Raw genomic sequence first — 502,866 nt, forward strand, 5'->3', positions numbered from 1 at the left:
AGGAAGAGACAGCCGGCAGAACCAGGCTCAGGGAGGGGCAGCCGTGTGCCGTAACCAGTAATGGGAGAAAGAACAAAGACAGAGAGCAAAGATTAATGAGAACTAATGACTGTAGAGCAGAGGGGTGGTGAGTTAAGAACACAGTCTAGGCCTATTGCAGCCTGTAATATATAGTGTATATGTGCACCATATATTACATAAATTAACTCTATGTTTAGCATTTGTAACAAACCAAATTTTTTACCAGGTTAGGAGGATTATTAATTTTGCATAGGCCACTGCCTGTTTCAGCTATTCAGCTAAAGTACCTTAAAATCAATTGCTACCCTGCAGACAGGGTGACATCAAAAAAGAGAAAAGGAGACACAATAAATAAGTGAGACCTGAGAGTTGTAGCAGCGCAAAGCAGCTTCAGTCAAGCAGCCCGCTCAGATCGATGCCAGCTCTCAAACAACAGCGGCCTGTCAGTCCTCTTTCCACATGGTGGCCTTTTGCTAACCTCCAACTTGAAATAGCCTGCTTCCATCATTCCCCAGTGTAGCAGAGCAGATGAAGTCCCAGTTGACCAGTCTGTCTGCACACTGAAGCATGGTGATAACTTCCGACAGGTTGGGTGGCTTCGCTTCCGTCTTACTTCGCACTGCCCTTTGCCCCCAACATCCCTGCTGCTCCTGTAATGATGGAGACCTGCAGCCCTCACTACGAGGCTCAGAAAATCAGAGTATGGGAAGCATGGCTAAAAACATAGTGTTCTTACTACAAGACCAAAATCTGATGTGATGAGTGTCTGTGTGTGTAGAAGCAATGACGGTTGGGCGGGGCAACATTTCATTTTCACTTGGGGTTAGCGTTAGATCTTTGTTGGCAGATTCTGAAGGTGAGCGACACCAGGTGGAGCTTCAAAGGCAGGTTGTTTGTTCTCTGATCACTTCTTAACAATAAAAAAAACAAACACCCCCACTCCAAGGTTACAACATTTTTCTTGGTCTGACTAACTTTGCCTTTGTGATCTGTAAACAAATCACATCACTCTGAGTCAGAAGGCATGTTTTATTCATCAAACCACTGAACCTGTTGGTTGTGGTAGTTTTGAGAGCTGCAGACTTGACAGTTAAGATTCTGAGCTCAGACTGAAGTTGCAAAACAAAGACTCAAAACTCAGTTTAATTATTAGGCCATTCGAGTTCTCTGCTTTAGATGCTTCGAGACTTTTAGCTGGAAAACCAGTTACCTTTTTCTCTATAAACAAATTCTTAAGACACATAAAATTTGTGCAAATACTTACTGCGTTAAAATATTTTTTGTACTCACCTTTTCTTAATGCAGCCACTGACAGTTACATTACATTTGACATGTCTTGAATATTTAAACAGATTGTTGACCGAGGTTAACAGTAGCCACAGACCTCTGTCTTGCCCTGCCAGTGAAAACACACGTCCAGACACTGGTTGGCGAACCCTTGGGAACCTACTGCTTGGCAAGTGGTTGCTGGCTGTAACTGGGTAAAATAAGTTGCAAAGACAATGTTGCACTAAATACCTCTGATTGACTTAGTCACTACAAAATTGCTGCTGTCACCCGTAGTTTGCATGGAAGGTGTCAGCTTGTCTGCAAAGACTTGCTAACCACAGAGACCAAACCCTGGGTGTTAGATAAGGTGCTTATGCATAGATAAAAGCAGTGTAAGTTATGTTTGTGTGATTGGGTGAAAGAGATTTGTTGTACAAATCACTTGGAGTCTTAAATTAAAGAGAAAGACACTATATTGCATGCATGGATCATTTGTGTGCTATCATACCCAGAATGCCTGTCAGTTCTTTGGAAAATCTCATAGTATCTGGTTAGTATTAACAGTGACTTACTAAACTTTTTCATCCATCCTTCCAGCCACTCACCCATTTAAACTATTTCAGGGTCTGTCAGGGGGCGGAGTCTGTGACCCAGCATTTTGAGTTATTTTGTATTTTTTGATTACTTTTGAGATAATGTTACGTTCTGGGGTTATTCATGGTTTTTCATGTTTCTGTTCAGATTTTCTCTGACTCATGTCTTGTTTTGTTTTTTTTTCCATGCTCATGCACAGATTCATGTTCATGTTCCCATGTCATAGTTTTCATAGTTAGCCTTAGCTGTTCCCAGTTTAGTTTCTAGTTCAGTTTTGCCCCAGCAACTGAATGTGTTGCTGGGGACTCCTGCTAGAGACGGGACTATGATGAGGACAGTTCACTGCAGAGAAAGTGCAGTGTCCTTTGGCAGGTGCATGTATGTCTGTACACGGACTTTACCAGTGAGACAATATCATGAGACGCAGTCACAGAACTTTACAGCTGCATAAAAAGTCAGAATAAAGAACAAAATCAAAGATGAGTTTGGTCCAGTGGGTTTAAAAATAGGGGTCAGTGGTAAAAAAGCTAAAGAGCTTGTTTCCCCTTTCCCTCTCATACAGTCTTTTTAAATGTTGTGTTTGTATGCTTATCTGATTTAAAGTCACATATATCACATTTTCCATGATTAGCATGCACTGAGAACTCGTTGAAGCCGCTCCTGGTGTGATTTCATTGCAAGATCGTCTTTTTTTTGTCCTGTTGATTCATGAGGACAGACTAAAGACAAAATCCTTTTTCAAAATTATCCTGCAACCTTAATTCCTGTTATGTATTGCAAAGCAGTCTGCAACAGTGACTTTTGCTGTAATTTAGAGCTGTGGTTGAGCTATTATGGTAAAGCAGTCCTCCTCTAAATGACTACTTTCTGTAGCTTTCTCTGTCATATTTACAATTACTGAAAAGATGATAGTGTGGGTATGTTTTTGATAATTAGCTTTTGTCTGCCTGTCAGAGTCTGTCAGAAGAGCGGCTCCATTACTGTTGCTTCCTATCCTTTAATAATTTTGTGGTTGTTCATGTAGCAACTGCTTCTCATTGCTGTAAAGCTGCTTACGGTTACCTGCTGTAATGTTTTCCTTCACTTGCAGTCAATCATCCGTCAGGCCTTCAATGAGCTTTCGCTCATTTGTAAACCTCATATTTTGACATGTTGTTGAATGAGTGAAGGTTGGTGAGACTGCAGTGGCAAAGTGAATTTTGTCTTAATATAGTTTTTTAAAAGTTTTTTTTTATAAATATGTAAGATCATCACATTGCACTTAGGTTGTAAATGCCAAAGCTTGTTGGTCTCACAGTCAGAAGGCAATAAAACAAACTCACTATATATTATTATGCATTATTTTTTCCTTCCTTAAGCAGCCTGAAAAGTTTCAGGGTTTGGGAAGTCGTGGGTGCTTCTGGGTGTGTTTTTGTTTTCCAGGTGGAGAAGTGGGCAGGTCTGTGTCTCTGGGCTGAGTTGATCTTCCTCACCTGACATGAATCCTCTCATTATGGCTGTGATTTAAGTACCTGCTGTTTCAATTGCTCTAAGTCAGTTCATACGGTGGTAGCTAGGCTCACTCAGATATGTATTTATCTTTGTGTGTTACTGCCTCCAACCCCATCACACGGTTTGTCTGCTAGTGTCCTGCCTGAAGCCCACAGCCTGTTCTCTGAAGTAAAAGTCAGTGTTCCCACAATCTCAACCTTTAATTGATACTCCTCAGGGATTCTTGGAACCACCTGTCGTTCACCTCCATGCCCACTCTCCACAGGAGCCCAGCTGACCTGAAATCTCAAGTAAGGCCTCAGCTCAGACGAGAACTGATAAAATTAATGAAAGACTACAGACAGCAGGTGTTCTCAGAACATAACCGTGCCGTCTTATGACAGGATAAAAGTAAACATGAGTTTTCGTCATGATTTTCCAGCTGCATTAAGCTTTGTTGAAGTAAATGCCAAGTGACAAAAACTGTGGTGAACAGCAATTGAGTTTGATGTTGTAGACACTCCACCCCACTGTGAGACATCCTTTATCGAAATGTCTTATAAATATCTCAGCAAGCTGCACGCTTGGCTGCTTGGTACAATTGTCATAATCATTTGTGTTTTACAACAGCAAGCTGTTGAATATTAAGAGCATGTACAATTGTTTAAACCAAATGCATTATTGATTCCTCTAAACTTTTCCTCTCTGCAGTTTTTAACCTTTCTCCCTTTTTTTTTTTTTTTCTCTTCCGCTCTTCGTTCATCCGGTCGCATTTGTTTCGACTCCTGTAATTCCTCTCAGCTTTCAAAATGTTTTTTTTTAGTAGATCCTTGTAAAGAGGATGATTAAAAGTTCTTCTAGCTGAAATGATCCTCTGTTGCTCCCGCTAGACTGATCTTTGCATCATAGGGTGGAGGACTTAGGGGAAAGTCATGAATCTCTCCTGGGAGATAATGACATGTGCAGTCATGTACAAAATGCTATGCTGATTTAATATTTATAATAATAATGGATGTCATAATGCTTTCTCCAGTCTCATCGACCTGTCAAAAAAAATATATATATACAGCACGTCTACTATTCTATCTGTTAGATAGGAGGACCCGCTCTACCTCCCAAGTATATAAATGTGTTGGACATGCTTTCATTTTGCATCTGGTACTGCTCTTTTCTTGTCTCTTTCCTATTGTCCAGCCTACGATGACTGACAGCTCTCCCTTTCTGAGCCTTTTTTTCTTTTACTGTTAAAAAGGATTTCTTTCTCCCCACCGTCACCAAGTGACTCACAGGTCATTGTCTGATCTTTGATGTTTGTATAACATTACCAGGTCTTCACTTTTCGATATAAAGTTGCTTGACGTGATCTTCCAGGTGTGGGTCTGCCTTCTGTTTTTCTTTCTCTCCTGTCTGCTAAGGTTGTGTGTTTGTGAGCCTATACCAGGGGTGGGCAATTCCAGGCCTCAAGTGCTGGCGTCCTGCAGGTTTTAGATCTCACCCTGGGTCAACACACCTGAATCAAATGATTAGTTCGTTACCAGGCCTCTGGAGAACTGCAGGAGCTAATTTAGCCATATAAATCAGCTGTGTTGCATCAACGACACATCTAAAACCTGCAGGACACCGGCCCTTGAGGCCTGGAGTTCCCCCACCCCTGCTCTAGGTCCAGGGGACAATGGCATTATCTGATTATTCCATTCAATTCAGTTTTATTTATTTAGCGCCAAATCACAACAACAGTCACTTCAAGTCAATTACAGCTCAATCTGCTGTTTACCAAATACCAACTGCAGCTTCTATGGATCCCCCCCCCCCTTCCTTTCTTGTACTAAATTCATCCTCAGAGTCACTCTTGTTGTCCTAGGTAGCAGTTACTGAACCAGCGAGAACACCATTCATGAATTCACCTGGATGAAGAATTTTCCAGGCAGTCTGTGCCTTCAGACTTTTGAACTGAAGTGCTGCACATGACAGGTGTATTTGTGGTAATAGAGGGCTTGCAGCAGAAATCAAAAGTGACAAAAAGTGCCATTTTGACATGCTTCTGGGGCAGATATGAACAAGGGTCACTCGGGGGAGAGCAAACATGTCATTTCCATTTGAGAATCTCTTAAGAAAAAGCCAATTCAGAAGGATGAGGAGAAATAAGTCTCGTTGAAGAATACAAATAAAACATTCATATTTTTCTGATAAGTGATACAGGTTAAAATAAGGTCACTGTTTTCCTTAAGCCGTCTTTAAAAGGCAAGGCAGGCAAGAAAAAGGAGAATTACAGGTTTTGCAAGGACAAATCTTCCAGAAAAATGAAAGGAATGGTTATTTAGCACGGAGCGTTTTAGAGGAGAAAGGCTTTATGCTGACTTTTGTGCTGAGAAATGCTGTAAGCAGCACGAGCCCTTCATCTCTGTTTTCTGTGTTTAAAAACATTCCAGCATATACGTGAAATGAAAAAGGTTAAAAGGTTCAAGGGAAATACGAAAAGCACGCAGCACCTTTTAGTCTTCCTACTGTGCATATAAGTTTCTATTTGAGAAACAAAAGATGGTTTAAAGCAGAGGTGCCAAAATTATTTTAGCGTGTGGGCCACATACAGCCTAATTTAATCACACCATTTACACCAGAGCAGTGAAAACACTGCAAAATAACACAAAACGAACACAACTCAACCACCACCTTGATTTAGACAGATTAAAAATGTGAGTAATATTTAGAATTATAAAAGCCTGGGAATCGAATCATGAGTCATGCAATCAGTGAGATTTAAAAACTCAAACTTCAGTGTAATTTTTCCGAAATTGTCACTCTTCAACATCCAATAAGGGGGCCAGATCTGACCCCAGGCCGGCTCTAATCCCACTGGCTTTATGGCGACACACTGAAATACACTAGCTACAGTAACGGCAGCAATCGAGACGTACGTTTGGAGTATACTCTATTGCTCGTCTACATGCTGCTGCTGCCAGAGGAGGTTTTGTCTGTTTTGGTGTTCCTTGTAGGAGCTGTCTAAGTCATTCTAATGATTACGGTGGATTTAGCTGGAAGGTGTCACAGCGGGTCTGCAGAGGTGTGTTTGTAGGCTTTTCTGACTGTCTATATAAACTGTCTATTTACTGCATACTAAATAAAACCGTGAGCATAGGATTAGTTCACGTGGGCCACAAAGACAAGCTCAGACAGTCTTAATGCCAGCGACAGCAGCCCACATCAGCTGAGGGCTCGGCTCATATTATCGCATCTTATTGCTAACTTTCACAGAAGGGCTGCTACTTAACTTTTATATACTGTTTCATGCTTTCAGTTATTTGGAGCAGATAGAGGTCAAGGGTCCAAGACTTCCCTGATAATTACTATAGCCTGAAGAATTAAGAAATGGATGATTAATGCATAACTAATGTTTCAGAGAGCAGAGTCTGTTTTTAGGAACACGTGTTTTTGGAGAAAAACTGTCACACACTGTCATGTCCTGTTTTACCTTTAGTCATGAAAACATAAATACAACATTGTATGTAAATATATAATCATTAACAGAAAATGTGATTCACAATATTAGTTTAACATTAATAACAGAACTGTAATGGAGTTGATCGTAACAGTAATTATTAGAAAAATAGAATTTCCATTTATTTAACCCAAAATTATATTTACAAAAGTGATAAATATTGAGCTCATAAAAGAAGTCAAAGAAACAAAACTAAAGTCATGCAAAAACTACAAAGTTAAGACACCAAATGACTGCCCAAACAAGCATAACTGACCGAAACATGAAATGACACAGGGGTGTATATAATGGCTGATCAGCCCACTATGACACACGAGGGGTAACTAAACACAACACAATCATAAACTACACAATCATAAACTACACAAATGATGCAGTACAGTCTAGTTTGTTAATAAAATAAAGATCAAAGAAGAAAATCTAAACTACTAAACCCTAAACTAAATATTTAATTAAGTACAAATACTTTGTTTTTAATTAAAGAGAACACACATTCTCCCCTTCAGCAGGACGTGGTGGTGCGGTCCAATTATCCCTCCTTGTATTTAACAGCTTCAAACCCAGGCCACCACCTTTTGTCTGGCAACTCCCAGGAATCATGGCAGGTAAGAAGTAAAGGAAACAAAGGTTAGTCAAAAATCAAAGTAATGAACTGTTATGAATACATAAGTAAACTAAATGTATCCAAACCAAGCAATAAACTTATTGGAAACTAAAGTGTGTTATTGTGTTCAAATGAATAAATGAGAATAAACAAGTGTTACCGACTTTAGAGTGTGGCCATGGGTTTGGCCATCACATGACTTATGAGTGCCTTGACAAATACATGTTCTCATGATGGTTTCAAGGTGTCGCTTGAACACAGTCACCACATATTCACTTAAAATGTTGACGCTTGAGATATAGTTTCAGTTCCAAGATTCCCCAAAACAATATATATATTATGTTTTTTATTTAAAAAAAAAAAAAATGTAGGAGTTTCATACTCTTATGTCTTTTGTCACTTTAGGAAAGGTCATCAAATTACAGGCAAAAAAACCGACATTTATACATTTAAACTGCCAAATGTTAACGCAGGTCGAGTTTAGCCTGAAAAGTATGTGAGGGTTAAGCTGCTGTTGCATGCCATGCTGTACCTCTGCAAGCCACTCTGCAACCCACCACCCCTGCAGCTCCTGCTTTTCATGTGCGGTCTGACATGAGTTGTTGTCAAATTGCTGTGATTGTTAGACTTCTTTGTGCTACGTTGAGCTCTTTCCTCCCCTGCCTTCAGTTTTCCTTGTATGCACATGAAAACACACCAAGGTGAGCTTATGCTTTTCAAGCTGTGCAGATGAAAATAGTGTTTTTTGTTCAAAAGGAGACGATCTGAGTGAAGAGTGTTTCGCAAGGTTCCACATATGAGAAAGCGTTACCATTATTTATTTATTTTTTTTTCTGTAATATTTTGCCTTTTTCGTGGTGTTTTTTTTTTTTTTTTTTTTTTTTTTTTTTTTCTTCTTTTTAGGAATATATTTATTCTCTTTGAATAACATAGTTAGAAGACACACAACTTTAACATCTCTACATAGAGAGAAAATAATGTGGAAAGCAGAAAGGCAAAGAAAATTTAAAAACATATCACTTCTTAGTTGAATCCAATATGTGCTTTATATCCAGCAAAGAGCAAAAAGCATTTTGATGAAGACTGTATATAACCCTGGATTACAAACTCCTGTTTTTATCAAAGTATCACGTTTTTTCGGTGTTGTTTGTTTGTTAGTTTTTTAAATTTATTTATTTATTTATTTATTTTTTGTCTTTGTCTGGAGCAGCAATGTCATCGTGGGCCACATACATTATGTTTATCTTAAGTGGGCCTGAACAGTGAAATTCCCCTTTCCGTCAATATAAAGAAGTTTGTACCCTATTCCTGAGATATGTTGGCATTAGAAAAAGAAGTCCCATTTCCAAACTTTGTGCCCTCCTTCTCTTGTTCCAAAGCTGTGCAGTGGGACAGATTGGAGGCTTTGCTTGGCCAATTTTGGTCCCCGGGTCTTAGGTTTGACACCCTTGGTCTGGAGTGTTTTCACCGCGGCAGTCTTTTCACAATAAAAGAGATAACTGTGCCTTTTATATTACATTATTCTTTAAAATAACACATTTGATTATTAATTTAATAAAGTATTTAATTGGCTTTCTCTTTTCTCTGGGTTTCTGTGACCTGTGAACATCTGTTCACAGTAAACTTTAACGCACAAACGGTGTCCTCTGGGATTAGCATAATACGGCTGGGACTTCAGTGGCGAGTGTATCAGCGCACAGAGGAAATCTACAGTATATTGCCAATGCTATTTTTAACCGCCATATTATCTTTACTCACTGTTTCCTCGGCTCTAGCGAGGCCTTGGCGAGTTTGTGCTGCACTCGAGTCGAAGGTCAGAAGCTTTGCTGTTGGTGGCAGCTTGTAACAGTCGCCTGCTCTCAATCCTCAGATGGTAAGGTGGTTAGAAAAGCCCTCCAGCTGCTCCCACAGGGGTGGGACAAAGTGTCAGCTCACCACACAGAGGAGGAAGGAGAGAGAGAGGAGGCCTTTAAATCTCTCCTTCTCTCTTTCACTCTCTCCACATTTCCCATGGCTTCCATGTCGCTGTTACTCTCCCTTCCTGGATTATTTCTGTATAATTTGTTTGCAGCATATATTTTGGATTTAAATCATTTGTAATTTGCATCTGTTTGCACGCAATACCCACCCACTCACACAAACATGTACACACATGGACATTTGAATTGCCTGAAAATGTAAATTCCTTCAACCAAGTTTTAACAGTAAAAATTTGGCACAGCAATAATAATGAGCATCATCATTAAACACATTCTGAGACTGGCATCTTATTACACACTGTATATAGAAGATGTAAATTGAATGGACCCTCAAGTCTCAGTGTTAGCATTCTGGTCACAACCATGTTGGTTTTTTGGAATCAAAAGTGACCATATTTCGATGAGAGGGCGGCGTGTTAAACCACTGGATTACTTTTGATTGTCAGTGTACTGACAACAGGTGGCGTCACAAAGACACAAGTGTTTGCCACGCTGTATCACTTTCCTGTTTTGTACCATCGCTCAGCACACGGACCAATGAGCACAGAGGAATTAACTATTCTAAAAAATGCAAATGCTGCTCTTATTTCCTGTTTCTGTGAAGTAGGTATTTAGGATTTTGCACCTTTACTCATCCTGAAGCTAACTTTAACTTGTACAGATTTTTTTTTTTCTCAAATGCTGTGAATTAACACCCACATTTAACATAAAAGCAAACCACCGATCATGCTTCAGTACTGATGCCAATCATTGAATGACTCCTATGAAAAAAGCACAAACATGCTCTAATTTCAAGCAAGACTTTTGGTGCATGACAATAAATATGAAGACTTTTATTGTGGTTGCATCTGCATTAGCATGGCATCATTATAAAATGATTAGGGTAAAACTGATAATGCATTCAATTAAAATACTCCACTGAATGATAAATTGACTTAACTACATGCACAAATTGCTTACAGTTGCAGTTTTTCCTGGAAGTCCGGGACTTGAGCTTCCAGGCTCTGCGTTTCTACTCGATTTGGAAGGTGGCTGGAGCGCACTGGTGCTGCTCAGTTTGTACTGAGGTGTTACTTTGGGATGTAGTGTATAGCTCTCGCTCGAGGAGATGTGTATGTGTGTTCACGAGTGTGTCTGCATGTCAGTGCCAAGCCTGGTGATCCCTGAGCTTGGCACCGTCTGGGCTGGAGGCTTGAGCTGGACAGACAGACTGGGTGGGGGGTGTTGTTGTTGTTGAAGCTGATCCCTGGGGTTTGAAAAGCTGGTTCCATCTAACCTCTAACCTCCCACCACTGCCTCTGGCTGTGGCACACAAAAACAGAGACACGGAGCCTACACCGGCATGAACAGATATGACAAAGGCATACAAATACGACACGGCACGCACATACACGAGTTATTCGAGGCACACATGCAGATCGTGGCAGAAAAAATAAGAAACGGGACGATGAATGGCTTTCAGAGTTGCCCCCCCCAAAAAAATGAGATGGAAAGAATAATCTATAAGGAGACAGAATGAGTGGGCGAGCATGCACACGAGGCCTCAAATGTTCCCCTAAATCCACGTTCAAAGGAAATTATGATGACTTTTCAAAGCAGTGTAGTGTATATTGTCATCATATGCATGCATCAACTTAAAGTTGTGCCTTTGGGGCCCATACATTGGCGTGTATGTTGTTGTGGTTATACTGTGAAAGGAATAGTTATTATGTTATTGTGTTTATTTTCTCCCCTTGCCTACAGTGTAGGTTTCTCTCTTTTCTTTCCCCCTCCCGGTGTGTAACTCCACAATGTGTGCGAGTTGACATGTTTCACTGGGGTTATGAGGTCCACTTAGGAGTGTGCCCACTTACTGGTTCCTGCTGAATTCCTGGCTGGTACACCTCTTCTGTGTCAACTAATCATCTAAATGTGGTATTTAAGGACTTCATCCACCCACTCTCCGCCAGATTATATCAGTGGTTTAAGCGGTAGCGTGTCAAGCTCAATCAAGCTCCTTGGTTTGCATTGTTCCCCTTCTACTTACATGTATCTTTTACCTCAGCCTGCCTCATCTTTGGAAACCCATCCACCTGCTGTCTCTTGCATGTCTGGTTGTAGCTCTGCAGTAAAAATCTTTGCGTATTCTTATGACTAAGGCTTCTATCGTCTGTGTTTTTGAGTCTGCCAGAGTCCGTCTCTGTGCTCATTCTTCTACTCTTTCCCTCTTTTTGTCCTGTTAGGCAGCTTTCCCTGTGACACCATTAGTTAAATGGCTTCTGTTGTTTTCTGCACACATGCTTTTTCCACCCAGCCTGCATGTGCTGCACACATAAGATAATAGAAAACGGTCGGTGCATGACAAGCTGGAATCATGCATCAGCAGTTAGACGTCATTCGCAAGGATAACAACAGCACAAAGACCAAATCTAGAGGTGAACTTGGAATTTTAAATTCACCACTGAAACATGTGGCTTGTAGCTTTCCTGAAATTAAACTTCCGTTTGCTTTCAATTTACCTCTTTTTCACTTTACTTACTTAAGCAAATACTTCTTAAAGTCAGCTAGAAGTCCTCTACTCAGTCATACAAAGATCAAAGGGAAGCACAAAGACCTTCAAACAATTTCCAGTTGTCAACCAGAGCTGCTGGACCAAATGCCATAAGAGGTGTGATCAGCGCAGAAAGAGAGAGAAGAGAACCAGGATCAGAGTTAAGACAAAGAAGCTTCAAGCTAAGGCTGTTCTTCTGGTTGGTGTTCAGAAATCAAATCTTGGTGCTGAAACATCAGAGTGGATGGACTGTGCTTACCAGCTGTGTAAAGATGTTGCCCATGTTATTTGTCTGTAGAATTCACCAGTGTCTATTTGCTGCTGTTCAAATTCCTCTAGTTGTGCATGAATTGTGTGATCATCAGTGGGGCTGAAGACTGGAAGGATCGAAACTTAAATGAATAGAAATCTGTGGGAGACATTTATACTGGTCAAAGTGAGAAGAAGCCCAGAAGGATCCAATCAACAGCTGAGCAGGAAGCATAAAAACTGTTGTTAAAGCATGTTGTTGCACTGATACATGTACAGCAGAGGTTCACCACAGTTACAGCTGCATGTTCATTGTGAGCTGTAAGTGAGCATACTTGTCATTTTCCTTCCTTACCCTAGTCACGAATGAGCATTGCTCTTGTTAGGTGCTCCAGCGGGATGAGCCATCATTTTCAAAAGTCTGTACCAAAATTGCTGCCGAGTGGCCAAACTTGCTTGTAGAAGCAGTGTCCCTTCTCTTTTTACAGGAAGACTCTTTTGGCCACATTTTAAATGATCTTGACTTTAAACTGAGACAGTAATCGGGATGTGCGTTACAGTGCAGTGTGTAAATTGAAGGTGTATGAATGCAGTATAAATGTGTGGAGTGTTAAGATCACAAAGTGAATATCTCTGCAGCACTGACAGAAATAGATTTAAAGAATTTGCAGGAGCCTCTGAAAGCTGGACTCAGTTTGCTCCTTGTCTACAAATGAGTCCTGAGCTATACTGCTAATTTTGCTATCAACCCAATACCAAGTAAATCCTGATACCGATACTGATACTTTTAACTTCTAAAGGGAGCTTATGCAGGAGAGAATAGTTAACACAACAAAACACACCTTTCAGCTTTTAATAATGTATTTTTTAATTTCTGGAGACCTGAGATGTGGACGTGCCCGTCTCTAAAGCCCTCAGTTCAGCTTTTCTTGTTTAAATGTGCTACAGGCTATAAATAAAATAGACATGGTAGTCAGCACAAAAAGGTTCAGATATTTTTCATAGTGCACGTTTGAGGGTTGTTGTTTTTCTTTAACATAAGTCAGTGTGCTACATGCTGAACTTGGGTGAGGCAGGACTCAAACTGTGCAATCAAAAGGGGAATGTATTTTTACCACAAAGTTGTATAAGTATATACAGTGATCTCGGTAAAGGGGGCTCCAAACGCTGCCCTGCAGGAGGAGGTGAAAACAGCAACCCCAGGAAAAAACGGAGGACCATGACAGAAACAAAGCATCGACCAGCTTTGGGACCTATCCTAACGATATCTGTATCGATCGCCTAACCTCTACCATAAATGAACCAGTAGAGATTTTGGAAGACCAAACCGCAGGTGACTCTAGCTTTTCCCAGTCACACCAGCACTGAGATTAATATTTAAATAAAGCTCCATTCAAATAGACCTGATATTTTTGTACATTAAATATGTCTGGTCTTCCCAATTTAGCATAAACAAATAAGCACGAGTCACCCAGTGAGTCAGACGGCCTGTCAGTAAATCTGCCACTCGGGCTGTCACCGATTCCCAGTGGCCATGTAATCAGCGAGCAGCGTCATAGTTTCCACGCCATAATTCCAGCTTTATTTCCTCCTGTACGCCTTTCACCGCCTCTCATTGTGTACGATGCACTTTATTAAAAAGCTTAATGCTGAAATTGGCTCATTTAAATATCTGAGAAAAGCTTTATACTTGCATTTAGTGTGCAAATATGTTTTAACTGATGTCTCATAATTTAATTTCACGTTCCAACTACTGTTCCTGCGTTTTCTTTTCTTTTTTAAGAGCTTTATTATATTTTCATTTTTCATTAATGACGCGATGGAAGCATCATTTCTCCCTTTTCTCAGCCCATTTCTCCGGCTTCTTTTAGTGTGCACTCCTGTAGGTGTATATTAGAACCAGAGTCCTTTAAAATCAATGCTGGAATGAAGACAAAATCCACGACAAACTTTCAAACTCCAATCACTTCATGCTGCCTGCAAATGTACTGCAAAACGGACTCTGAATCCAATAAAGAACTGAACAAGCAATACTTAGTGAGCCTGCGATAAACTGAGAGCTTGAAACCAGCGAGCAGTCATTTTTATTTTATTTCCAAAACCTTTATCTCCTGTCCTCATCCCTCAAATATTCCAAATTATTAGCAAATATTCTCGAGCACACCCCTCCCTAATATAATTACATTAGAGTCCTGCTAATTTCTTTCCCCGTCGTCTTCTCGCTCCCTCTCTGTCTCGCTGCTTCACTCATTCTGATTATCTTCTCCCGCTCACTTTCTCCCTCTCTCACTTTCTGGCTCACAAATCTCGAAAATTGAGATCTGAAGGCTGGTGCAGTGGGAAGCCTTGATACAAGGCTACCCCTCTCAGTCAAATGAAGACACTCCTTTGGCATCGAGAGGCGGGAGCACAACCTGCCCACACTTGTCTCTCTGAGAGATTTTGGTCTGGAGGGCCAGTGCTTCCTTTTTATTCTGGCAGTAGCACAAGAGGTGTAATGTGGTAGGGGGGGTATGTTTATATATTTAAATGTATACGTCAGAGCAGACTGTACAGTTGTGCACTTCTTGGAAAATGCTTTCAGCTAGAAAGGTAAAAGACAAATATGGACTGCGCTTGCATTTACATTTTGATTCCTTTTGATTTTCCACAGTTAAGTCAGTTCTCCATGTAGCTCAGGATAATTTCATGCATTTCCATCCTGCATGCACTGCTGGGGCCCAACCGAACAGCTTCAGCTGCAGCCCACTGCACAAGCTTCTGCCTGCACATGTAAATGCACCTGGTGCGATGAGCACCAGCTTTCTGGTAAATCCTGACATTTTATTTTTATTTCTTTTCTCACAAGTGAAAAACGCACTGAGAACAAATTACAGGAAATTAAAGGAGATGTTTATTTGTTTGGTTGGCTGGAGGACGATCTGTGAGTTTACTGCAAAACATGACAATTTTTTTTAAATTGACAAAAATCTTAGAAACTATGATTCTTATGTGTACTGTCAACATATAGTAGGTACCATATAAAGGTTTAAAATATCATGGCACATTTGACCTCTGACCTCTCCTTCAAGGTCAATAGATGAGTGATTAATTATAGTGATATGCCGTCATTTGTAAGATCCATGTTTTCTACTGCCATTCTTTGTACTGGCTACATTTAGCTTATGATACCAAGATATGGAAGCTTATCATATGATAATTTGTAAACTAAAGGCAGTGTAGACTACAGTGTAGCCAGTTGTAGTATTTCTAATGACCTGCAGGAGGCAGCGCCTCTGGTCATTAAAAAAACAAAGAGTGGAAAAACAGACAAATGTGACGGGATGTTTGATTCCACAGTCGGAGGCCACCTCCGTGTTCTCTATAACATGTCTTCAGTAACTTCTGTCATCTGCATGGGTTAAAGTCGCTTCTTCCTTTGTGCTGTTTTTGTTTATATTACAGCCTCGTGTCATTGCTATAGTTCATTCCTGTGTTACTTTGATGATCACTGACTTTGTGTGCTGTGGGGTGTTTCTCCTCCTGTGTTTCTGCACTTCTGTAAATGCCTTCCTTTTTTTTCTTACCTGACTCTTGTCACTCGTGCTCTTGTGTACTGATAATTCAACATGTCTCCTTGTTGTGCGTTTTATCATCTGAATGTTCCCGTTTCCTTTTCGTACCTGGACCTTTTTTTTGGTCAGTGGTTATTTTTGTTTTTTCTGTCTATTTTTGTACATCCAACAAGTATTTTTTTTTAATACATTTAGACTTTTGTTTCTGCAATCAGTTTAAATGCTCTTCATTTAGTTCAAATTCTTGGCCAAACTCTGATAAAAGATAATACTGCAGAATCCAGCAATAGAGGGACATTTACACAATGAAACAAAGGGTATTACTAAATAACAAAAATGTCTGCCTCTGTGGATTTCGGTGTAGATTGTGGTTAGCAGATCACTAAAAGGTGAGACACACATGACACATTAGTGCATGTAAGCCTGAAAAGTGAACAGATCCTAAAATCCATTTTCAAATCTAGTGGGAGTGGAATGTACAGAGAGTAACACAGGCCTTCTATCGATTCTTGTTAAGAGCCTGGTGGCTGAAGTGTCTGGAGCCAATTAATGGGTTTTTGGTGAGGAGGCTGCTAAAATAGTCAAGGTGTGAGAGGAGATGAGGGCATGTAAAATGTGTGCAGTCTTTAAAGTAGAAATGAGAGGGTGTATTTTTATTATTATTTTTTTTAAAAAACATACAACTTTAACTGCACCAGCTTTGTTGCAGGTTGTGCAAAATTGAAGTCTGACTGTTAAACCAAACAGCAAAGTTCTTTCCTGCAGACTTGATGTGTGCCAAACAGCAAAGTTCGGCAGATCACTTGTTTTGCCATGTGTTGAAAACCAGTTTTTATCGTTACAATCTCAGCATGCTACAGTCACTGGTTCGTTAACAGTGTGATAATGAAGCCAATTTAATGTTTGTGGATCTGTAAGACATCAGCATCGGAAGCAGGTAGAGAGAAAATGACAGTGGTCTCATACTTGATCCCTGGGGGACGCCACCACTGACAATAGAAACTGATTGCAAGTAGATATTGATCTAATTTGTGGGACAAGTAGAATCGATATTTAACGGATATGAAGAGAACAATTTTAAAGCTGTAATGGGCGTTCCCACCCACAGGCTCAGTCCAATAGAAAGTTGTGGTCAGTCAAACATATTCCTAAAACCCGAATAAACAATGATGGAAGGCATCCCAACATCAACACTCATCAAAATGATATAAGTCACTCTGAGAAGGATTGTTTTTCTCTTAAGCAGCCTGGAGATGGATCTCCTATGTTGGGAGGTCAAATTCAGCTCAGGTTCTTCTTTTACAAGTTTCATAAAAGCAATTTTGAGGTTTTGTCTGGAACAAACACCAGGTTTATCACATCAACTGGGCAGAACTTTTAGATCTTATATATGACTGTAAGCAAGAATGTTAATGGGATTGTAATGAATCACCGCTGTCAGTTTGTTTGGATACCAAATAATCAACAATATCTATATGGCAGTCCAATCTAGGTCAAAGTGCTAGACTAATGGACTGAATCATTTCACAGTTGCATGGCTAAATGCACAACTTCTCATAAATGAAGCTGCAATAATCAGAAGCGATGGTGATAACATAAACCGATAGTACAGATTATCTGAGCTGCTCGTGCAATTTAATATTGTGCATAATTGGTGCTTCACGTATAAGAATTTTGCTGCCTTATTACTTGAAACCTCCCTTTAAGCAGAAACATTTTAAATCTCAAATAACTCCATTGTGTAAAGGTTACATTTATGGTCTTTTCCATTTAGAGAAGGTACGTTTTTTGTTCCTGTGACATGGTGCGAAGACGCAGAGAAAACCACTACAATAGTACCTACTCATTAACTTCAGTTCATTTGGCATCTTTTGTTAAAAGGAATTAAAGTGAGCGGCTTCAGTCTGAGGGTGTCACATTTATTAAAAGGAAATTGGTAATGTTCTGCTTCTTTTATTAGCATCCAGATGGCTTTGTGCATTTATATTTTTGAGACCAAACACTGAATACATTGTATGATTTGTTATAGTACAATCCATTACATTATGTGTTTCTTTTTTAATTCATATTTGTCTGGATTATTTTAAGCACATTTCTTTTAATGTTTATTCTTTAAATGTAATCTTGAAAATGTGGCGTTCACAGATGTCATTGAGATGAGGTGGGCATGGAAAGTTGGGCATGCAGAAGACACTGAGGATCGTTGTCTCCATCCTGCGCGGTGCCCTTCTTTACTGTAAGCGTCTAAGGCGATGTTAGTATTAGTTTGCAGTTATGTTCAATACGAGCATTGGTTATATTTCTTTTTCGGCTATTAATTACGGGTCTATATCACAAATAACTATTGCAGTAAACTCACAAACAAACCAAATGGACTGAACTATGTTAATATTAAACATTAGCTCCAAGAAAGTTCCTAGAAAACTTAAGTAGTGGTGTACTTTCAAAAATGTTTATCAATTTGATACCAGTGTCACCAATACCAATTAAAAGACTGGTATGGATATGTCAGTGGTTGGGTTAATATGTTCAAGACACAATGCCACGACTGTCATCACGCAGGTATCAGTAAAGGCTCTGTTTCTTGACCCAAAGCTGGTACAAAAGAGAATCACCAAAGCCAGCAGTCTTCATCCACCTCGCAGTTATTTGGAAAATTCAGTCTGGACTAAACTCTATAATATTTCCGATACACGCTTGTTTGCCGATTAGTTGCAAATCCACAGACAGGATTAGCTCACCTGCCCTTCAGAGATCTCAACACTACTCCTCTGATGTTAACCATCACTCCACATTTAATAAATAATAATGAAGTAGAGGTTGAAGAACTATGCCCTCGTGCATTTTCGTTTGCTCTGTAGTTTTTACTTGCATGCTTATTCATATAAGAATCTGCACTCGAGTACAGTTCTGCACTGGTGAGTGCAGACTTGTGGCATTGGTAATGTTTCAGTTCACATTAATTGTGACTTGATTTCCAGTGTTTGTGTAGCAGTGAACAGTGTAAAGGTTTAGCTTGCGAGAGGCCTTTTTGACCCCGGCTCCTGCAGTGATTAATGGTTTCTGGGTTAGCCTTCAGTTTCTGGGTTGTTGCAGAAAGGTTCATTAAACCGCGTTCCTGCAGCTGAGCGGCGTAAAGAGCACAAGAATGCAATGAAAAGGGATATCTGTCTTCAAGGATTTAATGTTAAATTATGTACTCCTACCTTTTCCAAAAAATTAAAAGTAAAATGATCCTGTTAAGATTTTACCAGTTTTTCATTTTTTAAACTAAGGTGAATTAGTATATTTTATAATTAGAAACACTGATGCACTGTCCTGTTTGTATTTCACTTGAAATATCCGAGTCGTATAATTCCCCATCCTTATTTTTCTCTTTTGAGGCAATATAAAGTGAAGAGTTACATTTTGCAGTGTAAAAATAACAGGTTTTTTTTCTTTCTTTTTTGGTCTATTATTTTTCATCATATGTCAGACATCTCCCCTGGGAGAAAATCTTAAGTCTCTATGTGTTGAAGTGCTGTATTTCAATAAATCTCACGGCAGGAGTCCACCAAATGTAATGGAGGGAAGTGATTTCTCTTTTTTTATCATCTTTGTCCTTTTCAAAGTCCCGCTGTTTTGTAGGAGATCGTGATGCCTTTCAGGGTACAGATTTATCGTGTCAGTCAGGGCTACTTGTTTGTGTGTCACACACCTAACAAACAGCATGTTGGAGGTCTCATTGCCCTCCACAGAGCTCTTTGTCTTGTCATCCCACCACAGCCGGGCAGGCTTTTTTTATTTTTTATTTTTTGCCCTGCTCAGCTTCATAATTCAGCCAGAACGATGGGGACTCCCACAATGATTGAACATAATGACGTGTGAACCCATTAAGCAGCTAATCAGAAACGGCAACGAAGCTGATGATGATGAAGGTGAGGCTGTCATCAACCCCCCCATCCAAACTGATGTGAAAAATCCTGCTGCAGTGTATTAGAGCAAGGCTACACTGCACACACAACGGGTAATGCCAACATGAATGCAGCAAGGTGTTTATGAATGATGCAGCTGTATCTGCAGACTGGATCTGATTCGCTGTGTTTGCTGAAGTGTGCGATCGAATATCGAGCCCTTTATAAAAACGAATTCAAAGAGTTTTCTGGATGTGTAGTGACTCGGTCACACAGAGGCAAAAATAGCACAACCTCCTTGTGACTAGGAAAAATCAGCGTTTGCTTGGTGATTGCATTACATTTTTTCTATTCGGTAACCAATTGGAAGAAGGTGAAGCAACCAGCAACAATTTGAAAGATCAATTGCAATAATGACATCAGACTGATATCGGACTCCGTCTTACTGTGCCCGTTGTTCTTGCAGGCTTTATGGCAAATGACAGCAGCTCGCTTTCCCTGGTGTGGCTGTAGTAGCTTAATCAGATATAAATTCAAAGAGTATTTCTCATGCATGGTAAAAACACTGTATATAAAAGATGGATGTAAGCACCGTGATGTTGTCCATAGTTTGTGCAAACTGGGCCTTATCACTGTAAAAATCTCAGTTTCTTGCTACTATTAATTATTTTAAGTAGAAAAGAGGGTTGAAGGTTAAATTATAAACTCGAGCTAGCTAGCTAGTTAGCATGGATTCACCAGCACAACCACATCCATAGTTTGTGTTGGAGTTTTGGTGAATTTCTGTCACCAGAACTGTAGCATAGGCATGTTGGGTGGCTTCTACAGGAACACCACAAAGGTGCCCATATTGTTTGTCAGATAATTGCAAAAGCAAAGTTTAGAGGAGTAATTTAGTGGCATTAATGTACGTGAAGTCCAAATGATTGCATATGGCTAAAGCTGCTTGCGTTGGCATGCACTCATTCAGAGTGAACAGGCAATTTTTTAAAAATAATTCAGCCTATACAGTTGGTTTGGAAAAGAATAAACTATTTTTGTAAAATTAGACTCTAAATCTGTCCAAGAGGAAGAAGTGACCATGTCTATTGGCTAAAATATGAATTGTCAGGGTTCTCGAGCCTTATCTAGAAAAATCGAACGGGCACATCTACAGAACAGACAATAACAGAATCACTGTAGAGACACTCATCACAGATTTGTTTAATATTGACCAAAGGATCCACTCGTTAACAAAACACCTACCTAACATGTCAGACTTTATTATCTAGTTTTCTCGCTGCAGATCAACCCTAATAATCAAATGCAAATGATGTCTGATTTAAAAAAAAAAAGAATATTATTTGAAAATAAAGACTCAGTATGATGATATGAAATTCTTAATTAACTAACCCACATTACAGAAAGACACATGCATGCACACTTAGAAAGTTCTCTGCAAGACTGCTAAAAAAACCTACAGATTTAAGCCCAAATGCAAATATAACTGCACATTAAACTAATATTGCATTGCTTCCACAGTACTTCTCCAAAACACTTTGCAGGGATGGGATGGGGATGGAAGATGACAGTAGATGAGATCCGCAGATGTGTCCCTGGTAGGAACATGGCCACCAAGAGCTAATTTTGGTGCTGGTGCACAGCATACATGCAATAAGTGCACTTCATCGTTCTGTTCCCAGCTTGTCTCTCTTTGTTTCCTCTTTCCCTCCTCCAACTTTTCAGCCTGTCAGTTTCATTCAGTCTGCTGTTCTTTGAAACCTGCAACAGAAAACCACATCTTATTAGGTTCATCCTTCTTTTGGTTTGTTTGTTTTATTATGGATGCTGTTTTTCCTTTTTTTACCGAATGAGCCACACTATCAAGCAGAATGTTCATTCTTAAAAATGTGACTGCATGTTTAAGTAAATGCTTTGCATGCATGCATCAAGACATAAATGCTTTGCAGATCCACTAAATAGTTTGTGGAAACAGCAGGGTGAGAAGTAACAGCAGCTGCAACAAACAATGCTGTGCAATATCACCGGGGCGACCGTGGTGCAGGAGGTTGGGAAGCGCATCTGTAACCGGAAGGTTGCCGGTTTGATCCCCGGGCTCTCTGTCCTGGTCGTCGTGTCCTTGGGCAAGACACTTTACCCTACCGCCTACTGGTGTTGGCCAGAGGGGCCGATGGCGCGATATGGCAGCCTGGCTTCTGTCAGTCTGTGGCTACAACCGTAGCTGCCTCCACCAGTGTGTGAATGAATAGTGGCATTGTAAAGCACTTTGGGTGCCTTGAAAAGCGCTATATAAATGCAATCCATTATTATTATAATATTTTAAAAATGCATGCAACATTGCAATGCCTAGGGTAAGTTTAGATATGAAATACAGTGATGAAAATAACCATGATTAAGCCTTTAATTTAATGACAAATGGTTTTACAAATGCAGTTAGTTGAGAACGAGTGTCCAGGGCTGAACTCGAGGTGTGACCGGAACTAGAAGCCGGTTGGCTTTTCGTGAATATTTGCTTTCAAACTTGAAAGAAAAAAAAACAACTTGTCTGACCTTGACCACTTCGAGTACCCTCATCGTCTCACTATTCTGTTATTGTTAGTTGTATTATATTCTTCTCCATTATGACTTGCAGTCATCAGAACTGTTTTACAGACTTCTGGAAATCTTGAGGGCAAAAAAGCTCAAACCTTCAGCTTCTAAAAGAATCTTTTAAAGAAATCTGTCAAATGCACAAAAAACAGGCCTCCTTTCAAAACAGCTTTGAAAATGAAATGAAATCATGTCTTCGAGCAAATATCCATTAATAAGGAGTTATCCATATTTTTATTACTGATTTTATAATGTAAGTCATTTCTTTTTAGGCAGCAGTATAAGTGATGTGCATGACTCAGCTTTTGTTAGTCTCTGTTTTGTTCGTACATTCTTACAGCTCAGCCAGTGAAATGGAAGAGAGAGACTTACAATCATTAATGTTTTGTTATTGTTTCTAAAAACATGTCGACCTGACCCCGAATTTTCTCACTTTACCGAGCAACAACTGTGCGAGATTAGTCACATCTTTTTACATGGAAATGACTTGTGTGTAATTTCTGTCATCACTTTGTGCTTTCTGCTCTGGGCATATATACATTTACCCCCATAGCATCTGCACATTTACTACTTCCAAGAGAGCATTAAAGCAATGAGTTCACATCACATTCATGCATAATTTAGATGAGCGTGAGCTTTGTTTCTAGCTGTGTAGCTTCCATTTGGTACAAAGAGCTGTTTATCCATCTCTGTTTCACCATCACCAGTCTCAGCCTGCTTTCACTTGCCAAGTACATCCTGACAGGCAAAAGGAATTAGCAAGTGATGTTTCACAGTTATTTTAACAGGCAGCGAGCCTACAGCAAGGCGCCATCTGAACAAAGAGCACCTCTCCACACGCAAAAGCACACTAACTGAAGATAAAGTGCATCTTTTTAGTTGTCAAAGCAATCATTCAAATAAATGAGCGTTCAATTTTGGAGTGCTTCGGTGATATTAAAATTTACATTTTGTTCGTATTTATAATGTCATAACTCCAGCATGCGACACTCCCACAGCCCGGCAAACTAAATGAGTACATTTATGGGGACGCACAGCCTCAATATATATTTGGAACACATACATTTGTCTGTCCCAATAAAAACACAAAAGAATTGAAGGAATTATTTTTGCTAGAACTTTGTACAAGAAGGAATCAGTGCCTCCAGCATCTTTTTATCAATAGCTCTTTTTTTCCACTCTCGATTTGTAAAAGTAAATCATGAGCTCATACATACACTCAGTGTTTTGTTATAGAATTAATTTTGGTGAAGCTGCTTCATAAAACACATTAATTAAAATTCAGGAAATTAAGCATCAGATGGGAAATATTTCCTGGGGGACAACATCCACACCGCCCTCACGTGTGAAGGATCAATGTTTCAATGCAACTTTGCAAAGGAAAGCTTGTTCTTACTGCTTTATGCAATCATTTTCTTAGACATGCTTTTTCTTCTTGGGTACTGTTTAACTCGGGGATGTCAAACTCCTTTTACATTGTGGGGCACTTTGAAAAAGAAGTGCAGTTTCAACAATACATCAGTTTTGTTTTGTTTGTTTTACATGATAAAGAAATTGACTTTTTTTTTAGCTCATTGTGCAGACTGTCATGTAATCATAAACTGGAAGATTTACTGTGTTAAAAAAAAAAATCACAAATTTCTTAGTTTATAGTGGAAAAAACAGATTTTTGTTTGTTTTTGTTTTTTTTAATAGTTTATCTATTACATATTTACTTTGGTGTAGTATCCATGGTGACAGGGGAGCTTTTATCAGTAGAAAATGCCCTAAAACCTGCTAAAATACATCTAAAATCGTTACATTTTCTAAAGCCATCCCCTGGGCCAGATTGGAGACTTCACGGGGCCAATTCTGGTCCACGTGCCTTATGTTTGACACCCCTGGTGCAGTTTTAGCTTTATAGATGGATCCAAATCTTTCTGACCAATACTTTTTTGTGAGACTCACAGGTTTCGTTGTCATATCACAAAACTCGGAAAAAGGCTCAAAATAACAGAAAACGAGCAACAAGGAAAAAAGCCTCAGATTTTCCTTTCAGCAGCTTCACCGGCCATCTGAGGTTTCTCAGTCTTTATTGTGGCTGCATTTTCTTTTCTCTGTGCATCCCTTGTGTCTTTGTGGTGACTCCCTGTAGGGCACAGTGTAGGCAGCAAAAGACAGTGACACGTTAACCTGCACTTTATCCATGAGGACAGCTCACCAGCTGTCTTCACAGCCACTAGACAAAAAGATAAAAGCCAGACTTTTAGAAAAGTGTCCTACAGAACTGAGCCAATCAAAAATGTGTCTGAAAATATGGGATGAAAACTTCTGTGTAGACTGCACCGGTATTTTTCTACTTTCACATCTTTATCAAGTAAATAATTGACATCGCATTTAAACACAAACTGGTATTTCAGTCTCAGTGGTAACAAGTCGCCTGTTAGTGTTTGCCTGAGGCTGATGATGTACCATTAGTTTTGTAGATCGTAAACAAAAGCACAAATTAAAGTTTTGACCTGAAGATGGCAGAAAAAGATCTCTAAAGTAAGCCGCAAGGGGAAAAAAGCAACAGAGCGCTCATTATTAACTTCAGTCAGTCTTAATAACATGACATAACATTGCATAAGAATCAGTTCAGTTAGACAACGGCCATTCCAAACTCATGTGGCTTTCTACAGATGACTCACGACTGCCTCCTGATTTTCATTTCATTAAGTCTGTGAAACATAAAATGACAATTAGGAGGAAGTCACTGCCAAAAGTAGAAAACTGAAGTGATCGTCTTACCAGTTTACACTTCCGCTGGCATTAGCTTTGCACTGATGTGTCCTGGATGAGGCCACAGCTGCTGCCGCTGCCGCTGCTGAGTCAAGACTATTAGTTTAATTCCTCTTAAATAACCAGCGTGGAGTCTGCGACAGCGATCGTTCCACAATGTAAAGAAAACAGCTGAATTACATTCTTTTTTCATACTCTTTTGCATCAGGCTGTAAAACTGACTGCAGTGATTACAGTGATAAGGCAGTAACACGGTGAATTATCTGACTTCAATAAAACTGCATCACTGAGAAAACATTCATCTTTATCTTCTTCTTTTTGGCAGTTTATACAGAGTATCTGAGTCCAATAATTACTAAGTACAAACACTTGAAATGTCAGCACAACAATGATTTTAAGATATTAAGTATAATTTTACCAACCTTCAGTATTATATTACTTTCAGTGACTAATAGTGGAGCACTTTTGTGTAACCAAAGCTAAACTCTGGAGCATTTCCTCTACCACATGACCAACAGTGAGCCTGTGAAACTCCCTCTGAGTGACAGATTTAGCGCTTCAGCTGAATAACAGCTAGCCGTTGGTGTTTGGGTATTTTGCTCCTCATACATTTTGCAGAGTCGTGTTTAGCTTGCATGCAGCTCTTCAAAATGTTGATTTCCTCAGCAGCTTTGGAAGGTTCTAGTCTCACAAAAATAAAATTACACATAAATTAAATAAAATATAGAATTCAACTAAGCAAAGGTAATGCTAGGACAGTGCTTTACTTCATTATGCCCAAAACCTTCAATGCCATATATGGGTAGTTTTCATTCATTGTAATCTGTGATAAACAGAGAGCAATAAAATAATACTGATTATGCAGCCATTTAAAGAAATGCCTATAGCATCTGCAGTGGTAAATCGTAGGTAGACAGAGTACTTTGGTTGGATTTTTGGAACCTAAACAGTGCATAACTGTCCAAAAGGCAGACCTCAAACTTTCACGCTACTGACAACTGTTTGTTTTTTGAGCTTCTGCCATTCCCTCAACCTCCAAATGTGGAATTGTATCGCTATTTTGGAACAATGGAACTTCAGGAGGTGCAGGGGCGCCAAACGGCCGCTGGTTATGTCCAGGTGTTGCAGAGAGCATCCCTCATGACTGAGGGACTTTGTCTTTGTGGACTGGGTTTTTCAACAGGACAACGCTACAGTACTCAATGCCCACAGGACAAGGGAATACTTCCAGGAGAATAACATCACTCTTTTGGACCATCCTGCGTGTTCCCCTGATCTAAATCCAATTAAAACCCTTTGGGGATGGATGGCCAGGAAAGTTTACAAAAATGGACAACAGTTCCAGACAGTAGATGCCTTTTGTGCAGCCGTCTTCACCACTTGGAGAAATGTTCCCACTCACTCACTTTTGCCATTTTTCAAGTGGTCTTAAACTTTTGATCAGGACTGTAACTGCCCACTACTAGGCAGAGGAGGCCCCCTACTGGCCTCACGTATGGGACTGATAACAAGTGATAAGTTATTCAGCGGGCTGATAACATATGAAAAAGTGGACATCCCGACATTCAGTTAGAGAGATTTTACACAGACGTTAGAGCGAAACGTATTCGCCTTTTTCCTTTGACAGCTTCAGAAAGTCCTCGCTCCTCGGCAGCCAGAACCTCATGTTTAGAATCATGAGTCAAATTTTAAAAAATCTTTGACGAAAATTTGTCCCATAATAAGATTTAAAAAGTCTTTCCACCCCACAGGTCATAGTTCTGCATGTCTGCTATCAGTGAGCGTCCTGCATCAAAGAGAACAACAGGCACATATTTGTATTTAGGATTCTTAAGCTGATCTGTCTCTCCTTTGTCACATTTCTGGCCTTGAACACTTGCGTTATCTCCACTAAGCTGTTGCCTTGAATGCTTCTCCAGCAGGTTTTTTTTTTTTTTAAGAATGCTTGTTTACTTTTTAAAAGCATGCCATGCAGTTGACGATAATAGCATCGACTGACATCCCTGCTCTAAAAACCTAAAAGCTGGAGCTGAAGCTAACCCATCCCTTACTTAAGCTCAAAATTAGGGACAAAACGGTTTATTTTAATTGCTATTGGCAAAGGTCACCTATAATTATCCTCTTCATTTGACCATAAACTGTGTCCTGAGACGCTCTGTCTTCAGTGGCAGTAAGCTGGCTTTCCAGCTGCTAATATAGACGGCTGCTTACAGAAGCATGTCTTTATAATTGCATGCACTGCTCAGACATGCTGTTTGCTGCACTCAACCAAAGAAGAAGAAAAACAGATTTTGATAAATGTGCCTCTACAATGAAAAGAATTTATGTACTGTGTTTTTTTTCCCCTTAACCTTCCATCACTTAACAAACAGCCCAGTATTATTTTCATAACAAGTATTGATTGCATCAGCGCAAAAAGCTTTCTCAGCAAATTAGGTGTGTGCGTGTATCAGGTGCAATGTATGTGTGTATAGTTGTGGAAAATTCTGCTCTTTAAGCAATTGTGTATCTCGCTGTGTGTGTGTGCAGCGGGGCGTATATATTGTGCTCATTTTAGAATGACACCTACACAAATATAAGCACATATTGTACTTGCATGTTTTTGCAAGCGCAGAAATGTCAAAGGTGCATTACAAGCATTGCTTTTCTACTTCAGAGCACTAACAGGATAACATTTTCAACTTTAAAATGTCACCTGAGGAGGCAATTTTGTGCATACATATTTTTAATACAATAAATTCAAGTGCACGCCAAAGGACAAGCAAAAACAATCCCATTTTCATTCTCAGAGTCTTGAATAACATTGCTTTGTCTGTGCCGTGACCAAACCAGCTTTAGTGCAGATCTGTCAGTTGGATCTCATCACACTCCGTCTATTTAAATAGACCGGGTAACCATCATAAATCAAATTGTGGTGGCCGCTTGTGTTTTTACCTACAGAAGTAGTAGACCAAGTAGTGTTTTGTGATTAAACCTAATCAGCAAATTCAAGGAAAAGAAGAACGTGTGATGATGAAGTGCAAAACAGAAAGCTCCTGGTGTCCTGGCTGATAAATGGTAGGTGTCCACTGGTGTGTATGCACCGTGTTCATGCTGTCACAAAAGGAAGATGCTCATTGAGTTAGCTTCTAGCAGAGAGTGGCTGTAGGAGGACAGCAGGTGTCAGTGATGACAAACTCTGACCTGCACCTGATTGGATGAACACGTCATCCAAGCAGTCTGCTTCCACCCTTCAAATGTTCTCTTTATGCACACAGATAGTTCTCTAAAAACGTCTTGGGTGCAAAATGAGCTCCACAGAATCCATTTTCATTTTTGATCGGCAAAAGCTACATTCAAAGCTTCTTTTTTTTTTTTTTTTTTGGCGGATTTTCCCAGAGGCATCAAATCATGCTACATGCATAGCATGCCCTAAACTTCATCTCTTCAGGGAGATTAGAAATTGGCACCTTGATGCTTGAAATTCACTAGCAGGGTGTATAGCATGGCTGGTTACGCAGACGGCGAGTGGGAAGTGTGGAAATGATGAATGATGAACACGTACAATCATTCAACCACCACCATCTCCAGCCTCAAATGTGGAACTTCTTACTCCATACACAGAAGAGTCTTACCTGCTGATATCACTTTGTTTCCCAGTAACCCTCACACCGACAAACCAAAGATGGCCAACAAATCAAAACTTCTATCGGTGGCTCATTCTCAAACAACATCCCTTTGCACATGAAAGTAGCAAAATGTGCTTCTAGAATTATTGGACATAAGAAATAGATTCAGCACCCTGAATATTTATCTTCACTGTAGAGCAACAATGGCTACTCTCAAAGTCTTTCAAGAGCTTCCATAAATACTGAGTCATGCTGTTAGATTCACAGGAAGCCAGCTTGACCTCAATTGCATGTAAATGAGGAGTGGGCAAGGTGAAGCCCCGTCGCTCAAAGCATGCTATGAGAGTCTACAACATAGCTGCTCACACAGACAGCTGACAGATGCTATGCATGGGTTGTATTTAACAAATGGATGAGGCCACTCTGACGTCAGTCATTGGTTTCTGGGGAGGGGGGGTCATTTTGGTGACTGCAGAGAGGGGGCCAACAACTTCAGGCCACCATATTTGTCAGTCAAGTGAACCATACCCCTGATTTTAGGCCTGGAAAGTATCAGAATGGAAGGATTTTATTTTTTACGACTTTAAGAGGAAACTGTTATTTTCATGGCTGAAGGCATGGTAACATGGCACTCTATGGAGAGCTGAAGGAATAGTGAGTTTTACTGCTTGACCCTGACAGACGCCGGTCCGCTAACATGAGAATGTGTTGACAGGAAACGGCGCATCTGCATGGAAAAATACTACAGTGCTTCACACACATTCCCTACAGTTACAACACAATCTGCAGTAAGCACAAAGTGTGTATATGAAATGTGTAAATACATGATCAAACACATAAATATGTCTATAAAGTCAAATATTAAAGACGGAGCACAAAATACGCAATAAAGTGAAATCCATATCCAAATAAAGAGAAGGCTGAAACAAGTCTATAAATAGTTTATAAGTTTATACAGTGCAGCTGTGTAAATATACGTTGCTGGTGTGTGTGTGTGTGTGTGTGTGTGTGTGTGTGTGTGCGTGCGCCTACACCAGGGTCTTAAAGTGTCCACGTGTTTCCTTCCCGTGCGTGAGCGCGTGCGTCTTTAAATATTCTAATCAATGTTTACGACCCCTGGCAAGAGGCGGGCTGTCGGTGTGCCAGCTTCACTGCAGGTGGAGGACTCTGCCAACCCCCAGCAGACACCACCACCTCCACTCTGTGCACGAATTCCATTTTGCTTTGGGAGAGAATCCCTCCTCTCAGGTTTCTTTAACCTTTTAAACACCCTGATTCTTCCCTCTGTCAGTGATTTTAGAACTCAGCCTCTTCTCTGCATCCTCCCTCGTGTGTCGCTCTTTTTTTTTTTCTTCTTTTTTTTTTCCCTCTCTCTCCATTTCAAACCATGATCCCCGCTCAGCTCCTGCAAGGAAAACTCCACCTACTCAGTTCTGTTAATGTAGTCACTGACGGTGCAAGCAGCTCCCTCCCCTCTGCTCACTTTCTCTCTCACTTTCTCTCTTCCAGGCATCTCCCCCTCAACCTTCCTCCTCCTCCTCCTCTGAGCATCCTCTCCTCTCACATCGCTCTTTGGCTCCACTTGCGCTCGCAGCCTCCTGCCTGTTCGCATCTCTCCGCTCTCTTCTCTCCGCCTGTCCTCCTGTATTGCGCGCGCACACATATATGCATGCATGCGCACACTTTCACTCTTTCTTTCTCTCTCTCTGTCTGTCTCAGTCACATCGGTCCTGTGCAGACTTGAGTAAGCCCCGGAGAGGAGATGATGCCGGTGGTGATTCTGTTGGAGCTCTTTTGGTGATTTTTTTCCAGTGTTTTTTTTTCCCCATTTAAACAAACAGAAAACTAGACTCAGAGAAATGTTGATGCAACAGCACCTCTTCTCTCCGCGCTTTGTTGATCTGCCTGCCGTCTGCCCAGCATCAGCCCATTTTGGGGGGATTTAAGCGACAGAGAGTGTGCTGCGCCGGCTGTGCGCTCTGCGGCTCTGGTGCACTGGATCTTCTTCCTCACCGCTTTAATTCACACAGAAGGATGATCAGTTCTTTGCGCCGACAGGAATATTACTACTTCAGCTGTCAATACTCTTATCCACTTCTTTGCCCCGGCCAGATCGCAGTCTGAAGCGCTCCGGTCCCCTGAAGGGAAGAAGAAGCATGTCAGAGGCACCTGTGTTGCACATGGAAATGAGCCGTCTGCTGCTGCTGCTGCTGCTGGACTCCAGCCTCTAAACTAAAGAGATTATCCCCAAAATAACAGAAGAAATTGGATCCTAAGAGTTTCCTTCTGACCAGCTGAGAATTCCTGTAGCTGCTTAACCAGCTCTATGATTTTCTGACTTCCCAAGCCTTTGATTTTGGCATCTGACTAAGAGGTAAGGCTGCTATTACTTTGCAATGTGGCTTACTCTAGCATGCTCATCCTCAGCAACCTTGATTCTGCACTTTGGAGAGAAACGGCTCAGTCTCTGTGATGTGGCAGATTCTGTTCTTGCTTTGCTTGGTTACTTTGCAGTCTTCCAGAGCTAATTTTCACCAGAAGCTGAGTCCACTATTGGGCTTGCCCCAGCTTTCTGTCATTAGTCGGGGCTGGCACTCTGTCCTGTTTACTACTGTCTGCATCATCCACTGTCTGTAGCAGTGTGGCTCTCGCCGTGTGTTTCTGCTCAGCAGAAATGAATGGCACTGCAGCTGAGAAGCCAGAGGTGTTTCGTGTTAAGTGGATTTCTAGAAGCAGAGAGTTTGTCATGATCTGTCTGCTGCTGTGAGTGCACAGGAATTAGAGATGAGCTGCAGGTATTTCGAGTATATTGAATCCTTTTTTAGAGCGCAAGGTTCATTATATTATACTTGTTGTCCTTCCTAAAACCAGCCAGCTCAAGTTTGTAGGTATAGTTTTTCATTTTTTCACATCTTAGATATCAGAATCTCTTCTGCTGATTTCTGTCGGTTTATTCTGGCTACACTTTTACAGCAGAATTACTCAGCGGCTCGCATCGACACGCTTAGCACTTATTTGAAGTGGTACATGTAATTGGCATTGGACATGGACCTTCTTCCTGCATGTAGGGATCTACTTGGCATCCAGATTATATGCAAAGTACTCAAAAGTATTCAGTAATGCCTAGGTTAGTCCCTGTCGGATAGAATTACTGTGTGGTGTCTGTATATGGAAACACAGATGTGGGGTAATTGCATTCAGGGATTCGCTGTACAGTCTGTTCAGTTTCAGAGTGTGTGCCAACTTCAGCTGAATTAAGCAGCATTTTTCACACAGAGAGGATTCGACACTGTAAGTCTAAAATTTGGCACCAGCGTGTTCCCTCGTGTGATGGTGTCACTGGACCACGTCTCCGTACAGAAATCCAAAGGGAAACTGCTTTCCCAGGTACCCTGTAGTCCTTGGATCGTCGCTCCTCGGGCTTTCTCGGTGGATATGTTGACTAGATTGAATTGCTTTTGTTGAAAATGGGATATAACCTGCTGGCTCATCGGCTCCAAGAATAGTCAGATGCATTTACGGTCCATCTAGCGTACATACCATAAAAATTGAATATCTTGAGTGCTTTGAGCCATAATGCTGAAAGTCCTCGAAAAGCTACTGAAAATGTGTGTATCTGTAAATAGTAACAGCAGAGTCTTCTCTCAATCAAAGGACGTCCACGGTGCAAAACACGTCCAAGGACATAAATGATTTGGTGTTCTAGTCAGATTGTTGGGTTTGAAACAACTGCAAACTTCTTGCTGGTGTACAGTTTATCATCTCTTAGAAATCTGTCATTTTCTGTGTGTACAATTGTTTTGGCTCTTCTGGAGAGCTCATCAGAGATTACTTGCATCCTTTCCTACAACCCTGTCTGAATTGCTCTCTTTTAAAAAGCACATCGAAGGCTGCAAACAAGAACTATACATGTCGGTAGTAGATAAAGTAAAAGTGGTGGAACGAAAGTGCTCTTGGGCATCATCAAAGTGCTCATAATGTCTCTTACAAGAAAAGCGTTCAACATGTTTTAAAGAAAACAAAGGTATCCCAAGTAACTGGAAGTTGTCTTCACTGAACGCACTCGTACTTTCAGTGAGCGTTAACATGAATCACTGTTGAGCGAGTGGGTGCCGTGAAGTGACAGCCCCTTGCTATTGGCACGGTTAGGACTAATGGCAGTTCAGACAACACAACTGCTAGCAGCACTGCTGAGACCATATGAATATTTGATTGACTTTCATCACCAACTATTGCTAAAACTTTCCTAGTAAATCTCTAAATGTCCCAGTGAGTTGAAGGATGTCACTGAAATATCTGCAAGTCAATGAAAACAAGAAATTGTTACCACATCATAAGACAATGTGCAAAATAACACAAAAGTTCCTACAGAGCTGAATCATTTGTAACTCATGCAGATTTGAATGCTCTATATAAGAAAAACGGGTCAAAAACTAAATGTGTACTTGCATTGTTTTTATGAAATGAGTCAGTCTTTGGTTCTTTATTAGTTTGTAGTAATTTAATTTGGTAAGGCGCAGTGATGGGGACTGCATGTATGGTTCATTTCAATTAAATTTTATTTATACAGCATCAAATCACAACAACAGTCGCCTTGAGGTGCTTCATATTGTAAGCTAGACCAATATATAGTACATACAGAGAAAAACCCAACAATCATATGACCCCCTATGAGCAAACAGTTTGGCGACAGTGGGAAGGAAAAACTCCCTTTTAACAGGAAGAAACCTCCGGCAGAACCAGGCTCAGGGAGGGGCGGGGCCATCTGCTGCGATCGGTTGGTGTGAGAGAAGGAAGACAGGATAAAGACATGCTGTGGAAGAGAGACAGAGGTTAATAACAAGTGTGATTCAGTGCAGAGAGGTCGAGTAGGATGGCTCAGGGACAGTTTATCAAGTTAAATAGATAAACTTTATTTTTTTCTATTTTTTTTGTGGTTTCATTTCTAAATATGAATATTGTTTTAACAACTGAACTAAATCTTGTCATTGGTGCTGAATCAGGTGACCATCCCTTAGTTAGGTTGCCCTAGGTCTGCGCTACTGGCTTCCCATAATGCACTGAGTGTTTCTTCTTCACTCACCTTTTTTCACTAACTGTGTCTTTACACACCTCTCTGCATTTAATCATTAGATATTATTATTTCTGTCTCTCTTTCCCTGCATGTCTTTTGTCTTGATCTCCTCCCGTCACTCCAAGCTGGTCAGAGGCTACTCCTGTCTGAGCCTGGTACTGCTGGAGGTTTCTTCCTATTAAAAGGGAGTTCTTCCTTCCCACTGTCACCAAGCACCTTGCAATGACTGTTGCTGTGATTTTGGCGCTATATAAATAAAAGTGAATTGAATTGGACCTTAACTTTGAGTTCTTGTGAAGGGTAACAAATTTTTTACTATAAATTTATTATTTTTGAATATAATTTTCTTCTTCCAAGGCTGTCTATTAACAGCCTTTTTTTTTGACCCAGCTGTCTTGTATTTAAAAACTCAACGTAGTGAATAATATGTTGAAATTCTAGCCTTAATTACAGCAACATACATCCAGCTGTCAGCTCTGTGATTACTCAGGCAAGCCACAACTGATCATGTCACCGTAAAAGAGGAAGCTTATTAATAAATATAGTAACAGTCCCACTTTCGGAATAGCCTCTTTGTCCTGTTATATCGTACAAACATTTCACATCTTCATACTACCTGTAAACGAATAAACGCTGACACATGGTCACTTGTCGCTGCAGATCCTTCTTGAAAGATCTCATGATTTGTAATTTAATGATGTCAGCGTGTGATAATTATCTGCTGCGTCAACATCGATTTCGTTCTGGCCGAGCACCAGATTTACTAATGGTTTGCGGCAGGCAATTTACTGCTGTTTGCGCTATTATTTAATGTTGAAAAAAGGCATCTCGTTTTTGATATTGCTGTAATAGTTGACTATAAGAGGGTTAATATAGCAGAATAAGCATTTAATTGGTGCAAGTGAGTTGTGCAAAGCTATGAGCTAGGTGTCAAAGCTGCGTCTCTGTCCTTGAGACCTTCAGAGTCCTGGTTTCCTGTTGCTCTTTCAATGTTGAACTTAAGTTGGAGCTTCAGAGAGGAAAATGGTATAATTGCTCAATACACTAGCAACTTTTTATTCACACATAATGAAAACTGCAGCGAGCACAAACAGTGCTTTACAGTGTGGGCTGTAAAAGTGCTGTGTCTCTTTACTCAGCAGTGTGCACACAGAGCTCTGCAGCCTCACAAGTCTACATTTAAGTAGTTTTCTTTTAATTTTTTCTATCAAAATACACATTAAAGTCTGCCATTACATCATGTGTACCATTCTACATTTTATGTTTTTTCTTTATTGTGTATCTGTCTGCTTTTAAGCTTTCAGAATTTCACTATGTGACTGCAGAGCAGCAAAATATTTTAAATCACAACAAAAATAGTTTGTCGTTAATCAAAAAAAGAGCTAAATCTTAGTTTCATTTATTACACTAAAGAACCGGCTAATGCAGGGACTTGAACCAGGGCATATTCTACCACAACCAATGGTTTCACAGACACACATCATGTTTTGTGCCAAAGTTTGAATTGTTTTTGTCATTTCTCTTGAGACATTTATGAGAAACAACAGACAGTAAAAGGAAACAGATGAGACTAGTGGAGGAGGACGGGAAGGTGAGAGATGACAAGGCAGAAAATTGTTGAAAGAGCAAGAAAGAATAAAGGGAGGGATTTATAGGAACAGTGGGGGACTGCAGGTGGTGATCAAGAGCAGACAACAACAGTGTTCCCGTCAGAAGCCGGCACTATGATATGGGTCACTTGGACATGACAGCTGGTAAAGAAACATGAATAATAAATTTTGGGAAAGGTGTAGTGATGAATACTGCATTAGAGCAGAAGAAGCTCTGAGCCATTTCTTCCCTCTAATCCAGCAATCACTCAAGGATTACTTAGGGTAGAAATGCTGGCCTGTGTGCACGCAAATTATACACATACACGCGCACAGCACGTGATCATGTGATGCATAACTACATTAGACCTCAGAGGACAACACCTAGAAGCTGATCTGGTGCCAGAGGACAACCTTCCGTGTCCTTCAGCATCACGACACCTTAAACAAATCAACTCATTTTAGTGGTCTGATGACAGCCTTTAGTGTCCTTGTTTAGCCTTGGGACACATACGTGTGTGTGTGTGTGTGTGTGTGTCAACAGATGGATAGATAATGTATTTTTATGTGCACAGTTGTGCACTGCCAGTTATGTCCAGTATTGTACCACATTTGTGAAGCTTTGTGAAGAACAGTGAACATTAGTAACAATAATAAATACAAAATATGAAAGTAACAACTGGTGCTGATAAAAAAGAATAAATAAATAAATACATTTAAAAAGCACAGAACAAAGCAAGCACACACAGGGGGCAGTTTGTTGTTGAAAGAGTTTGGTGATGGCCTCTTCTTCTTCCAACAGTGCACAAACAAGGTCCATAGAGATGGATGAGTTTGGTGTGGAAGAACTAGACTGGCCTGCACAGAGTCCTGATAGAAAACCTCTGGGATGAATTAGTGGATCCTGAGAGTCAGGCCTTCTTGACCAAAAATTCCCATAAACACTCTTAAACCTTCTAGAATGTTTTCCCAGATGATTTGAAGCAAAAAGGTGGGCTGACATCATCATATTAAACTGTATGGATTAAGAATGGGATGTCACTTAAATTCATGTGTGTGTGAAGACAGACAAGCAAATACTTTTGGCAATATAGTGCACTCCTCAATGTGAATGTCATCCAGTCTTTTGCTCTCTGCTTACTTGTTAGTGAAGCGTTTGGCTCTTTTGCTGCTAAATGTCCCTCGTCTGCCATTTGGTGCCAAGCAGGTAGAGTGCAGTGAGTTTTAAGAGCTTATTTTTGCTGAAAAAGTCTCTGTTGTAGCTGAAAAATGTTATGAGCGTAGTCTGAGTGAACTATAGCAGTAAATTTACAGACTGAACAGCAAAACAATGAGCTGAAACTTGATATAAAGCTCCATAAAGCAGAGAGGAGCTGCAAATTCAGCTGATAATTCTCACTAGCTTCATCATGATGGGAGACCCCTTTCACGTTTGATATAGTTTTATTATAAAACACTGATTACAGCCACTGTAAAGATAGCATAAGGTAGGTTAGTAAAAATGCCATTTGTGCCCGTTCTTTATTACGTTACATCTTTAGCGGTTTTCTTCTTTTCTGGCTGGTTTTTCCTTGTAGCATTTTGTCCGTTTTCAGTTTCACTGACATTTTGCTTGCTCTCCCCTGCTTTAATATTTATTATTAGTAGTATTAGTATATGTTACTACTCCAGCCCTGCAGTTAATAAGCTCCATACCATAGCACCATACAGCATTAAAAATGAAGGACTATTTCTGTTTGTCAGCACTGTTCAACAAATCTTTGTATTTGTGTTTTTCTTGGTGTACTGTACATGTGTTCATGCATGAGTGTCTATGGCCATCGATGCTCTCTAGGGGGCTAAAGGAAATTGGAGGCTTACTTCCTTTCCACTAATTACCCTGCAACAGTCCCCACTAATTGTCAGGGCCTCACGTGTATTTGATGTCAGCAGTGTGAAGCCATGTGCACAAAGTGGGAAGATGGTGAGAGGAAGGAAAAGGCAGAACAAAGCAGGTCAATAGATTTGCTTTGAAGATGTGTACAAGCCTTTAAAACAACTTCTGGATGTGGATCCATTTGGCTGGAAGGGAGGAGGATTGCAAGATTGTAATATATCAACATGGGCACAGATAATATACTCCATTTAAAAATCATGGACTGCGTTCCATTGCGAGCTGCTTCTTGTGATATTTATTTCAATGTGCCACCAAAATAAGTGCACATAATAAAGTGAATACCTGCACTTTCTAATGCAATCCAGTGCAATGGTGCAGCAACCCACACTGCCTTTGTAAACAAGTAATAATCAAAGAGGTATTGATTCAGTGTGTAGTGTGTGAAGTCAAGTGGGAGCCCGCAGGACCCTCTGGGCTTGTGAAGAGCATTCTCATTCATTCAGAGTTAACCCTCCCACCACTGGTCAAAATTTAATGTCTCAACCCCCCCACTGCTCTTTTTTTTTTTTTTTTTTTTTTGTGCACATCTGCGCTGGTATAGACTGCAACCAGGAAACAGCTGGATGTTTGCACGCTCAAGCCTGACACTGCCTCATCTGAGACCGACTGAGAGTACTTGTATTTTATTACTTATATTTATAGTCAAGCATTCAAAATTAATGTTGCAAACAATGTTGAGAAAAAGTCACATGATGGAAGCAGGTTCTAAGAATAGATACCAACTAGAGATCTCAAAGTCCCTGCCTGAGATTTGCATGCAGGGATTTTCAGAGCTCAGGAGGGCTCGATTACAAAGTCATCTTTTCTAAAGGAAACTTTAGTAGTGCTCAGGTGGCAAACAAGGAGAAGATGGACCATTTAAGCTTTGGCAAATCAGTAAAATTCTTATGTTGTTAAACTGTCAGCCATACCACACAAATCTAATCACATGACTAACATGAAACAATGTTTGAAACCCACTTATGTTTAACTTTGAATAGCATCTTTAATGATGGCCAGAAAACTAATAGTATTCCTGTTTTGTTGGGCACACTGGTCTCAATTAATAATCATTTTAATGCTATGGCAACTGTTCTTATTGTTAAACCACAATAGAAATTCCAGGTTTAAAATTTGATTGCATTGGGTCTGAACAATGCTGTTATATTTCAGGCTCAGAGAGGCAACGTCGGGGACAGCTCCGGGTTTTCAGTGTCATGAATGTGGTTTTTCTTGTTAGTATATCACTATAGTAACCAATGCTGTAACTCTGACCCAGTCCAGAGCAGGTCATGTTCAAGATTACACTGCCTGCTGACGGGTTAATTCTCTGGAAGAATATCATCACTGTTCCTGGAAAATCGCCAGACTTTACTGTGCAAGTAATAAATTAATTTAATACATTTAATAACGTTTTCTTTTAAAAGTGTCCAATTGCTTTCTTTTCCTGATGAAGGGAATTAGAAGAAACTTTATTTATGCTTTATTATATATTGCCTGCAAATGATTTAAAACCGTTTATTATTCTATAAGTACTTTAAGTACAAGTACATTTATTTGTACTTGCTGACTCCATATAAAATTGACACGCAGTCTAAGCCTACATTTAAATTCAGTTTTTATTTTTATTCTTTATTTGCTCTCAGACCCCCTAAACACCATCTGGGCTTAACAGTACTTCCACACATCTGAACTTTAATTTAATGGAATAACGACTGTGATCCAACAGATTCTCCCGGGTACACCAGGAGAATCTGATGGATTACACCAGTGTCTTAATGATAAGAGCTGTGATACTGATTAGTCTGTTAAATTTCACAGTCACACGTTTTTGCTGGCTTTCTTTCCTGGCTTCACGGAGGCTAAACTCTATTAAAATAGTAGCACGTTCCCAGTCTTACTCCCTGAAATGCTTAATGCTCGCATTCATTCATACAGTCTGTGCCAGCAGTTGTTTCCAGCCTGTAATATCTACTTAAGCACTTCATGTTTTTCTAAAATTATTTTATCTTTATTGGTCGTGTTTCCATCACAGCTACATTTACGTGAACCTGTTCATAGCTAGACTGAGAAACCCTGGGCTGACTTACAGTATGGACTGGCACTTTTCCACTCTATTTGAGCCTCCTTCACATACAACACCTTTTTCTATACCTCTGTGATTTAACCAACATTCATACCCCAGTACCTGCATCGAAGGAAACCTGGGGTTCATTACCTTATCTCAGGATGGAGAAGCCAGGAATTGAACCGCTGACCTTATCTGCTCATCAGATAACCTATTGCAGACTTTTCAAGAATCCAAAGGTCTGGGACACAGAATTAACAGGACTTTTGGAGAAGGACAGCTTTGTTGTCAGAGCAGGAGATTGCTGTATTCCCAGTTCCAAAAAGAAAAGTTCAGGTGTGCTTCTGAAATGCCATCACATCACAGCTCATAGTATGCAGATAGATATTGATTGTGGTGCAGTTCCAAACATGTTTTGCAGTCTGGCATCAACAACTCAGTCATTACAGGAGACGGAAATGACAATACAGTTTAGCACGTCACACTGCAAAAGAAACCCTGCTGCAGGTGATTTACAGCAGTGACACTACGTGTGCAACAAACTTCAGTATAACTTTCATTTCATGTAGAGTAACAAAAACAAGGAAGGAGAAAAACGTTGCAAAGTAATGCAGTACCGAAAAGAGGGTTCAAGCTCTGGCTGCCAGTGAAGTTTCAGATGATTTTCAGAATATTAAGGAAGTGTGTGAATTTAAAAAAAAAAAAAGGTTTAAATATGTAACGAATGTAAATTATTAGTATTTATGCCATTTTCAAACCAAGGTGTTTGTGGGAACTGAGTAGTAATGGCTGTTTCTTTTTTACATTATTATTGCAGTTCAGGCAAATGCGTGAAAACTGGATGCTTGAAGCTAAATGTTAGAAAGCAAACAGTAAAATCTGGTTTCACATGAATATTTAATGCTCGAAATGGGAAAAATTAATAAATCTCAAATAAAAACAAAGGATTTTATGTTTCTCCTGACAGATGGAGCTTGATTGTGCTTACCTTGAGGACTGTGTGTGTGTGTGTGTGTGTGTGTGTGTGTGTGTGTGTGTGTCTACTTTTAATGTAGAGATGTGTATAAATGCATGCATTGCTCCAATGCTTGTCTGTGTGTCCAAATCTGTTACTAAAAGCATGGCGGTCTCCGACAACTCTCTCCCATCTCCTGTCTGCTCCGTGAATAGCTTTGTCTCATGCTGCAGCTGAGCGGTGATGACAGGCCTGCCTCAGCGACATGGAACTTTTCGCTTTCAGTCAAGAGTCTGAGTCCTCAGAGGACCTGATTTGTCAGGCAGAGAAAAACAAAAGTCAACAAACGGTCCATCCGAAGGTTAGTAAACTCTGCGTGGAGGAGACAGGCGTGAACAGACAGGCTAAGTGTTGAGGGAGCATTGCATAAGAAGAGCAAATAGATTCGATGATGAGTGAAACTGCACAAAGATGAAGCTGTTTGCTTTCATACATTTTACAGTGGAGTTGCGGTAAACACAACTGGTTTAAAGTCCTGTGAAGGGAGTCGCCTTTCTGTGGAAAAAGTGTCATATGAAGTCAACACATTAGGCAGTGTGGGCTGTAAAAGTGCTCATGTCTGCTCTGAGGTCGGGCATGTCATCATGCGAGCCTGAGCAGGCCGGAGAAATGACATCTTCTAAAGCCAGCTTCAAGTGGCCAATAGGGAGACTGCAGATTTTGGCGCTGCCAGTTACTAGATGTCTACAGTAAACCTGAGATAAATATGACTAAAAACGAAACCCTTCTGATTTTACAACCTTTGTTTTTGACAGAATGACACGAATAGAAGTAATTCAAATTGAGCAGCTCTTTCGGTTTGGTCCATATTTTTCCATTTTAGACTTTGCACAGTTCATAGCTGAAAATGATCCTGATTGGTCTTTCAGTGCTGCAGCTCCTCAATTCATCTCAAGTGTTTCACCTCCTTTCAAGCCAGACATCGGTGTGCAGAAAAATGGGTCTGGAAATGGGGTCAATGGACCGTTTTTCCAAAAAATTCTATCTTGAAAAGAATTTAAATATTTTAATCGTCCTGATTTTTAACCATTACAATTTTCTGGCAATTGAACAAGTTTTTAGCTGGAAATGTTCTAACAAATGTGATGATTTGACTGTTGACACAGGCTGGCCCCTGTGATTGGCTGCCCCTCGTAAACAACAGGTTTTGAGGAGGAGGTGGGTGAACCTGTGAGCTGAACATGTTAGAGGAAATGTGTGCTGAAAGGTCGAAGGTCTGAGTGTTCAGAGTAATCAGAAGAGATTACTTTGTGATACCCTGCAATACTTTGGGAACACTGACTATTGTAACAGAAGACCTAAAATAAAGAAAAGAATAATGAGTTCCCTTTGATATTAGATGAGCTTTATTTTTGAGTGAGTAACTTCCCGTCAGGACCAACAGAAAACCAACAAGTTTTTAAAGTCTCTTTTCTGTTGTGTGGCTGCAGGAGGAGCTGAGGGCAGGACGATGTTGTTGTTTTATAAAATTATACTGAAAGACATATTTGTGTGTGCAGAACCATCTGCACTCATTTCTTTTGTTTTGTTTTTTTGGCACCAACACACCTGCACCTGTGTGGATAATTCACGACTCAACTTCTGTCAGACAATTGGCAGCTGCTGATGTTGTTTTCCGAGATAAAGTTAACTTCATCAACCTTTCATGGTGATCCCTGCTGAAAACATGTTTCTTTGTTTAAAGTTGAATGATGTCAGTAGCAACACGTACAATCGTGTCACTGTGCCCCAGCTGTCTGACTCACACTCTGTTTAACTTGTCCTTAAAATACTAGTTCAGATCTACAGTTCAGTGTTTGCAGAGTGAACAGAAACATGGCCGGTCAGCTGTGATAGTTTGATCTCTGTTTCACCCGTGCTCATGACCAGAGATGGGCAGTAACATGTTACTGTAATCTGATTACTTTTTTTCAAGTAACAAGTAAATTAAGGGATTACTATTGCAAAAAAGTAATGAGATTACTGTTACTTTACCATAAGTACTCTGCATTACTGCATTACTAAACTGTCGTGATTTTGTTTGTGAGAGTGTCTCATGACAATGACGTACGAGCGACGTCCGTGGCAGCAGCAGGCGTGTGCAGATCAACAATGGATAACGTGGAGTGCGGGAGCGAGTACGACCATGCAGCATTTACAGCGTGGAAGTACTGACATTGGTTTGAGTTTGGTTCTGTAAAAAGTGTCAAAAACATTAGCGTCTGCTGTGCACTCTGCTTGGGAAGAAAACTTTCTACAGCGAAAAATAAAACTTCAAATCTGAGAGAGCACCGAGCACGCTGCCACGGGAATGTGAAATTCACAGAGAAACCCCCGGATCCTCCCACTGACATGACCGCTGCAGCACCGGGCAAACCTCCACCCGCCCCACTCCTGCTGAACAGGTGAGAATAGACTTATAAGCGACAGGACTCAGTGCTGCTGAGTCTTTGATTTGATTTATTGTTTGCTGTGTTTTACTTGCATCTATTTAAAAGAGTGAGTGTAAACACAAAACATTTTATTTTATATGCTATATGTTAAACACATTTCTTCCAGTCAGAGAACGTTGCATAGAACTTAATTTTTGGTTGATGCAATGTGCATAAAATTAAAAGATTAAAACAACAAACAAGTTTTTAAAAGAGACTTTTCCATTTGATTCAATTTTATATCCTGAAATATGCAGAAAAAAATCAAGTTTTTACGTATTCAGGTTGTGTATAATGTTTTTAAAAAGTAACTAAGTAATAAAGTAATTAATTACTTTTGAAAATAAGTAATCAGTAAAGTAACGGGATTGCTTTCTTAGAGAAGTAATCCATAATTAGTAGCTAATTACTATTTTCAAGTAACTTGACCAACACTGCTCATGACTTTAGTAATGAAGTTCACAAACACCTCATTTTCTCACAGAGGCCTCGTTTTATAGGTCACCAGTATTTGTTTCGTTGTCAGAGTGGGTTTGGTTTTCCCGCCATGTTTCTATTGCCTTTCTCACACTGGATTCAAGCATCTGCCAATAATTTCCCACAGATTTAGATTCTAGCTGTACTTGTAGAGAGGAAGTGCACATGCACTCTTCCTTAATTACTAAATACTAGTGTTTATGAGTTGCTCCTGTGAAAATATTTGAATTGCCAAGTTCTTGGTGGTGAATAATGACAATTTCATATGTGATCCGGACTTCAGCTCCTGAATCAAGGCTACTTTCAAAAGCGAGCACACAATTTTAGCACCGTTATTGTTGGATTTTTGGGGGGTATAAATGGTGGAGCTTTGACACCATAGTATCTAAGCAATGCCCTTATGGTATTCAATGTCCTTTCATACGTACAGTTTCTTATTTTCGTGACATTTTTGACACACCTACCCAAACATTCAAATGTGCTCCAAAACCTGTTGCCCAAGAGCTTCTAAGGAGCTTGGAAAGCAAAGCGGCAGGACTTCATTACATTTCATCTCTCATCCAAGAAGCTTCTTCAGTTCTAGGACCAAATGGTGGAGATTCCAGATTTTAAACACTAGTGGGAGTTGTCCCTTAAGAGGTTTGTTGACACACTATTGATAATGTGCCTGATCACATGAGCCAAGGTGTGAAAAAAGGTGTGGACCAACCAATCAGGAGTGAATCTCTTGCGAAGCATATTCTGACTTTAAATGAAAATGTTGCATTAATTAAGATTTGAAACTAGTGGCTGGCATCATCTGGAACCCATCGGGTTCACGTCTGTGCAATCTGATTTCTGTATTTCCTTAATGAAAGAATACATCTGTTACATTTTTCAGGACTGTGCTTGTTTTTATAAAAACGTGTGGGTAAGAGCTACTGGCCTTTCAAAATAAAAACAAAATGCATTGCATTGTTACACAGAAGGCTCTTAAACAGGAAAAAAGTACTTGAGCAAACGAGGCATGTTGTTTAATGTTGACTGTGCAAGCTGAGTAAAACGTTCTGCATAAGAACCAAATAAGGCAATGCTATACATAATAGTTTATGCTAATTCGCAGATATTAACACTTATCTTTGATCTCTGATGATTCTTGGAGAACTCTGCGCAAAATTCTAGCAACATTGTTATGGATTAAATCCTGATTATGGAAAAACAGAGTCCAGCACACCTCTTTTTGCACTCTGACTAACAAGCAAGCTCCTTCGAGGTGCTCGATGTTGGCACGGGGCTGACGAATATGCATTGATTTGTTTGTCGAAAGGGGGTGAATAATTCTGATGAGCTATTGATTGTAGTAAATCAAGACATTCGTCACCTTGGTTAAGGGCAGAGGTGCCTTGCTGATAGGTTGTATAATGTATATGATTGGTGAACCTTGAAACAAGGCATTGAAAAATGACCACTTTGCTAACTGGCTGTTAAAGCTCATCATTCATCGAGGAATTTTAGTGACAAGCTCAAGGGTACACGATTGCTGAACAAAACAAAAACATACTTAAACTGTATTTTTATTATTTTCCAAAGTGGTTTCTGACTCTGAAGTTAAGCTCTGGTGGCTCTACGACACGACGCTCAAGCAGACACGACGCTGAAGCAGCCGGTGCTTTCACACAAAGGCGGGAGGATTGCATAACCAGTGCGCCAAGAGATTTTGGACTGCACGAATACCAGCAGCTTGTGAAGAATGGCTATTGTTTCAGAAAGAGTGAATGAAGGAGAGAGTGAAAGAGGAGTTCAAAAGGCAGAAAATAAGAGACAAACTCGAAGAAGGCGACGAAGTAGAACATCGGAGATGGGAGGGAGAAAATAAAGGGAAGATGAGGAAAACTGCAGAGAATGACAGGACGGTGAGAAGATGAGAGAGGAGGCTGGTCAAAGTGAAAGGGAGAAAGCTGAAGTTGAGAGAGAGATAATGAAGGAGACCGATGTTAAAAGTGTAGGAAACGAACAAGAATCCAATTATATGTGGCTTCAAGGAGTCAGAGCGTCTCATCATACATGTTGCTCTAGAGCTCTGACAGGACAGACCTGACTCACCCCAGTCTCTCTACAGTAGGACTGTGGGCACAATTGATTGGGAGGAAATGGCTCCTCATTATTTGTAGTTCATCAGTCAATGGTAGAGAGGGCTCTGGTTCAGAGTAAAGAATAAACATAGCACGTGGATTAGAAAAGTTGCTGTTTATGACGATTTTTCCCTTTCAGTTCTCAGAAGTCTGGCGTCATACAGTCACTTTGTTCAGCCTGCTAGTCTGTGTTAGTTATTTGGCAAATCTAGATTGTATCCACAACTTTAGAATAAAATATGGAATAAAACTACATTTTTGTGATCATTTGAAGTGAAATTTCAACTAAGCTTCTACAGATCAGGTGTTCCAGACACAGCAGCTGCTAGATTTCTTCTCCATGTCTTAGATTGGTGTTTGACAGCAACTTGGGAAAACCTCTGTGCACTCATTTCGAAGCATGATCTAAGTTAACATGATCACATGGACATGTTTTGCTGTTGTTTCATTTTAGATTTGATGTGAATCTTTGTATAAACTTCTTAAATAAGGTTTAAAATGCCTTCATTTTTCTTTCTTCTGCAGTCTTTTCCTGTAGATTCCAGTGTTCTTTGAATGCCGTGTCTCTAAAGACGTCACAGCGTCAACTCTGCATGTTAATAAATTACACTTGTGTGTCACAACACAAGGGCTTTCAAGGCATCCACATCCCTGGAACATTTATATAATTTCCTCTGGGATTAATAAAATATTCTGATTGTGATTCTGACAAAGTGTTGAGGCAGTAAGACTACACGTGTGTGTCCTAAAGAACAGACTGTAGGATCATGTTTTGCCTGAACAAAACCTTTAAAGTCGCCCTCTCTCGCCTTTTGCTTTGAATATTGATTAACCTTGGGGTCTGAATAAACTTCCTTCCTTCCTTCTTTCCCTCCTTCCTGGTGTACGGACTCCCTCCTTTGTAGCTGAACTCATCACTTGCGTGGTTAAGCTTAATTTAGACTTTTCTACGTTAAGATGTAACTGGAAGCCCCTCTTAACCCTGCACCGCAGCCTTGCAAGCCATTGAAGTTGTTCCATCAACCCAAAGTTCAGTCACATATCTGGGAGGTTATGTTGCCACAGATTTGATGCAGATTTCCTGCTGAAGCATGATTCACACATTAATTTGAACATTCATGGAACAAACATTGAAATGCTGCATGGTGATTGAGCTTTTGTGCCCAAACGCTCTCGCTACACCTCTGAAGATCCTTTGAAGTCTGAAGTGCGTTAAAGACGTGTCTGTTCACTTGGATACTTGAGTAACACTTTTGCGTTTTGATTCGCTGGTGCTCTCAAACCCAGTTTTATTTATAGTGCTGTTTTTCGTTCTTTCATTGTATAAATTTCCCGTCTTCTTTACATTTGAAATCCTTGTATTTCATGGCTGTTTGTTCTTGTTTAAATTTTGCATTGCTTTAGATTTTCTGCAGAGCTCCCTTGGACTCTTGTCTGCACTCTATAAATAAATATTGCTCTCTTGCTTGCTTTTGTCTGGGGTTGAGCTTGAACTGCAACAACGGTGGGTCTTATCAGTTGTAGCACTCGCCTTTGTTCTTGTTTCCTTTCTGCTACCCACAGTCTAACAGACACATTAAATTTCACAACGTTAGCAAGTGCACCTTTTCATCCAGGACTCTTGTGTGCTTTAAATCGTGTCTTAGCAAAATAACTGAGTTATAGAAAGGGTAAAGGTAAGGCTGTGACAGCTTGAGTTTTTATTTTGATGCAGTTTGAGCTCCTTGTTGTATTCCCTATTTATCCATCAGGGTTATTGGTGCTCATGCTCCCCCGCTGGGCTTTGTTTTATTTCAAGTAAACCGCTCTCACCTGCTCTCACTGCTGTAAGGAACTGGCTCCATGGTGTGTTTTTGCACAGTGGAGAAGCAAAGAAGACATACTCTGTAAACATGCTGCAAATTCTGATCGCGTGTTTTGCATATTAGTGCAACACAATAGCTGTAAATATATTCATTTAGGCACTTTTCAATCATTGTTCAGTTTAGAAAAAAGCTCTAGTGATAAATGTTTTCATATTGTAGTTTCTACAAGCCACTGTCATGCATGTCCAATAATTCCATATTCTTTGGGGGAGCTCAACCAAATCAGCTCTATGAGCAGATATGCTTTAATGTACAGGCTTTTACTTACGAGTGTGTACTTGCAGTTGTTGTGTGTATTTATTTATGCACTTTAACGTTCCATGGAGTTTTACATGAAAGAGGAAATCATCACCGGCTTCCAGACAAGACTCGCTTTCCCTGAGCCGGGGAGAAAATTGAATGAGTCAGGATGTAAAATTTATTCATTATTTGATTTCCATCTCCTGACGCCGGCCACTGAATTCCTCTCTGTAACCGGCTAAGCACAAGTGCCTCTGGCGCATGGCTACAAGTGCACAATAACACCACCTATCATTTTAATGCAGATGTTCCCAGCAGAAGAACGTTTCGGCGGAGTGGAATATAATGTCCGTCAGAAATGAAGCTGCTTTTTTTTTTTTTACTCTTTCTTTATTTTTAATGGGCAGCGGAGCCACACAGGAAACTGCTTCTTACTGAGTGCGATGTGAGTATGAATGGGCTTTTGTAATGGATCATTGGTAATGCATCTGGGTATTTTTAATTATTTATTTTTCCGGTGGAGATGTGTGTAAATGCATGCTTTGCTCTTGTGTGTGTGTGTGTGTGTGTGTCTCATTGTTTACCAGAGGGCAGTGTTAGCTTCAGGGACCCACGACCTGAATTGCAGAGAATAGCAGTATTGTGAGCTAATATTGACTGTATGAATGATGGTCATATTAACCTGTTGAATGGATGGCTGCTTTGACTAATAACTACCTGATTTTTCATTTTCTTAATTCCACACTTTGCAAGGATGGCTTGTGTAAATTAAAAGATTCAGATGGGGATGGAGGGGGAAGGCAAGGGAAATGAAAAATGGACAATTTTGAAAAAGTCCACAAAGGCACAGAGAGTTTCACACCAAATAGTTTTCCAATTGAGATCAGCGAAGGGAGGGGGAGTTATCTCCAGCTTGTCATTGTGCTGTGTGTAGAAATGGAAAGATTTCACCTCCTCGATTGAAACAAACCCAAAAGACTGGTGTTGAATTTTGAGAGCGTCGAATTAATTTACTCGAGTTGAACAAAACGGCATGATGGGATTTGTAAAAATAGTGTGGGGGAAATAATAGAGGACGATTCTTCTGCTTCTCTCTTAGTTCAGTGCAACAGGCACTCAAGGAAGAAACCAAAGGATTGAAGAAGCCTTACTGATGTGTCCAGATTGTGCTGGCAAAAAAAAAACCATTTCAAATTAATACAGAAAAGGGCAGCTGAGCGTGAGAAACAGCTTCCTGTTACTGCTTCCTGTTAAAAGGAAGTTTTTCCTGTCCACTGTCACCAAAGTGCTTTCTGACAGCTAATCATCTGATTGTGTAATATTGTAGGGCCTTTCCTTACAATATAAAGTGTCTTGAAGTGACTGCTATTGTGAATTAGCATTGTAAATAAAAGTATATTGAAATTCATCCATGTAGTGTATATTTTTCTCTCTACATCTAAGCTCACGATATTCTTGCTAATCAAGCCCAAACCAAGCAGATCGGGGCCTATGCCAGAGTGAGTAAGCCACAGCTGGTCCTGTGTAATGACTCTCATGTCTCTTGTGGATTTGAGCTGGCTGCTTGGCCACACTCACGATATCTTGAGGAGAAGAGTGGCTGGAGCTGGCAAAGGCACAGAACATTTACCCGTTCCTGGTCAAAACCGACGCCCTCCCCCTCCTTTTAAGGTCTGAGTAATGCAAATCGGTTCTGAAAAATGTATATGTTTGTGTGAAACGTTGCAGTGAAACATTTACTACCCACATAACCAAATGCTGTACAAACACCCCTGGAAGGTACAGTAAGTTGTTTATGCGTTTAATCCTTCCCTAATGTGTGTTCCCTTACACTTTGCGTTAAGTTAATACATAATCAAACATCCCCAATGGCAGTTTCCTTTGCTAACACCATTTATACTCCAAGTACAGGAGGACTTTTTATTTCACACACAGCCACTGATGTTACCGAAACCAAACACGGTGACCCCGCCCCCCACCTTCTCTCATTTATTTCCCTCAAAACAATTTATTTCTTTATTTCTTTCTACATTTCTTTTCCAGTTCTGTCATTCAGAGCTGTGGGTTAAACCTTTAACTTCTTTGGTTGATTGACATTAGAGCACCGATGAGCCGGCATGGTGGGAGAAATTTTCATCTTTATCTATTTTGATCCTCCGCACAAATCTTCCTTATTGGACTCAATCAGAAGCTTCATTAGGAAATAGTTGGGTTTGAATCTTAATTATTTTTGTCACAGCCAAAGAGATGTGTAACTGTACGCAGTGCAAGTCAAGTTTTGGATGCTGCTGTCAATGTAGTGCTGCTGGCATACGGGTATGAAAACATCCAGGAGGCATCGTTTCTGGTTTTTTTGCCTCAAACTGGAGAAAAAGCGCTTCAGTCCTGCCTCTGTCTATTGCCTTAGAAAGACTTCTCAGATCCTTTGTCTTTTTTTTCCTTTTCCTCCAGATGTTGAGGAATGAAGTTGCTTCTGCTGCTCCTCAGCGCTGAAGAAGCTCCTCCTGTTGCTGATATCAAACTGTAGCCCCAGTTAATGGTGATACATTATGTCGGGCTCTTGTCTGATGAAGTGTACTTAATGTGCAGCAGTGTGGCAGCTTCCTGTCATGTGGCATCAGACCCGTCAGGGTCAGGGTGAACATCTGCTTTGTCCTTGCACTCTTACAAGTAGGCTTTTTCTATTGCTGCGTGTCAGCGAACCTTTTTAGCTGCAGAGCAGCAGATTGCCCACAATCCTTCGGTTTTTCTGCTCCTTTGTGGGCTCAAGAGGTGCTTTTGTTCTCTGCTAAATGGAAGAGGCACGACACAAAAAGTCTTTCCGGCTTCAGTTTGTGTGTCTGTGTGTATCTGATTGTGAAGCTTGTAGAAATCCCTCTCCGTGCATTTATCACATGTTGGTACTACAGGCAATTTACTCTTAAATGTTACAAAATAAAGGCAAATTACCTTTTTTAACTTAAGCACTCAATGTGATTTTTATTTCCCAGTAACGTCTAATGGAAAAAAAGTGAAAATCACGATTTACCCTTAAACAGCAGGCAAACTGCGATTTTGCTGCGGATGTTTTTGCAGCAAAAACACAGCTTTATATGGAAGAAATAAAGATTAAACAAGCAAAAACCAACATTTCTCTGAGTGCATTTTTATAGCCTAACCTGAATATAAATGAAATGACAGTTTTAATAGCTTTGGGATCAGGAGTACATCTGTACTGTATATTCAAAAATAAGAGGAGAGGGAAAAGATAAAATTGCAACAGAACAACCCACTTGACACCTCTTTAAATGAAATATCACAAGTAATCACTGAAAACGTCAGTGTGTGTGTGAGGATCCTCTGTAATTCCTACCTCACCTTCTTCAGAGGGCAAACGCTCCTCCAGATAGGTTGATGCATCGACCCTCTCCACTACAGGGGGACAGAATAAAGCACAAGTGTTCAAAAAAGGGTCCTTATTAAAACACTCCACCACTCGTTTCCTCCCCTCATGGCCTCTCGCCTGCAGCAATAACAGCGGCACCTGCAAACCGCCTCTTCTGACCTGCACAGGTGCTCCGGACTTGCTCCCTTGCCAGGAAAAAAAGCTAATTTTGACTTCAGGCTCTTGGTTTGAATTTTACGATGCAGAATTAAAAGACTGAGGGAGGGAAATAAAGTCTTGGATTCTAATTAAGGGAGTTTTGTGCATCCCAGAGAGAGATGATTACAGAGAATAAAAGCTTTTAACAAGCATGGCATAAGGTAATCCACCACTCTCGCCCCTCACATCACCCATCAGCCAGTAAATGACGCCCCGGGCATGTCAGATTGATTGGCTGAAATTCAGTAACAGCATAATCAAAATGAGAGCCAGGACTGTGAGCCACCACAGTAGCTCTAATATTACATTTGAAATGCATTGTGTGTGAGGTATTTTGTATGTCCCGTCCATCTAGGCTCTCATATTGTTAAAGTCTTTGCAGTTTTCGAAATCCAGAAAAATAATTCTAACCTGTGTAGCAAACAGAAACGATCTGTTTTCTGTCCCGGCTGGATGCATGGGAAGCATTTCGAAAAATACACTTTGATATGTTGTTCGGACCGTCCTGACCCGCAGCTGGTCAAGTGTACAAATTAAATTTGGCATTTTCGCATTTTGCAGGTCTGTTTCCTGCTTATTCCACATAAAGTACCATGGCTAATTGAGTGGTAATAACTTAGAAATTACCACATTATTATATTCTTGTTTTTTCACTGTTACCCTGCTATTGCCACTTTATTACGGAGTTGTATTTCCATATTATTACCCCCAGTTTTGGGGCTCTTATTATCCTATTACATAAATTTCAGGGTAATAATACTCAACTGTAACCACTGTAGCTACATATTACTTGGATATTACATGGTTATTACTTTGGTAATTGCATAGTAATAACTTGGAAAATAACACATTATTACCTTGTTGTTTCCCCCTCGTTACCCTACTATTACCCCTTTATTACCTAGCTGTAGTAGAAAGTGCTACCAAAATAACTGTCACAATCCCAAAAACTTTGACTGCAGCTCCGAGGACTTTCTTTCCCTTCATGAGCAAATTTTCAGAAAAGAGTTTCTGGTTTGTTTTAAATGATTTAGACAACACACATACTGCTCCAGCAAATTCCAACTGCCTCATAAATGGAAGCCCATCACATACTATGACTATGGCATCTGGTCTGGCATATGAACAATTGCTATCTTGTGTTTTTGGACCCATTGAGGCTATATTTGGAGAATAAGCGGATTATCAGCAAACACTAATAAGTTTGGTTAGCTTCCCTATAATTTATGGGTGAATTCCACAGATGGAGCTAACAAATCGCAATGAAAATTGGAGCATAACTTTATTAGTCTTATGTCCTTATGTCAGTGGAATGGAACGGAGCCATGTGTGTAATATTAATTTAATTGGATGACCAGTTCAAATGACAATAAAACATTTTAAAGGTTTGGTGACTTTGCCTCAAAGTTATACTTCTGTCAGGGAGTTGGGTCTGTGACCCATCATTTGAATTTATTTTATATTTATATATTTTTTCTTTTTTCCACATGTCCCGTTTGGTTCTTTTGCCATCAGAATTATTGTCTAAAGGCCAAGAAAGATGCCCAACGGATTTACTTTACTATTTTATTTATTTATTTATTTATTTACTACCAAATGGACCATCCCAGCCCTGCCATATTGGTCCTTTGTTTTTATTGTCTATTTTATTTTTTACTTGCTACACACGGGACAGACATGACTGGGGGAAGGAAAAGGGAGAAAGAAAGAGAGGTAGGGAAAGAAAAACGGCAGGGAAGAGGAACGGTGATAAAGGACAAAAACCAACAAAACAAACAGACAAATATACAAATATCGATCACCTGGATCACCTGTTGAGAATGAAAAAAGGGAAAACAAGCAAAAAAAGAGAGCAATATGATAAACAACATCACGATGATCTATGTGAATATAACAGTAAATACCAAATATTGAATATTATTGTGCAGCACGTAGGATCGACAGCGCACAGTGTGCTTTGAGGTAAAAGGGTGTAGTTTGTGTGTGTGAGCACCCGTGTGTACACCTGTGAGCGCGCTTGTATTCAAAAGGTTCCTTCATGTAATGATCTGCTAGAGGGTGTGGGGGGGCCACAGCCCCGTCCTCCAGGGCATGAAGCAGGTATGGAGGAGATCCAGGCTCCAGACATCCAAAGACCTTCAGAGCACAGGAGACCAAGGAAGACTAACAGAGGGGAAGCCGCACCACTGTCCCAGAAAGAGCTGAGGAGAGTCCCAGATGAGGGGTCACTCAGCAGCCGCGGAGCAGAAGCCAGGGGGTGTTGCAGTGACGCGCCCGTGAGCTCCGCCGGCAGCCAGCCGTGCCTGAGTGACCGAGCCCCAGGCCGAGAGGCCGAGGGCACCCTACCCCCAAAGTGGCCCGAGCGAGCCCCAGGCTCCAGGCCCCAATAAGCAGCCACCAAGGAGTGAGCCGGTGCGTACCTGAACGCGCATCCCCAGACATCAAGAACCACCAATGCACCGATGTCTGAGGGCCTCTGCCACTGGCAGGGGGAGTGGTGGGGGGAGGTAGGCCTCCATACCTTGGGGGGCCTGAGATGTCCCTGGAGAGGTGGCGTCTGATACCCAACCTCTTTTCTGTAGTGACACAATCTAAGCTGCCCAACAAACACACTCAAGGGGAAGTTGGAACGTTACATTTCAGACACTTTGATAAGTCTTCACATATCTCGCGCCAAAACTTCAGAACTGGTGGACAGAACCAAAGAGCGTGGATATGATTGTCCGGTGAGTTGGTTTGACAATGTGAGCAGTTGTTGGTAGACGTAAAGCCCATCTTGAACATCCGATGACCTGTATAGTGCACTCTATGTAGTATTTTGTATTGAATTTATTGAAGACTGGGATTTCTAATTAGATGAAAGGTTTTTAAGCAAATCTGAGACCAGAAGTTTAGGTCTAAGTTAACTGATAAATCCGCTTCCCATTTTGCAATATGAAGTGATATTGATTCATCTGTTTTAGAAAGCATTCTGTATATTTTGGATGGTAATTTGGGGGTTTTAAGAGTAAGAAATTGTACCACACTTGATGGTGTTTGTAGTTCAACTTGACCCGGTTTAAATTTCTTTTTTACTATGGATTTAATTTGGTGATATTCTAAAAAAAAAATCTTATTGATCCCATATTGTGTAAATAGTCTGTCAAATGGAATAAATTCTGTTCCTTCTAATATGTGTTCTAAGTACTTGATTCCTTTACAACTGAAAAGTTTATCATATTACTATTTTGTAATATGTCAGGGTTGTTCCAGGTAGGTGTACGTTTGCATGGGATTAATGAAGACTCCGTCAATTTTAGAAACTCCCACCATGCTGTCAGAGAAGAGCTGATGTTGATGCTTTTGAAGCATTCATGTCGTTTGATGTTGGAGCTGATAAATATTTAGATTTTCTTCTGTAATGTTCTTGTGTTATTGTTATCAGTTAGGCTTTAGTTGTGTTTCAGTCTGGTTTATGTTGTCATTCATGTATTTTTGAGTCTTTTCCTGTCCTCTGTGTTTTACTTTTCGTATGCCAGTACATTCGTCTCCTTTATCCGTTGCATGTGTCTCCTCTTCTCCCCAGTCTGCCGCGTGTTTCTTGTCTGTGTCTATATTGTCAAACTTGTTGTCATGTCTACATTTCATTACGTTTCCTGTTTTATTTTGAAAGTCTTGTGTTCCCATGTTCAGTGTGTTTAGTTTCACTTCCCCTGTGGCATTCAGGTTTATTTGTGTCAGCCGTGTTTCCCCAGGTGTTTCCTCTTCCTTCATTAACCTCCTGTGTATTTAAGTCCTCTGTCTTCCTCTGGTCAGTGTTGGGTCATCTGTTTGTATTGCTTCAGGTCAGGTCTGGTCTGGTCTCAGGCTCAGCTTCATGTTTATGTTTTCTTGTCACAGTTTTCATAGTTAATCCTAGTTTATGCCAGTTTACGTTTTAGTTTTTCCCCAGGTCACTTTGCCTTGTTTTCTGTTTATGGATTTAGCCTAATAAACGGCTGCTTTTTGTCACACTTGGTTTCCTCTCTCCCGTGTCTGCTTTTGGGTCCACTCCTCAAACACACCAGTAATAACCTCAAGCACACGTAAAAATAGTTTCACATGATTATGGCTTTAATATTATTATTTTTGCACTCCAGAGTGTACTTACTGCCAGGATCAGCACTGAACAGACAGCGTGCTTCCTCCATTATATGCATGCATCAGTGCAACAGCATGACTGGCTAGTATAACTCCTGTTTCAGTTGTTTTTTGGGGCACAACCTTTGACTGCCGTGTCTCCGTCTAATAGAAGTCTGCTGGCACGCAGCGATTCAGTCACAGAGGTTACAACAGAGAATTTATTATTTATTTAAAATGTGCATAATTATTTATTTTCTAAAGCATGTGTTCCAGCACATACAGCAGAAAACATTACAGGGTGTTCATTTCCATCCGCATTTTCTGCGGTGGATTCGTCTTGATGGCTCTTTGATGTTTTCTTTATTCTAACTGTAGATTTCCATGCTACCAGCAGGTACATGGATTATCATACAAGAAAGCTAATTCAACCATAGGAAAAGGTTATGAATCACCCATTACGGCGCATTAAATGGTTATATAATGCCATCTGCACACTTAAGGCCCTACGTTTTAGTTTTTTCCAGATCAACATATCCGTGTAGGATTTTTATTTAAATGCAGTGTTGTCAGTGTTGGATTATGACGTGGGTGATGGCACGCTCTGTTAGCCGCACTGAGCTGCTTTGAGTCAGTGTTTTCAATGTGAAGGAGAAGGGGGAAAGTTATGAAGATATGCACGCTTTTTCCATCTGTAATGTGCAATAGAAGCATATAGAGCAAACTGACACAGTGTGAGTGCAGGATCACATGCTTCATTAAAATCTCATTATGATGATGGGAATTTGTGTGGAGACTTTAAAAGGGTCGTATTAGGGTTTTGGGGGGGCTTCCTTTTTCCTTTGGTGTGATACATGACTGTATTTCTTCTCTCATTTTCGCTAATATAAAAGGTTAGAAGCCAAACTAAAAGGAGTTACTCTCAACCTTTTCTCCCGCCATGTATCAGAGGGTGCATCAACAAAAAGCAGGAGGGGCACTCCTGCAGCTTTCAATGATATTAGCCCATTAAATGGCCGTTACCAGGTGTTATCACTCCCATACATGTTGCTGGTGGGTGTTTTCTCACCTATTGGTATGCTCAGTAGGTTCCTATGACCGTATTTAATGAAATGACATAATAGTTTCCACTCTGATACTGGTTATATTGAGATCTGCGTGTGCATATGCAGAATCAGCGGGTAATGGACACGTTTTCTGAACTCCATTTGCGAGACATGAGCTGCAAACCTGCCTTCTTTTTAATGTAAGTTTATTGTTTTTTGGGGGGCGGTTTTGTCAGTTATTGTAGTTTTTTCCAGAGTTCTGCTCATGGCTCTGTGCTGGGTAGTGGAATCCATTAATCTTTGGAGATTCATTGGCTGTTGGATTTCCTGCTTGAAAAGTCATGCCATGGCTCCATCTTTCCATGATACCCAGCAGTGATGTCACTATCTATCACACAGCCTGATCTTTGGGAGAAATCTGCAACCTCACAGAAATTCATGGGAAGGCCCAATTACCTGTTTTTATATTAAGTCCCAAATTGGAATGACACGTTCCCAGCACTGGGGCAAGGTTAAGTGCAAGGTTTCCAATCCAGTTTCTAAAAATCTATAAATTTCTCTGAATTATTAATGGGCCCAAAGTTGATGATGTAATGATGGGGACACCACATTAGAAAACCCCAGTGTGATTTCTTTTATGAACACGGTCATAACAAACCTATCTCGCTGCTGAGGTATGTAATCGGGTGGGTTGAGTAAAAGAAGTAGGGATCCCTGCAGTGTTTGTGCATGGTCACACACACACACACACACACACACACACACACACACACACACTCCAGTTAAGGACAGCCGAGTGACTCTTCTCCTGCTATAATCCTGCAAAAGAGGACTAAGACTTTTATGCATACAACAGTGCCGCTGTAGATAACAGCATCAGAGGGCTTGCTTCATAAAACCTGCTCTACGTGAAAGCGATTCTCCAGGCAGAATTGTAATGCAGAGGACCCGTCTGGCCCCAGATTCAGTGTTCAAGCGGGTTTTGTTCCATCAAAAACGTCCCATTCTGTAACAGAAGAAAGGAAAGATCATCAATGACGCCGGCGCTCTGTAAAAATAAACTTGTTAGGAGTTGTATGGCTTCTGACTTTCATTTGTCCTCCGGCTTGAGCTGATTCGCAAATCTGTCAGCGGTCCACGTGTGGTGCACGAGGGAATAGGTGTGTTAAAACCACAGCCTGTTTCAGGTTCACCAACAGATAACCTGAAAGTGGATCATGCATTCTTATTTCTGCACCTCCTCAGATGTTTCATCTTAGTGGGTTTTTTTGGGTTTTTTTGGACACCTGGCAAACAACGTGATATCACATCCTACCTGGTGATGGGATTTCTGTGAGTGCATCTGTAGATTCACACAGCGGCTGAAGGCCGGAGAAGGAAACTGTTTGAGTCGCTGTAATGTCTCCTGTCAACCCCGTGCACCTGACAGCAGCCGTGTTTACTGCTGCTGTTGTAGACATACAAAATAAATGACAACTAACACTCTGCTTGTTATGCACTTTATTATAAAATACTGGTTCATCCTTCGAGTTTGATGACTTTTATTTTTGCTTGGATGACTCAAAGATCAGTAGCAGCTGATGTAGCGGAAACAGGTTGCGTGTTCATTAATACTCCCTGATGTCAACAATTTCAAAGTTGGCCTTGTTAAGACTTTGTAAGAGTGAGTATACCGAGTTCTTTTAACAACCACTTGCAACACCCTGCCATAGTGAAAGAGTACTATTCTCCTTTTAGGTCTTATTTGGTACATACTGTGGAAAAGTCTTGAGCCACCCCTGACTTTGTTATATTTTGATCGGAAAATGCAACATAGCAAGTAATTTACTGAAACATACAAATACACAAAAAACTATAAATGTGGCAAAAACAGAGTTTGTGCATTTCTAAAAAGCTTAAAAGTCAATATTTGGTGTGACCGTCTTTATTCTTCAGCACAGCCTGAACCGTCTGAAGCAGTTCTCTTGTGATTTCTTTCAGTAGTCTTCAGGAGTAGTTCTCCTGAGGTCTTGAAGGACATTCAAATCTCTTCTTTGGATGTTGGTTGCTTTTTGTTCTGTGTTTTAAGATGATCCCACACTGCCTCAGTAACACTGTTGTAACCCTCTTGTAATCTTCTCCACACATATTGTCAACAGAAATGTTACGTTTTGGTTCATCACGCCGTAACACCTGCTCCTACTGAGTTTCAGTCCAGTAATTTGACAGACGTCATCATTTTCACTCAGTTTCTTAAAAAGACCTTTAGAAAGTCAGAAACGTTGCTCAAGACTGCTTTAAAAATGTAGAAGAAAGTTTGGCTCCTTAGAAACAAATTGTAAAGAAATGACAGGTGTCTCAAGACTTTTGCACAGCCCCATAAAGAGTAGAAATAAGTCACATAGAACCTTAGATCTGACAGTGTAGTTGATTAAGGAGTAGACCTTCACCTGGGACAGTGAGGTCTAAATTCAGTATGAAGCCCAAGAATCAGCATACGCCTGTGCTCATCTGGTGACAGCTGCTTGGAATAGAGGGGAGGCTGCAGCAGGAGAGCTCTCTGCTTCCAAAATTTGCCCTTTTTTTGTCCATTTCTAGGTTAAAGCTCCACCTTAGGTCATCTTGCCAGTCATGAAAATTGGCCTTCTTCCAATCTTCAGATGTTGCCCTATTACAGCATGAGTTTCTGCAATTAATGTAATTGTTTGTGATGCCACAATCTGCCTTATTTGCTATTCAAAAATATTTTTATAAAAACAGATTTGTGTGCTTTGGCCCGTCCAGGGTCTAGTGAAAGGCTTTTAAAAATGAAAATCAAACATAAAACGATGCTTTTGTAGAAATATTCAACATATTTCTGTGAAATTGTGTTAAGTAAGATTTTTTGTATCTCTTTCTCTCTCCCTGTAATAAATGGAGCCTTTGCTTTCCCAATTAAGTTGTCACATATAAGTCTAGATGGTCCTTCCTTTATCCAGCTTTATTCTCTCCACATCATCCTTTTTTCAGTTTCTCTCTTTTCTGTCAGTCTTTCTTATTTTCTCCTGTAGCTAATTTGCAAAATGACCTTTGCATTTTTTTGTTTTTCTGTCTCTTCATGTTATTATCTGTAAATCTCAGAAAGAATTATATAATTAACAGTAGGATTAAGGCCAGACACACCCATTTTATCACATAAAATGGGTGAAAGCCTCAAACATGTTGTTTACAGGCATGGATTTGATATTATTTCAAGCTTTAAAAAAGGAAAATGTGCTAGCATCTTTTCCAGGCTTGTGTTTATATGCCAAAAGCACAATTCTCCACTGTTTTATGTGCATACATCCACCCACCAAACATGAAGACCAGACCGAGCACCGATGACAAGAGACACGTCCTTAAGCCAGTGGAGTGGAACTGGAGTGGAGGTGGGTTGCAAAGCATGATGCAGATGTGCAGGATAAATCTACACATTCTGTTTTTTTACAGTAAGATATGTGGAAGAGTACTAGCTGAGCCACTGCTGCCATTACATCTGGCTGAAACGTTGGGCTTGACCTATATGTAGAAGCCCCTGGAGGAAAACGATTAAATGGCTTCATCAAAGCTTCAAAGCAAACCAAGCTTTAAAGTCAGTGTTTTCATGCTTAAATAAGCATATCAAAGCATCGACAAACTGAAGTTAGTTGGGGTTTGTTTTGGAAGCCAAATAAAGGCCATATGTTGCAGTTTTTCTGAAGGACTTGTCAGTTACCCAGCATTTATTTAGATGGTTCAATCTAAAGACGGTATGTCCAAAGATCTTTCTGTAAATCATTTGTTAAAAACAACGTATGGTTCCCCAGCTGCTGGCTTCATGCTGACTGGATGGAGTGTAAATGAGAGGAAACTAAGCTGCTGTATTCTTAGACAAAAGTCGGTGCTATTTGAGTGTAGTTGCGTTTGCACCTTAATGTATTTGCACACTTAGCCGAGCTGCATTGACCTTTAGAGAACTATTCATCCATTGGTGAAATTAATTCATGTGTTTGACTGAACTGGAAAGAGAGGAGAGTTTGTCCTGCTACAGCCTGGCGATGCCAGCTCACGGCCAGCCTGGCCAAGTTCTAGATGGCGCCACTTCTGACATGCCATGGTCCTAATTCCCTGCTGCCATCTCTAGAAGAAATGTAAAATTGCTATTTGAAGTTCATTGTGGTTTTTAACTTTTTGTTTTTGTGACTTCTGTCTGCTTCTCTCCCCACTTTTAGACATGCACAAATGAGTATATCATGTATTTTTTGTAAAGTTTTCTTTCTCTTTATGCTGTCTTTTTGGGTATAGTGCTTTAGCAAACATTTGTTGGGTTAGTTTTCGGGTTTTTGTATGGATTATATTCTTCACTTGTTAAGTTGATCATTCCTGAACTCATGCATGCTGAGTAAAAGCTTCTTCCTTTACTCAGCATGTAATTGGTGCACGCTATGCTTTCTATTTTAAGGGCTTAGACATAAAGATGTATAAGGTATACCTCAGTATAATGTGAACAGACATCAGTATTCACTGTACATAAGACTGGACTAAGAATATATGATAATGGAAGCAGTGTAAATAAATTACTTCTTTCCTATTCATCGGTGGCCACAGGGCTCCAAGTGAGGACAGAAACCATTACAATGACTGATATGAACCACGGTGATACGCTCATCGAGCCCCGCTGCATGCTGGGAGCCAAGCAGGCGAGGCGGGGCTGGGAGACCTCCTGGGGAAAACAAACTATCAGTGATGAGGGGAAAAAAAAAAAGGTGAGAGTTTCCACCTCTCCACGGACCACATTTTTACGATCACGTTATATCATCTCCACTGTGGGTTAGTGCCATGATGGAGAAGGGGATTTTTTTTTTTTAAGATTTAGTGGTCATGATGGTGAGGAGATGTATATTCACTTTATGGCCATTAGGACGGGAGAAAAGTGCACCTTCACTGCTGGTGATTTGGCACCTGTCCCAATTGGTTTGAAAGCGATAGCGTGTCCCTCACAGGATCATTTGAATCCCTGTTAATGCTCTCCACAGTTAGCTTAGCCTCGAAGGGGACACGGGAGCTTCAGCGATCCTTCAACAGATTATATCTATATTAATAATCTCAGTGCAGCTGCAGTCTGTGTTTATGAGTGCAAGTAATTCAGAGTGTCGCACCATCATGTTTTTATTCTTGCATTACAAATATTACGTAATGTATGGTGATGTGCCGTGAGCTTAAACGACAATCATTTTTTATTCTGTTGTGTTCAGATTTTTGCTTACATGTAAATGTTTTTTGGTGGGGTTAATTATTGCAATTAGATTTTCATTGTTTTTAGTTTATTTTTTGCTTTAACTATGGTTTACTTGCTCAATCTACAGAGACGTCCATGTTAATATGCTCAGCTTCAGCAGTGAAATAGTATAATAATAATGGACTGCATTTTATATAGCGCTTTTCGGGGCCCTCAAAGCGCTGTACAGTTCCACTATTCATTCACTCTCACACACTGGTGGAGGCAGCTATACAGCTGCCCTGGGGCAGACTGACAGAAGCGAGGCGGCCATATCGCGCCATCGGCCCTTCTGGCCATCACCAGTAGGCGGTAGGTGAAGTGTCTTGCCCAAGGACACAACGACCGAGACTGTCCGAGCCGGGGCTCGAACCGGCAACCTTCCGGTTACAGGACGAACTGCCAACTTCTTTGAGCCACGATCACCCTGATGTCTAAACCAGGCTATAGACATTGCCAGTATGTCTATAGCCTGGTTTAAAATCTGTTTTAGTCCTGATACCAATTTCCCCTTTCAGAGCATCCTGAGCAGGAGGCGACACAGATACACATAGAAGGTGTTGGGCCTCACTTCCTCTAATTCCAGTTACTGAACTGGAGCTCTTTCGTTTTGGTGAGTGAAACTCTGGTTTAACTACAGCTCCAAAAAACATGTGAGCGTGGTAGAATCACATTGAGTCCACAAATCAGTGTGAGGCATCACGACGGCTCTCTCCATCCATCCATTCTCTTCTGCTTGTCAAAATCAGGATCTTTGGAGGTGCTGAAGCCTATCCCGGCGACCATAGTCAGGGTACACCATGGTTGTACTCTGTAGCCTCACAGCACTAAATACTGTTAGCAGCATTGCTAACATTGGCTGGTAGCACAACCCCGCCCTTGACCCTAAATTGGTGAAGTGGTAGAGAATGGATGGATGAAAGAACAGTAAGTGAGCAACTAGCAACATGGTGCTGTTTAAATGGCTTTGCCGAGTCCCTAAAATTGCAGCAGTGAGTTCTTGTTAAAAGGAAGGTTTTCCTTCCTACTGTTGCCATGTGTTGCTCACAGGGGATCGTCTGATTTTTGGGGTTTTCTCTGTATATTTTAGGGTCTTCTCTTTACAATATAAAGCACCTTAAGTCAGCTATTGTTGTGATTTGGTGCTATGTGAGTAATACTGAAATTATTTGAATTAACATTGGTAGCAGGGTTCACCCATGAAAGCTGGGCAAGATCTACAGATTTTCATGCAGTGCTGATGCCAAATGAGTGATTTCCCCAGTGCTCTGGAGAGACACAGAATACTGAAAGACTTTTTTAAATACTTTTTTAAGCAGAGAGATCCAAGTTATGTTTCTAACGTCATGCCACTTCTTAAACTTGTTTACTTTTTTTGCAGTTTTGTATGGAAATTTATACATTTTTCAGTTATCTCAGATCCTTGTCAACCCTAAAGCCAACCCTTAACATCAACATATAAAAATACATGAGGATGCTTTTAAATTGTAGCTTTTATTTTTAAATAAAAAAAAGATGGTTTTAGCTTAATTACTGTGATCAGGTCACCGGGGGGGGGGGGGGTTGTTCTGCACAAAGCTGAGGAACAGCAGATGGCAGGACCTGAGATAAGCTCCACACACGCACACACACACACACACTACATGAACCAAATAAAAACCTCCACATTCACTGCTATGCAGAGGTATATGCATGCATGCACAAACACAGTATCTCTGCAACCTTATAATTAGAACCCAGTTGTCTCTTTGACACAGTCAGACTCACCTTCTGTCGGCCTGCAAGCTCTGTGCCTCTTTGTCTGAGAGGCACTCGCAGAGAAAAGAGCTGTCAGGTAACTAAGGGCTGACTTATGTGACACATGAGGAAGGATGAGGGAATTGATACATGAGAAAGAAATGTAAGGAGGCATGGAGAGGGGGGAAAAGGAAGAGTACCACCCTGTGAAACATTTCACTGTCAAAAGCTCCTCAGATTTATCAACCTAGTTTTCTTTCTGCCTCTTTTCACATAATTGGAACGTAGCGCATGTGTGCACAGAGCCATAGGGAGACAGAAAACACATTTTGGCAGGGGTTGACAGGTTACACAATGGTAGGGGGAAAATACAGTCAGGAGACAATAGCAATAGGACCAAGAGGAAGACTGCACTGCTTATGTGTGTGTTTGCAACATTGTGTTCATGGATGAATGTATGCATGCTTTTGCATGAGGCAGCCGATTGTTGCATCAGCGAGATCAGCAGATTATCTGATGTTACAGGTCACAGATTGGTGACTTGCAGTAATTTGCCCACTACTGTCTCCACAAGTCAAGATGTGCACTTACACTTTAACCGTCCGTCAATAAATTTGAAAACATACAAATGAGCTAACTAAGTGTTGCGCCACAGAGATGCACAACAATGTGTCATACTCTCTGAAACTCATGCCCACTGGAGGGGAAAGCAGTCAGCCAGACAATTGCAGCCAAGGGCTGAAATGCTGAAAAAATAGAAAAACTTAAACTGGCATCAGAAAACAACGTTCAAGATTTTTAGCCAGAGGGTTACTTTAGTGCACAGTGTCAAGTTTAAGCTAATGTTAGCAAGCTACAGTATTTACTTAAGGCTAATATCATTATTGCTACATTAGAGGATTGTTTTGACACACCGTGTGCAGTTATCTGTTAGCTAAGCTTAGGTATGTGTAATAGTAGCTGTTGCAATGCCAAAGGATGTTTTAGCGCCCGGTTTCCATTTGAAAAGGTTACTTGCTGCTCATTGCTTTCACGTACATCTACAACCCACTTTACTATGCAGACAAAACAGTCGTCTAAAACTGAGATTTGTACATTTTAAAAAGAAATGATCTTACTCGGTGATTAGTGCAGGTCAGTAATTAGCATTATCAGGTTGCTAATTCAGAACCGATGGCTTCCTGATTCTGTGTAGAGTTTCTTTGTCCCTGCTGTGGGTACTCCAGCTTCCTCACATACTTCAATACCATACGTGTTGGAAAATGTGGTGACTCTGTGTTGGCTGTAGGTTTTCTAAATTTATAGCTAGTTATGTCACTCCATTATACCTATTATAATGCACACCCTGAGGCTAATTAGATTTGATTACAGTGTGCCGACATCCCAGTCACATCCAATCTAGCTTCTGTAACTCAACACAATCTCATAATTAGCATTTCCTTAAGTGGTTAGTATGGAATTTCTGATAGTGGATCTTAAGACAAAACAGCATGTACTCATTATTCCTGTAAGACACTGAAACCTGCATGATTTTAATGAGTTTATTGTGAGCAGAGAACAAACCAGAGCTCCTGTGAGAAACGGCAGTGCAAAACTGCATGATGAAAAGAATCTGAGGATTTACAGAACATTTGACTGTCACGTAATCGTGCATTAATGGTTAATCTTTACAAAACAACACATTATTAAGCTGTATTTCTCACTGGACAACCTGTTGAGACGTGCGCAGACAGATGGATTTAATATTAGCAGTGACTAGATTGTACGTTGGCACAGCAGTTAGCACTGACAACTCTACTGACTCTGTATTACTGACATTATTTGACATTGAATATGGCTCTGGCCTGATCAGCTCCAACTTGGCCCCACAGTGAAACCCAGCTGATGTTTTATTCATCTTGTCTAAAATAACCTGACCCGACATAAACCACATCCTGCTGTTGGGGGGATCCTCACCTATGATAGGCTGGAACAATCTGTCTCTACCCCCTAATAACGCACCCTCTGGCTATCTGCATTAATTCTCGGCTCCCCCGCTGGCTTTCTTTGCCGAAGCCGAGCGTCCAGCCTGCGTACGCCCCAGGAGGTCATCATTTCAGCATACATGTGAGACCAGATAAAATGAGAATTACAGCCACATTTAATGGTGTCATTTAAAAGCATGCTGAGGTCTGAGATGGAGCTGTGCCTCGTCCACTCTGTCCTGCCTGTTTTTTCTCTGGTCTTCAGAAAGATGATGATGACCTGGGAGAAACCAAGAGGCCAGACACATGCCGATAACAGCAGCAGGGCCATCGAGGCAGTTTTTTGATGGAGCTCTGGTTCTTTTTTTAGTTAGCGGAAAATGACATCAAATAGAGGAGGCAGAGTAAGAGGTCATCCTGGCTTGCCAGAAGTTTTGGACACAGGATATATATTGAGGGGGAACCTTGCAGTGACTGCAATAGCCACATTTTTAAGGAAGGTTCTTTAATTTTACTTCAGGGATTTGTTCCTGTCTGGGGTCACCTTGTACTTTATAAATCACAAATCAAGGTACATCGGCTTCAGTCATGGTTGTCCACTCCAAGACATCTGGTGAAATAAAGCAGGCACACATTAAATGGAGAATTCTTTTTTTTTTGTTACATACATTACCTGAATGTTCTTCTTTCTTTAATATTACGAGAAAGTCCATGCAATCCAGAAATACTTTAAGAGCTTATAGTAACCACCTTTAGCACCAATGACTAAAGGAAAGGTAAAAATGTTCGGCCCACTCTTCTTTACAACTTTGCTTCAGTTCATTGAGGCAACAGCATTTCCATGAGGTTTGGGTTTGGACTAAAACTCACGCAACACCTTTCATTGCATTGGATCAAAACCCAGGAGAGGCTATGCAAGAGCAATTGTTTGCCTTAAAACTTAAGTGTGGTGTGTCTGTATTGATCTACCATCACGAGTGAAACTGAACTGATCATAGACTTTTTACTAATGCAGTATGGAAAGAAACAAGACTTCAGCACCCAGTAGGTCTGCAGATGAGGTATAACCACAGTTTAGGTCTGCGTGGCTGTGAGGTATAGTTGCATTTCTCTCCGAGATGACGGTCACTGTAGGTTAGGGTGCATTTCTTCAATGTAAGGATCAGTAGTATAAATCCAGCATTAGGCAATAAAGCAAACAGACTTGGGGTCCTGAATTCTCAAAGTAGCAAATCTCCACAACGTATAGACAGAGTCCTGTGGTGATCACTGAGCAGAAAAAGCAAAGGTGAGGTTTGCTGCGTTTGGGCAATACGGACTAGCTTGAAGTCAGTATTTTTGTTTTTTACTAAGGTCTCGTCCCAAGTTTAAGCCATCAAGCAAAAGCCCAGATCAGAAGTACACAAATGTGTCCAGATACAGTAATGTTGGCAGTGAGGAGATTGCTGCATTGGCATCAGTTTTCTTCTTTATTAAGTGTCACTCTCTACCTCATCAGATATAAAGACTATGAATAATTTCTCTCAAATGTTATTTCAGACGTAAACATGTTCTCTGATATTAACCCAGGAAAGTTAAAAGATACGTTTTCTCTTGAGTAAAGTGTTTGTGTATGTACATCAATATAAAATATATAATTTTAACGAACTATCAAACAGCAGCGGGCAAATCCATCATAAAATCAGGTGTGTTTAAATGACTTTGGTCACAGTGTGTGCCTACACTGTGACACATCGGTTTGTGTCATTAACATCACCACCTACTTCTCAATTAAGCTCAGCACACCTTCCCTGATTTAAAACCATAAAATAAAATAAAGAAAATGTGGTTTGATTTATATACTGTCACCGGCTAGCTGAGCAATTGTCCATTGCTGGCCATCAAGGGCATCTCTGATCCGACTATAAATAATCAATTATTTCAGCTAATGACCCTACAAGATTCCCTTTAGATGAGGTCAAGCTTCCACTTGGCAGGCGCCCCTCTGCCCCCGCAGAGTCGACAAGCTATCCAACATTAGCGGGCGCTGACACGTCCTCCCAGCCTCCCTGACGGACTGAAGGACCAGCTCTCCTCTGCTGTGACAGAAAACTCTTGGTCTAAGCACTCAGCTGTCTTGTCAGCCAGTCCATCTTCCCAAGCAGTCAATCTACAGTTTTTTTAATACTAAGGGTGTTGTGCTTAATTAGACGGTGGCGGAAAATATGTCCAAGAGCGACAGCGATGCTGTAGGTCAGGAGAAGACTGTCAAAGTGTCATGTTGTGAGAATATTATCAATCTGTTAGCCTTGTTCCTCAACTCTCTATAGCCTAATAGAATTCTAGGAGAATGTTCCAGATTCCTGAGAAAAGACAGATCAGAGCAGCCGGACAGGTAGGATATGAGGTACAAAGAGGTAAGGTGCCATTTTTCAGTGTTTTTATTTGAACAAATGTTTAGACACCATTTCTGGTTTTGTGTCTTTACATTGATTTATTGACTGAGATGTGTTGCTACCTTTTTTTGTCCTTTCGCTTTGAGATGAAGCACTCCTGTTTCAGAATTCATTACAAGGAAAACAAAATATTCTTTCCTAACAAAGGAACTGATGATAAAAAAGACCAGAGCGTCTCTAAAGAGTTTGTCAGGTGGTTAGTGATGGTTAATGAGTCTAACCCAGGAGATTAGGGTTAAACTCCGGTTTAAATTTTCAGTTTAAGCTTTACTACATTTAGTTTTTTCTTGCTGTGAGGCCAGATTTCACCAACAAAGATCTGTATGTTTTATGACTGGCTTAACGTGGCAATAAGGATCACAAACAGGGAGAATAGAATGATTAAAATAAATGAATTTCCATCATAATAACTGTGATTTAAGGTAATGAGAATGCAATTTTTAAAGACAAGGCTGGATGAGCGGAAACATTAAAAAGTTATTTAAACAAATTGTTATGCTTTTTTATGTAGTTTTTTTTGTTTGTTTTTTAATAAAAAATGTTGAGGATGAGGTCAAAGTTTTACTTCTATTTATTAGTTACGTGCAGACCTGATACTGCTCGTATCACATACTGGAGAGTAAAGTTGTCAGTGGACTGTCACTTGATGAATCAGGAGAATTTCCTGTTGTTAAAATGTCATCTTTAAATGCACACTGCTCAGAAATCCAAAGTGACTCAGCTACAAAGCGGTGAAAGTCTTGAGCTGAGCAGGTGGCTGAAACCTCCACGTTTCCTTTGAAGGCTGTCGTTCTTTATTTCTGGTGCCGAGTTTTCGCGAGAACCAAAATCCTCTGCAATTAAATGGACCACAGTCGGTCTCTGTGCCATTTTGTGTCTGGCAAACAGAGCTGCTGCTACACAAGTCAGTATTTCTGGATTTTCTAATTATGTTGGATTTGTGTTTGTTAATCTTCAGTGTGGCCTGCTGGGAGACGAAGCAACATTTCATTTTCAAACAAAAACATGGGTTTTAGCCGCCGTCTAGGGTGATTGTGTGATTTGTGGATGTGCGTTTGTGCGTTTTCATCATTGTTATACCAAAAAATCCTCAGTACTCCAGCAGGGAAATGAATTTCAGATTCAGCGCTGCAGAGCCTAACTGCTTTCAGCTCAGCCTCCAAGGTTCAAGGGAGGGTTGTTTTCCAATAGCTTTATTTTTGCTCATGCCCATTGGGAATGATAAATATGCTTGTTTTACAAAACGATGTTGTTTGAATACATAACAATGATTTCTGTTTCAGAGTCAGGTTTACTTTCTGTTTTTTAATGTGTAATATGGTTGAATTTTAAATGTGTGTTTTGGGAAAACAACATTTAAAAGGACAACTACTTATGCCTTAGAACGCACAGCTGGAATTGATGAGCTAAAGACCACCGAAAGCACAAAAATCAGCTTTTTCTTCACTCAACATTATAGGCAGCATTAGAGTGAGCAGCATGTGGCAACTAAATTTATCTCTTCACGATCTCATAATTTCTCAAACATTCTCAAGCTGCTTATGACCAAAATGTCAATTGCTGTGTTTTATCTGCTCTCTCGGTTTTACATTGAAATGTCTCACAGCCTGGCGTGTGCATTAACTCTTTCATCTAACGTGCACGACCCTTTACTGAGAAAAAGTATGATGTTTACTTTAAGTTTAACGACAGTAACAAACTTCATTAACATTAGTGCTTCCCGCTGTGGTGTACCAACTCTAATGTTGGACTGTTGCTAAACACTTCAGGACCTTCTTTGTCAAATTCTTTTTATGTGCCAAATGTTTTTGGTCGGCATCACTGGGATTGTAAAACTCCAAAAAAAGATGAGGCCTTCACAGATGTGCAGGTCAGTCATACCATGTGCTCCCTCCCCAGTCATTGTTGCTGGTTTTTCAACTGTGTGCAGATAAGAAGACTCTTGATTCAGCTTTATAAGACAGATCAGTGAAGAAACAACAGGAAAGCGGGGACAGACATGCAGCAAAGGGCCGCGGGTCGGACTCGAACCTGGGTCGGCCGTTCTCAGCCATAAGGGCGCTCCACATGCTGAACTAAACCGGCATTCGGAAGGTGGTGGCATTTGTGTTTGTGTGACAGAGTTTGAACTTTGTTTTGCACCAACGTTAGTGTTGGTAGAGAAACAGTTGGTGTGATTTTGTTTCCGTAGACCACTACAATGAAATTTAAATCAAATAATCAAGTGCAGACTTTCATTTTTAATTCCAGGAGTTTTATAAAGAAAATGGTATTATCCATCAGGAATTATAGCCATCGTTATGCTACAACAACAAAATAAACCTAAAGAGGAAAAACATTAGAAGTCTATACATTCTACAAAAACCTGAAAGACTTAACAATTAAAGTGTAAGATGATATAATTATTTTTCAAGGTTAAGAAAAACAACTTTACAACATATAACCAAGTCAATGTCATTGTTTGAAGGTCTAAAATGAAGAGATCATTGGTCACACAGATAAGGTCAGACTGGACTTTGCCACAAAAACCTCTAAAAGAACCTGCAAAATTCTGGAGAAAAAATCTCTAGACACATAAAACCAAGACTACCTTGCATCATTAAGCTGAGAAGACAAAAGTATGGAGGAGGAGAAAAACAGCTCATGATCCGAAGCATAGCGCATCATCTGTCAAACATGGCAGAGGCAGAAGCATGGACGCGTATGGCTGCTGGTGGAGCAGCAGGATGAGCTGTGAAGCGCTGAGGACAATACTGTGCTCAGATTCAGCCAAATGCTGCAAAACCAATCAAAACAGCACTTCACAGAGCAAATGATAATGACCCAAAGCAAAAGCAACTCAAGGGTTTCTCAAGGCAAAGAATGTTCTTTAAAGGTCAAGTTGGTCACCTGAACTCAACCTAACAGAACACAGTGGCTGCACGACAGGCCTTTCAGAGCCTAAAGGAGGGAAGCGCAGCAGAACTAGTCGTGTGGATTTAATGCAGCGCTATCTATGATTATAGCCTTTAAACATTTATTTGTTATGGAAACTTATTTCTGCCACTGAAGTTTATTTTGGTTGTTTTTATGTTTTATGACTTTTTTCCATAAGTGATTATCCTAGTTTAATATCTCTAACTTAAATACTTAAAATCACGCAACTCAAAATTTCAAGACGTTACCTGGAAATTAAACTTCACAAAATTTTGAGATAACAGTTTGGAAGCTCTTCTTAGCTCTGCCTGGAACTCCTTTTTCTTTTCTTTTCTTAATGCTATGGAAACTATGGAAGTTTGTTTCCACTACTTGTCTCTATTGTATAAGATTTTTCTAGATTCTCTGATTGTTTTAATTCTATCTAGCATAAATTATGAATCCTCCCCAATGTTCAGACGTTACAATAAAACAAAGAGAGTACCAATAAGCAGATGACTATGAGCAAGCACTTTGGCGACAGTGGGAAGGAAAAACTTCCTTTCAACAGGAAGAAAACTCCAGCAGAACCAGACTCACTGCGGAGCGGCTATCTGTCAGGGGTGATCTTAATCTTAAAAGTCGAGGGGTGTTTATCTCCCGTCATGCTGGCATGATACAAACGGCATGCTTATAAGGTTTTTCAGAAACGTGAACCTCTCCCCATCTTTACTGTCATACCAACACTACATGTTTGTGTTCTAGCATTACACAACTTTTTCAGTCTTTTGTTTTTCCTTTTTAATTTGCTTAAATTAAAAAGTGAGTGCTTTTGTTTAAAACAAACAAACAATTGTTGCATTTTTAGTCTTTTTAACTGGAGTTTAAATGGTTTTCCAGCCACTGCATTTTATTCAAACTGCATCTGAGCGTTTCTGGATATTGAGTTGTAAGAAATTTGAGCTGCAGTGATTCACCCGTATCATGCCTGTCCTCAATCATTCATGGTAAAAGTTTAATTTGAGCAAGAATAAACCCACAACAATTGCTTTGTTTTTACTTTCGCCCCTTTTTTGTATGAGAAATGAGACATAAAAAAAAAAATGCCATTCAGCCTTGCAGCAGCACAACGTCTCTATCAGAAGACCTGTCATATCCTCTGGAATTCAAACATGGGGGTGGACATGTTCATCCTTTTTGAATGCAGAAGTGGAAACAATGCCAGGCAGCTTCCTTTCCTCCCCTGTTTTCCCCTTCATCTATTTCCTGCGATGATTCATCTGCTAAAGTCTTGAGCGTCGTTAATAAAACGTATCCTCTGAGTGAACCCGCTGCCTGCTCGGAGGCTCTCCTTGGTTTTGTGTGCCGGCTTGGTGGCAATTTAATGACTGCTGAAGTGCCATTAAAATGACCGTTGGTCTTTAACAGGGAAAACGCCACCTCTGCTGTAATCATCCTTGACCTCTGCCAGGAACCTCTTGATAGAAGACGTTACTGTTCAGCTTCCTCTCCCTTTGACAGGCTGTGCAGATGCAGCTGTCCGTGCAGACATGTTAAGTCATGTCAGCATCCACAAAGGAGTCGGCTTCTTCTGTTAGCGCTGGCTCGACATCGGCATGAACGTGGATGAATCATTCATGGGTGAGAAACCACGTAATGATCTGAGTGAAGATTAGAGTCCAAAAATGATCTGAATACATCGGCGTAAAACATCCGTTTGAGCTCAGTGATGAATTTTGCATTTATAAGAAATTAATAAACCAAAACAAAATTTCAGAAAGCATCTTGATAGATGATGAGATGTTTTAAAGGATAAAGAAATAATAACATCAAATGACTACATTTAAATATGTATATTTAACTTAATTTATGGCAGTTTTGTAGTTTTTTCATGTCAAGGCGCTTTGTGTTTTAAGGTACAGTAAAGACCCTACAAATATTATAGAGACAGCCCCAACAACCTGTTGCTTCCATATGAGCAGCACTTGATGATGATGGGAGAAAGACTTCTCAGCGAGGGGCAGCCATCTGCCACAAGCGGTTGGTGGGTGACAGGATGGAGAAGAGAGAAAAGGAGCAAAGAGAGACTTTACCTCCTTGTATTGAGTTATCTGCACTGTTTGCCTACATGCTGAGGAGTACAGCTGTGCGCACTTGTTTCATTTATTAATTTGTGCTCGAGTGTTCGAGTGCAGGACACTTCTGCAACAGCAAGTAGAGAGACATGTGGGACCGTTAATGTTTGATAGCAAAACTTTAATTTAGTAATGTTGTCTTATAATTTTAGTTATGTTGTGTTTAAAATTTGATTGGTGTGGACGTGCGATTGGGTCTCCAGCGTGGCTGTGTTTAGTTAAAGGGTGACCTCACAGTACGGTTTGATATTTAGAGGCGAAGAAAGGTGATGTGACAAACTGGAAATGAGAAACTGATTCAGCCTGTTGACTGAAGCGAGCCGTGGTGTCACTGACAGCTCTTTTTGTCGCATTAACATTTGTTCTGGTTGCTAAATGACTCACAGTGTTGGCTTTTAACTTTAAACACTAAAAGAAAAGAACAGATGATATTTTGTAAAATGTAACACTAAGGTAATGCTACTCTTAGCACTCAGGTATTTCCATGGCACTGAAATGAATTTTGTGTAGGTGGGCTAAAAAGCTTACCATCTGTGATGCAAGTATGCGGACGAGGAAAGTGGTGAAAAGCAGGTTGTGTGAGCTGAAAAATGATAAGATTTGTATTTCAAATTTATGACTGTATTCTCGGAAATGATCAAACTCTTACTGGTTACCATAAAGTCCTGATGAGTTATGTTCCAGTAATGTGTGGGATGCATAGAGTGAGAACTATCACTGAAGACTACTTCAAGAAAGTACAGAAGGACAGCTAAACAGAGTTTAGGCTGTGTTAAAGATTAAAGGTGATCGTAGCAAATCTTGACTTTCAAGCTTGTTACAGTTGTACAAACTCTGTTTTTACCTTAAATACCACATTTAAATTTATATTTGCATATTTCAGTAAACTGTTTACTTCCCATTTTCTCAATAATATATAAAGAAATGAGAGGTGAATTAAGACTCTTGTACATTACTGTACATCTAGTCAAAGTACATAAAGCGTAATTTGGATCTGTGGAAGATCCAGGAACCATCTCTGAAGTCTTAACTTTCAGCTACTCAGAAATCCTGAGAGTCCTTTAAAACTGGCTGTACTGGTTGACTTTGTTGGTATCATCAACAGATCAGATGTCAGAATACTTCGTCACAATACTTCACGATGAACAGAATCAATCTTTTGGAATTTGAAAACCAATTAAACTTGTTTTTGTAATACCATTGTTCAGCATTGTAGAAAGAAAAAAGAACCTATTATTAGATGACTCTAATGTCTCAGCTAAACCTCTCTAGTGCTTTCTGGAAGTAAGGGTATCTGAAATAGTTTTTGCATTCTTGTTTGCCTTATTTTCAGTCCTTACAAAGCTGCAGACAATTCATCATGTCATTTCTTATCAGCAGCAGAACATGTGACAAAAAAGGGTTTCTCACTTGAATATCGCAAAGTTAATTTTGTAGTCCAGCAATGACACAAAACAGATAAAACCAGCTCACAGGCCTTCACTTATCACCATGGCAATGAAAGCTCTCTGCGTGCCAAGGATTAAGAATTTGACTGTAAAAGCATGTGCATTGGGAAAAAAAAAAAAAACCCAGTAGGGCCATTTATTATTGCTCACACGTCCAGCAAAACAGAAGAATCTTTAGAAACTAATATTATTGGCTTTGGCAGTTATCCTTCTAGAAACCAGGCCTGACACTTGGCAGCCATGTTGGTGAAAAGCCCTTTAAATTGCAGAGAGAACCATAGTTTGAATTTCAATGCTCTCTAGGAGAATCGAGTATATTAACTAAAAATGACATATCAGTGTTGTGTCAATCATTCAATATCTATATAATAAATATCTGTAATTGTCGTTTTTTTTAAGCTTTTGTGCAGATATGATGCATGTGTACTGTGAATTTAATGAACTTACCAAAGAGACAACACACAAAGTTATGACAAATTGACTGATGTAAGTATTGCTACTGTATTTCTGTTACATTTTTTTTTATTTAATCTGTAGCATCTTTCTAATTTTTTTTTTTTTTTTTACTATAATCATAAAAATGTGGTACTCTATAGAATGATTAGCAAAATCTATAAAACAAAACCACTTTATGTGTAGTGACTTGTCCAAAACAGGGTTTAACCTTACTTTTACCTTACATACTCTTACTTTTGCTGTCCTTGGGCAAAGATTCCCCAACTTTAATGCTTAAATTAAAAGCTCAATCCGGAGCTCCAATGTCATCATCTTCGGCTAATCATATAGAAATGCAAATTTGCTTTCTCCAGTGAGAAAAATATGTAAACTTAATCTCACCTGACTGGCATGGCTAGCGCATATACTGTATATTCTGTGTATTTATTATCTCACTCTTATTGGCTGTTCTTATTGTCCTGATCTTCAACGTTATGCTGCTCTGTTGTATGTTAATTTCTGACCTTCCACCATACAGGTAAAGACTTTCGTGATAGGTAAGTGCAACAACATAATTGGTTCTTGTGTTTCTCAGTTTGGAGGACTGGGTGGGACAATTATAGTATATATGTGGTGTCTGTATACAGTTCATACTGAATCATGCTGTTTATTCCACGGCCATTAGCGTATTTATGACGGCGCTAAGAAGTCTGAGGCACGGTAGCTGGCTGGAACGAGTCTTGTAGTGTCTTGATGGATTGATTGGCTGACATGATCTGCAGAAACATATGCATTCTCTCCATAATAATGTAGCTTCTGGTACATCTACTTTACACTGCCACAACTATTAATCACACTCTGCATGACAAATGAATGGCAAATTAACTTTCAGACACCAAGTTTCAGCTCTGTCGCTCCAGTTTGTCAGTAAGTGACCTGGAAGAGCTTTGATGACCCCTCAGCGACTCCAATTCTTTGTTGCAGTGCACCAGACCCCTCTCGGCTGTAGCATCAGTGAGCGACTCTTTATCAATCAGCCTTGGCATCCATTCCAGCCTCTGCCACCTGTCCCACTCTGTCAGTGTCAGAGCACATTTCACGAGCAGGCCAAAAGCAGTCGGCTAGATTTAGCTACTGGCTCACAGAAGGGTTTCTTCACGGGTCATTACGTAGCAGAATAGTGGGCTGTTTACGAAGCCATTACCGCAGGCGCTCAGGGTGTTATGTGGTTTTCGGGGGTCTGTTTGTCGGTCGAGTCTTGGGTTTATTTAATTATATCTTTTCATCTGGGATCATGTAAGAGCAGAATGTCCAGTTGGATAGGGTGACTGCAGACTTGGCAGGGAGTCAGAGGCTTCCTGTCTGACCATCATTAAACCTTTTGTGGGCTTTGAAAACATCCTTCACTCTCCTTCAACAGTGCAGCACAGGTCAAAGACAGATATGTCCTAGAAATGTGAAATAAAAAAACCATTAACACAATATTGGGTAAAAATGCAAAGAAATTTGTAGAAACACAGACAGAACATCTTAAAGAGCACCACCTGCTTCCTTTCCCCCATGTTTTAGTGTCTAGCATTGTGGTTTACCATAGCCAGTGGCCCAAGGCTAGGAAACAAAAGAAGACAGGCCAGGTCTATGGCCAGATGCTGGGCTTTTGAAGCCAGCGACAATATTTCCACCAGCTGCAATCACAACTTAAGCAGTGAGTTGAATAGCAGAAGAGAATCCCTAATTTCCTGATTATCTGATGTTGACACTGAATAATATGAGGAATTTCACAAGGTCAGTAAAGCTACCAGTTCGACAGCAATTTAGCTTGTTCACATGTTATACATTAAACATTTAACCATCAATTTTCTCATAGCCACATTAGCTGTCTGCTCAGTTATCATTAAGGCATTGGCTAGCGGCTATGGCTAATAAGAAAATAGTAGCGCTAATGTTGTAGCTAGGCAACAGATGTTACTAGTCCTGCCCTCCATAACGATAGTGTTAAATAGATGTTGTTAAATGAAAATCGTGACGAAAGCGTTCAACAAGCAATTAGACAGAAGCAGTGGCACCGTAGTGGTACTTTACCAACTCCATCTGATCAACAACATAAATATGGCGCAAGTTAGCAGAAGCACTGTCTAACACAAACATATGATTCTTTTTTTTTTTTTGCACTACCTGAAACAAAATTTTTCATAATTATGTAAAAATGCCAATAAAAAATTACCAAAACTCAAATCAAAACCAAAACTCAAGCATAAACTTCTTGGTCTGTACTACACAATAATCGCATTAAAATCCTTCAAATGGCACAACTCCCACTATCATGAATGTAGTTGAGAATTTAGTAGTGCAAATTAGTCGAAGAGAGGTCCAGCAGACACCTTTCAGCTACATCTTTCAGTGAAGCCGTGCACCTAACTTTAGCGCGAACAAAATCTAAATTGGTGAAACAAAAGGGATAGGAAAAAACATTGTCTGTCAGGTTGTTATGAAGGGGGGAAACTATCCATAGAGACCAAAACCACGTTTTTACTGGTCTGTAAACAGCTTTTTAATGCTGTTGACTTGGGCATTTTAACCAGCCAAAGTGTTTATTTCTGGCACATCATTTTTTTAACCCCAGAGATTGCCACTTGGCTCATAAACTGCCTTCAAGACATATTACTTTTTTTGATCGCAGGGATGAAACTGATGAAAACCTCTTATGGTAATCTTACATTCACTTTGGTTGTACAATCACAAATTCTTTCTGAAAGCAGAAAAACTGCATGCCAACGTGGATAGACCTGTAAATGGATCCCAGATTGATGGTCTTTTTGCCAGAGAGTCGTTGATGTTGGTGATCAATAATGCATCCCCGTATCTGAACTGATCAATTTTCTAACTTCAACACAGTCCTCGGTAGAGTGACTCATCCCTCATCTCGGTTTGAATGAAGACATTCATCTTTTTGCTAATGCACCAGTAAAACTGCTCATATAATTGGACACTCCAGTAAATTTTGATTAAAGACCTCCAACACTTTGGCGCCTGATGGCCGTCTGAAAGGAAAGCTCCATGTCATAAAGTTGTTATACAACCTTCAGAATGAAATATAAAACACCTTCCATTATCTCTGCTTATTTCTGTCCCCAAATTGAGGAGCAGAGTGTAAAATAATAAGCTCCATAGAGTGAGATAAAAGCTTGGGGTTCAGTATTTTATCTAAAATGTTAATATTTTCTCAGCGTAAAAAAAAAAGAAGAAGAAAAAAAAAAAGCGGGGGGAATAATTTAATACAGTTCAATTCTGTTACATCCCGGACCAGTGATAAGAGGGGGATTTATCTGCTGGTACTGGCCTTTTGAATGCTAAGTAGTGTCATTTTTTATTTTTTTGCTGGAGTGAATTATCTTAGGACGTTCCACTCAAACCCTTGAATAAACACAGAGGTGATAAGGACTTTTTGGACTCATGTCACTTCAAATTCTACTTTTTAACAAGCTCTAATCTGCCTCAAGTGAAAATTAGAGCAGCTTTCCATATTTACTTTTTAAATGACTGATGTAAGTTTTTTCATTGAAAAATTCATTTTAAATTCTTGGTAAGTCCTTGATAATAAAGCCCTTTATAACAAATTACATTCATTCATTAGCGCTGTTGCCTCACAGCAAGAAGGTCTCCTCATGTCTGTGTGGGTTTTCTTGGGTATCCTCCCAGAGTCTAAAGACATGCAGTTTTGTGGGGTTGGGTTAATTGGTGATTCAAAATTCCCCATAGAGGAATGATTGTCTGTTTTAGTCCTGTGACAGAGTGGTCACCTGTCCAGGATGTACCCTACCGGTTGTGGCAGCTGGGATATGAGTCAGCATCCATCCCCCACCTCCTCACCCTCCTGCTACCCTTAATTGAATAAATGGAAGTGGATGGATGGTAGACTTAAATGCTGCCGTGACTTAAGTCACACATTGATAGTTAAGAACTGCTGGCATACAAACACACAAAGTCTGTGGGTCAGAAAGAGATGTGCTGACCTTTGGATGGATCCCTACTAAAATATAAAGATAAACTGACACTGATTGTGAAACGGAGGAAGACATGAGTGTGAGAAAAGTACCACAAGAAAAAATATTTTATATCTAACTTATTCTTAGAGAATTGACAGTGTTGATACTGAACCCTGAGTTTCCCCTGATGCATCCATCAGAGTCTGTGTGTGAATCTTGGACAAAGCACTTAGCCTAAAAAAAAAGTCCTGCATGAATGTGTTTGTGATTGGCTGAAGGAGGCTCATAGTACAAAGCGCTTTGAGTGCTCAATTAAAGTAGAAAAGCACTTTGTAAGTACCCGTATATTTAGTCTATAGTCATTTATCTACAGTAGGACACTATACTGGAGGACTTAGAAATCTAAACCTTATATATGCCTGGAACATTACATCAGCTTCATGGCAGTTGCATTACAGTATGTATACATTTACTTTAATATATTGTAACAAATACTATAACTGCAGGAAAATTAACTTGAACTTTTTTGGAGTGAAAGGTTACAGTCACTGGTGCCTGGATATCAAAGTTACTATTAAGACATAAATGCCAAAGTCACCTCCCAGAGTGACGGTACAGTCTTCTTCTTTTGTCAGACTGTGGCTGTTATCAGAGATGCTGCAAAAAAAGGAAACGCAGCACTTAAAAACTCTTGATCATAAAATATAAAAGAATTCTGAAATGTCAAAGACTTTCTCTGACTGAGCCACTCAAAAAGTGAAATCTCTCTGCATTCATTTACACGTGAGCTTTAATATAACTGCCGGGAAGTGTTACAAAGATGGCTGCCCAGTGGTAAGACTTTTGCATTCATAGACTTAAATGAAATGACTTGTGTGTGCACGTGTAGCGCTCGAGTCAAACATTTTCAAAGCATCATCATTAGACTTTTTTAAATTTAAAAAAACGACTAATAATTGATGTAAACATTCCTCAGATTCCTCATGAAGGTATTTTTCTAGTAACTTTCAGGTTGTTTGGTGCTCAACATGTTTCTGTTCTCTTTTGTTTTTCTGCGGTATCCATAGCAACCTTGCATTGTCTGCAGATATGCAGATTAAAAGGGCTTCAAATGTCTAACAGAGAGCTCTCATGAACTTTGACAGAGGGTCAAACCAAATCCCTCAAGGAACTTTGCAGCCAAATGCCTTAAAGTCTGTTAGTGTGGACACCAGACCGGCTTTTCTGTTATACATAATTTATTGAACCCTTTTTACATGAGTTTGAATGGATTTTTAAATGTGGCAAGAATCACTCTTCAATTTAGTACCTTTTATGTACCTATTAAGCACAAAGCATATTAAAATATTAACAATGAGTGACCGTGGATAAAATTAGATTAAAAGGGCAGACAGTTTAAAATGGCAATGTTGCAAATAGCTGCACTCTTTTGGAAAAAATAAAGTCTGTAACCTGCTCATGTTGAGTGAGACATACAAACCATCAGCAGCATCTGGAGGCCGTGCCTCAAGTAAAAATATGGAAACTCATTAAAACAAGAGCTGAAGCTGAAGCTGTAGGGTAACTTGTGCAGTGGCTGTGTTTGCATATTCATTCAGCTGAGTGAGTTTATTTTATATTACCATCCGAGGTTCATTTTGAAATTTTTCCCTGGGCTACATATCTACAACTGGTGCCACTCAGTGGTGTAGATCTCAAGTTAAATTAACATCAGGTTTTCTATCATGATTATTCTCTGTTATGTTCCCAAAAAGTAAAACACGGATGTCATTGGAGTGAGGGGAGTACTTTCCCTTTAACCTCCCACCTCCCTTCCCAATAGACGTTTTCTTCTTCACTGATTCTTCCTCGCCCGTGTTCTTTGTCAGTTCTTTTATTGTCAGCTGGGAGAGAAAGCCCCTTTTTCATCAGAAACCTGCCTTTTGAATTAGTCACTTCTTGCTGTGATTCCTCTCAGAAATGACTCGTGCTGACATTTCTATGCAGGCAATCAGTCTTTGTTGGCACTGTTTAATCTTGCCTTTTCCCTTGGTGCATCTGCGCTCTTCAATCATTATAAAGTCAGGCGGAGAAATCTGAAAAAAGAAGCTCCATCTAGAATGCATGGAGCATCTATGTTGTTGTTGTTATTGTTGTTTGTCAGTCGCTGCAGTTGCTTGTTTTTACTGTCTTTCATCACATCATCGGGACTGTCGGGGTACTTTATCTTCTTCCTGAGCGGAAGCCTCGGCGCTTTCTTTGAATGTAACAGTGAATACAGTTGGTGTGTTTATTATAGTTTATTAATGTCATACTGCCAGTCAGATGAAATGCAGCCCTGAAACCAGTCATGAATTTCCAAGATGATCTTTTTTTTTTCAGATGTTCTTTATGAATATTAAACAAAGTTATCTAGAAACTTTTCAGTTCAGTGCTATTCAATTTTTCAATTCATCTTTTAGGCCTCAAGTTGTCTCTTTCTATTGTAAGGTAAAAACCCGACAATACTGCAGAGAAAACGGAGAAGACCCCAGCAATCAGGCAACCCGCCCCATGAGCAAGTGCTTTGGAGACAGTGGGAAGGAACTACATCCTTTTAACAGGAAGGCACAGGGAGGCGAGGCCGTCTGTCCCGACTGCTACTCACTGTGCAAAGTGAGATGCTGGGTCTTCACACAGCATCCTGAGCTAATTGTATATTCTCTTGGCATCATCTGATGGTTTAGTTCCTGTTTAAACGCAGTTTAGTGTTGTATTATATTCTGATATATTTGAGTTTTGTGGTTTGCCTTCATTATGATTTATTCCTGACGTTATGTGTTTGTCTCACCGCCGTGTCACCCATGTGACTCTGTCGTGTGTTCGCTGTTTACGTTCACCTCCCCGTGAGTATGCGTGTCCCTCTCGCTGCTCTCTGTGCCTTAGGTCTGCATCTTTATTTCCTGTTTTATTTTGATAGTCTCCTGTTCCACGTTCAATGTGTTGGCGTCATGTTCATTTGTATCAGCTGCGTTTCCCGTGTGTTTCCACTCCCCTCGTCTCCTCTCTGTGTAATTAGTGAGTGACTTTTCTGTTATTCGTTGTCAGGTCGTCTGTTATTTTCACACCATGTCTTAAGGTTTCCTCGTGTCCAAGCCAGATTTTAATGTTTAAGGTTGTCACGTTTATTTTGTAGTTTTCCCTGTTTAGGTTTAGTTTAGTGTTGAATTGTTTTGCCTAGCCCTTTGTTTTGTGTTCTTCATCAGCCACAATAAATGATGCTTTTAGCTTTTCGTTAAGAATCCTGTTTCGTCGATGTTTTGTTTGTCTGCATTTGGGTCCACTACTCTCCACAGACCGTGACAAAGGGGATGTTTTGTACCACCAGGTTACATCTACTAACCGTTTACTGTTGACGTCCATAGGACCTCTGTGCACATTGCAGATGTGGATGTCTTTTTAATGTTAAACTCATTTCATATGTTGTTTTTATGCTGCTTCTGCATCCATACAGGAAAGAACTAACACGGGTTAGCACCGGCAACATTGTGACCAACATTCAGTGACGCCAAGCAGCAAATTTTAAAAGGACTATCGGTGATGCAAAGTAGACAGTGAGTGTTAGCTAGGTAATCAGAGCCTTGGATGTCCACTAGGGACCAATAAGCTGCAAAGCAGTCTGTGATGAGTGAATCACTTCCTGTGTGGATGGCCCTGAAGTCATGACGTGAGTCTGTGAGCTGAAGCCGCATAAACTGTGATGACTTCACAATCAGTCATTTTCTCAGGGAAAAACCTTCAACGCCACATCACAGGCGAGGACCAAGACTGACGTTCGTGATTCTGAGACCTTTGAGTTTTAAATGTAAATTGCACTCCGCTTGAATGAACACCCAAACCAGATCACAAGCTAATTTGTGATGCTTACATTTTTCTCAGAGCTGCCCTAATAAAAGTGCATTCTGTTTCCTTTAGCCTCCAGCTGGACGGATGAGAAAACAGGCGAGAGCAGGAAACTTAGCTTGATGTTATTTTCAAAGAGTCAGAGGTTTTGCTGTGGAAGAGGAGACATGATCGTGCAGGCGGATTAGCTACTGCTCTTAAAAATCTGCATTTACAGCAAAGCCAACGTGGTGTACGTTTAGGCCTGTTTAAGAAGAAGATAAGGGAGCAGTATACAGTGATGTACTGATAACGCCGCTCACACATAACTTGGGGAAGAAAACAAAAACCCTGCTCCTGTTTCTATATCAGAAAGGCTCACATTTTCACCACTGCTGCACTGTTGCTCAACTCCCAGGAGCTGATCAAATCTTTTTGTGCTCTTTCAATTGCCGGAAGGCACTGAGGCAATGAACCGGCAACTGGTGGTTTGAAAGGCTTGAGTTTTGAGTAACAATATGTCTGCTGAGGTCTATTTTGCAGCATTTTTAGAAGTAATAGGTTTCAGTGGTTGCTGCTGCTGTGCTAATGGGAGGAAGAGCACATGCAGGAGAGACTCTGAGAAATCTGAGTGGTTTTTACTCTTCACAGTTCTGGCTGAAAAATATGACAGACATCCAGGGGTGACTGACACATTTGTGCAGCATTTTAAATCTCCATCACTTGTCACTGTCACTTATTTCATATTTCCACAAATGAGCTCTAACAAATGAGTCTATATGCGAGTATCATTCTTTTTTTCCTTTTCTGTTTTGTGCAAATGCACCTTTTTCTTTTTAACTAACTCAAATGTATGCAAGAAAAAAAATCTGTTCTATGTTTTTCTTTTAATTTGACCTTAAACAACAATTCCATCCTTGTCTTTATTAGCATGGCCAGAATAACTTAAAACTTCTCCACTTTTACCCAAAGTTTTGTGTAAGTTCTACCTTTTTTACCTTTGGGTATTCAAAAGTGGAGCTATATGACTTTGGTTTAGTGCCATTACTAACATGAGAAAATTTAAAATTAAAAAAGAATTTATTGAAATGTGCAAATATACATGGTAATACAACACTGTATGTTTTGCTAAAATAGTTTATTGAACTTAAATGAGCTTGAAAGTCAGTATTTGGTATGACCACATCTTCATCACATCCAGAACCCTCAGAGGAAGCTTTCTTGTCTAGCCTTGTCTTATGCAGTCTTCAGGGATAGTTCTCCAGGCTTCCTGAAGTTCTTCTTTGAATGTTGGTTCCCTTTTGTTCCATTATGCATCAAGATTATCCCACACTGCTTCAGTATTGTTGAGGTCAGAGGTCTAGGGAGGACAATCCATGACTGATTGGTTGCACTGTGCTTTTTCACCTTCATGCTGAATAAAGGAAGCCATTTCCAGATGCTGGCAATCAGACGCTGCCCAGATGGAACGCACGTGATTGGATAAAAATCTGACCACACTTCTTTTTACATTCATAATTCCTACAGTTTTCATAAGATCTCAAACGCCACTGACTGAAAATCAACCCCCCAAAAATAGGGTATCCACCATGATTTACAAAAGGCTGTAGACACCCACTGTTACACATCTGTACTGATGTCCTCCATGCATACTGACAAAAATTACAGCCAAAAATTTCCCATGTGGATTCATCATTCCATAAAACTTGATGCCACTGATTTCATCTCTTGTGTAATTTGGCTTTTCTCTCTTTCACTTCCTTTGCCATGACGTTTTGACAGCTATGACCATTTTTTTTTTCTCCGCCTGTCCATTTTGGTTCTTTTGCCATCAGAATTATTGTCTAAAGGCAAAGAAAGATGCCCAGTGGATTTACTGTACCAAATGGACCATCCCAGCCCTGCCCTATTCGTCTATTCTATTCATCTTTGCTTTTATTGTTTATTTTATATTATTATCACTTGCTACACACGGGACAGCGCACAGTGTGCTTTGAGGTAGGAGCCAAAAAGGGTGTAGTTTGTGTGTGTGAGCACCCGTGTGTACACCTGTGAGCGCGCTTGTATTTAAAAGGTTCCTTCATGTAATCATCTGCTAGAGGGTGTGTGGGGTGGGGGGGGGCACAGCCCCGTCCTCCAGGGCATGAAGCAGGTGTGGAGGAGATCCAGGCTCCAGACATTCAGAGACCCTCGGAGCACAAGAGACCAACAGAGGGGCAGCTGCGCCACTATCCCCGGAAAGAGCTGAGGAGAGCCCCAGATGAGGGCTCACTCAGCAGCCGCGGAGCAGAGCCAGGGGGGGTTGCAGTGACGTGCCCGTGAACTCCGCCGGCAGCCAGCTGTGCCAGAATGACCGAGCCCCAGGCCGAGAGGCCGAGGGCACCCCACCCCCCGACGGGGCCCAAGCAAGCCCCAGGCTCCAGGCCCCGACAAGCAGCCACCAAGGAGTGAGCCGGTGTGTAATCCCACAGTACCTGGGCGCCCATCCCCGGACACCAAGAACCACCAACGCACCGATGTCTGAGGACGTCTGCCACTAGCAGAGGGAGTGGTGGGGGGAGGTAGGCCTCCATACCTTGGAGGGCCTGAGATGTCCCCAGAGAGGTGGTGTCTGATACCCAACCTGACATATAGACACAAACATACAGGCACACACAGATACAAACATCCATTCCCACCCTCATGCTCTCATATGCAATTACTCAGCACTCACCCAACGTGGAGACAGACATAAAGAGACGCTGTACACACGATCACACTCTCCAAGCGTACTCTACGAACCGGGTCTAGGTACCCTTGCCCCTGGAGGGGGAACTGCACCCAGACCTTCGCTGAGGTGGAAAGAAGCAGACCGCCCCGACTCAGCAGCAGCAGGGAGGCCCCACACTCCAGACCCCAATCGGACGGCCAACTCCTCCTCCAGAAAACTGCACCCGCCCCATCATCCACTCATCTACCAGCTATGACCATTTCAATGACACAGTAGATCAGCTGAAGGGTCAGATACATCTCTCAGGTCCTGTGTTCAGTCTATTCTGGATTTTTCAGGTTTTTGAATGACTTTTAGATTTTGATCATCTGCTGTGCATTTTTCTGCCTATTTTTAGGCCACTATCTTTTTTTTGTTCTCTAAGTTTTTGTTTCCTCAAAGTAAAACCTAAAAGAGACTTCCTGCTAGTAACAAAGTGCCTGAAGATACGGTTTAAAACTGGTTGTTTGCTAAATTGTCTCTTATGTGCAGACACAATACTGGTTCATCCATTGAGTTAGCAGTCTGCACATTACTGTAAATGCAAAACAGAAGCTTTGAAAGAGCAAAGGGTCAACATCGTGTCAGATTTGAAGCCCAGTACAAGACTGGTCAACAGTTACTGGAAACGAGAAGCTGAAATGGAGGGACTGAGTTTCCCCAAAGTTTTTTACTGAAGACTGTGTGTGTGTCTCTGACATTTCTGAGGTTTTACCAATAGGCTGTTAGCATTTCTGATATGAGTCAATGTGATGCTGACAGTGTTGGAAAGACAGTTGTGAGAACAGAAATGGCCAAACAAGGGTCAGAGTTTGCACAGATTGCACATCTTGGATGCTTTGGTGAGCCTCATGCACTGAGAGTAAACAGTAAGAATGTTAAGTCCAGTCTTTTTTTTATTTGTAGCTACTAGTTAGCCACTCTGGCGAGAGTCCACCTTCGTCGTGCCCAAAAGTCTTCCTAAAAGCATTTTTCATGATCGCTGAGCTGCTGCTTCTTGCTATGGTGCAGAAGTTTGGAACCAATTAAGTGGAGATTGGCAGTGACTTCTGTAAGTTGTCTTTTTGTGCCTTGGAAACACACATAATAATGCTAATTGCCAGAGCTCTATTAAAACTGGCACATACTGCTAATTGGTATTTAACTTAATGTGACTCACTTGTGTAGCTGTCTCTGTAATTGTGATTTAAACCAGTCACTGCCTGAATTTCTAATTGCGCGGTTGTAAACACAGCAAAATGAAACTCTGTGTACGAAACACTGTTCAGAGATGGCACTGTGGAAAATAATGTTACAGGTCGCCTAATTTTATTATGCCTATTTTTTTTTCCCATGAAATCGCTCCTTCAGTTTACTCATATTGTGCATTACCTCCCATCTGATCCCATCCTACAGCACCGCCTTTGCGTTATTTGTAGCTGTTCTGATCTGACTCCTAATCTAATGATGCCACAGGATACACATTGCCCGGCTGCTGCCAGCAGACAGGCAGGTCATGATGCAGAATTAATGACTCTGTGGTGTGGTGAACACTTTCTCCCGGGACATTTCATTTTCTAACACAAGAGCTCTGTAAGACACTGTGGATTCACATTCTCCCCGTGGTCGTTTGTCTCCAAACCTCAGCTACACTTGAACTCAGTTACTTTCCCCTTATGGCTTCCAAACCAACAGGTTTAATAAGAATAGAGTGTACTAGAAGAGGAAAATGAGCCTGTCATATTTAAAGTCTGTAAATTAGTTGGTAAAGCATGTTTACCTAAGGGTGGGCGCCTTTGGTTAGCATGATGAAGCACAGCAAGTTTGGAGTGTCCTTAAGAGAGAAATGAAAATGTTAGTGCTTCACCACAGTCTTCTGGAAATGCAAACAAAATTATTCCCACACAAACAACACTGCTCAAATGCAGGTAAATCATCCCCAAGGATTATTTTTTCAGTCATGAATGTGCCACATTGTTACTTTTGGTTTGCGTACTTTTCTGCTTTTGCCATCTTGGTCTTGAAAATAGGCATGACTGTAATACTAACACTGGTCTGCTAACTCAGCCAGAAGGCTTATTTCCTGTGATCTCATTAAGTAGTAAATACTAGGATGCTATTATTGACTTTAGGAAAAATGTACCTCTTCACAAAAGGGTAAAAAGAAACTGAACAGCTCACTCTTTAGTGTTTATCACTAGCCCATAATGGAATATTAATATTAGGTGGGTCTGAAGGAGAAACAGAGGCTACTCCATGCCCACCTGTTAGTGCAAACTCACCAGGAAAGTGATGTTTACTTAGATCACAAATCAAATGTGCAGGAAACTTAAGGTAACTTAATGGCACATTTAAGGCACTTAAACATGCTTTTAGTGGTTTTATTTTATTTATTTATTTTTGCATTTGACAGCTGAGTGCAAGTAATTGCAGCAACCAACAGATCAACCAGAGGTTAAGTGTTCAACATCCTCAATCTCTAGGTTCGCCTTTCAATTGCAAGTTGGTTGCACAGGTCACCAGGTAGGAGGGAACTTGTTCCCAGACAATCGGATTCCAACTTGAACTGATTACAGTTCCTCTCAGTCAGACTGGCAATGGTTTGCAAATAACTGCCATCCCGTTTCTAAATGCAGACGGATTGCCACGCTGCAATCAATCTGCACTGATTGGTGCAACACGTCTGGTTGTGTTCCTATGTAAATATGTGTCGCAAAGAAGAGATGGCGTGATTTATTATCACACGTGTATTTGCTCAAACTGTTTTGGGGAAGTTCTGAGTCACTCTTGTAATTATTTTGAATGTGTTTTACCGTCATGTTGACTAAATGTTAGAGATAATTAATTCAACAAAGCAAGATAAGAACTTTAAGAGAGTTTTCATTTGGCAGATCCTTTAAAGTGTGCGTGGTGTCGATATGCAATATGGAAAACTCAATTAACCCCAAAGGACCCAGATATTGTGTATATACAGGTGCCATTTTATATAATGTCACCTCCAAATTACTCCGAAACTCTTGATAAGAATAATAAACAGCAAGAAAAATTGAGAAATATATAATGAAAATAATGAAACTGCTTGGAGACATGAAAACCTGGTCTGTACTCTACAGCTAGATTTTTCCTTCTTGTTATCTCTGAATGTTATGTTCATATAGATACTCAGTGGTCACTTCATTAGGTACACCGACTCTCTAGTATCTTTTGCCTTCAGCTTTAATCTTCTGTGATACAAATTCTACAAGATGCTGGAAACGTCGCTCAGAGATTTTGGACAACAGATCGACACGATGTGAACTGTGATCCCACATTTGCCACAGACTCGTCAGCTCCATCTTCATGATGTGATTTTTCTCTTCCATCACATTAAAAGGTTATGTGGACTGTGGAGACCATTTGAGACCAGTGAACAGTCTGTCATGTTTGAGAAACCAAGTTCAGATGACTTAAGTTTTGATACCACTTTTGTTGGATTTGAAGAAGGTGGGGGGGCCAACTTCACTCACATCATGACACATTATGCCAACACCACCAACATAAGCCTCAACTGTTAATAAAGGGGAGAATCGATCCATTCTTTCATATAGTTTACACCAACTTCTGACCCTACCATTCAAATGGTGCACCATCTTCTATTGTCTAGTTTTGGTGAGTCCGTGTGAATTGTTGCCTCAGTTTTCTGTTCCTAGCTGAAAGGAGTGATCTGCTGCTGCTGTAGTCATTCTGCTTTAAGGTTCAACATGTTGCTAATTCACATGCAGATGCTCTTCTGCATGCCTTGGTTGTACTGACTGATATTCGAGTTAGCATTGCCTTCCTATCAGCGTGAAGCAGTGTGGCCATTCTCCTCTGACCACTGGCATCAAAAAGATAGTTTCTCCCATAAAACTGCCCCACACTGGATATTTTTTGTCTTTTTTGGAGCATTCTCTGTAAACCCTAAAAATGTGTGTCTGTGTCTGTGGCGAAAATCCCAGTAGATCAACAGTCTACTGAGCATCCTATCCTGATGCTCAGGATGAACTTCAGCAGGTCGTCTTGACCATGTCTACATACCTAAATGCATCGAGTTGCTGCCGTGTGATTGGGTGATTAAATATTTAAATCAAAAAGCAGCTGAACAAGTGTACCTAATGAAATGGCCAGTGTGTTTATGTTAATCATTCATCATCTTCGTCATTATTTGTGTCGGTTCACACTCACACCAAAAATCCAAACCCTTCGACAAACAGATTATGTGAAAAAGTCAAGCAAAGCAGCTCATTGTGTCTGAAACACAATGAGCTGCTTGACTTGGCTCGAATCACATCAAGTTAGAAGGAAAGCTTTGATTATGAAGCCATAAAATTACATTTTAATGAAGTAAATGGGATTATTTTGCCTGACATGGATTTCTGAGCACCGGGCTATTCTGAGCATACACCTGAGCCTGCCTCGTGGCTGAAAGCTGCACCTGGAAAATTAAAATGGAAATGTGAGAAAGCAAAAGCACAGTTTCCATCATTAAGTTCCAAAATGTTGTAATTAGATTTCAATCTTGGTAGGATGAAACTCTGCAGCTGCACGTCCACTAAATATAGACTGTTACACAAGTCTAGAGCTCAGAGAGGTTCATTTAGCAGGTCCCAAAGAAACATGATCAGCAGCGTTATTGTTTGGAATATTTGCATCTATATTTCTAAATCATTATTTTTGCCTCTCTCGTGTCCCTGAGCATCAGTGCACAAATCGAATAGTAATCCTCCTGTTCAGTGATGGCGCCCTGACCCTCACCGCTCGACGCTAACTGTCCTGTATGGCTGATCGCTTCAGACCACTGCTAGTGTTGCAGAAGCTGTAGCTTCCTGAGCGTGCTTCACGCTGAACTCTGTAACTGATGCTCACAGTAATGAGACGCTTCCTGCCGGATTTATGGATTTATCTGTGCTTCGTGTTGTGAGAGAAACGGGGCAAGCAGCTGAAAGAGCCTATTCTGTGTTTGAAGTTAGGATCTCCATTAAGAAATGATCTTATCCAGCTTTTATTTCCTCTGTGATACTGATGCCATTGTTGTTTATATCTAATTTTGAGAAATTCAAAGAAAAACAAAATCAGTTTGCAAAAAATCTATAAAAATAGCCTTTGAGCTCTAAGACAATTATTTTGTCTTGAATTTGTTCTGTCTTATTTGTTTTATTGCCAATTTATACATTTTGCTGCGGACACAAATCTCTGAAGATCTGATGTGAGTTTGATCGCCTGTCTTTTGTTCCGACTCTCTCCCCTCATCCCCAACCAGTTGCAGCAGATGGCCACACCTCCCTAATTCTCTTTCTGCTCAAGGTTTTTTTTCTGTTAAACGGGAGTTTTTCCTTCCCACTGTCGCCAACAGCATTCTCATAGGGGGTCATATGATTATTGGAGTTTTGATACTTTGTTTCTTTGTGTTGACTTTCATGTCGATTTTGTTTACAGCCTAATCACATTTAAACAACAGAAGTTGTTTAAACACCAACATGCTGCCTTTTTTAAATGATTTCCAGTAAGTGAAATAACACCTGCTGAGCCAATAACATTCCCTTTTCAAAGTATGACTTTGGTGACCATCCAGCCTGTGGGTAACAGAGCTGCTACAGGTGAAAACAAACATGATGCAATTGTGTTAACCTAAATTTCATTCAAATTTAGTTTGAGTGTTTCCATTTTGTCACAAAAAACTGTCAAGTTCTCTTTTTTTCCCCCATTTTTTGGTGGTTGATAAAGTTTGCACATAGAATTGACATGTTTAAAGGCATGGATACCATCTACACAGGTGGCACAATGGATAAATGGCTACAACCTATATTTCAGATGGCTTATTTTTAGACGTTTGACCTTTATTTATTGCACATAACTGTGGTGACCTTCAGCTTAATATGCTGCCTGAATGCCTTCTGTCTGGATACACAATGAAGACCAGAGCAGCAGCAGCAGCTCTGAACTTTGCTAACGTGCAGCTCAGCCAACATCTGTGTAGACAAGGCTTCAAAAACTCTTCTGCAAAATGCTGTGGAGGTGAAATTCAGCAGGGGGCCCATCACGATCTCAGAGGATTCTTTTTTTTATTCTGGACGCTTTAGTCAGACTTAAAATGCTATACTAAAGCATAGTCTTTGACCAGTTTCATTCAGCTGTTGATCTCTGACAGCAATGAAAATTTAACAACTACATGTAGGCTTTAATCCCCAAAATGCAAGCCAGCCTTTGGCTACACTCTCCTGTCCAGAATATTTTGGCAGAAACATCAGATGTCTAAAAGTAACCAAAGCTTTACTTCACCTGCGTGATTCTGCAGCCAAACAGATTTACTGTTTTCTGTTGTCCTTAAGGAAACTATGTAGTGCTTGATTTTATCTGAGGTTACTTTAGCTGATAAACCACGTTTATATTTTCTCATTGTAAAATTTTGAGCGTAGATTTTGTGCAGCCAATATTTTTAATAGCATCTAGTTTTTGTGGGAAAAAACTCTGATGGTCACTGCAGGTTGGAGAGTCTCTTTGAAAAAAGATGCCTGATTGTATAAAAGTCAGAAAATAAAAATTCTTTGCACTTTATGAGATTAATAAACACTTTTCTGATGAGTTTTTTTTTTTTAATTTCTGTTTTTAAGTCTTATTTAATACAGTATTTACTTTAGAAATTATGGTCCAGCTTACAGTACAGTATGATAAAGAAAGGTATGCTTTAAGGCAGCGGTCCCCAACCTTTTTTGCGGTTTATGCCTGACAATATTTTCACGGACCGGCCGTTAAGGTGTCGCGGATAAATACAACAAAATAAAACCAGTACTGGTATCGAAAAAAGAAGATTTATTCATAACACACGTAAAAAGACCCAGGAAAACCGAGTAAACGATAAAAACGATAACAAAATAACGCAAACGCTGAAAACCGATTAAAACCCTGAAAACCAGACATTTCACACCTGAGCCTCAACTCTTGCGGCCCGGTACCAGACGACTCACGGACCAGTACCGGTCCAAGGCCCGGGGTTGGGGACCGCTGCTTTAAGGCATTGCATCTTCTGATTGAGAGATTACTATCGTAAGAGTAAAGTTTAGATACTCTCATCATGAGCATGGATCTCATTGCACATTTGAGCTTTTAATGATAGATTTGCGTTGTTCTTTAATGACTGTGGTGCACAAGTTTGAATTTATTTTTATTTATATTTATTTATTTTCTTTAATCTACACTAGGTCAAAAGTATACATACAGATTCAACTACACACACACACACACATACACACACACACTAAGGCCTAGTAACTTCTCATTAGAACTAGTAATTGATTACAGCTTGTAGTTTCTCTTTTACTGCATGAAAAGAACTGGTTTGACTGCATTCCTTAGACTGACCAGTATAAGAAGCCCAAAGAACTCAGAAGATGTAAGAATAAGTGTCTTGGAGACACTTCTAAATAACTTCAGATTTCAGGATTATAATTTTTAAACACTGTATGTTGCTGCGAGTCAGTGAGAGCTGTCACTCCCAGAGTCTGGAAGAAAGACCTAAACTGTCGCCTTCAGATGAGGGAAAATTGGTCAGAAAGATCAAGAGCAACCCAGGAACCACCAAGGCTCAAGACTGCACAGAACCAGAGGCTCCTGAAAGCACAGTATCACTGAGCGCAGTGAAGTGGATTTTAAATTACCTTGAACTGAGAGTGTGCCAACCAAGAAAGAATCCCCTGCTCCAAATACAACACCTTCAACCTGGACAGCTGCCCACATAAAGAAGTTTTATGGTCAGACGAGACAAAGACTGAGCTAGCTGGGCACAGTGACAAAAGGTATGTTTAGAAGAGTAAAGGTGAGGCTCCCAAACATAAGAACACCATAACAGCTCAGTCGTGCTCTTGTGCATCCAATTCTTGTTTTTTCTTCAAGTCGTTAAAGATGTTAAAGTGGTCACATGAAACTTTTGACCACAACTGTCGACAGTATTGTCCTCAGTGTTACAGTCGGATTCAGTCCATCTCTTTAGGTTTGAGCTGAGCTTTCCAAGATGTGAAGAGTTTGATTTAAACAGAAAACTGTGACATTTGACCCTTCAGGTGTTAAAACCTGAAACTGAGTTTTGTGTGAAACCTTTTTTTTCTTAGTGTATTTCTACTTGTTTCATTTTACACTCAAATGATATAAATATGGGCTCAGATGAGGACTCAGAGGTCAGTCTGTGACAGAGAAGAACGTGAAGAAATTGGCCATCCTTTATTTTTAACTCTTATAAATAAAAAATAATAGTATAATAATGCTAAGCCCTGACCTGTTTGTGATATCTCATGTTATAATCTCTCAGATGGATTCAGTGCTTTGACGTAATTGTGATTTGTTGAGTGACGCAAAGAGCTCAAACCACTTTTTTTAAGCAGGTGAGTGTTATACATTGTTCTGACCCTTTGGCTGCAGAGACGAGTGGTTATTATGGTGCAGAGAAAATCCTTGCCTCATGATCAGCTGAGTGTGAGAGGCACAGATTGATGCTTGCAGGGTCTGGAGCGTTTGCTGTGTCAGTGTTCAATCAATACAATCTTTACCAATCTGGGGAAAGGGAAGGCCGTGAGTTAGCAAAAAGGTACTCGGTACGCTGTGCTCTCTTGGATCCTGTACTTTATGCTTTCTGTGGTAGTTAAATGATGATCAGTTCATTTGAACTTGCACCTTCCAAGTAAAATGATCAGTTTATCAAATCCTGTGCTTCCCTCAACACCTTTGATGTTACTCGAACCACATTTTAAATGTCAGTACAGATACATCCGTTCACTGCTTGTCATTAATATGGTCCACCTTTCCTGCCCTTTAATAAGACTTTTTTGATTAACTTACAGTAGAAATGAACAATAGAATGACATTGACCTGAATAAACATTAACATTGATATTTATTTCAATGAGCTCTGCCTTCTTTGTCCTTTTTTAGGGCCACCAGGGCAATCAGTGCTTTCTAATGGCTGATTGGTCATTCTGTGGCATATTTTCCCATAAACCAAGTAGTTTAAGCTACTACACCTTAGATATGCTTTAAGTCAACTCAACTCTATTTTTCTTCTATATCAGCATCCAAAAAAAGGAGAAATAGTGCTTGAGCTTAACACAAAAGAAGCCTTTTCATCACTCAGAACCTATTTTTGTCAGCAGCATTGCATAACTTGCTTCTTAGCATAACATGGTTTGCTTCTGACATTTTGAAACTCAGGCAGGATGGTGAAATGATGGTTAGCACTGTTGCCTCAAAGCAAGAAGGCCCTGTGTGAACGTTGCATGTTCTCTCTGTGTAGTCAGACTCCCTCCCTCCCACAGGTTGGGTTAATTAGTGAATCCATAGGTGTGAAAGTGAGAGTGAATGGTTGTCTGTCTCTCTGTGTCAGCCCTGTGACAGGCTGGTGACCTCTCAAGGGTGTACGCCACCCTACGCTCCATGGCAGCTGGGATAGCCTCCATCCCTCCTGTGACCCTGAACTGGATAGGCAGAAGGAAGTAAATGCATGGACTTTTTGTCTCATACTTGCCAATATCGGCGTATATTGCAGGTTGTAAAGCTGTGGGAATGAAGTGGAGAGACAAAAGGTGACTAAGTGGTTCATCTACCCCTTTAAAAAGTGGTTGTCTATTTGTAATGCTGATAATAAATAAGCAGTGTCTAAACAGAGACCTGTTTTCTTCATTCTTTACCCTATTTTAGGTTTTTATTTTTTCCCCTCAGCAACCACGCATTTGTCTTCCAGTCTGGAAATAGGCATAATGAATAATTTAAACCCCGCAGGTCTGTATCATGTGAAGAGATATATTTAATACATGATGGATATTAATGTTAATAGTGCTAAGCATATTTGAATCCAATACAGTCGGTGACAATGCAATCTCCTTCTAATTTATTGCACACATGCAGCACACAAATATGTCCTGTATCTTTTTTTTCCGTGGTCTGAAATCCGCAGCATGCTCATTCGGTAATTTTCAGCATATTGGTTTGTGACAAATGGCTCACTTGGAGTCAAAAGCGGAATGGAAAGCATTTGTAAACAGCCAGTAGCATTTTTCAGCATTTATTGCTCAGACATTAATCTTCCTCCATGTTAGCGGGGATAGTCTAACTGTTAGGTATTCCATGTGGTTTTGTTTAAGTTAAAAAATTTACACACATGAATCTGAATGATGTTGGATTTGGATGATAGTTCGCCATGGCATACGGTCAGCTAACCGTCCACCATCGTCTGCTCTGGAAACATGTAAGAGACTAGGATTTCTTAGGTGTCTGCAGGGTTATTGTTTACCTAGATTGTATTGGGAGATATTGTTCTAAAATATGAAAGCATTTACACAGGACTCTATGCAATCCTGTGAAAAACTAAGTACACCCCATGAATCAGTAGCTTGGACTGCCACCTTTAGCAGCAATAACTTGAAGTAATGGTTTTCTGTGTGACTTTATCACAATTTCAATTCACTCTTCTTTACAACTTTGCTTCAGTTCATCAAGGTTGGTGGGCATTTCTTTACAATGACTCTGAACCACTGAAACGCCTCGATTCTTTCATTTTTAAGCTTTTTCTGTTGTAGATCTGCTGCTGTGCTTGGAATCATGGTCCTACCAATTTCAGCAAAGCTTTAGGTGTCAGAAGGCCTCACAATAATTTACAGAGGAGTTTGTGGTCGACTCAATGACTGCAAGATGCCCAGGTCCTGTGGCTGGGAAACAAACCCAAATCATCACTCGTCCACCACCCTGCTGACAAGTTGGCATGAGATGTTTGTGATGATCTGCTGTTTGGTTTTCATCACATGTGGCACTATGCCAAACATCTCTTCTTTGGTCTCGTCTGAGGACATTGTTTGTTGTTTGTTGAGTTTTGCTGCAAACCTCAGCCATGCTGCCATGTTGCTTTTAGAGAGAAGAGGCTTTCTTTCTCCCAGCAGCCCTTCCAAACAAGCCATGCACAGTCCGAACTTGGGGTGAGTTGGCAGGGGTTAATGTGTTATTGTGATAACAGACATCCAAGTGCTCCGGACCAGCACACTGTTAAAACGTGTCCTTTTATAGATGTACTAAGTAGTATTTAGTTTTTCACAGGACTGCATATAATCCTGTAAAAACTTTGATTGGCATGACTGCATTCTCAAACACTACATACATACTGTAATGTGTATTACTGGGGTAAAGCATATGAACTATTAAAAATCTAGCGCTAATGAAAAGTTTGGATACACTCACTGATTTGGGTTTTCAATGTTTTAATTTAATTTTCCGTCATTAAGAGTTAATAGAATGCTTTTCTTTCTCTTTACATAGCATAGTGGTCCTACAGGAATTTGCTTAATAGCAAACTAAAGAGGCACAACAACAGCACTTCTGATAAATCATATCTGATATATCAGTCCAGTTGTATCTGCATCATTTTCCCCTAAAAGGTACATTTTCTCAGTTTAAGCATTTTATGTTTTTTATATTCTACTGTTAATAAAATGTGGTTTTATAAGATTTGCAAATTATTGCATTCCTAAAAATTTAAATGTAAAATCTGACTCTGAAGTATTTCAGCACCACAGACAGCGACTTCAGACCGCCATTCGTTTAGGCCACATGTGTCAAAGTCAAGGCCCGCGGGCCACATCCGGCCCAGCGTACATTTATATCTGGCCCGCGAGATAATTTTAAATGGATTTATTATTATTGTTATGCATGGCCCGGCAATATGAGGTGCTAATAACATACAAACTACAGATTCCATAATGCAGCGCTGCAGCCTCCTTGTCAAACGCTCGGCTACCTGTGAACATTCCCGCCTCAATCAAGTCAAACTTCTGTTAGCTAGCCCTCACAATGGTGACGAGAAAAGTTGATTCTGAAAACCGGCGGCGGGAGACTGAATATATGTTTACAAACATTGCTGGTAAACCCATTTCTTATTTGTGGAGCTAATGTGGCTGTAATTGAGGGATTTAATTTAAGAGGCACTACCAGACAAAACATAAACTGAAAAACAGAAATGCAGAAACTACAGAAGGTAGAAGAGCTAAAGAAGAATCTGACGTTTCAGCAGATGTTTTTCACCAGAGCAAAATCACAAAGTGAAGCTGTTGTGAAAGCAAGTTTTATTGTAGCAGAGGAGCCAAATCAGCCCGGCTATTTACCGAGGGAGAGTTTCTGAAGAGCTGCATGATGAAGCTGTGCGACGTCTTGTGTCCAGACAAAACGCAGATTTTGGCAAATGTGAGCCTGAGCAGAAATACAATTGCTGATCGGGTTTGTGAGATGGCCACTGATTTAAGAACACAGTTGTGTGACAGAAGCAAAAACTTTATTGCATACTCTCTTGCTGTGGATGAAAGTACAGACATGATGGACATTGCACAGCTGACCATCTTCATCCGTGGAGTGTAAATATTGGAAATTAAATCGAGGCACGGGACAACGACTGCCCTAGGACAACAGATGGAGCGCTGGTGTTGTGCAGCATGTAGGATCTAGTAAAGATGCAGGAGAACTGTACCGGTGAGTTAACAGCAGATCACTGCATCACACACCAGGAAACGCTGTGTGGTAAAGTCCTAAAAATGGAGCATGTAATGATCACTGTAACGCAAACTGTAAATTTTATCTGAGCTAAAGGTTTAAATCACCATCAATTTCAGTCTTTTATGTGGGAAATCGATTCAGAGTTATCATACAGAGCTCCGTTGGCTGAGTTGGGGAAAAGTTCTCAACAGAGTTTTTGAGCTCAGCGAGGAAACCTGTCAGTTCATGAACATGGCATTTATGATGCGGTGGAGGCATTTCAAGTGAAGCTGTCACAAATGCACCAGTGCAACCTGCCTCACTTTCCCTGTTGCCAAGTAATGTTGAACAAAGTCGGGGCACTTTGCTCGTCTACATGCGGCTCCAACCTTGTGTTTGCTGTCATTTATTTTTTCTGGGGTTTTTGGCAGCATGTTCATATTTCTAACTTGCATAATTTTGACAGGATATATTTTTATGGAGAGCAAAATATTTAAAGTTAAAGTTTATTTTTTTCTGGAATAATATTCCTCTGTTTTTATTCATATTTATGTTTAAAAAAAAAACCATTGTTTTAGTGTGTTCAAAAAATGTTTATCTTGTTTGGACCTAAAGTGTGGCTTGAATTTTGGCCCCCCGTGAAACTGAGTTTGATACCCCTGGTTTAGGCGGACGTGTTGGTTATGGTTTGATTGTCATTGGGGGAAAAGCAGTGCACATTTTCAGAGCTACATTGGCTGTGTACAGAAATTGACAGTATCTTTTTTCCCGTTTACCTCACAGTTGAGTGAAATGGATATATGAAATTGTAAAATTCTAATCCTGATCTAATCCCTTCATGCTTGGCTTGGTTTGCTCCAGACTATCTCAAAAACAGGGGTGGACAGTGTCCCATTTACAGTGTCCAACATTCTAACACAGACTGCAATTGTAACCACGGTGCTGCACAAAGAATGTTCTGGCATTCACACCCTTGTTTTTTGTAGAAAAAAACCCCTAATACAGTAGTAGATGATTTTGCAGACATCTGCAGCTGTGTAGTCTTTTTCTGTTTGAGAATCAAAATGAAAGTGAGAGGAGCTTTGCCTTGGTGACACGCTGTAAAGGGGCTTTTTTATGCTTTATCACAATGGGCTCGTATAGAAAGTGGATTATTGCACCTGGGTGCTTGTAATGTCATACTGTCCTCCAGGACCACCAGTACTCAGGAATCCTATAATACCAGCAGCTAAGACCCTAGTGGGACCCTGACAAATCCACAGGCTTACACTGCTGCCTTTGAAGGGATAGAAATCACGACGTCACTGCTGGAGCAAGATTGTCGGTGGGAGCCACTGTACAGGGCTCCAGTAATGTATTTATCCTGGAGCTCACCTGGATTATTACTGCACGCTGCTACTTCTTAAAAGTTACACATTAGTTTTGATACTGTGAAAGCTAACTCTGTCTGACACTTGATGCAGGTGAAGGAAAAGCCTGACGACTTAGGTCTTTTTCCCTTTATGTGTTGGAACTTGATAGACATGTCACTTTGTAAGGTTTTGACCTTCATACTCTAGAATTCTTGAACTTTTCTCAGTGCACAGAATACTTTGTTCTTACACCTTCAAGCTGAAATAACGAAATGTAACTTTGTGTCTGCTGAATGACAACATGGTTGGAGTCCATTTGTCAGTTCTGCTTGGGATGATATCTGCGTTGTAGCCATAAGACAAGAGTTTTTTAAGTACCAAGGAGAGGTGTGTCAGTGCTTCCTTTATTGCCTCTTTTAGCAGACAGTACACTGGACCATCCTTTATGAAAGGAACCTGGAGACGAAGGTATCCCACAATTTAAAGCCACATATCTGGCTTCTCTTGGAAATGACTGAAAAGTGATGCAAAGCATTCTGTGCATTACCGCTGTGTTTTCCAGCCTGCGCCATGACTTAGGAAGTTACTGTCATCTGTTTGTCTGCTTTTGTGAAATGACTTGTAACATGAGTTATGTTTAACTCATTTAAAATGATCAAAATGAATCAATTTTGGATCAGTTTTATTTCAGGGATTTTGACAGCATCAAAAAAATGCAAACTGGATCATCTGGAATCTTTTCCCAAGGCCCTTTTGATTCCCCCTTCACGTCTTTCCTTGATGGAGATGGGCTGGTTCTTATATAGTGTGTGCTTTCAATATAACATTCACACCCTGATGGATGCATCAGAGAGCAACTTGGGGTTCAGAATCTTGCCCAAGGATAGTTTGGCATGCAGACTGGAGCAGCCAGAAATCAGCCTTCCAATAAGTAAATGACCTACTCTACCTCCTGAGCGATAGCCCTGTCAACGGAGATTGAAGAAAAGTGATTAGGAAAAGATGTGGGGGGCGATCGACCCAATCAATGCCACCTTAGGCATACGTGTTCAAGATGTCAGGAACAAGAGTACACAAGTGGAAACACATTTTTAACACATCCCTGTCATTTGTGACATTAAATGCCACTGCAATGTCAGGTGGTGTTAAGAAGTTGTAGTCTTCAATTAATTCTCATCCAAATAGAGCCGTAGATGCTAAAACACACTGCTGTGGCAAAATTACAAATAAAACCTCTTTTAAAAAGCAGTAACAGGATGGCAGAGTAGTGAGTCACAAGTCTGTCTACCAGTGGTAGTTTGTGTCGCATTTTGGGAACAAAATTAATTATTGTTTAGTTCAGTTCTGGTTTTAAGAGCGGAGAGCACTGCCCGCTCACGCTATGGCTGCTTGTCTAGTACAAGTTGGGCAAGCTGTAAACCATTCCCTACCTTCTCCTCTATCAGACTCTGAATGCGACCAAATCAAAGCTGCGTTCCAAAACACTTCAAATTAACAGTGACTCTGAATTTAAGTGTTTTCTGAGGCTGTAAATGAAGTTAATAATTAATAACGTCTACTCTTTTGTAATTCTGCTAGCTTCTAGAGAGAAAACACTTGTGTGGCTTAACTTTTCAGATTGTCCATGTGGTAAATATCGACTGTGGTTTAGGCACCCGACAGATGTATGTGTTGTCCTGAGAAGGAGAACTGGATTGGAAAGTTTCACACATTTCTGTGAGAGCAGGTTGGTTTCTGCTGGTATCTCTCTCTGTGTGCATTGGTGTTTCACTCCAGTGTACCTGAACGGACGCTTGGAACGTTATAGCTTAGAGAAGGAACTTCTTGGCAAGCCAGACGACAGCCTTTGTTTATTAGAAACTTTCAAAGAGTTTCAATTTCCCCCAACAGACTGTAGTATGAATTATTACTTTGCTATATTCAGCACTGTGGAGCCATACTGCTGGTATTCACTTGTATTTTTATTTTTCATTTTACAGCTCTATCAGTTCTGCATTAGGATTTAGAGTCGTTTGCCAGGAAGGACTCTTTCTGCAACAGGTGAGAAAATTAGATAGTGGAGAAGGATTTCTTTTTTGACAGTATATCCACTCATTTGCAGGTAAAGCCACACTCCCTCGCCTTTTTTCTTCATTCATTGTCTCCCAAATTTCCCAGAATGTCTCTCTACTTTCCACTTCCCCTCCACAACCACTTAATCTATTTCTCTCTCTATCAGCAGAGCTCTCTGTTCTCTTTCCCTCTAATTTTTGTCAGGAGCTCCACTTGCAGCTTCTTTTCAATTCAGTGCACACACCCCTTTTGCCCCCTATACAAATGAATGAGCAGGCCGGAAAAGAGGCAAACAAACGGACAAATAAATACAAGGGAAATGATATAACAAGATGTAATCCATCAACACACAATCAAGAATGGGGGAAAGCAGGCAAAGTCAAACCCAAAGTCAATCTCCAAAAGCTATAAGAAAGCATAAGCTGTAGAGAAAGGGAAGAATTGGACAAAGGGACATTCCCCAGACACATTTGCATGAATTATGGGACTAAAATTGAGAACGCAACAATTGTTAGTCTCTATTAGATGCTCTGTCTCTTCTCTCATCATCTTGGGGCAACATGCCGCATAATCACGCACTTCAAGGACAGCAGAGTGTCTTTAGTGAGAGAGCATCACCTACTGTGGGTCTGCTCACCCGTGGGTGCTGGCATTAATCTCGATCACTTCTTTCAGCACAAAGACCTTCCCAATGAACTCCAAGCCCACTGGTTTACCGCCCAAACCACAAGTTCCTGCCAGCCCGGCTTCCCGGGGGCTCCATGCCCTTACTTCCCAGCCTGGAGCCTCGGCACTTGGCTGGAGTATCGCATACTCATGGGTGAGGAAGCCAATTGTTGTTGTTGGTGGTGAGGCATGTAATGCTGTTATCACGGCCTCTTAACTTCCTTCAGAGTCCCAAGCTTGCTCTCTAGGCGTGACTTTCAGACAACTTTGAACCACAGCAAAGGAGGGGATGTCTTTGACAGTGGTGGGGATGTTGATGGAATGAAGATGCCATCACAGAGGTGTTGGAATTGCTAGTCATTGCTTTGTGTTTTTATTAGGTGGTGGTCACGCAAGGCCCTCAGTCAGACAAGGCGTGAGGACAGACGGGTGATATTATATTAGCGCTCGAGGCGACTGTTATTCTGCAGCCCTCTCCTGCATCTTTAGGACTCTGTCTCCTGTCCTTCGGGATGCTTTCAGCATCAGTTGTTTTCTTTCTTCATATAACAAATATTATCTGGTGTTTGTATATATTAAGCTTTTTGCAAGCAGCTGTGAGATCTTACATTTCATTGAATTAAAGCACGCTTATGGTCATATAATTATATTTGTGGTCTCCAATAGAGTAGCTGTGTGATATACAGCTTCAACTAATCTTTGTCTTACACTGACTGCTCAATGCATCATTTGTGTGAAACAAGCTGTTAGGATCATCCTCCAATCCTCGGATTGCATATTTCTTTATTTCTTAGAGTGCCTCTATTATGAATGTGATTGGACCATGTGAGCAGCAGTCATGCATCACCATTGTGGTCCAAACAACACCTTTTTTGTAATACAGAGCCGCACAGTGTGCTTGTGCTTGTTGACCTGCCCATCCCCTTTTTGTGTGCATGTGTGCGTCTATTTAGAGTGTGTAGAAAACTGATATTTTCCACCAATAATCTGTATTCATTTATTATTTTGCTGGATGATCACAACTTCAAAACCTCTTTTTCTTCATTAAAAACATCCATGTCCTCTAGTAATACATGGCAACACAAAAAAGACACATGGAAAGACTGTGTTATCGTCTGCATGTGGCCATGAATCTTAAGATTTATTCTAGAAATTAGCTGCGCAGCATGGTCACAGAATTAAACACAAGCATCCATACGGTACGCATTCTGTGCCTTGGTAGTAAATGGTCTAAGAGTCTAGTGCATGGGGTGTAAAAGATGATGAATGTACATTTGCAGCCTAAAGTCATACAAAAGACAAAAGTACAAAGCACGAAAGGGCAAAGGAAAAAAGATCACATAAAAACTGCCTCGTCACCTCCACCACCAACATGAGCACCAGCAGCATCCCCGGCACCATCTGTGTAAGTAATTATTAAAGCACAGCTGGGCTGCTATCACTGAGCAAACATGGCAGAGGCGAGGAAGTTGGTCCAGGTGTGGCAGCCAGGGACACCTGAACCAAACAACACTCGGATGTGCGTTCACTCGAGCTCCAAGGATTCAGCTCTCGTTAATGTTCATGGCTGTGTGTCTTTGCGAGTACTAGCAGTGTGGTGTGGTGCTATTACTGGGGAGAGTCCAGAAATGTTTCCTGTGCAAATGTTTTCTTACAATTCAAACAGAGGAATAATTCATAAATGAGCACCAGGCTGTAGACCAAGCCCAAACAAACACAGAGGAGAGTGTGAGTAGGGTTGTGTTAATACCCACTTGTAATGCATTGCAATCCAGGTTCTACATTTTTGAAACGGCAATGTTTATGTGTTTTGTTGGAGCGAACCGTAATGGAATTTGTTCTCGGCCAGACCTGCCATCCAGCTACTTTTTGTTGGATATCATTGTGGTGCAGAGCCGAATGCAGGACAGAGCATTATGAATGCAGGAGAGAATTTTAAAAGAGGTGGCAGAAGGTGTTGGCAGGCTGGTGTGGGATGGATTCAACAAAAGACGTATAAACATCAAACCAGTGTTCATACAAAGAAACACTTTTGTATACTTGGAAAAAAGTCTCAAATGATGAAGAAGACTAAAAAACTTGCAGGCTTTTGGCTTTTAATTGAAGAAAAACACATTTTACTAAGTGAAATGGCTACAGTGCATTTTACATGCCATTTTCATGAAAGATACTTTTTTTTATATAGCTACTCAAAATAATCCATATTAGATCTACTTTACATGACATTGGACAATTTGAGTATATAATAAGAAAGGTAAAATTAGTTTAAGTCAGTTGAAATGTAAACGTTTTGGCAAAAGGGGTCATTGTGATTTAACTCTTTCTTTTTAATATCTGTGCTGTGGGCATTTGAATTGTTCATTGAATATAAACAAGCGAGCAGGGCCACCAATAAAATCCACAAGATGACCTTTACAGAGCAGCTGTGTGCAGAGAAACCCAGTAAATCATAAATGACAAAGCCCATCCCCTCCACATTGAGTCTCTGTGGCTTTCTTCTTCTCTGGTATGCAAGAATGCAGAGCTGTGACGATTTTGCCCCGGTGGTGTCGAGCAGAAATTTAGGGTCAGACCAACAATTTTCTTGCTTCCTCTGCAGTATATATTCTGTCCTCTTCTGATTCATCAAGAGCAAATCAATGCATTACTTGTAATACATAAAAAAGAGAAATCTGAATTAACAATTTTGCTTATGGTACTATTGGGTGCTGTGGTACTGGTTGTCAGAGAAGTAGAGATGGACCGATCCGATATTACGTATCGGTATCGGTCCGATATTGACGTAAATTACTGGATCGGATATCGGAGAGAAATAAAAAATGTAATCCGATCCATTAAATATCAAAAAAGCACCTCACAAAACTTGCTACACTCGGCTCATGACCGTAGCACGTCGCGGCAGTGAGCGTCACGTGATAGAGCGGCTGTGTGTATTTGTAGCCTCGCTACCAAACCGCCATTTCATCTCCGAGGAAGTGATCCCAGAGAGAAGTAAAGCAAATGTGTACGTTCATCTCTGAATGTTTGTAAAGCATTCCCACGTTAAGCTTAACAACCGATATATGGAGCGACTGCCTCTCTCTCTCCCTCCCTCTCCTGCTGCTACTTTAATCATGAAACTGATCAATGATCAGCTGATCGGCTTTTCTCTCTTGTTTGTTTTTGGCCCACTTTGCACCAGAAAGAGGAAACCAGCGGCTGAACAACAGCAGCACGTTTAAGCTTGATAAGCTGTTGTTAGAATTTATTTACTTTCTTCACCAGGATCCTTTTCTACGCAGCTGACGGCTGGTAACTGTGCAGGGGCGGGTCTAGCAAAGTTTAGCCAGGGGGGCCGATAGGGCATTAACAGGGAAAAGGGGGCACAAATAATTTAAAATGTCTAGCTTTTAATAAATAATTATCCGAATCTTACACCCAAAGTTTTAATCTGATGTAAAATGTATAGAAGTCCATTACTGTATATAGTAACTGTTAAGTCTAATATACCCTAGTAAGCTATAGTACTTTTTTCTTTGGGAAGGTACCATCTGTGCAGTCTGCAATTCTGTAGAAGAAAGATGTTGAATCTATTTAATTATTCTTGAAAAATAATTTATTTCTGTGCATTTTTTTCCCACACTGCATCAAATTAAAGTTGATTATGTCGATTAAGCATCATGAGGTGGGGGGTGGTTCCCTATTTATTTTATTTATTTTTGCTGGGAGTTTTAGAGCCCTATTAGTTAGGTTGCTTACTCTTTAAAATACCAGAATAGGGAGGATGGTATAGGTTAAGTTTATTAGATTGATCGGAGAGATTGATATTGCTGAACTATGAAATATTTTGGGTGCAGTGTATTTTTTGCATAGAATAGCTTTAGTGTTTGTTTTTTTTTAACTTGAGTATGAACTTATACAAAAAGCAGCAAGATATTAAAAAACAGTTTTATTGATTAAAAAACACACTATATCGGATCCATATTGGTATCGGCAGATATCCAAATTTATGATATCGGTATCGGTATCGGACATAAAAAAGTGGTATTGTGCCATCTCTACAGAGAAGTAATGATAGCTTGGGTTATGTGGCCCCATCTCTGTGGTCCTGGCCTCTGCCAGCTGCCCTCTGACTATCTGGGCAGCTTACCTCAGAGTAGGGGAAAGATTGTAGGCAGGGAGATGAAAGGATGGAAACTGGGAGACATGTCAGATGTGTTTTTGCTGTAACAACTGTGGAGCCACTACTGGCCTCATTATCGCACAAATTTGGTCATCCATCAAGCCTGATGACATTGATAAAGGCCCCCAGGGCAGACATTTTGACTTGTCAAGCAAAGGTGGAACTAATAACAGTGATGGCTGAATTCCATTTGACTATTTAAGATCAGGTGTCCTGTTATTACGCAAGCAGGCAATTAAAAAATGAGAAATTATGTTGCATTTCATCTGCATCGTCTAACAGCTGGACTTAAAGCAATAATGAGTAGTTTGACTTGACAAAACAATCTAAATAAAATCTTTTGAAATAATGTATATAGAGCAGGGCGATATGACCAAAAATATTTATCACGATATACATTTGAAAATTTGCGATAACAATATAACTGACGATATAATTGACACGAGACAAAATACTTTACAACTCCACAACTTTATTAGTGCAACAAACCCCATTAATGTATTTTCACTTAAACAAGCAGCTGTTTTCTATGTGCATTAAAGTTATATAAAAATTTTACAGTGCAAATTCCTCGCTGACAGTTTAACCAAAAGGCATTTCCAGTGGAAATTGGCCGACATATCCTCAGCATAATCATGTATAATATCCACAAAACTTAAAAAGAGGTTATACACACACAATACGGTAATATTATGTTGAAGCCCAGTACGTATCACTCCGCGAGGCTCCTGCCTACCATAGAAGTAATGCTATGGTAGGCATTACTGCTATAAACCTAGGCACTGCACATGCGTGTTTTACCCATATTCTATCGCGATATTTCATTTTCCTATCATTGCCCAAAATTACACCGGTATTACCGTGAACGGTATGATATAGCCCAGCCCTAAATGTATATATTCATCTCAGAGCCTTGTTGTGGTTGCTCATTACTATGACAATGCATGCTATGAATATGATATATCTCTGTTGAGCATTTTGCCTTTTTTTTTCCTGCCCTTGGTGCGCTTCTGCATTTTCAGCAGAAATCATGGTAACCTCACTCAGTGCTCCTTCTTGCACAACAAAATCACAAAGCAACTAATTTCTATACAGTGTGGATCATTTACTGAGAGCCAGAAATGTTCAGATATTTTAGGAGAGTTGCAGGTCATTGAATTGGAAAACAAAACTTAGCTAAAAGTAGTGCACAAATATAACTTCCAATAAATGATCTCCATCTGAAAAATTTACTGAGTACTCTTTGGTAACATTCTCATTTCCTGTGCATCTCCCCATAATTGTCCTGAAGAAATCAAATAATACATCATTACAGCTTTATGTCTGGAATAATAAGTGGACAACAAATCACAATTTTTAAATCGCCATTGACAGAAATTGAACCATAATTTTAACATCTATTAAATTATTGCAGGCTCAAACCAAGTACACCTAATCATTTGGGTCTCACTGAATATTGGAGATACTAAAGATAGTCCTAGCAGCCAGTTAGGCCACAGCTACTCAAAGCTAGAGACCAGTTTGTGGTTGCTACAGATTGTGTGGCTGTTGACTGGTTTCTTGTTTCTAGGTGTACTTGGTTGTATGGAGGTAAATGGGGCTTCACCACGAACCTCTTTGTAATAGTTTTAATCGCTCTCAGATTTGTGTAGTTGTACTTGGTTTGTATGGAAGATGCCGACTTGTCTGCAAACTAATCGCTCAGTTTTGAAACTGAAGAGTGCAATACAAACTGGAAACCAAGACCATTCATGTTCAAATAAACTTGTACTGTGAAAGCAAACTATCTCCGTTTGCAGTTTATGTCAACCTTTTTCAACAACTTGACAAGTAGAAATGATGTTTGTAGACAAGTCAATGTCCTCTGTGTAAACTTTGGGCGATCACAGGTGGTTTAGTACCCTCTTTCCAGCTGCCATGGAAGACGACCACCTGTGTGCAACACTTGCCAACTGCCAGCACTACTATGAAACTGGAGTAAAACTGAAAAGTGCCACAAAAACTGGAAACAGAGTTTGTTTAAAGTAAAACGTTTTTCTTTGAAACGTTTTGGTTCAAGCAGTAAGGCACAGGTCATTATCGTAAATGCAAACTATGGTTGACCAGGGACATTTGCTAGCAACTAAAACAATCACTTTTTCCCAGTTCACATTTCACCCTTGTGTTCACATAAGGGTCTTTTCTGTCTGTCTGTCTGGGGTTTTAGCAAAGTAACAAAAACTATGTTTCTGTCAAAGCTGCAGGTGTCTCAGAGCATATGCTGCTGGTTCAGTGCTGTGTGCATCAGGTTTAAGCAGTCGTGAGAATTGTCAAAAATGGATGGCATCATCATAACCTAGTGCAAAAGAAAAAAGGTCCTGCTAACAGACACGGATAAAGAAAAACTATTTGGTAACCTACAATTGCCAACAACAATTAAGACTTTGTGTGTATCTCTGAGACACCAGAGATATCTGAAAAAATTGAGGTATTTGGTGGTTATGTGAACTTGAAGTCCTCATACCATGAAATAACCCAAAGAAAAAATGAATAGTCTGTCTTTACAACCCAACTTGAATCACACTGAGCAAATCCCCCAGACATATTCTCTTTAAAGTAGGTAAAAAATAATATTGCAACATTAATAAAAGCACTAAATGATAGAGTGCGCTCTATGCATCCAAAACGTGAAGATCGTGTGTGCTTCTTCAGAGAGAACATTCATTTCTTCCTAAGAGACCAGCATCATGGAAAAAAAAAAAACCTCTTTAAGGCGGTAACATGCTCAGATGTGATGGGAGAGTCATGTTGGCTGCGAGCGTTTAGGCTCAGCAGGGAGACAGAGGCTCCAGTGTAACGAGAGAGAGGCCTTTCTGTGCTGTGACTCAGATGAACACAGCAGTTGTTGGGGAAAAGGTCAGGGGATTTTGTTGATATTCTGCAGCCGTGTGCTTTTTGGCAGGACACTTGACGGCGCAGCGGGCACTCGAGCGTGAAATGATGTTGCTTCCTCCGGCCAGGAGGCGACGGCTCCCTTGCCACACAGCATATGCAGGACGCCATAAATCCTACAGTGTAAATAAAGACCTGCTTCGCTCCACCACGTCTCACTCCTTCTGTGTCCCTTTTTAAAGAAAAAAAGAAAAAGTCTGGCTTTTCCCCATTTTCATTCTTCCTCGCTTTCATTTTTCTTTTTTGTGTTTACCCCTCACTACCTCTTTCTGGCTTTACTTTTACCTTTCCCCCCCCATTTTCACCAGTGATGGAGTGGTAAACAAAAAGGTGGTTGATCTATAACCTAACTGTGATCCTTTTTTCAAAACTGTGCATCCACCAGAGATTTTAGGAAAACACTGATATACTGATATACACTGGTAACTTCTATCTGTCTGTATTTTTTTTTTTTACTCTTCTTGTTTTTCTTTATAAGTTATAACATGAAACACGATCTTCATTTTCATCTGACTTTGCAGCAGTCAAATGCAGCTCCTGGCAGTTTATTAAGGAAACAAAAGGGGACGTAAATCTCATTTCGCCACAGTTTGACTTTATTAACTTCTCAGCAGGCACTGACAGAGGTTTATCCTATGACAGATGTTTTGAATGCTGCTTTAAGTGTTGGAACGCTACCCCCCGTCCTCAGTGCATACACAACCAAACATGCGTTCTGTAATTACAGGCTGCCAAGCCTATACAGCTTTCAGGCCTACTAGGTATTTTGCTGTCACTTAAAAATGTCTTTATAGCCGACTATACTTCCTTCTGTGTCACACTAAAAGAGAAAATAAATATGTAGCAATACATTTAACTTGTAAAAGAAGGCAGTGCATTGTGCACTCTGTCACCTTTTTGTCATAAACAACTTAAGTTAGGTGCAGAAACACTTATTCATAGTGGCGATGCTCTCAGAAAATAAAGTGCGTTCTTGTACCTGAAGGGGTAGCGCAGTTTGTCACTCTGGCAGTATCATTTAAGGTATTGCCATTTTACCATTGATTTGGGCCAACTTTTTTTGTACTGTTACAGAAGGTCTGGACTGGGTCTGGTAAATGGGCTGGTTCTTATATCGTACTTTTCTACTCTACCTGACTAACTAGTGAGCTACCAGCCACACACATTAATGGCAGCCTTCCTTTAATGATCTGTGCACTTGTCAAATTGCTACATTTTTACACTGGTAGCCAGAAAAATAGAGCTCAGGGATCTGTTACATTTATGAGCTAGAACAACCATAAAAACATGTAAAAATTGTACGTAAGATAGGACTTTAAATAAAAAGATAATTTCCATAATTTAGCCTATAACTGCAGTTAGCCACCTAGTGTAAGATCATGAAGTCTATTCTGATAAATCACTTCATAGATCAATTAAAATCATTCATAAGAGCTAAAGCTGGCCAACTCCCGCTACATTTGAAGAGAGGGGAAAAGAAAGTTGCCTGGCCAGGTCAACATTTCCTTTCCCAGCCACGAAAGATGTAGATCCCAAGAGGAAGTAGTAATCCCAACCAAAATCACCAAGTTCCCCCCAGAGTTTTTTCACCAACAGGACAGAATGAGCAGGAAAAAAATGCCTTATGAATCCAGCTTTTAGATCCCTACTGCTACCTGTTCAAATAAATTAGACCTTTCTTCTAATAAACTTGCTTAATGAGTTTGCTAAAGGTATCAAGATTAATTAGCCCCTTATTTACGTTATTAAGCTTCGCTTCAAATCCTTTTAAGACCTTTATGTTTGACGAGGAGAAAACCTGGTGCTGACGGTGAACTTTCTGTCTTCCGACAAAAAAAGACTTTAGAAGTTTTAACCACAAAGATGGTGGCAAACATCGGACTTCAGCTGTGTTGCCAACTCGTGATATGAACTTTAATTCATATTATTTGTTATGCACCATATGCTTTACCAGATCACATCATATTGTGTTTGTGGATGGGTAATGCAGAAACTCTGTTTTGCTGCCCTTGGCTTGTTTGCAGTGCAGTTTGCAAGTGACCGAGGCAGACGTTGGTCTTTTTCCAGAGGGGAGGAATTAGCATTTCAGGCAAAGATTATTTGTCAAGGCCTTTGTATCTAGTTCCTGTTTCTTAATATCATTTCCATATCTTAACATTTAGGTAACCTTGAGACTTGCTTTGACATTAAAATGGAATCTTTTGTTGTGCTTGAGAGAGCTCATTACCTCGTTACCTAAATTAATAAAGGACGGCTCTAACATAGTAAACAGCTGTTTAAATAGTTCACAGTATGCAGCTATGACATATTGGGAATTTTCACTTTTTAAAGACAGCTTTAATTTTGGTGGACTTTTGACTTTTTTTTTTCTCCTAAAGGGTCGATAGCTACTTTTAGAACCAACTTTGAATGTCATTCAGGAGTCTGCTCTGAAATGCTGGATCCTCCTGGGAAAGCTGTGTTCAGGAAATATAGAGTAAAATAACACTGTGTGAATGTTTTTTTTTTTCTTCAAAGCAGCTCACAAATACACTGACTACTCTTCAGTGTATAAACAGAAGTTTTGAAAAATCTAACCTTCGTTTGTAGCTCGATTCAACCTTTGAACAAGGCATCGCTTTTCCTTTTAAAATAGGACAACATCGAGTGTAAGCCTAATTGGATTCAAGGTGAAGCTCAGTAGCAATAATAATAATTTCTGAGGAGACACAGGTATTCACCAAATCTTTCTTTTTTCTAGCTTGAGGAAAATAAATCACCCTTACTAAATTATTAATTGATTCAAAATATTAAAATGATTCAGGACAAGGTTATTAACCCATTAATGACCTTGTACTGAAAACATGCACTTAACTCAAGAGTTAAAGCGGTGTTGTCTGCACATAACAAAAAAAATAAAAGTTAACCAGTATCTTAAGGCACATTTTTCAGAAGCCTGTCACAAAAGCACACCATTTGTGGCCATTTTTTAATTGAATTTACAAAAAATGCTAAAGATCACACAGTTTGAAGGCGATTCCCAACAAGCTGTTATCCAAAAACATCAGAAAAAGAAGCAATGACCTCACACGGGGCCTGGGAGTTGTAACATCCATTCAGTTGTTCCATCTACGAGAATTTTACACACCAAAACTAAAGCACAGATTTCTTGGACTACACAACAGTGCACATCATTTGTCTAATAGCTCTATTAAAAATGCTTTAAAAGAGCAACATCATCACAAACATGGTTGGGAGATTTATTTGAGTTATGAATCATGAATCCAAAACAAACAGCTAACTGCTGGCAGGCAAAATTATGAACGGGGGAAACTACCAGTGAAGACCAAACTTATTTTTACACGGCTGTAAAAAATATTTCCTATGTGTGATTTACTTCCATGTCATAGAGGCCCTCAAGTGGCTACTCCAGGAATTCCTGTTGTTGTCGTCACTTTTCAACAAGTTACTTCTTTGTTGAACATTTACATGCAAGTCAAGCACAATGCATTTTGAAATCAGTGCACTTATTTCAACATACATAAGTGTGGAAATCAAAACATCTACACTTTAAAAAGAACATAAATGGGCCAAATTAAAAGTGTGGGTGCTTTATCGGTTTTACAGATCCCATTACCTGCTAAAAGCACTAATTAAGTATGTTGCAGATCATCGTATTTGTGTTATGAAGGTGGCCCAAGGTGCATTTGATTATAGAAAATAGCTACATTTAAAAATGGGATTTTGCTCATCAGTGACTCGCAAACTTAAGAGATTATTTTCATTATTTATATATCTCATCCATTAACATACTTTGGAGGCTTGGTACTGGAGCTGTAAATGGCTGCCTGAAATCAGAGCTAAAGTCCCTGAACCAGTCATGGCTGTTAATAACATGAACATGGGTCCACTGGTGATTAACATTAGAAAGAGAGAACAAATTCAAGTGGTGGCCTCACTGGAGGGAAACAATTCACAGCTCTCCACTGAGTTTGTATTTTGTGAAGGTGCCTCCGTGTATAACTGGAAAAAGCTGCAGTTTGTTTGGGGTGTGCTACCAGTAGTTTAAAGAATATGTTAAAAAGTAACCAATTAAAAAAACAACAAAATAAAAACTGAAGGCGATGAAGGTGTAAACCATTTCTTAACAGTAAAATAAATCTGGGATCTTGACACTCAGTATGCTTACATGTGCAACTAGCATTTTGTCACTGCTGTCCAACATTGTAATATCAGTTTAAGGCTACTACATTAGTCTATATCTTAGGATCTGTGATATGTATTACAGTGGAGTGTGGTTATTTCAGAAAGCTATGAATAATGTTACTTGGAAAATAGGATGCTGAAATAATTCTGGTGCAGTCATTCTCCAGCTGTGGGGCAAACAGTCACTGCATGTGGGGCCAAGGGGAAAATATGGAGTTAAACTAGGTTAAATGAATATGATTTAAGTGTTTGCTGAAGCTTTTGTGTGAGTCATTTTTTGAGCTGAACTCAGATTCTTTATTATTTTTAATTACTGATTAAAATTGTGTGGCACATGGAATAATATATAATGCTTCTGAAGCAGGGTATACCATAAAGCTTTAACAAACACCACTTTGGTAAAACCTGATATTTTTATTCAAATTTCAAGCTGTTCTGTTGCTGAATATTTTCTCTGTGGTTCACTTTCTCTTTGTCTTTATATGAATTACATCTTGACTTCATCTTTGATCTATAACAACCATGTGTGGTGACTTTTTTAGAAAAACAAACAGAGTATGGAGTGCTTGTTTTATACACTCTATAAAATCATATGTTTGGAGTGGCTGTCCTGCAAAGACCACATATTACTAAAAATCTGTTGTGCCTGAGCTCAGAAATATAGGACTACACCTTGCCTTGAAAAAGGTATATTAACTAAAAAATCACAGGTGAATTAAACAGCTTTGAGCATTTATTGTGGTTAACAGTGAATATCTACACTGATAAGAAGTACACTGTTTCAAAATTCATGAAGAATAAAGGTGGTGTCTTAGCAAAACAGATGGTTACATTTTGTACACTTGGTTAATCAAGTGATTTCTCAGAGATGCTAATCTGTTTGCGGAGACTGCACCGCTTCATGACTGGTTGTCTGTTTTATTAAATTGGACATGGCAGGAGTTAACCTCTCCCTCATTAGTCAAAACTTTTACTATACTTACTAATTAAAGCTTTAATTACTAACGTGCTAATTGTGCCATTAAAAGTTGGGTATGTCACACATGCTGTCAGAAATTAAGAAGAGAAAACTCATCTGTTACACAATAATAATGCACACAAAGTGCAGATGCTGTCTGATCCAAGAGCAGTCAAAGCAGGCACTGCGGCAACTTACCTGTCATGCTAATCTCCCATCAGTCTCTTGTCAGGGGCCAGAGGTTTGTCCACTATATGCATGCACCACCAGCTGCAAGCTGATGGCCTTCTAGCTTAGCATGCTCCAGGCATTGTTAACAGGAGACACCCATAAAAACAGCTACCTCATACCGATTTTAAGTGGCTTCATTGTTGAGCTGAGTTAATCCTGCTTCCAGAGGCAAGAACTATGGCCAGGAGATGGCAGTAATGGATGGAGTGAGCAGGCATGAGTGAAGCTTTATGCCAAAACACTTTCTGAGCTAAAAGGAGAGAAACTGTTTTGACTTTCTGTGTTCAGTTGATGTGTCTTTTTATATTTCAGTGGATAAGCACTGCTTGCCTTGCTTGTCCTGACAAGCGCTACTGATTTCTACCTCCATGTGGTAGATTTTTAAGACTCAGTAAAAATGATCCCTGTTTATATTTCACTTGACTTTGGTGAAGCCTTTTAGTTTATTCTGTCTGAAATAAGCAGTTTTAGCTCCTCTCCCTTTAAACCAACTTTCCTCTGATTGGCTGCCCTTCGTAAACAGGAGGTTTATGGTTTCCCTGACACATGGAGAGATAATTTGCTGTTTGGTGCCTTTTGACATGTGTAAAGTCTTGCCCCACTATGGGTTGTATAGTAAGGGGATCCAGGTCACCATGTCTAGAGACCTGCATGGCACCCAGTCCATGTAGGTGCTTCACCTCAACCACAGTCACCAGCTGCATTCACTACCTGCACACCTCCAATTGAGAGAATGAGTTTTGTGCTAAGAGACCGAGGATATCCTGTCCACTTTAACTGTCTGTCTCTTTAGCAGTACTGGCTGTTCGCTGTTTGGCTAGCTGCACTCAAACGAGAAAATGTTCTGGTTTGTAAAGCACTTTATAAATGAGGACTGTGTGGAGGAGAGCGTGTTAAATGATTGTCCTGGATTTTCCTGTTTGAGTGCAGCTAGCCAAACAGCAAACAGCCACTTCCTGCTAATGAGCATAAAACTCATTGTTACGGTGTCGCGAAATCAATCAATGTAGAGCAGTGTCACAAACCACGGAGGCCCCAGAAAAGTGCAATCAAACGATGAGTTTATTAACACCCAGGAGAAAACATCAGCATATGTCTTCTGACAAAAATACATGTTGAGAACACTTATAAAGCAGTGAGGTACACGCCCCCCCGTGGCGTAAAAATAGGTTAAAGACGTCAGTTACAGTAAATGGTACATCTTAGATGGCTATAAACAGACATAGAACTTCTCATTTCTATAACACCTTCCAAACAAGGTAATAACTTCAAGCCTTCAAGGTCTCTGAGGGCTGGTTGTCGACTCCGGTCATCTGTTACCAAGTAGACTAAAATGCAGTTGGAAGCTAAATGAGTTAAGGCCTCAGGCCTGACACATTCCTAGATTATATGTGTATTGTAAGCATGCATGTAATTATCCTTCTATGTTTTAGTCCTTTTCACAATAGATTGTGAAGACTCGCGCTTCACAAAGCTTAAGGCCCTCTGTAGACTGAGCAACAACTACCTCTAACTACCTCTACCTGTAGTAAAAGTTAACATAATGAAAGGATCCTTAAATGAACATCTTCAATAAACAACTTTAATGCAATATCAATACTGTGAGAAATATTATTAAATGGAATAATGCTGTAAAGAATGTTATTAATGCAATTATAATGATGCAGGTTATATGGCAGCAATAAAAGAATAAAATAAAAGAATTTCTGTATCTCCACAACAGCCAGGAGCTGCACTAAAGTGATGCACGAAACAGATTTTCAGTTTTTGTGTTGTAATTTCACTCTGAGTTATTGGTTCTGTTCCCAGTTAGCTAACATAAACTAATGTAAGTCTATAAGCTGGAACCGTCCAACCAACCACATCCTGTCACGTTCCGTACTGACAGAAGATGGTGCTAAACATGTCTTTCAAACTTTAACTTCGAGCGGTGATTTCTTAAATCCAGCTTCACAGAGTTAGTTGTCAGTTTTAAAGAGCAGGACTCAGTGGTGTAAATTAGCCTTTATGTGTGTAGCATTTCATGTCCCCTTTAATCTGAGCATCAGATTAGTTTCTTTAACTTGAAAAATTTATTGTATTTATAAATTGCATGTTGTCTCTGTAAGTCTGCTTCCAGTCGAAGTCACTGGTAGCTCATGAAATTGTTGTTGCTCAGCAAACTAAAACATGCTTTTAGAACAAGTACAGAAAGGTACTTGAAAGATACTTTGTTGGTAGTTTTCAGTCTTCAGCATTAATCCCCACTTCTGGATGAACACCACCACAGAAAACCGAAAGAACTGTTATTTGTTCTAGTGAAAGTGATGCTTCAAGAACCTCAAGGTAATTCATGTTGTCTTCGGCTCATGCTGGTGCAAACACAGGGCTACAAAATAGGTTTTTTTGCACATTGGTTCCAATACATGTTTTTTGAATGTGCAGAATTCAGCCCTGCCCATTGGTGAAGTTTTTTTCTGACATCTCAGCCCCTTCTTCTGAACAAACATCCATCAAACATTGACAGACGATGACCCTGTAGTGAGAACACAGAAGAGTTCTTCATAACCCCCAGGCTTCCATACATTTAGTTGTTTTCTCCTAAAGATACAGTTGGTATTTTGTTTCTCTGTGCATGTTTCCCATCCTGCAGCACCTCACGGTTTCGCTTTAACCTTGACACTCATGTGCAAACATTCTTCACTCTGTAACTTTTGTTTGAGAAAATTCCTTTGCTTTTACGGTTTCTAACAAATTGACTCGGTGGAGAAATATTCCAATAGGTTGATTACTTGCCTTCATCTTTTTAAAAGCACGAGGGAAGGTAATAGTCTCCTGGGAGTAAACAGGCATTAAACTTTGACAAAATGGATGTGCATTGATTAAGGGATAACATCTTCATCTAAAAGATTATTCTTTGAAAATTTGAGGTGAAAAGCCAGGTGTCTCTTGCCTTTCTAACTCACAAATGTGCACTCTCATTGCAGAGGCAATTACCAACACTAAGAGTATGACAAGAACAGCAAAATGTGAAAAGAGGTAAATTGAATGTGACAAGACTGAATGAATTGCACCACTTAGCAGCCATTTCTACATTCCGATGTACGTACGTTACTTATGATTAGATGGCACTGCAGTAGATTACTGCAGCCAAGCTATTATGTTGAAGTTTAACATCCCATTTTGCTTTCCCTTTTTCCATTTCAGCAGGTTTGTAAAACATTTGGACAGTGTGGTGCAGAGTATTCATCAGCAGTAGCTGTTGGATGGAGCTCCTTTACTTTTACTTGTTAATTAATCATTACAGTACCAGCTCTCACCTCCATTCACGTCACATAACTTCACTGGTACACACTATATAAACCAAGTACCTGTTTTTATACATTACTACCATTTGAAAGAGAGGCAGCTGACGGGAGTTAGGTTGGATTATTTCAGACCGAGAATGAACTGAGGGGCTGCACCCAAGGAGGATTATTTTGAACTGCAGGTCATGCAAAGCTATTCTAGTGGATTTCAAAAATGCAAATATAGAGCACAAAATGAGTCTACTATATCCACTTTGAAATAGAACACATTTGTTTAAAAGACGTTTGTAGTTATGAGAAACGTGTTTTTTAAAAAAGAAAACCCCCTTTGCATTTTTATGCACTTAAGCGTCAAAGGGTTCACAGTGTCGGTTTTTACAGTAGCACTAAATTGTAACATAAGTTTGTCTTCCCCTCTGTCACCAAGTATATGATCAAACTTCTGAGAAGAAATGCCCAGGAGAACTAGTCTCAGCGATGGCAGCAACGTGTCTCTCCGGGGGATTTGTTTCAGCTAATCTCAACTAATATTTCCCTCATTGTTGAGCCAATTTATTCTTTTCTCATCAGTACTTTTCCTTATTAAATAAAGAGGCTTTTTATCCTACTAAGAAAAATGAAGCAACAATAAATTCATAAAAATAAAACTGCTATTTCTGTTGAACTGTGAAGCATTTAGAGCGTGGAAAGAAGTCACTCTGAAGTCTGATGATAAAGTAGAGGACGGTATGTTGGTTACCAGATGGCAGCAGGATGAACAGACTGGCTGTGAGATGGTTTTGTCTTTTAGTATCTTTTGGGCTTTGTGCCTCATCTCAGCTCCCCAATATTACCAGTGCAAATGTATATTTAACAAAAACTTGGTACCTCTTAAAGCTTGTGCTCAGAGTTGTTTCTGGAAGATTCTTTCCTATCAGGGTGGTAAATAAATCGAAACATGGAGTTTGTACACTTAGCAATCAAGTTAAGACTTCTAAGGCTTGCTCTTCATGGACATCTGCAGACCCCACGGAGGAGCAGTTGATGCATAGCCAATAAGCCTACATAGCCACCAACATGTTCTTGGTGTGAGACATAACATACATGTGGTTGTTCTGCCACACTAAGAGCAGGCCTCTGACATTGGTGCCTTCATGTAATGACTGCTGAGAGAAAATGGTTGTACTTTAGAGAGTCGGTCCCAAAACGACCGCTTATGTGACAATATTTTCACGGACGGTAAGGGTCGCGTATAAACAAAATACTAGTACGGTACGAAAAAAGATTTATCTAACACGGAAAAGACCCAGGAAAACAGAGCGATGACGCTTGTCAACCATTTGAGAAACTCTGTACAACGACCACGGACGGTCGTCAGCCGGGGGTGGGGACCGGCTTTAGAGAGTTAAGCGTGGTTTGTGTGTGACATGATTTCGACTTGCTAAACTGTGCTGGCATTATTCACTCTGCCCTCTTGGCCTGGTCTTTCTTGAAAAAGAGATTTTAATGTCTCATGTCAATGAGACTAACTTACCTCTTTTATTTTGCTTTCTTCATCTAATGATTTCTTTAGTTTTTAACTTTTTTCACTTGTTTTATTCATTGGTTATTGTATGTTTAGGTAGTGAAAAAACATGGTTAGATTCAGTCATTGAGAACTGCTTGGTTGTGTTCAAGAAAACTTTGCAGTGTAGAGTAAAATGTTCCCTTCACAAAAGTAGCCGTACACAATGAAAAATGTAACTCTGTATCACGGCAAAGTGTGTAATAGACACACTGGTCCTCTGTGTTCTGCACGTGTGCCGATTTCATGCTTTGGAGAGGCAAAGCATGAAATGGGCACACATGCAGAAGTTGTAGTACGCTGCAGCAAACTGCAAGCCAATGAATAATCGTAAATACGTATTAGTCACATAGCCTCATCGCTTGTGGCATAGAAGGACCCTGGAATATACTTCATACTTTTCTCGGTCACTGGTGACTTACTGAACATATTATCTCCCCCTGCTGGTAATGCAACTTCTGCATGTGTGTCCATTTCACACTTTAGAAAGGCAAAGCGTGAAATGAACACAGTGGATTGGAGTGTCTGTTACACGCTTAGCTGTGATATCAGGTTGGCAGTGATCAAGCCTACGCCCTAATACTATTACCTGATCCAGCAGGGCACACACACAGCAGACTCCTCCACTTTTTATGAGAAAAGTTATGTCACTTGGACCCAAGTGGATGCTCCCGTGTATCTGCAAAGTCTAATACTTGAGGAAATAATTTTTCTCCTGTCTGAGTTATTAGGTTAGTTGTGAAATAGATAATTACTGTATTCTCTATATAGGACGAATCACCTCAACCTCTGCGTCATATACTTTGATTGTGGTCGTGTGCTATTGACGGACGCCTCCTTTTGGAGATAATTAAATTAAACTGTGGACACTGATGCTCTGCTTTGTTCAGCTCACATGAATTGATTTTTCAGGGAACACAGAGTTATGAGTGTTGCATATTTTGAGAGAGATCAGAATATCTTCAGTTTCTAACCTGCAGAGATCCGGCAGGCCTGGACTCCAGCCATCCTCACTGCTTCCTCTGCCTGTTCATCGGTGTAAAAACAAGTTGGCTTTATATGAACCAGCATATTTGCCTTTCGACTTCTGCATAATTTAACTAATATTACTAACTAAATGAATTTGCACCAAAAATAGAGAAACAAAGAGTTTTAAGATGTGTTAAGATTTTGGTTTATTTGATGACATGCTTGGATTGATTTTGAGGAAAATGAAATATGGAAAACCAAAAAGACTCATGTTTAAAGATAATATTAAAATGAAGAAAGTAACCAATTTCAAAGACACCTTCAGAGAACTGCCTTCAAGATTATCAAAGGCAACTCATCTAACTTGTTTCTTAGCTTAACGTGATATTTTGTCTTTACTCGCTTCCCAGAGAGGCAGTAAATGAGAGTAAGTGCTGTTTCAGTCCACATCCTGGATCCACACAATGTGAAGAGGCTGATTGAGGTGGAGAAACGTGGCTCTGTGTGTTTGTGGGCTGATGAATAAGAATTATGTTTGTGCTCATATTTTCTTTGCCATACGTGTGGAGAGGCTGATAATGTCCCTGTAATGGAAGTCAGTTCCATCCTCTAACAGGATTACAGAGGAGAAATGAGCACGCAGCATTTCCCTACAAGGTATCAGGAGCTCTGTTTTAACAAACCTCCGTCTTCTAGTTCTTAGTCTCATCACTTTTTTTCTTCCTTTTCCCTTTTGCCAGCTCTCTCTGTGCTTTACTTTTGCTTTTTCTTCTGCCTTGTGGGATCTGCTTCATTTACAGTCATTTGTTGTACATAAGTGTAGCCGCAGTAGAAAGTCTCCTGTCACATATTTGTTGTGCCTCAGTTATTGCAATGCAAAATTGGAACTGCAAAAAGGTTCTGTTTTAATTGAGTTACTTTATTATCACAACTTCTAATTGTTAACTTTTCCCTCTTCCACCTCAGCTCAATGTTAAATCTGCTCATTTATGTCCCTGTCTAAGTCCCTATCAGTCTAAGGGGACTGACTTCCTGCCTCAAGAACTGCAGTTTTCACCACGTCCACACTGGCTTCATATTTTAAGTTTCCAGGGTGTAAAGTTTGACCCCAACCAAACATGCTGACACCAGCTCATTCATCTCATTCATAAAAAGTCTGCCGCGTTTTAGAGTGTGACTCAAGGCCCTGACAGCGCTAACATATTTGTATTCGGAAACATTTGCATACTTAAACGTCCTGAGCTAAATGTACTGGCATGATCACTGTGGATGAAAGCTGAAGCTGGTACGAACTGCCAGTAACTGTCTGGCCGCTTGAGGCCGGTTCCGTAAGCAAGATGATCCCCACAGACTTCGTGTTAAAATGCCGACTTAATTAATAAAATATACACGTTTACAGCCTCATGCACAAACAATTTTTGTCTTTATATCTAATTTTAGCAAAACTGAATGCTGGGCTAATATCTCAAACGAATTCACACATTTAGGTTTTTTTGTTAAGGTGTAAAATAAGCTTCTCCTCTGCTAATTGGTGTCACTGAACTGGACCGTGTAATATATTTTGATTCTGCCTCCCATGTGTAGGACAAAGTAGATAAAAGGCCAAAAATAATTCATTAAACACTGGACTGAAATTATACGTTTGACCAGACTTGAGGTTTGCAGGAAACACATTTTTCATACCTCCAGTTAGTCTGTAAAATAACGTCACACTTCCATGCTGTAATTCATTCACGCACTTGCTCCACCCACCTCCAGCCCTCCCTCCAATCCTCTAATAACCTTTGGTTTTAAGTAGCTTCATTAATTCAGTAGTAATGATGCTGCGCTGACCGCAGTATCTGACAGGTATTTATAATTAACACATACCACTTCCACAGTAACAGGCATCTGCCTCCCAGGAAATTATGCAGGGGCCATGGAAGTGTATTTGAGCTCATGCTGGGATTGTTTGAATAAAACACTGTCCTCTAGTTTAGGGACTCAATCTGGCTGTGAATAGCCCCTCACTGTTCAAAGATGGGATACATGTAAAGCTGTGCTGGTCTTCTGCCACCTTAATTTTTTCTTTTCAGTATTGTTATACATGAACATGCTTGAGTGTATCAGTGTCTATTTTGCAGGTTTAACTGTAGTTGCAGGAAACCAAGCAGTTTGACTTTGAAATTATTTTTCCGTCATGTTGTCCATCCTTCACTGAGACTGAACACATGGACTTAGTTTTGTGGAATCAGTCAGGCTGGCACTCTCAGGACGCTGTTTGTCTTTAGAGCCTCTAACGTTCTTCGGTTTCTCAACTAAATACTTTAATGTAGTCGAACACCTTCCAGCACACACACTCACAAGCACACACCTGCTATTCAAATGATGACACGGGCTCTTTTCTTTTCGACCAGTAAACTCTCTGAACAAAGTCCTGACAGAGATGGAGCGCAGGAATAATTGTTTCATTGCTCCGTTTGAAGCAGGCCCATCCATCAGCCTGCCTCGTGTCTTACAGTGCATGTGTATAATGTGTGGATGAGGATGGGATTGGATGATGATGGGGGATGTAAAGAAAGAAACGTGTGTGTGTGTGTGTGTACTGTCTTGAGCTCTGCATGGAGACAAGGAAGCAAAAGGATCTTTTTCAGGCAGGACGAGTTTTATAAAGGGAGATGCGTTACACAACTGGGCATTGTCACAAAATGCCTTCTCTTCTCCTTATAGCTTAGTTTTGACTTTGCTACTCAGTTTTTCAAATGTGTAAATCTGACTTCATGTAAGTCCTGAATGAGCAGGAACATATTAGGATTGTTGCAGCGAAAGTCATTGAAATGTATTTATTTATTTGGTGCAATCAAGTGAACAGATGAGGCATTAGGAATAAATGAAGAAACGCTAAAGGTCAGTCTGATACATAACACTTCCAACTTTTTTTCAAGCTGTTACCACATTGGGCTGCCTTGACTTGAAATAAAAATAATTCATTTATATTATATATTTGTATTTTTTAATGTTATTCACTACAAACGTGTAACATTTGTAGTGGTTAGGTTTCCATGTTGAAACTACTTGGTCGGGAGTGCAACACAAGCAAAATAATAAAAAGAAGTAAATCACACAGCCACAGCTTTACGATGACTAGTCGTTTTATTAACTTGACAGGTAGCGAGCGTCAGGGTGGGCATGGCCAAAACAACAAACAAAACACACTGGAAATGAATCTGAACTAGCTTACCTATAGTGAGTCAACCCCAAAAGAAAATGCAAGCCTCTAACCTGTCTCCCTACCCGAAACAGGAGAAAAAGGTTGTAAAAGAAACGGCTTCCCACCCCTACAGCTACCATGTCCAGACAGACGACTCTCTACACTGTTTTTACTGCAGCCTAGCTCTTCTCATCACGGACAACTCCGTCACACGGCACGAAGGGCCCCAAACGCGCAGCTCACTGGAAACAGGAAGTAGGAGGAGGGGCTGCCGGCCCAGTCAGGTCCCAATTTGTAGCTGGCCTCATTCCCTCTTCCACCAATGGTCAGCCTCCACCTGGAAACTTACATAACAGACATCACAGAGTACAAACAATGCCCCCGCCTGGTGTGGCGAGTAACAGCACCACACGGCAACAATGACCTGGGTCATAACATCACAGTTTGGGAGAAAATATAATGGTTGACACATATTTTGTATGTTTTCTTGGTTGCCATGGTAACTCATCACAACACAGTTATGAAATGAGTGTTTTGTCCGTACAAAACACAAGTTATCTGTTAAAATAGCTTACTTAGAAAGTCGTGTAAAGACACGGACTGGTTTTGTAACCACAGCCATTTTCAGACTTTTGATAACTGTAATTTTGACTTTTGCAAGATCCACTTTGCTTTTTTAGGCACAGACTTTGTTTACCTCCGTGCATTGCTGAAGTTAGATTCTACACGGTTGCTGTCAACATGTCCCATCAGCAACCATTCAAAAAATATAATCCAGTTTCGAGATCTCTTCTCAGACACCGTAACACCCACTCACATCCTGGGCCTTTTGACCTCAGGAAATCACATGATAGGGTGGGGCTAGGTTTTACAATGAGCTCACTCGAAACCCTGGCTGATTGTGACCTACACCCATTTTCACACCTTGGCTCATGTGATTAGGTAGAGGATCATTAGGGGGTCCATATCCCTCTTGGGTAGACCCTCCCACAGGGTATAAAAGTCTGTGACTCTCCGCAGCGACAAATCACAACAACAGTCGGCTCAAGGAGCTTTATATTGTAAAGTAGACCCTACAATAATACATACAGAGAAAAAAAACAACAATCATATGACCCTCTATGAGCAAGCACTTTGGCGACAGTGGGAAGGAAAAACTCCATTTTAACAGGAAGAAACCTCCAGCAGAACCAGGCTCAGGGAGGGGCGGGGCCATCTGCCGCGACCGTTTGGGGAGACCAATAATGCATAACACAGTTTTAGTGAGTAATTTTACATTATCCAGACAACAGTAGAGCAATTTTTCACTTAAAAATTTGGTTAGCAAAACTATTGTGATAATAAATGGTTCTTTTAAAAGTATTCAGATGTGCTTAAAAACAGGGAACTGGGTTTGACTGGTCACTCAGTAGCATGGAAATATAATAGATGTACCTTTTCCCATCCTCCTGTGATTTACAGCAGAGATGGTGACGCGTCGCCATGTTCTGCTCCTAATTTTATTATCATGCCAAAGCATCAGCGTCGCCTTCATGTTTTCAGTCTTCTGAAAGGAATTCCACGATTATCCCTTGATTATTATTCGATGATTATTATGACGATCTCTTGGTGTGATTAAGATGGGAGCAGAGCTGCAAGTATTCGCCAGTCATCAGGCTCAAAGCAGCAGACCTCATCAGATACTGACCCACTTTAAAAATATCAAACCTGCTCCTCGATGGAGACGTCCTGTCTCCGCTAATTAAGATGCTCGAGATTCGTTCTGTTTACCGAAACGAAGCTTCGGCGTCAGAAGAAGTGTGCATCAAATGTTAAGTTGATGAGCGGCATCAGCACTATAATTTCATTATTTTGATGCTCGTAGTGTTCAGACCGGTTTGACTTTGAGCTGGTAGAGCATAAAGGAGGTCAGATAAACCGTTTCAGTGTTGGCTGCGTGAAGGCAGTGAGAGCAAACAAATAATCCAAAAATCAAAAGCAAAATTTTTGTCTACACGAGATAAGAATGTGTCAAGGAGGAGTGCCTCACCAGGAATCAGGGGAGCTCAGAGGAAAATCTCAGAAAGGCTCAAGCTGAGAGACGAGATCAGACGCGTTTTGTTGACCTACTAAAGTGTGAGGGCAATTTAAGGGCAGACGTGCTAGCAGTGGGAGGAGAAGATGGGCGCAGTGCATTTATGTGGCGCTTACACCCATAACGCATTTTCAGCCTTTAATAAAACATTGTGATATAAATAAGCACTCTTTCATCCACGGTCAGTTCAAAGCACTGAGCCATTTGGAGCTGCGACTGTGCAGCTGCTTCTTGTCACAAACTGCAGGTTAAGTGCATTTTCTGTTGCCACAGATGTGCCTTTTTGTAAATTTCCCATCAAACATCCCTGTGATGCTGACTTTATACATATTAACATTCACAGTATGACATCAGATTGCCTCAAATGCTCTTTTGAGAACACAACATCTGACCTCCCAGGAAGATTCAAGGAAGGCCGTTAGACTTGATCTGGCAGATGTGATGGATTTTTTTTTTTTTTTTTTAGAGTTGAATCCTCTTTTTGGTGAGGTCACACCATTTTGAAGTAGGATTGAAAAGCTACAAGGACCCATTTAAAGACCTGACCTTCTACTATTTAGTGTCTTTTTGGGATCTGGAGGACAGACTCTTTGCTTGTTTGGTAGGTTCCTTTATTTAGAGGGAAGGGGTATAAAGACAGCTCTGTGGCAATATAAACTTATGTACTCGGTGACCATACCTGCTGTTTTCCTTCATATTGAGTATTTTCCATATTAAATGTCTGTATTTTATAATCATCAAAGATGTTTTCTGCTTGGGGGCAAACTTTGTCTCACTAATATTGCCAGATTACAATGAAATCTTGGTATTGCCCACCACATTAAAAATAGTGATGCTCTGACCTTTTCTCATTCTAACCCATCATGGCAAAATAGGTCAGCACTGTGTGTAACAAGGTAAGATGTGACTGTTCAGGACAAAGCCCTGAGGTCACAGGCACACAAAGAAAAAACCACTAGAAACACAAAAGAACAAAATGAAACAGGGACTCAAAGTACAAAACTGGAAATTCTACAAATACCAAAATTGGAAATAAGAAATAAGGAATGCAAAATTAAAACTGGATCGTGAAAAAGTAGCAGTCAAAGGGCAGCCGAACAACGGGCGGTATAAAAGGAGAAAAGACTGATGGGATAATTTGTGACAGGTGGTGCGCAATATTAGAAGGAAATGAAAGAAAGGAGAAAAATAAGTGGAAAGCAAGAAAACAGGTGAATTCAAAATAAAACTCTATCCAAACTGAAAACCATTACTATTTCAAATATAAGAGGATAAACTCTGAGGTAATGAGCTGCTGAAGTCTATGTGGCTGGAGAGTGTGCAGGCAGGGGATCCAGGAACAGAGCTTCACAGAGATGCAGGCTGGCACACAAGGTGGAGATCTGAGGCACAGGAAGAGAGACTAAGGTAAGTCTTGGGGCAAAAACACACTTCAAAAAACTACTTGAGATACTAGAGGACTTGGGAGCCTGAGCACTGCTACCACACAAGCTGAGAGAATGACCAGGCAAGCAGGGAAAGAGTTGAAAAGAGGCTGTGCTCATATGCAGGAGGCGAGGCATGAGTAACTGTGAGCAGGTCCACCAGCAGGAGAAACAAGCAGGAAGGATGCGACACCCACTGGGTTTCTTTCCTCTGAGTCCAGACCCACCCTTTTTTGGAATAGTGTTTTGAAAACGCGGCTCCCCCTCACAGAACTCCCAGTGGTTTGATCCACTGCCTACCATTCTCTAACCCTCTTTAAGAGCTTTTTTTTTCTCTTCACTAATCAGTTTTGTCACTTAAAGCTTGTTTAGAGTAAAACAAAACTCTGCTAAAAATAGAAATCATAACTTGATTGCTTTACCTAATAAGACAAAACTCCCAGTTGAATCTCGGGAGGAGATGCAACTCATCATGAAGGGGATCTGGGATTAAAAAAAACAACAACTGCCAAATATGTGGACCTGCTGGGCTTGTGAATAAGGGAGCAGCTAGAATTTGCGTTATAACTCTGAATTTTCAGCCAGTTTTCAAGTTAGGGTTTGTGGTTTATTTCTGAGACACCCACATCCCTTTCACTGTAGAGACAATCTACCAGCAGAGTCCCATGAATTTCATTGTATTTTCTAAGTAGAAGAAGTTTGAGTCTCCTGAGTCTCTGCTGCTGCTCATAAAAAGATTAATGGACCCATCCTGAAGAAGAAGCCGCGGCCACCGCCACTACCCCCACCGCTACCATCATCATTCTGACCGGGTAGTGAATTAAATCAGTCCACTTTTTGCTATTCACCTGCTCGGTGCATTCTAATTTAGCATTGTCCTCTCCCAAGTAGTACTGAGAGTTTGTTGACAAGCTGAGGAGGACACCAAAGGTCACTGCTGGTCTTTCTGCCTCTTTGTATGAGAAGCTCTCCCTCCTTGAACTAGATTACACCATAAATCAGCGGCTTGCACTATAAGCTGGTGAGTAATCCAGCCAGGAGGTAGGCTGCTGTTTATCTGGTCGTTGAGTGTGTGTGTGTGTGTGTGTGTGTGTGTGGGTCTATAGGCACATGAGAATTTATAAGGGATCGCATGTCTGTAAAAGTCCACTGAAAAACTTTTATAATCACTGCTTCTGTGATTGTTCTCCACATGCTCGCACTCAAGTGAGGCTCCCCACTGATCAGAGATACTTCAAAGCATCAGTTTGATTTGACTAAGTTTCCTCCAGCTGAGAATTTGTGCCACCGCGTGTCGTCATACGGTGAAACCTCGGAGCGAAAGATACAGTTTTTACCAGGTGAGGTTCTGTTTTTAAGAAACTTGACCTTGTAGGTAACTTGCGGTTACTTTACTACGTCCAGCACTGTAGAAAGTTACTCAACATCCAGCAGTTAGTCTCAAGTAGCATAGCCGTGTACTGCATTTAGTGAGTTATTCTAGTTTTAAGTGTATAAATATATGACAAAATATAACTATCTGACAGTAGTCTGTATGGGGGAAAACAGCTGATTAAATGATCCAAGCATATCTTCTTCTCATTAGATTTAGTCTAAACAGAATCTGGTTACGATGTAATATAAGGACAGTATAGTGACTGCAGCTTTTTACATTTTTTAATCACATTAAAGAGTTTGTTTTACTTGAAATTGGTAAATTTTAAAAGCTAGTTTGTGGATATTTATTAATTTGCTAAAACAGCTTGATTGTAAACTGAAATTGATGTGAGCCGGCTGTTTTTTAAATATTTGGGTGAGAGCGATTGTTAGGCTATCAGGTAATGCTAGCAGGTTTGCTAGGAAAAACCCATATGAGAGCATCAAACAGACACCACCTGGCTGTTAATGCTAAGTTGAATTTTATTCCCTCAAATAGGAGCACAGACTTCATGGATGGATGGTTGGTTGCTGCAATACATAGCAAGGAATATTTGTGAGTTAAACAGGGGAATTAGCTGAGTTAGCAGACAGCTAAAGTCTTGTGCCACCTGTAAGATGACTTAATAAAGTTTATACAGGCGAGTTTAAAAAAAACATGCCACCTGTGTAGTTGTAATGAAGGAGATAATTGACTATGAACCCAACTGAACTGTGGTCTCTACAGATTCCTGCTGTAAAGTTGGAAATGATTGGGGCTGACTCAGTTTTGTAGCCTGACAAATATTTGAAAAGTCATAATGAACAGCAAGACCTTATTCTGCTGACACCATTCAGATTCACAGCAGCTCTCTTTATTAGCATATCATTTTTTGTGACTCTGCTGTTCTTCTAAGACGTGCGTCATGCTGTCAGTTCTGTTTCTGCCTTGTGATTTACCAGGAAAACTATGTGAGCTGGATGCAGTTTTTGCTTGTTAAAGAGGCAAACTAGACGAGTGGGTGGTATTATACAGCCAAGAAAAGGAATTACGTGTCAAATATGTCCCATATTCTGCAATTATGCACCCTGGTACTACTAATGATTAACAGTTTAAAAAGTAAGACATGAACGATTTGGTGCCTATTAAAACCTGCTTCAGTTTTGGATAAAAATGGGGCAATTTGCACAAAAAGTTTGGAAGAACAATGGCCTTTACAAACCATTAAAAACCTAAGTGTAGTGATTCATCACAGTCTCAAGTGGTTGTGTTTCCATGCACTATAACTAGTGTTGTTAGTTGGGGAAAAAATTTAAGGTCTTGGATACTATCGGAACCAAGTGGACCTGCCCTCTTACTGCATAAAGTCAGCAATCTCAGGCTCACGAGGTCACTCGCTGTGTTATTCTGGGAAAAGAAGGGGTTGAACAATGTGTTGCCCAAACATATCAGACATCCAAGGTGGTTTGAACACCCACAGTTACTCCCTAAGGGATAAAAGCTGGTGGTCATAGAGAGTGGGAGACTTGATATTGCTTAAATATAACACTTGTTTCCAGACAGTCTCACATGGAACAAATTCATACTACCACAAATAGCTGTGTATCCTTGAGGGGAAGTTCTAACCTTGCTTAGTTTCTCACATCATAGCACAATGTGGGCGTGAATGACAAATTGTCAGTTTGACATGTTGTCAAGCTTGGGGGATTGTGCTTTTCTATATTTTCTGTCATATAGATATGTAGATATACATTATTCCAGTGGTCGACGCTGTGGTCGAAACAAAGTAAGCCCTGTGAGCCAAAAGCTCAGACTTCAGACTGCTTTAAACACTCGGCTTCAGCGAGTGTTATAATAGAAACCGAGACCTGAAAGTCCATGGGAGAACAGCAACAGTGGTGGTGGAAGTATAACTTGTGGGAAAATAAAACTTTTGCAACTGATCTGAGTCGGTGTGTGGCAGTGAGTGCAGCCCATCTGCAATGTGTCTCTTTGCAAAAGAGGACTGCTTGTCCCTGTTATTCAAAAGGATGCTGAAGGGGTGAAGCCCCTTGGCATAGCTGGTTGCAAGCTGGTTTTATTCTGATTATATTGGTATATAAAAGCAGGTTTTCCAAGCATATATGTCACTTTGAATTTAGAGTAAAATTTCTGTGTGTTCAGACAAACTGACTTCATCTCATTGTCGTTTTATTGCTGTCTTTTGTGCCGTCTTGGCTCACCAAAGTTGTTTTGAAGACCGCAACTGACTGCAAGTTGGTGCATACCATCTCTGAAGCAACTGTTTCAAAAGCATCAGAATCGTTGCACACACACTGCAATCATTTTGGTCATGCCACAGACTCCAACCAGTCTTTCCCTGGTGTAACTGTAGCACAGTGGAGCGGTGATTTATAAATGTAGCACAGGCTTGAGTAATACATAATGCAGCTGCCTTTTCAGCTCAAGCTTCTAACCAGAGAAAACAAATTACACTTTGGAGTCTGCTGAATGAACGATCAGGTGAAGCCACAGAGATAAACTTTGTTTTGCACCAGACACAATTTTGAAATCAGTCTGACAAACCTGTCAAACCAGTGAATGCAGTACCTGCGAGACATCTCTACAGCAAAGCAGCAAACCCCATCAAATATTCACATCATGTTCAAGGTGGTCATTAAAGTAATACCTTCAATCCACTGTTGAATTACACTTTGGAATTATTGCTCCCTTCTTCTCTACAGTCAAACTGTCAATTGTAATTTTGCAACCAGGGCAAAGACATCATAGTAAATTAAAAAATCTGCTAGTTATGAGGTAATTATTATAAAATATTGCTTGATGTATTCCGATGATGGGATTTTATTAGAGCAATTACAATTCAATTTCTACAGACGAAACGGGTACCGCGCTTAACAAGTTAGATTAATAATAGTCAGACTTCCTAAATCTATGCAAAAATACCATTAATATCACTGAAGACTAAAAGGGATGTCCCTGTCACGGGTCTAGTGTGCCAGGTTATATCAGAGAGTGAAGCAAAACAGTCGTATCAAAGGAGTGTGATTAATTTGTGATACAAAAGAGGTAATATTTCATAGTTAAGAGAAACAGGATACCGCTGTGGCTTAATGAGAAGATGAAAGCGGGGGGCCAGTGTTATCTCATTCAGTCTGTGCCCTCCTAGGAAATGAATATTCATGAGGATATAATCACAGAATATTAAGAGATGGAACAGACATTCCTGTCATTAGACCTGAATGGTCATCGCTGTGGAACAGAGGAGGAGCTGCACCGTGTGGCGCGAAAGACCAGTGGCGTCGGTCACAGAGGGTCACTGTGTTTCTATGAGATGCTGAAGCTACTCTCGCTGAATGCTTCATTAGTTTTGGAGCACTCGACTTTATGACACATGTTCATGCAAGCCTGCAAATTTGTGCTAATTTTTTTACGCCGTCAGAATATTGGCGAATACATATGCCAAAACACGAGGGTTTGCCTCGGCCGTTGAATGACTGATCAGTTTTAAATTGAGGTTCATCAAACAAGATATTTAAAGCACATGGAGTGTAGTGGAGCCCACCTTTCTGCTTAGACTGTAACAAATTGAGCATTGCCAGAGTTCTGGAAAGCTAGGAAATCAACCACAGCCAGCAATGTCAGCAGATCTGCTAATGCCAGCCTACAGTTGACTGCATTCACACTTAATATCGACAAACCTTATACTGCTGCTGAATGTGTAAGCTGCTTTGCAACCACATCCAAAAGAAAAATGCATAACTTCTGTTTTTTTTAACCACTGCAAACAACGTGCTACATGTTGATGGAGTCTAAAGGTGTGAGCTGTCATTGTAAAAGTAAACCTAGTCCTAATTTTCTTTGTGATTATAACAATATATGTTTTAAACTGTGAAATGACAAAAAAGAGCAAAGCTACCTCAAGTTTTGAGCAGCTGTGATTTTCTGTGACTGTAGCCTAATGAAGAGGAAAGCAGACAGGTTTGAGTGTCGGTCCGACACCATTTCCAAATGTTGTGAAGGAATTTAGAAAAGTGTGTTTTTCTAAAACTAAAGCAAACGAGGTGAAAAACAACAGGAGTGGAAACAAGCTGTTCAGCATGTAGAATTAAAGCCCCACATCCAAACCTTAGGAAAGTAACAAGAGGTGACTTATTTCCTCCACAAATGGAACACCAGGGAAAACACGCACACCAGGAAAGCTTCCAAAGTGCTCAACAAGCAAGATTTTAGTTGACTTCAAACTGCATTAAGTAATGTGTAATACATTTTTTGGGGGGGAGTAATGGCCCCAACACTGTTGTCACGCAGTCTACGATGTAACTCTCCTCACATCAGCACAGCTCTTTAGTTAGAGACATTTTTCAGCCGTGCATGAATTTATGCCTCTTCGCTGGTGGAAGCTCTCATTATGAGCACCAGCGCTTACGACAGACTCGCTACAACTTGGCATCTGTCAGCAGCTCCAGTCTAGTCCCAGTTTTGCCCCGTGCCACCTAATGGGAATATTGACAACTACTCTGTGCCATTAGCTGAAGTTAGCATTGTCATGGCAACATTACACCCCAATAGGTTCAGTCAACAGTTGGCTGGATCTCCCTTTCTCTCTCAGAATGTGCTGTCAGTTCCTCCCTGTCTTCTCTCTATCTTCCTCCTCTCTAATTTATGTTTGTCCTATCTCCTTTTCTCCCTCTGCCTCTCACAGATAAAAAAACAAACCTCTGAAGAACAATTTATCGAAGTTCCTCATCCCCTCATCATCGCTGCTCATCACAGCAGAGCAGTAATATCTAATCATGACCTCCAAATGTTTCATCTCGGTGCCTCTTTGTTTGCCACCTCCTGCACTGACTTCCTTCTCCCTCATCTCTCTTATTATTATTTTTTACATTACTTCAATGACCTTTCTGTTTTATCACACAGCAGGCAGGGGAAATTGTCAGGAGATACAAGTGAAACATGATGACATTCAACAACAGTACAGGTGCTGTATTTCATGTAATACTGCAGAAAAGTCAGTGTTTGTCTGAACCAAATCACAAAAATGATAGCTGTTGATTATTTGTTGTTTTTGAGGCTTTGCTCAGGGGAAATCCGCTCATGCAGGGTAAGTTTACCCACATGTGGGTAAGTTAAAATCTTATTGTTGGTCTCTTATTAAGGAAAAGGAGATCATATTAATCCAAAGCAAGTCATGAGTGCAGTGAACACAACATCAACACTGATCTTTATTATTTCAAAGGTGATGACAACATGTAAGCTTTACTTGCATTTGTGGACCTCAAACATCAGAGCTTATATGCATAGATGTTAACATTACAGTCATTTAAAACAGTGATATCCAAACACTAACACACACTGAAATGCATAAAGAGAATACCAGAGCTGCTGATGCTGAAAGAGTGAAAGCAGGAAGTACAGTGAGGTATTCATGCTTTGCTTCCAACATGAAAAGAAAGCAAGCAGGCTCAGAGCACCTGGATATCAGCCAGCTGAATGGGTAAAATTGTACCAAGTTATGTTATTTGTCTGTTTTTTAGTTTGTAAATTTCATTAAAACCAATTTTTAGTGACTCACAATGAGCTTGGTGGGGTTGCATTGATATGTGTAAAGTAATACTGATTGAGTCTGTCAACAATCCATTTTGCTTTTATTTTAGGCAATTTGATGAAATGATATTGAGTAAATTATAATCCACTTTAAGAAGGAATTAAAAACAAATTTTGGGGGGATAATTAAATACATTAGCTATGTTAATAGCTATGGCTCATGCCATAATACCAAATTAAAAAACATCCCATGATGCATCGGCCTAGAGAGGGTTAACTCTACAAACCCTGTCGTCGGTATAATGGCCGTGGATATATGAGTCCAGCTGCATTTAGAGAGGATATCAAAGGCTCAGATTTCAGCACAATAGAATTGTGTCTGCAAACAGCACCGCAGAGACTGATAATCTATTATCTGTCTGATGTTCATGTGAAAACATACGCTATCACCGTCTCCACTGTGCAGTTTTTCATTTGGTAAAAAAACATAAAGTTGGATGATACTGACCCAGTTGTTTTTCCAATGAATTTCTATCTGCTTTTACGCCTCCAAAACAGACTAAATGACTGAATAAACTCATGCCAATACTCCATAAAAAAATATATAACTTTGGCAAACATGCTCCTGTATTCGGTCTTATTGTTATTATTGTCTTACTGAGGTGTTGATTCTTTTGAATCTTGTGTCGCTGCCACTTGCAAGGCTCAAATGGAAAGGGAGTCTTTCTGAAAGCCATTAAATATGAATCCAACTTTAGCACGAAGCAATAGTCTGGACAGCTTTAGAGCTAATGTTAAGCTCACAGACATACTGTGTCTCTATCCCAAATCCCAGATTACAGCATATTTTTCCTGCCTCACATTTGATGTAGTGTCCCCAACATGAGTGGGCACCCATATAAGTGCGCTTTTTTTGAAGAACAATGCTCACAGCAACCATCTGCCTGCCTCCTTTACTAACAGGAGGCTTTCCACTGGTTAGATATTCAACAGGGGGAAAAAAGGACCGGAGAATAGAAAAGCTGTGTATGCATTCTCTATTTAAAAGCTTGTTAGCTAATGGTTTCTGTGTTTTTCACTTGACCCCAAAGTTATAACATACCTTGAAAACTCAGTGACTCCACTTGTTGGTCGGTTTCAATGTGGATGACTTTCCCTCTAAATGAACAGAGCAGCCAAATTCATAGCTACTCTGGCACTGGTTACATAAGGAAATGGTAAAGAGTTTGTCTTGGTATTAAGTTCAGTTCACTGCCTGAATTATTGTTTCCAAACGCTTTGAATGCATTGCCAGTTTTTCTTGTCCTCTCAAGCACACAGTATTCCATATCAGCCCTGTCCTCTTGATGTTACTCTTGAGTTTCAACAAGTGCTGTTGTGCACCGTTATCATGCACACAGTGAATCAAAGAGCTTCGATTTACGCAGAAAGAAAGCAAGGGTGGGCGGGAGGTGCAGCATTCAGTTTATTTAAAGCCTGCCGTTCCCAGCTTTGATAACGCTCGTGGACTTAAAAAAAAGAAACACTTGAAGGCGGAGGTGTAGGTACATGTCTGCCAGCTCAGTTTGAAAATTTGCCTTCCTTTTAAAACTTCTCTCAAGTATACATGAGCGAAGTACTCCACCTCCAGCTGCTGTGGAATAACTGCTGGATGAACCCAGGTGTGCCCCTCAGCCCCTCTGTACTCAGAAAACACATTAAAAGCTTTAAAATAGCATTCCCAAGCACTGGAGTGATGGGACGAAGGTTGTTTTTTAAACTGGGTAATATTGTATTCATGCTCTGGTTATGCATCGGTGATTTGCATCTTCAAAGAATTTAAAGTGTAGCTCTCATGCCTCTGTCCCCTCCCTCCCATCTGCTGTGGAGAATTACCTCTCATTAAACACCTTTTAAAAGATGACCACGGCTCGCATGTCATCAACAGCTGAACTGAATTAAAGTGATTTAATTCTCAAAGTAATCATTTAATGTGGTAGCATGATGATAATTATTGAAAAATCCACTTCATTTTGCAAATTTAAATTTGAGTTAATATTTTGTGTTTCATTTTGTCATTTGCTTTCAAATCTATTTAAGATGTTAATAAAGTGCTAGAACCAAATTCAAAAGTTATTAGGGAGCATTTGAATATGGTAACAACATAGTCGTGTTCGGATTTTTGAAAAATTGATAAATTCACTATAATCCTTGGATGTCATATGGGTTAATGTCATGCTATAGTATATAATGGCTGTAGTAGTAATGGCTAATGTCTAAGACCAGTAAACAGGCATCAGTCACATCCGTCTTGCAAACAAGCCAGTTGTCTTTCATGCAAAGTACGATCAACCACAGCAGTCTTCCTTATTCACAGATCACTGACATGCAGACATAGACCATAAGGCTCCGTGTGGCAAGTATACACTTTTTTATAGAACATTAAATTGATCTGAAAATTGTAAAAACAAAAGAAAATCAAATCTTGGTAAAGCTTGTAAGATAATTACTATTTAAGTGGGTGGTGATGCTGTTAGAAAGTGTTTGTGTGGGAACAATGGCCACAGAGAAAAAAAACAGTAGTTACTGGTTGTAACACTAGTTCTCTGAGTGTCTGCCACCTACAGTTTTTAAAAGGAAGAATGGTTCATTCTTCCAAGCCGTCTCGTTTGTTTCAAGGTAAACATGTGAGGATGTTATGTTTAATCCTGTAATCTGGGAGCACCTGCGGGAGTTTCTGTGTAGTAACCATGGATCAGGGCTGTTACATTCAAACATACCTGTTTCTGCTGCAAGGTAATATTTCCATCAGCTGAAAACCGGGGATCAGAAAAACAGCTCTGTATAATTTATGATTGGAAATTTAATAATTAGAAATTTAGAGTGAACTGGGACCAGATTAGTTTCATTTTACTGTATATGCAGCCTTTCAGGCTGAATGATGGTCTGACTCTTAAACAGAAGATTTATTTGTGTTCAAAAGAGTAAGTAAGATGCAATCTATTACTGGGACTATTTTGTCTCTACATTGGCCATAACGAGCTATGAGGTCACTGAGGAAAGAACACCATTTTTTTCAAGGCTGTAAATAATGATATGAAATAATATGCAATGTTTTAGACGGCTTTTACTTTGAAAATACACTGTAGGTCTTCTATAACGTTGTGGCCCACTCGATAGTCCCTCTGATCGTCTGATTAGGAGAGGTAAGGGAGATGCTTGATTCATGAGGGATGATAATTGGTTATTTTAGGCACAAGGTGTGAATCTGACTCCCAGTAGTGCCACAGCCATCAACTAAGTAACATTTTCTAGTTATGGCCTCTGTATCTACAGATGCCAGTGAACCATAGACACAACCAGTGTCACAGTTTTATAAGGGACTACATTAGACCTCCCACAGGCGCATGTTAAGGATTTTTGTCTTTGCCTTTCTAGTTCAGTCCATTCAGTCATACACTCTGAGCAGCATCCATCAGTAACTAATGTAATTTACATCACACAGAATCTCAAAGCAATGGCATAGATTTTCCCCATGGATGAAGTTGTTACTGTAACCTCCCCCGCTTGCAGAGAGTTATTGGGTCACTAGAAGAAGAAGAATACGCTCTGTATTCTCATCCATTACATTTCGTTTGGCTTCGCAGTTTGTCAGTTTATCACAATTAAATTACAGGAAATTACTTCGAGCAGGTTTTGCAGCATTGAACCTTTGTTTTACAGTGTCCTTCCTGTAATCTGCAACAGCAGTTTCTTTCTATAAAGACTGTAGATCTTTTTAAAACTATGGAAAATATCAGCTTTTGTGTCTGCTGCACCGCAAGGTTACAGTTATATTGCTGCATTCACATTTTAACACTCACCCTGATAAAAAGCATCACAGCAGTACTAAATGAATTATCTGAATTCAAACGTTTACAATCCCATGAGTCTTTGTGCTCCAGCGGGCATCTACTTGGGTTTCTACGATACGTGTTGCCAACCTTTTAATTATTTTATTGACTCAAAGAAACAGTTTGACTGGATGCAAATGATTTTTACAAACATCAAACTCGAGCAAACAGTGAACTCTGTGACTTTTGTAAAAGAAGAAATAATACTTTAATATCATGGAAATGTTCAGTATCTCACTGTCCATTTATCCCCTTTAAAGGAACAGAAGTTAATGATATTCTAATTATTTGACTGTATTCATAAAGAACAGTGTATGACTGTAGAAACAACAGTTTGTTAAAGTGGAACAAAACAAATCTAAATTACAGCTACTCAGTTATAAGACATTTATCATGATTACTCCAGAACACAATAATTAAACTTCTGTGGTGATGACTTTTACTTTGACTTTGCAAGGTGGTTTTATTTACTGATGCTCATAATATTATGTTCGCTTTACTTTGACTGAGATAATCCAACAACCTTAGACCTTTCCATAAGACAGCTCTGATAGTATTCTGCTGTCTGACTTACTATCGGCCTGTTTTAGCGTTGTAGTACTTTATTTGGTCCTTTTCTATTTTGGTTTGAAAGCACTGCTGCAAACGGTAAAATAGGAGGGCACTGTTTCAGGTCACACACACGCCACAGACAGCGGCACAGGCATATAAATCAAGTAGACAAAACCTCATGGGAGCACACATATGCCTTTATACACACTCAGACACACACTAATGGCTTTCCTGGAGATTCACTGCAGCTGTAAAATTATCTTGTAAAAGAGTGGTGGGTGCCTCTCGCTTTGGCTCTGGAGGGTTCATTAACTGACACACACACGAACGCACACACGCACACATGCACAGACAGACATAAAGTGACCCCTGCAAGGAATTCATTCATTTTTATGCCCCCTATCACCTCATGGCTGTTTATTTGTTTTCCGACCCATTAGGTTAGCAGCTTTTCAGGACTCTATCCTTTTTTAGGGTCTCTCTTAGGTTTACGCACTATAGCTCTGACTAGTTCTGAGAAAAAACGGTCCTCTGGAAAACACTATAAAACAAGACAGTGAAGCACTGCTTCGAGACACTTTCCACTGAGTGATCAGACATAATACCGGTGTATAAAAATGTGTTGTTGACTTATATCTGCTACTGTAGAGGCAGTTTCAAACTTAAAGCTTTGGATCTCACACAGAGACAGGAAAGCGCCAAAGTCTGGCACCTCAGTTTGTTTATTTAAGTTACAGGCTCTTTGCTTTCTTTAACAACTCTCAACATAAAGCGCTTTGCTACTGGGAAGTGGTGCGAATATTTACAACCGCCTTTAGCTGACAGGTTTTACTTCACTAACCAAAAGCACAGATTTAAATAAGAGTGTATCACAGAGGAGTCACACCTCAGCACACGTGATGACTCACGTGATTAATAGTTGATAACAACCCTTAGGACCGCCTCCAACAGGCTGCAGGACTCTCCATCAGTTGTTTTAGGTGAAAAGTCTTAACAATCTAGAAGGCGAATGACCGAAAATCCTCACAGATATTTAATGTGTTCAGAGTGATGCTGCATCGAAGCTTTAGGGTAAAAATAATGAATAATGAAAACACTCTATACTGCTGCTGGTATTAACGACTGTAAATACTGTGCACTGGCTTAATGAATACTGAGAAACACGTTTTTTTTTTCTAAATATCTAAATAGCAGTGCTTTCCATGCATGTCAAGTGTATTTGTCAAGTGAATAAGCTAAGTGCAGCGTCAGCTGTGTAATTTGCTGAAGCTTTGATTATTGTGCCTCTGTGAAGTTCTTAAAACCCTTGAAGTCGCCCACAGACTCTTCACCTGTAGTGCCGTTGTTGCAGTGTTTTATTGCATTTAGCAGACGTGGCTACAGGATTAATAATAACAAGAGCTTCTTTCGCTTATTGTCCTCGTATGGTTTTCTGTCCTTACTGACTGTCGGCAAGTTACTGTTGTATCTACACGTTGTTGTGTAGACCGCTTTTAAGCAAGTAAACATAGCGATGAGTGAAGCTGTGCCCGGAAAACGGAGCACTAATTATCATTTCATAACAGTGTTGATGGTATTTATTAAAAAGAGAGGCCACAGTATCAGAGAGACACGTCCTTTTTCTTGTGTGCGGCAAATTAGCACGTGATTGGCTTCTGCGTGTCAGAGTTCATAAGGTAAAAGACTCTATTCATGTGTAATTTCTACCTCAGTGCTCAGTTCCTGTTCAGCCATGCGTAACAGACAAACAGTGATTACACTAACCCGCCTCCACTCTTTTTCTAACCTCTACTCGAGGCCACAGCAGCACTAGTTTCATTTTAATGATGCTATTGTTTTTCCTCTGTGCATTAAGAGCCAAAAAAAGTGATGGAAAACAAAAGATGATTAAGGAGGCAAAGTGTGTATGTGATTGACACCTTTTAAATTATTGTGATAGCAGAGAGACTTTGTCCGCTTCTTCTCAATCCTATAAAGAGTGTGAAGATGTTTTCTGACTTCGCAATAAGTTGAAAAAAATAAGCCGCTGCTGTTCAAGTACAAGCAAGAATAGCAGTATTGCAGAAGGCAGTTATGCGGTTATTTAGTGGCACTTCATGCATAATGAAATCTACTAAAAGAAACACGAGCAAAAAAACAGACGGGCAAATTCTAACTTTATTACTATTGTTCTTTCCACATGAGTTTGAATTTCTAGTGTTGCAGATTTTGTTGTGGGTTTCAAGTTAAAGCAATGAGATACTTAAAAACATAAACACTCACTTTAGTAAGTGCACATGCTCAGTACTGGATTGGACCGTGTTTTACTGTCTGATCTGCTGCAACTCTTTGTGGCATTAATTTCTTCAAGTTGCTGGAAACATTGCTCACAGACCACATTGTAAAGGTTCTCTATGGACTGAGAGTTGATCACTGTGGATGGCTACTGTGTCAGCCATCTGCAGATGAGTACACTGTGGTCACCAAGGGATGGACGTGGTCGGCAGCATTGCTCAGGTAGGCTGTGGTGTATAAATGATGCTCGACTGATGCTAAGGGACCCACAATGTTGCAAACAGTACCAGCAGCAGCCAGAACCATTGATATAATTCAATTCAGTTTTATTTATACAGGTCCAAATCACAACAGGCGTTGAATGCATGCGTGCTGATCCTATCATTTGAATGTCACAGAATAAATTGAGCTTCTTCAGTAAAGGCAGCGCTTTTCCTATTTCCTGTTGTCCAGTTTCAGTGAGCCTGTGCGAACTGTAGCCTCAGTTTCCTGTTCTTAGCTGACAGGAGTGGCACCCAGTGTGGTCGTCCTCTACTGCAGGCCTTCTGCTTTAGGGTTTGACGTGTTGCGTTTTCATAGATGCTCTTCTGTTTATGTCTGTGAAGGTTCTCAGTCATCCAGGTCATCGTAGTCAGAGGAGCTTGCAAAGAAAAGCGTCTGGACTTCTTTAAGTTACTTGAAGACGTTTCACCTCTCATCCGAGAAGCTTCTTCAGTTCTAAGGTCAAATGGTGGAGAGTCCCAGATATAAACCTAGTGGGAGTATCCCCCCACAGAGGGACAAAAGGACCCCCTGATGATCCTCTAATCGCCTGAGCCAAGGTGTGAAACTGGGTGTGGGACCTAATCAGCCAGGGTTTCGGGTGAGTTCATTGTGAAACCTGGCCCCACCTTATCATGCGAATTCCTGAGGTCAGATGGCCCAGGATGTGAGTGGGCGTTAAGGCGTCTGGGGAGGGAACTCAAAACTGGATTATAGATGGCAGAGAGTTGGTGTCGTAAACCACCGCCTCTGTTCAAAGATGGTCGCTCACAGTGGACATAGATGCTTCTTTCACTCCTCTTTCAAACCATCTGTCCTCTCTGTCCAAAATGTGAACATTGGCATCATCGAAAGAGTGTCCTTTATCCTTAAGATGCAGATGGACTGCTGAGTCTTGTCCTGTGGAGGTGGCTCTTCTGTGGAGGTGGCTCTTCATGCGCTTGTGAAGTGGCTGTTTGGTCTCTCCAATGTAGAGGTCTGGGCATTCCTCGCTGCACTGTACAGCAAACACCACATTGTTAAGTCTGTGTTTTGGCGTTTTGTCTTTCGGGATGAACCAGTTTTTCACCCATCTATAATCCAGTTTTGAGATCCCTTCCCAGACGCCTTAACGCCCACTCACATCCTGGGCCATCTGATCTCAGGAATTCGCATGATAAGGTGGGGCCAGGTTTCATAATGAACTCACCCGAAACTCTGGCTGATTGGGACCCACACCCAGTTTCACACCTTGGCTCAGGCGATTAGAGGATCATCAGGGGGTCCTTTTGTCCCTCTGTGGGGGGAAACTCCCACTAGGTTTATATCTGAGACTCTCCACCATTTGACCTTAGAACTGAAGAAGCTTCTCGGATGAGAGGTGAAACGTCTTCAAGTAACTTAAAGAAGTCCAGACGCTTTTCTTTGCAAGCTCTTCTGTTTACTTTGGTTGTAATAAGTAGTTATTTGAGTTACTAATGCCTCGCTTGCATACGGGCCACTCTCCTGACCTCTGGGATCAACAAAGTATTCTCTCCCAGAGAAGTGCTGCTCACTGGATATTTTCCCTTTTTCAGATCTTCTCTTTAAAGTCTGGAGATGGGAAAAGATCCGTCTAGCCCCAACAATTATGCTACTTTCAAAGTCACTTAAATCACCTTTCTCTCTCATTCTGATGCTCGGTTTGAACTTCAGCAGGCCGCCTTAGTCCTGTCTACATGCCTAAATGCATCGGGTTGCTGCCGTGTGATTGGCTAATTAGATATTTGCATTAAGAAGCAGGTGAAACTAATACAGTGTCGGGTGAGTGTATTTTGGTTTGGCTTTTTTCGCCCTGTTATCTTTACACAGTCTGTAACCGCTAATGTAACCTTGACTCATTCAAATTATGCTCCTGCTTGTAATTTGCATAAGAAAATGTGTTTCTCTTTGAAACAGAAGGTCAAGTGCATGACATATTATATGAAGTATCTGCCAAGGTACAAAATACTCGAGATGTCTGCAAAATGCTCACTGACTATTTAATTTATATTCCTATATATATATTCCCATTATAGTCCTTTTTGCTCTGCTGCCTTATAATACCTGCTCGCAGAGGCTAAATTGTCTAACTTTTTTATGGTTATGCAGAGTGGCAGCAGAGTGGAACAGAGCTTGGTACTCTTGGCTCTCCACAAAAGCGTTTGGAGTTAAAACCCAGCTAAACACAGTTTGCATGTTTACTCCATTAGTTTCACGGATAATTAAACGTAAACAAAAAAAAAGCCAGTTTCCTTAAGTTACATATGGCATGTAATCTAGCCCTGATGCCTGTCTGCTTCATGTCCTATGTAGGCTGGAAAATCACAAGTAGGAAGCTGAAAATGTCTAGAAGTAGCGCGTCATGCCTGAAGAAGCAAGCTATTTATTTGCAGTTCCTCAATCTCACATTGGGTTCTGTTTATAGACCATCTTGGTTCATTATCCCACTGTGCAAAGTGACATCAGAGTGACGTCCTTTACAAGTCATATTTGTACAAGTTTGGGCCACTAAAGAGAATGTTTTGTAACGCCAGACGACGTCTTTTGTTTCAACGTCTACTGAACGTCTAATGTTGTCGTCCGTACGACCTCCGTGTACGGGCTAAAATGTGGTTGTTGTGGACGTCTGTAGTCCCATGCTTCCAGAGTGTGGAGGGCATGTTCTCTGTACAGAAACCTTTGTTTGAAGGGATGCAGAGTGATCAGCGTCTCCAAGATGGCGCCGACTCTTGAGCTAAAACAAAAGTGAGCAGCTGCTCGGTGGATTTGGATCAGAGATGTCCCCGGCTTCCCACAAAGACTGCCGAGCACATAGTCCAGTTCATACATACACACTGGCACAAGCTCTCCACAATAAAACAGGACGCTTGTAAAAATAAACCATATATAATGCAAATGCTCTTTTAAACTTATTAAACATACTGTACTCCTTTTAATGGTTTAATTATTTATATAGCACACTTAATTACAACAGGAGCGTTGACCAAAGTGCTGTACAAGAATACAACATACATAATAAAATAACTTAGAGTATTGATAGCAAACACCAAATATGAATTAACAAATAACTCTCATGCTGTATTAAAAGCCAGTAAATAAAAATGCGTTTTAAGATAAGATTAAAAGGATTTTAAGAGGATTTTTTCCAAATACTTTAACCATAATTATTTTACATTTTAACATGGATGTCAATGTTTTTAATATTTCAACACATTTTAATAAATGACAGTTTTAAGCTGGTTACAAACAAATAGCTAATTAATTAAAATAAATAAAACCATTAAAGAAAAACAGGAACGTGTAAAATAACAAAAAACACCAGATGTAGTGAATAAATCAGCAGGCTAACCCATAATAAATCGCGTGTGTTTATAAATAATCCATATTCATATGTATCATGTTGATAACAACTATGTTTATATTTATAAAAAAAAATGAATTTATTAATCATGTAAATTTCCTGCACGTGTCAAACGTTGAACAACATATTGACGTGCAGGTTGACTTGAAGGAAACGAGTCACAGTGTTTGCTGTTGGAATAATAATAAAGGCTCTGGTTAGATGTTTAGTGTCTGCGGTCAAAATGCTGACAACTGCCTTCAACTTTTGTATCCTCTTAAAATGTAGCATTACAGGTGGATGGTGGGGCGGTGGAGGGGTTGAAACACCAGACTGCAGCAGCGACACTGATATGTCACATGCAAAGACAGCAAACTTGGCAGCTTAAATTGTAGCATCCCTGGTTGAAAAGATGGCCTCTCAAACTGATGGCTCACAATCCTTTAATTAAACAGCCGTGTATGTGAACGCACCGTAAGAGCTACAACATATAGAGAATAAAGGACCATTAGTAGCAACCCGGCATTTCATCTCCGACAAAGTTATCCCGAGAGAAGTAAAGCAAGTGTGTAAGTCCATCTCTGAATGTTTGTAAAGCATTCCTGCGTTAAGCTTAACAAGCGACTGCCTCTCGCTCTCCGGCTGCTACTTCAATCATGAAACTGCTTAATGATCAGCTGATCGGCTTTTCTGTCGGGAGTCCGTCTCTCTGGTTTGTTTTTGGCTCACTTTGCACCAGAAAGAGGAAACCAGCGGCTGAACAACAGCAGCACGTTTAAGCTTGATAAGCTGTTAGAATTTATTTAATATTACTTTCTACTCGAGGATCTTTTTTCTACGTAGCTGACAGCTGGTAACTGTGCAGGGGCGGATCTAGCAAAGTTTAGCCAGGGGGGCCGATAGGGCATTAACAGGGAAAAGGGGGCACAAAGACATACTTTTCTTTCTTATTCTCATTTAAAATGTCGAGCTTTTAATAAATAATTATCCGAATCTTACACCCAAAGTTTTAATTTGATGTAAAATGAATAGAAGTCCATTACTGTATATAGTGACTATTAAGTCTAATATATATATCCTAGTAAGCTATAGTACTTTTTCCTTTGGGAAGGTACCATCTGTGCAGTCTGCAATTTTGTTGAAGAAAGATGTTGAATCTATTTAATATTTCTTGAAAAATAATTGATTTCTGTGCATTTTTTTTCCACACTGCATCAAATTAAGGTTGATTACATCGATTAAGCATCATGAGGTGGAGCGTGAGGGGTGGTTCCCTATTTTTTATTTATGTATTTTTGTTGTTGCTGAGAGTTGGAACCCTATTAGTTAGGTTGCTTAATATTTATGCTAAGTACTCTTTAAAATACCAGAATAGGGAGGATGGTGTAGGTTTAAGTTTATTAGATTGATCAGTATTGCTGAACTATGAAATATTTTTTTTTTGCATACAGGTATAACAGAATAGCTTTAGTGTAGTTGTTGTTTTAAACTTGAGTATGAACTTATACAAAATGCAGCAGTGTGGTACCTTTAACCTTTTGCCTTATTCATTAATCACAAATTAATTTTCTTTACCTTACATAACATATAACAGTGAAACTTGTAAATTGTTGCATTGCTGCCTAAACATGACGAGGTGCGTGAGCACACAAAGTACATATTTACAGGACAAACTTTGATACAAACTTGTTCCCTCATCATCCAGGTGCTAAAGAACTGTTTGCAACTCAGAATTGCACCTTATTAGCCGTTTTTTCCCGTTCCTTAAGCATTGAGCACACCTTCTCTCCGTGCATTGAAAACTTGCGCTTCTACTGAAGAGATGTTTACGCCACTTGATTTACGGCACCTTGTCGCTCTATAACTTTCTAAATAAAAGCATCAGCTAGGTCCAAACTGCATCAATAGCCACTCATGAACCAATTTACAAAATATTAATGAGGTCATTTACATAAATATGTTTCCAGACTGTGAGACTGTGTTCAGGAGAAGGATGTATGTAAACATAAATGTGTCTCACGCGGTGCCTAAACTAGCTTGCGTGCTCTGCCCCATGTTTAGCAGAGCGGTTGAGTAGCATGTAAATGTAATTTCTGGGAAGCCGGCTTGGCCACTGAGTTGAATAGTTGCTTCTTCATGCTGCAGTAGCACTGCCCAGATGGTAGCAGTGTGTGAAAAAGTAATTACGCAGGTAGGTAATGTATCTGATTATATGTTGCATCCTCCTGGTATAAATCTTCTTCAGGTGTTCCTCCCAGTGAACCCGATAATAAGTGTTAGAGCTCTCACACCAAATGAGGAAGCTGCACATCTGTATTCCCTCCCAGTTCTCACTCATAAATTGGTCGCATACAGATACGTCCCGAGGACCCGTGTGTGTCACATTTTAACATGCTTTTCGTGCCGCTTTTCAACGTGAAGGGAGGTCAGATGGATTCGGTAGAAGTCACTCAGTGTCTGAAATAGATGCTATGAGGCTGCAGGCAAATGTGCTCTGCTGGTGTCATGACTAAACATGGGGAAAAACAAAGTGTGGACAATCTTGCCAATAAACAGAGTCTTTACTAAACCCAAAGAAAGTTGCGTGGTTCCCTGAACCAGACTAAAGTACAACAGAAAAGGAAAAGTCTAGAAAGTGCCAGTCACGATCGGCCCTCGAGGTCGTATGATTGTGTCAAATTGCTTTACAGAAAGAAGATGGAGGGAAAAGAGACATAAATCAAGAGTGCACCTGTGACTGTGAAAAATGGAGTGGAGTTTCATGCAAGGGCAGATTCATCTGACAGTTCAGTCGAAAGAGGAACTGGAAGGATGCCGGAAGCCTTTCCCCCCACCTCAGATTACAGGTGTGCCTCGTCGTGCTCTTTAGTGAGCTCAAAAATGTACGTTTGAAAATCATTGATTTAAAGGGAGAGTGGCCAGAACACGGGAAAGCACCAAATCTAGTATTATGATGCATCCATGCTTTTAAAAATTATACATAACAGAATTATACCACAGTTACATGTGTGTACCAAATTTAACCCCTAATTTGCAAATATATGCACTGAAAGAAACTGGACAAGTTCCTATATATAATTAACAGTGGGTTCCTTAAGTGGTAAATTGAAAAAAAATCCATGTGTGGAAAAAAATGTTGGAAAAAAAAAATTTGTGTAAATTCTTTCATTGTACTGTATGTTTACAGATGTTTTTTTTAAGTGTGCGTACAGAAAAACAAAGATAATCCAGTCGTGGCTGGAATGCAGGAATCTAATAAAACAAGAGTCAGCGAATTGTTTCCGTCACAGCAAAAATAAAAGCAAAACAAAATTGACAGTGAAGCTGTGACAGCTTAAGGAAATATGATGGAGGAAGAGAGATGGTGAAGTGCTAGTTACACTCAATTTAACCAGCGTTTCCAGCTGACCTTCATCATCATCGAAATGGATTAAAAGCACTCGTCTTCTTGGTGCGTGCGCCAGTTTCAGCCAGATTACGTTACAGCTCCGCGGTTCTGTCTGAGCGAGCATGACACTGTTACACATGATCAGTGACAGATTCATTTTGGAGCGTTTTGTTTCCCTACCAACAGTGATGACAGCAAACCTTGCAGCTGTACCTTGAGGGTTAGACTGGATTTTCCGCCTCAGCGCTGCTCTTGAAGTTTGAATTATTCGGACTGTAACCCTGTTTGCTTTCGACCTTTCGAAGGGCATCAAGTCAGATGTCGGTCGACTGAGCAGATTAAATGTGTGAAAGCTTCTCAAGGATATTTCATTAGCCTTGGCTTTGACATTTTTAATATTAGATTCCTCAAATATTTGTGGAGCTTATCCTAATTTTTTATTTCATACTTAAAAATAATTTAATTTGCTGTTAATATAAATAATTATACATAATTAAAGCACCATCTTCATTCTGATAAACCTGAGAACCATGCCTTCTACATTGTAGTGGACTTTTTTTAGGGTTAACCCGTCTATTTGGTGAGGTCGGACAATTCAGGGGGTTCCCGAGACAAAGGTTAGTCTGACTGGAGCCTTCAGGAATACGACATCTGATTTCTGTGGGTGTTTCGGCTCTGTGTTGGGTCACAAGGACATCATTGCTGCTTGTGGACAGTGCATGAATGTAACGTCTGACCAAGGACAGAGCTTCAGAGACTTTATTCCATTTTACGCATTCAGCTGATAGCTGTCCATTATCTGAATCTCATTCATTCATTGCTGTATGTCAGCATGCTACTTTCTCTTCATGCATGTAATCGATATGCTCTTCTTCATACGTGTCTGTCGGTCTGTCTCCTGCATCTCTGCAGTTATACTGCTCAGATGAACCACAGTTACTGGACCTACACCTCCAGTTTGGTTCAACCAGGAAGTGCTGAGTAGAGAGCAGTGAGACAATAAAAACAAATCAGGTTTCAGAAGACAAAATATTTTTTAGGCGAGGAAAGAAGAGGGTGAAATTAAGGTGAAGAGTAATGTGATACTTCAGAATATGACAGGGATGTTGCAGGGCTGCTGGTGGTGGTGGTGGATGGGGGGAATTCCCAGACCACCACCATGACCTTCTGTCCCACAATCCATCAGGGCGTCAGAGGCTGCACGGCCACACGCCACGATGACAAATCTGCCTGTCGGCCGAGCACAGCGTGACAACTTGACATTTTAAGTGCTCAGATTAACTTTGAAATTGGGGAAAAAGACATTACAGTCAGTGCTGTGCACAAAGACCGTCTGGAGGGGGGGGGGTGTTTTAATTACATTACATTAAATGTATTCATGAATTTACAGTCTAGTTTAGACGAACTTGAGTTAAATGAGATGAACTGAATGTTGGACTTGTTTCTAAACAGGTTTTCATTTGAGTCACTTTTAAAAGCACCCGAACAATGTTTAGGGGTTTATTTCAATAGAAAACCGTCTCCACTGAGCAAAAAGTTTGACTTTGCTTCACTGCGTCAAAGCAAGAAATCTGTAATTACTGATAATGAACTGTCACACGATTAAAAACCCAGGCGGCGAGTAGTAACATCAGCAATTACTTAGATGTGCACTTTTGTCTCTTTGACATATTTCAGTCCAAAATACAAAAGACTTTTGGTTTTATTTTTACTCCTTTAAGGGAGATATCTCAGCAAAGTGCGACAGTTGTGTTCAGCAGCTAAGTGCTAGCTTTGTCATCGCCTGAATGGTTCTGGGCAGGTAGTTTAGCCTGCATTTACTCAAACTTTTCCACCTGCTGCTGCTGCTGCTTGAAATAAGATCAATGATTCTACTGAGATTTGGCCAAAATGGTTCATTTACAGGCTCTTAACCCCCCAAAAAGGAAAAAAAACAGATTAAAAATGGACTTTTTATAGATGTTTTATAGACTTTCCCTGGAACCCTGGGATCAGCATAAAAGAAAAACCCCAAAGATTTCTGGTCTGAATGGGAATTTAGTGAAGTAAATGTCCTTTGTAAAAACAGCCGTACTGTTCATAAATATCCGATGTAAAATGTGTACACTGGTCACACTCCACCCCCTCTCACTGCTCTCTTTTTACTTCAGAAAAGAAAGAATGAGTCACTTATTGCTCATGACAACTTGAATTATTATGCCCTAAAGGAAGAGTCCGCTTTTAGTACTTACTGAGATTCTGATCTAAAAATACAAGACAGGCCCCGAATGAAAAGTTTTGACATCTGCATCTCAGTGCAACTGATAAAACGGATAATCAGTTTAAAGACTTGAAAGAAAATCAATTTTCATCAGGACTTAAAAAGTGAAATGCACGTTTCTGTGCCATTGTTGTCTTCTCAAAGGGATGTCATGTGATTGAGTAGTGATTCTTATCTCAGAGTAATGGTGCAGTGAAGAGGGAACAAAGACTTGTTTTTTTACCCGTTTGTCTTATTTTTCTGGGTCTCTTTCTGTTCTGCTGCAGTGTTTCTGCTTCGCTGGGACTCTTGCTTTCCCTTCGCATAGTTGACAGCTAACAAAACACTTTAATTCAACCAGAAGATGTCATTATAATCCATTTATAATCAAAAGTCATTGTTTAAAATTACACTCAAAGTCCCCTCTCTGGCTGTCATTCTAGTCCCATCTTTTAGCTTGCTATTTGTTTTGGCCTGTAGGCGCATAAGGTGATGTTTACTAAACAATAACTGTGTGAATGATGCTGATAATTGAGCTAATTAACCTCTTCAACCCTACAGAGCCATCAGTGGGTCTGTCATTGAAAATGCATTCTGGGAACATGGATTTATTTTCAAGTTATGTTACAGGTAATTTGAGTCGGAATTAAAGGTAATTGAATATAAAACGATACACAAACACTTACAGAGCTGAATTTTTGATTGGATTTTGCACTGCAAATTACAAACTTTATTTAATCTGAATATGAACCGTGCTTCTCTTCCTTTCTTTTTTTATTTCCATGCAACTATTTAATTTATTTGTCAAACTCAAGACAAGAAAAATGGGGAAACAGGTGAGACAATTTAGTGAAACACATGCAGACGTAGGTGGAAGTACAGTATGTAAGTACAGTATGAGGCAAAAAGCGAGTTTGTACAGTTCTGAGGAGCTTGGATGTCAGTATTTGGGTGTGACCAACTTTATTGTTCATCAACAGTGTCTGAACCCAGACATGAGCCACAAAAGCCAGTGCATTCCCAGTGCTGGTCCCACACTGACATGAATGGGGAAGGTTATGTCCGGCATCACATGTCAGCAAGGGTATCTGGAAAAAAATCTTTAGTAATGTAAATGTGCAGACCATCGAGAATAAGATTTCCATACCAGACCGGTCGAGGTCGGGTTCGAATGAGTGAGAGTAGGGACGCTAAATGCAGGGAGGGTAAATGGAGAGTATCATACAGAGAAGGAAGGTGAGCATATTGTATGTGCAGGAGACGAAGTGGAAGGCAAGCAAGGCCACGAGCACTGGAGATGGACTGGCTGTGGTGAATACACATTTCAGGAACAGGGAGGAACATAAGGTGATGTAAGACTGGTGGAAGGTGCACTCAGGTGGATTACATCTTATGCAGAAAGTTCAATCTGAAAGATTTAGGAGACTCCAAGGTGGCGTCAGGAGGGAATGGATGGTAGTCTGTAGAATGACCTTGGAAATCAAGGGGAGGAAGAGAGTGAAGGCGGATACAGGCATATATAAGTATGCATACAAATTCAGAAGAATATTGATTTCAGGGAGGAGTTGAGATGGTCTCTGGGTGGTAGAGAGGTGTTACGAGATTATTGGTAAATACGGCTGTTCTGAAGGAAACGAGGTGTTTGGTGTATCCTCTGGACACAGGAAAGTACAGTCCTGATGAAAAGTCGTGAGCCACAACACATTTTTGATTGGAAAGGGTGAAGTGATTTGTTGAAAGGTGCACATGAAAATGCAGTATGTAAGGCAAAAACAGAGTCTGTACTATTTTTAAGAGCTCAAAATTCAATATTTAGTACGACCAACTTTAATCTTCAACACAGCCTGAACTCTGAGGCAGCTTCATGTCATTCCTTTAAGTAATCTTCAAGAATGATTCTCGAGGTTTCCTGAAGGGCTCTCAGAGCTCTTCTTCATATGTCTGCTGTCTTTCTAGATGATATTGTATTGAAGGTACTTTCCTGTGTTTATAATTCCATAATTTTTACAAGATCTCCAACACAAAACCAACAAACAGCAAGTGCAGATCCAAACTATGACATAGCCTCCACTGTGTTTTACAGGCTGTAGACACTGACTGACCTCCTTTGTACATATTGATGATAATTTGAACAAAAACCTTTAGATCCTCAGATCTGATCCCTCGGATTTTTGACACACCTCTGCCTTTTCTGCCCATTTCCCTTCCTTAAGAATGACGTCTTGACAGTTAGTGAACAGTCAGTGGATTAACTTAAGAGCCAGACGGCTCTCTGAGGTCATGTGTCAGGTCTTTGCTGGATTTTTTTTCTGTATGATTTAAGTACACGACTTTCAGATACGATTCATCTGCTGTAAATCGTTTTAGGCTCACCCCTTTTTCTTTTGTCCTTCACTTGTTGTCTGTTGTGTAGATGTCCAAAGAAAAACTTTGAAAGACCTTCAGAAAGCCCGGAGAACTTCCTCGAGGCCACTTTAAGAAATTATAGAACAGGCTGGCTCCTTGAAAGCAAAATACTCTGAAATGACAGGAGGCTCAAGACTTTTGCACAGCACTGTGTGGCATATGTGGTTTGGGTGGTATGTTAAACATTTCCAAACAACCAGCAAAATGACAATGACAGTATGTTAAAACCCAATGCGGAAATATCAACCTCAATCATGTGACATGTTTAGGGAACATACGGAGATTGTAAACACAACATCTCCCCAAATGTGCAGAGAGCTGGTTAAGCTGAAGTCAAACAGGTGTAAACAGCAGTGCCTCATCAACACAAGACATAAATGTCAAACATGGCAGAAAATCATTCAGCCCAAAGAGCGTCAGATCAATCAGAAAATCAAAATACGTCACAAAAAATAAACGTTAAGCAGAATAATTCTCATTAGAACTGATTCGAATGTTGAGCGTACCGAAGCGTGAAAGATGTGCTGCTGTGTGTCGCTGTATGTGGTGTGAGCACGTACCTCCAGCACCGCCCTCGTGCCTTGTTGGGGGCTCAGCAGATTGCCTTGTTATTCTTGTTTTTCATTAGTCATGCAGGTTGTGGTGCCGCGCTGGGCGGTTTAGGTCATGTTGCTCCCAGGAGGGCCTCATCCCGCTCCTACGACCTCGCGCACAGCATTCGCATCGTGATGACAACTGTGAGCAAAGCCGTCGCATCTGTTGCAGCCTGTTTAGCTCTCCGCTCAGGTATCACGAGGCCATCTCTAACATATGCAGGGGAAGAATACTAACATTAATTTGAGCTGTGTATAGTGAGAATATGAGAAATGCGTACATTTAAACTGAAGCTGCGTTACATGCTGCTGCAGGACGGTGTCTGAGCTTCAGGCATGTCGCAGTCACGTGTCCAAAGCCTGAGCACCAGCGCAGCAGCACACATCTAAAGGAAAAGTTCAAATTCATTTCCATTACACTTTGCTTTCTAATCCAGCAACCACAAATAAATATTAAGTTACATTAAATATAAATCAAGGTTACTTTTCACTTAATTGCAGTCCTTCAGTTGGGTTAATGAAAAGCTTTACTGCAATCTAATTATCCTTTCAGTGCAGCATTTTGTAGGGTGAATACTAAAATGCCTCCTGTTTTAAAGGGTTTCTGGTAAGAAAATCATTATTCAGAGGCTATAAGTGCGTCATCAGTCCTGCAGACCACTGTGGAACTGGTGCTTCTGTGACGCTAGTGGCATGCTGGCTGAGAAAACTGTATGTTCCCATACTGAATGGACCTGATGAAAAGTGGGCAGTTGATCTGTTCTCTTTCCCGGGGCATCAAATCCTCCGATCCTGCTGTTCTGCTGTTCACCAACATCCTACATGCACAAAGTACATGTATGTAGGATAAACCTGCACAGTGGTGTCTGTGCACGTTTATGGCAGTGCATACACTTGTCTGTCACACCCACCTCCACACATTTGGATGCTTGTTCAGGACCCTTTGGTGTCACATGCCATGCTTTTAGTGTAAGCTGACATTTTTCAACAATCTACAGTTGCCATGACGTCTATTTTAACCCAAGCTGCAACCTTCTTGCCTACACAGGATTCATTTGGTTGTTATCAGTTGTATTTGTTTATTTGCTTGTTATGTGTCATATTTGTACTTTCTCTGCCCTTTTGGACGGTTCTCTCTTGAATCCAGACTGTTACCTGGGTAAACGATGGATAATTCAGTGATAGTAAAATGCAATCGGGATAGTATTACAGTGTGTCAGGTTGATTGCAGAACGTCAATGTATTTGACCCCTTGGCAGGAGTCAGTACATTACATATACTACAGTCAATACTCTGCTTGGTTTTGTCACCCGGACATTATGTTCATCACAGCACATAAAACGATGCTAATCTGCTCTTTTCTTTTTTTTTTTTGCTACGTTTTCATCCTTTAGCAATATCACTCAAAAAGTCAGATTCGTCTGGATATTTTTTTTACCTGAGGTGGGAGCTCGGCCCAGTGTAGAGCTTTCTGAAGTCTATTCAGATCCCGATAACGATTCAGGCGTTTATCCTGCACTATTGTGTGACAGGGCAGGATTGTTCATTCTACGTCATGTGTCCACAAGTACAAGGTTGACATAAGAAAAAATTGGAACTATTATCTTAATTTTGTCAAGAAAATCTCATAAAGTGAAGGTCCCTGTGGTCCGGAGGGCACTCTCAGCACTGCTGGGAGTTTAGGACTGTTGGGCTGCTATTCTTTCAGATCTTGTGGATTTCCTGAGTCTACAATTATTATTCATAACTGCTTCATGAACACTTCAGAGTGGAAACGATAATCTGCTTGCATGCTGTCACATAAACGGAGAGGCCCAGGCCTGGTGGAACCTTTAGCTGAAGGTCTATGAGGCAAAGGTAATGAAACGTCTATAAGAGGTTTATTCAGATGTTGTTGTTCTAATCACTTTAGTCTGTTTGTCATCTTGGATTATCTCCTAAATCTCACGAACCCCGTTGGTGTGGTGGTATTTTCTTTTACTTTCTTGATTGTTCACTAATTTGTGTCATTTTCTTAAATCATCTTGGCAACTTACAGTCGATTTATTCCCCCACTTTCCTCTGAACTTGCTGTTTTCTTTCTCCTTGTTCAGCTCTTGTTCAGCAGCGAGAAGAATTAATGAGAGAAGAACACTGAGCTGCTTTTCCTGATCTGTGCGTAAAGGTCAAATAGTGGGGAGAGTCAAAGCTGGATAATAACTGGAGATGAAAACCAAGTTCAAGTAGCTGCTGCTTGGTGTATTATGAGAGTGTGTGTGTGTGTGTGTGTGTGTGTGCACAAGTGTGTGCACGATGCAGGTTTTAAATTTACATGTGTGTCTTGTAACTGAGCAGCTGCCAATGAAGAAATGGGGCGTGGCCACATGTTGTAGCAAGTAACATGTAACAAATAATTTGACAGTTTGTGCTGCAGACATTTTTTGGTCACGTTTAGATGACAACGGCACTCGTGATTGCTTGTATGCATTTCTTTTGCTTTTAGGGCACCAAATAATGAAAACTGTGGTATTTTGTGCTGGAGTGGATGATCACACAGGAGAGGTGTTCCGTCTGTATGTGAGCTTTCTCAAAAAGCTTGTTAGCAGATGACAATGACCCTTCCGATGCAAAATGTAGGGAAGCTGTGACTCAAAGTTTTGTAGCATTCCAAAACTGGCATCCATGGCCTCTTCACACGGTGAGTTTTAGCCGGTGTGCAGAGGTGAGGAAGTTTAAACTTCTTTCTGAAGCATTTTTTCCCTTAGTTACACAACAGTCACTTTGGATACTTATAACTAAACGCATTCCTCTAGAGAGAGTCCGTTGTGTTTGCAGTGTTTCCCTCCTATTCAAACTAATGGCATCTCTCTTCACGGCTGGCAATGCGTCCTATCTTCCATTCTGGCCCATAGACTGTATATAAAAGATGGCTGTAGAAACTTTGTCATGGCCCAGCAGATTGTGGATATGCGTTATGAAGCCTCGGCTTTTCTTTACAGCTGTTAACACCCTGTGTTGTTCTGTTTTTAAACAGAAGTGGTCATATTTAGATCAGATATTAGGGGTGCTGATAGACTCCAAGTTTAGCACCTACTAGTAAATGACAGGCTAATGCTGAAACATCACGAAAAGTGAACACAGACTTGTGTGCTCTGTTTGACACAGCTTCATGTGAAGTTTGCCAGAAAATTTCATTCAGAATGCTCCTAAAAACACCGACACTACAAGTAAGAGGATCAGCGACTTTAATTTGCATCAAGAATTCTTAGCACCCACTTGGCACCTGCCACATGTTCTCAATTTTTAATTAGCTTTGCTCTGTTATCAAGTTTAAAGTGTGAGCTTTGAAAAAAAACATGCGCATTTGTACTGATAAAGTGCCAGTCCCACAGGCCTTTAGACTGAATGGCAACCCATTTCCGATCTCTGGTCACAAGCTACAGCACAATAAGTTTCTCAGCTAGTTGGTGAGTGATTGCAGGCAGTTGCTGTGAAGGCCTCAGTCACACAGGCCTGACCGTTCAGCGATCCCCGTGGCAATCACAGCTTGGGAGAAATGTGTTTACCCCAACTGGGGTGGTCAGTCGGGGTCACCACCCAGCCTTGATCCTCTGTGACTCATATCTAAAAGGGAAAGCAGATGAAGAGAATATTTTTTTTTTAAATCAGGTTGTAAATGTGCTTCTTTTTGCTGTAGTGTTTCAACATGGGAGTCTTTGTGAAACAACTCAAAGTGTGACGGCAGCAGTAGCGCTTTTATCTGCATGCTTGTGTGTGCACTTTAGCTCAGTGTGTCCCTTGTCAGGAGGGGTGAGTGTTTAACAAATGACTGCCAACCCAGGGACACAGGGGCCAGGGACCTCTGTTAGGGAGTCGGCCAACAATAAATCTCAAAAATCAATATGACAGGGCCTGGAGTAATCAGTATCAATGATTTTAAACCGGAATAAGTCCCTTGGGGTGAAGAATGATAAAATTCTCTGAGTTCAAAGTCTGAAAAAACATCCTGAAGGATGGAAATGAAGGATGGAGAAGAGGAAGAAAAAAAGGAGGAAAGAGAGAGAGAGAGATTATTGATGCTTTTTACCCAGAAGGCCCTGCAGCAGGGTTAGGATCTCTGTTCTGTTTTCTCTGTTTGTCACTTGTGCCTTTTTCCCTTCTTTCCTCCTCTTACTTTTCATCCGTCACTCTTCTGCTGTCTCATCTGGTCGTCTTCACTCTGCCCCGTGTTTACACCCTTACCTACTCTTCCTTTCATGCTTTCTTACTCTAAATCTTTGCAGCTCTTTCTCTGGTTTTGTCTTTAGCGACTCCATCGCTGCTTTTTTTTTTTTTTTTTTTCTGCCCCACAGGATTTAGTTTTGATTGATAGTGAGTTTTTCTCTCCTTTTCCGCCTTCTAGTTTACTTTTAATGATCCATTAGGAGACGAAATCTACAGATCGAATTTCAAAATGGAACTTGTGACTTATTAAAATCCTATTTCGTCATTCAGGAGATAAAATATGTGTTGAGAAAAACACCGATACAGAACTGTTGCATGAAATATTTACACTCATTCTTGTAAAATTAGACTTATAACAAAACATCAGATTTAAGGAGGTCTTAAATCTCTGTGGACACGTCTGCCCAATGCTAAATGGAAGGTGTCAAAAATGAGAAGGGGAAAGAGGGAGAGCGCGCCACGCTTTAGCAGGCAGAGAAGACTGGTTATAGGACCCCCTCAGCTAATCACTGACTAATCATTTAATCTAAAAACCACTCAAAATAAATGGTAAATAAACTGGTCCTTATACAGCCCTATCCTCCTCTGCCTGAGCACTTTATACAGCATGCCTTATTTACCTGTTCATACCGGTTCCTATCTAACTTTCTAGCTAACACTGCGATGGATGCATCGGAGAGCAATTTCAGGTGAGTATTTTGCCCGAGGATATTTGGCATGCAGACTGAAGCAGCCGGGGATCGAAACACAGACTTTCTGATTAGTAGATGACCTGCTCCACCTCCTGAGCCGCGGCCGCCCCAATCAAATAATGTCCTAATAATAGATGATGTCTTCGTGATAGCATTTCAGCAAAGACATTACCTCTCATGTGTTTCTCTGGAAGCAGCCAAAGCCCAAAGATGAGTGGTCAACGCTGGACTGAAAAGAAATCAGATCATTTCCAATATCAGAAATCTTGACCCAGGTTCTTTAGAGGTTCTGTATATTCGCATTAATAATTGCATTCATTCCTAACCACTTATTTTTTTTAGCTAAACAAAGATTCTGCACAAAAGATGTATCAATTGCTGTGTTCACTTGATTTGAGTTGGTGTCAGTTTTCTTTTGTTCGTTATATTCTTTCTCCACGCGAGAGGCGCTGCTGGCAGGAACAATTGGCTGATTTGGGTTTCATGTGCAGTAGCTCCAAGTCTCTGGAACAGTGGCCTGTGCCCTTTGCTGAAGACAGTATTTAATCACTTTTCCCCTCTTCCTTGGCACTGGTTGAAAATATGTTGAATGGCAGCCCTGCCATGCTTGAAACATCTGGGCCCCACTGTGGGTAAATGTCAACAAATAACATTCAGTCAGCGTTTTAAACATTTATCTGCCCCGGAGTTTCTCTTTGCACAGACTCCTCCACCCCCCTGCTATTCAGCTGCATCTGCCCTGGGTTCCCCACTGGATGTATTTTAAACCTAGATAACACCCTAATACCCTTACACTCACTGCAGCCAGAGCTCCACAGGCATTCATTTCAAATATTTTTTGCTTCTTTTTTTCCTAGCAGATAAATGTTGGCATCTGGAATAACTCACATTCAAAGGAATGCAAACCTGTGAATGCAAAGCAGGCAGGCCTCATTTTGGCTCCAGTGATACCAGGAGGCACAGCGAGGCTGGCAAGCCTGACTGTTCCAGCTGCACAGCATGTATTTCACCATCATGATATATACTTAGATGGTAAAACATGCATCCATCTATCTCTCCCTCATCCATCCATCCATCCATGACCACTCCCTGGTTAAGGTCTCATCGACTTTCAAAACTAACATGATGACGCCTTAACAAACACTCTCATCCTGGGCTATTTGACCTCAGTGAATCACATGATAGGGTGGGTTTAGCTTTCACAACAGGTTCACCCGAAACCTTGGTTGATTGTGACCCACACATGTTTTCACACCTTGGCTCATGTGATTAGGTAGAGGATCAACAGGGGGTCCACGGCCCTCCTGGAGACACTCCCACAGAGCTCAAATTCTGGGACCCTCCTCCAAATGTTCTTAGAACTGAATAAGGTTCTTAGATGAGAGGTGAAACACCTTCAAGGAAACTTAAAGAAGTCCAGATGCTTTTCTCTTCGAGCTCCTCAGACTATGATGACCTGGATGACTGAGAACCTTCACAGACAACTAACATGATGATTTATCAACTTTAGGCTTTAAAAACAGAATTCAAAAAGTCCACACATGTGATAAACAGGATCATTTTTAAAATCTAGAAGATGAATGCATTTTGTGCATTTTAACTGAAACCTAAACTAAAAATGTGTGGGTTCAAACCTGGCTGTTGGATATCTGGATATGGAAGTGCAGAGTTCACAGGCAAAGTACCAGAAGGTTTCCAAGAAAGGTTTGGTTTATGGAAGGAAACAGTTTTTGAAACATCGGCAATAATTTAACAACAAGTGAGCTTTTTAAAAATATATCTGGGTTCATAAACATTATCTGACATGCGGAAGAGGAACAGCTGTATTAACGGCAAATTCAGGCTAAACCCTGAAAAACTGTCAGCAGACAGATCCAATTTTTTATTTTTTTTATTTTTTCCACTTTGACTCCATTTTTATGTGAATCATATCCATTACCACGACAACAGAAGCCTGGACACCAAGGGAGCTGATAGAGAACCATACGACTAAAGGCTGGATCTAGAAGGTCGGCAGAATAAAAATCAAGCAGTCACAGATTAATTCATTTTCTAAGATGGATAAATTAATAAATACTTCCAGAATAAATTTTCCAAGTATAATTGGATGGACTTTAACCTGTGTGGGTGGGCTGTCCAAGTAAATTCTACCTGTGGGAAACTGGATGTTAGCCTGACCCAAACACTGAACCTGCAGCCCGGTGAATGTTATTATCCTAAGATTATACCACGTTAATCCTACAACCTAACAGCAACTAAACATAATATGATAAAACCGATTGCCTTCCTTTTCATAAAGGAGCATTAATTTGCTATTCATACTGGCAAATACTGTTTACGTCAATTTCCCACAATCGTTCTGCGCAAGGTGGTGAGAAAAATCTGATAGTTGATGAACCTGCAGATCACAGATCAGGCGGCGCATACTCTTTGAGATGAAACAGTTGACTTTAGAGAAGCCCCTCTGAGGCTGCCATTATCAGGAATGAACAGAATTGAACTAAGAGGCAAAACCTTCCAGACCATACAAGGATGGAGGATCTTCACAGAGTCTCCGGAGGCTAACTGACATCGTTTTTCAACCAGCCTTTGAGCCTCGGGCTGCCCGAGACGCTCAGTCAGGGAATTCCACAGTTGAGAGGATCAGAGAGCAATGTCCTCACGAAAATCTGCCCCCAGCTGCTGGGGGACAAACAGTATTCCTTACTTTGCAGTGAAGTAAAATATACAGATGACGGTAAGGCAGCGCCTCACCTACAGATAACCAGTACCTTGCATTTGGCCTTTGTTAGCCTGAACAGATGCAGTCAGACATGAAATGCTACATCAGAGGAGAACAGTAAATCTCAAAGGTCGTCAGCTGGGAAGGAGGGGTTTCCTCTTCTCACACACACACATTGTATAATTCACCTTTCTTTAAATGCTATGCTGAGATTTGGATGGGATTGGGACTGCCGAAGGGTGGGAGAGATCTTTATGTGTGTGTGTGTGTGTGCGTGCATGCAAGTGTGTTTACATTTTGTTGTGGGGACTAGAAATTGGAAGTTTACTATGGTTGTGGGGACCAACAGCCCTCATGGGGACTAAATCCCAGTTCCCACTAGTTTGAAGGCATATTTCAGACTCAAAATGTGCTTTTAGTGTCAGGGTTACACTCAGGTTACAATTAGGTTTATGCATTCATTTTTGATGGTTAGGGGAAAAGCATTACGTCAATTAGATGTCCCCACAAAGATATGAAAACACGGTGGTGTGTGTGTGTGTGTGTGTCTTAATCGCTGCAGTGGAAGAAATGAGAAGCTTCTTAATTTCCTCGTCGCTCTGCTCATGTCTCTTTCCACCCTCACTTCTTCTGCTCGTCATTTCATTTCGCAGCCTACTCTCATTATCTTTTTAGCCCTCAGCTCATTTCATCGTGTCCGCCATCATACCGTATCTCACTTCCTGCACTCGGTGTGTCTGTCGCCGTCTCTTCAGAGCAGATTAGTAGCCATCAAACTGTGCAGCGATGCTGACTCACGGCCCTGCGCGCTCCGAGGTGGATCTTTTGTAAAATCTTTGAGTTGAACTTTCTCCATTCGCCTGCATCACTTCTTGTAGTCACTACTTAACCGCTGATACAACGCACACACGCTCACCTCTTGTGTCAACACAGGCACCAACGTCTGTATACACAGGATCAACGCCTAAACTGACAAGCAGCTGTGATGAATTGCTCTCCTCTTTGCTTTGACCTCCTCGACTTTAGCTGGCAAACAGCACGTGTGTTTTAACTTCAGTGTGCTGTGACTCTCAGCTGTAGTCCACGACCGCACCGTTTCAGCCACCATCGGTAGCCTGACATTTACCTCATTACTCTTAACTTGTCTAGCGTCTATCCCCGTTAAAAAACGAAGGCTGGGTGTGGTAACAGCAAAACATCTGTTTTTTTGGATATAAATGCATCGCGTGTCTGCATATTTAATGTTTGGAAACTAATAGTTCATTCCCTGAAATGCATGGAGGAGTCTAGACATGTCATTTAAATCTCTGCACATTTTGTTGGAGAAGTAATTTGATCAACCTCCGGCTGGGAGCTGTTTCACAGAAGTTACTGCTTAGAGGCTTTGTTTTCTGCACAGCTGGGGCTGGCACAAGGCCGTGTTTTCCTTCAAGGTATAATGAGTGAAAGGTTGTAAATGCCAGAGGTCAGATGACGCTTCCCTGTTAGTCTGACCTGAAGTTTTGTTTGTGGAGAAGGGCTGAAATTGTCCTTTTTTAAAAAATAAAATAAAAATCAAACAAACTTGGCAATAAATGGGACAACAAAAGTACTGTACTTGACTGTGTTTCAAATGAAAACATCTTTTGTGCAATCAGCACATACAGCTTTTTGAGACTCGGACACATGAACAAGGAAACAAAAAAAAAAAGAAAGAAGCTGTGAAGCACACAGTTAACGCTTAAAATTAAATCGAAACATCATGCCTTTTTCCAAATCTAAGTATTTCTTACAGCTAAATTAGCTAAATTTTACTGCTCTTCATATCCATCAGCACAAATGAACAAATATTACTCAGACGGTGTGGCAGGTGTTTTTCACATGATTAAAAAAAGGTTCATTTGTGTCCATGAACACAAACGAGTCGTGTTCTGTGACTGTTTTTAAGGCTGCTGTGATGCTCTGCTGTGCACAGTGCTGTTGGGGCTGAACTGTTGCTACAAGTATGCCAATATAATTATATAAACACAGCACCTAGTTTCATTTTTCTATTAAACTCATGTGAATCTTCTTAGTATCTCAGACCTGCAGACATTAAAGTAAAGCTGAGAAAACTCCTTGATCTTCTGACCTTGTGTCAAGCATCTTCATGAAGGCGTGAGTTACAGCCGGGCTGCCCAGAAGACCAACATTTTTCACTTTGGAGAAGCCTTCATGTTAGCCCCCCTCCCCACTCACCTCTGGGACCTTTAGCGTTTTAGTCTTGTTAACACAGAAATAATTCTTTTAACGCTGAATCATTAGACAGTCTTGAAATCTACTTGGCATTCGTTTATCTGTGGTGTTATGGTTCAGTGTAGATCGTTGCCAGATGGTTTTACCTCAAGTAGAGAACGGACAAGAGAACTTTCTCAGGTCAGATAAGTGAGTTGGGTTCATGATGATCCAGACATTCAAATTTTACATTCTCTTTTTGTTATTCCTTCTTGTTTTTAATGTCCACTTCACTGCATGCTTGAAAATGAGATAAAAGAAGAAGAGGATTGAGCGATAAAGGGATTTTTTTAATAGGAATTTTGTATTTCCACAGTTGATTTTAAGACGTATAGAAAGGGAGGATAAGCACACTCTGCCTCGAGGTTCTCAGACACAATGCAGTCACGTCAATGCGGCGATGTAGCATAACATTCAGCTTTGATGCATGTGGTAATAAGTCATCAGAGCTGTGAGAGCTGAAGGACCGAGGAAGGTTTATTATCCCTGTCTTCAAAGCCAGAAGCTTCACTGAACCTCAAAATTTACCGGATCACACAGATGTCCTGAACGTTCCTGTAGTGACTGTGCAGATCATCAGTATCCAGGGGCCGTCCTCTTCAGACTGTTTTTGGCTGAAATACAAGACAGTAGATTAGATTTGAAAGGGTAAGCAACGGTGTAGTCGAAGAAAAAGCAATCGGTGTGTTCGTGCTTTATGCAGGAACTGCTCAATAGTGGGTTGTTGGCCCTAATGTTAGTTTCTCATTTTCATTTGTCTTTCATCTCATGTGCATCAGACATTAACAGCTTTACAGCCATGTCTTCTGTCTGCATAACTGTTAAAATGCTAAGTGCATGCAGCTGTTATAACATGCTACTTACACTTACTATTTCCAGTTTTGTAAAACATATGGTAAATGGTAAATGGCCTGTATTTGTATAGCGCTTTTCCAGTCCCTAAGGACCCCAAAGTGCTTTACACAACCTCTCATCCACACATTCACACACTGGTGATGGCAGCTACATTGTAGCCACAGCCACAGAGGGGAGGCTGCCGGACACTGGCGCTACCGGGCCCTCTGACCACCACCAGTAGGCAACCTTCCGATTACAAGGCGAACTCCCAACTCTTGAGCCACATATAGCTACAAGAAGTGCTCTGTTTGTACCAACATGGTTTCTAAGAAGAACAATCAGCAACTTGCCAACCACAAGAGGTCAAAGTAGTATTTGGTAATTGCTAAACTGCTTAAGCTAGCTAGAAACTGCTTAAGCAGTTTTTAGCTAGCAGGAAAATTGTATATTGGTGGTAAAAATAAAAATGCTAACGGGGCATAGCCAGTGTTGCCAACTTGGCGACTTTGTTGCTATATTTAGCAAGTTTTCAGACCCCCTTAGCGACTTTTTTTTCTAAAAAGTGGAAGGGAAACTTCTGACCACTTTTTGACGTGAAAGAACGTATCGCTCTTACTCTCAACTAGCAGCAGGTGCTGCCGTGGGCACCTCGCCCGTGCCAAAGCGCTCACAGGCGGCGAATCGTCCTCACACAGCAGAGTACAGCAAACTTATTTGAAATGCTACTGTATGACTAAGTATGTCAGCTACATGGAGTATTACATGGAAGAATACTGAAGAAAATATGTCAATTTAAAAACTGGGATTGTTTTTGACTTTCAAAACTCCACCTGAACGTCTAGTTTGAAGCTAAAACACTCTCTGCTTTTCTATTAATGTACTTCACAGCAGGGAGAATGTCATACAGCATGAAATAAAACACTGATAAATGTCAGAAGAATTCAATTTTGACCAAATCTGACAACCTAGTATATAAATATATTTTTAAAAAAACTACCTTAATGTGGTGTGAACATATCACGGATCATTTTTCTTATACATACAAGAAAAAAGGCCTAAATGATGAGGACTCATCAGAACCACATGATGGTGTTTCACTGAAAGCTTCCAAACAGAAGTATAAATGCAGCCCTGTCCTCAGAAATATAAAAGATGACACAGAAGGAAAAAGGCTTAAAAAATGATGCCAAAAAGAACCGTAACATAACGGCAAAAGCTAAATTTACATAAAAATATAAAGCATCATAAACCCCCCAAAGCACTGAACATAATGCTGGCATTTCTATCACATCTCATACTCATTAGCAGAGTGCGAGTGTGTTCACCCACTGTTCCTACAAGCTTTGTGCACTAATTAAGAAAACCTGGTGGCTGCCTGCTGGACTTGGAGGCTTGAAACTGTATGTGTGGGTTTTTTCCACTGTGGTGAATTTCTAAGCTGTAGCTCATCAGACTGAGGTCACTCTGGCTGATCATCACTTTGAGGTTTAGGTTTAGGTTTGTGCTACCCGGATCAAATGAAGGGTAAAAATAATGGCTGGTATGTTGTGAGACAAGCAGGTTTGAGGCACAAATTTAAAAAAATATATACATAAAAATATTAACTATTTTACTTGTAATTTGATCTGAGCGCAGTTTATGTATGTGATACTTTTTTTCTGTTTAAGTAGCAAAGTGCCCGTGATTCACAGTGTGTGGTTTGGCAGAACCACAACATGCATGGCTCAAACTACCTACCCTGCTCTGTCACTTAAAGATATGTTGGCACTGCAATTCTACCAAGTAGACTGATCAGTTTAGTACTTTGATCTTAAAGAGTACGTGTTCTGCTTATTCTCAGCTCTATATTAATATTATTAGACCCTGCTGCAGCAGTTTTTAATGATTCAGCACCACAAATTATACATATCCACCTTTTACTGGTACTCAGCTCAGTCTTTGTCTGAGATGGGTTGTTTTAGCTCATCCCCACTTCTGTGGCTGCTCCTCATAACCAGTCTGACAGCAGCTGGGTGGGGCTTCTGTGCTCGGTGCTTTACAAAAAATATCCCCTCCACTGTACATCTATGTGTCTATCATTACAGGGTTTGCAACCTTTTGCCCTTAATTCTATTTATATTTTACAGTGGCCAACTGTTTTTTGGAAAAAAACAAAATCAGGGTTGCAGTAGGTCCATGTTTCTATGCGTGCAGCAGCAGTTTGGGCCAGATTCATTGCCGGGGGATTGCCTCTTGACTAATTAAGCAGGTAGTCAGCGCAGACTGTGAAAGTGTCTGCACAGGATGAGCTGATGGCCATTAACACGACATCTGCCTCCACTTTAATCTCTCTTAGCGGGAGAGAGACGGATTGCAAGAGACGGGGGCAGAGAAACAGAATTGGAAGATTAGATGGAAAGAACCAAACATTTAAATCAAGACAGCAGACATGAAACTGTGAGCGAGAGTAACAATGATGGGAGTCTGTGCAAAGAGAAGACGAGCTGTATGAAAAGAGCAACAAAATTGGAATATGGAGCAGCTGTGTCAGCTGGTGTCAGTGTCGGTGGGAATAGCTTTTTAGTCCTTTTCAGACAGTTTCTGGTCAATCTTTCTTTAATTTCTTTTTCTCTTGTTGAAGCTACGTTTTTTTTCCCATTTATTCACATGTTTTTAACACATTTCAGCCACAGAGGAGAAAAAACTGTGAAGCCAAAGTTCACATTTGAAAGAAAAAAAAACAGGTTTTTTTGCTCACTTATTTGTCTCTTTTCCTGACTCTGATATCAGGTGTGCTTTCATGTGAGTTGTGCGGACACGATCACCTCCCTCTCCTGTTGAAAATAGTGGGCGTGTTGGTTCAGTACAGCTGGATCGGTTTACAGTTGCTCATTTCCTAACCAGGCACTCACAGGATATTTGCTGTGCTGAGTTTCTGAGTTCTTTGAAGCCCCGCGTGCTGTCGAACGCTACCTTTGCAGACTGCCCAGGAAACTGAAACCTTCAGTTTTCACAATTTTGTTTGCAGTTTCTTTTCTGTTTCGTTAAACAATTGACTGTGGGCTGGAATCACATCCTACCCCTGCAAACAACGAGTCTCCAGATGGAAACGTGTTCTCTGAGCTCCTTACATTTGTTTCTAGTGTTTGTCTGTCGTACTTCTCTGACAATTTTTGCATGTTTTTCCAATTCTACCCTTCCCTTGATTTGCAGCTAACAGCACATTATTACTCATGTCTTTTAAACAATGACAAACACCAGCTTCCTGTTTTTCAGTGATTACTTTCACTGACTCGTCTCTACATTCTGCAGTATAAAGCCATGTTGTGTTAAGATGAGTTTTTCTTTTACTTTTTGTTCTTTTGCAGAATAACTCAGGTATTAAATCTTTGCCAAAATTCTCACCTGACCTTTGGACTTTTAGCAGTACATAGAATAATTTTAGCGTTTGTTGTAAAACACAGAAACACTGAAATATGAACCTGGAGGCGAGTGGGAGTTTTTAAAGGAGATGTACTGCAAGTCACCGAGGTTATGGAGTAGGCGACTTTCATTGCTAACACTTGTTTGAATTAAGCTGAAAAATTGCAGCAGAACAAAAGTAGGAGGTAATAATAAATACAGAGGACAGCAATACACCATTGTCTGTTAGAATGTTGGATCCTGTTGGAAGTTTAAAGTAAAGAGGTCAGTGTGTATCCCTATGAAAGTAAAATAGGAAAAATAAATGCGGTAAATGTGGTAAAGGAAGGAAATCTGTCAGCATGAATGTGTGAAATAACTCATTCATTTCCCAGACTGTCCTGTAATCAAACAGCAGAGAGCTGTTAATTCATAAAAATGCTTTTTTATTGTTTATTTTGTTTTGTTGTTTAACTGTGTGAAGTATATATAATGTATATGTATTAGGGCTGAGCGATATGACCCAAAATTCATATCTCGATATTTTTTAGCTGGGTGGCGATATAAGATATATATCTCGATATTTTTTTTAAAGCCATAAGTTAAGAACAAAAAGAGAGTTCTTAGTCACACTGTGTCCCAGATGTCACACAAGCATTTTTATTTACATACAGCATAGATTTACATGAAGAAATTACTCAAAAATAAATTATCGGCATTTATTAAATAATAATGCTCCATAAATAAAAGAAAACAATGTTGTTTTTGTGCATAACAAAAGGCTCATAATTGTGCAGTCAAAATGTAAACTAACAGACGCTGAGCACAATAACAATGACAGATTTCACAGCTGCTCTGTTCCCAACTTGTACTGTGTGACTGACAGCCTTGAGTTTGAAATCCTCTTCGTAACCATGTCTCTTAACAGGTGCCATTTATGGCCCTTATACACACACAATACGGTAATTTTACGTTGAACCACAGTGCGTATCACTCCGCGAGGCTCCAGACTACGGTAGCCGTAATGCTCCGACAATCCATCAAGCGCTGCAGCTCCGTAGCTTACCAAAGTCGAGCTAAAACATTTTTTTGACAGATTGCTGAGCGCCGTGTACCACATAAAATCGGTTCGCGGTCAGTAAGCACAACCAGAATTCATACATAAGGCGCGCTGTCAACTTTTAAGAAAATGAAAGGATTTTAGGCTGTGCAGCCCCTGTGGGCTGCATGTCATTAGCGTGGTTAGGTCGTTAGCGCGGTTAGCTCGCTAACACGTTGACGCCGTCCAGCCCCACAACTCGCTAATGGAGATTTGCCGTGTCCATCTTGTCGCTGCCTGCAGGTGAAGCTATGGGGGAGGAGGGGGAGTTGTGTTCAGTGAAGGAGAGGCGAGGCCGAGTAACGTTGCGTAGAGACCAAAGTGGACGAAAGAGAGGCAAACTTGTGGCTCCACAAGTATAATTATAACGTAACATAGACTATATCGATATAAAGGATATTGTCACATCTTATATCTCGTATGAAAATATATCGATATTTTTTAAAAACTCGATATATCGCCCAGCCCTAATATGTATGTGTATATATGTGTGTCCAAAAAAACAAAACAAAACTGATGCCCTCCTTAACATTTTCCAAAGCTCTTCCATGGGCCTGATTGGAGTCATTGCCAGGCTGATTCTGGCCCCCGGGCCTTATGTTTGACACCCCTCTCTTAAGTGTCTTAATAGATATGGTGATTTATTTTGTTTTAGAGATTACGGCCCGAATGGTAAAATATTCCAGTGTAATAGCAACTAATAACTGATAGTATAAAGCTGTACTGGGTATTTTAAACTGCCCATAGGTGTAAATGTGGGTGTGAATGGTTGTTTGTGTTTATGAGTTAGCCCTGTGACAGGCTGGCAGTGTCATTTCAGGGCATGAAATTTTCTCCAGGTGATGACAGTTCTGATACAGAACATTCATTTTCCTGTAAAATCCAAATAAATCTGAACTAAGCACAGTCATTTGTAATTATTCTGATCATTCAGCCTCATTCCTCTTCTGGCTTCAACTTTATTTTTGTTTGCATAAAGTCTGACACCGCCGTCACTGCACCGCGATAGCACAAACATGATAATAGCAAGTCAGAGGGAGAAGCTGGCTGAATAAAACTTTATTCAGACAAAGGATACAGTTTTTAATTTGAGTCCTCAGCAGATCAGCGCCACCCTTCATTAACCTGCCCCGACCTGTTCATTAATTCACCTTTCTGCTCTAATTGGGTGGCGGTGTGTGTAATGGGCGCTGTATTCTTGTGCTCTCCGTGTAGAATAGAAAAGGAGTGATTAACAAAAGTCACATTGGTAAGAGTGTCATGCATTTGCAGCTCAGTCTCTGTCAGCAGGGTGGCCCTGAGCCACATGTGGGGAATGAATAGTGTTTTCTCAAAAGATGAAAATCTAATTAAATTAAGGAGGAGGGTGTAGCCCTCGCACTGCATTACCAGAATGACAAGTAAGTGGCTGCAGAAACTTGGAGTCTCTCGCCTTCTTTGACCGAGAGGCCAAATGTGGCTGATTGTGTTGTTGACTTTACTGAAGTCTCCGTCGTTCCTGGAAAAGTAAAGTTGCCATTAAAGATGTATTTTTTATGACAGTGTGAAGAAACTTTCCATCTTTAAAACTACAGTATAGTTATTGGTACCACAGGTTTTGTGACAATGGCACAATGGATGTAATCATAGTTCAGTTCACTGCCACAGTGGATTTTAAAATGAAACTATCAAGACGAGACTCCCAGCTTTAATTCAAGAGGTTTAACAAAGTATCACTTTTTTATATTTAGTCTGCCTTCGTTTGTTGTTTGTTTGTGAGTCTCCCAGTTTTGTCTTCAGGGATTGAAGAATAGTCTCTGTTGGGTTGAGATCAGGTGACTGAGTTGGCCATTGAAGAATATCCCATTATTTTGCCTCGAGAAACTCATAATCAGTTTGTGCTATAGGACCAATTTTGCAGACACTGGCTGAGTTTGAGCAGAGGGTATAGTCTTGTACACTGTACTGTTAACCCTGCTACTTCTATCAGCAATCGCACGATCAATAAACACTAATGACTCGGTTCTATTGAGAGTCAAATATTCCCAAACCATAACACTGCCTCCACCATGTTTGACAGACGATGTTGCGTTCTCCAGATCAGATGGTGTCATTCGCTCGTTACCTTGTGTGTTTTCGCCTGTGTTCCTTCTCTTCATCCTGTTTTTGTATGGTTTCAGGTTTGTTCTTTAGTTTTTCCGAGTGTAGGTTGTGTTTTAGTTCTGCCTTCGCTTTTGTTGTGTTCACCTTCTGCAACAAAGCTCACTTGCATAACATCCAGTGCCAGCATTTTGGGTCATTCCTCACAAGTAGGGATGGGTATCGTTTAGGTTTTATCTGATACAGGTGCCAAACCGTCCATCCATCCATCCATCTTCATCCGCTTATCCGAGGTCGGGTCGCGGGGGTAGCAGCCTAAGCAAAGAGGTCCAGACCTCCCTCTCCCCAGCCACCTCCTCCAGCTTGTCCGGGGGAATACCAAGGCGTTCCCAGGCCAGCCGAGAGATATAATCTCTCCAGCGTGTCCTGGGTCTGCACCGGGGCCTCCTCCCGGTGGGACATGCCTGGAACACCTCGCCCAGGAGGCGCCCAGGGGCATCCTTGCCAGATGCCCGAACCACCTCAGCTGGCTCCTTTCGATGTGGAGCAGCAGCTGCTCTACTCTGAGCCCCTCCCGGATGGCCGAACTTCTCACCCTATCTCTAAGGGAGAGGCCAGCCACCCTTCGGAGGAAGCTCATTTCCGCCGCTTGTATCCGCGATCTCGTTCTTTCGGTCACTACCCACAGCTCGTGGCCATAGGTGAGGGTAGGGACGTAGATCGACCGGTAAATTGAGAGCTTCGCTTTTACACTCAGCTCCCTCTTCACCACGACTGGCCGGTGCAGCGTCCGCATTACTGCAGCCGCAGCCCCAATCCGTCTGTCGATCTCCGGCTCCCTTCTCCCATCACTCGCGAACAAGACCCCGAGATACTTGAACTCCTCCACTAGCAAACACCGGTACTTTTGAAACAGTGCTGGTGCTTAAACGGAGCTCAAACCGGTGCTTAAAGAATGGAGAACACAAACTTTGTCCAAAAACCTCTCATGTTCAGCTGTTCTTTTTTTTGTAAAAAGATAACAATGTTAGCCTTTTCTGCAGCTATAGAGCATATATGGTATCACTCTTGGCTGGAAGCAGTGCTTGAACAATGGAAAAAACATAAACTTTGTCCAAAAACCTCTCATGTTTAACTGTTTTTTTAATTTTTCTTTGGTCATTTTAGCCTTTTTGGCCAGGGTGAAGGGAGCATCTGCCATCAAACAAGAAGACAGCCGCATGTATCCATGACGGTGTTTGCTAGTTCACCTTACGTGCATTAATGTAATAATGTGGTTAGAGTACACAACGTAAATTAAACACGAACAACATTAAGCTACTCACGCAGAGAAGAACGGCTGCTGCCATCATCATCCTCATCATTTCTGCTACACTGGCAGGGCTAGGGGCAGGACTCTCCTCTTCGGGTTCTTGGGGGATGTTGCAAACTCCGGGTCCGATAACAGGCACCACACCCGCAGTAGGTACGGCGCATTTCTCGGCTTTAAAAAAACCCCGCTATGCGTCACCAGTTGTTTCATCAGATTCGAGGTGTTACCTCCTTTGACAGTATCACCTTAAAGCACTTGTTGCAGGCTGCTGAGTTTGCATCTTTTGCTGTGAAGTACAGCCAGAGTTTTGACCACTTCGCCTTGGGCATTTTTAATCTGTAGCTCTGCTCTAAAAGAACGTACGTACCTGGGCCCGCCTACTATCCTTGGAGACGTAAAATGATTGGCTAGAATCTGAAGTGTATCACATCTCAGGAAAAAAAAAAGCACCGAAATAAAGCACTGAAATGTGCGCTGCTTTTCGGTCTGGTTACTACTGTTTACCGGTACCATTATACCGGTACCCATCCTTACTCACAACACCACACGACTGCTGCCGCAGCCTTGACAGTATCAGATTGTTGATTTGTCCACTTCTAAAGTTTTTGGTATCTAGATGTACTTTAGTTTACTGCCTAATAATGAACTCCTCCACTTGCGTCAACATCTCTTAGATGGACACGATGCAATACTTTTGCTAAATGCATTAAATGAATCAAACATGACAGAAGTTGTTCTCTTCTTTAATGCCTGCTTACCTGACACAAAGGGTTAAATCAATGTTTTGTTCCTTACTGGCTCTTGATTTTAATTGGTGTTGAGCTCCCACACCTTGTCTACTTCAAGTAGTATTTTTTTCCCTTCAATTTGGCGAGGTTTTCTCAAAGCCCCGAGGAGAGCTTTGCAAAGGCCAAAGTGGTCTGAATATTCATGACCACACAAGTTGCACTGGCTATCTTGAAATCCGAAGTTACTACAGTGTAGTAGGTGAGTTTTGTGCCTAGAAAAGGTTGCTCTCTATTCTTAGAGTCTTAGTGCATGCTGTTCATGATAGCAAAGTGAGAAACTAATTCCACTAATTAGGTTCAAATATAACACACAAGTCCATGTGGAAGGCTATGCAACCTGCACCCACGTTCACTAAGCATAACCAGCAAAATCCTGTGCACATACATGTGAGGAATTATGCAGCAGCAGAGTGTGGTGTGAGTGCTGGTGTGTTCCTTTATTCCCTTAAACGGAGCCAGCTGAGCTTATGCGCTTTATGTGTGTCACTTCAGGTTCTGTCACATATGCAAATATCCACACAGAGACTGTTGCAAACCACGTTCGCACTCAATGAGTCTTAGTTTGAAAGCTTTTTCATGACTTGCTGTTAAGTAAAAGCTGCTGATTCGTCCACATTTTTAAACCTCCATATGCTGCACATCTCCACTCCGCTGAGCTGCTAATTCCTTAAACAGTATTTTTATTCCCCGGTCTAAAAGGGAGCCATTAAAGGATCCAGTTCAGGTGTGTCACCACTGACACTGGATTTTGTGGCTGGAGAATATTTTTATAGCTTTTCAACCTCAATGCACCATCATGATCATCGTACGACAGAGTCCCATCACTTAGTGCTGCTGGTACACTTTAATGCACGACTCGCCTCTCGCTGCTCGAAACTCCATTTTTATTTTATTTTTTTAAATTAAAAATGCGAGAGACAAAGGCGACTGTACAAGTGAATGTAGAACGCTGTGTAAATGTTTTTACTACATGATCAGATTTGTTTCTTGATGCAACACCATCAAGCATGACTCTTGGACCAAAATTAATTCATCAAGCTCCCGCAGAGCCCTGATCTCGACATCAAGGAGTCAGACTGGGATCATGTAAAGAGACAGGAGGTGTTCAGAAAAGTAAAACAACTTCTCCTCAAAAAATAGCTTTTTCTTCCCCTTTTCTCGTCATTCTTAGATTTCTTTTAGGGGATAAAAGTGCTGCAAAGTACAGCAGTTCTGCAGAGGGCGAGATTACCCATGATTCATATTTTGTTCATTTTGTGCACTATTTTTATTTTATATGTTTACATTCAGTGTTCAGTGAAGCTAAAGCACAGTTTTTATAGTGCAGGAAACCAAACAGCTGCTGTAGCTAAACAGACCACGGTAGCTAATGCATGCTAACCTAGCATGACCGCTGCTGGTCCAGGAGCTCTGTTCATGTCAGAAGCTCGTTCATAATCCACTGAAGCTTCCGTATAGCAAATCACTGGGATTGTTCACTGGGTTTCCTCTGCCTTGAACTATAAAAAGCTTTGAGATGATTGTTGTGAACTTGCACTGTTGTAGGGGAATGGTTGGGTTCAGTCGTGCTTAAAGTATCTTTCACGGCATGGAATATCATGTGAAAGCATGAAATGCATATTAATTAAATGACTTTGGTTCTGTTATTCGTATGCTCTTTCATGAAAGTAGTTCTTTCTCACTTCTTAGTGCGGTTCTAGGTCAGAGCGTGTCTGGTATTCTTCTGCTCATGTTTTGGTATAAAACATCTTCCCATGAGACAAAGTCAACGGTCATTTATGTAAGCTGCATACTCTGACCCATGACTGTGACCTTTATATTGTTGGTGCTCTCTAACTGTCTTTACAATTATGATGAAAGTAAAGGAGGAAGTGAGGCGAGCTTTATTCAGCCACAAAGTCCGTGAGATCATGAGTGAGGTTGGGGAGGACAGATGGGATAAGAATAGGTCAGGGTGTTTGTTTCCAGTTAAAACAAACCTTATGTATCATTGGCATGTTGTTATTGTATTTTAATGCAATTTTTGATATTTTCATGAATCTTAAGAAGGCTAACCTAACATGGATAAAAGTATCTGCTTTGTTTTACTAATTCAGACAGACCAAATTACAGACTTCCTGTGTTTTGGAAGAAAAACAACAAAATGTAAATGTATGATTCATTTCCCTCCACCATTCATGAAACCCTGATTTGTTTGAGGCAAGCAATTAGTGACTACTCAGTTTTTCAATCTAAGCATTTGTGTTAATTTTTCTTTTTTTGTTTGGTCTAATATTAAAAGATATTTCTGATTGGGTGATGGTGAGTTTTAATCACATTTGCTGTGTTGTGTTTGCTTGATGCCACAATATCATATGTCAAAACACAGCAATCCATCATAAACACTGATTCAGCTTTTGAAGAAAATCCGTGACTTATGACCCTTTTTTCTCCCATCAACCCCACTGCAGTGTGCAAAAAAACCTTCCGGCTCTGTTATTTTCAGATACACGATAACCTGACAGACAGGTGCAATCTATTATAAGGTTATTATAAGTTTTTTTCTTGCTACAAAGGAAAGTTTAACTGCTGACACTTTTAAAAACAGAGGAACAGAAACAGAGCTGGCGAAGGACTTATTAAAAAAGCAAGGTTAAGTTTGTTTACTAATGTTTTCGTCTATACGGAAGCATCAAGAGAAGCCACAGCAGGTGATGAATCGCTATATCGCTTTTTTAATATTCTGTTGCCACCTGCTACGTTGCTAAAAGACTAAACCGCGGGGATTTAACATGAAATCGCCAAAGTTCACTTAAGCTGAAATGAGGGCTCGGAGAGTCGAAACGACCTCCAGAGTTCTGGGAAGCTTCATTTGTGAAGGATTTCTGAGGAATTCTGCTGATCCGGTCCCTCGGTTCTTCCCGGTTGTGCTTCTTCTCTCTGTACTGAAAGTGATGACTGTGGGAGATCTGTGCGCTGATCCCACATCAGCACTCCCTAATTGGAGAAACTTGGGAAATAATAATATAGGTCTGGGATAAGATGATCAGCTTAGAGGCAGCCCATCCTTCACCTGCTGACCGTATCTTTCTACCTCCTCATCCCAGGTGATTAGAGAAATCCCCCAGACCCTGTCAGAAACTCCGAATCAGCACACTTATACACTGAGGTGAGTGCGTGATTCAATTTCTGCATGTGTGTTGTTTTATGTGTGTGTTTGTTCTTATCCTGCATGCTTGTGTGAGTGTATCTGTACAACGTCACAACGGTGCTGGAAGAGAGACTTCTCTGCTAAACATGAAGTAGAATTTCCTTACATGCCAAAGCACTGCCAGCATTCTTATGTCTGGATCTTTCTTCTGAAATGGATGATGTGTATTTGGTGCTTGAGCAGTGCTGAGTCCCGGGGGTGGTGTATGTGACAACAGTCGGTGTGTTCATGATGGCAGTACTTCAGTATGTTAGTCACTGTAGCTCTAGTGATGGGTACCACAGAGACTGTATATAAAGGATGGACATGCAGAGCGTGACAAGCTGAGTATTTGAGTGCTTGATGTTTTAAAACTGGATTTTTTGTTTCTCAAGTCTTGCAAAGTCAAATTTATCATGTGGAATGTGGTCGAGTTGGAAGACGATTAGGAGGAAACACCCTGAGTTTAGTTTGTTATGCTTCAGTGAAAGTTGCACAGACATGCTGTCATGCTCACACTTCCCACAGTGGGACCACACTTGGCTTGAGAACCTTTCAACTTTAATCTGAGCAGTTAGAAGAAAAGTAAATGGACTGCATTTGCAGTGATTGAAAACTGGTGTCATTCTGGACATTTAAAGGCACGTACCGAACACGAAATTATCCAGAATTTACCAGATCTGAACTTGCTGCGTAATATAAACACACACACAGAGCGTGTTGCGTTTTTGTGAAAAAAATGAAGTCGACATGAAGCAACGATGAGCTGATCCTGATGTTCCTGAACAAGAAAAGGAAGAAACGGGAATCCTGAGTTTATCCAAAGTGGCAGCAGCATAGCTCGATCCAGGAGTTCAGTGCAGGTCAGTCACAACTACTTTTGTACATATTTGACGATGTCAGAGTTTGAGCTCACGTGAGTGCAGTTGGAACCACGTCTGAGGAGGCAGACGAATACTTTCAGAGAGCCGTCTAGTTGTGTGTCTGAGCTCAAATAGGATTATTTCACTATTTCCATCACAATGAGATTTCAGTGCTGGTGCACAATTTGAGTTACGAGCACACGTGCTGCTAAATGCAGCGGTCTGATTGGTCACATCTGTTTATTAGGATTTAAAAATCAAGCTTGGTTTGAAAAACTAAATGCTGCAAATTTGTCCAGTGAAATGGGCGAGTGGCTGCATTAAGAACCGTTGAGTAAGAAAAATGTTTTAATGCACAAAATATTTGGACATATTTTAAGTGTCTGGTGGAAGTCCATCGTTGCTTTTGCTGTTTGAGTCAATACACTGATCTCATCTTATTACCAAGATGGGATAAGAAGTTGGGTTATTTTCTCAGACTCCTGCTGGTCATCATGAGGGCTGCAGGTTAAAGACACGTTTTCTCCACAGACACTTTCAGCGTCACTTCAGTGTTTATTCCTGCTGTTTTAGTTTTACTCTGGAACCGAAATCATCTCAAATGTTTTCAATCTGATTAAAAAGAAGTTTGTTAAAAATATTCGGTGAGTTTGATCAAAGCTGAATGCCTTGATAGTGACTGCACTCTGTAAAAGTGCTCCCCAGGTGGAGTTTATTTATTATGGCAGTCAGAAAAGTGCCTCATGTGCATGTAATAGCTCAACACAGATATCTTCCATATTTGCTGTTGCCGCTCTATAATCAGAGCTTTGCATGGCCATTATGAGTCATCTCTCCCAGAGATATCACCAGTCTGTGGCCTCTCACAGCTGCTAACAGGTTCAGTGCTCTGGTATAACATCATTTAGTGTCCACAGATCTTCCAGCTTTTCTTAAAGAGCAATGTTAGTAGTCCTGATGACCTCCCTAACATGAGCACATGACTTCTACAGGTCTGCCAGATCATCTGAGTTTCTTTCTGTTTGTCACTGATTAGAACGACGATAGCTGCTCACTGAACCTACTAGAAGGTACAACAAGAGGTTATCAGGAGTCATAACAACTGATAAGGGCCATTCAGAGTGAATGAGTGTGAATACCCAGGATTAGATTATTAGAGATAAGTTTCCAAAATGTACTATGGCAGTGTGCAGTAATGAAGTGCAATACTAAAGCAAAGCACTCAATTTCTTTCCAGCACTGATGATTCAGTGTTTTTTAGCTAAGTGGAGCGGAAAAGCACAGGTGCCTCTCCTGAATTCTGGCCTACGCAGCATCTGCTTTGGGCTGCGATGGGCGCCAGACGCTGCTTACTGTTGATTCTGTTGTGCTGGTGTAAATGAATAGAAAAGCCAGAAGCAGTCGGCTATACTCTGGCGCATTTTGTCATATTGCCAGAACCGTTTGACTGATTTCACACGTGTTTCCTAAAGCGAGAAAACACAAAATGGTTTTATGAAATCACACAGAAGCAGAGAGGCTACCCGGGAACGACAACACACTGCCAGGCATGTCAACTGCACCGTGTGAGGATTTAGAGCAGCATCTAAGTGTGATTCTGAGGGCACAGGTCAGCTTTGGGATCAGCACCTGGCTCCAGATTCATCTGAGGAATAGGTCTTATTTGTTTTGTGATATGAGGTGACACTGGAGAGCCCAAAGGTTCACTGTAATGTGGCTCAGATGGCAACTTGGCACCAAACATGAATGTTAAGCAAATCCAACAAAGCATCTGGGAGAAGAAGTTGACGTGAACGAAGAGGGGAAGAGGAGCCGTTAGCACTGTCAAGAGCAGTAAATGAACAGGCTCACTTTGATATTTTTATGTAACTTTTTAACTTGAGTATATATCTACACATTTTCCTTTATTAGGGTCTTGTCTAAACTTGTCTAACATGTAGGTACCAACCACAGTTACACTGAGTCAGTGGACTGGACCTCTTGGCTGTCTTTGTAGAATCGGCACTTTTAAAATACAAATACAGCACAGATGATACAGCCTGCTTTCCATGTAACTGTGCAGCCCGTTCCAGAAAACTGTGCTATAGTTTTAGTTTAAATTCCAGTATTTTCTTGTCACTTAACTGGTAGCTGTGTCTATGCATTGCAGCAAGTCAACCGAGTGTGATAATGTTAGCTGATCATGGTCATGTTTGGATTTATAAAGAAATACACAACCAAATACAAAATCTATAAATCTTTAAAAAATATATGATGTGGCTATGTCTATTTTTTATATACAGTCTGTGATATATAGCACATGGACACCTGGTTAAAACAGCTGTGGCTCCGTATTTCTGCCGCCTCAGTCGCTTCAGTGCCAAACAGGAAACAACAGTGTTGACTCTCGCTGTGTCCCAAAACCTAGGCCGCATCCTTCAGAGGCTGCATTACGTCACAGCCAGACGATGAAGGCTGTCCCAATTCAAGGGCTGCTCCAAATGCAGCGGACAAATGCGTCCTTCATTTCCCCAAATTTGAAGGATGGGTCGGGTGTATCCTTCATGGCCCAGCATATCCCAGAATTCATAGCTCGGCCCAGCCAATTCTAGTTTCCAACAATGGCGGCAGCTACTTAGTTTGAATATCACTCTTATTACTCTTTCTGGGTCACAAAATAAACTTTTAAGATATTTTCAGGAGAGAATGTAGCTGTGCAAACTTCAAATATCTGCTCGGTTTATCAAGACATCGCATATTTGTAAAAGTGCTCCGACGTTTTCGGAGACATCTGTTACCCACCCGCACGATAGCTAACTGGGGGTTAGCTCACTAGAGCCGGCAAGAACAGTGAACTCCCGGCACATCGTTTTCAATGCCCCCGCGGTCTTTCACTACTCAGGTTAAACATGATATGTTTTTTTTTTTTCAGTGTTTTATTTGTTCCTGAGTAAATCAGTTTAGCTGAGATTAGAGTTATAGTTTTCACACAGCTGAATAATCGTCAAAGAGAAAACTGATGAAACAGAAGTGTGAGATGTTTGAGAGTTTACGCCAGTGTCCTGTTATATTTTAGATAGCAAGGAGCAGACACTACTGAGACAGCTGGTGATGCACATCCGAAGGCTAGACCGTCCCATTTCACAAGCCTTGCACTTCCGGCCTTCTCAGTCTTCGAAGGACCCGGCCCACATAGACCACGAAGGCCGGATCCTTCGAAGGATGCGGCCTAGGTTTTGGAACACAGCTACTGTCACAGTAAAGCTTTGTTTCCTGTTTCCTGCTGCTTTATTCAAACTTTGATGTCAAAAGAATCTATTGGTAGTTAAAATAGATAGTTCACGAATACTCTTGGTCTCTATGATGACGCCATGGAAGCCATGTGTTGCCGTTTATATTTGCTCCATGTGTGAGATGCAGGACACAGCAGTGATTGCCGCCCTTCGGTTTATTTTTCACGAAACTCGGAAACGCGAGTCTCCCCAAAGATGTAAATATTGACAAGACGTTAAGATTTAATATTCAGCCTGCACGTCTGCGCCTTTATGTTTGTGCGCGAGTGTGCACATGCCCTGGAGCACACATGTTTTTGTCTCAGTTTTGCTTTGTGACTGAGCACTTTTAATGTTTCCAGCAAGGATCTGCTCCATATTTCATCAGTTTACATGCACTGCAGAAGCATCCTGACAGTGAATATGCATTTTTTTCTAACACACTGGGATTACGTGCCTGACTTGTGGCTCTAAAAATTTTAAAAAAGCCCACAAAGGGATGCAAAACTATTGCCTGTGGTAGTGTTTGGTGTTGGTGAAAGCATGCTAATGATTCAGCAGTGGGATGACGTAAACGAGGGCTGGATGATGATCTGTGCAAAGAAAACTCCACAAAGTAAGACAACAGATCTGTCTGGGGAAGGTGAAGGAAACAGGAGAGCAGAGAGAACGGTTTGATGTGAATTTGGCAAAAGAAAAGAGGAAAAACAACATTTTTAGACGAGCCACTGGCTTGTTGAGGTCACTGATTACCAGATCTTGCATTAGGAAACACTTTGGTGCTGCAACTGGTGCTTCAAAGCGAAGCTGCCAACAATCTTCTGCATGAGTTACAGCCTGATGCCTCAAATGGATGATTTTTATCCTCTCACTACAAGTAAACAAGCTTGGTGGATTGTTTTTTTTTCTTTTGTGACAATCCTTCAGTTTCCAAAAGCTCTTGAAAGACCAGAATATGTTGCAGGGAGAGTGAAATCTTTAGGTCTGTGGCTTCTGTCAGCAATTTTCCATCATCATCAAATTGAAACAAGCGCAGATATTTTTTAATTTAAGGTAAGATTTGTAACCGTTATCAGAAATCTCGGCCTGTCTGTGGTAGGATACCCTACAGGTAAAAATCAAAAGCTTTAACTGATGTGAATTCGGTCGATTAGATAGTTGGCGCTGCTCTAATTTATTTATTTTTTTAAATCACCTGAACATCCTTTTCATCCCCTCGTACTAGAGCTGGATCTCCTTCATCAGGATTTTTATAAAGTTGTAAGTGTGTGGACAGTCAGTGAAGCCACTAGATGACTCTCCCACAGGCACCACAGTTCAGTTCATTTCATCTAAATATTCTCTTCAGTCACCTCCATACACTACAAACCCAGTGTGAAGCACCACGAGATGAATGTTGAGGGGGAAAATGATAAGCGTGCTCCTAGTTTTGCTCCTCGCCCGACATCACTGGGGTTTAGAAACTGTACTTCAGTACGATTTCAGAAAGTATGTTGCAGCCAGGCGAATAATAAGGTGAAAACCCACCTGAATAAGTGATCATCAAGTGTGAGCACCTCTGTGAAAGAAGGAGTTTTTTGCATTTTGCTGGTCTGGAGCATTCAGGTGTGTGGTTTAATACACTGCCACAAATAGTAGACATCACTGCAAAATCACCACAAGGTCAGGAGGAACTGCAAAAAACCCAAGAGATGCATTTCAGTTAGCGTGTTGAAGGCTAAAGTTCGTGACAGTCCAGTTACAGGGGAGGATGATTTGGGTTTGTTTTGCAGAGGCGGGGCCTGTGCAGTCATCGACTTGACCAAAGTATAATCGAGTCAAAAAATGACACCATCAGTTTGATTCATATAACGAGACAATAATCTGAAGCACAGCAGCAAATCGTAAACAGGAACCTGAAGAGATAACAATGAATGTGCACAGATTTCTTTGACTTTGCTTTTTACTCGATTCTATTAAAGTCATTGAATTGTTTCCTGTCTATCTGAAATAAAAATGAAACTGTTATACAGCGTGATCGGTATCTTTGTGCGAACACTAATTCTGCTAAATCCAACAACTTCTGCCAGCAAAAACCTTCTCTGCCGCCTGAGGTAAGAGCTTCAGGACATTTACATGTAACCAAGAATCCATTTAAGCAACTCATTTAAATTGAGATGAGACATGAGTCCTGCAGCTTTTCCATAAAGTGCACGTAACGCTGGGGGAAAGTGGCCGAATGCTCAGAGTTAAGAAGCAGCAAAACGGTTTCTATATATTTAAATCAAACACTTTTAATAAGTTTACTTTGCAGACTGTCATTTTAAAGGTTGTGGTTTCCAAGCTCATGATGTTTCTTCGATAATATAATTGGAGTAATCTTCTCTGCCTTGATAATGTTCTCTCAGTGCAACAAAAGACATACGACTGTTTGGAGCTTGTCGTCGCTTGTAAATTATTAGTTAATTGAATGCCCCTTTCATCAAACGGGTATTGTTGTTTCTTTGATGAAACAAGCTCATAGTGAAATCACAGCTGAATGACAAACACTTCATTTTAATGTATCCGAGCTTCAGGAATGAGCGCTGCATTTTCTGAGAACAATGAAACTGAATCTGAGGCGTTGGTTCATTCGTGTTCTCTTTAAATGAGGGTCACAGTCCAAACACAAAGGATCCATTTTGTTCCATTTATTCTTCTTATGTTTAGAAATATTTAATTTTAACTGAAATATTGTCCTAACACTCTCCAGTTCCCTTCAAAGTAGCAAACGGTGAAGAGAATAGACAAAAAACATGAATCGAACCAACAGAACAAATAGATAAATATCAGCAACATAAAAAAAAAGAAAAACTGATACAGACTCTGGCTCTGCAAATATATTATTATCATTATCCTAATAGTTAAAGCAGTTATCTGCAAACTGCAATAATAAATAAGGAGTTCAATTGGACAATTATGAATGAATGAAGTGCTATTCATTATGATATGTAAAGATTCTGAGACCTCGCTCATACAGGCCTAAAAGATGAAGGTAATAGCTGGACGATGCATCGATAGCAAAGTCGAACCACACCCAAAACCTTGTGATTGCTTTGGTTGCTGCGGCCGTCTGCAGACATTCACTAACTAGCGACTGAGAGGGAGTGAAACATGAAATTACACAAACCAAAACCAGAAACTGTTCCCCTTCAAAGTAAAAGCCTGGGCGTGAACCCAGCCTCAGGCTCTGTTTCCAGTTTGGGTCTCGTTTTTCTTTATTCACAGTTTTGCTTCTGCTTAGTGAGAGGTTTGTGAGGCAAGTTGGCATCTGCCATGAAAACAAAGGGTGACCGGTGCAATCTGTTAGCACCCGAAACGCAAAATCGCAAAAGGTTTTACCTCTTTGCAACCAGTTTCACAGGGTGACTGCCACTCACCAACCAGTGGTTACTGGTCACTGACCGGTCTACAGCCCTGTGTGACCGGGGCTGGCTGTGAGCACAGACACCACAGAAACCCCGCCCACCTGCTCTTCAAATCAGAATCAAGTTGCTTTAAAGGCAGGTACTCTTAAAAGGAGAGGAGCTTAAATGACTTCTTTATAATAAGGGTTATTTTGATTTTGAATCATGCAAAAGTACTTGAGTACAGCAGTGGCTCGGAGTAAGCAAAGCAGTACAACATATAAAGTATACAAAATATTTTCTACTGTGACATAGCATGAGGTCAAAACAGTCTTCTGGTCAGAAACATTCAGTCTTCCCAAAGGAGCCAAAGGGGGGAAACAAACCTTGTGCTTAACTACATAACAGAATAAAGAGATACGCTTGGACATAAAAGCGCTCACATAGACTGTCGGGCCACCTGTTGCATAGAAACACAATCATTAGATTTTCTAAATTGAAGAGAAACTCGTGGAGAACTGTAATAGTTTAGCTTCATGAAATCCCAATTTAGTTTTTGACAGAACCATGTGCCACACAGATTGGATTATGATTTTATTGCAGATTCTACAAGAAGCAACGAGGATGAGAGTCGGAGGAGGGAGGAAGATGAAAAATAGGATGCGGAAGAGGGAGGAGAACGGATAAAACACTATCTGCAAGAGGAAGAGGAGGATGGATAGATGGATGGATGCATACAAGAAAAAGAAAGATTAAAATTTGTAGAGACGGAGAAACAGAGACGGGCAACCGTAGGAGGATAAAGTGGAGAGGGGCATATGATGGCCTGGCAGGTCTCCAAAGGCTCCCGGCAGCAATCCAGCTGCTTCTGAAGGCCACTTCGAAAAGCCCGTTAGCACTGCCAGAAGTACAGAGAGGAAAACAGAGAGCCTGAGAACCAGAGGGAGAACAGGGGAGAGGGGAAAATGAAATATTATGGGTGAGGCAGGAGAAAAAAATGGATGCTGAGCTGGGATGCAGGGACGTTCTGTTTCGAAGACAAAAGCAGGGATGGAGAAATTCTCACTGCTGCCAGTCCTGCCACAAACAGAAACTAACGACTGGTTAAAAACAACGAAACCAAAACGCTGATCCCAGCGGAGACGTGCACAGCTTGTGTGGCCTGACACGGTAAAACATTTGAGCTCGATAAGAAGGGACTGCGATGGTTTGCAGTTGATCATCACTTCCTAAGTGACGCATGACGAAAACAAATCTAACAATGTTTTAGAGAAGAAACTCATCTTCAGCAGAAGTAACCTGTGCTGGAGCTTTGGCTTCAAGGTGGCAAATTCCCCAGGGAGTGAATATTAATAAATATTAAGTAATAATATTTCAGCAGTATTATGAGGATTTAGTGTTGTCAGAGTTTTATTTTAGGCTTTTTAAGAGCGCGTTCATGTTGAGGGTCGCTGTCCATGGTGCTGAAAAAGCAGAGCCGAGACCTCGTACACAAGGACATTTTTGTGTTCACCATAATCTATGAATATTAAGAAAATATTAAGAAAACATAAATGTGTGGACGAAGCTGAGGCAGATTTTATAGTTTAGTCGGCGGCTGCAGCGACTATGCATTTCAAAGAGCCGTCACATCTGGGTGCATGATGGTCGATAAAGTTAAACTTTTTTTTTTTAAATCAGCCGTCTGAAGATTGTAAAATATTTAAACAGATTTCCCACAAAATAAGAAGATTATCAGATTATCAGAGTCTCAACACAAGAAGAAGACAAGCGTGTTTGAGCTTTGCTTTTACAGCGACTGGATTCTCCAGTAATAATGAATGTTTTGGGATTTTGTTGTTGGGATGTTTTGTTTCCAGTCTGTGGACTGTTTTCTGAATTTTACTCCAGATGCATTTTTCCATCTTCCCTAATCGTCCAAAAGCTCAGATATCTGTTGAGAGACTGTCACTGTCCGTGGTGCTGAAACCCAAGTCTCCACAGCAGGGTTTTTAAAGTTACATTTTACTGTGTTCTGCATATTCAATAATAAAGGAGAGCACACAGCTAAAATAAACAAGTATATAAAACAAGGCATAATACCTGAAAAAAGGTGTTAATAGTATGGAATTATTATTATTAGAATTATTAAGTATAGCTCAACAACAAATGTTACAGGACGCATTCACACAAGCCTTTGTGTAAAAGTTTTGAGGAGTGATTAACAAGTAGATACTGAGAACTTCTCCGTAATGAGTTCCTCTGCTGCAGTTTCACAGAAAACATCTCTTTGTAATGAGGTGGGCCGTGGGAGGGTCTGACCCAACGAACGCAGGCAGCTCCATACGGTGTGAGTAAATCTATAAAGTAGACATAAAGCCACGGGAGCTTAAAAAGTGATTAATAAAAGTTTAAAAATCTATTTGAATTCAGCGAGGCTGTGAGTGATGCAGACCTTTCTACCATTTACAGAAGAAGGTATTTGGTGTGTTTGCTCACTTTAGTTCAGCTTTGTTGTCTGAAAGCAAAAGATCCATAAAAAAGGCATTTCAGCCAGTTGAGACTCGGGACAGTGGTTCAGTTAGAGATAAAATGAAGAATCAGAGTCAGAAAAACAGAGATGGCCGGGTGGAACGCGCCTTTGATTGATTTTACCACCATCAGTGTAGTTTCCTGTGATTCTGATGGTGTTAATCTGTGTGTGTGACCTTTGTGCTCAAGTCTGGGATTCATAAATATTTTTCTTTCCTGATTTCGTTCTCTGCAAACAAATTTGGAACCAAGGTTTCATGCTGAAAGATGTACGAGAAGAGTTAACAGGTTAACAGTGAGTTTCTGCCTCAAGTTCTCGCAGGAGCGAGCTGCCATGAAAGGAAGATTCCCACCTGCACCTTTAGCCACATGCCGTGGGTGGAGACCAAAATAATAAGATTCCCGATGCAAGCAGTGGAAATGAGCTGATCGTTGATGAGGAGCTTACAGTGGGGCAAAAAAGTATTTAGTCAGCCACCGATTGTGCAAGTTCCCCCACTTAAAATGATGACAGAGGTCAGTAATTTGCACCAGAGGTACACTTCAACTGTGAGAGACAGAATGTGAAAAAAAAATCCATGAATTCACATGGTAGGATTTGTAAAGAATTTATTCGTAAATCAGGGTGGAAAATAAGTATTTGGTCACCTCAAACAAGGAAAATCTCTGGCTCTCACAGACCTGTAACGTCTTCTGTAAGAAGCTTTTCTGTCCCCCACTCGTTACCTGTATGAATGGCACCTGTTTGAACTCATCATCTGTATAAAAGACACCTGTCCACAGCCTCAAACAGTCAGACTCCAAACTCCGCCATGGCCAAGACCAAAGAGCTTTCGAAGGACACCAGGAAAAGTATTGTAGACCTGCACCAGACTGGGAAGAGTGAATCTACAATAGGCAAGCAGCTTGGTGTGAAAAAATCAACTGTGGGAGCAATCATCAGAAAATGGAAGACATACAAGACCACTGATAATCTCCCTCGATCTGGGGCTCCACGCAAGATCTCATCCCGTGGGATCAAAATGATCATGAGAACGGTGAGCAAAGATCCCAGAACCACACGGGGGGACCTGGTGAATGACCTGCAGAGAGCTGGGACCAAAGTAACAAAGGTCACCATCAGTAACACACTACAACGGCAGGGAATCAAATCCCGCAGTGCCAGACGTGTTCCGCTGCTGAAGCCAGTGCATGTCCAGGCCCGTCTGAAGTTTGCCAGAGAGCACATGGATGATACAGCAGAGGATTGGGAGAATGTCATGTGGTCAGATGAAACCAAAGTAGAACTTTTTGGTATAAACTCAACTCGTCGTGTTTGGAGGAAGAAGAATACTGAGTTGCATCCCAAGAACACCATACCTACTGTGAAGCATGGGGGTGGAAACATCATGCTACGGGGCTGTTTTTCTGCCAAGGGGACAGGACGACTGATCCGTGTTAAGGACAGAATGAATGGGGCCATGTATCGTGAGATTTTGAGCCAAAACCTCCTTCCATCAGTGAGAACTTTGAAGATGAAACGAGGCTGGGTCTTCCAACATGACAATGATCCAAAACACACCGCCCGGGCAACAAAGGAGTGGCTCCGTAAGAAGCATTTGAAAGTCCTGGAGTGGCCTAGCCAGTCTCCAGACCTCAACCCCATAGAAAATCTGTGGCGGGAGTTGAAAGTCCGTGTTGCTCGGCGACAGCCCCAAAACATCACTGCTCTCGAGAAGATCTGCATGGAGGAATGGGCCAAAATACCAGCTACTGTGTGTGCAAACCTGGTAAAGACCTATAGTAAACGTTTGACCTCTGTTATTGCCAACAAAGGTTATGTTACAAAGTATTGAGTTGTATTTTTGTTATTGACCAAATACTTATTTTCCACCCTGATTTACGAATAAATTCTTTACAAATCCTACCATGTGGATTCATGGATTTTTTTTTTCACATTCTGTCTCTCACAGTTGAAGTGTACCTCTGGTGCAAATTACTGACCTCTGTCATCATTTTAGGTGGGGGAACTTGCACAATCGGTGGCTGACTAAATACTTTTTTGCCCCACTGTAGCTGAGCGCAGCTAAACTCTTTCTACATTGAAAGCAACCAGCTCAATCATCTGACTCAGATGCCTCCTAGGTGAGATGTGACTGCTGTCAGACCCAAACATGTCTGAAATACAATGTCTCTCGATGGGCTTAGCAACACCTCAGTTTCCCCCAATCAGAGCTGGGAGACGCGATCCAGGGTGAGGGAGACTGCTGCCCCCGGCAACCTGAAAAATTGATGGATGAAAATTGCATTATTATTATTTTTAAACGGCTTTAAGAGAACAGAAAATAATTAAAATAGCTCATTTGCTAATTTACTGGCTAACTGGTGTTGGCTGATGTCCTTTGATCCTTGCTGAAAGTCATCACTTTCACCCTGTTTTATTGTAATATCTCAGTGATCTGTCTTCACCTTGTAGTGACAGATCAGGTGATCCTTATCCTTATACTTATACTGCCTCTTCATTATAACTTTGGTTAATTGTCTTAATAACCTCTTAATGGTTCAAGGTGTGCTGCACAAACAAACCCTTCATATCCATGAAGCGGGAATGTTGTTAAAAATAGCCAGCGGTCTTTGCCTGCTCGTGTCTGTCCTGACTACAGGACCAACAAAGCAGTGGAAGTAAAAGCCTGTTGGCATTTTAAAACGTTCCCTGTCACTTCCCACAGAATAATGGCTGCAGGAAGTATCCTCCCATGAGGCCTTATGATAATAGGCCCATATGTGCCGGCCACAGTGACGGTAATTAATTGCTACACAAAACTTGCGAGGTCGCTCCGTGGAGTACAGTGACCTCCAGACACGAGTGCAATGACACAGTGGGCTTTTTACAGAGCGCTGTGGGAAGACTGGGGAGGGGCTGAGGAGTGGGATGAGTTGGGGTGGAAGGGGAGGGCAGATTAGTTAGCAATTTGACCTTTCCCACGAGGCACCGGCTCATCACCTCCTTCCTTTTGTTACAAGATTAGAGAATGTAAATGCAGTGGGAGCCCAGCTTGGGAATTCACTGTACTCTGTCACAATCTCTCTCTGGGCGTGTCTGAGAGTGAGGGTGAAGGGCAAAGGCGCAAAGGCGCAAAGCAAATCAGTTTTGAATGGGAGGGAAAGCAAGAGAAAGTGGGAGTGAAGTGGCGGTGAAAAGATGGCAAAGAGATCAGAGAAAGCAAGCAGGAAGGATGTCATGTAAAGAGGATGTAAAGCGGGGAGTGACTAGAGAAGGATTGTTGATGGATGGATGAAAAAGAGGAAAAAGTGAGCGTCAGGCAGCGATCGGCAAGATACAGGGGAAATGGTGGCACGATGGAGTGATGAGAAAAAAAGGTAACAAGCGCACAAATAGAAGCCGGTGGGGATGTTGTGACTCAACAAAAAAGACACTAATGAACCGGCTTCAGGCTTAAAAGATAAATGAAGAAATAATTGACCACGTTGCGTTAGGGAGTCGTTTTATCTCCACGTTTCCAGTTTCGGGGCACTCGATGATCCTGAAGCATCATCAAATAAACTGCTCGCTCACCAAAAAAAAAAAAAGAAGTTGAGCCAGCATCTGCATCATTATTTCAATCCTGCTTGGCTGCATTTTTAAAATGAAAGAAGAAGACGTGTCTAAACCATTTTGAGAGCCCTGAAACCAGCAGCTGTTTGTTGGAGTCTTTCCATGAAGCTGGTTAAAGACCTGCAGCTTCTCAGGAGCATCTAAAGTAGCAGAATCCATGCGTGTGGTCCCGATGTTGCAGGCCTTTAATGATGTGGCACAAAAAATGTACAATAATCAATCATAATTACTGATCATCCCTGACTTTGAGTGGGAACCTAAAGGTATAATGATTATGATCTATCAAAACCTCCGGCAGGTGAGCCGTCTCACACAAGCTCAGTTTCATAGTTAAATCGTTTACTTCCCAGCAGCCATCCTCAAATGAAGTCTTAGCATCCATCACAGCTGTCAGGACATCTTGATTCTAGTCTGAAGTATAAAGCTCTGCAAATACAATAAAAAAGTTTGTTGATTTTCAGACACAAACTCAGTCAGACGTAAATCTGTAATTCATGCAGCAGCTGTTGAAAAGTCCTGACAAACTGGCTTTCGACTGTATCCAACAAATAGTATGTAGCTTGTATATTAGAGACCCCCAATCAAACTAAATCCACCAGATTTAGTTTGATTGGGGTGGAGCTGTGTCCATGTTATTCACGTATACATGACAGTAGTAATGTCCTCCACTTCTAAATGGACAAGAAAACAATAAATATAAAAGCATTCAGATGGATGGAGTCCTGCTGTCAGTGTGTGGATTTGTGTGCACTAAAGGAGAGCTTAACAAAGTGTGCTGAGCGTTGAAATGATGACATGACTGCAAATCAAAACCTTAACAGAGGACTGTAATTTACTCTAACTGGGATTCTGGTGCTGTGAGAGCCGTTTGTGAGCAGGAATAACGTGATAGTTACAAAGTAATAATTGAGAACTCGACGGCACTGAAACGAAACTCTGATGGCAAATGAAACGTAAACAGACGTGTGAAATCAATGCCATTAACAGCTATTTGGAATAAATTTAAGACTTGAGATTTGAGGCACTGACAAAGTGCCTTCAGGTCTTTCTACTGGTCAGCAGGGGGGCGAGTCCTGTGCTTCCAACAATAAGTCAAATCTTAAACGAGTCTGTGAGAAAGTTATTCTTTTCACTTCAGCTGTCAGTAAAAATTCTCTTGATGAGTTTTTTTTCTCAGTAATTAGTTTCAGCTCTGAACACAACATGATGTTAATGTTGTAAATCATCTTTCATTATAAAGTGAAATCGACAGTAAAGCAGGGTATGATTAAAGGTGCTTTCCTCTAACACATAAAGACATAAAAATAGATAAAAACACAGACTTACAGATGTGCATAGACTTACTTAGATATTCTAACACTCAGAGTTGAAGGTTTAACAATGTATTTGAACTTTACAAAGCCAAGGTGCATTAATTTCTTGTAAGGGATAATGACTGACAACATAAAGAAATTTATGTTTGACAGTTCTCATTGGATTGACCAGTGAACAAGAAGGACAATTGCAGATTTACACATGAGGGGAAGGTCACTTGGAGCCGTTTCTAAGTAACTACAGATTCCTGCATCATTGGCTCAAACCACTGAAAATAAGTACAAAGTTATTCACATGTGTAGCCAGTTTGCCGATGCCTGAAATAGGACATTGCCAGCTTTAGGAGAGAGAAACCACCACGACTTTAAGCCTGTCATGAACAGGAAACTGCTGAAATGCTGGCTTCGCTGCCCACAGTGTCGTAGGTTTTACATTGCCATGACTGAGAAGGTGCCAACCAAGAAAAAAGCCCCTCCTCCAAAATAGAAATCTTCAAGCTCAACTGAAATTTGCAGCTGCCCACATGGACAATCCAATTGCTTTCTAAAGAAACATTTTATGGTCAGACAAGACAAAGACTGAGCTGTCTGGCTACAATGATAAGAAGTATTTGAGTCTTTCAAAGCTACGTCACTCTGCTAACTGTCAAGCATGGCTGTGGTAGCATCATGTCCTGGCCTTGTGCCAGTGCTGCTGGTACACGGCACAAAGTTGACAAAATAATGGAGGAGGAATTGGTCAGATAATCAGCCAGAATTATGCCAGAAGCTTGCTGATGGCTACCCAAAGCATCTGGTCAATGTGCAACTTACTAATGAAAATTTAGCTAAATATTATTTGGCGTGTATCTATCCATCTATCTCCATCTCACCCAAGAAATCACCCAAGAAGTGTCAGATTATCATGACAGCCGTGCCCATGATCAGTGTGTGTAAACTTCCATCTACACCTGTAAGGTCTATGGTTACAGAAGTCAGGTGTAAGATGCTTTGTCGTGCACTTTATTGTTTGTAAAAACACCTTCAGCCTTTCTGACTGCTGTCACACCAAAACAGAAGTGTTTTCTGTTTTGTAAGGCTTAAAATAATTGACTTCACCTTGAAAAGTAATTACAGAAGAAGAGAGAAATTTACGTTTTGCTTAGACAGGAAACTACAAAGAAAATAAACAATTCCCTTCTGCTCTTTAATAACCACTGTAGAGCTCATTAATATAGTGCTTCATCCGCTAATTGCTCAAAACCAGCAGGTTGAACTGGGAAGCTTAGATATGCAAATTCCTCTCAGAGTGTAAGTGGGATACTGTAGAACAGAAAGGTGCTCAGTCAGAGGAGACAGCGCTGTGGTAGTGCTGCTGGGTGCCACACTGTTGGCATGGCAACCTGATTGTCTTCGACCATGTCTTCATCCCTCAAGACCGAACAAAGAGTGGCGATCTCGGAGGACTTTGATGCAGAGCAAGTCAAAGGCTGCCCAAAAATTCGAATAAGCTTGGCCTCTGAATCCCTTTCATGTGGAGTCTGTCAAAGCTAAAGACCTTCAGCGCTTAATCATTATCAGTGAATTACAAAAAACCCCAACAATTATCTGGTATTTAAAGGGGCATTACAGCAGTTTTTATAAATAAAAGATCAGTTTGCTTTCCACAGTATGAAAAGAAGGTCTCCATTATATTCTGAAGTGGTTCAGTCTGATGTAATCTACAACCCAGATTACGCAGAGTCAGAAACGCAGAAACATGTGGGACTACTATGAGTGACAGATGTGTGCCCCAGCGTGGTGTTAGCACTCGACCATGTTGGTAGTTTCCAAGCTTTTGGAGAATTTTATGGCATTTTTCTGACAAAAAACATGACCTGCTGCACTGTTAATTGTACTAATAGCCTGCTTCAGTTTTTGTTATTTGTGTAAATTCTAGTGTTTCATTACCCTGTTGCTTAGCACAATTAGTAGATATCCTTTCATGTGCAAGGGACTCATAAAAACTCCTATTATAATAAAAATAACTGAATCTTTGTTTAAGCAGACCCTCGAGATTAAAAATCTGTTTAGCAAGAATATTATGTCAAAGACAGTCTGATCAACAGGAGTTTCACAAAGTAGTAACAGACACACAAAAACAAATACACACTGCAAATATACGCAACACAATACATCAAAGGTTCAAGCAACACTGATTACAACAACAACAACAAAACAACAACAAACTTTATTTATATAGCACATTTAAAAACCAGCGGTATACCAAAGTGCTTAACATAAAAGACAGAAAAGTAGCATGAGTATTACAAGGCCTCAGCAAAGTATCAAATATACTCACAGGTCATTGCCACTAATTCACAGGGGTAGTATAAAATGCATATCAAGTAAAAACATAGTAAAAGCACAAGCCATAAAAAAAATGTATAAAGAAAAATAAAGTAAGTCTAAGAGTCAGGTACGAGCATTAACAAGCAGGAAAAGCAAGATTAAACTGTTAGATTATACTGCGAGATGTTTAATCTCGCTTTTCCTGCTTGTTAATGCTCGTACCTCTTAGACTTAGGTTTTTAACCATGATTTAAAAGATTGGATAGAATCGGACGCCCAGATCGCAATCGGAAGGTTATTCCACAACTCTGGTGCAGCCAGGGCAAACGCCCGGTCACCTCTAGACTTCAGCCGAGATCTAGGCTGCACCAAGAGCAACTGAGTAGATGATCTTAATGCTCTGGCAGGAACATACGATTTAAGGAGTTCACTAAGGTAGCTCAGTGCTGTGTTGTTGGTAATTTTAAACGTAAGCAGCAGTATTTTAAATTGGATGTGGTATTTAATGGGTAGCCAATGCAGGTCAGCTAGAACAGGGGTGATACAGGCAAACTTCCCAGTTCTGGTCAGAATGAGTGCCGCAGCATTTTGGACTGTCTGCAGTCTATGAAGAAGGGCAGAATGAAGACCGAAAAACAGTGAATTGCAGTAATCCAGCCTAGAAGTCACAAAGGCGTGGATGAGCTTTTCCAGGTCCTTATGCGGAACATATTGCCTAGCCTTAGAGATGAGACGCAGTTGGTAGAAACTAGATCTAACTACAGCAGACACTTGTTTATCGAGTTTGAACGAGCTGTCAAGCAACACGCCCAAATTGCTAACAGTGTCAGAAAGGGAGCTGGTAAGGGAACCAAAGGCATCAGGAAGTTGGCCACGAGGAACGTTGCTGCCAAACACCACGATTTCAGTTTTCTTATCATTTAGGATAAGAGAGTTTGCTAAGAGCCATTCTTTGACCTCGCGCATGCACTCTTGAAAGCAGTGCAAGGACAAAGCAAGATCATCATTTAGTTTAAAGTAGATCTGTATATCATCAGCATAGCAGTGAAAGGCGGTGCAGCATTTCTCAAAGATTGCACTTAGACGGAGCATATAGAGTGAGAAAAGAGTCGGGCCCAACACAGATCCTTGAGGCACGCCACAGCCGACAGGTGCAGCGGAGGAAGAGTGCCCAGGTTGACCTAGAAGGACCTATTGGAGAGGTATGATTTAAACCAATCAAGTGCAACACCTTTAATGCCTACAGTATGCTCAAGCCTCGCTAATAAGATATTGTGATCTACCATATCGAAGGCCGAGGATAAAGCCAATAAAACTAGGACCGCAGCGCGTCCAGTATCAGCAATTAGAAGAAGATCGTTGAGGACTCTAAGCAACGCTGTTTCAGTGCTATAATGTGGTTTGAAGGCAGACTGGAATTTATCATTAATGTCATTCTCATCCAGGTACGCCTGGAGTTGTAGAAGAACTATCTTCTCGAGGATTTTGGACAGGAACGGGAGCTTAGAGATCGGCCTGTAATTCACATAATCATTATAATCAAGGTTCCTTTTTTTAAGAACAGGCTGAACTATAGCATGTTTAAAAGCTGACGGGATGCAGCCAGAGAGTAAGGAAGATACTGGGTCCAATTACATCGAAGCAGTCCGTAACTATACGAGACGAGAGGGTATCGTGTATAGGATTAGTATTGTTCAATTGTTCAACTAAACGCTTAAGAGTAAGGAGTGACACGGGCTCAAACTGATGGAAAGTAGACGAACAACCAGGGGTATAAACAGGGCTAGACATTAAAGGAAGTGAAGACTTAAGAGATGAAACTTTATCTAAGAAGTGATTTAAAAATTGTTCACAAAGAGCCGGAGAGCACACCAGCGGCATAACAGGGCAGGGATTGACCACTGAATTAAAAATTTTAAATAGCGTTCAGGGGTTGTGACCATTAGCCAGGATAATTTTTGATAGGAAAGCCGCTTTGGCCATTTTGGCAGCAGTTTGGAATTTCGAGCAGCTGGCACGTAGGATTTCACAAAACACCTGGAGTTTATCTTTTCTCCACCTCCTCTCATCGCGGCGACACACACATTGTAAGGCGCGTGTAGAGTTGTTTAACCAACATTGGGAATCATTTCTAGGGCGCTTCATTTTAAAAGGTGCAACAGTGTCAAGGATAGAGGAGCATATGGTTAACAAGGTGTTGGCAAAGTCCTCAATCATATGAGAGGTAGAACAATTAAAAAAAGAAACAGAAAAATTTGCCACAGTTTCAGCATTAACTATGCGCATAGGGCGAAGGAGGGCCTCAAGGTGCAGTTCAGTTTTTACCTAAGTCAACATCAAAGATGACCGGGGAGTGGTCAGAGAACCCAGCATTTTTTATATCCTTGATGCAAATGTCCAAACCATATGAAAAGACCAGGTCAAGGTATGGTCTTTAGAATGGGTTGGTTCATTAACCCACTGAATGAGGTTAAAAGAGTCAGTTAATGCAAGAAAATCTTTAGCTAACAGGTCATCCTTACAGCAGACATGTATATTAAAATCGCCAGTAATAAGAACACAGCCATATTTAAAAAGAAAAGATCCTAAAACGTCAGCAAATTCAGAGATGAAAACCTTGTTGTATTTAGGCGGACGGTAGACCACAACACACAGAGTAGTCGAAGAGTCAGTCATCTCCAGTAGCTGAGCTTCAAAGCTAGGGTAGGTAGGGGAGGGTAGCAGCCAAACTTTGTTTATTTTTAAAAACTGAAGCTAAGCCACCACCTCTGCCAGTGAGCCTTGGCGAGCTAAAAAAGACACAGACTGGGGGGAGAAGCTCAGAGAAGGGGATGAACTCACCGGGAGAAATCCAGGTCTACGTCAGGAGTAAAACGTCCAGTCACGCGGTGAGGAAAAAGTCATTTAAAAGAAAAGCCTTGTTCGCCAGCGACCTGACATTAAATAAAGCCATGCGTGTCCGAGGAGCTAGGTCACCGGAGGTGGCACGTCGCAGGACGCTGCGGTTGTTGTGATGGACGCCACGTCCCGAGGACCAGGTTGAGTTATTGTCAGGATATTGTCAGAGGTGGTCGTTAGTATCTCCGCCTGTCACACTGAAGACCGGGGTTTGATTCCCCCACGGGGGGTGAGCAGTCTCTCTGCTCTGCCTTTGGGGCAGGGATAGCTCAGTAGGTAGAGTGGTGGCCCATAATCGGAAGGTCGGGGGTTCAAATCCACTGAACGGCTACCCTGAGGTACCCCTGAGCAAGGTACCATCCATACACACTGCTCCACAGGCGCCCAGTGGCTGCCCACTGTTTCACTGAGTGAATGGGTTAAATGCAGAGAGGAATTTCCCCACTGGGATCAATAAAGTATACATTATTGGTATTATAGAGACAAAGACATGTGCAAGATGCAAATGTAGTATAGTTTAGCACACTCAGTGGATTTGTGTACGTTTTTGTTGTTTTTGAGTCTTTTAATGAGTATTGTAAGGTGTTTGTAAAGGTATATGTGTATATCAGTTCTTTGGTGGTAGTGAGTTGAGGTCTCTGTTTGAGTTTACATCCTTTTTACTAACTCAAAGCACAATGCAAGAAAACTATTCCCAAGAAAACTTGTTTCATTTCTCAAAAACACACCGTCGAGTACAACCAGGGTATGCTAGCAGCTGGCAATCCAAATGTAAACTCGACTGAGCATCACTGGAGCGCGCGCTAACTGCACTCCACAAGACAGGATGAGCAAACGATGGGTGGAGACCACTTAAGTGTTGTAATAGCTCTTGTTGTATGATTGTGCATTTATTATATTTCTATTAGTTAACCGAGTAAAACTTGATAAACTTTGAGTACCTCTGCATGCAACAGACTCTTTAAAGGGCACGACAAATCTTTAAAACAGAGTGACGTGTGTGCAAAGAGGAAAAGGAGACTTTTCAAGTACTTCAATGAGCAGTAGCTCAATATAAAAGAGGCAGCCCTGTATCACATTAATTAACTCTTGACCATGCAAAAGACAGTCTGCATGGAGTCTGCCACAAGAGTCTTAATTAACTGTTGTCAGTAGAGCTTTTCCACCTCCAACTTCCAGTTGCTTTGCTTTGAATTTTGGGAGAAAGCACCACATGAATCTACTCATGTGTAATAAACTGTAAAAAGGAGAGTAATCAAAGCATTGTGGGTTGGAAATATGTCTTAGATGCATCAATTGTAGAAGCCTTGTTTTTTTTAAAGAGATTACATATTTTTGGAAACAAAGCCCCCACCCCCCCTGAAAAAATGAAAAACCAAATTTTGCTTTGTATCTGAGGAGCTGTTAAAGTGAGACGACCTCAATAGCCATCCTCTGTAATCCAGTCGTTAAGTCTGACGTCACTAGCCGTGTCTGGGCCTAAACTCCGCTGCAGGTCCATATATCAAACGATCACTATGGCATTACTGAGAGTTGAAAAACTGTCTAAAGTCTTTCATCTTTAATAAAATGATCAGCGTTCTGCTCTACCAGGTGTAACAACTGAGTTTAACATCCAGGCATCCATGAAAACGGAATTTATGACATTTAACGGAGTTAGAAGTTAGCAGGAAGTTAGCTCGCTAGCTTCTATCTAAATACAATATAGCATGTCCTGACTGCGGGGTTTTGGAAACAAATTAAAACGTACAGCTCTGTTATCACTTCCAACATAACTGAAGACAGAAAACTAAACAGCAGTGACGTTTGTAGGGTTACTGAAGTTGGGCTAGCTGGTATATAATGTTGTGCTACGTGACCGCTAGCGACACAGATATGTTAGCATAATATAAACAAGCTAACTTTTTTTCCACTCGATAAAAGTTAACGTGAGTGTTCTCGGTGGTCAGGAACAAATGTAATCGCATGGCAGGATGCTGTAAAAGGACCAAACTTCAGCCAGGAGAACAACTGAGATAATCCATCCACAATACGAGGTTAGTCATTCATATACTGCTGCATGGGCTGGGCTGTAGTTACATCCCAAGGTTTTAAAAACTGAGCTTAAATAAATGATTAGCGGTAATAAAAGCCGAGGGAGGTCAACAGTGATCACTGACTGTTTTAGGAGCTTTTTGAGATTAAATAGAAGAAAATACAAAACATTAAACATGTTAACAACACAAAAGCCATATTAAACGCAGACTACTTTAGGCCCGGAAGTAGGATTCGTCACGTCATCACTTAACGACCGGATACAGTCGGAGGCTACGAGAGGTCATCAACATTACTTCACAGGAGCTGCTGTACAGGAAAAGCTGTTCGCTGATTGTATGTTTTCTCTCTGCTTTGTGGAACCAGCGGGAAGAAGGGCTTGTGCTGTGGCTCTGTGGAGAATCATCTGCTCTGAAATCTACTGAGTACATGTTAGTGGTTAATAGCTATTAAACACAGAGAAAGTGGCTGAAAGACAGACTGCAGGGAAAGAAACAGCTGTATGTTTGCAGAAAAAGAAGAGGAAAGACAATAATGGTTTTCTGCAGGGGTGAGGAATACAAAACGACAGAAAGAAGCCATGAATGTATTGAGGAGTTTGGATTGAATCCAGTGGGAGATTTTATATTTATATGCAAGCAGCACTTGGTTTCTTTCCCTTTTTTTGCCTTCTTATGTTTTTTTTCCATCACTGGCTGTTCTGTCAGCGCTGGGGCTTGGTATAACACCCACATTTCAATCAAATTTCAGTGTGAAATCATTTAGTGCCAACACATTTTGAGTGAGTTTGCTTGCAGAGGAGAAATAAATCCACATGGATGTTTTGCCCGCAGTTCAGTCTGGTGAACTTTAACACACGAATTTGCACAGCTGACCGACTGCAAATAGTCTTTTTGTTTACCTTTGAGAAAAGTCCTGTCGAGAGAGATGAAAGTAAATGAAAGAAGCCATCAAATCAGTTCAGCTGGACAATCAAATTTTATCTTTTTAAATCTAAGTTTAGTTTTACCACCGTTGGTGTGCAGTAGAAAGTGCTCCTTGGAGAGGCATAGCTTCGTTGTGGTTCCAGCCCCCAGGGCAAAGAACATTAAGCCAAAAGGAGAGCGTTAAAAACTGCAGTTCCTCAAATCCCCCATAGACACCCCAAGTTTACCTGTTTTTAGCCTGAGAGGGATTATATTTAAAAAAAAAAAAAAAAAAGAGGCTAAAACAGCTCATTTCCTCTTTAAAGGTCTGTACAAATGGTGCTTTTCTTCTTCTTCTTCTTTTTTAAATAATTCAGCCTAAATTAAAGCCCAAAGTTCAGGGTTTGACTGACAGGTGTGTTCATGCAGGCAGTTTTACTTCATAACTGTCACCTTCACTAATTGGAAACACTTCTTGACCTCTCTCCTGTTTTTGTGCTGTCAGTGTCTTTAAAGCAATTACCCAACAAACAACATGGCTTACAGTTTCTGAGAGAAACTCACGTATTCTGTGCAGAGTTCTTTTTCTGTGCCCTGAGCTCTGTTACCCGATAACTTCACCCTCACGTCACTAAATGTTCCTGCCAAAGAAAACAACATGATGGCCAAAATGCTAACGTTGACGAGTTTTGAAATTGAATTTATTGATATAAAAGGGACAGTGCATACAAATGAACATATCAATGTAAATATGCTATAATAAGCCAAAAGGCTACTTTTTATCTGTAGGTCAGACAAAAACAATAAATAAGAAAAGTAACACAGAGAATGTACAACAAAAAATAAAATGACAAATAATAAATCCACAGTACAATCAAGAAAACAGAGAACAACAACTAAATATGAAAACATACAGCATTAAATGCGACACAGATCAGAACAGCAGTCGCCTGAAGGTGCTGTATATTGTAGGTTTAAAAACCATACATTATTACAGAAAATACAACCCCCTATGAGCAAGCTATTGGTGACAGTAGGAAGGAAATACTTCCTTTTAACAGGATGAAACCTCCAGCAGAACCAGGCTCAGGGAGGGTCAGCCATGTGCCATGATCATGGACAGTGTCCTCATTTCTGACTCTGCATCAAAGACTCAGGCTCCACTCCCACAGTGCTGCTGACACCACAGAACATGAACCTGAACCTCATCAGACAGATATTGAAGAACATCAATTGCATCAGAAAATACATTTGGTTCTAACCTCCTGTTAGGAGTATTTGTAATTCTGCACTGTCTCTACAGTAAAGTACACCAAGTACGGCAAAAAGTGTCTCAGATTTGCTTAATGATGGTGGCATCCGGCGGCAAAAGCAAAGGTGATCAGTGTCATTTACATGTGTGCATTTCTGATCCATATACAAGGCATCACAATTTTCTCTTACTACAATAAACCTGCTGTGAACTGCTGAAGTAGCACTGTCCTACAAATACTGCCATTTTCTGTGGTGCAAAAGAAACACACAACATTTTCTTTATGTGCATTTCATATAAAAGACAGAAAGAACTAACAGTCATGTTTTTGAGAGCAACACTAACCACATAAGGAGGCGGGAGGAATGGCTGCAGCGTCAGAATCTTAGCGTGAGCCCGTTTCTTCTCTCTTTTTACTCTCATTGACACTTACAGTTTGTTTAGCATTAAGCACTAAAAACTGCTGCACAGCTTCACAGCAATATCCCCGCAAGCTGAAAAATGTCTTTACCCACTGCACTTAAATGTAACTGCAGTGGGTTCTTTATAAGCATCCATACATGTAGAGCTGACAGCCAGACCCATGCCACAAATAGTTCAGTCACCCAAGGGTAAAAAATATGGTAAGCACCCTGCTAATAGGTAAAAATGGGAGGTTGCATTGGAGGTTTTAATGTATTCTTTTGGAAACTGACTGGAAGTAGAACAATGACTTCTGAACTCCTGCCTCATATCTACGAGTGTCTGGCTGCACTCTGCATCTACATTTTCCCGATTTCTAACAAACAGATTGAATGTTATTGGCAAGCTGATCCAATTCAGTCAACTGACTCTGACTTATTGCTGTTTTATCAGTGTCTTGACTCATCAAAGTCACTTTGAAGATGCCAAGTGGTCACAGACCTGGTCCAACAAGTTCATTTCACAAGGTCATAATAATTCTGGACCCCGTCTGGTCTCCAGCCACAGTTTTCCCTGCTGTAACCGTAGCGTTACATTACATCTGTGCTGAGCCGGTGGATTTAACAAAAATGCAGTATATGAAGCCCTGGGAATAAGAACAGGCTCAAATTATGTGGATTATTGGATTATTATTTACCTGTTGACACAAATCTGAGGAACCATCTAGGGAAACGGGTAGACATTAAAAGCTTAGTAATAATATTGATGCATCTTTTTTCCTCTGATCTGGGTGCTGTTCTGAAAAATAAAAATAAAGAAACAATGACGTGTTGCAGAAAGACCACACATACATATAACAATATTACAAATGACTGCAAAGAAATGAGCTCTTTTTAGGGTTCAGCAGGAAAAGCCTCTCTTTTTTTTCAGTTGTAACTTTAAGTCAAGATGGCTGCTGTAAACAAAGATTCAGCTTTAGAGAGAGATGAGAGGTCTCAAATGATATGAGCCGTGCAAGAGACTCCGTGAAAGGGGTTCAATCGATGTTGCTGCATTTTCTGTTGGTCCCTGACAGAGGTCGATAAACATTATGAATTATTCACGTTCCTCTAAAGTTTGCAGAAAGAAACAAAATGCCGTACAACTTTAAATACATCCAGGCATTTATGATGCTTTAAATAAAAACACAAGCACAAGATGCAGAGAGCAAATTAACAGAGATGTTCTGATTTTTCACTAAACACACTGGCTGCTATACAGATGGTAAAACTAATTAATTGCTTTGGCAGACTCTAGTAGCTCTTTATCGTCGGGTTTCTTCTTTCTCTTTTCTCTTACTTAATCTTTTCCTCTGCCCTCCCTTCCTTTACCCCCTCTTCTTCTTGTTGTCACATAATTTATAAGCAGTACATACAGAAAATAAATTGCTGAACATTTGGAGACAAATCACCCTGCAGAAGATGCTGTATTCATTCAAGGCCAGCTGCCTACACCATAAACATTTTTACATTTTTATAGACAATGCCCATTGCCCTACTTACTGGAGCTACAAAAACGTATGTTTACATTATTCCTGATCAGTTCCAACGATTTTTTCCTCATAAATGCATTTTAAGAGTATTAAAAATGTTTGTGTAGTCATCACAGGAAAGATTAGGTCTGCTTTGTGCTTTGGCTATGATATGTTGTTGTTGTTTTTAATGTGATTTAACACAGTGTTTTGAATGTTTTCTGCTTTGCAGTATTTAAGTGCTGTGGGAGACTTTGACAGCAGACATCTGAATGAAATGATCTATATTCCAAATTTATATGGTTTGGTTTTCTGTTGCTGCTCATCTGCTCTGACAGCATAGATTTATAGTTTCCCGATATTTTTTAAATGCTACACTTGCTTAATATTAATTTAGAGAAAAAATAAAATAATGAGAAGAAAAAAAGGATCTTGATATCTGTTGGAAGCGTAACAAGGCAAATCTTTACTGAAGAGTTATCTATAGCTACTTTAGCAGGTGATATTCTCTTCCTAAAACTGTCTGAACGCACCGCTGGAAGGTAAAAATGCTAAATGAAACATACTAGGAATGCCTATTTTGGCACAACAGTCGAAAATGATTAGCTTGGCTATTTGCTGCTAAGATAGAGACCGACTAACAATTTTCAGCAAGCAGGAGGAAGCTAGGCTAGCTGATGGTGCTAGCTAGGTGGGTAGCTAGCACTGGTAATAAACACTGCTACTAATGCTAAAGCTGGATGACTTCAGTTTCAGATAACACTGCCTTATGAAAGTGCTTTCCTCTTCTAACCCCCACTGACCAGCAATTTTAATTACTGCAGCCTTATTCAGTTTTACTCACTTTGTGTTTAGAAACTAACAGTTTCAATCTGCATAAAAGGAAAAACAGACCTTGGTTTCCTTTTATTCATGCGTGTTATCTGCTAGAGTGTCTCGAGATACTTTGCCAAGCACTCTGTAAAAACATGGACTACTATGAAAATGTATATTGCAAAACATACCCAGGTAACTTAAGTGGGACAAAAAAAAGCATAATCTAGGGAATTCCCACCAGCAGTAGATTTTCTCGTGCGCCCTTCCTGATGTATTCATCCAGTTACTTGCAATTATTTGCACATGCAGGAGCTGTGTTCCCCACTCAGTATTAACACCATCTTCCAGACTTGCCTTTGGCAGCAGTCTGAGAGAAGAGAGAAGCGCCGCTGAATTATTGAACAAATCAAGGTCCCAGGCCATGTATTTATATGATATTGGTAATGAGGCCGCTGGAGATTTTGCCGTCAGTTGTAGAGGCAGAAATAAGATCTTCATAAGCCCCATAAGTGCATGAGTTGAGCACAGGTGATGGCTTAACTGACCTGCCTATGCTCCACTTTCATTTCCCCCAAGGACCTGCTGTTTGATCACTGCATGCTGTTTAAGTAGAGCACATCTAAAAGTTTAACTGTGTTGTGTTTATGTGTTGTGCTGTTCTATAAGAACCTTTCCCATTCTTCTCAAAAAATAAAGTGATGTATAATATAATAAACATATAGTCGTAGCAAAAAGAAAGTACATCCACTGGGAGTTCTAAGGTTTCATATATCAGGATGTGATAATTATGAGGTCTTAAAATAAGGTAGATACAACCTACAACACATAACATATTACACCATGTCATTACATATTTAACAAAGGGTCAAACAACTAAGTATGCCTGATGATTCATTAAATTGGAGAACCACTTTTAGCAGCACCAACTTAAAGAAATTGCTTTCTGCCCAACACGAGTCTCACTCATCACGTTGCTTCAGGTCACTGGTGTTTGTGACACTGGCTTATGCACAGCTCTGTTACGGTCCCACCAGAGCGTCCCAGTCATGTCGAGAATCTTTCCAAACAACCAAACAGTGGAAAACTCTTGTTTGAAGAAACCAAAGAGTAGGAGGGTGAGCACCATCCAAGCCGAATGTTGGTGCATAAGGAGTGTGTTCTCCACAGTCACACGTTCAATGCTGAATTCTACTGTAACATCCTCAGCAATGCTTCAGCAGTGCATGAAATCATGCAGCAATGCAGGAGACTTTTGGCCACATCAGTTAGATCTCTGCTTACGATTCATCTTAATCATTGGATTTTACTCCGTGTGATGTTGTCGCGGTAATCAAGTGGTCTACAGTTGGACAAAGACAAGGTTCTTTTCCTTGTTATATGAACGTTATAGTCACACTTGTACATTATTTTGTTTAGCTAACGAAGCAGTCTTGCTTTCAGCAGCGACTGTAGCACTTTCAACTAGAATACAGACAAAGTTCCCTCTTTGGTTTTTGAATTTCTTTCACTTTCCTCAATCTTTCACAAAGTGTTGCTGAAGTGTTTTTGAACTTTGAAGGGCCAGTAGGAGAAGTTCTTTCCTCCAAAATAGAGCCTATAGCTGCAAGTAAATAACTTAGTATTTCTCTATACTATAACTAATAACTTGCTATCGCTCTCCTCTCTCCATTATTCCCATTGATATAAAAACCAACCTGAATCAAATCTCTCCAGCTGCTCACAAAATGTGACAATAAGCCCGTCCCCCACCCCTGACTGCTGGTAGCATTAAGAGAATCCACACTCTGTGGTGGAATACTTTCTCTGATATATTTTATATCCTTGTCACACGGTGCAGATTTGCTTCGATTCACCTGTTTGCGTAGGCTTTGTCATTTGAACTTCACATTTCTCTAAGATTATTCAGCTTTACCTCGCTGTTTCCAAGAATGAACATTTAACCATGTGTTCGTTGGTGGCATCTATTCTGCGAGCGAGCTTCAAAACCTGCCTGTGTGGAAATCATCGAAAAAGAAGTGACGATTGATCTGCAAGATGCATTTCTTTCAAACCTTACTGATCTTTGGGTCACTGCTTTTGTGATCAGTGTTCGAGGTGAGAAAAGGTTTGCGCATAAACACAGAGGCCTCAGAAGAGATTAAAATTAGTGTTGAAAGAACAGAAGGAAAAAAAAAACACGTGTTCTTGGCAAATGAAGACAACCAGCGATCGATTCAAGAGTGACACTAAAGAACACCTGTGAAAATCAATGTCTGGTTTTAGCACACCGTCTTTACATATGTATGAAAAGACTGACGCACAGATCAGCTTCGATCCTGCTGCGACATTCACACATAAAATAAATGAACGAATCACCATTTCTGTTTAACTAATCAATAATAATTCATCTCATTTCTTGCAATCAGTCCTTAAGAACTTTCGTTTTTCGCTCTCCAGTTCCATACTGTGTGCTCTAACCTCCATTTCATTTTAGTAGAAAATGGCTCTGTAAATATGGTTTTCCTAACTTTAGGAGTGCTACAGTTCAAACACTTATAACCTGTGTTGTCTGTCTCTTAAGCTCGTATATCTGTCCTGCGGTAGTCTCTCTGTGATCTATTAAAGCTCCTGCTCTTGCTGCGGATCACAAACTCAAACAGCTGCCGAGTGACAGTGAGACGAGCCTCCGCGATGCTTTAAGTTCGACCTTTCTTTCGCTCTTCTACAAGAAAAAAACCAGAGTTAGAGAAACAGTAGCTATTTATAGAAATGCAATCAGCGTCTCTTCTCACTAAAGTTGAGTGGTTGAATGTGACACGACTTCCCCACTTTTGCCTTGTTGTCTGTTAAAGACAGTTTCATTTTTCACGTAGCTTCATCTTTGGTTCACTGAGCACGTCCTACCTCTCTAACCCATTCTCTCATTTACACTGCGGTTTAAATGTTAGATAACAGAGTCTGTATTTGGGCTCCACAGTGAGAGAACCACAGCGCCTGAAGTACTTAGCACTTAAGGAAACGTCCACATCTGCAGATTTCTTTCTCGGTGAGCAGGAGCGATGGCTTTGGTTCCATTTTAAGGACTTTAGAGAGATTTCTTTCTATGTTTTTCAGCGCACACTTAAATTATAATCAAAAGATTATAATCCAGATTGTGGCAGTGGAACTGGAAATATGAATAGCCCCCACTGGCACCATTCTCATTTACTCAAGTACTTTCTTAATGTGCACTTTTAATGTACTTTAATGCTTATCTGTACTTATTTATACAGTTTAAAGCTGCTCTCTTATACTCTATATATACTCTATATTTCCTCTACGTATAAATCCAGTAATATTCAATAGAAATACAAACAGATAGAAGGAGCCAGCTCTATATAGGTGGTTAAAATCATCTTCAGCTACAGATTAATTACTCAGTAATGATGTTGTAATATAATGTAATAATTCTGAGAAGTACATTGTGCATGAATACTCTCAGTACTTAGTTCGATTGATTAATGAAACTAATTAATTAGTTTGACGCTAAAACATGGACTATTGCTAAAGCATTTGTGGTTTATTACTTAAACAGGAATTATTAAAGAAAAAAAATCACTTTTTCCAAATCAGTCATTTTAAAAAAAGCACCGTGCCACTTTTCATATGAAACATCAGTATGAAGACATTAGCTAAATATTTTACCCACTGTTTTCTAACCCTAATTATTTCCTAATCAGATGTTTTTAAAAGTCTGTATGTCTTCCTGAGCAATGCATCAGTAATGTGTGACCTCACATTCTGCTCATTAGAAAAAACAATCTAATAAGTGTTGGGGAAAAATAAAAGGGGGGAAATTGTGCAGACCTTCACTAAAATAAATAATTGCAGTTCATTCCAACGGCAGGAAATGTATCATCATTAATAACCTGACCTGCCTCTGCAGTTGTATATTAGGAAGTTCACATTTGTCATTTCTTATTTTTCTTGTGTTTCTATAAGCACGAGCTAAACCGATTAAACAATATTAATAACAGAGAACAAACTCCACAGTGTTGAGTCAATATGACACCCTCTGTCATGTTCAGGCTTTCTGCTCTGTAGGTTTTCTCATCACAGTCATTCGCCTTGAATGTGCTTCAGTCTCACTGATGTAAAGAAACTGCATCACTTTCAATGCTGGATTCTGCAATTTGGGGCCAAATTTGGGATTTATTCATCCTTTCAGCTTAAAGACCAACACATCCATACTTTGGTAATGCTTATATAATATTGTCATATTCTTAAGCATTAGTAATGTACTAGTGAGGGCTTAATTCATCATTACTTCTCTGTGTAATTTATAAATACAGATATAAATGTTCATCTTGATTAATAACCACTTATATATAACGACTGACAAAACATATATAAAGACACAATATTAATAATAGTATTTTATAAATACTTTGTATTTTAATTTTTAATTTTTTTTTAATGTATTCTTCTTTCACTTACTCACTTTGATTATATTTTTCATCATTACAGCATTTCTTGATAGAGAGCTGCTATATTTTTTTTCCTTGAACGTATCACATTTTCCGCAAAGTCCACAATCAGTAGTTTAGCAATTAACTCCTCAGCTCCTCTCCACCACCTACGGGTGAAGTAGTCTTGTCTTTGATATACATCAGATGCTTCCCCTCTAATTATATTCTCTCGTGATTGGCAGCTGTACTTGATGAGGCTGTCATACTGTATATTTCTTAATTAGTGCAGATTCTGAGCTGAGTCTCTGTTATGGCTCCGAGCAGGGCTGCTAGGAGAGCTGTGAAATGGCTCCTGAACTTTTTATGAGCATGAATAAAAAGGAGTTGCTGTATATAATAACACGCGCTCACTCCTCTTTGTTCAGTTTAAAACTGATAGAAAATAAGCTGGTGCGCCAGTGATTAACTCTGTGACGGACAGTTCACAAGAGGACAGACTGTGCAGATGCATCTGGGAATGACAACAAGAAAGTGAAATCTTCAAAAGTCTTCAGGTGTTGTATGAGTGAGTGACAGCGAATATGTTTGTATGACATTTTGTTTCCGTCTGGATCTGTGAGGCTGCATAAGGCAGCCAAGCTCGGTGGGATTCAGGGGTCATGCAGACAATACAGACACGCCGGGGGAAATGGATAATAAGGCACAAGCGAACTCAATCAAGCCAGGAAAAAGAAAGAAGTGAAAGAAGGAAGGGAAACAAAAGTCCAGAAAGCCACTCAAAGAAGTAACCTTTTAAATAATGCAGAGAGTAAACTTAAAGAACGGGTAGCTATGGGAACAGAGCCGCCACATGGGACAGGAAGACGGCGAGGAAACAGAACGTAACAAACAACGATCGTAACTCAGACCAACATATTTGTTCTGAGGTTTCCAGTGAGTAGCCATGCCAACTTTTTTGACATTTTTAGGTTGTTATAACATAAAAAAGTAAGAAAATATACTTTATTCTGTTGTCTGCAGACTTACTATTTTGGTGCATATACCACTGGGGAACAAATATTTAGCTATGCTCTCCTATACGCTCCTCTGCCTCACTGAAAGAGATCCAATTCTGACATTGTTTTCGCTGTACATCGAGCATTGTGTTCACACTATACACACACACATGCGGACAGCACATTCTCTGCTGTCTGTGTGTTAGATCTTGTACTTACACACACACACATACAGCTTACAGTGGAGCTGGGTGACTGCCAGCGCTCACGCGACGCTCAGTCTGCATCTGCCAAACAGAGCAACTCATAGAAGTGTCAGACATTCAGTAACAACAATCCCAACTACACTGATCAAACAGCAGATACAGGCCTTACACACACACACACACACACACACACACACACACTGCTTATCAGCAGCCAGCAGCACAGGTCTGTACTCTATGTTGAGTTCATTTCAATAGATGGCAAATTCAATGCCGCTTCCTTTTGCTCCCGTCCGAGTCAGTTCAGTTTGATTCCATTTGAGTCACATCAGTTCACTTTTGTGTCATTGTCTGCTTTTAAGAAATGAGTTGCAAACTGTATTTTTGTGATGGTGACAAGCACAGCAGTCTGCGTTTGATCAGATAGAGGATCTCCTCATCTGCTCAGATCAGTCTTAACTACTTAACACAAAGCTGATGTGGAATTCATGTTAATGATGTGTAAAAATCGGCAATGCTCAAAATCACGTTCACATTTTCATATAAATGATGTCCATCCTGTCATATTTTATAGGACGATTTAACATTAATGCGTCCTATAAGAGCTTCAGATCATTTGTATTCACTTATTTCATACGGCGAGTGAAAGAAGAAATATTTTTACGGTAAAATGTGTCTCTTATACAAGCAGCAGTTCTTAGAATTTACCTCTTACATCGGTGATTCTGTGGTTCTCGATTTTCAGCACAAAAGCAGTTTCTTTATGTCATGAGGTGAAATGAACCAAAATATATTAAACTCGAGCTTTAGACCAGCCAAACCTTAACCACTTAGACTGTTCCTATAGGAGGAACTGCTAAGGTTAGGATTGTTCCCAGTTGTGAACGACCACGAGGACAGCTGGAGGTTCCATGGATGAGCACAGTTGTGTTCAGAAGTTTCCATACACTCATCATGATTTCTTTCAACAGCTCATTTTTCAGGGTGGGATGGTTGTACTTGCTTTAATGACTTTGAAATACAAGAATTGGGCGCACTAGTTATATATAGTTAGATATTTTGGGGGGATTTTTTATAATCCACACACAGGGTCAAAAATATACATACAGGCTCAAATATGTCTACATGTAATATAATCTGTTGTGCTTTACACCACTGCATCAGCTGCTTGGCAAACCCACAAAGCTCTCTACGCTCTCTTCTTGAGCTAATCTGAAGGCCACGTGAAGTTTGGAAGTCTGTAGCGATCGACTCCGCAGAAGCTTGGCGACCTGTGTGCAACATGTGCTCTGTGATTAGACCTGGCTTACCACCTCAGGGCCAAGTTGCTGTCATTTCAGATCAGTTCCCCTTTCTTTTAATACTAATAACTGTTGACTGTTGATAAAGTATACATTATTATTATTATTGTTGTTGTTATTGTTATTATTTAGTCATCCAAAAACCATCAAACTCTGGGTATGAAAACCTGGACCATTACAGTTTGTGGAATAATCTTACAAAGTATCGTAGGGTTTAAGCAACGGCACAAAATATTCAATTGTCAGTAAACACTCTTTGTTTTCGACTGTCTGTTTATTTGAAATTTACTTTGCTCTTTAGTCAAGAAGCACCAAAGCTCAGTTCTTTGATTAAAAATTCAAAAAGATCAGTTTAAGCAAGACAAAAGCCTCCATTTGTTAGGTTAGTTTGGGATATTGCTTTAGATGTCTTCTGAATTAAAAATTGAACTATCAGTCGTACTAACAGCTTGCAAAGTCTGCCGATGTTGGTTTTCCTGGAGGGAAGTGGGTCTGAACTTGAAAACACCGCATTTGACTCACAATAGCGACTCTCAATATAAATGAAGTTTTTCGAAGTGAAGTATGGAGTGTTCTTTTTAAATGTAATTACAGCGTACTAATCAGGCATCCGCTTTTACTTACATTATCATTCTGGTCGAATAGGGTGAAAAATTAGAGCTTCGAGGGATCATCTGGGTCCTCACCATCAATAGATGAACCAATGAGAAGCAGCAGCTGCCTCTCTAAGCCATTCAATAAGCCGTTTGTAGAACAAGGATTTCCATTTGCATTTGGAAGCCAAGAAATAGAAGATCCTGAGATTGTGGATTACTCCCCTGGCTTTGCTTTTGAAAGGAAGAATTAAGACGAGGAGTTTTGGGAGCTTTATAGGGCAAATGGAATTCAAAGAACTTTGTGTGTGTGTGTGTGTGTGTGTGTGTGTGTGTGTGTGTGTGTGTGTGTGTGTGTGTGTGTGTGTGTGTGTGTGTGTCGGTCGATTTTTCTCAGTCTGGGTGTGAAAATGTTTCTGATAAATTGATGTGCACATGAGACCAGAGATAAAAAAAAAAGTGAAACACAGTGATAGTTTCCAAGAAATAATCATTGCTGTGTACATATCTATAGCTTAGCAATTATATGGTGCAATGTATGTGTTTTAACCTTGCTTTAACATTCAGGCGTAATTCAAAGATGGCGCCAGTGTGCTCGGCAGGCCGTCTTCGCCTCTCCTTTCGACCCCTCTTTTTTGACTTTTGCATTGTACTCTTCATTCTCTTGGTAATATGGTCATCATGTGGCAATGTACTAATTACTTATGACCGGCAAACACTTTTAAATCTTCGATTCTCTCACTTCTATGGTTCGGATCCATGCTGGACTTCAGGAGACGCCACCCTGTCATGATTGGACTCCTCCACCAGGATATCCTGCCTGCCCCTACCCACCCTGTACAAGAAACGCTATAGGAAGCTGGGCAAACGGAGTGGCATTCGTGTCCGTCTTAAGGCTTACCTTAAAGCACAGGCTATGGCTAATCCACATGCTAGCATGGATATTCTACGTCCTCTCTCTGTTAGGCTGAACGAACGGACTTTATGGCAGAGGACACAGAAACGCAGGGAATGCAGAAAGTGCTCTTTATTTACAGTGTCTGGATTATTTACACAGGGTGGGAAATTGTGTACAGTGATAAATAAACTGAGGGAAACCAGAGAAGGGGGCTGACACGAACTCGTAGGGAAAAGGGGAATCGGCGCACGCAGGGTGGATCTACGAAACTTTAGGGGAAGATACCAAACAATCGGTAAAAAGTGGCAATAAACATGGGGAGAGTTGGAGAGCTCACTTGTCACACTGGCAGTACAGGCTCGGGCAAGAATCACCGGGATGCGAAGGTAAAGATGAGATTGATCTCTTTAGTGATCCCGGAAATACAGCTTCACGAGCAGCTGACAGGCAAGCGGGTGATGGATCTGGCTAAGGATACTGGACAACGGGTAAGCAGGCAAAATCCAAAACATGGGTTGGCCGTAGTGCACACCGTGGACACAGATGGCTCTACTAAATGTAAGGTCGCTGGTGAATAAGACTTTTGTTTTAAATGACTTTTTCCTCGCCTCGGGGCTGGACGTTTGGTTCCTGACAGAGACTTGGATTCGCCCTGGTGAGTCGTTCTCCTTCTCGGACCTTCTCCCCCCAGACTGTGCCATCTTCAGCTCAGAGGTGGTGGCTTAGCCTCGATTTTTAAAAATAAACATAAAATTCGGCAGCTCCCCTCCCCTCCCTAACCTAGCTTGGAAGTCCAATTACCGGAGTACCTAATCTTCGAAAACTCTGTGTGTTGTGGTCTACCGACCGCCGAATACAACAAGGCTTTTATTCATGACTTTGCTGATCTATTAGGATCTGTTCTGTTTAAATATGACTGTGTTCTTATCACTGGTGATTTTAATATTCATATCTGTCGTAAGGATGATCCATTAGCCAAAGACTTTCTTGCTCTAACTGACTCGCTTAACCTTGTTCAGTGGGTAAATGAACCAACCCACTTTAAAGGCCATACCCTTGATCTGTTTTTTTCATATGGCCTGGACATTTATATTAAGAACATTGACAATGCTGGGATCTCTGATCATTTCCCAGTTATTTTTGATGTTGATTTATACAATACAGAACTGCACCCTGGGGGCCTCCGACGCCCTATGCGCATAATTAATTCTGAAACTGTGGCTAGTTTTTCTGTGGTGTTCGTTAATTCCGCACCCACTATTACTGATTGTCCTATACCTCATACAGTTGATGACTTTGCTAATTCTTTGCTATCCACATGCTCCTCTATCCTTGACGTTGTAGCACCTATTAAAATGAAATGTCCTCGAACCAATTCCCAACGTTGGTTAAACGACTCTACACGTGCCCTACGACGTGTGTGTCACCGAGCCGAGAGGAGGTGGAAAAAAGATAAGCTCCAGGTATCCTTTGATATCTTACGTACCAGCCGCCTGAGGTTTCAAAACGCTGCTAAAATGGCTGAAGTGGCTTTCTTTTTTGATTTTATTGAGACTAATGGCCATAATCCTCGAAAGCTGTTTAAAATTTTTAATTCAGTGGTCAATCCCTGTCACGAAATGCCGACGGTGTCTTCTCCGGCTCTCTGTGAACAATTTTTAAATTACTTCACAGATAAAATTTTATCTCTCAAGTCTTCACACCCTTTAGTTGTGAGCCCTGCTTTCACCTCAGGATGTTTATCAACCTTTCATCAGTTTGGGCTGGTGTCACTTACTGCCCTTAAGCAAATAGCTGAACAGCTGAAAAATACAAATTCTGTACATGATATTCTCCCGTCACGCATTATCAAGGATGGGTTTGATGGAACTGGGCCCAGTACTTTAACTCTAATGAATTCTTCATTGCTTTCCGGCCATGTTCCGTCAGCCTTTAAACATGCTGTAGTGCAGCCTATTCTCAAAAAAAGGAGCCTCGATCATAATGACTTTGTGAACTACAGCCCGATTTCCAAACTCGTTCCTGTCCAAAATCTCGGAGAAGATAGTTCTCTCGCAACTCCAGGCCTATCTGGATGCAAACAACATCAGTGATAAATTTCAGTCTGGCTTTAAAACACATCATAGCCCTGAAACAGCTCTGCTGAGAGTCCTTAATGATCATCTCCTAATTGCTAATTTAGGTCATTCTGCGGTCTTAGTCTTACTGGACTTGTCCTCAGCCTTTGATATGGTGGACCATAATATTCTACTAACGAGGTTAGAACATACAATTGGCATTAGAGGTGACGCTCTTAACTGGTTTAAATCCTGTCACTCTGGGTACCTATTTTTCCTCTTTTGCATCCTTCTGCTGTGGCGTGCCTCAAGGCTCTGTTTTGGGCCCAATGTTATTCTCACTCTATATGCTACCTCTAGGCTTAATCTTTGAAAAATACAACATGTCATTTCATTGCTATGCTGATGATATACAATTTTATTTTCAGCTAACTGACGATGTTGCTCTGTCACTGCACTGCTTCCTAGAGTGCATGAGAGAAGTCAAAGAATGGCTTTTGGGCAACTCTCTTATCTTAAAAGAAATGAAAACCGAAATTGTGATGTTTGACAGTCATTTCCCCCGGGGCCAACCAGTTGATACCTTTGGATCCCTCGCCACTTTTCTCTCTGACACTGTTAGTAATCTAGGAGTGCTGCTGCACAGCTCTCTCAAATTTGACAAACAAGTGTCCTCTGTAGTCAAATCTAGCTTCCACCAATTGCGTCTTATTTCGAAGGCTAAGCATTACGTACCACATAAGTATCTTGAAAAGCTTATTCATGCCTTTTGATAGATTCGATTACTGTAATTCCCTTTACTTTGGTCTCCATGCTGCTCTTCTCCATAGATTACAGCTTGTCCAAAATGCTGCGGCACGCCTTCTGACTGGTACCGGAAGGTTTGCCTCTATTACCCCTGTCCTTGCTGATTTGCACTGGCTCCCTATCAAATAACGCATCGAATTTAAAATATTGCTGCTTACCTTCAAAATTATAAGTAAAACAGCGCCTAGCTATCTCGCCGAACTTCTTAGATCATACACCCCTGGGAGAGCCCTCAGATCATCGGACCAATTACTCTCGGTACAGCCTAGATCTCGGCTTGAGACCAGAGGTGACCGTGCGTTTGCCCTGGTTGCACCTAACCTGTGGAACAACCTTCCCATTGCTATTCGCGCATCTGACTCCATCCAATTATTTAAATCATGATTAAAAACTCACTTATTTAATCTTTCTTTCCTAGTTAGATAGCGCCTGTATTTTATACTCGATTCAAATTTTATCTTTATATATATCTTCTTCTACTTAAAACCTGTCTGTTTTTAGCAAGTTTGAGTTGATATTCACTTTTATTCTTGTGTAATTAGTGCCATTGACCTGTTAGCATATTCAGTACTTTGTTAATGGTCTTATATTATTCATGTTTTAACCTGCTGTTTTATGTGAAGCACTTTGCTATACCGTTGGTTTTTAAATGTGCTGTATAAATAAAGTTGTATTGTATTGTATGTACAAAATGCTGGTTATATGTTATCTTCATATTCATTTTCTTTATTTAGACACATCCCTTAAAATTCTGCAAAAACTGCATTATTGCATGCAGCGTCTTATTAAATTGACTGTGTGTAATTAAAATTGTGATTGTTGGAAATCTAAATATAGTTAAATAGTGTTATAAAGTAATCAACTGAATACAAAAAAAAAGAAGAAAAATGAAATGCATTTGCTAAATGTGCTTTTACAAAGACATACTAAATGAAAAGACATTGATAGCACCATGAAACCAGGTGCCCGTGACTCACAGCACAAGGTAGAGAAAAAAAATGCCAACAAAACAAACAGATCACTCATTAAAAGCACAAAATAACATAAAACAAAGTGGAAATTGAAGTCATTTTTCTGTACAGCTGAGCCAAAGCAATTATTTTTTTTATGTTTTGGACTCCTTCATGGTCTTCAGCTGTCAGTAGCCAGTTGTATCTATTGAAAGTAGCTAACAATGAAGCAGGAATGGATAAGAGCGTTTTTGTTTCTCAGAAAATCAGTCGTAGCACTCATATTACAAATAACGGCATTTGTGAGTCGTCCCAAGTAACAACTAAACTATAATCCTGTAAATGAAACGAGTGCTGGCCTCAGGTTAAAGAGGTTAATGACTGAAGGAAGGAAAGCTGCCGAGTGCCGAGATTGTGGGGAGTGACGGTAGACCCTGAATTAATTATGTTTTCTTTCTCTGTGCTGACATTTCTGAATAAGAATGACTAATTACCACGTCCTAATCCACAAACACTGTTTTTACTGCAAAACAAACTTTCACACAGCAGGATGGCAGGAACCATATGCTTGTTAAGTGGAAACGTATTGACCCTGTTTCAGGGTCCCGGGTTCCACTGCTTTGGCTGACACTCATGTCTTTTCAGCTTCCCGCCGTTCTGTATTCCTTTTTTATTTGTGCAGGCTTTTTTATTAGCACCCTTATGGTTTCTGAGAGTGATGCAGGAGGACGACACGGTGCTGAGGTCCGCGGCTCGAGTGACAGATGGGAGTTCCGTGTTCAGGTGTGTGCAGGCTCCGTGTTCAGGTGTGTGCAGGCTCCGTGTTCAGGTTTGTGCAGGCTCCGTGTTCAGGTGTGTGCAAGGCTCCGTGTTCAGGTGTGTGCAAGGCTCCGTGTTCAGGTTTGTGCAGGCTCCGTGTTCAGGTGTGTGCAGGCTCCGTGTTCAGGTGTGTGCAAGGCTCCGTGTTCAGGTGTGTGCAGGCTCCGTGTTCAGGTGTGTGCAGGCTCCGTGTTCAGGTGTGTGCAAGGCTCCGTGTTCAGGTGTGTGCAAGGCTCCGTGTTCAGGTGTGTGCAGGCTCCGTGTTCAGGTGTGTGCAAGGCTCCGTGTTCAGGTGTGTGCAGGCTCCGTGTTCAGGTGTGTGCAAGGCTCCGTGTTCAGGTGTGTGCAGGCATCCTTTGCACCAAAACATAAATGTTTTAAAAATGATTCACTGTCAGGCAAACTAAGATTTCACTGTGAAGACTGAGCTGAGACTCATATTTGTTTGGAACATACTCATCACTAAAGTTCTCAGACAAGTTGTTGCTGCAGTGTCTTCCTGCAAAACGTTGCCATTCGACTGCCAGCTGGACATCACCTGTACTCCAATCCACCCACTGACCCTCACTGTGAACTCACCCTAAAAGTTCTGAAAGACATTGCTTGTGCACCACCTTTGAGTCTGAGGCCGTGGGCATGTTATTAATGAGTTATTGCCCTACATGAAGAAGTTTAAGTATCTTAGGGTTAAGTAGCTGAGTGGGAGATTGGCAGGCGGATGGATGCATGGCCTGCAGTGATGCATGCCGGCCTCCTGTTCTACAAACAGAGGTATGATGCTAACATAAAGCCAGGAGCAAGAGACCCTCAAACCTATAAAACTTTAACTCCTGTGTTTTGTGTTTTTGGCTGCAGCGTTTGCTTGAAAATTACATTTTAATAATTGATTTCCTTTTTAAACTGTGCTCCAATATCAAAGTTAAACAACTTCCCAGAGTTTCCTTCACCGTTCACCGTGTAACACCTAAGGTTCAAACGCAGCCCCGGTCTCCCTCTGACATTCTGCATTTCACACACCTGGACTGTTGCTGTGAGGGGGAAAAAAATTAATGTAGCTCAAAGAAATTAGAACAATAAATGTTTTTCCTGCTGTTTAACAACCGTTTCCTGTTGGCACTAGTCTGGCAGTGTGTGGCTCTGCTGCGGAACATTGTGTTTTGTAATGAGGAAATTTGTGGAAAATCTAGCCAAGGGCAAAATGCTCAGGAAGAAAAATGACAGTCAAGCTAACAGCAGATTCCTCACGCTCCTGTGTGCATCTTCTTGCCCTTGCTGTTGAAGCTTTCAGTGTCTTGTTGCATTTTCTCCACAAAATCACAGAAACATTTCAAATGCCTTCAGCTTTCAGCTTTGAATGTAACCAGACAGCAGCCAGATAAGTGGATTTCTGCGGTCGAGTCAGATTCGAATTTCGTGCTTTTTCCACATGTTCCTACCTGTCTTTCCAGCCCTTTTTTCCCCTCGTTTAGACGAACCGTGACAATTGTTAGTGTCACTTTGCTTTATGCAAAGGTTCCTCAAAGTCACAATATTCTGGTAGTTGCAGGCGGCTGCTGTTTGTTTAGTCTGGCAGCAGCTTTCAGATTGAGAAGTTCCGCCGGTCACTTTGTAAGTGCTTTCTTTATTGGTTGCCCTTGGCTGGAACACACTTGGTATGCATGTTGCACATGATTAAAAGCCTTTTCTCATGCTCATGACCTAAGCTGTGCTGAAGAATTGTGACCCTTATTTATCAAGCCAAGATGAATAAGAAAAGTGGAGAAAAAAGTGAAATGCATAACCGGCCCCAATGGTAAAACCAGCAGGCTGGAATAGGGCAGATTCCCCCTGTCCTCATTCTGACCCTTGGAGGTGGGGACTCCACAGGCCTTTAAATGTGTTTTTGTAGCATCAGGATCCAAAACATTAGCGGCAGATTCTTTAGGTCCCCAAACACACTTGGTGAAAATGTAATTTACCCGTAAAGCTAATAACGTTCCAGCAGGAAACTGCAACCAAGCGTCTTTCACATTGCTGCGTAGGAACTTTGCCGACTCTTCTTTTCAGAATTCCTTTAATTTAAGCTCATGCAAAAGCAGCTCCACTGGATTTTAGTCCAGACATCTGCATCTTGGGGATCATCAAGATGTTTTTTGACAAATGTGAGACGAGCCTTTGTGTTCTTTATGCTCTGCATTTTTGTCCCGTCTCTTTCTTATCGTTGGATCATGAACTCTGACCTAACTGGCCTAAGTGAGGCCTGCAGTTCTTTAGATGTTGTTCTGGTTCTTTTACGATCTCCTGCATGAGTCGTCAATGCACTCTTTGAGTATTTCGGTAGAACAGCCTCTCCTGGGAAGGTTCACACCAGTTCCAAGTTTTCTCCATGTGTAGATAACGATCTCATTGTGGTTCACTGGAGTCCCAAAGCCTTAAAAATGTCTTTGTAGCCCTTCCAGACTGATAGATGTTAGTGGCATCTTTGTTAATCATCTGTTCTTGAATCTCTTTAGATGGTGGATCGAGCTTTTAGCCTACTTCTGGGTCTGGCTAGCAAAATTGAACTCAGCTCTCCAAATAATGTGTTTAATCACAGTTAATTCATGACCTGGATGAGTCCTTGTGGGCAATTACTTTTCCACACTGCTTTTGTTTCCCTTAATGAATGAAATCATAATTAAAACTGCACTTTGTATTTCCCCAGGTTATCTTTGTCTAATATTAAGATTTGTTGCATAATCTGAAACAGGCAACTGAGTAAAAAACATGCAAAAAATTTGAAATCAAGAAGGAATCTTGTACTTTTTCACAACCCTGTCTAAGTTACATTTACATAAAAGTCAGGACCCCAAAGAAAATGGCCTGGAGCATCACAGGGTTGTCTTCTGCTCGTGTTGCATCTTGCTGCCATCGCTGGTAAATGGTGTGCATGCAGAAAACAGGACAGCCAAGTAAGATTGTGCGTTCTTGCTGAAAATATCCCAAAAGACCTGCACTTTTGGGCTCACCTGTCACACTTGATGCTCTGCACATTTTCAGATTTACGACACATCCATGTCAAAAACTGGCTGTTTGCTTGTTGCCTACATACCCCACTCACTCAGTCTCTATTGACTTACTTTGTCTTTGCTTGAAGAGTGCATACAGTATACTCATTTTATTCTTTGAATTTGTCGACTAATATGTATATTTGTATATTAATAGTAGAACAAATGATATAAAATAAAAGTGAAATTACGACCAGCCTGCCAGTTCTTGCAGCTTTATAGTCTCTGTTAGCGCTTACAGCACATTTACTGTATGTTCACTCGAACTTGTTTTTCGTGCACCGAGCGTTTGTTTCCTGGGGGAAAACACTCCGATAAATCCAGTGTAAGCAAGCCGCCTTCCAACACCAACAGTTAGATAAACTGAATACCTGGGAATAGAAAGTGGAACATTTATTTAGCCTCTAAATAGCCAGACATTTATCTCAGGGGTCATTGGAGAATAAACCAAAGACAATGAACTTTTAGTGAGTGGACAAACACAAGATTTCAAATGAATGATAATGTTGTTTGTTTCATGCATAAAAGCCGCTCGGGGTTTGGTAGCATGCTAGTCAGAATAATGTGTCGCAGTTTACTTTGCAGTTCACTAATGAGACATAACAGGCCATCCCTTAGTCTAATCTGATACAAACATGTTCTCTATTAGCTGTAAACATGCACAGTCATACCCTAATTAGACACCTTGATCATAAATTATGGTGTAATTATGGTCTGGAGCAAGACTTATCGAACTCAACCTTTATAATAGTGAGAAAGACATAGAGATCAGAGAAAAATACACGTATTGGGCTTTTATTGACTTAATTTAACTACATTTATTTGTAGCTTGCAGATACTTGTAACACTGTAATGTCCAGGACACTTTGTTTTCCACCCTGAGATCTGCATTCGACTTCTTCAGAGCTACTATTACAATAAGTTCATCTAATTGCCAATAACCAAAATGTTTTTTTAATAATGGCAAAGGGGGAAGATACAAACACTGGAACATTGCACAACAAGTTTTAAAGTAAACTTCTTTTGTGCCTGTGCTACACTCTTGTGGAAGTCTAATTAGTGTCTAATAGTAGACGTAAGCATTCAGAGTCCTGGCGGATTTCCTACAGTAATTTTCTGGTGATATTAGGCTAATGTGGTTGGACAGTGTCATAACCTGTACGGGGGTAGAGTCTCAAATCCACAGGACTCCAAACAACATGCAGGCTACGAGGGACAGGACCTCATGACCTGATGAGGTTTGACTTCAGATTAGTACATTTTTTATCTAATGAGACACAAATAACCTTGTGATAAATCAAAACTACTGCTAAGTCTAGTAACTCCCTATACTAATCCAACACTACTGTAATCCCAATCTTATAGAGGGAGCACTGATTCAACCCTTTTGGAAACCAGTTTATTGACTTCTTAAAGCCGGATTGTCAGCTTGTTTCCTGAAGTGCCAAGCAGTGGTGTTTGGTGCCAAAAAATCCTAACAGATCGATACAGCTGTTGAAACACAATAAGGAGTTTTGATGGTGTGAATGTGCTGCTGCCTGGTGATGACATTTCCTGCATACGGTTTTTGTTGTATTGCTAAATATTTCACCTAAAACTGGCAGTTTATGCTGCTGTATTTTGTCTGTTTTCACAGTTTGGGAGACTTTTATTTCATAACCATTATCTCATCCTCTGCGCTTCTCTCAGAGGCCCTAGAATGCAATCTGTCATCCAGCAGTGACAGTCACACCCCACAAAGACGGTCTCTTCGTTTCTGACTCAGTGAACCCACGGCATCGGTGCCAAGCGACGCTAAACACTGCACCATTTTTCATGCCTCTTCCTGTCCCATTCTCCTCCGTCAGAGTGTTAGCTCATCAGAGCAGCCCCGTCTGCTGCCTGCCAAAACCATCATCTACATCGCCGCACTCCAGCGGAAACACAATCACTGCTTTCTATGGAAAACCAAAGGCCAGCGTATAATAGGAGCAATATGTTTCCCTGCTGTCTGGATGGGGGTGACTGGGAAGATGAGGGTGGTGTGTGAGAAGGAGAAATTCAGTGAATGTAGCAGGATGAGATGGACTGATGTTGTGCTTTCAACTGTGACTTTCAGATCTCCTTTTGAATGCAAAAATAGTTGGACATCCATAATGTTCATTTAAGGGGCACCTACTTTGTTTTTCTTTAGTATCTTTTTATACAGAGTTTACAGAGTTTGTACAGTTTTGAAAGTCAATATTTGTTGTGACCACCTTTATTCCTCAGCATCTTCAAGTTCAAGTTCAAATTTTATTCGCCACATGCAGTGGCAGGTTGCCCTGCAGTGGAATGAACCCGCCCCCCGACCTTACACACACAACACAGACATCACATGGGGATACAAGTCAGAGAACGGTTGCATTACAGAACCACTGAAATGTACACTACAATGGGAAAAAGTACAAGAGGAAAAAAAGAGACCTCTACTCATGCTGGGCTACTAGGAGGACAGCATGAGAACAGGAAACAAAAAAAGCTCCTCTGCACAGAAAGCACATAAATGTCCACAGCACAACATTATAAAGCACGTGACCAGCCACAGGGTTGGGTAGGGGATGAGGAGTAAATCCCAGGCAACACAGCAGCCATCCTGCCACTGCGCCGACTCTCCAGCGCGGGCCCAGACCCGCCTCGTGTTCCCAGGAGGCAACAAGCATCGAAGGCGTTGGAAGGGGACGGGGGATGTGTGAGTGCTTATCAGTGTAAGTGTATGTGTGTGCGTGTCCATAGTTCAGCTGAGACAGTGTCCTTCACCCTATCAGGCTAAGTAAACAGTCTACCAGCCAACCCAGGTGGCCTTGCATAGAGTGGGAAGAACAGTCATCACACAGTCGTTATCAGGGAGTTTTTGTTCGGCTCCAGCCTTGGGCCCACAGCTGGCGCCGTGGTGCCCGCATGTTGATGCCGTTGATTTTTCTTTTTTGCGAGCAGCTCAGGAGAATTTCAAAGCTGTTCTTTAACACTCCGACACTGCTCTCTCAATCTCCCGTTGGAGAGCCGCGAGCCTCGCCATGATGGTATCAAACTTCTGTTCCGTGGTGTTGTCATTCTGTTGATTCTGAGACCCCACAACTGCAGTGAGCCGTTCTGCGATGTGATCCAACTTTCGCTCAAGGGTCTCATTTTGAGCAGGCCTCTCTTTGATGTATCCCATCATACGCTCAATGGTGTTATTTTGAGTCTTCACGGCAGCTGTAAGCGTCTCCAAGGTGTTAACCATGCTGCGTTCATTGTGAGAGGTCGCGCCTCGTCCCATCGCTTCGATTCCAGCGGGCAGCCTTGGGGGGGTTTGAACAGCCGGTTCCGCTTTCTTAATTCTCCGATAAGCCAGGGTCAAGCCAGCTCCGATCAGCAAGAACCCTGTTATCATGGTTCCGAATAGGTAGATATCTTCAGTGTCTTCGATCGACAGTCCCGCCAGGCACACGACCCTCCAGTTCTGCCACCCGTCCATCGTGTATCCGGCAGGGAAAGTCCCTCCAGGGCACTCGGGCTCTCCCGAGCCCAGACTTCTCGTTGAGAAAAGGGTGTCAATAGCATTCAGAGACCAGCTGATCAAATCCATAATTCTCTTTTAGGTTTTAGAGAACGACAGTGAGAGACTGTTCGAGGGAAAGTAATGCACACGAGACAAGACAAGGACACAAGAGGCTAAGCAGGGAAGATAAGGGAAGATAAGGGAAAGGAGGAGAGGAGAAAAGTGCGACCGCCTTCGCCGAGAGCCAAGAACCTTAACCTTCTTTAGATTTCTTTAAGCAGGAATAGTTCTCCAGGACTCTTGAAGGACATCTAAAGCTCTTCTTTGGATGTTTGCTGCCTTTTGTTCTGTTCTCTGTCAAAGTGATGTCACACTTTTTCAGTATTGTCAGTGTCTGGGCTCTGGTGAGGCCCATCTATGATTCATATAAATCTATGGCATTTTCATAGATTCAGCTGAAGAAATGAGAGCAAATAATGACAGGCTGGTAGAAAAAAAAGACATTAGTAACAACACTGGTTCATTCCTCAAGTTAGACTCATGACTCATAGGTCATTGTCGAATGGTTTAACAAACAGTAGACCATTCCTCTGAAAATGGTCTGGTCCAAGACCAGGACTGAAAAAATTAGAAAACCATGATGCAACAGGGATTTTTTAAGTTTTCTTGAGCGATCCCCGTTGCTTAAGACCACTTGAATAAATTACACGAAAGCAAAACAGCAGGAAATTAGTGCTGGCTCAAGACTTCTGGACATTACTGTATGTAGAAGTAATCCCTGTAAGCCAAACATCAGGCTTCAGGCTGCTGCTCCCACAGTTTCGTCTACTGTTGTATCTGGTTGAAGTCAACAAGAGGGCATTTCCTTAGCAACAAACCTGAGCAAAGTGAGATAAAGCAGATATGCCCCAACATCCATCTCCATCTGCCTTCACTGTTTACTTAGGACTAATGTAAAGGCTTTATAAGATAGCCAAAAATGGTTATTAAGCTAGTCTCACTCCCAACTCACAGACTGACACTTCACATCATAATGCACTGAGCACCACTTTTTGCATAATCTTTCAATATGTACGTAAATCCAGGAGCTCAACATTGAAAAGTATGAAGCATAATGTTTGTCTTTTAAGCCAAACTGTGATTTATGCTTTTATCTTCCCTGCCTAACAAATCCTGGCAAGAAGGCTGGTCAGTACCAACCTAAACTGAAGCGCAAAGAAGAAAAGTGCTCCCAGACAGAATTCAAACAATTCTTCTTGAGGAAGGTCACGTGATTGTGTCCTGAAGTGGACCTTTGTAGGTTTTTGTTGTTCTCCATCCTGGAAACTGAAGAGTAACTGGTTAAACTGGTATCCCTGTGCCTCAGGAAACCCGGAATACCCTCGGTGTGTTGGCTTTTTTTTCTGCTGTAAAGGAAAGCTCTTTAGGAAGTCAGTAGATTTGTTTTTGTAGAGCGAGTGAAGCAGGTGTTCCCACAAGCACCTGGTTCTGTCAGCATCAGCCAGGTGAGGGGCATCCAATGAGAAAAAAGCATGTCTATAGGCAGGATCGAGAACTCCCTATTTCAGTGGATGAACTTAGGCTCTGCATGTAGGCACAGTTTACGATAAATAAGGACGATTTTTAAATATGAATCATGTGACTAGAAGGAAAATAAAAGACTAAAAATTATCACAAGGGTCAAATTGGATGCGTTTCATCAATGCACTCAAAGCAGACTTTTTACATGTTTTGCTTTTAGAGAGAGGTTGACTCAATATTTTATGTCTTACAAACATCACCTGTGAAGACGAAGTAAAAGTCCCGTCTTTTTAGAGTGTTTGTTGTCGTCACCTGAAAACAGAATGGTGCTTTGTTCTTTTGTTCAATTCGAAAAAGCTACTTAGGTTAATACTCGCCTTTTTATAAGCAGTATTTTGGTTTCCATTTCTAAAAAGCCTTTTCCCTCAGTCCCCATCTGCTCTTTCTCCAATAACCTTGTTTCTGTTGCTTCAGTATGTTTCTTTATTAAAGATGGTGGTAAACTAGGGACACTGAAAGCTCATATGGTCACTGCTGGACCACTTGTTGACAACTCAACTGGCAAATGAAATCAAGGTCAGTTGTTTTGAAATTTAAGACAGTCCTGTAAAAGTTTAAGCACCTGTTACACTTTACTGCTGATGATTAAATACAGAAAACATAAAGGACAAAAGGGGGTGAACAGCCTGCACGTGTCATATAATGCTTAGATCCAAGCTTGTGGTCGACATTAACAGGAAAAAGCATCTGGACTGGATTCAAAGGAGCTGTCAGAGAGTCTGTTCTTGGTCATTTTTAGCGCTCTGTGACATCCAGAGGTGAACTTTGTTTTTTCAGAATGTGCAGTTTTCTCACACGTGGAGTCTTGATCAGCATAAGGTCACACTGTGGAGAGTAGCTGTCTGTCATACTGACAGACTCTGCTCACTAAGAGGCAGCGATGCCTCTATCCTTGTTAGCATCACTGTCACCTGTAGCTCATATCTTAATTATCTGGAAGCCTGTGCTGCACTGTACCTCACACCTTAATAAGCACCTTCTCCCAGATTTCCACTTCTTGGCCACCGTGCCATCGGATTACTTCCTACCACCGTTAAAGCTTCATCTTTGTTGACCAGAAACAGCTTCTATTACAAGCTAACCAGATGGCTGGAGCCTGCTGTGGCACAGTGATCATTAACCTGCTGGGCTTCTCTCTATGTACCTTGTCTCGCTTAATTCTAATCTCTTCTCTTGACTCCCGGATGTCAAAACTTCCCCAGGCTATCAAACTCTGAGGCACCATAGGGCAAAGCAGGCGAGAGCTGTCTGTACAGGTTAGTCAGCTCACGAGGGCTGTGCACTGAAGCACGTTTAATTAACTTTGTTATGGGCTGTGTACATTTAGCTCTTTGAATTACTTACTGCATTGAGAATGCTACTGAACCCTTGATTTTAGTCTGATGTTGGCTTGATAAATATAAAACGATACTAATATAAAACTGGCGAACCTGACTGTGCAAAGACTCGCAAATTACTCACTAAGTGCCAGTGAAACTGTAAAATGTGCAACGTTGACTGGAAATGGAAACAATTCTCCTTAAAAGTAAAGTAAGTAAAAGTTGTGACTTTTGAAATGTGCTGAGCTATTCAGCACAACTTTTTACACAAGTTTCACTAATGCTCTAAGAGTAGGGGTGGGTTTAAAAATTTGATTTCCCAATTCAAATCAATTTTCGTCTGAATACCGTGATATTGAGTCATTAAATCCTGAATCAACTTTTAAATATAAATGTATTTTGCCAGAATCGCAGGTTAAAGCTCACAAAACAATTTCAACGACCACCAAACAGCTAAAACAGCGAACGAGAGCAGCGACACGGATTCAGCACAAAGATGTAAACACAAAGCGCGGATCGTTCACACAAAGCCGACATCTCACAGATTCTGATGCTGCAGGTTTTGTCACTCAGACCAAAATTCACTGAACCAGCAGCCAACGAGGATCCAAACTACGCTTCACGTTTGAGAAACATCATCATGAGTTTTCTCTTACTTTTGCTGTTTTGCTTCCACCACAATAAAATCACGCTTCATGCACAGCTCTTTCTTTCCGTGTCCTTCAACACCAGTTTTCCATTTCAAATCTCTGTTTTCTGCATTATCTGTTGTTTACAGCGCTGTCGGCTGCTGTTTTTGTTTTTGTTTTGATGCGTGCCCAGGTAAATCCCCAAAGTTTGATTCTGTCTCAGCTGACTGCGGGGAAACCAAACAACCTTTGCAAAGCGGATGGCACAACAAGAAGAGCCACCTCGTCAGGCCAGGACTCTGCCGTCTATTCACACCTACAGGCCAGTGGACACTCTTTCAATGATGAGGATGTGCACATCTTGGACAGGGAGGAACGCTGGTTTGAGGGCGGAGCCAACGAGGCCATTTGAAAAGGGAAAGACCATCTCTGAATCAAGGGGGGGGGGGGGGCTAAGGGTACATCTCTCACCATCTTACAATGCTGTGATTGCAGCCATTCCCCAACTCACTGTGAATGGTACTCATGGCCATTGATCAGTGGTCATGAGAATTTGCATAATTATGATTAAGGAACTGACCTCCCAGCCCATTGTTCCTTCACTGGGCTGGTTTCAGTCATTATGCAAATGTGCTGTTTATAAGATTGAGGAAACCTGCAGTCAGCTGAGACTGAAGACGTCACCTGGATGATGATGAAACGTTTTTCCCACAAAACGCTGCGTCCAGATGAACAGAATCAACTTTTGGTGATTCAAGTAGAAAAGATGAAATTTAGCAGAAAGCTTGCAAATACAGCCGTCAGTGTCAGCACACGCCTGCAATTCAAAGTGCTCACGCTCCAAATAATGCAAATTTAACGTGTTAATAGAATTTTAATAGGTGATTTTTTTTTTTTTAATAAACTGATATGATTGTAATGAAGAGAAAGTTAGATATTGATACCAAAACACTTAAAGCTGAGTATTTTAACAGGGAAATCAGCTGGGTCATTTTTGGAGCCAGCCTCAAGAGCACATTGATGCAACAGCAGTTTTAGCTCCATTTATTTTTTAACCTCAGAATTTGCCAGTAGTAACAACAAAAAAAAAAAGCTGGGTCTAACTTTTTAAAATTGAAGTTGAAAGACTTTAAGGGGGAAGGTGAAGTTCAGTCAGAGTGTTTAAGAAATAAAAATCTTTGAGGGCTCTAAATGCCAAGTTCAAAGAGTCGGGTCTTCATCCTTTTGTTGCTTAAATCTGGAAAGTGTCCCAGTGTTTACTGAGCTTTGAGTGCTACCTGAATGTGTATAGGTCAAGGTCAAGGTCAAATTTATTTATATAGCACATTTCCAGACAGACGATGCTGCACAAAGAAAATCTAAAAATGCCATTAAAAAGAAACAATGTAAAACAATAATAACAACATAAAACAATGACGGGACAATAAAAGAATCAAAACAATAACTAAGACTGTTAAATAAGACCAAAATGTTTGGGTCATAGTGTGTTAAAAGCCGGGCATAAAAATGTGTCTTTAGAAGGGATTTAAATTGATCAAGTGTTTGTGCAGATCTAATATTTAGGGGAAGACTATTCAAAGTCTGGGACCTGCCGAAGAGAAGGCTCTATCACCACGAGATTTGAGATTAGACCGCAGGATGGATAGCATTAATTTTGAGCTAAACCTCATGGTTTTTCCTGGAGCATAAACAGAGAGGAGCTCAGACAGGTAAGAAGGGGCTCAAACATTAAGTGAATTAAAAACAAAAAGTAAAAGTTTAGCCTAAAAGTATAGCCTAATACTATCAGAGACTAAGGTGGAATTACAGATAGACACGTAGAATACAAAGCTCCACCTTAATCAGCCTGGGTTTCATAAGTAAAGGTCGATGGCCCCTCAGCTAAAGTCTGATGGCTTGGCCTCCAGGAGCAGAGGCCCGTGTTGTAAGAACTCCAGTGAGGCTACACTCTCCTGCTCTTAAATTAAAACACCAGTACCAAAGACTTTGAACTCAATTTCACTGCAAAATGTCATTCATGCCCCCCCCCAGGCTTAACCTTTAGATGGTTTCCTTCTGTCTTTAGCCTGAAAATCAGTGACACAGAATCCACAGCCTGAAAATGCTTCTGCGATGATCGCAGCTTTTCTGCTAAAGTTTATTTAATGAAATAATAGCCTCATATTTACATTAAGCTCACATTTGATTTTTTTTTTAAATTGGTCCCCAGCTCATCGTGATTTTCAAAATTACACAAATACACAGGGTCATCATGTATTTTAACAGTGGAGATGTCTTCATCCCAGGGTTAAACAATCATGTCTCGTCAGCATGGCTCGGTATCAGTACGGCTGCTCCGTGGGACGCTCATGGCATTACCCTTATTATGATTACTGTGCATTTCTGCTTAAATAGCACATCCAGCAGAAAGGCCATCGTAACTCATTAAAAATGCATGTGGAGAAACTTGACTGTTGCAGCCCTGCAAACGCCACCACGGCCGCCTGTTTTTTGCCCCACAAAGCAGCGTTTTCGCTAGAATAGATAAGAGTGGTTTCTGTCAAGCTATGATAGCAGAAATCCCCCTCTAAGCCATATAAATGACTACAACTGTAACTTTTGAAGAAAAAAATAACGGCGTTGGACAAAGTTGAAGGCAGATGACAGAGCTGGAATGTGACTAGCGTGTATATGTTTGAAATCTTCTGGTGGTGAGTGGCAGTTTCTTTGATTGCTTGTGATTTCACATCGCTCTCGGTGATTTCTGTGAGTTCAGCTCGTCAGATAGAAAAAGATGTGCCTCCTGGCAGAGAGAAACGCTAGAAAGGAGAGGAACACAGCAGACCACCGTGAAACTCAAGCAGGGGAAGATGTATATATACTGTACGCTTTTAATAATAGAGTCATAGGTCAAGTGCTGATGAAATACTGTATACAGTTTTTATGGTGCACAGCACAAAGCTGGCCAAAGAAAAGCCTCACATGATAGAAATAGACACACAAGTTCGAATTTTAAGTCAGGATTACTTAATCGAGAGTTGTCAAGACTTCAAGATAACTCCGTTTTACTGTAAGATTAAAACTCTGGCAATGGGGTTCTTCCCATTTCACTGCAGGGCAACCTGCATGTGGCAAATAAAGCCTTGATTGATTGATTGATACTGTGACCCTTTCTTTGCACCACCTCCAGGTGAGTGTGGCCACGTTCACCAAAACGTGACTTTCAAAATTGGATTAACGGTCATTGATCAGCTGAATGAATCACCGGTGGGTCTTTCGAGTACAGAAGTTTGGAGTCAGCAGAGCATTGTATTTGTGGTCTCAACACTAGTTTTAGGCTTTTCCATTAGGTGATAGTACCTGGTGCCAGGTACTTTTTTAGTACCGGAGGCAATCCGAAAATGTGATGTCATCAGTCTTCATCTCACCGATTGGCTAGTTAGTGGCATCACTCGATGACTCCTGAGAGCATCTCCTTCTCAAAAATCAAAACCACCATTTTTGAAACTCAGCATCAAAGGAAAAGGCTTCACAAAAAACAAGACTGTGGTCCCCGAGTCTGACAAAAAGCAGCAGGTATACAATCGCAATGACGTCCTCGCTTGTTGTGGCGCTCACATTGCATACAAATAGCATCACCAGACATTCGGCTGCATTACTATAACGACCCCGCCCACATTAGGTTGTACTCCATTGTAATGGTAAACGACTTGAGCTGAGTCACGTCGAGCTGATCCAAATAGGTATTAATGATTCCTTCTGATAAAGATCTCCACACATGGTTCATACTACAGCATTAAATGACAGAAAAAAATCTTTTTTTTTTTTCATCTTTTTTCATCTGATGTTGAAAAGCCTGTTTTTTTTTTTTTTTTTAAATGAGTCCACAGCAAAAAGGCATTTTCTGTGAATTCACAAACTTTCGGCTTTATAATTACAGCAAAGAGATCAGAGTTTTTTCTGTAATTTTACCCGTTTATTTCTCACAATTTAAGCCCAAAGAGTCGTGCTGATAAATTTCTATCATTTACTACAGGAGCATTTCTTTTATAACATAGAAAAACTGCGATGCTCTGCTGAAATTGCACTTATTTCTCTTATACTAAGATGCCTCAGAGAATAAAAGTCTCAATAAATGTCTTTAAACTGACAGGAAGGAGACTTTCACGTGTCCGACCCACCTGAGATCACATTGCGTTGTATGTGACCCTCAAAGTAAAATGAGTTTAACATCCCTGCCCTAGACTGTACGTAAAGGGTTACCATTAACCTGCATTAATTCAAAGGGCCAGCAGGGGGCGGCTCTGGTTGGTGTAGCTACCCAGCTGGAAAAAAGAACTGGATGAAGAAGTGTCTAAATTTCGATAGCTGTGGTTGCAAAATGACGTCTAGTTCTACAGAGCAGCTCTGATGCTGCGTTTATGGCTCAGTCACTCATTTTGGGTCACACTGACTAAAGAAGTGGATGATGTAACAGCGGCTCCATCTTTTATACTGTCTAAGGTCGCAAAAAGCAGTTTGCATAGAATTCTATGAAAAACAGCCCTGCACTTTGATTTCTGACTTCTGAGTCTTTGAGCTTAGTTGCTAATTTCAAGTCTTATTTAGTGCAGCATGGTAATCATTTTATACAGCGTGTCATTACGGATGTTTTGGTTTTCTTGTTTTGAACAACAGTGACTAACTCGAGGCTTCAAAACAACACAACTCCAAAAGCCAAAGACTTTAAAGTGATTGCATCCATCTTTTACTCACATGTTTTGCTGACGTTGATTGAAGGTAGAGATGTAAAACTGCTGTTTCTCCCAGCAAATGTGTGAACATATACAGCGTGGGGTCTTAAAATCCATCTTTTTTGGCAGCTCGTACGCTGCTTTAACCGCCGACTGTCATCAGTGGTCTGTTGTTATTAGTTATCATTAATATGACTGTAAATCATTTTTCCAGCCTTTAAGTAGCACAGTTACTATCATCACTCCTGGTTCTCTGCTATGAGGAGCTTGTTGTGCTATTGTGGAAAGTGAAAGCCAGATATCAAGTCTGTGCACCTCTGCATTCACAAAACAATCAGTTGTGAGCTTGAGAAGTCTTTTATTGCAGGACTCAGGTCCTGCTTTGTTTATAAAAATAATTGGTTTAGAACCATGAAATATATGGAGCGAGGAATATGAGGTAATGATTTTCATCCCAAATGGAAATATGGATTTAGCTTGAAATAAACAACCTCTTTGGAATCCGGCTCATATAAAATCAAATAGTAAAACTAAAGGCCCAACAAGAGATGTTTATGATGTTTAGTCAATTTTCACATAACATTCCTTTGATTATGGATGCTCAGCCACAGGAATCCTGAGCAAGGATGGTCTTTTTGAGGAATCTCTAAACTGCTAAAGGTGGATATGAAGCAGAAATAACAATCAGACTCACAGCTGGAGGAGGAAAACAAAAGAGTAAACAATTGAGCGTGCAGTCTGATTGGAGTTTGAAATAAATAGCTGTATTTATTCATGATGACATCTGTGACACAATCCATATCCAGCCATTTAGACCGACTCTAAAAACCCCGTCGCTGGGCCAGCCTGGGCTCATAATTGCAGGTTTTCAGACGCAGACAGAAAGAGGCTGGGAACGATCCAGACACTCTGCTGTACGGTGCAGAGCGAGTCACATAAAAACATGATGAAAAACAGCCTTCATTATGTATCGCTATGGGAACAATGTACAGAGATGAATCTGGACGGACACACGGACAGAGATTTCGGCGAAACTTGACAGACGCGTGAACGATGGACAAGAAGGCTGAGAGCAGCGCGTGACACGGCCTCTCGTCTGAGCTCGCACAAACACGTCGGCGAGGCCGTTCTCTCATCCATATACACAGAGGAGGATTTATGAAGTGACAGGAAAAGGAACTGAACACACAGATTGGTTTATTTGTTATTCAGATGTTTCTCGGAGGCAGGAGTAATCTAATTGGATGAATTAAACATGAAAAAGGTGGAGCCTGGAGCACAGGGTTTTTAGCTAAGCAGCCGCTGACTGAGCCACACTGCGAGGGGAAAACTTGCAGGGGGGATGTGGGGAAGTTCTGCAGTTTATGTGCAGCAATGTGGGGCAGTGCAAAAGGCTTTTCTTTCTTTTTTTTTGTTATGCAGAGAATGTTTCAGTGGTGGGGACCCATAGTAAACATGGCTCCTATGGGCCAGAAGCTTCTGCAGCAGTGCTGTGCACAAGTGCTTTCTGCGCTCCACATGGACATTTTCACTCGTCTGCACTCCTTAGTAGCTCAAGCATTGTAAACCATTGTTATTTGTATTGTTAAACAGTTAAAATTCTTACAAAAATGTTACCAAAAAATTTATTAGTTGATGATGGATATTTTAGAAGCAAAAGACACAGTAAAACATCATGAAGACATTTCAGTACACATGAAACTATTTCATGAACAGATTCCTTCCCTGGGATTTTAAACCGCACTCAAACCTTGCCTCAGGTGAGCACACGATGGTTGAGCTGTAACCTGTTGGCCCCTGTGATGGGAAAGACTCATGCCTTTTTTCACACCTTCGCTCATGTAATGACTCGGGGTGTAACGACCACCGGGATGATCTCCCCGGGGCACAGGCCCCACTAGGAGTTTGTAACCTGGGACTCTTCACCGGAAGCCTCTTGGATGTGATGCAAAACATCTTAAAAAGTTGAAGTTCAACCTCTCTTCAAGTTCTTAAGACTACCATGACCTGGATAATTGAGAGCCTACACAGGCCCATTCCCATACAGTGCTACATACATCTTGACCTTTAAAGCGGTAATATTAATATTAAATCACAGATTTAATTAAAGGCTTGAGTGGTGTGTGATATGTTTAACTGTCAATGTTTACAGCAGGATTAAACTTTGAATGAAAAATGTGTAATGGCGAAACAGCTGATTCAACTTCGCACCAACCAACCAAGTGAAAGTGCTGGCTGAGATTCTTTAGACAGGATATGACATCATCTCTCTCCGTCGTCAAGGCTTTCCTTGCTAATGTGCTAAAAGAGTTATTGAAAACTTTTTCTCATTGAACTCCATCGTCTCCACATCACACATGTTGGCCAAAGTGATAAGTAACAGAAAACTCATCTATCACTGGTAGATACGTTTCCACACTCAGGATGGCTTGTAGCTGATCTCAGAGCAGCAAAAGCAGAGTCATTGCCTCTCGCTAAATTCCCATCAGGCTTCCTTTGAAGGCTGAAGGTTTGTCCACAAAAGTCTTTGTTAACAGATGGACACATCAGTGAAATGGAGACACACTACAGTTTCCAGTGGGATCCAAGCCAAGCACGTCTTCCAGCAACTATAGTCCATTGCAGCCACAAGATGGCAGCGATATAAAGGATACAAACAGGCAAGAAGTTTTATGGCACATTTCACTTCTGCACGTTTTAATTTTTGTCTATTTTTAGGTGTCTTGCTTGTCCTGATGGAGCATCACCGGGCTACAGTCCCGTCTAAACACTCAGTTTATCACCTTTGTCTAGACTTGTACCTGTATGAAGTTTCTGATGGGGGATAATGCTAATATGCTCATCGCAGACATGCAGCTCTGGTAGCAGGTGGCTGTGAGTACAGACTGTTTAAACCTTCTGTTTACAAGGGGCAAAAACAGCTTTTGGTCAAACTGCTGGCTTGCACCAAGACCCAGCAAGTTAAATACAAATTGTGTTTGGACTGTGAATCATGCAAAACAACTTGAGTAGAGTGCAAGAATAAAAAATATTGAGTTGGAAATGAGCAGAATAGGTTCCCTTTGGAGAGATTTGTGAACTCGGGGAGGTACTGGTTAAACTGGGATTGTTGTTGCTAAAGAGTTGATCGATAGATTCAGACAGATGCTAAAAAAAATACAGAAACTGGTTCCAAAATATAAACTGTGCTGTGATTTCTGATCAAAGCAGTTATGTAACATCAAACAGTGCTGTCTGCTTTAACCCAGAAATGAAATGATCCTGCATGTGCCTGAATCAAAGGTACCCAACTTCAACTACATTTGTCATTTATCTGTTCTTCCTATCTCGACAAATGCATCTAAAATCATTCATTTTATGTGTTGTTCAGTTATGTGTTCAGTTATGTCAAAGATGTTTTTGTTTCATTGTTTCATTTCTTTCACTCTTTATTTATTCATTAGTTGTTACCGCAGCAACAACCACTCTTCCTGGGGTCCACACTGGAAAACAGTACAAAACGTTCAAATATCATCCTGCAGTAAATTACAGAGACACATATGCCAGGAAACAAACTGCAAGCAATTCAAAACAGATAAAGTCTACAGTGTATGTGACAGATGCATAAAAATACCTAATACCATATCATCAGTCCTCGCAGACGTCAGAGCAAAAAGTTTTTATTTTGCTTTTAAGAACTTTTCATTTTAACCTTAAAACAGTGACAGTTTGTTCCAGTTCGACTCTGTCCTGTACATCCGTTTTCTTTAGAGCCGGTTTTAGGTGAGTATAATGTGAAATGTTCCATAACAGTATGTCTCGTGTCACGACGGGGCGATCAGCACACACAAACACACGGCTGTTTTGTTGCTTTTTTTATGGTTGTGTAACGCATCGGCAATAGTCAAGTGTTTTTCTGTACCAGCAGCTACCTTAAGTGCTTCGATTGCTCAGTCGGAGCAGTAATGCACAACCTACCTACCAGTGCATTTACCCTTTGCTCACAACTTTTGAGGTGAAATGCTTTACTTTATTTACTCAGTGCACAAATGGACCATAGACAACATGAAGCATGGATGCAGTGAGCGTGGTAGCAGTTTGACTGCTGCTGCCATGTTTCTTAAAGCCAGAAGAATGAGTGCTACGTCATCAGCAAACACTGTTGAACCTGGTTAACAAACCGCATTCATGAACTACTTTGTGCATACATATATAGGCTAATTAGTTCAAAGTTACAGGCAAATAAAATACTGGCATGTCACTCAGCACAACTGAAGCACAAGCTGCAGTAGGTTAGGGTGCTGGGGTTCTTCTTCACTCACTTGGTGCTTATGCACCTCTCTGCATTTAATCATTAGTTATTATTAATCTCTGGCTCTCTTCCACACCGTGTCTTTGTCCTGTCTCCTTCCCCTCACCCCCAACCAGTTGCAGTAGATGGCCCCGCCCCTCCCTGAGCCCGGTTCTGCTGGAGGTTTCTTCCTGTTAAAAGGGAGTTTTTCCTTCCCACAAACACCAAGTGCCTGTTCGAGGTTTGTCTGATTATTGGAGTTTACGCTGCATTATTGTAGTTTGCTTGTGAAAGCACTGATAGCACGAACATGGCAGAGAGTCTGTGCTCCTGTTATGAAGGAGGAATCTGCAAAGATTTTTGTCAGTTTTTTGCTCCCTTTTGGAGCGAGCCCCTTGTGGCATCTAAGGGAACTGCAGTTTGTGGCCCTTCAACTTTGGTTTCGTTATCAGCCTCTTGGAATTGATGTTTTCAATCAAATAACAGAAAACTAAATTCAGTTATGACATTATTGATCATTTAGTTTATCCTCCAGTGCTCTCCGGCAGCACTGTGCCTACTAAAACGTATTAGCTGTGACTACAAATAAGCAGGTCTTTTCACATGTTTCTTCCATAAATGGCCTCCACCTTCACCCTCGTCACTCTGGCACGCTTTGTTCCTGACTAATCTGGCTTTGAGTAGTTGAAGTTTTCACGGTATGCTCTGATAAAAACACTGCTGTAGCTGTAGAGAGCTTGTTGTCGTGCTTTCCAGACCCAGGTTCTAGTGGCTTGAACTGGATCAAGTAACACAGTTTCATTATATCAGGATAAAACCCTTGAGATCTCAATTTCAAGAGTCCAAACAAGCTAACATAGACGAGCCCAGTGAATTTGAGCAATTACACGTAAAAGACTCCCGCACACTCCTGATGAAGGTTTGCCTATTGAATGTCTACAGGCTGAAATGTTGTGTTTCTGATATATTAAGACGGAGGTAAAAGGGCAGCGTACAGGGCTCATGTCCTCCTGCCTATGCGCACTTCCTCCCACGCTTCGTCTGAAAGAAGCCGAAGGAGTGCGTTAGCCGTTAAAGTCGAGAATAATTACTACACTGGTCCTTCACATGCACTCAGAGGGAGGTGATGAGAGGAATAACTTTATAAACTGCTGCCAGCGTGCCGAGTGTGAATCCGCAAGAAGTTCAAGTCTCCTGAAAAGTGTGTATTTTCTACACAACTATGAAAATTTACCAACAACACTTTTCAAGAGGATTTGATGCCATCTTAGACATGATGAATAATCTAGTCTAGCTGAAAATTGGCTTCATATGCTTTCATCCTTTTTTGGACTCAGACTTCAGCTCCGCCCACTGACATTTATCTGAAAGACTTCATCTTCTTCTCTGCTTCCACATCAGCTCTGCAGCATGTACCGACTCCATCTATCGCTCCGCTATCTCCTCCATCGCCTCTTTTAAACTCTTCTTTAAAAATCTGTCTGTGTATGAGATCCTCGCCTCCCCTGCGGCTTTGCCTACGCTGCATCTTCATTATTAGACGGAGCTTCACTGTGTTCCTCCTCTCTTCACCACAAGCCTATTAGGGATTTCCCATTTTATTTATTGATTAATACATCATCAAGTGGAGCTCCGGCAGCAGCCAAGGGACAATAGTGAGGTCCCCCTGCTTTCTGCAGCCTTCATCCCAGCTGCCCACTTAAGATTCTGGACTTGTCTTGCCTGTTAGACAATGATCGCTATTATTCTTTTCTTTCTAGGCAGCGCTTCTAAGAGAGGGTGGCTGCGTTCTCGCCGTGGCTTATGTGAGAATTAAAGGGGAAAAGACAAATATATATATATAGATATCAGAATGAGAAATGTAGAAATTACCAGGCTTACAGATGTGAATTTGGAGTGCGGATGTATTTGGAGCTTAACCTTCTTCATGGGCATATAAAAGGATTTTTAACCTCTTTTAATAATAAAAGCACCTTGCATTTTCTTATCAAAGGCGCAGTACTGTGAAGCTCCTGGATGTAACATCAAAGCATGAAGTATTCCCCCAACCTACAAAATCAGTCTCACCACAAACAAGCAGGCAAAGAGAATGGGATCAGTGTGGCTGCGAGGAGAGGGAGGACGAGGGGCGAAAAGAAAGTGGAGCTTTGTAGGAGAAGCTTTGTGAGGCTTTTTCCTCCCTCGCTGTCAGGCCACAGAACATTAAAGTGGAGGAGAGGAATTTGCATTCTGTAAATCGCTCGCTCTTGAACTCACATGGTGAGTCTTGCGCGCGCACGCTCCCCTCTCGGTCTCGAGTCGCTGAAACTTGGGCAGCTGTGATGTTTCAATCCAAAATAAAAGAGAAAAGAATATGAATGCACATGAGTAACTACAACAAACAGGCTCATAAAGAGAAGTGTGCAGAAGCTACACCCACCAAAAGGCAGTGCCAAAAATATTATTAGCTTCACAGAGAGAGAACAAAATATGGAAAATTTGCCCTACACCAGTGCTTATCGTGACCTCCCTTTGCCTCTGAAACTGGAGTGCTTCTCCCAGAAACACTCGCCACGGTTGTAAAGTGGATTTCAACTTTCTCTGTGTCTTCTGTCTCCTAACACAGTCTGATGTGAGATGATGTTGAGATGAGCGTGGACCGTATTTCTGTCATGGGAAGTTCATTATGACCCTGAACATATGTATGGGCTTGTTATCTTGCTGCAAAATTAATTTGCAATTCATTCCTGATGTTACAACTATCACAAATATGTCTGAGTAAAATGGAACAGCAGCACAAGCAGCACGTTCTGACCTGCTGTCACACTCAGTGTCACACTGCAGCGCAGTGCGCACGCCTGTAGCACTGCTGTGCAACATGAGACAGAGTTCAATCTGAAGGAGATGCAATGAGACAGCAGGCAAAAGGGCCGCTAAGGGTCGCAGAATGTGTTACTGCTGCAAATGAATCTGTGGTGAAGAGTTCTGCAGATGGGACAATTTGCCTCACAGCCAAGAGTGCTGGAAATCGGGGGGCCAAGGGGCTGTTTGCCCCTCCACTTTTTGGCTCTGTCTTTTTAGCTTAGCTTGTGTCAGTTTGAGCTTTTTTTTATGATTTTGCTTCAAAATCTTTCCACATTTATAGAACTCTGTCAGTGAGTGTGGCTCACCAATTAGCAGCAGTGACTCAGGCTGTAATTGATTGGATTTTGAAACTTCAACTAATAGCAAGTTTATTTTTGGCCCACCGACATCTGACATGACACTGGAGACTCCAGCAGAAAAATGTAAATTTGCGAAATGGAGTTAATTTGAACCAAATAAAGAAAGAAAAGAACCGTGCACAATTATGGTTTTGTCCAGCGCCTTGTTCTGACATCCTGTGTGAGTCACATGACCTGGCCTCAAGCTGAGCATTTCACCATCACCATCCTGGTGTTTTGGAACTGGACACGAGTGCAGATCCGACTGAGAAACCAAGGGACGCCGAACACTTTTAGTTTAACTACTTGTGAGTTATAAAGTTTAACAACTTTTAACTGTTTTACTTTCCATTTTTATTCTAATGAGGACTGTAATTAAAAAAAACATCCATAATGTTTTACTGAATAAGACCTGAAACTAATAAATGAGACCAAGAACTCATCAGGTCATCAAAGCTGAGGTCATAGATTAAGGTCGCCATGTTTGGATAGATTTCTATGTCCTCCTGAGGCCTTCCCTGTTTTTCATTAGAACGAATGGCTTTCTCCTGACCATACAGGCTTATTAGTTTTAGACCTACAAGCTATCTTTTATATATCTATTATATTCAGTCAAGATCCACTGAGGCTGCTGGTCGGCTCAGTCCTGTCTGTCTCAGGTTTTCTCCAAGTACTCGGGCGTCTTCCTTTAGTGTAAAGTACACTGGTGGTGACCCACCTATAGCTTGGTGTCAGCTGGGCTGTATTCCAGTGTCCTAGCAATCAGATAAGAAAGCAGTTTGGGTGGATGCATGGATGTAGTTCTGTGTAATAATACAATAATTCATTCGGTACTTTGGAAAAGGGATTATTGTCCTCTAGGATGGAGTGCTGGGTGTTTTTCACATTTTACTGACACTTACTTTACCTTCTAATTGTAGATAAAGTACATAATAACAGAAAAATTATAATAAGCACTTAATTAATTAGACTAATTAAATAAATGGATCAAATATCTGCAGTTACCTTAGGCTTGAACAGAAGTGTGTTAGTGTGTAAGAAATCTGAGAAACCTCTTCTGGCTTCCTGTGCAGATATCCAGACCAACACTTCCTGCTCTGTGTATTGTTCATTGTTTACGAACGTTGATCTTTTTTTTTTAAGCGTAACTAAAAGTTAAATTGTTACCAGATGAAAGCTGATACGTTAGAGTTCCGAGTCCTCTGTTCGAGTCCTCACATGAACAGTTTGACAGAGGTTGATCTCTGGGTGGTCTACAAATGGAAAAAGTTCCAGTGCATGGCATTTTGTTCCCTGCCTGCAGATTCTATAAATGCATATAAATATACTTACTAAGTTGATTCTTATTCTAATGACTGGTGGAAAAGTGAAAGTGTGCAGACTGCAGACACAGAAAATCCCAACTCGCTCCATGTATTTGCTCATAAAACACAACAGGGGCAGAACTCTAGATGTAGACAAGGAGGGGTCGTCATGACAACACAACACTCTCAGGCAAGCCCCGCCTCTTTAAACTTCATACCCACATGTGTCTCTGTTTCTAAATCTGGAAGGCAAGAAGGCAGGGCTGCAGCTCACAGACAGAGGGCTGGAGTAACAGGACTCTCCACAGCAGAGCAGCAGCTGCAAAAAAAAAGTAAAAGAAAGAAAAGAGGGAGACAGCTGGGTCACGGGAGTCCACCACGCGTTCAGGAAGCGGCTCACAGCTCGGGGACTCGGCCAAAAGAGGCGGGCATTGGTTTGTTATTGGAAAAGCTGACAAATGAGCAAGGCAGCAGGGAGGGGACAGAAAGAAAGAGGGGTGGCTGTCTGACTTGGTCAGTGAAGGCCTCATGCAGCTTCTTAGCAGCAGCTCCATTCCATTTTTATCTGCTTGACACACCTCGACTTAAAGCAGAGCTCAACAGGAGCCCAGGAGGAAAGAGTTGGACTAAAGAGAGGAATAACAAACAAGAAGGGGGGGAAGGAAGCATGGTAAGTTTGCTTTCACTGCCTTGTTGGGTCTGCTCATTGACTGTGGTTGTCGGTGTGGCTTTGGTGGGTGGGGAGGTGGACTGAGCTTTGATTGCTGCAAGCTGCCTGCTTTAAAAAAAAGAGAGCAAATTAAAGTTGCAGTTAGTCCTTTTTACTTTGCTTCTTTCTCCTGGGGGGAGATGGAAGAAAACTGCTTTTTTTTTTTCTCACACTTGGTGCTCACTGGCCTGGGAAAAAAAGCAAAACATTATAACTGCTTTACAAATGCAGAGCCCCTGAGACTGACACGATTTAATTCAGTTATTTGTTGTGAACAGAAAAGTTGGAAGAAACTTTTTTTTCCCCCTATTTCTAGATGAAATTGAAAGAAAAGTTGTTTCCAAGACTGTAAATCTCACCTCAGGTCTATAATCTTTGGGTATAGAGAAGCAGAGGAGGAGGAGGCGGGTGAGTGGGTGGGCTGATCTGCCCCCCTCCACCTCTCCGTATCAGTGTCAGCAACACATTTGGTTTCAATTACTTTGGACCTCTGGGGAACAAGATGCTATAAATAAGTAAGAAGAAGGTGGATGTGGACAGACTGCAGGCTACTGTGTGTCTCTGAGGAGGAGGAGGCACATGCTTCAACACGGACTCCGGTTCAGCTCTGGTTGGGACGGATGAGTGTGTGGATTCAGTTGTGGTGACGAGGGCGTGTGTGTTGGTGGGGGAATGAGAGGAGTGAGGGTCTTGTTCGTCACATAGCTCAGTGGGCAAAAGTCATGTCTGTTTTTAAATCATTACAGGCACTCAGAGGGAGCTTTGGTTCTTCTGAGCCCAGCTTCACACGCACTACTGTTGGGAAGTTAAAATGCTGACTTTAGAGCTTCAAATGAAACAGTGTTGAAACACATTAACCTCAAATTAGGACCATTTTAACTTGACTTCTGACAGCAAACTTTTAGACGCTTTCATTTAGGCAGAGTGGATTTTTCTTGCTAGTAAGTGAGGAAAGTGTTCATTCATTCGCTGAAGCTCAGAACTTGTCTTGAACTTGTCTTCACACACATATGAGCTTGACTGATAACACACTCTTAATCCATAGGGTTTAACATCGTGTCGGCTCACGCTGTGCAGCTATAGAATCTTTAACTGTTCTGGGAAAGCTTTCCACAAGCTTTAGGAGTGTTTATGGGAACTTTTGACCACTCTTCCATTTTATTATTCATTTTCAAGGCGTTGCATGCGTTAGCACCCTCATACCTTTCTGATCTTTTGAACTGGTCTGCAGATCAAAGCTCCTAGCTGTCCCAAGGTCCAGATTAAAGCACAGAGGCGATCGGGCCTTTGCTGTGACTTCTCCAAAACTCTGGAACAAACTGCCCCTTCCCATCAGGACCTCCCCAACATTAAACACTTTCAAAACCCATTTGAAAACCCACTTTTATTCCTTTGCTTTTAAATCAGAATAAGTTCTACTTTTATTTGTCTTATTTCTTAATCAAATCTTCTCATTTTATGCTTCTTTTCTTAAAATTTGTCACATCTTCCTATGTTTTTATCTCATTTGATGATTTTAAATGTACAGCACTTTAGTCAACAGTTGTTGTTTTAAATGTACCACATAAATACATTTGACTTTTCCAGAAGCACATTTGTGATGTCAAACACTGATGTTGGTCGAGAAGGCCCGGCTCACAGTCTCTAACTCATCACAAAGGTGGTGTGTCAGGTTGAGTTCAGGACTCTGGTGTGGAGAAACTTGACTGGCCTGCACAAACTCCTCCATCGCTTTATGGACCTTACTTTGTGCGCTGGTGTGGAGTCACATTGGAACAGTAAGGAGTCATCCCCAAACTATTCCCACAAAGTTGGGAGGATGAACTTGTCCAAATTGTCTTGGTATGCTGAAGCATTAAGGGGTCATTTTACTGGTACTAAGAGGCCGAGCCCAACTCTTGAAAAGCACCGTAATTTGTGGGGCGACCGTAGTTCAGGGGGTTGGAAAGCTAATCTTGTAACTGGTTCAATCCCCAGCTCTGTCTGTCCTGGTCGTTGGGTCCTTGGGTAAGACACTTCACCGACTGCCTACTGGTGTTGGCCAGAGGGGCCGATGGCGCGATATGGCAGCCTCGCTTCTGTCAGTCTGCCCCAGGGCAGCTGTGGCTACACCTGTAGCTGCCTCCACCAGTGTGTGAATGTGAGAGTGAATGAATAGTGGAATTGTAAAGCGCTTTGAGTATCTAGAAAAGCGCTATATAAATGCAATCCATTATTATCATTATTATTATTATTATTATCATTATTATTATTATTAATAGCCCCTCCACCAAACATTTTATTTGGCACACCGAGGCTCAACATGTACCAGTCTACTGGAAACTGCTAAACCCAGACTAGTCCATCAGATTGGCAGACAGAGAAGCAGGATTCATCCCTGCAGAGAAGTCGTGTCTTCTGCTCTAGAGTCCAGGGGCAGCATGCTGTATACCACTCCATCCACCACTCTGGGTTGCTCTTGGTGATCTGAACAGCTGCTCAGCCATGGAAACAAATTCCATGAAGTTCTCTACGCTCTGTTCTTGAGCTAATCTGAAGGCCACATGAAGTTTGGATGTCTGTCACGATCGACTCTGCAGAAAGTTGGCGACCTCTCTGCATCTGCTGACACTGGTCTGTGATTTTGCATGGCCTACCAATTTATGGCTGTGTTTCTGTCATTGCCAATGACTTCCACTTTGTTATAATACCACTAACAGTTGAGTGTGGAATATTTAGTAGAGAGGAAATCTTATGATTGGACTTGCTGCACAAGTAGCATCCTATCATGGTAATGCGCTGCAATTCACCGAGCTGTTCTATCACAAATGTTTGGAGAAGCAATCTGCTTGTCTAAGTGCTTGATTGGAAGTGATTGGAACACCTGAATTCAATGATTTGGATAAATGTTCCACCATCTTCCACCTCACCGTGACACAAAGTCTGTGTAGTGTCTGTTCAGTGCGTTTACAACGAGCGAGCATGTGGCCTCCTCCTGCACACGCTCTCTGTTACTGAGATCAAACAGAGTGTTTCCAGTAGTGAGATTGTGCTGCGTGCTACATGTGCAAGAGAATCACTTTGGACAGCGTCCAGGCTTGAATCACTCAACATTGACCAGATTTCAAGTGTTGAAAACAGCCACTGAAAGTAATTTAGAATTTTACCACTTTACTGAGAGCATGCTGGTTCAGGTGTGTGTGTGTGTGTGTGTGTGTGTGTGTGTGTGTGTGTGTGACTGTGAGGATTTTCAGGGCGTACCTGTTGCTTTTTTGTGATTTATGTCAAAATGATTATCCGAAGGTTGCCGAGCGTGGCACATTCATTTAAGAGGCAGCCCTGCTGTGACTCAATGGCTGTAGCATTGTTGTGTTTCATTTCTGTTGCAGCTGAGATTTTTAGTATTTACTGACCAAGGTTCTGGCCTTGACCAGGAGACCCGAGGGTCTTCTATTTGTGGAGCCTGAGGATGTTTGTTTTGGGCTCGTGGTTGTAAAGCTGTTGCTTTGGGGATGTTGGGGATGGTGTTGACTTCCATGCAGCATAAAGTTCTGCCCCTGCACTCAGTTATTGCCCAAAATATGGTTGGATACAGTACATTGCTTCTGCCCTGCTGTACGTGAACATACCTGCTCTGCTGAATGCTGTTAGACTTAAAGAAAGATATTTTTACAATTACACTTATGAGAAGCCGGTAATATTGAGACAGAAAAATGATGACTTTTCAATATTTAAATTTGCTGTATCAGGATATAAGTTCTCATCCCAATGTTTGTGCTGAGAGTGAGATTTTCTACAGACTTCTGCATGCACGGTGAAACATAAGTCTGGCAACACAAGTTTACACTTATTGAAATGTGGTTTGCGCTGGCTGCTGCAGTGTCACCTAGCCAGAGTAGGAAGGAAGGTTGTGCGACTCGACGAATAAAAAAACAACAGGCGGGGCTTCCTGGAGGCCGACTGACACAAATAGGAAATCCAGAGCACAAAGAGAGAACAGTTAGCACAGGAGCTGCCAAACTAAGCACGAGTCTGAACATTGTATATTTATACATTCACAGCTGTGCCATGAAACTCCCGGCTCACGCTTTTCATGCTGATTTTAATGCCAGAGGAGGTTTGGAGCTCTGCAGTTATTAAGTCAGCACAGAGTTGGATACTGGCGCCTCTGCACTCAGCGACCCCTCTAATTTTAGGTGGTCTGCCGCTTCACAGCTGAGGTGCTGTGTTTCCTAAATGCTTCCACTTAGCAATAACAACACTTACAGTTGATCACAGAATATCTAGAAGGGAAGAAATTCCACAGTCTTACTTGTTGCAATATTGGCTCCTGCAATACTCTCGGCCGACTTTTTCACAAATGCCTGTAAAGACAGACCGCTTTGCTGGGGCTTGATTTTACATGCTAGTGGCAATGGGACTGAATAATTCACCTAAAGTCAAAGATTAAGAGGTGTGGCCTAATACTTTTGTCCATGGTGATTAGGTGATGCTTTCTAAGGTGTGCCACTCAGGGAACCTGCAGGAAACTGAGGGAAGCTACGTCTCAGGGATACACAAACCAATGTATTCACTTCCACACAGCAAGTCGGCCCATAGAGCCCTGTGTTAAAATATGGAAATAACAGTATTAACATGTTACAGCCTAAGTGGAAAAAACTCTTTAGGCCTCTGTGGAGAGATTCTTCCTTCAGCTGCACAGGAGTTGAATTTTATTTTGAATACTGGTAAGGGTTAAAGAAAGGGGGCGTGGCTTTCACTCACAGGTATCCTGACACAGCGAGCTGTAGCCAAGTGCTCTTTGCTAGCCTTTAGCTTTGGTAATTGGGGCCTCTTACTATGTTTGTGGTATTTGTGCCTTTTGAAGCATTTTTAAGAGAATTATTTGAAACAATGTGGTTTGCTGTGCAGCACAGACCATGCAAGAAGTCTCTGCTTCTGTTCTGGTGCACTAATTAGTGTGTGTGTGTGTGCATACACTTCATGCTTGATAATGTCTAACATCTACAGAAATATGTTGATTTATATAAGAAAAGAACTGTTAATTTATCCATTACACTAATCAGTTTTGATGACTACGTGTTGCATCTAAAGGTCAAATCCAGCAGTTTAAAACTCAGAGGTGACAGTAAAACATTCCTTCTTGCTGCTGCGATGTTTGAATGGGAGGCAGTTCACGACTGCTTCTCAGTTGCTGCAGTTTATTAGAAACTTGGTATGATTTTTGAAAGTTGATATTACTGCCATAAAAGTGTTGTTGAAGCAGTTTTGTGATTTAACAACATCACTGACAGGAGAGTTTACCCGAGGATCGAAATATGATGTTTTTGTTTTCAGGCTTACGTGCAGCCAGCAGCTCTTTCTGTCTATTTTTGCCTTCCACTATTTATACATCGATTATGTTTGCACTCCACCAGGAAACTCCTGCATCCCACTGCGACTCTGACATGTAACACAGTCGACTGCTTCAGGACACATCGCAGCTGTCGATCCACACACAGATATATTAGGAACAGAGTCACGGCTCCAGATATCCCCACACTTCCCAACCCCCAGTCCCGACTCTCTGTCTCTTCATGTACTCGTTACTGTCTGCTCTCAGCTGTCTGCAGCTGCCTGTTGCCAAAGACAAGTACAACCACACTGCACTCATGCAGACACAGCATCATAATATCTGCACACAGTGTTTATGCTAACCTTTGAGAAGAATCCTTTAACCATTCACATTGTAATGTATGAAATTAATCTGTCACATATTCTGATTCTGACTTCGGGCCCCAGTCACACAGATGTAAACGCCACATGGTACTGCCTGGTAATCACTGGAATTCCCCAACCGGTTTGGGAGTGGTTAGTGGAGGTTGCTAGCATAGATGGATGTAGCTACTGTGACATCACTCGCTGGCTTGTGAAGCTTTTTGAAGCCTCGAGATGAACATTTTCACTGTCGCTGGGTTGCAAATAAACAGATGTGACAAGGAGGGGCGGGGCTGACTGTGAAATCGCACGTCCTTTAGCGAATGGCTTTCATCCTCAATATTGAAACATATGTTTTGGTAATTTTTTATTCTAATGACCCACAATGAGTGACTGAGACCATAATCTCAGCAGGAATCTGTTTCCTATACAGTTCTAATGAGACTGGAAGTCTTTTTACAATCACAGCTATCGCCATCTGGTGGTCATCTGTACAGTTTCTGATTGTGGAAGTGCAGACTTATGGGACTTCCACAATCCTCATTTTTCCTACCAGGAAGCTACATCCATGCTTTTTACTATCTATGGTCGCTGGCAATCAACCAACAGTCACTAGGGTGTTAGGTTGGTTTCAGAAACAACTTGCAGTTGCTTTGGTCACTAGCAGATTGCCGCGGCTGCCTGCAGTTGACGCCCACTTGTCTGCAAACTTAATAAACAGTAAGGAAACTGTGAAGAGTGCAGCACACGCCGGAGATGGTGACCATTCTCCTTTTTCAAAGTAAAAGTTGCCGTTTTTTAAAATGTGTTGGCTTCAGTGGTTATGGACATTTTTATTTTGTTACTTTGTTTGCAAAAACACTTTTCCAAGTTTGACTGCTACTCAGCCAGGAGACAACTGTCTCCTCACTAAGTCCTCAGGCCTGTGGGTCAGGTCATTACATACCATCAGACCAGATTTCTTCCAACATCACCAAAAAAGTCATGAAATAAATGAGGTCAGCTTCCAAAAGTGATCTAGCTCACCATGTTTGTTTTTGCCAAAGGACTGGTGCTGTGGCATTATCATTTAGCTCGAGTAAAGACTCACAGATTTGTTAGCACGGCCGCAGACACTTGATAATATTTATACAAAAAGAAAAAAGGCAGGCCTTAGGCATGTCATTAATGCAGAATAAAATAAATGAATCAAAGTAACCGTGAGCCTTGTTTCAAAGATGCTAAAGTCCTTGGTTTAACAAAAACATGCAGCTAGCAGCTCCAGGCACGGTTGTAACTTTCATCCATGGCTGCTGTAATGCAGGTTTTTAACACCGCTTAATATTAGGCATCGTAATGGCTCCGTAACCCTGGCAGTGTTTCCACCCGCTGACTTACTAAAGTCAAGATGGTCTTTCGGAGGAGCCACTGCGAGCTGTCAGCTGTTTGCTGTGAGCTTGTTTTCCAAGGTTTCATCCTCCCCAACAGGCGCAGTTCTGCAGATACAGTAAGACCCATGCTTCGAAAGACCAGCTTTGCTCTCAGCCTCGATCAGCATTTAGCATCAAACCACCAAGCTCTGCTGTAGAGCTTTCACTGCACTGAACAGGTGGGAGACCACTCAACTCAGCTATTATGAAGGTGCTGAACATTTCCCTCCAAATTCCCGTTGCCTTTGTAAAGCTTTAACTTCTGAACGTGCACTTTTGAGGGTGTAAGAGCGAACGCTACCAAGTAAGATCGTGATCGTGGCTCAAGAGTTGGCAGTTTGTCTTGTAATCAGAAGGTTGCCGGTTTGAGCCCCGGCTCGGACAGTCTCGGTAGTTGTGTCCTTGGGCAAGACACTTTACTCCTTCCGCCTACTGGTGATGGTCAGAGGGGCCGATGGCGCGATATGGCAGCCTCGCTTCTGTCAGTCTGCCCCAGGGCAGCTGTGGCTACACCTGTAGCTGCCTCCACCAGTGTGTGAATGAATTGTAAAGCGCTTTGAGGGTCTCGAAAAGCGCTATATAAATGCAATCTATTATTATTATTATGAAGAAGAAGGAGGAAAACAGATCTGAGTAAAGTTAAAGAAGACAGGACCACAGAAAGGAAAGAGAAGGAATCAGGCAAAGGCAGAGCAGGTAAACAGAGTTGCTAGCTTGGGGTTAAATTACACAATCACTGTGTGCACTTTTAGCATTTATATTCCAGCTAAACGAACACAATAAGAGCAACATGTTGCCTCCAATGAAAATGAGAGACTTTTATTTCTGTCTGCGTGTCTGCAGCTGCACAGAAACAGGGAAACTGTCACAAAACTGCAGCTTGTTGTCACATTGTCGCGATGCTGATTGACATCTTGCTTACGCAGACATGAATTTACATCAGCTGTTTGGTGCATTCAGCTCCTCAGTCACTCTCAGAACAGCTTTAAAAAAACCAACTGGCACAAGATTTGCTAACACACGATTTCCTCACAAAGATAATCGTCCATACTTTTAATATATGCTGATATGATTTTATTTATTGCAACGCTGTAAGTAGCGACCTGTTGGTTAAGAGTGTAAGAGGATAAGAAAGATCTTCTTATGCCTTAAGTGTTGTAAGGACTGTGATTACGCAACTAATAAATGTAACGGGAAACACAAAAGTTTCAAGTTTAAGTTACATTTAATGTGTGCTAGCTAACAGCAGGTACTAAACTTAGTTTGATAATCAGCAATGTTTGCCCTTCACCCCCTTTATCCCCAAACATATACATTAGCACTGTTACACAGAGGTTCAAATCCTCCGTCCGGCTGGGGCCTTTCTCTGTGGAGTTAGCATGTTCTCCCAACTGCTCTGACTTCCTCTCGCAGCCCAAAGGCCTGTTAGGATAACTGGTGCTTTAAATTGGGTGGTTGTATGTCTCCCCTGTGTCACCCCTGAGACAGAGTGGGACATGTCTAGGGTGTAACCCACCTCTCACTGCAGGAAGCTGGGACAGACTCCAGCTTCTCCACGACAATAGTTTAAATAAGCAGAAGAGAACAGATGTCTGTCATGCTAATAATACACGAGGTTGGCATTTAGCCCGATCTGATCCAGAGATCGCTAAAGAAATGAGGTGCTTGGGATAATAATTTAAGAAGTTTTTCAGCTGGTTGTATCACGCAGCAATAGACGTGCATGATACAACCAGCTGAAAAACTCTTGAGTCATTCATTCATTAATTTTTTTTTACTGTGACAGTTTCTTCCACACTACAGGAGATATATGCATTTGAATAATGCCCAGTGCTGCTGGAAACTGTTTAGCTGAGCTTTTTTGCAATATGGCTGCCCAGCAGAACATTATATTTACCATCTGGCAGTAAGCCTTGTGGTCTTTTTGCAACCATAAAACCACCTCAAGTCTGGAAAGTTGTGAAAAGTAAAACAGAGTAAAACATCCTTGCTCTTTGACACGAGACTGCAGAGTTGTTTCTTCCTGTTTCCGCTCTCTGCTCTACAGGCTGTCCAGAGACACGAGAACGCTTCTTCTCATTTAGCTCTCAGCAGGATAGGGACGGTAAAGGAAAGGATAAGTCTATTTCATCAATAACAAACTATTTTTTGCAGCGCCTTTGTTTTAAAAAATCATTCAGTTGAATTTTGCATTTTATTATTGCCACAAATCTTCTCCCACTGGCTCGTATTACCACCGTGCCGGTTGGACATGATGGAGCAAAAAACAAAGAAATTACACCATTAATCTAAAGACCAGCTTGTGTTCCCACGTCTGCAGTTTTAATTTATTGACTACTAACATTTATTCACAATAGTGTTTTTAGTAAATTTTTTCCTTTAGGTCTTTAGAAAAGTTGAATATGTTGTATTTTCTTCAAACTCACAACATCTATGATATGTTTAACCAAAGAGAGAGCAAACTTATGAAGCTGAGTGCACAAGATTTTTACTGAACCCACGGGAATCAGCTCCAGAAGATCTCAAACAATTAAGGACTTACTGGTCTGTAGTTAGTTTTTACTGTGGTCATTTATTTATTTACTAGATAACATTATGAGAACATCCTGAAAATGTATTTAGGAATAAAACTGGTGTCATCTGTGCTGCATACCTACTCAAATGCTCTGGTGGTCGTCTCTGTCTGACTAAAGGAGACTCAGGGTGGGTGAATGCAGGTATCCCATGGCCTAACAGTACACAGAAGCACATCATGACAGTGATTAACACTGAGAGTGTGAGATATTGAAACTATTAGTCTTGATGCCCAGGGCGGGGACAAAATCAAGTGCCTCAAACAAAGGGCGGTATACTGGATTTATGTCCTTAAGGCCATCAGTACATCCGGTGCTAATGAACACTTTGACCCCTCATGTTGTTTATAGTCAGTACCTTGGTCCTACAGTAGGGTCACTGCTTTTATAATTGACTAGAGTTCACCTACCGATGGTGTTGTCGATCCATCGCTAACAGTGTCGCATTTTTAATACTCCAGTGTCTTTGATTCTGTTTTATGGTTATTGATGTTTTGTGTGTGTTTACATATCTCAGGCTGTTTAAAAAAACACTTTTCTAACCAATCAGAGGGCTCAGCAGTTCCTGGGCGGAGCCTCGAAAGGTTAGATCAGTGCTGTACTCACCACTGCCCCTAGAGGCTGTGAGAAATAATGCATTGCACTTACTGTGACACACCTGTGGAGCATGAAGCTGTGATTTCTGTGTTTTTTATCTTTTATCTTTAAACCCAGAAGACGACTCAAGCCGATGCACGTTCATGTATGTGTTTAACTCTATCAAATAAAGGCCATTTACTAGTTTTGAATGTTTTATGCTTTTATGGGTTTTTTCCCCTTGCATGAGCACCAGTAGTTTGATGGACACCTTTTATGAACTGCTCACATGTTACACAGGAGATATTACTGGTTTAAACCAGAGTTATCGTGGCACTCAGTGAAACACCCGTCTGCACTTATGCAATGTCTCTGATACTGTCTCCTGTCTCCTGTAGACAGATGGACAGATAGAGCTTCAGGGCGGTTTGAGAGGAAAGTGAGAGGAAAATGAGAAGAGGGACAAAAGTGGGGTTTGAGAGCAGAGAAGGGGGGGATTTGCTGACTGAGTGATAATTTGAGGATTAGACTTTGGAGCAGGAATCAAACTGAGCGGAGCAAACGTCTTCCCACATCCGCCTGGCACTGCACAGCAAAGTCATTTCCATGGAAATTATACCCCTCCCCCCCGCCCGTTGTTTGTGTCCACTTCGCTGCAGGGTAAATAGCACCTAAACCTTCAGACGCCGAGCGAACAAAATGTACAGAGAGGCTGAAATTATATTCATGGAGATGTGCGTGCTTCCTCGATTCCATCAGTTTAATGAGCTGCGTCTGTAAAACCGACCGGACACCTGCAGGGTCCATCCATTACAGTCGTCCTCTTATTTATCTTCTATCAAAGTGTGATCCAGCCATCGGGCAAGTCAATTAAGAGGCTGGGTTTTTATTTATTTAGTGTGATGGCCTGGCAGAGCTCGCAGTCTTTGCACTTCATTACAGCTTTCTCAGACTTTGGCCAAACTTGGAGACACATATAATTAGTTTCCTGCTTTCAAACATAAACCACGTCTCAAAAAAGAAATCAGTCAATTAATAAAATGCGAAAAACTTGTCTCTCTTTAGTTCAAACTTTAGCATCTAATGGTTTATTTTCTGAAATAAGACTTATTATAACTGGGCTGATTATGCTCAGTGTGAGCTCTGTGATTGCAACCACAAATTTGAAACATCGAAATCGTATTTTTAACAAAGCAAAATAATACTTAAAGTTGGCCTTTCTAAACCTCGCAATAAAGCCTGCGATATGTTCAGACTGTGGAGGTTTAATAACTGCAATCAACTCCTCGTGTGTGTTTTTGTCACTCGCCCAACTACAATCAATCAGTCTTTTGTTCAGATGTTAACAGCTGGGAATTGTTATTAAAAAGGCATTTCTGCAGTGCTTTATTCGACCAAAGTCGTGGCTGGGAAAGACTCGCCAGAGCTGAAAGTTTCCAACTGACTGGATTTCCAGCTTAAACTTTTAGCCGATGCTGTTATCATCAGCTTCATGCTGTTGAAAATGTTGTCTTCTTAGCATCTCAGATTCATTATAGGATAAATAGTTTTATTTAAACTAGTTCAAACCAGTGTAAGGGTAAAATTGTTCATTTTTTAAACATATGTTGCTCTTGTGACTGTAAAATTGTAAATACACTGTGCTGTCTTCAGTTCTGTTTATGTGCAGTGAGTTTGTAGTTAGGATTTTAATATAAAAGTTTAAATCTATTGTATTTTAATTTAGCGGCAGTTACTGCTGAATTGCAAGCTGCTTTGCAGCCCACCTCCATATGCGTTTGTGTGGGTGGGGTTGCTTCTGGTAGTATCCCCACCTTATGCTTTCCCAACCTGTGCAGACGTGGGGATGATCCACGTCAGAGCCAAATATAACATGCAATGTGCTGCCAAATATAAATGACTGCAGCTGGAAAAACTTTACCGCATCATAGGTTGACCCTGAATCGTGTGATTTATAAATTCTATTTGCAGGGTCATTTTTCCAGTCATTAAGCAAATGTTATTTTTGACAAGGATACCCCGACTTTTGCAAAGTGATGATTTTCTTGACTAGGTGATAAAAGCCAACCTGGCCCTTAGTGGAAAAAAATAATCACCTTCACAGTAATTAGTTCTGTTTTCATGCAAACAAAGAAAAACAGCTCCTTGTCCTTCTGCCCGCTTCTGTTGACATGTTTTTGATCAGTTCATCGTTTTAACGATGAAGAATCTCCACAGTTTCCGCAAGAACTCGTGTTAAAGTGAACCGCTAACACATTTTGACTTTGATTTGCTGTTTACACGACTTTGAGGCTGATTACAGGCACTTAACATGATGAGGGACTTCAAGTATTACGATAATTAGCAATATGTTTGTCATATTTTAGACCCAATTAGTAGCAAACAAGTGGGGTTTGGGGAGTAGTTTGTGCTCTCACACAGGTGATGTGCAGTCCCTGCTTGTGAAGCCTCTAATCTGTCTGTACCTGCGGGGTTTAAAAGCAGAGGTCGTGATATGTGCATGCTAAGTTCTTGGTAACTTATTCTGCTGTGCGTACACGCAACAAAAAAAACAGAAACTCTTCTGCTGAAAGACGAATGTGCAGAATTTGATCTGTCCGAAAAAATGATGAAACCCAGCAGCTCCTGGTAGGTGACTTTCTCTTCACGATGTAATGTGTTCTGGCCCAGCAATAGATCTGCATGATACTACTAGGAAGTATCCCTCTGCTGCAGCGAAGCATGGAAACACCGCCTGGGGAAACCAGAAGCAGAAAAAAGCACTAACTTTGACTTTAAGTTTAAAAGGGGAGCCATTATGCTCATTTCTTACTCCGTATTTTTATTCGTAGACTCGACTGGAGTAATTTTGCATGATTCACTGTGTAAAATATTCCTTCATCATACTGATCCTCGGTGCAGCGTCTCAGTTCGTCTGGAAAAAGGCATTTTTAGCTCCTCTGCTTTTAAGCTGGGATTTTTCCAACTGGTTACACTTTGTAAACACAAGATACAACAGGTCAGCGACTTTTTGCTCATATTATCATATTTATTATTCTTATAAATGCTGATCCCATTGTTTGAAGCTAGATATGAACATCGCTTTTGAAACAGTATGTATAGGGCATTAAAAACAACCAAGAGTGACATGAGAGGCCACTTATACTGTTTCTAATTTTCATACTATATCATATTAAATAGACTTGAAAAAATGTTGCAGGCTGTGACTACACTCTAGTTTCTTACTGCACCATAAAGTGTAGGACATAAAGTGAAGCAGAGCAAAGTTACAGAGGTTTAATTAGAGACACAGCTGAGCGTTTTGAAATTTCCCGTAATTTTAAAAAGTTTACATTTCGTCAGTAACAGCGGAAATGAGGCTTTCTTGTCGGACGTCAGTTAAATTAAAAAACAAACAAACAAACACAGCGGCCGGCAGCGCTGTACATGATGGTAGACTGGTGCGTAATAAGCAAGCGAACAATGCAGAAAACAGATTTTTAGATGGGAAACTGGTCTTGAAGTACAGAGAGAGAGCTGTGCATGAAGTGTGATTTAAAGGTCAGAGGGAATTCATGACGATGTTTATGTGAAGTGAAACATGAAGCGTAGTTTGGATCTTCTTTTGCTGCTGGTTCAGTCAAATTTGGTTGGAGAGAGACAAAACCTGCAGCTTCAGAATCGGCGCAAAAAAGGACGTAAACACAGAGCGCAGACCCGCCGACGCATCAGAATCAGTGAGCTGTCGGCTTTCAGCCCGACGGCGTGTCCGTGTCCGTTTAGTCAGGTGAGAAAGCTGACGTCTCACTGATCCTGATACGTCTGCGGGTCTGCGCTCTGTGTTTACGTCTTTGTGCAGAATCCTGCTGCAGTTGACGTTTTTAGCTGTTTGGTGGTTGTCGAAATTTTGTGAGGTTTAGCCTGAGATTCTGGTGTTTCGTACAAAATTAATTTATGTTTAAAAATCGATTCAGGATTTTAATGAATCGATATTATTCACGCTAGAATCGATTTTAATCAAATTACCCCTATTCTCATCGTATGCGTCTGTGTTTTTTAATCTTTGCACTGGGAGTCAAAAATCCAAGCAGACCAGCTGATCTGCACCACCTTGAAGATGAGAGCTCCGACATGATTAATCGTTACATTGTAAACTAACTCTAACGCTGTTCCCGGTCACAAAAACTGGAAACAACATCATACGTCTGCTGCTATCAAAGCTTGAACATACAATTAGTGAAATAACCATTACAAATCTTATAAATGGTGAACTTTAGTTTGCTGTTTTTATTCTCAAAGGCGTCAGTATTTCAGCTGTATTTCCAAAGAACGGTGCATAACTGTACAAAACGTCCTTTCTCTTTCTGTAATCTTTGTTGTTCTATAACCTTTAACTGTCTTTAGTTTTCACCTTTGCTGTGAAGGTTGTGATCTCTTTGCTTCTCCCTTTTCTTTCTCTCTGTCTCCCTTCATGCTTCCTCGCTCTCTCATCTCTTCTCCATTCCTTTGATGTTTTTCAATGTTTTTTTTCCTGAGAGGTATTTTAGCTTCTCCTGCTTTGTCTGTCTCTTGTCTTTTCCACTTTTGTCTCCCTCGTTTCTGTTCTTCTGTGTGTGCGTACCTATTGCTGACTTCTTTTTTTTAAACTCTGTCACGTCCCTGAGAGAGTACAGCATGACCGATTGGCACTTACCAAAGAAATTGTTGTTCTAAATAGTCCCAGACTCCCAAACAACGCAGCAGTGTGCATACAAATGAATGCTCGGTGCGCATCAGAGAAGATGGACAACCGCGGCGAGCACCTATAATGATGATGCTGTAGATGAGCGCAGAGTGCAGTAAATACCACAGATGTTTACCGGAAACCATCTTTGAAGTGCAGAGAAGTCAAAACCGCCATCAGTCAGCTTGTGACGGCACAGGAAATGAATGCAAAGAGGTTTAGAAGAATCAGATTATATAATACATGAAAATCCTGACGGGCTGCATGTGTAATATGCTAAATCAGTGACCTCACTATAATTAAATATACTCGAAAATGGCCTGTTGGTGTCTACCAAAGCATTAAGCATTAACTAATTAGTAATTATGATGTAACGACAGAGGGGGAACAAAAATCAGAAATATGTCATTTGAGTCCTGCAGAGTGAGACGTGTCAGCGTCTGACAGGATGACATTTTCCAGTTTCGGTTTAATAAACTCGTCCGTCTGCTCCTTACTATCAAAAGTATAACAGGACACTGGCGTAAATTCCCGACCATCTCACACTTCTGTTTAATCAGTTTTCTGCTTGACGTTTATTCAGCTGTGTGAAAACCCCGGAGGAACCCACCCGATGGATTAATAAAGTTTTATTTAATCTAATAATCTAATAACTTTGATCTCAGCCAAACAGATTTACTCCAGAACAAATAAAACACTGAAAAAAGCCAAACAATTACATTTTTAAGTTGTCCGAGTGACTAATATCACGTTTAACCTGAGTAGCGAAAGACAGCAGGGGTCTGAAAATGATGAAGCCGGGAGTCCACTGCTCTTGCCGGCTCGAGTGACCCCCGGCTAGCTATCGAGCGGGTGGGTAACAGACGTCTCCGAAAACGTCGGCGCACTTTTGCAAATATGCGATGTCTTGATAAACTAAGCAGATATTTGATGTTTACACAGCTACTTTCTCACCTGAAAATATGTTAAAAGTTTATTTTGTGACCCAGAAACATTAATAAGAGTAATTTTAAAACTTAGTAGCAGCCACCATTGTTGGAAACTGAAATTTGGCTGGGCCGCGCTATGAATTCTGGGCTATGGTGGGCCACGAAGGACACACCCAACCCATCCTTCAAATTTGGGGAAATGAAGGACGCATTTGTCGGCCGCATTTGAAGGAGTCGACGAATTGGGACAGGCTTCGTCGCCTGGCTGTGACGTAATCGGCCTTCAAATGCAGCCTCCGAAGGATGCAGCCGACGTTTTGGGACACAGCATGTCTCTTTAGCAGTAAGTGGCTGTTCACTTTGTGGCTAGCTGCCAAATGAGGACTGTGTGGAGAAGAGCCTGTTTGAGTCACCAGACCGACAGCCTGGACTCCACAGTCCAGCTTTTCCTCATCAGGCCGGTGTACCGAGCCGTGCAATCAGTTGGCAAAGCAGATGTTCACGAGATGCGATCAGCGTTATTTTATGCAAAATCTTCTTCAAGATGGATTTCATGTGAAGAACTAAAAATCAATAGATGTTCTGACATTTCATGAACCGACTGAGGTGAGTGGGAAGTTTGCATGTTCTCTCCATGCTGAGTTTCTTCTGCTACAGTAAAACACACCAGCTGGATGCTGCTCATGTGTTGATGATGCTCAAAAACAGCTTCTTAATCCTGACAGTTTAACTTCTTGGTTTTTATAACTTCTAAGGTTATCATTTTTAACCGTGCATATAAAAATTAACAAATATATTTCAAAAGTAACAACAGTGTGGGAAGAAAAAAAGCCACAGTCGCCCCAGAGGCGGCTTTGGAGAGGATGTGGAGCACATGCACGCAGGGTTTAGTTCAACTCGACAGCCAGCCTGTGCTCGTTAATAGACTGACTAAATCCTCTTCCACTCAGCCGCTGTCGAGATCTGTCGACACAAACCCTCACACTCACTTACCCTGCCTTTGTCAAAGGTCACATAACCCTCCCCCTGGTTTCATTCAGCGGTGGAAAACAAACCAAAACTTTAGGATTCGGTAAAATCTCTGAAGAGCAACTCCAGCATCTGACCGTTGTCCGTTTTAGCTCTGAGGATCCCTCTGTGATCCCTCTACTGTTCGAGGTTTTGATATTTACCCTTCTTTGTCCAGCGCTGTAAACCTAAACACTAAAAGTATTTAAGCAGATTAGTTGCACTTTTAGCTAATTAGCAACATTATTTGAGATTAACTTGAATTTAACTCAATCTTGTCGATTTAGGATGAATTATATTGTGTTAATATGATTTATGATTCTATCCTCAACATGACATGGCTCAAAGCGATGCTCCCCTATTAGCACTCTCCACTGTAGGAAACTAAAGTGAAAGCAAAGACCTCCAAAGATCGAGGTTTGAAAAAGCAAAGCTGTAAATGCTGAGCCGTATAAGGTTCTTACATCACATTTATTGCTAAGGTGCACTTGTTTTCATATTAAATAAACAAAGCAGTGACGTGGGTGCTGCTGTGAGAGCACAGACGGGTCAGTGCGGCGATGCTTCGCTCAGCGACATCATTTCAAACTGTCTCCAGTTAAGTTTTGCAAAACAACCGAGGTCATGTTACAGAATGACTCTGCTTGTGTTCTAATTAAAGAACAGCAGACAAAGACCTGTCGAGTGTGGGTAACATAGAAACAGCCTGTCCGTGAGGTTGTATAAACTAAAAGAGTTTGAATTAACTTCATAAATAATAATGATTAAAGTTTAATGAAGAGGTACAAGTAGACCGTAATTAAGACATTGAAACCATGCAAAGTTCATAAAAAGTTTTGTTTCAGTGTTTTAATTACTGCATGTATCTTTACGTTGTCCTCTTAAACTTTTTAATGTGATGTGGTGAGTCCGGCTCCTTTCTGTGTGGAGTCGGCGTGCTCTCCCCGGGTCTGCGTGGGTTTCCTGTGGATACTCTGTCAGGTTACCTGGTGAATCGGCCGTAGGTGTGAATGCTTGCCTGTCTCTACGCCTCGCCATTATGTGCCTTTTAACTCCGTGCTGCACTGAAGGTTCAGGAGGTTCATTATTTGGTCCCATTTGTGCTAAAAACCAAAGGGCTCACATCACTCTAAAGCACTTTGGGTAAAAGTGCTCTTCACAGAGAGCGCTCTTGAAAAATAAGTGAAATGTGCTTTCATGCAAGAGACACAGTGAAAGCTGATACATTGTAAGTTTTTCCTCAAACTTGTTAATGAATGGAGGCATGTCAGGCTGGAAAACAGACGGCATGTGCAGCTTAGAAGCACTGCAGTGGATTTTATTCTCTAATCTATACTGGACATGAAGTTAACAGAATTTGAAAACAGCTAAAATGTATTTGCGTCATGACAGAGTGTCCACTGTGGTTTAATGATGGCTTCATGTATATCGATGTCGTTCAGTTTTGGATTCCTGTTGTCACTGTTTTCAGTCCCAACCTCAGCCTTTTCTCTCTGTTTCCCATCCTTTAAAAATGGCTTCTTCACAGCTAACCTTGCACTGAGACCATTTGTGACGGGGCTGATGTCCAAAGACTTTGAAAGACCTTCAGGACATCTGGAGAACAACTGCTCAAGGTCACTTAAAAAAAATGACAAGTGTGGCTCCTGGGAAGAAAATAAAAAGTGCTGTAAATGCAAACTTGCAGGACGTTGTTGTATCGCGCGGCTAAAACAACAGTTTCTAAAACTATTTCTGTAATTCTGTACATGCATGATAACAGATCACGCTTTTCACTTCATCACTTAATAAGATAAGATAAGATAACCTTTATCAGTTACACACGTGGGAAATTTTCACATTTGTTAGTGGTGGATAAATGAAAACACACTATTACGATATTTCCAGATAATGTGCGGTTTCCATGGAGACCGCGGTTACCTGCCACTTCATTTGATGACATTTGAAGACTACAAAAGATCATTTCACCTGTTAATGAGTTTCCTAAGTCACGCACCTCATCACCAAAGGTGAACAAATATTAATGTGAATAGCGACCTCAGAGCAATGTCACAGTCAGATCCCGATCATCACTCTGGATCAGTAATATTTTCCTGCTCTTAAGTACATTCGCTATATCAGTTGTTTCATACAGCGAACCACTTTGCTTTAAGGCACAGCCTTCTCTTTTTGCTGTCTAATTTTACTTGAATTTTATTTACCAACACTGGAGCGCGGCCAGTAAAAATGTTCCAGAAGGCACCAAACACAGTCTAGTTCAGATACTGGGAGCCCAGCAAACAGCTGTTGGTAACAGCTGCCCCTGCTGGAGCATCTGTCAGTGCAGCCACTTTGACATTAAACCAAAACAACCATAACAAAAGATGTACGTTCTGTTTATGCCTGCTTCCAGTTTTAGTTACAGTTTTGGATATAATCCACACCAAATTAGACAAAAGCACAGTTTGGGCTTCTGAGGACCAGCTGAACATCAGCGTACCCATCTCCTGATGGCACGCCTACCACAAAGCTCACATCATCTTCAGCTGGTTTGCTGGAAATGAAGATGAGTTGAGCTCCACCATCACTAGATGTCAGCCTAACAGAGCACCTTTGGGTCATGGATGTGCAGACGACAACTCTGCATGAATCGTGTGACGGTGTCATGTCAACATGGCCGGAAAAAAAATAAGAGGTGAAGAATTAGAAAGTGATTCTGTCATAACTGGATCAGTGATGAAAACGCAGTGTTTCTTTTTTGCCCTGCTCACACTGAAATATTCATTGTGGTAATGACAGAATGCCATCTTTAGCAAATATGTTCTTTCCTGACAGATCGTCGATGCCGAAGCCTGATTTAGAGCTGCAAGAACTGTTTTTATTTGGTAAACCCCTGCTGATCTCGAAAGGCATGTGGAAGCCCACAGCAAACACCAGTCACGCTTCCAAGAATGCGTTTCCAAGAAGCTGCTTTTGGCTGTGAGATTAATATTTATTTACCGTGGTTTTGGAAAGACGAGTCGTGTGCCATCTGGTTGATTCTCAGAAAATTCACAAGCCCTCTCGGAAAAATCCCACAAGGACTCATCGGATAGGCAGAAAGATGCTGCTAACGGATGCACAGCTAAGCCAGTAGGAGGTGTCTGATATTTCCTGGATCGCAGTCAGTTCCTGTATAATACCAGCGAACAGAGACTGAGGCACTACACCAGCTACGATTTCTACTGGAGAGGATCCCCTGTCTTTGTGCCAGCAGTACTTTGCAGCACAGAACAGAAGTTTCACTCGTCTGCAGCTTCAGAATAGCAGTTAAGTCGAGTTGTTGCGCCACACTGATGCTGATTAAAGAGCCGAAACACATAAAATACTTGGAAATTACTAGAAGAAATATATATTTGTTATTAAACACAGAATTTAAGTGAAAAATGTGCAAATATGGAAAAAATGTTGACAATGGCTGTAAAGAAAAATTGTGATGTGAAGTTTTGTTCCTACAGACTGCACATTGTTGGATATCTTGACATGAAATCTGGCAAACGAGAATTTTATCGGGACGAAAATGAATGAAATGCATTGCAATAACTGTGCATTCAGTTGGACTATTCACATCAGCAAAGCAGCAAAAACAGGCATCAGAGTCTGAACTTGCTGATGGTCCTGAAATAGCCTGTGCTCGATACATCTGCACCAGGAAAATGTAAACTCAACAATGTTTCCATCCATGTTTGAAATGCTTTCAGAGAGAGGTGATGAACTCTGATGAAGAGACCAGGGCTGATGTGCTGAATGTGCGGCCCGTCGGTCACCAGAAGGATACTTTTTGTGGACGTCACTGACATTTCCTTCTCTTCACTGTGTTTAAATAACATCCTCGTGGACTTTTAGAATCACAGCTCATTGCAAATCTGTTAAATGCCAATTTGTTGTTGGGTGGTTTGACGAAACAATCGTGAATCTGGTGTCTGGGCTTTGCAAGGCTGCTTTGGATGTTAGCGTTATTTTACTCAATTCAATTCTATCCAATTCAATAATTTATTGTCCCGCAAGGGGAAATTAGTTTAGCAGCAAGGGCAACAATAAGAGTAAACAAAGCAATAATAAAAAGTGACGAGACAGTTAGTTACTATTAAGGAGACGGGTGCAGTAGGGATAAAAGAAACCTGGAGTTGTTTGGTCTTCCTCACAGGTACTCTAAAACGACGACCAGAGAGCAACAAGTCGAACTCGCTGTGAAGTGGATGCTTAAAACAATTAACAATAGATTGAGCCTCACAGCACCTGTTTGTTATAAATGTCCAAAAGTCCGTCTTGCCAACGTCCTGAGATTTTGCTGGCAGTTTTTCCCAAAACTCAAGTCGATCCTTGTTCTTCTGAGTCATGTTACCAAACCAAGCAGCGATACAGAAAGAAATACAAGATTCAATAAAACTACAAACTATACTAAAGATGAAGTTGACTTCATGAACTCTTTTCTTGGGCCCTCCTGTAACTGAACCACAGCTCATTGCTTCACAGAGAGGAAAACCCATTCTGACTTTAACTCTGCCTCCTGTCATGTGCTGCAACTCGAAGCAGCTTTTAGACGTCTTAAACCCCCTCAGAACAAGCTACGCTAACATCCATGTACTAGTTTCCCCATCGAGACCAGCATCCTGCACTGAGTGATGCTTTTATAGGCCGTGATGTCATTAAAACAAGTACTAACACGATGTGAGACTAAAACGACGTGTTAACACAAAATCCGTGGATTCGCTGTAAATATAAATTTGCATTGTTATTCCCCCCCAGCCGTCAGCGTCGGCCGTTATATGTAAACACAAATAAGCTGTGAAAAGTTCAGCAGAAGTGCTCTGCGACTAAAGTTATTGTTGTTATTATTCAACACCGATACTTCCCCCAAGGCTGCTTCCACGGCCGAGCGTATGAGTGTTTATGGTTCATGACACAATTATGATTAAGATGTTAGCCTCTCACTGCCAGTAGCTGGTAAGGAGTGAGCAAATAAAAAGTGGGGTGGGGGGAGAAGAGAGCGAGCGAGCGAGCAGGGAAAAAAGACATGCAATTTAGCATCAGTGTCTCACTCCTGGGACACCGGCGAGGAGCACAGTGCTGACCTGTCACTGCGCTGGGTCTCATCTAAGAGGACTCTCGACTGCTTCCTCTCACACCAACCTAAAGCCTTTCTTTCTCCTCCTTTGCCTCATTTTCTTCCTCACAACAGATAATTCATTCATTCTCCAACAGAGACCTGAAGAGTTTATGCACCGCAGGTGACAACTCGATTAGTAACTAGTAATCTGACGAGTGGATTCAGTTCATTACGGCACGTTAATGTGACGACAGTGTCGCCTTGCTGGGGATCTGTTTGCTCCCGTTAACTCTGATTATATCACAATTCCTTGAATCCTAAACAATTTCTGTGTGATCTGAAAAACCAGAGGTGGGCCGATTGATTTATTTAAGTTTATTCATTATGAGCCCCTAAACGTGAACAGCCGAGCTTCAGCTCCTACGTTAAAGAAACACTGGTGGGTGCGAGTGCTACCCCTCAGCCTCTCCTTAGATGTGAGCTATAAATTTGAAAATCCACGAGATTTTCAGAAAACATGACCTCTGACCTTCATCACGAGGTTGAGGTCACTGAGATGCACCATGGTATCAATTTGAAATACTTACGATTCTTGAGTTATCGTGTTTAAGACTTGACCTCTGAGACTTAAATTCACTGTTGATTTTTAATAGATGCGTTTGTGGTATCAATTTGATCATTCATGAGATATTGTGTTCCCAAAGTCGGTCGCCCACGCCACCCACCCTTCCCCGTGGAGTACTGACGATACCCCGTCGGCCTTTTATGCCGAGGGAGAAAACAGTCTTGTAACCACGAAAATAATCAGCTTCTCTGAAAGTGTAGTCCTCCAAAAAAAACAACAAGTCCATCTCCACGTTGAAGGGTTGCCATGTTTCACTGGTGAAGGGTGCATGCAACAGTGATCATGCAGCAATATGTGGCGTGCAGAGCAGCCATATGTTGCTGTAAAACGCAGCATGCAAATGCTGTGAGTTTGATGTCTGTGCTTTGTTTGACGCCACTCGGATTAATTCTCTTAGAGAGATTAGTTAAAGGATAACATTTCTAAATGCTGCACAAAAGCAGCACAATAAATTCAAAGAGTTTGACTTGCAGTGGGAGGGTCTACCAAATCTGAGAGATCTCAGTAAAAGCTGCAATTTTGATTTTATCTAAACAGGAAAAACTCAGCACCCGTGGAGCATGGAAGTTTACACTATGTGCAACGAGTGTGCAAGCGATTAGGGGTAACATTAGCAGCCTAGAGAAATACGATTTATTTACGGGTAAGAATAATAATAAAAATAATATTCCCTACAGTGGTAGAAAGGAAAGAAACAGCCTCCTTCACTACCAACAGAGACACACAGGGGTTAAATGCAGGGATTTAGGGCCTCATGTTATTTTTGGTGATGGTAAAAGCAGGAAAAGTCGATCCCAGGAGCCTCTTTATGCTGCCAAGGAAATGCTTCTTCATCTTTACCTCCCAGTCTGCTGCCTCTCTGTCTAAATGCTGCCATCATGTCAGCTCTTCCTGTTTCTTCCCCTCATTTACCCCCCCACCGCCCTACTCTCTCCCCACCCCTCCCTGTTTCTCTTACCCATCACTGTCTGTCTGAGCACACTTTGGAGGGTGTTCAGCTCTGTCTGGTTGAAGTCCAAAACATCTAAATCACCACAGGGGGTGCCGATCCAGACTTGGAGCTTGGCAGCGTCACTCCCACTTCTTTCCGATTCTCTTTTCCCTCCGCTAATACTTGCGTGTCTCTTGCCGAAAGCCACATCTTCAGGTTTTATTTTGCTCTGCTTTAATGTGATGACGTCCTCTCTGCTCCTCTCCGCGTTAAATCCAGTCTGTGATTAAACGTTTTAACAGATAATAAATTCATGCTAGCAGAGAACCTGTTAGCTTTGGTGACATTAAAGATTAAGTTACTGTAATTATACTTGTGAAGTATGGCCTCAGGGCTCACGGGCCTATCTGTTCATAAAGGTAGAACTATGATGAGGTTCTGCTCTTTATGGCTCGCATGTCTGAGGGCACGTTTTCAGCTAAAATGAGCAAACACTGATGTTTCTGTGCTTGTGGCATGCAGACAATAGCACCTGCATGCGTTAGATGTTCTGCTGCATACTTTTTACACACGTCTCAGCACAGGAGCCTGTATACGCACAAAATAAGAGGTACAGATGATCACATTCGAATGTGTTACAACTTAAGTGTTGGCCTGTAGTCACTCAGATGCTTCCTAAAAGGGAGATGTTGCTAAAGATATAAGAATTTTCTCTGGTGTCACTCGTATTATTAATTCTACTGTTCATGTGCACGGAGGATGAAAATGATGACGCAGTGAAGTGAACATTACCTTTATTTATATTGCATGAAAAGACAAGAGCGCACAATAATGTCGAAATTCGTTTAGGACAGAAACACGATATCGGCTCTTTGCTAACATCTGCAGAAACGGCATGCTAACAAAAAGCTAGCTAGTTGTAGCATTTCCCATTTGGGAAAATGGTACAACTAGCTAGCTTCAGTGCTTCCTGTTTCTCATGAAAACATTTTAAAGGAAGTGAAGAGCAGACAAATGGACACATTTCATATTGAATGTCAAGGAAAACAAGATGTTTATTAAACCATGTGCCACAAAGCTCACTGGTAAAAACATAAAAAAAACCCTTATTTTATTCTGTCTCAACTTTAGATTAGGTATAGTAAAAGTTCAAGAATTGCTATGCCTTAACTAAATGTTTTAGTCAAAAGACAGTGACTAAATCTAAATCAAAATTTGCAGTCAAAATTAAAAAAACAAAAAAACAATGCTAATGCTAGCTGTATGCTAGCTTTTACCTCAACTAAGTCACTGAACCATGTTTTTGGATTCATCTGATGAAGTTTCGGTTTTGGTGGGTGAACTTCTAGTGTTTTATCTGTCTCTACACTGCACCCATACAGTTTATGCAGTTCTTCCATCCATGCTTGTTAGCAGTTAGCTGATGGAACTACTGCGACATCACTCGTTGGGCGCGGAGTAGTAGTAGTTAATGTCAAAATATATGGCAACTTCTTTTCTTTCTAAACTACATTCATGTTGGAGTATTTGGGGGGGAAAAGTAAGAATTATTTCACAGTTTGTCTTTTAATTTTCTCTGTTTATTAAAAGTAAATACAGCAAAAGCCGAACAAATGAAATTAAAATGAAACAGACATTTTTTTTAATGTCTGTTTTGATTTCTGTCTATGAGATGAAGCAGAATGTGAAACTTTCTCGACATCTCTCCTTGTTAGGAATAAAGAAATATAATTCTCAGATATTTTACTATGAAAATGGAGCTTCAATATTCCACAGACAGAGAAAGTGCACTTATGAAAGCATACCAAAGAGCATAAAACTATTACTGCTGGAGTCAGGGACATTTATTTAAACAGGTCTTCATTTACATGAAAATTCCCATCAAAAAACCTGGATATGTTTTCTAGAGAGATCGCCAGCAGACATAATCTGGTTTTTATTTTTTATTCTTTAAAAAGAGAGATACTGTATAATCTCAAATGTAACCTTGATACATGAGTTCATTCACCATGGTAACAGGGCCGCAGGAACTATCAGGCTAGATACAGTCCGTGATTGGTGCTGTGTTGGTAGTGCATAGGTGGTATGTAGAGCTTTGGAGAACTGTGTGTAGATGCTCTTAGTGCTAATGTCACCAGGTTCAGAGTCTGGTTATGTAAAATAACCAGGGGATACTCCTGTTACCGTTCGTGTTGTTGGTGGTCCTTTACCTTCGCCCGTGACATTAAAGAGCAACGATTGTTGGAAACAATGAAAACTGCCGACTTCAACATTCATTCTAAACCTTTAGCATCATCTTTGAGCTACGCTGGCTTTTTGGAGGACTGCACACAAATGCATCTCCACATGTTCAATTGGCTGCTTAGCTATAGTGATGGGATTTCCGGCTCTTTTTAGAGAACCGGCTCTTTCGGCTCGGGTCACTAAAAAGAGCCGGCTCTTTCGGCTCCCAACCGGCTCTTCGGGTTGTTTTGTTGCTTTAATTCATTTATTATTAACAACATTATAAAATTATGCATGAAAGGAATTACTAATGTAAAAAATAAGTGGTTTTATTTATATATGTTTATATATAAATATATACGGTGGCCCCTAGAGTCAAAGCAAGTACAAACTCCAAAAAGCACGTACAAAGTCCAAAACACATTTCCTGTGTTAACTGAACTTCCAAAACAGAGCTACTAGATCACTTAAATTACACAATTGAAAGCATATGTGTATTGTTTGTGTATTTATACACAAGCACTCATATATATATATATATATATATATATATATATATATATATATATATATATATATATATATATATATATTTCAAATAATTTAAAAAAATGTTCATTTACCTGTTACTACCGCACACCAAATCCGGTTGTTGGTACTTCCTGGCTTGTCTAGCCACTAGGTAACAAAAGCTCAACACTGCCCCCTAGCATCCTGGAGCACTTATGTTGTGTTTTGTACGTGTTTTGGAGTTTGTACGTGCTTCAAGGTTTGTACGTGCTTCGGAGTTTGTACGTGCTAGGGAGTTTTTATGTGTTTTGGAGTTCGTACATGTTTTGGAGTTTGTACGTGCTTTGTCTGTAGGGGCCACCGTAAATATACTTTTATTTATTCACTCCACATAAAATGTAATAAATAAATCATATAATACAAAAAACAACTATTCACATTTCAACTTTTAACTATTTAAATTTTCAGCTTTTTCCTTTTAAACTGATTTAAAGTGAAACAACACAAAACACTACAAACCAGAACGAGTGAAAAACAAAGAGTGAAAACAGATATAAGATCCCTTGAAAAATTATATAATGAAACTTGTATGTTTTGGATACTTACTAAAACAATATATGAAAGTGGCCACTTTCATGAGTAAATCATATAAGCCTTATAAGATTCACTATATGAAGTAGGCCAAATCTGAAGCAAGTCTTCTATAAGTTTTTACTATTTCTTTTCCATATGGGTAGTTGTGGATGATTACTATACCTTTCTAATGTGACGTTGTTATCCCTGGCTCTCTTTCTCTCTCTCTCCCTCCCTCTCTGTTCCTGTGCTACTGTAAGCAGTGTTGCCAACTCCTCAGTAAGGAAAATCGCTATTGGCTGTCCTAAAAGTCGCTAGAAGTCGCTAAATGACGTCATCGCCTAATTTGCATAATTGGTCATGCTAATCTAATTGTAACCTATGTTGTTGGAGAGAGAAATAACATCGTGGAAGAGACTTAAAGTGAGTAAAAAACGTCCTAAATGCATTTAGAGTTTATTTAGAACTACAAATTAAATTTCTTTTAGCAATTATTGTTTTTTTTAATGTCACAATTCCAACCCTGCTCCTTTACCCGGGCTTGGACCGGCAAAAGTGACCCGAAATAGGCACTCTGGTGGAGTTACTTTGTGTGTGTGTGTTTATAAGTAGTTTTAAACCTTGTGATCCACAAAACAGCATAAGAGTAAAAGTAAAGAACTGACTGCGTTACAGCACCCGCTGCTTGTTGAGAGTAAAAGCGATATGCGCTTTCACGTCTTTTTTTAGCGACTTTTTTTTGAGAAAAAGTTGCTAAGGGGTCTGAAAACTCGCTAAATATAGCGACAAAGTCGCTAAATTGGCAACACTGACTGCAAGTGCAACTTCCGCCCCTCCCCCTTTTCCCAGCACAAAGCACAAGGCTTACGTGCAGGAGAGAGAGAGTGAGAGAAAGGAAAAAAAAAAAAAAAAACCACGGCTCCCAATAAGGAGCCAGCTCATGTCGTTCACTTCAAAGAGTCGGCTCTAAGAGCCGTTTTGTCCGCGACAGACACATCACCGCTCAGCTAAAGAGCTACCAATAAGATGTCAACGCAGGATCATAGATCTGAACTCACATGCTCACCACTATTTATTATGATCAAACTGGGTTTTAAAGTGGAAAGGACGCCTCTCTCACCTCTTGCTTGCTAGCACAGATTTTGGTATTCACATTTTTCTTTAAAAAAATAATAGTGTGTTGAGATACCGTGCATAACCGATACGATTCTTCCTCCTGGCGTAGAGGAGAACAGTTTTGCCAAATTATCCTAATCATGTGCTCAACAATGCTGTCGACAGGCCTGCTAAAGCCACTTAAATAACAAAGAGGTGAAGAATAAACCTTCTTTATAGTTGTATCCAATTATAAAAGAAAAGGAAGTTACTCAGCTGTTTAAGTATTCATTATGCCCTGCAGTCAGGCCTGGCTCTGGGCCTGGCTTCACGCCGATATGGCAGAATAAACTAGTAAAATTGGTTGCTTTCTTCTTCTTTTTATATTTATTGTTTAATCGATAAAAAGCAGCTGTGTCTGATTGTGGGCAGGTCACACCTTTCATTACACTATTTACTGTTATTTGTAAGTATTGTTTCATCTGTAATGGGCCAGTGAGACGGTGCAGTGTGGTGCAGCACTGAGCGCATGGCCTTAGTGTTAATGAGGGGCAACAAAGTGGGACAAAAGGCTGAACTGCTGGAGCACTTAAGAATACGGGTCAAAAAACCCCTTTATTTACCAAGTGCAATAACTGCACAACCATTTAACCTACTGACACTGAACAGAAACATAAAAGGTGCTTCTGGTTCGTTTATCTCGCCAACATAATACATCTTCTGCCTTTGCCTTCAAACAAACATGACTAATCTAATTACACAAATCAAAAAACAATCATGAAGCTGTAGTGGAAAGGGTGTGCAGAGCCCGCACATTCAGAGAGACGACTGCAAATTAGCCTGAACACACGCGTCCATGTGTGATGTCAGAGCTCCGTGAAGTGAAAACGTGTGGCCAGTGTAGCAAAAACAGCAGCAAAGTTCACGTTGGTGTAAACTGGACTGAGTAAATAGATCACGACTTTCTCTCAGGAGACACGGGGTCTTCTTCAAAGTAAAACAACAAGCGATGTTGATTTTATTAAAAATTTGTGTAGAAAGGGTTTAGTATTAAAATTATTCCATAGCTTGTGATATCACGATAACACGATTGGTCAGCTAATGGTCCAAGAGACCATTAGTCCAACAATACCAACAGACTGTGACGCACAGACCCTTAAACCCATAAAGAGAAGCCGCCTTTCTTCATTTCCATGCTCATAGATGACATACCGTGTTAGAGCGTGAGTGAGACGGGGCTGTCACTCCCAGCCTGTCAGTTTCGAACATGCAGGATTGTTTTTGTGAATCAGAAACCAGAAGGAGACGGAGCCGAGTCTGACTACCAAAAATACCCACTTTCTTTCACTTACTCTGTATTTAAACATTAGTTGTTATTCGTCCCCGGCTTGCTCCCTGCACCCCCAACCCATGGTAGCCAGGTTCCTGCAGTGATAGTTGGATGATGCAGTATTAAATTACCTAAATAGTGTCGATAGCAAACATTGTTAGTTTATTTTGTTTGTGAATACATATTTTATTGGAATGCCTCATATCTAAATACTTCCTGAACGAAAGCCTGTTTAGATGGGAGGCAGCTTTCATCAGAGTTTCATCACATTTCTTCTGCTCTTTGCGCCCACTGACTTTCACTGCATCACTGCTGATCTCTGATGGTTTTGTTGAGTTTTACAAAAGGAGCTGAAAAACTGAGGCTGTGGTGCTCCAACTAAAGAAAACGCTTGAGCTTCGTCTGTCTGGAGGTTAAAGCGGACCTTTTCCAGTCATTTCCAGGTTTTTTGTTTGTTTTTCTACCAGAGCAGCTTTGCATGATTCACAGTTCAAAATAATCCTTATTTGAATCATACTGGGAATTGATCCTACTCTGCTCAGGATGTCTTCACTCTGTGAAACCACACAGAGCCAAAAATAAAAGCAGAAATTCTACAATACTCATCTCATAATTGAGCTGTGTTCAATATGAGCAACAGTAACATTAACACAACAGAAAACAGGGAAAAGCACAATAGGTTCCCTTAAATGACCAACAGTCTGGGAAGTGTTTGCTTTGCATTCAGCTGATTACGATTTATTTCCACTTGCTTGTTTACTCACACATTGAAATGGCCAATAAACTCCCTCTGGCTGTCAGCCATTCCATGTATTCAAACATTTGGAGGCATGCAAGCCCCAATAATAGCCAATCCACTGGCAGCAGCCATCGGGTCCTGGTACCGATCCACATGTTGTCTATAAAAGTCCTAATGTGGAGCTGCCCGACTATTTGGCAGCAGGAATGACCAATAACATTTAGTAAAACCTCATTTCTCTCTCTAATCAGGGACAGACTTTGTTTTTCCACAATTGGGTTTTCTTCAGGGTCTCTGAATGAATAGTTGGCTGAACAAGTGGCACCACTGGAAAGCAGCCGTGAAGGGAAAAAGACTCAAAGGCCAATGATTTTGATTTGCCTCCAATTTGCCACTTATTTTCTTCCTCCCTAGCTCTTCGGCTCCACTTTCTTAACGTGCACACACACACACACACACCGCTCTGATGAGATTGGCCATTATTTTTGCTTGAACCCAGCCCCATATTCGTTTCTCAGTCAGCCACTAGCCTAAGAGGTTATTGGAAAGCTATCAGAACTCTTTGTGCATGGATGGAAATTGTGTAGAAAGCACAGAGGAGAGAGCCGTTATATTTCATCACTGCAGTGCATTTATTTGATTTGTGATATACTTTGTGAGGCGAGTAGATCCACAGCGTAATACTGTAGATGTAAAGGAATAAGAACCCACTAACGCAATGTGCACTTTCCTGAAACTTTGAAAACCATTAGCAATTTGTTATTGCGTTTGAATTTTTGAATAATGTTGCCATCTGTCTGTCGAGCCGCCGTGTTCTGAGATATAAACAGAAAGGTTCCCCTCGGCGTCGGTACTTGACAGCCAATAACTGGATACCAAGAAGTAACAGCCTGTTTTTAAGGAGTGGAAACGTCTGCATTTAGAGGTTGGAAGGGTGGTGGTGGTGGAGGTTTGTCTGCCAGGGGACCAGCCAGGAGTCCAGTTTCTGTAATAAATTGTTTGTTTAGTTTTTGGACCTTTCTTTGATCGACTCAACTTTTGCAGTTACTTCATTAGTGTGAGGAAAAGATGATGGTGGAAAGACACCACAGGATGAGGTTCAGGGTTACATCTCATAATTAGACCTAAGTGTGATCTGAAGAGAGTCCTGTATCAGTGCTGCTGTAAGCCCAAATCATCGTGGCACAGACACCAAATAAAAAGAAAAGAAACACCATTCACTTCAACAAAATGGTGCTATTGGATGCCCCGTAAACGGTATTGAGCTGCTCAGGCTGATGCATTCTCTCACTTTACTACTTCTAAAAACATGCTTCCAGTTTTAGGCAAAGATACGGAGACTAAGAAATGTATCTTTGCATACAATAAGTTGAAGAATAGTTCATTATTTCCTAGTGTCATGGTCTAGTCTCTTGGTTTCTGCCTCTGTGCTTCCTTGTGTAACGTTTTGTTTTCATGTCTGTGCCTCTCATTGTTTCTGTGTCAAGCCCGCGTCTCTGTGCCTGTCTCGTGTTTCCTGTTTTACTTTGACAGTCTCGTGTGCCGTGTTACTGTTTTCAGTTTGCTTCGCCCGGTCTCGTTGTGTGTGATTACTCCCAGCTGTGCTCTCTTCCTGTGTCTCATTCCCTCGTTATCTCTGTGTATTTAAGCCCTCTGTCTTCCTCTGTTTGTTGTTGGATCAGTCGCCATATTCCAGGGTCCATGATCCTCGTCGCTGGTTTTCATGTGCTGTCCTCCACGTCTCAGGTCTTTGGTTTTTTTTATACTTATTTTTGTAGTTGCTCCCAGTTTAGGTTTTGTTTAGTTCTTTGTCGCGTTCTGCTTTTGTTTGTATTCGTTTCCTGCTGTCATTAAAATACACTATCACTTTAAGGTCATCATCAGTGTCTATGTTGGTCGATACTCTCTTCACTCCTCGACAAATAGTTTATAATATGGTATGGGACAGTATGGTATTATGTAGTAGAACATGTTATGATATAAATTAACTTAATATCCTATTTAAGTCACTCTTTAATCATTGGTGTGGAATAAAAGTATATAATGTAATCAAGAAATATTTACAGCAATTGTGTCTAGTGTGTTTAGTGAATATTTCAGTGGAAATATTCACTAAAGGGAAATTATTTCCGGTTAAGCTAGTGCGGTCGACCGTGCACGTTCGATGACACGTGAGGAAAAGTAGGAGTAGCCCTTTCTCACTGCAGGCTGTAAACATTCTTCTCTGTCTTATATAAGAGGTGTGTAGCACATTATTAAAAAGATGAATGCACATTTTAGAGTTGAGTAAAATAGCACAAAGACACTGGTCCACAGAGGTGTGGAAAACAAATTCAGTAATTATCCTTCAGCGTGTTGCAGACAGGTGGGAGGTGGAGTCTCAGTGAGGGGCATTGTTTCTGTAGTTGTTCCTGCTTGCTGCAGACGTTGCTTCACCCTTCACCACCCTGACTGGAAACACATTCAGTACAGAAGCGTTCAGATCGTGGAAGGTTTTTTCTGAAATGTGACACATTTACACATGAATGGATGGGAACACACACACACTTCTCCATCTGACTTGATGCTGGTGTCACTGGGAGACTTGCTTTCCTGCCAAGCTGCCGAGGCTGTCGTCTCCACAACACCTGGAGAAGTTTGGCAACTCCTGAAGCATTCTGTGTGCGTTTGTGGGGGTTTTTCTTCAAGGACTTTTTCAGTTCAGTTTGTTTTGTTTCTGCAAAGCAGATTTTGTGGGAGTTGCACAAAACCACATCAAATCAAGATATTAGCTTTATTTCTGAATGAAATTGAAAGTTGAGTGGCGTGGCCGGAGGATTTGGGGGAATTAGAAAGTGTTTTTATTCACTTCAACTCGGCTTCATCTCAGAGTTTATTCACTACTTGTTTCCAAATTTCTTTCTGAAGACTTTAGCTCTGCGCAAACTTCTTTAATTTTCTCAGCTTAACAAATGTTTGTGTGTTTTCATAATCGGGATTCCTTTTGTAAACAAATGTCATTTGAACTGGATTCTGTTGAAACTGGTGATTGGACAGGACAGCGGTTTGTCTGCCATGACTCGCAGCCATATTTGGAAAGGCTTCTTGCAGATGGAAGCAGAAAAGCAAGTGTTGTGCAGGATGAGGGGCATCATTAATTCCCTCTCCCAGGCTCTGCGAGGATATTGCCAGAGAGCTGATCAAACAGCCTTGGCCACTTTTGGCTCATGCAGCTGTTGGTCGTTGTGTTCGTGCCCGTGTTTTATGTTTTGAACCAAAGATTCGGGCACTCGTGGTAAACTGCGAGGTCAGCCTCAGATAATCAAGGGTGAACCTGTGATTTTGTCTATACAGATAACTTGTAATTACCACACTGCAGTAATGTAATTACAAAAATAAATAAATAAAATGGATTCTTATCTTTGGCCACCGATGTCCAGGATTCAGATGAAGGAATGAGCAGAGCAACTGGAAATTCCCTCTCTCTTTCTCTATGGGGATGCAGAAGAGCAGCAGCCAGTGGCCTGAAGCTCATTTCTGCTGCTTGTATCTGCAGCCTGATTTTTTTTTTTATTTATTTTTTTGGTCAGTATTCACGACTTGAGGCTATAGATGAGCGTGAAAACCTAAATAGACTAAACTGACATTCGCCTTCAGGCTAATCTCTTCCCTCCGTGATGTGCCTTCTCACTGTGGTGGAGGGCTTTGAGTGATTTTCAGAGTGGACTATGTACAGGAAGAGCTATAGAGGTCCCTCGGCCCGTACATCACACACGGCCTTGGGGTTTTGATCCCAGCTGCCAAAAGACCTCAGGGTTGGTGTCGTGTTTGTGTAACGGCCCCTGATATTTCACGCAGAAATGGGCAGAGTTCCTTTGACATTTTCTGTGGCTTTTCAAGTCCAGTTCATCCAGTGGAAGCATTTGTATCCTCAGTTCTTCAGAAACTCAAATGTCTCTGGTGCTTATTGATAATAATAATTGAAATAAGCAGACAAGATGATCACAGCTTCACGGGTGAGATTAAGGAAGGTGGCCAATTCAGAGCCAGAAAAACAAGGAGAAAATTTGCCACGAGGATAATAACCATCAGCTTTTTTGCACTTAAAACCAGTAAGATTCACAGTTACACACACCCCTACATGAATGTGTGTGTGTGTCCACTTTAAATGCTATTTTAGAACAATCTCCGCTTGGATAGCTTTGCGCCTCGCTTGGCTTTTGTTTATTCTCACACTGCTTATTTCAAGCTTATCTATCAGCCTGGACGTTGCTAAGCTGCACCTCTTCAGCTCTCTGCATCTTCCCCTCACACAGAAATGAAAATCGGACCATACACAATGAGATTTCCCCATTTTTGCTGACTGGTGTTTTGGAGTCTCCTCTGTAGCCTTCAGCACTCTCTCACCGGGGCCCTGTCTTGTGCCATTTGTTTCAGTTAGCGGGTAATGTGTGTGGTTGTCAAAAACAATTGGCTTGGGTGGTGTGAGGCACGCACTCCAAAGCGCGACCGACAGTAAATTGTATTTTTCCACAGAGTTATTAGGCCATTATTATGGCGCTAGAAGTGAACAATGCCTCCTCATCATCAAAGGCAGACAATTAGAATCATCATTAATCGCTGCTATCGGCACATCAATGGGGCAAGGGGTTATAATGGAGTTATAGACCACTTATGGGGTAATCAATCAATGGGATTGCTAACTAAACTCTCTTTCATTGTGCCAAGGACTGAGTGGCCAGTCAGTGACTCAAATGAGAGCTATTGGATAGGAGTATGTGAGAGGAATGTTTACGGCATGTTATTTGTAGTAATGTTCAGTTGTGTCCAATCTCTTATCTTAAAGTCATTTTCCTCTGTGGCTCCGCAGAGCTGCATCCAAGCAATCATAGTCAGCTCCATCCTGCAGCCCCAAGGGGCTACAATAATGGCTGAATACATAAAGGCCAGATTAGAGTAAATTGATGCTGTTATTGCTGTTCCACACCAGCACCAGTGGAACATTTAGCAGCTAAACAGGCAGACAGTTTTCTCAGGAGACGGTGAAGACCCAATAAGAGCTCAAAGACAAACGATGATTGGACCGTGATGAATAGAAATGTTGCTCTTTTGCCTGATGAATGCTGAAATATTTACCATTACTGTTTGAAAGATGTTGCGTCAGTGCGACCAAAACATGTTTTTGATGCCAGTGGTGCTGAAAAGGCCACCCGCGCTAATCCAACACTTCATTGGTTACTTCTTGCTGAGACTGGCTTTGAAAACTTCCATAAAGCTTGGTGGCATTCGGTGAGGTACATTTGGGTACAGTGAACTCATGTTCAAGAAACCAGTTTGAGATGATGTTTGATTTGTGACGTGACGTATTAACCTGCTGCAAACATCCTTTATCTGATTTTGGTGAGCTTGTATGAACTGCACCCTCCGTTTCAGCTAACAGGGATGGTGTTCTGCTGCTGTAGCTCGTCTGCTTCAAGGCTAAAATGTTGTTTCTGCAAAGATGCTCTTCTGCTCACCTTCATCGTGGTTATTTGAGTTACTGAAGTCAAAATCCCAGATTAAACCTGCAGTTATCCAGCCAAGTCCTGCTTTATACTTTAGGCCTCTGGAAGAATCCTGTGTGAAGCCAAATGTCAGAAATGACTATTTTTTTGCAGTTTGTGAAGCACATTTACCCACTGACTAAATACACGGTGCTTATTTTAGGAGTGGGTCCTAAAACTGAGAGGGGAGTGGATTGCCCGTTTTGTACTTGTGATGTTTTATGTAGTTGGTTTTGTGCTGTTTGGTTTTATTTGCCTTTCACAGATCTGTGACTACTGCAGCTTTAATGCAGCTTTAACTACGCAGATGCCCTGTAATCTCTTCAGATGAAACGGCAGCCCACAGGGGACAAAAACACAGCATCATGACACTTATTTGCCTTATAAAAGCTATCCAAATAAACAATGTTGTCAGTGCGAACCAGGCTTTCAGCAAACCCCAGAGAAACAGTCTTGTTAGCAGTACGCAACCCTAAGGTCAGCGTGCTGCCCTCGGCTATAATCCTTTCTTATTCTCTGTCTCCTCTCAGATGACCCAAGAACAGTGCACTCATAGGAACAATGTCCAGAGTTCAGAGAAACCACAAGTGTACAAAGTGGGAATATACGGCTGGAGGAAACGCTGCCTTTACTTCTTCGTCCTGCTGCTGATGATCCTGATCCTGATCAACTTGGCACTAACTATCTGGATCCTCAAAGTCATGAACTTCACCATAGTAAGTTGCACCTTTTCAGCATTTGCGTGCTGCTGGCGTTTCCTCACACGACCTTAAAATGCTCGTTTTACAGTCATCACACCGCTTAGATTTCCTCCTTACATGTGAGTGAAACGTCTACATCACATCTACGTCTTATCTTCCGCCATAACTGGGTCTCCATCTTAACCCTACACCACCACCTTCTACATAACCTGACGTGAACCTCCTGAGAAATAAAAGTACACGTCGGGTCAGCGCGTACCACAGCGACCTGAATGGCGTGGAAGGTTGCGGTGTAGCGATAAAAGGAGTTTTGTAAGTTATGATGTAAAGCTCAAATCAACCTTTATGTTACATGAAATATGAAGCTAATGATGGCCCATTCAGAATCATTAGATACTGAGCCTTTGAGGTTCATCTCTGTAACCGCGCGACATTTAAACCTCTGCTTCACTCCGATGCCGTGCTTTTATTTATTATTTATTCGTAACACATCAGGGCTCGCTTGTTCATAAGCTCCAGATGTGATAGCTTTTTAAATTTTCATGCAGTTGATTGCACTCTTTGTTGGTGAAATGCTCTGACTGCCTCTGCAGGTGGTTTGAGTGATGAGAGAAACGTCAGGCGTCTCGGACTTGTTTTGAAATTACAGCTAATTTCAGAAACTGTCTTTATACGACTTCTCTGTATAACTCCATTTTCAGCTGCGGTCCTTTTTTCTTCTGCTCCTCCTTTGCAACTTGTCTCCATCTTGTAAAAAAAACAAAAACAATCACAAAACAATTTGTTCTCACCACACAGACTGCGTTTTGTCTAACTGAACCTGATCTAAAGGATAAAACCTGAACTGTAAAGCTGTCGCCCTCCTCCTCCTCCTCCTCCCGGAGCTCCTCCATGCTACCACTACATCAAACAAAACAAACGCTTGGAGCTCCGCTTTTTCACATATGAATAACTTTACCGGAGAATCACACAGCAGACTAATTTGCATCAAGATTGCTCTATTTTCTGTGCTAAGCAGGCACTGCCGGATTGTTTTCATACAGCACTTTCCACAGATCCCATTTGCTAAGCAGTATTTTTATATATTTAACGTAGATGAGCTTTCACTCTGTTGCAGACATTTTGTGTCATTGTCTGCTACATATCCAAGTGGAAGTCTTTAACAACAGATCTGAACTGCTAATGTTATCTGAACCACAGGCCTGTTAGTATCCCAGCCTCCTTCATGGCATAAAAACGGTTCATTTAGATTCAATTCAGTTTTGCTTACATAGTAAAAAATCACCCCGACAGTCTCCTCAATGCATTTTATATTGTGAGGTAAAGACCCTAACAAGCACCAGGTGACAGTGGGAAAGAAAACTCCCTTTTAACAGGAAGAAACCTCCTGCACGACCAGGGAGGGGCGGGGCCATGTGCCACGTGCAGTTAGGGGTGAGCGGAGGACGACAGGACAAGGACACACTGTGCAAGAGAGACAGAGACTATTAATAACCATTGCAGAGTGGTGTATAAACAGTGCATCATGGGAAGCCCACAGCAGCCCGGACCTACTGCAGCGTGAAAACGGGAGGATTCAGGGTTACCTGATCCTGCCTTAACGATATACTTTATTAAAAAGGAAAGTTTTAAACGTAGTGAGGGTGTCTGTCTCCTGAATCCAAACTGGCACCAGTGTCACCAGTGTAACCAGCAGTCATGCTCCCGTGCACAGCAGATCCTGTCTAACCTCTTTTAACGCTTCAGATCTATTTTTGGCTTCATGATGCAAATTGTTAACATCGCTGGATGTCGGTCATTGCCGGTCCGCTTCACTGATGGGGGATTTCCCTCGTGTGTTAATGAGCATAATGTAAGCTTAGAGAAATTAAAACAGCTGACTGTTCTAATCAAAGACCGAGCTGAGATCTGGCCCGTGTTTGATGCAGGGTTTTCTTTTTGTGTCATTCTTCGCACAGTTCAAATCGCACCGGGAGCATTTCAGCAGTGGGCCGTTTAGTCAGCATGGGGTCCTTCATTCTGGAGCTCGACCGGATTCTCTTTGCATTTCTCCGTCTGACTTCCTGCCCTCCAGCTCTGCAGAGCTTGAAGTGGCTTCTGTGGAAAACAGACCGGACGCTGCTTTAAGTGGCACAGAGCAGAGAGCGGCTCTGGGACGCTTGTGAAATGCGCTTCAGAGCTTTTGGTGGAATAAGGAACGAATATCAGCTCCAGCTTCAGAGCTGTGAGGCGATGCAGTCGTGCCTGATGTGTGTTGCTGGGGTTAACTCACAGACAGTAATGATTCAGTACTCAGTAGCCTCTCAGTTTGATGCACCACTTAACTTGAGAGAGCACAGAAAGAGCAAGTAATTATTTTATGCTGATGAATTAATGTGGGAGTACTCCCAGCCTGGGCTGTATGAGGCATCTTTCACTACTCGGTGATATTTTCTAATCCTTAACTACTTTGTGCTGCTCGTCGGCAGGTCCTGACTTAATCAGGGACCACTCATGATAAAGCGGTCAGTGTACTCGTTATCACATAATTCATGATATTCATGAATCATTTCTGATTTATCAATATAGATCAGTTTGTTCTCGTCATTATCTTACAAATCCACTAAGAATCACTGGAAATACGCCGCTCATTAATTACGGAGTAATGTATCGGCTCCTGAATCTTTTCGTTTAATGCGTGATTGAATACTCATGTTTACACTGGTTTGTTTGTTTCAGTGCTAACAAACCCTGGAAATCCTCACTCACTAGTTTTTGTACCAAAAGCACGAAACATAAAGAGCTTACATGATCGCCGTGATCACTAAGACCTACAGCCGTCATCGTGATCGACCAAAAACAACACGAATGTGCTGCGTTTGTGCACTTTTATCTGCAACTGACACTCGGAGAGCACGTCTCAACCGAATGGTGTCGCAGCTGAAGGTGAACATGTTTGCAGATGATGCAGTGGTTGTTGGTTTGCTCACAGAAGATGAAACACGACGTTGTGCACACGCAAGTGAGTTTTTTTTTTAGTTGTCAAATACGGCAACAATTCCACTTTATTTCACCTGGAGGCTGCAGCAGTCGATGGCCTGCTCCCTGCCTATCATTCATTCGTACTCTCTGTTATTGCCTGGTGTCGTGCGCTGCCCATCGATAGAACAAGTACAATAAGAATGTTCACATGTCCGCTAAGACTGCACGTCAACAACAAGACGGTCAACACAGCTTTGATCTGAGTGGCGGAGAAAGGCTTTTATTGTCTTGAAGAACATTGCAGTTAACTGTATGGAGTGTCTTTCATCGTGATGCGTTTTCTGTTTTGTATTTATCTGAGAGTTTCCACAGACAGAGGAGAGTTTCTTGACGGATAATAACTCACTTATGTAATCATAAATCGCTTACGCTGAAGAAGAGCTTCTTGCTCACAGCTGTCAGCCTGATAAACTCTGGACACTAACAGCCACACACAAAGATGAGATGAAACGGGTAAGATTTCATTTATTTATTTTTATAGGTTATCATGCAATTATTTTACATTTCACCAGACTGGGCTGTGTGAGGTCCACCAGCTCTGCTGCCTTTCTGCAGTCGATCCTAGAATCTAAATTTGATACCGAAAAGGAAAATACTGGAGACCATTTTCAAAACATGACATACAATAAAATCAGTAAGTTAAAAAGGGCAAAAACACTAAAAAGACAATGTTTTTGGCCATTTTTCAGCAGGTATATCATGGTTCTGATGACTTCTGGTGGTGCTTTACTTTCACTGCTGCTCAGACAGAGTTGGTGAGGTAGGCTGCCACTGCTTCTGTCCAGGTGATTCTTGACTTTCATCAGCTTCAATCTTGGACTTGAAGAGATTGAAATTTGCCGTCTCACCTGTTTTATCATCAGCAAATACAACAAATCAAATTTAGAATTTTTGTTTTTATAGCAAAGACTTTACAAAAGGCTTTTATATTAAAAAAAAACAGCATCAAAGCAACAAACTAAAAGGTTCTGTTGAAGATGTGTAATCTAATATCTACTGTATGTGCTCGTGCGCATCTTTAATACCACTTAACTATTTGGACAGTTCATGTTTTTTATACATCACAAATTGTGTGCGTAATAAATGTTAAACTGATCCTTACACAGCCCAGCTCATCCAAATCAAGCCGCGTTGCTCTCTCTAAGACTCCGAGATGAGCTTTAAGTGCCTCAGACTGTTCCTCTTTCCCTTCTCTCCCGTTTATTTCTCCTTGCTGTTGTCGTCTGTCTCCCTGCTTAGTAATCCACTGTCCCCGTGACGAGTCGGATGCAACAGAGTACAAGACACATTTTCAGTACACTGCACATAGAAACACGTGCGCGCACAACACATGGCCGCTGCTGTGAATAAAACATGAAGTCTGCTTCGCAGCGGGGCTTTAATATGAGATCTACATAAATCAGAAAGCAGTTTCTCTGAAGCTGAGCCGTATGTTCTGACAGAGCTGCACAGGGAATGTTAGAATGTTTTTAATGCGTCACCCTGCTGAGTATAGAATAAGGAAATCATTTGAAATGTGGTAGATGGTTTTCAAAAGGGAAGGACTTAAAGTCGCAGCAAACCAACACGTCTGCTTCCACCTCCAGCTCCAATCAGCAAGTCCCTCTGACAGAGGTGGACCCCACAACAAATTAAACATTAATTATTATTTTTATTAGAACTATATTCCACCTGACGTCCCATGTGCCAATGTAGGTTCTCCTGGTCGAAAGAAGAATTGGTTTGGTGGCTTTCACCACCTACGGTCATCCAGGAAGTTAGTCCCTGTTTTTCTTTTTAGCATTTCTGTAGCAGTTGAGCTTTTTCCGGGGTGGGGTTAACCCCACGTCCTACCCTCCTCTTTTTTTAATCTGGGTTTGGGACTGGCAGTGGCGGAAAAGATGGCGCTGGGTAGGGCGCGCTCTATGCAAACCACCAACCAACATCACCAGGCAGGCAGAGGAAAGCAAAAGAGAGAAGCACCTGGTGACGGACCTCGAGGCAGAAGCACAAAAGATGGGCTACACCTGGATGCAACTAGAAAAAATGGTCCAGCACAAATCTCTGGAGATCTGCCTTTGGTGGCCACACCCTCGGACGGGCAGTATTAGTAGTAGTACTATATTGAACCACCTAACATGCTTTTCAGGTGCAGCTTGCAGCCCTGTCTCAGTATTTATTTGGGCCAGGACACAAAAGCTAAGCGGCTAACAAAAGCTAGCCAGTGCTCACAGTTCAGCCCTGTTCTTACTTTCTTTTACTCTCGTCCAGTGAAGTCCAGAAAACGATTCATACAAAAAATATAAAGACTTGTGTGAAAAGGCTCTGGCATATATGGCAGAGCTGCTGACACCTTATTTACTATTTATTTATTTATTCATTATTATTATGATTATTATTGAAATTAAATATCCAAAAGCCAGATGAAGGAGAGGAGTATGGCTGGATGGGGAGAAGGAGGTTTGTATTTTGCAAATTCAATGCAGAATGCATAATTTATTTTAAGAAAGTTAACCTAGTTTTTCACTATAAAGAGTGTGATCAAAACAAAAAAATATCCAACACTGGTTTATGTTTTACAACCTTTTCACAGTAAAGAAAGAGGCTGAGTCTAGAAACCTTTAGTAATATCTTTAAAATAAAAAACAGCACAAACCAAAGTTTTCACAGCACAAACGTTTGACATCAATTGTGTTTGATTTGAAGACGGTGGGGGTCCAAGAGACTCAAACACTTGTTTATCTTTACAATAAAAAACTGAAGTATTTTCAACTTTAACAGACTGCAAGTTTGGAAACATAACCAAATAACTACCTACTTTAACTGCTAAACCAAAGTGTTATATTACATGTTTTAACAAAAAAACGTTATTTAATTAAACACTGAACTGCACTGGGTTCTTTCTCCCGTATACGACGATCAGAGTTCTTCAAAGGTCAGCATTTACACAAATCTGAATTCAAACCTGATCTCTCCTCATCAAAGGTAATTAAAGACGTCGTAGGGACGCCACGTCCAGCACAGCGTCTGCTGTTTAATCCAGAGTCAAATTATCACTTTTAATTCGTACATTTTTTTTATCAAATCAATGAATGTATTCAAATTAGCTGTGCTGAGCAGGAACAGGAGGTTTAGTGTAAATGTTTCATTTCTGCGTAACTCCGTCACTTCCAGACTGCAATAATAGAAACGTGTGAATAATGAATATGGACAAGCAGTGGACATGAGGGAGACGGATGCTTGTGTGTGCAGGAGGCTCTGAGGTTACTTAGTAATGCACAGCGAGCGCCCCTTAATCAAAGTTTAACCTTTGTCGTACTGTGTCGGTATGCATGCCAAAATTTGGCACTAAATGTTTATACACTTGAGCTTTTTTTTTTTTTTATATATTAATGTGAATTTTATATTGGCACTTAGTGACCTGCATAAATGTCTCATAGCAAAACATCAAATCCTCCTACATTTAGCCTTAATGCCTTTCACTCTTACAAAAAATGGCTGTAGATAGTTTTCTCTTGTTGTTTCTTGTTGTTGTTGCCTGGATAGTCTTTAAACAACCTCCTCCCAACAGCACCCTGCATGTATGATTATTAAGAGTTAAGAGTTATAGGCCTGGTGTCAGTGGCGACCAGTCGTTTGCTACACTGCAGGTGGACATTTCTTACTTTTAAGGTGGAATTGCCAGAGATCTCTTTAAATTTAAGCCACTTTTTGTAGTTTTGCCTCTGTGCACCAGCACAGGTGACTTTTAGATCAAATCATACTCGACATGTAATCAGAGTGCAGAGTTTCAGCATGACCACAATTACTGCAACAGTGTCCGGTGAAATTGTTGCTTCTAAGACGAGGACCTGACCTGTGACCACATTCTATCAACTCCAGTCTCGACAGCAACTCATGATGGGGATAAGATGGCAGTTAGACCGAGTCCGTTTGCTATCAGACTGAAATGGTTTCAAGGTGATAATTACAAGTAATCTGTTTGTAATAACACCGTGAAAATCACAAAACGGTTGTTGCCGTCTACAGTCAAGGCTTTACCTCACAGACCTGAAATGGGAAACAAAATATAACAACTGCAAAATAGAATAAGGGCAGCCTTGCTTTGATATAGAAATAGAACTTAAATAGAATCATTTGGCAACCAGTTGAGTCAGCTGAGTTGCAGAATGACTCAAATCGATTGTTAGACGTTGTTTATAGATTAGATTAGACGACGAGTGCTTGCAAACCACTGAGTGAGTGAACTTTGTCCAAGCCAGACTGTGATCACTTCCCACCAGGTGACCTGTGCAGAGGTCGGCCACAGGTTGGGAATGTTGCATGTGCAACCTTCAGACAGCAAATTGAGCACTGCAACTGCCTGCAAGTCATTTGCAAAATGCAAAAGAATTCAGTGCAACCGCTCATTTTCCCCCTAGCTTCAGACAGTTATTAACAGGAAAGTAGTATTAAAATATTAAAGTATTAAAAACAATCCACATATTTAAAATTCTGGTATTCCCTCCGGTTCCTTTTCAGACTCTGAAAATGGGGAACTATGTTTAAAAAATGGTTATCAAAAGTTCCTAAACAGTTCATGGGTCCTTGTATTAAAACACATCTTGACTGTTTGATCTCAATCCTCTGTGGTGGCCTATCGAGGCAAAAATACAGAAATTGCATAACATCCAAATGCTTTTGGACCTGACTGCAGGAGTGTATTTTTCCTCCATGGAGAGATTCACTAATGATCTTCTTTGATATATTTCACCAACTTAGATTTCATCAGCCTGTTGTACCAGACAAACAGTTCAACTCTTTCAGGGGAACAAACATCAGTGAAGTGTACCGTGACCTAGTACAAACATGTAGTTTCTTTTGGTGTCCTGAATGTTTTCTAATGACATTTTGCAGCTCAAACACATCCCACAAATGCTGTGTTTAAAACAACAACATATAGTTGGGTGCTAAATTCTTTCAGATGAACTTCAAACAGAATTTCTTTTGTGGAAAAAGTGCATCAATGCATCAGATCCACTTGATGCAGCTGCTGGTTGTTAGAGCAGAAACGCATCAGGTCACGCATGACATTTTCCCCATCTGAGGAAATGCTGTCCTCGGTATTCTGAGCTATTATGAAAATGTGTGTAAAGTTCAACTTGAGAGCTCCGTGCTCTACAAATGGCCCCTTTGAAGTCATGCATTAGTGCAGGTCAGCAGATTATCAATTGATGCAATTGGAACAATTGTGAGTTCACACAAGCAAGCAAAGATGCACCAATGCGATTCAATTATTTGTGCACCATGGAGTGTAAAAATGATGTGGAAACGAATGGAAATGTTTACATGAGACGTTTGGTTGGGTTTGAGCACTCGCCTCCACCCGAGAGGCTTCAGATCAGAAAGTGACAAGTTTGGAGCGACGTTCACTTTTTACTAATGTCGCTGCATCACATGCACAGCTTTGGCTAAGCATTAATGCCCTGCGTGCAGCTGTGTTAGTTCAGGGATGCTGCATCTGAAAAATATCACCTGATTATTAAGAATAAATTATAATTAAGGTTTAAAAAAAGACTCGTCTGTCATAATGTTGAAATAAAATGGGTTTATTGGGAAATGTTTCTTCTTCCACCTTGCTGTTCAGCCACATATAGACTTCCCACTGAAGAGTCGATCCACTTTAACTCCTGCCTTTATTAAGATTTTCCATTATCATTCTAGTAAAAGTGACCCCATCCAGACTGAGATATGCATTTACATGCATCGCCTGTCAGTTATGTTGTTTCCATGAATGATCTGATGCTTTGAAATCTAAGTTGACGTTAGGAAGGATGCTCCAGTGTCTCCTTTGCTAAAGGAGATAATAAAGGAAGCATTTAGGAACCTTTCCTAAACATTTAGAGAGTTTGACCTGGGTAAGAATCGACTTTCGTTTTTCCATCAGTACTGAAGAATATCTTTACCACTGGATCATTTTGTCCTCTCTTAATTTGATTTCCAATATATTTACACTTTTCTTGGGTGTTTTGTATGCAATGCTGAACATTTCTATAGTGGGGGTTAAAGCAGCTGTGGACGGTGGGCCACCTGCAGGTGGGCTTCAGAGGCCGTGTCAGAAACAAGAAGAGCTCAGGGCAGGCGAGTCATTAAAAGTTAATAGAATCACCATAAATTTCAAATGAAGAGTTAAAATGCTGCTAATTAAGATTGTACTTAATTAGAGCAGCCACTTTCATTTCACCCACTTTTCCTTTTTCATTATGTCATCAGCCACAACAGTGCAGCTGAAATCCCCCGTGGGCTCCTGCTCTTGTGCCGCTGCTTCTGTCTGAAAAGGTCTGCGAGACCCAGAAACTAATCGCTGCATCAGTCGTGCAGAGAGCGGATAATGTGGCAGGAGACTTACGCGCCGATCTGCTCTGAAAGTGTGGATCTGTGCAGGATCTGTAGGCTGTAATGATGCGCTTTGTCTGTAAGATCTGCAGCTTCAATCAGGCTCCAGCTGACTTTATGCCTGTGTGCTGTTCGTCATGCAGTTGTGTACGAGTCTGTTACTTCGCCTGTCTCAGGAGACGTACAGCTCGTAGAGCTGCGTTTTCAGCCACCGATTATTTTAAATAGGCTCGCCGCTGCAGCAAAGACAGCCGGGGACTCTCAGATTGAGACAGATTAAACGGGCTGCACCTCATGTACATGGACCGGAGTCGGTGAGGTAATGAGTTAAAGGGGGGAGGGTGAGTGATGTATTAGCTGCCCTCCCACCCGGGCTTTCCACTCCAGCAAACCAGGCCTGTTTCTCAGCCAGAGGAGCTGACTGCAGGTAGGAGGCGACCAGTGTAACCGAGAGCCTTCGGTGAACACTTCCTTTCATCTTGATTATCTGAACCTCATCTGCCCCCCACGCACACCTAGTCAAAGAAATACAATTTAAAAAAACCCCGAGAGGAATTATGTCCTTCCAGGCTGGTCCAAAAAACCTTTTCTGATTCCACCTTAGCCTCATTTAGTGTCTCATTCACAGGATGGGATCGTTGCCATTTCCCAATGTACACTTTCACAGTCTTACAAATAAATCATAAATCCTGGCCTGGGGTCATTTAAAAATATATATAGACATACATATTTTCCCAAGTATTCGGGTTTAAATCTTGCACCACTGGTGTTGGTTTTGTGGTTTAGTTATGACAAATAAAACTGAAAAACCAATTTGAAGGCATCACTTGTACAGTATGGATTAAGACTAGAGATAAAAGAAACCCATCCATCCACCCATCTTCTTCCCCCGGGGTCCAGGTCGCAGGGGCAGCGGTACAACTGTTTCGGGGTTCGTCTCGTTGTTGCCCCTCTAGTGCACCTGTTCATTAACACCAAAGCACATGAAACTACTTAAATGACCAGATGAATATCCCAGAAGATTAACTGACTTCATGCTGTGCTCTGATTAAAAAGCATTCCTTTAATTTCTTTAAGCAGTGTATTACTATCAAATTTCAGTATTACTGTAATGTAACACAGGTTACTTTTACCTAAACTGCAGCTGAGTTCAAATAGTTTAATTTTAAAGCTGAAGAAATGGTGGTATAGTCACTGAAACATGGCTTATGTGAAACCACTGCACTCGGTCATCGTGCACATGTTTATATATGATTTCAGTCACCTTAATTAAATCGAAAATACTCAAGTATCTGCAGCCAGAATGGGACTGAAAACCTTTCTGATCTGAATCAAAATGAAGAAGAAGTCACAGTCCATCACAGAAAGGTTGGATCATCTCTGAGTCTGAATCTAGATAATGTCATTTGAACCGTTTTAGATAATTTCCCGGTCCTTTCAGGCATTCATAATACTGTGTACACGGCGCATATTCAAAGAAGGCAATTGATTTACAAAACATCATTATGCAGACGGGCAGAAGTTAACTTTGTTACAGCGGAGCACTTTAACAGGACCGCGGTCGGTCTGCCCGCTCCCTGCTGCCAGCGAGAGATTAATGAGAGGAGGGAGGGACAAATAAGAGAAAACACTCTCCTGTACCCGCTATCCCCACCGGAGCCTGTACTTAAAGCAAAGCTAGGTGAACTGTTGTGACTCCGTGATATGGATCACTGCTCCTGGGAGACGGTGCCGGAGCCAGCAGGTGGAGGTTTGCAGCAGCTGGGCTGTAGAACCAAAAGCCTCAGCTCTATCGAGTCCCAGAGTGAGGCCGGTGCTGCCAGCAGCTCCAACCCAGAGGGGGAGCTTGACCTTCCTCTCCAGTCAAGCCACCAGCACTCACCAACTCCCAGAATGCTCTCTGTCAGATGTTGTTTACTTGTGGCTGGTTGTTCATTAATTGCAAATCCCATCAGTAAATTTGGCAAGGCCATAACTGTCTCTGAATTTGAAGTTGGAGCTGCTGTCATTTTTAGAATAGATAAAGAAAATTTAAATGTGCGCCTGTGTTTTTGCCCTTTGTTCTGTGTTCACTGGTTCTGTTTTGAGAATCCTTTTCCCCTATAAAAGAGATGCAGACACTCTGCCTCCACCCAAACCGGCATTATTAATTTTTTTTATCGAACGTCTCAGGGCGCCTCTGGGGAATTTTACTGAATAAGACTAAAAATAGAAAGTCAGACCTGAAAGTTTCTTAGAAAGAAAGAAGCTTCTTTAACCTGGCTGTTGGAGTGTTGTCATTAATTTGAAACGCTGCTTTCTGTGCCACCCTTTGTCAAAGTGACCTTTCAACTACACTTATTATCTTGTGTGCTCTTGGGAAAGTTAAAAAAGATTACATATTCCTTCACTTTGAGCCAGTGGTAATCGTGTGAGCAGATTGTTTTATATCCTGCTGCCATTTGGAACCTCAAAGGAGTGCAAGTAACTAAAGGGGACCTGTGTTGTGCTTTGCCTGCTCTTACAATAGTGGTTGTTCACAGTAAACATGGCCAAAGTTTCATATAATTAGCTGTGCCAGAGATTTAATTAGTTTTGTCTGTTTAACCCAGGGGTGGGGAACTCCTGCAGCTTTTAGACGTGTCACGGCTCATTTAAATGGCTAAATTAGCTCCTCAACATGTCTCGAGGTTCTCCAGAGGCCTGGTGATGAACTAATCATTTGATTCAGGTGTGCTGACCCAGGGTGAGATCTAAAACCTGCAGGACTGGAGTCGGACACCCCGTGGTTAAACTATATGGCTTATGGGGCGTTATCGCAGCGTGGTCACCCAACTTTGTGATCAAACCTGAGAACAAGGCAATGCAGGATATTGAAATGGAAAGGTCAGAGGTCATGTATTCCGAAAACCACACAATAATACCACAGGTAAATCTATTGGGAGGCTGAGAGGTAGCAACGGCAGCCATCAGTGGTTTTCAAAATGCTCTGAATGGTCACTTTCAGGTTTTCAGCCTAAACTTGACTCAAAATAGACGTCTGAGCATTAAGGCTCCACCTACCTGCTGTTGAAACTTTGTGTCTCTGAGGGGCAGCCAATCAGAAGACAGGTGCTTTTGGCTTAATGGCAGGTAAAACAGCTTGTTTCAAACAGAGGATGAAGGGAGGAGTACAAGACAAATGCAGATTATTTTTGAATGTTAAATCTTCCACAGCTATGGAAGATTTCAGGCTGGTAAAGATCTCCTTTGAAATTTGCTTCAGTAAAAGTCTTTTTTTTTAAATTTTTCTGTTGCTGTTTGTGACTCCAAACGTGCTCCCTTTTAGCATCCTAAAAAAAATGATATGTTTGGCACAATGGTATCTTTTAATAAGCCAAAAATCTCCCACAGAAATGTCTACACATCTCTGCCTGCATGTCATCTCCTGCAGCTGCAAACAGCTTAGGACACCTTTGGAACGCTCTTAAATATCAGCAGAGATTGGATTAATTTCCTAAGGCTGAAAACTTGGATCGGATATGAACAGCTAATAAGTTTTTGGCAAGAAAGTAATGCTGGCCTTCACTCTGTGAACTGTGAAAACACACAAAGATTCATCAAGTTTCAAAGGGAACATAGAGGAGCTGCTTGGTGCTAGACCAAGATGGTACCAGCTAGCACAGGCTTGGAAGCTTTGCAGCTCCTGGAAAACTCTCAACTTATTATTCACTCACCCACGTGCATGCACACAAACACAGATCGCATTTTGCAATTGTTTCACATTTTACAGTGAGAGCAGTTTTTGACCCACAAATGCACAGATTACATTTTTCATTAGCAGAGATGAACTTCAAAGCAAAAGTCCTTAGAGGGTAAATCCTGTATCTATGACATTATGGTCTGTATATACAGATGGAAGCTATAGAGTCAACCCGTCACCCATACCAGTCCTGGCCTGAACCTGGTTCTGCTGGAAGCTTGTTCCTGTTGAAAGGAAGTGTTTGTTCATGGGGGGGTCGGCTGATATTCTCTGTATCGTTGCAGGGATACCTTACATTATAAAGCAGGTGAGTGTTGTTGTGATTTGGTGCTATATAAATAAAATGTAATTAAACTACACCCACCGGTTAGTGAAGTGCATTTATGAAGCCTCGAGTTGAGTGTTTTGGCTGTGGTCATCTTGGTGTTTTGAAAATGGGCAAAGGGGGGAAATGATCTACAAAATGAACATTATGTAATACTCAATAGGACTTGAAACTTTTAATTGAGGCTGTGACCTCACCAGTGTTACCTGAGGTCATCAATCAAGAGAACGGGGGACCAAGACCAGCAGGTCTGTAGAGAAGATACAGGTTTAAAGAGTCTACAACCAGAAGCTAAATCCAGTACCTGAAACCATTCTTATTCCAGGGAGTTGAATACTAATACTGTATCAAAATGCGCTGGCACCTCTGGCTCACTGTTTAATGCTGGTGTCACGATGCCCCGATGCTGCTAATATTGGGTCCACTGCTAGGCTGCATAAACCACGTGACTCATCCAGATAGCTGTTAATGTCCTGAGTGTGTGCTTCTCCTTTAAGTCAGGTTCAGATGCTAACCTCGTTATTTAGCTGCAGAAAAGCTCATGATTTGGGCTAAAATACGCCCGTTCTTAAGATTACCAAAGAAAAGCCAAACCATCGATTGGTTGAGTCCAGACAGCCATTACCAGTCCTTTATGCGATGACCCATACTCGGTTATAATTGTAGAGGCTTTGGAGCATTTTGTAATATACAGAGCAGGGGAGATGACCTCAAAGCTCCCCCGAGATGTTTACCTTCTCCTGTAATCTGTGAGAGGAGTGCCACCCATGTTTATGGCTCAGAGACACACACACACACACACACACACACACACACACACACACACACACACACACACACACACACACACACACACACTCAGCTGAGTTAAATTCGGCCTGTCATATAAAAAGCTGTGGTGCTTGTTGTTGTGCTGGTTTATGGGACCCAGTGATTCGAGCCGGAGTGGTGCAGTGGCAGCTGGAGTCTTCAGTCCGCCTTAAAACAGTATCATTTTCTATTAACCTCTGGGTGAGGCTATTTAAGGTGTCCTGAAAGCAAATAGCCACCATTGTTTGTATTTCTCTTCAGCCCCTAGTTGTGCCTGACATTTCTCCTTCGTTCAATGTGCCCTTTTCTAGTAAACGCTGCTTTACCGCATTTAGCGCTAAATTGAATTTTCACTTGCAAATAATAATCATTTTGTGTCATTGCCGACGATTGCAGTACAAGAGTGACTTTTGATTGTATCACAGGTGGATGAGAGTGCATGCTGTGGATGCTTTTCATTGCAATGTTGGAGTGCCTGAAGGCACTGGGACTTTTTTAGTACCGTTAAAACTGTTTAACTGCACGTAGCATTATTTTCTTGTGTATTTCTGTGCTTCCTTCTCTTCATCCATCCATCTATTCAGTTTTCTTACACTTTGGGTCAAGAGTAGTCTGCTTAATAGATGCCTCCTGCCTCCATCTCCTGCTCTTTTGGAGCTCTGCCGAGGCGATCCCGGAGTCATCAATTCTCCCAAAGTTATCCTGATTTTTCCTGAAGTTTCCTGGTCGTTGGCAATGAACACAATGCCTCACTTCAGAGGTATTGTGTTTATGGCTGAAAAACTGTTTAAATAAAATCGCCTTATATTCATAAAACACCTCAACTGGCTACTCGTGATGTAGAGGAGGAACAGACCTCCTGAGTGACTGAGCTCCTCGTCCATCTTTGACAGTGGACCCAAAACCACTTCAAAGCAAAGGTCATTTCCAGTGCTACCTGTTCAATTCGCAGTCATGATCGGGGGGGGCACTGGAATAGCTCACTGAGTGGAGTGGGCTATGACTCATAAGCTGTAAGAGTCTGGCAGAGGCTGCTGATGCTGTCAGGTCTCAGTACAGGACAAAAAGCTCCCCAAATATTCAAAGTGATTGTTAGCAATGATGAGTAAACCTTCTGCTCAAGACAAACCAAAAGTTTGTTTTTGATCTGTGTCGATAAGCATTTGTAACTTTTTGTGCCCTGATGAGTTGGAAGTAGAAGAAAAGGGGAAAAAGCCAGAAATCATTTAGACTTCGACCTCTCATTCATTTTTCAGTCACTGCCCACAGCTTGTGGCCGTATTTGAGGGTAAGACTGACCAATCAAATGACAGCTGTGCCTTGAGGCTCAGCTCGTCTTTGATCCGCTTGTCAATCTCACACTCTGCTTTTCCCCAACTTCAGAGCAAGAGCTCAAGGTAGCTAAACTTTTTGAGGCAACAACTTATCCCCAGAGCAGAAAATCCACCTGATTTTGCGATTGAGCACCACGGCCTCAGATGCGAAGTTTTAACTTTTTGTTCCTGCCACTTTGCATTCAACAGATCACTTGGTGACACTAACAGGACCGCATCATCTGCAAATCACACAGACGTGAGACCACTGATGGTGTAACCAGCTACTCCTAGGCTGCTCTAAAAACTCTAAACTTTATTAAAAAATGCATTTAAACTTAGATTGCATGCTTACATTTTAGGAGGCAGCATTTTTCCTAAAAGCAGGTTTTTAAATTTTTTAACTCTTTAAGTGATTTTTTTCCTGAAAATGCAATTATAACTATTTCAGCAGGTAAAAAAAGGACAGGCTACAATACGAGACCATTTTCTCTTTGCAGATAGCATTTTAGTCATAATGCATTTGAAGATAAACATTCCTGGGTCTGCTGTGAACTGCTGGTGATAGTGACAGGAGAAAGAGCTGTAATTTTCCCTCTGATTGCAGCCTGCCTTCCTCCGAGTAGCATTGATAAGCTTTTTCATGGGTGGAAAAAGGTGTGGGCTGGGGGAAATTTAAAAAAAGAGAAGATGGAGTGGAGGAGGAGCGGGTGCTAATGGAGCAGATGATTATGGCTGATGCCTTTGATTACAGATAAAAGAACAAACAACATTATTATTTTTAATGTTTGTCCACCTATAATTTTACCATGATGTTGGATTGTGATATTTCTGGCTTCATACAGTCACAGCAAAGGTTCTGATACATACACTGTTCAGCCTCAGGCTCAAGTAAAACCCCGAATAATGTCCAGTTTTCTAATTATCATGTTAATGTTTGAAAACAGGCACTTTGAAAGGAGGGTGTCCTGTCCTAAATCCTTAGTACACCAGTCAGTGTTTGTTATACACAAACTTAAACTGAAATGAAAAATCAGCTTGATGATGTGTAGCGCAAAATCACAACCACAGCTACCTCAGTGAGCTTTATTTTGTAAGGTACAGATCTTGCAATAAAAGAGAAAACAGAGAAAACACCAACAATCATTTGACCCCCTATGAGCAAGTGAGAGGCGCGGCCATCTGTCATGACTGGTTGGAAAGTGTTTGGTTAAGAAGTGGAGCAGCTCTTCCAGATTGCCTCTAGTGTTACACTATCAGCTAGCTAGCTTGGTTAGCAAGCTACATCCACAAACAGCAAATGTGCATGAGACGGATGTGTGTCTGCTCGTTAGTGTTAACACGCTAGAACCTCGCTCACCAAAACTGGGGCAGAAATGCATTGAATGGCTCAATTAATCTCACTGGACTCTGTATTATTTGTCAGACGATTACATTAAAAATGCTCCAGAAGGAACTGACACTAAAAACAGGGCTAAGAGGTCATCTTCATCAACGCCAATTAGAAGAGGTAAAGCCCTGGAGACAGGAGCCCCCAGCTGTCACTCAAAATGTCCCGTTGTTTGAATACTGAATGACTTTAAACTCTAATAAAATCAAATGATGTGAGTTTTAAAAATAAAGTTGTTTGCTACTCGCCCCACAACTCTGAGGCAAATGATTTGAAGAAAGAAATTATTGAATTAAGCTTTAAATGGAAATTAAGTTTTTACTGTTGCTCCAGTTTTGGCAGCATCAGCAACATCAGTGGCTCACAGTTTTTTTTTTTTTTTTTATCACTGCACTTGAATTGAAACAATTCAGTACATTAAATAAATTAAAGAATCTGACTAACACATAACTCTTTATTTAGATCTTCTTTGTAATATGCATCTGTCTGCAATCTGGCTTTAAGAAAGTTACAGTAATACCTGACAAAAACAGGTACAGGTCATAAGAAGGTGGAGTTTTGGCTTTAAGAACAACTTTAAATAGATTTAAAAGAGAAAAAAAACAATAGCAGTCAGGGTCGAGGCTCACATGGTTTTCTTCATTCAAGTCCAGCTTCTTCCCCCACGAATTAGTCCCAGGCTGCATCCAAACAGCCCATTCTTGCCACTAGAATGCAGAATTGGATACTGGCAGCATTAAATCCCATCCTGTTGATGAGATCCGAGTTACTGGCTCGCACTGGGGACAATTAAACCCGTGCACCTTCAGCAGCCTTTACTGAAAGGTCATCGGAGAGAGCGATTGAAGAAAGAGCCAAGAAAGAGAAGGGGAGAGGGGAAAAAAGGTCGACCCGACACCTTCGCCGGTCTGTTTTCACAGTTCACATGCAATTCATTTTAGCTGAATTAAAGTAATGAGAGAGGGACAATAGGCAAGCCGCACATTTTAGTACTGTGAAATGGAGTTACAGACGAAGAAACTAATTATATTTGAGGCAGAGTCTGCTAAATTCATGAATTCAGCACTCAGGGGATGACTAATAAACCTAAACTTCAAGATTTTATAGCCCCTAATGGGAAAATTAGCTCGCTGCAAGACATCCAACAAAATGCATAATTACAAAACATGAGGAGATAAAAACACAAAAGCACACATAAATGAAAAAGAATGGCCTGGCGGGTTGCTGGCTGAGAGATGTTTAAATCTTGCCCTTAACGTACTTAATGCTCGTCTTGCTTTTTAACTCCCAAATACAACAATCAGAGGAATTTAATGAACCCCAAACGAAAATAAATACATGAAGATTTGTACACACCTACCACTGCTAAGGGTGCTGATGGATGGCTGTACTTTATTTCAAGTTTATTTCAAAACTTGCTCTTAAATGCAAACTTGGAGAGACATAAATTCCAACATTTAATTGTGGTAATCAAGTAAAGCAATCTGGGGGCATTTTTGCTCCCAAAATCAGACCGATTACAACGTTTTATTTCATGAAAGAACATCAAAACACAGAACATTAAAGCCATTTCAGCCAAGAATGTCACAGTCAAAGAGAGCGTTCTTTCCACCTGCTTTCATTCAGTAGAGCTCTGTTTCCCCATCAAGACCCCATCCATCCATCTTCATCCGCTTTATCCGAGGCCGGGTCGCGGGGGCAGCAGCCTAAGCAACCCGGGTGTGTGTGTGTGTGTGTGCCCATCAAGACCCCTGGTAGAGAAATCAGCATGTAAAAGTAGATGGGCTGGAGATGGGTTGCAAAGTGGCTTGCAAAAGGCTGCAGTAACTGAAGGGAAGCTAAAGCAGTTTAGTGTATCCTATTTGCCAAAAGTAAGAATATCAACTGAGCAGTCAAGCTGACATCACACGCCGCATTCTGTTGCCATGGCAGCTGTTCAGTCTTGACAACAGGGTGTTTAATACTGTCACGTCTAATTACTCCCTAGTGCAGGAACCTCAGCACCATTACTGGAAGGGTCCCTGTTTTTGTTATAAACAACTACTTCTTTTGACTTGCACACTCTCGAAAATTAAAGAAATAAAGAACCTTATTTGATACCGACAGTGGTCTTGTCAGTGGGATCACACCCTCTCAAATAGACCTGTGAGTACCACTGACAGGCGGCACTTATGTGTATCCCTGTGGTTTATACCTATGGTGGCAATTTTGTTCTTTAATGTAACGGTACAAAAACCAACTTTTTTTCAAGGACACACGGTTGTGTAAAGGGAATTCATTCATACGTTCAGTCTCTTCCTCTAATCCTTATCAGGGGGCTGGAGCCTATCCCAGCTACCACAGGGCGAGAGGTGGGGTACACCTTGGACAGGTCGCCAGTCTGACAGAGGCGGCCCATATGCTCTAAAGCTGGGCAGACACTGTGCGTTTTTTTGTTTTTGTTTTTTCCAGTCACTTTAGCCAGCTTCTGCTCAAACTGCACGATGGACTCGCAGGGGTTAGAAGTTCATAGGTCACGATGCAGGTCTCACACTATACGGCCCGATGCTCTGATGCGACCTGAGTGCTCACACTGTGCGTCCATAAAATGAAGGTTATAAAAGAAATTCTGTCACTCGCTCTCCCTCTCTGTCTTTCACTCACACAGACACGCACACCACCACCATCAACTTTGCTAAATTGCTAATGAAAAACATTGATCAGGCAGCTGTGATTGAGCAGCAATGTAGATCCAACTATTTTCACGGTTGTTGTGGTCGTGATCATTTTGTGAGGCCACATCGAAAAGGCTCAGGTGAGCTTGACATAGTTCTACAAGTTGTGCCTCCATTGCTTGTGTCCAGATCACACGCTGCACTGCCGTGCTGCGCCGTCTTTTTGCTGACATTTGTGTTTGCGCGTGCGCAGCGTGAGAAGCTGCGCTGACAGCCTCACGACGGTCGCGAGGATTTCAAACAGGTTTGAAATCCTCACGACCAAGCGATTGATGATCGGGATGATCGTGAGATGTTAATCGCTTCTCGTTACCCCACGTATACTACACGATGCACGACACACGATTAAGGCCAAAATCGGGCTGATCGCCAAAACGGTTGCACGACTCAAAAATCGGCTCAAAATGGGCCAAAAATCGCACAGTGTGCGATTCATATATGTATATGAAAACTGAGCTGCATTTGTAAAGCACTTATCTAGTCTCACTGACTACTCAAGCCTGTATTTATGTCACATCTGAACCAGTGGTCAACTTAGAGTCACAAATGTCCCCATCAAGCACATCTTTGGGAGTGTGGCAGGAACCAGTTGCAACAACCCTTATTGTGTTATAGCACCACTAGGGGGTGGTTTCCCTACTGTTATATTAGTTGGGGGGGAGTCTAGTGGGTGTGTGAGTATAGCGGCAGTTATTACATGCAGCTCATGTCATGTTCTCAGGAGAAACCTTACTGTTGTAACAGGCTGGCGCCGGCGTCTACCGTTCCCCGCTCATGTATGTACAGAGTAGAGCCGTGGAGACCTGGCTTGTATGGTCTTATGTTGCTGACAACAAATAAAAGTCTGTTTGATTTAACTGACTGGCTTCGAGTTATCCGGCTAACCTCCACACCACACTCTCGCTGGACCTGCTAGCCGCTCCTTCCTCGCCAGACTGCTGTTACACAGTGCATCCAGAGAAAAGGCACGAGGCACGGGGAGAATAAAGGCCCAGAATCTGTTAAACTTCCAACCACCATATAATCATTCCAAATGCAGCACAGAGTGTTTTAAGTGCTTTTCATTAAGCTTAAATAAGCAGTTAAACCTTGAAATTCACAAGTAAGCTTTTTCCCTTACTATAACTTCTTTTTGCATTTGGTCAAAAACAGACTGCTTTGTGATATTGGATCTCAAACAGTAAAATATGTTAGTTAATTTTACTTCTTTTCAGTCTTTCAAAGATAAACTTAGTTACCGTCCTACATCCATTCATTATCAGATGTCGGGTTGCAGTGGCACCAGACTAAGCTGGTATTCCAGACATTTTCTCACCAGTTATGCTTTCTACTTCCTCCTGTGGGATCTCAAGGCACTCCCAGGCCAGCTGAGAAATATAAACAATTGGTCTGCCCTAGGGTCTCTTTCCAGTTTGGCATCCCTGGAACAAACCTCCAAAGGGAGGTGCCCAGGAGGCACCCTGGGCTCCCAAACTCCCTTAACAGGCTCTTTTAGACCCCCAGCTCCTCACAGTTTCTCTAAGGCTGAGCCCAGCATCCCTACAAATTACACTAATTTCAGCTACTTAGCTCTCTCTTCACCAGTTGGATACAGGGCCCACATTACTGCTGGGACTGCACCCATCCACCAGTCCAACTCGCGCTCCATGTTCCCATTACTTGTAAAAATGATCCAGAGATACTTGAACTTATTACTCCAATAATCATCTTTAGGGGTAGACGTGTGTGGACTGTACTTGTATGGATGGACTTTTACTGCACCCCATTTCTCAGTAATAGTGGTATCTCAGTCAAAATACTAGCAGTTCTTTTCAATTTTGTGCTTCACACATGTTCATTGCTGCAGTCTAGCTTAAATATTTCAGTGAAACTCATTTGAAGGCTAGAAATAGACTGAAAGAAGTAAACTGTTGGTTTTAATCAACGGAAACCAATATGTCCTGATGAGGTAGCCTGGATGGACAATGATGCGCGGTTTACGACACAAGATTACATTCAACAATCACTGATTAGCGCATTCAGTCCGGTGGGGAGACGAGTGGGTAAAATTACCTGTAGCTGTGATTTGTGGTTGGAGTAAAACGGCTGTTGTCACTCCACATCCAGTAATTGACACCTGCACCAAACAAGACACACAAAGGTTAGAACAAGTAAAAAGAAGGAGCCTCATCAGACACTGACAGTCAACATGAATTTTTCCCTTAATGTGTAATTAACTAGGTCTCCTTAAAAACTTACCTGGTCCAGACATTACCTGTCGTGGAACAAATCACAGCAGCGTGCTGACCGATTAGCACGTGCATAGACTAGCTCCGTTCATACCGGCCCGTGCAGGACTGGAGTTAGAAACCGTGCACAAAAATGCAAATTTCTAGTTTGTTTTTCATGCCAGTAATTTTAATTCATTTGCTCAAATTATAAATAAAAGATGTATCTGTGAGACTTTTTTCGGGTTTCATTCTCTTGTTTTTAATCACCAACATGATTCCTGTCATATGTCTAATGGTGTGCTTGGAGACGAGTCTAACGTGTCAGCACAGGCTGAATTTGATTAATTAATCTCTCGCCATCTCTGTGCTAATAAGTGAATGGATCTTTGTTTTTCTGCCCAAGGACTTGTACTTTTTTATTGTGTTTTTTTTTCTTTCTCCCCCTGAGTGTTCAAACATCTGCTCATATATAATAAACAGTTGGAAAACAAACCGTCTGCTCAAAGAAGCTGCGGTGGGCTTTTTTTTTTTTTTTTACTGGCTAAACAATTAAATTAAATCAAAGAAATACTCTGTAGATTATTTGATAATGTTATCATCTGAAGAATTCCTGCTGACTGTCATCAGAAAGTTTCTTTACTTAAATGCAACTTTCTTTACTTTCTTATCTGCTGTTCTGTAAGAGTAAGAAAAGCGATTTATCCAGACATTGTTTATGACAGAGCAGTTCATGTGATTTTGTTTGAGTGGGAGTGTGTCTGAGTGGGTTTGGTCTCCCTCCTGGTCGAGTGGAGCAGCTGACTACAGACATTTTTTTTAAAACGAAGGCTTTTGGAGCGGGTTCAAGACAAGTTCAAGAATATAACAAGGCGTCAAACTTTGCCGAGCGATTTAAACTCAATTCATACTCAAGTAATGATTCATCCATCATGCTGCCTGCTGCTTTGCGAACAGTATTGAGCCTGATATTGACAGCGGTGCGATGAAAAAAAAAATAAATTCCCATCATCTTTCAACTAAGAAGAAGTAACAAGTAGCTCTGCTTCAGAAGTTAACTGGCAGATAAACACTGTCTTTGTTGGGCTTAGATGTTCACTGCACGAAGTGATGTCGGTGTTTGATTACTCACAAAACACACACACACACACACAAAACCTCCAAATACTCTGCTAATGAGGCATCAAGTGGCTATTGTGAACGATTAAACGACTGTGACGTGAGGGTTATTAGTTTGAGCCTGACAGACTCAAACACCGGGACTCTATCCCCGTAATTACTACTGCTGACATACCCTTGAGCAAGGTCCTTCACGCCCAGTCTGTCAGCTAATGCCAGCAACAGGTCATCCAGTAGTTTACTCGCTACACTCAAAAAAATGAAACGTTGACTTTAATTAAAATTATTTTGTCAACAGGTTCCACGAAATTGGATTATGTTAGTTTAAAGCAAAAATCTTTAGTTCATCTAATTTAAAAAAACTACTTAAGATTAACAAGACATATTTAAGACTAACTAAATCAAGTTATGTTGTATGAACATAGATGATATATTTACAGGTTAGATAGTTTAGATTAGTTACTTCAACACATTTCTTATTTGTGGCAGTAAAATGTTAAATTTAAGTTAGATTAATTCAAATATTATATTTTCAGCCACCTTGTGCTTTATTAATTAGTTTTACATAAATCTATTTTGTCAACAGGTTCCACACAAATGAATTAAGTACATCCAACTTATTTTTTAAAATTTCTTTTATTGCCAACACATTCAGTGAGCATTTGTGTAAACCCAGTCCAAAATAAAACACAACAGCTCATTAGGGTTAGTAATTAACAGTATGTAGACAGATGCAACATCACGACTTTAAATTAAATGTCTGTATCTGCCAGAAATAGAAGAAAAAAACATTGAAGACCACATAACACATTGATAAGATGACACTTGAGTTATGCACATGTGATGCTAGTAAGGTCTGTGGAGTGTTTTTTCTTTTAGTGTCTAAAATGGATAGCAAAGTTGCTATTTGCAATGATTGCTTAGGGTCAGTCCAGTAACACAACGCCAATGAAGTGCTTTCCTTTAACAATGCAAAGTGAAGTGTCCACCTCAACAGCCACAATTTAAAAAAAAATAAATTAATTAATGTAATGATGATGATGATGATGATGATGATGATAATAATAATAATAATAATAATAATAATAATAATAATAATAATAATAATAATAAATAGTCCACTGATATTAGCAATCAAAGAAAATTATATCACCATCCCAAATAAAACTTTAATAAAAACATGCCAACATTATGATCTAACAATAAAACAGCTTGTCAGCGTTCGGTTTTTTGCAACAGCACAGCAGTAACCATTTAACACTTGCCACTGTCAACGTTTATTTTACCAGTGTTTGGGCAAAAAGCTTCAGTTGTAAACATTTTAACATGGAAACAATTGTTCGTCTTTAAAAGTCCGCAAATTATACATTCATCCTGCATTCCTAACTTACCCTTATTCTTAGTATGTATTGCAATTACCTTTACAATGCACACAATGTAACACAAACTGAATATGAACATATTTCCACCTCATAACAATATGCCTTGAACGCTAATATACACACCACCCTTCAACATTTCTGGTGCAGTATCATCTCTCAATTAAATCCTTTAAATCTCAATACTTTTGATGGTCTCTTACTAGCCCCCCCCACAAGAGTAAAATCTCTCAAATTGTAGTAGTTTACAAACTTTTCAAAATGTTCTAAATTTCTCTTAAATGTAATTTTCCCTTTATCTGTCATTTACAAATTACCATTTTATTCCCATTCAGCCTCCGAAAAACTTCTGTCCATCTGACAGAACATTCATCATCCAAATTAAGGGTTGGCTTATTCATTCAGTTTATTCTTGAGCAACTGTACCTTGGTCAAGAGTCTGCTGACGTACAGATGAAGGAAGAGCTTCTGAAGTACTTCAAAGAAAGCTTTCAGTCTCGAGGTTAACTGAGATTCAGTGCATATATCCCACCCATTAAGAGTGCACATGCAGAGGCCAGGTCTTCCAGGTCATGCAGGACACACTAGATGGTTATACCCACATCGGCTGGAGGAGTGCTGGCATCAACTCTTTCGATGGTAAAGATAGCAAGGGTAATTTGTTCCAGCTCCCTCTGAACAGCTGTAGCTTAGACACAAAAACATAGAAAAATGGCATCCAGTTTTAAAAAAAGAAAGAAAAAGGGCCAAAGCTACCCTTTAATGACGTAAACACAATATTAGGAACATGCACCCCAGTGCGCCACTATTTTAGACTACAGATTCAACGATGAATATAAGTAGTTTGGGTATACAAGAAGATTCCCCAAAACATTTAAACAGGTTCCATGCAAATTACAACAACAACAACATTACAACATGCAACAACATTAATTATTCAAAATTTGGTTTAATACAGATAAAAAACTAAATTAAAATTACCAACCAATTATTCTTTGAAGAGGATGCTTGGGTCTTCATTCAGGTAAAAAGGTAGTGCCCTGAGGACACACTCCCTCCCCTTTTCAATAGTTTCCTTCTGTAGAGAGTGGCAGAGATACAGGAAGAGAAAACAGAAATACTTTAGGATGACACAAACTCACATTATACGCAAAATGAATGACATATCCACTGCACAGATAGACATGAACACAAGACCAACTAATCATCACATGGACATGAATAGTTAACCTGTTGGGCAGGGTTTCCACCACATTATATATGTCCATAATGGAGGTATAGACAAACTAATACATCATCTTCTTTGCATTCAAAACATAACATAAAAACATTCACCTCTGGTTTTACCTAAATTGAGGTATCAGATTTTACATATGTTTAGGTAATTTAAGTTTTCCAACGTTTTGAGTACCAAACTTTGTCTTGCTTAATATAAATGTAAGTGCACTGTGCAGCTACCATACACTAGCTGTTTAAACTTGAAAATGATCTTATTAGCCATAATATTTTGCTACCAACAGAATAACGCACCTGTGTGGCAGGGGCCAAAGTTTGTCTAATTTTCTTCCCTGCAGCACCTCCTTTTTTCTTGAAGACTTTTATGAGCTGGTCAGTGTATTGGTCAAGTTGTGTAAAAAGCCTTGGAACAAGTGGAGCAGTAGTAATCCTCACATATTCTGCTTCCACCTGAAAACATGTCAACAAACACGACATACTGTAGTGTAAATATACATACTATATGTACACATATACATACTTTATAACTAAAACTAATGTAGAAAGACCTCATTAAAGCTATAATTTTAACACAAACATTTACACAAAATGCTAAAGGAGCCATTACAGCTTTTATTATATTTATATTATATTTATTTATAAGTTTCAAAAAATACTGATCACAGCTGATCTGAAAAGAATTTCATGCCTCAGGCCCTTGAACTGCAACCTTTACAATGGTTCAGATGTGGAGAAGAAATAACAGGGGCATGGGATGGGTCACTAAAGAAAACTTAACTTATAAAACTGTTTTGTTTTTAAAAGTATAACAGTTCACATACCACATACAAGCTCAGCAGTACCACATACACCACATCAGTATAGGAGGGAGCAGGTAAAGGCAGGATCTGAAATTTATAAAGTAAAACAAGAAATTCATTACTTAATTTCAAGAAGCAAATTATTGTTTGAATTACAACTAAATAAAATACTACTCAGAAGAAAAGCAAGAGATTGACACTGCCATGTGCTAACTTTCTATAGAAGCAATTATCACCAGGTCTGTCGACCTCCATTGTCTGTCCACTCATATGTCTTGAATAATTTTATTTAAAAAATTAAGTGTGTGATTTAACAAACTGTAATTTATAACTACATTGATATGTATAACTCCGCTAGGAAACATGCTGTATTTACAGACCATTTTTACATAATACAGATTACTGATAGAGCATAACAATGGTGTCACAGTGGCTTTCGCCCTTGACTTTTTGGATTTTAAATGTCACTTTATGCTATCCTTGCTATCCTATTCGATATTTCCAACTCTCGGATTACAGAAAAGGAATCCCAAGAAAGCAAATGGAAAAATAACCCCTTGAAAAAATAACCCCATGAACCCCTGTAGCTAATCCCTTAATAAAACAATAAAAATGTTTCTTACACAGTCCACAAAATAAGCATGTCCAGGACCCAGTAAAACTAATGTAGAACAAGCGCACGCAAATGATATATCATGTCTTGTAAGACAAACGCAAAATATAACCATGCTCGACATGTAGATACTACACAACATAGTCAAAGAAAAAAATGGTCTTACCTCTCAAAGAAACAGCAGCTTGGCGCCAAAACAGCGTTTTTCAATTAAATTTGAAGTCTTGCGCATGAGCAGGCCCAAGCCGTGAAACCTTCTTGTTCTGCGCGGTTTCATTACAACTGTTTTTGCATTACTGCCACCTTGTGGATATACAAGGTATATCGATCCTAATTGACTTAACTTAAATGTTATGCCATCAAGTAACACATTAGTATTATGTACGTTGAATAATAGACACAATTACATAGACTTGATTAGAAAAACATATGTTAACTTAACAAAAACATATATTTTAAGTAAAATGAAAATAAATAATTAATATACACTGAACAATCCACCTCATTCATTTTTTTGAGTGTAAGAAACTAATTTGCTTTGGCTTCTTTGTGTCATCGTGCATTCTTTCTTTCTCTGGCTAAAGTTAGTTTTTACCATCACAACAAAGAACATAACAGGTTTGGCTAAACAATGGAATGAGTGAAAATATTCCAATCAAATTCTTTTCTCCCTGATTTTCAGTCTGGAAAGCTTTTTTTTTTTTTTTAAACACAGTCTAAGCCTCGAACAGGCAAGCACCATCCAATCAGAACAATGAGGCCACAGGACGTAGAGAGCGCAAAGGAGATCAAACAGCCTGAAGAGCTTTTAAAGCTGACAAGCACTCAGTGTAGCTAGCTATGCAGTTAGCATGCTGTTAAATGATTCTTGCTGTTTTTCAAAAGAAAACTTCCACATAAAAGGCACTCAGTCGCTTTCTAAATATACTTGAATGAGCCCTGTATCGCTATGTGGAAAAATGTAACTAAAAAGAACAATGAACCATACGATGTAGAGCCCACTAATGAGCACAATCACGGCACAAACTTTGGATCTTTGAAAGATTGCATCGCTGTGGAAGTCAGAATTTTAGAAATTTACTGTCATCTCATTAAGAAGAATAAAAGTTTAAATACCCAGCAGGTGATTGGGTGGATCAGAAACCCACAGTGGTTCTTCAAAGGAGCCAGACTGAATCACAAACTGAACCGTAAACGTGAAAAAACACGGAGGTAGCTGACTGACAGGTCGTTAGCCAAGGGGGGATGTGTCCAAGTCCATGTGTCTCCAGACCAAGATGGCTACAGTGGAAATGCTAATCTCAAAGCCTCAAAACAGGACTTCTAAAAACCATTAACTGCATCCCTACACTGTTAACTAACCTACCATTAACTAACCACAAAGCTGGAAGCTTGCTAAAAAGCTAGTAACTGTGAATGCCAGTCTCAATGTAAGCAGGCGCCGTAATGATGGCTTGAATGAGACAACGTTCACCCAGAGTCCTCATTAATGTTTTGGACCTCTTTCAGCTTGGTTTGCTGACGTCCCTCTCAGTCACAGCAGTCTAAAGGCATTTTCATATGCCTTTAGACACTTTTTGTAAAAAAAAAAAAAAAAAAAACGTAAAAAAAACAAAAAAAAACAACTTGTTTAGTAAAAGCCTTAAGCCAAGGTTTGAGCCAAAATAAACCATTTGGTAACACAAGTCACATTTTTAGGCTGCCCGGGTAATTGTACTGTGTTAACAGGAAATTACATATCAAATAAATCACTGAGGTGGTGCAAAATTGCACCTTATCTCACAAAAGAAGCCAACACAAAGTTAATGTTTGCAGAGACCCAACTCCAGGGACTTGACTCCTCGCTGTGTTTTTGATTAACTCTACTCTCTATTAACTTACCTCAAAAATCTTAGATTCACACTTCCTGTTGTGCAATATGCTTCACAGGTAATGATCAGATTTACAAATGCCTGTTTTGGATGCTTCACAAGGAGCACATTTTAATGAAGAACTTAAAAAAAAGCTTCCAGAACATCAACAAACTCTTTGACTCCTGGAGATCTGTGATTGTATTGATTAATGTCTCGTTTCATTGATGGCGATGGAAAATGGAAAGCAAAGAGAGATCTTACAAGGTAGGAGAAGATACTAAGAAGGACAGGAGAGAAAAAAGGTGCGAGATTATAAACAAGAGTAAGTAAGTGAGTCATAAAGAGGTGTAAAGAAGTGCTGAAGAGGAGCAGAGGAAGTAGGAAGGTCAGGGTTTCTTTGAAGTGGTGTGAATCCCAGAGGAGCGTAAGAGCTCTGTTTTTTAATGGGGGGGATTGTTTCACTGCTGGGTTTCATTTAGTTCTCGTTGTTAGACATTTTTTTTTAAACATCTAAAAGGACGTGTAAGCAAATCTGAATTAACAAGCAAAACTGTCGTCCAGTATTTAAGGAGAAAAGAGCTCTCGATACAGCAGCAAGGCAATTAATACCTATAATGCAGTTTGCTGTCCCACTGTCAATCAGTATTGCGGATTGATGACTTTAAAGTCTATGTGATGTAAAGGCTCCAGCACTGCAGACCCTCACCCTTTGCTTCTATTACATCATAGTTTTAGTTTTCGTGTTAGCTCAGCAGTTGAGTCTCAGCGCTCTCAGCGGTCTGGTTTCCAGTCAACCCTCCATCACATTCTCGTACTTACAGGTGATGATTTATGCCTCGGCTGTTTGGTGTTCAATTTCTTTGATGACCTTTCTGAACAGGAGTTCAGGAATAGTTTGGAAATTGGATCTTTAGGGCAGGTTTTGGAGACTGACAGTGAAAAAACCAGACAGGCAGTCCCTTCCGTTAAGCTGCTCTTGCACCAGCTGAAGTCCTTGTATCAATCCAATGTAAATTTAACCTGGATGCACCTATGCTGACACTTGGTCTGGATCCATTTGCATCACTTCAGTGTCATTTTACAGGGGAAACCAGTAAATTCCACAGGAAAGGGTCCTATGCTGACGTTGTTACTGTATCCCGATGCGTAACCATTTTTCCCTAATCCTATTCCCAATGTTTTGTGACAGGGACAAAAATGGGGGTTGTGCATAGCTGTTGACGATATTTTTTTTCTAGTCATGATGGATGAAGAAAAGAAATCTTGGACTGCTTCTGTGATGTCTCACAACGCCCTGACATCACACAATTAAGGTTTGCTTACTTGAGGATAGTGTTGCTGGTATACCAGGGGTTACTGTGACATGCTGTAGATAACCAGTATCATGCACATCACCCCCGCTGACATCGTCCATTTGTTATCTTTCTTCTGCATATTACTACCTTCTGCATCCTTTTCAGCAACATCTAGTCGGCCATCTATTGCTCGCAGAAAAGTCAGGATTTCTCTGTAGTCACCCAATATGACACCGTGACTATGGTACTTGAGCCTGGAATAAACTAAAGCAGTGCCTAAAGCTTACAAAACACCATCAGCAGAGGTTAAATAAAAAACATCTGCCAAAGCACCTGCAAACAACAGGCTTATTTAGTTGCTGTGCTTCAGCAGTAATGCAAATTATGCTGAGAGGTATCTCTTGCATTAAAGCATTTCTGTGTAACTATACATGTGTGACATGATTCTGTTTTTCTGCAGATGGCTCTGCCTCTCTGGGCCTGGTTCTGCTGGAGATCTCTTCCTTTTAAACGGCACTTCTTTCTTCCCATGCTTGCAAAGTGCTTGTTGGATCGATGGGGCTGTCTTTAGGATTTTAGGGTCTTTATCTTATGACATGAAGCACCTTGAGATGACGATTGCGCTATATAAATACAACTGAACTGAATTCCAACAGCTCCAGGTAGCTCCTTACAGAAAGCAAACTATGAGTCAAGTAAAAAAATGTTGGAAAACTTTGTGCTTGTGCACAGTTTAAAAGCCGTAATGGTTATAAATGTGAAACTTTGACAAACTCTGCTATTGTTGGCAGAGAGAACCTTTAGAGAGACAGATCTTCTCTCTAGCTGTTTGATGTGCTCCTGTCACTGCTGCAGTCCTATTTCATGCAGATAAATGCCGTCTCTCTTTTGACCCGCTGTGAAGATCAATATTGACTGATTGGGCTGCTATTATGTCCAGTCTAGCAGTGAGAGCTGCTCGGTCTTTCTGCTTCACACATCAGGTGTTCTTGTGAGAAAGAACCTGACTGTCTCAGTCAATGACAAAATGTTCAGGTTCGGGGATATTTTAGATCAAATCAGCTCCATCTGTTACAGTCTCTTCAGAAAAGGCCTATCATGCTGTGAACCTGTCTGAATCTCTTTATGTCCCCTTCCGTCCGCTGTGGTTCGCCTTTACTGTATCCTTTATTTGAAGAGTCATTGTGTTTGACCGAGACAAGCAGCTGCCTTCAGCATCTTCAGCGTATTTTCTTTTCACACCCTGCCTCTTTGTCGACTGTCACGAACGATTCGAGCCTCCTTCCAGGCACCACGGCATCACGACCAGAGTACCAAAACTTTGTCGTCTCAGCTATCGCTAATCTTAGCCTTTACACCAGGATCACTATTTTGCTTTCCAACCCTTTCTAACTCTTTATTTAGTTAAAAGGTGTAAGTTAAATCGAATCACCGTGCTTTTCTATCCAAATAGTGAGTGAAACCAAACACAAAATGCTCTTAAGGCCTCAGGCAACCTCTGGCTGCTAGAGAAAGTGTGTTCCCCAACAGGCTGGTGAGTGGTTGGTGGAATTTACTAACAATTGCTGTGTGAAATCAGTCACAAAGGGGTATATGGTGCATGCAACAAACCACCTCATGATTGCTTAGGTTGCAAACCCATAATTTGAACATGCTGATTTGTCTGCAAACACTAGAAGAACTGTAGAAGTATTTCATAAACTGGAAACGGAGAACATAAAAGTTACCCACACATTTCAAAAGGTTCAAGTTTTAAATTTGCAGGGAATTCAAGCCTGTTCCAAAGTATGCTCGAGAAGCTGAACCCTGAGATGCTCCCCAATGCCACTGGACTGAATGTTAGCTTTGAAGCATTTAGGCATCGGAAAAACTGCATTGCAGAATGAGACTTGTCGTGCTTTTCATGCTCCAATAGAGTAGAAAAGCACCAGCCTGTTCATTTTCTGTGCAAAATGCAGGTGACTGCAGCAACCTACAGGTTCACTTAGTGACTGCCAGCAACCACCAAGCAACCACTCAGGAGGTGCACTATTTCCCTAGCAACCGGTGACTGCCGACTGGTCTCTGGGACTCGGGCCTAAATGAGACTAAATGGAACTGTAGTTACTGGTTTTGTTCTCCTACTGCATATCTTATGAGAGGGTGAGGAGAAACACGACACAGAAAAGACAAGCAAAAGGACACCCAGTGCGTGTCTGTGACATCAGCAGGTCGCAACAAAACATCAGTATTCGACGCCCTTGGAGGATTTTTTTAGGGTAGCAACAACTAAATGGATGGCAGTGTTAATGTCTGCATTCCTGCGTGCGTGTTTTGATAATGTTTTGAGTGCGTGTTTGCTGGTGTTCTATTCATGGACCTTTCTGTGCAGTGCACGTGTATGAGAGAAAGCGAGGCCATCTCTCTGTGTCTGCTGTGTGATGTTGTGTGTATGCATGACTTCGCTTCATTCAGTAAAGCCCCATGAGGCAGAGATCAAAAGGCAGGGGTGGCAGATAGAGCTGACAACTTCCAGTCATACTCGCCTGACTTTTTTCACAAGGCGGATTCGAGGGAGATAACATTGGGGGAGTACGCATACAATTTAACACACAGCATAGTGGACTGAACAGAAGGGAAAGTAGCTGCCAAGATTATTTTCCATGCATAGCCCACACATTTCAGCCATGTGAGAAGAAAACATATTAAAGAAAAAGTCGTGAAGAATGAGTGGGAAAGGGAGGAGAATAGGCTTGACTTCTCAGTGCTACAAAAGCTGAATACAAGAAGTATTTCCCATCTGTATATTTTTCATTTGAAAATAAATGTATTACTGCCCCGCCACATGGCAGTACAATCCACGGGGACGACAAATATAAATACATGAATACATAAACAGGTGGACAGATTGGTTATTTCTCTACTTTCTTCTCTGCTGGCTTCCTTAAATGTGAGTAACAGGTGAAGAAATTGGCCGTCTTCTTCTCAAAATTCCTGCAGACGGCTGAATAAAGAAGATGATAGGCTGCATTAAGCATTGCCAAATCTGTCTTATCTGCTTTTTTATTTTTCTTATTAACCTTTCAGGGAGCAGAGTAGAGACTGGCGAGCGTTCTTCTAGCCACATTTAGTACTGTGCAGCTGTTTATTTGTCCTCATGTCCTTCACTGAATTTAAACTAAAATAAAGTCTGAACCTTCACTTTGTTAATCATTCGCCACAGTCACATAGGCAGACATAGCAGTGGAAGGACACAGGACACACTTTAAAAAGAAGGCAACTTTCTTTGCTATTTTTGGTAATATTTGAATAGGCCTACCGGCAGCCATGCTTATCTGGCCGCCATGTAGCTGAAGATACTGATATGAACCAATAAATCCGTCTATCCACCCAGTCACTCAAAACCACCAGTTACTGAAAGAACAAACCATGACTTTTCAAGACCTTGACATCTTTACAATAACGAATCACGGTGCGAAGTATGCTGTGACATTCTTTCCCTTGAATATCGCTCTTAGGTCAACTTTATCTGTCCCAGAGTGAGTAATTATTTCAGCAGCAAAAGGACACTGACTGTAAGACATGAATGATTATCTGAGGCCAAAACAAAAATCTGATTGAATCGTGTTTGGTTGGAAAAGCCGACTTAAGGGTTGCAGGATTTTGCCTTTAAAACAAACACAAAGGGAAATAGTTCAATTTAGGATTGATGAACTGGATTGTTGTCGTATAGACAAAGTCGTTGATGTAACACATTTGAATGCAGATTGTCTTAAGTCAGAGAGAAGTAGTGAAGCTTTCCTGGGTGTGTATTGGACCAAGATGTTTCCCAGAAGAACTACTATACTATTAAAGGGGACTTACTTTGGTTTACCTTCTTTTCTGTCAAGTGTATACTGTTACGATGGTGGACCTTCATATTTAACATGGCAAAAGTTTAAAATGATGAGGTTGGGGTATCGGAGGTTATCCCAAAAGCTCATGCTTTAGTCCACTGAAGTAAACACTCTGTTTTTAGACATTTTTTTTCTACTCCTGGCTCTGTATGATGTCACTGAGTACAGTTACCCTTAATATGGCCATCTCCATTCATTGCACAGAGATCCTTCACACCTGCTGTTCAAACCTCCAATGATGGAGCTAAAATTTTGAACTATGGATTGTGTAAAGCTAGTGTAGCTCAGACTGTGGTTTAAAATGAGGGTGAGTTGGGGTTTTAGATGAGATGTATAATCCTCTCCAGCGAGTTCTGCATCTACTGTGAAGTGTCCTCCTTGTTAGGTGTGCCCAGAAAACCTCCAAAGGGAGGCACCCGTCCTAACCTGATTGCAAAACCACCTTAACTGGCTTCTTTCAGGATCCTTCTGGATGTCCAATCTCTTCACACTATCCCTAAGACTTAGCTCAGCCCTGATGAATCATCACCTTACCGTGATGGTAGGGTTTGCAGCCAACTTAGCCGAGCTGAGTCACCAAAATGAGAAGTCGAAGTCTCAAACTAACTTTTTTGTGCAGTGTAAAATGTTCCTATTGTAAAGTGTCCATCCATTAGATGTCTTTCCATCCATTGTCACGTTTTTATGGCATTCACCTGTGAAGTGTCGGTGCCACTGTCGATGGATCACAATGAGCCGGGCTGCCGCTTTAAGAGATGTTGTGTTTACTTGGCTTGTAACCTCATTATTCATCCTGCACTAAAAACATTTTGTGTATGTGTAAATAAACTCTTTATAGACTTCAATAAAAGTTTTATGGTGTTACAGAAGATTATGGATTTCTCTATTAGACGTTCAATAACATTAAAAGAACCGAAAACATTAATGTTTTGCTTCTGTACCTGGAGCTGTCCAGATCAGACTTTTTCATGAGTTTGTATAAACCTGAAATGAAAATATCAGTCAGATCGTCTTGTTTTTGTCCGTCTGTCCCAGTCCCTCCCCCTGTCTGTCTGAGGACATGGAGACCTCCCCTCCCTATGATGGCATTTGTGCCTTGAAGACAAGGCTATTCAATCTGAGCAACCCTGAGAGTCAATGAAAGTTTGTGCATCGTAAATTTCTACATGGTGCAGATGAGGGCAAGGTTTTTATTGAAGACTTCTTCGATGGCATCTCGAGTTTCGGGCGCAGCACAAAGACCTCATTTAAACTGTCTCTTCCAAAGAAAGGAAGGAGAGGGGAGGAGACATAGATCAAAGGGAGAGCTTTGTTGGCGCTGCATGTGGCGCTTTGTACTTCAGCTGAGGGGACTACCAGGGGGTTGTTGGGGGGGGGTAGACTTTGTATTCCTCAGTCTGTCTCTTAACAGATTCATCCAAAATAGGTTGTCTCGCAGTTTTATTGAGTTTCATTTCTTAGCTTTCACCAAACTCTCTTAAATTTGCATGTTTACACAAGTAGTGAAGTTTCTATTTTAAGCTTTTGTGAGGCTGCTTCATTATGATCACTTAACAGGTTCTTAACCTCCTCCTCCTCCACAGTACCGTAATCATTATGCAGAAAAGCAAGCCTCTACCCATCACATGAAACAGATTTAATCCAGATTTAATTTGCATGTCTGATTTGATGAATATTTTAATGATATGATTTAATGTTCACTTATAAACATGTTCACTTACTACCTTTCTGGAATTTTCAATCTTTTCCCGCAATTAACTTGTAGTATTTTCTAAAATAAGACCTACTCATCGTCACGTCTGTTTTCGCATTAGCTTCCCAGCACTGAGATACCTGACTGACAGTCATGGGCTCTGTGTATAGTCGCTTTGATGTTATCTATTGTAACATTTTGGCTGTTGCCATCTTGGTTTTCTGCAGCCAGATTTAGACAAAAGAATGAAGTGCTAGGTTATCAGCTAGCAATCGCAGGCATGGTTAATGATGTGCATCTGCTGACTGCATGGGTGCATCACACAGACACAGGTACAAGGTAATCAGTGTTTAGTGGTACAGAGATAAAGTAATGGGATAGCTCTCACCCAAACTGCAGCAAAGACGGTTTTAGTGGGCTGCAGACAAATATTTAATAGAGTGGCGTGCTACGTTATCAGCCTCCTAATCAGGGTGCATCCTGATGACTGCACGGGTCCATCACACAGACACAGAAACCTGCTGCTGTTAGTACAAGCAGAGACAGTTAGAGGTCTCCTGCACAACTTCGTCTACTTCCAAGGTGCATGAAGAAGAATGAAGCGCCTGAGGAAATTAAAGCTGCAGCCACGCTTGTAGTACAAAGAACAACTTTATTGTTTGACCAACACGTTTTGGTTTGTGGCCTTCATCGGGGTCATCCCATTCATACAATTAACCACAGAACGAGCCGTGATATTTGTCAGATACTTGTACTCAGATTGAATTTTACTTGTTAACGAAAGCAACACTTCAAATAATGCACAACTTCAAGACTTAGTAAGGTTGAAATGTGGGAGTGTATAAGAAAATCATCTTCCATACAGACGTTATGAAGGTGTTTATTTCTCCTGTAATGTTTCTGCATATTAAAATGTAAGTCTACATGGATTGTCTCGCTTTTGGAGTCGGCCTGTGGGACCTCGTAATCATCATTTAGCAGCACTGCAGCGGCACATGATTGCATCTTCCCATTTGGCAGTAAACTGCTGTGGTCGTGGCTGTGACAGTGACCGATCCTCGTTTCTGGCTTTGATGAAACTCTGACACAAAGCTGCTCCGAGAACCATAAAAACAATAACCGCTTCCAATTAGCCCGCAGTAATTACTTAATAATCAGCAGATAATTGCACCACTATGATGACTGTCACAATTTATTCATAACTCTGTGTGTGTGTGTGTGTGTGTGTTGAGTACTTTTATCCCTATGGATACTCACCATCACTGCAACATTTGAAGGTGAAAAGAGTGAGAAAGTGTAAGAGGAAACTGAGCTGGCGTTCACTTGGTTGCATGGTGTTAGTGTTGTGAGGAGAAACACTCAGTGCATCATGGGAATCTCCCAGCAGCCTACACCTATTGCAGTGTAACTAAGGGAGGATTCAGGGTCACCTGATCCAGCCCTAACTATATGCTTTAGCAAAAAGGAAAGTTTGAAGCCTGATCTTAAAAGGCTCCCCCTCCCATTCTACTTTTAAATACTCTAGGAACAACAAGTAAGCCTGCAGTGCGGGAGCGAAGTGCTCTAATAGGGTGATGTGGAACTATAAGGTCGTTAAGATAAGATGGGGCCTGATTATTTAAGACCTTGTATGTGAGGAGCAGGATTTTGAATTTGACTTAACTGGAGTAGCTAATATGAGAGAAACATTCTGTCTCTTTCTCTTTTGAGAAGCAAATCTAAATATTAAAATAGTTTCCATTTCCTTAACCTTATAAAGCCCTTTGATGAATGCAGAGTAGTTGCACCTAATTGGCCCTAATTAGCCCTACAATGTCATTCCTGCAATCAGAGACTAATCAGGTCAGCAACTGTTGTCCTGCAGAATGTCAGCTTGTGTCAGATTAAACTGCTTCAACTTGCAGCTGTTTTCATATCACCAACTGTGTGCTGCGAATAATACAGCCTTGCTTGTCTGCGTCTGTAAATCCACTGGCCGCGTGGCATCTTGTGTAGAAGCCACCCTCTTCGATGTGTCTCTTATCCAGCACAGCGAGCCTGCAGGCGTGTGTATTCACACGTCAATCACTGTCAGTGTGAAGACCTTGATGGTGCGCTGCCATTGGCCTCGGAGGGCCACGCCATCCATCCCAGATGAAGATGAAGTTAATAGGAAATCTATCGGCCTGTGACACTGACAGCCGCAGGCACAGGGAGCAGAGACTGAGTCTCTGAGAAGACTAGCAACACTTTCACCTGTTCCTGCCTGTGCTCGTTATCTTTTAATGAGAGCAAATAGATGCTTTTACGCTGTTTGCAAGGAAATTATTCTTATGTAGGGGAAATGGTGACTTTCATTAAATGTGCTGACAATCTGCCAACAATCCTAAAATTCATATGGTGCCCTCACAAACATTCAATCTTTTATGATTTATAATTCAGAAAGTTAATGATTTCTACATTAGCATCAAACTGAGCCTGCAGAGGATGGCAAGAGACATGTGTTTTTCCATTAGGTTCCTTTCTACACTAGTATGGAAAGTTAATATAAAGAGGACTATTTGTTAAAATAAATTACAGAATTACAATGATAGCAGTTAGATCACCCAAAAGTAAGAATCTAAATGTTGTGCTACTAGTTCTGTGAGTCTGCACAGTATCCTTGTGTCTATGCATAAGCAGCTATTAGAAAGATAACGTTGGCTATAGCGTTATAGCATCTAACAGTAATTTCAAAGTAATAAAAGTTGCATACTGTCAAAATACTTTAGATTAACTAACAGAAATAGAGGCCTAAAGTCTGTTTACTGCAGATCGACAGTATCTGAAAGTTGTGTCCTTAAAAAAAACAGGAAGGAATCCATCAAAGACCCGACACACGACCTGAGAGATGCATTTGACCCTTCAGCTGATCCTATTGTTCCCTGGCCCCCTCGTCAGAAAAAAGGTGTCTGTCAAGAGGCCGTTCTTAAGGAAGGAAAACGCGGTAAAAGAGCTGAGGTTGGACTGGAAATTAGTGGCAACAGGTCTGATGGAGTGATGAAATGTGACATGTGGTTCAAATTGTCATCAGTCTGTGTGGAGAGAGGTACAACAGTGAGCATCTATGGTGGAGGCTCTGCCATGTCAAACACAAACCATGCAAAACTGCAAAACCAAACACACTGTGCAGTAAAAACATACCTGAGTAGAAACACATCAGTCGTGGCCTCCCCACAGTCTGGACCTGAAGTATACTGGACATCATCTCAACAGAAAACAGAACAAAGGAAACATCAAACGAAGTGTTTGAATGTCCTTCAAGAAGCCTGGAGAACTATTCACAGTTCAGACTGTGCTGATGAATAAATGTGGTCACGCCGACTTTGAAGCTTCTTAGAATTCCTCAAACTCTGTTTTGCCTTACAAACTGTATTTCCATGCATGTTTGCATATTTCAATAAATCTTCCTCACAAACTACAGGGTGGGCCATTTATATGGATACAGCGTAATAACATGGGAATGGTTGGTGATATTAAAGTCCTGTTTGTGGCACATTAGTATATGTGGGGGGGCAAACTCCTCAAGATGGGTGGTGACCATGGTGGCCATTTAGAAGTCGGCCATCTTGGATACAACTTTTGTTTTTTCAATAGGAAGAGGGCCATGTGACACATCAAACTTATTGGTAATGTCACAAGAAAAACAATGGTGTGCTTGGTTTCAACGTAACTTTATTCTTTCATGAGTTATTTACAAGTTTCTGAACACTTATAAAATGTGTTCAATGTGCTGCCCATTGTGTTGGATTGTCAGTGCAACCCTCTTCTCCCACTCTTCACACACTGATAGCAACACCGCAGGAGAAATGCCAGCACGGGCATCCAGTATCCGTAGTTTCAGGTGCTGCACATCTCGTATCTTCACACCACAGACAATTGCCTTCAGATGACCCCAAAGATAAAAGTCTAAGGGGATCAGATCGGGAGACCTTGGGGGTCATTCAACTGGCCCACGACGACCAATCCACTTTCCAGGAAACTGTTCATCTCGGAATGCTCGGACCTGGCACCCATAATGTGGTGGTGCACCATCCTGCTGGAAAAACTCAGGGAACGTGCCAGCTTCAGTGCATAAAGAGGGAAACACATCATCATGTAGCAATTTCAAATATCCAGTGGCCTTGAGGTTTCCATTGATGAAGAATGGACCCACTATCGTTGTACCCCATATACCACACCAAACCATCACTTTTGTTGTTCCAGCAGTCTTGGAGGGATCCATCCAATGTGGGTTGGTGTCAGACCAAAAGCGGTGGTTTTGTTTGTTAACTTCACCATTCACATAAAAGTTTGCCTCATCACTGAACAAAATCTTCTGCGTGAACTGAGGGCCCTGTTCCAATTTTTGTTTTGCCCATTCTGCAAATTCTGTGCGCCGATCTGGGTCGTCCTCGCTGAGATGCTGCAGTAGCTGGAGTTTGTAAGGGTGCCATTTGTGAGTAGCTAATATCCGCCGAAGGGATGTTCGACTAATGCCACTCTCCAGTGACATGCGGCGAGTGCTACGCTGTGGGCTCTTGCTGAATGAAGCTAGGACAGCCACTGATGTTTCTTCATTAGTGACAGTTTTCTTGCGTCCACATTTTGGCAAATCCAACACTGAACCAGTTTCACGGAACTTAGCAAGCAGTTTGCTAACTGTAGCACGGGAGATGGGTGGTCTCGTAGGCTGTCTTGCATAGAAATCTGCTGCAATGACCCGGTTACTGCGTTCACCAGATATCAACACAATTTCGATCCGCTCCTCACATGTTAACCTCTTCGACATGTCAATGGCTGTGAACAAAGAGAAACTTGTAAATAACTCATTAAAGAATAAAGTTACGTTGAAACCAAGCACACCATTGTTTTTCTTGTGACATTACCAATAAGTTTGATGTGTCACATGGCCCTCTTCCTATTGAAAAAAACAAAAGTTGTATCCAAGATGGCCGACTTCTAAATGGCCACCATGGTCACCACCCATCTTGAGGAGTTTGCCCCCTCACATATACTAATGTGCCACAAACAGGACTTTAATATCACCAACCATTCCCATGTTATTACGGTGTATCCATATAAACGGCCCACCCTGTATAATGAAACGAGGGGTGATGTGTGTTTGTAAAAGCTTTAAAGGCAATCACAGTGGAGTGGTTTCAGAAAGCTCTCCTGCCTCCTTCCAGACTGCATTGTGTGGTGTTTTATACCTTAGAGAGCTTTTGTGAACTGCTAAGATTTGGAAAGCAGTGGTTTAAATTGGATGGAATACCCAAACAGAGAGAAAAAGATGGCATTTCAGACTCATCCACATTAGTGTGGACATGAACACTCTGGCTGCTCGTCCCCTTTTTCCCACGTTTATTTCTTTTTCCTCCTCTTGTCTTCGTGTGATCTCCCTCTCCTCCCCTTCTCTCTCCTCTCTCGACTTCACTTCCAGTCAGCATGTTTCACCTCATTTGCGCTCCGGCACATTGCCTCTCCTCGCATTCGCGCTCATTTTCTCTTTACCCTTATCTTGCTCTCTGTGTTTATCTATCTATTTTACCCAGTCTTATCTGTCCCCGACTTTATCAGCCCTCCCTCCTGCACTCCTTTCTTTCATCTTTCATTCTTGGGTTCACTCTCCACCGAACCTCCGCCCCCATCTGCTTTCCCATCCCATTGATGGATGATGTGGCGATGCGTCGAGGGCCTCAATCAGAGGAGCGGGGGGTTCACTGCGGAGAGCAATCTCAAAGCCAATTCCACTGATAGCCATCACAGTGTGTAGCTACATGACGCTGCAGCTATCACCTGTGGAACGAGAGAAAGCGAGCGGCCTCAAAGCGATGCTGCGCCAGGCGGTGCTTTGCTCACACTGTAGGACAGAAGGGAAAACTTTTTGTTGTTGTTGTTATCAAATAGATCAATTGGAAAATGTATTAGTTTGGAGTTTGGCCATGTTGGCTCCTGGCAGCCACACGGGGACAACGGAGGCTGATTGAAAGAGCACTCAGTGATGCGGGAGTGTAGAGGGAATGGATTGCAGGAAACACATTGCTGCTGTCCGAAGGTGCTTAAATTTTACTCTCCGAGTGGGCTCCCAGCCGGCCGGAGGGCTCTTTCTTTTGCATTTGAAACATAAGCAGGTTTATGTTGGTTAATAAGACAATAAACACAGTTCTTCCCTGTCGTAAGGTGGCGACCACATAATGGTTTTCACCTGGCTACATAATGGTGCTCGGTCACGGCCAGTCAGCGTTGTTGCACACTTGGTGCACCTCAGCCTTTGATTTTCTACCTGCAGTTAAAAAACAGAGTTCAATAGAAATCCCTCAGCATCTGAAACACATGTGAAGAGACCGTGGGCAAAAGTGCTCCACTGGTATCATCAGTGTCATGGGATACATAGCCATCAATCCATTAGGGTCGGGGGTCAAAATACTGTGAACGAGAGAGAACATCACCAAAATCCTGAGATAGCGTCTGAGCAAACTTACATTAGTGCACAGTTGGTTTGTTGTACATGTACAATGACAATAAAGGGCTATTCTATTCTATTCTATTCTATTCTATTCTATGCTAAATCAACTCAACCAAAAAAATGTATGTTATGTTAAACAACCTTGCTGCAGAACAGGAAGGTTGTTTAACATAAATGTAATTGTTATATGTGCGCTTCTGTTAAATTTGGATTTGTGTTTGTGTAGACAGAAACAAATAACAATAATCATAATCATAATAATACATTTTGTTTAAAAGCACCTTTCAAAACACCCAAGGACACTGTACAGAGCAAATCAGACAGGCATAAAAACAGGAAATAAACACAATAATAAAAGAAAGTTTAAGAGCATGGACAAGTTATATAGAGTAGGCTATTTAAATATGTATACATATGTGATTTTTCACAGTTAATAGCTGAATTATCAGAAACAGGTTGCGCGTGAGTGCCAGCTTGACCCCATTCAATCCCAGACAGAGTGACTCTGTCTTATGACAACATTATAGCAGGTTTGAATCACAGTGTTAATCTGCTTTAAACTAGCTGAACTGAGATAAGTTAATATATTGAATTGAACAAATTTTAGTGTTGAGGATATAATTGGCAGTTGAAAAGGGGAATCAATAAATGTTATTGCATTACTCAGCATATTGAAAAATGTAAAAAATCACAATAATGTCATCGTTAGTGAAGTAATGTGATGATATATACTGAGGTGTCTGGGAATATCCACCTCTACCTACAATCCATCCATCTAACTGTCCATCCAGTTAACCACTGAAGCCTTTCTCGACTGTCAGGGTGAGAGGTGGGGTACAGAGTCAAAATGAAAAGTAAAATGTGACCAGACTTCAAACTTTTCTTCTGGAAGTGTGATTGTGACATTTGTCCCCTCACCTAGTTTGTGGGATTTTGTTGTTCGTCACATTAGAAATTGATGAGAAAAGCGTATCCCTGAAGCAAGAATGCTTTGCGGTTTCACATTTGAGATATTTATTATTATTAGCCGATGTGGAATTAAGTAAAGAATTAAGACTCAAATTCCACCTGAAAGACATGGTTTACACAGGCAGCTATTTAATGATAAATAAATACTAAACAAGGATTATGAGCAAAGCAGCCTGTGCAGACAAGGTTTCAGCATATTGTGGTGGACAGTATAAGTTCCCGAGAACCTGTAGCTCAGATTTGTTGGGCTTTTACCGTTTTCACCCTGACTGTAACAAATTCATGAAAGGGTTTGTTTTGTCTCTTGCTGCGTCCCTGCTCAGGGGCTAGATTGTCTGAAGTCCTGTTTCAAAGGCCTCTTCTGATGGAGCCAAGAAACGCAGCCTGATTTGCCCTGAAATGGGAGGACTCACCCTGTGTATCTTTGCTGCCACAGTCAGTTTCGGGTCAGTCGATTATTTGAAGCCACTGCTGCTGCTGTGTGCAGAAAATACTGTGAACATAGCATCTTTCAGATTGTTCTGATGGCCAAAGTTTTTGTTTGTAGTGTAAGCTTTCTACTTTATTGGCAAATGGAAAGTCCAGTTTGATTAAGGCCAGAGAAAAACTGTGGTTACGGCAAACAAACACTGATAAGGTAAATGGAATGTATTTATATAGCACTTCTCTTATCGACCGCTTAAAGCACTTCACACTTCAAGCCAAATTCACCCATTCATGCACGCATTCATAGGGCGCTTTGTTCTGTGCATACAGCACTTTATCTGTTATGCACACATTTGTGCACATAAATGGACGAGTCGAGGGAAAAATTGATCCCAGTGCATCTATTTATTATTCAATGTCCTGAAGCTGGGGATCAAAACACAGAGCTTACAATTAGTTGATGACCCACTCCTCACGCCCAGGTACCCTGTTTTTGTCAGGTTTAACCTTACACAAGACGCCCCGTGAAGAGGAACCAATGTTATCATTTTTGCCTTTTGGGAGCAAATGCACTTACACAAACTTGCATTAATATTAAACTCCAAGTTTGATCTCTTTCTGCTGCCATCACTGTGGGTCCTTCAGATCTGCCTTCTGAACTTGGATTGTGTAACTAAGAACAGTCTGCTTGTGAGCTTTGCTTTGTTTATACCAATGACCTGCCTTTGCACTTGTTTCAAAGGTTATCAGCCCATTAAGTGGTAGTTTTCAGCTGTTATCAGTGGTGATTTGCACACTCATCAGGCACTTACTAATGCAAATATCTAGTTAGCCAGTCACACGCACGTAGAAAAGGCCAAACAACCTGAAGTTAAAGTTCAAGCCGAGCATCAGAATGTTTAAGAAAGGTGATTTTTGTGGCTCTGATTGCGGCTGGTTGTTGGTGTCAGACAGTCTACTGTGAATATTGCGGAAACTGCTGATATGCTGGGATCTTCCCACACGACCATGGTCCAAAAGGATGAAAATATTTCTACTGCAGAAAATGGTCAAACTGCTTCAAACCAATCTGAAGGCAACAATAACTCAAATAATGAACTCATTACAGCAAAGACGCAGAAAAGGAACCATCAACCCACAACACGTCAGACCTATGAGCAGATGGTTTACAGCAGCAGGAGACCTGAATGGTTTCTACCTATATCAACAAAGAACAGGAAACGTGGGCTACAGTTCACACGGCTTCACCAAACCTGGAAGAAGTATTGCCTGGTCTGATGAATCTCAATTTCTGCAGCAACATTCAGATGGTAGGGTCAGAATGTGGTGTAAACAACACGAAGCATGCAAGGACTGTGTGGTGCCATCAAGAGGAATGTTTCCAACACCTTGTTAGATCTTTGCCAAAAAGATTAAAGGCAGTTCTGAAAGCAAAAGGGAGTCCAACCCAGTAGTAGTACTGATAGAAGTGTAGCTGGCATCCTCTGCCTACAATCTATCAAGCCATTCCCTCAACTGCTTTTCTAATTCAGGGTCCTGGGGGTGGCTGGAAGCTATCCCACCTGTCATGGGAAAGATGCTGGGTACACCAGGACAGGTTACAGTGCATCGCAGGGCTAGCTCAGAGAGACGAATGACTTCATGTTCATACCTGCCGATGTAGAATTACCAAATAATTTAAGTGTATCCAGTTTAAAACCTCAGGCTCTAAATGGAGAATTCAACTGAAGTATTAGTGGAGACAAAGAACATACCACACCAAATGTAGTGAGGTTACATTTAGCCAAAAATATTTTAAAAAGCCTCTTTGTTGGAGCTTAGTTAGATCCAGTTACACAAGTTCTCTCTTACTGGGTTGTTGTTTGTCACTGACTTCTGATCCTGTTTGTAGGCAGAGGAGAGCACTTACTGTAGACATGTACAGGACAAGTGTTTCTGTATTTCACAGCTCCTGATGTTTGCTCGTCACACTCTGTGAGAATAAAAGAAGAGTTTATATTTTCTGTTTATTGAAAACAGAAAAATAAAGTATCCACCTACATTAACGTACCCTCTGGCAATGCATCTTATCGTCTTTATTATGGGCCTAGTTTTCTTCAAGTGTAGCACTGAACTGTGCAGCACTTGATCCCAGAATAACTTGTCCTGTGTAGGAGTATTCAAACGCAGCTTTTACTTTTAAGCATGCAGAAGTGTGATTAGCTCGGTGGTATACAAAAAGTCTCGCTCCTTGTAGTATTTCCCCCAGAGACGGCTATATTTGCTTTAGCCTCGGGTGGTGGCTTGATGCATATCGATGCAGACGCTCAATAATAGGCCAAGAGCTCCACATTATTGACAGCAGCGACTACTGGCTCTTTGAAGACATCTGCTTCGGTGAAGGAGAAGCAGGAGCACGACAGACAGAGAGAGATGGTGTGGATAGAGAAATAGGATACAGATAAGAGGACAGATATGAGCAGAGAGAAGATCCAGTGTTACATCAGTCTTTATATGTGCCTGTTCTCCTCGCTGCTCCTCTCCCCCTTCCTTGTCATCATCCCCTCTCTGTCTCTGCTGTAGCACACAGCTGGGCCAAATAAATCTGGAGAATAAGAGAGGCACAAATGTTATTTGCAAGACAGACATTTCTTCCTGCGCTTATACACCAACACAGGTCCAGGTAAACAGAGAAGCCATGGCTATAGCACACATTCTCAATGAAACAAGTAAACACGCACGAAAAACAATATATTCTCAATAACGATCAGGCTTATGGGGAGGTGACAGTGGAGGGAATGCTGGGCTGAGTGGAGATCAGTTTAGTCCTTATTGCAGCAAATGCTGTGGAGAGAGAAAGGAACAAAGAGCAAAAAAAGGGATTAAGATAAGGAGAGTCCTGGACACGGAGGGAGCTCAGTATATGTCTGATGAGTTATATACAAATCTGTCACGGCCTCACAAAAGTAAGGGAAATAAGACACAAGCTAAGAGCTAAAGGTTGCCACCGACAGTTTAAACAGCATAAATTGATGGGCAGGTTTATCTGAAATGTAGGCAAATATTCCTGCAGCTCACCTGGTTTAACTTCTGAGAACACTGATTCGATGTTATGATTGAGAGCTTTGATTTTACTCTTCCTACATTTTATACTTACATGATTTTTAAATAACAAATGTTTTACAAAGAGAAAAAAAGTGAAGTGTGTGAAGTTGAACCCATTCAGCAGCTAATCTTAACACCAGTTCTGCCAAATCTCACATTTCGTTTAGTTGTTTTAGTCTTCTCAGGGATCCTGCTGCCTCTGCAAGCTGCTTTGTAACCCAACCCCAGCTTTCACTCTTAATGACGTGCACTCTTTTTCAATAAGAGACCTGCAGTGTAAAAGGGGAAAAAAATCTGTAGTCTGGATGCCAGAAAAATAGAAATAAGTTACTAAAATTAATGTTAACAACCCTAATCAACGTTAGCTGTCTGTTATTTTTTAAATAAAAGTTTTTTTTACGCACGAAAACAATGAAATTACCTATAAATGTAGTCAAACTGCTACAATGCAAATGTACTGTTGTTAACTGCACTAGGCTGTTAATTTGTGATCATAGCTGAAATATGGCTTTTGACATCTAACTTAGAAAGAAAGAAACTTATTATTACTATAATGAGTTTTTAAATAAAAGTTGGATAAAAATGTCATATTTATTAAATCTTACTGTTAAAATGGTATTACTATATATAAATTTAATCAATTTACCTTTTTAAAAATCCCCAGAAACTCCTGATTACAGTTACAGTATACCATTGATTATAGATTGCATCAAATACAGGCGAGTGGTGGCTTTCAGACCCCAGAGAAGCAAAATGCATTGAGCCAACAGCGTGTAATTCCTTTGGATTTGGCAATAATGGTAGCTGATGGTAACGTTGCTGTCGAGCTGCTTGTGGTCTTTTGAGAAAGTAGGACTGGCAGATCCTCCCATGGATGACAGGCTTGTTTATTGGGCATAAAATTGCTCACAAAATGCCGATCTACTGCTGAAATATTAACATGTTACTGTGTCAAAAGCTTCTCCTAAACTGGTGCTATCCACTGAGTATCTTGAATTCTCTCCATTTGATTTGGAAAGGGTGCATTAGAAATGCATTTCATGTTGCTGGCACATAAAGCCGATCATTGTTTTACTGAAGTTTTGCTTTAATTAAATAGTTTTTGCTGCACATTCCCCAAAAAGCTACTGATGACCAAGAGCCGTGAACATGGAGAGCATATTTTGGTTGGCTTCAGGGTGATGACTTCATGATGGAAGTAAAAATATCTGGAAACTGAATAAAAAAAAATAAGCAGTCGTACTGTGAAGGCTGTTGGTGCACATTAAATAGCATTTAAATAGTCAACAGCAGCAGCTCTGAGATAAAATTATAGATGCTGAGTATTCTTAGTGATATTCTCAGTGTTGTTGAACAGTTTAGGCGTTATTGTCAAAGCAACGGCTGCCGTCTGAATCGTGTCATAATCTGCTCTGTTCGTTTGGCTCTGACAGCAGGTTACTTTAGATTTCATGCCGCCTGAGTAGCAGCACCTTTCAGTTCAAGCGGCAGACAAGGAGGGACAGAGGTGAAGAGAATGAATGGATGTAATGGAAGAAAATGTATTATTGCAGTTCAGGTAGAAATATCGAGTGACAGTAAAAATAAAAGAGTGGCAGGCAGGGGCCAGGAAAAACCACGTAGCCAGAGGTATCTAAAAGTGACAAACAGGATGATCAGCACGGGGCCTGAGCAAGGGGCAGGATTGCAAGAAGATGATTAATGTCAAACTGCGAATCGCAACGAAGAAGAGAACAATGGGAGACGAGGGTAGAGGGTAGGAGAGAAGCGGTAAGAAGGCACACCTGAGTGTTCAGAGGCCTCTGTCCTGGTCAGAGCCATCCTGAATTATTCATGGCTCGCTGTGCCGGCTGCAGTGCACTGCTCACTGCAGAGAATAAAAAAGGAAAAGGTGAGGCGAGTCGAACTGCAGTTTTTCAGAAAGGTGAAGAATTAGATTTCAACTTCCATCTTATAGAAAGAATGATGTCACATCGAACATGGCTGCACAGATAACCACCTGAGTCACCTCGTCGGTGCGGCTTCATATATCCAAAAATACGTCTGAAATTTAAATTGTTGCTTTTGTCCTGCAGTTCTTGTATCACAGCTATGACAGCTTGGAGTCTTTCACCCATAATGTGAACCATTAAAACTGCTTGGTTAAAACAGTGGCAGCAGGGAGACTTTGTCATTTGCAGAATACTTGGCTTGAATTGAAAGAACAAAAGCAGAGTCACGAACACAGACTGAGGATTTTGTGTCTCTTGTTCCCCCTGAAAGAGTCGAGACGAGGTTACGTTCAAAGTTATTTCCTTGAATCCTGAAGTGTGGGTAGTGCATATGTTATGGATACTATATAAAGCATGTATTTCACATTTAGAAGCAGCCAATGTGGTGTAGTGTAGAATAAAAAGGAACTGATTTCAAACTCAGCCCAGCTTTTAGTCTCTCTGTGGTGCTGAGACAGTTGAACTCTGATAGCGAACTAATACATAAACATACTCGTATTAAACGGTTTGTTTAGCGACCCCTATCTCCCTCTGCAGCTGTAATGATTCTGATACTGTGTCTCACTGGGATACTTCTCTTTGGACATGTCCACATAGTACACTATGTTACTGCATACTTCCTTGTATAGGGTGTGAATTTTAATAGACCCATGCTGTGATGATATAACAGGGTTTACCAGCACTAGCTGCCACATTTTATCAACTTTTATAACTTATTTAGCCTTAGACTGCACATAGTGTCCAATTCTTCTTTACTTAATACAAGAATTGAATATGCATAAATGCTAAACTATGTCACAACACCAAGTTGTAACCTCAGTGTCTACAAATGATTCGTAGCTGTTAACTAGCCAAACAGCTAACATTAGCACTTTGTGGCAACTGTTAGCTGTTAACTAGCCAAACAGCTAACATTAGCACTTTGTGGCAACTGTTAGCTGTTAACTAGCCAAACAGCTAACATTAGCATTTTGTGGCAACTGTTGTTTGATTTGGCGCTATGCAAATACAACTAAACTGAATTACACAAAATTTGTGTTGTATCCAATCTTCCCACAAGATTAATTTATGTTCTCAACATAACGTATGTAAAAGAAGGAAATCACATGTGTAGAAATCCTCCAGCTTTGCTCAACCTCATTGAAACCAGGCTGTGGAATCAGGGGCCACTGTATGCTTGGTAAACACTTACTGCTTCATCCCCCTTTCTGACTGTGTTAGGGACTATAATTCACAAAATAAACAGCTTTTTATATAATAAGTCTTAAAACAAGCAATTGAACTGGTCAGGAAAATGTTTACTGCGCATTAAGAGCAACGGCCATTTTCCCATAGACCCCAATACCACAGGCGTTGCCCCCTGGTGGTCACATAAAAAGAAAAATGAAGGTTTCAGGCACATCCATATCACTTATCTACGGAGCCCCTCTGATGACATGGCCCTAAAAATAAATAAATTGTGGCCACAAAATACTACTTCGTGGGCACGAAATAGGTATAACGTGCACACGAAATGCTAATTTGTGCCTATGAAACACTTGACCGATAACCGTGATCCTTCCCAGGCCCTTGCAGTTGGTTGACAATAAAATCTATCCCGGCGTCCAGGTCGTACTTAAGTCTGTAAAGCAACTGGGCTTTCAATATCCTGTTTAAATGTCTCTCCGTAATAATGGTTCCTTGCAGTGCAGGCTTTTTCAAAATGCATTTGTAGCTCATTCCCAGCTTAAAATCAAACTCAATCAGACTGTCTCTGTCCATGATGTATAGGTTTAGCCTACTCTTATGCTTATGTCTCTACGCAGCTGTCCATGAATTGTATCAATATGATGTGCGCACGTTATCTATTTCGATGCCACAAATGCGTAATTCGTTGCCACGTTATACCCAATTCGTGCCCACAAATTGAGCATTTCGTGCGCACGTTATACCTATTTCGTGCCCTCGAAATAGTATTGCGTGGCCACAAATAAGTATTTTGTGGGCACGTTATACTATTTCGAGGGCACGAAGTAGTATTTTGTGGCCACAATTTATTTATTTTTTGGACCATGTCATCAGAGGGGCTCCACACTTATCAGACCCTGAAGCTACAGATCCATGTTTGATGTATGGTCCTGCCATAGATGCATATACAATATATATAGTATGCACAGTATAACCAAGCAGGTTGTTCTTACAGTCCAAGAGCCAGCAGTAAAGAGTATCTGTGTAAATACATGTTACAGGCAAAATTCCATAAAGTCTGATTGCAGTTATAGTCTAATAAACTATGACCTCATGCTTTTTAATTAATAGTTAGGCGTGGGGGGCTTTGATGGTAAACCGGAAATATATCAGAATAATAGAGTTCATAAAATTATTTTTCCTCAGGCTCGACCACTTGAATGAGACTGGATCATAACCAAAAACCAAAGTTAGAGAAATGCACAAAACTCAGGTATAACCTTACTCATTACACCCCTGGTGGTGAGTAACACTGCCATCAGTATGATTACTGGCTCTTGAATGGACTTTACATTCATTTCTGATGAAGCCAAAAGGTCCATCAGAGTCAGTTTATTTTATTATTTTATCCCATAATTAAGTTTGAATTTTTCTGAACCTCAACATTCAACCATTGTGTTTGAAAGAAGCAAATCCATGTAAGTTGTTTATCTAAATGTCGGCCTACTGAGAAAGAGCGTATTCTGATATCTCAGCAGAGGAGAAAATGTATGAAATGTAGAAACAGAGATTCTGAACTGTCTGAAGCACAACATTTTTAAGCTTTATGCATCTTCAGGGATTTTAAACCTTCCGCTGGGCCGAACCCCTGCTGGACATTTCAGTAAACATGCATCGCATGAATCTCTGGTTACCTCTTTCTTAGAGTACCTGTGCTCCTGAAAAATGTAGTAGACGGAAAATAAACACATCTTATTTCTTACCGTTGGCTTTCGTCATCAAAGTTTCAGAAATTGAGTTTAAATGACATCTGTGGGCCTTCGCTAACGGCCCCGCTGATTTCCACCAGGGGATAATTCGCAGTCGTGACACGTCCAGGACTCACCTCTTCGTTTCTGCAGTGGTGCCAGAATTTTAATACGTTTTGCACAGCGGGGGGACGGATTACATGGAGGAGGCTTGCAAACCATCCTCAGTTACTTTGGGATTTCAAGGGTCCTGATCTCCATTTGCTCGTTGGAACCGGGGATCAAAAGACGGAGGGAAAACAAAAAGAAGAGTCTTTGCAGGAGGAGATCACATGAGCAGATAGCTGGCTTTTTTTCTCTCTTTTCTTTATTTCACTATCACACTGACGCCTCTTATCTGGAGACAATCCAGTGAGTAATCTCATATAATATATATAATGACTGGATGGAAAGTGAAGGGTCAGCTGAGCCCGTTGTGTTTGAATCAAAGCAGCTCAATAGCAGATCTCTCACCAAATCTCCTCTTATCTTCAATGGTTAATATCCTTTGGTCTCTGCTTTGTAGACAGGCGGAGGCAACAGAAGCCTCTGTAACCCGGCTGCAATACCTTCGAATGATTGGCAACTTCTGTTGTATTTATCACAATCTGACGGAAGGAGAACGATGAACTGTAACAGATGTGGTTTCGTTTCAGATACCTTGACAGTATTTTGTGCTCCTTCGTAGCACTTGAGAATTTGCTTTGTGACTAATTTCTTGTAATTTCACTTTTGCAGATATGTTTGCACAGATTCTGTTGAGAATGTAAAGTATTTGCCCTGTGCCACCTTAACTTGCTTAATTTCCCAATCAGGTGTTTCGTATCCATGAGCATTTGTGGGTGCAGGTTTCGTAAATGGACTTCGAGAGTGGGACAATCTGAACTTGTTTTGAGTCGACACTAAAACAAATTTTTACTCTGGATTGGCGGGTTTTAGTTTAAGATTTCCGTTAGCTTGTTATTTAAAGAAGTCAGACTTCCCTCTGTAATACTTTGGTATTGAACATTCTTTCTTGTGTTCTCCACACATTCAATTCCATTTTATTTATATAGCATCAAATCACAACAACAGTCGCCTCAAGGTGTTTTATACTGTAAGGTAGACCCTAGAATAATACATACAGAGAAAAACCCAACAATCATATGACCCCCCTATGAGCAAGCACTTTGGCGACAGTGGGAAAGAAAAACTCCCTTTTAACAGGAAGAAACCTCCAGCAGAACCAGGCTCAGGGAGGGGCGGGGCCATCTGCTGCGACCGGTTGGGGTGAGAGAAGCAGCAGGTGTTCAGTTGCTGGTGACTCCACACGTGCTGTCGTTAAGTTAGGAATCTCTCACCACTGGTTTAGGAAGGAGCTTTGCAGTAATTGCACAACTGTTAATGAGTTTATGTTTGTGGCTTCCAGAAAGATTTTGCACATGTAGTCCTACAGCATCACTGCGTAACGCTGCATTCAAACTATCACAGCGATGTCAAACTCATTTAAGTGGTGAGACACGTGCAGCTCGCTTTGATCCACTGTAAGTGGACGGGACAAGTGAAACTCCCCTCGCTGTCTTCTGTCTGTCTTTAACTACACATTTAGTATCTCTGCAATATCTTAATATAAGAAAACAAAACGCAGTTTCAACTGTGGGTCTTTGTTTAGGAAGGTTTGAAGCCTAATCTTGAAAGTAGAGATAGTGTCTGTCTCCTGAATCCAAACTGGAAGCTGGTTCCACAGAAGAGGGGCCTGAAAACTGAAGGCTCTGCCTCCCATTCTACTTTTAAATACTCTAGGAACAACAAGTAGGCCTGCAGAGCGAGAGCAAAGCGCTCTAATGAGGTGATGTGGTACTACAAGGTCATTAAGATAAGATGTGACCTGATTATTTAAGACATTCACACAAACACAAACAATCTATTTTAACAAAGTCATATTTTAAATGCACATAAACTAGACTCATTTGGCTTTCACTGTTCCCTGACTCTACTAGAGCAACTTTACATGCAAAAAGTTTGAGGTTTTGGTGCAGCACTTTCTTACATTGTGCTTAGCAACAACCTCCAGCACTCACCAACCGGATGACCGGGGGTTGCCAGGTGTTCACCGGCTGCTCTGTAGACCTGTGGGACTGATGCGTACCATTGAACCAACCACATTAAGATGAAATTTTACAACATGAATGTTTATCTCCTGTTTTCAAAGCCTGCTTATAGAGTCTGTGCTTTGCTTGTAATGTGGTCAAAGTTGTCTTGCCAACTCGCGAATCAAATTTGACTCTATTCACGTTCAATTTTTTAAACGTGTGTTTTAAATATAAGTTCTGTAAGAGCACTGCAGTGCACAGTGTGCAGCTGTATTTTGGGCGATTTGTGACTGTCTTTCCTGCACTGAAGAACCAGTGCAACCAATCACACACCAGTCTCCGATAAAACCGATAGGTTAATGTGTTTTCTGACCATCTGAATTGTAAAAGTGTTTGTCTCTGCTATTTCCTGGCATAAACTTAACATTTCTGTCACAATATTGGATGCAAATCACAGAATCCTGCTTTGAAATGGAAATATCCCTCATGTCATTTGCATATTCAGTTCTTCGAGGCATTCTGGTCAGTTTGCACTGGCTGCAGTTACATACTGAACACCCTTTTGCTGTAAATATCTAAACAAACTGCTCAATTGTATGTATGAATTCTGCACATCATGTTAGCCTATGGCTTAGTTTGTATTACTAATGCTGAAGTCAAGTCTCAACCAATATCACTGCATTAAAAAAAGATTAGAAGAGATTAGAGGAGCTGCTCACCCAGAGATACAGTTTAATTTGTCTAATATGCTCTGTGTACAGTATTTAGAGTTTGCATCTCTGTGAGTGTGAAACAAAATAACATCTTTCCTCGCACCATCAGGTGTGCGTGTGATGTTTAATTTTTTCCCCCGCACGCAGCCATCTCGCCATATAGATAAATACCAGGTGCTTGTTATCAAGCTGCAGGTGTCAGAAATAAAGTGGCAGGTGTTGGACACACACAGCAACTCCTGTTCAAGGTTGAGCCCCATATTGGCACAGAATACACGGAGACAGCAGCCTGCAGAGGGTTAGCGCGTGTAAACGCTCAGACTCGATGTTTGGAACAAGAAGAAAATATACATAAAGCTTGAATTCATCGTGTTACCGTATCGTCTGTATGTCCTCCTTGAATCCTGTGAAGCTGTTTTTATGTAACTGCATGCAGACTCAGATGATTCTGGGAAAATGAGTCTGTTTCACCTTAGCTCGCACAGATCTGTGTTTTCCCATCATTTGGGGTTATTTTAATAAATGCAGATCTAAAAAGTGAACCCTGGGCTTTGCATATTTAATCACAAATATTACGCTTTCATGTTAAATGAGTGCAAAGTGCTGTTTGTTGATACCAGACTGTCAAGCAGTAATTGTTGCAGTGATTGTGCTCCAGCAGCATCAACACTTTATTCATTTGAAATTCACATCTGTGATCGGTATTTTCTGTAATGCAATTTGGCTGGATGTAGAAATAAAAATAACATATGTGTGTAAAGATAATGTCCTAACTGAGAGCGTGTCTGTCTCCTGCACAGGATGGGATGGGAAACCTCAGAATAACAGAGAAGGGCCTGAAACTGGAGGGGGACTCTGAGTTCCTCCAACCCCTCTATGCCAAAGAAATCCAGTCCAAACCAGTAAGTGACTCGCATGAATGCACACCTTACTTGGTACATACTGTACTGCACACATCCATCCTGCAATTTGACCCTTTTTTAAACATGGATTAGGCTACGGAACATTTGTGCCTTCAGTAAGCTGTTAAACTGGAAGCTTTGTCATTCAGACATGGGTGACTTTGCTATTAATGGTCCTTACAGCTACATTCATGCACACCATTTAAGAGCCATGAAAAAAGCAGTGGTGTGAGCACAATATTTATCTTCTAACATGGGAGTCTACACAGTAAAGCAAGTGAGTACATCCTTGCTGTGACTGACGATGACAAGTGGTGCAGGAATTTTCCAAACCATTCCTTTAGGACAAGAAGCAATAATGATGAAAACACCGCAGTACACCTAGAACTGTAACATGGAAAGTTGTGCATGAAGTATTAGCAAAAAATGTTCTTCTTCAGAAAAATGTTCCCCATCAGCGTTAAATACATTAATATTACTGTTGCATATGTTTAAGATTGAGCTCATTTTATATACTTAATTCTGTTTAATAATCTGTAAATCCTCCTCTACCTTCTCTACATCACACACTTTTAAAAAGGTGGCTAGCAAAACTAAACCCATCTGTTATGATGCTAAATCACTGAAGCTTGTTTAGCTAATCATTCTAGCTGTTTCGACACAAAGCACAGCAGATCTCAGAGTAGTGAAAGCTCAGCCAGCAGCAGCTGGCTTCCCATCAGTTTACCATAGAGGTTTGTCCACAGTGCACATGCACAAACCACCACTCGTAAAACGGAGACAGCTACAGTTTCCTATAAGTACAAAACAAGTGATGCTTTTAGCTACAGTAGCCGACTGCAGCCAGTAAAGGATGGATGCAAACTGGTGAGGACATTTATGGCGTTACTGTCTAAGATGGAAGGAGATTGTTTTACCTTGACAACTATTACGTTGTGTCTATTTTTAGATTTGACAAGGCAAGAACAGTTTGCCTTGCTTGTCCTGTTAGAGCGCCATTGCTTTATATTCTTCCATTACGGCAAAATACTGCGAGTTACTGTATTTAGGTCTTGTGATATCACCTTCAGTGTGACTTTGGCTCATTTTGTTATCCAAAACAGTCAAACCTGCCCCTACAAATTCCCGTAGCACAGGGAGTCAGCGTATCCCACAGCAATGTGTGAAATGTGGTTAAATCACCATTTGAAATACTTTAAAATCAGCAGCAGCAGCCCATCGATACATTAGCACTTAGTCTTTTTTATCACTCATCACATGAACTAAAAACTGCTTTGCAAATTACCTTCTAGCAAAAATACAGTTTGTCTCATACTTTTTAGTGCGCTGTGAAACACTTGTTGACTGATAATACTCGAAATGAGGTGAGATTGAGAAGGTGTGAAGTGTCTAATGATTGTAGGTGTGGTAGTGAGAATTAAGCATGTGAGACAATCCAGTTGGGACTCCGAGTGCTATCAACTCAGCCGCACGTACGACAAGCTGATTTCAGCAAATGTCTGAACCTAAAAAGAAATCCAAAACTATGTTAAAACAGGTTATGTTGAAGCAGGCGCGTGCTCTCAGAAGAGTAACTGATGATCTGACTTCCTTTTCCTTCCACATGTATTTGGGTCAGGTTATAATGCCAGCAGGCTAAAGCTCAGTAAATCTACTATTCTCATTCACGCCTCCTCTGGAATCCTGAAGCATTCTCAAGTCCCATAAGATATGGCTGTCAGCCACTGCATATCCTCTGAGTCTGACGTGTCCAAAACCTCGACATGAAGAGAATTCCTTTGAGCTTAATGAACAGAGCTCGTGGTTTGACCTTCTCTCTAACGCCTAAGTCTGTGTCTCACTGCCATATTTGAGGCCCCAGGTAACGAATATCATACTAATATAAATATATTTTATGGATATTAGCAATTTAACAGTTTATAACATATATAAGGGAAATCTTGTGTTTAGTAATAACACAAGACAAAGTCTGTGTGCCTCTAAGTTGGGATCAGGCCAGGTTACCATCAACTCATGTTGTGTGCTGCTAGGTCACAATTGGATTTTAATTCTCACTGATTTTTTTTTTTCTAACAATAAAACTGAACCACATGTGTTATAACAAACCAAAAAGTCAAGCTGTCATTCTGTTAAATCGTGTTATATTGTAATATAAAACAATATTAGATTAGAATGAATGTTTCATGGCATCAGAGGGCTTCAGCAACAACAGGATCCAGTTTTATTTCCATTCATCCGTTTTCTTCTGCTAATCCAATTCAGGGTCATCAGACAGTTGGTGCCTATCCCAGCCTCCTACACTGTGGACAGGTTTCAAGTGAGACAGAAAACCATTCAAGCTCACATGTGGCCAATTTGGAATCACCAGTTAAACTAAAATGTTTGTCTTTGCACATGCTCAGTGGCTCCTCTGGCTTCCACCCACAGTCCAAACTTCACACAGAATGCAATACATACATTCTTACCTTAAACTCATCCCCTTCATGCTCTTTGAATTCGATAACTTAATTAATAGTGATGCAGATAGATAAATACTTACTTGTAGCACGTCACTACACACACACACGTTGGGGTGGGTTTATCTCTTCGTAGCTCAGAGGTTTGGTGTTTAATATATTTATTATTTTCCACAATGAAATACAAAAATACAAAGCATCAAATAAAAGTAAAAGAGGAGAGAAAATTTAAAATAAAAACCCACCCTAACAAACAACACCCCTGTTCGCTGTCAAGTAATCAAAAGTTTAAAAGGAAAAACTTTCAATTAGTGCAAAATAACACCAGCCAAGGTGTAAAGAATAAGAAGGAAGAAAAAATAAGCAAACAAATGTAATTAAAAATAAATAAATAAATAAATAAAGGTCATTCCTGAACCTGTGTAGATGGTTGGTCAAAAAATATCAAAAAGGGTTTCCAGACTTTATTACATTTATTTACAGAGCCTCTCAAAACGAACCTAATTTTCTCTAATTTAAGATGAAATAAAACATCCTTAACCCAATGCGAAACTGTGGGCGGGGCTGCGTCCTTCCACTTCAAAAGTATTAGACGTCTTGCCAATATTGCAGAGAAGGCAATAAGTCTGAGAGTGACACTCTCATTCCAAATATGCATGACGAAGCCTCACAGACATCCGTCCAGAACAAGACCAAAACACATGGATCAAGGTGGCCTCTGCCAATTTACATCTTTCGCACGTTGGGTCAATCTGGGGATACATCTTTGCCAATTTCGATTTGCTGAGATGAACCCTGTGCACTATTTTAAACTGCAGAAGGCAAAGTCTTGCACACATGGAGGACTAGTGAATATTACTTAAAACATTGCCCCAGTCTGCTTCAGCAATACAGATTCTAAGATCCTCTTCCCAGGATCGCTTAATTGCAGACATAGAAGAAGAACCCAGGCGCAAAATCAGAACAAGTATTGATGGTATGGCCTTTTTCTTAGCCGGGTTACAACACATAATGTCATCCATTACATCATTAGGGGGTCTATTTGGGAACCCTGGGATAGAGCCTGAAAGAAAGTGTCGTATTTGTAGATACCTAAAAAAAATGAGAGGGGGGTAAGTTGTATTTATTAGTCAGCTGTTCAAATGAGGCAAACGTGCCGTCAATGAGTAGTTCTTTTAAAGATCTCAGCCCTCGCCTCTGCCAGCCCTGAAATGTGGCATCAGACATTGAAGGGGGAAAAAACAAGTTGGAAGCTACTGGGCTGCCTAAGCAGATCTTCAGAAGATCAAAATGTTTTCTAAGAGCCTCCCAGACCGACGAGATGGAAATATCTGGAGTTAAATTAAATTCCAAAAAGTAGGTAATTTGATCCGAAATAAACTCTATAAAGTTTTCATCACTTAACAAAAGAGAGTTAAATCTCCACATCCGTTTAGGAGACTCCATACCGGGTATATGCAGTGTCGATATTAAGGGCGCATGATCAGATATTACAATAGGCTGATAATCACATGACTTAACAAGAGAGGTTAGTTTGTTATCAGTAACAAAATAGTCAATTCTACTGTAGGTTTGATGAGCATTTGAAAAAAAGGAATATTGTCTGTCTTGTGGGTGTAAAAAAACGCCAAATGTCCGAGATGCCGTAGGTTGAAAAAAAGGACTGTAAATAAGAAGCTGACTTTGTTGTCGAGTGTCCAGTTCTTACAGACGATCTATCCATCAGGGTCCAAGCACAAATTAAAGTCACCACCCATAATAAGTAAATGGGTATTCAAACGAGGCAGGAGGCCGAGGACGCTAATATAAATATATATTTGCTAATGTAACATTAATATTAAAAATTGATCCGGTCACTATAACGTATCGTCCATTTAAATCAGCCAGAGAGAAGAAGGGGTAAAAGGAACCCTTTTATTTACCAATATTGCTACAAGCTCAGAGGTTTGGAAGCAAAACGTTCCAGTGTTCATTTCCACTTTTCAGACATAATTTTGGGAGATATTTGCAGACAGCAACATGAAGATGAGAAACACTTGAAGTGTCGTAAAGGCCGTCACTGCTTGGTTGTGTTGTTTGGCCGTTTTTTTCCATACTGCATCACATTTGGCCGCGGTGAAGTCACCCAAGACTTCAAACCTTAACAAAATCCAACTGGGTGAGGTATATTAAAAAAGGCATCACCCTCCCCGTGCAGTTGCTATGATACAGGGAAGGGTAAAATAATTTTTAGTGGCAGGCTGGAAACTGGTTTTTTTTCATGGCTGGAGGAGCTGGTCCTTTTAACATAGAGGTCTATGAGGATTGAACTGGCCATTAGAGGAAATGCAGTTTTTGGCTTCATTTTCAGCCTCAGGGAGGTTGTTGCCTGATCACGGTGAGCACGGTGTGGCTGTACTAGTGCAAATGTTTCAGACTTGCTGAGGAAACAAACAGGAGCAGCAAACACGTCAGTATTATCAGCACGTTTTCTCCCCGCGTTCTGCACTCAGCTACAGTTTCAGTGTTCCTGCAGTAGGATTTTTGGTGTTTACCAATCGAAATGCTGTCTGGCTGAGGTCCCCTGTTATGCTGGCTTTACAAATTAACATTCTGGGGTGCTTCCTGGTGTCCAAACAGCAACTACACGAGCATCCAGGCCTAGAAGATGTCAGAGAAATGGGAGAGATGGGCACAATAAAGCGATAGGGTCTCTCTCCCTTTGTCTTTTCTACTCTGGGAGCAATCATTGCTGTGTGCAGGTAGTGGGCAGATGGTCCGATAATGCAGAGGGGATACAGGAGCGAGTCAGAGAGCGGAGGAGAGCATATCAACAACGGAGATGGAGATGAGGAAGAAGGAGCAGCAGTAATAGAGACAGAAACAGCGAGACAGATGGAGGAGGACTGAATCAGAGCACCAGCAAGCTTGCTTTGACAGGCGGCATGCAGGAGACAGCCAAGTTCAACACCAACTCAAACAAACACGCCGTGTTTGCAATGCAGTATCATAGCACTGTGGAATATTCATAATAAAAGGGTTTCACTACTTGTCCAAGAAGCAGGAACAGGGGATAACAAATCCCCAGAGCATAAATTGGGCTCTGCATTCCCACATGTTCGTTAGGTGAAAGCCAAAGTTTGAACTCGTCTATCAGGATAGATGGCCGATAACTAGCAAAGCAGCTCATAAAATATGAATACCAGACCAGCGCTGAAAGTGCGGATCATGCCTTCTGCTCTTGTACCGTGAAGAGGGATGAACGTAAAAGCAGACTGAGAACAGAAAGGGCAAGTGGCAAGTAAAAGACGGGACATAATACAAAACAGCAGAGCTTAAGGAGAGCTAAACAGAAAGGGGACAGAGAGAGGGATGGATGACTGGAAACTGAGCGAAGGATATGAAAGGAATAATGATAACCAGGAGGAGGCGATGGGAAAAGACCAGTACACAGTTGGCCAGGAGTGGGTAAACAACAACCGCTAAATAAAAATTTAGCAGTCCGCTCTGTATTTCCCAACACTCCTCTTCCTGTTTCCTTTTATGCTTCGCTTGTCTAAGTGAAGTTACCGTTGTTATCAAAGGGCGACAGAAAGCTGCTGTAAGACGTGTCTCTGTCAGCAGGTCCTCACTGCCTTCTTTGTTGTGTTTAAAGTGAAGGGGAAACAAGTTGGCTGCTCCGCATTTGCATAGAGTTCAAGTTCAAGCTATTTTATTCAAATCAGGGGCGTCAAGTGCAGCAAACTTCTTCTGGCAACTAATTGTACAAAACTTTTAATCTAACCATCGTTAGCTGCTTCGGGGCTGACATGTTACCTAAGTCATTGTAGTGATATAAGAGGAGACTTCCAGAAGAGCTGCCATCAGTCAGGCCGTTAGAACCATCGGTAAATCAGTTGGCACTAAAAGATTCTCGAGTACTTTAATCTAGAAGGTTAAAACGCATTTAACTCATCACCCTCAGGTTAGCAGGTTTCGGTCATATTTCAGCCATATTTGTAGAGCCAAATGATATCAGAGGTTAGCGAGGGTGGTCTCTGTCTCTGCAGAGACCACCCTCTATCCTGGGAAAACCAGAATCTTTTCTAGTGGGCATCAGGTTTTTATAGATACATACTGAGGCGTAAAAATCCATCATTGACCCTTTAAACCCTCAAACATTAAATATCTAATGTAGCAGCAGAGAGTCACTCTTGTGCATTTTCCAGTAAATCAAAATAAATGTTGACTTAAGTTAAAGTATCTCTGTGAAATGTCTAAATGTCTTTCTATGGTGACCGAAGCACACTGACAGACACACATGCTTCTCTCAGTCGCTGACATTTACTAATTAACACAACTGTTGTGTTAAGGCAACTAATAATGACGTGTGTCTCTTATGAGCTCGTTCCCGATCAACCTTTAAATGCAGACTGTCAGAAATTCTCAGAAAGCGTTGGATTGGTTCTGTGTCGACCTGTTTTTATGACTTGTGGTTATGTGCATGTAAAGATAAGTGAGCTCTAACAAAGTGCACGTAGAAGGTGTGTAGGACCTGCATTTTCCAAATCAAAGGTGTTTATACCTCGTCCACGTTAACTGCTTTCAGATCTGAGCTTTACCAAAGAAAAGTTTGATGTCTCAGGAACACTTAGTATGAGAACAAAGAAACAATGTGATGGTTTGGTTGGAGGACAAGAACCGATCCTGAATATCAAAAGGACAAAACTGAAATAAACCAGATATTTTTAGAATATTTACAAATATGGTGTCTTTTAAAAAACGATAACTGAGCAACTAAGCTCATAGATTAGTCAACCGTCCAGACCTATTCAGTCACTGCTCATCTCCTGCATCTTGAAATTACCTTTGAGCTCTTCAAAGTGAGCCTCGACACTGTGGATTTATTTTCATTCAACCCAAATTTCCAAAATCAGCCAATGTTTTACTCCGGACATATTGGTTCTTTGGCCCATCTCACCGAGGTTTAATTCAACCCCCGGAGCAGCTCTGCCACCAAGAAACATTTCTATAACCAACTGTAATTCACACATCTCTCTTCTGGTCTCTCGCCTAACTCCTCTCTCCCTTCTTATTTTATTTTTTATTTATTTTTCCCTCCCAATTCCTCTCTGTGTGAGAGGCGTCCTGCTGGGAGTAATATGGTCTGTTGCATTAGTAACAAAGAGAAGAGGGAGACCGAGCGGATCAAAGGCACCGCACTGCAATGAACTAAACACGTGTAGTGTACACAAACAGCCCTGAAGGACTCCTGCTGTAGCCTCTCTGAGGCGTCGCAGGGGAAAAAAACCCTACATGAAGATGGAACGATAAGCGACCTGCTGCTGGAAGACGGTGATGATTTTAAAGCTCAGGACTCGCTGTTAACCAAGAATATTTGCTGCTGGCTAAACTCATCGATTAGTACTGGCATCTGCTGTGTACTGCCATAGAAGTAATAAGAAATGTCTGAATAGTTATGTCAGTATTCATAACCTAAAATCAGTGTGGCTGCTATGTACCCAAGGAAATCACAGCTCCATGTTTGGTCCAGATTAAAATATCTGAACTGTTGGAGGACTTTCCAAAGAAATTAGTTTAAGTGTGTCTGGCTCCACATACTGAGCTACATTAAGTTTCTTTGACAGGAAAACTCCAAGTTGGGAAGGACTGATTAATGGGAGAATCATAAAAGCATACATTAATAAAGAATTAGTTATCGGATTGATTTATATCTGTAAGCTTACTACCTGAATTCACGCCAGAAATCCATCAGCATGTCTTCTGTGTGAGTTTAGTAGTGATGCAGGTCATTACAGCTACAGTAAGATGTGAGCAGTGAGGCATGCAGTGAAAAATTTGGACAGATCTCATCCATTAACTGCCTGGGTCACAATTCTGAGAGAAACTGAGGTTTCATGAACTAATGATGACCAAAAGCCATAAGCTGTGTACAAAGGTCGGATGTAGCCACTGTAAAATCACCCGTTGGTCTTTTTTGATCACAGTCGCTAACACCGAGCAATGACCACGACCAAAATTACTGCAGCCTTATGCAATGAGCTCACAGTGTTTGCTTTGAAGATGGGCAACGGGTGTGAAAATACTCTGCAAATACAGTTGCTGTCTTTAATGGATTTTGCAGAAATAGAGAAATTAAACTTTTGAAAATTGCACATTTTTTGTTTTCTGCATAAACAGAAATTTATATAAAGTTACTTAGCCTAGTAACTAATTTTGTAAGTAACTTGCTTTTATATAGGAATGAAACCAGAATACAACAATATGCAGATGACACTGTAATCAGTTATGTTACAGAAGTCAGCCCAAGCTGGTCCTTGATTGTTTGGAGATGGGTTTCCTTCCACCAGTACATGACCAGTACAATCAGCCTAGGCTGAGCGTGCTGCTCACTCAAACTCTGAGCAATCCTTTTGTTGCTGCAGCTACTTGTCTCTGTCTCTGACTGCTATGACGATTATACAGATTATACAGACCATGTGGAGTGTGATGTTGTGGGCCCAAAATGCAGACATGGAAACGGCAAGCGGTTTATTGAGGCTGTTGTGAAGTTGCGAAAAACGAGGGAAGTAAAACTACAAGCAAGTATCAATATTTGGAGAATTGACACAAGAGGACCTGTGTTAGCCGCCTGCAACCCTGAAATGGATAAGCTGAAGAGGATGGATGGATGGATGGATGGATGGGACAAGAGGATAGGACGAGAAACGCTGAGTGAAGAAATAAATGCTAACATAACCAGGAAATAAGATACTGAGACTAAATGCACCCAAAAAACATGAAGAAGTTATAAACACAGAAAACTAAGAATCCATCAGGAAATAAGTAAAAGTAGAGAGCCCACAGACTCAGAGTGACCGTTACCATGACGCTGACGTCCCAGTGACTGCTGAAGGTCGCCTGTGACAGAACCATCTACCAAACTGAAGCACGGATTTTTAATATAACATAGTCTGTTCAAAAGGCTCCAGCAGCACAAACAGAGGCTCAGTTTAGTGACTGGAATCTGCAGCTCCAGCTACAAGTTAAAAAAAAATAAAAATTTCAGCCACTTTACATTTCTTACAAAGGGGGAAACTATCCATAGAGGCTGTTCCCATTTTTATATCAGATTGGCAACATGCATTTTTAGTGTGTATTTATACGTGGAAGTCTGTGGGGATCGACTTGCTTTTGGAGCCAGCCTCAGCTAGCGCTCTAACATGAAGCATCCTCCAGGGCTGGAAAATCAAATCCAAACTGCAAACAGGCTGAAAACAAAAAATACTCTAGGCAGTTCTATTAGTGATATATTATAATATATCTCTAGTGCTTAGTATTAATAATATATGAGCCAGTGATATAGTCAAAACATTGGTATCACTAGATTTGCATTCATAATAGCAGTAGGGATGACTGCTATCTCCATCTTTACATTCCACACAACATTAATATTCAGGAAATGTATGAATAATATAACGTGGACTCTCTCTCAGCTCCTCAAAAGTGATATTAAACAATTGGATGCAGATTTGCAGGCAAAGCTTAGTTAAACTGATTCTGTACGAGCAGGACCTGCATTGAGTTGCAGTGAGTTCTGCCAGTTTCAGACTGCAAAAAAACTACATGACATGGAAGACTGAGAAATAAGCGCCAGGGCTAGTCTATTTCCTGGAACGTTGAGTATTTGTTTCCAGTGTTTCTGTATTCTAGTAGTGAGTCTTCCTTAGCACTGTGTGTTTCCATGTCCTGGACTTCTTGTTTAGTGTTTTTTTTTTTTTTTCATTCAGTGTTCTCTTGGGTTGGTTTTCCTGTTTTACTTTGAAGATTTGTTTTCAGAAGTGGCCTGAAAAAGCCTAAAAGTGGAACGATTTAAAAGCTAACGGTTGTATTTGAGCCATTGTTTAACTTTCCTGTCAGGAAAAGCCTGTGATTGGCAAGTGAGTAGTCCGTCATTTGTCCTTACCTTATCATAGCAAGTCCTGTCTGTATGGCTGATGAAACACAAAATGCATCATGTAGCATGATCTCTGTATGAGAATGCTGTTGAAATAAATTTAACATATATATTTATAGACAAAATGTTTTTATTAAGGCAAAAAGGCTTTGAAAGCCTGTCATTGCAAAGACACCGTCTCTGTCACTGTCAAAGTCCTTCTAAAAGCAAATCTAAGCAGTTATCTTGGAAAGAATCCAGATGGTTATTTTGAAGTCTGCACTTAAATGAGCAACGAGCGCCATAAATTCAATTTCAGTGGTTACTGCAGCTATGCACTCCAATTGAGTGTATAGAAATGCAGGTCAAATCTGATAAAAGCCCATTCAAAGGTTTGCACACTTTGACCCAAAATAAGGTTTAAAAATCACATTGTCATCCAATGAAGCCACTAACTGGATTCACATTATGGATGAGGGGAGCACAGTTGCTTCAGTCAGAGCCCAAGGAGCTCTGCGGGATGCTCCGGGAATGGTGGCAGCATTTTCTTTGACCCTCTGCTTGTTGCTACTGCTGCATCAGTGCAACATGATCAGCTAATAGAAAAAGGGCAGCTGTGATCTTTAGCATTTCTATTCAGGATTCTTGGAGTGCCGCGTCTCCTCCTTATATTTCTGGTCATTATTGTGACTCTTTATTAAAAATGCATTTAAGTGAAGCTCACTGTAAACACTGTTAAGTTTGCTATTGTGCCTCAGCATGCTGGGGAGTCTCTGCTCACTCTTTAGAGCTGTTCAGCTGGAGGCTATGAGGTTTTCCAGTACTTCAGCTTGTCTGGGAACACATGGTCACCTCCCGTTCGTCTTGTGTGTCTGGGTAGGCTTTCGCTCCTCTTTGCATTGAGCTGTCAGTAAAGAAACTCACTGCAGTTTTAAGGATGTTTAAGTGCATCCCAGTCAGATAGCTTCTAGTATCTTTCTGACTCAGAAGCACTTATAAACCTGGGCTCTGAGTGTTTTTGCACTGGTATCTGTTTCTCCTAACCAAAAATCTTTAGCAACTACTAGAAAACTCCTGGAAATAGTCAATAAGTTCCGTTTTTTGAGGGGAAACTTTGAATTGCAGATACTTTATCTTCTTTGGAGTGAATTATCTCTTTCTTTCGACTAGTACGCACTGTTAAAAATAAATACATCTAACCTTACTGCCATGGCACCTCGGGGCAGCTGTGGTTCATAGTGGGTCATCCACTAATTGGAAGATCGGTGGTCTGATCTATGGCTTCCTCCGACTGCATGTCGAAGGATCCTTGGGCAAAATACTGAACCCCAAGTTGGCCGTGATTCATCCATCAGAACGTGCGTTTGTGTGTGAATGTTAGGCAACGCACTCGAAGCATGAGGCTTATAGTACGAAAACTCTCTGAGTGCTCAATTTGGGTAGAAAAGCAGTATATAAGTACAGTCTGTTTACCTCAGGACACTGTTTTAAAACTACTTAAAAGTGCTTTACACACACACCTGGGCACTATTTGTCAAACTGACATTCAGAAACGAGTCCACAGTTAATGCAACACAAAGTGTCAACTGTTCTCCAACTTATTAGTTTTACATTCAGTGCACACCTCATTGTTATTGTAATAAGTTCCTACTTGTGTATCATATATTGGATGTATTTACTGTGGGAACTTCAATAAGTTTGGCAAGAGCCATAATGTTATCTGTAATATACACACAAGGCATATCCCCTCCTCGGCTACGAGCGCAGCACAATGGTCAGGCCGTTATCTCTAATTAAGAAGTTGACTGAGGCATGAAGATTAGTCGGGCACAGAAAGAGCAGAGTGTCCAACGTGATCAGCATTACAGATTAATGCAGGGCACTCTGGGAAATGGAAGTTATCAAACGGAGCAGGAGGCTGAGTGCGGACAGTTATGGCGGTGTGTGTGTCTGAAGTCACACCTTTGTGGCCATCTCTATGTGTGTGTGGATGCATTTGTACTTTCATTATCTAGCAGCTGACTGAGGCCATATAAGACCAGCACAGCAAAGACATAAGGCAACAAAATCAAACGCAATGCAAGCGTGAGAGAGTCGATGGCCATGCAGTGGGAGTGCTTTCAGCTAAATGCTGGTTAGTGGTTCAGTTGTAACATCATCCTTAGATATTGCATTCTTATATCACAGTACAGTATAAAATTGTACCATCAACATTAGATATTGGATTTTAATCATTTAAAATTTTCAACTATTATGAAGCGAAGGTAATCTGGATTCGCGTGCAATCACCACTTATTTTGTATTGAGTTATAAATCAACTGCACCCAATTTCTTTGCTGAAAGCCCAAAAAATTCAAGGCAATTAGGTGATGTGAAGAAGCGAAGTAAATCTTATAAAAGGTTGAAGATGAAGCAGTGGTTGTGGCCCATTCTTTTTTTTGTACTCCTTTTATTTTTTTTTTCGGTCCCCGACTCGTGTTTATACCTTAGTCTAAGTCGCTGTCAGTGATAAGTAACCTTAATCGTAAATTTGGACACATAAATATATTAAAATGTACGATGTTTGGCTTTCAGCAATCAGAGGACGAAAAATAAAGATTCTAACTGAAACAGATAAAACTAGTTTTTTAAACAGGGTACGGGTTACTTGTCCTCATCGATAAAAACTTGGACTTCACATGATTAAATAAGCATTAGCAACTTGATGACAGTTGCACCTTGCTTTAAATGAGTTACCTGGTCGATCTCTCCGCAGGGCCGCCCACTGTTCCTGCAGTCATCCAGAAATGTGTCCGTCAATATCGTCAACAACAACAACAAGCTGCTCACACAGCTCGTCACAGGTAAGACTCGGCCGGAGAAACGCTGATTTTCATTGTTTTCATTAGAATCTGCAAAGATTCGCAGGCAGCGGTTAAGCTGGAGTAGATCTGAGTTCCTTTGATTCTTCCCCTCAGGTTTATTCATGAACTATGTTACAGGAACTGGTGACGCCTTTTTGTCTTCTATTACTTGACCTTCATTTTGCCAGAAAGCTGTTTGGGATTAAAACTTGTCTTAGAAGAGAGATATGGCAAAGATAGCAGCTACGCAATGAGGCTCATTTAAGAATCCGTCCATTCAGTTTCTCTATTGCTATCCAATTCAGGATGACAAAGGGGTTGGAGTCCATCCGGGCCGTGATAGGGTTAGGTGTGCTATATGCTGGACAGGTCGTCAGCCCATCACAAGGACAAGTTTGACATACTCTGCTCATGTCAGTGAAAGTGAAACCAGATAACAAAGATATAGCCAACTGGGCTAAATGGTCACATGATGGTGATTACCAACTTGTTAAGTCAACACAGAGTTTCACAGTCTAGCTGTCAGCATGTTCACACGAGATTGGCAGTGTTGGTGGAGCTAACCAATCAGAATTCTTTATTGATCCCTAGAGGAAATTATGTCACAAACATGGACAGTTGTACTGGCAGCAAAGCTTTTATTTTTGTAAAATTACAGTTTGCACTATCTTTGTAAAATATGCAGACAGCTTGTACAGCAGAGCAGCTGCTGCAGCAAAAGCTCAGCAAGGTTTGAGAAATCCTCCAGAAAAGGTGCTGATCAGAGAACCGATCGGTTTTGTACCTCGAATCTAATACTCAGAAGATAATCTACTCCAGCGAAGGTTGGCTCTTCAGCATAAGTTACCACAGAGTTACCACACTCCTTGTTAACCCTCTGTGCGTACCTCTTTTTGACTGCTTTGGTCAGGTTTAGATTGCCACAGTCTCACATTGGTTGCAATAAAGACGCTAGCTCGTCTGCTATTAATAACGACTCACTAAGTGAAACTTTAAAACTGTAAATGGAGACCGTTCACGTATAAAGAAAATTTGTTTGCAGACAATTCGGCGTCTTCCATCCAAACTGCAGCCACAGCAGTCTGGTAACGACCAAAGCAATCAGAAGGAGGTTTCTGGTTCCATCTGTGCAACCTTCAGCAACCAATCACCAGTCAGTCAGGGAGTAGACCTTTTTCCCCAGCAACTGGCAGTTGCCTGGGGGTCACCAGCTGGAGGTCTTTAGGCCCATATGACAGCAACCTAATCCTGCTTCATACTACAGGCTTTAGTGTAAGCTCCATTACCCAACAAATAACTTCTAATGGCTTTTAAAATATTCACAGGAGATATTTCAAAGTCAGCTAGTTTGATCACTTCTCCATCACAGTGAATTTTTGAGGTCTGATAAGCTAAAATCATTCCATATTGCAAAGATTCAAGAATGTGAAGGGAACATTTGTTTAGCATATGTTATTCTACAGCATGTGAAATATTTTGCAACTCCCAAATTTCTTTCTGAGAACCGTTTCTAATCCAGACTCTCATGTTTGAAGCAGCTGCTCCTGCTATCAGAAGTCATTGGCCTTATTTATAATTAAGCATTTACACGTCGTGATTTTATTTCTCCTCTGATCCTTTTAAGTATGCCAGAAGAGGTCTCAGTTTCTCCTCCATTACTCTGTGATTGTGCTTTCTTCTTTACATCTCTTCATTCGCCACCTGTCACGTTGATCGAGTTGACAGTTTTTGGTGAAATCACTCGGCGTAAACATGCTCGGGAGGCGTCTCTCACATTAAAAAGCAAGCTGACATTTGCCTCCCGAGTCTGAAGAGGAGGAAGATGAAGTCTGCTCGGATGCGTTGATGACTAAGCGGCGTTGGTGTACGGGGAGGAACTCCACACCCCAGATGGAGAGTGACAGAATCAATTGTGCGCGTGTCAATCAGTCAGCCTCTGCGTTGGGTGTCTTCTACCACCGCGTGAGACAAAGCAATTTGGGATTGGGTGGAGTTGTCTACATTTTCTTGTTTGTTGTGACACCAGTCAGAGTTTTGTCAGCTGGCGCATGAGGATCTTTCCGGCACACGTTCAGTGAAATGTGTCTGGTTTGCACAACCGTGTTGCAGAGAGGATCGCTTCCACCAACAGGTCACATCTGGATGGTTGGAATTCTAAACGTTTGATCGCAACTAGACTCGAGATGTTTCCTTGTTTATTCTGTTCTATGTAATATCTTAAACTGGCTTAGGCTGAATAATTCATGCTTTCTAATTAGATCAGAACTGTTTCTGTTTCTAATTTATAAACTAGGAATAGCAACAAAATTCCAAATAAAAGGAAAAGACAGTGACATTTAGTTGATATGTGACTGTTGCCTTATTTTCATTCTTCCTGTCCTTCAAAGCCACTTGACATTGGCATTTACTCGTCTGCTCAATATGAATTAATGATCAGCAATTCCACTAATGGGATTAGGCATTGGTGACCAAACAACAATATCACAAGGCACTGCGATTAAATATGACATCACACCTGTGGCCTCTTTAGCAAAGGGGATGTCTATCCCTCCTTTGACTCTGGTTACATTTGATCAGAACACACAGTTAATCCGGTCTTTAAGTGATAAAAAAATGACTGTTTATTAAGGCTGTTGTGTTCTTAACATATATTATGTATGAATGTATGTATGTTCTTAACATATATTAATGCTTTGCATCTTGTTCTATTTCATCTCAATAAGCCCCTAAAAACAGTCAGTGATCACTGTCGGCCTCTCTCGGTTTTTATTATCACTGTTCATTTTAAAGCTTAGTTTTTAAAACCTTACGATGTAACTACAGCCCAGCAGCAGTATATAAATGACTAACCTCGTATGATCTCAGTTGTTCTCCTGACTGAAGTTTGGTCCGTTTACACCATCCTGCCATGCGATTGCATTTGTCCCTAACCATCGGGAACCCTCACATTAACTTTTATTGAATGGAAAAAAAGTTAGCGTTCATCCTCCAGCTTCACTGTGTTTATGCTATGCTAACATAGCTGTGTTGCTAGCGATCATGTAGCATCATTATATACCAGCTAGCCCAACTTCAGTAAACCAACAAAAGCCACCGCTGTTTAATTTTCTGTCTTCATTTATGTTGGAAGTGATAGCAGAGCTGTACGTCTTAATTTTTTCAGAAATCCCTCAGTCAGAACATGCTATATCATGTTTAGATGGAAGCTAGCGAGCTAACTTCCTGCTAACTTCTAACTCTGTTAAATGTAATAAATTCTGTTTTCATGGATGCCTGGATGTTAAACTTAGATGTTACACCTGGTAGAGATGTAACATTTTATTAAAGATGAAAGAATTTAGACAGTTTTTAACTCTCAGTGATGCCGCGGTGTTCGTTTGACTTTGGGGCCTGCAGCTGAGTTTGGGCCCAGGCACAGCTAATGACGTCAGACTTAAAGACCGGATCGGTTTGTTGGAAATTTTCTCAGCAGTCTCATGAATCACAACAAAATCAATATTGCAGGTTTGGTCATAAGTCCCACATCTTCCACCAGGGTGCTTTTTTTTTTTAAGTTTTCATGTTCTCGGGTAATTCGGTAAGAAATCAGCTCCAGTCCCTCCTCTTTGATGTCTCCTCTCTCTTCTCTTCTCCTTCGGTTCAGGATCCAGTGGATTTAAAGCACGAGGCAAGATGTTTGAAGTGAAATCCACCTCTGGGAAGCTCCTGTTCTCCGCCGATGAGCAGGAGGTGGTGGTGGGCGCAGACCGGCTCCGAGTGATGGGTGAGTGGCCGCCTTCAAAAGCCTTGAATACTCGGTTAGGATCTAAAGTGGGAAAATGGCTGATGTGCGTGAGTGCGTGGCCTTTTGTTTTATAGGTGCAGCTCTTGTTGCGATGTTGTTAATAAGGAGTTAAAACTGCTGTTTGTTGGTGGACTCACTTTTGGGAGGGTAAAAAGCTTTAACTTGAGATTCTTAGGACTTTTATTGTGGCCTTTTTAGGGGTTATCTTACGTAGTAGTAACCGCTTTAGCTAAGATATACTACTTTCTTTCACACACAGAGAAACACACTGGGACGCACACATGCGTTTGTATCCAAGCTGATGTAATGTGTCAAACTGACATACAATAAATGCAAAGCAGAGTAATGTAATGCTTATATTAGCATCATAAGCAGTCGATAGTGAGAAGAGCAAGGCTCAGATCTCTGCTGGTTGTAGTCGTGTATGCCAGGAGTAAGATGACAACTAGCAAAAAGGATGAGGAGGATTGTTTTTTTTTTTCTTTCCAGAGAGAGAAATTCAAGCTAGGTAAGAGAGTGATGTGTTGGGGAGCTCATATTCACCAACAGGACTCTTGGGGGGGGGGAGAGGCTGACATGTTAGTGCTTTAGACAAATGAGTTTTGTGCTTATGACGGGAGATAAGAAGTGACAGAGTTGTTCTGACTGCTGTGGCCAGTCGGCCTCCGAGTGACGCCGCTGCGACAAATGATTTCCTGTGAGAGCAGAGGGGTGTAACGGAGGATAGTGAAGACAAAATTAGCTCACAGACAATATCATGAATACAAGCATAAACAAAGCATCTGCATACAATTAACGCTCCAACAGAGAGGATCATCCCGGAGTCTGCCTGCAGGAAGTGGCAGATTTAAGCTTAATGTTGACGGCCCTTTCTCATAAGGTCATGTCACAAGACTGGAGCTTTGACTTAAACAGAGACTCTGTTTGACATGGATGCCCCGCCTGAGGGTCGTTAATGAGCTGAGGGTGAAACTGTGTTTGTAGAGCTGCAAAAATGGGATTTTGATTTATGGTGACAGTGAATGAAACCTGCGAGGTCGTGCTTTTCCCCTGGAGCTGAGGATGGTTTTCCAGAACATACATTTGACTGCATTCACTCTCTTCTCTCACTCTCTTGATTTGATGGGGTCGTGGGTTTTAGGGTTTGAGGCTAGGGTTGTGCTGATCACCGGAGATGGCTTAGGATAGAGTTGTATGAACCATCTAGACCAGGGGTCTCGAACTCCAGGCCTCGAGGGCCGGTGTCCTGCAGGTTTTAGATCTCACCCTTGGTCAGCACACCTGAATTAAATGATTAGTTCATTACCAGGCCTCTGGAGAACTTCAAGACATGTTGAGGAGGTCATTTAGCCATTTAAATCAGCTGCAGGACACTGGCCCTCGAGGCCTGGAGTTCAAGATCCCTGATCTAGACTCTAGGGCCATGCTGAGTGAATATTGTCTTTATGTGGGCAAAAGATTCTTGGCTTTTCAGGAATTATTGCAAGGGGAGGATAAATTGGCATGTAATACAATCGCTAAGAGATCCAGAGGTGTTGATCAGGAATGGGCATGGTGGAGCCTTCCACGGAAAACTGTAATGTGGTCTAAATCATTGACGAAGGCGCCTCGTTATGAAAGTCAGGTTGCAGAAGTTGATGTTTGTTTGATGTCTGTGGTAAAATCTCAAAGTGCAGTGAATATGTGGTCAAAGCAGACCTTTCCAGGGATGCACTGAAAACGCCAAAGCAGCCATTTGGTACGCTTTGAGAAGGAGACTGGCCAAACTGAGGTCAGGTAGTCTGCCATACAGAAGTTTTTGTAGGTGTTGTGTGCACCATTTTATAGACTTTTTTTGGCGTGTTTACATCAGTTTTCCACACTTATCCAACAGAATGAGTGTACGTTCCTGAATGAGATGAACAGTAATACAAAAAATGTAATATTTAATGAGATAATAACCGCCGCCTTTAATTTCTTCCTTCCCTCCCTGTTACTTAAAAACTTTCTCTTTCTCTCTGCTGCTTCCTCTGTGACATCATTCCCCATTATTTTTGCATCTGCCATCATTCACCGACGCTCGCCCGTCTGCTCCATCCATTCAGCAACATTAATAGAGAAACAGATATTTGAAGTCTCTCCTCTTTGACTGGGCCACCCATTTCCAGTTAAGAGCTCCAAAGGGTTCACTCTCTCTGACACACACCTTTCACAGCACTCTGTGTGAGCAATTACTCTTCATCCTCATCTACATTCATTTGCATCCTTTCCAGCCTCACTGAGTCAGACTTTATTACTGTCACCGGTCTCGGCAAAGTGCTCCTCTTGACGGAGGGAGGCACAGACGGAGGCTGGTGACGGACGGCACAGAGGAGAGGAAGGACAGGTAGCGCTGTGAGTTGTTTAATAGAAAGGTGTAGCTTTTGTTGCAATATTTATTTCAATGTCTCACATTTGGTGGCATAACCAGACTGTATTTAAAAGATGGATGTAGCCACCTTGACTTCACCCGTTGGTTTCTGGACTGGTTTTTGATGCGTTTCCAAGCCTCAAATCATTTCTTTATATGCTGCTAAATGAGAAATGGATGGAAACAAGGCAAAAAAAAAAAGTTTTTGTATAATTGTAACAAGTTTGAAAGTTAATAATTGGTCTGACCGTATGTGTGGCAGCTTCTCTGGATTTCTATAAGTAGTCTTCAGGAATCGTTCTCCAGGCTTTTTGAAAGAGATTCAAAGCTCTTCCTTGGATGTTTCTCCCTTTTTGTTGTCTGTCAGGATGATCCCACTCTGCTTCAGTAATGTTGAGGATCAGGCTCTGGGTGTTTTTTGGTCCAGGTTTGCTTTCACTGCATTGGCAGCGTGTTTGGGATCGTTGTCAGTCAGGTGCTTTCTTAGATGTATGAACTTTTTCTCCCCGTTTCCCTTCCTGAAAATGTCGTATTGACAGCCACCCTTGACTGAGGCCATTTCTGATGAAGCTTCAGTGAACAGTAGGTGGACAAACTGAAGTATCAGATCCATCTCTCAGGTTACAATATAAAGCACCTTGGGGAAACTGTTGATGTGATTTGTGGCTGTATAAATAAACTGATTTGAATTCCTCCACTTGTCATGTTCAGCAGCTTTTTTTTTTTTTTTTTTTTTTAACAATTTAAAGCCTGAATCATGAAATAATTGCCATAAAATTCCATTTAAAAAAATGGAGTGTTTGCATATTATTTTTGATTTCTATCATATTGGCTACATCTGCCAGTTTTTTTGCATTTGCTTAAAAATTTCAGGGAGGAGAATGACGATGCATGATGCATGCAGATGTCCCAAAAACGAAAAAATAATTAATTATCAAATATAATACACCAGTTAAGGACACACTGCACACTGTGCTTAGATATGCTGAGTTTGTGCTGAGCTCATGCTCTTGGAGAGTCCCTATTTTGGTGCAAACGTTCTGTTTAGTGCCTGTCAAACTGTTAGTTTTGATGTCTGTGAAGGTTCTCAGTCATCCAGGTCATCGTAGTCTAAGGAGCTTGGAAAGAAAAGCGTCTGGACTTCTTTGAGTTGCTTGAAGATGTTTCACCTCTCATCTGGGAAGCTTCTTCAGTTCTAGGGTCAAATGGTGGAGAGTCCCAGATTTAAGCCCTGTGGGAGTGTCCCCCAAGAGGGACAATGGACCTCCTAATGATCTTCTACCTAATCACATGAGCCAAGGTGTGAAGACGGGTGTAGGTCCACCCCACCCTATCATGTGATTTCCTGAGGTCAGATGGCCCAGGATGTGAGTGGGCGTTAAGGCGTCTGGGGAGGGATCTCAAAACTGGATTATAGATGGCAGACAGTTGGTGTCGTAAGCCCCGCCTCTGTTCAAAGATGGTCGCTCACAGTGGACATAGATGTTTCTTTAACTCCTCTTTCAAACCATCTGTCCTCTCTGTCCAAAATGTGAACATTGGCGTCTTCGAAAGAGTGATCTTTGTCCTTTAGATGCAGATGAACTGCTGAGTCTTGTCCTTGCTGGGTCTGAAGTATACTGTGATGTCGTACTTGGAGAAAACTCTCCTGAGTTTTTCCGATACACCGGCTACATCTATTCCTCCCGAGTTGGTGTCTGATCTTCTTTTCTGTGCCTCTTTGCTGACTTGATGGAAGCCCAATTAGGAAAGCTGCATGTCAAATATTCATTGATGATGTTAGTTTTGATATTTATTGTTCTTTCAACTAAAGAAATGGGAACAGATTACATGTTTTTGCAAAAGTGCCTCACGTTGTCTGTTATGTGTAGACACAACACTGGTTCACCTGTTGAGCTACATGTGTTTTTATGCTTAAATAGCTCAAAGAAGCATTCCTCTGATGGATCGGACTGAAGGTGAATGTAAAAGCAGCCAATGTCCAGAGAAAGACTGTGAAAACCCTCAGTAAGCCTGGAGAGCTATGAATCAAGGCTACTTTAAAAATGACGGGAATGTCTGGCTCCTTGGAAACAGAATATAAAGAGACGAAGGCTCGACACAGCGCTACAGCTGCTGTTGTGATTGCTTTTGGTGGAGTGCTGCTCGAATACGTAGTTTCACTCACCAAAAAATAAGCACAAACCTCACTGACAGTCTTTATCAGATAATTTCATTAATATTTCTGCAGGAGGTTACAAACTGAAATTATCAGTGCTGCTGTTGGTGTGCAGTTATGCCTGAGTTTGAATTCCAGCTTCATTAGCTGCTTCTTCTAACTCTTCTTTTACTCAACACAGTTCAAAGAGCCTTCGTACTTCCAGGTTATGCCCTCTTGAGACAGACGCGGCAGGAAAAACGAAGGAAATCTGAATGAAACTCGAGCTTTCTCAGCAGCTCAGTCCACCGTGGCGACAACACTAAAAAGCAGTCGGGAGCGGTGTCAGAGAGAGAGCACCCGCGATTTGTCAATTACTCCGTTTATCTTCACAGCTGCTCGACGAGGCCGCTCAAGGCGACGGGGATAATCAAACACCTTGGCATCGGCTGCCTCGGCAGACGCAGTCAGCTCTTGAAAGATTTCTGTTATTCTCAAAGGTTCTGAATGTAGGTGTGTTAGACCGAACTGCGCTTCGTGTCTCTTATTGTTTTACTCCTGTGTTTCTTAATCTTTGAGCTTCGCTGCATTTGTCTAATTTCTAAAAAAAAAACGTGTGAAGATTTTCAGTGTAGCTGCGATACCTGAATTTCACTTCTTACAGTATATTTTCTTTTTTCGCTTCGAGTTTATTTTGTCATTAACACAAAAACACTTGTACAAGAATTTAGCCCCAGACGAGAAGAAGCCGAAGGAAGATTCAGTCTTTATATTTCACATTTCACGCTCTGAGAAATGATTCGGTCCGTGCTCAAAAAATATTGGAGTCCTGGATAGATCAGGCAGAGATATTATATTCGCTGTCACTGCTTCTGTTTATTTGGCTGTTGTGGGATCTTAAAGATGGAGTTTGAACTGCGAATATTGATTGTTGTCATCTAAAGGCAGGAGTGGAAATAACATGTTGTATGTAGCACTGCAACAATCTTTTAGAGAGGAGGTCGGGATGGAGGAGGTATCTTTTCTTTCCATCTCCTCTATACCCCGTCAACGCTGCTGTTGCATCTATGATGTCATGTTGCCCTTAGACAGACGTATTTGTCTGATGACTTGCTTGAAATATAAATGCATTTATTGTGAAATATCACTTTGAGAACAGGTTAAGACTCGTAGAAAACATAGTGTCGTTTCTGTTGACTTAAATAGACCAGTGATGTTAACAAAAGATATGATTTATAAGTGTTATAGCAAACATAAAACTATGTAGAGAAGTAGACATATATATCAAATAAAGGATCTGACAAAAATACCTCTAATAAAGTAGATTCTCATTTCCGAGTGTGGCCTTCACTGGGACTGAATATATTTCTGGTATTCAGATCCAACTGGACACGTTTTTCTTGCTTACACCCACTCGGTCCCTTTCTGTTTTCTCTTTAGTTCATGAATAGGAAGGACGTGCAATGGCTTGGTCTTTGACTAGTACAAACAGTTGGAGAGCAGTGTGTGACACAGTTACAGTATGCATTATTAACTTTGCATGTGAGTGCGCTCTTCTAACAGACGGCTGAAACTGCAGCTGTAGACGAGCTGCTGTCGGTTCTGTTGTCCCGTTGACGTATGAAGGCACCGCGGAGGCTTATAAAGCTGCCACATGTCATTACCAGGCCCATCGTTCCTCCCCACCAATAAAATACATAATTATCCCCTGTGTGTAACTTTAATTGGTCCGACTGAGGTCATTGGAAATCCATGACGCCGCCATCAGTGCCTTCTACTATTTATAGTCTAGTCAGACACGGTGGCAGGCTCCCAGCTGACGGACAGTAAATGAGAACACAAACAGAGGGAATGTAATGATAGGATGGGTCAAACCTGACCTAAATCCTTTATGTGGCTTGTTTTTGCTCATTTTAGCAGCTTTTTGCTTTGTGAGAGAAGGAGCTGGAACGGTCATCGACTTTCGTCTTCGGTTACGTTTGTTGTATATCAACGACATTTTTCAAGCTGTAATGGCTGCTTATAATCTTCCCCAGGATCTTTTCCCCACATTCAGGAGAAATGTTGAGTGTTTTAATTATTATTACGTACTAAAACATGTAACTGAACTGTGGTTTCTACCTACAGTGTGGTCTAATTGTTTGTCATGTCTGTGTCAGAATTCCTTTCAGTTTTACTGCATCAGGGTTCAGTTTTATAGTGTAGTGAAACTGCACTACATCAAGGTAAAGTATCATTCTGAGCTTGAGAGTCGATGTAAACAAACACGTGTGGCATGCTGGAGATCAAAGTGAGGTCAAAGTAAGAAAAAAATGAAACAGAAGTATAAACTGCAACACTCTGAGCATATAGTTTGGATCGCATGTGTTCAGAGTCGTTTATGAATGTGTCGCTTGACTGTGAAACGTCGGCGTGTCCGGTCGATGTGAGCTAAATAAAAAGCCTGAAGGACAGCAGAGGGAGGCTGGAGTTTGTCAGCTGATATTCCCACAGCATATCTCCTCGTGAGCCGCTCGGACCCTCCTCGAGTCAAACTGCAGCTCCAAAATAAGCACTGCTCGCTCATGCGGAGCGAGTGTGCCGGCTGGTTTTTACCTCAGAGCTGAGAAAGTGCAGAGCGGTCGACTGTGCTGATAAATACAGTATGAGGTTATTATATATATTTACGAATGCAGGAATATTCCAACTTTTCTAGAATAATACAGATTATTTTAACTGTTATCACTGCTGTTGTCAGTCATGTTTTTCTGCTTTTGTACAATTTTGAGTAAATTGGTGGATTTCGGTCTTTGGTTCTTTAAAATTGAGCTTAATGTCAAAAACATCCAGGTGGTCCAGGTAGATCGGCTACTGTAGCTGACTACAGCTGATCTTACTGCCAAACCATTTGACATGACAGAGCTGATGACCTCCTCCACATCTGATTCGTCTGTTTTGGCATCCCATTGCATCTGCAGGCTGCTTTGCAATCCACAGCAGCTTATGTAGTTCCTGTTTTATCTGACCCATTGATCCACAGCCATGTTTTTCTGCTATTATACAGCTTCATCCATCCATCCATTGTCTTCCATTTGTCCTTATCAGGGTCGCAGTACCTAGACTGTTAGGTCTTGAGGCATCTTCCTGGACACAGTTAGTTCAGGCAGACCACTATGCCAAGCTCTGTTGCAGTCAAGGTAGATCTATGTTCATGATTCAGTTGGCAGTTCTTATATTTTTGCATCTGTAATCTTTGTTACCCATGTCCAGTCCATTCCTCCTTTACCTGCTGATTTCTTCATGTCTTCCTCTGTGTGTGTCTGTAAAGGCGAGGATGTCCCTGAACAAAATGGTCCAAAATATTAAAGCGCGACACGTTGTTTTTCATCTGAGATTGAAATGTGGGCGTTAAACGATTATTCCCAATTTCCCAGGATTATTGCCATTCGTCCATGTCCGTGTTCTGCTGTCAGTGCTGGATGTCCTGAAGCGTCTCACAGTGGTTATTGTTCAGCTTTGCTTTTAAGAAACTCTGGTGAGTGGTCCAGGTGGCCTGGGAAGATTGTGTGCTGTGTGCTGCCACACGCTGGCAGCAGCACAGTTCAGATAGTTTTGATGCTACTGCACTTTGACAGTCTAACCCTGAGGGACGAATTCAACCCCTTGAATGTCAAGGAAAAGAAGAGAAGCATTGTCCTGGTTTCACTCTCTCCTGACCCACTGCCTACAGGCTTAGAAACTGTGGACTCTTCAAGTGATCAGGATGTGACTTCTGGTGATCTTAAAAATAGCAGCTGTCTAGACATGCCCAGAAAAACGAACTAAAAGGGGATATGTGACCAAATAAAATGGGTATGGGTGCTTTTTACAGTCCCATTCCTTTAAATCTGATCACCCCTCATTACTTTGACTGGATTCCAGTTGAAACCTGCTCTGACCAGAGTGCTGGCATTGGACAGAATCAGTCAATGTGAAAAGCGTTTTGACAATGAGCTGTGCTTATGAGGTGCGATCAAAGCGATGCTTGCTCGGGCAACAGATCAGGACACGACAGAGCTGTTTGTTTTCAGCCAAGTGTCTCTGTTTTTATGTTAAAACTACCGAGGCTCACGTAATGAAACCAGGCGTGGAGAAGGTGGATGGACAAAGAGAATTGGTGTGGACGTAGATCACTTTCAGCAAAGAGAGAGAGGCCCGTGGCTTCTGCAGAGGATGCGCTCTCCTTCAGTGGCCTTCTATTTTAAACTGTAATTAGAGCAAAAACCCCCTTGAGATGCATCATGTCAGGTTTTTTCATGTCGATTTTTCTAACTTTGTCAGTATCTTTGGCCAGTTAGAACTTCTGTCCTACTGCTGGACACTAAATCTGACCTTAGATTTGATATTTCAGTCACAAAGGCATGTTTGTCATTTTCGATCTTGGGGCTTAATTTAAATTTGAAGCATATAACTCGGGTTGGGTCACATAACCCTGAATCCGCCCTTAGTTAGGTTGTAAGAGGCCCAGGCTGCTGGAGGACATCCCATGATGCAGTGAGTGTTTCTTCTTCACTCACTACGTGTTCATGCACCTTATTCATCTCTGGCTCTCACTCCTATAGTTTGTCTTTTGTCCTGTCTTCCTGCCCCTCACCCTCATCCGGTCACAGCAGATGGTCCCACCCTGGCTGTGGTTCTGCTGGAGGTTTCTTCCTGTTAAAAGGAGTTTTTCCTTCCCACTGTCGCCCAGTGCTTGCTCATCGGAGGTGCGGTTTCTTTCTAATATCGTAGGGTCTTTACACTGCAATATAAAGCAGTAACTGTTATGGTAAATTGGCGCTATATAAATAAGATCACACTTCAGGATGCCGTGGCATTAATGCTGGGTGGGAAGAAGAGCTGACTTGCTTGTCAGTGTTGCAGCACGATGGCCCTGCCAAAAAGTTAATCAGTCTTAAGTTACCAGAGGGGCGAATGTAAATGTTTGCAGTGACTATTTTGGGGAGGTGTTCAATATGAGCATTGCGTATCCTCCCCAATGTATTTGCCCATGCAAATAAGTTGTTTGAGAATGTTGTTTTGAGACCCCAGCAGTGATTTTTTTGTAAGACGTGTGCCGTCTGGCAGGCTGAAACAGTGAGCGTGATTACAGACCTTTATGTAAAAAACTAATTGGACTGAGTTGGGAATTGAAGCTGAGCCGTCAGAGTTGAAGGTAAAATGTGTTTCTGAACCAAATAAACATAAAATAATTCATCTGCGTTAAGCTCTCGTAATCCCTCTGTGTTTGGGAACCAGATAAATTTCTGTTATTTTTGTGAATTTTAAGAATATTTTTGTGCTTTTCTTTCTTTCATCCCCACATGTAAACACACACAAACACCTCGCACTGCCTTCAGTGTAATGAGAGCTTGCCAAAATGATCCAAAGGCCTTGCAAAAATCACAACGTTACCCAATGTTTTTTTTTCTTTCTTTTCCTGTCTGTTGGAATTATAATTAAACTCCTTTCATTACCCTCAATTATGTCCCATTGACTCTCTGAAGCCTGCGCCAATTCCAGCGTATTCAGGCCCTGATGATAGTGCAGGCTGGACTGTAGGGGGAAGAGGAGAGCAGAGGAGAGGAAGAAAAGAAAGGTGAGTGGAGGGAAAGGTAATTGCAATAGTCTTTGCCCTGTTTGAGGCGCGTTATCAGCACTCGGTCCGCTTTGATGCGCCCACTGAGTAATTACCACTCCACATTATAGTTCTCAGTCTTTTTCATATTTTTGCAGAGGCAAATCAAGGATGGTGGTGTGATCACAGAAAAGCATCATGAAAGCAAACGATTTTTCTCTTTTCTTTCTTGTGTGCGATCTCATATGAAAGCTTTCACTGCACTGACTTCATCTTCTCCGGCAGTCGGAGGTGACAGTGAGCCAGCTCGCTGCTAAAAATCCTCATCAGTTCAGATTCGGCCAAATGGAAGCATGTTGCATTTGTACAGACGATTCGCTGAAGACAAATTTAGAGGAAACCTCCGAGCTTCACCCAGAGAGAAGACATTCATATTGTTTAAGCGTTTTAAACACACGTTTTTTTTCTCAAGGGTTTAATATTTTTATTTTAAGAAATGAAGTGTTCATTGAAACAATTATGACTGCAAGAACATTTAAAAAAATTACCATTTAAATACACTTTGAGTTATGAGACTTAATATTGTTTCAGTGATTTTTAGATCATTTTTCTGGAAAGCTGCCGGGGTCTTGTGCTCATTTCCTCACCCATCGCTGTTCTGTTTAAATTTAGCACAATCCTTCGAACTATAACAGTCTTTTCCATGAGAAATAAACCGGGCTGAAATACAAGTGCTTGGTTTATTTTTGCTTTAATGCAACTCTAGTTTATGCAAAAAGATGCAAGGAATGTTTGCAGAATTTGGTAAGAGGACAACTGATGTTGTGATACTCAGGTCTCTGCATGTTGAATATTTTTGGAAATCATTCTGTTAGATATAAAGTACCTCACCATTAATGTTGTAATTAATCAATTTGATCACATACGAATGGTCAACGATCAGCTAATGTTAACATCAATTATCCTTTTTTTTTTTTTTTGTTCCATGTTTGGATGTGGACTGCACAGCCTCTGCCACAAGGTGGTGCTATTTAGTAAGTGAGGCAAGTTGTTCGTAAAAAAAAAAAAAGTAGCAAAAGAAAGAAACTTTTCTTCTTTGGGGGTTTTTCATTGTTGTTGTTATTGCGACTAAAAAACGAAGGAAAAGCAGGAGGAAGGAGTACCGCAGAAAGTTTTTGGTGAACTGTACATCAGTACACGATCCACCATGGTTGGTTTAAAGTCTGGAATTAAAAAACTTATGAATTATGTTAACGCCATAACCGGCATAACGCGGCAAATCTCCGCTAGCAAGTTTGCGCGTGGCTGAACGGGGCGATCCGCACTAACTCGCTAATGGAGATTTGCCTTGTTAATGTGGTTACGGCGTTAACGTCATTTTAACGAGATTAACGCTGACAGCACTAAAAAATATATAAACACTTTATTTATTGTTCATTTAAATTAGTTTAAAACTTCCAGTAATATGTTTAAAAAATATTAAATTTTCTTATATTTTATTATTAGCAGGAAATGGTCATGAAATGGAGCAGTGGCTGTTAGAGGCTAGAAGTAAAACTGTTAATGGAGTTTAAATCTTAAAAGGTGAATCATCACAAATTCAAAATTAATCAAAGAAATAAATTTCTGAATGACTGATCAGCAAATGTTCTTTTGCCAAAATAACCTTCGGCCTCCTGCTGGACATAAGAAAGAATGCAGTTTAAGACGCTTCAGCGATGGCTTCACTTTTAAGACCCGACAGCTGCGAACTTCTTTAAGTTTGGTGCTTTGAAATGAACTTTCAGAAGATTCAGTGTCAGGACTCGGGACTTCACACAGATGAGTGCAAGTTCACAGGTTTCTGAGGAGAGGAGTGAAAAGTGTGAAAGAGAATATTTTAATATTTGAATTTCTGTTTACACAGTTTTTAAATTTAAGATGAAAAAAATCTCTCTGGGGTGTTTTAAACGATGCCACATCACGGCTAACGGGACAACATCTGCACACCGTGGTCACTCCAGAAACTCGTCCACAGAGGATGTGTTAAAAGTGGGATCAGAGGAAGCGTTTCAGTTGGCAGATGGATGAAAACAATGCCAAACTCATAACACTTTCACAGCTTAATTGTATAATGTAACACTCACACTGAGAGAGTAAAATAGAACGGCATCAAATATTAATTCAAGGACTCCAGGGAGAAGGAGAGATGGAGGAAAATGAATTTTTCAGTGATTCTTACAGTTGGTTTTACAGAGAGTAAAATCCTCGTCTCTTATTGTTGTGGCTGAACAGACCGTTTCAGGCCAAAGTCTGGTGCTCTGGATTCTCTGTAGAGCTGCAAAACACAGAATATTTCTGTGCAACGCATGCGCACCTCAGTGAACCTCCGAACTCCACACCTTTGCCCCATTTGTCTCAATTACATTTTCCTTAATGTCTCAAAGAAAACATTTTAAAAGGCTCCTAAAAATCGAATGTTTTTCTTTCAGTATTTCTCTCTAGCAGTCGATGTCATTTTATATTATTTATGCTGTCTGGATGGAGGTAATAGAGGGGATAAATAAGCCCTTTGCAGACAGTTTTTCTCTCTTTCCAGATGATTTTGCAACTGAAAGTAGAAACCATACTGAAGCCCCTGAGTCTGTCTGCAGAGCAGAACCATATACAGTACTGCACTGCTAAGTTGTGCTGAAGCTTTGTGGGGACATACAAAGTAGACTCGTGCATTTCTCATACTGTGTTGGGTTTTGTGCAGTGATTTTAATGTAAATCAGAGAAAAAACATTTAAGTTGGCCCTGAGATGTGATTTGGCCCATCTCAAGATGGCAGTTAGGTCAAACCGAACTGAACTGGTTCTTATATAGTTTGTTTCTGCTCTGCTTGAGCACCCGGAGAGATTTATAGTGCATCTGTTATTCACCCATTCATCCAAGCACTGTTTTCTGCATCTCAGTGCTTTCTGTCTAATATCTACCCTCTGATGAACACATTGGGAACAGCTCAGGGTTCAGTGTCTTGCCCAAGGATACGTTGACATACAGATTGGATCAACCACGGATCAAACCGCCAGCCTTGCAATTAGTAGATAACCTGCTCTACCTCCTGGGCCACTGCATCCCCAAATATATAAACCCAACCTTGAGCAAGACTTGGCCACAGTAGGAGGAGGAACTCCCTTAACCAGGGTGGGACCTGCAGGAGATCCAGCCTAAGGCTGGGTCAGCCATGTTCAGCTGGGGCAGGTGAAGAGAGCGCAAACAACAAACCACACAGAGTAAAAACTGTGGGAGCACACAAAGGTTAACGACACACAACAGTCATATACACTGTGGGTGCTATGAGGCCTTCAAGATGTGGTGAGGCCCGATTATTCATCTGTATGTGAAGATGTGAGTTCAGATTCAATTCTGATTTTAACAAGGAGCTGATGAAGAAACGCTAACATGGGAGACCTTCTGTGTCTAATAAAGAATTTTCAAACTTCAAGGGCAAACAGAAAATAAGGAATTACAAGTCCGATGTCAGTCTGACGCTATGTTGATTCTAGCAACGTTTAAGTGGAAGGGGAATTCAATTTTCCCCAACCAATCACTAGAGACCAATGTAGCCCAACAACTCTAATGTCATTTCATTTGGGGTCTCAAAGGTGGAAGGAGCAAAGTAAATAAAGCTCATCGTGTTCTTCCATTTGTCGCTCTGTAGCCTCCAGGGTTCAGGAAGCAAGCACACAATCATCGGTTTTTAAAATGTTCCAACAATTCACAGCTTTGTTGGGCTTTGCACTGATGCAGTTAGACAGTCCAAACATCCAAGACAAGAATGACCAAAGTTCAGCACAGAAGTAAAAGCTGCATGGACAGGATGTTCCTGATTTTAACGACATTGTCTAGTCACAGAATTAAAGAGTCTGAGTTAAAATGACTCAGGCTCCTCGTGGTAATTTGGAGGTGAAGGTGATCCAGACATACTCAGTTTAAGCTGAGTGCTGGTCACTAATCTGTGTGTTTTGCAGCTGCATTCATGACTCTGCAATAGCATCGCCTGTCATTTCTACAAGTTATTGAATTTCACTGAGGTTCCACGGTCTATCAGAATCAGAATCAGAATGGTTTTATTGCCAAATGTTGAGCAGGTTTACAACATTAGGAAATTGCTGCGGTGCTTCAGTGCAAACATAGTGTCATAAATAGCACTTAAATAGACATGAAAAAAATAAAAGTAGGAATAAGAATTAAAGTGCTACGTAGAAAGATATGTGCATGAGATATACATGAGATATATACATGAGAATAAGAATTAAGAGTGCTACGTAGAAAGATATATACATGAGTGTAGGTGGTGATCAGTGCCAAACATGGAATGATGCAGTGACACAGCGTAGGGTCATGTGATAGTGGCGGGGACAGTCATATGGTTATTGTTCATGTGTCCAACAGCAGAGGGGAAGAAACTGTTCTTATGGCGAGAGGTTCTGGTGCGAATGGACCGGAGCCTCCTGCCTGAGGGTAGCAGGTCAAACAGACTGTGTCCAGGGTGAGAAGGGTCAGCTGAGATCCGAGCTGCACGCCGCAATGTCCTGGAGGTGTACAGGTCCTGCAAAGATGGGAGTCTGCAGCCAATCACCTTCTCAGCAGAGCGCACAACACGCTGCAGTCTCTGTTTGTCCCTGATAGTGGCTCCAGCGTACCACACGGTGATGGAGGAGGTGAGGATGGACTCGATGATAGCAGTGTAGAATTGCATCATCGTCCGTGTTGGCAGGTTGAATTTCTTCAGCTGCCTCAGGAAGTACATCCTCTGCTGGGCTTTCTTGATGACGGAGGTGATGGTGGGCTCCCACTTCAGGTCCTGGGTGATGGTGGTACCCAGGAAGCGGAATGAGTCCACAGAGGTGATGGGGGTGTCAGTCAGGATGATGGGGGGGAGTGGGGCTGTGTGCTTCCTGAAGTCCACAATAATCTCCACTGTCTTCTGGGCATTCAGCACCAGGTTGTTGTGGCTGCACCAGGACACCAGACGTTCAACCTCCCTCCTGTAGGCAGACTCATCCCCGTCCGAGATGAGCCCAATAACGGTGGTGTCATCTGCAAACTTGATTAGCTTGACAGACTGGTGGGTGGAGGTGCAGCAGTTGGTGTACAGGGAGAAGAGCAGAGGAGAAAGAACACAGCCCTGAGGGGAGCCGGTGCTGATGGTCCGGGAGTCCGAGACATTCTTTCCCAGCCTCACATGCTGCTTCCTGTCCGTCAGGAAGTCAGTGATCCACCGGCAGATGGGATCAGGCACATTCATCTGGGAAAGCTTGCCTCGGAGATGGTCTGGAAGGATGGTGTTGAAGGCAGAGCTGAAGTCCACAAACAGGATCCTGGCGTAGGTTCCTGGGGAGTCCAGATGCTGCAGGATGAAGTGTAGGGCCATGTTGATGGCGTCATCTACAGACCTGTTGGCTCTATATGCAAACTGCAGGGGGTCCAGGAGGGGGGCCGTGAGGGTCTTGAGATGGGAGAGAACTAGGCGCTCAAATGACTTCATGACCACAGATGTCAGAGCCACGGGTCTGTAGTCATTTAGTCCAGTGATCCTAGGTTTCTTGGGGACAGGGATTATGGTGGAGGACTTGAAGCAGGCAGGCACATGACATGCCTGCAGTGAGGAGTTGAAAATGCCAGAAAACACTGGGGCCAGCTCGTTTGCACAGTGTCTGAGGGTGGCAGGAGACACGCCGTCTGGGCCAGGAGCTTTCCGAGCATTCAGGTTCTTAAACTGCTTCCTCACATCTTCTTCATGAATATGAAGAGTTGTGGTGGGAGGAGGTGGTGTGAAATCCTCTTTTGTGTGGGGTGAGGAGGGAGGTGTTGTAGGTGAACAGTTTGAAGGTGGTGATGGCTCTATGGAGGGGGGAGAGGTGGGGGAATTAGTGTCCAAAGTGCCTCTATTGTTGAGGCCGTTGGAGGTGTGAAGGCTGCCTGATGGCTCGTCAAAACGGCAGTAGAAGTCGTTAAGGGTGTTGGCTAAGAGCAAGTCATCAGTGGAGTGGGGGGCTTTAGGCTTGTAGTTGGTGATATTCCTAAAACCTTTCCACACAGAGGCTGAGTCATTCTCTGAGATCTGCTGCTGTATCTTCTCAGAGTGCTGTTGTTTAGCAATGTCCACTTCTTTAGTGAACCTGTACTTGGCCTCTCTGTAGCAGTCCCTGTCTCCGCTTCTGAACGCCTTTCTCTTTTCCAGCCACAGCTTTTTGAGTTTAGGAGTAAACCAGGGTTTGTCATTGTTATAACTCACCCTGGTGCGTGATGGCACAATGCTGTCCTCACAGAAGTGGATATAGGAGGTGACAGTGTCCGTAAACTCGTCCAAGCTGTTAGAAGCAGCCTTCATTGTGTCCCAGTCTGTGGTCTCCAAACACGTGCGAAGCTCCTCCACAGCCTCGTTGCTCCACAGTTTTTTAGTCCTCACGACAGGTTTGGAGAGCTTCAGCCTCTGTCTGTACGCGGGGATTAGGTGGATCATGACGTGGTCAGAAAGTCCGAGTGAAGCGCGGGGCACCGCGCGATAGGCCCCGCTGATCGTGCTGTAACAGTGGTCTAATGTCCTCTCCTCTCTGGTCGGGCATTTAATATACTGCTTGTATTTGGGAAGCTCATGGCTCAGATTGGCTTTGTTAAAGTCCCCAAGAGCAATGATGAGAGAGTCCGGGAATGTCCGCTCCATGTGGAGAATCTGCTCCGCGAGTGCGCACTGAGCTGCCTGCGCATCTGCGTCTGGCGGGATGTAAACAGCGGCCAGGATGAATGAAGCAAACTCCCGCGGAGAATAAAACGGTTTGCAGTGGATAAAAAGATATTCCAGAGAGGAAGAGCAGTGCTGAGCAATCACTGTTACATCTGTGCACCAGCCACTATTGATGTAGAAGCAGACACCTCCACCTTTGGACTTACCGGAGAGAGCGGCCTGCCGGTCCGCGCGCAGCAGATGGAAGCCCTCCAGCTTGAGCGCGCAGTCTGGGACGCCATGTTGGAGCTGGTCTCTGCTCTTACATCTTCCAAACACACCAACTTCAGTTTTAATCTTCACTAAAACTTCTTGCTTGAAGAGCAAAAAGTTTGTTCCAAATACCCTCAGTTTCCTCTTATTTCAACATCTTTATTGTGTGCTTGACAGGCCGATCTTAAACCAGAGGGCAGATTATTTCACTCCGAGGTCAAATTGCAGAACAATTTTAGCATCGACCTCTTTTATGCGTTCACCTGTTTTGATGATCGAAGTCCAGGAGCTGCATTTGGGGCTCTGAAAGAGAAAAATCACCATTAAAACATTCATCCTTATGTCAGGCAGACAGGAAGAAGGAATTTAATTGGAGATTTTTGAAAGGACAGCTCCATACAAAGAGAAGCCTTTCTCATTCTGCTCTTCTACAGTTGATCTCTGGAATTATTTTACCCACACCTTTGACCTCAGCTTTCTCCCCTTCAGGATCTGATTTATTCTCGGTCATTACTGAAACAACGCCGACCTTCCAGCTTCCAGCAGACTCTTGATCGCAGGGTCGTGACCAGAGAGGGCTCGGGGATCAGCTGCTCTCTCCGCGCTCGCTCTGACACGTCTGACCGACTCTGCCTCGTCTGTTTTGTAATGAGGGAAGTCTGTTTGTGTTTTGATGTCTTCCTGCCAAGCGCTCAGAGGGAGCTGGCATTATTCTGCGTCTGTCTTTGCCCTGTGGACCCTCGGTAGCCTGAAGCTAACCTTGCACCAGCCTTTTTGCTCCAGGGTCGCCTCGTATGTTATGAAGCCTCAGTGTGAATATTCGCCCCTGGGAGCGTGTCGTTTCTCAGGAATTCTTGTGAGGACTTCTAATGCGTTTCTATTTCGTGTCATGGACCATATTTCAAAGAAGACGGGGCAAAAAAGAGAGAGAGAGAGACTTTTGAGAATTTTGAACCCGGGATATCAAACCAATTGAGCCCCTCGGAGGAAGAAGGGTCCTTTTTTGGCCCTGAATTGTGCCTGCCAGGAGCAATCTTCTCCCGCTGTATGCTGCTCTTGAAGTTCAGTTATATTGTGATACTATACAGAAAGGACACCTCATCTGTTTAAGAACTATAAGCTTCTTCCTTTTGTGTAGCGGCAGTATCTGTCAGTGCATATTTATTCTAGTACTTATGTATTTAAGTGTATTTTTAAACCTGTTCTTAGCTTACTGTGTCCACAACATGAATTAGCATGCTGAGTACGGAGCTGCATGCATGTGTAGAAAAAGTCTCTTTTGTTTTTTAACCTTTAACAAACTTCAATTCAGTTTTATTTGTACAGCGCCAAATCACAACAACAGTCGCCTCAAGGCGCTTTGTACTGTAAGACCCTAGAATAATACATACAGAGAAAAACCCAACAATCATATGACCCCCTATGAGCAAGCACTTTGGCGACAGTGGGAAGGAAAAACTCTCTTTTAACAGGAAGAAACCTCCGGCAGAACCAGGCTGAGGAAGGGGCGGGGCCATCTGCTGCGACCGGTTGGGGTGACAGAAGCAGCAGGTGTTCAGTTGCTGGCGACTCCACACGTGCTGTCGTTAAGTTAGGAATCTCTCACCACTGGTTTAGGAAGGAGCTTTGCAGTAATTGCACAACTGTTAATGAGTTTATGTTTGTGGCTTCCAGAAAGATTTTGCATGAGCACATGTAGTCCTACAGCATCACTGCGTAACGCTGCATTCAAACTATCACAGCGATGTCAAACTCATTTAAGTGGTGAGACACGTGCAGCTCGCTTTGATCCACTTTAAGTGGACGGGACAAGTGAAACTCCCCTCGCTGTCTTCTGTCTGTCTTTAACTACACATTTAGTATCTCTGCAATATCTTAATATAAGAAAACAAAATGCAGTTTCAACTGTGCGTCTTTGTTTATCTACATTATAAAGAAATGCTGCTGTGGTAAATTAATGAAGCATCAGCTCACTGCACAGACTCCACTGTAAGAAACAGGAGCTTTTCTGTCTTTTAACGTTTATTTGTTACTTAATTACTTTGGTGTAGTGTGAATGGCTGTGGTGGTTGGGGGAGAGCGGTATCAGTAGGAAAAGTCACTGATTCTGGCCCCGGACCTTATGTTTGACACCTCGTCTTTAGGGGTTGGTGGTTGGAGACTGCAACTATTTGCAATGGTGCTTAGAAAACAAGGACCAGGTCTGCAGCCACTGGCAGTCAGCCGTAATCTTCAACGTAGCCTTGATGCATCCAGACGGTGATAAACTGCAATAAGATGGAATCAGTTTGCTCTCAGCTGTTTGTAATAATATGAAGATTAACTGTGATAATTGGGCAAAACTCACAAATCTGCTGCCATCTGCATCCACAGAATTTCACATTAACTGCTTACTTTCGCAGTTCAGCCACGACTTCGTAGATTTGAAGCAGAATTCCAGAAATTCTCTGCAAATAGTGACGTAGTTTGTGCAGGGCGGCGGTTCAACAGCAAAGCGACGCAGACGCTTGGCTTGATTTCTTATAGAAGCATAACCGAAACACGACCAGCTGGGAAGCAGCGCAGTCGTGACCAAAGACGCGACACTCGGGTCGATTGCAGTCTGTCGGTAATTGTTTCTTTCTTTTTTATCTGTTCAACGTGTCAGCGCAAGCATGGGGCAGCACATATGCACTATAAAGCAGGCAGACGTAATCAGTGCAGTGATCTGATGGTGTCACCGGTGAAGCTTTGTGGGTGGGGTGCAGAATGCTGATTATCAGGCTACAGTGTTTTGTAGTACATCTAATTCTGATAACACCAAACACTGTTTATCATTTATTAAAAATGACTTTTTACAGCTGCTTGAGTCTATTCATGAGAACAAACTCGTGTTTGAATATTGGGACTGGATCTGCATGTTTGTTCACTGCGAACACTCGTAGGATGTTGTATAAAACGCAGGTCTCTATCTTTTGACTGAGCTGGGAAACGTTTGCTATGATTCGGGGATCATAAGAAGCTTTGAGTGGCGCCTCGGAGGCTTCGACTCTCAAACGTGATTCGCTGCAGGAATATATTTTTAAAACTTTGTGTAAGAAAACACCTGTAAGGTTTCCTATGACATTACACTTTATGAAAGTCTTGTTTTTTTGCACTTTTGATTCTACCAATTAACAGAGCCTTGCGTAACTATATAATGCAGTGGCTCGTCTTATGGGGAGACTATTAAAGTTTAAAACGGTCCGTGTTTACTCCCACTGGGCGCCTTGGTTCACCCAGTTTAAAACAATCTTTTTAGGTCACCTGCCCTTTGAGCCAACTTTCTTTGGATTGGCTTGTTGGGCCTTCAGCGCTCACAACCAGAGCTTTGAGGCTGAAATAACCACACTGGGTTTTTCCTCTTTTTCTCACATCGAGGAGTGAAAAGAAAACAGTGTGAGGTCTAAAGCCTGAGCTTTTGTCTCGAAAGAATGACTTCCTGTTTCCGTGCAGCACATTATAAAGACCCTGGACTGCGGTAAACCTTCACTTGAGGAAATGTCTGTCTTCACGAAAACTACCTGGATGATCTTCATCTTTATGTTCCATCAAAGCTCTCTCAGTCTCAGTCATATATCCACCCCGACAGCTTCAGGCTCACGCTTTTATTTCCAGCTCTCCTTTCCTCAGAGTGGACACCGTTAAGCCGTAATAAGACCATAAAAGACTCTGTGGAGTTACTGCACGGGGCGACGTCACAGCCGAGAATTTATTCAAGCCGAGACGGAGGCAGGCTACATTTTATGGCTTTATCGGAGCTGAAAGGGAAATGTGCTCACGTGTGTGCAGCCACTGCACTCCTGTCAGCTGACCATGTTAAGGAGATGATGAAAGATCCATTAAACCTCCAGCGACTGCAGCTCCTGGGGACTGCATTAGGTTTCAAACACACCAATAAAATGGGGTCATAATCGATATATTCCAGGTGGCGCCAACTTCATTTCATTTGAAAGTTAAAAGTGTAAAAGCAACATTTATATGGAGCAGGCGGTGCAGAAACAGTCTTCCAAAACTTTTTCCTCCCAACAACATCAACAATCACAAGTTGGCTGGATCTCAGTGCCTTGCACCTTAGCGGACCTGTGAAGTGAACGTGAAGCTTTGTCCGCCGTGCACCTGAATGAAAAATTACACCTTTGTGTGTGCTGCGGGTCGTGTGTGTGTTTGTGCACCTCACACCTGGCTGGCTGAGGAGTTTGAGGACGTCTCCCACAGCCCTGATATAAATCCGAGTGCCAGCAGCCACAAAGCCAGATTAGATTGTAAGCACGTTGGAGGGAACGGCCATCTCTCCTCCCCTGTGCTCTGGGCATCCACAGCAGACGCCGTCCCCGACAAACAAGGCGAAGGTCCCGGCAAAGCCATTTGCAACGATCACGGCTGGCTTTGTTTGCTTTCAAAAGGCAGATATGTCAGCGACAGGCAGTGTGCGTCCTATAGGCAGTAGAGGAGCGTAATGTGCTCTCTGTCGTTATCCCCCCTCAACACGTAATGGGCCATCTGTGTGCGAGAGAGAGGCCGACTGTAGTTAGTGCTAATGTACTCATAACATCTAGCATGGAAGCATAACCGACAGCCATAACGCCATTCTTTTGTCGCTGATGGCTGAATTTCCTCTAAGGTGACTTTCACAGTCCTCTAAGATCTGTTTTTGCGTTGAAGAAGAAGAGAAAACAAGAAAAAACTCTTTGAGAGTTTTTAAGATTTAAATTTTGTCCTGGTTTTTTACATCATGGCCCTTCGCTTTGCTCTGTCTCTGCTTCTGCAGACGACTGACAAAACACACGTTCATTCGCCAGATCTTAACTTCAGCGATGAGAGCAAACGTGCAGATTGTTTCGGAAGCAATGCAAACAGAAACAAAACCGAGAGCGGATGTGAATTTGCACTCGCTCCACCTTCTGTTTACAATGTGCAGCCAAGCAGAAAAAGCTGCTTTACGGGGAGGGTGGCTTTACATGAAGAGCGGCTGAAACGGTTTGTTTCAAACAGAGGGCGAAGCGAGGGCCTGAAACAACACACAGTGTGACGTAAGTGAGGATTATTTTGCAGGACGTTCTCATTCCCGAGGCGTAACATCTCAGCGATTTGTCACATCCCGCGGCGTTACTGAGGAATGCGAAAGGTGACCTTCCACGTTCTCGTGCCACGCATCAGGTTATGGGTGAAATCCAGCAGAATGACGCTCCCGCGGTAATACACGTTCCAGCCCTAAGCCGAACCTCATCCCGAACCTTAACCAGCAGGTTAATGACGTTAAATAGTGTTTTCCAAAGCAAGTTTAGTAAAATGAACGAACATGTGTAAATTGATTCTAAATGGTTCTCATGTTTCCTCATTTTTCCGATCTCGTCATTTAGGGACGTGTTGGTTGCCCGGAGGCATAATATGTTGACGATTTGTCACCTAGCGTCAAATATTAAGCTTTGGGAGTGAGAACGAGTTGTATTTTGAGCTGAGAATCATGCAAAGCTACTCTAGAGAGTCCAAGGATACAAATATGGAGCTGAAAATAATAAGTCCACTTTGTGCTGATAATGAGCCTGGAAACCAGGGTTACTGTGCACAACAAATAAAGGCTTGGAGAAGTCAGAAGATTAAAACCGTCTGTCTTTTGCAGAAAGGACACCCGCACAAAAGAACCGCATCTCGCCATCAGGCAGTTTCCATCTCCTGTTTGCTGACAGGCTAACATTAACCGCTTAGCCAAGCACTAAACTAGCATTCTCATATTTCTTATGTTCAAGCTGTTGGTAATGTTCTTGTCTGTAAGATTAAATCACATCGAGCCCAGGCTCCCGAGGCTGACAGACGCACGTTGCCTTCTTTCCTCTTCCTCGTGTTTCCTGGGTTTGACTGGAACAGCTGCAGAGGTGCTGATTAATGCACAAACAAGAAAGCAAACATGTACACAGCAAACACGAGTCGTCCCACCTACACGTCGTGTTCTAATTGTCACGATGGATTTTTCTTTTCCTTTTTTTTTTTTTTTTTTGTTGCTGTTGTGTAAATACCCCGCTACTTGTCATTTGCCTGAGCCCTGCCCTCATTTGTGTTTGTGTCTGCCATATGGCTCTCTCATTATCATCATAACAGGCACTGATTGAATGGGAGGGATGCACAGTGAGGATTTTAATGGAAATAAATGAACGGCCGAGTTTTGAGGCATGTTATATCATTCGGTCTGTTGTCTGTGCTTTAAAATCACTCTTTAAATCAGCTGTATAATAAATTCATCACAGAGGAAATAAAAGAGTGGTTTTAAGGTCTTTGTGAGCTGCTGTTATTTCAGACCATTGTTTGAGGTTTGACCTTAAACCCACTGAGTGTATTTGTACAGTCCTGTGAGGCGCTTGTAAAACCACTCACCTCTCACATCGTTGGGGAGGAAATCTTCTTTATAGTGCAGCTTCAGTTCATTGAGGTTTGAGGTCTGGACTTCAACCCGCTGCAGCTCTAGCTGAGAGGTGACCAGCTCCTGCGGCTGCAAAACAAGCCAAACTCCTCACCCCTGCAGCATCGTGCTTGCAGTTGGTCTGAAGTGTTTTTGTGCTGGTTTGGTTTTCTACAAGTGTGGCGCCCTGAGCTCTGACCAGACATCTCCACTTTGGTCTGGTCTGTCCAAAAGGACATTATCCCAGAGCTCTTGTAGTTTGTTGTGCTGCTGTCTCGTCTTTAGAGAGGAGAGGTTTCTCCAGGGGAATCCTTCCAATACAGCCATGCTTGTTCAGTCTTTTTCTGATTTCACTGTCATGAACTTCATATTTAACATGTTAAGTACAGCCTGCAGAGCCCGAGATGCAGTTTTTGGAGTTTCTCTGAGAACTCCACAGACATTGGCTTGAATTTGCTGGGTTTGTTCCATTATGTTGAAACACACCTGAATTCTCCAGACCAGCAAACTAACAGAACGTCTGCTTTTATAGAGGTGCTCACACTTCAGTGAAATGCATGTACGTACTCACCGGGAGCCTCAAGTTTGGGATTTGGGCTTTCCTATTTTTGTCTCTCATCCTGAAGCCAGAAGTAACTATTAGAATAAGAGAGTAACAGAGGAGGATAACTGAATAACATCGATGGCTCAGCTTGAAGCTGCTGCTTTAAATGGGGAGTTTAAGTGCCTGGCAGATGGACAGACCACAGCACACTGTAGCGGCCTGTTGTGGTAAAGAGGAAGTAATATTTGATGATTCGTTGAAGTCCCACAATGGACTAGCAAACTATCCTGGGTGTATCCCACCTTTCCCCCGATAGACTCCAGCCCCACAGTGACCCTGGACCCTGAAATGAAGGTGATGTGCTAGCTTTACCCAACATTTGGAGTTTTTGGACCGCACCTCATAACTGGAAGAGTTTTTATGTTAGAGGTGCAGCAGCATCCGAGCTTACTGTGTCCGATGCCACCGTCTGACACTATCATATCCAACCAAGTTCCATTAAAAACAACAACGAGTAAAATTTGTGTAGACCAAATGATTAAGTGGCTGATCTTCATTCTTATTATTAAATATCGTCACCAACTGTAGCGAATAACTGATATAGAAGGATGTGGTAAATCAAATCCCCTTTAATCATATTTCTGAATTCAGCGTTGTCAGTTTTAAATACCTAACATCATCTTCCAGAGAAAGGAAGTGTGCAGTCACTCAGACATCTTATTCAAATTTCATGAGTTTTAATGACCAACAAATGCATAGAAGATTAAATTAATACTAATATAAGTCATGTGGGCTTTAAATCCAGACATCGTGCATATAATTACCCAAAGCAACATTTTCAAAACCACAAACGAGCCAGTTTCTCTTTTTCTTTTCTTTTCATGTCATGAAGGATTTTAATCGTCTTTTAGCGCCGTGGGCTGCTCGCCCCCTCCCCGTTAAATGTGTCCGGTGGCTCGTTTTCTCTGTTCCGCCCAGACTCTCCTCCAGCTCACTTTGACCTGGTATAATGAGACGGAGGAGAGCTAAATATATTTCATGATAATGTGCAATCTAACTGTCCTGTTGTGAGACTAAAGCCCGAGGCCCCCCCAAGGCCCCGTCCAGGCCCTAGACCCTCATCAGCGCTCCATCAAATCCAACATTCACCTTCATCCTCCCAGTCTTTGCCTCCTCTTTGGGCTTAACCACGAGAGCTATTAAGCAGAAATAAGACCCAAAAAAAGCAGAGAAGAAGAGGCAAAGGGAAAAAGGAACAGCTGAGTGGAGGCAGAGGAAACGAAGAAGAAGCAAAGGTTGATAGATAACTGTGAAGGGCGAAGAAGAGGAATAGAAGGGCGGAAGAATAATTTGAGTCAATAAAAGTCGGGAAGAACGGGGGATGGAAAGAGCATTTAAAAAGCAGAGTGACGGCCAGACCTCCGGATGAGCTCGAGGGAGACGAGACCAGAAGCTATTTATTTTCAGTGAATCTCACGGCCTCCTCAGATACAAATTTATGTAATTTAGTTGGTAAAGGGAAAGAGATGCACTTCAGGCAGACGGATGACACCAATTTCACTGAACTGGACCACCTTGAGCATCTTCAGCAGCGACTTGCAGGGGGTTCCTTATTCCAGAAGACAATTTCGACATATTGCTCTTATATCTGGCTTGTAGCTAATAGCAGTCATTGAATTTAATGAAGGGCTGCAAACAAGGGGAAAAATGTGCTTTGCAGGTAGCTAAATTGCTAAGATTGCTCTTTGTCTCCCACTGTGTCACAAAGTTTCAGCCGAGGAAAGACGCCGTTAATAAAAAGAACAAAGGTTCCTTTTCTTAAGTAACTCTCTGAGGTTCGGTAGCACTTGTGTTTCATACACACAAAAACATTATACATGCATACTCTACATGTGCATGCTCGCATGCAGTAAAGCCTAGCTGCAGACAAATCGTCTCCATATTTACATGCAAATTGGAAAATAATGAAAATAACTGAGGCTCCAGCTCAATTAGCTTTGCATGATTCACAGTTCAAAATAAGCCTTAATTATCTGATACTTTGCTTTGGAGATCACGCACACTTACAGCTTCCAGATGAGGTGGTGCTTTAGCTCATAGCACCAGCTCAGAAAGCAAAATGTTCTGAGTTTAGTTAACAGCAAACAGTTTGCTAAAAACTATTTCTTGCTGTTGATGAATCAAATTCATCCGTGTGTGTTTGAGTCAGAATCTGATTCTGAATATAGACACAAATATCTGCAGCAACCCATTTAGCAGCAGGACGCGTGTGTTCGGTAAATGCCGCCTTCATTCGCTGCTTGCTGTGAGATATAGTGGTGGATTCAGTCTTTCATTCAGAAGCAATGCAAGGCGGGCCCTCCTGCCATTAGCTGTCGTCTTTGCTGAAACTTGAATTTAGTGTTGTGATTAAAACCTTATTCTTCATAGCATCTTCGTGCACCATCATCTGTAGCTGCTTAGTCACGCTGCAAACAGGCCCACTGGATTCTCCTGTAACAGGAATCCTGGGAGATGGCCTGAACAAACAAGCGTGGCACGTTTGGTTTCTTCTGTTGGTCAAAAGCTAAAACATACGAGCTATTATCCCCAAAAAAACTGTTCCAGAACAGTCAGCTAGTTCTCCAAGTCTGCTCATGAGCAGCTCCATATTTTTATTTCTGGTCTCTCCTACAGTAGCTTTACATGATTCAGTTCATAATAATGCTTAGTTCTCTACTTCTGGGTTCATCCATTGAGACCAGCTTCCTTCCCTTTACCTCCCGACTTCCCTTTATCATCTTTACTTCACAATATAAAGCTCCTTGAGGCGAATGTGATAATGTTATACGAATTGAGGTGGACTTGCCTCTTTCCTAAGGTTGATTCTGTTCATCTGGACGTAGCGTTTTGTGGGAGAAACGTTTCGTCACTCATCCAGGCTTTCCCAGCCTTATAAACAGTACATTTGCACGATGACTGAAACTGGTCTTTGATCAATGGTCTTTGAACAGTAGTTGTTGGTCAATGGTCATGACAATTTGCATATTAATGATCAATGAACTGACCTCACAGCCCATTGTTCATTCAGTGGGCTGGTTTCAGTCGTTTCAGTCACTTGGATGAGCGACGAAACGTTTCTCCCATTGAAAACGTTACGTCCACACGAACAGAATCAACGTTTTGGGATCTACTTACCTGGATGATTGAGCATGTCGGCTGTTTTTCAGTTGGGTGAACCAAGCCCCCTCTCTGTGACCTCATATAGATCCAAGACTTGAAAAAAACACTGTCTAAACTGAGCTTTTGATGCAGAGATTACTTATGCATGCCGATTTAAGATGACAATGATTTCTGACATATACAGTTTAGATCAGGGGTAGGCAACTCCAGGCCTCGAGGGCCGGTGTCCTGGAGGTTTTAGATGTGTCCGTGATCCATCACAGCTGATTTAAAGGGCTAACTGACTCCTCAGCATTTCTTGAAGTTCTCCAGAGGCCTGGTAATGAACTAATCATTTGATTCAGGTGTGTTAACCCAGGGTGAGATCTAAAACCTGCAGGACGCCAGCACTCGAGACCTGGAGTTGCCTACCCCTGATTTAGATGATGTAATCGGTTTAATTACACTGAACATGTTGGAGTTTGTATCCATCCCTCGAAGCTCAGATGATGTTGAGATGGATTTTATTAACTCGTTGTTGAAGAAACCCAACCTGCAGCCATTGTTCACCTGTTAAAACGAGTGTGTTTGCTTGTGATCTCAGACAAACTACTACAGAAGCCCAGCAATTTACAGACATGTGAGAGTTGTAGCAACATGGTTGACAGGAGGCGTCCTGACTGTCACCGACTTTCCTCCGCAGTCATCTAACCTCAAACCAACTAACATTCCTCACACGAGCAACATTATCAGGTCACGCTGGGGTAACGTGGAGTCTACTGATGCAAAAGAGACGGCAGGCCAACAGTAAAGTGAGAAAAAAACAACACTCCAGATTTTGTTTACGATCGGTTTATTGTTTGGGATTATAACCACATTCATTACACGTTTATTGAAAATAATTTACCACTTAGACAACATTTCTGTTAATTATGGATTTGAATGCAGCCTGACATTTGCAGTTTGCTCGCAGTCTTTCATCTCGCTAGACAATTAACTTTGGATAGTGTTTGAATTGCTTTGACACATTGTAAATGTGCAGACACAATCTTAATTAAAATGGCCTGTTTTGTTCCCGGGAGAGAAATACAGCTTTCAGAAAGTGTCACACATCCTGATCTATAACACAAAGGCTGAATAAATAATATAACTCTTTGAAACCACAACCGGCAGCTCTTGTTTTGGAACTTCTCTGATCTAACTTATTGTTCAGACGTACTGTATTTCCCTTTGTCTGCAGTCACGACCCATCATGACGCCGCCTCGAGCTGAAGTGACAGCGGAGGTCTGATTATTATACTCTGTGGTTCACATGTAATGTTGGCTTCATTCATGGCCAACTGAAGAATGCATTCTTTCGGCCTCCATGTTTTTTCAGGACCACTTTGAGACTTTCACATTGCTGTGCGTGTCTTTATCTTGGTTCTGCTCAAATGAAACAGAAGAAGAAGACGTCGGTTTAACAAAGCAGGCAGCAGACAAAACCAAGGATTCTCAGTTATTGAGGGGTTTTTTTCTTACAGCATACAAAACTGCACGCAACTCCAAAAATATTTTTTTTTATTGGCTAAAAAAATCCAAATGTAATCTAAAGACTTCATTTCATACCAAACCTTATGAGGCGTGTTCACCATCATTAATCTGCTACTTTTTTTTATAACCCAGTAAATTATATTCCCAAATAAACTGGTCTTTCTTGGACTGTACAAAGATGGATTTAGACCAGGGGTGGGCAATCTCAGTCCACGAGGGCCGGTGTCCCTGCAGGTTTCAGATCTCACCTTGGGTCAACACACCTGAATCACATGATTAGTTCGTTACCAGGCCTCTGGAGAACTGCAGGAGCTAATTTAGCCATTTAAATCAGCTGTGTTGGTTCGAGGACACATCTAAAACCTGCAGGGACACCAGCCCTCGTGGACTGAGATTGCCCACCCCTGATTTAGACACATTTTAAATTGTGTTATTTCTGATGTCCAGCAGGGGGCGACTGTGTAGAACCCTGAGGAAATGAACAGAGTAAATGTTTCCTCATGAGTTTTGGTCTCCTTAACTATTTTAAGTCACGCTGAATACAATGTGCAGTTCATATTTTAGATGGTGATTAAACAAGAGTTCTGACAGGCCTAGAAAGTTATTTCTCCTCTTGTTTATATGGTGCTTTTCTTAAGTCTAATGAAAGTGATTTCCACAGTTTGGGAACCACAACATTAAAAACACAGGCTGCTCTCATCTTTAACTCAACCTTTAACCTAGTGTGTACAGCTAACAAGCACTGATCAGCTGATTTCAGAGACCTAGCAGTTGGATAAGGATGAAGTAGTTCATTAATAAGGATGGTGGTGATACAAGTGATCAGCACCATCTTGACCTGAACCCTAGACTTTAAGGAGAGACAACGAGCAGACGCGCAGGTATTGTAGGCAATACGGGGAAGATTTGCTCAGGGAAAAAATAATGAATGAAAATAATCGAGGTGTAACTACATAAAAGTCTGAATGATCGTTTCCATTTCAGGTAAAAGTAATCCTTCTCTAGATTGATCTGCCCCCAACATATTTAACTACACTATAGTACCATATCTTCCAAACAGAGCACTTCTCTCTCAGGCTAAAGTCTTACTTCTGGGTTCTGAGTTTCAGTAGAATGGGAGGCAGCTGTGGAACTAGCTCCCAGTTTGGGTTCAGGAGACAGACACCTCCTAAGGCTTCAAATGTTGATAAATATAGTTAGACCTGGACCAGGAGACCCTGAACCATCCCTTAGTTTAGTTGCTGTAGGCTCAGAGTGATGAGGGGACTTCCCACGATGCATTTCTCCTCCTTCCCCTCTTTTCAAGCCCCATGTGATGCTACCCGTTTTCTCTCGTCTCTTTCCCCCCTCACTCCAATCAGACACAGGAAGATAACTGCCCCTCCCTGAGCCTGGTTTTGCTGAGGTTTCTTCCTGTTAAAAGGGGGTTCTTTCTCCACTATTGCCAAGTGCTGCTCAGAGGAGACCATTGGATTTTTGGGAGTCTCTCTCTCTAATACTGTGGAGTCTTTACATTAAAGTTTAAAACCCTTATCTGCTGTTGTTCAAGTGATGTTAAAGACGTAAAACTGAATCCATATTAAGTTGTGATCAACAGCTCCCAGCTGCAGGGGTGATGTCATGGTGGCACTGAGTTTTTTTGTTTTTTTTTTAATACACAATGAGGGTTTTTTGTACTTTTTCTGCTTTGCTGCCAAATACATTGACAGTTTGTAACTGTTGTCATGCATTAAAGTAAAAGTAAAAGTCCATGAATGAAATACCAGTAAATGCAAACGTGTAAACCGGTTCTGCCTTGTGTAATGCAGTAAAAACAAGAATACTAATGCTGAAATTGTACAATGCTTGGTGGAATTGCTGGGACAGTTTCTAGGGCTCAGTTTGCCTTTGGGGAGATATATGTGTACATGCTGCTCATGTGAGTGTTAGCAAGTGGGGTTGACAGCTCTTGTGAAGAGGCTTTTAAGGTTGTGGGTAGTTGTGGTCTTAATGGCCCGGTACGGTCTCCCAGAGGAAGGTTTTTTGAACAGATGGTTGGTTGGGTTATAGACCTAATAGAAAAATACATCAGAGCCTCCCCAGCGGTTTAAGCTGCTGCTGTCACCTCTTCCAGCAGCTCAGCAGCCACATCACCTGACTGACAGGCTGCAGAGCAACTCCAATTTTCTGTTCAGAGCCTCTGTGGGCTGCAGCAACCATGGAACTAAAGTAACTGGAGGAGTTTAATGTGTTGTCGTGCTTGTTGTGCGCGTGCGCATGTTTGATCTGTGGTGAATGTGGGCAGGAATTCAATATTAGCTTTAATTAACTGTAAAATATATCATGAAATGAAGACAAGAACAGGAAAAGGTTTCTGCAGCATGTTGGAAATCCTTTTTTTTTTTTTTTTCAACTAGTTTGCTCTTTTCTTCAGGGCTCACCACAGCAGATCACCTAGCTCAGTATCACCCTATCCCTAGCATCTTCCATCACACCAACCCTCTGCATGTCCTCCTTCACTACATCCATGAATCTTCTCTGTGGGCTTCCCCTTTTGACTCCTGTGTTCTCAGTGGTGGAAGCTAAGCTAAAAGACCAGCAACAGCTCAAACATATACAAGAGTAACCCATGTTACCAGCTGATGCCAATATTTATTTCTTTTTGCGCTGCCCCCTGGTGGCAGTGAATAGATACAGCATCTAAACATGCTTCAGAAAAGCTCAGCAGTACTTTGCCCAAAGCTTTAGTTGTAATGTTTTGTGCTTGTATTGCTAGCTTGAGAGCAGCACAGTGGTGAAATGGTTAGCATTGCGGCCCAACAGGGTGAAGGTTAAACTCTACAGGTTTGCCTAGCTGGATAATGGCTCAATCACACTAGAGTAAAACACAGTATTCTCCATGCAACTACAAAAATATAGTGTTTGTCCAGTGAATGGTCGCCTGGTTGGATGCCACTTGTCTCCAAACTGCCTTGATGCAACTTGAAGTGCGATCATTCTCAGATTGCCAACCCGCTGCGATCGTCATGGACAGTCTGCGCTGATGAGCACCAATCATCTGCAACACATCTCTTTGCAACTTGACTCAGTTGCAAGTTGATTGTAATGCATTTATATTCCTTTGTAAAAGTGAGGTGGCCAGGTGCCTATTTATTGCCCAGTTAAATTTCTAAATTTCAGATCTGTGAGGTTCTGTCTCAACTATGAAACGGCACATTACTGCAAGAAGTTGCAGACCTGATCCCGGTCTTACAATTACTTAAAAGGCAACAAGACTGCAAGTTAATTGCACACTTTCACAATAACTTTCTTACAGTCTCCAGTCACTGTTTTAGCTAACGTGACTGCTAGCTGCTGTTGTGTTTCTTCTTGGTCATCTTGTGCATCAGGCTCAGTTACATTCTGATCGCCATCCTCCCCAAGTGGGACGGTATCATCATTAATTAATGCCGTCACCCACCTTCATTGTTGGTTTCACGGGCATTTTATTAACTTCTACAGTTATTTGTTCCACAGTCTTCCAGCTGCACCTGTCCTGACCTGTACAGCAGCAGTACACTGCTTGGCTTCACTCTCTTTATTCACCTTGGCTGTGGCACCTTGTACATACAATAAGATTTGTGTGAAAGCTCTGCAGCACGGAGAGTTCCCCACTGGCTCTGTAATATCTCTCCAGGTCTTTATAATACCCTATATTACCCATAATTCCCAGCCAGCCACCAATGGGGTCGGTGTGAATAAACAAAATGACTTCTCAGTAGCAAGCAGACAGAAATTCTAGTGTGTCTGTTTTATCACAGGGATTGTAAATACTGTTAATATTTCCTTTTCCATTTTCTTGTTGTCTTATTTGTTCTCTTCACTTGGGGCATTTTTCTTTACCTACCACATTTCTCTTCCCGTTTCCTTTCCCCCCTCCTCCTCTCCCAGTTCTCTCTCCTTCACCACTGCTGCCGTTCCTTATCGGTAACAGTCGCCAGCCAACATGAAATATTATCAAGCGAATCTTCATGAGTCCTCTGAACACCACTGATTTATCCTGCTGCATGCTTCATAAATTTCTGATTGATTTTGGCTTTGGATTATGAAAAAAAGAAGAAAAAACAGAACATTGGAGGAAAACTGAGAGTGGAGATGGAAGGGAAACCAAATAACCAAAGGAAAGATGAATGCAAGGAAGGGAATTAATGCATATGGCAAATGACAGAAATGTTAAGAAGTGAGAGGAGAAAAAAATAAGAGACAGGAAGGAAATTTCTCGGGATAGGAAAGACAGGAAGAGCTCCAAACGAGAGCGAGCAGCAGGCAGATAACTGGTTCAAGCCCTACCATGACCAGCTGCATCCCACGACTGCGTTCACCTGGGAGTCACTGGAGAGGCAGCTGACTATTGTTATTTTAATTAATAATTAGTTTAAGAAAGTACAAGTGCAGAAACAGAATCAAATTATTTGGAAAACACTGAGAGAATCAGTCAAATATAAGGGAAGAAAAAATGAAGAAAGCAAGGATGAGTAGAAGAAGAATGGGGGATGTGAGATGGTTGAAAGGTAAGAGTTAAAGACCACCTGTGGTGGAGGAACAGGTGGGTAGAGAAGAGAAAGGTGTCGGACCAATCAGCTCAGTTTACTAGTGAACGATCACATAGCTCATCACAGTCTCGTGTATCCAGGTTCATTCTTCAGCTGCCCATTTAAAGAGTCTCTCATCTCGTGGTGTAACAGACTCCAGCTCCACAATCTTGGGCTGCAGATGGCGACAGCAGTCCTGATGTGGACATCTGCTGTTAAACATCCTGCTGCAGCAAACAGTGCAGAACCACCGACATCCGCTGGAGTCGTGTCCGAGGGACTCACTGGAGAGGAAGCCGTTATGTATTGTCACAAAGTGCATGTATATTGTATGTAGTGTTGCTATATTACATTTCTGTGGGAAACGGTGTGGAAGAATATATCAAAAAGGAATTAAAGGAGCAAAGCAGGATGAAGGTGTGTGGGCCCAAGCAGACTTAAGAAAAAGGAAACGGAGGTGATGAATGGTAATATGTGGAGCGTGTGATACAGAGGGGAAGATGGAAATGTGGGAGGTAAAGAATGAGGGAGCCAAGAGGGGAGCAAACAACGATAGGAGGAATAAAGGGAAAAGGGGGATTAGAGAGAAAGGAGAGGGATCCGGGGGTGAAAATGACCAAAAAGGAAAAAAGGATGTGACGGAGATGGTGGAGAAAACAAGTGGATTTTTCTGAGGGATTGTGAACAGCAGAAGAAGAAAAGGAGGGAGACAAAGAAAGAGGAGGAAGAGAGGAGTTGTGAGATGCAGGAAAGTGGAGGAGGAAATTTGGATTTACATAAAGCAAGAGTGTGAAAAAGAGATAAAGGAGGGCAAAAACAAAGGAAAACAGAAGAAAGTTTGACTATCAGTGAGGTCACATTTTTGAAAACCTCCTGATGAAATCATTTCAAAGGAGGAGGTGTGATATTTTGTCTGGAGGAAGTGGAAATAAAGCCCCAGGATGGGTTTTATCGATCCCTCATGCAGTCTGTTTGTACATGTTTACGAGGCAAATAGAGAGAGGGGAAGCTGATGAGAGGAAGAGGGGGGAGAGGCGAGGCGAACGGAGTGGTAAAGAGTGAGCGTGGAGGCGGCGAGTGTGTGTAAATGCAGGTGGGCCACATCGATCCGAGTCTGCAGGCCTCGCATCGACTGAGCAGCAGATGAGGACTGATTACAGCGCAGTTAAGAAGCACATGAAAGGAAACACTGGTAATGGGTCGGCCGGGTTCCCTCCTCCCTCGGCGACCATTAACGCCTTTGAAAATAACTCTATGAATGCGGTCGCCTGTCCGAGATGTGACCTCTGAGGACGCGGAATCGAAAACGTGTGTGGAAAAGTCTTCGATGAGTAAGATCAGTCTCTGTGCTGTCTTTTACATGTTCACGTGTGTTCACCTCCACACACCAGATATCAAAGCTTTTGTCTATATTAACGCTCGGAGTTCGGAGGATGTTGGTTCCTGTAAGGAAAATTCAACCACAGTGATTTGACGCATTTGGATTCTTCCACTGTGGCTAAAAGTACCGTCACCATCTTGCTGTTTTGGAGCTAGAAGTGTCCACATTCAGACGATGGGGCTGTCACGAGACTGACTGTACACTGGTGGCCTCTTATTAATGATAGATTACATATAATCTGTTTGTGCCCCATCAGGGTCGCTGTGGTATATTGATCTGGAACAAGTAGCCAACATATGCAAGCCAACATGTCACTGATGACTTTGTCATGTGCTACGCTGATTGTGCTGAATGCTGTCTGTGCAGTTCAGGTCTAAACATGCAGATCATGCAAAGCTTCCAACTGAGGAAAGTGTAATTATTATACATGGATCATCATGACTGCTGACCTGCTTGGCTTTGCCGTGCTGAGCTGAACATCTGACCGTTTATTATTTATTTTGTTTTGCTCTGCTGTTAGAGACCCGGGGCGAAGCATGCTCGGAGGGTCTTGTTGCAGCTACCTAATTCTAAATGAGCTCATATTTTTCACAAAGTAGTAAAATGTGTTGTGTTTTCTGTGTTTATGGACTTCGTAGATCATTGCATTCTGTTTTTATTTGCATTTTAAGCAGCATCCCAATTTTGGGAGGATTGGGGTTGTAAAAAAGAAAAAAAAATCAATAAAGTGTTGGAACTTTCCAAAACACATCTTCAAAGGCTCGCTGCCCAGAATGAGTTTCCCTCACACTCTGAGCCGACCCCGTGTCAGTAACACTTACATCCACATAACTTTCAAGTGCAATTCCTATTTATATTCTGAAAGTTTTCAGAGAGGAGTTTGGTCATATATCATTTATATCCTGATTTAAAGATTGTTTTTACTCCTAAAGCCATGGTGATGGCTGTATTTTCTGACGTGTGGAGTAAAAAGATATCCTAAACTCTAAACTGTGAGTTTAATGTGTTTACAAAATGAAACAAGAAAATTATTTAACCAGAAAAATATAACTTTTGAGATTAATGATCTCTTTTAAAAGGTGAAGATGGGCAGCAGTGCAATCAGCAGTAGCTACACTAATGTGTCAACAATACGAAGCTGGAAATTTTAAACTGTATCTATTTTCCAGTATTTGGCTCATTAAACATGCACAAATTTCAGTGGATACGATCTTATTTGCAAAAAAAGCCCAAACTTGTTGGTCGACAGGCCCCAGCTGGCAGGGAAAATATGTTTTCACCAACCAGTTGGCAGCTGGTTGCTGGAAGTTGCCGGCTGTCAGTGGATGAAATTGGTTGGAAAGAGGAAAACAGTGCTGCACCAAAATATTTCTTTGTGTTTTCTTTGGTGATTACTGCAGTTACCTGTAGTTTACATCAGCCGGTACCGGTCCAGGAGTCATTTGGTACCGGGCTGCTCGGGTGTGAAATTATAGTTTTCAGTGTTTTTATCATTATTTTTTTATCGTTAACTCGGTTTCCCTGGGTCTTTTCCCGTGTGTTATGAATAAATCTACTCTTTTTATTTTTGGTACCGCTATTGGTTTCATTTTGTTGTATTTATCCACGACACCTTAAAGGCCGGTCAGTGAAAATGTTGTCGGACATAAACTGGTCCGTGGCACAAAAAAGATGGAAGATGCCACTTTGCCTACACTTGCTAACTTCGACACAACTCTCACTTCAAAGTAAAAGTTGTGTCTGCTGAAAGCAGTAAGTTTCAACAGCTGTAACCGCAGGTGCAAACATAGATGTCCTGTGTTGGCATTGAACTCTTAAAAGACTCATTGGCATCTTCTAACTACCGACAGCTGCAGCAATCTGACAGCGACCAAAGCATTCCCAGGGAGGTGTTTAGTCCAGCACCGTCTTCACAACCATTTTCTTCTAGCCATTGTGAGCAATCTCTAGCAACCACTTGTCAACCCACTGGTTCCCGGGGGTCCCTGATCATTGCATAGGCCTGGGTGATTGGGGCCTAACTCTTTCGTAAAATGCCTCAAGTTTCCAGCAGAAGCACTGCAACATAAATCAGGTGTGCAGTGTCAGACTATTTTAAACAAAGCTGGCCTCGACAAGTGATGGCTGGACCAAAGGTTTCTGAGGAGTCAAGTTCAAGTTCAAATAAATGATTGAAGTATTTTCACTAGTGGTCTCGGACCTTTAATCCACGCCGTACTAAATGTCCATAAAGGACGTTCAGATCTCTGCGAGCTGCTTTTCAGCAGCGAAAGCCAAGAAGGAAGGAAATCAATCCGTTCCAATCTGTTTTAGAAAATGGTCCTCAGTGATATAAAGTATATACCAGTCGTAGTTAATGGCCTGTAACATTAAAATATAGTACTTCATTATAACATGAGGTGGAAATTATGCTCTAGAGACCTGAACACACCTTTCACTGCATTATTTCAATGTCAAACGAGACTACTTTTTCTGCTAGAAGCTCAGGTTTTCTACCTTATCAAATCAAGTTATTTAAATTTTATATTAACACACCTACACTCGCTATATATATACTCTTATTAAACTCTGTGTCTGGTTTTGAAATCATTGTGCAGTTATTTGCACGTGTATGAGCCTTATATCAACAATCGGCCAAAAATAGAGGTTGACAGAAAGCACGAGTTAATTAGACTTTTCATTTTCTGGCTCTGAAGTGAAAGTCTAACTCTTCAGACCTGTAGCTTTGCAATGACTTAGTCCACTTTTGAAATTAGACTTTTGATTGAATCTATGATATGAAAAGAGCGTAGGATGCATTATTTGGCTACAATCAAAGCATTTAGAAAATCTGCATGAAAAACATTGAAAATAACAAAATTTACAGGAAATTTTAAACAGAAAATGTGGAGAGAAAGGAAAACATAAGAAAACCAAACCTAAAAACGAAAGCACCTTCATCTGACATGTAGGTTAGCTGCACATGAATGAATAAACTGTAGACAGACAAGCTTGTCGTTACAGATACATTTACACATGAAGCAAAAATCAAGGTATAAACCATAACAGGCGTCCATCATCTTATAAAGATCATTTAAGCTGTAGGATAGCAGTGGTTTTTCCCACCATGTGAGCACGTTTAACCATGTTAGGGTTCATCTAGTTAATGGCAAATATTCTTTTTGCATTCATCATCAGATGTGTAAAATATATTTTTGTTTTGTTTTTTCCAAAAGAAAAATAAAAGTTCATAAGAGGTCAAAGGAATGTCAACACCTGGAACTTTTTTTTCCAGTCCTTCCTTGGTATTTCTCCATCGTGTCCAAGGTTTGGAGCGTTCCCAAATATGTGGGTAAGATCTCCAACCATACCACAGTTTCTCCACCATTTATTATTTCCCTTATTTATAAGAACACTTGTCTTTGGAGTCCTGAAGACCCTCATCTTTTCTTTACGATTGAATTCTTTCCATAACTGACTCCCAATCTCTTTCTGACATGTGACCTCTGCCTCATTTGGGAGCTGTGTGTTTTGGTTTGCTCACCTTTTACTTTGGTTTTACTGTCATTAAGTTCAGGCACTAAAACTTACTTGTTTTGCTTTATTAAAAATCAGAGTGTTTTCTGGGTTGGGTTACAGTAATTAGCGTGACACGTCTCACTCCAAACTCATCACCCTGAGTTCTTCGCTCTGAATCATACAGTTACAGGATTTCTACCAGGCGTTGTTCAAGCGCATTACAGGAGTCCAGCACTGAACTTCACAGTCGGTACATCAGTTTATAAAAGTTGGATTTGTTTTTAAGTCAGCGTCATCACAAACTGAGAAAGATGGTTCTTTAACTGAAACATCCAATGATCTTCCATAAATTCACACACATCTGTCAAGTGTCACAATAAAAACAGTGGCAGGAGCGGGCCTTTAAAAGTCAGGAACTTTACCTGATGTAAATTTGGCCGATCTCTCGTTGAAGCTCTTCTCCTGCACCTTCTTCTGAGGCTGCTTTGTTTGTGCACATTCTGCAGAGTGATCCTTGAACTTGATTTTCACTTTTGGAAAGTGGAAAGAGGCAAGGATCCAAGTGTGGCGAGTGAAGATTTGTATATGTTGGAGGGGGGGGGGCTCTAGCACATACCACAGTATGTGGTGTGTGCTGTTCCCACTTAGACACTGCTGGACACTACAGCATAAATCAGCCTTAACTTTCACACCCTGCGGGATTTATAGTGCGAAACGCTGTGAATGTGAAAGCATTCTGGTCTAACCTGATGTGCTGCCTTCAGGCTTGGAAACTGTGGACTTTTCACTGAAATCTGCTGAAAATGTTTGGCATGTAGGCCAGAAATGCAGCTTTCATCGACACTAATGGTTAGGTCACTTTGAAACACACGCTCAATTCAGTTAAATGCAATTTTTTTTTTATATAGCCACAAATCACAACAACAGTTGTCTGAATAACACAGAGAAAATCCCAACAATCATATGACCCCCTATGAGCAAGCACTGTGGCAACAGTGGGAAGGAAAAACTCCCTTTTAACAGGAAGAAACCTCCAACAGAACCAGGCTCAGGGAAGGGCGGGGCCATCTGCTGCGACCGGTTGGAGGTGAGGGGAGGAAGGCAGGACGAAGACATGCTGTGGAAGAGAGGCGGGGATCAATAATAACTAATGATTATATGCAGAGAGGTGCATAAACACAAAGTTGATTTCTTGATGATGCACAGTGTAAAAAAGTGGGACTTATATGGAGGAATTTAAAATCGCCGGCATGCTGGAAACTACGTGCCGAGAAAACGATCTTGAACAGTGGGCGGGTAAATTTAACCGTTAAATTCAAATCAAATAGTTTTGTGATTTTTGTGGGGCTGTATATAAATCAAGGTCTTCATTAATACACAACAACCCTGGTTCTACTTGGGTGTCTGTTGCAGTACTGCTGGACAGATTAAAGGGGAATCTAAATCTGTGGAAACTTGCTGGTGACTCAGAAAATACGTCTCAAAAGCCCTCTGAATGTACAGTATATGCTCTTTTCAAGATGTACAAAGGGCAATTGACTGAACTGAAATGAACTTAAGACGCACACAGACACACTGCCACACTAATCAGCCTGGACCAGCACTCTTCAGCTAGGCGTCCCCGGCAGGCCTGTTTTCAGAGGAATATCAAACGTCCTGCGCACTATCATTCTTTCCAATTAGAGGCTCAGGACTTCATTACCGCCACCCCTCAGGCTGCGGGCTTCAAACACTTACAGGCGGACGGACAGGCAGACGTGAAGGTTCGGGCTCTTAACTCTCTTTTACAATCTCTGCTAATGATTGAGCGACGTTAGTCTCTGTGCACATAGTGACGTCCATCTGTCTGTCCCGTCTCTCCTCAGCTTCGCTGGCCCCCACTGGTCTGTTCATGCAGCATGCGGTCATGTTCTTTCTAGTTCGCTCTGCATGAGTTTTTCTTTGCTCGTGCTCTGAGAGTTGGGATTACTTTTATTACCGCCACTAAGATCCTAAAGGCAGGGTAAAACCACATATCTCAGCACCCCGCTGCACCCCCTGCTGGCCTTGCAGTGGCAGAGTGAAATACTTTATTTGTCGTACAGATTTAATTCGTAATTTTGCAACACCTGGTCAGATGTGGATACTTTATTCCTTTTAGCTTTTTTTAAGATTAAATAACATATTTTAGTAAGTGTAAAACAGCAGTTTTTATCAAATCTGGCACTTTTATTTTGCTTCTCATGACTTTGATTGTATCCACATAAAAGAGTCCAAAAGAAAGGCTTAACCCTGAGATAACTGGGGGTTAGACTTTAATAATTAAATGGATAAAATAGCGCTCTGTCTGCACCCTGAACTGACGAGGAAAACTCAAAGACAACATGGAGCGTGTCAACTTCAGGTGGTTGGTCCGGTGAACCAGCAGTGCACCTGACTCCTGTCCTCATTTATAAAGATCTCTACAAACTCGGGCGTAACAGCTGGCTGGTGGAGTTTCCTGTTTCCTGTTTTAGTTTTTTTGTTTTAGATTCCTTATTTTCCAAGTCATTGGTGCTGTCAATCATTAGCGCACGTGAATTAAAGTCTACTAGCAGGAACCAACCAACCTATAGTGACATCACATCCTGCATTAGCCCACGATGGCGCTACACAAGCTCTAAATTCTGTAAAGCTTAGATTATACTGCAGAATAGTACACTGTTATTACACTACTTTGAAGTCCGGTGCCTGGGCGCTTGTGTAGTTGGTGCACTGAAGTTGAAATTCTCCGCAGACACTTGGATATCCAGACGGACCCTCGCTGACTTAGCAGACCTTAGCGGACTTGCTTTACACTTTGTAATTTTGAGATTCGTGCCGTGTAGTTGAATATTCAGGATGTATGTGTGGGATTTAACAGCTGGGAATGAGTCCATCATAGAGAACATTCACGAGACGCCATCACATCCATTCTTACTCTGCAGAGCATTTACACATTTTAGCCCAAATGTTGCACTCAAAAGCTAAAACCAAGGTTTTACTTCCACTTGCTCTAAAAATGATTTAAAGTAATGAGAAAAAGAAAAACAAATGGCCGATACAGTCGACCATTTGTACCAAAATCATGAGATTGCAGATTTGTGCTACAGCTTGGTCATACTAGTCAGTATATTTGCTTCGGTAACTGGCATCCGCATATTGGAAATGAAATGCGTACCTCCGTGCGGCTCTTTGATTCCAAGTTAATTTGAAAAGGTGCTGGCTCTAAATCAGGACACGTTTATGCAGCATGAAGAACCTCGTTGGGCTCAATTTCCTCTGCTTCTCTGATAAGAAATTATCAGGTGATCTCGTCATGAAGGCTCTCTGAACATCTCTGTCCGTGCTGCAGGCCTTGCTTTTAAGCTCATGGAGTAGAAGCATGAAATACAGTTATTGTTGAACAATCGTGATGACCACGTGATGCTGTCGTGTTACAGGGATTTTAGAGGGAGCTTGCATGAATGGGACTTTTACAGCAACTAGCAGAACCTCTAACCTCTCACAACCAATCAGCAAATACACCAATGTTTGTGTGACTATCACCAGCCAGTGTGTAGAGCTGTTGTGACCGAGGCCTAAAGTGAGTGGATACCAGCTGAAACTAAATATTCTCTTTGTTAACTTAATATCTTTTTGAAAATTGTTATGAGAATAATAGCTACTACATAACATTAAGCTGAAGGTTATAGCTATTGTCTAAAATTAAAGCTATTTCTTGTTGCATTGACCCAGGAGGAGGTCAACTTAAACCCAGTGGTGTGCAATATTCTGGCAGACACCCCGCACTCGCAACATTAACCAGAATGGGGCTTGAAAACCGAGCACTATATCCCACCATCGCTGCAAGAATGACAGAGAGGTCAGCTGCTTGCAGTGGAGCCAATTTGTCCGCAAGACAGAAGGAGGTAGCGCTCAGTTCGAGACTTAGTGGGGAGTCCTGCAGGTCTGGGATCATGTTAGTGACACAGTGTCAGCATTAGATGCTAGCCTGTGGCGAATAGTGCTAATGAAGACTACACCTGCCTCTTTCCTTCAGTGAGTTTTCTGCCATCGAGTCTCTTATTCTGTAATCTTTAAGCCAAGTTTCATCTTTCATCTACAGCATGTCTCGACAAATTTGCCTCTCCAGATTTATCCAGAAACTGCACGCTCTCTAATCTTCCAAGCCACAAGCAGCTCCTCGTACAGCACACCGTCGCTTTAGTGTCACTCTGCCCAGGATGGCAGCTTGTCACTCGGCGCGGGCTGCGATGGATGATGCCGGCTGACGCTGTCGTCTCTGCCACACCAGCTTCGTTATACTGTTTCATGCTTTTGTTGCGATCGCTGTCGAGCTCGCCTGTCACTCCGGCGGCGGTGTCTCTGGCTGCATATTCAGGCACGGGGGGAAAAAAGTAGTAGAGAGCAGAAGTTAGGGAACGATATGACCCAGGGTAAATGATTTATATTCACCTGCAGTGTGGGAGAAATTGTCGGTGGCTTTTCACGTCTCTCCTTACAGTCTGTAATCTGCTGACTGGATACTGTACGTGAGGAGCTGAAGTGGAGGTGAGCAGCAGGGATCCATCTGTCACCTGGCTGCCATAGTTAGCTTCTCCGTTTGACTCACGCTCACGTTTTCCTTCTGCTTTCTTACTTCGAGATGTTCATTTCCTTTTTCCCCTGTTTTCCTCTCCTTTTCCTTTCTATATCCAGGGCTTACTTTGATCTCACTCCCCCTTCTTTACTCCCACTAATCCGCTGGCTGCATACACTATTTGACAGCCTAAAACTTACTGTCGACATGCAGAATTGCCCTCTTTAATAAAAAGCTGCTGATTTCCTTCCACCATTCAGAGGAGAAAGGGCAAAGCGTCTCAGCAGGGAGCGCTGGCTATTTATTAGAAAAGGCTGCAGGCTACACCTCCAGTCTGACTGAAATACTAAAATGGAAGAATATGCCATACTCTGCAGAGGAGGGGGAAGGGGGAGAGGGAGAATTATTAAACAGGTGAGAATTAAACTTTGAGGTATCGTAGGGTCCCGGCCAGCAGGACTCTGAGGTTCCTCACCTCCAGGAGTTTGCAGATTTCATGTGATAACGGCTCAGTTGTGATTCCACGTGAGTTTGACTGGCTCCTCACTGTCATCGTCTTGGGGTGCTATCGTGTCAGTTTGTCAAGTTTCATCCATCAGTGAACTACGACTAAAGTTTTAAGGCATGGTAAAGACACAAGGAGGGCACGTCAAAGTTTCTAAATCAAAGTGTGCCCGGCAGTATGGCAAATATGTGGCCTCTGAAAGAAATTAAAATAAAGATCATGAACAAACTTCAAGTTTTGGGCTTTTTCCCACATGCAGCACCAACTGCATGATTTAAGATATTCAAAACAGCTGATTCACTGCCAGAGCCCTGCAGTGTTTTCGTTTGCAGAAAAATTCTGCAAAAGCACAGAAAATGCAAAGGAAGCTGAATAAAACCGAAAGGAAAGAGGGGAAAAAACACAATCTAACAGTAGTGTTTTGGGGGGCGTAATAACCTGACAGACCAGCTATGGACGTCAGGAAAACCAAATGTGCAAACAATCGCACTGAGACGCACTTAAAAGAAGCAAAAGGTTCATCCGTGTTGTGAGGGAGAAAAAGATTTAATCACAAGATTCATATAATACTGTAAATAAATGTTTGCTATTAGCCGTTTACCGTTAGCTTGCGACTTCCGCAGCTGTTCCGTGTTATTCCCAAAACACAGATCTACTTTGTTTTCACATCTTTTTAAAAGGTTTTTTAGCTTTAGCAGCTGTTGCGTTTATCCAACCTCCGTCTTGTTTGGCGTGCTTTTCCAGTATTTCTGCTGTTGCTATCTGCTGTTGCTTTCTTAAGTTGCAGTGCGCTTGACTTCTCAGGGCCACCGTAGTCCTTCTCCTTTCACTGCCCCCAGGACTTTACAGTAGAAACACGCTAAAGTGTCAAAGCAGTCATCAGAGCTAATTAGCTAGCATTAACTACCAAACACTCGTTCCTGGGTCGTTATGAGTCGTAGTGTAGTAAATGCCACTGACAAACCAGGTAGGAGTGGTAAATAAAAACAAAACACAGACTTTATATAAAACCCAAACAGATTTTTTTGCCTCCACATTTGAAAAATTTAAAATTAGCTTAGCGGTAAGCGCCTCTTGCATTAGCATTGCCTCTTGAATTAGCTTGCATTAGCACTGCTATATACTTGAAATGGTTAGCGGGATTTTTATTCCCTGGTTTTGTGTTTAGTATGTTGTATTAAATTATATGTTGCACCTTGTTATTTTGATAACTGGGCTTTTTAAACCCTGTCATCACGCTCGTATTCACATTTTCAGTGCTTTCGAATCAATTACCACTCTCATTTGTCTCTCTACACATCCAGATAACAAACACCTTCTCTCAGCTTTCAGACTCATTCTGGGAAATGTAGGCAATCACCAGTTGCAGCAGAGGTGTTCGAGACAGATTGAGGGAAATTGGGTGTACCAGGAAAGTAAATTACAACACTTCATCACAAAATCACTACGCAGTGCACTGAACATCACAAATCGGTTTTATCCAACGCCGTCAGAGCAGAATTTTCTCTGACAGGATGAGAGTGGGTTTCATGCAGTTGGACGTCCAGTCAGCGGTCATAATTTCATGGTTAAAAAACCGGAACAGCAGCAAAGATTTGCTGAGCTTTCACCAGCAGTATTTTATGGATATGGGTGTGTGTGGCTTTCTTTGAAAGGTTACAGATCCCACGTGGCTGTTATCATCTAATCAGTTGTTAGTTGTGCGTGCAAATTAGATGAGATTGAATTGAAAGATGAATGTGTAACTGCTGGTTAATTACATCCAGCAGGGCTTTGTCTGCTTCCTATAATTATCATGTAAATGCACTTTTTATGGGGAACATATACGTTAGCGACTTTCTGTGTGAGCAGCAGGTGTGTGCATGGAAGAAAGTGACATTAAATTTCATGGAAGATCAAACCCTGTATCAAACCCAGCACTGTATATTGGTGTTGCATGGCCATGGCCATAAAGTGAAGATAGTTTAAATTCAAATTGTACATTTTTTTTTTATTGTGCATTAGTGGCATATTTTTTCCACCCACAGGGAATTGTGGCAGATTTGGGGACACATCTGTCGCTCTCTTTCTGTTCATGTTCATTTGAGTTTGAGCAACTAAGTAGAAACCCCGGGAGCTTTCTGGGATTCGTCTCAGCACGCGCAGAATCTATCAGTGCCATCTGAAGAGGTATAGATGCTATACCTGCTACCTGTTGTCATGGAAAGAGAGCTGACGTTGAAGGCTAACCTGTATATTTACTGCTAAATGTATGACACAAAGGGTGTCTGTGCTCAGCCTCAGAGACAGAGTGAGGAGCTCATTTACTAACATTCAGTAACTTCGGAGTACACACTTGTGACTGGGGCAATGCTTTGTAATGTACTGACATTGCACCTCTGACAGTGGGCATTTACTCGCAGCAGTCTTGAACTTCTAATGACTATTTTGTACTTTCATGTAATGTATGGTGCATATAGGTATATCCTAATATCTGCGACAAATGCTAATGTTACCAGACCTCAGGAAGGCTAACACATGCCCTACTACTGCACCACCATGCTACCAATAAACATGACAGATGCAGAAGAAAACCCACAGAAACGAAATCAGCTCTTCATTTAACTTGAATAAATAAGGAGATGTCAAGACCTTCAAAAATAAGAGTAAAACTCATATTTTAATTAATTTGTTTTAGCTGAACAGATACTGGACCTACCAAAATAAAGTTGCAAATATGACCCTTTTAGTTCTTGCAAACCTGTATGTATCTTTAGGACCTTCAAAAATACACATAATTATCTTGAGGTCCAGTATTGGCCCTAAGGGTGTCTAGATGTAGGGACTATTACTGGACACCTTTTTCTGAGGGTGTAGCTCACAGTTCTAGTGAAGGCCACAATGTTAAATCAACTTTTCTATGATTACTGTATCTGAAGCGTCTTACCCCTTACCATCTGCCATCAAAACAAGTTTGGGCCACTGGACTCAGACCATTAAAAGCATGTTCCTAGAGGGTAGCTCCAATAAAGGCTGGTGACAGTGCACCCGGGATAAGATAGATGGTTGATGGACGTCTGGAAGATGCATGCAACTCAAGACTTATATTGCTGATAGAGAGGCAACGGAATAAAGAATGGATTCTTCAAAAGATCAAAGAACAAAGGCAGAATTATTATCCGACACGTAGAAGCATGGTGACATCAAATCTCACATCAACAAGTGTGGCTCCAAAACGAAGCCCCAGAGGTGGCAACTGGGTCCCAAAACTGCAGGTCCTCTAATCAATGCAAGAGTGAGTGAATCCCCGTAGACATTAAAAACCTGAACACTGTGACGGTTTTGGTCTCTATTGCTTATTTTCACCTGTGTACCAGCTGGACTGTGGTTAAACTTTGGTGTCCCTAACCTGTTTCAATTTGTGTTGAGGCTTGAAATGTGCATTATCAGCTCTCAGTCACGTTGAATGAAGCTGGGCCCTTTTAGCTCTCTGCAAGACTCGAGCTCAGCTAATAGAAACTGGACTTCTCCATCAGGTTTGTGGTGTTTGTGCATCTGTAGTATATTTTTAATGAAACTCTCTGATTAAGAATATGTCTTTCTGGTTGCTTTGTTGTAGATTGGCATCATCCCTCATTGGCTTTCTACCAGCAAAATAGTTTTTAATTGACACCCTTGGCCAAATAGCGACATTTCTATGTGGCATCCACTTCAAGTCTCTCCGGTGAAGACAAGTGTTTTGCTCCTTTTGTTTGTGTTATTATCAGCGTAGTTGTTCTTACCCTGAAACTAAGTTGGATCGGCTGGTGAAAAACAAATATATCAGTTAGTACGAGAACACACAGAAGTTTTTCAGCATGTGAAAAATGTGTACAGCTTATTTTGCATTATTCACATAAATTCTTGAAGATAAATTCAGGACTTTGGTGTAGCGTTATTGTTGCTCATGTGTAGTCCACAACGGCCACCAATCACTGGAATTATTCCTGGAGGGAGCATCTTCTGGGCCTCGCGTGTCTCTGTATTTCATCACCTCCGAGACACTTCAAGACACAGATGATGGTATCTGCCCCTGGTCTGACTGCTCCCTCATAAACACCTCCACGCACACACAGACACACATATACATGGCCACGCATGGACACGCAGCTGCTCGCACGGCCACATTAATCTTTAATGGCTTCATTTATTTTCCCATTCGACCCCTCCCACGCCGGCCCGTGAACATGTCAGCGCTGTGACGTATTGCTGCTGTCTGCTCAGAATTCATGCGGCGCTTGTGACCAGAAAAATCAGATAAATCAAGTCTTATTCATGGAGGTGCACACGAATGGAGTCGTCACACTCTGCCTGAAAAAAAAGTGTTCCCACTACAGAATACCAATAATATCAGCGAGGCACAAATATAACATCTGGTGTGACAGTGCGTGGTGTTTACTGGGAGCATGAAGAGCTTCCACACCAACTTATTTCAGATTTTAGGACGGATCCTGATATTTGATTGTTTTAACTCGTATTCAACGTTCAGTTTTACAGATTTACATTCTACAATAAATTATTACATTGGATTCTGTAGCTCTAATGCACTTCTGGCTCTTCCACAGTGTCAGAGGAAGACAGTCATGGCAGATGGCTGCTCCTATCTGAGCCTAGTTCTGCTGGAGGTTTCTTCCTGTTAAAAGGGAGTTTTTCCTTCCCACTGTTGCCAAGTCTTTGTGCATAGGTCATCTGATTGTTGGGGTTTTCTCTGTATCATTGTAATATAACTTCTCTCCATTACTTAGACTTAACCTTAAAGCACCTTGACGTGACTGTTGTGAGATGGTGCTATGTAAATAAAACTGAACTTGAATAAGGTTTTGTGGGGAGCCTTGCTGCCATGTTTTTTACCAGCTTTCGACGGGGAAACTGAAGCAAGACTGGACTAGACTAGGCAGGCAGTGACACTGTTAAAAATACGCTCAGGACTAATTACAAGGACTTTGGTTTTATGTGATTCAGCCCCAACTGTCATGGAAGAATTGGAGGTCATGAAACTCTGCTGTGAATAAATTTAGCAACAGTTTTCTTCCATTTTTTTAATTTTCAGATTTTAAATCACTTTACAAAATTACTTTGTCATTTTAAGAATGGTAGAGATTAAAAAGATTCAGATTCTTGGATCTCAGCTGTTTCTACTTTTGTTATGAAGTGGCTATATGGCAGACAGGATCTAGACTGAGACGCAGGACTCAGGAGGCAGAAATGAACTTGAACTCAGCTTTAATGTTGGTAATTCAAAAGGGTAAAACAGAAAGTACAAAACACTTGACAATCAGCTGAAATCTCCAAGGGAAACCAGGAACGTACAATGATGAGCGAGGACATGACACCGGACCAGTGGAGACGGAGACAGCAACGATGGCGAGAGGAAACAGGTGGGAGGGCAGCTGATACTAAACCCAGAAGATGAGACAAGGGAAGCAGAACGAAATACAAAGTGAGAGTAATAATAGACCAACAAAATAAAACAGGAAATAACTAACAGTGAGGCCAAGGCTCAAACATAAAAACTTGGTACAGAAAGAGGGAAAAACTCCAGAGAAGACGAATGGGAATGACTGCATGTAAATGTGAAAGTATGTTTAAAACAGACGTTGAAAACTTCTGAAGAGGACACACAAACACTAAGATATAATAGAACGCTAAAGATGAACTATACAGAACGATAATCCACCAAAATATGTTAATAAAAAATACACCTTCACTTCTAGGAAACGGTGTCTCTAAAACTGCCTTTTCTAAAAGCAGTTATCCTGGAGAATCTTTGTTGAGGAACATAAAAGTTATCTTCTTTTAAAAAATGATTCAACTGCAAATAAAACGGAAGCTCCAGACATCGGGGCGATTTGATAATAGAAAGAGAGTTTTAAAAAATGTCTGTACAATTTGAATTTTTTAAATGGGCTAATAAAGGTGGTGGAATTAGAATAAAGTGGCACTGGTTTTATCCTTTAAACTAGTGCGTTAAAGCAGAGTGACAGCCGGCAGCAAGGCAAAGAGCTTTTTGTTCTTTTTATTCCAAATGAGAGCTGGGATTTCTAATGTGAGGCTTCTGTTTTATCTTCACTCACTTCTCGGCTGGAAAGAGTAGAGGGAGGGGTGACATGCACCGAGGCTTCCACTTCACTTTACATCTACGTGCTGCGTCTCTAACTGACTGAGCAGGAGGTTTTTAAAAGTCACCAGAGCTTTCATGGGCTGCTGGAAATAGTTATTTGTCTTTCTCTAACCTTCAATTTCACATGAAAAAAACAGAGAAATTACACTTTTTAAAATGCAGATTGAAAAGAATAAAGTACTTGTTCCCATTTATTTCCAGTGTGGACTGAAATATTGTAAAATATATTGACACACAAAGTGAAACATCCGATGCTGCTGATCTTGTCGTGACAAGTGCCGCCCATTTGGGTGAAAACCAAAGCAGAACAGAAGCAGCTCCACCTGTAGCAGTGATTAAGAGGAGAGTCGTCTATCCCATAAGGCCGAGCTGGAGCACCACTTTGTGTAAACAGATTTTATTTCCCTGAATGGCTGACAGGTTGATCTGCGTAATGAAAAAGGTTCTCGAAGGACCAGGAGTGTAAACATCCACACATCGGGGAGTTTTGTGCATTAAATGCCTTTTAAATAAAAAATACACATCGAACAAACTAATCTGTTTCTGTACAGGTGAGTGTGCCGTTAAAGACTTTCAGTAGCTTCAAAACTAGTGTTGCACTTTGTTTCTACCAACATTAGCAGCATATATTCTTTATATTTACTAAGAAATGGCTTCTTTCTGTATATAAAAGAATGCCAGTGTACACTCAAATATTTATGCCCAAAATGCTCACTAATCTGTATACCATATTTTCCACGACGCACTTAATATCCTTTAATTTTCTCAAAAATCGACAGTGCGGCTTATAATCCGGTGCGCCTTATGTATGAATTCTGGTTGTGCTTACTGACCTCGAACCGATTTTATGTGGTAGAAGGCGCTCAAAAAATCTGTCAAAAAATGTTTTTGTACGACTTTGGTAAGCTACGAAGCCGCACCTCTTGATGGATTGTTGGAGCGTTACAGCTACCATAGTCAGGAGCCTCGCGGAGTATCCTGGGTCTAAAACTCCGTCCCTTCAGGTCCCAAAGTCAAACGAACACTGCAGCATCACTGAGAGTTAAAAACTGTCTAAATTCTTTCGTCTTTATTAAAATGATCAGCGTTGCTGCTTTACCAGGTGTAACAATTAATTTTAGCATCCAGGCATCCATGAAAATGATGGCGCGATATGGCAACCCCGCTTCTGTGAGTCTGCCCCAGGGCAGCTGTGGCTACAACTGTAGCTGCCTCCACCAGTGTGTGAATGTGAGAGTGAATGAATAGTGGAATTGTAAAGCGCTTTGAGGGCCCTGAAAAGCGCTATATAAATGCAATCCATCATTATTGTCATTAAAACAGAATTTATTAGATTTAACTGAGTTTGAAGTTAGCAGGGAGTTAGCTCGCTAGTTTTCATCTAAACATGATATAGCATGTTCTGACTGAGAGATTTCTGAAAAAATTAAGACGTACAGCTCTGCTGTCACTTCCAACATAAATGAAGACAGAAAACTAAACAGCAGTGACGTTTGTAGGGTTACTGAAGTTGGGCTAGCTGGTATATAATGATGTGCTACGTTAGCTAGCTACACAGCTATGTTAGCATAGCATAAACACAGTGAAGCTGGAGGATGAACGCTAAGCTTTTTCCACTTGTTAACGTGAGCGTTCCCGATGGTTATGGACAAATGCAATCGCAACGTAGGATGTTGTAAACGGACCAAACTTCAGATCATCCATCCACAATACGAGGTTAGCCATTAATATACTGCAACAACATGGGAATAGAGCAGCTGCCAGATAATTCAACATTAATGAATCAATGGTACGGAAGTGGAGGAGGCAAGAAGAATGAGTTGAGAAAAGTTTGACTTATCTGACTGTTTTGTTTCGCTTAATGCGCCTTACAATCCGGTGCGCCTTTTTAGTCTGAAAAATACAGTATATAGAGTTGTTAAAAGCAGTAAATGTAATGGAAACCGTTCAAATGAAACCTACTTGATGGGTATACATTGATTTATACCAAGTATATTTAACTTCATGGTTAATTATTTAAATAACGAAACCCTTCATTTGATATATTTGAGCTGTTTTATGCTCTTTGTTTATGTTTATGAGGACAAAGAATGTAGCAAAAAAATTGACATTAAAGTCATATACATTTACCAGCCAATTTATTAGGCACACCTTTTCAACTGCTCTTCGAAGCAATTATCAGCCACTCACTTGGCAGCAGCTCATGAATTTATGCATGTAGACGTGATCAAGACAACCTGCTAAAGTTCAAAATGAGCGTCAGAGTGAGAAAGATTTAAGAGACTTTGAAAGGTGGCATGGGTGTTTGAAAATCCCAGTAGATCCCTGTCTGGCACAAACACTATCATTTCTGGGATTTATGGAGAATGGTCTGAAAAGAAGAAGGTATCCGGCGAGCGGAGGTTCTCTAGGAGAAAATGTCCTGTTGATGTCAGCGGTCAGAGGAGAATGGCCAGACTGCTCTGAACAGGGAACAACTTTTTTATAACCAATGGATTTAAGTAATTTTCCTGATGACTTTCTGGTCTTAGTCATAAGTCTTGTGTTTTATTGAACTTGATGAACATGGTGTTCATTTTGTAAATGATGGTCTTCCTCAGAGTCAGAAAAGGAGGAGGAGCAGAATGTGGCTCCAGTACTGTATCTGTCATCACCTGTTACCTTTTGGTCTCTTGTAGGTTTGACAGTCTCATAATAGAAATGTCAAAGATTTGACGAGTTGAGAGGGACGCTGGCTTCACCTGTACAAACACACTCTATCGCTCTGAATTGAGGTTAAATGTCTGCAAATATTGTGTCTCACATAATTGGAATTTTTTTCTTTTAGTCCTCATCTGTCGTGGTACTTAAAAAGCCTGTCTCACAGCGAGGAGTGTTTGGGGTTCCAGAAGCGTGTCAAAATGTTTTGAAATGTATTTAGTCATGCCCATTGATCTGCACCTGATGCTTGGCTGATTTGATGTCCCTGAATGCTCCAGTTTACACGACCCGCTGCTGCTGCTATATTGGTGCTACGATCGATCAGGGCCCAGGGTTGAGGACCACCTGAGCATTACTTTGTATTTTAACAAGCACTGCACTATAAGTCATATGCAGGAGATTTAGGAACTCAGAATGTCAGAAACAACCAGAATATGGCTTAGCTGATGGCCTCGTTTAGGCTGTCGTTTTTAATACACGTCATAAAAATGCAAAAAGTTAGTCGTGAGTGTGAATCCACATATCGGTGTTATTTTTGTCCATCCAAAGAAAATCAGAAAACAAAAATAACATTTATGTTTTTCTCAGTTCTTCAGGAGTCTAACATAAGAAACAGCCTGGAGTCAAGAATAAGAGCTGGCATCATTCCCATCTTACAAAGGCCTGGTCAGTGTTACATAAAAGATGTTGAGATTAGTGTTTCTCAGGCTCAGATGGAAGATTTAGAAAATACTTCCTACGTTCTTGGTACCCAGGAGAAGCTTGGCAATCACACTTCTTTGCAGTTCATGTTATCACCGCAATTCTCAACCTGTTCAATGCATTTTATACCAAAACAAAGTCTGTTAAGCACATTATCTGAGCAAAAACTTTCCCTCAGTTCAACAATCACTCTTGCTATGTCCGATTAAGATCCGAGTGTAGTAAGATGTTTATATTGTACATCAAAGAAAAAGAACCCCAATGAACCACCAATCCATTATGAGCAGCGCTTGGCAATGGTGGGGAGGAAGAACTCCCTTTAAACAGGAAGCGGCGTCCAGTAGAATCAGAGCCAGGGGCAGACATGTTTGAGTTTAAGACTTGGGATGTTTGAAAGAAGAGATGGTTGCTGTCCAGGTGTGTGCTAAGCAACATGTTAGCATTAGCCAACACCTTCCAGTAGATGGTAAACTGGGACTGAGTGCTGTTGGCGTGTCCAGTTTGGGTGAAACCACAAGACCAGCAGCTTTTCTCTTGAGCTGGTCCTTAGTTTGTCTGCACTGGTGGTTTGTTAGGGGAAATGTGTGTGTGTGTAAATCATTTACAACTTTTTGTGCAGTTATAAGTTGAAGTTGTTGTTTTTTTTATTGGCATGTCATTTGGGAACCACAGCTCTCTGCAGAACTACTGAACTTTACACCAATAAGTTTACTTCTGCTTTTCCAAACAGTGAGTCTAAAGATAGAGGGAAGTATATATGAGTTCTGAGAACAGTGAAATTGTGGGTTATTAATAAAGTTTCGACTTTGGAGGGGACTTCATTTCTGGGTAACAGTCTCTTGTGTTTTCTCTTTTTTCAATAATGTTGATGTCTGAAACACACACACTGGGTTCCTTCATGAAACAAGAGCAGTTGCTTCTTTCTCTCACTGAGAGTCACTTCACAGCTTAGAGGAGGTGATGAAGAAAAGCTGAAGGAATCTAAACAGCAAACAAAGCTTATTTTTACATTATTATTTGCCCCGATTGTTGCTTCTTCTTTTTTTCATCTCAAATGTGTGTATCCGTGTGTGTGTCTACTATATCAGTGATGCGAGCTGAGCCGAGGGCCGCTGTGCCCGCTGACTGGAGCCGTATAGATCAGCAGAGTGTTGGAGATTATGTCCATTGATCGGACAGGAGGGGTTTGTGGTTTGATTCTGTGTTTTGTGATTTCAGGGGCCGAAGGAGCCGTGTTCAGCAAATCAGTGGAGACGCCACATGTCAGAGCTGAGCCGTTCAAAGAGCTGCGGTGAGTCTTTCCACGGCACACAGCAAGCACTCGGTCTCATGCAATACATGAACAGATGTACCCTGAGTTCACGTCAAAGTTCACAAATACTGCAGCAGTGTAGTGAAATAAAGTGCTCACAGAAAACCAGATCAATCCATCACATCGGTACACCGCACAGATGGCACAAATTAATTTATGGGAATTAATTAATGGAAAAGCATTTGAATGAATGTGAATCGGATTGACAAAACTGAGGTACACTTCAACTGCACTCCTATGGCAGGAGCGTAAAGATTACACTGCTTTTATGCCCTTTCTGACTTTAATAATACCAATAAGTTGCAAAAATGATCACCCTCTTGTATTCAGTAAGACTTCAGAGTATAACCGAGACCACAAACATATCACAAAACACGAGGTTTTTACTCACATAACAGTTAAAAGGAGCTGAGAGCCTTTTTCACACAGACGTCTACACAATCAGGCTTATTTTGCAACTAGAAAAGTCGCCCCCTGCAGGCCATTAAAGAGAATGCAGGATTGAGGCACTTGTGAGTTGTTTTACTGCAGTACTTAAGTGGTACAGCAATAAAAATTAAAACAGCTAATATGATTATTCTGAGAGAATATTCCATTTTTAATAAAAAGTGGTTAAATCTTGGCGATACTAGTTCCCTGACATTCTCCCATTAATTGTCATGGTCCTGGGTCTCTGACGCACTATTTGAAGCCTGCTCTGGATTTTTGGTTTGGTTATCTGGAATTAGATATTTTCAAGGTCCTGAAACCCTTTGACTTTTGTTATGTATATGTCTTGGTTCTTGTTCATGTTAGTTCCCCTTCGTTTCCAGTCTGTCCTAATCTCGTCTCTGTGATTGGTATCACCTATGTGAAGTCATGTCCCAGTCGTGTCCCTGTGTTCTGTCTCCATCGTTTTCTGTTTTCCCCGTCTCTTCTGACAAGTTCATGTCTTAGTCTTAGTCTCTGAGCTAGTCACTTCCTGTATCATTTTGATTCAGGGTCAGTTTCACGTCCTCATCAGTGATGAGTCTGTTCAGCTGTGTGCTCCAGGTGTGTCCACTCTGCCCTAATCTCCTCCTGTGTTCATGTCGGGTCCTCTCATGGTGTGTGACTCTCCAGTCGTCGTTTGTTCCTGTTCGGCTCCATTGTTGTTTTCGGGTTTTTGTTTCCTTCGCCTTTTTACCCGCATTTAAATGAAGCTGTGATTTTGACATCCTTCACACTTTGATCGCCACACGCTCGTTCACATGACAGTACCAGTTCCCTGACATTTTTCCCCAAAGAAAATCCTGATTAATTCTGCCTCGCAGGTCCCTCCTTGTAAAATTGAACAGTGAACTGTTGTAAAACAATGAACATGTTCAGAATAAACCGCTTAAAGCCAGATGATGACTATGATGAAAGATTTTGAGGTAGAACAGCTTTAGGTTATCAGCTATCAGTCAAATTCAGCTCAGACTGAGTGTGTGGCTCCGTACTTCGTCGTTCCTCTCCACGGTGTACATGGTGTGTGTTTGCATGTGTGTGAGGCGTGGATGTCTCCGTGGTGTAAACGTCTTGTTTATCATCTTTCTCCCGTCTGTGCTGTCAGATGTGATGACAGTCAATCAGAGCAGAAAGTGAGCGAGACGGATGCCTGGTGTGACTGTGGATAACGGGACGTAGGGATGTCTCCGAAGGGGAAAAAGGAAAGTTGGAACAAGAAGAGATAACGTCCACACGGTCAAGATTAATACTGGTCAGCGAGGGTAGCCTTTTTCTGTTGAGCTCTTGTTTATTAATAATGTTTGTTCACCTATTTTACCTGATTAGACCTCTCCTCAGGACTGACGGGGTGTGTAGAAACTGATTGGTGTCTTTCTCACTCTCCTATTGCAACCATTAAATTTGCTCCACTTCCCATCACAGATCCGCCCACGTGTACTCTACAGTAGCAGAACGCTAATCAACCAGAACAAACGCTGCGAGTGTGTGGGTGGGTGTGTTTGATGGAGAAGTGAGTCTTATTTGCCTTTACTGAGATACAGACTTTTTCACTTCTCATTCGTGTCCGCCCAAGAAGCTCGTTTGTAATTCTGTAAACCAGAGGCTATTTAGGTCTGTTTCTCTGTGCGTATCCTCCTGGGTGATGCCACAGCTTATCGCGGAGGTGCTTCACCGGGCAAAGTTTATATAAAACTACATTTAAAAAAAAAAAAAAAGGTCATTACTCACTAGGTATAACGTAAACAGCAACAGACCTAGAATGCCTTGTGGCGTTTCCATCCCATTAGTAATGCGCAAGCTGAGTAGAAGTTTCTGGCCCTGCTTCATTTATTTGTAATGTGCATGGAGAAGAGGACATTACAGTCAAAACTAATTTAAATTCTTAAATCAGATAGATTTAAAGGTGTATTACAAATATCTGTAAAGTTATGACCCTGATTAAGGAAACAGTGTGATGCTGTCCAGAGACTGAGGGCATCAGAAAGTATGCTGACCTTTACAAAGTAGTTTTGCCCCAAAGGAAAATCTAATTTTAACCTTCCAGACCAAGTTGTGTTTGTCTTAAACCGAACAGATATAGAAACTCAGTTGCTGTTTTTTAGAGTGCCACCATAAAAATGTTGCAGTTTTCTCAGCACATCCGCATGCTTACATTATTAATTATAGATCAATCAGAGCACTTTTTTATGCAAGGTAGCTCATAATGTAAACAAGTTTAACTTCCAGCCCTGCTAAACACACTCAGTACAGACTTATATACTTTCTTAAAGGCAAAAAGTCAATCCCCTGATGCCCTATATCTACAGTCGTGATCCAGAAACCAGTGGTTGGAGACAATGGCACCTGTGTGCAATGAACTTCGCTCTCATTGTCTTTGAAACAGCTGCCATGAAGATGAGAACCAGGTCAAAGCAAGTCCTGGTGTGTTGCAACAGTCAAAGCAACAATAGGATGGAGTCAGTCGACTATCAGTTTGTAATTGGTCAAATTGGCAGTTAAAAGCAATCTGTAATCTGCCAATTAACTGTTATAAATCGCTCATCTGTTCCCATCTGTTGCAAATCTGTTGCTGTTTGCATACACAGAAATTCGCATTAAACAGAAATTCACATGAACTGAACCCAGCCAGTTGGCAATCTGTCTGGCAAATTTTTGCAAACCTTCACTAATCTGTCTGAGAGTGACTGCACTCAGTCCAAGTTGGACCAGGATTGTTTGGAGGCATGCTACCTCCCACCGGGCAACCTGTGCAATTGGCTTGCCATCAAAACTAGTCATCCATAGGTTGATAGTCTTGTACACTCAATGCAGTCAACCACCAGTTTGTCATACTCGTGGGGATGTTGCCGTGCTGTTTTTACTGTGACTGAATCAGAACAGCTGTTTCAAACAAACCCTGGTGCTGTACGTTATGCAAAATGTGTTCAGTGTGGAGTTTCTCGTTGTTGCAACCTGGTCAATTACTTAATTATTTTCTACAAATAAAGCTCACTGCTTTCATTGGTATTGTTCATCTTCTAGCTTTCCATATCAATCCCAAAAGTGAAAAAGCAGCTTGGCAGTACTTCCTCATTTTATTTGGCTCCATCTACTCGATGCGTTTTAGCAGCACAGGTTCTCTGTCAAGGTGTCCTTGGTTGTGAGCTTTTACCGACATTTTTCCTCAATACTTGAAGTAGGGTGTTGTTTTTGCACTGCAGCAAAGGACACAAAGGACGAGAACTTTCTTTTTGTAATGCTGCTACCTAAACATTGATTCTTACAACTAAAATTCGGTGTATCGAAGTAAGTGGACCGTTTCTTTACTCTATATGTAACATGTTTAACTGTTCTGGCCATGCAAAACAACCTAAACAAAGTAAGCTAATGGCATCCCATAGATTAACCCAGGCAGCAGGACAGTTAGGCCATCAGCAAGCTGTTTATTTTGCTTTATCACATGCACTATATAGACAGCAGTATTGCGTGAGCCTATCTACACATTACACCTACAGGAGCATTTACGACATCCCATTCAAATTGAGCCTTGTGCAGCTACAACAGCTTCCACTCTCCTGGGAAGGCTTTCTACAAGATTTTAAAGTGTCTGTGGAAATGTTTGCCCGTTCATCCAGAAGAGCATTTCTGAGGTCAGACACCAACGTGGGACACTCACAATCTCTGTTCTCGTTCATCCCAACAGTGTCTGATGGGGTTGAGATCAGGGCTCTATGTGGGTCAATCAAGTTCTTCCACACCAAACTCGTCCAACATTTCCTTTTTGGACCTTGTTTGAAAACTCCAAAAATTCATGGTCAACTGAAGCATTAATATTTTCCTTCATTGGAACTAGGTTTAGGCTAAAGCCCAAAAAACAATACGTGGTGTGTTAAAACACTTGTCTATGAACAGTTCCAACGAGTAGTCATTTCTGACAGTCCTGTTTTAGCATGTACTTCGTCTTCTTCCACCTTATCCAACAGAAAGCAAATAACAGTCTTTGGTTCAGATCCAGTGATTTCAGCTTGCTTGTCACCATCTAAGCGTTAGTGCATCATCTCCCCTCCAGAAGAAGTTGGCTAAGGCTTAGAGCTGTTAATACCTCAGTCCAGCTGAAGTAATAAAAGATGTAGCTTAGATAATGCTGTCAACAGACAAGAATCTTCTTTCTTCGCTTATTAACCTCTCAACATCCACGTGTTCATGTAGACACCATTTAGCAGTGGGTTGCATTTTTAACTACATGCCAAACAAACAGTTTCAGAAACTATAAAATGTATCCTTCAGAGAAACACTCTTACATACCTTTTAGTGTTAAAGTCCTTTTGTTTTTGAGATGATAAGAATATATGTGGATCTTTACTTTACCCTAAACCCACAAAGTGAAATGTGAATCATCGTGGAGAGATTTTGGGCCACTCTTCTTTAGTTTTCATTTAGTTCCTTTCAATCAGAGGTCTGGACTTTGGCTGGGCCATGGTAACACCTTGATTTCTGCTGCAGATTTCCTGCTGTTCTTGGGATCATTGTCCTGCTCCTGATCAAACTTGTGGTCTGACTTTGGGTTGAATTCATTGTAGCATTATAGTAACTTAAAGATTATGGCTTTGGTAATGCACACCTGAATGCTTCACACCTGCAAACAACCAAAACTTCTGCTTTTGTAGAGGTGCTCACACTTCCTGATGATCAGCTGTTCAGCTACATTTGATTGACAGCATGTAGCTGTTATTTACCCCTCAAATGCAGAGTCTTGTGAAAACTTTCTTTATCACATGACTGCAGAGTTTCCATTATTCTTTTTAGGAACATACTTGGACTTGCCTCAAGGCGCATCAACATGCCTCGAGGCGGTCCAGTACACCATTTGCAACCACTGGATTAACCTACCATGACCCCAGCAGTTACAGAGGTTTGGCCTTAACACAGCAGCACTCCAGCTACAGCAGACTTTCCAGCATTAAGCAGACTGCAGTGCTCTTTAGACGGAAAATGTTCATATTGTTGCAGTAAATGTTATATGCATGATCTTTCTATCTATATAGCACAATGGTATTCTTTGATCTGAATTGAATGAGAGGGACAGCGGTGGAAAGACTGTGAAGTGAAAATGAGAAAATCTGGAGAAAGAAAAGGGGTGACAAAAGTATGGAGTGTGAAGATTAAAGAATAAGAGGGGGTGAGAACAAAAGAGACGCGAGTGACAGTGAAAGAGTTTGAAAGTATATGAAACTGGGAGGAGGGGGGGGGGGGATATTAAGAAAAAACACAGTATGGAAAAAATGAAAGAGGATCACTTTTGTCCGAAAGTCTGAGATGAATAGAGTGACAAAAAAAGAGCGTGTAAGAGAAAAACGAGACAAAAGGGGATTTTGAAGAGAACTGAAATAAAAAGAGCTTCATGTGATACAAGCGAAGCTATGGAGACGACTTTGATGGGATTTAGGGGTCAAATAGAAAACGACAAATAACTAATAAGAGCATTTCAGTGGTGTTTGCATTGAGATGAACTGAAAGCATCAATCGCTGCTGCTTCCTTTCTGAATCATTCGTTCAAATAATTAGAAAGTGATACTTTTACATCACTGATGCAATACATCGTTTCCTAGGTGACACTCCAAAGCCTGTCGTCAGGTCACTGTCCACACAACGCAAGAGTCTATAGTCAGGCGTAGTTTTTCTTCCCTCGTCCCCTTTGTTGATGCATCTTTGGTGACAACTAGCCAATTGAGAATGAAATATGGCCCAAACTATCCAATTATGTCAGAAAAAGGCGAGCGAGCTCGTTGGTGCATGGCTAAAATCTAATCTTACCCTAATCTCTCCCAGCTCCTTGGCAGGTAGCAATCGAGGAATCAAATCCTATTTCAGGATATCATATTAACCCCTAACACATTTTCGGGCAGCCAGACACACATCCCAGCCAGAGCCGCCGCTTCTTCATCAAAGCCATAACCGTTACATCCATCTGCGTGGTAATACCTTGTCAACAGGATGTGTCTTTGCATCTGAAGAATGCCTTTGTGATTCGCCCGCACTGGCAAATTTGAAAGCGCAGCTTCATTTGTATCCCGACCAACTGAGAGATAAAGGGAATATATGTATGAAGCAATATAAAGGAAAGCGAATGCAGGAGGGGAAGAGAACAAAAAAGCAGAACGGAAACAAAATGGGAGCATCAGTGAGAAGAACTTTTTCTCCCTTTGAATGAAATAACACGTGAAGGTCCTCATGGAAACTTTGGTAGACTTGCATTAGCCTGATCTGTCCCTCGGTTCTTCGTGTATCTTGTAGCGCTTCGCCGTGCGCGGTAGCGTAATGGGACTGGGACTGAGACCATGGTGATGGACAGAAACAAAAAAGGTGAGAGACAGTCGGGAACCCAGCGTTCCCTCCAGTAACTCCAGGACCTCTTCTTCTGCCTGTATTGATTACATTTTTATAATTTTAACGTTGTTAGCACCGTTAGACGCACTAATGATGAAGCAAAGGCTTCAACAGGCAAGTAAAACCAAAATAATACTGAATACTAAACAGTTTTTTAAAAATCCTAATAAATACTTAAAATATTAAAGCCAGTAAAGAAATTACATCCGTCTTCCTGTACCGTGTATGTTCTGGAACAGGCAGAAGGGCCCACCTGCTGCCTTTGAAAATGAGGCTAGTTTCTGCCTGCTTTCCCTGCGACTGCACCTCCTCTTGTAACCACACGTGTTAGGTGTAGCGTGAAGCTGGAGAGACCGGTGGAGTTAAACAATATCGAGCTGATGACATGTTGTGCTGCCGTAAGTGCAGTAAAACCTTTCCAACAAGCATCAGACAGAACATCACAGCAGCGAAAGCAAGAGAGCGAGACGCAGACGGGAGCGTGTTAGCCGTCATGTCAACTCTCCTGACCACAGTTTGTGATTCGGTGAAAAACATATTGTAAAGGAAAAGCTGCTGGCAGTGCGCTGCTGCTAATCCATGACACAGTAAACCATGAGCAACATAGAACTGAACTGAATAGATCAGCCCGTGGTCACGACATCCAAACCAATCCAAACATCAGCTCAGTGCATCCCTACTAACAGGTTCATCATTTTAACAGGTTCATCATTTTAACTAGGCCGAACAAAACAAACTGAAAATGAAAGTGAGTCTGAATAGAACTGAATTCAGTCGGCTTCTATTTAAACCACTTCTTAATAACGGTCACGGTCAGTCAGTGCTTCGTAGTGTAAGACTCAGAATTATAGAGGGAAATCCAAGAATTAGATGATCCCTGTTACGTCCCCACGATGGAGGTCTAGGGGTGTGAGTGTGGGGACCGGTAACCAATGGGTCTGGAACAGAATGAAAAGGAAAGCAGACATAGGTGTTTAGCATATGATGTGGTTTTATTACAGATAATCTTAACATAAAGAGATGGCAACACTGCTTTATCAATAAAACCGAAAGAAGAGGTCACAACAACAAAGGAAACAACCGATCAAACAACCAAAGGAGACACTTCCAAGGGCCCACAGGCCCACCCTGTCACATGCAGCTACTCTCCCCACCTCTCCCCACTGCTCAAACAAAACCAGGGCACACGCGCGGTCTTTTCCAACACCTAGAACAACAGTGTGGGGTCACAGAAACAAACCAACCCCCACATCACACAGTTCTCCCCCAGCCTATGTAACCTCAGAGAGGTGATTGCTGACTGGGTCCAGCTGCCAAATGAGGGTAATGAGCAGCAGGTGCGTCCTGGAGAGAGGGCAGAGTGAAAGAGAGACAGAGGGGTAGGAGGAGCAAGAGAGGAGGAGGCGGAGAGAGAACAACATCACACCCACACAAGGGCAATTTCAAGAGGAGGGCCCACTAGGGCCGTAACATCCCCGTGTGCTGATGGCAGAATGATGAATGCAGGGAGGAAGCCAGGTGCAGCCATTTATACATACAGGTTGGGATGATGAGGGCAGTGTAGAGGATTAACAGTTTACACACTGTAGAAATGCAATTTCTTTATCGAAGCTAGCAGTGAAGCACACCTGTTCGTCATCAAATAATGAAACACAGGGTGGCTCCATCTTAAATCACCTGATAGGTCACATGACCACAACCAATGGGAATAATATCCAATCAGAACCGCGTCTTATAGAGGACAAACAGCTGATCAATAATCTAGGAGTAATACATATCTCCTCGGCACAAAAAATCAGTGCTGAGAAAGACGCCAGCCTCACAGCGGTGACGATGTGCGCTGATTCTTCCTGTTTTAAGGTAAAGAAGAAGAGCATGAAGAGATCATATGGAAACAATCAAGATGCAAAACTATAGAAAACAGAATAAATAACCACACACAACAAAAACTCTGTGAACGTCCTGAATTTGAGCCTTACTTCAAGACGTTTTTGCTGCTGCAAAGAGACACAGCCTTGGCAGTCATGTGACAGCGGTGCGGGCCAATAGAAGAGAAGGGGCCAAACTCCAAAGCTGTCCCACAGATTAATTTTCAGACTGCTTTTTATGCTTTGGACAGATTTAAACACTTGCTTGAGGCTCAGTGTGAACGTTCACAATGAACGGACTTGACCTTAAAGGTGCTTTAAAATCACCTGTTCCTTTTGTATTAAATAACTCTCACGTGGACGTCCGCTCTGTCTCGTGTTTTTATTGTCCTCTAGAGTACTTCAGCACGAGGCAACAGCGCTGCAGAAACTGAAATTATAGAGCAGAAGTCACGGCGCTGCCAACCAAGCTGACCACTGTGATCTGTGAAGAAATCACAGATTCAATGAGCGCTGCCTTCAGCTCTTTCTCTTCTTCTTATATCCCATCTGCCCTCCTCTCCATCTCCAATCTCCTCTCCCTTCTCTCGCCTCGCTTTCATTTGCCGTCTTCTCTCTCCATCCTCACCCTGCCCCTCCTCCTCATCCTCATCTTCTTGCCTCAATTACCTCGATCTTCATTCACCTCTCCCTGTCACACCAGGTTCTGATCTCCCTCCTTTCATCCCTCATTCGTCCTCCCATGTCACCCTTTCTTTTTGTTTCATTAATCCGAGCCTAAGCAGTTTGAAAAAGAACAAAACTGCAACAACAAAAAGAAATATTTATTCAGCAGATAGCGCCATGACAAAAGAGATCACGACTCAAGGTGGCCTCCCTCTGCAGGCACATTTAGCACATCTGAGCATTATCACAACCAAGAGAAAAGAATTAAGACAGCACATCCAAGCCCTTATTTCCCCTCCTCCTCCCCCTCTGTCTGTCCTCTCTAATATCACACCCACTCCTTTCTTCTTCCTCGCTGTCCTCCACACCTTCTGCTCACACTGATCTTGGTAATTGAGAGGATGGCCTGCTCTCCAGCAGAGTGTACGAGTGACCAATCATAAAGCCCCGCGAAGCGATCAGCAGCACTCTTACTGCCCCAGATTGCCATTTAACCTATGATTTTCTATGTAGCACAAAGGCAGCCCGTTCCAACTCAACATAGCTTACACTATATTTATAACACCAAACAGCTCTGACCGCTGCAAACGGTGGCAGCTAATCAGGCGAAGGCGCCGTGGCCAAGGACAAAGGAGTCAGGCGCAGCCAACGGGGAGCGTGCGGACGCCGCCTGCAGGCTTCGGTCTGTGCAAGTTTACAGTCGATGTCATTAAAAAAAAACACACCAGTTGTTATCTGAAGGCAGACAATATGAGGGGGAAGTGTGAAGAGTTATTAACCTTTGATTGTAGTTGTAGATATGAGGCAGGGCCGAGAAAGGAGAGAGAGGAAATGAGGATGTCCAAAAGTGGAATGGAAGACATGAAAGAGAGCGAGATGAAACTGTATTGATCGCTGTGGGGAAATGAGGCGGTGGCAGCCGCGAAAGTAATAGGCGACAGCAAGGAAATAAAGGTAAGAGTCAAAAGACGAATAACAGGCAGATGAATATATTATTATAAAGTGGAAGTACATAAATATCCCACAGCCTGATGGAAGGATCACATTAAAGAAGCATTCTTCACTTTGACATCTGTTCTGTACACACAGCTTCTGTTTTAAGTCTGGATTTTTTTAAAATATGAAAAACACTTTATATTAGAACGAGAGGCAAGGAGATGGGAAAGAGCATGAGACAAAGTTTCAATTCGCAGGGGTGGTGAAGAGGAAATGAATACGGATACAAGCCGGGGAGAGAGAAATATTTCATTGTCTGACTCCCCGAGGAGCAACCTGGGAGAATGAGCGGAGATGAGAGAGGAGGAAGGCCTTTAGAAGGAGTAATAGAGGAGGATTTCTTTTTATAACCTGCCTTCCACTGACACAGAATATGTCTGAGGTCCTTTGAACGCTGAACAAACTTCTTCGTCTTGCGGTGTATTCATTTTTATTTATTTATACAGGACAAGGACGAGCAGCAGCCTTTGACCTTTGGATTATTTAAAGTCAGTTTCCGTTGGATTTCCCTCAGTATCTCCCCGTTCCTGCCTCTTTCTTGTCTTTTCTGTTTATACCTTCATCCTTCTTTACCTTTAATGTCTCTAGTCTGTGTTTGGTATTTGCTTTACGATTGTTTTCTACTTTGAAGCTTAGTTTTCTTTTCATATCCTGTGCAGATTTTACTTGTTTCATGGTTTTCACTTGTGTCTAGTCCCACTTGCTGTTATTTGTCAATCAACCTTCAGTATATAAATATTCCTGTCCTCCTTCTTGTGTCTACCTCTTGTGATTTGTTAGATTTTATGCTTTTTATATTTCTTTATCAGCACCTTTTGTTGGAATTCGCTCCATCACGTGTTCTGTATTTTCTACTTTCACCTCGTGGCAGAATTAGTAGCAGTGTGGTTTCCTTGCATGGACTCAGCTGTTAAATGTGGTCACAAATTAGAGTTAGAGGTTTTAGGAGTTTACGATTTAGGAGGTTTGCCTGCTTTATATCCATGTGTTTGGGATCTTTGTCCTGTTAGAACACTCATTTGTTCTGTTGATTTGAGGTGAAGTTGTCCTCCTTCATCATTCAATCCACTTTGTGCCAAAACCACTGGCAGCAAAACATCTGTAGAGCATGATGCGACCCCCCCACCATGCTTGACAGCTAGTATAAAGCTCTTGGGTTTGAAAGCCTCACCTTTGTTCTAAAAGAATACATTTTGTCTATTGTTGTGCCATCTGACTGTAAAACTACATAAGTACACTTTAAAAGTAGAATGGGAGGCAGAGCCTTCAGTTTTCAGGCCCCTCTTCTGTGGAACCAGCTTCCAGTTTGGATTCAGGAGACAGACACTATCTCTACTTTCAAGATTAGGCTTCAAACTTTCCTTTTTGCTAAAGCATATAGTTAGGGCTGGACCAGGTGACCCTGAATCCTCCCTTAGTTATGCTGATTCTCATGATTCCCATGATGCATTGAGTATTTCTTCTTCACTCTCTGCATTGAATCATATCTGTTATTAACCTCTGTCTCTCTTCCACAGCATGTCTTTTATCCTGTCTTCCTTCTCTCACCCCAACCGGTCGCAGCAGATGGCCCCGCCCCTCCCTGAGCCTGGTTGGAGGTTTCTTCCTGTTAAAAGGGAGTTTTTCCTTCCCACTGTTGCCAAAGTGCTTGCTCATAGGGGGTCATATGATTGTTGGGTTTTTCTCTGTATGTAAGGGTCTACAATACAATATAAAGCACCTTGAGGCAGCTATTGTTGTGATTTGGTGCTGTATAAATAAGATTGAATTGAATAAAACACTTAAGCTGTCAACAGGAAAGCTAAATGCCTTCTAATATCTATCAAGCCTGAAGGTGTTGATTTTGGAGCAGGGGCTTCTCCGACTTCTAAGCAAAGTGATGCGAGTAATACATCGTCATCAACTGATAGCGTTTTGACCTAGAAGTCCATGAGAAAACAGGAGTGAGCTCTCTTGATACATAACTTTATTATACGCATGGCTGATGAGTCTATATCCTTAATCACTAGTTTGAAATCCTACTGAATGCAATACAATGGCTATGCTGTAATTTATGTTCCCTGTTAGAGTCAAACAGATGATCAAGCACGCTATGCTTTAGGGTGGGACTCTCTTCTGAATGAGTTGCTACAGCGTCTCCGGTTTTTTAGCCACATCCACCAACTGACGTGACTTTTATGTTCCGAGTGCTACCAGAGTTGACAAGGAGCTGAAATACAGTTGGTCAGGTTCCAAAAAAATGGGTTACTTAGTTTGAAAACACTCATCGTGATACTCCGTCATCAAACTTGCACTCAAACCCTGAATTTGAGAGGCGATGAGAAAAGTCCGAAGAGTAATGAGGAGCTGGATGTTCTCAGTCATCGGCATTCAGGGCTTTTTTCTTTGGCTTGAAGAGGCATTTCAGTATTCTCCGAACCACCTCTATGGGATCAATTTTTACTCCCTTGTTTTGCAAAGTGTAAGATTAAAGTCTAGTCCATGCTCTCTTAATGTCCAGATACAACAGTTTTAAATTGTGTTGTCTCTAATCTGTTTTTATTTGCCCTCCAGTGACACAGCTCGCTGAGAATACAAATCGATCACGGCAGGCAAAAACTATAGAAATGAGCACGGGGCTGATATACAGTAATGAGGGATTCGTCAGAAATGTTCAGTAGCAGAGAAAGGAAGTTAACCGAAGGACTGATTCACGCCATCTATACAGAGCACGTCTTTATAAGAGCGCTTATCATAAAGACTAAGCACGCGGTCAAGTCAATCAGCCACAATGACATTATGTTATTAACGACTATGTATTTAATTAATTACCAGCCTCTGTTCAATGTGCAGTAATTAATATGCAGTGGGGATTAACCCTTGTGGCAGAGATCAAGGGATAAAGCAAAGGAAGCTGAAGTTTCAATTTGGTAATTCGCTCATTTGCCTGGAACAGAGGTTTCTTTAGTTCGAGCTCACTGGTGTTACAAATACAGTAACTGCTGGGATTTTAAATGAAAAGACAACATGTCAGCATGGCTTCTTAGTTTAATCAAACTACTTTATTACCAAGGGTAATGTCAAGGACATTATAATAGGAAATAATTACCAATATTCTCACCAACTTCATTACGTACACCTTGCTACTTCCAGGTTGGACCCCCTTCTTGTTTCTTTAAGTCTTTATGAAATGCAACGCGATGCTAGAAACATTCCTCAGAGATTTTGGTCAGTATTGACATGATCACTACCAACACGTGCTGCAGATTTGTCAGCTGCACATCAACGATGTAGCTCTGCCATTCCACCACATCAGAGATGTGATTGAGTTCCGGTGACTCTGGAGGCCAGTTTTAGATAGCCAAGCTTTGTGATACAGAGTTATAAAGACGTAGACGTGGTCACCAACAATACTCAGGTACGCTGTGGTGTTTGAAGAGGCTCAGCTGGTGGGATCCAAAAAATATCTCCACCACCCTGACCTGAAACTACAAGGCAGGATGGATCTATGCTTTCATGTTGTTTGTGATAAATTCACCACCGAATGCCACAGAAGGAATTGAGACTGGTCTTCATGTCCTTGCCTCCCGAAAAAAATGCCAATCAACAACTGTCCAGTGCTAGTGTCCATTTTTGCTTTTCCTTGGCTGAGTTACTGTAGCTCATGGGGTAGAGCAGGTAATCTCGTGGTTTGAGCCCCGTTTGCCAAATATCCTCGGAGTTGCTCTCCAATGCATCCTTTGGAGTGTGAGTCTGTGTGGATGTTAGACAGCAAGCACTTAAGCATAGAAAAAAGTGTTTGTATGTATGGGAGGGAGGTATGTTGTATAAAGTGCTCTGGTGCTCAGGTAGTGTGGAAAGCGCTACATAAGAGTCAGTCCGTTTACCAAGTAGACTAACAAACTATCAAAGTGTAACTGAAAACAAAGCTTTATTCTTTTCTTTTTAAACAAGTATATGTGGCATCAGCACAAGCAGGATTTTCTATTTTTAATGCAAGAATGAATAACCTGTTCTAGAAGGACTTTAGAATAATAACACAATCGTACGCTCAGATAAAAAAGTCAGTACTGTAAATTTATCTTTCTCTCCATATTAAACTCCTCTGAACTGACGTCCTGTCATTTGAAGAGCTTTAAGCTACTTTGGTCATGAAACGAAGAAAATCCTGGAGTTTCTTTCCTCCCAGATAACCCGACGCTGAACTCTGAAACTAAAGTGAACTTTGCTGCTGGTTTTCTTTCTTGCCTCTTTCAACATTTCCATCTGGTGCAACTGTAGTACAGCGCCTCAGTGTTCTTTGTTCTCGGGGGGAACGCAGGTCACCACCCAGGTGAATTTATTCATTAATGACGCCAGGAGCAAACTCGAGGGATGACACCAGCATCTAGAGATTGTCAGCACACATGGGTTCATCTACCATCTTATTCTTGTGCTTCTTCTGTAATCTCTGTTACTCTCACCGATGCAACTTGCATGACTTTACTCCCTGTTGTGATTTTTCTCATATAGATTTCTTATATATTGCATATAAACAGTTTCGGAGTTCTGTTATATGGATTTTCAGAAATTTATAGTGTATTTTTTTTAAACTTTCTTCTTATTTCTAGCTTTTCTCATCATGTTTGACAGGAAGGAAAAATGTGAAAATACAGGTGTGCACACTTTTAATTTAGTTTTTTGCTCAGGTGAATGTTTAGTAGTACTTAGCTGAACTGCAGAGCTGGGTAATAGTTCCTCACTGCAATCGATGTTTCTACACCTTTCACATAAGTATTCCTGTAATTATTTGTGCATTTTAAACTTAAAGCGGAGTGTTCAAGCAGATACACAACTTCCAGTTCAAGACTGTGTATTTAAAGAGTGGAGGAGTTCGTTATAATCTTAGCTTTAAAATACAGTTAAAAGAAACTTTAGAGGGTAATTTACAGTAGACTAAAAATATGCACAGAGCCAGTGATTAATCACACTTTGCAAGTCATATAGAAGCTTTGATTTATGGGTTTGTTTCTTACTCCACCACCACCGCCAAAAAACTCTTCAGCAATGCCGTCTCCGAGTAGTTTCTGTCTTACCTTTCTACTTTATAAACGAGAATCCCTGCTGTAATAAATAAACCAGTCAACACATCATGTTTATCTGGGTTTTAAATGCATGAAAAAAGATTTGGAAACAGAGTCTCAGCTGAGGAAATAGTGAAAACATGCTTCAGATTAACACTCTGAGTGCACAGAGGCTAAAGCTACGGCCACACGGGGGAAACAGTGGTTGGAGACAGCAGCACTAAAGTGGTTCCTTTGGATCTGTGACCACTCCGTCGGCTGCTGTCTTCATATGATAATAAAGGAGTAAAAAGGCGGAGCCAAACAGCTGTCGCTCTCATCGGTTTGCGATTGAATGAGGCCAGTTTGGCAATTACATGCAATCTGTTTATGATAACTTTGCAAAATTTGCAATTCTGTTACTGTCTGAATCATATTCAGTATACAATATTCGGAAATTTAGTTGCTGCAGGATAGTAATTTACCTGAAGAGTTATACATAGGCACGCTGCATTCATGCATTTATACAGGAATACCACAACACAACTAGATGCTACCAATTGAAACGAGACCCTGTTCCCAAGAGCTGTGTTGCAGTTGAGCTGTGTTGCGGTTGAGCTGTGCTCATCGGCACAGACTGCCTCTGCTAGAGATTACGTTAGCTGGGTTGTGTTTGCAGTCTGTGTACATTTATAGATGATAAATGAATTTTTTAATATGTTACCAGCCTGAATTGGATCACAATTGTTTGGAAACAGGTTGCCTCCCAACAACCAACCAACCAACAACCAAGGTGGTTGTTGCAGCTGCTTATAATAAACTCTCCAGCCACACCAAAAGGCCTGAAAGACCAAAGACGGCAGCTAAACTCAATAACAACGTTGTTTCCAACAAAAACGCATTCACAACATTTAACCAAGTTAAGAACACTCAAAGAGGTGGGCCTATCATTGTTATGGATAAATGAGACGCCCTCATGAACACAGAAGCTTCACAACACAAACCACTGGTTTTAAGGACAGATGACACTTTCCAAAGAAAACATGTAAAAGAACCTGTTTCAGAAAAGTTCTGGAAAAAAATCTTTGGACAGATGAAACCAAGGTGAAAAAATATGAAGTAGGAGAGAAACACTCACATTCTCAGTATACTGCATCACCTGTTAGTTACGGTGGATTTAGTTTGTATGTGTGGCTGCCAGTGGAACTGCTGATAGAAACAGGATGACTTCTGATGTGTACAGAGCTGTTCTCTCTGCTCAGACTCAGAAAACACAGCAAACCTGATCAGACAGCAAATAACGACCCAAAACAAACTGCTAAAGATCCATGGTTTTGGATTCTTTTGCGTCAAAAGATCCAATCCACGAGTTTCTCAATGCAAAGAAATGGGATATTCTTCGATTGTCACGTTTGTCATCTGATTCGTATCCAGCAGAGCAGGTTTTGCATTATTAAATAGCAAACAGAATGCAGAGAGACCCACAAACAGGGAACAACTGTGGGTGACTACAGTCAAAGCCTGACAGAGAACATCAAGCGAGGAAACTCAACATTTGGTGATGTCCATCATTTGTAGACTTCAGGCAGTCGCTGACTGCAAAGAATCCAAGTATTCGTTAGCTACGCTTCATTCAGAACAAAACCTCGCATTCTCTCGTTGTGGTATCAGCTAAAACCTTCCATGTGGAAAAAAAACCATCACGTATTTTATCCACAACCAGCGTGGTGACAGGAAGACAGGAAGTGTACAGAGCGCTCCTGTTTAGGTTTGACTGTCGTGAGGCGTTCTGACATCTCTGCAGCTTCCTGTAGAGATCGGCTTGTGCCTCTGAGTGGTTTTGTCAAGATGTGAAGCTGAGTGGGCTGTTTTTTTTAATCCTCATGCAGAAATTTTGAACAGCCACAGCATGCAGAGAGGGGCCGTAGTGTTCGAGTGTCAGATCCACTTACTTTGTGCTCCATTCACAGCACTGGTTTCAGAGTGGCTGTTCTCACGTTTTTCTTCAATTCTTCAGACTGTTTTTGTTTTTTCATTACACGTAAGTTCAGGTCACTGTGGAGGAACCGCAAAGACATACAAAAATGGGTAATAGAGTACTGTGCGCACAAGTCTTGATTTAGCCCTCATGTTTTAAATATTTAGCTAGAAGAACATGAAACGTGTGCAAACACAGATGGAAATAGAGGATAAAAGGCAAAAACAGAGCTTGTACAATTCTAACAAGCTTGAAAGTCAATATTTGGCTTGACCACTGTTGCTCACTCAACACTTGGAAGCAAAATATAGAGATAGCACAGTACTCTACATCCACTTTCAACTTTTTCCCAATTTGTAACTTTTCTGGACATCTTGAAACCTGTGGCTTATTCCAACTACAAATTGTTGACGTCTTGGTGAATTAGGTATAAAACAAATGTTGGTATAATTTAAGATCATTGAAGGAATTGAAGACATGTTAGCAGCGATTCAGAGGTCTGGAACCTCCACTGTCATTCACAAATAGAAGTGGATAATCCATTCATTTGGTTTTTCTGTTAGCTGAACAGATGCTCCACGTACCCAAAACGGCCTTCACATAATTCTATACAACTGTTTATTCATAGAAACAAATATTTACTGGTAAAAGTAATGCTGTAAATGTCTGTAATGCAGTAGTCTAATGAGCAGATTCCCTTACATAAATATGTTAGTTTGACGTGAATCGAGTTTTTAAAACGTTTCCACTTTCAGTCTGATACTGATGAGCACTGGCTGTGGGTGTATTTACTAATAGAACTTATACAACTGCTGAATTTAACTTGGTGCTTGGTTTCCATGTAAACCTTCAAGGCTCCTGTGCCATATGTATCATGTAAACTATTCACCACCCATCATACATGAATCGGTGCTCTTCCTTACCCTGTTAGAGTTCACTTCAGCCCCTCACCCTGAACGTTGTACCTGCCGTTTGTAAGCTGCTGCCTCTGTATGTTTCCAGGCTGGAGTCTCCCACCCGCTCTCTGCTGATGGAGGCCCCGAAGGGAATCCAGATCCTGGCTGAGGCCGGAGACATCCAGGCCATCTGCAGGAGCGAGCTGCGACTGGAGTCCAAAGACGGAGAGGTACTGTGTGTCCACCGAAGCAGGAGTTTATGGGGTTATGTTGGGTTTAATACAACTGGGATGTTATTTTCTGCATTTTGGCATGAGATCTCACCACACCGGGGTCTCGAGGTAAGAATAAGTCTGACGAGTCAAGAAAGCCAAAGAGTCAAGAGTTCAGACCCTGTTAAACCACAATTAAACATTTTACCTAAACTATCTGTTGCAATTTATGGACCCACTTCTAGCAGAATTAGTATCTGCAATTTTTGGTTGCTTGCTTACATGTGTAAGTGCAACGTAATGTACAATATGACATATTTTTCTGAAAAGTGCCTTTGAATCAGAAAGGATCTCAGCATTTTTTAAAAACACAAAAAGCCACTAAAAGTGGAATTTTTGTGTTTTTTCTTCACAAAGATGAGAAAAAACTTTTCAACCACCAACTGCATCTATTTGCTTTGACCTCCATTCTTAAGATTCCCAGGAATGAAACTAGGCTGCTATTTTTATAAAATTCTGAAAGATATTTAAAGACGACACCCACTCCATCCACAGCCTGTTTACCACGCTGCCATCTGGCAGATAAACACAAGTATCTGCTGCTGTACCACCAAACTTGTTCCTGAGGCTGAAAGATTTCCTGAACTCGTCCTGAACTTTGCTGTGAGAAGAAGCATTTTCATCTTTTTATTCATTTGTATTTTTTTCTTTAGTAGCTTTCAGCGATTAAAAGAATAATTGATTAATCGCTGTTGAGATTTCTCTGCTTCTGCTCATCACTCTCTTCGTTATGAAAATGACAGTTTTTTTTAATGAGTGTTATTTGTCTCATTTGGAGTTTTGTTCATTCATTTCTAATCGACTTTAACGAACTCCACCAAACAGGGCCAGCAGGCTAGTTTGAAGCTTCCCATACTAACCTCATTAAAATGGTGCCAGCAGAAGTGACTGTATGTATGAATGTATTCCAACACAGTTTCAATTAGCTAAAAAAATCCCAGCGAATAATAAATATTCTTTATTTTCTTATACTGAGCCTTCAGGTCATCGTCGGTCTGAAACACGGCGTCTCTTTTTAAGGACTAGAGGAAAGAAAAAAATCGATTATATTCACTTTCAGCTCCATGTTACCCTCTTAGATGCTGGTAGACTTGCATTATTTACAATTCAAGATAATACAGTAAACGTATTCATACATGTGCTCTCCTCAGATCAAAACCTCCTTTCATTTATAGCCAGCTTTCTGCTGATTGGTTGCCCTTTCTGATTAACATGCACGTGGGTGGGGCTGACTGCATTAGCATCACATTGCCATTGACTCTGCCTGCACAGTATGAATGCTGCAACCTGTGCAGGCTACATCATAGCGCTACATTCACATAGCCTGTTTGCCCTTGTGTATCTAACTTCCTCTCTTTTAAAAATCTGTGCCTGCACTGTTCGCCTTCAAGCACACAATAAGTGGTTTGAGGTAAAAACTTCTTCCTGTCTTTGAGTCCTGTTACTCTAAAAGTGGTTTTTGCACAAAGCTCTCGCTCTGCGCACCGACAACAAGTTAACAAATTAACTTTTCTTGTCCTGCGGCCATGCTGGCTGATGGGGATCCATCTCAATTCAGCATTTTCTCCTGTCCAAACTTATTTTTAGCAAACATCGATCCAAACAATAGCTGGCTTCCTTCGCCAACATGGGCCGGCGTTCTCATAATGGCTGGTGGCAATTTCCCACATGCTGGCCGTGCACCAGGATCTGTAAGAGCCTCGCGGAAAAAAGAGAACATAAGATGATTGGTGTTCTGTTTTATACTCTCTCATCCTCCTTTTACTAATTACTTCCCCACAGTGTCTCCTATGTGCTGCTAGCTTCCATTTCCATCCATCTTTCCAGTTTTCCGTCCTTCCTTCCTCCTTTCTCTGCCCTCTTTCTGTCGTAAGCTTGTTTACCTCCCCACCCTCCAAATTCGTTCATCCACTCATGCTGCTTCCTTCCTTCTTTCATCCTTTCCTTCCTGCTCCTAAATTCCCCCAACCATCCCCTGATTCGTTACACACATCAGTCTTCACATTCATCACGGCCGGCTGCGCTGATAAAAGGATTTCCCTCCTTAGGTTGCACCAGTCGTGTCATGTCAAATCTGCTAAAATCAGCGGAGGAGGATTAGGAAGAAGAAAGTGTTTAAAAGTTTCCCACAAAAACAGTTTCATACATTAAGACAGACTGCTGATATGAGATGGACACAGAGAGGGAGGGCGGGAGGGAGGGCGGGAGGCGGTCTCAGGAAGGTGCCCTTGAATCCAGTTTAGTCCAATTAAATGCAACCGCAGCGGCCATGCTGCTGCCGCGTCTTCTCACAGATTTCATGGATGTGTGGTCAGAAATGAGGCTGTTGGACTAACGGTGGGCAGTGCATATAATTAGAATCGCGTTCTCACACTCCATTAGGGTTGCAAATGTCCATTTGTCAAACCTCTGTCTAACACACATTCACGCTCCCCCTCTCTCCTCAGGCGCCGCCACTGCAATTACAGAAAGGTTTTGGCTATTAGACACCCACAGACCACACAGGCAGATAATGAAATAGAGTCGTGCACACTCTTCTCGAAGCATTTTTTAAAGCACGCAAAGAACGACCCGTAATTCCCGAGCGCACATGCGCAGTGACTTAAGGCGTCCTTGGTACAGCCGTCTGGACAGGCTGCACTTCACATGTGTAGCTGCTGGCATGTTTAATTACATGGACGCTGCATCAAGTGTGAGCTGAACACCGGTGCTGTCATAGTTCAACCTTAATTGACTCACTGTTGGTTATCCACCAAGGTGAGACAGACCAGTGCAGATTTACATCACAGCCCGCACCAGTTAGCAAGAAAGGCCACGCAGTCTGTCTGAGACGGGCAAGGAAGACACTGGCAGTTACACAAGAAAGTCATCACACACAAGCACAAACTGTTGTGAAGCCAGCAGAGATGCATTTAAACATTTTCATCACGAGACCCTCGGAAGCTGTTTTCTCTCTGACAGAATACAGAGAAACAAACTAGAAGCTAAGTTCGGATGCACAAGAGTCTGTAACCATAACTGTGCATACATTTACAAAAAGAAACGTTACCTTGTCGAATCTATGAACTCAACAAATGTGGGTGTTTGTTAAGTGTTGGTGTCGTTGCTCCAAAAAGTAATTTATTACACATCACACGTGAGTAAATGTCGGTCTTAGCCCATCCTAAAAGTGTTCATTTGTGGAACCAGGGTTCTCTCTTTACCATCATGAGATACGTGGACAAAAGTATTAGGCCACATATTTTTTCACTTCCCAGTTCCATTGACATGGGTGTATAAAATCGAGCGCCTAGCCATGCAGTCTGCCTTTGCAAACATTTCCCAAAGAATGTCTTGTTGTAAAGCGCTCAATGAATTCGTGCATGGTACTGTAATAGGATGCCACAGCAAGGTCCGTAAAAGCATGGCTGGATGATTTTGGTGTGGAAAAACGTGTAGAGCCCTGACTTCAAACCCATCAACCACCTTTGGGATGAACTACAATGGAAATGGCAAGCCTGGGCTCCACATACAACATCCAGTGTCTGACCTCACAAAAGCTTTTCTGGATGAACTGACAAAAATTCCCACAGGCACGCTTCCAAATCTTGTAGGAATTCTTCACAGAAGAGTGGAAGCTGCAGTAGGGGCACGGCTTTTGGAAAAGCTAGTGTAGATGTGGCCCGATGTTTTTGCTCATATAGTGCGTGGCTCAGTTGAATGGATTTACCATCATATCTTCACAAATATGCACATCAGACAAAGATAATAAAAACTGCAGATGTATGCATTATACAGGACTGATAACAACCATTAAAGAAATATTAGCTTAGCCATTAGGTGATGTCTTCCTCCTAACAGCAGGTACCTATCACCATGTGCAGGGTGGTCGTTCCACCCTGCTAATGGAAGTAATATGCGGTGTGTTGAGGGCTAAAAAAGCCACAGAAGTCAGCATCGGGGAAAAAGGGTAAGTGATAATATAGCTCATGCAGAGAACATTTGCATTCCTACGGGAGTCTTTTCCCTCCAAGCTGCAGGAAGCAACAGAAAACCTCTGGAGACATGAAATAAAACCGAACTGATACCTTGACCTCACCTCACCTTTACCTGCCCAACCTGTTTGTACTGTTGCCCATCACAAGCACACAGACACACGAATTTATCCCGCCGCCCACACACACATTTACACACAGGTTCTGGAGTGTCTCACACCGTCTGCCCCTCGTGGTGAAAGATTTGTTCAACAGCAGCTGTCTGAGGAAGTCAGCTGAGACTCTGCTTTAAAAGTGTTCCAGGTCATTTGATGGCGATGCCTCCCCGAGGTGCACCGTAATGGCTCCTTTACCTTTTTATGGCTGGAGAGCTCCTCCTGTCCGCAGCCGGTGCAACACCAGCCTCATACGAGCCCCGGGAGGAGGGGAGGAGGGGATTCATGCAGCGGTGGTTTGTGGCTGTGCAGACCGAGAGAGATGGTTTGTTCCAATCAATGAGGGGAGTAAAATGAGTTATGGGTTAATGTGTTTATGGAGCGGCTTGCAGAACAACTTTTCTTAGGTTTTGCTCTCCTTTTATTGCTCAGGAGACGAGAGGAATAACTTTTGAATGAGCCGACTGTAAACTTGTAGAGGGCTTTTTTGCTTTTTATTTACCCTGTTTGGGACTCTCTGCCAACAAAATACTTGAAAATATCCCAAAATAAAACTCTGTTCATCTGGAGTTGGGGCCTCCTCAAACAAAACACCTGCTGTAGAGGGCAATTTAGTTTACAGTGAAGTCTAAGTGCTGAGGAGAAATATGATCATAGGCAACCAGTTAAACAACTTCTAGTTTTACCTTCAGGTTTGATTGGTCCAAAGCACAGTGTGGTCTCCTAATAAGTGCACAGTTTTTAGTTTCCCAAATTTCAAACCTCCTAGATGGACCTAATGGCCAAGGAGCCAGACAGTTTTTAATGCTCTTGTTCAGTAGTTCTCCAGGGTTTCTGAAGGTCTTTCAAATGTTTTCTTTTACCATTTGCTGCTTTTTCAGTCATTTCCTTCAGTTCGGTTCTTGTACCTGACCATTTTCTGAGGAATTTTCTTTTGTTGTTTGCTGATGTTTGTTGAATTCTTCAATATCTTCAAGAACTTTTTACTAGCAGTCTGTTGCTAAACACATTTTTCCAATTTCTTTAGCTGATATTTTTGCAACAACAATGTAATTCCCAAGGAGCTATTAGTCACAAACCTTGCACACCATGCCGAGATATGTAGTGTCTTTAACAAATTGAGGAAACTGGACAAGTGGAGAACAGAAGAAGTCTAAAAACTATTTACAGCAGACAAGGAGAATCTGAAAGTGATTTCCTTAAAAAAGGCCCTGACACAGGATGTATCTGGTCCTTCAGTTGAGCCATCTACAATGTTTTCAAAGCCTCATAAAATGGAAGTGGCTTCCTTTAGAATAGACCAAGAAGCCAATCTTAAGGATGGGAAACAGGGAGAAAAGGATGAGGTATGAAAATCTGACAGAGGTCCAAGATCATCTTGACAGAACAGAGCAAAAGGCAGCCAATATCCAAAGAAAAGCTTTCAATGCGCTTCTAGAAGACTGGAGAACTATTCCTGAGGACTAAATTTCAGAAGGCTTCCCCAAAGAGCTCAGGCTGTGCTGAGGAATTAAGGTGGTCAGTCCAAATACTGTACAGATGCTGTGTTTCGCCTTATATGCTGTATTTCGATGTATCTTTGCAGGTTTTAATAAATCTCTGCACCTATTTCCAATTTTCCTAGCAAAATACAAAAAAATGATGGGTGGTATAAGACTACAACACTGAACTGTATTTGCTATGTTTAGCATGTTAATCACAACTACATTTGGTCACCAAGAAGTCTTTCTCTTCTCTCCTGGACTCAGCCAGTCCTCAGCTAAACTGAATCGCTCTTCTTCTCTTGTCACTCTTAGCTGCCCTCAAAGTAAATCATTCACTCGTTCTCCTTGGCTTTTATTTTCCTTCTCAGGACTTCTGACTCACATAAATAGTGTCTGAAGCTCCTGACACCTTCGCTCTCCCCTTCGTTGGTTGCATAGAATGTTAAGTGACCTGGATACTCAACTGCAGCATCTATCCAGTTTTTCTGACTTGAGATTTTTCCTCCCACATTTCCCAGTGTTTTCCAGCCCTTTCAGTGGACATGAGTGGAATGAATTGTAAAGGTCATGTGTTGGATTTGAAGTTAACAGCATCGCTGCACAGTAGGGTCATATCTATGATAAAAGTCACTGAGATTGCTCCTGCCTGGCATCATCTGTGCAGAAATCTCTCTAGATTGAGGCGGTGTTGTCCTACAGGATACTGCAGAGGCATGCCTTTTACCAAAATGTCATCAGTTTTAATCCCTGAAGGAGGAGAAAAGATAAAGATGAAGAGTAAAAGTAAATTTGTCAAAGCTGAGAAAAGCTGGAAACGGAGTTTAAGAGGTTTAGAAAACAGTTCTGCGTGTCTGCAGGTCAGATGATCACAAAGGTTCTTGTTGTTGGTATATACCAACAACGTATATGTATAAGATTTACACCTATTTTTCACTCATCCATCCTCAATCATACAAGTCAGAAAATCTCAGCAAGTTGGTTCTGCTCATAACATTGTGCAAATTATGTTAATGAGTTTGCATCAGTGCAACTTTTTAATTTATAGGATGAATTATCTGGTTTCTTTCTCCCTTGAAACGGGAGACATTTTCTGTTTCAAACAGTAAAGATGATAAACTATGACTGATGAGTTGAGTCCATAAAATATGTAGAAGATTATTCAGGTTAAAATGAAAACCAGCAACTAAAGCAGTGAAAATGCCAAGTATCATTGACATGAAAATGAAAATTAAGAAAACAAGCAGGAATTACATCCCAGGAACTCTGGGGTGGAAATTAGTGTCAGAATTCTTCCTTCTCTAACCCACAACAAGACACAGCAGAGGTCAGTGTTTCCCTGAGCCTGGTTCTGTTTCTTCCTGTTAAAAGGGAGTTTTTCCTTCCCACTGTCACCAAGTGCTTACTCAGAGGGGTTGTTTGATTGTTGGGGTTTTCTCTGTGTCATTGTAGAGTCTTTACCTTACAATATAAAGCACCTTGAGGTGATAACTGTGGGATTTGGCACTGTGTAAATAAAAGTGAATTGAATCTAAATTGAATAAGGTGTCACTGCACTGACGCATCAGGTTAGTCTGTCACTCCTGAGTCGTCATTTACCAACGAGCAGGGTTACTGCTGTGACCCGTTTTAACCCCAAAAACCTGTTTCTCAAACGCAAACACAGTCTGTAGTGCCTACGTCTAACAATCAGGAGAAGATGAAAATAAAAAGTCAGCCAAATTAAGTGCAAAGCAGAAAGGCAGCTGAACCTCCACCCCCGCCGACGTCTCTCTGAGACAACTAAGACTCTTATCTCTGTTTAGTGTGGATGCTCCTGGCAACTGATTAATATTTGATTAAGCGGGAGGAAGAAATCAGAATATTGAGTCATTGAGTAAGAAAACACTCAGAAAATAGTCTGAGAATAATGAAATGGACAATTTCTCCCCACGAATAGCATGTTTACTTAATGCAGCTAACATTAGCTGTGCTAGCAGAAGTAGCCTTCTTTGCTCACGAGTATGTACGTACGCTTGGAGTTTCCCGACACAACCACGATACAGCCAGTCTTTATTTAGCTCTACAGAACAGTCCTGGTTAGCAAGGCTAGCATTCCCATTGCTGTTTTACAACTTTCAGTCACAGCTAGCTTCAGCGAGTGGTGGGTGACTGTGTGACATCTCAGAACCAACAGTTAACTGCATTGTGTCTTAATAAAATATTAATACCTCATTTACCAGGGCAGCATTTAGTCACTTTGCTTTTTATTTATTATGCTTTACATTCATAAAAACAGTTGTGATATCTTTCACAGACACAAAAACAAAGCTAATTCAGCTAACTGGGTTAGCTAACTCAGATGGGTCTTTGCACCGATTTGCCCATAAATCCATCTTTCTTCTTAACTACTAATCTAACTGAAGGTAGTTTGGGGGGGTGTTGAATCTATACCAGCTGTGACATCTATCGCAGGTCTAACATACAGCTGACCGATTTAGAGTAACTGGTTATTCTGACATGCACGTTTCTGCATGTTCTCCATGTGCCTGCATGATTTCTCTCTGGACTTCAACAATCCAAAATCCAGAACCTTCTCGCTGTGATGGGGACTGTGCTGAGCTGAACTCTGCCACCTCACCAACCTATAATTTCAAATTTCAGCACTATGTACCTCAACATGTGGATGCAAGCAAACTAATTTTTGCAGCAGTCTTTTCCAGACTTTTCAACCATCTGCTTTTCATGCTTTGTTTCTACATCTCTACCCATTTCATTTCTCTTCTTTACTTTCCCTAATCTCACCAGTTTGCTCTTCTCCCTCTACGGCAGATCTCGCTGGATGCTCAGAGGATTCGGCTGTTGCAGCTGCCGGAGGGGAAGGCCTCCACCAGCTCCTCGTCCTCTGGGACCAGGCAGACTGTCTACGAGGTTTGCGTTTGCCCCAACGGGAGGCTCTTCCTGTCCCAGGCTGGCACCGGATCCACCTGCCAGATCAGCAACAACGTCTGCCTCTAGGACTCATACGTACAAAAATAAACAAACACATCCTGAAAGAGAGACGGGCTAAACAGACAGATGTACACATATCGCCTGCCTTTAGGACTGATTCACAGATAACACGTACAGAAATACAAAGACTGCCAGAGCTGATGGACAAACAATCATAGATACTGTACTTGCAGACACACTGATGGAAACACTTTACAATCACAGACTGATGTTTAGGCCCAAATGATATGTTTTAAGCTCCTGACATGTTCCAGTTTAATGCAACCTTTTTCTTTCCCTTAATTTCCTGAGTTGAAGTCGATCATCATGAGAACCTAAAAGTCTCCGCTAAGCTCTTCACACATAGAGATCATTACAAGAACAAAAAGAAACAAAGAAAACGTTTTTTAATACAGCTGAGGTCTCCATCACATTGGGAATAAACTGACTCTATTTAGCAAAAGGCCAGTATTTGTAATATATCTGTGTGATCCTAACAGTCATACGCAGAGATCTGTAATCACACCACACATATTTTAACACGTGAACATGGTATATACACACACACACACACACACACACACACACACACACACAGACACACACACACACACACACACACATTGTTTGCTTGTAGAAGCCTCCTGGTAGAAACTAAAAGGAGGATCTCCAGAGAGTTACTGAAAGAGACGCTGACGTGTTCCCTTTCTCTGTCAAGAGCATTTCAGTACGAGAATCACTAGGGTGATCACCTCCTTTTTTCCTCTGCCTCCATCTTCTCTTTCCTTCCCTGTAGCTTGCTTCAGTTGAGGTTTTAAACTTCACACCAGTGGTTCTCAAACTAGAGGGTGGGCGCTAATTTAGAGAAATGATTTTTGAAGGGAAGGACGGCCTGGAAAGACCTTTGTTTCACAAAGATTCCACTTGGATCCTCTCTTTATTTTTGATGTTTGATATAAAACAAATACACGTATATGCATCCAAAAACTGTGGGGTCCTAACATTTTTCAGCCTTTGAAAGAAAGTTTGAGAACTACTGATGGCGAATGTTCCTAGAGTTCGATCGGGACATAAAACGAACGCAAAGACTTTCAAAACTTTTTAAGTTCAATTTTAAGCAAACAGCATTTACAGCGTGCCTCTGTCACAGTTCCTTTATGAGTTTGTTTGATTTTGTGGGGATATGTTGATGCTAAATTGTGACAGTAAGACCGTGTGCAAGTTGCTATGCTTATCAGACTGTGAAGCCATGTTCATATCATATTGCCTTTACTCAGCTGGGCTTCTGTTCGTTTCCAAAAAATATTTGGCTTCAAAGAAACAAACTGCATGTTCTGCAAAGTGCTCAGTTTGTTTTCTTCTAAAGCAAATCTTTTCATATTCTTTGAATTTGCAGAATTTTTATTAAATATCTAAAGTTTTGTCCTTCAACGGGATGTGAAGGAATCCCTTCACATCCCGTTTATTATCTCAGAATTCTGAGTTTTTCTCGGGACCCTGAAGTTACTTTCTCTTCAATGTAGTTAACTTTACCTTGAGATCAGCGAGTCTAGAAAGTACGCCACAATATGGTCACCTGCAGTCCAGCAACCATCAACTGCCAGTGTAGTTACACTAGTCTCCGTCAGTGTCTGTGTAAAAATCAGAGTCAATCTAAGCGAGCCAAAAAAGAGGAATTATTATCAAATTTCAGTTGAAGGGAATGGAGCTAAACAGTTAAAATAATTGTGCATCTGGACATCCTAAAATATGTCAAAGAGCGATGTTTCAAGTGGAAGAACATGTTAGTGTGTTGGCTTCATGCTTGTATGAGGTGATCCTGAACGGTAAAACCATAGCACGCTGATCCCGTGGTTACGTTTTTCTCACGGAAATCATTCCCTTAACATTCAAAGCATAATGAAACCACATCAGGAACGTTCATGTTTTCCACATGGGTGTGGTGGTTGGGGGTGGCTTTTATTTATATAGCACCAAACCACAATAAGAGTCACCTATAAGCACTTTGTGTTATAAGGTAAAGCAAATTTAAAACTGTCAGAAGAAAAATGATCAAAATTCCAACTTTTGTTCTCTAAAGTTGGAATTCTGATCTTTTTATTCCTGTTCTCTCCCACAGGGTCCCATTTCACTCCGGACGATCACTTGAACGTGCCCCATTAACGTTGGAGAGTTGGAGTTTTAGATTGTGTTAGAAGGTCTCTGGTTCAGATCTCCAGTCTAGACTTACTTTGTCGGCCTAATCTTTTAATCTTAACTCTTGTATTCCTCGTGATATGACATGAACAAGGCACCAGAGGCTGAAGCATTGATCTGTTCGAAATCTTTAAACATTTAAAGCAAACTGTGTTAACTTTGAATTCTGTGGATATTTTATTTAATCTCATGTATTGATTGTATGCTAACTGTTGTTGTTGCCTGCATAAATTCTGACCCCTGAAAAGAGAGCATCGGCTTCCCTCCTGTCGTCCTAACACTGAAGAAAATGACGAAAAACAGCAACAGCTTTGATATTTCCAAACCTCGCATATAAAAACACAAACATCCAACGTGAGCTGCTCGAACCTCGCCGGTGGTCACCCTACTTGTTTCTTGCACTGGGACATTTTTTTAAAAAGGACAAAAAAAGATTAAAAAAAAAAAAAATACACAAAAAAAACCTAAAGCGAGCCACTCTGTTGAAAGAGGGGAACTGTGCCTGTGCCTTACGTCGATGCACTTGTGGCAAGAAAAAGCACATCACCCAGACTTTCTTTGGCATCAGTGAGTATTATGATCTCTGATTTCAGTTGTGTTTCATCACAAATCTTTCCCTGTGTGCGAATGCAAAGACCTTTGTTCCATATTTGACTGTAGCGCCCCCTGCTGTCAACACCTGACTCTGCAAAAGGAAGTGCCGGCTTTGTTTTTTTCAAGTATCACTTTAAGTTCTTGTTGCTTTACATGCTCAAAATCTGAGGTTAAAACATGTAACGTGATCCTTTGGAGTTTAATTTGCCAGTGTCTTTGATTTCCACTGCTTATCTTGAACCACTAGCTCAAAAATATCCAGTCACGTACTGCCATTTTGTCACAAGTGCTGGCGTCCAAGAGAAATACACAAGGGGGTGTTTGGTTTAGCAGCTACCCTTGGAAAGAGTAGCTTGGATCTATTCTAATGGTTGTCAAAACTCATCATTAAAGCTGCAGGAGAGGTCATCAAATGTCATCCATTCAAATGCTCATGCGGATTTTCAGAGGACGATCTTGGAGGCGATGATCAACCAGAATCTAAATTTATTTTTCATTTTTATGGTTGGCATCAAAATTGAACCTTCATGACTGCCCAGTGGTTAGTGAAGTCTGTGAAGCTTTAATTTGATTGTTTTCACCACCTTGTTGTTCTAGAAGTATCGCCCCCTGGTGGCCATTAAAAGCAATGCAGGTTTCAGGCATTTCTGGGTAGGGCTGTTCGATATAACGATATATATCGGATGACAATATAAAAACATCGTTTCATTTTACGCTATCGTTTGTTTCGTGGTGTTGCAAAATCAGCTGTTTACGGCAATATTTTTTCATGGTTTTGATGGTCAATGTAGTGGCTATATTAATTTCTTAGAGTTCTCTCTTTCTCGTATATTTAATATAACCACACTACGGACGGACAAGCGCCTGTTTTTATGCGTTGTGGTTAGCAACAACGACGGTAAAACCCTCGCGTGTCCACTTGTTTATGTTCAACATAAACCTTTCACAATAAAGCTCAAGATCCTGTTGAGACTTTTCAAAATAAACTGAATCACGTGAAAGATGCAGAGTTTTTACGGATGAGAAGTAAAAAAGAGCCATCAGGAGCTAAAAAATAAACCTTAGACTCAAACATTAGAACAGGCTCTTCCCCGCAGCACGCCGTGTAATAAATACTCACAAAGAAAACGGCGGCCGTTTCAACCTATGTCTAAAAATGTATCGTTTCATGCATCGGTTAAAACACTCGACTCCAGCTACATGACGCGCAGCTGGAAACACTTCCCGCAAGTCGAGCTGCCCGAGATTCACAGAATTTTCAGAAAATGTTACATTTTAGTGATTTATATCGACGATAGATGTCTTATATCGGGATATGAGATATGAGGTGTTTGTGTCTTGACATTGTCAGTTCAATGTAGTGTTTTGAGATCAGAAGGAAATTCCCAAAACCATCCTACGATACTGCACAGATATTGTCGAAAGCTATCGAGAATATCTTCAATTTAACAAAGTGTTTTCCACCAAGTCTTGCAGAACTGTGCAGTATCAATATTGTCTGGCTGATGTCTGGCTGCAGAATTAAATCTGCGGCAGCAAGTATGGAAGGTTGCCTAATTACCATATCTGCAAGGCTGTAGTAATACATCAGCAAAAGCATTCACTGACAATGCGTTGAGTTCCCCCTCGGTTTCGGTTTCTGTTTGGGTCGGGCAGCCAGCCGGTGGTATGAAAACATCGCTCACCTGTGGTGTGTAAATGTGGCAGAAATTGAGGCATTTTACATCTTAAAGCACATTTTAAGATGCAATAACTGGAAGTTTTGAAGATCTTTCATCGATGCACCGAAAAGGAACTCGACATTTCCTATTAAACGCAGTCACAGCAGTGCGCAGCATTTATTTTATTCATGTCTCAGTTGTTGCGTGTGTCACATCCTTTTCCAGAGTCGGGTGTACCAACCTTCCTGCTGTCTCCAGCTTCTCGGTCGCTGTATATTAAAGGACCTTCACAAATATTTCACCACTAAAACTGAACCTAACTGATGTATTTGTTTTTTGACTACATGTACACAGGAGGAATTCTTCTTTTTTATACGGTTGTATATGTAAATAATGTAACCTTGTCGCTGCAGCATTAGATGATTCACACTGACAGAAGAGAAACACTGCTCTTTTACAAAAAGGAAAATCTTTTTATATTGTACATCAGTATGTGTTTTTATACCAAAAAGGGCAAAAAAAATAACAGTGTTAGAGGATGTCCACTGAGTTAGCATGTACAGAAATGTATACAATGTTCGCCTGTGGAGAACAAGCTGGTTTTGTTTTTCTGCCTTCTCCTTCCTACGCCCGTCTCTCCTGCTGAGCTCAGATGTTCCACTCACACACAGACCTGCCTTTCATTTGGTTTTGTTGCCGTTGTTGTTGTCGTTCTGTTGGGCCCGAGGTCTTTGCATTCTCTCAAAGTGTGCCGTGTGTAAATCTGTGCAACTACGAGTGAGCTTTTGTTTTGTTTTGGTTCTTCTGCTCCACAGAACGTGCTGAACGACGCTCAGAGAAGTACAAAGAAACAGAAAGCAGAGACCGGGATGTGGCACAGGGCTGAGGAGAAGTGTTTTGATCGGGCATACCCAAAAAGAAAAAGAAAGGAACAGCAGCTGGTGTTGTTAACTCACAGTAAAAGGACTTAAGAAAGTAAATAATTACTCATTAGCCATCGCTCATCTCATCCAGCGGGCTGTTGCTGATCGATCTCTGTGATTGACTGGGCGGTGTTGCTCTGGAAGCAGTTCTTCCAGCCCTGTGTTTATGCTGAGCGCTCTGTACTTCTGTCTCTGGCTACGCACTGAGGTTAACATCCATCCTGAGTATTTATATTTTTCTTCATTTTGAATCTGAAACTGCCGTTCATGGAGTAGTTTTCAAAGATGCCAAAATAAAAAGGCGTTGTTTAAATCAGTGCAGTGGTCATTGGATCCTCCCTGACACGCAAGCAACTCCACAAGCTGAATTAGAAATCCTGAAACAAAGGCAAAGTCCTGGCTAATTTCCTTCACTAGCAACACATGTTCATATTTTAGTATAATTTTTAATTATAGTCTTGATAACAATGAGCATTGACTTTTGCCAGTGTACCAGTAGCTAACTGTCCATTGATTTTATGGGAAATATCCCCAGTCTTTACACAGGAATTACAGATACAGTTAATGACGTGCCTTTTTCTGCAAGCCCCGAGCCAGGCTGCAGACTGCCTGCCAACCACCGGCTGCCAGGGGAAAGAGTATTTTTCAACCGGTAACTGGAGGTTGTTGGCACCTGTGTCCAGTCAGTGAGTCCTGCAAAAATAGTAGGCTTGTACTTGCAGACAAGTTGCCATCTTTCATGCAAGCTAGTGCAACCGCAGCAATCTGCTAGCAACCAAAGCAATCACAAGCATGCATTTGATGCATCACCCTCTTTTAACCTATTTCTGCTAGCGACAGCCGCTAACTGCCAACAACCACCCAACTGTTTGGTGAAGTTCCCACGAGAGACTGTCTGAGTGTGACTGAGGCCTCCTTTTTCATTTTATGACGCATCCCAACAAAATGTGTAATTAAACTTTAGTTCAACAACAAAAGCTGATTCCCCCGCAGGATTCGTGCTGATGGTTAGTTCATCTCTCTTTTAAAACAAAGTTTATCTGAAATGCATGTGTCTCCCAAAAAACACACTGTCATGGAGCAGTAAGTTAACAATAGAAAAGTGTAAATATAGGAGGTTTTTTTAAGGTTTCTATACACTTGGCTTCAGGCAGTTTGAGAAAAATCGGACTTTCGTGTGAATCTGACAGTTATTGAGTAAAAAATATTTCAAAGGGAAAGAGGAAGTCCTCTGCTCCCTCAGGCTGAGGATCGCTGGACTCAATTACTTTTCATCTGCACTGCAAACATTTGTAAAAAGGTGAATGGAGCACGGAGAAGGTTACGCACACATTTCAAGATAATGTACTTTTATTTATATGTTACAAGGCTGACGATGAGTTTATGCCCTTGTTCTAAATCTGCATTAATATATACGCACGGATCAGGCGTGACATAATGAGCACTGATAGGGGAAGTGAATGCATCATTTATCTCTTCATCATAGCACCTGTTAGTGGGTGGGAGACATTAGGGAGCAGGTGAGCTTTCTGTCCACAAAGCTGATGTGTTAGAAACAGGAAAAGGGGAAAGTGTGAGGACCTGAGCGATTTGACCAAACTGTGATGGATAGATGGGTCAGAGCGTCGAAAACCTGCAGCACCTGTGGGGCGGGCAGAGTGGTCCAAGGAAGGAACGAGTGGTGAGCCAGTGACCAGGTCATGAGTGTCTGAGGATCCACAGAGAAGACTCAGAACATCACAGTGTGTGGGTCTGCATAGCTGCTGACCACACTGGAGGCACGAGCTGAGCTTTGTTGCAGACCATGTACACGCTGTCATGGTGACCGCACACCCTGATGGCTGTGGTCTCTTGCAGCACAAAGCAAAGATGGTTCAGGAGTAGTGTTGGTCAAGTTACTTGAAAATCGTAATTAGTTACTCATTACTGATTACTTCTCCAAAAAAGTAATCCTGTTACTTTACTGATTACTTATTTTCAAAAGTAATTAGTTACTTTATTACTTAGTTACTTTTTAAAAACAGGATGCACAACCCGAGTACGTAATGAAGCAGTAGACCTTTCAGCCCAATTCTATTTTTTCTGCATATTTCATCATATAAAATGTAATTAAATTAAAAAATCTCTTTATAAAACTTGTTTTATGAGTTTTAATCTTTTAACTTTATGCTCATTGCATCAAGCAAAAATTAAGTTATATGCAACAGTCTCTGACTGGAAGAAATTAGTTTAACATTTAAACCTTTTCTGCTTGTTCCAGCATATAAAATACACTCAATCTTCAAATAGATGCAAGTAAAACACAGCAAACAATAAATAAAATCAAAGATTCAGCTGCACTAAGTCCTGTCGCTCTTGTTCAGCAGGAGTGGGGCGGGTGGAGGTTTGCCCGGTGATGCAGCGGTCATGTCAGTGGGGGGATCCGGGGGGTTCTCTGTGAATGTCACATTCCCGTGGCAGCGTGTTCGGATTTGAAGTTTTCATTTTCGCTGTAAAAAGAAGTTTTCAGAGTGCACAGTGGACGCTAATGTTTTGTCACTCTTTACAGAACCAAACTCAAGTAATGTGAGTACATCCACTCTTTAAACGCTGCACGGTCATACTGTCTCCCGCACTCAAATGATCCATTGTTGATCCGAACACGACCGTTACTGTTGCACGCTCGCACGTCATTGTCTTGAGACACTCTCACAAACAAAATCACGGTTTAGTAACACAGTAAAGTAACAGTAATCTAATTACTTTTTTGCAATAATAATCCCTTACTTTACTGGTTACTTGAAAAAAGTAATCAGATTACACGCGTTACTACCCATTTCTGTTCAGGAATGGTTTGAGGAGAACAAATTCTCCAGATCTCAGTGACAAACAGGTCATGGAGGCCCGACCTCGTAGCTTACAGGACTTTTGCTAAGATCTTGGTGCAGATACCACAGCGCACCTTCAGGGTTCGAGTGGACTCCATGCCTCGACTGGTCAGGGCTGTTTTGGCAGCAAAAGGAGACCAACACAATATTTGCATAGTTTCAAAAGCTAGCCTCAGTGTTTTCTGCCTCAGAATATTTACGTCTGACTCAAAATGTGGAGAAAATGTGAAAATCTCTGACCGTACAAAGAAAAATCCCACTTCACTTGCCACATCATTCTGAATACAGTAAAAATGCAACTTTTAAATGGTACTTTCACTTTGGAGATAACAATCTCTGTTAGACAAGGCAAGATCAAAATGTGAGCAGTTATACATCCTTTCAAGTTTATGCCGCTCCCATACCTACATCGTGCTTGTCATGATCGAGCGCGATCCAAGCTGAACGTGGGACTTTCAACAGTGATGCTGGATTTAATCTTCACAGAAGACGGCGGCCCACTGGAGTCGTTATCTGATGTCGTTTCCTGTTTCATCTAGTTTTCACATTTGCTGACGTCTTCTTCTTCATCATCATTGCGGCGCTATCGTTCCGACGGCATGAGTAATCATATGTGTGAAATTGGTTCGAAGTTTGATGGCTTTCTTTGTCTCTGAGTGTAAAACTGGTCGACGTGCAAATAAAAATCAGTGAAGTAAAAGAGACAGGCACTCTTCGGTTTGAACAAAAAGCACTCCCTGGGGCTTTTTGCCAGGCATTAATGAGGCTTTTTATTCCAGACAAAGTAGTCCTAACTGTCTGTTTGTGTTTTTTTTAAGAGTAAGAATCTGCAGAGGGTTACTCGAGTCCAAGTCTTTCTGCCTTGGAGAGTAAAGTGGAGAACTTATTTTCAGTCTTCTAAGTCAAAGCCACTATCGTCACCAAGATGCCAAGAGGGGCAACAACTGCTCTTCCGGAAACTTTCCTGTCACTAAAAGTCAATCTTTGACCCCCTAAAAACAGACAAATGAGGACTTTTCGGCTGTTGTGAGAAAGCAGCGGCCACATTCACTCAGCATAAACTTACATTTCCTGCAGCGTCTTTTTAATTTGATCTTCTTCACCCGACCTGCACTCTGAGCTGTGCCAGAGTGCAGATGGGGTCACGCCTCCCATCTTGTTTTGCTGTGTTATCAGCTGAGAGAACCGGTGCCACCCCAGATTAAGGAGCGCTCCTCGCCTTCTTCGGCTTACGCTGCCGAGGCTGCAGAGTGATCTGTGCTGCTGAACAGCTGGAGGCCTGGAAAATGTGCTTCGGCTGGTCGGCTCATTAGACAATTTTCACAGAGCAACGGCAGAGCTCGAGCAACAGATATGCCGCAAGCAAATTTTCATCTTAGTGCGTCATTAAAGCTTTTTGTCCTGCATTAGATTTGCAGAAATTTTCAAACATCTTTCTCTGAAAGCCAGTGGGACGGGTGATTATGTCATTCAGCTGATCTCATTTCAACAAAGCTGATGGCTCTGAGGACGTTTCAAGGTCAAGTGTTTTGTTTATTTTTCATCCAGAAAGGTCTTTTTGACACAATGTGCCATTTTAGTAGAAGAGCTGTTTCTTCACACAAAGATGATCATTTTTTCTCCGATTATTGTTCCAATAAAAGCTGGCAGTGAGGTAGTGGCTCTTTTACAAAGCTTGTCAGCTGCACGGACAGGAGTGAAGTCTGAGAAATGCAAAACGGCTTCACACAAACTACAGAAAATATATTTATTAGTATGAACTGGTGGGTCAGTGAGGCTGGTCTGGTGTGGAAGTTCCCACTGAGGGACAATTTACCTGATTTAAACAGCTCATCAGCCTTTCAGCATACGGCTCACCTGCTCGAACCTGTGAGTCACTGCAGTCATCAGTTTGCATTTGAATGGGGTCAAACTGGCCGTTAACTGTAATAAATTGGCAGGAATCACAAATCTGTGGCCGTCTACATGCACAGAAATGAACTGCTTACATTCAGAATCCAGACAGAACCTCATAGATTTGTAATTCAACAATTCCTCCACAATTAGTGACGTAGTTGATGCAGGACGGCAATTTCACTGCAAAGTTTCATGACAAAATGCTTTGATATAGGAATATAACCACAATACAACCAGTAGGCAACCAGCTCGTTATTGTAAACAGGCAGGTTGGTGTTGAGTTCCGCTCATCACTGCAGACTCACTGCACTTTGCAAACCTTTGCCAGCCTCAAAGTTATTCAGACTTTGATTGTTTGGAGACTGGTTTCCTCCCACTCCAAACTTCTGGGAGACCTGTTGGTCACTGCAGCTGCTTCCAGTCAGCTCAATACAGAGAAATTCACTGTAAGCAGTGGACAACCATCTTAGCTGCAAGGAGGTCGTTGTCCTCTTTTTAGTGACTGAGTCATTATGTTTCTGCATTTGTTTTTTAACTAGCAAACCAGAATACGAGTGATATGAAATCTACCCAAAGGTTGCACCTGGTCAGCTAGTGTGTGTCACTTGACTTATTATTTATTGTGAGCTTGTGCGTACCCTAGTTATCATTTGTGTCTTGTTGTCCTTGTAATAGTTGGTATTTACATTACTCTTAGTTGAGTGGTTGTTTAGTAATGAAGAAGTCTTTTCTGTGGCTCTTTGTTTCTGCTCTTGTTCGTTTCAGCTGACGTGCAGGTTGCTTCTAGTTGTTTTCCTCTTGTCTTCCTTTCTGTCCAAGTCCTGTCGTTTGTCCTTTGTCTTTCTATATTCCCCGTCTTCCCCGTTCCTCCCCAGTGTCAAGGTAACCCTCGTTCCTCATTTACTTTTGTCTTCCTGCTTTATTTTGGTAACTTGTGTTGTGTTTCCTTCCCCTGCCTTGTTATGTCTATAGTGTTCAGCTGTGCGTCCCACCTGTTGTCTCTCATCTCGTTATCCTGTGACTGAATATATCGTCTCGGTCTCCCTCTGTTCAACCTGTTGTGTTTCCTCTCTGAAAATTCCTAGTGTTTGGAATTCTTGTTCTTGCCCTAGTTATTGTTTGTTTTTTGTTTTTTTTGTTGTTGTTTTTTTTTTAAATGACATCAGAAACAGCAGTATGCGACATTACGTGATGGCAGAGCTTCAGTTCATCCTTTGTCATTTTTTTTTTTTTTTTTTTAATAAATAGGACAGGGGGAATGAATGAGAGAAAGAGGGGGAGAGAAAGAAAGAAAACCAAAGGGGAGAAGAGACGGTGAGAAGGGGGGGAAGAGAGAGAAAAAAAAAAAAAAGAAAGAAAGAAAAAAAAAAAAAAAAAAACAAACAAACAGAGGAGACAGCAAACAACAAAGAGCAACATAATAATAGAGAAAACAAAGCACCATCACAATAAACTAGCTAGTCATAGATATCAGTAGATACTAAATAATAAACGATATTGTGCAGCACGCAAGATAGACAGCGCACAATGTGCTTTGAGGCAGCAGCCAAGAAAGCTTTAGTCCGCGTCTGTGAATACCCATGTGTACACCTGTGTGCATACCTGTGTGGATCAGCATGCTTGCATTCCAAAGGTTTCTCCATGTAATGATCTGCTAGGGAGTGTGGGTGGGCCACAGCCCCGTCCTCCAGGGTGTGAAGCGGGTATGGAGGAGATCAAAACTCCAGACATCCAGAGGCCCCCAGAACACAAGAGACCATGGAAGACCAACAGAGGGGCAGCCGCGCCACTGTTCCAGTAAGAGCTGAGGAGAGTCCCAGATGAGGGCTCGCCCAGCAGCCGCGGAGCAGAAGCCAGGGGGAGTTGCAGTGACGCGCCCGTGAGCTCCGCCGGCCCCCAGCTGTGCCTGAGTGACCGAGCCCCAGGCCGAGAGGCCGGGGGCACCCCACCTCCAAAGGGGCCCGAGCGAGTCCCAGGCCCCAGGCCCCGACAAGCGGCCGCCAAGGAGTGAGCCGGTGTGTACCCGGACGCCCACCCCCAGACACAAAGAACCACCAACGCACCGACACCTGAGGGAGTCCGCCACCGGCAGGGAAAGTGGTGGTGGGTGGAGATAGGCCTCCAAACCTTGGAGGGCCTGAGGTGTCCCCAGAGAGGTGGCGTCTGATACCCAACCTGACATATAGACACAGACATACAGGCACACACAGACACAAACATCCATTCCCACCCTCATGCTCTCATATGCACTCACTCCACACTCAACCAACGTGGAGACAGACATAAAGAGACGCTGTACACACAATCACACTCCACTCCCCAAGCATACTCTACAAACCGGGTCTAGGTACCCTTGCCCCTGGAGGGGGGAATTGCACCCAGACCCAGGTGGTGTTACCCTTTTCCCTGCGGTGGGGAGAGGCAGACCATCCCGACTCCGCAGCAGCAGGGAGGCCCCACACCCCAGACCGCAGTCGGACGGCCAACTCCTCCTACTAGCCCTCCCGCTCCAGCAGGCCGCAGAGAATGGGGGTGGGAGAAGACTCCAAACCTCCCTCCACCCGCTCATTGTAGTGTTGATGCATATGTGTTCTAAGGTGCAATTAAAACCCAGGAGGGCATGGAGCTACCTGCCAAGGAGCAGCAGGTAAGCGCATAGTCCCTCCTGCTAGCCCTCAATGACTAAGTGTATTTAAAATTGAGAGGTGGGCAACGACGTCAGGGGTGAGGTATACACCCTGATGGTAATTTGGACTCCGTGATTGTGCCCACCCCCAAGATCCTATATGTATGTGTAATGAGAGTGTGAATAATGTGAATGTCTAAGTTGTGGGATAAAATTGAGGCAGAGGCAGCCAGAAGGGGACAGAGGGGGGGGTAGCCTCCTCTGCACCCTGGTGACATACCCCTACTCCAAGGCCCTGCATGTGTGGGTGGTTGTGGAGGAGCGGGAAGAGGGAGGCAGCTGGAGATGGGGAGGGAAGGAAGGGAGGGGCAGGTAACCCTAGTTATTGTTTGGATATTTGGAGTAGGGGTGGGTTTTTATAATCGATTTATCGATTAAAATCGATTCTGGCTTGGATAACGTAAAATCGATTCATTAAAATCCTGAATCGATTTTTTAATATTAATTTATTTTGTCCGAAATGCCAGAATCTCAGGTGAAAGATCACAAAATTTCAACAACCACCAAACAGCTAAGACAGTAAATGAGAGCAGGAACACGGCTTCTGCACAAAGACGTAAACACACAGCGCGGACCCGCGGATCAGAATCAGTGAGATGTCGCCTTTCTCAGCTGACGGTCGGGGCTGAAAGCCGACAGCTCGCTGATTCTGATCCGCGGGTCCGTGCTGTGTGTTTACGCCCTTTTTGCGCTGATCATATGGCTGTTAGTTTGATCTCTCTCCGAACAATATTGACCAAACCAGCAGCAAAAGAAGATCCAAACTACGCTTCACATAAACATCGTCATGAATTCCCTCTGACTTTTGCTGACTTTTCAGTATAAAAATCACACTTCATGCACAGCTCTCTCTCTCTCTCTCTCTCTCTCTCTTTTCTGCATTATTCGCTTGTTTGTTACGCACAAGTCTACTGTTGTTTACAGCACTGTCGGCCGACGTTTTTTTTCCCTTTTACTTACTTCCGAAAAGTAAACCTAATTTCTGCCGTTCAATATTGAACAAATTTAAACTTTTTAAAATTAAGCAAAATGCAAAACGCTTAACCGTGTCTCTAATAAAACCGCTGTAACTTCAGAGGTAATGTTCATGTGTTGATTAATGGTTTTCTTTCGTTTTTGATGTACTGCAGAATATTTTTATAAAATCCCAGGAAAATCACCTTCATGTTTTTCTGTGTTTTATCTTCAGCTACTTTGACACAAAGGCCTCTGCTGTGACGCTTACACCTGTGATAAAGTCTTGCGTGTGTCAGCTTCCTTTTTATTGATACAAAAATATGTAAATGTACTGATCTGAATTATAATACTGTCAAAATTTCCCAGATTCAAATCGAATTGAATCAAATCTAATTAAATCGAATCGTGGATCGAATCGATTCGGGACCTTGTGAATCGGAATTGAATCGATTCTAGAAATCAGTGACGATACCCAGCCCTAATTTGGAGTTTTGTGAGTCAGCATTATGTAGCATGACATACCTGTGGCTTCGACTCCTCTCTTCTCGTGTCTCTGGTGGGAGGGACTATAACACACACGAGAACACTGCTCGTTCACACTACAGATAAAAAATGGTAAATGGCCTGCATTTGTAAAGCGCTTTTCTAGTCCCTAAGGACCTCAAAGCGCTTTACACTACATTCAGTCATGCACCCATTCACACACTGGTGATGGCAGCTACATTGTAGCCACAGGTGCCCTGGGGCGCACTGACAGGCTGCCGGACACTGGCGCCACCGGGCCCTCTGACCACCACCAGTAGGCAAACACGGGGTTAGTATCTTGCCCAAGGATATTTGGCATGCAGCCAGGAGGCAGCCTGGGATCGAACCACCGACCTTCTGATTAGTGGCTGACCTGCTCTGCCACCTGAGCTACAGCCACCCCTAGTGTGCTCTAGTGTGAACGCTCAAAGCGGCCGCATGCGCAAAAGAAGACATCACACACAACGCGCTCTGTTTAGACCCAGAGCAACAGTATTGTTTCACTGATGGCCTTAATATAAAGACTTCGGACTTCACGTTTCCCAATTTTTGCTTTAAGTTATTTTGTTATTTACATAATAATGTAAATAACCTAATAATGATCCTTATTGCTGTTTTAGAGGAGCGCTGCTTCAAAGGATAGCTGCAGATTTCTGTCAGAATCTGCAGATTATACAGTACAAATAAAATGTTCACGTTTCTCCAACGTTGTCTTCCCAGCAGTTTCACCGGATGGCCAGGAAGCGTTCACGATGTCTTCTCCGGAGCTGATAATTGGCGTCTGTCTTGTGTCAGTGACGTAAAAGACGGATTTAATGCGACTTGACCGTTCACACAGCGGTCGCTTTCTGAAACATCGGATATGTATCGGATTCAGGACCACATACGAAAGTGACCCAGATCGGATTTGAAAAATATCGGATTTGTGCCGTTCACCCTGTCATACCATGATCGGATATGGGTCACATAGGGTCAAAAAAGTCGGATTTGATCCGCTTTTGCCTGCAGTGTGAACGTAGCCTTAGAAGCAAGGAAGTTGACTTGTTCTCTCTTGGGAACTGGCTGCACCTGAGAGAGGGGCGTGGCCTCTGGTATGAAAAGGTCTGCTTCCCCACACCTGATAAGTGTATGTTTTTGGGTGTTGCTATTTTAAACACTACATAAAACTCCACCTGCAGAAATGAAACTGCAGGAACGCTGTGCACCTCTCGTTGGGACGCTGTGGGAGTACTCAGGCTGCGCTCCTTGTTGAGGTGATTGGACAACAGTATTTTTATCCCTGCAGATCTCCTGTGCACATCAATACTTCCTGACCCATGCAAAACTGCATTTGTTGTAATTAGAAACATAAAAAGGTGTGTCTGTGTTTCGATAGCACAGCGGTCTGTCAGTTGGGTTTGTGCTGATCAAGGGCTTTGTGCAATGCTGGAATTCTCTCCCTCTGTGCGCTCTGAGGTGCCAACATTTTCTTTCTTCGGGCTTTGGACTGAGCGCTTGCTGGCTGCGATCAAAAACCGCTCCATTTTTCTCTCCCACAATGCTCACATGAATCACATGAATAACCCGACATACAGTGGTATCACAGTGGTTGTATTCACACGAGGGAACAATGGTCACATTCATGCATGACTAAGTAACAACTAAATGATGCGGAGAGGGTGAACGTCTGTTAAAGGGCATTGTTGTGGCTAATGTTTGATTCAGTCCTTTTATGAGCTGTGAAGGGCATCTTTGTCCTGAATTTCTGACGCTAGTATGTGCATGCACAAAAAGGTCAAAGTCTACAGTTCGGTCTTCTGATCTCAGAAGGATCATTTCTATTGCTGATTCTCATTTTCTCTTTAATTGGCCTCTTTTAGCATTTTGTTTTGGTTGCAATGAAAAGTTGTGAGCGCTAAATCAAATTGAATTTGCTAATGCTACACCTGCTGGAGGTAATTGAATCTCTAAACTTTGTTTGAAGTATTGAGAAACCTTTAATGAATTGTTGCTCTTAACAGCAGGAGGTCTGCTGTTCAAGCTGTGGATTAATTAGCTGCAGGTGTTCAGCGTAGGAAAGAAAAGCATTCCCTGCTCTGTTACAGAGGAAAGAGCAGCAATTTTATAATTACTGGTGGTTGCTTGGCAGCAAAGCAGTTGGATTAAGCTTAAAAGTATTTTAATGGCCTTTTCGATCACCCTATACTGCCAGGGTATGGATACTTTATTTATCGTTAGGGTAGCTGTGCAGTCGGTTTGGCTGCATAAATGCAAATGTTGGGACTAAAGCCTGATTAAAAATCTTACATTGGTGACCATTTTCACAGGCTATGTAGAGCTCAGGGCCTGGCACGACCCACGAGGGTGTAGTCTCCCAATAAGCAAAACAGCATTTCACTACTGTGCAAAACATAGCACAAATATGGACTTGTTGAAGGTTTGTGCTTCTATTGCTGCTGTTTCGTGAAAGCCTCTGTGCACTGGGTGTTGATGCACCAGGTTTGGGTCACAAGTCAGACAGGTCTCCAGGACTCATCATGTATAAATGCTTTTAAAAGACCCCTCAGTGCCTCATTTACCCACAGTGGGAGGGCATACTTTTTCAGCACTGTTGCAGGATAAATGTTGTTTCATGAACCTGATCAAGTAGATTTGGGTGCTTAAAGTGAACAAAACACTGCAGAGCACAAAACATGACTCATGACTGACAAACATCCAACTTGCTCCACTACCACTCCTCCAACATCCACACTTTGCATGTCTTCAAAAGATGTTTTTTCTCTTGGCACCCAGTAATATCAAGCATCAATGCACCAGTGCAGAAGGGCACCTTGGTACAGCTTTGCAATCATTGGTACCTGACATAACACCAGTATTTAACACCCTGAAATATATATTACATGTTGCTTGATTGAAGAAAGAAAGAGAAGGAAACCAACCAAAGCACAACCAAATGTAAACAGGCTTATCCTCAGTCACTGGCATTTAGGACACTGCCGCCAATTTGGCAGCTATAACAGGTACCCATATGGAAAAGATATAAATCTTATAAAGTTTGTATCTGTCTTGTGTGAAACTTGTATGAAAAGCATATAAGAGTGAAAACAGATATAAGATCCCTTGAAAAATTATATAATGAAACTTGTATGTTTTGGATACTTACTAAAACAATGTATGAAAGTAATGAGAAAGTGGCCACTTTCATGAGTAATCACGTATAAGTTTTTACTATTTCTTTTCCATATGGGTAGTCACTGTGAAATGAATAACTAAAGCCCCATTCACATAAGTCTACAGTCAGTTTTTTCAGTGCAATGCAATTGTTTTTATAAAGTGCTAAATCCCAACAAATGTAGTTTCAAGGTGCTTTATACTGTAAGGTAAAGACCCTAAAGTAATACAAAGAAATCAGAGAAAACCCCGACATCATATGACGCCCTTTGGCGACAGTGCGAAGGAAAAACTCCTTTCAACTGGAAGAAATCTCCAGCAGAGTGGCACGTTTTCAAGCACAACCTCCAGCAACCACATCAACCAGTTGGTGCCAGTTTGCCCAGCAATCAGAACCCTGTGTGTCTGAGGCCTGAAGCATTTGAGCTGAACTAAACTTTTTTGGATGCTTGCTAATGTTTCAGGTCTCTTAAGACTTCAATGCTCTGACTCAGAACCCACACAGCCAGCAAACAATGAATTAAAAAGAACACAAAATTTATATGATGCATCCATTTTCCTCCAGTTGGGGTCACAGGAGCCTAGCTCAGCTACCATGGGGTGGGGGGCGGGGTACACTCTGGACAGTCTGTCGCAGGGCTCACGCACACAAAGGGCCAAATAGTGGATCTGAACTTGGGACCTTCTTGCTGTGAGGCAACTGTCCTGATCACCTAACTGCTGCACCAATTGCACGAGAGGGACACAGAACTGTGGTTGATCCACAAGAAAATCTTTACAGCCTGAGACACGATACTGAAAGCTAAGCTGTAATACAAACGAGTTAAGGGATAAAGCTGCCGGTGCGCTGTATTTGTGCTGAAACCCCAACGACGTTAGTCGTCCAAGCAGCTGGACACCACCGTTTATCAAAGTACAATAAAGGAGGAGGAAACAGTTCATTTGGTGGGGTCTATTTTCACATTTGATGCTGTAGCATCTGAGGCAGCAGGATGATTTATGTGGGAGTGAGTGGAAAGAGACTACACCGTGTGGGCTCATGGAAATGAAGGAACATGTCCCCCAGTTTAAATAGGATTTTGGCCAACCATGGAGCTCAGCGGCACACAGGAATAAGATATATCAGGTTCTGCACATATATACACACAGAGAGACTGCAGTACATCTTGGTTGAGTCTATTTGTCACGGGGTTTCTTTCATAAGAAAGTTAAGCTTAGGCCTGGGCCCTGTATCACAAAGCCAGGCTCTCCTGGGGTCAGCTGCCGCATGCAGCCTTACTCTGGCCATTCAGGCTCACGATCCATCAGCTGCTAACACCAGGCTGGTAATCTGCCGGCTCTATTAACTCTGTTTTTCATTCTAGCCACGAGAATAAGAAGAGTAAAGGCGCAACATGGTGAAAGGTAGATGTAAGTACTAAAAGTACTTGACTAAACATAGAAGCAAAGAAATTATTTCAAGGATTTAAAGTTTGGCCATATAATAAGTGCATGAATGAACAGAAATGCATTTAAAATGCAAGACTTTGATCTATCAGTATGCATGTATATATGTATAAATATAGATAGATAGATAGATAGATAGATAGAGATATAGAGATATAGATATTTATGTAATAGCAATATAGCTTATCAGGAAAATGCTGAAATTGCTGTGTTTCCTCTCGGTTTTCTCTTTTCCTTAAACACTAAAATACTGATGCTGTGCAGTATGAAACCATAAGTATACCACATAAAGATGATATACTGTATATTTTATTTAAAATGCTCGCCAGCATAAAGCCAATCACCCTTTTGAATTTAACCATGACCATATCTTTTCTTCTTCAGAAGAAGATTCGATCAAGACAGTAAACTTTTTAATTACAGGCTGATAATTCATTGAGCCTTGCTTCTCTGCTGGGCTGTAAAAGATGGAGAGGGGAGGAGAAGATGGCTATAAAGGGAGAGAAAACAAGTGGGTGATGGTGAGAGTGTGAGACCGCCGGGAGCCGTGAGACTGATGATATCCACCGAGGCTTCCTGCCATGCTGGGATGTAAACAAAGAGACAAAGGGGCCCTTTAATATCATCTGACATTAACATGAGTTTCGTATCAACACTGAATACTGATATGATTTAGAGGCCATACTTTTATATGAGGAATTAGAGTGTACCCCCAGTAACAAAATGAAATCTGATTTCTTGTTGTGTCATAAAAAGTGGCCCATCGCATGAATCTCTTTGTCACTAAAACAAGTTTTTCCCCGGAAACTGCCAATAAACGCATCAAATTCATGTTTCCTGGACAAATACTTCCATGCATGCGATCGCTTGTTGAATTAAAACTTCACAGAGGATTATGGGTCATTTTAGACTTTACACCTTAATTAATTAAATGAACCCATGAGAGACACTGGCCTGCTGAGCAAATGGAAATTAGAAATCAAAGCTACTCAGTAAATGCCTGCTCGAACACGAGTGGTAAGACAAAATGAAGTTCTTCCCAAGTCCATGCTGCAGGCAGCAGCTAGTTAGCATTAGGGACGTCAGAAAACATTCAAAAACTCAAGCACAACCTAACATTTGCTGTATGTCTGTAAGCGATCCATTAAAACTCTTCTTTAACAGTCAAAATGTATTTAACATGCTGCTGAAATGTGCTGCACTGACCTGCTGAGTGTGGCTAACAGCAGCAGCGCTAACACTAGCAGCGCTAACAGTAGCAGTGCTAACAGCAGCAGCGCTAACAACAGCTATCAGTCTTAAAATCCAACAATATTAGAAAATTACTTTAGTGCAGAAGGAATCAAGACTACAGCATAAGTGTGGTATCAAATTGTAGGTGAAAAGGAGACCTTTCGTATCCTTTGGACAGACACATCTCACACTGATCCTTTTCGCTAACGCCCTTTGAATGATAAGAGTGAAACCGAGGTACACTATACAATTAAAAAGTACAGCTTATCCATCACAAACGCTTGCTTTATTGTCCTTCTGGATACGAATGAGGTTCAAAATTCACAAAGTGTACATCATATTTTATTCAGCAAGACTTCAAACTAGTGATTGAGTCAGGGGAAAAAAAGCCCATCAGAAAAGCGTTTACTGAGGTCACAGAGCAAGGGAGTTGAGGGCTGTTCTCTCATAGACGTCTATTAAACGAGTTGGGAAAATGTTCTGATAACAGCCGACAAAGACAAAGTTAAGCTTGTAGATCATATTCATCATCGCCGCATTTAAACTTACCAACATTAGCTGTATCAGTCCGGAAAGTTGGTGGAGGAGTAAAACTTCCTATCATTTAATGTGCTTTTAAGAACACCCATTCCCTGAGCTATTAGCCTGTCAAGCAAGAAAACATCAGGAAAGTGAAACATTCATCAGTTTGTACAAGAGTGAAACACAACTTTCAAAGTAGCTCTGCTTAAATGGATCTCTTCACTTTGATGCACCTGATGTAGACTTCATTATGCCGTCGGCTCAGTTCAAAGAGAATATTTAGGAAAAACACCGCAAATGCAAATCTTTCTGTCGAACACGAGATCCTGAGATATCGTTCAGTAGATATTTTTTCATGTTGCCAGTGAGGTTTAGAAAGTCCTGTAGTGCCTCCGGTCACCTGTTGTTTATCTTTTCAAAATTAAGTACAAAATTAGAAATGCTCTGAATGCAGCTGAGCAGCAGGAGACATAAAACCAGTTTAACGAAGCAATTCTGGCCACAAAGAGATTTTTTCTTCGTTTGTGAGATTTCACTTTAACAATCCTTTTTCTCATCTGGATGGCAGCTCTATTCTGTTGCGAAGAAAAGCCGACAGGCCTATTAACATGCTGCCTCCATCACATTGCAATAAAACATTCAATGCAGAAAAAAAATATATTTTTAATTTAAAGATCTGTTCTTCTAGACTTCATCTTACGTGTTAAACTTCTTTCTTCCTTCTTACATTTAAGTCAAAACAGACTGACAGCTTTGGCATATCGTACTGTTGAGGAATATGATGAATAAATTCATTTTATTCAGTGTGTTCAACACTACCGACTGGTTTGTAGGCATTAATGTGAACATTAATTTCATTGATTCTGTCAGAAGGGTTGTTTTTCTCCAAGCTGCTTTCACCGGGCGGCTGGTAAAAGCTGAAGTTAGTGCCAGTCCCCATGAGCTGACATGCTTTGGCACGTACCCTGTTTTCAACCTCAGCAAGCCACTTTGTAACACACCTGCTTTACCAGACGTTATGTTAAAAATCTGTTAAATTGGCAAACCTAATGAAGTGACAGTGCATCTGTGTGTACAGGACTGTGGAAAAGTCTTGAGCCACCCCCATTTCCTGATGTTTTGGTTCCAAGGAACCAGCCTTTCTTGAGCCTTGAGCAGTTTGTCTGTGTAGGTTTTCGGTCATCCCGGTTATGGTAATCTAAAGAAAGTAAGGAAAGCGACTGCACTGAATGCATTCATCTCTCATCCAAGAGGCTTCTTCAGTTCACAACACTTGAAGAAATCCAGTTGCTTTCTTTCCAGGGTCCTTAGTCTTGAGCTAAAGTTCTCCTGGCTTTCTGAAGGCCTTTTGGACATTGGCTGCTTGGAGGAATTTGGATTTTTGTTTACAAGTGAGGGGAGAGCAAGACTGACAGACAGATTGGTGATGCAGTGATGCAGATTCTGTGTGATGAGAAAGCTGAGTGTAAACGTAAAGCTGCTGATTTACCAGTGAACCCACGTTCCTACCCTCACCTGTGGTCACAAGGTTTGCGTAGTGATTACCCATACCTGGATAGAATGGACTGGTTCGTATACGGCACGTTTCCACACAGCACTTGAAGCACCAAATACAACATACCTCATTCATCCATTCACAACCATTCATACAAGCTCTTTTTTCTTCAGTGCTTTCTATCTAACTTTCACACACATTCATACTCCGATGAACACATCAGAGAGCAACTTGGGGTTCAGTATTTGCCAAGGATACTTTGGCATGAAGACTGGAGCATCAACTAACATTTAAACCACCAACCTTCTGTTTAGTACATGACCTGCTGTACCTCGTGAGCTACATCCACAGATTATAGATACAAGCTGAGGAAATTATATTTTTCGAAAGGGTAGCTGAGAGTAGAACCACTGTTCTTGCACATCCAAAGCAGCCAGTTGAGGTGATTCGGGCATCTGTTCAGGAAGCATCCTGAACGTCTCCGAGGCAAGGTGTTCAGGGTATCAGAAGGAGGACCCTCCTGGGATGATGCGTCACTGTTCCCCCAAAGGAGCTGGAGGAGGTGGTTGGAGAGAGTGAGGTCTGGGCTTCTCTGCTGAACAAAACACAGACAAGTGCAAGCGATGGAGGGATGGATTATTAGGAAGATTATTAAATTAGCTGGGACTATGTGGAATATTTATTTCCATATAGTGGAATTAAACCTTTGGCTCTTTTTTTAATTGCAGAAACTTTGGCTTGTCAAGACAAAAAAAGCTGCTATGTTGACAAGTTAAACTGTTTAGCTTCATTAGTATGTGTATACACTTACTTCCCAGCAAATATAGGTCCGTCTTCATCTGGAGTGAATGTCTAATAACTGAATATACCTGTGATGCTGTGCAGGGCCTTTAGGTTAATGTGTCCATAATGGCCTCAGACTTGATCCAATTTCAGGTTTTTTTCATTTTCAGATGAAAAAAATGGACTTTTATTGCTTTTTCACAAATAGTGTTTTTGACTGTTATTGCTCAATTCCCGACTCTCTCTCTCTGTGTGTGTGTGTGTGTGTGTGTGTGTGTGTGTGTGCACAACATTGTGTAAGCATGCACATGTCTTTGTGTGCGCTGTCAGTGCCTCAAACTGACAGCTGAACTAACCACCCGGCATTAATGAGTTCACACACACACATTAGATAGAGGGGGAAAATAACAAAAGAAAACACCCTTCACGCCATAATTTGTTTTCCTGTGTCGCCTCCTGACACCGTGAAGATTGAGGCAGAATATTAGCAAGAAATTATGTCAAATTTAGAAAAGTTGTTTTGCCCACGCCAGGCGTCGGGACTGACAGACGAGGACGAGATGTACGAGTGTTTATCAGCTGCCATCGGGAAGCTCCCAAGGGGCTGTGAGGCAGACGGCCATGTTTGTGTTGGAGAGAAGAATCTTCTGGAATAGAACAGACAGAGAATCAGGAGGGAGGAGAGACAATCTGCTGCTGAAATCAGACAGAGCATGGATGGATGGATGATGGAGGGGTTATTAAACTGATTATTTATGAATGAATGAATGAATGATAAGAGGGACAGATGCAAGGAAAGTGAGACAGGAATGCATTAAGTGAAGCTGACAATCTCAGTGATTTCAATGGGAGGAATGAACCGCCTTCTTGCCCTCCCTCATCCACCCAGTCTCTCTCTTCTGTAATAAGTGTGAGGTGGTATTGAAAAGATGCCCACATTCAGAAAAAATAACAAGAGCAAACCAGCAGACTCATGATGAGTTCAGCTGTACTGAAAGCTGTGTATATTTATTCTGGGACTCTATTAGAGTAGCTTTGCATGAGTCACAGTTCAAAATAATCCTTAGCTATCTCAGTGATGCAGTACCACAGTTCATTCTCCATCTGGAACAAGCTGCTTTAGCCCCGCCCTCTTGGCTGCCCTATCTTTTCTTAGAGCAGGAGGGTGGAGTTTCTGCTGCTGAGATGACCATATTAGGAATATTTGCTGTTTATGACATCATGCAGATCCATGACTAGCAAAAAACTGTCTGAAAACAAGCATTTCAAGTTATGACAGGTTAGGTGTCTGTTTTGATCAGCTTACTATTCCAGTGTTTACATTCTTGAATTCCTGGGAATTAAGGTTTAGCTCTTACCTTAAGTTTAATACCTATTGGCATGTTTTTAGTTCGCTCAGTGTTCCCTGTGTCTTGTCTTGTAGCTTCTGTATCTGCACATTTTGTGAGAGTTATGTAACCAGTATTAGTTGTATTTTTTGTTCCTGTTTTACTTTGAAGGTTATTTTTCTTTCATGCTTTGCATTAGTTGAATGAACCTATGTTTCATTCCACTCTTTTAGTTACCGAGTTAGTCCTCAGTGTGGATACAGTGCTGTGCGTCTTGAGCAAACCCTCCTTATATTTTGCTTTATATTGGCTCCAAGGAGCCAGACTTTAACTCTTGGTCTGGATTCAATAATTCTCCAGACTTCCTGAAGCTCTTTTTCACAGTATTGTGTTTAGTCCTGTTCTCTCCTCCTCATTTTGTCCTGGTAGTTTCTTTGCATGATTTTTGTTTTCTACTGGATTTTTCTCACATTCAGGCTTGGTTTAGATTTTTTTTTTTTTGTTTGTTTGTTTGTTTTTGCGCTCGGCTTATTACCAGCCTAAATGAATTTAGCTTTTTCCTTCTTTTATGTCTGCATTTCCACCTCTGACATCTCACAACAATATCTACAGTCACTCAAAACTGCATTCTTTAAATTCGCTTCACTTTGGCCTTTAATATAATTAAATCCAGTCATTCTCATCAATAAGCTGCTGAACATGGTACAGACGGCCCTGTGGATATGTCCTTCTATCTCAACACAAACTACTTTAAAAACCCAGCTCAATCATCATTCTCAAATATACAGATGACACAACTGGATTAACAACCAAAGCGATAAAAAGAGGTGGAAGCTAGAGAAGCCCCTTGGTGCCTTGAAAGCAACCTCCAGCTCAATACATGGAAACACAAGAGACTGTTATTGATTTAAGGCATCGCTAACCCCTCAAATACCCTGTACACATCTTCAAAGAATCTATAACATCATCATGAAATGTCATGGCACCCACATTAGCAATATGACTCATTAATACTGACCAGGCTACCAGAAAACATGTAAAATATAAAGTAAAATTAGGGCTTAAATTAAAGTCACCACTGAGATATGCTATTATTATTATTATTATTATTATTATTATTATTATTATTATTATTATTATTATTATTATTTTAATATCTATGGCCTTAGCTTATCCAAAGTAATTTCTCCAGGTATATCTGGAGATGCAGATCATTCTGAAACCAGGAATTTGATTAATGAGTAGAATGATGGGAACTTTGAGCCTTGGGAGACGTCTGCAGTCTTGGACAGCTCGGGTTTGATGTAGCAATGATTCTTGACTCTTCTCTCTAACGCTGATGCAGATTTAAATGGTGTACTTAAATCTCCCGTCTCAATCTTGCAAAAATCAACTGTGAATTTTGCTTTGTAGCATCTGTGAATGCTACATTGGATTAAGCTTATCCAACATGTTTGACCGATTGCAGATTTCACTGACCTTGGCAGTGTGTGTGTTTTGAAATGATTCTGATTCTGATTCTGTAACTCTCCTTATCCTTATCACCAGGCTGCAGTTAGATAACAAAGAGTCACTGACACCAACGTATTTAAGGCTATTGTGAAAGTTCTCAAGTGCAACTCCACTCTAATTGATGCAACAGAAATGAAGCACAACAGATGCTGCATCCATTTTAATCCCAGTAGTACCAGACAGACTCTTCAGGCCGTGCATTTTTATAACAGACACAGGCTGGTCCCATCGTAGGGACCTGCAGGAAGAAAAGGTTTCCGCAAATTAATTTGTGAATGGTCACAGTGTTTTGGCTCACGGGTGTGTAGAGGACTTTGTCTTGGTTCCATGACTGCAGCCTGAAGAAGTGAGCATCAGTGAGCCGAGAAAAAGCAACAACTGCGAAACAAAGGGTCTGCGTGGGTCTCCAAAGAGACTTGTACGCAGATACAGCATTAATAACAGCCAGCTATCAGTGAACACAAACTGGAGGGCTGGTGATTAATAAATGAACTCATCCCCCCTGAAAACAGCTGAGCCATCAGTGACACACAACGCTTACCCAGCATTCATCAGCACGATGATTTAAAGACATCTGCAGGCTGTGGAGTCATCTGCTCTAAAACTCTAAAACTAAAAAGAAGAAAAAGTACGGCACATAAAAACCTTTTTTTCAAAGTTTTCATCTATTTTTTTCCCAGTGCATACAGTTTGAAACCCTTTTTTTGAAAACTACCAACAATATGAATGATTTAGAGCAGCGGTCCCCAACCTTTTCTGCGCCACGGACCGGTTTATGCCCGACAATATTTTCACGGACTGGCCTTTTAAGGTGTCGCGGATAAATACAACAAAATAAAACTAGTACCGATACCGAAAAAAAGAACATTTATTCATAACACAGTTAACGTTAACGAGTTAACGATAAAAACGATAACAAAATAACGCTGAAAACCGATAAAAACCTTGAAAACCATACATTTCACACCTGAGCCTCAACTCTCGCGGCCCGGTACCAAACGACTCATGGACTGGTACCGGTCCGAGGCCCGGGGGTTGGGGACCGCTGATTTAGAGAATCTGGAGGATAATAGAAATATAAAAAAGCAAAAAAAAAGTAAATATTAAATAAAAAATAAACTCTTACAATTAGAAATTACTTTAATAAAGTTTGTATAAACAGAATAATAATCTAAAGTAATTAGTTTCTGGACGTTTTAATGTATAATAAAAAGAATAATTAAAATAACTTCTAAATGAACTATTAGTGAATGAATAGGACCAAAGAAGACCAAGTTGACCAAGACTGTGGCACAACTGTCAGTTACACAGTAAACAATAAAATAATATATACTAAGATGGTATTGAACATGTATAAGAACATTAATTTAAAAAAACATTTTTTAAAGTTAAAATATAACATGATGTTGCTCGGCTGTTGCATTGCATCGTATGTATTATGTAGGTACAGTATTAAGATGTGCATGATGGAACAATTATTAGATCAAATATTATTTTAGGGTTTCATCCTGGTCCAGGGTGTTGCTAAAAAACATTGTTGCTTCTGTGCTGGACTAGAGACCAATCAGCAACTCCCTCGCAACCAGCAGGTGGCGAGCATTTACAGACAAGTCACAATCTTCCATATGGATTACAGGCGGTTGTCATGCATTTTTAGTAGCAACCAATGGTTGCCTGGCAGTGACCAACCATTCTCAAGGCTTGTGTGACCAGGCTTTAGCAATAGATTTCACAGCAACTGCCAACAATCTGCAGAAACCACTTCCAACAATTACCCATTGGTGGTTGTTAACCATGTGACCACATAGTACCATATTATTCCAGCAGAGCACTTTGGTGTCAGACTGCAGGCTTACTTAGAGTTTACCTACAGTTTCTAGGAACCAGAAGTTTCATTGTCACTTTTTCACCTCTCTTTTCCTTACAACCAATCAGGTCACGGAAGAGGGCTGCCCCACCTGAGCCTAGTTCTGTTTGAGGTCTCTTCCTTTTAAACTGGATTTCCTCCTCCCGACAGTCACCAAGTGCTGCTCCTAGGGGATCGAATAATCGCAGTGATTCTCTCTCTAATATTGTAAGTTCTTTATTTTACAAAGTGCTTTGTGGAAACTATTGTGAGCTGGCACTGCAGAAATAAAACTGAAGTTAATTAACTTTAATTTTATAAAACATGTGTGCATAAGTACATGGGGTGTTAGCACTGCTGCAGCCAAAAAACACAGAGCTGCCCAGAGAGCAGTTAGAAGATGTATAATCAAGACAGAGGTTGGCTTAACAGCTCAATTAGCAGCCGTAATTAAAACACTTGCTAAAAGACAGATAGCATGGATCTGTCTTCCACTCACACATACACAGTGCAAAATCAACCCACTGCACCCAGGAGCTCACACTGAACAGTGGGGATGATGTACAGACATTACTACTGCAGGCTCTTGCACGCAATGAGGAAATGAAGCTGTTTCATGCATTCAGTAATGACAGAAACCACAGAAAAGCTACTCATGTATGTAATTATTAATCATCACCACCAACAAACCTGACTACCTCAGCTTATATGTGCTGCGGCTGCACTGAGAGTACTTCCTGTCTCCAGAGCAGTTTTATATCCCAGCTCTGTGTAAGCGTATAAAGAGGAAGGGAGTGGAGTAACATTTTTTTAACCTTAAGCCCAATAAGGATTTACCATGTGTATCGTTCTGTTTAGAGCGGCGTGTTTGAGTGCTGCCAAAAAAGATGGCCACTTCTGTAACCTGTCTGTTCTAAACAAAAAGAGAAGCGGCTCCGCTTCCTTTGATATTCCACACTGAAACTCTGAAAATTGTCCTCAGTTGGCTGTGGGTGGTAAGTCACCAGAACCTGGGATGTGATTTCATTACAGCGTAATAATCCTTTACAGCTCGTCCCGTCCCACATGTCTGTCGTCGGCTTGTAACAACAATAAATCGAATCAACGAGAGTGTTCAGCGCTGAGGGAAAACGAGCACCAACAGCCCGTCTGAAGAACACTTTTATTTCTCTTGACACGTTTTCCTTTTTATCTTCATGTTGCTTTATGGCTTCTTTTCCACCATATTTATTTTCTGCTTCCATTTCTAAGACTGTAGAGTTTTCAGAATCTTGATTCGTTGCTACTTCTGTTTTATTACTTAATGTTTTCTTTTGCATTTTTCTTTCAACCATGCATAAGCTGATTACTGGCAGGGGTATGGAAATTTTGTGAGACGCATTTATTATTCATATCATCAGATTTTGTGCTGCACCAACTAACCAAACTAGACAGCAAAGAGCCAGGCTGTCCTTGAGCCCTTCACAGAGGCAAAACAGAAAATGCCAAAAAGAAGACACTCATGTCATTCTGCTCAAAAAGGCTCCGCTCATCCTGACCTTTTCAGGTCTCCCCAAAATGTCGACACGCATGTCTGACTTCCTTCTGGTTTACCATCACACCATTTATATGAGGAGGAATCGCTGAAAGAAGTTGAACACGATTAATTAAGACAGATAAATGAATGTTTTTGACGATTAGACTCCGATGATCCATCATGTCAGAACGAAATCCCAGCGTGATAGGATTTAGGACAGGACTCCCCGGAGTCTAGACTCTGGTGGTGGTGAGGCTGAAGTCTGAGACTTGGTTGGAGCTCCAACTGAGGCGTCTGTGAGGAGTTCGAGATGATGTGGTGTTGCATGAATGAGAGTATGAAAGGTAGAATGATGGAGAGCATAGATTTAAACTATGCAAAGTGTAGGCTGATTGGCCCAAATAAGGCAGGTGAGAAGATGATTGGACTAGAGTAATGATGACAGTATTGAGACGCAAGATCTGATATCCTCGTGTTGGTGTTGTTCCCAGATCATCATACTAAATGTTGTTCCAGGATCAACATTGCAAGTGACCAATCAGAATGTTGTGACTTTATACTTTTGCGACTTCGGGAAAAACCGCCGTAAAACCAAAAACTGTACTTAAGCTGCGAGAAACCGCCTCTGTCCGCCGATCAACGGACCCTGACCCTGACCCTAACCCTTTGATAAACGGTAAGCAGAATTGATATTGTCCTTGCAACATTGGAATTTCATAAATGCACGAATGGCTTGGCGCACAAAAGAATAACGTCACAACAATGTGATTGGTCACTTGCGATGTTGAACCTGGAACAACATTTTCATGATGAACACCAACACGACGATATCAGATCATCCGTATTGAGACATCGTGGGAAAGAGGTAGTGATGTAGAGAACAGAAAAACAGACTAACGCCCAGCAAAGCAGGTAGATGATTGATTACATTTCTTCCTTACTGAACTTACAGATAACCTTCAATTCAGGGGGAGTGTAGTTCTAAATTAAAAGAGTATGCTTTATTTTCACATTTAAATATAAATTTTACATTAAAAATATCTAGTGCATCACCATTTCAATCCCACATTTCTTAACTCATGGGCATTTAGTCAAGACAAGCAAGGCAAGGAGTACACGCCCAGTGAATTCTTAAAAAAGGTAATAATTAAAATATAAAAAAGTGAAAGCAATCTCTTTCTCCTTACATCTCAAATTACATTCTGTCCCATAAAGACCTCACGCTGGCTGTTTGTTTCATTATCCATCTATCTATTTTCTACAACTTATCCAGGCCAGCGTTACTGGGGCAGCAGCCTAAGCTGTTTGCATCTATCATGCATATTACTTATTATTATAGCTCATGGTTGCAGTTGGCTTCTGTATGGAAGCTAGCTTGACTAAACAGTCAGTGCAATCTACTTAGATTGCTTGAATGACCTCATGCACACATTGCTCGAAGGTTGTCCAATAGGTTGGATGTGACACAGCTACTGAACATGAGGGAAAAAGGTATATTCCCCAACTGGTTGGTCAGTGTTTCCTGGAGGTTGTTGGCAGTCGACAGGTGAGCTCAGTTGCAAACTGGGTGCTTCACCAAAACTTACTTGTGATTGCTTTGGTTGCAGGCAGGTTGCTGCAATTGCCAATAGTTTGTATAAAAAAACACAAACCTGTCTGCAAACATCAAGTAGTGCAGCAGTAGTAAAACTTAAAACTTTCAAGAGTCAACAAGTAAGATTTTTGCCTCACTACTGCAGCCAACACATTTTAAAAGTTTGCCTGTTATTTCACCACCAATTTCATCCTGTCTTCCTTCTCTCACCCAAACCGGTCAGATGGCTCCGCCCCTCCCTGAGCCTGGTTCTGCCGGAGGTTTCTTCCTGTTAAAAGGGAGTTTTTTTTTTTCTTTCCCACTGTCGCCAAAGTGCTTGCTCATAGGGGGTCATACAATTGTTGGGTTTTTCTCCGAATGTCTTATTGTAGGGTAAATAAAACTGAATTGAATTGAATTTAAACTGAACCATCCAAATGACCAAGCTATCTGGCTCCAGAAGATGGCAACAGGGCTATGTATATATGTTTGACTCTATGGCCCCAGTTGCTATTTTAAGGTAATAATGAATAGAAAAAAGTCCATTTCCCTTCAACTGCTTGCTATAGTTAGCATATTAATGTGTCAATAATTCTCGTCTATGTAGGTCTACAGGATGTTTTAGCTTTGCAAAAGGTTAGAGAGAGCAGTCAGAAAGTGGAACTGACAGGATTAACAAACGGTGCCACAGTGGGAGGAAGAAACAAAGCACAGGTGAAGGGAGCAGAGACGCGGTGAAACGTGCTCTCATAAGCTGCTGCTGAGTCACATCATGCCGCTGGATTAATAATCAGCTCTGGATGGCCTAATTGAGAAATCTCATTGTCTTAAATGAGCGAGGAGCAGCCAGTGGCCAAGGACACTGAAGGAAGAGCAATTTCCTATTTCCTGCAGCAGTGTTTCCATCAGTTATTAAGCTGTATTGATATTTTCCTTCAGCATGCTTTATGGGAGTTTTAAACATTTCAGGGGAATAAAGTGCGAGGAAGCAGCCGTTTAATGCTGTGACTTTGCAACTAGAAAGGTGGAAGCTTGTTTCTCTCAACTTGTTTATGTGGTGGAAGGTGCACTATGTAGCATTTTAAGTGGAGGAGCTTTGTTTACTGGTATTGTGTGACTGGATTGGAAGAAATTAGACATAACCTGACTTTCAGGACTGCCTCTTAGAGTCTGTGGACTAGAAATCCAAATGATGTGGTGTTTATGTTCATTCAGTGTTTCAGGGTTTAATACTTCTGCTCAATAACAATGAGCACCACTAGCTAATGTTAGCTTAGACTGGACTAATCACTAAAATTAACATTAAAGCACAGTTTAACTTTACATAAGGGCAAGAAAATGACAGATCCCAAATGACAGATAATCTTCTAGCCATCTAGCTGTTACACGGTATAGTTAGCTATTTAGATGAGTTAGAAGGCAAACTGACATCAACCAATAGTCAAATGGGAATGGAGCCAATCTCAGGGTTAAACCTGGAATAAAATAAACAGGGAATATGTTACTTCTTTGGTATTGAGGATCAAAATTTTCTGGATAGGATTATTTAATGCTAGCTTGTGCCTGCTAGCAAGGACAAATGGTTGACTATCCCATGACGCGAAATGTTTTCTCTATTGGATATGATCAATTAATCCATAAGACCTCTGATGATAATTGGTAAATCAGCTGACCATTTTGAAAGGGCCAAATTCAGGCAGCATTGAGCAACACCAGCTAATGCTAATGCTAGCTTAGAATGCATTAATCATGACTGCTAACAAACAGTCATCTTGCCATAAAACAAAAGAAGAAAACCCGAACCTAATAGCTTAATCTACTAGCTGCTACACTAGTTGGAAAGCAATCTGTGTTGGAAGAAAACTATGTCTAACTAGTCAAATCTGATACACATATAGTATTTAAGTATAGCAGACACACAGCTGCTAGTCAAGTAACATTAACTAGTCCTCAGTTTTGGATGTGTGACAATCATGGTGACAATTTAAATTGAACCATTAGTGAATCGGTACATTGTAGTCGCATTGCAGTTGTTAGCAAATTATGTATCAAGATTCTGCGTGTCTACTTTTTCAAATTTTACTAGCACTTGGCCAGAAACAAACTACAGGCCACCACACCAAGATGCTCACAAACAAAACAATCACCCGTGCCCTGTTTTTGGTTGGTTGGGTACAAATGTGGGCATCGCAAATAAAAAAACTAAAATTCCAGTCCCAAAGAATAAAGGCACTATAGACTGAGGCCGTAATGCACCAGTGCGTGACAATGTGTTTGGATTCAGCCTTTTGAAGAGTGTCTGTGCTTACACATGTTGGAGTCTAATTATCAAATGGTTTTGATTTGCCAGCTTTGGTGCCCAGACTGGTATTTAAATGTGATTACAGTTTGTTTAATTCAGCCTGAACTAGTGTAGAAAATGTTGCTTTGCAGAATTTGGCTTTGTTTAGAACCACTCGGCATAAACACACAGAGACCCAAGGCATGTACACAAAAGTTACTTCACGAGCAGCTTGTTTGTTGAACTTTTCAGTAATATGAGCCTTAATGGGTTCGCCTCTGCTTTCCAAGTCCTGATGATCACATGTAAACATCCATCCTCATTAAAACAATGTGTTCTGTGTTGATTTCCTGTTGTTAAGTTGAATCTTAACAGCTCTGCATTTCATTTGGAAGAGAAGTGACACCCAAATTTGCAAAGCCGGCAGAGCTGGAACAACACACTGCTCCCTTTCCACAACAAACTCAAGTAGTAAACACTCAAGAACGTGAATGCAGTCCAAACACGTGAAACTCTCAGCAGAAAGAAAGGTTTAGTTGAAAGAAAGGTTTCTCTTGCATAAAAATCTGTCTACAGCAATCTAAATGAAGCGCCTTGAGGCGACTTTTGCTGTGATTTGGCGCTATATAAATAAAATTGAATTGAATTGAATTAAATTCTGTTTATAGCTGAGAAAAGGCTTTAGGTTCACACAGATGCATTCAGTTTGCTCCCACAATGCACAAGTTTAAGGCTTGAAAAGAAAATGTACAGATGAAAAACTCTTTAAGAGAGTAGCTAGCAGCCAGGTGCTTATAATCAAATATGCTTTATTAATTGATCATCAGTGAGTGTGAGCAACTCTGAGCATTCAGGTGTGTGGGAAACCAGTGGCAAAAGAAATGCTCTTAAAGAAGCGTTAAAGAATTGTTGCTGCCAATCAATCTGAGAATTGTTATCAGGCCATTTCAAAACAAATATTCTACAGAGAGAAAGATTATTCACTAAAGGAAACATTCAAGAGAGTTGTCAATCTACACAGGAGCGGAGCTTCCACCAAAAACCCCCAGAGGACCTCAGACTCTACAGTCGGAGCATGTTAGATGTTATAGCTCAAGACAGCACAGTTAGAAAAAGGAAAGTAAACAAGTATAGCTCTCTTTGAACATCGCAAATAGCATGGATAAGGTGTCCTTGTACATTTCTCTCTGGTACATACTTCGAGTTTTGTATGAGAGTTTAATTGTTTGTCTGGGTTTGTTTTCCTTTGATTCGTGTGTCTCCATGGTTCCTTAAAAATAGTGGCACAGTCCACAGCGTGGATATGGACATTACTTTTATTTTTATTGCACAAAAGGGTGAGAGCACGATGGTAAAGTGGAGACTACTCCATGATAGAAACAACTGCATTTTACTGCTAACACGACTCTGAGCAAGCACCTGCACAGAGAGCATGCTAACGCTAATCTAGCCGAGCGCTCAGAGTGATGTTAAAGCTGAGTGAATGCTGAAACCAACCCAGCACCGTGATAAAGTGAGCCGTCATTTGCAGTAAGGCCGAACGTCAAAAGGTAACAAACTGGAGCCTGTAGGCTTTGTTTCTACCCGTTCATGTTTCCAAAGTAGAATCACCGTGGCGATCGCTTTAAAGTGTCTTTATGCTGGTTTTAGTTTTTGATTTGTGCTGTCGGCTTCACAACAAACAGGGGTAATACCTTGAACATGCACAAACATTTGAACACCACGCAGCGTGTAATTAATTTGCATGAATGTAATGTATTTGAAACGCTGCTCAGAGATGGTTTTGACTCTCAAAGAGGAGCTAATGAGAATCGATAAGTGATATCGATAATGGAATAAGAATCGGTACATTTTCATCAATTCCCATCCGTACTGACAACGTTGGTGTATGATTCTAATGAGACAACGAATGGTCTCCTGGAGGATTTTCACAAGATCTGGACCAGGACATCACTGAGTTCCTGTCCTATCGCACACAGTCAAGCTCCTTTAGGATTTAGGTCACGTTGAGTGTGGGGGCCAGTCAGTGGTTTGATTTCCTTCATCCTCCAGGAACTGCTGGAACTGCCTCCACATTATCGCCACATTAGACCAGCCATTGTTATGTACCAGGTGGAACCCAGGACCCACTGCACCACTGTATGGTCTGACACTGGGTCCAAGGATTTCATCTGGATACCTGATGGCAGTCAGGGTGTCTCGACTGCTGAGGTCTGTGTGTCTCTCCATGGATATCTCTCCCAGGGCGATGAGTGACCCACCACCAAACCAGCATCCTCGGGAGAATGCTACAAATGTTCCACATAATAAAAAGCATTAGAGGCTGAGGAAACTGCATAGATCTAAGCTTTTGTCAGGGCGAGCCTGGAGGCCAGTACGTAGATTTGGACCCAAGCGCAGATTCTATCACGGACAGCAGTCATAGGATTTTAACAGAAACTTTATTGTGAAAAACAAGAGTAAGCAATGACATGGGGAAAGAGTGCGTGGCACGGTGATCTCAAGTGTGAAGGTTCTGGAACAGACGGAGAGAGTGATTAGATGGGACACAGGGAAACGTAGGCTAGGAAGGACGAGATAGATCTGGGTTTGGTGGCTTATTAGTGGGATGGAGAGTTGCTCCGGAGGGAGTAGTGGTGGCCGGGTGAGTGTCCTGTAAGATGGTTCAAGGTTCAAGGTTCTTTATTCGTCACATGCATAGTTATACAAGTATAACACACAGTGAAGTGAAACCTTGAAGATGGGTGAGAGTTGTAGAGTCCGACCTGACTGATCCAGTGATCCACAACTGAGGTAGGCAGGAGAGCAGGCAGGTGAGGAATCGTGAGCCTGTGAGCATGAAGGAGCGTGAGGAATTCCAGACTGGTGACCACCATCCAGGAAGGTATGCAACTGTAGGCAATGCATGTGGAGAATCCGAGGAGCTACTGTGAGCACATGGAGAAGAAGGTAAGTTAAGCATGAAAACAAAACACGAAACGCAAAGGCGGCCTGTTACTAACACACGATTAGCACGCAAACAGTTTTAAATAGTGATGGTCTTACATGGTGAGTAAGACGAGCGCTCCGCCCAGAGGTGGGGACACTGAGACATCATGGAAAAATACAGCCACTCACCCAAACCATGACAGCTTTGTTTGTGAGTCGGATTGAAATTTGTGTTTAAAAATGTCTTTTTGCAACAGCAGCAGGTTAAAAAGGTGAGAGCATCGTCTGAGATGCTTGGACGTGGAATCAGTGTTCGTTGGTGTCTTTGTGTAGATATGCTGTTAAGAGTTATAAATCAGAAAGCCCAAACAATCATATAATAAGAATATATTAGAGCAATGATAAAATGTATGTTTAAAATATAGTTTCTTTTTATTTGAGAAGCAGCTTATATTTGACGCTTTACAACTTCTGGGGAACAGAAGAGTTATTTAGCATGACACCCGTCAGGACACCACCTTTCTCGGTATTCTTTGAGTTTGATCTGAGTCTAGTTAGGCTTTTTCTGTTGTTGTTGTTGATTTTATGTTTCATACCCATATTAAGCCTTAAATCTCTGAGCTTAAATCTCCCCGGAGCTGTTTACAGTCGAGTGCTCGTGCTCCACAGCTCAGGAACCGAGTGAACTGAAGGCTTTGCTTCAAATTCAGCAGCTATTTATTCAACCTGCTAATGTTTAAACAGAAGCCTTTAGGGCCCACAGTGGACCACAGGGTGTAGTTTTAGTTATTATTCATTGATTCACGTTTTGCTCTAGCTGTGCGTGTGTGTGCTCAATCCATCACCACTGCAAAAACACGCCCTATCTGTTCGATGCTCCTTCCCCTGACCACCAACTGTTTGTTACGAGCAGCTGATGAAAAATGCCGCTCTCCTTCAGATAAACTTTTTGTGCATGTCTGCCTCTGGTTTGTTTTTGTCTCTGGCAGGTTGCAATTAGTGAGCGCTGTTTGTCAAGCAAGTGGCCGCCAGCGCTGCGGGTGTCCAAAGGGAAAGTGTGCAGGCCATAAAACGTCCATGCTCAGATTGTGTCCATGTGCGGCAGCTGTGTAATCATGTGAAGCCTTTAGAAACTTCAAAGTCTATCATTAATGGCTCTTTGTGGCCCGTATGCACACACACTCCTGTCCAAAGAAATGCTACAAAAGGGGCAATAATCATCCGATTTACAGATCAACACAGACTGATTAGAGCTCGGGGAGCCTGTGTTTGTGTCAGTGGACAAGAAAAATCTATCTTTCATCCTATTGTGATTGAAGTAGTCTGAGAGGTGAGTTAAACTCCTGCACCTCCTTTATGCTCTGTTGTCAGATCTTTAGAAAACTTAGTTTGTAGGAAAAGTGGTTGTAAGGTAGAGAACCTACAATAATTCAGAGAAAACCCCAACAATCAAACGAACCCCTTTGAGCGAGCACTTGGCAACAGTGGAGAGGAAGATTTCCCTTTTAACAGGAAGAAACCTCTGGCAGCACCAGTCTCAGGAAGGGGCAGCCATCCACGGGTTCAGTCACTCATTTTCATTGTGTCGACTGAAAAGTTCTGTTAGTAATCCTAGCTTATTTTCATGAGTATACCTGTGATATGCTAATAAGTTTGACTTGTGCCATACAGTTTCAAAACACCGAGGTTTTAATCTTACCACAGGACTTTCACGTCCACAGGCAGCCATATTTATTCATGGTACATTGATTAAAGGCATAATTTCGCTAAGTGGCCCACGTTGCAGTAGCAAATCATGACTGAATCCAACACTAGTAGGAGTGCAGTCATTTTTGTGGATGAGAAGTTAAAGCTAACAAAAAGCTCAGTTAGCTGTCAGTTCTGAAAGTGTATTTTTAACAAACCTAATGATCTCTTACAGCGAGACATAACGAAATAAAAACATCAACACATCCTTTACTGCTTGTTAAAGGGGTGCGTCTTACCACCGCCGCTCAGACTGGAACTGACTTTCCTTTAAATCGCTTTGATGGACACTCCCGGAGAGTGGTTGGCATCATTATGTTTGTTCAGCTTTACAGCAGCAAAATAAAAAAATGTGTTTCATGTTATCAGTTTTCAGAAGATAAGCTGTGTCTTTGTACCGACACATAGAAGGTGTAAGCGCTCCGTTGAGCGTGAACTTATAACCTAAACAGCTAATTAGAGCCAGAGCCTGCAGTGCTTGTTCCAGTGATATAAAATATGATTCTCAGGAAGTAAATACAAGTTTACCACCTGCAGCTTTAAATCCACACCTTCACGTGAACAACGTATTAATATGTATTAATGCTAAACTACACCGTCATGCTGCCCAGTGTCCACAAAACATATCAAAATGATCTAAGTAATTGATAGAAATGAGGGAAATCACTTCAGTGCTTATATTAAAATAAACCTTCAAGACAATTATGTATAAAGCTTTCGTTTGTTGATTTCTACGGTACCAGAAGTCCCTGCCAGAGAGGGAAACAGCTTTCAATGCCTTGACTAAATAGATATCATGAAAAAAACTTGAAATAACTAGACCTTCTTATTGCAGGGTTACAAATCCCGCTGTCTGAAATGCTGTATGTCAGGAGATAGTCACTCACTTCCTCATATCAAGGACAGATCAATGGTTGAAGAGACAAAAAAGTAACAATGTTTTTCAAATAAATTAAAGAGGGAGAAGTGAAACCCGAAGATGGTAGCATTCGAAAACCCAGCATCTTCCACCTGCACCTGTCATTTCACTGCGGGCAATTCATTACACCTGCAGCTCCTTCAGAGCCACACCCTTTACATCCTAGATGCCAAATCTTTGGGTAGTTTGTACCGTAACAACTGTGCTGCAATTCAGACGTGAAGTAGCTTTATTTCTTTTATTATGACACAATACTTCGGCCACAACACTTTGCGCTCTGGTGCAGAAGCCTCTTTGATCTCTGTTTGAGGTGTAATGATGGCACGCTGTCAGGATCACATTGTCATATAGGATTAAGATTTTATTTGTTTCTATTATTCACTCATCCATCAAAATCATTAAATTCAGGTGTTCCAATCCATCAGTTGATGCTGGGATGCACAGAGGTCACCAACTTTCTGCAAAGTCAATCACAACAGACCTCCAAACTCACAAACAGTAGTAGTAGACAGAATGGGTTTCCATGGCAGCTGCATCCAAGTCTTACATCACCGGGGGCAACGCAAAGCAGTGTTCTTTGGACTGATGAATCAAGCTTCAGATGGCCGAGTCTGGGTTTGGCGGTTGCCACGAGAACGGTACAATTTCACGCTGGGAATAGTTTATGGATGACCTCTTTCTGTTCCAACATGACTGCACCCCAGTGCACAAAACATATAAAGACATGGATGAGTGTGCAGGGCCGTCGAGTACTTCCACACCAAACTCAGAGTCCTGACCTCAACCTGACAGAAACCCTTTGGGATGAATTAGAGCGGAGACTGCAAGCCTTCTCGACCAACCTCAGTGTCTGACGTCACAAATGTGCTTCTGGAAGAATGGTGAAAATTCCCATAAACACTCCTAAACCTTGTGGAAAGCTTCCCCATAAGAGTTGAAGCTGTCATAGTAGCAACGGGTGGGCCGGCATTATATCAAAACTATGGATTAAGAGTGTGATATCACTCAAGTTCATATGTGTGTGAAGGCACACGAGGAAATACTTTTGACAATATGTAGCACATACTGGGTCACATTGAGCGTCCAAAGCACCTCCTGTGTGCACTCAGCCAACAACGCTTATCTGCTTTAATGTATGTATAATGCATATAAGCCATCACAGCCATGTATTAACAGGGATGATGGAAGGCAGCAGTGGATGTCAAATACAGGAAGGCCTATTAAGCATGCATTAAAATTGCTGATGGTCCACTTGCATGCAATTCATTTCAGCAAGATAGAACAATATCTATGCCAGGAGAGACTCAGAAGGTCATCAGCAAACAGCGCAACAACAGCGGTGCTCATTACTATTCATTGAAACTGGCATGTAAATTGCAAGAAAAAGTGGTGCATGTGAAGCCCCGACTGCCACAAAGCTGCCAAGAGCTAATGAAGAACCTGTGCATCGAGGTGCTGAGGAAACAGACAATGCTGGACTGATGTTTATTAGTTGCTGTGCTCCTACGGCGCCGCAGAAGCTAACCTTAACCTCTGGCATCAGTCTGTTGGCATCAGATGTCCTGGTAAGACCTGTGTATTTGTGTGTGTGTGTAGCATCGAATGGCAATGATTACACCTGTATGAAATGCTGCCAAACTCAGGCACACACTGAAAAGGTCTGAGCAGGTGCAGAAACTTGTAATGTTAAAGCAGACCCTTTGTGCTATCTGCATATTTGTCACGTTTCAAATTGTGGCCTTATGTGAAAAAAATAATTGCCCCCTTGTTAAATCATGAATTTACTTTGATTAACAACATTTTTTTTGGAAAGCTGAGCTCAGTTTCACTAACCACACCCGGGCCTGATTACTGGTGGACCTGCTGAATCAAGAAATCGCTTAAATAGAACCCATGTGACAAAAGGAAGCAGGCTAGAAGATCTCAAAAAAGCAACACATCGTGCCATGAGCTAAAGAAACAGCTGAGAAACAAAGTTACTAACATCTACAAAGACATTTCTTTGAACCACGATGGGAGCCATTATCCACAACTGAAAACGTGGAACATTGTTGAACCTTCCCAGGAGTAGCCAGCCTACCAAAGTGACTCCAAGAGCATATCAACAAATCATCTTCGACAGCGGTCTCCGACCTTTTTTGCGTCACGGACTGGTTTATGTCTGACAATATTTTCACGGACCGGTCTTTAAGGTGTCGCGAATAAATACAACTACATATGTCCACTACCAGTATCAAAAAACAGAAGATTTATTCATAACACATGGGGAAAGACCCAGGGAAACAGAGTTAACAATAAAAATGATTTTTAAAAAAAATAACAATAAAAGCCCTAAAAACCATCAATTTCACACCTGAGCCTCAACTCTCGCGGCCTGGTACCAAACGACTCCCGGACCGGTACCGGTCTGTGCCCCGGGGGTTGGAAACCGCTGATCTTAGAGGTCACAAAAGAACCCAGAACAGAATCTAAAGAACTGCAGGCCTCACAGTTAAGTTCAGAGTTCACGATTCAACAATAAGAATGAGCAAAAATGACATCCACGGGAGAGTTCAAGAAGAAAACCACCGCTGAGCAAAAACAACACAAAGCATATGCCGACAAACATCTGGAGGATCCCCAACACATCTGGGAAAATATTCTGTGGACAAAAGCTGAATGTTTAGGAAGATTTGAGTCTGGTTACATTTGATGTAAAACTAACAGCATTACACAAAAATAACGTCATAACAACAACATCAAAAATGGTGACAGACAGGGACTGCTTTTTGCCCTGAAGCTCAAGATCACTTGAGTTATGTAGTAGAACAATGATCCAGAACACAACAAGTCTACCTCTGAATGGCTAAAACATGGCTTTGGGGTGGTCTTGTTGAAGTCTGGACTTAAAACCAATTGAGATGCTTTGGTCTGACCTTAAAAAAAGCTCTGAATTGAAATTACTCTGCAAAGAAGAGAAGGCCGAAATTCTTCCACAGCGATGTGAAAGACTCATCGCCAGTTATCACAAACACTTGATTAAGTTTTTGTCTGTCAAGGATGGCAAACAACCTAAAAATGTGTTTGATAACCTTCAACATGTAAATATGACAAACATTCAAAAAACTAAGAAATCAGGAAGAGGCCAAATGCTTTTTTCCAGTAATGTATGCACGGGCAGGTACTGCAGGTTACACATTCTGTAAACCAATTTTGTAGAACAGAAAACTAAAAGCAGCAGAGAAATGAAGAATCGCTTTAATAAAAATGTAAAACATTTTGCTGCATCTGATAGCAAGATTAACTTCATTCATGTGAGCCTGAGAGAAGGATTACTTACAGTGATATATCAAATCCAGCAGGTTCAGAGCAGTGGAGTATTAGAAGATGGCTGTTCCCCCCTGATAGAACATCTGAGAGCAGCACAAACGGCTGACATTCGACTTTTCATGTGTACAGAGCCCGAAGCTGTTTGGCACAGGCGTGTGTGCCAAAACTAAGACTATAGAGAGGCCAGAGGAGGTTATGTGTATGTCCACGCCAGAGGACTGATTTATCTACTGATAGCTCAGCGGTGGTAAATGAGAAACTGAGAGGCTGCTGGCAGATCTCAGGGTCCTCTGGCCTCACTGAAGCTTTATCTTTGGCACACTCTCTGCCACGTAAAGCTGCAATATGACGATGGCAGGGATTCATATAACAAGCTGATGAGGTACAGCATGTTGGTGGCGTTCATTTATAGACTCTGCATCTGCTTGCAGGTAATTATCCAAAGAACAGGCTTTTAGTTTTAGTTCAGTGTTTCGTCTTGTTTTATTTTGTTCTGCTGTATTACAGTTGCTCTTCCTGTCACCTCGTCATGTGTGATGAAACGCACTTAGCTGCACTAATCTGAATAAAATGAAATTTGAATAGTCTGAACGCTAAATGATGGATGTGAAATCCAGAAAGAATACTTACAGTGTGCTAATACAATTTCACATAGCACTAGTTGACAACAATGGTTATCAACTAGTCAACGCGCTTTATATAACTACAACGGTCAAACAGTCCACCACAAGAGACACTTCAGTTTCTTAGATGTACTCTTGGCCTGCGATTTAAGATTTAAGAACTCTGGATGAGCGCTTCAAACCACGCAGCAGCATGTTAACGACTGACCCTGTGTTCAGATAGACCGTGTCTGTTTTTTCATGTTTGGTCTGTTTTCAGCATCTTCTTCTTCTACCCGTGATATGAACTTTGAGAACAATTTAACCCTTCCCTGTAGCATTGTATTTATATTAGCCTAGCCATAGTTAGCAACAGGTAGCACATCATTAGCTCAACTAGAACTATGCCAACTTTACTAATAACACTGTAAATGTTACAGCTATTTAGATTTCCATATTATTTACACTCACAATTGTAGCCATGGATTCTTTTTTAGTTTAAAGTATTTAAAAAAAAAGACTGTGGTACAGTGCTACCACCTTTGGATGGACTAACTAGCTAACGCACCGCTAACCTAAGCTAATCTATTTCTCACTGATACCTGGATGCTAAACACTGATCATTTTATTGGATATGAAAGAATATGAAGCACATTTAACTCAGTGTCACCTCAGTGTTTGTTTCCTTTGGAGAACCAAGTGAAACTTAGCACCTGGCTAATGACATCAGGCTTAATAAGCTAATCGCAGCTTAACTAATGGATGGTTGAAGTTCACCTGATTCATCTCTAACTATCATCTCTAACTATCAGTCTTGTTAGAAGGAAAAGTTTGGAGCGTTGAACTTTCCTGAACCCAGACTTGGAGCATGTTATATCCACCATGATGAAAATACAGGATATGTTTTCAATTTATCACATCTTTTTACAAAAGACTGTGGCGCTGAAAACGATTAGCTCAAGGCTTCAAAAATGGGTCATCGCACACCAGTAAAAAACGTGGTAGTAGCTTCTGTGGCGGAAATTTGTAAATGGTGGCACCTTTAAACCATTATCTACAGAGTAAAACAGCCACAACAAATGCTTACACCTTATGTTTCAGCTTCTCCCAGTTTGCAGTTAGACAGAAAAGGCACAGCCTCTGAGGTCTTGGGTCTTTGGGCAACCAGTATTCTCAAGAGGAGCCAGTGTAACTTAAAGGCATCATGATGGGAAGAGAGATCACACTTTATTAAACAGTACTAAAAGCTGAATGTGGTGATTTTTATTCTTTAAGAAACCTGCTAATATATCAACTGCTACTTTGATAAAAGCTTCTACTCAAAACGGGATGAATAACTTCAATGTTGCTTTGAATCCTGTTAAATTCACAGGGCATCTCTGACCATCTTTTTGTACTCCTCTGATTTTTTTCTCCTATCTTGTTTTCTCCTCGTTTTCCTTTTGTCTCCTTTATTCTTCCTCAATTTTCTTTTTATTCTCCCTCATGTTTCTTTTTCACTTGTGGCTTTTATAGTCCCCCTACATCCCCCGCATACCTTTCAAGGACAATCTACAGGTAAAGATGTGTTTGCTGCAGCAGCGATCCTGACAGCGCCCACTTTTATCCGGAGACTCAACACAACTTCACTTTGAAATCCATCATGTCTGTTCCTATGGGCTCAGCGTGAGGAACATGCGCGGGGGGTTGAAGGCTGCGTGGTGAGTGTAGCTGGTGCTTCGGTGGAATGATGTCATCATGTCTACCTTAATACCCCCGGAAACTGGGATCCACGTCGGACAGAGTTCAGCACAACTAAGCCAACCATGTCATCCCTCTAACTGGTGAGATTATGTCTGACAATGGAGGAGGTTAGGGCATGTTTCTGTTCTCTCTCTCTCACACACACACACACACACACACACACACACACACACACACACACACACACACTGAGACTCAGGAAAAACTGGGTTGAGCAGCTTTGGGATCAGAATGGATGGATCGCGGCTTCAAGGATCCAGTGTGGATGAAATCACATCAACATGCCAACTTGTTCTTTTATTTTAATCTATGTCCCCTCACATACAGCTCAGAGCTGATAAGGCAGAGTTGCTAATGTGGCCCATATGATCAGAAATAGGCCGTCCTCTGCTGGTCGTATCAGTATCAGTGGTCTAGGGCAGCGATGTCCAAAGTCTGGAATGGGAAGTACCATCCAGGTGCCTCCAGAGCTCATTCAGATCAATGTTAGGATTTGAATAAAATGGAGTCAGGATTGTTAACTATAACGCAGGACTCAGAGTGACACAGAGTTGCCATTTTAACAAGGTTTATTGTTACACAAGTTAAATATGAACAAAAGGTACAGGACTGCAGGAGATCACAGGAAGAAGAAAAAAGCTGAGTCGTAGCTTGCATTGATCTCAGAAAGCTCCAGGAGTTCAGGAGTGGTGGAGGGTGGGCAGGCAGGTGAGCTCTGGCAGGTAAGCAGAGCAAACCAGTCTGCAACTATGTGGCTGATAACGGCTGCTCGTGCTGGTACGTGCTGTAATGAGAAAATCAAGAACAGGTGTGAATCTGGGAGTCCACCTGAGAGTCTGAGTGGGAGGAGATAAAAGGAGAACAAGTAAACATTTAATAATGACACAAAGACGAGACCTATAGTCCTATTAGTGCATATTATTATGTTAATAAGCATCTTGTCAGGACATCTTGTTACCTTTAAAGCTTATTATGAGGACCTTAATTTAAAGAATTCCCTCTAACACAACCATACCAAGTGAGGTGACTTAGCATGACAAATAGTTTTGTGGTTAAATTCACCAGCTGTAGAAAAGAGCAACACACAAATGCATCTCTGAGCACTTCAATGGGAAGCCTCCCTTGTGTACAGTCAATGACATGGTTCCCAAACTGAAACGTCTAAATAAACTGCACTGCCGGAGCTGTCCTCGAAGGTGACGGCAGCAGTGGAAAACCCATCGAAGCCGCCAAGGCCTTTAAAACAGCTTTGGGTCAGAGGACAGTAGAAGAAGAGAACAAGCAGGAGCATCACAGAGGCAGCAGGAGAAGCAGAAAGACAGCTCTGGATCACGGATGGCAACCAAGACGTGGCCTGATTGCCTCTGGCTACACTGGATAGGCAAGGAGTGTTGAAAGATGCGAAACACCTCGTGACCCCGGGTGATGGTGTGTATTTAAAGGTGTGGACAGTGTAAACATAAGTCCCCCGGAGCGCCAGAAAAAAGAGAGTATGAATTTTTAAACCAGGTGGCAACCTCCAGGGCTGAGGGCTGAAAAATAAAGCCAACATGGACACGAAAAAAATTTCTCTCATGACCACCGGAGGCCAAAACAGAGTCAATCCCTACAGACTCCCATGTTAAACTTTCGAACTTTTATTTGGGTAAGATGCCACCACTTCGTCCAACTTCCTAAAAGTTTGCTTTCCAAACTGCAGGTGGTAGTGAGGCTCCACCCACTTTTAGCAAAATTCTTCTAATGAGGGGCATCCAATCAGGAGAAAGGTAAAGGGGGTGGAGGTAAAGCAGCTTTTTTCAGACAGAGGATTTAAGTATAAGATATATAACGATTCAAAATAAGGACCAACTCCTCTAAGTGGACTTTTTGTATAACATTGCACAAGTTTGAGCATATGGGAAACTCCAAAACTGAAATTTAAGGCTGAAAGGGAAAAAAATCTTAGAGCTAACGAGAGGAGCAGATGTTTGAAGAATGCAATGTTCAGTCAAGCTTCCTCACAGAACATTTAAATCCATTAATTCAGTTAAAATGCAGCAGATCTACAAATTGAGGGAAATTGTTTTCCATTCCTTGTTTGTAATTTGGGATGACAAGCTGAGTGTTTTTCTACCCCCAAAAAATCTAACCGTGTGCTGCTTTGTTGTCTCAACCGAATAATGTGTTTTGGTAAAGAGGCTCCCGTGAAGCACAGTGCAGCTTCAATCAAAGATGGAAATTGTTGCAGTGACAAATTTTGAGCTAATCAGGCAGCTTCACTACACCTTGATAAGACCTTGTAGGATCTCACCTGGTACATTATCACTGCAGCAGGCTAGCAGTGGTTATCAACTGTGTCAGGGTTAGTATAGGCACAAAAACACAGCTTACAAGCAAAAAACACAAATTAACACCAAATATATTTATTTTAATCATGAGTGAATGAACATGATGCAATAAAAGTACTGTTAGAAGTACTTTATTTTTTAAAGTTACACTTTCATTTAAATTTACTTGAGTAGGGTTACAGGTTGTCACCTCGGCATCCAGTCAAGTCTTGCTAATGATGTACTAATTTTATTCCTGTGTGTTGCAGCACGAACACATGGAAAAGTTTCAGGATACAGTCCTCGAGGACTGGAGTCCGACATCCCTGAGTCATAAAAGGAACCAAACTCTCTTACAAAAAATGGAGGCGGGCGCCAGAGTTCATAAAAGCAACATTATCGATAACTAAAGCACACAAGTGTAACTGTTGCAAACAGAACATGACAAAGTCCATGATAGTATCGATACTGACTCTGGTATTGGTGTCAGATAGATGCAAATGCGATGGGATCGATACTTTGTTTTTATCCTCTCACGCACTATGAAAACTGTCTGAACCTTTTTGTGTTGACTGTGATGTCTGTTTTATTTACACCCTAAAGCACAGTCGGTGTCAACAGAAGTGGCACATTTACATCCCAGGACTCCAAAAAACAGCTGAAAATACACAAAAAGCTGAAAAGTGTCTTTGGTTGTGTTAAAGAATTGAGTAAAAAACATTTAGTGTTCATTAAAGTCTAATCAGAGTTTGCAAATTCATAATGATTCATCTCACAAATCAGTTTTTGGCCGATAGGTTAAAAGTATTGGTATCAGTATTGGTCCTGTTCAAAGCTGGTATCAGATCAATTATCGCACATGACTAAAATGGATTTCCTCCCAAGCTGTCCAAGCTAAATATAGAAGTAATTTCAATAAACATTAATTATTTTTGACATTTCTGGAAATGTTGTTTTTTATCTAATGTTTGTGGTTTGTGTTGTTGTGTTTTGTAAAGGTAAATAACAGTGATGATCAAACGTTCGGAGCGCGGTATGAATTAACTGATCTCCCATCTGAGATCAGCTCTTACAGGCAGCTCAGAAACTTTCTCCCTGGAAGTCCAGTCCTGACCACTTGCATTAAGTTTTGTTTCAGACTGACCCAAATTTAAGGTGGCGGATCAGGAGCAGGGTCTCCGGCTACAGCGTGGAAGAATCTGCAGTTTGCTGAGCTCAGAGGCAGCGAATCAGGTGGGAAACAAAACCATAAACATGCTTGTTTTTTCTTTTTTAACATTCAGTGTTGTGTAAGGTGAGTTCTGCCACAACATCCTGAGATATCTGAGGCAGGAAATGATCCACTCTGTGGCTCACAATAAGAAAAAAGTGTCAGTTTGCAGCAGAGCACGTTAAAAACACAGGAAGCTTGTTTTTGCCACACTAGCCCGTCTGCACTGTTTGTTAGATTTACCTCCGCATGACTTCCACTTCCCACTTCCTTTGACAGACGGGAGGAAATCCAACCTCCATCTCAAAGGCGTAATTACAAGGAGACATGAGAAGCCAGCTTTAAATCAGGCTTTTCATGTTAGAGACAGAATCACACTGACAAAAGCGTCATGTGGACTCTTCTTTTTGTTCCTACTATAACCTGACAGTGGATGTGATGGTTTATGATGGCACTGTTACAGACAGTGTGCTTTGTGCAGCCCTCACTCACAGTTTATTTTGGGATATGCAGTCTGCAGCTTCATTCTAAGCGGGCCTCGTATTTTTGGACCATAAACACGACATCGAGTACACTTTTAGGGAAATTGCTCCTGACAGATTGCGGCTCTAGTGACTCACATTTTACAGGCTGATAAACACGACACGTGCAGGATGCCGCAGGAAGTACAGGAAGGTTAAGGCGGTCTGACAAGCTCAACTGTACACATACTTAACGTCACTGTCAACACGGAGTCAGCTGTAATCAGGTGAAAGCAGGAAGCACTGCATGCTAATCAGCATCGGATTCACTCTGCCCGCCTTTTCACGTCGGCTCCCTTCATCACAGCTTCTCCTCCTCATCAAATCACGAAGCACATCTGTAGCAAAACAACTGCAATCATGCTGGAAATGAAGGCGACTCCGAAGTTGCACTTTTGCAGTGTTTTTGTAGAAAAATGATTAAAATATGGCTCAGAGTAGCCACTGATGACAGCTTTGCACACTTTTGGAACAGGGACCATGACTCGCCTTCAATTTAAAGCCACCATATCCATAAAAAGGTTCCTCACACTGAAGGTGTGCGCACTAAAACTCCAGACCGACAACATTACGGCGATAAAGTTGTGTTTTTGACACTATCTTGGAAGGACAAACGAAACTGAAGGAAATTTTTCAATATATTTATTGAAATGTGGCGGGGGACGTACGGCAGGGGGAAAAAAGACCAGCTACACAATTTTCAGCCAGTAGCGGTGGCAGATTACACGTTTTTATCTGTGGAAAATAACGCCGCTCTGTTTTGTCGGGATTCCTCCTGCGCCTCATTATCACGGGCACGGTGTCCTTTGGTGCTGCGGAAGTATTCCTGCTGTGAGATAATGGTCCTGTTTGTTTCAGAGAAATCTGCATTTCATCTACAAGACCTCGGTTTGCATCCCGTTGGGACCTCGGTGTTTTCTTTTCCCACTTATTTTTTAAAATTCACTTCCACTTGTTTGTTTAGTTTAGTCGGGGGAAAGGAGTAAAAACAAAACACACCTTCACAGCAGTAACCTTTGGGGACTCGGTGTCAAAAGTTCCTGTTGGTGCTGAAAAGAGCTTTATTGAAAGAAACCAAAGAAATCCTATTGTGTTTGGTTTAGGCTCTACTGCTGTGTGATACTGCAAATTTTTGATGGAGATCCAAAACCAAGTAATTAGGGCAAGTATTGCCAACACCAATTTAAATGACCACTGAAGCATTTCTACTTTCCACAATAAAAGACGCCGTTCAGGTGCCGCAGAGAGAGCTGGACGGTGCCAAACCAACAAAAGATTGCTGTTGTTCAAATAAAGTGTCAAACACGTCCCAATCAAACACTGTGTGGGTCTGTTTGTGCCACAGCTATAAACAAACAGACGTGACAGTCAACTCAAAAAGACAAGTGTCAGCAGTGGCATCACCCGGAGACGCCAAACAGCTGTGTGGGTAAACGAGCCAACCTGAGGTCCTGATAAAATGACACTAAGCGAGGCGCCGGGATCAGAGCAGGTTGGTGCTGGTGAGTGCACAACCTGCTGTGCTCGCTTTGAAGTCCAGTCCGCACCAATACGCACAGTTTGCTCCCATAAGAATCCAAACTACACGTCGCTGGATCGCAGCGCAGTTAAAAGAGAAGTTAAATAATATTTTAATTTTACTTTAAGTTTCTGAGCTCACACTCAACAATGGAAACAGTAACATTAACTTGATTCATTTCTCGCATTACTGAAATGAACTTTGGCCCACTCTGGCCACTTCCACATCACAGAGTCACGGCAGCAAAGGCTGGAACATCACACAGTACGCTTCCTTATTAACTGCTTACAGCCTCACCTCAGTGTTTACAGCATGACCTCGGGACAGGAGACAGAGCGAGCGCATTAGCCTGAAGGGAGCCGGAGACCGACTCCGAGTGTACTGTGGTGATTCTGAGATGAGGGTCAGGACCCCGAGCGCCTCTCAGGACGGACACCGGCGGGTCGTTTTTAGGAAAAACCTGTTTTTATGTAATGAGCTCTGATCCCGGGCGCTCCCACTGAGACCCGATTCAAAATGCAAAAGTTTCAGGGGCTAATTTCCATCTCTCAAAAAAAAGGTCCAGGGATGTCCAGAAGTCTGAACTGGGTTTCCTTCTGTGGTTTGGAAGCTTGATTTCATCATTATTTCAAGTGGGCACGCTAAAAAGAGTGAACAAAGGAGTTCGGAGATGCAGATTCTTATTGGAATAAACTTTAATTTGAGGCGCTGCATGACAAACAGTGCAGACTTTCAGCTTTTTTTCAAAGGTTTTTTCAAGAGTATTGAATGAACTGTTCAGGAAATACAGCCATTTTTGTCCACAGTTTCTCACTTTTAGAGGCTCTTCATTCACATTTTGATGGGTTGATGTAAAATCCACTTTGGTGGGTTTAGAGGCAAAATTAGAAAAAGTCGTGTTACTCTCCAAATACTAATGAACGCCCTTTTTTCTGAGGTGTCTTACTCGCTTCTGTCTACCCAGACACTCTCTCCTCTATTATTTGTCTGTCTCTCTTCCAGATCCATCTACAGTATCTATAATGGTTTCCACACTCTGGGGCATTTTGTTCTTTTTTTTTAACGAGCAGAGCGTGGGATTAATGTTTGCCAGCTGGAGGCAAACGGTCGTCCTGGGAGTTACCTGTCAGGACCCTGCAGTGGTTTGGGCCTCTCTGCGGGGCGATGGATGTTACATAACAGCAGGACACGTCACTTTGGAGGAATGTGGGAAATGGGAGGGGGTGTTAGAGGGGGATGGAGGGAGTGGACCGCCTCCGTGTGATACCCAGACATGAGTCACAGGGAGATGAAAATAGGTCAGTAGAAATCAACCTGAAGAAATGCTGCAGTTACACAACGTGCTGTGGCGTGCAGACAATGAGACGGTTGCATGCAAATGAGTTCTGTCCAGTGTGCACGGCTTTCTGTACCTCCTACACAAAACATTCAGTGAATGGATCATCAGCTGACCAATAAGGGATAGCGTCGGCATGCATTCAGCGTGATTAGGCCTAATATGAACAATGTTCTGCTTTAACGCACTACAAACCAATGCTTTCTGTAAACCGTTTGCACCAACATGGCTGCCGCTGCTGAAGCCTCTCAGTATTAGCACTCGAAGGAGTTTTATTAGGCAGTGGGAAGTGATTCTAATGATGCACGCCAGCCAAAGCTCACGTCACACTGAGCCAAGGTCAGACCGTGCCACGTTCAGAGTTACACCACGTTACACCGCAAGAGCTACATCTCAGACTCTACAGGCCCGAGTTAGCATGTTAAAGGTTAAAGTTCATGACAGGACAATTAGAATAGGGCTGAACCGTTTTCTTGAAAAAGTTCCACAGAGAAAGCCTCGTCTCTTTAAAAGAAACCTGGAAGTACAGTCATGGAACAATGTCATGTGGACGAACGAGACCAAACTGACAGCATCAGCCTGACTTTAAAGGTAAATGCTTGTTTAATGAGAATCTAAGACCTTCTAAAATTAACTATCAACAGAATGTAACAAAAGTTTTAACTCATTAGCAGCAGCACTGAGTTGGGACAGTTTTAACAGCAGGTGGGCGGGGCTTCTGTTCTTACTGAGGGTTAGCGTGGACTCTACATGCACACTGTCCAGCTTCTTTCTGACTGCTACTGAAACTGGAATGTCTCACTCTGTATATTTTATTTTATTTATTTTATATATTTTATTTATTGTTTACTCTATTTAATTTGTAAAATATGTGTACACACACACACACACACGTAGAAAAATATTTAGTATACACATCCAGAAATGCATATACTATTATATATTGTACATATATTTATTAGTTTCAGATGTAGCCATTCTTGTATTTTGCTTGTTTACATTATTGTATTTTGCACAACTCTGTTGCTTGTGAAGCTCGCACACAAGAATTTCACTCACATGTGCTGTACCAATGTACCTGCACATGTGATGTGACAATAAAAGTGATTTGATTTGATTTGATTTGAAAGTTCAACACAAACCGGTAACCAGGAGTGTTTACCTTCAAAATAAAAGTTGCCCCTTTTGAAATATATTGGCTGCAAAGCAGAGCTTTTACTTTGAAAGTGAGTCTTCTCCATTTCTTTGCACCGCACCTTTCCAGGTTTAGTACTACTGGGCTAGTAGTTAGAGAGTAATTGCGCACAAGCATGACCAACCAAACAACCGTGGCAACCGCGTGATTTGGTCCAGGAGCCACTGCCAACCAGTCGGGGAAAACTCATTCATCCTTGGGAGATGTGTCCCAATATGGTGGACAAATCTCGAGCCGTGTGTGCGTGATGTCACATGAGAAACCTGAGTAGCCAGCTCTGTGTGGCTGAGGTGACCGTATAAGGAACGTCTGACTGTGTTTAGAGCAGTGAAGCCTGAGCTTGCACATGCACTGCCATGTTTGATGTGAACACCAGGAGTAAGAGCATACAAATGAAGAATACTAAAAGCGTGTTTCCTTTGAAAGATTTCATTTTTATCTCATTAAATACAAAAATATGTAGAAAAAGTTCAGGTCCAGTGTGATCGCTCTCGTCGTGGATGACTTCTGCCTCTGACTGGCATCTTTTTCATAAGTCAAGCAGGACGCGATGACAAAAAAAGGAAAAACAAACAGACACGTCTTCATTGGCTCGTCACTGCCATGTGCACCTGTGCTCCTGTTGCCTTCAGACATGCTGAGTGTGAATGCTTCCTGAGCCACAAGGTCAGACAGACGGTGGCAGTGTTCAGACAGCTCACACACTCACACACACTCGCACACACACAAGATGCACGGGCGTCTTAAATTATTCAGGAGTAGACAAAACCCAGAGTCTGTAACTTTTCCGTGTGAAAGAGAAGGCTTCTCTGTCAGCAGGCTCCCTCGGGGACGCAAACCTCTTCACATTCTGACCATTCAGGCTGAGCTTCCTGTTGGAGGGAGCAGCAGTGGTGCTCTGTGAGCGGATGCAACAAAAAAAAACGCCTGCGAAATTGCAGCACGACATTTTTAGGTGCCGGACTGAAACAAGCCTGCAGGATTTGACCGACTTTACCATCAGACTCAAACATTCTTCTGCTTTAACACTACAAGTTTTTTTTCTTTGCATCGTCTTTATCATCAAAAGCCCAAAATAGACTCTGTGTCCTCTGATGCTATAAATACAGTTTCTGGGGGGTTTTCTCAGAATAAAGAATAAAATTCTGGGTCAGTCTCTGAATTATGAAGCGGTCCTGCCAGGGCACTCTGTGCTGCATATACAAACATTCATCATTATGGTCGCCTCACTGAGCCTCGATTTCTGTCAAGATATTTCAGAGTAGGTTGGAATGATCATTAAAATGCTGACGCACTGCAGGTTGTCTCCTCAGATTGAAGCTGCAGGATAAATATTGCGAGGCGAACGCTCTGTGCAGCCTGTTCCTTTGTTTTAGGAAGGTACCGTTCCAAAGGGAACTTCCATATAATCCAGGTTTACAGTTGGAACAATTTTCAGAAGAAGTGCTGCAGAGCTGCGACTCGGTTTACTAATAATGATTAGTTGAATATAATCAGCCATGATTGTAGGGAACAGCAGTAGCAGGATGCTTTTCAGATCCTTGAGTGAGAACTAGAACTCAGGAGGAAAGCCTGTTCGTATTTCCAGGCTGTTTATTCTCAGGTGTCTAACAAAGGTCACACAGGCCCACAGAGCACCTGGAGACCTCCGTTCGTTAGAGAAGATAGTCGCTGGCAGGCGCTGGATGAACAGGATGCTGCAGCAAAAACCTCCTCGCGATCATAGTCACTGACGGAGTACAAACATCCATGCTGTACCCGCATATCCCTCGGTTTCATTTGAGTAAATCAGGTCGTTCGACTGAAAGTTTTGGAGTGTCACGTTAGAATTTAAATGTTTTTATTTAGATAAAGAAAAATAAAAAAACGGGTAAAACATCTGTAATTTTGCTTCTTCCATGTTTGGCTGATTCCAGATGTGAGAGTCACAATCAGTGAGCATGAGGCCCCTACAGTATACCGCCAACGCTTTTGTGTCAATGTTTTAAGGACTAAATTATTACTTGGGGTGCAGAAAAATTAAAATTGTATTATTTAAAACCTGTAATTATATGTAAAAGACTTTAACACTAGAATGTTATTGCAAAAATCAAACTGATCATTGTTTTCCTCTGAACCTCGTACATAATATTTGATACAAAGATTCATTTAATCTTCTGTCTTAGCTTGAACTTGTAGTTTCTACCTTCAGGGTTTTTTGTTCTAAACACATCTATCATTTCTTTTTTGACTTTAAAAAGCGATATTCATGAAAACTTGATGTCTTTACTTTGTTGTTGTTTTTGTTGAGTCTGTTTTTTTCTTCTTTTTTTAAGTTCAAAATAAAAAATCTGTTTTGTTCTATTGTGAAGCTTTAAATAACTGTACAACTTTTCCATGTAGCCATGGCGATGAAGTTATCTTCCATCGTTTTTAATCATCCGTTTTATCCTTTTTAATACCCTTCAGATCTAATTTAGCACCTGGCCCTCTCTGAGCTTAAAGGATCATGTTTCTGATGTCATTGGACAAAAAAAATCCATCAAAACCTTTCAGCATATTGAAATGTAAGCTTTTGGAGAGGAATTGAGACTCCAGATCATCTGAGTGCTACAAAGTAAGATGAAGTGCTGCGGTAAGTTTATAAGAACACTTGTGCCTGGGTGAGGGGGGTTAGAATCCCATTTGAAGCCAGAAGTTGGCATCGTGTTCGGCGTTACAGTCGGCCATACGAGCTGCATTATTTCGGGGTTTAAGCCTTGACTATATCTACCGATAATTCTTGAGCCGCAGTGCTGTGGTCCATCCATCCAATCACCCATCCATGCAATTTCCAGTCTGGATCTTGCTAGTGGAAGCCTCTCTTTCTATAAGCCTTAGCTTTCTATAAGTCGACAAAACACACGCAGACTGGATGGTGAAACTCCCACGGCCCTTCCAGAGGTAAACATCTGGTCCACAGCCAGGATGGAGTCCGCACTGCTCCAGGATCCAGGGTTCGACAGGTTGGCTGGAACATGCTTTCCATCACCCCTGGAGTAAACTTTTCCCAGGGAAGGTAAGCGTCGTGACACACCTCGATAATTGGAGCACACCCTCCAGTCCTCCTTTTTGAAAAGTTGACCAGCAATTCGACTGTTTCATCGTTTCATTTTGTCATTTTGTTTTGTTTTGTTGCCTTTTCTAGATTTTAGTCTTCTGTGCCTTGAACGCTTTACGAGTAATCCTTGAAGCAGCTACCTGTGGAAAAACCTAGAAATGATTCAAATGGTCGTCTCTATTGGTCTACGCAGAGGTGTCAAAACTCTTAAGTGCACTAAGGGGGCAGGGGAGATCGTCAAATGTCTTCATGAAAGAGTGAAAACATGTCAGCTCATCAACAGTACCAAAGGATCTGGGTAAGTTTATTCCTGCAATGCTATAATCCTTTAACACATTGATTTCAGGCAGTTTAGTATGTCTTTATTCTGAAAAGACAAAGAGACGTAAAGACGTCCTTCTTCATGATTGATTTTGACTGGTTTGTGGGCGAAGGTGAAGGGGAAAAAGCCATTTGTCCTTCCAGTTCGGAAGTTTGCGTCTTCCTGATGTGATTTCAGGGGATAAAATGTGTTTAGTATTGATCCTCAGAGCATTATTCCCTCCACTCAGCCCGACGTGGAGAGTGTCAGAGCAGTCGGTTAACCAGTCACATCAAAGTCAGTCAGTCAGTGTCTTACTCGCATTGCATTCATGTTCCTAATGTATTTAGAGAATGCATTCATGTGAGAATCACTTTTAAAAACTAGTTTAAGACTGTCAGAAATCCAAACTGCAATCATGACACACGATTTATTAATAATGCAGAAGAGGAGGAAAATGTGTCTGCTTTTTAAAGCAACTTTTAGCAGATTTAATGGATTTCCTGACAATAAAAAGCGGTTTTAACTCTTCAGCCTTGCTGTCAGGGGAAGCTGTCTGATAATATGAAGACTCATTACTTTCTAGCCTTCTGATGTGGGACGTCCTGGAAGTCCATCAGTAAAATGACATTAAAGCTGAATTTGAGGCGAGATGCATACATAATATGATTCAGGTGTTAGTGCTCGTTCAGTGGAGCCTAACAAATCCTGTTTAGTCAAATACTCCAGCTCTGCTGATCCAATCACAGTTTACAAACGTCTCTAACAGTGAAAAATGAGGTTGTCGCTTGTGCACTGTGACTCGACAATGATCTTTGCAGCAACAACATGTAATAGCAGAAAATATTTTGATAAATGCTGACTGATAATTGGTGCTTTTGAGCTTGATTTGTCGGAGACAGACAACCATTTACGACATTTATAACACCATAATCTCAGACATCCTCACCACCAAACTGGACCAGCTTCAGTTACCACTGCCACCTGCTCCTGGATCAAAGACTTCCAAACCAACCGGATTCAATCAGTCTGAATCGGCCCCCCATCATCACCTACGACTGCACAGCAACCACCCAACCAACGTCATTGTAAAGTATTCCATCACTGTGATTGGACTCATCCCTGATTTAAATCAAACAGCGTACAGGTCGGAGAAAGAGAAAATAACCTGAAGCTGAACGTCCACTCCCCTCTCATTATAAGTGGAGAACAGAATCTGTCTCCACCTTCAGGTTTCTGGACACCCACATCACCGTCGATCTCACCTGGACCCAGAACACCATCGCCCTGGTAAAAAAACAAAACAGCGGCTGCACGTCCTCTGTGTCCTGAGGATGAACAACCCGGCCCAGAAGCTGCTGCTGGCCTTACTGTTCCTCAGTGGATGTTTGGTACGCAGGGGCCACAACAAGAAGAGTGTGCAGGGGGTAATTAACACTGCCCAAAAAATCATTGTCTCCCTCCTGGGGTGGCAGAGGGTGACAGATTTGTCGGAGACAGACAACCTTTTACAAAATGTAAACATCATAATACAAATCTATCATGCAAAATAAAGGCCCCACCCAGATTCAAACACACTTGAGGCTGTGAGGCGACAGGGTTAAGAACCACACCTCCATGCTGCCCGGTAAAGACCCTTCAACACGACTAAGAAATCTCAACAATCAAATGAACCCCTCTGAGCAAGCACCTAATTTCTAGTTTATAGTTTTGGTCACATTTGTTTTATGAAAGCTGAAGATAACTGTAATTCTTGCTCTTTTTCTTACTATCAAGCTGTGGATTAAGTTTTATGCTTAATAGGACTTCAAGACCTCAAAAATTTCCAAAAATATGAGGAACAAACGTGCGGACTATGAGGATAATCTGCCAGTCCACCATCTAATGTCTCACCCACGATGCTGAGAAGGTCCTCTATGCAGAAACTTCCCCGAGGACACAAACCACAACCCAGCACTTACACAAATATTCATATATTTAAAAAGGAAGCAATGATCTCATTATCTCGCCGGGGTGAATGTCTTCACATTGAGCCGGTGTAACTTTTCAAAGAACTAATAAAATCTTAGTCACATAAATGAAAAGTGGAATTCATAAGCACTGTATTGCATAGTTGCTCAGTTTAACACACTCAGGCTGTGCTCTTTGGCCTGGTGTGACCATTAGCTAATATTCTCAAACTTTATATTGGTGATAACTCTGACATTGCAGAATCAGTTCACTGATCCCACTTCCTTTAATTGCATCCTCGTTTCCCACACTCCCTTGCCACTCAGTCTCTTTTTCCTCTAAACCCTCATCTGAAGCAGCATCTGTTTCTGATGGAGGCCGATCAGCTGTCGGTCTGCTTTCAGGGCTCAGAGAGTTTGGTTGGAGGAGACTATGTAAGTGAATTCCCTAATTATGCACTGTCCAAATACTAATAAGGACACTGCTGTTTGCTGTTGTCTAAATCCGCATGTGTATTAGAAACCTGCCCTTGAATCAGCCAAACCACTGTGGAAATGTGTAGCTCGTATACAAGGAGGTCAGGCAGGGCATGAAGGTAAGTTAAGCCACAATCCCAGATCATCAAATGCAGCATAGATTAGAAGGCACAGCTGGAAAGTCTCTGCATTGCTCCGTATTTAAGCTGCTGTAGCCTGTCTGCAGTTGTAGCCGCCTCTGCAAGCTGCTTTGAAACCCACGTGTATCCCAAGCTCCTCTCTTTGTGGTGGTGCCTGCTCTGTTCTCATTGGATGTTTTTCCCCACCTCGTGCACATATGTTTATAAGTAGGTGCGTAGAGCAGCTGGGAGATTCCTGACCTGAGTCGTGCTGCCAACTTTAAATGAAAGGAAATAACAATCTTGTTTTGATTACAGATTAAAGGTTACGGTTAATTTATTGTCTCAGATATGAGGAAATTAGTGTTGCAGTTTCCCAAGACGAGATAAGCATTACAATAAAATAATAATGAGCCAGTTTAACTGACAAAGGTACAGATGAATGTTAATAATGGTTGAGCTTACATAAATTCTGTTTGTTCTTCAAGAATACATAAAATGCATGCTCAGAGGGAAGCATATGGGAAAGGTCAGCTGAAGGGTCATTTCTATAATCCTAACTGCCGGTTTAAGATTACTAATTTGAGGTCACCGCTCGATGAAGCATGAGCGTGATCCCAAGGCCACCAAACCTCCTGCTGCTTGGCTACACCTCCATAACAGTTATTAATATAATCAACGGGATTACATCACCGAGTTGTGAGTTTGTGTTTTCAGATGGTAAAACAAGAACTCGCTGATTAATTAGTTTGCTTTCTGTTTGTCATTTTCTGACTTCACAAGGAGCAACATCCAGCATCCTTCAGAAGACAGCGTAGCTTATGTTGACCTGAATTATTTAGTAGTCGTTACAAAGGACTCAGTTTGTGTGTTTGCTCTCCATCTGTTCTGTCAACAGTGTGATCTTTGCAGTGTGCAGAACAATAAAACCACTGAACAAATCCCTGTTCAGCCTGAATAAGAAATCAGTTGTTTTCTGATGCATTCTCTAAATACATTAGGAACATCCTTGACTCACGGAGATTTATAGTAAAGGTACTTTTTGTATTTACCTTCTGCAAAGGTTTACTGAAACTTTCACCACCAGGGGGTGGTGTTTTACCTGTGCTGTGCTGAGATGTTTTCATATGTCTGCTGCTTCTTTAACTTGTTGCTAAAGATGTTTTTGCCATTAAATGTTCTTAACGACTTACCTGGTTAATTAAATAAAGGTTACAGTAACTAACTGCCCCATCTTGTGGTGCAAGCTGGTACTTTTAAACACGGGGGTTCACAGTACCTGTGAGGCTGCTTACGACCTTCTGACGTGATCCTGACCCTGAGGTGTGACACCGATCCTGGAAGCCGTCCCTGGCTCAGTCTGTCCCCTGTGTGTAGATGTGAGCAAGACTACCAATCAGCCAATCTCCTGAGAGGAGACGTGAGGCAGGAGGACACTGGTTTGGACTTTTCTTTGACAGCTTACTTTGGCTCTGTGTGAGATGTTGTTTTTGAGGCTGCTGAGAGCTTCCACATCATGCTGCTTTCACCACTGTTCTCAAGGCTTTCTTCTCGGTTTGAACTGAGAACTTTGGCTTTGAAGTAACATTAATTTTGCATGCCGGCCTTTCAGATAGTTTGTCTTGTTTATTATAGACACTGGAGGAATGAGGTCAGTGTATCAAACACTGTAGTTAAACCTATGCTTTGTTGACTGCTGCACAAAACCAGCTGGACTTTGACAGTGAAGTAAAAACATATATTTTTATTATTTGTGCATCTAGTTCCTAGTTTAGTTATAGATGGCTTTAGATGTCTTAGTTCCCTTTAGCGTTCCCTTTGTGTTCCCTCAGTTTCATCTTTGTGTTATCCTTGTCTGTCTTGTTCCCCCAGTTGTGTTGTGTTGTGTTGTGTTGTGTTTAACTTGCCGTGTCTCGTTATGCCTGATTTATTCCCACTGTTCCTCTTGGCCTTTGTTGCATCAGTTTCGTGTTTCTGTAACTTAACATCCTGAAACGCAGCACTCTTGTTGTTTTACCAGCTTTTGGTTCACCTTTAAAAAGTTTGTCATGGGTTTGCATTCGAGGTCCTCAGTTTACACGAAATATGTCAAAATAATGCGACCTCACAGACTCCAGTTGCATGTCTGAAGACTTTGAGGAAGTTATTGCCCAACTTGAAGACTGCTCACGGTGTGTGATTAATGCTACTGTATCCTACAAAAGACTAAAAAGTTGGGGTTTTTTTGACAGCTACTTTAGCTACATGGAAATATGATAGATTTATTACCATATACTAACCTCATAACATCCAGCAGGTCATCACTTAGGTTGCATTTCAGCCAGATGATTAAAAAATATCATATAAAGAAGTAGACATGAACCAAACAGGTTTGTGATGACCTGCTGGATGTTAGGAGGTTACAGTAGTTGATTCTAGCATATGTTGAGACTGAATTCACTGAGCAGATAAGTGGACTATCCACAGCAGAGTTAATTGTGTCACCACCCAACACTCTTTCTTCCATGTGGAGAAACAACACGTTCTCATCCCAAGACGTAACACACAATGCCAATCTCTTTATAAGACCGGGGAAACCTGCAGTCAGCTGAGACTGAAGAAGTCACTTTGATGAGTGACGAAACGTTTCTCCCACTGAAAAGGTTACGTCCAGATGAACAGAATCAACTTTTGCGGATTTACTTATCTGGATGACTGAGCATGCATCAAGACATTATATCAGTGGGTTGAGTACACGGTATCCAACTACTATGTTATGGATTCACATGCATGCTTTTTCATTGCTCTTCCGATTTATTTTGCCTTGTGATGATGGTCAAACCAACAATAAGTGATCAGCAAAGATCCGCTCTAACATCGGAAACATTGCTGCGCGAAGCCTCCCTCACGGTTTGCTCTGTGTACGTATTCCTGCTCGTCTCCCACCTTTAATTTATAATTCTGAATCTCTTGATCAGATCAGGACTTTAAATCACTGCTGAGCGTGTTTTTAATGTTTTGTTTTACCTGTGCTGGAAAGCTTAGCGCCGCTCATCAGTGTGTCTTTGATCACCGGAGCCTGCCTGAGGTTTTCATCCTTTTCTCCACACTCAAACACTACAACAGGTTCTCGAGGTACCGAATCGCTCCCCTTCAGCTGGACGCTGCGTGCTCAGACATCTGATGAACCGAGGCCATGATTGGTTGTTACACTTAGCTGCTGGTACCTTTGATCTGTGGCTTTGAGGTCATGTGATGAAAGAAATTTATATTGGTGCAGAGCGCTGCTGGGATCAAACAGCGAGCCGAGCCGAGCTCAGGTACAGCCTCCCACGGGTCAAATTTATCTGTAATCGATATTTTGGGAGCCAACAGGCTCATTTTAGAGAAGCTACAGGTGTTCCTGTACAGATGCTTTCTCTTTACATGAAGGTGAAGCCTCATCAATGACAATCCCGCACAAAGAACTACAAGCATATTCTCCCAAATTTAATCCTCTGGGGTCTGGCTTTTCATTTCACTGCTGCCTCAGACCTCTAACTATACGAAGCATGAATACACTCAGATACAAGCACGTAACTGATTTCATTTTTAACCCAGGCTGGACTCTCTGATTGTGTGTGCTGCCTTAATGCTATGCAGTGATAAAAAGGTAAAGGGTAGTTCAGACTTGTTGTAGCCCAAGGCCTCAGGTAAGAAGCGAGGCAATCAATCGAGAGAAGCAAGGTGCACATAAAAGATCATCCCTGAAGGGAAATTAATAATGGACCCCCTGACAGATTTTAACAACCAGCATCGTTTTATACCCACTGCTGGACTCGCTCTCTCTTTTTACAGTCGCTGTAGTCCACAATCAATCCACATGGTGATAATAATAGTTGAAAAGCAGTTTTGATACAATTTTAAAAACACAATATTGAATTTGCAGGATTATTAAAGTAATTCATCTAAAATAGATCTAATAAAAGAACCATGGAGCCAATGTTTTGATGGTTTTATGCAGCGTTTTACTGTTTTGGCTCAAGTGTCAACTTTTCTAAATTTAACAAGCTCTGAAACAACAGCTGTGCATTAGCTTAGCATAGAGACTGTATATAAAAGATGGTGGTAGTCCCCAACACATCATGGTGTGACCTCACTGCTTGCGAAATAGCATTTTTAAATCAGTTTATGTGGTATCTCTATGTTGCCTTGTACCTTTTTGTTTTTACAAATTGCAGTGATTTTGTGCTGGGGGATCACATCTTGTGATTTTATATATTTAGTGTATTTTGGGATGTGGATTTTTTTCATGGTTGTTTTTAAATTGTTTGGATGGATGATTTCTTGAGAGCCTGGCTGCCAGCCAAGTTTCCCAGAAGAGACAATAAAATGAATCACCTGAACTGAGTGCTAAGTTATCAGCTAATGCTAGCTAGCTTGGTTAGCGAGCTGGATCCATCGACTGTACGGGTGAAACACAGAGACTGAAGGAGGAACTTCTCAGACGGTCTGTGGCTCACCGTGGACTACAATATTCAAATATTGTTGTCTGTTACAGTACATAAACACTCTGAGTGTTTTCATGTTATACAAGATGCAACTCCACTTAGCATAGGTGAAACCTAGCATCTGTAGCTGCTAATTCTAAACACCTGCACACCCCAAACTGCAACATCCAAATAAAGGAGTAATTTTTTTTAAAAAGCTTAAGGAGTCGAGCATAAATGCAGTCAGAATCCTCCTTTCCTGTGTCCTTATAAACTTTCTTTCCCACTTTGCCTCGACCTCATGACTTTTTCTATCACGGTCAGTGTAAGTGAGGAAAAGCTAGTAGGAGGTTATTTAAAGATATTCTGAGTTTATCTTTAAATCTAAAGCCCCGTCTGTGCTTTGAAGCAAGAGGGAGACTTCTTGTTTTACACTTTTATGTCAGGGTCAAGATACCATCAGCGCTGAGATTCATCACAAACCTGAAACCTTTACTCACCGTTCTACATTCACCTCCTCCTCTACTTGGTTCAAGCTGTTTTGGCTCCTCTCCCTTTACTTTCTTCTGATTGGCTGCCCCTCATGAACAGGAGGTCTAACCCAGTGGACAGCTATCCAAAGGCTATTTTCTTGTATTTGTGTCAGTGGTGATGATATACTTGCACATAAACCACTACATTGGACACTGATGTGTCACACCATACACATCAGTTGTCCACTTAAGTGGACATGTAAAAAACTCTTTGAAAAGTACATGTTTAAAAACATGAAGTAATTTAGGAGAGTGATGGCGCTCTTTCTGACGCGGGATCATTGAGTTAAACTCCAAGTCAGTGTGTGTCAGTGTACGGTAGTGCGGATCGTGTATGCCCGCGGGGGTCAGTGTTTGACGGCTGCTTCTGTAGTTTTCCTGCAGGAGGAACGTGGAACAAGGAGGACAGCACGCACCGGGGGTGCAGAAACACGGCAGCGGAGAGCACGAGCACGGACGTCGGAGTGGAACAAACACACGGGAGTATAGGGAGCAACGGGGATTTAATGTGCATCTGTTATGTACCTCACACATTTTTCATGCCTAAAGATGAATAAAAATACGTAAGAAAAAAATCCTGATTGAGTTTGTCATAATTCATGCATGAAAGGTTCAAACAGCAGGTGGGCGGGGCTCCTGAGCTCACACCGGTAGCTGTTTGCTTATAATTCTGGTTTAGAAAGGTGCTATACAGATAAAGTTAAAATAGTTCTTATAATTGTTGTTGTATTTGAGATAACCACCAATATGACATCATAAAGAGCCGAGAGTAAGAAAAAAGCACTGTATTTAAAAGCAGAAGAAGAGCACTTCTACATAAAACAAAAGCACATCCTTGTCCTAATACGTGTTTCTTATACACATGATGTCTTAATAGAAATGAGACAAACATGGCTCACATTGATCTCGTGCAAATGCAGCCTGTGAAAGTTTTCATTTTGCACACATTTCTTGTATTTTCTTCCCTGCGATGCCGAGCGAAGTCTCCAACTCTCTTAACGCAGGAAATGAGACTCTCCAGCTTTTAAGGACCTAATGTCACCTGATTATTACCTCGACTGGACACCTGAAAATGGAGCAAATGTAGAAGCATGGAGGAAACATAATGAGGTGTTCAGAGGAGAATGAAGTGCCTTCCTGATTGAATGTAGCTCTATTTGTGTTCAGCATCGGTTCTGAATCACACCTGGACGATAGCTGTGACACTCTCGCAGATGAAGGGTCACTGAACCAAATCTTTGCCCAGCTGGAGCAATCAAACTCGGGAAAATCACCTCCACCGACAGGAAGTCCTGATCAGCTGCACCTGGATCGCACTGTATGGATGTGAGGTGGTGCCCTGCAGGAGGAGGAGGAGGAGGAGGGGAACTGCAAATCTCCAGGTAATAAAAAGCAACCACTGAAGGTGTTTTGCATTATGCAGCGTCAGGCCTCAGTTTGTCTGCAGAGGCACATCACGCATCACGAATTTAAGGTCAGATTCACAGCGTGGCATCATTATTCTCTGTCCCACTCTGTTTCCACTTCATTTTAAATGCTCCGCGGAGCTATTTTTCTCTACCCGACTGAAACAAAATGTAAAAAGCAAAACAGCGATCGTCGGCATCAAGTTTTTCGTTATTAGCACGGTCAGGCTGAAATCATTTTAACTTCTGAAGCAGCAGCAATCTGATATTTACTAGAGAAAATGTCTTTATTTATAGTTCCTTCATAAAATTAATCTGACTATAGGCCCCTATATGAGGCACGTGTTTGTGACTTTTGGGCCACAGCTGTCCAGTCTAACATTTTCCCTAACCACTGGACCACATCTGGACCGCACAACATCTGCCAGTGTCATAACTGAGCCAAATGTAGTCCAGATTAGACCCAAATGTTCCCAGAGTTTACAAAAAGAAAGACAAAATCTCTCTAGGGGTTAAGGTGCATATCCCAGGAGTGCAAATACCTTCAGCTGTGAGCTCCTGGTTTGATTCCAGTTTCCATAAAGCACCTCTGGAGTAGATGGCCTCTCCACTTTCACCACAAGATCACGAGAGATACCGCTCGCCACAAGTGTTCAAGTCAAGCCACTTACGAGCACATTCACAATATTTCAAACGGGTTTTGAAGTGTCGAGTGAGTGAGCTCCTAATTTAAAGGCCTGATCTCTTCTCTTTAATCTGCTTCTCAGTCCAACTGGAAGCATCGGGTCAGCTGACCTTAATGATTAGAAAGGTGAGGTGGTGTTAAACCATTTAATGACTTAGAAACAAACCTTAAAGTCAATTCTGAGAGCCACATAAAGAAGAAGGAGAAAGCAGAACCTATTCTGATCATCAAGCCCTGATTAAACAACTGCATGGATTACTTGTGATTAGAAGAGAAAGTCCTTAGCCTAGTAAAACAAGAGCTAATTTTGGGCACCCCTGACCACCAGAGGACAGCACTGTGCCAGACTGCTGTTAATGAGGTGAGGTCAGAGGGCAACAACAGCAGCAGACAGCGGAGAGATGACGAAACCCAACAAAAGCGTGTAACTGACAGGAAAAGTTCAAAACGGAGCAGAAGATGTGAGCTGCACTCGCTGCTCGGGCTCCTGCCGAGAGTTTACTGATGCTGTTTGCTGCAGCCAGAGGCCCGAATGCTGCTCTGAGGCAGACAGCTCATCAAGATGAGTGACAAGCTTGTGGGCAGGAACAGCAGCAGCAGAGGAAAAAAGAGGACCAGACTCAACAATACAGTCTGTGCCCAGAGGCAAAAACTGGAGGAGAGGTGAGCAGAGGAGACGGGCTTTCAGTCCTCTTGACAATCAGAGATATTGTGGGCTGAGAGCAGCGAGGGGAAGCTCAACAAGGGGGGTGAGTTAATGATACTTTGGACGCCTGAGTGTGTGGATCTTACACTGTGCTTTAGCTGAGGGATGCTTGATGCACTGGAAGTACTGATGCTTTGGTTTAAGCAGTAAATCCTGAACTTGCTGTAGCTGGGAGCCCCAGTGTGTGGATGCTTCAGTTCCTCCTCGGGGTCAACATTTCTCTGAGTACGAGCAGTTTCTGTTGGAGAGTTAGAGGAGCATACAGGAAACTTCCAGCATTGGCACTTTAATTCTGACTTTCTGGTGATTTGTTTTTTATTAAAAGTTTTTGTGCAGGAAAAGGGAAACACAAACAGCTGAATGTTCAACAGTTACTAAAATATAACCTTATGAGTCTCTCAGCCCGTCTGCCGCTTTCTTATCTTCTAGCAGTTTTTAAGGTTGTCTTGAGCAATAGTTGTCCAGACTCTCTGAAGCTGTTTTTCTTTGGATTCCTTTTTCACTTACTTTGAGTCGGGTCCTTGAAGTCTTTGGACTGCTGGGTTCTGTCGGGGCTGGTTGGGTCTGCAGTTTCAGATTATCAAACAAAATGTAGCACAGGGTAAAGATAAAATCCAGTTTTTAGCAGTGTGGACTAATAGCTGTTTGTGCCACCTTTGGCAGTAAGATGAGTCACAGTGAGTCTTTCATATCACTGTGGAGGATTTTGGCCCACTCGTCTTTCCAGAATTGTTTTAATTCAGCCACACTGGCGAGTTTTTAGAGCATGAACGAGTCACGCCAAAGCATCTCAGTCTGATTAAAGTCCAGACTTTGACTACACCACACTAAAAATAATGTTGATGATCATTCAGAGGTGGACTTGCTGGCTTGTTTCGGATTATTGTCCTGCATAACCGAAGTGCCCCTGAGCTTCAGGCATGAACTGATGGGCGGACGTTATCCTTCAGGATATTCTGGTACAGAGCAGAATTCATGCTTCCATCAAGTCCAGTCGTTCAGTTGATGAAGCAGCAAAGCAGCCCAGGCCATCACACTGCCACCACCATGTCTGACTGTTGCCATGATGCTGTTTTTGTGAAACACTTTTATTTTTACATCAAATGTAACAAAACTCAAACCTGCCAAAACATTCAGATTTTGTCCACAAAATATTTTCCCAAAAGTCTTGGAGATCATCAGGATCTCACCATCCATTCTCTTCTGCCTTTCCATGTCAGGGTCACCTCTCACCCTATAGAACAGCGGTCTCCAACCTTTTCTGTGCCACGGACCGGTTTATGCCCGACAATATTTTCACGGACCGGCCTTTAATGTGTCGCGGATAAATACAACAAAATAAAACTAGTACCGGTACCAAAAAAAAGAAGATAACACACGTGAAAAGACCCAGGAAAACCGAGTTAACGATAAAAACGATAACAAAATAACGCTGAAAACCATACATTTCACACCTGAGCCTCAACTCTCGCGGCCCGGTACCAAACGACTCACGGACCGGTACTGGTCCGAGGCCCGGGGGTTGGGGGCCGCTGCTATAGAACACAGGTGTCGAACTCCAGGCCTCGAGGGCCGCTGTCCTGCAGGTTTAAGATGTGTCCTTGATCCAACACAGCTGATCTAAATGTATAAATGACCTCCTCAACATGTCTTGAAGCTCTCCAGAGGCCTGGTAATGAACTAATCATTTGATTCAGGTGTTTTAACCCAGGGTGTCTAAAACTTGCAGGACACCGGCCCTCGAGGCCTGGAGTTCAACACCCCTGCTATAGAAGATGGATCTGATGCAGGCCTAACACAGAGAGACAGACAACCATTCACACCTATGAGCAATTTAGCATCACCAATTAACCTAACCTCACTAATTGCATGTCTTTGGACTGTATCCAGGGAGAGTCGCCTGGACATCGAGACGTTTTTGGAGCATGTGAGACGGACTTTGGGTTCTTTTTGGTGCCATCATGTCATTTTTCCCCCGTCTCTGTCTCACTGTTGAATCATGAACTCTGACCTTAACTGAAGCAAATGAGGCCTGCAGTTCTTTAGATGTTCTTCTGGATTCTTTTGTGTCTCCTCGATGAGTCGCCGATGCACCCTTTGGTAGGAAGGCTACAACTGGGAAGGTTCACAACTGTTCCAAGTTTCCTCCATGTGTGGAAAAGTGCCAAAGCTTTAGAAGTGACTCTGTAACCCTTTCCAGTCTGATAGATGGCAATGACTTTGTTTCTCAGCTGTTTCTGTGTTTCTTCAGTTTGTGACATGATGTGTTTTTTGAGTAGATAAGTGATTTCAGAATCAGCAGGTCTGGCAGGTCGGGTGTGGCTAGAGAAATGAAATTCAGCTTTCCACACGGGACCAAGTATAGGTTTGGATAACATTTTCCCATTACAAGAAATTATTTAAAAACTGCACTTTTAAACAAAGATAAACAGATTAAAGACAAAAATGTGTTTGATGATCTGAAACATCCGAGTGTGACAAATATGCATAAAAACTCTGAAATCAAGTCAGAATCCTTTTTCACAGCAGTGTAATCACGATGAGAATAAATACACAGACTTTAACTTGGAATGATCACTGCATTAGTGTCACAACAAACTGAAAGAGCAGATTTAATTTGCACTGAACGGGCTGCTTTAAAACAAGACAAATTGTCTGCTTTACTGCCTTCAACCTTTGTGTGTTTTGTCACATTTATTGGTGTCGCTTTGATTTTGCACATCGTCTCGGAAACAACGGAGCCGAATCCCGCAGCCCGTCACGGCGTCGCCGAGCCAAACTCCCACCTGCTCTCTCGCGCTGGTGAGTCACTCTTGATGAGTGCATTAGTGGGACGCATGCAAATGCAAACGGATGTGCTCTGTCACTAGTAAGGCTGCGCCTCGCTTCTTCGTCTGCTTGGCGTTTCCCTCTGATCGGCGGTGAGGGGAGTTCAGATTTGTAGTGGCGCAGTGTGCAGATGAGTGCTATTTAATTACCTGCTTTTGGAAAACTGCTGGGAATGCAACTAATTTAGGTCTTGTTTGAAGGGTAAACAAATGTGCCAGAAGATGTCTCCCGTCACACTCCCAGCAGAGGAAGAGGAGGGAGGGTGGGGGAGGCAGGCGCTGCTTCCTATCACAAATATTATAATAGCTGTCTGAGAAGCTCTTGGACAGGATTGAAGGCGTGCAGTAATGGTGACACTGAATGTAATTTTTTTTTTACTCTGCATAATGCTGCAGTGAATTGATCGAGCTTTGGGCTGTGCTGATATTCAGAGGGCTTTGTTCTCAAACACTTGAGGGTAAAGGCTGTGGAAACAAAAGCAGGAGAATAATGAGGGAAAGAGCTCTGCTTTGATATTTGAGCTCAGTGTTTCAAAGCTGCAGGTGTTGGAGCGAGCTGAAGTGCTGACTTTCATGCTGACAGATACTTTACGCCAAGACTTCAGGTGCTGGGTGACTAATGACGGAGCTCGAGGAAATCCTCATTTTCGAACGTGGAAATTTCATCCTCTCGGACTAAATTAGAAGCCAACAAAACTTCAGAGGAAGTCTTTGTCGCGGTCAAGTTCACGTCGAGTTCAGTGTTTCATAACTTTGGAAACTTGCAGACACAAACACGGCCCTTTGTTCCCCTCACAGCCACTGTAATTATGTAAATGCACAAAATAGACTTACAGACTTTTTTTTTAAAAAGGCATCCGGCACAATAAAACACAAAGGATGCTCAGTGCCGGAGAATCTGCTGATCGTGGAAGAGGGTGATTTACGTAAGGGGTGCATGACGAAGGAGTTCATGAAAGAATAATAAACCTAAGGAGAAATGCACAAAGTTAAGGCAACAAACACACACAACAACTGGGCAGTGGGTCACAGGAGAGCCAGACTAAAACACTTAACAATGATAACAGGCACCACCAACGCTACAGTTACTACAATCAAAGTTATGATTTGATTCCAGTGTTGAATCAATAAGCTGCTACTTCTAAAAACGTGGAATTTCTTTCTTTCTTTAAGATCATTTGAGGCTCGACTTAAACATTTCTTTTTAAAATTATAACAAATAAATACATCAGAGAATAAAAAATGTGAATAGAAATATGATCTTACTAATAAATCAGGTATTTGTTAGTAAGATCATAAATGAAAACAGGACCCGCTGCAGTGATGGGGAGTCTGTATGATGAAGACAGAGCTGAGCATGAAAGTAAGCTGTCGATTTACCGACTGATCTATGCTCTTACCCTCGTCTATTGCCAGGAGGTCTGCAAAGTGACCAAAAGAATGAGATGGCAGATACTTACAGTGGAAATGACCTTTCTCCGAAGGGTGGCTGCACTCTCCCTCAGAGCAAAGGTGAGGAGCTCAATCATTCAGAAGAGGCTCAGATTTGACCAGCTACTCATATTGAGAGGAGGCAGCTGAGGTGGTTAAGGGTTCTGATTAGGATGACTCTCAGAAGCCTCCTGGGTGAGATGTTTCTGAGGCCCGGGAGCAGACCCAAGTCACACTGGAAGGATTACATCTCTCAGCTGGCTTGGGAACAACTTGGAGAGCGTCTGGATGAACTGGAGGAGGTAGCCAGGGGATGGCTGCTGACATTGCTGTGGATGGATCTGATATCACCCAGTTCTGAGGTTCTAATCTCAGAGTTTCGTGGAAACCTTCGTCTCCAGATGAGAAAAGATGTTATGTCCATGTAGCTGGGCTGCCTCTGTGTCCACTGTAGAGCCCATACATCCAAGAGCGCCGAAGGCAAATGGAAAAAAAGCTCAGTTTATTCAGATGTGCCCAAATAGAGCAGCTAATAGCAAAAAAAGTCACCACAATAATGACTGGGGCAGCAGTCAATACTCATTTTGGAATATTTGAATCAACACAGCCGAGATATCAGTCAGATGCTGTTTCTTTCTGCTGAGCCGTGTGTTCTGAAAACTACTTCACTGTTTTATTAAATCCCTTCACAGACCACACATGAACATTCCCTTCTCTTCTCCTTTAGATTGGAGGCCAGTAATGTAAATTCCCATAATGACGGAGCCAGGAAGGAAAACAAAACTGGCCAAAATGAGCTCTCAGGTGACCAGAGGCAGCGCTGGATCAAAACTGCTCTGCGGCTGTATGAATGTGTCGATGAAAGCAGCTGATAACAGCTTCTCCACCATCATCAACCTGACAACTGAGTAAAGGAGCAAAGTTAAATGAGGTGGAGAGGCCAACGGGTGGTAGGAGGCGGTGGAGGGGGGGCAATTAAACAAAATCGGCATCAAAGCAACAAATTGACAATTTACTGTCTGGTTTTACAAAAGCATCATAGTTACAATTTAAAATGTTAGCATGTGTTTCTAATCTGCAGCTATTTTAGTCTCTTACGCCACAATAAATAATAATTCTATTGCAAGAACAAAAAAGTGAGCAAATAAGTGAGCAACATGTTCACAGCCATCTGAAGCTGTTCACATCAGAGATTTGTGACCTGCTGGGCTGTCACAGTGCAGGGAGGCTGGAGGTGGTCGACATCCAAGGACAGGTTGTTCATCATGTGAAGAAAATCCATCAGCTGGGGAAAACATCAAGCTTTACATCCTTGGATGGACAGGCTGAGGCTGTTTAGTGAACAGAGGTCCAGCTGTCCTTACGTAAGACATTGGAGCTCTACTTAAGAGCTACTTGAGGCTCTGCCTGTGAATTACCGTGTGTGCATTTGAGTGAATGACAAACACATTACAGAGCTCTCTGGTGACCCAGTACGGATGCTGGTCCTATAAAAGTGCATTCTAATGGGCATTATCACCTTTATCTCATCCATAGGTTTGCAGAAGCGACCATATGTGCAAAATGGCTTAATTAGGAATCTTCGTCTTTGAAGCTCTGCCTCGAGTTTCCACATTTCACAGGCAAACTGACAAAAGAAGAGAGCACAGAGAGAAGTTTTTGTCTCTCCAGATGGTTTAACCTTCGCTCTTACTCTTGTCTGTACTATCCACAAAATTCAGTCACTGTTATGAAGGGGGAAAAGTGCCATATAACTGCAGTCTGTTTACCATTTAGCTAATTCCAGCCGTCTTTAAATAGCCAACTTGTGGCCTAAATCTCAGCACACTTGATCAAAGAGCACAAAAACCTGACCTGATAGTCAGATAGTGAGGAGCCATATAAGGCTTTTTTCATTCTCCAATTTAGCATTTCCCCAAGTTTTTATCTTCTCCTGCTCTGTTTATTTAACTTTCCCGAGAGAGGAAGTGTGTTTTTACCGCTGAAGATGACGAGGGTAATGATGATGAGGCATGTTTGTTGAAGGTTGGGTGGTTCTTTAAAGCTGAGATTTTCTTCCTCAGCAAAACATTTTATTTGAGTCCTACTGAACTATAATTCACTCATCTCAGGACTTTATGAAAAACACAATATTTCACAACTCTAGTCTATATTTCACTGCTCCAAGAGAAGTGTTGGATTGTTTGAGACCAGTCTAGTCATTTGTGTTATGTTTCAAGTTATTTAACACTTATTCAAGCCAAGAGTGGCTTAACTCGCAAAGTCTAGACTAAATTCTTTCAGCACAAGTCTAAGTTGACTTTTAAGCTATTCAAGGATAGATGATGTCCTGCATCTTATCTTCCTACTTCTTGTTTTTGCTTCATCCTTTTCTATTGTCTCTTGTATGTCCCCTCATTGGGTCTCTTTCTGTGATGTTATAATCATGTCCTTACAGTATAATGTGGCTTAAGTTGACTACTGTGATTCATCACGTAGATGAAATTGAATTCTCTCTCAGGTTTGTTAGAGTCAAGTAGCAAGTCATGCAAAACAATCCAAACGTATAAGTCCAATTTCAATTTTCAGTCATTTATAACTCCTTAAAGAGTCATTTTCTCAAACTGTTGGTCAGATATCACAATGACACCAGAAATCCTTCATATGAAGCTGTTTCTCCACTTGCACTGCAACTTTGAACTCTTCTACGACTTTCCTGACGGAGGTGCATGTGAGAACTCAGATGTCCAACACAATCTGATCTGACATGGGGGCGATCGTGGCTCAAGAGTTGGGAGTTCACCTTGTAATCGGAAGGTTGCCGGTTCGAGCCCCGGCTTGGACAGTCTCAGTCGTTGTGTCCTTGGGCGAGACACTTCACCCGTTGCCTACTGGTGGTGGTCAGAGGGCCCGGTGGCGCCAGCAGCCTCGCCTCTGTCAGTGCGCCCCAGGGTGGCTACAATGTAGCTGCCTTCACCAGTGTGTGAATGTGTGTGTGGATGACTGGTTGTGTAAAGCACTCTGGGGTCTTTAGGGACTAGTAAAGCACTATACAAATACAGGCCATTTACCATTTACATGGAGTCTCCAGCACAGTCTCCAGACTTACACCGGCTCAAATTGTTATGTGAAAGCAAAGCAACCTACAAGTGCCACATTTATAGGAACTTCTGCAACAGATGTGTGAAGAACTTTCTGAACACTTGATTTCTATTGTATTTCTATTGGTCTATAAATTAATTCCATGATTTCTTTTTTAACTAAAATTTGCTTATTTGTACTATAGTTTCATTTCAGAGTGCAATGAGACATTAAACTGCACAACTTCCAATAAAAAATGGAAAAATTGGGGCTTTCTAAAACTTTAGACCGGTAGTGTCTAAATGAACAACTGGAAAAAAAAACCCCAACCTGATTCTCTCAAAGTTGCTCAAAGCTCATGTGAGAAAAGTCTGACAAGTCAATCCTTGCATCATTCCAAACAAGTCCAAGTCGGCCTCGTCTCTGAAAGCTGTTCCTTAAACAACAGCCTCCCTTCAAAGCTTTAAAGTTGCTTTTACACAACTGAGACCAAGCTGCCACCACGAAGAGGCCCGATAATGAAATATTCAGAGTGTGTGCGGCAGTGCAGTGTCTCGCAGTGTGCATGGAAGTGTTTGTGTTTATAATGCGAGTGTGTCTGCTTCCTTTTGCGTGCGTGTTTATACTGCTGATGCCTTTAACCCAGGTTAGATGTCATTTC

At 41.4% G+C, this 502,866-nt stretch overlaps 1 protein-coding gene and 2 long non-coding RNA genes across 9 annotated transcripts; 2 read left to right on the forward strand and 1 right to left on the reverse strand.

Annotated features, from left to right (window-relative positions):
• The first annotated feature begins 3,300 nt into the window (after positions 1 to 3,300).
• On the forward strand, positions 3,301 to 4,599 carry LOC120734013. Its single transcript, XR_005695948.1, has 2 exons — positions 3,301 to 3,549; positions 3,641 to 4,599. It is a non-coding gene; the product is annotated as an uncharacterized LOC120734013 (long non-coding RNA).
• Positions 4,600 to 30,180: 25,581 nt separating this feature from the next.
• sgcd (sarcoglycan, delta (dystrophin-associated glycoprotein)) lies at positions 30,181 to 429,247 on the forward strand. 7 transcript variants are annotated; one of them, XM_040032548.1, is made up of 8 exons: positions 30,181 to 30,990; positions 174,825 to 174,886; positions 275,239 to 275,424; positions 330,603 to 330,704; positions 343,810 to 343,897; positions 347,541 to 347,660; positions 401,655 to 401,727; positions 420,114 to 427,322. In XM_040032548.1, exons 3-8 carry the CDS (start codon positions 275,239 to 275,241, stop codon positions 420,556 to 420,558), a joined length of 1,014 nt encoding a protein of 337 aa, XP_039888482.1. In that variant the 5' UTR covers positions 30,181 to 30,990; positions 174,825 to 174,886; the 3' UTR covers positions 420,559 to 427,322. The 7 variants fall into 7 exon arrangements, with proteins under 7 accessions (XP_039888482.1, XP_039888484.1, XP_039888483.1 ...); XM_040032546.1 differs by lacking the exons at positions 30,181 to 30,990; positions 174,825 to 174,886 and adding exons at positions 234,152 to 239,180; positions 428,701 to 429,247 and having other exon boundaries at positions 420,114 to 420,237; XM_040032550.1 differs by lacking the exon at positions 174,825 to 174,886.
• LOC120734011 lies at positions 299,783 to 302,928 on the reverse strand. Its single transcript, XR_005695946.1, has 4 exons — positions 301,820 to 302,928; positions 301,293 to 301,448; positions 300,748 to 300,840; positions 299,783 to 300,450 (listed from the first exon to the last, which is right to left on the reverse strand). It is a non-coding gene; the product is annotated as an uncharacterized LOC120734011 (long non-coding RNA).
• Positions 429,248 to 502,866: the final 73,619 nt, after the last annotated feature.

This window comes from Simochromis diagramma, unplaced genomic scaffold (assembly GCF_900408965.1).
Source record: "Simochromis diagramma unplaced genomic scaffold, fSimDia1.1 OVJJ01000216.1, whole genome shotgun sequence".
Lineage (NCBI taxonomy): Eukaryota > Metazoa > Chordata > Actinopteri > Cichliformes > Cichlidae > Simochromis > Simochromis diagramma.

Coding starts and splice junctions, on each gene's coding strand:
- sgcd (XM_040032545.1), top strand. CDS start 238,680: ATGACAACACAACACTCTCAGGCAAGCCCCGCCTCTTTAAACTTCATA. Junction 239,181..275,238: donor AAGGGGGGGAAGGAAGCATG/GTAAGTTTGCTT, acceptor GTCTCCTCTCAG/ATGACCCAAGAACAGTGCAC. Junction 347,661..401,654: donor AGACCGGCTCCGAGTGATGG/GTGAGTGGCCGC, acceptor TTGTGATTTCAG/GGGCCGAAGGAGCCGTGTTC.